This window comes from Ahaetulla prasina, chromosome 5, assembly GCF_028640845.1.
Source record: "Ahaetulla prasina isolate Xishuangbanna chromosome 5, ASM2864084v1, whole genome shotgun sequence".
Taxonomy (NCBI): Eukaryota; Metazoa; Chordata; class Lepidosauria; order Squamata; family Colubridae; genus Ahaetulla; species Ahaetulla prasina.
Genome location: NC_080543.1, coordinates 50169529 through 50721366, shown reverse-complemented (window position 1 = coordinate 50721366; position 551838 = coordinate 50169529). Strand labels below are relative to the sequence as shown.

Here is a 551838-nt window from a genome sequence, read left to right as displayed (position 1 = left end):
CAATGGTGGCTTGGAACAATCTTATTTCCATAGAGTCTTTTAAGAGCAATTAACATAATCATCCTATCTAGAAAGGTTATGCTTCCAAATTCTAGTCCTGCACTTGTTTCCTGTTTTATCACAATTTCCCATAGAAAACAATTTACCTCTTACCTTTCCATAAATCTGGAGTACTCCCCTCCACTTTTTGTCAAGTTTTGCCTTTCTCCAAAAGTACAGCTCTTCCTTCTTGCCTGCTAAATTCATTTTCATCAGCTGCTTATTTTAGTCACTTGTTCTGTCAATATCCTTCTCATCCCTCCCCCTTCTGTTTTACCTCAGGACACAGTGCTATTTACCAAGAATGGGGCTGGGCGCACTCATGGGGGGTGCCTACTTTTTTCCATTCCCATTTTGAGGTGACCCAAAGTTCTTCAAACAGACTTTTCCCCCATCTTTCAATGTGCTATTATCAAGGAAAGACTTGAGAAAATATCTGTGTCTATATGTGATATTTATGTCTCACCATTTGGGCCATAGGGGGGATGAAAGCAACACCTTTAACCTGTTTATGGGTAGAATGTTTTTAAGTGAAGGGGGGTTTAAATCATTTGCTACCACAATCTTCTCTGAATATTGTAATGAATGCTTCCCCATAGTCTTTAAATAAGGCTAACAATGTGTATATACCAAGTCTAGGGCATTTAGGTATATAATATGTTTTTCCTGCAGATTAAAAGAAAGCCCATCTGGTTAAACAGAACATAATATCTTACATTAACAATCTGCACATTGGAAGTTAAAAAAATTAGAATGTTAACACTTGAAATAATTTTTTTATTTTATTTTTTAATTATTATATTATATAAGGAGAGAAATATTTCCCTCCTTATAAATATTGCAAGAAGTACCAAAAGACCATGTGGGTCTTTTAAATCATTATATTTTAACAAACCAATAGTCTTGTTGAATTAGAACTACTCTAATGAAAGGTTTGAGTAACTATTTTGAACTGCAATTTATTCATTAAAGCCATGGCTAACACAAAACATGGCCTTGCTTAAGGGAACTCAGTTGTTTTTAATCATTTATGAGTTTCAATGGGATGAATGACTGGTAGGTGATTGTTTCATTTGATTCACCTGCAAGAATTAAACATGTAAAATAGCTACAAGCCAGTAGGAAATTATACTTCTTGGGGAGGTGGCTAAAGTATGATTTACTAGGGTTTATTTGGTTTCATTTCTCTTGGTAAAAGAGAGCAGTAAAGCCCTAGAGCAGTAAATTTATATTGGTGCTAAGTGGACAACTGTACTTCGGTAGTCATATGGTCTAATAGTCTAAGTAAAACTAGGAAGATATATTTTTATCAGTAAATAAGCTTTAACTTTGTATAATTTTGTAATTCTGCCTCCTAGATTCTACTTTAATTTCAGATCTTTCTTATACCACCTTACATCAGGGGAAGGGATCTTTCTTATACCACCTTACAACAGTTTTACCAAATGTGAATGGAAAAATAGATGTCTGAATGTTATATTTATATTTTGAATTGAAATTTATTTTTTCAACTTAATTTGTATTTCTTTCCCAGAGTTTTATTTACACCATGGCAGAAATGGAGGATTCTGATTATTTAGTTTCAGATGAAGAGGTAAGAATGCTTTCTTAGGATTATTTTGAACCAAGATTGATAGGTTTCTTTAATTGTAGAACAGATAGGCAGTCACAGCAATTGTGTCCATTTATAGCAGCATATCATTGAACTAAGATTAATTAAATAAACCATTAGAATGGTTAAATCCTAGATATGTTAAACTATGATTTATGAAAATACAGGCATGGAAAATTCTTAACTTTCCAGATTTAAGCTTGGGAGTCTGCCAAGCTGATTTCCCAGTTTTAATCATCTCAAAATTCAATATCAGGTTTGCAATAAAGTCTAGTTTTATGGCTTCTGACAGTTTTCTATATACTGAAATAAAATCTAAAACAAATAATAAATTCTGCACTTTTGAAATATGTTAATATTTCCCTTATATCATTAACCCTGCTGCTGAAAACTGTAGTGTTTTCCATAAAGAACAGTGTAGAAGGAAGCATACCTTAGTGTATGGAACAAATAGCTTAGCTTGTTCATATTAGCTTGGTAAAGGAAAGGTATGAAAAATTCACTAGCATACAGTAGCTTTGTTTGATCTCACATCCTTAAACTAATAGTCTGATAATTGTGGGAAATATAGACAATACAGGAAAAGGATATAGTTCTGAAAAACTGTTAAGAGACAATGCTATCGAACAATTACTTCTAGTAATTTTGTAGCAATAAAATGCTTATAAAAAGGATGCAGGCAGTTGAAAAGCAGTAAGAAGATTCAAAGTGAAGATTCAAGAAATCTAGAAAATTCACCAGGCAGAGTTTGCAAAAACTGCCCCAGGAGAAGCAAGGGAAGCAAAGTTACACATCCTTTGTGTAACTTTAAAGAAAGCGAGAATAAATCTAAGTTTTGCTGTTTAAAAATGTTTACACAATTGTCAGATATAAAGTTTTGAGTGTTGATGACTTCATACATTTTGCTGGCAAACTAGAATGTGGTATGGATGATATATAGTTTTAGCTTATTTAAACTCAAAACTTGTGGCTTGTTAAAAAAAAAACTGTGTCATGGTGTGGTATGTGAATTCGGTTTTCATGTGCCTGGTAGATGACCTAAGCATAGAATTGAATGAAGAAATTGATCCTTGCTGATCTTTCTAAATATCTCATTCGTTTTTGATACTTTTAAAATTACATTCTCCTGGAACACTTTACAGTATAAGAATGCAGTTAGAAAACATTATTTTGCTACTAATTTATGGAAGAGGCAATCTTGGACACTTATGAAAACCTTTGACTTTCAAGAATGTTTTGTCTTCCATATGTTAAAAATACTTAAAACAGTTTTATTTTGTATGTTCAAGCTTGAATATTATTAATAGCATGTCATTTTATTTATTATATTTATATCCTACTCTTTGTATAACTTAAGCAAACATAAATGCTTCCACCTATGCTCCCTACAAAAACTACTTTTTGAAGAGAGTTAGGCTGAAAAAAGTGACTGGTTTAAAGTTACCCAGATTATTTCTGTGCCTAAAAAAAGATTAGAACTCTGCATATCTAGTCTAGCACTATAACTGCTAAACCAAATTTGCTCTGACTTGATTCAAATGTTTAATCCCAGGGAAACAAGAAAATTTACAACTTTGTGATTCATGTTAACTTGAAATGTTGACCAATTATGGCTTTTAGATTAGATTAATATCTAGATAAAATTAGCCTGGTATCAATCATTGATATGCTGGTTATTTCAGGTCTGATTTCAGCTAAACTTTCAATGTAGGTTTGCCTTCTGTTTGGACAACATTTATTTTGATGTTGTTTTGGTTCTGGAAATTGAATGATTTAAGTCCTACTCATTAGTTAAATATTCTTGCTTTTTATAAGATCTTAGATTTTAAAAACATAAGTGTCTTTAAAGTTCTGTTGTATAGTAATTCACTGTATATTTTTAAAATGCCTGCTTTCCATTAATTTATATGGGCAGATAATAAGAAGCCTTCTCTATGATTACTTCAGATCCCCTCAAATCTAAATGTCTCTTTAGATTCACCAGGCTTCTGGGGTTTTTTCTACAAGGAAGCAAAAGCAACACATTTGGTATTTTTATTAATATGAATTAAATAATGGGGAAATGGCCAATACAGGTAGTCCTCAGCTTATGAACAGTTACTTAACAATGGTTTAAACTTACAACAGACTCAAAAAAACTTTGTCCCATCCTCGAAGTTATGACTGCTGCATTACCTTTGTAGTGGTATGATTGCATTTCATTCAGATGGCAACTGACTCGTATTTATAACCAGTTGCAGCATCCCATAGTTATGTGATCATGTTTTATAATCTGGCAAAAACCAGCAAAAATGCCCATTGGATGAATTGGATTTGGATTTATGCATTGCGTTTAACAACAATGGTCACTCACTTAACAACCATGGTAAAAGCCATGGTAAAAATGGTCATAAAATCAAGTCAAGATAGGGGGAGACTCAACATACGATCACAATGGCTTATAATAAAAATTCTGGGCTCAGTTGTCTTAATTTGAGAACTACCTGTAGCCCTTTAAAAAAAAAATCTACGTTTGTCTAAATGTGTATTCTGAGGTTTATATATTTAGGATATACAACTTTTATTCAATTTCAGATCTCCACAAATAAGGAGAGACATTCTCGCCTTGGAGAGGATAATCTAGATGATACGCTGGAATATGATTTCGCTGGTGAATGTTTAAAAGTGAAAAAAATTGAGGATGTGAATACGAAGAAGAGTGATTTATTGAATGATCAAAATATTGGACAAGATGCTGAAGCTGAAAAAAATTCAGGTTCCATGGAGCTAATAGTATCTGATCCTATGACTCCTATTCCAAAGACTCAAGCATGTGTCCCCTATTGTGGTTCTATCAATCCTAGCACCTCATACTTAAAAGCTGAAAATAGTGCAAACATAAAGGAAAGTATTACTAATTTAGAGAGAGAAAAATATTAAAAACTTCAGATCACATGGATCAGGGGCAATAAGTGAGTTATAATTTAGACTTAGTGTATCCTTCCGCATGTAGCTAAACGAGTTTATGCATTTTTACCCAATTCTTGTTTGCAGGTAGCTGCAGGATTTGGAATTGATGAAATGCTATTTCAGAGAAGCTATTATATTTATGAATAAATCAGATGTCTATATTTAAGTCTTTGTAACATCAAATATGAAAAGTTGATCCCAAATGTTTGAAGGCAAAAGAAGAGGAATTGTCCAAATTCAGCAAATAAAATTATGCTAATGTCTTTCCTTCAGCCAGTAGGGACCACACATTGGTATAATCCTGTCTATGCAACTTGATAATTATACTGTCATAGCTGAAGAGTACAATTTCTGCTTGCTAGTAGGTTTCCATGGTCTGGGAAACCAATTGGTTGGTCTTCATTTATGAGTGGGAAACTAAGGTTTGCTTTCTATATCTTTATGAATTATAGCCCTATGCCCAAGGGAGATTAATGCTGAAAAGTACTAAAAAAGGTTCAGGCCTCAAAGCCCTTTAAATGGAATCTTATCCAAAGGGTAACTATCAAAATTCTGTTGAATTTTAATATAGATAGCCTCTTTGACGCCTATAGTCAAAAAAGAAGTCAAAGAGGTTATATTAAAATTCAACAGCCCTCCCTTAACAGAGGGAGAGGGATCCAACACTATCTATCTCCTGTTTACAATGCCAATCCCAGGAAAGTTCCATACCCATTTGCACTCTGATTCAGGTGACTCTGAAGATACAGATAAACCCCCAAGTAGCCCCAACAATCAACAAAGTGCTGACAACAGGATGACTGCAAAGAATACAAATCCTTCCATTCCCCACAAATTAGTCAAGCTTCTTTGATGAGAAGTGAAATGTTTTCAAAGAAAAAAAAAGCCGAGAAAGGCCAGTTGCTTTTTTTTTTTTTTAAAGCACTATTTGGTGTACAAAGGCAAATATAATTTAATAAATATAACAGAAATCTAGTAGATTGATTCCTATGTCTGGAATAGGGCAACTAAAAGGTATGTTGTTGTAGTATCAGAAGCAATGAAACAGGAAGATGTGCTGTGTGTTACAAATGTCAATTTTTTCATTTCTACAAGTGAAGAAAACTTGGCAGTGTTGTAGAGAGTACCTCAATTATAATAATTGGATGAACAAGTAGAAATGATACTGCTGTGGCCTATACAACCAAGAGAAAATGATATCTTCTAAACAAAAGTGTACTTAAGTTATAGGAAAGCAGATTCCAACTGAATGTTGGGTGGAAAAATGTCCTAATAGCAAGATTAGTGTAATGGATAGCAATATCAATAGCACTTAGACTTATATACTGCTTCATAGTGCTTCACAGCCCTCTCTAAACGGTTTACAGAGTCAGCATCTTGACCCCAACAATCTGAGTCCTCATTTTACTGACCTCAGAAGGATGGAAGCCTGAGTCAATCCTAAGCCTGGTGAGATTTGATCTGCCAAACTGCTGGCAGCCAGTGATCAGTAGAAGTAGCCTGCAGTATTGCATTCTAACCACTGTGCCACCGCAGCTCATATCCTACTACCACGGATCCTACTATTCAGACAGGAGATGGGCTTTCTTCATTGTGCTCACTATTTATTTATTTTATTTTATTTTATTTATTTATTTTTGTCACAACATCATACAAAAAGATTATATAGTATATACACATATAAACATATATAGGAAGAAGAAAAGAAAAACAATAGGACAGGAATGGTAGGCACGTTTGTGCGCTTATGCACGCCCCTTATGGTCCTCTTAGGAATGGGGTGAGGTCAATAGTAGAAAGTTTTTGGTTAAAGCTATTAGGATTATGGGAAGAGACCACAGAGTCAGGTAAAGTATTCCAAGCACTGATGATTCTGTTGCAGAAGTCATATTTTCTGCAATCTAGATTAAAGCGGTTTACATTAAGTTTAAATCTATTGGTTGCCCTTGTATTATTGCAATTAAAGCTGAAGTAGTCTTTGACAGGAAGGACATTACAATAGATGATTCTGTGAGTTAAACTTAGGTCTTGTCGAAGGCGACGGAGTTCCAAGTTTTCTAAGCCTAGGATTTCAAGTCTGGTGGGATAAGGTATTTTGTTGTTTTCAGAGGAATGGAGAACTCTTCTTGTAAAATATTTCTGGACACGTTCAATTGTATTGATGTCAGAGATGTGGTGAGGGTTCCAAACAGGTGAGCTGTATTCTAGAATTGGTCTAGCAAATGTTTTATATGCTCTGGTTAGTAGTGTGGTGTTTTGGAAAAGAAGCTACAAAATTAGGTTTACAACTCTTAGAGCTTTTTTGCTATGTAGTTGCAGTGGGCTTTGGCACTTAGATCATTTGACATGAAAACTCCAAGGTCTTTAACGGGATGGGGTCGTCTGTAAGGTAATGTCCATCTAGTATGTACTTAGTTTTAGAGTTCTTTTTCCTATATGTAAGACTGAGCATTTGCTGGTTGAAATTTGAGCTGCCAATTTTAGACCAAGCGGTTAGATGGTCAAGGTCGTTTTGAATGATAGAAGTGTTGTCTGTGGTGTTAAATAGTTTGACATCGTCAGCAAAGAGAACACAATTACTTGAGATATGGTCACAAAGATCATTAATGTATAGAATAAAGAGTGTTGGTCCAAGGACGCTGCCTTGAGGAACGCCACTCTTGACAGGAACAGGATTTGATAAAGCATTGCCAATTTTGACCACTTGTTGTCTGTTAGACAGAAAAGCAGATATCCATTTGTGGAGGGGTCCTGAGATGCCATAGGATGTTAGTTTAAGGAGAAGTTTATCGTGTACTACTGAGTCAAAAGCTTTGCAGAAGTCTATGTAGATTGCATCTATTGATTTGCCTTGATCTAGATTTGAAGTCCATATGTTTTTGCAGTGGAGAAGTTGTAAGTTACATGATAACTTTTTCCTGAAACCAAATTGTTTGTTGGAGAGTAGGTTGTTAGTTTCCAAGTGTGAGGTAATGGATTGATTGATGATAGATTCCATGACTTTGCAGGTGACGCAGCAAAGGGAGATCGGTCTGTAGTTTTCGACTAAGCTGGGGTCTCCTTTTTTGAAGATGGGGATATTTGGTTAGATTCCCATCTTTCTGGGAATCTGGGAGTGCTTTAAACTGAATTCCTATTTTGGACATGTTAGATTTAGAAATAGAAAGTTCTAGCGCTTGATGGGATAAATCATGGGTGTCAAACTCATGGCATCACATTGCCATCACGTGATGTTTCACAACATTTTTTCCCTTTGAGGAGCTGGGGTGGGCATGGCCTTGCATGACACATCCGGCCCACGGACTGCCAGTTTGACACCCCTGGGCAAAATGGTTTCTTCCAACTTGTGATTTTACTATTCTAGTTTATAAAAGATTACTCACAATAGCTCAGTGCTTTTCTTTCATGATAGGAAAGAGAAATTTTGTATCAAAGCTTGGATTTCAGATAACATTGATTACAGAAATAGGCCACTTATGAAAATACTGTATTTGTTAATCTCAGTGTTTTACAACTGTCCTTTAGTTACAAAGTCTTGGAGAAAGTACCACATACAGCCTGTTTCATTTTACTTTTAAATCAGGTTTACTGTATTTGGTGGATAAAGATTCTAAGAATAGACATATACTGAAATCATCTGCTGGGAGCCTTGACAATTTCCCAGTTTTATGAAAAATTCCTTATGTGCTGAAGTCAATGCCTCAGTAGTTGCATTTCAACACCATCAGAAACAACAGGATTTGAAGCTGAATTATCTTTTTAAAGTATCTCTCCTGTTTAAGTACTTAGAGAAAGTAAATGCAATTTACTTTATCACAGCATGAAGTAAATCACCAAATAGAAAAGACAGAATTTTATATTTATGAAACTGGAATTATGCTGCACAACTGCCAAATTCCATAAATCCATAAAAATGGCCAACAGCCATATGCATTGAATTTCTGCTGAGTATAGTTAAGTGAACATGCTGCAGAAGCAAACTAAGCCACAACTGCAGTATATCATGTTCTAGTCTGCATGGTGGTTGTTTTTTTTGCACATGCTTCACAAAAGACACAATTCTCCTATTAAATGCTCCTTTCTTTTAAAAGATATGAAGTTCAATTAAACTGGTTCATACTGGGCATCAAATATCAATTAGTTACACGCCAGGGATGACTCTCTGGAAAAGTTCAAGGTACTTGTATTTCAATTAAGTGCATCAAAGTATGAATATCTTATTACAGCAAAACAAATACATTTCCCTTCCTTGTATTAAATGTGTATTCTTCATTCCTTTATGGAGTAATATGTTCCAAAACTAGTTTTCATAAAGGAAGGAGGTTTTATAAGCAGTTCTCACAGTTATAATTACAGTGTTTCAAGATAATTCATTCATGTACACAACCATTACCATAAAAGGCTGGAAGGCATTCTTTGGTGGATATGTTTTAAAAATATGTGAAAGTTTTGGAAAACAGGAAATTCTTAATCTTTTGGTGCCAAAACTGTCTTTGTTGCTGTCCTGTAATGCCCCCATTTTGCCTCTGTTCCTGGAATTTCCAGCTGCCGAAACCAGTTGCATCCTCTTGTCAAATTCTGAGGCTAAATATCTCTCTATTCACAGATCATTCTTTCTGCATGTGGAAGGAGGAATTCTTCTACATCTTGGAATGCCCATACCCTGACTACAAGAAAGCAGACTTTAAATACTAGGGGCTGATAAGATTACTAGCAATAGCAATAACACTTAGACTTATATACTGATTCATAGTGCTTTACAGCCCTCTCTAAGCAGTTTACAGTCAGCATATTGCCTCCAACAATCTGGCTCCTCAATTTACCTACCTCAGAAGATGGAAGGCTGAGTCAATCAGTCAATACTGTATTCTAACCACTGCACCACAATGGTTCTGAATACTATTTGTCTACCACAATATTTTGTTAATAGAGCTAATTCTGAGGACAGAGTGGTCTATTTAAGAACAAATGAAGGCAATTAATAACATAAGACTTTTCTGCAAGAAGTAGATCAAGATCCCAGTAAAGAGTGAGGAGATGCTGTAGATTGTTCTATAAGTCTTTTCTTCAGAATGAAGTGATCATGTTTTATGGAGTATTAGGGATTTATATGTCAATCAATGGAATAGGTTAGTATTAGGCTTGGTAACATATATTAGAATAGCAGTCTAAGTTTCAGTTATAGTTTGAACAGAAGCTTTGCTCTACAAAGCCAATGAACAGTAGATTTTGGCGCTGTGTTACCATGGCAAATGTAAGTTGAATTATAAATGAGAGGTGAGCAATCATCTAACAGTAAGCTTTTTATCATAGTCAAGACCAGCCTGGTCCAACTTCCTGAATTTGATGTCCCCAGAATGATGAGAAATAATTTCCAAAATTTACCACCATCACAGTTTCTATAAAGATAACAAATTGGTCTAGTCTGTCACAAAATTTGGAAGAAAAATCTCTATACAATCAAGCTGAAGGTATTTGTCTGATGAATCAAAGCAGAAGAAAATGGTATCTCTTCCTTTTCCATAGATAAAGAAACTACCTGCAGCCTTTTGGATGTTTTAACATTAGAAATGTGATTGCATCCTATAGTGCATCTAAAGAAGAATAGCATTTCTGGCACCCTGCAGAGATGCTGCAGTGGCCTCTGCATTTTGCCTTCAGCATCTCCACCTGAGTTTAATCTCATTCTGCTTAATTCCTAGACTAGACCTACTGTGAGCCAAATACAAATAATTTTGACCAGAGCCATTTGGAGTCTTGTGTTTGTGAACCTTTATTATAAAATGTGTGCATGGTTTGCATTTCCAAATTCTTATTATCATACTGCATTTGGATGATTGCTACCTAGTAGTAAAATGCTGAGTGATCATCTTCCATAAATATGTGTTAGAAAAGCCCTGTAACACTTTATTAGTTTGCATTTATGCCAGAGAAGTCTCGTAATTTATCATTCTTTTCTAGTGCTGATTAACAATTTATTAATGGTTTGATGCCAGAAAGTAGCTTTAAATGAATCAAGACTTGACTTTTCATAAATAACCTCCCCCACCTCTTTGGGGCAGGGGGAATTATAGTTTGCCTTAAGATCATTGGTTATTAGCTTGAGCATTTAAAACATTTAATTAACATCTTGGTAAATAGAATAGAATAGAATAGAATAGAATAGAATAGAATAGAATAGAATAGAATAGAATAGAATTTTATTGGCCAAGTATGATTGGACACACAAGGAATTTGTCTTGGTGCATATGCTCTCAGTGTACATAAAAGAAAAGATACGTTCATCAAGGTACAACATTTACAACACAATTGATGATCAATATATCAATATAAATCATAAGGATTGCCAGCAACAAGCTATAGTCATACAGTCATAAGTGGAAAGAGATTGGTGATGGGAACTATGAAATAATTAATAGTAGTGCAGATTCAGTAAATAGTCTGACAGTGTTGAGGGAATTATTTGTTTAGCAGAGTGATGGCCTTCGGGAAAAAACTGTTCTTGTGTCTAGTTGTTCTGATGTGCTGTGCTCTATAGCGTCGTTTTGAGGGTAGGAGTTGAAACAGTTTATGTCCAGGATGCGAGGGATCTGCAAATATTTTCACGGCCCTCTTCTTGATTCGTGCAGTATACAGGTCCTCAATGGAAGGCAAGTTGGTAGCAATTATTTTTTCTGCAGTTCTAATTATCCTCTGAAGTCTGTGTTTTTCTTGTTGGGTTGCAGAACCGAACCAGACAGTTATAGAGGTGCAAATGACAGACTCAATAATTCCTCTGTAGAATTGGATCAGCAGCTCCTTGGGCAGTTTGAGCTTACTGAGTTGGCGCAGAAAGAACATTCTTTGTTGTCCTTTTTTAATGATGTTTTTGATGTTAGCTGTCCATTTGAGATCTTGCGATATGATAGAACCCAGAAATTTGAAGGTTTCTACTGTTGATACTGTGTTGTCAAGTATTGTGAGAGGTGGAAGTATGGAAGGGTTTTTCCTAAAGTCTACCACCATTTCTACGGTTTTGAGTGTGTTCAGTTCCAGATTGTTTTGGTTGCACCACAAGGCTAGTCGTTCGACCTCTCGTCTATATGCGGATTCGTCATTGTCTCGAATGAGACCAATCACGCAAGACTTAGATGAAGGAAACTACAGCAATTGTAAGAAATGATTGATGACCAAATTATTATTGTGATTTGCTATTGAATAAGAAGATGGAAATCTTTCCTGTCTATCATCTGTTCTGAAGCATTCTGTTAAAAATTGAAGAAGATAGCATAACTGAATCTAAATGTTTCAATCCTGTCAGACTATAACTCCTACCATTTTAATTGAAGCTGATGTGAGCTTGAAATGAGAGAAATTTGCGCAGACAATTTTGGAAAGGCTACCAAAACTGTTTACCTTACTAAAAATGTCAATTTAATTTCATTACCTTGTACACTTGGCAATGTAAAATTTTGTCTTCACATTCCAAATCACAATAATTTTCATTGTATATTCTTATTTTCCAGTTAAAGTGGACTGTACAAGAAAAAAAGAAAAGTAGCATTTTGAATGGGCCATTCAACAATAAAACAGGGTTCTCAGAACAATTCAAAGTAAGTTTGCTTTGAAGGAAATTCTACTTTTGGGAAGAACATCATTACTGGCAGGAGTGTGCCTTGCAAGCTATATGCTTAATTATTTAGGAATGGCAGAAAAAAACAGGATAGCAGAATGAAATACAATGCAGAAGAGAAAGGAACTGATACAAAAACGAAGTGTATTTGTAGTCTTTCCACTGGTGGGCCCTTGCTCACTGCTGGATCTACCCCATCCAAGAAGCACAACACAGACCAATATGTAAGTTATTGTCTTCAATTGGCATCCAATATCTATTCCTTCAAATACGGTATAAGGACACTTAAAACATTTCCCAGTTATGCATCTAAGAACAATTATATTTAAAAAGCTGAGAACTGAGTTGAGTTCCCAGTTAAGATAGCAAGACCAGCACAAAATGGTAATATTCAATTAGTACAAGAGAGAGCAAAGGCTGTTGACCATGTTAACAAAAGTGAGACTTAAGACACTGAAACCAAAAGTAATATCAACTTTGCCATTCCAAAAGCTCTGCTAGACAACAAGTTTAAAAGAGGTAGTAAATCTCATTGAGTCATTGGGGTGTGGGGATTTCTTCATTTTAGCCACGTAAACATTTATGTGGCTAAAATGAAGAAATTTGCTTTTATCCAGATTCCTACTTTAAAAATTGGAGATTTATCTTGATTAGCATGTTTCAGTTTAAATTTCATCAAATAAAATCACTGTTTAAAACAGCTTGAATTTCTATATACTGTACCTAAACATCCATGTTTAGGATGTACTGTACCTAAACATCCATGTTTAAGATAATATTGCAGGAACTGAAAGTGCATGAACCTTCAGCTACCATATACTGTATGTTATAGAAATCCTTGTTATAGAACTGATTTGTAAATCAAAATAAGGTAGAAGAGACAAATCATATCAAGTAAGTCTGAACCAACAGTTGAGCCTCTGGTTTATTTTTTTAATGATCAATGAAAGGTGGTTTTAAGAGGAATAATGGTGACGATATATTGCAGCAAAAGTGAGAAAGAATATTGCAGTAGTTAAAGACTGACGTAAGGGACCATTTCTCATAGGCTAGAATTATTTTTGTGAAATAAAAAAGTATCTAATATTGGCATATATTCAGTAGTGGAATTCAAGTAATTTAACAATCGGTTCTCTGCCCTAATGATTTCTTCCAACAACCAGTTCGCCAAACTGCTCAGAAAGTTAACAACTGGTTCTCCCGAAGTGGTGCAAACTGGCTGAATCCCACCACTGCATATATTCCAATATTTAGTATGTATTGTAAAGAGGGTTGAGAACAATTAACTGAGAATAAAATACAGTGCAAAAAGTATTATTGTAAATCAATTATTTGATTAAGAATTGTGTTCATTCACAAAGCAACATCAATAGTACTTTAAGAAGTAATTATTTTCAACCAGTTTTTTATTCTTAGGAAATCTGATTCCCTATACTGCAATGATTTATTTACATACACACAAAGGCACTCTATTGAACACTATCTTATTTATCCAACTTCATGTTACTTGAATAAACAAGCTTATCTAAAAGCATAAGGATTGCCAGCAACAAGTTATAGTCATACAGTCATAAGTGGAAAGAGATTGGTGATGGGAACTATGAAACGATTAATAGTAGTGCAGATTCAGTAAATAGTCTGACAGTGTTGAGGGAATTATTTGTTTAGCAGAGTGATGGCCTTCGGGAAAAACTGTTCTTGTGTCTAGTTGTTCTGGTGTGCAGTGCTCTATAGCGTCGTTTTGAGGGTAGGAGTTGAAACAGTTTATGTCCAGGATGCGAGGGATCTGCAAATATTTTCACGGCCCTCTTCTTGATTCGTGCAGTATACAGGTCCTCAATGGAAGGCAAGTTGGTAGCAATTATTTTTTCTGCAGTTCTAATTATCCTCTGAAGTCTGTGTTTTTCTTGTTGGGTTGCAGAACCGAACCAGACAGTTATAGAGGTGCAAATGACAGACTCAATAATTCCTCTGTAGAATTGGATCAGCAGCTCCTTGGGCAGTTTGAGCTTACTGAGTTGGCGCAGAAAGAACATTCTTTGTTGTCCTTTTTTAATGATGTTTTTGATGTTAGCTGTCCATTTGAGATCTTGCGATATGATAGAACCCAGAAATTTGAAGGTTTCTACTGTTGATACTGTGTTGTCAAGTATTGTGAGAGGTGGAAGTATGGAAGGGTTTTTCCTAAAGTCTACCACCATTTCTACGGTTTTGAGTGTGTTCAGTTCCAGATTGTTTTGGTTGCACCACAAGGCTAGTCGTTCGACCTCTCGTCTATATGCGGATTCGTCATTGTCTCGAATGAGACCAATCACGCAAGACTTAGATGAAGGAAACTACAGCAATTGTAAGAAATGATTGATGACCAAATTATTATTGTGATTTGCTATTGAATAAGAAGATGGAAATCTTTCCTGTCTATCATCTGTTCTGAAGCATGCTGTTAAAAATTGAAGAAGAGAGAGAGAAAGGAACTGATACAAAAACGAAGTGTATTTGTAGTCTTTCCACTGGTGGGCCCTTGCTCACTGCTGGATCTACCCCATCCAAGAAGCACAACACAGACCAATATGTAAGTTATTGTCTTCAACTGGCATCCAATATCTATTCCTTCAAATACGGTATAAGGACACTTAAAGCATTTCCCAGTTATATATCTAAGAACAATTATATTTAAAAAGCTGAGAACTGAGTTGAGTTCCCAGTTAAGATAGCAAGACCAGCACAAAATGGTAATATTCAATTAGTACGAGAGAGAGAGAAAGGAACTGATACAAAAACGAAGTGTATTTGTAGTCTTTCCACTGGTGGGCCCTTGCTCACTGCTGGATCTACCCATCCAAGAAGCACAACACAGACCAATATGTAAGTTATTGTCTTCAACTGGCATCAATATCTATTCCTTCAAATACGGTATAAGGACACTTAAAGCATTTCCCAGTTATATATCTAAGAACAATTATATTTAAAAGCTGAGAACTGAGTTGAGTTCCCAGTTAAGATAGCAAGACCAGCACAAAATGGTAATATTCAATTAGTACAAGAGAGAGAGAGAAAGGAGGGCCGCCTCCCTTCTTTCATTCTTTCTTCTCCTCCGTGCTTCACCGTGCTGGGCGACCTGGAGCAGCTGCTCTTCAGCCAGATGCTCGTGAGTCAGCCTGCCCCTTCCTTCCCGTGGGGGTCTGCCTTGCTGGTGAAGGTTATTGGGGCTTTTGAGCAAGGGAGGAGGAACGCGAGCACCGCCTTCGGCTGGCATTCCGGGATTTCCTTTGTTTAAAGCTGGGAATCCTCCTTCCCTTTGCACTCCCTCCTCCTCAGCCGAGAAGGACTGCACCGCCAGGGCTTCCCGCCAATGCATAGCCTGGCGGGAGTTACTGCAGCTCACCTGCCCCGCCCCAACTGGTGGTGTTGGGGCAGCAGCTGCCGCTTAGCAAAAAGGTCGCCGCCCAAAACTCCTCGCCTCCTGGGAAGGGCTGGATGGCTAGCCGGAAGGGTTGAATAAGCAAGCCAACCTCCTCCCTCCCTCTCTCTCTCTCACACACACACACACACACACATACACACACACACACACACACACACACAGACTTCTAAAGTCGATTGGCACAATGCTAAGCAAACACAGCAGTGGGTCAAGGGTGAAGGGCTAGGAACCTGGCAGGTGAAAGGTTGAACGACATGAAAGGCAAAGACCACAATTGTTTTAAGAAAGAAGCTTTAGCAGGAGGGGGATGGAGGGTGTTTTAAGTTTTGGCAAACAGCCAGGCCAACTGTATTGGAGAAGGTCACACAACTGGCCTTAACATTTTAGCTGCTGTCTTTTCCTCACACTTGGGTTTAATGATATTAGAGATCCTTATTGCCCTGCCAAAAAAAAAAAGAGCCACCCCAACGCCTATGAAAATTAACCTTCTGCCAAGAGACACTGTGCAGGGTATTTTCACTATTGGTGTGCATACAGGCTTAGATTTGTGCTGGGTTCTTAGTGCTTAGAGCACTGACCTTCAGAGGCACCCTGGTCCCTTGGAAGCTAAAGGAGGACTCATTTTCATGCTTGCAGTTGTATTGTCAATTTCTGTGAGACAATGTTGTTGAAGTAACTCACTCACTCATTCATTCATTCATTCATTCCTTGTGTGTCCAATCACACTTAGCCAATAAAAATTCTATTCTATTCTATTCTATTCATTCATTCATTCATTTTATTTTGTCAAATACATATTAAATAATTATATAAATATAAGCATGAATTGAATACATAAAAGGAATACAACTAAAGGGAACATTAGGACAGGGACGGTAGGCACGCTGGTGCTCTTATGCACGCCTTACAGTCCTCTTAGGAATGCGGTGAGGTCAATACTAGATAGTCTTTGGTTAAGGCTTTGGGGATTTTGGGAAGAGACCAGAGTCAGGTAGCACATTCCAGGCATTAACAACTCTGTTACTGAAGTCACATTTTCTGCAATCTAGATTGAGAGGTTCACTTTAAGTTTGAATCTATTGTGTTCTCGTGTATTGTTGTGGTTGAAGCTGAAGTAGTCATTGATAGGAAGTACATTGTAGCAGATAATTTTATGAGCTATGCTCAGGTCATACCAAAGGCGGCGTAGTTCTAAATTTTCTAAAGCTGGGAATCCTCCTTCCCCCTTTTGCACTTTTATTGTTTTTCGTTCAAATAAATATTCATGTTATTTTACTTGGCTCTATCTTTATTTTTTACATTGACCAGTAGCTGCCTCATTTCCCACCCTCGGCTTATACTCGAGTCAATAGTTTTTCCCAGTTTTTGTGGTAAAATTAGGTGCCTCGGCTTATATTCGGATCGGCTTATACTCGAGTATATACGGTACTGTACCTAAACATCCATGTTTAGGATGTACTGTACCTAAACATCCATGTTTAAGATAATATTGCAGGAACTGAAAGTGCATGAACCTTCAGCTACCATATACTGTATGTTATAGAAATCCTTGTTATAGAACTGATTTGTAAATCAAAATAAGGTAGAAGAGACAAATCATATCAAGTAAGTCTGAACCAACAGTTGAGCCTCTGGTTTATTTTTTTAATGATCAATGAAAGGTGGTTTTAAGAGGAATAATGGTGACGATATATTGCAGCAAAAGTGAGAAAGAATATTGCAGTAGTTAAAGACTGACGTAAGGGACCATTTCTCATAGGCTAGAATTATTTTTGTGAAATAAAAAAGTATCTAATATTGGCATATATTCAGTAGTGGAATTCAAGTAATTTAACAATCGGTTCTCTGCCCTAATGATTTCTTCCAACAACCAGTTCGCCAAACTGCTCAGAAAGTTAACAACTGGTTCTCCCGAAGTGGTGCAAACTGGCTGAATCCCACCACTGCATATATTCCAATATTTAGTATGTATTGTAAAGAGGGTTGAGAACAATTAACTGAGAATAAAATACAGTGCAAAAAGTATTATTGTAAATCAATTATTTGATTAAGAATTGTGTTCATTCACAAAGCAACATCAATAGTACTTTAAGAAGTAATTATTTTCAACCAGTTTTTTATTCTTAGGAAATCTGATTCCCTATACTGCAATGATTTATTTACATACACACAAAGGCACTCTATTGAACACTATCTTATTTATCCAACTTCATGTTACTTGAATAAACAAGCTTATCTAAAAGCATTTTTTTTCAACTGCTGCAGGTGCACTATAAATGGAAATTGATTTTTGTGAAAACCAATTATTGTGCTTGTATGCTTGCTACTAACTATAATATTGTATGAACAAATGGCATTATTGGTGCTATTAGTTAATGTTCAGGCTAATATTGACCATCTATTTTCAACAATAAATATAAGTCTCCTCAACAGAGATGTCTTTTCAGCATTTTTTCTAACAACTTGATAACATAGTCAGCCTGAAATTAAAGTTGTCTAACCATAATAATTAGGATTTAGAGTCACAACTTCAATTCATCTCCATTTCCAGCCTGTACTCTTGAATTGTTTTAGATTAGAAAGGGAAAATAGCAATCTTATAGAAATAATGAAAGAAGGGGAAGAATTTGGATTCTTATATTAAATTTAGTTTCCATGACTAAATAAATATTAACAAGGAAAGATATCTTGCTTAGATAGAAATCACTTATTACCATTTGTTCTCAACCCAAGAGAAGATGTGGGCCACACCTGATTAATTTTTTCCTAAAATCTTACAGCTGTCTTGATACTTTCAGTTTTATAATTGTCAGTTATTAGACTAAATGTCTCAGTCATCCAGGTTATGGTTGTCCCAAAAGTGTTTTTTCATTTTGAAGATGTTTTGTTTCTATTCCAAAAAGCTTCTTCAGCTCTGACTGGATAGTGGGGAATGTTATCAGGCTACTATATATGGCCACCAAGAAACTAGATAGAAATTAGATACCAGCAAAAATGATATAAAAACATTGAAAGTTTATTTTAACAAACTAGTTTGGGAATGTGTGGATATGTTATTAATTAGAATCATTAAATCAAAGAGTGGGGAAGTTACTTTAGGAAAGGAAAGGCAGGACTTGGGGGCAGAGTTAAAAGAGGAATCAGCCTAGAATCTCTACAGTTTTCTATTTGCAACTCTACATTCTTATTTCCACTTACACATATTTCTTTTGTCCAAACAAAATAGTCTTAAGTAAACAACCATTTTTTCATTTAGCTTCTGCTTGAGAAACAGGTGGAAATTATGGGTAGGAGGGCCTTTGCATAACTAAGTCTGCTGTCCATCCATTTTGCTGCCCAGCTTTTTAAACAAAACTCTACCTCTACTTCAAGTAATTGTTCTGCATCCTTACTGTGTAACAGCTTGGAATTGGACCAAAACTTCTAATATATGCAATGTCTTAAAAAGCAAATCAAGTAAGTTTTCCAATGCCATTAGAAACCTTTCAATTCAAACAATGAACTGAAAAACCCCAAGATCCATATAATTAAATAATGCTTTCTAATAGGTTAGCAATACTTTCTAGCATAATGTTTTGTAAACACAAACTTAAAGATTCAAGATCCATCCCACCCCTAAAAAGACCAAACAACTAGACTGTATTGACAAAACCGTTAAAGACAATCTCTTTAACACGTTCTTTGGCTCAGTCCTTGTAAACAGCAACAACACATACCCAATATTTCCCAGTCGTACTACAGACAATTACCACGATTACGGTGATCTTATACATATCGATTTTACAGAGGTCTGTAAGGGGTGTGCATAAGTGCACCAGTGTGCCTACCGTCCCTGTCCTAATATTCCTTTTTACTCTTACTCTTCTCATGTATTCAAATTATGTTTATACTTCTACCTGTTATCTTATATATGCTTGAAAAATAAATAAATAAAATAATAAAAAATATGGTAGCAACAGCAACTAAAAAGGACCTGGAAAGCAAAGTACGAATAAAAAGAAAAGACATGATCAGAGAACTGGTATGGAATAATATTGGACTTCTGCAAAAGCCTTGTTTCAGACTATTCCTTAGAAATAAAGCATATAAGGAGGTTTGTGGAAGATACAATAGATCATATATCAAACAGCTTAAATGTGGTGTGCTCCAGTAGCTTGCTGAATGAGCCTCAGCTGGCTGAATTTACAAATCACACTAAGCTATATACCATGCCTTCCAAATCACATGACTGAAACCACTGTGTAAATGACAAATAAAATGTTATGGCTTAACATGATCTGTGAGCCAACTAGTCTTTCCATTTCACTTCATTGGGCTTCTGTGAGGTAAAATAAGATAGACGGTGAACATATGATAAATCAGAGACTATCCCAGAACTGAAGGCTATTAAAGTTAAGATAGCATCCAGATGCCTTCTTAAAGAGAGTGTTGTCTCTCAAAACAAATATTTTCATCCTCAGTGTAATCCCATCAACAATGTGCATAGCTCCTAAAGCATCAAAACGAGAGATGAGAGAAATGGAGCAGTAGAACTGGCCTCATAAAAATATTCCCTGCTCCATCTATAATTTCTCACTTGGAACCTTGCGGAGCCCTGAGCAGACATTACAAAAATTGTTTGGGAGCTAAGAGTTTTCTGCCTCTTCCGTACCATATTTCACATATAAGCATGAAAAGTTTGAAAACCATTGTAATAAGTGTATCACTCTGCATAATGCTGCCTAAAGGAGATGAATGATTTTGTTTTCTTGAAATACTAGTAAGGAATATGTGTTTGTGAGGAGAAAATGTGAATTAATTACTGGTAATCCTAATTCTCTATATATTTCCAGCAATTTTCAATATAATCTCTCCCCTCCCCTTAAAAAAAGTTTAACCTAACTTAATCATGCATTAATTCCTTTGATTACTTGGTTATTTTTGCAAAACTACAGTTATGTAAAGATCATTCTCATTTAACCATGGTATTAAAAATATCAAATCAGGCTGCCCACTGCCCACCATCTGTCAGCAGTGCCAGTCCCAAATTCACATTCAGGATTTTCACTTATAATGATGTGCAGCACAGCAAAATCAGCAAATGTGTGTGTTTATAAGGGATATTTTCTACTTGTTCCTGTTTTTCTAATTCTGATTTCACCTATTGAAAAGGGAGGAGGAGGTGTTTTTTTTTTGTCTTTTTCTTTTAAATAACAACATCAACAAACAATATTTATTAGCATTGTTTATCAAATTACCATTTAAATCAAGATGCCAGATATTTTAAACAAAATTTTGGTAACTGCCACTCCCAGACTGCTATTAGTAAATTAGATAATTAATAGATTAGCAAATTAGCATTCTCAGTAGTAAAGTTCTATATTTTTACAAAGTATAGAATGTGAATACTATTTTGTACATCCTTCCTTGCACATAGCTGCAAACAGAATGATAGAAAACTTGTTAGCCTACTGCCAATCCTGGATTGGACATTAGAAATTCTGGGTTAGATAAAATATTATCTAAAATATACAGGCACAATAAATCCTTACAAATTCAAGAATATAGGGACTAGAGCTCAGCCAACCAAGCTTCAAGGACAGAAATAGCAATATATCTTAGGTGTCCATTTGAAGTGTAGGGAGAATGATGAAATATGCATTTTGAGATCAGAATTCAAGCCCGTTTCATTCATCAAGATGCATGGCAAAAGGCCATTCCACTGGGATGTCAAAAAGCATATTTCATCTTTTTTTTCCTTTATCCCAGCTAGTAGTGGACACTTATATATGTGATCCCACGGATTCTCTACAAAGATCCTTTGTGAAAGAAAGGATCTTTCTTTTATTTGGTCCTGCAAATAAAACTGCTATTAAAGTTTATACAAGGGTGTGATTTAAAAAAACCAACATTGCCAAATATTGGCTAATCTTTTTTAGGCTTTGTAAAACAAATTAGAGGAGTGGGAGTGTGTTGGCAAAATAGAAACAGAGAAAAAATGTAATCTATATATATAAAAGTGAAAACCACCCACGCCGTAATCACAAAATTTCCAGAACTGTAAAGCCTACAAACTTGAAATATGCCACGTATGTTCTCCTTTGCTTCTTCTTTTTTAAAAATAGTTTTTATTAAGCTTTTTACTTTTAAAAACAGAAAAACAAAGAACAAGGACAATAACAGAGTAAAAAACCATGAGAAGTTTAACAATACATTATATGCTCTTTTTACAGCCTTCTGTATCGACATGCAAATTGTCTATTTTTGTTCAATTCTTCTACTAAATACATACATTTACATTATATTTATTTACACAATCAATACTATAAGATTAATAATAATTAATAACATATAGTTCTTTATTTCAGTGATATTAACTTAAATTTCCCAATTCTTATTTAGATTTCTTTTTTCTAACCATTTGTACAATTTGTTCCACACTCTATAATGGTCTAAATCTTCTCTTCCCTTAATTTTCATTGTCATTTTATCCATTTCTGCACATTGTAAAATTTTCCTAATCACTATTTCCTCTGGTGGTTTGTTATTTTGTTTCCACCATTGCACCATTCTACCATTGTTGCCATTAGTATGTGTAGTATTTGGTATTGTGAAGATTTCTCTATTTTGGGGTCTATTATTCCTAATAGAAAGAGCTCCGGTTTAAATTCTATCTTTTGTAATGTAATTTCCTCCAACCACCTCTTAATCTTATACCAATTTTTTTATATATATTTTAGGACACATTCACCACATGTGGTAGTATATTCCTAATTTATGGCCACATCTCCAACATTTGGGTGATAAATTTGAAAACATTTTGGCCAATCTCGCTGGTGCCAAATGCCATCTATAGAACATTTTGTACAAATTTTCTTTATAAGCTACCACCATTGTAAATTTATAATTTCTTTCTCATAATTTGTCCCACTTTTCTAATTTTATATTATATCCAAGATTTTTTGCCAACTGATCATCGTTTCTTTTACCATTTCTTCTTCCATTCTACATCTTAATAAAAGATAGTATTTTTTTATAGAAAGTTTTTTATTTTTTTAAAAAAACATGCAAACATAAAAGCATTTTCCATTCAAATTTCAAATACAATGTGCCGGTGTGTGTATTACATTTTTGTGCATACAACAATTACCTATCATTAATTTGTTTAATCATCCATTTTATCATCCAATTATAATCAAATATTTTGGTTAATCAATCTTTAATGTTCCTTCTGGAACAATATTTTATCTTATTATCCTATTTTGTCCATCATTTTGAGACATATCGTTCAATAATTTTTAACCTATTAAAAACTGCGCCTTTCTTTATCGTAATTTCCCTTCTAACCATTGGTAAAATAAGTCCCATACTTTATAAAATTGCTTGTCTTCCTGTTCTCTAATTAAAAATGTCAATTTACTCATTTCTGCACAGTCCATAATTTTTTTGTATATATTTTAGGAAACATTCACCACATGTGGTAGTATATTCCTAATTTATGGCCACATCTCCAACATTTGGGTGATAAATTTAAAAACATTTTGGCCAATCTCGCTGGTGCCAAATGCCATCTATAGAACATTTTGTACAAATTTTCTTTATAAGCTACCACCATTGTAAATTTATAATTTCTTTCTCATAATTTGTCCCACTTTTCTAATTTTATATTATATCTAAGATTTTTTGCCAACTGATCATCATTTCTTTTACCATTTCTTCTTCCATTCTATATCTTAATAAAAGATAGTATTTTTTATAGAAAATTTTTTATTTTTTTTTTAAAAAACATACAAACATAAAAGCATTTTCCATTCAAATTTCAAATACAATGTGCCGGTGTGTGTATTACATTTTTGTGCATACAATTACCTATCATTAGTTTGTTTAATCATCCATTTTATCATCCAATTATAATCAAATATTTTGGTTAATCCATCTTTAATGTTCCTTCTGGAACAATATTTTATCTTATTACCCTATTTTGTCCATCATTTTGAGACATATCGTTCAATAATTTTTAACCTATTAAAAACTGCGCCTTTCTTTATCATAATTTCCCTTCTAACCATTGATAAAATAAGTCCCATACTTTATAAAATTGCTTGTCTTCCTGTTCTCTAATTTCAAACGTCAATTTAGTCATTTCTGCACAGTCCATAATTTTTTTTATAATTTCATCCTGCAATGGCAGTAAGTAAGTAAGTTAGTTTATTACAGCCATAGGCCAGAACAAATAAAAAAACATTCAGTAAATATACAATTAAAAATTCAAGAATAAAATAATACATATCAAATAAAATCTATGATAAAAACCAGTAATCTGTTATGTAACTTAAAATTAAAATACTACTGACATCAATCGCATCTAGTACTGTTCCTAAGATTAAAATACATGATCTCAATCAATAGGGTCCCTTCCTAATTTACATGCATGTAGAACCATCAGGTATGTGAGTAATTGGCACATCAATTACCCCAATACCTGGATGAATCTGTCTATCTAGACCCGTTCCAGTCCGGCTTTCGGCCTGGATACAGTACGGAGACGGCTTTGGTCGCGTTGGTTGATGATCTCTGGAGGGCCAGGGACAGGGGTTATTCCTCTGCCCTGGTCCTATTAGATCTCTCAGCGGCTTTTGATACCATCGACCATGGTATCCTGCTGCACCGGTTAGGGAGTTTGGGAGTGGGAGGCACCGTTTATCGGTGGTTCTCCTCCTATCTCTCTGACCGGTCGCAGACGGTGTTGGCAGGGGGGCAGAGATCGACCGCGAGGCCCCTCATGTGTGGGGTGCCGCAGGGGTCGATTCTCTCGCCTCTCCTGTTCAATATCTATATGAAGCCGCTGGGTGAGATCATCAATGGCTTTGGGGTGAGGTACCAACTGTATGCTGACGACACGCAGCTGTACTTCTCCATCCCAGGTCACCCCAGCTAAGCTATCAAAGTGCTGTCCCGGTGTCTGGAAGCCGTACGGGTCTGGATGGGGAGAAACAGGCTCAAGCTCAATCCCTCCAAGATGGAGTGGCTGTGGATGCCGGCACCCCGGTACAGTCAGCTGCAGCCACGGCAACTTGGGTGTTCTCCTGGATGGGCGGTTGCCTTTTGAAGATCACCTGACGACCGTCTCCAGGAGAGCTTTTTATCAGGTTCGCCTGGTTCGCCAGTTGCGCCCCTTCCTTGACCGGGATGCCCTATGCACGGTCACTCATGCTCTGGTTACCTCTTGCTTGGATTACTGCAATGCTCTCTACATGGGGCTCCCCTTGAAGAGCACCCGGAGGCTCCAGTTAGTTCAGAATGCAGCTGCTGGGTGAGATCATCAACGGCTTTGGGGTGAGGTACCAACTGTACGCTGACGACACACAGCTGTACTTCTCCACCCCAGGTCACCCCAACTAAGCTATCAAAGTGCTGTCCCGGTGTCTGGAAGCCGTATGGGTCTGGATGGGGAGAAACAGGCTCAAGCTCAATCCCTCCAAGACAGAGTGGCTGTGGATGCCGGCACCCCAGTACAGTCAGCTGCAGCCACGGCAACTTGGGCGTTCTCCTGGATGGGTGGTTGCCTTTTGAAGATCACCTGACGACCGTCTCCAGGAGAGCTTTTTATCAGATTCGCCTGGTTCGCCAGTTGCGCCCCTTCCTTGACCGGGATGCCCTATGCACGGTCACTCATGCTCTGGTTACCTCTTGCTTGAATTACTGCAATGCTCTCTACATGGGGCTCCCCTTGAAGAGCACCCGGAGGCTCCAGTTAGTTCAGAATGCAGCTGCGCAGGTGATAGAGGGAGCCGCACGTGGCTCCCATGTAACACCACTCCTGCGCAGACTGCACTGGCTACCTGTGGTCTTTCGGGTGCACTTCAAGGTTTTGGTGACTACCTTTAAAGCGCTCCATGGCTTAGGGCCAGGGTACTTATGGGACCGCCTGCTGTTACCAAATGCCTCCCACCGACCCATACGCTCGCACAGAGAGGGACTCCTCAGGGTGCCATCCGCCAAGCTGGCGTCCCCCAGGGGAAGGACCTTCTCTGTGGGGGCTCCCACCCTTTGGAACGAACTTCCCCCTGGACTTCATCAACTGCCGGACCTTCGGACCTTTCGCCATGAGCTGAAGACCTATCTGTTTATTCGCGCAGGACTGGCACAGGATTTTAATAGTTTTAATATTTTAATATTTGATATAATTTTATAAATTTTATGGGGTTTTATTATTTTAATGTTTTAATCCGGCCATATGTCTAATAAGTTTTTTAATTCATTATTTTATTTGTATATTATTGTTGTTTTTATCTTGGCTGTAAACCGCCCTGAGTCCTTCGAGAGAAGGGCGGTATAAAAATCCAATAAATAATAATAATAATAAATAATAAAAAATGTATTTTTCCCATAACTGTTATATATATCTCCAAAAAGTTGGCGACATCTATAATTCGGTAACCAATTTTTTTCTTATGGACATTGCAGCAATACAAAATTTTGCCACTGCACTTGTAGTAGTCAGATTTGCGTCTTGGAGGAGAAAGTCTACATAAAAGTCCTCTGTCCTCCCTGGCAATCTTGCTAGTAAGGGGAGAATATGTATTGACCTACATACTCTGTATAACTCACAGTACAATAAGACATGTGAGATATCTTCGACTTCTCCTTTACCACATATACATACCCGTTCTGCTATTGGTATTTTCTTATACCTACCCTGGAGAAGTGCTGAGGGGAGAAATCTGGCTCTGAAGAAAGCTATTCTTTGTTTTGGGGAGATCAGAACATTTAGATATCCTGCTGATTCCCACACATCCTGTTTGATTTTGTTCCTACTATGGAGAGACAACCTGTTTAGTTCTTCTTGGAACTCCATGTCCTTCATTCTTTCAATTACCACTTGCTTTGCTTTGTCAAAGCCTAGGGACATTAAGAATATTGCTGAAAGCCCTTAAGAGCCCAGCTTGTGATCTATCGCCTGTTTCCAGGGGGAGGGGGAGTTGTCTATCAGCACTAGTGGGGACAGTCCCTCTGGAAAGAAATAAATCTTTAGCCAATAGATGATCATCATCTTCCAGGCTCTTACCTGAATTTGGGGCATACCTGTCTCAATTCTTAAATAGGCATTTGGAGTTCCTTTGGGTGCAGCTAAGATGGCTCGCAGGAATTTGCTTTGTATAGTTTCTAGCAAGTTTTTCTTTACAAGGATTCCTGTCTGTGCTCCATAAAGAATCTGCGCCAATGTTTTGGCCTCAAAAAGTTTTAAGGCAGCAGATACTAATTGACCTCCGCTCGTATAAAGGAAGTGTTTAATTGCATTTGAGGACCTATTGGCTGCTTGCAATGTCTGCTCCAGGTGTGTCTTCCATGTCCATTGCGAGTGGAAGACTATCCCCAGATATCTAAATGTCCTAACCTGTTCCAATCTGTGCCCTTCAATTTTCTAAGAGTATTGTCTTGATCTTTTAGCAAAAACTAGAATTTTTGATTTATCAAAATTAAGGACCAACTTATTCTGTCTGCAGAAGCCAAGTGTTACCCTAATTGCTCTCTTCAATCCTATGGGAGTTTGTGATATAATAGCAGCATTGTCAGCACACAGAAGAATCGGGATTTTGCATTGTGCTATATTAGGAGGGTGTAGATCAGGGTTCTGTAAAAAATCGATTAGGGGGTTAATATAAAAGTTAAAAAGGGAGGGGGACAGGATGCAGCCCTGCTGTACCCCTTTTTGAACCCTGACTGGGCCAGTTAAAATCCTTTGAGGATTACACCTCACTTTCAAGGTGGAATTGGCATACAATTTTTGTATGAGAAAGAGGAGGCGTTTATCAATTGCAGTGCATTTTAGTTTCTCCCATAAGGTATTCCTGGATAATGAATCAAAGGCCTGCTTAAAATCAAGGAAGGCCCCGTAGAGAGAAGATTTTTTTTTGTGCATATATTTTTGCACTAAATGGTGGTGTATCAGAATATGATCCACCGTAGATCTTCCTTCCCTAAAACTGGCTTGTTCATCGTTGATTATCCCCCCTGAGATTAGCCAATCCTGGAATTTATAGTTTAGGTGTTTAGCATACAATTTACTAATAACACACAGCAAACTAATGGGTCTATAATTACCAGGATCATTTCTATTACCCTTTTTATAGATTGGTATAATAATTGCTAATCCCCAATCTCTTGGCATATGGCCTGTTTTGTCTATATATGTAAACAACAATGCTAAAAGTGATGTCCACCAATTGGTGTTATTTTTTATTACGTCTGGGAGGACATTATCAGCACCTGGTGCCTTATTAGCCTTAAGGGCTCCGATCAATCGGGCTATCTCTTCTGCTGTAACAGGGGGCCAATAAGCAGTTTGGTCTAATCTAATTTGGATCTCCTTGGTTACACAGTCGGGGTCTGTATATAAATCTCTAAAATATTCTTCCCAGGCCTGAATTGGTACCTGATTGCTTGGGGATAAAGGGGATTTTCCCAAACCTCTGGTGATGTACCAAAAAAGGGATGTATTTTTTGTCTTGACTGAAACAATTAATCTCTGCCAAGACTCCTTCAAAGCTGCACTTTTCTTTTCTTTTAGAAGGGTCTTATATTGTGCCTTCAACTGCTTTAATAAGTGAGTGTAATCCTCAGAAAGGTCATTTTTACCTCTTCTATACTCATTATTATATATCCTTTTTAAATGGACACAATCTCTATCGAACCATTTTCTGTTCTTTAAAATTGGCTTTTTGGAGTGAGCTAGTGTTCTATTAGTAAGAACCGATTTCAAATTTGAGATTAAAATTTCAAACTTCTCTAAGTATGGTCCTTCAAACTCATTACTTAGTAAAGATGAATACAATTCTATGGTTTCAGGGCCTGACATCTATTTAGTATCTTCCTTTGCATTTTCCTCAGTCCATTTAATTTTTACCTGGTTATTTTGGCTCTCTAACCTGGGTAAGTAGATTGAGTAAAGATAAGTGCATCGTGGTCACTTTCCAGAAGTGAGTCTACCTCCGTCTTCTGCACAAACTTCAGGAGGTCGTATGATATTATCCAGTAATCAACTGTGGATTTTCTTCCTGCTCCCCAATAAGTGTAGTCTGCTGGGTAGTCATCCCAAGTGGAGCCGTTCAGGATACAAAGGTCCAAGCGTACTGTCATCTGTCTTACACACAGTCCTGCCCAATTTGCCTTAGTGTCTCTAAATTGCCTGGGATGCAAAGGTTCTCCTGGTTCATTCTCATCATAATGTATCTTAAATTGTTTAAATAGTGCACAATCGTTTGGGCCCATTCTAGCGTTTAAGTCCCCCCACAATAATTATTGCCGCTGTTGGGTATTTATCTAAGCAGCCCAAAATAAAATCTTCTATGCCGTCCCAAATCTTTTCAATCAAATTCTTCTTATTGAGTGGGTGAATGTAGATATTAAAAAGCAAGATCTCCACCTGATTAAATAAGAGTAGGGTAGTCACAACCCATAGCTGCAGAGGTGGTAGTGATACACATTTAAATTGCAAGGATGTATTTACTAATGTCGCAATGTATTTATTAATGTATTGTTAATAAACAATAAATTAGCAAACATATTTACTAATGACCCTTTAGCTCTCCCCCCTCCCACCTTACTTGGGACAGCTGGGATAGAGTTAACCCAGTACCCATCTAACTGTATCTCTATGGCAGCCCAGGTTTCCTGTACGAAGAGAATGTCAAATTGTGCTATATAGTCAAAAAAAAGTTGGTCTTTTGATGGAACAGTTCAACCCACTATATTCCAGGTTATGATGGAGAGGGGATCCTCTTTTGCAGCTCGTCAGGAAATTTGATTTCCTGCAATAGCAATTTCTCATTTTTCCAATTTCTTGCAAATACAATTCTAGTTGCTGTTATTATATTCACAATCAGATACCTCAGTTCTCTACTATAGGTTTCAGGTATAATTTCCAATAAAAAGACTTCTGGTTTAAAATATATACGTTTCTTTATCATTTTCTCCAACCATGTATGTATTTTAGTCCAATATCTTTTAGCTTCCATGCAAGTCCACCACATGTGATAGTAGGTTCCAGGTATCTGTTGACATTTCCAACATTTTCTGTTTTTATTCTTGAACATCCTGGCTATTCTTGCTGGGGGTAGGTGCCACCTGTAAAACATCTTATACAAATTTTCTTTATATGCAGTAGACATTGTCATGTTATAATTTTGGGTCCACAATTTCTGCCATATTTCTAAGTTTTCCCCCCAAGCAATCATAGTCTCTTTCACTTGTTCTTCTTCTAACTTAATCTCTAATAAATAATGATATAGCTTTCTAATTAAATTATCATCTGTACCTGTTAAAATTTTATCTAGGTTGGTCAAGTTATTATAGAAACTTTCTATTTTAGCATTTTTATCATGTCTAGAATGTATTTGCAAATATGAAAACCAATTCAATTTTATACCTTGTGTTTCTAGATCCTGAATTGTTTTTAATTCACCCTTTTCATTTAACAGTTCATTATATCTAACGATTTGTTCCTTTCTAAATATTAATGAATATGAGAATGCCTCAATCATTGATACCCAAAGTGGAGTTTTTAAATAATGGTCTTTCTTGATTCTTTCCCAATTTAGTAATAAAGCCTCTCTTATAAAGTGTCTTCAGAAGTAGCCTTGTATTTTCGCTTCTCCATACCACAAAAATCCATGCCAATCCAGCAATAAATCATGACCTTCCAAAGTAAGAATTCTAGTATTTCCTATGTTTATCCATTCTTTTATCCACATTAAACTTGCAGCTTGATAGGGCTGTAAATAGTAAATTAGTAAATTTTTGTAATCGTTTCTTTTCAGGTCCTAATATTACTTTGTCTATGTCCAATTGTTCCTTATATATGCCATATTGTTCCTGATCTTTTTAAAATCTAGTTTTAATTTAAACTGGTCTAAATTACAAATATCATTAATTGGCAGAATCTCAACTATAAAGGTGAATATACTACCCAAACTATTATATCTTTTTCAAACTGTACCGATTAAATTAGATTTTTTTTCCCGAACAATTAAATAAAATCACATTGAAATTCATTTGGTCAGGGAAAAGAACCATGCATCAAATTTAAATTATTGCAGGATAGTAGAAATAGGGGCAGCTTTGGTCTCCCAAATTGGGAACTCTACTATCAGGCTGTAGCCTTAACATGGCTCAAAGATTGGATCCAGTTACAAAACAAATGCATACTAAGGCCAAGACCTTCAGATAGGCTGGCATAGCTTATAAATAAATAAATATCACACATATTTTCAAAGACACATATTGAGAAATGCTTCCTACAAGTCTGGGAAAAAATCAAAAAGAACTACTATACAAAAGTCCCAATTTGGTTATCTACAGTGGAAGCAATATTACACCCAAATACCACAGATTTGAGCAAAATGGTAGAATACGCAGAACTACTTGACGAAAAAGGAGAAATAAAATCAGTTCAAGACTTGAAAAGGCAAAGATTAAATTTGGAATGGTGGCCTTACCTACAAATTAAAACTAGATTTTAAAAAAGTTCCTCTTGGCTTCTAGGTGCTCACTAAGAAAGGATTTTTCAAAATAACCATCAGAGCATTAGTATTTCCTACATTATTATAACAGGCTTTGATGCTAATTAGTTAAACCTTTGATTCCCCCTCCCAACTTGAAAATAACTCTGGAGAGAATGGGATAGCATAGGACAGGCTTCTATGGGGCAAGCCTGAAGGAGAGAGGGGCTAGAAAGCCTGAGGGAGAGAAGGGGATAGGATAGGGGTGGATTCTGTGGGGCAAGACTGAAGGATAGGAGGGGATAGGATAGGGAGGATTTTGTGGGGCAAGGCTGAGGGAGAGAAGGGGCTAGGATAGGGGAGGCTTCTGTGGGGCAAGGCTGAGGAAGAGAAGGGGATAGGATAGGGGAGGCTTCTGTGGGGCAAGCCTGAGGGAGAGAAGGGGATAGGATAGGAGATGTTTCTGTGGGGCAATGCTGAGGGAGAGAAGGGGAGAGGAGAGGACAACTGCAACTACTCATTAAATTTCAAGCTATAAGTGTCAATTTATCAACCCCTATCACATAGTTTCATAGTGAAGCACGGGTATTCAGCTATTTGGCACATAAAAAGGCAATCATAAAATGCCTTGGTTTTATTAAAGTTTCTATGGCAAGGTAACTGATATTTCTGATAATAATTCTGATAATAATTCTTTTTTGAAAGATAGTAACAGTAGAAAGGTGGTGAAGCAACTTGAGTTTGGTTAATTATAATCTATATCTATGCTAAAATCATTTATTATTTCTGCATCTCTATGACTGTCATTTTCTCCTCCTTTCTAAAATGCATAAATAAGAATGTTTCCTTTTGTCAGGAGGAGTTTCTCCCACTATTCTCTAAAGGGAATGCCTCCTATTTTTAACAATAAATACAGCATTGAGCTTTGATTATTAGTTTGGGGTCCTATATTTTATTCCTCATAGATCAAGTGTTTTATTTTATTGAGCTCTAAATAGCACATTAAGTTAGTGCAGAACATTAAGTTAGTTAAGTTAAGTTAGTGTAGGCGATCTACATAGACTTCTGTAAAGCTTTTGACTCAGTAGTACATGATAAACTTCTCCTAAAACTAAAATCTTACAGCATTTCAGGACCCCACCACAATTGGATAACAGCTTTCCTGTCAAACAGACAACAAGTGGTCAAAATTGGCAATGCTCTATCAAATCCTGTTCCTGTCAAAAGTGGCATTCCCCAAAGCAGCGTTCTTGGACCAACACTCTTCATATTATACATTAATGATCTCTGTGACTAAATTACAAGTGACTGTGTTCTTTTTGCTGACGACGTCAAACTATCTAACGCCACCAACAATACTACTACTCTTCAAAAAGACCTTGACTTTGTATCTGAATGGTCTAAAACTTGGCAACTTCAAATCTCAACCAGCATATGCTCAGTATTACATATTGAAAAAAAGAACCTAAACACTAAGTACAAGCTCGATGTGCATTACCTTACAGATGACCTCCACCCTGTTAAAGACCTTGGAGTTTTTGTATCAAATTACTAAGTGCCAAAGCTCACTGCAACTACATCGCAAAAAAGGCTTTAAGAGTTATAAACCTAATCTTGCATAGCTTCTTCTCCAAAAACACTACATTATTAACCAGAGCATATAAAACATTTGCTAGACCAATTCTTGAATACAGGTCGACTGTCTGGAACCCATACCACATTTCTGACATTAATACAATTGAACGTGTCCAGAAATATTTTACAAGAAGAGTTCTCCACTCCTCTGAATACAACAAATACCTTATGCCACCAGACTTGAAATCCTGGGTTTAGAACACTTAGAACTCCGCCGCCTTTGACATGATCTGAATTTAACTCACAAAATTATCTATTGCAATGTCCTTCCTGTCAAAGACTACTTCAGCTTCAATTGCAATAATACACAAGCACACAAAAGATTTAAGCTTAACGTTAACTGCTCCAATCTTGATTGCAGAAAATATGACTTCAGTAACCGAGTTGTTAATGCTTGGAATAAACTACCTGACTCTTCCCAAAATCCCTAAAGCTTCAACCAAAAACTATCTACAGTTGACCTCACTCAGTGGTGGGATTCAAGTAATTTAACAACCGGTTCTGTGCTCTAATGATTTCTTCCAACAACCAGTTTGCCAAACTGCTCAGAAAGTTAACAACCGGTTCTCTCGAAGTGGTGCGAACTGGCTGAATCCCACCACTGACCTCACCCCATTTCTAAGAAGTCTGTAAGGGGCATGCATAAGAGCACAAGCGTGCCTACCATTTCTGTCCTATTGTTTCCTTTCGTTATATCCAATTAATATAGTTATTACATACTCATACTTATATATATTCTTATATATTGTATATTAACTTCATGCTTATGCTTATATATACTGTGTGACAATATATATGTATGTATGTATGTATGTATGTATGTATGTATGTATGTATGTATCTCAGGAGTGGCTAGTTACATCCTTCTTGGATGAGAAGGAAAAGAAATGAGTGAATCTATCACTTTGGAAGTTGAAGAGCTATAATCAAAAACTTTGTAATAGTAGGCTGTAGCCTTCACATCTAAATTCCAGGGCCATAGTATAGTCTGCAATATACCAATGAACCCAGTGTTTGAGAAAAGCAGCAAGAGTCCATAAACAAATAGAATATTAAGTGAAGAGCTCTTGAATGCTTGGGAAAGATCTGCAGCTAACCTGAAGTTTGGCAATCTCATAACTTTGTAATCAAGACATCTAGCATTAACCATGCTTGCATGGACTAAAGAGAAGTGAGGTGAGTTTAAGTGTCACTCTGAACAATGAAGCAATTTCTATGTGACTTGTTTGGCTTGATAATACTATCTGCCTTGCTTTTCTGTCTACTGGTAAGGGATATTTGAATATGAACTATGACAGTATTTGATTAAACTGTACAATATGCTGTTCGTAATATATGTGCAATTGATACAAAGTACATTAAGCCAGGAGAAAGGGGAAAAATTGTGTATCCAGGAGGAAAAATGCTTTTTTTAAAAAAAATCATACATTATTCATTTCTAGAATTCCACCCTTTCAGTTGGTCACTTATTTTAGCAGCAATCCTTTGTAATAAATGATACATTGAGGAAAGGGCTCTGGAAAAAAAGAAATGTGGAGAACCACATGGACCATATGGGCCACAAATTATCTGGTCCTGATCCAGTGCTATCCTATATGCCCTGATAACAGTATTTGCTATGGCATGACCAAAACCAACTTGTAAAAAATTAAAATAGTTGGTTCTGAGTGCATAGGCAGATTTAATTATTCTGTTTCATTGTTTTGTAGTTCCAAACTGTAAATATAAACTGTCTGGTTAAGTGATACCAAATTGAAATTTGCTTTCTTTTTTCTGTAATGACCATTTTATACATGCTTTTCACACTTGTCCTCCCTTCTAACCTATTTAATTGCTTTTACCTTTTGAACTTGTGGCTTGTCATGTCTGAAATATGCATGACTTCCCTGCAGAATTTTGAATTTTCTGGTAGAAATAATAAAACCTTGACTTATATGTCAGATTTAGAGGAGAATTTGTTTTATTTTTTTTCCCTTTTGTTTCTTGGCAAAGAAAGCTTTTTCCCAAATGTGACAAACTATCAAAAATAAAAATGTATGAATGACTATTGAATTAACAGAACAGAACAGAATACTTTATTGGCCAAGTGTGAATGGACACATAAGGAATTTGTCTCTGGTGCAGAAGCTCTCTACAAAATAATATAATCATAAAATACCAATAAAAGGTAATAGAAAAGATGAGAAGGATAAAGAAATTTGTTATTAAAAGAATGTCCAGAGACAGACTGTAATTGTCCCAATACTCCTTTATTTATTAAATTAAATATATTTTAAGAAGTGAAAATATATATAGTAAGTTAGGTAGTTAATCAGTTAGTACAGGACCATTAGAACTAACTGGTGATTAGGTATTGCTTTGGATAGGTAACAGTATTATTGTGTATAATTGACTACCCAGCCTATTTGTTCCACCTTTGTTTTTATGTCTCTGGAAATGTAATAGTTCTACCTCTTAAACCAGCAATTTCAGGGTCTTGTACATAAATGTGCTGGAATTATAAATTGCCTTCTTACAATCCAGTGGCTGAGAAATGTATAAGTTTTTATCCTTTCAGGTTGATATCAAAAGTGAAAACAGGCAGACAGAGATTCATTCTTTTTAACAATTATTGTTAATTGGTTTAAATGCTTTTATGCTACATGACTTCCATCTCCATTGTGGCATTATGTAAACCCCTAGGCATGTGTATATTGGAACAGTATTATTATGAAATACCAAACACAAATAAATGTTTTCCAAATATTGAATGGTGGCTTCAGCATACTTTATCTCAAGGGAAATGATACTCCACAGAACAGTTGCTCTGATGGAAAGTCCTGTCCCTCATTATTGCCAAATGAATATCCTGTGGCTCCAGCTTGAGGGATTCATTGATGATCTCACTGAAGTGACAGGTCTATATGAAGAAAATGTTTCTCCCTCATATGCTGGTCCCAAATTGATTAAAACCTTATGCCAAATCTTTAAACCTGGCCCAACAGTAGATTGGCAGCCATTGCAGCTATTTCAAGGACCTTTTGTGTGAGGAAGTACCTGGGCACATTACACAGTAGCCTGGTTACTCCCAGACAATGCATGGCAGCAGCCAACACTGAGGATATTACAGTACCTGCGGATCTGGATATCAAACAGGATTTGTAATATAATTATTTTAATTGGTCTTTGTTTTGTCACACAAATTTCTGGGAGTCTTGACAAACTAATTTGTAGGTCAAACACCATGATGTTCTAAAATATTGAAATATCACTTATACCCTCTATGATATTGCTACTTTACTTATCCACACTGCCATAGTTCTTTAAGGCCAATAGATAAGTAAATAAAAAGTTGGCTCTTGTCAAAAAAAAAAAATGTCCATAGCATCTCTAAGTCAAGGATTGATTAACTATAGTTTGTTGATTATGTCACAATTAGCTAAATTCATATATCACCCTAAGCTGTGAACCATTGTTTTTAATCTTATTTTACACAATATGCTAACCTATAATGTTTTTGTTGTGGTTTGATTTATTTAAGCACACATTGTTATCAGCCTCAAATACTTTAATGATTGAAATGTAGTGCTCCACAATTGACACATCCTAAATTCATTACCTTATCCAAATAGTTTTTATTTTATTTTGAGTATGAAAAATTTCCATGAGCCAAGTCTATATAAATCATAGGCTGCTATTTGCTAAATATACTTAAAGTCACAATTTGAAGCAACTCTTATCAGTTACTTATATCTCTGACTGAAATATAAAAATGTAATAATTTGTAAATCTAGCTTCATGTATGCACAAAACATTAACTATTTGAGAATATAATGTATATAATTCTAAAATTCTTGATTTTAAGGCAATCAAGCAAAACACATATCTAGGACTACAAAAAATAAAGTTTTGTAACTTTTAATGGACTAAATAGGACTTCATGGCAGGACGAGGTAAAAAGAAAAGGAGTTCAAGATTGGTGGAAGTTCCTTAAGAATGAGGTGTTAAAAGTAGAACTGCAAATATTACTAAGGGAAGAAAATAAAAGGACAAGTAAAGATGATAATATGGGAACTAGTGAAAATCTGAAAATAAAAGGCAGTTATAGAAAAGTCCAGAACAAGTACACACACAGACTTATCTCATTTTTAAAAATTGAATATTTTTAATGCTGTGTGTAAATGTTGATAAAATATCTTACAAGGTATACCATGACATGCTGTCCACTTCATCAGGTGCAACAGGTTCAAACTGTTTCCAGATAACTGGGTAAGACCCAAGGTATCTCAATATGGACCTGCATCATGCATGGGGTTCCAACTGGGAATGAATCCAAGTGACTTTGTCTGTTAGGAGTTGAACAAATTCCTCTTTATGGCCCTGAAGATGATTACCCAAGGTAATCCTAGGTGTCCCAGGAAGGACTGAGTGAACTGGAACAGGGCCATCAGGCAACATTCTATGGACACAATAAGAGCAGAAAAATTATGCTTTTTTGCCACTCTTACCTCCACAAGACAGGCACTAAGGCAGCTATAAGTTGTATCAGCTTGGAATCATCCTTTGTTTTCCTCCAGTGGCACTCTAGGCATCTCTTAACAGTGGAAACATATCCAACACTGTCCAGACTGACCACCTGTAGCTTCTGAGTGTTCTTCAAAGACTAATGAACTCTTGCCTGAGAGGAGATCAGCAACCTCAGATCACCAGTTATAATATGATATGAAAAATTATATGGCTGCCTTAATTAGAGACATCATACAAAATCTTTCAAATCATTCTGAAACATGGACAGTGTTTCAGTCTGAAAAATAGCACGGTGTTATGAAGTAAATTCCAATGTATTTTCTTTCAAAGGAAAATTCTTCTACTTTTCCTATACTAAGATGATAACCTCAGAGATTTTTTAAAAAATTGCCTTTGTCTTTATTTATATTTTATATAGACCTGACAGGAGGTTCTTTAAGGTTATAAACATAGATCAATGTACATTACTCTCTAACTGCTGCAGCATAGTGATGTAAATAGTCTTCAATAATGAAGCAGGTGATGTTATGTGTATTATTTATTTATTTATTTATTTATTTGATTTCTATACCGCCCTTCTCCCGAAGGACTCAGGGCGGTGTACAGGCAAGAATAAAACAGACGGTACAATATACAAATTTAAAATGCAGTTAAAAAACTTATTTTAAAATTGGCCTGAGAAGTAAAATATATAATAAGCTAAAAAAAACCATTTAAAATTAATTTCTAAGAATTTAAAAATTTGTTAAAATCAATTTAAGCCAGCCCCGCGCGAATAAAAAGATGTGTCTTCAGTTCGCGACGGAATGTCCGAAGGTCAGGTATTTGGCGTAAACCCGGGGGAAGTTCGTTCCAGAGGGTGGGAGCCCCCACAGAGAAGGACCTTCCCCTGGGGGCCGCCAGCTGACATTGCGACATTGTATGATTCAGAATTACTCTGAATATTGCCTTACACAATGTAAGCCGCCCTGAGTCTTCGGAGAAGGGCGGGATATAAATGTAAAAAAAAAAAATAATTTTCAAATGCGTTTTATACAATTCTTTTAATGATGGATTGATATTCAATTTACTTATATATCTTATGTTATCCATTTACTTGATATGGTTATATAACACTGCAAATAAAAAGACTTCCAGAAGAAATGGCAGACTGAAAACAGTTCCAAAAAATGGAGCTGATGCACATGGTGGAATGAAGAGCCAGCAAGTAGACTGGGTCTATAATAATTCCTCTCTGGACAAGGAGAGAACCTGAGATCATTCACAAGTGCTCCATATATTGTAGTTGCAAGGAGTGCACAAAATAGCTGTCTCCAGCAGGTTTAGAGCTCTGGAAAGCAAGGAAATAGCCATCTTGCTATAATCACAGTTAGTTCCTTTGAAAAGACACTAAGCATATTTTATTTTATTTTTAAAAAAATCACAAATTATTAACTTTTCAACTTTTTAGCTATTAGGAACCTTTGGTTGACAAGGTCAATAGCACTTGGTGAATTTCCTTCAATCCTTAGCAAAAGAAGCTCTAACTAGAAATTTAAGAATATGCATAGGTAAAGGTAAAGGTTCCCCTCGCACATATGTGCTAATCGTTTCTGACTCTAGGGGGCAGTGCTCATCTCTGTTTCAAAGACAAAGAGCAAGCGCTGTCCGAAGACGTCTCCGTGATCATGTGGCCAGCATAACTCAATGCCAAAAGCGCACAGAACGCTGTTACCTTCCCACCAAAGGTGGTCCCTATTTTTCTACTTGCATTTTTTGCGTGCTTTCGAACTGCTAGGTTGGCAGAAGCTGGGACAAGTCTTGGGAGCTCAGCCCGTTGCGCGGCACCAGGGATTTGAACCGCTGAACTGCTGATCTTTCAATCGACAAGCTGAGTTTCTTAGCCATTGAGCCACTGTGTCCCATTTGAATATGACAACATGAATATGCATACATGTTGGAATAAACAGTAGAACAGTAATTAAAATTTTGATTTTAGAAAGTTACAAACTAAGGCTCCAGATGAATTTGAAATAAGATTTTTGAATTAATTATTAGAAATTATCATGTGGGGAAAATGCTTTTGTTCTGAATTCTTTAAAATAACTATATGATTAAGATTTTTAAAAATTGGACACCAGAGTGAACTAGGGGAAAGTAAAGATAACAATTACTATAAATAAGAAAGTGCCAGCAGAAAAAAGAAGGTCTATGGATAGACTGTATCTAAAAGGCATTATGGGCGAGAAACAAGTTCTACTTGACAAGCTTGAGACTGAGTTGAAAGTGGATTTATAAATGATAGCGTACATGAATGATAGGGAAAAAAAGATGTTACACTATACCTACAAAAGTAACTAGCTAATGGCAATGATTAAAAGGAATATATAACCAATAAACCAAGAGCGTGATATTGATATTTTTTCTATATCGGATTTACAAAAGAAGCTTGGTAATGTTTTGAAGAATCTTGTAAAAAGGGACAAAGAAAAAATTAAAAGAAATTGAGGTCTATGACATTATTTGAAAAGAGTAGTGTCTATTGTGAAGTCCAAAAATTGAAAAATTAAAATCTTAAAGGTTGATGAAAATGCACATTGGAGTTTTGTTATTATTGTTTTAAAGTAACTGATAAATATATTCTCAGCAAGGAGTAGCTGGTCAGATTTTTATGATCTTTTGGGAATTCTCAGCCTCCAAGTGAATCTGTACTAAATGCTTTTATAAAGAGCTACTGTTAATCTTGTTGTTATTATAAGGTCTCAAGTGTGAATCTAAAAGGCTTTATAAAAGCATCAACAAATTAGCTTGATTCATTTTTCTATAAAGTCCCTGAAGACAATTTTTAGAAGATTTTAATAAGTCAACCTGACCACACTATGCATTTATAACAGGATTTTACTTAGAAAAACATTTCTTTAAATGTCTCCTCAAATCAGTTTGCAATAAATCGGAAAATTACTGAGCTTGAAAGAAAAGAAAAAACCTATTTGATTAAAAAAAAACTGTACAATTCTTTTTTGTCTGGCAAACTGTTTAGTACAGATGTTTACTTCTACCTGGTATTTCCATGATTGTTTTCTATATGATTTTTCGGTAAATAGACAAAACCAAAATGAAGAGTGGATATTTCCCTAAATTGCTTCCATTTCTCAAATGAATTCATATTGATTGTGTAAATGCATCTTCCAAAGCAGATAATCTATTCCTGCCAGTTTAACTTGTCAGTCATCACTTACATTTAATTGCCTTGCAGAAAATGTCAAAGGAAAGAATGACGGCTAGATGGAACAAGAAAGATTCTTCACATTTCAGATAGCTGGCCCCAATAAAGATGAGGGAGGGGGAGAAAGAAAGAGAGCGCCTACGTCCAATAGTAAAGTCCTACTGAGTATTATCACTTTTGCAGGTGATTTTTGTATCACCTGTCTTCAAATCTTATAAGTTAAGATTTGGATTTCTTTATTGGAAAAGAAAAGAAAAATACTTGGTTTTAGATATTTTTATGACTAGAATCTTGAGGCCTGTAACTCACTAATTTGTAAATTTGTAAATGTAATCAGGCATTGTGACCTGCTATGTCCAAACATTTTTATTTTTTGTAGTGTAAACTAAACAAGTAATTATTATAAAGATGCCCAATCTGAATCTCGCACCAGTGCCACCACTTAAGGTTCTGCAACTCTCCTGCCCCCAAGGTATGTTTAAGTCTACTATTGACCTCACCCCTTTTCTAAGAGGTCTGTAAGGGGCATGCATAAGAGCACAAACGTGCCTACCGTTCCTGTCCTACTGTTTCCTTTCATTATATACAATTTATATAGTTATTACATGCTTATACTCATATATATACTTATATGTTGTATAGATACTTCATGCTTATGCTTATGTATGCTGTTATGACAAATAAAATAAATAAATAAAAATAAAGTCCTACACGTTACCATCAGAAACTTTTCCACCCTTTCTCTAACATCCAGAGACAGCAAGAGAAAGAATCTTAGCAAGATGATATAAAAATAGCTGGACCAAACTGGCAACAAACTAATCTCAAAGTCTAATGCAAAGCCACTTTACAAAACCAGCCACTATGACTTTCCCAGCCAGATACATCTTTCCTAACATTTTCTGCTTATGCAGCTCTTCCTGTCCCTGAAGAAATAAGTCCTGAACTGATTTGCAGACCTTTAGGATCTCAGGTATGATGTTCCAAACCTTTAATTAAAAACTCAACCACAGAAACCACTTTTCTTGGCTTGCTGGACAGCCAAGAAGCAATTGCAGGTTTGACTTTTAACATAATTGGTAAGGAGCCCTAGTCTTTAACATCGACAAAATGAGTTGGCTGCTTTTCCTGGCTGGCTGCTCTAAGTGTACATGGTGCCACTGCTGAGCTTGAAAGCATAGTACAGCCTGTAGTCAGCAAAATATAAGAGCAGGGGAAAGTGCAACTCATGGCAAGGAAGGCATCAGCAATCACTTAATTAATACACAGGTTCTTAATGCATTTAACAATTAAACTTAATTCACTTTCTTTTCTAATTCTTTTAAATATCACTTTGGAGCAACTAATTCTTTTAAATATCACTTTGTGATACACAGATACCATGGAGATTTCGCTGGGGGGAAGGAATATAGTTTGGAACATTAATATCTTTGAAAATGTCTTTTTGCTGCATACCAAAAAAAAAATGATGACTCCAAAACAAAACTTAAATATGAAAGTAGTATTGATGTCATCTCTAATACAGAGAGCATAAACATATTGGACAGAATATCTAATCTTATTTGCCAATCTTCAAATCAATAGGAGTGAAACCAAGTTTTTGTGGTGAAAATATTTCCCCCCAGTTTTCAGTATTCATATAATCATCCTGGGGTTTTTTGGTTGGGTGGGTGTATCTTCAAATCAGTTTGGATAAATTTATAATATAGGCAAAATCAGCTGTTTATTGAACAACCACCACAAACCAAGGCATTATTCTAAGGCTAGAATCTTGGAAGATTATGGTAAATGCATTAAGAAATTCTGACATATTGCTGAGAAATCTGGAAATTGCAGTCTTGAAGTATCTTGAAGTATCTTGAAGGAAAACTTGGGAAAAGTTTCAGAAAACAGCACTACAGGATTTTTTTTCCCCTAAGAAGTCAAATTTTATATTATTGGAATTCATAAGCTTTTTTTCTGCCACAAAAATAAGCATTTATATAGTAGAATATAGTATGCCAAAATTAAAATGTTTAGAGGAAAATCAAATAAAGGGTAAATTTATATATTTGGAGATCACATATAATTCCCTAATTTAACAAAAGCAGATTTGGTTCCTCTGAGCTAAAAATATTATAAAACCAAATTGATATGTAAATATTAAATGGAATTGTAGCAAATATTTATTTGAAAAGTATCAATTCATTTATTTATTTACAACTAGCTGATAACCCGGCATTGCCCGGGTATTTCTTTATCCCAATCCTGAAATTGCTCGAGGTGTTCCAGAGTTATGCTGGAACATACATACATACACACACACACACACACACCAGGGAACCATTGAGAGGGGCCATTGAAAGGGGCCTTTCTTCCCTCTATTCCCATACCCATCATCCCTGCCCTCTCCCTTCCCCCTCTCATGCACTCCTCTTTCCCGCCCTGTCTATGATCCTGGCACTTTACCCTAAATCCACCAGGGAGCACCTTTTGCCTAGAGAAGGGAACATCAGGTATTTCCCCAGGCAAACCTCACTGGCTTTCCAGAGGAAGCTAATATAACAAACAATTGCCACTCTAGGATGCTGCTCTGACTCTCTTTTTCCAGAAGAAGCTGTGAAGGAACTGACATCACAAACAATTGCCACCCTAAGACACAGCACTCGCTCTCCTTAATGGCCCAGGTGTTCCAGAGTGATGCTGGAACACACACACACAGACACACACACAAACACACACCAGGGGTGTCTTATCTCCTCCCCCAGTATTTGTTTCCAGAGGGTAAGTCATCTGTGTACCAAGTTTCATTGAAATTGCTTGAGGCGTTCCAGAATTATGCTCTATACATTCATACATACAGACTTTTATATATGTAGAGAGAGATTTTATTGTATACCCCAATATCATCATAATCAAAAAATAATAATAAATCAACCATGGCAATTCTAATGATTAACAGCACACTGGGTATCATCACAAAAAATCTTAGGCAGCTCATAAAAATATTGACAAAATTTTATCTGTCAGTTACAAAAAGCCACACTGCTTAGATCCACGAATATACTATGCCAAAACATTGTGAAATCCTAGGTTCTTTGGAAGAATTCAATGCATATGAAGGCCACACCAGCTAAAGAACTAGCAGCTGTGATTTCACATTGTTGTATATATAGCAATACACATTTTAGAAGGAGATCCAAGCAACCAAACCAAATTCAGAAACACTAACAATCATCACTGAATGTCCCCAACTTTATCCCGAAGTTTGAAACATATTGGGTCTAACTGATATTGTAAAACTAGTCATTTAGTTTACTTCTGGAGTTTCAAACTCTTGAACTTTGAAATATATCTGAGCATTTTTTTAAAATTCAAGTTGGCACTGTGTGAAAATTTCTGATAAAATTATCTGCAGAAACATCTTGAGGGCTGTTTAAAAACTTCAAGATGGCAACTGATCAAAATTCCATCCCCTTATACATGTTGCCCATGCAATATGTGGAAAGAAAAACAAGCAACAGAAAGAACTGTTCCTATTATTTGTGAACAGTGTAAACAGAAATATAAAAACATATATTACAATGATCTAGTAAGCTATCTGCCTGTTAGTCTGCTGTCCAGGTGCTGATTTCAGAGAAGTAATTCCAGCAGTCTAGTGTTGCTGTTATTTATACGGCTGTGGTAAATTGGAAGCAGGGAATCCTTGGTGTCTGCTTCTGTTGATACACAAGAGACAATAATGGCAAGCATTTCGGATTAATAGTGATTAGAGGAATATTTATATGAATCTAGTGGCTTCTGCAAAGAGATCTTAGCTTTTTCTAGTTTTGTTTTTATGACTACTTGCGTTATCCATCTTCCATATGAAAAGCCTTCTTGAGAAGCAGGTGCTGCCATCTTAACTGAATACATTTCATCATGGGATTTGTAGTCTGCCTTTATCACATCAGTAATGCTTTCCATTTCCTGAATGACATTTCAGATATGAAATGAAAGCTAGAGAAAAAAACAGGTGCAGAATAACCTAGTAAAATTAGCATATTAATTAACCTTTTTAAATACATACATTTTAAAAGAAATTTGCATAAAGAGTAATCTTGGAATACTTCAATGAATATTAGATATCTATTCTGCCATGCCTTGAACGTTAGAATTGACCCTCAAAAGTGAGCTATGATAATTATGGCTCATTATGACTGAGAGGAATAACTTTGCAGTGAAATAATAAGTAATGTTCTTAAATCCCATTATTTTTGGAGATTACTGGAAATGGAGTAAACCTCAATATCAAAAAGTTGCCTTTTCACAAATTGCTTCTTGTAATGCTAATCATTTGAGCTTGCTCATAGCCATTCATTCTACACTCTAGAAATTATTTCAAGAGGAAACTTTATACTGGAAAAAGCTGATATTCTCCTTATTTCTAGTTTAATGAAAATATATGCTTTTTCTGTTTCTTTATTCATCACAGTTGTTCTTTCCCAAGTGGATTGGATTTGAACTGGATGATAAGGCACTTTAAAGTAGTTGCTCTAAAAAGAACACAAACATTTAGAAAATGTAGAGTCTCTGTTTTTGAAAGAGCAAAAAGCAATCTGCTAAATAAACGTCCTCTTTTTTTTTTAAAAAAGGTAATAATACAGTATTCTAATTTCTCAGCCAAGTGTAGTTACATTAAAAGTTTAGCCATCTATTATTTCCTATGTTGTTTCAATGATTCATCTCTTCCTATACTACGCCTACATTAAATCTGAAACTGTTCCTTAGGTTTTTTCCCATTAATAAAATGTTATTCACATTAGTAGCACTATAACTACATGTTTGTATATGTCTGTTTGTGTAAGCATGTGATTTTTAAAGTGTTAAGCTACCATCTTTGGTACACGCTAAAAAGCAACTCCTGTCATTAGCACAACATTTTATTGTGATGCAGTCAGTATGTGATTTGTTTACATTAATTTATTTATGGCTATGGATCTTACATAGCTGAACTGCAACCAGGTTTCCTTGCTATTAGCAAAACCATTGAAAGTTAATGGGGATTAGAATTTTTTAATATTCTTTGGTTCTAAATACTACTCCATTATCTTCTAGTTCCTGGTTTATCTTAAATTGGTGCCTATGGCACAGACTTTAACAAAGGACAATAGTGTATTGCACAGGAAGACATATCCATCCAGACTGGCAAGGCTACATAGAACTGCTTCCTTAAATCACTTTCCCTAAACTTCTGCCTTTTTTCTGTACCAGAAATATGATAACTGTCCTTCTGTGCACAGAGGAATACAAATCTATTCTCTTTCCATATACAACAAATTGTTTACTCCTTCAGTGGAATAAAGGAAGAAAGGAATTATTGCTACTTGCTACTTGCTTTTCTTTGCTTGATTCCTGACTAGCCTTTTTTCAGCACATACACACACACACACACAAAAACAACTTTTATACAAAAAGGAGATTTTCTGAGAAATCAGAGTATGGTAAAACCATGTGGGACTTCGGTAGAAGAATTGGGCTTTAGGGAAGAACTCCTTTCATTTCTAGAGTTCATTTTTAGATCACTTTTTAAGAAAACGTATATTTTTTGCTTAAATGTCTTTGTTTTTCTCAGTGTATACATTTCAATATTTCTTGTTTGAAAAATACTTTCATTATGGGAATAACTGAGTCCCAAAGGCTGTACTGTATATTCTCCCTCAACAAATCTTTTACCAAGAGCAGTTATAAAAACAGCATATCTTATTTTCCTTTCAAAATTCTTGAATCAGATTTTTTTTTTAAAAAAAACATAGCCAAATAGTCTTCTCTCTAATAGGAATACTTTCAGCAGGAGTATTGATGTTTCTGTCCAATGAAGTACATTGGGTTGGATTTGGGATCCAATTCAATGTATTTCTAAAAATTAATCAGCTATTTCTCTTCATAATGGAAAGCACAAAGTCTATATGAAAATGAATAATTTAGCCAGTGGCCAAGCTTAAGCCTTAGTTCCCAGGATAATTGCATATGATTTAATAAAGAACTGTTACAGTAGAGGTCTCAATAAAAATACTTGCCTGCACTGTGCACCAGACTGTATAATTAGCAGAAATTAAAACAGCCAAAATGTGTAGGTCTAATGCCAAAAAAAAAACGCTGTCCTGGATTATTCATTTTTTTTACTAGCTTTCTCTGGAAAGTAGGTAACTATTACTAAGTGGTTGCTGCAGGCTTAAAGCAGGGCCAGAATAATCTGCTGAGCCATGTAAATTTGTCTACTTTATACCATCCATGAAATTCACACTGATTGATCTGCAAGAAAAAAAATAACTATCCTTTCAATTTCCACCCTTTCCAAGACCCTTTTAGGAACTAACAAAATCGATACATTTCTTTAAATAAAGTGAAGTTATATTAATGTGGCTATAAATTTCAATCAAAGTTGGCATATCTAAACTAGTACTTCTTTATTGAAATATCCATCTGTACATTGCCAATTATTTCCTATACGAAGTAAAATGAAGTGATAATAATGACAGAATTCGATCTTACATCCGTGACAGACAGCCTACAGGTACATTTAGCATTAAGCAAGCAGTCTTATTGTGTGACAGCTGAAAGGTGTAACTCTGTTCTGCCAATCAGTTCTCCAAAATTTTCAGTCCTATTTGGAAATGTTAGAATTTGAACAGGGAATCTTCCACAAAATATATGCTCTATATTTGAACTACAGTGCTTGAAAACAACAGGACTTTCCATTACTTCTTACTTCAAGAAGTGTATGTGTGCATATTTACAAGGAGGAAGCATTCCATTTGATACAGTATGGTGTAGAAATATATTTTCACCCATCGGCACTTTGAATAAATTGTAGGATGAACTCTTTAATAAAGGCACATTTATTGAGATAGAAAAGGAAGTCTGCCACTGAGTTTTAAACTATCCTCATGACATAAGGCCAATAGTGGCAGAGTGCAAGACAACTAAGTAACTTTAAATTTCAAATACTAAGAAATAGCATTATAGTATCATTCATGATGGGGCATACAGTAGACCCTTGTTGTGATTTTAAGGGTCCTCCAGGTCTGTGATGAATCATATAACTTGCAGATCATGAAGACTCCTGATGGTGCTCATATCTATTCTTTATTAGACTATATCAGAGATTTGCATCCATTTATTTGCAGGAAATTTACTATGCTAACTTCCTGCCAACAATGTGGTTTGTTGTGCAAGGAAGGTTAAGTGCAAATGGAGAAACCTGCCAATGCTTCACTGGATGCACCTGTGTTATTATATTAGCAAAGATGACATCTCTAAAACTTTTACTCAGAATGTTTTATATTCTAAGCATCTGTAGGATCTGACTAAATACAAGAAAACACAGCATACTTTTCCTCCAAATGCTGCTGTATAGGTAGTTTGAAGTCATTTATAATTGGGTTGGGTGGGGGCACGTGATGACTCAGTGGTTAAAGAAACTGAATGTGTCAGGTAGAAAGTTGACAGCCCAGATTTGAGACCTGAGTGCTGCACGATGGGGTGAACTCCTTTTACTGGTCCCAGCTTCTACAAATCTAGCAGTTTGAAAGCATGCAAATGCAAATAGATAAATAGGCACCACTTCAGTGGGAAGGTAAGAGCTTTCTGTATGCCTCAGTATATAGTCATGCTGGCCATATGACCACAGAAGTACCTTCAGACAATGCTAGCTCTCTTGGCTAAGAAACAGAGATGAATATAGCTCCCTAGAGTCAAACACATTGGATAAGGAAAATTTTACCTTTCTTTATAATTGAGTTGTACAATGTTGGGAGAAGCTACAGCTCCAATGGATCACAGGAGAAGTAAATATAATTGTAAGGAATGAACAGTAAAAGCTGGGGTCATTTTTTTTGGAAATTAAGGATGGAAATTGGAGTATGATGCCTTTAGGAAGAAAACTACTTTCATTCCTATTTTGAATTCCCTTTTGCTATGTCTTTAACTGATCCGACTACTCAGCCTATGTGCATAATTAAATATATATAGGCAAAAAATAGGGATGTACAAATCAGTCTATAGATTGATTAAGGCATTATTGGGTGTTCTAATGCATGGATGGAAATATGCATGTTTTATTCATGCACAAACATACTGGATAGATTTGGAGCCTGTGGGTTCTTGCTGAAATTTCACAGCAAGAGGCAGCAAGTCTAAGGCTGGTGGAAAGCTAAGGAAGGTCCATGACATGTCAAGAGAAAGAAATGTTGCAGCAGCAGCAATATGGGCATAGGTTGGAATGGGTTAGTGCAGGAAGAGATTGGAGAAGGATGAATGCAGTACAGTAGTCTTATTCCATTTGCCATTTAAACTCCCAGGGATCTGATTTGGCTGAATTTCCCAGGCATAATGCATTTGCACTTTTTTTTTTAATTTCATACCCCTTAACAAGATATTTATTTTAAAAAAATATTGTCTTTCTTTAACTGGGCATAATTAAAGTAGCGAATACTTTTTAAAGAAAGCAAACACATAGTATATTTTCAATGTATCAGGATACATATTTATATAAACAATACTTAAGGCTTACTAGTATGAAATATATTTTATTGATTTTTAACATTTTTTCATCTATTCCACAATTGGACATATGAACACAATACTATGGTATGTTGATAGCTCTGTCCAATTACCTATATGCTTGTTTCTAGTTTTAATGAAACAATCTAGTATAATTTTGTGTTGATTGAAACATTCCTAATTCTGATATGTTCAAAGCCAAATATAACAATTTCTTTCTTAACAGGCAACTCAGATAATAGAATGAAATACTGCAGTTACCAAAGACACTGATACGATTTGGAATCCATTAGAGGAATTGCTCAGTTCAGTATTAGTCTCTGGATCTCCCAGAGTGAAATACTGTGAAATCCAAATTAAATTCATGACAGTAGATGATTTACTCACAAAGTCTGGTTTTTTAGACTATAGATTCTGAGAATTAATAAACCCATTCTCCCTCTACATCTTTTTGAAATAAAGATTGATTAGAGTTTACTAATCCCAGGTATATATGTCCAAATAGATTATTGTAGTTTTGAAGGATCAGGTAGGTAGCAAAAACTAATAAAATATTAGATCCATAATAGCCAAACAAGAAAGAAAAAAAGGGGATTTTCACCTATTCTTAAGAAAAAGAAGTTTACACCTTACCCAAATAGAGATATCATACTGCAGTACCATCTCAGTTAAAATATTATAATTTATAATTATGTCAGTGAATGAACATTGAATTATTTGACTAACAGTAAGAAATTTGAGATATTATGAAGAAATGGAAGAGGACAAGAAGGATGGTATAATGTTTGTATGTTGGACTAGGTTCTGATTCAAATTTACCACTGCCCTAAGAAACTCATTGAGTGACTTTGGGTTACTTATTCTTTCTCAGCCCATCCTACATCACTGACCTGTTGAAAACATTCCTCCTCACCCAAACTGCCTCAAGAGATTAAAAAACATACAATGATCATTATTGTTATAATTATCATCACCATCATCATTGAAAAATCAGTCACAAATTTTCCTTTATACGGAAAATATGTATATCTTACATTATCTTCAAAACAACTATGATGTACCAGATAAGGGAGGACTTTTCAGTGTAGTAACTGTGAACACTGTTACACAAAGTTTTTATTTTTTTAATATCATTTTTCCCTTAAAATGGCCAAAAATCTTATGATACAGGTAGCCCTGGACCTACAACAGTTTATTTAGTGACCGTTCAAAGTTACAATGGCACTGAAAAATGTGACTTATGACCATTTTTCACACATAACAACCATTACAGCATCCCCATAGTCACGTGAACAAAATTCAGACTCCAGGCAACTAACTCATATTTATGACGGTTGCAGTGTCCCAGACCATCCAATCACTTTTTGAAATCTTCTGACCAGCAAAGTCAATGGGGAAGTGTTGTGTCTTGCCCGCTCTCACAGCAGCCGGGGCCTTTTTATCTGCTCCCGAACACGGAGGAATGTATGCGTCCCGGCCCCAGTCCTGGCTCCATGCCCAGACAAGCTGAAGAGGAGGGGGCACCTCCCGGTCCCAGCCCTGGCTCCATGCCCAAGCAGGCTGCAGAGGAGGGAGCACCCCCCGGCCCCAGCCCTGGCTCCATGCCCAGGCAAACGGAGCAGCTAGACCCTCCCTCCTCCACAGCATGTGAGCCTGAGGAAAGTTTATTTCAACAGCTGCTGATTGGAGTGACCTCGCATCAGAAGTCTGGATAGGCGGAGGCAACAGTAGGTAGGGAGGGGCAGGCCTTAATGAGTGCTGAGTCATGGAGCCACACCCCATGGCCTATATAAAGGATCTGCTTTCTGGCAGTCTCTGAGTCAGGCAAAGTCGAACTTATCTTGCTGAAGTCACTTTCTGGTCTCCTGCCTGCTCTGAGGACTTTGCTAGGACTTTGGGCAGAGCTGCAGAGGCAAGCCTGATTCGGATTTCCCTGACCCGGCCGTCAGCGGAGGAGTGGGACACAACAGGAAGCCAGATTCACTTAACAACCATGTTACTAATTTAACAGCTGCAATGATTCACTTAACAACTATAGCAAGAAAGGTTGTACAATGTGGCAAAACTCACTTAACCAATGTCACACTTAGCAACAGAAAGTTTGGGCTCAATTGTGGTCATAAATTGAGAACTACCTGTATTGCCAAATTTCATATGATTTCGCTTTCTCGTTCAATTCTTATGAGAGTTAACTATGTTCTGAAAATTCGGTCTCACATATACTGGTACCTGCACCTGGAATACACCTGCAATACCCTCATAGACAGTTGGAGTCCTCCAGATTCGAGACCATATTCTCAGATCAGAGACAAAATGTTTGTAAATATGAATATCTGAGACACCTGTGCTATTCATAATTTTAAAGTTTGGCAATAATTTCTTCCCAAAAGTTAAATGCTTTGTAGGAATGATATGAGAATATAATTATCAGATGTCAAAACTGTTATAAACAACTATGAACACGTTTCTTTTATTCATTAAAATTAAACACCTAGTTGAAGGCTCAGGGATAGATTTCTTTCCTACCTCACCTCTTTAGAGGGATCTGAATTTTAGTCTAATGAAAGCAAATGAGCTCCATCCTTTTGTTTCAGATTGTTAAATGCTTTTGTCCCTACTTTGCTTTTATTCTGAAATTGCTCTTGGCTCTTTTCTTATACTTACATTAAAGATTTCCATTACATTTTTTATATTGTATGGATTACTTCCAAGTGCTTGATAGATTGGCTTATTCTATGCAAGAAACTGCAAACTCAGATAATTTTTCATTAAAATGCTCAGCTTCACTGAAATTCATTAATGCACTTTGCTTTACAAGTAAGTATGGATATACAGTATATACCCCCACTTTGGGGAATCTCCTCAATAAATTACATGATTAGCACAATGACTTTTTTTCCACGTTGTGTGAGAAGTTGCACCGTAAGTCAAATTCTTTACCTAGCATTGCAAAGTACACTAAAAAAAGATTCACACAATCAGACGCTTTTGAGCAATAAACAGACAGATTTATAGCTTACTTCCAACCAGAGGTATTATGTGGTTCTGTCCTGGATTATTTACTTGTTTTCTTCAGGGAGGGTACATGTTGTTGAATCAATACTATTCTCTAACACTACTGCCTTTAATCATTGCAGGGAAATTTGACTATTTTTACTGTTGTTAAACCATAGGAATATTAGAAAAAAATTATGTAAAAGGGTCTCAGAACTCAGTCTGTCAATCCTCTCTGTCCACCAGCAACATAACTGTTCTGCAAAGTGAACAAAAGGGGACCAAATATAATGAGGAATGAAAAACCATTAAAAGCAGATTAGGGAGAGGGTTTTTTTGGAAAAAATCCCAAAGGAAGTTCCCAATGAATTCCTATGAGAAATGCAGTTGCTCAAGGGCTCAACCTGTTGTTCCTTCCAATCCTGACCTTTCTCCTTCTCTTTCCTCATCACAAGAATGGACGTAGATAGACTATACCCATGATGGCGAACCTATGGCAAGGGTGCCACAGGTTGCACGCGGAGCATCTCTGAGGGCATGCAAGCTGTCACCCTAGGTCAGTTCCACCACACATTAACAGAGTAACTGTTAATTGGAAGGGATCTTGCAGGTCATCTAGTCCAACCTCCTGCCCAAGCAGGAGATCCTACATCTGGACTCTCCCTAGGATCGAACTCAAAACCTCCTGATTGTGAAGCAAGAGCTCCACTTCTAGGCCATGCATACATGCCTCCCATCAACCAGCTGACTGGTCTGCAGAGACACAAGTGCATGTGCGGGGGGAATGGGCGGGGGATCCTGAACGCATGTGCAGGGGGCCAGGGGGGTCGTGCACACATGCACGGGGGGGATGCAGTGCATCCCACATGCCCCATTTTGTGCCTAGCAGTACTCCCTGAAGCCTCCTGGGACCAAAAATAGGCTGGGGGGGCGCGTGGGTGTCCACGCACATATGTGGAGATGGCAGGGAGCGCGGGCGGTAAGGGAAGGGGGGGTCAAACTGCATGTGTAGGGGGCAGGGAAACACAGGGGGCATTGCATTATGGGTGTGGTCACGCATGCACTGTTGCACACACATGCACGCTTTTGGCACCCAAGGGGGGGAAAAACGGTTAGCCATCACTGGACTATACCATGCTTTTCCGTGAACAAATGTATAGAGATGTAACACATAGGGAGAGCAGAAACACAGAGATCTTAGCTCATATATACCCAATGTGATCATACTGCCACATCCACAAACACACAGGGATGAGATACATAGGGAGAACAGAAACAGAGACACAATTCATATATGCTGGCCTGATCAGACACTGCCATTTGAAGTAAGTATGTACATTTTGTAACCACTCTTTACAGTTATCACTTTTGTAGGTCCTAAAACAAAGGAAAACTGAAGTAAGATCATAACCACAGTTGCTGTTCCACTTAGTGACCAATTCACTTAATGAAGTGGTTGCCTTGTAGTTGCTAAACAAGGAATATCAGTTCAATTCTTGATGGTCTCTGAGCTTGGTTTTTTTTTGTTGGTTGTGGGGGGGAAATCTGGACTCCATGCTAAGTCTGGTTTTCCTAACCAGGAACAAGATGAATATTACTAAAAGTGTATAGAGTCATCCATTCCACTTTGAGAACCTTATCTTGAGCTCCATAAATGATAAATTCTGATTGCCTTCAGAGGTAATTCTTGGACCTGAAGCAAGCTTTATACTAAAACTTTATTACCATTGTCTACAATGGGAAGCATTCAAATATACTGATTTTTCTTCACTAGAAAGAGATGGAATTTTGAGAAAAGAAAGATATTTATTAGATTATGAAGCTTTCAAAATGTCATAGGAAATATACCACAGCTTTTCAGGCTATAGTCCTTTTTCTTTTTAAAAGTGCTTTTAACTTTATTGTTTTGGAATAGAACATAATGGCACTGGCAGCAAAAGTAGTTCCTAGGGTCATATTTGTGACAATTTTGAGAAAGTTAGATTAAGAGAATTTTGTGCAAAGGGAAAGAATAATTGGAATGAATAATGGTGACAATCAAAATGTAATGAATATGATTGTTGGGGCTGAAATGTTCATGTAAAAGTTAAGACAAGACAACTTAGAATATCAGTGCAAACTGCATAGGGTGTGAAACTCAAGAACAAGGAGGGTAGAACAATTGTGAAAACTAAGGATTTTTCTTCCAATATCTTTAAGACCTCAGATGTTGCAGTTGTGGTTCATACTGTAAAGATTTCTATATTTGGGTGCTACATCTGTCAATCATTATATTCAATATTTCTCTGTATTCACTATAGTGTTTTACAACCACCACAACAGAATAATAAAATATGTGTGCTGCGTGGCTCCCAGCAACTATTTATTATATGCTAGGATTCTGGAGAAACAGGTCATGAAACAAAGGTTTCGAGAAGAATTTGATTTGGAAGAAATTGGTTTAGATCCATCTGTATTCCAGGTGAATATTGAAAAGGTATTTGATTAAAGCTGGTAATCACTGCTGTTTCTAGAAAAGCTACCCTCAATTTTTTGGGCAAAATATTACAATGTACCTTTTTCCTTATATTCAACCTAAATAAGCACCAGTCTTTCCTCAGACACAAATACATATCCCGTTTCTGTCACACATGCAAAACTTTGTGTTCTTACTGCTATCACCCAATACACACAAATGAAACATCTAGCTTTTTTAGTAGGCCTAATAGATCTTGTTTACAAAAAACTGGGTACACCTAAATGATAGCGAAGATACAATTTTGCATTTATTTTCTTCCTTCATATGGAATTATATATAATTGCTCTAGCTTTCAGATTGCATCCCACAAGATTTCGGGGTGGGGTGGGGTGGTGGAAATCAAGCAGAACAGATTAACAAACAAACAAACAAAAGACAGAGAAAAATAAGTGTCAGAGGTTGGTCGTAGATGGAGACTAAACATTTGAAAATCCAGACTATCTATAGAATAATTACAAAGTTGACTTGGACTGCTGGGAGTTGAACTTTAACATAAGGTGTCTTAATATTTTCTACCTCTGATCCTTAGATCTAACTTGATTTTGATTCCAATTTTTATTCTGGATGGAGTCATAATTCCCTGTGAAGAAGCAGTTCTATGGTTGGGGCCCTTGTTAGATTTGTGGATTTTCTACAGCAGCATGTGGAAGCTGAGGTTAAGAGGGTCTTTGCCAAGCTATGAGTGGGTTCTGAAAATTTTTGGACAGGGGAGGCTGACAACAGCTCAGGTTTTCATCATATCACAATTAAACTACTGCAGCATTTTCTACATAAACTGCCACTGAAGACAATTCCAAAACTATGATTGATCCAATATTAGCAGCCTGTCTGCTAACCAGTAAGAAGCAATTCGAAAGATTCAACATATTAAGTATTTTTACTATTTCTTGCTTAGCTAAACAGTCCTACTGAGTAAATCTAAAGTGCCCATTTCACAGAAAAGCAATTGAACTTAATATGTCTCCAAACCTTATTAAGCTTATGAAAGATGCACAAAATTAATTCTAAATTTTTGTAATTTGCCCAAGTCACAGTATAGGTGCTGCCATGGGCCAAATTCACCTCTTGCTACATTCCAGTTTCTTGAAAAGGAACTGATATTAGTTCATAACCAAGGAGTTCTGCATATGACTGTACAACGTATAATCAGTTGGGGGAAGATCCTGAAAGCATGCATATGATGAGCCTCACCAATACATGTTGTTTGTGTTAATTCCACTGTACTGAGAATTTAGAATTCTTTTAAAATGTTGGGAAGAAATAATTTTGTGCAAATACTTCCAGTTTACTACAGAGCAGGGTTTGGAGAATAATCATGAATAGGGAGAACATGTTGATACCCATACAAGAGAGATATTTATTTATTTATTTATAAATTTTATAATTTTGGCCACCCATCATACTACAGGGTAACTGTGAAAGATGGGATATGCGTACTCATATATGTGTTTCACTGATGGGCCAAACTATGATCTGAGGATTTATAATAGAAGGAAAAAATTATATCTTCTCCCAATCTAATGAACAAAAAGGCACTAGAGATAGTCACAATCTCTAGTGAGGACTCTTAGTTATTCAGAATATCACAAATAAAACCAGCAGGTCTCTCTTAAGCAAAGTTTCCATGGTATTAATTCCATGTTATTAATTCCTTCAATGGAAAAAAGATTGCCAGATTGCTAGAACAAGTTTTTGGTTCAAGAACTTTGGTGCCTTACTAGAGTTTCTAAGCATAATCATATTTATATCCATATGCTCAGGCAATTATGCAAAATTTAAAGTTATTCATGTTTAATTCAATATTGGAGAATACAGTCGCTAAATATATCTGTCCTATTAAATTAAGGATCATTTATTGTAATGCTCTACTTATGTGACTGAACATGCCTTTAACCAATTTTGTAGGAATACAGTATACTCACTGATGCATCACTTTATTTTTTTATAATGGGAAAGCATTATTTTCTTAAAGTAAAATATCATATTTCAAGAAAGCATCATAATTAAGTAGCCTGTAAGTATAAGCCACTTTAGGTTTTCTTTTTAGTGCTATCATTGATGTACATATATTTTCTTTGCAAAAATATACAACTGGCTACTTAAAAATCTGGTTTCTCAGTATGTGAACAACAGGATTTAATTATGTTGCTTTTACTAAATAGAGCTGTATCTTCACTGATTTATGCCTATTTGAAATTGTGACTACTGCAATTTTCATAAAAATTACTTTCATTTGCTTCCAAGCAATTAAATGATACACAAAATTTCCAAGCTAGCAACTATTAACATTATTCCCACTACTTCCTGCTGCCAATCGTTTTCATCATCAAGAAAAGCATGTTTCATCACCTTTTAAAATAAGCACGCGCTCAAATGATAAATGTTGTCTAGCTGCACAGAAATACTATATATGTGTGGAAGCAAAAAAAAAAAAAAGGCAATGAAACATGATGCAGTTAAAAGCAAAGTATTTCTTTTGAAGAATCTCCTTCAGCATTCCATTTTATCATCTGACGGAGGCTGTTTTAACACCATTGCTTTTTCATTCCCCACCCCTTCAAAGCAGTTTGAAGTTGACTGTTTTCATTTTTACTGACCTTAAAATGTGGAGGACAACATTATGGCAGCTGAATCTCTATGGAAGGGAAAACAAAAGAGCCAGGGCAAGTTGTATAACAATATTTCTTGCACCTTCCTTGACACAATGCCAAGTTGGCTTGTTAATACTTTATTGAAGACATGTTTGTCAATGGAGCCTCCCCCTCCTTCTTAGGGTCAGCCTACTGCTGGAACAGATTGCAGCCAGATCAAGCATAAGAATGGTGTTTTTCACAATTTTGAGAAATTACACAAACATTCTGATACATATGGAAAATCCATGGGAGGTCAGTAATGTCTCCAATTGTGGGGTACCAATTGACCATCAGCAACTCTGCTCCTTCCCGTCATGTCATGGGGCCTCTTCTTCATTGGGCATTTATGTTTTAATTGCCAGAAAGATCAAAGCCTTTTTAGCAACCAAGTGTTAAAAGTTATTCGCCCACAGGCAGCCTTGCATCCAGCTAGGATTTTCTTTTGTTCTATTCAGCAAGCATGGAGATATTCTTGGAGCAAAAAACCCAAAACCCTAAGGGGGGAAAGGTATTTTGCTCTTTGTGCCATTTGCCCTTTTCCTGCACTTCCCAAGAAAATTACTTGCAATCTCATAGACAGATTTTTCCATCATGTCTCTAACCTGGTTCCTCAGGTCTTTGTCATTGTCATCTAATTGTGACAAAATCCATCTATCTTGCTACTAGTTATCATCTTTTTCCTTCCACCTTTTCCAGAATTAGCTTTTTCTCCAGAGAGTTAGGTCTTTGTATAATCTGTCAGAAGTAGGATAATTTGAGTTTGGTCATTTGTGCCTCAACTAAGAGCTGTGAGTTGATTTGTATATAATCCATTTGTTTATTAACTGCAGAGTGGTTTATTGAATTAATCCATTACCTGCCTTTGCACATTATAAAACAATGCATGCAGTTTCAGATTGATACTTATTAAACCTTACTAAAAATTGTTGAATCCTATAAACAGAGGTTTAATAGAAATGAAGGGCAACATCTGATTGGAACACAGCATTGTCCTAAATTTAAGATCACATAATTGAATACATTTTGAATAGGATTGGTTGTGAGCATGTTTGTTTCACCCCCACCCCCCAAAAAATGGGCTCTCTTTCATACAAGTGAAGAATTCAAAGCTTCATCATTAATTTGACAGAATAATCACTTCAGAGATCAAACTGGGCATCTCAGGATGTGTTAATAGTGAAGTAGTTAAAGGTGAAGTTAATAGAGCTGAAGCATTCTGCATTTCAAATTCAAAGGGAGAAAAGAATACAGGAGTGATTATGGGACAGCTATCAGCAACTCCTTAAAGCAACTATTCCAAGCAGTACATGATCATGTGGTTCCTTTCAGGGGTGGAAAAAAAATTCTGAGGAAAGGTTTATTTATTTATTTATTTATTTATTTATTTATTTATTTATTTATTTATTTATTTAATCACACAATATATATGCGTGTAAGCATGAAATAACTATACAATATATAAGTATATATATATATAAGTATGAGTATGTAATAACTAAATTAATTGAATATAAATAGGACAGGAATGGTAGACAGTCTTGTTCTCTTATGCACGCCCCTTATAGACCTCTTAGGAATGGGGTGAGGTCAATAGTAGACAGTTTTTTGTTCAAGATTTGGGGATTTTGGGAAGAGACCACAGAGTCAGGTAGTGTATTCCAAGCATTAACAACTCGGTTACTGAAGTCATATTTTCTGCAATCAAGATTGGAGCGGTTAACATGAAGCTTAAATCTATTGTGTGCTCGTGTATTGTTGCAATTGAAGCTGAAGTAGTCTTTGACAGGAAGGACATTGTAATAGATAATTCTATGAGTTAAACTCAAGTCATGTCGAAGACAGCGTAGTTCTAAATTTTCTAAACCCAGGAAGGACATTGTAATAGATAATTCTATGAGTTAAACTCAAGTCATGCCGAAGACAGTGTAGTTCTAAATTTTCTAAACCCAGGATTTCAAGTCTGGTGGCATAAGGTATTTTGTTGTATTCAGAGGAATGGAGAACTCTTTTTGTAAAATATTTCTGGACATGTTCAATTGTATTGATGTCAGAAATGTGGTATGGGTTCCAGACAGTCGAGCTGTATTCAAGAATTGGTCTAGCAAATGTTTTATATGCTCTGGTTAGTAGAGTAGTGTTTTTGGAGAAGAAGCTACATAAGATTAGGTTTACAACTCTTAAAGCTTTTTTTGCGTGGGCTTTGGCACTTAGATCATTTGATATGAAAACTCCAAAGTCTTTAACAGGGTGGGGGTCATCTGTAAGGTAATGTCCATCAATATGTACTTGGTGTTTGGGTTCTTTTTTCCAATATGTAAGACTGAGCATTTGCTGGTTGAGATTTGGAGTTGCCAAGTTTTAGACCATTCAGATACAAAGTCAAGGTCTTTTTGAAGGGTAGCTGTATTATTGGTGGTATTAAATCGTCAGCAAAGGGAACACAATTACTTGTTATTTGGTCACAGAGATCATTAATGTATAATATGAAGAGTGTTGGTCCAAGAACGCTGCCTTGGGGAACGCCACTTTTGACAGGAACAGGATTTGATAGAGGATTGCTAATTTTGACCACTTGTTGTCTGTTTGTCAGGAAAGTTGTTATCCAATTGTGGAGGGGTCCTGAGATGCCATAGGATTTTAGTTTTTGGAGAAGAGATGTAGTTGCTTTAATGAATTCCTGCTAAGCGATGATATATGGATGCAAAATGTGGTCCAAATCACCTTTTTAGTTTGAAATTGGGGAGGTGGGGGGAATCACTATCGTAACAATAAACACATTTTTTTCCATTTTTCTAATTTAATTTAATAGAAAATAACTTGTTTTTGTAATTACTTTCCAAGTAGAATTTTGATTAATTATCGTGATAGTTCCATTACATATTCAGTAATGAGCTTGTTAAACTTGTGTATAAATACCCCTTGTTTTATTCTATGATCATCTTTTCTGCAGGCTTCATCCTTTTTAATCACCTACGTTTTAGTTAAATTCTAAAAGAACATAAACCTAGTGAAGGGTGAAACTCATCCTATTGGAATTTTTATAGATTGCAAAATTTGAGCAGCCAGGGAGCCATCAGAGTGATTGAAAAAATGAGAACCCAGATACACCTGCATCAGGAATAGTATCTCCACATTCAATAATAAAATAAAATAAATCTCCATAAATAAAAATTACAAAGATATGATCAAACATATTTAGAATAAAGTAGAAAAACAGAAGCCTCTTTTGCAAGAGAAAAAAGTGCTTTAAAATAGCTAGAATGGCATCATATTTGAACATATTGGTGAGCACATTGGTAAGCCTTCAAATGTAAGGTTCTACAGCTTCTCTATAAAAACTTCTTTCTGTAGGTAAGATACACTGTTAAAAGTAGCATCCCAAATAAGGATTATTATTTTTTGCTTCGTATCAGACATGGTCTGCCTTTTACTGATAGAATGATTCAAGCACAATATGACAATTTATTTCTAATATAATTTTCACTAGATTGCTACTGACCCTTGAGCTGTCATACATACATATTTGTCACACATGTTAAGCCACATGAATATTCTGTGATTAACTGCAAGTATCGTTGCTGTTGTTGTTGTTGTTATTGTTTTTATATCAGGCTTGTCCTGATTTGACATTTAGGAAAGAAAGACCCTTGACTCCACTTCTTGAAGTGAAAGGTTCTTTTACTAAAGACAAGCTGGATCTGAGTATTCCCACACAAAGTTTGCAATTTTCCCTTTTCCCTTGACCTATGTCCACAAAAACATTTGCGTTTGATGTTTTGTGAACAGCTTTGAACTTTGGTGCCTCTTTGGTGTAGTTTTACATTCTGCTCTCAGGTTCCATCCTTGATCAGCCAGTTTATTCTGGATTGACACCTCTAGTTCCTGTCACCCTGTCGTCCACCTCCCTTTTCCTGTCCATTCCAGTGTCCATTCCTTACTTCCCCAAATGCCTCCCCTCCCTTGGTTTTTATGGCAGGATGGCAACAAAGCAAAGTATATTGAAACTGGCATTTTATTTATATGCCACCCAATTCTAGTCCCACCAGGCCCAAGGTTGACTCAGCCTTCCATCCTTTATAAGATAGGTAAAATGAGGACCCAGATTGTTGGGGGCAATAAGTTGACTTTGTATATAAATATACAAATAGAATGAAGACTATTGCTAACATAGTGTAAGCCGCCCTGAGTCTTCGGAGAAGGGCGGGATATAAATGTAAATTAAAAAAAAAAACTCCCAGCGACTCTGAGTAGCAGTATAAGTGGTCCCATCTCCCAGTAGTTTATAGCTTTAGAACAAGTACTATACTTGTCTGAACTATACTGTATGTGTACATAAATTTCATTTGTAAGTTAAATCTATAAAACTGAGCAGTTTTTTTTTTCTCCTCTTGGTTATTTTATTCCATCATCATATTCCAGGAAGTGTGTGTGTGTGTGTGTGTGTGTGTGTGTGTGTGTGTGTGTGTGTGTGTGTGTGTGTTAAGAAAACAATTTACGTATAATGAGTTATGTATGTAAAGATTGTTCTAATTATAAAACTACAAAATGTTTGGTTCCCAGGAACATTTCTATTGTTTAAAAAAAGGAATAATGTGCCATTTATGGGAAGCAATGTAAAATATACCAGCATCTATTTACATTTCCTTTTATATAGAAGCCCTGAAGTGCTAGTGAAGTCTTGATATCAGCAAATCTGGCATTTTACTGCAGTTATTCACTGCCCACAACAATTCAACTGAAAATTAATTAGCAATACCCTACCATAAATCTCTATAATATTAGCTGAAATGCCAATTCTGTAATCACTTTCCATTAAAGCCAAAAGTACTAATTAAAATTGACTTTCCCTCCCCCCCCCCCTTTTTTTTTTTTGTAAACTGTTTTTAGTTTTGAGATAAAGCCATAAGAAGGAAGACCTTTCCCTGAGTAGACTGTATAATCTCCCTCCTGCTATAAAGATAACAATGCATGAAATGAGAATGAGCATTTAGGAATGGAAACGGATGTGCACACAATGTGAGGACAGGGCCATGTGAGTATGGAAATAATAAGAAAATATATCCTCATTAAAACCACAACTCTAACTATAAAGAAAGCTCACAGGTTTGTTTGTTTGTTTGCTTGTTTGCTTCTGACACTTGCATAAATACCATCAACAAGTCCTTCAGATGGTGACAAATGTTAAAAATCAAATCCAATAATCTCTCTCTCTTTCTCTGTGTGCGTGTGTGTATGTGTGTTCTTTTATACATTTTGACAAACATACTTAATATTCTTGCCTCATATTTTCTATATAACAGCAGTGGGGTGGCTTAGGCTGGGACTGATTGTCCCAAAATCACCCAACCAGCTTTCACAATGTCATGATTTCTAGGCCAGCATAGACAAACAGACAGACAGACAGACAGGCAGACAGACGATAGACAGGCATTTGTATACCCAATGGGTTGTGCTTTGTTATTTTTCATATATTGCTAGAGGGGTTGGAATTGATATAAATAGATGTGCAGTCATTGCAGTTCAGGCAGTCCTTGACTTATGACCACAATTGGAATAAGAATTTACATGGCTAAGCAAAGTATTTGCTAAGTGAGTTGTACCTGATTTTACAACCTTTTTTCTATAGTTCTTAAGCAAATAATTGCAGTTGCTGAGTGAATCACACCGCCACAGAGTTTCCCCCTCTGACTTTGCTTATCAAAAGCCAACTGTCACAAATGGCAATGACATGAACATTGTAAATACATGCCAGTTGTCAAGCACTGGAATTTTTATCATGTGACCATGGGGATGCTGCAAAAGTAATGTGTGGGGGTTTTTTTTTAGTTTCTTTGTAACTTTGAATGGTTACTAAACAAATAGTTGTAAGTCAAGGACTAGCTGTAAGGTGCATTAATAAGCCACTCCTTTTCAAACACAAGGAGTAATATATTAATATATTGCATATACTAATTAAGGAAGCTGTCAGGTTTCTTTAAACAGTGCTAGACAGCAGACAGCGGAAGCAAGTATTTAAGGACATAAAGCTCTGTTGTGTACATTTTTTGTAGAAAAGCCTGCGGTGAAATCCAGCAGGTTCTGTCAGGTACTAGAGAACCAGTAACAGAAATTTTGAGCAGTTCAGAGAACCAGCAAATACTACCTCTGGCTGGTACCAGACTGGGGTGGGAATGGAGATTTTGCAGTATCCTTCCCCTGCCACAGCCACCAAGCCATGCCCACCAAGCCACATCACAACCACCAAGCCACGCCTACAGAACCGGTAGTAAAAAAATGTGGATTTCACCACTGAGAAAAGCAATAATGTTACAAAAGAATTCCAGCAATTCCTATGTATCAAATTTCAAGGCTTACTTATAGAAAAATCAAGACTTAAATCCTTGAACCTCTTGGTGATATGAATCTGACCCTATTTTGGAAACAGACGAGTTTGGTATCCAGCTGTTTTCTCTGACTTCTCATGGAAACTGCAAATATTACGTGTAATGTTTGCATGAATAATTTGAATTCCTCAGTTCAATGCAACTGCTTTTCTGAAAATGTAGTTATTTATAATTTCTTAAAATAGAAAAAAAACTCTCTACAATTATCTTCTGTGAATCCAAAATTATACAACAATATTAAAAGACAAAAAGTTAAAATAACAAAAATAGTAATCACACTATCAGCAGTTATAACCAGCTGAAGGGCTGCTTAGGCTGTACCATGAAACCATGCAAAACTACTTTTCACACATCAATTATTTCTGCAGTCACATTATCACATTGTGGTCAGCCGTAGTATAGTGAGAAAAACAGATTTCCTGTAGTTCTTCCTTAAATCATGAACAGCTGGAGCAAAGGAACATAAACTGTTGACCATTTGAGAAAATATCAAGCATGCAAAATCATTTTTCCAGAATATGTTAGAAAAAAACAATAAGAATATTTCTGATTGCACGTGTATGTTTGTATGTGTATGTATACACTCACTCGCTCACAGACACACACAAATACACTGTATATATGTTTTCAAATTCAATTATTAAATGACTCTCATAACTAGTGAAAAATATCAAAAATAACAAAGTTTAGATTGATCTGAAATTTTATTTAGTTTTATCATCCAAGAAATTAATTGAAGTATACATGATTTTATTCCACAAGGTAAAGTAGGTTAGACTAAGAAATAATGGCTGATCCAATTACTAATTGAATTTACTGAGTAAAGATTTTAATCTCAAGCTTTATAGGAATACTTTGACAATATTGAGCCATCTAAATGAGTTTATAAGTCCATTTCCATATTTCAAGCCTTTCAAATATAGACCTGCACAAAACCCAAGGGAAATGTAATTTACAAGCCATGTATACCTGTCCTCAAGTAATTTAATTTTAAAAAAATCACAGTTTTTGTCACCTTTTAGAGGTATTCAAATCTGGTGATTCTGAATTTCATATTTGCATGATATTAGAGATAGGTAGGTCAGCAGGGAACATATTTTGGCCTCCTCTTCTGGCAAAAAAACATGGTATGTGTCAGCCCTAGAAGGAATTTCCAACAATGTTGCCAAGAAAGCTTCAGGGATTAGTTCAAGTAGGCTACAGGGGTCAACATTGCCTCAATTACATAAAACAAACAAAAGAACAAATTTAAATTATCATACCTTGAAAACTTAGAGGAGAAAAAAGCTAATTAAAGTATACTCAAATCAAACAGGAAAAGTCTAAAAAATCAGAGATAGGGAGCTTTAGAGGCTATTCTAGGCAACATTTTTCTTTCTTTTTTTAGACTAAATCAACCAAATCTCAACCTTTAGGTGTTCTAATATATAAGATATTGACCATGTGGTGTAAAATAGATGGTGGAAGAATTCTGAAAATCCAAAGCCATGCAAGGACTTTTTCTTTTTAAAATTTATCTTATGCCAATATCTAATAAGAATGAATCCCAAAATTATCACATTTAGATACTATGTTGTCTAACAGCATAAATGTGTTTTTTTTCCTGCTATAAGCCTCCAATTCTTCGTAAGTCTGTTCTGCTGCTATGGGAAAATCCACTAAAGCCAAGCTGGAAACTCTGGCAGTAGGAGCAAATGAAAAACTCATTATATGAATGAAACCATAGATGATAACATTAACATAGATCATTTTAAATGTACAGAAAGAATTTATTTTTTTGTTTGGAAAAATGCTCAGAGTTTGTAGCTATGTGTGAGTGTGCATGTGTTTGTGTGTGTGAACACATATATATATTAAACAATCCATAACCAACTGTATCATTGTTTTAGAGATGGTTCTTCACCTAAACTAATAAATAGAATGGGATGGGTAAAAAAGCAATAAGAGCAAAAGCAAATCCTTACTTCCTGCCAGTTTCCCCATTGACTTTGTTTGTAGAAAGCTACAGGGAAAGTCACAAACCATGATCACATGAGCACGGCTGACTGGAGTGGTTTGGTGATGCCACAGATTGGTGATATAGCAGATTGGTGCAGCATCCACAACTTTGCTAATATATCTGGTCTGAATATCCTTGAAATATGAGTCCCACAGAAATAACAGGTCCTGGATTAGGTTGCATTCTTTAACTTAGCCTATTTGAGGTTCCTAATTCAAAAATTGTTCTGCTCTGCCTAACAGGTTATAAAAAGACAGACAAGAGAATTTTATTAATTTATTATTAATAAATTAATTAATTTATTATTTATTATTTATTAAAGTTACAATGGTTAAAAACAACAACAACAACTTTGTGACCAGTCCTCATATTTACAGCCATTGCAGCATCCTGGGTCATGTGACTGCCATTCAGGAGCTTTGCAACTGATTTGCAACAAGCAAAGTTAATATAGAATGTGAACGTGGTCATGAATGTTTCCCGTATTGTCTTTGGGATTTGCTTAGTGATTGAAGCAAATGTGAGGTTTTACACCTAGTACAATCATGTGATTTTTCACTTAGCAAGTTTGGCATTTAGTAATAGAGTTACCTGTCCCAATTGCAGTCAGTAAACAAAGACACATTTGCATATTTATAAGGGAAATAAAGTACAACTTTGTGGGATTTGTCATCCCAGCATAATTCCATGGGAGCAAGAACTGATTTTCCTTCCCAGGAACTCTTGGAAAGCCACAAACTTATCTATCACAAAGTGGCCCTCCAAACTTTAACAACCACAAATTGCAGTTAAGCTTCAGTTTGTTTTTTAAAAAATATAAAAATAATATAAATAAGTGAACCAGTTGTCTTTATTTATATATGTCTATAACTTTACTGCTCATGTCATCAAGAACACTCTGTTTATCTGACTTTGATAATAGAGTTGAAAAGGAACAATGTGTTCATTTAATCACTAATTATATTAAATATGTGTTCCTTTGGGAACTGATGCACAATCTTCTAAAAGTAATCAGGATAGCCAAGAAACCTAATGATAGAGATACTTTAAATGTAAATCAAGAAACAGTGCAAATTTATCTGGAAGTCTTTGGATTATCACGGTAGATGTACAAAAGTTCATTCCAGGGCTACAAGTGTGTTTTCAGCCTCCAGAAACTAAAACAGCTGTGTTCAAGAGTTTGCTGAACAGCTGCCCATTGGCTATTTGAAAACCTCACTTAGTACACAAGTGTACTAAGTACACAAACAACCCCAGAAATCTTATCAACTATTATCATAGGACGAAACAGGAAAAATTGCCTTCAAACTACCCCAAAGGTCAGTAATTTAGAATACATAGAAATAACATTTTCTAGAGCAAATATGTTAGCGATTCTATTTTTATATATTTATACATTATTTCAATTCAATCTTTCAATTTTGTCAATCTTGATTTTCTTCCTGTCTTCTTTCAGGATGTTTTGTGACTTCCCATTTTGGGCTTAGAAAGAATGAGCACCCCAAGCTGGCTTGCATGCTGGAAGGAAGATTGGAACCTGGATCTCCCTTCTCCAAGTCCAGCAAAACTTCCCCAAATGAACTCTCAAATTTAAATACCTCATAAAACTCACAACATTTATTTGGATAATCAAAAATATGTAAAATATGAAATATTGGTGACATAAGAATGTTACAAAACATGTCCAACTTGTCCTGCATAACTTTCACAAGTTAGATAAATGTTATACACAAACATTTTCTATATTAATATATGAAAACATAGAGTATAAATTTTGAATGTTCAAATAGTAATAACTACCATAATAGATATTTGTTCATTTACTCCTGTGACTATCTGCCTTTCACCAAGGCCTTTACCCACATGTGAATGTCTCTCACTAGTCATGCATGACCTAGTACATAGACAGCTATTGTTTTGAAAGTAGAGATGTAGCTGAGAAAGGAATTTTTAGATTCTCTCTGATAAATGTTATGATAATGATATGATATATGAGATGAGATGAGATATACACAATATATGGTATGCTGAAAAGAGCAAGAAGAAGGGTAAGAAAAAGGCAGAAATCTCTTTTCCCAAACACCAAACCCCATAGAACATGAGAAGCTCAAAGCTCAAAAGATTTTCTGAAGTAAAAGGGGATGAAGTTATGAGATAAAGAAAGGAGATGGCTGTTGGAGATATGGGGGTGTGAAGCTGAGGGGACAAGTCAATTTCCCCCACAAACCTGTTGATATGCTTTGTCAAGAATGATGATGATTGCTTGGTCAAGGGAAAAGAGAAACCAGAAAGTAGCTATGTGATTTTGTACTCTAGTTGTATGAAACCTACGCCTTTCAAATATATATGCTTTCTGGGCTGGTGCCACACTGCCTGAAAGAACTCTTGCTAAGCAAAAAGTCTCTGCCAAAAGCTTAAGTACCTGCCATTAAGTCCCTATCAGTTTTGAAGGCACCATCATTTTGCAAAAAATGACACCTCTCAAATGATTGGGCTAAATTTGGCCCAGTAAGTCAATTAACCTAATGGCTTTGTAAATTAAGCCATATTCTTTGTGCTTCAAATATGTTGGATAATTTTAACTCCTACTGAGAATTTCTTTTAACTGTAATAATATTACAAAGAATCAAAGATTATAAAGATCAGTAGAAAGAATGAATTTAGAAAAACTGAACACTGTATTTTTCAGTCATTCTATCTACGTGTCTCAACTATTTGTGAAAGTGATGAGCAAGGATGGCACTGAGCATATATTATGAATCATAATTTCCACAATCCCTTACCAATGGAACTTGAAATTCAAAGCATCTGGAGGACACCAGATTCCCTATACAAAGTTGGTGATTTTAAAAAAAAATCCTACTTCCATAATTTCTGTCATCAAACTATATACCCATGTTTCTCCGAAAATAAAATCTCTGGGTCTTATTTTCTTTTGGGCCCCAAAATAAGCATAAGGGCTTATTTTCAGGGGGTGTCTTATTTTTTCCCCATGTACAGGAAGCCCGCTTCTTCTGCTTGCTTGCAATAAGGCAGGAGGCCACACGGCACACCAGTGCCACTGCAAGATGGTCGATGGAACTTCCCATATGTCCGGCAGCTTATCTCAAGGCCCACACAGCCAGGCCACCGATGCCCTGACACCTGTCTCACTAAGCACACCACTTAGCCTCTTGCTCCATTGCGGCCATAAGAAAGCAGAAGAAGTCTGAGGTAAACCAGTATGGGCTTGTGCAGCAGCTCCCCCGCTACGCTGTCTTGTGGCCGCAGCACTGTAAGCAACCAGATGGAATATGAGGGCAGGTGGCTGCACAGGCTGTTAAGTAGGGCTTATTTTGGGGGTAGGGCTTATATTAGGGGCACATGTAAAAACACGCTATGGGATAGGTCTTATTTTCAGGAAAAGGGGTAGATATGATTATGGAGACACCATGATTCAAAAAAGTCCCTACCTTCATTACATCAACATTTGATGTTTCTTTTACTTGGCAAGATTTTGGAAATAGTTTGCCATTGCTTGCTTCCAAAACCAATCTTTCATTGCAATGCAGAACTGCTATCATTACTGTAGTGCAGGATTGGGAAGGCATGGCTGCATTATAACAATGTCCTATCATTTCAATCCAATCCTATTTTATTTGGCTGTGAGTTTCCCTCCTTGGCCTCCCTTAGTGGCATTTTTTTGGAAATCCTTCCATACATCAACATTTGGATCAGTTTTCAAATTGCTGAAAAGAAATACCAACATTCTATTCTTTTAGTGATTTAATTTATTGTATAGTAACCTGTCCTTTTGCCGAAAAGGCTATAAAGAAGAACGATATGAACCTCAGAATAATTCTTAGGTTGACAAATTTTTAGCCAAGATCACCCAAACAGGCTAGTGCATAAATTTGATCTGTAAGTTCTAAACATTATATTACTAGTTTGGGAAATATTCCTTTCTCCATCACTGCCATTAAGGCAGCTAAAAAGGTAGGTAGGAATTCATATGACATTTCTGTAAGTTTGTCATCACTGTATACAGGGTACACACACTATTAATACATATATATTTTCATCATGTTCGCCAATAGATACCTGAGTATATAGAGATAACTTAATCTATTTTACTATCCCATTCAGTATTTCAGAAATGTTCCATATCACAAGTAGTTTCTCCAAAATAATTCAATCTGCCTGTTCATATCCAAGACAAGCTTTAGGGGGGAAAGTTCTGTTCCCCCATATTTATCATGGGAAAACCCAAACTTTGTTTTCTGCAAAATGAAATGAAAAGATTTATGAAAGGAGGCAGCCTGCCAGAATTCATGGAAATCAGTGCACGGCTTTTTGAATTGTGTTTCTTTAAAAACTGATTTTAAAAAGAGGCTGCAAGATTGTTCCTCTGGAAAAGAATATGATTAAATTTGCAGTGACAGTAGATCCTTTCTCTTGCCAAATTTCAGATGTATAGATTTGTGGGTTTTCTGCAAAGCAAGGGGATGATCATATGGATTGTTGGTGCTTTTCTTTAGTAATGCTAACTACCAGAAGTTAAACTAAAAAGTTTCTTATTCTTATTGTTGCTGAATATGGTGCTGACTAAGTTTTGAAATGTAATTCAAAAGTTTTTGAAGATATGGATATACAGTATATACTTAATACTGGTGATCAGAATAGAGCTACAAAGCCAACTATAAAATTTAGGATTTTTCATTTTCGCTATCTTTATACTCTAAGATTACTATGATTAATGATTTCTTTGATTTTGAAGACAGACCATTCAGTCATAGAAATAGAATACCTTTCCTGTTTGGTTTCTGTTTGGTTGTTTGTTTTGACTATACTTCTTTACACATCCATAGAAACAAAAAAAGATATCAAAAGTGGTGCTTCATTGAGGATCAGAATCAAAATAGTTAGGCTCAGACCTAAATTGTATCACAAACAAATGAAAATTAGATTTGAATTAATCCAAATTCTGAATTTGGCTAAAGTGCACAAATACAATATTTGCATACCAATAGTGTCTAAAACAAAGGTATGATTGTGAGCCTATCCTGAGGTAATAGAACACTAGTCTCTTGAAATGAACTGAAACAGCACTGTACTTTTGAATTCCACCAAGTATATGCTGATAAATACAGGATTTCTTACTTTCACTCACCAAATTTATAGTTGTCTGTTCTGTAGTAGAGCCTCCCATCCCTATAGAGTGCTGCTGGATTTTACAAAAGTCCTGTAGACTTGGCCAGGTGTTAATATAAGAAAAATTAATTTTCCCCTAGCACTATGAATATTTATAGTTTCAAGTTTTTTTTTCTTTTGGAGATGTTTATTATTTATAATTTCTGGATGCTTTAATATTGTCAACCTTTGGGCATCAATTGGCAAGTGGATAGTTACATGTATTGGATGGATGGATGATAGATATTGTAAGATAGATAGATAGATAGATAGATAGATAGATAGATAGATAGATAGATAGATAGATAGATAGATAGGTAGGTAGGTAGGTAGGCAGGCAGGCAGGCAGGCAGGCAGGCAGGCAGGCAGGCAGGCAGGCAGGCAGGCAGGCAGGCAGGCAGGCAGGCAGGCAGGCAGGCAGGCAGGCAGGCAGGCAGGCAGACAGACAGACAGACAGACAGATAGATAGATAGATAGATAGATAGATAGGCAGGCAGGCAGGCAGGCAGGCAGGCAGGCAGCAGGCAGGCAGGCAGGCAGGCAGGCAGGCAGGCAGACAGACAGACAGACAGACAGACAAGGTAGAGAGAGAGAGAGATAATTACTAGAAATAGTAGCTAATCAGGTTGCACCAAAAACATTTTACTATCTATCTATCATGTCTGTCTGTCTGTCTGTCTGTCTGTCTGTCTGTCTGTCTGTCTATCTATCTATCTATCTATCTATCTATCTATCTATCTATCTATCTATCTATCTATCTATCTATCTATCTATCTCTATGATAGGCAAGATGCCAAACTGAAAATAATTTACTTTGCTGGATAGGCAATTCTTATACTCTGTTTTATAGACACTGAGAATGTACTATTGCTGTCAAAAAAGAATGAATAGAATAGAATAGAATAGAATTTTTTTTTTATTGGCCAAGTGTGATTGGATACACAAGGAGTTTGTCTTGGTGCATATGCTCTCAGTGTACATAAAAGAAAAGATACGTTCATCAAGGTACAACATTTACAACACAATTGATGATCAATATATCAATATAAATCATAAGGATTGCCAGCAACAAGTTATAGTCATCCAGTCATAAGTGGAAAGAGATTGGTGATGGGAACTATGAAACGATTAATAGTAGTGCAGATTCAGTAAATAGTCTGACAGTGTTGAGGGAATTATTTGTTTAGCAGAGTGATGGCCTTCGGGAAAAAACTGTTCTTGTGTCTAGTTGTTCTGGTGTGCAGTGCTCTATAACGTCGTTTTGAGGGTAGGAGTTGAAACAGTTTATGTCCAGGATGGGAGTGATCTGCAAATATTTTCACGGCCCTCTTCTTGATTCGTGCAGTATACAGGTCCTCAATGGAAGGCAGGTTGGTAGCAATTATTTTTTCTGCAGTTCTAATTATCCTCTGAAGTCTGTGTTTTTCTTGTTGGGTTGCAGAACCGAACCAGACAGTTATAGAGGTGCAAATGACAGACTCAATAATTCCTCTGTAGAATTGGATCAGCAGCTCCTTGGGCAGTTTGAGCTTACTGAGTTGGCGCAGAAAGAACATTCTTTGTTGTCCTTTTTTAATGATGTTTTTGATGTTAGCTGTCCATTTGAGATCTTGCGATATGATAGAACCCAGAAATTTGAAGGTTTCTACTGTTGATACTGTGTTGTCAAGTATTGTGAGAGGTGGAAGTATGGAAGGGTTTTTCCTAAAGTCTACCACCATTTCTACGGTTTTGAGTGTGTTCAGTTCCAGATTGTTTTGGTTGCACCACAAGGCTAGTCGTTTGACCTCTTGTCTATATGCGGATTCGTCATTGTCTCGAATGAGACCAATCACTGTTGTGTCATCTGCGAACTGCAGTAATTTAACATATGGATCATTGGAGATGCAGTCATTGGTATACAGAGAGAAGAGAAGTGGGGAGAGCACACAGCCTTGGGGGGCCCCTGTGCTAATTGTACAGGTAGTGAAATGCAATGACAAAAATATATAACCAACTGCATTTTTGCAGTGGCTGCACACTAAAATAATGTGAATTTCATGCCATTTCTTTATTTCAAATAAAATTAACGAAAATGGTAGACTGCAGTCCTGCAGACTACACTTGAAAGAAAACTCTTTATTGCCCTCTCCTGTTCATTTTCATTACAAATCTAGTTGATCAACAAAGTTTTGTTTCAATCTACAGACCACCATCACACTCTTACAGTTCTTAGTTGATAGATGAATAGTTTTATTTTTGTAAGATTTTCTGTATTTACTTTACAACGCTATCATATAAAGTGAATGAAGAAAGACACACAAAAATAAAACTAGATCAGCTATTTGACACACCAAGTTAAAATAATTGTTCTAAGTTTCAAGTCCTCACAATATACTGTATGCAAAACATATATATGGACTGATAAATGACACCCCCTGGCTTTTATTATTATAAACAATAATAAAAACAAATTGACTATTATATAAATACAGCTCTTGACACTACAGCATCTCTGGATTGCAGCAGGAAATCTGACTGGATGAAATGAAAGATGTGGAATTTTTGCCAGATAACATCTCCATTTCTATTATTGGGCCACTAAACATACACAAATGGGAGACAGAAGGCGGCTGAGTATTGTGATGATATGTTTGCCACTTTGAGTTGCTTATAAAAATAAAGGCAGGATATAAATAAAACAAACAAAACAGTGTTAACCTATCTCGAAGTACCAGGTTACTGCACAATGTATCAGGCAAGGATTGGAAAGAAAAGAGGAAAAGATTGTGTGCCATCAACTCTCTTTTTCTGAGCTGCCTATGGACTGCAGTGAAGTACTTTAGATATCTTTTTCTATGCTTTCTAGTCCATGCTAAGGTTGCACAGTCAAAAGAAGCTCCCCGTTTGACATCTGAGATCCCTTCTCTCTTCCTCCAAGAAACTATCAGCACCCTTAAATGTTGCATAAGCTTGATTATGGCCACGGTGAGAATAAGATGACATTAAATCCAGGCAAGAGTGAAGTACTGTTGATTTAAAAAAAAAAACCCTCTGGACTTGTAAACCAATTTGAAATCAGTTCTGGATGGGATTGAATTTCCCATGAAGATGAGGTTCTCACTTTCAGAATGATCTTTGACCTCAAAACTAATAGCTCTGGTAAAGAACATATTTGCACAATTATACCTTTGTGCAATACAAAGGACAAGGTTTGTGAAATGCTGTATGAAAAAATTGCTCAGGTTGCCAGTTCCTTGTTGAGTAGAGATGCTTTTGTTGATGTTTAAAGCCTTAATTGGTTTAATGCCTGATTATTTGAGACTGTCCTTTTCCTGATTTGAACTTGCCTGGTCACTCAGATTATCTGGAGAGGCTGTTCTGAAGGTCCACAATCCAGAAGCTTATCTATCTGGTACCTGGGTCAAAATCATTGCCTGTACGGCTCTCAAATTATGAAATGCACTCCCAAAAGGAAGTGTGTTTAGCCTCAATCTCCCAGAGTTTTATATCTAACTTTTAATTATTAACTGAACTGATTTTAATAATATTTGTTAGGGTGATTGAAGAGATGGAAACCAGGCTCAAACAACAGTTCTTTATTATAACTATGTACAATATAGCACTTGCCTGCATGACAGCTTGCCCTTATATAGGGAGCTGTCAGGAGGCTCAACCAATCAGGTTTGAGTATTTTTCCCACTTGTTCAGCAGACCTGAGTGAATCCTATTGCTTCACTGCTAATATCTAACCCCTCCCCTCTTAGAATGATTCATTCCCTGTTAGCATACATAGTTCCGTAAGTAGGTGAGGTGTTTTCGGGTTCTTTCAGACCTGTGCAGATTAGTAGGAGTTCTGGCATTGGTCTGTTTGGTAGCGACCCTGATTGACCAATGGAAACTCCTAGAAACTTCCATGGGGGTGTCAGCTGCTTTTGGAACCAGTTCGCCTAGGATCATCGCTGGATATTTGGTTCTTCAGGTATGTCTTCTGGTTCCTTCAGGATTGACTTAGCTGTGGAAGAAGTGTGTTTTAAGTCAGTTCTTATTGCAGTTAGTGCAGTTCTTATTGCTGCACTATTGTGGCACTCGGGTTCTCTAGTGGTGGACAACCTGAGACAGCTTCTGAGTTGGTCTATGTGCCATAGCCATCCATCACTTAGCTCTACCCAGTATGAGCGGGATCCTGTGATACCAAAAAATTCAATTATCCTGTGATACCAATTATTTTCCACGATACCCATAATGCTCCTTCAGCATAGTTATATGTGTATACTTGGTCCCCTATGTTAAAGGACCGAGTTTGGCTGGCCGAATTGGATGGACACTTGGGAGAGTAGTTTGGGTGCAGCCGCTCTAGGACAGATCTTAGTCAGTGGCCCATTAATGATTCCACGGGGCTTTGGCCTTTTGTTACACTTTTGTTAACAAAAAGCCTTTTGTTACACTGGGGGTAATATGCTATATTAGGAGGAATTTATCTATTCTGGCCTGCCAGTCTTCTGGTCCCATTCTTAAGAGGGCTTCCTTGGCTGACCTCACCATTCTTTCCACCTGCCCATTACTGGCCAGATGGAAAGGTGTGGTCAAGGCATGCCAGACTCCCTGCTCAGTTAGGAATCCCTCGAACTGGGTGGCCATGAATTGTGGCCCGTTGTCTGAGACCAAGACATTGGGCAGGCCAAGTGTGGTGAAAATTTTTGGAGCACCCTGATCATGGCTTCCGCTCTTGTTGTATTCAATAGGACTACCTCTAGCCATTTTGATAGGCGTCCACAACAATCAGGAAAGTTTGGCCATCCACAGGCCCCGCAAAGTCTATATGTACCCTGGACCAGGGTGCTTGGGGCTTGTCCCACTCCTGTACTGGGGCCACCAGTGGATTCCTGGCACGAGGAGCAGGTGGCAACCCATTTAGTGATATCTTTGTCCACATTAAGCCATCATACATAGCTCCTTGCCAGAGCTTTCATCTGGACAATCCCCAGGAGCTCAACATGCTATGTAGTTAAAACATCATTTCTTAGCTTAGGTGGAACAATTACTCAGTCCCCCCATAACAAACAGCCTCCTTGAGCTGACATTTCATGCTGTTTTGCAATAAACACTTTAAATTCTGCGCCAACCAGCTCTTTAGACCAGCCCCTCCACACCCAATTCAAAACAGAATGAAAAACATTGTCTTTAGCCAAGTGCCTGGCAACCTCAGCAGATGTCACTGGGCCTGAGTCAAGACAGTCAACCAGCAGGACAGGGATGCCAGAGGTCGGGTCTTCCAGCAGTTCCAGCATTGGGCACTGCTGAAGGTGTCAGCATGTCCCAGGGTCTTCCCTAGCCAATGGATCAGTTTGTATGTGTAGGCCGTGAGGAAAATTGCCCATCTGGTAAAATGAGGGCACAAGGCTCCTAGGGTGAGGCAGTCCCCAGCCAAAAGTCCCAACAGTGGTTTATGGTCAGCGATAAGTTTAAAAGTATGCCCATTCAGGTATTCATGGAATTGTTTTACCCTGGCCACCACAGCCAGCGCTTCCCTGTCCAGCTGGCTGTCGTTCCGCTCTGCACTAGACAGAATCCTGGACTAGTAGGCAATCGGGGCCTCCATGCCATTGGGTAGATGGTGGCTGAGGACAGCCCCAGTGCCAAAGGGGGAAGCATCACAGGCATATTGGATTAGGAGACAGTCAGTCAAGAGCAGTTTTTTAACAGCATCAAAAGCTGCGGCTTTCACCCAGTCCAAGTCCATTTGGCCTTTCTACTCAAGAGTTTGTGCAGCGGCTCTGCTACTGTCTCTTTGTCTCAGAGAAAAACTCAATAGAAGGACGAAGGCCTGCAACTCAATCCGGTTCCAGGATTTTAGGGCATCCTGGATTGCTCTAATTTTGCTCTTAGTTGGGTGGATACTGGCACTGTTGATCCAGTAACCCAAGAACTGAACTTCGGGTACTGCAATCTGACACTTGTCACTTTTTACCTGGAGACCTGCATTTCTAAATTTGGTTAGGATGTCCCGCAATCAGTTTTGGAGTTGCCGTTCATCATTAGTGGTTATAAGTACATTTTTGAAATAGAGCACCACCCCAGGGATTTTTTGTAATAGTCTCTCCATCACACTTTGAAACAGCCCCTGGACCACACTAATTCCGAACTGTAGTCTATCTTTGGTTTGAGGGTGAAGGGAACCCTCTGAGCTTTCATTCTAATGGGAGCTATCTGTGGGTCTAGGTTGAAAGATATCGGAGTTCCCACATACTTGCCCAGGTCTGTACTGAAAATGTCCTGAAATTCCTGCAGCAGGTCATCTGTGCCATTGCTGGCAATGGTATTGATGCTTGACACTCCCATTCCAAGGGACTCAAAATCTAAGCTGAGCAAGCTTGACAGGTTCCCGCTGACTACAATTAGCGACAGCTCTCAGTCAAACTTGCCAAATTATACCTGGAACTTGCCGCAACCCACAATGGGGATTCGATTCCCTTGATAGTCACTTAATTTAAGCTGTTGGTGTCTTAGCTGTCTTCTCTGGAGATGCAGAATCGCCTTCTTGATTACTGTCCAGGAGATGATTATCACCGATGACCCCGTGTCAATCTCCATCACAGATGGTGACCCTTTGATGTAGATCATTACAGATAGTTTCTTGTTGTAGGGGGTGCTAACTTGCCCTATTCACTTCTGGTATGTCTCTGGCACCCCAGGATAGTTGCTTCTGTGCTTTGATCTCTCTGGGTGTCATCTGGGGGTTTTCGGGGAGTCAGCCTGGCTATTTGTGGCCTGACCCATTGAAATGCAGGTTGGTTCTGATAGTGACTCTGCTGTGTCAAAAACGTCGTGCCTGCAATGGGTGAGGAATAGACCCTTCTTCTGATTATCCAACAACCCAAGGAGGTCATTTGCCTCCATGAAGCATTCAAAATGAGTCATGTAGGAGCTCCATTGCTCCCTGGCTTGGTCGAATGGCATTGGCGGGGCAAAGGCTGATATCTTTGCTGGTTTCTGGAGTTTTGATTTTGGCACGCAATATGGCTGCTGCTCTGATGCCCGTTCCCACCTGGCTGGATGTAATTGTCAGCTCTTTTTCTCCATCTACTTCAATCCCATCCTCATTGCCAGTGCTAAGATAGGGTGATTGAAGAGAGGGAAGCCAGGCTTAAACAACATTTCTTTATTATAACTATGTACAATCCAGCACTTGCCTGCATGACAGCTTGCCCTTATATAGGGAGCTGTCAGGAGGCTCAACCAATCAGGTTCAAGTATTTTTCCTGCTTGTTCAGCGGACCTGAGTGAAGCCTATTGCTTCACTGCTAATATCTAACAATATTGATCTTATTTTATATCTGATTTTAATTGTATTGGATTTAATGTTTTATACTTTAATTGTAAGTTCTGTGAATGTCACAGAGAAAGAAAGGCAAGATTAAAAATTCTTGAATAATAAATACACAACTTTTTTTCAATGCTGGATATAATTTTGCTCTATTTTAATGGCTTCATAGTTCAGCATATAACTATAAATATAACTATTTACTAATTAATGGTGGCTGAGGACAGCCCCAGTGCCAAAGGGGGAAGCATCACAGGCATATTGGATTAGGAGACAGTCAGTCAAGAGCAGTTTTTTAACAGCATCAAAAGCTGCGGCTTTCACCCAGCCCAAGTCCATTTGGCCTTTCTACTCAAAAGTTTGTGCAGTGGCTCTGCTACTGTCTCTTTGTCTCAGAGAAAAACTCAATAGAAGGATGAAGGCCTGCAACTCAATCCGGTTCCAGGATTTTAGGGCATCCTGGATTGCTCTAATTTTGCTCTTAGTTGGGTGGATACTGGCACCGTTGGGTGGATACTGGCACCGTTGATCTAGTAACCCAAGAACTGAACTTCGGGTACTGCAATCTGACACTTGTCACTTTTTACCTGGAGACCTGCATTTCTAAATTTGGTTAGGATGTCCCGCAATCAGTTTTGGAGTTGCCGTTCATCATTAGTGGTTATAAGTACATTTTTGAAATAGAGCACCACCCCGGGGATTTTTTGTAATAGTCTCTCCATCACTTTGAAACAGCCCCTGGACCACACTAATTCTGAACTGTAGTCTATCTTTGGTTTGAGGGTGAAGGGAACCCTCTGAGCTTTCATTCTAATGGGAGCTATCTGTGGGTCTAGGTTGAAAGATATCGGAGTTCCATACTTGCCCAGGTCTGTACTGAAAATGTCCTGAAATTCCTGCAGCAGGTCATCTGTGCCATTGCTGGCAATGGTATTGATGCTTGACACTCCCATTCCAAGGGACTCAAAATCTAAGCTGAGCAGGCTTGACAGGTTCCCGCTGACTACAATTAGCAACAGCTCTCAGTCGAACTTGCCAAATTGTACCTGGAACTTGCCGCAACCCACAATGGGGATTCGATTCCCTTGATAGTCACTTAATTTAAGCTGTTGGTGTCTTAGCTGTCTTCTCTGGAGATGCAGAATCGCCTTCTTGATTACTGTCCAGGAGATGATTATCACCGATGACCCCGTGTCAATCTCCATCACAGATGGTGACCCTTTGATGTAGATCGTTACAGGTAGTTTCTTGTTGTAGGGGGTGCTAACTTGCCCTATTCACTTCTGGTATGTCTCTGGCACCCCAGGATAGTTGCTTCTGTGCTTTGATCTCTCTGGGTGTCATCTGGGGGTTTTCGGGGAGTCAGCCTGGCTATTTGTGGCCTGACCCATTGAAATGCAGGTTGGTTCTGATAGTGACTCTGCTGTGTCAAAAACGTTGTGCCTGCAATGGGTGAGGAATAGACCCTTCTTCTGATTATCCAACAACCCAAGGAGGTCATTTGCCTCCATGAAGCATTCAAAATGAGTCATATAGGAGCTCCATTGCTCCCTGGCTTGGTCGAATGGCATTGGCGGGGCAAAGGCTGATATCTTTGCTGGTTTCTGGAGTTTTGATTTTGGCACGCAATATGGCTGCTGCTCTGATGCCCGTTCCCACCTGGCTGGATGTAATTGTCAGCTCTTTTTCTCCATCTACTTCAATCCCATCCTCATTGCCAGTGCTAAGATAGGGTGATTGAAGAGAGGGAAGCCAGGCTTAAACAACATTTCTTTATTATAACTATGTACAATCCAGCACTTGCCTGCATGACAGCTTGCCCTTATATAGGGAGCTGTCAGGAGGCTCAACCAATCAGGTTCAAGTATTTTTCCTGCTTGTTCAGTGGACCTGAATGAAGCCTATTGCTTCACTGCTAATATCTAACAATATTGATCTTATTTTATATCTGATTTTAATTGTATTGGATTTAATGTTTTATACTTTAATTGTAAGTTCTGTGAATGTCACAGAGAAAGAAAGGCAAGATTAAAAATTCTTGAATAATAAATACACAACTTTTTTTCAATGCTGGATATAATTTTGCTCTATTTTAATGGCTTCATAGTTCAGCACATATAACTATTTACTAATTAATTATGGCTGGCCAAGGGATTCAGCATGTCAGTGATACAGTATATTAAGTTAAAAGGTACTTCAAAGTTGTATCATGAAGTAATCCCATCTCATCCATCTAAAGAGTAAAATGAAGCTGCCATGATGCTTCCTCCACATTGTTTATGGAGCTAGAGATGCATTAGAAGATGCTGTCTCTACATTACTACCCTTGGCATAAATTCTAATTAGCCACCAGAAGCAATGTAAATTGAATCTCTCACTATCCCTGTTTTTATATGCTCACAAACTTATAATTTATTATTATATCTGGAATACAATTATAAGTCTGCAAGAAAATGAACTTTCTTTAAAGGTGGATTCCACCTATAAAATCAGTGCATGTCATTTGACCAACAGAACTGACATTTTAGATTAAGGACTTCACATGTGAAATAATTTCCGCATTGAAAAAGCTTCTATTGCAAGATTTCAGTTTAAGACTTATTTAAAGGTATTACGGATAGATAACTATGGAATCCTGCTACCCTCTTGTGGTCAAGCAGGAGGTGAACCAATTTAATTTATGAAATAACTATGTGCTTATTTCAAAATAATAATTCCACCCTCCCCCAAAAAAACCTCCAAATCTCTGAGCTTCATAATAAAAAAATATTAATACACTCTTACTTTACAATCTGGTTCAGAACTGAGCCAATCTCAGATTTAAGTCATTTCAATAGAATAATATCTGTGTGTTTAATGACTTTTTTATGACTAGTATCTCACTAACTAACAATAGCAATAGCACTTAGACTTATATAATGCTTTACAGTGATATATATATATATATATATATATATATATATATATATATATATATATATATGTAGGTCTTTGGTTATTCGGGTTTTCTCCCGCGTAAAATTGGAAGTGTCTTGGCGACGTTTCGATGAAGCCTCATTCGTCATTTTCAGGCTTCAGCTTCGTGCTTCTGGGAGCAATGTGTGATTGCAGCTGTTTCTTCCTTTTTAACTGCTAGTGGGGGTTTGAACTGATTGGGTGGGAGCTTGGCTGTGCTCTGATTGGATGGGGTTTTTTTGTGCTCTGTTTGGCTAGGGGTGTGTCCTGTTTGGGTGGGGGCTTGGTTGTGCTCAAATTAGTCTGAGTTGCAGGGGGATTTGAGCTGGTGAGACACTGGAGAGACGCTGGAGAGCCAAGACACTCATCTCTAGAACAAAACACTTAGCTGACGAACAACACCAAAAACCGAACTACACACTCTCACAAACGTACTAACATCCAATGGATTCCAGAGAAATAAGATTACCAAACTAATCCAAAAAGAACCCCCCACTAAAATCCAAGACAGAGAACAAGAAAACGGCACAGCCCTCCTCCCATATATAAAAGGCACCACAGACAGAATCAGCAAGATCCTCCACAAACATAACATCAAGACAGCATTCTGCACAAACCGAAAAATATCCACCATCCTAGGAAACCCCAAAGACAAAATTGAGTTAGAAAATCAAGGAGTATATGAAATCCCATGCACCGCCTGCCCCACCACATACATTGGACAAACCAACAGAAGAATAAGTGCATGCATTGAAGAACACAAGAACTCAGTCAAAAAAGAGGAACCAACTTCTTCCTTGGTCCAACACCTTAAAGCCACAGGACACGATATTGACTTTAAAAAGACCAGAACTATCGCCAAAACTGAACACTTTAACAACAGAATAATCAGAGAAGCCATCGAGATAGAAAAACGCCCACACAGCATGAACAAACGAGATGATACCTCCCGCCTACCAGCCATTTGGAAACCCACCCTTATTGACAAACGAGTCCCTAACACGAGGAATGACACCAGACCCACACTCACGAGGTCCACACAGGATGTCACCACCACACATCCACCCAGAAAGCAGACCCAAACCCACACTGATCATGAAGCACGACCAAGAACCAGAAGCCAGACTGCAGCTGCAACATTAGCCATTTCAAACCCCTCCAATCCATACATGCAGCAGACTGACACCCACTATGAAGATGTAGCATGACCACGAACACGAAGCCAAACAACAGCAATGCAGTTCACCAGCTCAAATCCCCCTGCAACTCAGATTAATTTGAGCACAACCAAGCCCCCACCCAAACAGGACACACCCCTAGCCAATCAGAGCACCAAAAAAAACCCCATCCAATCAGAGCACAGCCAAGCTCCCACCCAATCAGTTCAAACCCCCACTAGCAGTTAAAAAGGAAGAAACAGCTGCAATCACACATTGCTCCCAGAAGCACGAAGCTGAAGCCTGAAGATGACGAATGAGACTTCGTCGAAACGTCGCCAAGACACTTCCAATTTTATGCGGGAGAAAACCCGAATAACCAAAGACCTACATACAAACACCCGCGAAAACCTCAGAAAATATATATATATATATTTTCGAATACATATATATTTTCGAATATATATCTCGAAACCAAATGGTTCGACAGTTTCTATTAAGGGTTTCCATCTGTAATAGGCATCCTCAAACTACAGCCTGCAGGCTGGATACGACCCACCAATGCAAAGTATCCAGCCCGCGGAGTGGTGGGATTCAGCTCTGCCTCTCACCCCACCCCTCACCGTCGGCCTTATCTTCCAGCAAGCATCCACTCCAGCTGCACTTCTAGTTCTTAGTTATTTTACCAGTTGAGCTGCACTGTTGATCACACGCTGCTGCCGAAGGTAAGGCCGAAAGGTCTGTAGGAGGGCCAGCTGACTGAGGGATGATCTGCCAGTGCAGCCATGTGATCCAGTGCGGTTGGGGGGGGGGAGTGAGTAGGGGAAGGGTTGCTGCTGGCTTGAAAAACAGCTGCCAGCTTGTAAAGTAGTGCTTTAAAAGCTTTAAAAGTCTTTAAAAACACTTTTAAAACAGCCTTTCAGGGTGTTTTTCACAGCCACTTGATCCAGGGCTGGTGGGTGAGTAGGGAAGGGGCTGCTTTTAAAGTAGCGCTTTAAAAGTGGGTGGGTGGGGGACATGTCTCCATATCTCCTAGCTTTTCCAAATCAGCTGAAGTTGGCTAACACTAATTCAAATGCAACTTCAGTATAATGCCTGAAGGAGAATTCACCCACTGCTTTGATTCTTTCCATATATAAAGTACATCTGCCAAATTGGTTGCTGAACAATTTTGGTAGATATTCATGTATGTGTATTTGCGGCAAAAAGCAAATCAGTTTGTGAATTCTCCTCCAGGCTTAAGAGACCTTGCCCTGTAATCCTAAATAATTCAAAAAAGAAGACTGGTCTCCTATCCCTTCCCTGGCTGCCTCCCCTGCTGACAGGCACTCACAGGACATCTGAAATATATGATTAGGGATTATTTTGAAGGAAATCCTGTTTTTTTATTCTTTTTTATGGCCTATTTTAAGGAGCCTGAAGCTGCTGCTGTAATGAAGTTAGGCAAGTGGCAAGAAAGTTTGCACTATTTTTCCCTTGGGGGATGGGGGTCTTAAGTCAATAGATTCTTTGGGTTGAGCAAGTATAGCAAGGACAAAGGCAAAATGGACTGCTAAATTAGCCATGCCCACCCAGTCACATGACCTAGCCACACCCACCCAGCCGGTCCACACACACCCCCAACAGTCTGAGGGACTGAGGGATCGGCCTCCTGTTCAAAAAGTTTGAGGACCCCTTATCTATAAGGTGGTGCAACAAAAAGAAACCCATCAGTGGGCATTCTCTGTGGGGGTATACATTCTACAGATCAACCTGTAGGATGATCCCAAGATTAGGATGACATTATCTTCTGAAAGCTGATAGAACCTGGTTCTTTAATTCTCTAACAACCAATTTGAACTCATCAGCACCATAATTAGTTTTAAGGTATTATTGTGCTTTGGTAGCCATAGCATCAATATAACAGTGATATTAAAAACTGCATAATCAAGTTGTTTGATTATTTTAACCACCACGTTGTTATCTCCACTCTCTCTTTTGTGTTTGATAATGTTTAGTAGTTCATCTACTTCAAAATATTGCAAGCATGTGTTCTGTATATAGTCACCTAGACATCTGCCATAAAAAAACCTTATAAATCAGACTGCCAAATATATTATCCAATAAAAATTTCTGCAGGCAAACAATTCATGGTGATGGAAACAGAAGGTGAGTTTAATGTTGTGGCTGATTTTGTTTCGTTTTCTTTTAAAGAGAATTAAAGTAATTTTATTAGATTTAAACTGTGATTTTTGCTATACTTTTTACTGATAGGTGAATTGTATGCATTACCAACTACTTCCTTTCTTGTTAGTTTAAAACATTTCACTGCTTATCCAAATAGCTTCTTCAGTTTGAACGAGTTGGTTAGGGGGACCCTTATATGTCTTCCGTGGAGGTTTCATTTCTCACCTCATTCAGATAGGCTTGCTAGGTAAATAGGCAGAGAGTTGCTGGAATGTAAATGTTCCAACTCCTAAATCCTTTATCCTACATGGGTTGTTAACTGTGGCCTGCTGGTGAAGTGGTCTGAAACTGATGAAAGAGCAGCAGAAAAAATGTACAGTGTAGTGAGGATCATTCACAATTCTACATTGGAGAAATCAATCAGCTTTTATACAACAGGATGGCCCAGCAGAGGAGAAGCATTGGGTTTTTGTTTTCTTTTTTACTATTGTGATTCTTTTGTTTTGAAGTAGCAATATTTTGGTTTCATTTCCACATGATTTAGTATTCATTTTGTCCAGCAGGGGTCAGTGAAAATCAACAGCTAACATGGATGTAGATAAAGCACTTTCCAATAAGAACACAACTCCATAACATGGAGATGAGAGGGAAAGTGTCTTTCATTAATGGCTCTCTCCTCAATTTGTGGAAATTGTTTATGGGTGCTATCAAAAGGAAATGGATATATGAAAAGATGTAACAAAGTTCAAAATTATTTTTTAAAGCATAGTATTTCTTAACTCCTTCAAGTAAAGGGTCATTTTGTATCGGCAACAAAACATATATGCTACCGGTACATATATTCCATTAAATTAGGTTAATACATTGTAGGAGGAACTTACCTCATTCTTAATTAGCAATACATGACCTCAGTCATGTTATGCAGCAAATTTGGTTATGATGTGAGTACATTCACTGCATGGTTCTTAATTGGATTCTTTTTATTCATTTGAAGAAGAAAAGCTATAACAAAAAGAACATATGACACTTTAGTAGCGGATTAGTGAATAAATTATTTTAACATTATGAGCAAGCATGAAATGAGTGGTAAAGATGTCAAGCAATACTTCATTCCATTACCCCAGTACAATATTTGCATTAAAGATTTTAAATAGGAGAATGTTCCTCTCAGTCATAAATACAATGACTAACAGTAACTCATCTTACCATAGCATGTGCAGATTCTAATACTGCTGTTATACAATTGGTATTAATGCAATTACCTTTGATGGTTTCTAATAGCACAATTTTATTTTTATTTATTTATATCCTGAATTTATTATTTTTACAAATAACTCAAGGTGTCGAAAATATCCAGCACACCTTCTCCTTCTATTTTCGCCACAACAACTATCCTGTAAGGTGGGTTGGGTTGAGAGTGAGTGACAGGCCCAAGGTCACCCGAACGGCTTTAAGATTCCCTCATCCTGTTCAATATTTTAGCACCACACAATATTGGTTACTTGCATAGATGAAACAAACAAAATGTTAAAAAGTTGTATTTATGTAATTACTTACCGAGCATATTTAAATTATATTAAAGTAACCAAAATATCTTTACAATCCCTGAGGCATGTCACAATTTTTGAACACTCCTAATGTTTGGAAATTTAAAGTTGAAAAATTGACACACCCTAAATTGTGCAGGTGTATTTGCAGCAGAAAGATTATACTATAACATTTAGAGCCAAGATTAGTTGTTGGTCATTTGAGTTGAGATTTTCATAGAACATCATTCTCAAAAGAAAAACAGTAGATAGGTTGCTATCAGAATTAGATACTATTGCTGCGATTAAAGATGGAATTTTAAACACCATCAAGAGACAAAACTGGGAAGCCAGGAAATGAAGTTGATGGCTGGAAATTAAAATGATAGCGTGAACACAACAGTTCTACTGTCTGTTACAAAGAGGACTTAATTCAGAGCAAGGGTGGGTGATCTTAAAACGTGGCTTTGACAGTGTTTGCATTTCTAAAGGTTTGTTACCTCTTGAATTTCATGAATGACTGTCCAAAGTCAAGAAAGTATTTGAGAGAACAGTAATTTTGACCACTTGTTGTCTATCAAAAAGACAACAAGTGGTCAAAATTGGCAGTGCTTTATCAAATCCTGTTCCTGTCAATAGCGGCGTTCCCCAAGGCAGCATTCTTGGACCAACACTCTTCATATTATACATTAATGATCTTTGTGACCATATTATAAGTAACCGTGTTCTCTTTGCTGATGATGTCAAAATATTTAACACCACCAACAATACAGCTACCCTTCAAAAAGACCTTGACTTTGTGTCAGAATGGTCAAAAACTTGGCAACTCCAAATCTCATCCAGCAAATGCTCTGTCTTACACATTGAAAAAAAAGAATCTAAACACTAAATACAAGCTCAATGGACATTACCTTACAGATGACCCCCTCCCTGTTAAAGACTTTGGAGTTTTCATATCAAATGATCTAAGTGCCAAAGCCCACTGCAACGAAATCGCAAAAAAGGCTTTAAGAATTGTAAACCTAATCTTGCGTAGCTTCTTCTCCAGAAACACTACACTACTAACCAGAGCATATAAAACATTTGCTAGACCAATTCTTGAATACACTCGCCTGCCTAGAACCCATACCACATCAATACAATTGAACGTGTCCAGAAATATTTTACAAGAAGAGTTTTCCACTCCTCTGAATACAACAAAATATCTTATGCCACCAGACTTGAAATCCTGGGTTTAGAACACTTAAAACTCCACCGCCTTTGACATGACCTGAGTTTAACTCATAGAATCATCTATTACAATGTCCTTCCTGTTGAAGACTACTTCAGCTTCAATTGCAACAATACACAAGCACACAATTGATTTAAACTTAATGTTAACAGCTCCAATCTTGATTGCAGAAAATATGACTTTAGTAACAGAGTTGTTAATACTTGGAACCCACTACCTGATTCTGTGGTTTCTTCCCAAAATCCCCAAAGCTTTAACCAAAAACTATCTACTATTGACCTCACCCCATTCCTAAGAGGTCTGTAAGGGACGTGCATAAGAGCACAAGCGTGCCTACTTTTCCTGTCCTATTGTTTCCCTCTATTATATCCAATCAATATAGTTATTACATACTTATATATATATATATATTACATGCTTATATATATATATATATATATATATATATATATATATATATATATGTATGTATGTATGTATGTATGTATGTATGTATGTATGTATATGTATGTATGTATGTATATGCTTATATATTGTGTAGTTATTTCATGCTTATGCTTATATATACTGTTGTGACAAATAAAATGAATAAATAAATAAATAAATAAAATAAATAAAAAAGTACTGAAGAGGATGAGCTCTATATATTGTCTAATCATTGTAGAGGACTCTTCGTGGAATTAAAAATAGCATAAGCCCATCCTTAAAGTTTGTCAGAAGATCGCCAGCTAGATCAAAATTAACTGCCAATCTGTCTGAGGAGGAAAGAGACAGGAATATCACTAATACTTAGAAGCCCTTTCATCTACAAATAGTATTAAAATAGTCCACATGTGTGAAATCTGTACTCTAGTAGACACATTAATACATGCTTAGAGTTGGTTACAACTGAAAGGAGTTCAGGAAAAATAGGGTTCAGCTTTTCATTATTCTACTGGTTAATATATAAAAGAAAAATGATGTTATTTCAGGAGCAAGTGATTGGTGGCAAATGTGTTTTTGACAAAAGTGGAAAACATCTGTTTGGAATAAAGGGTTGCCTATAAGGAATTGAAATGCAGCAGGTGAACCCAACAGCACCAAATGAGCCAGCATAGGTTGGAAAACAGTAGTTTTTATATATAGCAGGAAAAGACAGGTGGAGGTTTCCTTCTTGCTGGACTGGAGGTGGGAAAAATTATGTTATATATTTCTGTCTTTCAGAAATTGTGGTGCTGAGGCAAGCTGGACAGTCCATGAACTACTCTCAGGAAAGGCTCCCTGAATAGTGACTAAGGCCAACATGTAAAGTCCATTCTAAAAGCATATCTAGCTGGACTTCCCTAGTCTACAACTACCGTCAGAAGAAGAAAAGACTGGATATATTATAAACCGGAAGACCTAATTTGAAAAAGCAAATTAGCTGAAAATAAGATACAACTCTTTCTCAAAGGTGCTTTTTTCAAGAGGCAACTGGGCTTTCTTGTTCTTCTTCTTATTTAAGAAGCTTCATCAGCTCTGACTCAGTGGTGGGAAATGAAAGGATTTATATTCTTTGCAGAAAACTGGCAATTTGCATTCTTTTAGAGAATCATTGAGGCCACTTGGAGGTTTGTCTGGCCTCAACAACTTTGTAAAAGAATGCAAATGACCAGGTTAGGGTTAGGAGATCTCTTAAATCAGCATTACCCAACCTGATGTATTCTGAGAAGTTTGGATTATAAATTTAAGCATTTCCAGCTAGCATCGATATCTAATCAAAGCCCCAATATACCTGAATAGCATCAACTTAGAAATATCTACCTCAAATAATAAGTGTGCATATTTTTTTTCAGGTTTTCATATTTATTGTGATGACGAGGAAAAAACTTTTGCTAATACTGACTTTCTACAATTTTGCTTTCAAAGACTACTCTTTTATTTTTAAGATACAAATTCCAGGAGAATACTTCTGGCTATTTTAAAAGTGTTATATACTGTTTTTTTCGGAGTATAAGATGCTCTGGAGTATAAGACACACATTAGTTTTTGGGGAGGAAAACAAAAAAAAAATTCTGCCTCTGCCTACCAGCATCCATCGGTATTCATCTGGCTAGTGTCCTTGCTTGCACCAAACAGCAAATAGCCTGGTCAGCTTCACCACGTTATTGCAGCCTGATTCAGCATGAGCAGCTGATAGGCGGTTGGATTGGCCTCCCAGAATACCACCAATCAGCTCTTCCAGGCTGTGAGGATTGCCAGAGCCCATCGCCGCCTCCACATGCTGCATTTTTGGCCTCCACGCAATGCGTTTTTGGCCTCTGCATGCTCCATTTTAGACCCATTACAGGCTTGTCGTGTCCCACTCCTCCGCTGACGGCCGGGTCAGGGAAATCCGAATCAGGCTTGCCTCTGCAGCTCTGCCTAAAGTCCTAGCAAAGTCCTCAGAGCAGGCAGGAGACCAGTAAGTGACTTCAGCAAGATAAGTTCGACTTTTGCCTGACTCAGAGACTGCCAGAAAGCATAGGCCATGGGGTGTGGCTCCATGACTCAGCACTCATTAAGGCCTGCCCCTCCCTTCCTTCTGTTGCCTCCGCCTATCCAATCTTCTGATGCTAGGGTCACTCCAATCAGCTGTTGGTAATAAACCCTCCTCAGGCTCACATGCTGTGGAGGAGGGGGGGGGTCTAGCTGCTCCGTTTGCCTGGGCATGGAGTCAGGGCTGGGGCCGGGAGGTGCTCCTTCTTCTGCAGTTTGTCTGGGCATGGAGCCAGGACTGGGGCCGAGAGGCATACATTCCTCCGTGTTCGGGAGCAGATAAGAAGGCCCCGGCTGCTCTGAGGGCGGGCAAGACACAACAAGGCTGCTGGGATCACCACAGCACATTGCCACCAATCATTGCCTCCGCGTGTCGCGTTTTCGGTCTCTGTGTGTTGCATTTTCGGCCTCTACACAACCCATTTTTTGCCTCTGTGTGTTGCATTTTCAGCCCATTCCAGGTGGCTGCCAATCCCCACCATTTGGAACTACCCAAAAATGCAACATGTAGAGGCCAAAAAGGGGTGTGTGGAGGCCAAAAAGGCAATGTGGAGAGGCTGAAAATGCGATGCGTGGAGGTGGCGATCAGCGGTGATGTGCTGTGGTGATCCCCGCAGTCTGAAATAGGTCTAAAACGGAGCGTGTGAAGGCCAAAAATGCAACACGTGGAGGCTTAAAATGGCCAGTGGGTGGGGGCTGGTGGATGAGTGGGACTTTGGCAACATTTGCTGTATAAGACGCACAGACATTTTTACCCACTTTTGGTGGGGGGAGTGCATCTTATACTCCGAAAAATACAGTAATTTTTAGGCAGTAATTTTATACAATGCATGCCAGAACAATAACAATGAGCAAGTCAAAATGAAAACATAAAACTGATGCATGTGAAAGAGGATTGCTTTTTCAAGGTTCTTGGAGAACTTGAGTTTTAATTTAAAGTGAGAGGTAAATTGAGAAGAAAGGAACTGTTTTACTAAACTGATTTTCTTCCCTTGAGTGCAAGAACATCACCTCACTTTAAAATTAACATGGTTGATCACATTAACATCTAAGCTGAACAATGTTTTAGACTAATCAAAATATGTGAAGATAATTAACCACAAGATGTTAGTTTTCCCCAGGAAACACTTTTGGGAACTACCTCCCTTTCATTTAGCTTTCAGATGAATATGGTTTTACTTTCCAATGAAGCATATTGTATTTTGAACTTACAGAATAACAAACAAAAAGAAAACCAGTGGGGAATGCAAAACAGATGGTAAACAAGAAAGGATATGACACAACTTGATTTAATTAAAATTAAAGATTACAGACAAGCTTTACACTTGCCATACTTGTACTAATTGAAACTAATAATAAGCTGTTTACTAAGTAGCTACTTGTGACCCAATTCCTTGCTCCAAAAAATGCCAAATCCAAAAACGTTTGACAAAATTAATCCTACCCTGAGTATAACCTTAAAAGGAGAAAGTTGGGATCCTATGGGAATCTATATTACGTAATATTTCATTGTAGAATAAATGTTGAAGATAAAAACAGAACTTTTCGTTCCCTAGAAATATATGATATGTGAAATCCAAGGATTTTGCCATTAATATGTTTTGTTTTCAGTGGAATTTTTCTTAGTCTGGGTGAAATCCAGTTAAGAAAAACATCATCCTATTTGGGTTGGACATTTGAGAATTGAGATGAGTGAAATTACAAAAAGGCATACACAGTTTATTAATTTCAAACATTTATATACCTTATTTTATTTTAGTGGGTATTGGAATGAAATACAATAGTCCTTGACTTACTATAGTTCATTTGGTGGCCATTCAAAGTTACAATGACACTGAAAAAAGTGACTTAGTCACACTCACAATTGTTGTAACATCCACATGATCAGATGATTAAAATTCAGAAGCTTGGGCAACTGGTTCATATTTATGTCCTGGGGTCATGTGATCAGATTTTGCAACCTTCTGACAAGCAAAGTCAACGATGAAACCAGATTCATTTAACAACAGTGTTACTAATTTAACAACTGGAATGATTCACTTAACAACTGTGGCAAGAAAGTCATAAAATGGGGCAAAACCAGAGGTGAAATGCTCCTGGTTTGGACCGGATCGCATGATCCGGTAGCGATGGGGGCGGGTAGTTCACCACCCACCCCGCCCATGCCCACCCAATTGTCCGGTCCCCACTTGCCTACTTGCTGCTTCTTTTGGGCTCACTCCTGCCTTGCTTTGCTTCAGTTGCTGCAATCAATTGCATCAGCTGCAATCCATCTCATCAGTGAGCAACTCAATCTGCCTGCCTTGTCCCTTGAATTGGGTAAGTAACTGGGGGGAGGCTTTAAAAAAATATCCATAAATTAGCTAAACTAAACATTTCCAAATGTGATTAGATAATGCATCTGGCCAGCTTAGTGTCCTTTCTAAAGGCTACCATGGTGAATAATTATCTTCCAAATAAAAAATCATTTAGTAGGCTATTTTAAAGTTATCTTCAAAAAAATAAAATAAACCAACATTGTACGTGATGATTTGCCAAACAACATGATCAAGCATTCAAACTGAAGCAGCATGAGATCCAAAACAGGATTACATTCAAATGTGATTAACAAAGCAGGTTGGCAGTTTCTGAATTCATTTCAGTCACTTTTCATCCTACCATGGAAATTAGGCCTTTGCTAACAATGAGCTTAATGCTGGCTGTCTGGCAATTTCTAAAGACTAGGGTTTTGCTTGCATATACTGCAAGGTATCTCTTTAACACTATGTAAACAGAACCAAATGCAGTTTTTACTCTCTATTTAAAGCATTATAAAGAGATTCTGCCAACTAAGTGTGGTCTCTGCTGTTCCTGTGGGAACTTTTTATAGACAACTCATAGTGATTAGGCTGTGGTCTATCATATGCTTGATAATGTCCCATCAGATATTATACAGTACTGAAAAATATCATTACAGTAACCACATTTTTTAAAAAATGAAATGCTACCTAAAAGTTTAATTGTACTTTCAAAGTATGAAGTAACTTAATCTTGAAATAAGAGCCATCCATTTCTTTTCTTTTCTTTTTTTTTCATCTGTGGATTTACCAGAAGTGCAAGGAATCTAGTCAATAGAGTTGGGTGTCCGAATAAAAGAAATACACAATCTATGCTACTGGAAACTGGAGCTCTGTAATAGTGAGAAGGCTGCTGGCTTTCTATCTCAAGAACGTAATTTTTCAGGTTGTGGGAGAAACACAATTGAAAAGACTATTCCATTCGATACTTCTGATCTCTGAAAACTGAGTTAATCCAGTAGTAGGAGAGTTTATACTATTCCTTAAGAGCCTTAAAATCATTTTCATTGGCTTGCTCTGAATCTCAGCACCATTAGAAGTAAAATGTTGTGGGGAAAATAAGAAATAATTATGGAAAATAATTACCAGCAACTTTGTTGCTGGTAATCCTTATGATTTATATTGATATTGATTGTTCCTGATTGCTTTATTGTACCCTATGCTTATCATTAAGTGTTAAATTGTACCCTATGACCATCGTTTGTGTTGTAAATGTTGTACCTTGATGAAGGTATCTTTTCTTTTATGTACACTGAGAGCATATGCACCAAGACAAATTCCTTGTGTGTCCAATCACACTTGGCCAATAAAAAAAAATTCTATTCTATTCTGTTCTGTTCTATTCTATTCTATTCTATTCTAATTCTATGTTCGCCACCATAAACAAAAAAACAAACGTTCCACATTTTCCGTCTCCTGAAGATTTACCGTCTTACACATCTATCTGTGATCGCAAACCTAGGTGCAAAACTGCACATTTCTTCGTGGTTGGCTAGAACTAAGCACTCACGTCATAAATTGAAGTTACCTCATCTCAACTCGATTGCCCAAAAAGGGAGCGTGCAAGTCTGTAACTGTGAGCGACGTCACGGAAAACTATCGACAAACAGGAACTTCACTCGCCTTCCTTCTAGTTCATCAGGGTAATCTGAAGATCCCGTCTCCAATCGCTCTTAAATAGCAGAGATACAATAGAAAGAAGTAGACTTATTATATATTCTCTCCAGTAAAATTCCCGTTAGTAACTTGAATCACTTGTGGCTGAAATGGAAACTGCTCAATAAAAATCCCTGGAAAAATCGCGGAGTTTTAGATGTAAGCGGCAAAAACATATAAAAGAGTTTTGTTTAATTGTGACTTTATTCTGTTTAAGAAATATGACCCTTTTTTACATTGCTAACCCACAATCCATATTAATATAGTATCGTAATAGAACTTGATACAAAATATTGTATTGAGGCAGTCGCTCCGTCTCAGTCCATTCTACGCGACAAGATCGTGGGGAAAAACAGGCAAGAGTGCTCTGCAAAACAGTTTGAGCTTCTGGAAAAGGTATGATATGCAATATAAATGTAAATATATACTGTTAAAAGCTCAACATTAACACAACTAGTCACTCCTCTTTTCCTATGGCTTTTTAAAGTTATCTTGTCTCATGACGAGTTTTTAGTCCTCAAAAGCTAGCCTATTATTTGTAACTCCCAAGTCGACATTCTGTAATTAGCATGGCTCTCTTTTTACCCAATTTGTCTATGGAGATTCTTAGTCATCCAGGTTTCAGAGGTGCTTTTTCAAGAGGCAACTGGACTGATCCAAAACGAGAAGTGAAATGTCTTCAAAGAAAAACCAGAGAGCCCAGTTGCCTTTTGAAAAAGCACCTTTGGTTTCTTACCCAATTAGTATTAAGAATAGTTCATTTTCCCTTGTAATGCATTGTTTTCTATATCTCTAAGATGTTTGCAAATTTAGCAGTGTATCATTTTACAGTAATACTAGTTGTCATTTTATTACTCTTGCAGCATGCTAGATTACTGTTTGCTTTTCATTAAATGAATCATAAGATCTGAGGAGGTATTAAGCCTGACTGGTGCCAAGGGTAGAGTCACCAAGGTTATAGGTTTGAATAGAGGAATTAAGAGATGCAAAAATTTGCAATATTGTTTGCATGGTAATCAGAATAGATTATATTATTAATTACAATTAGGTTGTATTTGTTGATTCTGAGGCAAAGGAGTAATTTCTTATTTTAGACCTAATGTCTTTATTTTCATGCATGCTTATCCTATGCCACTCCCTGTTGCTCACCATCTTACTGGTTCCACATCAGGCCCTTGTTGTACACTCACCTGGATTGTATGTTCTGATTGTGCTCTAGTGGTGTGGCTGGTGCTCTGTCACGAATCACACCACTGCAGAGTCCTAGATTGGTGTTCTGTTGGTGGCAACCCTTTCTGCAGGGATGCTGCAGTATAAATGTCTTTGACTGATATCCGAGCAGTGCAATTTTTTACTGTAGTTTTAAATCAGGTTGGTTTATTTGTTTGCTTGTTTGCTTGTTTATTTATTACATTTAATTTGTTTGCCACTCACCTTGCCGATAGGCAATTTGATCCTGTGGTTGACCAGTCAATAAAGTATTGAATACATTTATTTGTATCCATGCCAGACTTCTATATTAAAATAATTTCATTATTTAAAATAATTCTTTTAATCATACACATTTACAAGTTCATGCACAAGTCAGAATCAGCACTGCCTAGCAACCTCATGGTTGTTGTGCATAGACTCAAGCAGCTGTTCCAGATATGTCGTGGGGGGGGGGAAATTAGATGAAGCAAGGAAGTATTTCTTGGCCTTCCAGCACACTTAAAGATTGGCTGCAGGATTATTCACAGCAGCCTTGAATGAATGTCAGAACTTGGGATACCCTACGTAAATGAGTTAACACACTTTGTTTCTGCCTTCATGTACTTCAAAAGCTGATCAGGATTTCTGGAAGGCTGAAGGCAAGCAAAAGAGGATAGCTATAGCATAAAGGTATCTATTACTTGTGACTGAACTTTCTCCAAGATCTGTAGCACTGCTTTTAGTAGAGAGCTACATAATGGAGAACATGATGCTGGCCACAGGACAGATTTGTGGCGGGCTGTTTGGGAAAACCTCCTCCACTGAGTTGTGCTGACCTACGCCTGAAGTTCCTGGTCCTCTTCAGAATCATCCACCCTGCCAATAGAATCTTATAGGATTAATCAATTCCACTTTCTGGTTGCTGCACAACCATGTGTGCCGCCACTGCACATGAACTATAGTTCCTATAGTTAGTAGGAACTAACTATAAGAGGGATAAAGATGCAGGTCATTTATTTTTTATTTATTTATTTTTATTTATTTTATTTTGTCACAACATTATATATAAGCATAAGTATGAAACAACTATACAACATATAAGCGTATATATAATGAAAGGAAACAATAGGACAGGAACAGTAGGCACTTTTGTGCACTTATGCACGCCCCTTATAGTCCTCTTAGGAATGGGGTGAGGTCTATGATAGACAGTTTTTGGTTAAAGCTTTTGGGAGTTTGAGAAGAGACCACAGAGTCAGGTAGTGTGTTCCATGCGTTAACAACTCTGTTACAAAAGTCATATTTTCTGTAATCAAGATTGAAGCGGTTAACATTAAGTTTGAATCTATTGTTTGCTCTTGTATTATTGCGATTGAAGCTGAAGTAGTCTTTAACAGGAAGGACATTGCAATAGATGATTTTGTGTGTTAAACACAGGTCATGTCGAAGGCGGCGGAGTTCTAAATGTTCTAATCCCAGGATTTCAAGTCTGGTGGCATAAGGTATTTTGTTGTATTCAGAGGAGTGGAGAACTCTTCTTATAAAATATTTCTGGACACATTCAATTGTATTGATGTAGAGTTTTTGGAAAAGAAGCTATGCAAAATTAGGTTCACAACTCTTAGAGCCTTTTTTGCTATGTAGTTGCAGTGGCTTTGGCACTTAGATCATTTGATATGAAAACTCCAAGGTCTTAACCGGGTGAGGGTCATCTGTAAGGTAATGTCCATCAAGCTTGTACTTAGTGTTTGGGTTCTTTTTTCCAATATGTAAGACTGAGCATTTGCTGGTTGAGATTTGAAGTTGCCAAGTTTTAGACCAATCGGATACAAAGTCAAGGTCTTTTTGAAGGGTAGTAGTATTGGTGGTGGTGTTAAATAGTTTGACATCATCAGCAAAGAGAACACAATAACTTGAGATATGGTCAAAGAGATCATTTATGTATAGTATGAAGAGTCCAAGAATGCTGCCTTGAGGAACGCCACTTTTGACAGGAACAGGATTTGATAGAGCATTGCCAGTTTTGACCACTTGCTGTCTGTTTGACAGGAAAGCAGTTATCCAATTGTGAAGAGGTCCTGAAATGCCGTAGGATTTTAGTTTTAAGAGAAATTTGAAAACATCTACACAGAATTATTTTTAAATTAGAATTATAAATTAAAGATATCTAACTTTATTGCAGTCATTAACCAGCACAAGGAAATTGATATCCAAAATATTCAAAATTAAATTAACAATGTTAAGATGTTTAGGAAAAGTACATGCATCCAAAAATAGTGGTTAAAAAATAATTCTAAATAAAAGTTAGCTAAAGGGCTTACTCAGGCTACACATTCAATAAGAAGAGGTTAAAAATTAGCAATCTGGATGATAAAAACCTTGAAATTCCAATACAATACAAATAGCTATACATAGGTACATACACACACACAGGGACATACACAAGTTTATGTAAAGCAATGAATAAAGCAGTAAATAAAGCAATGAAGAATAAATGAACAAGTAAGCCTCTTTCCTAAAATTTATCTTTCAGTTTTGAGGGGGAAAATACGCTTATCCATAAAAACGTCTGAGAAATCTTAAAGTTCCCAATCATCCTTTATTATCTTCTAATATACCCCAAATTTCACTTCTGAAGACTGGGCGGGGAACGGGGGACTTCTCAACAGGAAATGCGTAACTCTATTGGGAGTATATCTATAGTTTACAGCACTGGTTGCTACCTGTTTGGGGCTGACGGTCGTGTTTTCCTTACACCGTGGGGAGGGGGGAGAGAATTATGACTTTACGGTGCTGCCGAATCGGAGGGACAGCAAAGTAAATGTTACTGTACACATATCCCATTCTTTAGCGAGAAACAAGAAAAGAAGCGGGAAGAGGGAAAGGAGGGTTGGAGAGGGGGAAAAAGCTTTTTCCCTCTCTTAGATTTTCACCCCTCCCTGACCAACAGTGGTATAGTCCGGAAGCAGGCAAAGTCGGGGTTTCCCCCATGCTGGGAGGCCAGGCTTAAGCTTAGATTTGCTGCCGCTGCTTCCTCCCACTTTTCGCTGCTGCTGTTTCTCCGACAGCCATTTCGCGAGCGCCCATCGTGAGCACCGAGAACTCGGGAAGGCGGCGGGTCCCGTGTGGCCAGGGTGAGGAGGAGGAGTGCCCAGGGGGTGGCATGCTTGCTTGTGGAGGAGCTGGGAGCGCTAAGGGTTTCACTGTGGTCAAGTCAAAGTGGAGCTGGAGCTTGTCTAGAGAGGCGCGATTTACTCTTAAAAGGGGAACGGTGAGGCAGGAACCCTCGAGGACGTTGGAGCCCAAGGAGGAAATATTTGGGTTCTTTCCCAAGCTGCTTTGTGTAACGCTGGAAGGACTCGTGCTAATTTCAGGTTAGCTATTAGATGAATTGCAGCTGCGTGGTTTAGTTCTCCTCTCAATTTTTACCTTTCTTTCCCCCCCGACATGCATGGGATCGTCACTTCTTTCCCATTCTCAGCTTTTCCCAGTTTTCCACCACCTAGGTGAGTTGGGACTCTTATTCTATCACTTCTAGAAACCTACTAGGGGTAATCTACCTCCAGTGCAGAAAAGGCTTGCTTCTCTGGAGATTGGGATATTGGGCCCACCAGCTGAAAAGGGACTAAGGAGAGGCAGGGAAGTGAATATTGTCAGGCTTAAGTGTGCCTAATGAAATGAGAAAAAGATCTTTGTACAAATGCCATCCTTGGAACAATGAGATATAAACCAATGGAATACAAATGTGCAAGGGCCAGAATGTATGAGAACAAAAATTGCCTCTTTACTTGTGCCAAGTAACCCTGGCCCCAAATTAGCTTTCAAGTTTTCCAAAATGTAAGAAAGTTTTCCTGTTTTCCAGCTGTATTAGTTTTTATTGTAAAAAGGACTCCATGTAAAATGCCAGTCCTTGGTATAAGCTCTTGTTCTCATTAAGGTGAATAAAAATGTTTAGATATAGGTTTTCCCTAGCAATAGAGAAATAATTATACTTGAGATGTAGAAGTATACACATGTCTGCTATCCTCTTCACTGAAGCCATGGCCAAGCCTTTATCTTATCTCTTTTGGTCCCCTTTCAGCAAAGAAAAAATGGCCTAGTTCCAGTTTTGAGAAAAAGGAAGACCTGAGAAACATTCCTACATGTCCCAATGAGAAATGCTGTTTAGAAAACAATTCTGAAATAACTTTGTGTGCTTATTTTGTGCTTTTCTAATCCAGTCAATGAAATGAAAGGCAACTGATTTGATATGACTATTGTTACTTATTCTATAAATGAGGTATATAAACAAAGTTGAATACAAAACATTTCTTTCTGCTTATTTAGCAGATGTAATGTAATGATTTGTGCTCACAGCACATAGACTAATTCTACACTCTGCTAGGGTAAAATTTACAAGCTCAAAATTACTCTAAAAAAGATACCTTAGAGCTGCCAAAATTACTCCCTGCATTTATTTGTGTGATAAATTGTGTAATATTATTCTGCCACACGCTGCTCTGAGATAGTAAAGTCATTACTGAACAAGCACAAAGATTTAAACTCTTTCATTAAAATGAGAAATTATTGAAGGGACACTGATTTTTTCTATGTATTTCATTAATGATTTATATATTTATTTAAGATACTCTATAGGCTGATCATATATACCAGGGATGTCAAACTGGCAGCCCACAAGCCAGATACATCACGCAAAGGCAACGCTCACCCCAGCTCTGCAAATGGGAAAAAAGTCATGTGACCTGGCAAATACACACCTGTGTTATACACCATAAAATCTGTGTAACTCGCAGTAAAGATAGTGTGTTTGTATATGAAACAATTTTTAAAAATCCAAAAACCAGCTCCCAGTAGCCTACAACAATAAGCAATCACTAGGTTTCAGCCAGATATTATCTCAATGTAGAAAATATATTCAATTTTGAATCAATTGGAAAATAAAAACAAAATTCTCCAATTTGTTTTTTCTGGTTTTTCTGTCTGACTTTTCAAACCTTGTGTGGGATGCTAAATATTCCATATTGTGAGTAAAAAGTAACAATATATTATTAAACTTTTATCTTTTAGGGGCATTATGACTGAAGAGCAATTTGTTAACATTGATTTAAATGATGATAATGTTTGCAGCATATGCAAATTAGGAACAGAAAGAGAGACTCTTTCCTTCTGCCACATTTGTTTCGAGCTAAGCATTGAAGGTAAGTGTTATCTAATTTCAGACACATGGAAAAAATAACTTTAACAAACAAAACCTTTCAATTTCCAGATTAGTGATGATAGTAACTCATAACTGTATTCCTGTTTTGCTAACATCGGTCTTTTCTTTGGAGGAATCCCTGAGTGGGAAGATGAGTTTGTTTTGTAGAGTTTGTTTGTAGTTTAGAACTTTGATTTTTTTCAGTTATAAATCACATAGTAATCCTCTGTGTATAAAAAAGCTCCAATTCATCTATTTCTCAATCGTTCTACAGATAAATAAAAAAAATCACTAAAATGTAACTAATATTTATAATAGATTTGCATTAGGATTTTGTGAATTTATAATCTTATTTTTTGAAGCCAGTTTGGTTTAATAGTTAAGGCACTGGACTAGAAGTGAGAAACTTGAGTTCTAATCCTGTATTACGTATGGACCTAGTTGGGTAACTTTGGACCAGTCATTCACTTTTAGTTGTAGGAAGAAAGTAATGACAAACCAATTTGAAAACTTTTGCCAAGAAAATTGTAGGACTTCTCTATATTTACTATGAATCAGGATGGACTCCAAAGACATGGGGAGGGAGGAACCTAACATTTTCCCATATATAGTCATGTCTGACATTTTCTAATTTGATAACATTGCTTTATCAGTTAGTCAACAATTTCCCTTAGATTTTAAATATATTTAAAATTTTATAAATGCTTACTTTTCTATATCCTAAGTATGGTTCCTTCGTTTTCTCAATGAAATAATGCTTCTTATGCATTTTTGTGAAGAATTTGCAGGTTTGGACAAAACAGCTACCAATTGTCTTGCAGTAATGAATAAAATAGACACATTATTTTTATTAATCTTCTAGGAGATGAAAATAATGAGACTTTATTCAGAAAACCAGTAACAATTTCAAGCATCATAAGAATTTTGTGACAAATTGTGCTTTGAAAGTAATAAGTTTACTAGAAAAATCCCATACTTTCGTTTTACTAAACAGGTTGCATGTCACTTCCATTTGTTATTTATGAACAGAGATAATTTTAAGTTTCTGCTTTTTCAAGATTCGTAAATTAAAGGATCCCAAGTTTACTATATTACTCACATGAAATAAAGATAAGTAGCCACACAGATACTGTGACTGTTATTATGCCGACACTAATATCAGTGATAAGATAGGTTAATCACAGTACTAAGAAGTTACTTACAAAATTCTGTAAGACTGAATAGTTGGTACTCTCTTTCTGTCTCTTTTCAATAGATTTGTAAAGAATACATTGAGATTCAGTGAGTGACAGTATTAAATCCTCTTGATAATATATATATAATCATTACTTTAGATTTAAATGTACTTAGAATGGCGTTAGTGAATAAATAAGTTACTACTTTCTGGTTACTGGTTAATTCACTTAACTGTCTCGCTTAGCAACAGAAATGCTGTGCTCAATTGTTGTTGTAAGTTGAGAACTCTCTGTAGCTAACCATATCTGCAGCCTATTTCTGAATTTCTAAGAGACAAAGAAATCATTAACACTGCTGTGAGATAATGGAATGAATTTATTATTAAACTAATTTATATATATATACACATACATACATACATACATACATACATACATACATACATACATATATATATATATATATATATTCAAACCCCACTAGCAGTAAAAAGGAAGAAACAGCTGCAATCACACATTGCTCCCAGAAGCACGAAGCTGAAGCCTGAAGATGACGAATGAGACTTCGTCGAAATGTCGCCAAGACACTTCCAATTTTACGCGGGAGAAAACCCGAATAACCAAAGACCTACATATGTATATATGTATATATATATAGTATTTTCAGTATATAATTTAGTATTATTCATGGAATTATACTAATTTCTTTTTTCCCCTTTCTCAGGAATACCAAAGTCTGATCTTCTGCATACAAGATCATTAAGGGGACATAGAGACTGCTTTGAGAAATTCCACTTAATAGCAAACCAGAGTTGCCCACAATCAAAATTATCGAAAAGTACATATGCAGAAGTGAAAAACATTTTGAGCAAAAAAATTAACTGGATTATACAGTATGCACAAAACAAAGATAGGGATTTGGATTCAGAAGGTTCAAAACCAACACAGCATCGGATTTTTAGTTTTAGACATCAGAGAGAGAGAAAGTTACTTCCACAGTTTGATTCCCAAGTCCCTAAATATTCTGCAAAATGGATCAATGAAAGTTCTGGGAGTATTACAAACTGTTCACAGAGTATTCTAGAATCAAGAGAATCCAGTGATTTTAGATTTGACATGTTGCAACAAAGAAGTGCACCATTTTGTTGTAATAATTCATTATGGTCTAGTCATAATCAGTCATCGGAATTGGGAAAAACCAAAAAAGATCCAGATACTTGTGTACGAAGATTTCCCCAATACAGCAGAGAGCAGCGTAAGTGCAAGAAGTAATTTATAAACTCATTTATAGATATAAACTTTGTAGCACTTGGAAAATAAAAATACTAACTTGCAAGTATTGAAAGAATGTTTAGTTGGTGCATAACTTTAATTATTACAATTTGAATCTAGCGATACAGTGTTTGTCTACTAGCCTAAAGAAACATGATTTTTAAATTGTGAACACATACTAAATAATATGCCTTCTCTTAATTCAAAAACTACTCCGAGGTCATATTAATTTAAGACTAGTAAATAAATCTATTAAATTTATGGAACAACCGTTTTATTTTGTGTTTTGTTAATGTGATCTACACTTACCTTCAACAACATAAGCTCCATTAAAGGAGCTCTATTTTGTTTTGATTAAGCATGTATATTTGCATTGTTGATTAAATATACTAGTCCATCTATCTACTTTGAGAATATAATGTAAGGCTACTTATATCAATCCTGGATCAGCTAGAAAGGACTTTAAATTGATGGATTCTTCTGGAACCTTCATAAACAGCCATATAATTTTGTTAATCAGTCTGTTTATTTTCAGAGCAAATCTGCAACATGATAATAGTTACTATTTCAAAGTATAAAAATTATTTGGACAAAAGTTGGATGCATCATTTTAAAGAGAATGGTTGAAAACTACAAAAGCAGCTTTTCTCCACTTTTATATTGCATTTTATTTTAAAAGAGATGTTAGTGCTTTTACTAATTTGATTTATAATTCCAAGAGAGAAAAAAGAACCCCAATACTGACTTAATATAAAGAAATGTATTGAGTTTCTTTATATAATTACTTCACTAATACATTAATTTTTAAAAAAATGTTTAATTGTTCTGTATGAAAGCATTGTTTCCCATTTATACACACACACACACACTCACTCACTAACAATGTACTTTGTCTTTAATTTATACCAGTGAATATGATGCCTCTGAGAGAAATTGAGCAGCTGAATGGGAAACTACTCAAGCAAGTCCATGGTGAGATACATTTTAATATTTGCTGATCAGTATTTGTGTAAGTCTGTATTTTCCCATTTTATATCCCTAAAAAAGATTTATGCTATGTATGTGTGTATATGTACACACACATGCATGCATATGTAAATTAAACCTGTACCAGTCATTGAAAGCAAAAACAGTTTCAGCCATTTTTTAAATTATTATTAAATGTATATGCCACTCCTGTCACCAATAAAGTGACTCTGGGTGGCTTATTTTCTATATGTTCTGTAGCAATGTTTCTTTTGCCCCACAATAATTACGGGTAACAGTCAAACTTAACAGATACACTGGCCTACATATCAAATGGCACTAAAGACAAAAACATCTAGGCCCCAGCATTCTTTACATTGTGCAGCACTACCAGCACTCATATATTAGGCAGTTAAGATTCTGATTGGAGAAGGCAGATCTGAAAGTACCTGGAAACTTACTTTGCTTATTCAGTTGTTGCTTATTTATCTGTCAGAAAAATTGTGCACTGCAGAGATCAGATTACATGAAATCCTCAACTTAGCATACCTTATGTGATCCTGAGTGATCTCTTATTGCCCAACTCTGTCCTTCCATTATTTTGCATGGAAACAAACATTAAAAGTAATATACATATCTTGGTAGTGAAAGGAAGTTTGTAGGAAAGTTAAAACAATGTGTATATGAGTATAAAGAAGCTAATCGGGACAGGAATGTTTGAGATATATGCCTTTATCATTTTTAAAGAACGCATGAAACAGGTTAGCTATCTTTTAGGATGTGAAACATGTCTAATTCAATAGACAGTTATACAGAGTTTGATTTTTTAAATGTCATAGTCAAACTTCCATCACTGGAGGTTTTTAGGAAATATTGGATATTCATCCTTTCCAGTCCTATGACTCTCTGTGTTAGTAGTAACCTTGCAATTTTAGCATGTTACGTTACGGTATGTTATGCATCTTGCAGCAAGAATGGATTGTATTGTGAGGAATGTCTCCAACAAGTACAAATAGATTAATAGGAGTTTGTGCCAGGGAAGGAATGATGCACAGGAATAGAATTAGAACTGATTAACTGGTAAAGCATAGGAAGGAAAATATGGTTCTAAAGTCAGTCTCATGGATAACACAGTATTGTACTTCGACCATCTCAAGATGAGCAAGGATAAATAGTGAACTGACAAATACCTAGAGTTTCTCATTCTGGGGAAGGTATGGGAGAACCAATGGAAATCTTTTCTGTCACTTAGTTGAAAACTATCATGTCAATTTAGAAAGCTAACAACCACCAAAAAAGTGTCCCTGTGTGGATATTTATTAAATATGTGTGTCTATTTCACCTTTTTTGATATAGTCTCATTTTTTAAAACCCAGCTTTCTAGTTCTTCAATTATATATATCAAGCAGAACTTTGGGGAAGATTTTCAATCAGTTCAGACACCTTAGTTATATCAGATTATTAAAATGGTCCCACATTGCCACATTCCATGGTAGATTTATGTTGAGTCTAGGCACAGCTACAACTCACATTTTTAATTTTGTTCTTAGTGAAAATACATTGTTGCATCTCTTAATTAGTGTAACTATAATTATTATATTAATTTCAGATGTGTTTGAAGAGTTAACGAAGCAAGTACAAGAAAAAGACTCCTTAGCTTCTGAGCTTAATGTCCGTCATATTGCTATTGAACAACTGCTAAAGAACTGTTCGAAACTGCCATGTTTACAGATGGGACGGGCAGCCATGAAATCCAATGTATCTATATAGCCATGGCAAACTTGCATTTTCCACTTTTGCTTCTCTATCAGTTAGATTTTGGGGAAAAACTTGCACATTTGAGCAGTATTTTGGAAAAAAATATATGTATTTGTGTTTTTAAAGACAAAAATAAAGATTGATAGCATTTTTATTTCATATAATCATTTCCATTATTAGTTGAACTGTGTGAATCCATTGCTTCATGGTACAGTGGGGCACCATGTCTTAAAAACATGGATGTTTAAAAGCCTCCCACATTGGTTATGTGCATATATTGCTCAAACATCATGATATAATTACCATCTCTATACTTTGAGCAGTATATTTGGAGGAATGCAAAAAATTCCTCTAAAATTTTTTCCAGCCTAATAAATATTTTCCTTTGTCACTGATTACCAGTATTTCAGTTTAATTTAACTAATACTTCTAACTACTTGTAAATAACCTGGAATAACAGGTGAATTACAGTTTTAAGTATTAAGAAATAATGGAACCACCAGTATTCATCACCATTGTTTTATTTATTGCAAGCAATATTTTATTACTGAATTTTATATAAAAAAAGAAACAACTATTTTAGGTACTTTTCCAGATCTTTTTATAAAAGTTTTGAATTATAAATAGCATTTTACCTGGTGTAATGGATGTTTACTCTTTTTTCAGGTCAATGTAAATTACCTTTCATGATGGAAGTTGTTTTAAAAAAAGCTTGTTTCCAAAGACATGATCTCAGCAGTTGTACAATATTACATTTAATTTTAAGAGTGTACAATTATATCAAGTATCACAAATTTAAGCCAAAAACCTACTTTTGGAATGATGGTTCAGGCTTTGTTAATATAAGCAGAGCTCAACTTCAGTTTTATATGTGAATTTCTATGGTTTATAAAAATAAATGGCTTTAAAAACATATAATGCCTCAAATTAGTTGTTTATATTACTTTATGTCACTTGTGAACTTTATAAAAACTATGAAACTGTTAAATACTATATTAGGTTACGGTCCAAATGTCCTGCAAAAGAAATGCCATCTCTAAAATACAAAAACACTTGACACTCATGGGACAAAAGTTATATAGGCTGTAAGTTGACTGAGGAATCTCCTTCTGGTAAATACATGAAGTGTGTGTGTGTATTTTCAGATCTAAACATTTTTTCTAAGAGTTGGGACTACACATAGCTTTTGTTCTCTATTTAATTTAGATAATTCCTCAAATTGAGCTTGAGTTTCAGAAATGATAGTTTGGCCATTGATCATTCAGACTGTCCTTGACTTCCAACGGTTTAATGATTCCAAATCATGGCCTCGGAAAAGTGACTTACGACCTTATACATACATCATGAGAATGAAGGAGACTTTAAAGTAGCAACAATAGTGCATTGGAATATCTGCAAAAAATTCTACATACTATATCTCTCAAATTTGTTTACTGTAATTTACAATTAACTGCCTGCAAACAAGAACTGATAGGATCACAAAATAGATCAAGTGCTCTGAGTCTTTAACATTCAAAAAGACAATCATCTGCCATACACCAATCCAGACTTAACAATTGTTGATAAAAACAAAAAACTTTAGATAGTGGACATTGCAGTACTTTAAGAGAGCAAAATAGAAAAGAAAGGTGGGCAAAAATTCAAATTCAAAGACCTGCAAATAAAAGTAGAACTGGCAAAATAAAATGAAGATAGTCTCAATAGTAATAGGCACCATGGGTGCAATCCCAAAACATCTGGAGCATCACTTCAGCATTGACAAAATCATCACCCAATTGCAAAAGGCAGTTTAGCAGTTTACATACTGTGACTACCTTTAAACAAACAACATCCCTATCCAAGGACCTTGGGAAGGACTTTATACGTAGATAAAAATCTAAACATTTGACTAACTGCAACAAAACAATTTGAGATTGTTACAGAGAAACAACAATTAGAGGAATTGATGGCAAATGGCAGCCATGACAGGATCTGAACACTTCTGCACTGATGACTTATTTTTGCAGCCTGAACCTAGTAGGCCTAGTCAGTATGCACCAATATTAAGCCCATGTTCTGAAACTTTTATGAAGTATAACAGTAACCAAATAGTAACCAAAAAGTGACAATTTGTTATCAAAATGCAGCATAAGTGGTACATTATACGTATTGGGTAGAAATCAAACCAGCCAGAAAACGTCTGGAGCATTCAATTCTTTCTTTGGACAATACTGATTCAGACATTGACCAGCTGGATGTCTTTTGAAATGTAACCCCTCAAATTAAAAGTGTTTTGTCGTATTTCAGATATGGTGTTTTGTGCAATATTGGCCTGGAATTTAGGCATGGAAAAAAATATAGAATGGTGACTTTTGCATAATCCTGGTTATTCCTCACTATATAAAAAAACCATTTGTATAATTTTCAATAACAATGTGAAATTTGATATTTCAATTAAGTAACAATTTATAATTATAAATTGAAATTAAAAGTAAAATAAAAATGAAGTAATATATAGTTATTACACAACTGTAGATGCTAGTATTTTCTATTTTCTAGGAAAAGGCGGTTGTTTAAAAAAAAATCCCAAAAAAAATCATACTGTACCAAATTTTTATCAAGTATGCTGTATTATGTATGCCCTCTGGTGGCAAAAGTTACTAACTGTTGAAAATTCTTCATATATATATATATAAACAAAAAATAAGAGGTGCAGTGGTTAGAGTGCAGTATTACAGGCTGTTTCTGCTGATCACTGGCTGACAGCAGTTTGGCAGATTGAATCTCACCAGACTCAAGGTTCACTCAGCCTTCCATCCTCCAAGGTGGGTAAATGGAGAACCCGTAGCGGAAATTTCAAGTAGTTCACAGAACTGGTAAATATGGCCTCTGATTGCCCCCCCCCATCAATTCTCTGCCTCCCAAGTCACAGCTGAACAGGAGGAAATGGAGATTTTGCAGTAACCTTCCCCTGGAGTGGGGAGGGAATGGAGATTATATAGTATACTTCCCCTGTCACGCCCACCAAGCGATGCCATGCCCATTGAGCCACTTCCACAAGAGGCTCTCTTTAGACACATCTTGCTATGCCTTTTGGAGACTCTTGCCATTTTAGGGAATGTTTTTTGTCTTAAATAACAATGTAGAAGGTTCCTAAGGCAAGCCAAATAAGGAAGTATAGTGAAAAAAAAATGCTGACTGAGACATATAAAGCTGGATTTTAGTTTATTTTGGTAATCACTTGTAGCTTGTTCTTTGCTGTAGGTGGCTAATTTTTTTTGATCCTGATTAAAAGTGGAAGCTAAGATGGAAAAAGTATTAGAGATATACATATTTGAAAGGTCTCTAAATAAAATCTGCCAATAATTTTTTTTGATCCTGATTAAAAGTGGAAGCTAAGATGGAAAAAGTATTAGAGATATACATATTTGAAAGGTCTCTAAATAAAATCTGCCAATTTATTGACCAGCTGTGCTCCAAGGATGATAAAAAATCCTCTCAAACTACTGAGATGCAAACATGTGGAGAATGTTACCAAACTACCAAGGCAACTTCACAAAGCAGCTGAAACTTCACAAGTAGCTGAAAATGCAAAGGAGTTAATTGTAGTTTTGGAAGAACCTGATATTAACTTTCACTATTATTTAAATATAAATCTCTCAACAAAACTGAAAGACAAATTTGGGACTTTTAAGATTATTAACAAGGTTGAGGATTTAGTGATAAAAAGAAAAGCTTACAACTCCTTGACAAAACTTTCAGGGAAGAAAAATATTTTACTTAATATACATACACACGTTATGTTGTTATATTATATATAACGCTTAAGTAATTCTTAAAGTAGGCAAATGTTATTGAAAATGTATTTGAGAGTACCTTTATTAAGAGAAAATTAAAGAAAATGATGTACCAGTTTAAAGAAAAACTGTTAAAAAGGATGCTTATAAAATAAAATAAAAAATTCTATCAGGGTAGTTTGGAGGGAGAAATCTAAATGTACTGAAGCTTAAAACTTGTATGTTAAGAAGTCAAAGAAAAAGATGCACTAGAAAGTTTTAAAAAAGTTTAGCTCTTTGAAAAAAGGATGAAAAAAGGGTTGTTTTCAGTAAGGTCAAAGAATTTGAAAGCATACAATGAACCTTGTAAACAAAAATGGTGATAGTTCATAAAGATTATTAGGTGCAAATCAAAATACATACTATTTCCATAGCAAGGAAGACAAAGCAGGAATGGTAAATTGATTATTTTATTCAAAGAGGAGAATATATTTTCATTTGGATATCAGTTCTGGATTTTATGCTTGTGGCGGCGGGAGATGAAACTTTGACTTTGGTTTTATTGATCAGAAAGATTTGTCATTATACTATATATTCTAATGGCTAGTTATATATTAATGTGTAAAAGCAAACAGTTGAGGATGGATTTTTTATCTTGTACTGTGCTAAGAAGAGTCAGAGGCCAATGCCTTTTTTTCTTCCCCCCTCCCACGTTGTATCTCACCCCGTTTTCCCCAGTCCTTTTCCTACCCTTAATTTCTTATTTTATTTTATTTTAAATAAAACAAATAAAATTTGAAAGAGAATTCAATCCTAGACAGTGACAGATGTTTTTCTATTGGGGCACAAAGAAAAAAGAATATCTGCTGCAAACTCCACATAGATGTCAGGAAGGGCATCCAGCCGGTAAACACTCAGCTTCACTCAGTTATCCCCACCTCAATAAAAGGGATTACAGGGTCGTAAAAAGAAAAAAAATCACTTGATCCTCATTACTGAATCATACTTAACTTTTTTAATGAGGTAAGCAGATTCTTATTTTTTAAATTCATCTAAATATTGATGAGATAAATTGTTGGCATGAAAAAGTATTACAAGCTGCTTACAAAAAGGTTGCTAACATTTACAGAACTATAGCACAGGTGTGATGCTACATTGAAGATGAACCTTCACAATTAAAAACTTTTGCTCCAGAGTGCCAACTTAATTCGGTTTTCAAACTGCCATCTGCTAGATGTCATAAGTAAAAAGACTCAAAGACTTTTTTTACCTTAAAAGGATTGTAAGCAGAATCTTATCTGACTAACTGAATTTAATGAATACTTTAGTCAATTATTTTTTCTACAAAATAAAATTTCATTCTTTTCATTTTTTTGAAAAGATTTTTTTGCTGAAGCATATTTATTTATACATTAAAAGTTATTAACAAATAATGTCCTAATGTGTACAGAAGTTCATGATAAATCATTAGAAATGGAAAACGAATATATAACGAAATAAAATAGAAGAAAAAGAAAATGATATTATGCTTTACTTTCTGTCTATTAATATTTCTTCATATTCTGGGCTGGAGCAACAAAATAATGACTAAATCTAACTTTGTAATTTATTTAAAATGAAGTGCACATTTGATAAAACATGTTTATACTTGGTTGAGAGTATAATTATAGGTCTGTAAAGCAGCTATTTTTGTTTTCATTACTCATTAATATGCTTTGCTGTAAATTTCACCATCTGAAAACACCTTGAAATTAATCTGTCATATCAAATTATTATAATGAACAAAAAAATAAACATTTGCCAAAAGTATATAATGCATGCCCTCACTATTCCTAATTAATGTATGCCAAATAAAATATTCTGTTCTATAAAATGTAAAAGATAAAAATAGCAATAGCACTTAGACTTCTGTACCACTTCATAGTGCTTTACAGCCCGCTCTAAGCAATTTACAGAGTCAGCATATTTCCCCCTCAATCTGGGTTCTCATTTATTTATTTATTTATTTATTATTCATATTTGTATACCGCCCTATCTCCCGAAGGACTCAGACAGACTTCAGAAGGATGGAACATTGAGTCAACCTTGAGCTTGTCAAGATCAAAGTCCTGGCAATGGGAATGCAGTCTGCAATACTGCATTCTAATCACTGCGCCACCACAACCCAATATTCTTGTGTCAACCTCACAACCTACGCTACTTGCCAATATTATGGAAATGGTTAATTCTTTATTCAACTTTCTAATGTGTCCAGTGGTTATGGAAGGAAACTTTTATTATTTAAATTTATATGGCAGCCTATCTCAAACTCAAGACTCTTGGATAAAAATAGCTAAAAACTATACTTTAAAAAAACCCTATAATCTAAGGATGAAATTAAAACAGACACCAATAACAAATTAACACCAGATGAATAGCTGAACAGGTATTAGCTGAACAGTTATTCCACATATCCATGTCACCAAGTCCAGGTGACAAATGCAGGATCAGGATCAATCTCAGATCTGGGCATTCAGTCTGCAGGTTACATCTAGCCCATTGTCTGTAGAGCCTGTGGCAGCAGGGGCCCTATTGGTTCGGATAGACACATAGTTTCTCATGTGGCCTCTTGGAAAAATTAATTGCCCACCTCTGATCTAACTGAAATCAATCTTACTGTGACTCAGCTGAAACATGTTCACAGTTCACACTCCCAGTCTCCAGACACTTAGAAACTTCATAGCATTACTTGGAACAATCGGGGTGTCATCAGCATACTCTTTGGTTTCTCAATCCATGCCATAAAATGAGCTCACCCTACAGTTTAATGTAAATATTAAACATAGTGTGGGCGAAGAAAGCCTTGCAGTGCCAGGCAAAAGCTCCTTTTTCTTCCCTGTATGAAAGCATACAAGTAAAACACTGAGAGCCCAGGAATGTAGGTGTGTAGGTGTTTGTGTGTAAGAAAGAATAGAAAGGGATTTGCAGCTGAGAGTGGAATAAGTCAGTTGAATAGACAACTGATAGTAAAAAACAAAACAAAACAGGAAGGACTTCACAATGCCAGCAGCAGTCAAGCTGAAAGAGAAACAAGAGTCCAGCAGTTTCATCACTCAGCAGCAACAAGGAGCAGCATCTGGAAAAACACCTTCCTATTCTCACCCCAGCACAGATTGAGAAATTGCCAAAGCAATTTAGAACAGCAAACAGCACCAGAAAGCAACTTGAAGGTGGCTAAACTCTTTGGTGTGCTCAAGCAACAAAGAATAGACTAATAAGATGTAGACATAGATATTATTATAGATATAGAGGTAGTCCTCATTTTTGACCACGGTTTGTATGGACATCAATTGTTAAGCAAAGAACTCGCTAAGTGGGAAATGAAATGACTGAGGCTGTTTTCGCCATTCCCCCACCCTTTGGAATGCTCATCTGAGTACTGGGATAATTAGGAAGAAGAGAAATAATGTTTGTACTTACATTTATTTGAAAAGGATTACAAGAGCAGCAGGTAGAAATGGAAATTATGATTTAGAATCAAAATGGAAATAGAAGGGACTTGGATACAGACACTTGATAGCGAGACTGTTTTGGAGAAAAGATGGGAAGTTTTGGAGAAGGAAAATAAATATGGTATTGTTAAGGAGTAAAAGCAAGGAAAACAGAAAGGGACAGAGATGGGTTAAGACTGGTAAGGAGATGCTACCCTTATTGATAATCATTCTGTCCTGAGACTTTACATGTACAAATACAACATATAAAAACAAAACAATGTTCTGTATGATGTAAAGAATGACACTGATATATTAAACATCAGATTTCACATAGAATAAATATGACAGCTAGTATCTTGAACAATTGTGAGACTTTTAGCTTTATTAACTATGATCAAGATTTCCATCTTTTTATGAATTATCAATTCCCTTGATTGCCTCTTTATTTCTATTTTTGTGGTATACACACATTTCACATTACAGTCCTAAAAACATAATTTTGCAGCTTTTCACAATTCTTGATTCTGAAGTTAAATTATACTCTCAAGAATCATTTCCAAATAAAAGATTTAACTACTGTATATTAAACTACTATAATTTACTTCCCTATTTTAGAAATTTATGCATGAAAAAACCAAAGCAAGTATCTCCCTATAGTTTATTACATAAGGATTTCCCCCCCAGGATTTTTCAAATGGCATTAAATATTTCATTATAAATAATACAAGAGATTCTGCCAATTCCTCTTGTAAGGAATCCCATTCTAAAATAAAGCAACAAAAAGCTAATAAGTGATTCAGCCAAGGCCTCCTAAAGAATGATGAAGGATGCAAAACAAATAGGCCACATGATACCTGTTGATATTAAGTGGGGGATTTTTTAAAAAAGGACTTCAGTTAAGGTTTATTTTAAAATTTGAAACATACGCATATGATCCCCAGGTTCTCATCAATTTAAAAAACAGATATTATCAAGAAATTAGTTATCATTAGCTATGGATAATTATAATGAAATAGAACCATTTATTGAATGGTTTGTGTAAAAAAGATAGTCATGAATATCTGCATTATGTTTTTGTTACTTTATGGTTTTATGATTTTGCATTGTATATTCTAGTTTCTTTTTTAATTGTATTCAAATAATAAAAAATAAGACATACATTTTAAAAAATTCAGATCCATACAATTTAAAAAAGCATAAATATATAATCTGAAAGGCAGTGTGTTAAATCATACTGATTGGCTCTAAAGTACATTAGAAAATACATCTTTTACTTAATTAAGTACTTGACACTATATTACTTATTATCTCCATTACATGTTAAATCAGCTGACTGTAAGAACAGTTCAACAATGAAATCAACCATACATTTCCACTCATTGGTTGTGTCCCAAGAAAGCAGGCAGCCATCTGTCAGGGTGCTTTAATATAAATTAGTGCACTAAGCAGAAGGTTTGATGCCTAAATTGCTCCATTCAAGTAGGTAATTGCATGATCTTCAATCAATTTCATTTCTCTTTTCATATTTTCACATTTTTCATGTCTGGGTCTCTTATAAAAATTTCAAGCAGTGTACTTTTAAATATTTGAGAGGCAAATATTACCAGTAGATTTACTCTACATTGTCTGCAGACATTAAAGCAGAATGCTAAAACAGAGTACTTCATTTCCTTCTTAATGTAAAATTCATGATATATGACGTTTCTTCAACTTTATACCACCGTTATGTCACCCATCCTGCATGCGTTTTCATACTACAACAGAGAAAACATTAATAATGAATAAATGAATTTTAAAATTAAAGTATAAATAAACAATTATTCTAAACTTTCAAGCTGTAAATTGTTGCTAGATATTTTAAATCAGACTGTTAAATGAACAAACTCTCCATCTAATGAAACTAGTTCAATTTAAAGAAAGCTTAATTATACTAATATAGAGTTTCACTGCTTCTATATAGAATATTTAACTAATTTGTGATTAAATACAAATGTTCTTTTTTATCTCAGCTTATATTGAACATTTAATTTTATTTTAAGTCAAATTCATTAATCCAATTCGTATTTTACAGAAAGAGTGCACAATTTCCACGCCTGAAATAACAGTGAAGGTCTGGTGGTAAACAGTAAGAAAACTGGCCAAAAAGAGTTCCCAAAACCAAGAAATTAATTAAACTAGCAATTTATTTTCCTATAGCATTGTTTTTATATCATATTTAGTTTATTCAAAAAATTAAAATATAAAATGACAAAATATTTAAAATAAAAAAATAAAAAATAAAAATCACAAGACATTAAAAGTTGTCTTAAAATAAAAGAAAAAAAAGACTAACGTATACACATATCTTTCCTAGCTGAATGTTGATTGATAGAATACAACATGCTAGCATCCACCATAAATGTGAATTTCTACAAAAGGAGCAATTAACAAACATATTGACCTAGATCGAGCATATGAATATATAAGAAGCCAGACCATTCAAACAACCAATCAACAAAATAACCAATCAGCTGCTCAGAATTTAACTATAGCTCCAAACAACCAAATGACCACACTGGCATACAAGATATTTATAAGCTAAAGAGAATAGAACAAGACTGTCCTGCTGATGATGTTACCTAGCCTGGTAATAAAATGTTCAGAAAATAAATTGAAACAAGCTTGGAGAGCAAACCACTGCCAAATAAAAACCCAAGCTACAAATATTTTCATTATTTCAGAATAAAAGTGTTAATTTCCCAACCCTTGCAAAATAGGCAAAAATAATTTTAAACTATTAAAACTGTTTTTTCAAATTGTTAACCTATCGTATATATATATTAATAACAAAAGTTAACAGGAAAAATAATAACAAACATATAAAAGTATAAATGTAATAAGAATTATTAATAGTAATAAAAGACAAAAATGAAATTCCAAAACCCTGTTAACAAACTGTTATTGTAATCAATTTGTAGAAAATTTACCATGGCTTCAGTCCCAAATCATCCCAAAAAATTAACCGTAATTGGTTCTGGATCAAACATTCATGTTTGTTTAATAACATTTATTAATTGCTGATTGATTGAACACAGTAGGTCCAATGTCCAAAGCCAATTTATTTCCCCCCCCAAAAAACCCAGTTAAGATTCTTCCCCAATTAAAATTAATAAATCCATTTCCCACTCTCCTTCACAGCCCTTAAAAAAGACCCATTTGCCAATTATCCACCCAGAGAGTTCTCTGCTCAAAATTATATAAAAGAACAGGGTTGGGCTTCCAAAAGGTATATGAAATCAATTCTGTAATTTCTAAGTCCTTGTTTTTCCTGAATATTTTCTACAATCTGTGTTGTTTCTGAGTCCATATTTATTCCTTTTGTTAGTTTAAAGTATTTAGAGTCGGTTTCTTCAGGACGTTTTCCAGTCTTTGAGTTCATCAAATATTTCAGAAAAAAAATCAGCTAATGACTGTATGTTGCTAGGTAGTCTCTTCCCCTTCTCAGCCTCTTCCTTTTCTCTGTAATCTGGTATGTTGTTGTTCAATGAAGTAGATAGGTAAAGCAGGGAATGAACAAAATAACAGAGGATATTTTCTGACTATTTTTATCCAAAGGCTTTTTGCAGGTTAATAAAATGCAGATTCCCTGCATGGAATAGTCAATAATATATAATTCAAATATAAACACTTACCATTCAAAGGCACATGCTATGTTTCCATAAGGAAAAGCAGAAGTTGGTTACGAACAGCCAAATAAAAGAGGGAGAGCAGAAAAAACAGAATGCAGCAGGGGCTTGAAATGAATCAGCATTCAGCATTTAAAAATAAAAAACAAAAGCAGATTCAAAAAGTGAGGTTAAAAGTCCCAGGCGTGCTTACGACAACATTCTGCCAGTAGGAAGAAATATAAAGACTGCCGACTTTCCAGCTACTCCCACAAGGAGCTGCAACTTTCAAGATTCCCGCTCCTGGCTGTGTACACAGCCATCCAAAAGTTGTCGAGTCATTCTTAAGTGTCCCCATTCAAATCCAGGGGCAAGACTGCCAAAGAACCAGCTCTGGCAGCAACACAGCAAATCCTAAGAGGAAAAAAAGTCCCTTACCCTTCAGCAGCCATCTTGGGGAGAAGTATTCTTATAGCATTGTTGTATAAGATATGTTTTTAAAATAAAAACAAAAATTGTAAGTATTTATAGAACCCCACTGATAGGATGATTCACTCTTATCTTCTCTGATTTTTCAGAAACAACCTTTTCTTCCCTAAATATTAAATCTTCCACTAGGTCACAGGTGTCAAACTCGATCGTGGCATGTGACATCAGATGACACATGACATTTTTTGCCTTTGCACAGCTGGGGTGGCCATGGCCTGGGCATGACACATCCGGCCCGCAGGCTGCCAGTTTGAACCCCTGCACTAGGTTGTTAAAGTTCCAATGGCTGGAATATTAAAGGGGAAAGTATGGTTTTTCAAGAAAAAAAATGCATTTCCGCCTGCTTGAAGTACAAAATGCAGTCCATACAGATAACGGTTGCTATATGCAGTGATATAACTCCATATACATTACGGGCAAAGTTTTCCATAAGTGCTGATGTAACAGTTTATATAACACTGCTAAATAAGCTAATTGCTCACTCATATCTTTTTGAATTCAATCCAATAATTTAAGATAAAAGTAGATAACATGTTAACGAGGCCTTATTAATATAAAATTGCTAAGTTAAAAAACAATTTATAGCTTTTGCCCCAGAGAAGCCATTTTATCTGTGCATATTCTAACTCACATTTAAACATATTCAAGCATAAGACTATCTTAAAATTACTATTACAGTTCTCTAAATTCATGTTGAACTTTGCACAAGTTTCTCTATAGTGTGGGGGACTCCTGTTTTTAGATGTTGCCAAAATAAATATATGTATATCTTGTCTGTTCATTTTCCAAACATTTCTGAAATAATTGTGAAAATTTTTTTAGCTAGTTTTACTCTGAAAGCCTCTAAATTAAGAAACTACAAAGAGCTATACAAGAAAGCGTAGTATGTTTAATGATCTTCTTTAAAGGAGAAAGTAACATTTGGGGCACAAATATCTATGATGAAGATATAACAATCATGAAATTGAACACAAAATTTTATAATTTGTATTAATTAATGCTTACATACCTGGTAATGCTAAAAATAAAACTGAATATATGTTATTTTATATATTCCTGCAATTGAAACAACATACTGTATATAGTCAACTTAGTTATCTCAATAAAAGTACTTAAAATGTGTTATTGGGCCTAGTAAGACTTCGATATATTTTCTTTTTAACATAACATGACATAAACCATACTTTGGATGAGCAGAGAAAACAATACATTTCAAAAATAATTCTTTTTTCTGCTTCATCAAGTCCTTAATATAGAGGGCAGTAGGAAAAGACAGTGATAGTTATAATAAATTATGTCCATACAACTTACTGTTCTCTTTATATTTGTTTTTAAAAAAATTGTGTTAGAAAATTTTTGCAATGAAAGAGCATGTAACATGGAGTATATAACATTTCTATTAAATTCACACAATTTTTTAAAAAGATGAAAATTGTATATTTACAGCTCTATGAATATAAATAATAACAATCAAGCCCAGTTTCTTTTGTAATTTTGCCAAAAAAAATAATAGTTTTTTGTTTTGGCTTAATTATGTAAAAAGCATACTCAATATAAACAAATTAATTTAAAAGCATTTACAAAACAAAGAATCAATATTTAAGAAAATCACAATATATGATTTACTAATATCTTTATTGCAAACATTATACCAGTAATAAAACCAGTTCCTTCCACAATTTTCATTGCTTATAATTTTTAACAAAAATGTAGGAGGGAAAAATCCACATATAAGTGAGTTCATCATAAAACGAAAAACTTATGATGGTGCCTCATAAATGTTTCACAATTTATGTTTCATTTACTGTGTTCTGTGCTTTGATTCTCCCTTTAAATAAGCAAGCCTTTTCTCCTACAGTATTCCAAAGCCACACAATTTCAGGAAAGGGTGCATTTGGCTTTAAAAGTCGCCAGTTTTACATATAAAAAATACATACTCTGTTAATGACATTGACATCTCTGATTAAAAACCACAAAACAAAATATTCTGTACAGTACATATATTTAAAAGATGTACTGTAAACAATTTACAGGGTCATCAAAAGGAGTTACTGTATTGACAACGCTAATGAACTTTTAACGTAACATAATTTAACTCCCATGTATATTATTTGACAGATTTGACACATGCAATATTAATGTAAAACCTACATTAATTTTCACATTCAAAAGGAATTTTAAGTTCATACATTAACATAAGCCAACAATCTATTAATATAAACCAATTAATCTATTTATTCAAAAGCTATTTTTAAAAAGGCAAAATAAATGTTAACATAATTAAAGATTGGCAATAGTTGCACAACTTTTATTATCAATCATACTCCTACTACAAACATAGCTACTGAAAGGGCTCATAAGGGTAGAATGTATAATAATCAACTGATCTCTTTTCCTACGAATAGCTTGTGGGAGATAAAGGTCGAATTGGCTTAATATGCATCACCGCAGGTTGTTTGCCTTTTTATTACTATATGTAAAATAGATTACTTTTTCTTGAGCCCTGATACATCACAATTGAAACACAGCCTCATGAAAAGCGATCTTTTACAAAATATGAATCAGATTTTATCAAATGAAAATTATTTTCAATACATTCTAGAAGTATAGAATAGTCCAACCCAAATCAATTCCTACTTTATATGCAAACACAATCAGACTATCCTACATTTAAATATGTAGAAATCACATTTTGCTGATAAACCACTGTATCGTTTTACTATTCATTTATTATTTTTGTGAGAATGAGCAATGATAAAATTAAATGTTCAAGAATTCTTCAAACTTCAAACAGCATTTTGCATTTTGTCTGAATTCTACTATTAAGTATACACATTGAAAAAAATCTACCAGCACAACAGAATGACATAACTGTTCAAACCTATTATTTAAACAATGTAGTCAAATTCTTGAGTGTAATACTTCAAAGTACTGTATACCACACCATATGTTCATAATGCATTTCCAAATCCTTTGATTTTTTTTCTGAAAGCATGTGAACACAAGCAAAGAACTCGTTATTATAACAGTCACACCTTTTTAAAAAAAACATTGTACAAATGTAATTAAAAAAAAACTCACGAATTTGACTAGACTGATTTCAGCAAGCCAGCTTTAACACAATAGTTAGGTTTAATCCAATATAAATTTAAGGGGAAGCTGCCTTCTTACTGAACATTTAATTTTTATTATTATCTTACTATTCTATTTTTTAAAAGCAAGAAGGCAGGTTATAATAACAATAATTCAGTAGTCTTGAGCAATGGGAGTTGTATGAGTCAGATCATACCACCTGAAGGAATTATAAAAATAGTAAAGGCGGAAATTCTGAAATTCAAAATTATGCAGTGACTTAACCAGCATTTGGCAGAAAATATTAAACAATAAAAGAAATTGCAGTATTTTTTCAAAAACTGTTTTTCATGGTGCAGTCAGAAATTTTATAGGCGAAATCTGACATACAATCAAATATAAAGTTTATTGAACACATGTGTAAGGCAGACATAAAAATTTATATCTTACAGTATCAAGAAACCTAAAAGACCTCGATATGTGAAGACTAATACTTCTCTCCAGTATCTAAACTTAGTAATAATAGCGTGTGCACTTCAAAAACTGTTTATTATCTAATTCAATATATCATACTATCAGATCAGGTCCACTTAATAAATATCAAAGTTATTTGTACTATGTTGCATTACATTTAGAAATAAAAATTCTTCAAATTAAAATTAGGTAACACAGAAACACTATACTACAATTAAGAGTAACATATTACAGGTGGTTCTTGGTTTATGACTATTCAATTACTATGGTACTGAAAAAACGAGTTTAAGACCATTGCAACACTCCTGACCTCATGGATTAAAATTCAGGGGCTCAGCAATTCCCACTCACATCTCTTTTCCCTCAATCTATTACTTTTTGACCATCCTGCAGAATAGCAGGGCCGGGGCTAAAATCTCAACCAGCCAACACCACCCCCAGGCCTCTACTTCAGCCCCAGAACTTTCTTATCTTCCCCAAGTTTCATAAGAATAGATCCACTATTGGGAGAATGGTAAAAGTCCCATTCTTGCAAGCCAATATCCCATTCTAGTGACTCTTCAAAAGTCCTGCAAGAATGGATGTACTATTTGGAGAAGGAAGGAATGACCAGTGCTGCTTTGCAAGGTGGCCAAAAGGGCACAGGTCAGAAGGAAATAGGCAGATAGGAAGAGATGTATGGCCCTGCAGTCATTAAGCTCTGCTCGGCCTGATGGGCTACTTGAGGCTTTTCAAGGTGCAGCCCCATTGTGTCACGCTACTGGATCAGGGTGGAGAAGCTGAGGATTCCAGCACCTTTGTACCACATTGCAGCTCTCCCCAACTTGCATGCAGCCTGCACCAGGCCTCCTCTTCTCTGTGGTACATGAGACTCTCTCAGCTTAACAACCCATAATTCAGGAGTGCCGAGATTGCTAAGTGATGTGAACACATGATATCTCGCTTTACAATTGCATCACTTAGCAACTGAAATTCTGGTCTCAACTGTGATTGTAAGACAATCACAGTTGTCTTATATATATTTATAGATATACTATATCTAAATATCTATACACTTGCAGTAACTTGGGTTACTGCAAGAGAAGTTTAAATATTAATTCTTGATATCTTAATTTTTAAATTATTCTTGTATACGAGAACCACAATTTCAAAAAAAAGTGTTATCAAGTATAAATATTTAAATTTATCTTGCAGTAAATTTTTGAAATTATTCATGTGTACAAAAAGCATAAGAGCCAATTTGGTGAAGTAGTTAAGGCATCAGGATAGAAACTGAGAGACCGTGAGTTCTAGTCCCACCTTAGGCACAAAGCCAACTGGTTATCTTGGGCTAGTCACATTCTCTCACCCCTAGGAAGGAGGTAACGGCTTTCTGAAAAACTTTTTCAAGAAAACTGCAGTCTCCAAGAATTGGACATGATAAATGGGGAAAAGAAGACAGAAACAAATTTTATAAGTCATTGGGAGCAATTTCCTAATAAGAATTTATAACTTGTCACATATACATATAAACTACCAGCTTAAGCTGATATTCACTTTTTGGTATTCCAATCTTTTTTATTGGTAATAAAAGCAGTAGAGGAATATAAATAGGATGAATTAATAAAAAAGTACTAAATGATAACACTGAAGATATTAATATAGTGGGGAAGCACTCATCAGCTCTTGGGTTATAGAAAACTTTACTACAAAAATGTAATTGTGCCAGTATATTTTATAAATTAAACTTAAGCATTCTGGTCCCATATGTAAAATCCATTTGCACAAATCTTTATAAAAAACAGGGAATTTCAAAATTGCAAGTACAGGTTATAAAATATCATTAATAATTGAATTCAGGTTTAATTTCACTATCAGATCATGTTTGTAGCTAGTATGCTGACTAAATCTATTCAATATTACATATCTAGAGAGGATCAGTTTATCCACATAGAACAAACAATATTCTGTAAGACTGGAGAGCAAGGGAGATAAAGAGAAAGTGTGTGAAAGGACAGAAAATGGTACATATGGTAAACATGTGCACTACTATAACTAATACTGCATTTTAAATATTCAAAGTTTTTGAGAAAAGTACTCCAGAATCAATATTACAAGAATGCAAGTCTATTTTCAGATTTGTGAACAGAAAAACTATCATTGTAACAGTTCTCATATAAACAGATATCAGTAATAATGTAAATACAAAATGCTTCATGTCATACAATCTACTATAACTAATAGATGAATAATTCATATTTGAATATTTATTTTGAAATTCCTACAAATATGGATAGCATTTTTTCACTGTCAACTTTTCATTGCAAGCAGTCAAACTTAATAAAAATATATTGAGCTAAGAAGATATATCTTGATGCTCAAGAGTATTTTTAAATGTGTAGAACTGGAACAAATTAATCATCAATGTGGTAATGAACTGGTGAAACTTCAAATTAATGTCATGTTATACTATGGAACCATCTTTGCTTTGTGCTGGTATCATCACAGGAATAGCTCCCATTCTACTTAGATTAGGTGCAGCTACCTTTGGTGGATCAAAGTACTGATTCTGAGCGGGAGTACGTTCAAAGTCTTCACTCGGTACTTTATTGTACTGAGTTTTGGTAAAACCATCTATATTAGATGGAGACATTGAGCCCAAAGATGATCGATTACTCCCTATATAGCTGCGGGCTGTTGAGGCACGACTCTTTGGAGGAGGGACATCCTCTCTGAAAAGAAGCATATTTAAGAATTTACTTAAGAATCTTTAGAAACACTAAAAACCCATCAATACTTTTTATTTAATGAAGGGTACTAACACTACCATAATAGCAGAATATTCATTTTCACTATCACAGTGTTTCTAAAACTTGGCAACTTTAAAATAAATGAACTTTAATTTCCATAATCCCACAGGCACTGATTTATTCTATCCTTAATTTTTTAGAATGTTTTTGTCAAATAAATCTATATAACATAAACTATTTTTATCATCATTTATTCTAAGCTACATTCCTTAAGCCTAAATAAATGTACTGTAAATAAATAAATGCATGACAATTTAAGATGCATTTTATTTACTATTAATGAATTAATGTTTAATTTATATGCTGCCCATTAGCCTGAGATGACGACTCTGGGCAGCACAGTGCATTCTTTAAGACAATTAGTGTCTCCCAAGTTGCAGTCTCACTATCAGAAGAAGAAAAAAAATCAAGGCAGGCAATAAAGGAAATGAAGAAAAAAGAAAAATATAATTTCTTGAAGAATGAAAAGAACTGATGCAGATATAAAAATCATATTATGTTATGTTACATTTTAATATTTAAAAATGCTAATATTTATATACAAAAATTGTACATTGATCATTCCCTTTTCTTGCTATATTGAGAATAACAATTTACAACTTTTGTTGTTTTAGCTAACAAAATGAATTTGAAGACTTGCTTTTCAATGCTAGGACAAATATCAGAATCTATTCAGTATTCTATTGGCTTATGAAGCCAAGGTGTGCTTATTAGGTTTTCTGACTGATACCATTTCACCAAAGCAAATAAAATCATCAATTGACTATTGCATCTAAAAGGTGCCAACCTTTTTGATTGATTAAATGTTCTTTTAGATTTTGTTTAGTTTTAGAATAATTAATATTTCTATTATTATTGCTACTGTTTCTTTCTATTGAATTACACTCAATAGTTTCTACCTTCTTAATCAGGTTTAATTTTTCACACATTCTAATATTTACGTTGTCATTTATAAAACAAAATCTTGCTAGGCCCATTCCAATATTTTCCCATTTTGCTTTATAAACTTGTAGATTTTGTGTAATCACAACAATAACCAAATCATATGAAACCATTTTTCAAGCAAAAGGTTATCCAGACACTTTCACTGTTATTTGGCTGCTATTTTTGCAGCTAAAATGAGGTAAATCAATGCTTCTAGAAGCTAACATTTTTAGAAATAAAATTTTGAAATATTCAATTAATCAAAATGCCGCACCTGATATCATGATGTACTTCTTTTTCATATTTTGTATCTCTTCGTTTCTTATAGCAACAGAAAATGATAACAGCCATTAAGCTGACTGCCAGAAGAGTTCCTATAACTGCTCCAGCAATAGTACCAGCTCTATCTATATCTAAAATACAAAAAAAACCACAACCCTTATGTCAGATAGCAGAAATTAATTTTGCAGTTTAATAACAACTATTTACCTAATGTCTATTTTTAGTACTTCACTTGCCTGTTGACTAATACTTACGGGGTGTAATAGTCAGTATGATAGAACATTCATCTCTGCCGACTTTATTGTAAGCCAAACATGTGTAAGTACCAGAATAAGTCTGAGAGGCATTTTTCACAAATAAGTCACCTGTATTTTCATCTGTAAATATTTAAGTTATATGTTAGAATTTTTGCATTAATCTATAGAATAAAAAACAATAATTTAATATATTATTTCATGTAATGTCATTTTATTATTTAAATACAGCATATTTTATTGATCTAAATCTACAACTAATACTGAGTATTAGAATTATTTTAGAAATGAGGGTAAATGCCTGTACATATAAGCACTTCTACAGATGAACACTTTTTCTGTGATCAGACTAGTCACAAATCATATACATTTTAAGGGAAAGATAGATTTTCTAATGAAGAAACTAAATGACTATTATCACCTTACAAAATTATTAGTAATGTGTGAATTCTTCAAATAAGACAATTCATAATACATGAGCAGTTGGTTCAATGCACTACTTTGAGATTGTTAGAGCATTTGCCATTTAGGAATGGCAAATTAAGCATTTGCCATTTAGGAGCAAAACAAATATTCCATCCTGAACCTTTCTACATTAACCCTTCTAAAAGAATATGGGCAAAAGTAAATAGTAGAGAACAATGTCATAGCTCTATTTCCTTCAGCTAAATTTTAGTCTATTTTCCCTTTTCAACTAGTTTTAAGAACTTAAAAATCTGATGATATACACCTGAGAAATATTTTGGATAATTACATGGTAAATAAAATACCTTATAACATAAATTGAACAAAATGATTTTTCTTATATCTAAAAGTTGTATATAAAATTAATTTAGCATTTGAAGACAGTAAAATAATAGCCCTGTTTATGAAAAATATATTAATATCATGAAAGCATACTTGGTAATGCTGTTGCTGGAAGTTCTTGTGAACCAGTTGTTTTTTCCCAGGAGTAAACTATGATGGGAGAGCCTTCATGGGATTTACATTTCAGAGTAAGATCACTTCCAATCTCCTGTGATCCCTCAATGTGGCATTTAGTCTTCATGGGTTTTTCTAACAAATAAAGAATCTAATATAAGTTTTAATTATGATAAAATGAATTGGCATTTGGTTGGATACGCAGAAGTATTTTTTATACCCAGATTTTAGCAGGCTATTAAACAGTAGTGATTTACCCTAGCAACAGTATGAGACCAAATTCAAAACTTTATCACATTATTTGCATATTAACCCTAAAACCATACCCTTTTCTCAGTTCACAATAATCCTGTAAGTGCCTCCTTAGCTCAAGCATGTATCTTCCTGGACTGTTATGCTAATCTGTGAGTCAATGAAAAGTTTCAAATTTTAGGAGATAACAACCTATAATCTTGCTGAAATACCTGTTTCACTTCAGATCGTTAACTGCTAACCAATCCAAACTACAACTATTCTACAAGCTTTGATCTACAATATCATAGTAGATGATATGTGTTATATAATTTCTAATTATATGAATTACCATGATGACAGTATGTCAGGACCAGTGAGTATTGGCTTAGATTAAATGAATTCAAGATTTAAACTCCCTTAGCCATGGAAGCTAACTGGCTGCCTTTGGACCAGTTATTCTCCAGTCAATGGTTCTCAACCATAGATCTTCACCATGGATCCCATTTCAATACCCTGTAGAAAGTTAGCACCCATCCCTCTCCTAGAAGAGTGGAATATTTTAGGAAATATTAAAAAAGGCATAATATTATATTTCCCTGGATGATAAAAGAAGAAACATGTTTTAAAGACAGAGAGCGGCTCCCTGCCCCCAGCAGATATTTGGTGCCCATTAAGAAAAACTGTGCAAGCCTATCAACAAGACAAAAGACCTCCAGCTCCAGGGTGATGGGATTAAGACATGATCCTCCAGGACATAATAGGATTAAACTATTTGGCAGCAAAGCTCACCACATGGCACAATCACTGGGGACATTGCATCACCCAGCACGCTTCAACCAAGTCTGAGACTCAGACAACCTACAAAGTTAGCTATGACCCTACAACAGCCAACAAAATACATGTTCTTGCACAGGAACAGGAATTTCAAGTGCAAAGCCCAAGAGAGGGTATAAATACCCCTCTTTCAACTCCATGTGTTCGGTTTACCAGGACCATGTGCTTGATGGTTCTACTTCATTAAAAACTATCTATCCAATCAGCCTCCACGTTTCCAGTGTCTTTCTCCCCACTTGGAACTGAACCAGATGGATATATCTTCCAACAACCTATTGTGACCAGAGACCATGGCCACGGACCACCAAGACGTAACTGAAGATTTAAAGCAGTAGACTGCACAAAGCCTTCAAAGACCCCCTGTGACATCACAGCCTTCCAGGGGTCCACGGACCACATGTTAAGAACCACCACCTTAGGTTATTCTAACCCAACCGAGCTTTTCTAGGATAAAATTAAAGAGTCTACTTTGTATGTCAATTTGAACTCCTAAACTATGAAATAATAAATATATTAGAATAATGAATTACAATCTTAATAAGTGGAAGACCAACAAATTGAAACATATTAATTCCTCAATATCTCTTTTTAGTTCTATGTACTGGTTCTCTTCTGTCAGTTTATTTTAATTACCTCAACCTAGTGCTTTTATTCTGAAACTTGTATGTTCTCAAACAAACTACTTAGCCACAAAACCTAGACTTTCAAGAGACGATACAAAACCTATGGGGGAAAAATTGGAAGTTAAAAATATAGTTTCATCTTAGTAGATCAAAATATATTTCTACTAAAAACAAAAAGCAGAAATTTCAAGCAACATGATTCATAACAGAGCTGCTTGCTAGGAAAGGCTGGGATATGTGTAACTGTTATGTATGCATTATATATACATAATCCAGAGAATTTTTACTAGAAAGTCAAACATTGTAGAATGACCAGTATGATAGGTGCCCTTTCAAAATCATAAATTTATATTATGTAACAACAAAAGTATAATTCACATATCATTTGTATTGCATATGTATCATCGTGCCTCATTTTTCCTAGTTTTAATTTCCCAAGGTCATGGGAATATATTCAAAAGATTGAAACCTAAAAAGGTAACACATTAAAATTATGAGAAATTTATGAGAATAATTTTTTTCAAAAAACAAAGTTAATTTTAAACTAGTCAAACTATTGCTCGGTATCCAACAGTGTATTATATTTTTTACATTACACTGCACTTCTTGTGTATTAAATATTCATATTTACCACCTCATACAAGCTATACAAAAAAGGCAAACCATAAATACCTTACCAAGTACTATCAATTGGACTCTATGAGTTTTAATATTAGGGAGTTTCTTCACTTTACATTGGTATGTGCCAGTATCTTCTTGTTTTAAATTTAAGATATCAATGCTTGCATTTCCAGATGCTGGATTTTGTTTAGAAAATTGTACTCGTCCCATCATACCATATTTATCATAAAGTTTGCCTTCACTATATATGATAACCTGAAAAAAAGAAGAGATTCATTAAGCTGCAGTGGTATTTAAAAGTTTGTGAACTCTTTTGAATTTTATATATTTCTGCATAAATATGGCCTAAAACATGATCTGTTCTCCATGCAAGTTCTAAAATTAGATGAAGAGGGCCCTATAAAAAATGTACTTCTTAATTAGTTATTGAAGAAAATGGTCTGAAGCTATATATTTCTGTGGGGCAAAAGTATGTGTATATCTAAGATTATCAATTCATTTAAAGGAGAAATGTCAAGTGTTTTAATCAATAGAAAAATAATCAGCAGTGATTATGGGAGGTCCTGAATAATTTAACTAACAAAGTAATTCTGGATATTCACTATCAAAGTCTGATCTGCACAACAGGGAGGCATCTCCACAAGACTTGCATCATGCTTAGTATCCAACTGAGAGCAAATCCAAGCGATTTTATCTGCTAGATGACTGGAGAATTCTTCCATATGATCCTGCGGGTTGATCTTGGGGCCACTCTTTCCAATATGAGTCCGGGTAACTCTAAACAGTGCCGCTGTTTAGGAGGCATTCAGTGGATGCAATAAGAGCAGAAAAGTATTGATGCTTTGCCACTTTTACTGCCCCAAGGTAAACCTTAAGAGTGGCCTTAACTTGTGGTTAGCCAAGTTCGTTCTTTGTTCTCTTCCAATGGCACTCTAGGATCTCTTGAATCTTCTCGCTTTTTATGTTTTTGACTTATCTGTTTAATTGGGTTTTCTTTACCTACTTTTAGGACTTGTGTGGCAAACGAAACACATTTGAAGCCACTGTATGTCTTAGCTATAAATAATCTGTTCAATATATTTCTCCAAAGTGCCCTAGAAAAGGATACAGTATTCCCATTAAGAATTTAAGGCAGGATTTAATACAGAATTTAATGCACGCAGCCTAAATTCAAAATGAATATTATATCTACACAATGATTTCTACTTACTGGTTCTTCCCCTTTCGGTAGCGAAATACTCCATTCAATTTCAACTGCGCTTTCATCTGCTGTAGTGAGAGTAAATGTGCACAGCAATGTAACTTTATCTCCTTGAGCTTTTGTAACCATGGTCTGTTCTGTCGATGTTATTGTTACACCTTCAATTAGATCTAGGAAAAGTATTATGAAATCAAGTACATTAGATTCAATATCTTAAAAGTTAAAGACAACATCATAAAAATATACATGTATAATTGAAACATTTTTATATCAAGTATTTGGATCTTCAGATAACTAGAGGAATCAATTGACTTTATAATCCTCATTTGCACATTATGCTCAAAAGGACTACATATTTTTATAGAAAAGATTATTACAAGCGAGGGGGGGAGGGAGAGAAGGAGGGAGGAAGGGTGGGTTAAGGTGGATCATTTCAAGCATCACAATGTTCAAACTCCAAAAGCCACTCAGTCTTTCTTGGGTTGAACCAGAGCCTATTATGCCACATCCTCATGACCAGGCAAGATGTCTACGACATCACTGAAGCTGTCAGAGCTATGCTATAGATATAAAGCTAACTATAATCAGCACACTGATGATACCTCATTCCAAATTGTCAAATGACCTTACCCAGCACCTCACTTGTATGTTAAACAGGAAGCAAGAATCCAGACTGTGGAATCCCACAAAGAAGAGCACAAAGGCTGGACCTCCTCTCAAACTGACTGGAAACAGTCACAGAAAACGGAAGTGAATCAACACAACACTATGCTGTTCACTAAAATGCAATAGATCAAAAGCCTCAGATACCCTCTTATTCCACATGGTGATCAGGGCTTCAGTTAGATTGGATAGCAGACCTCCTGCACAACCCCAAACTCCCTTTGAAACCCAAGCAAGTTAATTTCATGATATAATACATTTCAACATATGGTTTAAAGATGGGAGAAATATTTTAGAGGCATGAGGAAAATATCCAAAGTTTTCTTCCTTGATATATATTAGCAATAAAAAAGTCCAAAGTCAATGATTTACAACCGTTCCTCACACTTACAGAGCCCTGATGCCACAGTAGTTAGAATGCAATATTGCATGCTAATTCTGCCCACAGCCTCAGTTCCATCCTGACAAGCTCAAAGTTAGCTCAGGCTTCCATGATTCTGAGATTGATAAAACGAGGACTCAGATTGTTGGGAGTAGCATTGTAATCCACTCAGAGTGCTGTTAAGCATTATGGAACAATATATGTCTAAGTCAGGGGTGAAATCCACATTTTTTACTACATTTTTTATTTAATTTTGTCATAACAGTATACATAAACATTGTCATAATTTATATATTTTATACATATATATTTTTAAAATATATGTATATATTTTATACATAATTTATAATATATATAACTTATATATATATAGGTCTTTGGTTGTTCGGGTTTTCTCCCGTGTAAAATTGGAAATGTCTTGGCAACATTTCGACGAAGTCTCATTCGTCATCTTCAGGCTTCAGCTTCGTGCTTCACGAAGCACAAGCCTGAAGATGACGAATGAGACTTCGTCGGAACGTTGCCAAGACATTTCCAATTTTACACGGGAGAAAACCCGAACAACCAAAGACCTATATACAAACACCCGTGAAAACCTCAGAAAACAAATATATATATATATATATATATATATAAAGAATATGCATTAGCTATATTAATTTGATATAATAAAGGGAACAATAGGACAGGAACGGTAGGCACTTTTGTGCTCTTATGCACGCCCCTTATAGTCCTCTTAGGAATGGGGTGAGGTCAATAGTAGACAGTTTTTGGTTGAAGATTTTGGGATTTTGAGTAGAGACTATGGAGTCAGGTAATGAGTTCCAAGCATTAACAACTCTGTTGCAGAAGTCATATTTTCTGCAATCAAGTTTGAAGCGGTTGACATTAAGCTTGAATCTATTTTTTGCTCTTGTAATATTGCGATTAAAGCTGAAGTAGTCATTTACAGGAAGGATATTGCAATAGATGATTTTGTATGTTAAACACAGGTCATGTCGAAGTTGATGGAGTTGTAAGTTTTCTAATCCCAGGATTTCAAGCCTGGTGGTATAAGGTATTTTGTTGTTTTCGGAGGAGTGAAGAACTCTTCTAGTAAAATATTTCTGGACGCGTTCTATTGTATTTATGTCAGAGATGTGGTGTGGGTTCCAGACTGATGAGCTGTATTCAAGAATAGGTCTGGCAAATGTTTTGTATGCTCTAGTTAGTAGTGTAGAGTTTTTGGAAAAGAAGCTGCGTAAAATTAGGTTTACTACTTTTAGAGCCTTTTTTGCTATGTAGTTGCTGTGGGCTTTGGCATTTACTTGTTCTGTTGGTGTGGCTTGGCGGGCATGGTGTGATTTGGTGGGTGTGGCAGGGGAAGGATACTGCAAAATCTTCATTCCCACCCCACTCCAGAGGGATACTGCAAAATCTCCATTCCCAACCCACTCCAGGGGAAGGATATTGCAAAATCTCCATTCCCTCCCTACTCTTGGGGCCAGCCAGAGGTGGTATTTTACGGTTCTCTGAATTACTCAAAATTTCCGCTACCAGTTCTCCAAACTGCTCAAAATTTCCACTACCAATTCCCCAAAACATGTCAGAACCTGCTGGATTTCACCCCTGACCTAAGTGCTATTTCTATTGCTACAACAATCACAGCATCCTCACGATTATGTGATTTGGATGCTTGGCACCTGGCATGTTTTTATGATGATTGTAGCATATCAGAGTTATGTCATCACCATTTGCGACCTTCCCAGCTGGCTTCCAACAAGCAAAATCAAGGGGGGAAATCCAGATTTGCTTAACAACTGCATGATTTACTTACCAATAGCATCAACCATGGCAAAAAAGGATGTAAAATTGTGTGGGACTGACTTACTCGCTTAGCAACCAAAATTCTGGTCACAACTATAGTTTAAGTTGAGGACTACCGATTTATTTCTGATATAAGTGAAAATTTGCCAAATATACACAGTTGTGTATTATTAAATAATACCAAGATGACATTTTGAGGATAAGCCTGAAACTCTGCCCAGTGGTGGGATTCAGCCAGTTCGCACCACTTCGGGAGAACCAGTTGTTAACTTTCTGAGCAGTTTGGCAAACTGGTTGTTGGAAGAAATCATTAGGGCAGAGAACCGGTTGTTAAATTACTTGAATCCCACCACTGACTCAGCCCATAAAGCTATGAAATAATCATCTAAAACAGGGGTGTTAAACTCAAGGCCCGCGGGCTGAATCCAGCCTGTGGGGTGCTTAAATCCAACCAATGGAGCCTGGAAATATCAAAGGATATTTCTGTGCTTTGCTCCTCTTCACTGATAAAACAAAACATTACACCTAACCTCTGCTTTAGGTGTGTTTAACGAACCTGTCAAAATTTAAAAGCAAAAACAAGCAATAAAAATTCAAAATACAAACTGAAATTACTGATAAAATCATCTAAAAAAACTAGCAAGAGAAATGTTTCTTTTCAGATTTTTAAAAAGAGGCAAAGTAAAAACCAAACAATTTGTGAAAGAATTGTGATTCATGATTTGGGATGAAAGATTTAAGTTCCTCTTTCACATGTCATCCAAATGAGCTTCTGCTAGTGGAATGCATTCAAAATTGCTTCCACTGCAGATTTGTATAGTATTATAAAGACAGTCCCTTAGGTATTCAAGTCCCAAGCTGGTCAGTGTTTTTGATATGAATGTCCACATCATAAATTTTATCTGATAAGCAATTCAGGAAAGGCATAATGCAATCTCTTTAGTTTCACTATGTGGTACCTGCTGCTGTATATGAACTAACAGCAAACTTTCATTTCAAGTACTAACCCGTGCAGAACCCACTGCAGCAGTCAAAACAGAACCTAATATGGCTCTGTCCAAATATGACTAGCTAAGGATAAGATGCAGCTGATAAAGGCAGATATATTACACAATCCCATTTATAGAGTACAAACCTATCCCCAAAATGCTAAACCTCAATCCGTATCACATTTCTTATATAGTATACCAATAGCACTTCAGACCTGTCTGGATTTAATTAACCACTATTCTCACACATGGTAAGTCAACAAATAAAGTGTTTCAGTTAGTTTCATAACCATGTTTTCTGGATATGGCCCAACAGGAAGGATAGGGCAGATGAAAGCCATGGATAGAGGAACAGTTTTGGAATGGGAGGAATAAAGTGTGCTTCATACTGTATATATTGAAATTCATGTCTAAATACTCAGTATATCTACTCTAAAATACAGCTGTCTAGTTGCTAATTGATGCTTGTCCTTATAAGCCTATTACCCCAGTGCTCTTGGGCTTACAGTGGACATAGAAAGTTTACACACCTCTATTAAAATGCTAGGTTTCTGAGATGTGAAAAAACCAAGGTAAATAACTTCAGAATTTTTTCCACCTTTAATATAGAAAATCAGCTGCAGTTATGAAAAGTCTAAAAGATATGACAACGCATGATGAGACTCTCAAGTTGGAAGGTGTCCAACATGCTACTGAAGAACAGCAGAGGACAATTAGAAGTAGCTCCAGAAAAAGTAAAGTGGCTGAGCCAAAGCTGAAAAGATGCTCTGTTGTGGATCTGTCTGAAGGTGAAAGGAAAGTCCAATGCTGTATAGAACAACATTACATAGGAACCTGTAATGTAAGTTCAATGAATCAAGTTAAGTTAATGTCATCAAACATGAGATGGCAAGATTGAACATGAACATCTTGGGAATCAGTGAACTAAAGTGGGAATGGACAAATTTAATTCTAATGACCATTAGATCTATTACTGTGGAAAAGAATCCAATAGAAGAAATGGATAGTCAGTCAACTCATAGTCAATAAAAGAGTAGGAAAGCCAGCGTTGGGGTACAATCTCAAAAATAATAAAATGGTCTTGGTTTGAATCCAAGGCAAATGATTCAACATCACAGTAATCCAAGTCTATGGCCCAACCACTAATGCCAAAGAAACTGAAGTTGACTGGTTCTATGAAGAATGACAATACTTTCTAGAACAGGGGTGTTAAAGTGGTGGTCTCAATTACTATACAATCCGTAATAATTCCCAATTAGAAAAATTGTGGTAGGAACTTTATCTTCTTTTTCAGAACATTTTGTATAATCCACCAGATCCTTATCCAAAAAGCCTTAATCTTTTTACAAGTCCACCAAATATGAAAATATGTAGCATCATCACAATTACATCTCCAACATTTCGCTTGCATATCTGGATACATACATGATAATTTCTTAGGGTCTAAGTGCCACCTATAAAACTTTTTATAAAAATTTTCCCTTAAGTTCTGTGCTTGCGTAAATTTAACATTTCTAACCCATTTTTTTTCCCCAAGTTTCCAAAATATTGGTTCCTGAATATTTTGTGCCCATTTTATCATACAATCCTTTACTAAATCCCTTTCAGAATCTATTTCTATCAACACATTATACAATCTCTTTATATGCACCTGGGTGAGACAAGACTATTCTTAAAGGAGATTAAATGGTTGTTGGTAGGAGCTTCATAAATTTGAATGAGTTCAGAGATTCTAGCAAATGCTATAATATGTAGCTCTGATGCTAACACCTTACCCACATGTTATGTATCTCCCTTCAAATCATTTTTTCTACCTTCTGAATAGCTCTGTGATAAGTAAGAAAGATCATTGTTGTTTTTTAAATCTCTCTGTGTCTGCCAAAGAACAGAGGAAGTTATCCTTTTCTCTGGCATTTTTATTTTGGCACATGTGATGTCACTAGTGATCGAATTAGCTATTAAATCAGTATGGAATGAGAAAAGAATCTGTTTACCATCATCCTATACTTAAGATAATTATTTCCAGTATTAAACCTTAAAATACAGAAAACTGGTGTTTCTATGTTGTGATTATTTCATCTATCCATCCCTCCTGCACATAATTCCTTATTTCTGTCATTATATGTGTGATATGTTTTTCACTTAACCCATCTATGATTTTGCTTATTTTTATATTTTTTCTTTTACTTTATTTTCAATTATACCATTTTCTGTAACTGGAATTTAAATATGCAGCAGGCAAAGGTCAATTGAATCAGATAGTCCTTAACTTACAACTGTTCATTTAACAATAGTTCAAAGTCATGATAAAAGTGATCTAAAGTCACCTGTCACTCCACTCCAGTGGTCATAATCACTAGTGATCACAATTTGAGCACTTGGCAAGTAACTCACACTTATAACCTGTTGCATATCCTGCAGTTATGTGTTCATGAATTTGTGACCTTTTTTGCTGATTAACAGCAAAAAAGACAATGGTCTAGAAAGCTGGATTCATGATTCACTTAATGACAATTGTAAAAATTGATTTAAAATCAAGCCTCACTCGATTTATGACCGCAATGACTTATGATGGAAATTTCAGTCCCAACTGTGGTAGTTAGTTGAGGACTATCTTTATTTTTGAATATTTTTGGAACCTTTAGATTGAGTTTAAAAAGTGGTATCTGTTAACCAACCTTAAGTTATTAAAACAAAACTTTTGAACATGCATGATTACAAGTTTTTGTAAGTGCCACCTATAAAACATTTTATAAAAATTTTCCCTTAAGTTCTGTGCTTGCGTAAATTTAACATTTCTAACCCATTTTTTTCCCCCAAGTTTCCAAAATATTGGTTCCTGAATATTTTGTGCCCATTTTATCATACAATCCTTTACTAAATCCCTTTCAGAATCTATTTCTATCAACACATTATATACAATCTCTTTATATGCACCTGGGTGAGACAAGACTATTCTTAAAGGAGATTAAATGGTTGTTGGTAGGAGCTTCATAAATTTGAATGAGTTCAGAGATTCTGGCAAATGCTATAATATGTAGCTCTGATGCTAACACCTTACCCACATGTTATGTATCTCCCTTCAAATCATTTTTTCTACCTTCTGAATAGCTCTGTGATAAGTAAGAAAGATCATTGTTGTTTTTTAAATCTCTCTGTGTCTGCCAAAGAACAGAGGAAGTTATCCTTTTCTCTGGCATTTTTATTTTGGCACATGTGATGTCACTAGTGATCGAATTAGCAATTAAATCACTATGGAATGAGAAAAGAATCTGTTTACCATCATCCTATACTTAAGATAATTATTTCCAGTATTAAACCTTAAAATACAGAAAACTGGTGTTTCTATGTTGTGATTATTTCATCTATCCATACCTCCTGCACATAATTCCTTATTTCTGTCATTATATGTGTGATATGTTTTTCACTTAACCCATCTATGATTTTGCTTATTTTTATATTTTTTCTTTTACTTTATTTTCAATTATACCATTTTCTGTAACTGGAATTTAAATATGCAGCAGGCAAAGGTCAATTGAACCAGATAGTCCTTAACTTACAACTGTTCATTTAACAATAGTTCAAAGTCATGATAAAAGTGATCTAAAGTCACCTGTCACTCCACTCCAGTGGTCATAATCACTAGTGATCACAATTTGAGCACTTGGCAAGTAACTCACACTTATAACCTGTTGCATATCCTGCAGTTATGTGTTCATGAATTTGTGACCTTTTTTGCTGATTAACAGCAAAAAAAGACAATGGTCCAGAAAGCTGGATTCATGATTCACTTAATGACAATTGTAAAAATTGATTTAAAATCAAGCCTCACTCGATTTATGACCGCAATGACTTATGATGGAAATTTCAGTCCCAACTGTGGTAGTTAGTTGAGGACTATCTTTATTTTTGAATATTTTTGGAACCTTTAGATTGAGTTTAAAAAGTGGTATCTGTTAACCAACCTTAAGTTATTAAAACAAAACTTTTGAACATGCATGATTACAAGTTTTTGTAATTGCCTGCTCAGGTTCTATAGGATGTTCAGAATTATTTTACAGTTATTGTTACAAGGCAAAATTTTGTATTTTAAAATTGTTAATGTTTTGGGATACTTTTTGTGAATTATAATCAGTTCATTAACATCCGAAGAAATATCTATTTGAATTTCCTATTTAAGTAGTTTGTATTTAAAGTGAACATGATATACAGATATTGATATAGACACAAAATATTGCTTGATGACCCAAAATAATTTTTATCTTATGAGTAATGTTGCAAAACTATGACATCAACAGTGGCAAAAGATACCTAGACAGGAAACAAAGAGCTGAAAAGTGCTGAAAAGCTTTTAGTTTCTTTAGCTTTTAACCTCACCGGTGTTGGTGTAAATTGAATTCTAACTGTGTGCAGTTTGATAGTTACATCTTGAACACAGGAAATAATTATAGCAAGACATCAGTTTCCTAGCATTAAATGATTTAAATCCTATTATCATTCAACTTTATGAAGAGAATCCTTCATAAAGATCTGTGAATTGTTTTTTTTTAATTTTGTAGACCCAGGGTGTTTCTGGGTTTTGGATGGCATAACTTTTTTTAAAAAAAGTTGTGTTGGAGAACAGCTGAAGATATGTTCTAAATAACCAAAGTGTTTGCATATCCTAAGCTTAATACTTGCTGCATAGAAGTTTTAGGATCTAGCACAATATTTAAGCAAATGTCTTCTTGTTTTACCTATACTTCCAGTTGTTACTGTACAAGAATACATAGTAGAATAAAGTTACTTACTAATTTTGATTTAGGTTATCACTTTAATTTTATTCCTCCCAATGTGGGTCCAAAATGGTAGGTAAGGCTAAATTTGTCAAATCATAAAAATCTGAGTATAGTCTGCAGCATGATTTCTAAACTAATTATACCCCAAAATGGGTATAATTAAAAGTTATACTCATTTCAAACATATTAAGGACAGAGTTAAAAAAGTATTTTATATAGTTATCTGAACTCTAACAATTTTTTCTGGAAGGCATTTTACAAAAATATGTGTAAAATATGCCCTATATAAGCTCCGTGCTCCGGTATTTTTAGTGACCAGTGTCAAAGATATGTTTTAAAGAATACACTTTGCAATCCTACAGCCCTGTACTAGTCAATTAGAAGCCCTAAGTTCAATACAGGCTGGTCTGAAATGGGTGAGGTTTAACTATTTCTAATAACTCCTCCGTTCTTTGTTTAGCAAAGCTACGAAACTTAAATTTCAAAAAAACTAAGAACGAGCCCCAAATTGGGCGGCAACTGGTACCCTTAAATGTTCTTTTCGCACTTTTGCAAAGGTAGTGAGAGCAGCCTCGTCACGTTGAAGCAAAATAAGGCCACGTTCTGATCAGAGAGACTGTTAGAAAAGCTTTTGTTTCCTTCATTTAGTTTCGGAAGCCCTTTTCGAGAGCTACTAGGAAAACTACATGGAGCTTACTTGGAAATAATTTTGGCAGCACCTGCCTCACATCACACGGATTTACGGAGTAAAGATCGTGTGGGTGGTTAAAACTTGTGAAAGGTTTTTTAAGAAAACAAAAAAACAAACAAAGAAGCGCAATTGTAAGCGCCTCTCTTAAAAACAGGCTTTGCTCTTACATCTCTCAAGTCCATTCTTCGCCTGGCTCACCACTTGAGAGAGCAAAGGACTTTGCTACTGGGCGTAGGGAAGGGTAGTAGTTACGCGAGTCCAGAGCTCACAACAATGCCTCCGGTGAATCATCAAGAGAGTGAAATCCTGATACCTCCTGCTCGCCCCACCCCCCCAGAGGGTAAGATTTCACCAAAAAGAAAGAGGCCGACATACTGGTGTGTTTTTTAAAACGAACCTAGGGAAGAGAACCGCTAAGAGGTTAAAAAAAAAAAAGACTCAGTAGCAGGCAAAAGAAAAAAAAAGGCGCGTTTCTTTTCTCTCCCTCTCACGCCCCTCTCCGGAGCCCTTTCACAACCGATCCCTCCCGAGAAGCCCCAACAATATATACTGGAGCCACAGACTCATTTCACAACGCGATCCATCCAACCTCCAGCCCCTTTAAGTCGGAGCCTTTGTATTCCCATCTCCCGGGGAAGAGTTCGGCGAAAGAAACGCCGGGCGACTGTGGGTGGCGGGAGAAGGGGAGGGAGGGGGCAAACGGAGGGGTGGGGGTGGTTCTTTTCCCTCCCTGACCCTCCAGTCTTACCTGCGCAAAGAAACGTTACAGCCCACAAGAGCGGCAGCAGCGGTGCCATGGCGGAGAGAGAGAGAGAGATAGAGCGAGAGCAGTCGCCGGCGGCCAGAGGGAAAGGAGCGACTCTCGAGCGAATTCCCAACGGACACTCGCCGGCTCGCGCCGCCCTCCTCTGTCCTCTCGCAGCCCAGCAGGTGAAACGGCCGTCACTTCCGCCCGGCCACAGCCCTGCTGCGTGCTCCGCTGGAGTTGCCCGACGCTAAGGGCAGCCGAAATCCGAGAGAAAGGCGCTGACCTCTCTCTCCTCTTCGCTTACTCAGTTGCTCACTCACCCTAAGCAGAAACTCCCAGCAATACAGGCTCCGGGAAATTGCAGCAGCCAAAAAAAGCGCCCTCGCTTACCCTATACTTCCCATAAGTTGGCTTCTTTCTCCGGTACACGCACAATTCCATAAATAATAGCTACGAGTGCAGAAAGCTTAGGAAAGTCTGTGTGGATTTGGCCACTTCTTCCTGGACCTCTTTTTAACTCGCCACAGAAAGGGAGAAATTTGTGCATGTACATGAGAGTCCGTAGTTACCGTTTTACAGAAATAATAACAAATACTTCCATACCATAACCATCTTTTCATATAGCCCATAGCTAATACTGGTCGTGTTCAGACTGTGTAAATCCCTTTCTCTCCTAACAACAAGTTAAATCTATGAAAATAAGCTCTCTGGATCTAGGACTAAGGTGTGCACAAATTCCATGCACTGATCCCATATCGCTGGAAAGACAAACATCACAAAATACAGGCCATTGAGATAAAAGAGCTCTAATGGGAAAGAATGTACAGGGTACCTAGAAATATATCAGCATGAATAAAACAGCAAAATTGTATGAAATTGACACTATATGGAATTTCTAATGAGAAATCCCAGAACTGTGATGAATTGCATGCAGCAGATTTTGGGAGAACTATAGTCAAAGGGTCTTTTTATCTATTTCCTGTCTGTGTCCTGAAAATTCTGTGAGTAGGTCTGATAGATGATTTGGCCAAAAACAGCTATTAAATGTAAGTGATAGATATGTTTAGCTTCAGGTTCAGAAATATTTATTTAGAGAGAGGAAAAAACCATTTATTTGCAGAGCTATAAGGTAAAGGTTCCCCATGCACATATGTGCTAGTCGTTGCCGACACTAGGGGGTGGTGCTCATCTCCGTTTCAAAGCCGAAGAGCCAGCGCTGTCCGAAGACATCTCGGTGGTCATGTGGCTGGCATGATTCAACGCCAAAGGCGCATGGAACGCTGTTACCTTCCCACCAAAGGTGGTCCCTCCTTTTTCTACTTGCATTTTTATGTGCTTTGAAACTGCTAGGTTGGCAGAAGCTGGGACAAGTAACAGGAGCTCACCCCGTTAGAGCTCACCCCGTTACACGGCAGCACTAGGGATTTGAACTGCTGAGCTGCTGACCTTTCGATCGACAAGCTCAACGTCCTAGTCCCTGAGCCCACCTCTTGCAAAGCTATAGGCAGATCTAATTTCCTCTTCAACTAACATATAATTTCCTGTATTTAGAAACCACAATATTCAGAAGACACTTAACTTGACTTTTTAAATAATTTTAATACAGTTCAATACACAGATAACTAGTTAAATATATTAGTGAGAGGAGCATTTATTGAAAAATGCCCATTGTTACTATTGTGTTCCTTAACTACTTCCCAGGGGTTGAGATCATTTCTCCTAAATCCTGTCCCTGTATTTCAAAGCCACGGTTGTTTTTTTTTTATGACTTCTGTAGGGATCAGTGTCACTTAAGAAGATGATGTACCTTCTTCCTAATATCTATCAATAATCTCTCATTGTGTATGATGATGGCAACCATGATGTCTCTTATTCTGCTGAAATGAGTATGTTAATGTACTGTACAATCTTACGAAATCATTGGCTTCTGTAAATAAACCTATATTTTTTCCCTTGTAATCTGAGTAACTGTTTTCAGGATAAAATTACAGGGGAAACAGTAGATGCATGTCATCTTTTCCCCTGAAAATACAATTGAAAGTTCTGTTTACCATTTATAAAGAAATTTACTGTGTTTAACAGTTTGTTTAGCTTGATTTCTAAAATAGACAAAACAGATGCTTAAGGACTTATTTATATATTTAGATTTTATTTGTATATTTAGCACTGATTTCAGAGATCTGTTCTTCAAAACCAACACTTCGTAAATTACAGAAAGTATTTAACGTTTGCCAAATTAGATATATGATTACTTCTGGTTACTAAATAGCTCATACTTAAGATTTCTGTATTTAATTAGCTAAGCACTTGGCTAATTCAGAATACATTAATAGCTTTTATAACTAGCAAATGCATAGTGGTATATAAGTTTTAACTAGGTAAAAATATTTAGAAACCAGGAGAATGTAAGTTCTACTCTTGCCTTAAGCATGAAAGCCAGTTAGATAACTGGGACAGTTATTATCTCTCAGTCCAATTTACCTCACAGGGTGAGGTGGTGTGGGGAAAGAGGACGATAAAAGAATAGAGGTAATCTTCAACTTACAACTGTTTATTTAATTATGGTTCAAAGTTAACAGTGATATCAGAAAAAATACCTTACAACTTATTCAAGTTACAACTGTTACACAATCAACAGGATTCACTTAATGATTGGAATGATTTGCTTAACAACTCTAGTAAAAATAGTTGGAAATTAAGTCCAGTCGGGTGATGACTTGTTAATAGCCACATCAGGGGTGAAATACTCCCAGTTTGCACTGGCTTGCCCGATTAGGTAGCAATGGCAGCTGCTGGTTCGGAGGACCGGTAGCAAAAATCCCTGGCCTCGCCCCCACTGCCTCTGCTAAACTGCACCATCAGCAGAGGTTTTTTTTTTTTTACTTTTAAAAGTTTTTCTTTTATCTTTCGCCGCGAACTTAAAACCTATTTATTCCGCCTTGCTGGACTGGCTTGATTTTTAAAATTTTTAATTTGATTTTATGGGTTTGAAATTTCTGTCAATTTTATAGGGCGTCATTACATTTTAAATTTGGCCATTTGAATAAGTTTTTTAAGGGTTGTTTTTTAGTATTGTATGTATTGTTTCTTTTGCATTTTATTTTGGCTGTTCACCGCCCTGAGTCCTTCGGGAGAAGGGCGGTATACAAATTAAATTATTATTATTATTATTATTATTATTATTATTATTATTATTATTATTATTATTATTATTATTATTATTATTATTTCTTCAGCCGAAACATGCCTTGAAAAGTTTAAAAAAAAAAAAAACCTCATCAAAACCATTTAAAAGTTTTTTTAAAAAACCCTCTTCAGCCAAAGGGAAAAGAAAAAAGAAAAAAGAAAAAACCCAGGTTTTAAAAGCCTCCTCTGGCAATCCCAGAGGAGTTTCCTGATCCTCACAGGCTTTTAAACTCACTTTTTAACAGCCCCCACCTACAAGAGCCCCCACCCATGCCCAGCCAATTTCCCTCCTCACCTATAATTACTGCTGTTTCGGCCTGGCAACGCCATGCTTTCTTCAGCTACTGAAGGAAAAAAAAAAGCTTGCTTTGACTTCCTGCTTTGCTGGCTGAGGAACTCTGGGATTTGAAGTCCACAATAAAATAAAATAAAATAATAAAATAAAATATTTGTGCAGCTTTCTGAGATTTGGTGTGTTTCTGTGGTGTTTCACTCTAACTACACAAACACACAAAATCTCAGAAAGCTGTATGTGGCATTTTGTGTATGTGTGTGTGTGAGAGAGAGAGAGAGAGAGAGTTGTGTGTGTATAAAGTGTGAAAGTTGGTTTTTGGTACCGCTTATTGTTTTTTATACTTCGTTTATTATTTTTATTATTTATTGTTATTGGCCACACCCACCCAGTCATCTGACCACCAAGCCATGCCCACCAATTAAGCCACGCCCACAGAACCGGTAGGGAAATTTTTTAGATTTCACCCCTGAGCCACATCACTTAGCAACTAAAATTCTGGCACCAATTGTCATCATAAGTTTTATTATGTATGTTAACTGCCTTGAATTACTTATAATGTAATAAGGACCAGGTAAAAATATAATAAATAATGTCTTACCTCTCCTGCATAGTTCAAGTCAACATGCATAACACTGCTCCAATTTGCTCCCCAACTAGATTGAACTGAATTAAAGCAATTCTGTGAGTTTTCATGATTAACGATGGACTTAACTTTGTATTTCGGTGATTGTAATATTTTAAGCACTATATGATCCTCACTTTCTAATACACCTGCTAATCTTTATATTATTAAGTTTTATTAATTGAAAAGGAAACTCAGTCAACTGAACATTTAAATATGTATCACAAATATCATTGACTGTGTTGTGTCTGTGCCCCCGAGCCAGGCTTCCTGCCAGAAAGTGACTTGGAAAGTGAGGGGGAAGAGCCATCAGGATTTACCTCGGGAGCACTGGCTTCCCTGGCTTAGCTCCAGGAGCCAGAGGCAGGCCAGGTGGAAGAGATAACAAGGCCTCCGTCCCCTGACTCTTTCCCCCCCCAGGCCACGCCTCCAGACACAGCTGATGGCAGTCAGGCCTGGCTGGACCCTAGGTTTTGTAGGCAGGAGAGGAGGGAACAACAGAAGCAGGGGTGAGGCAGGCCTAGGAAGTGCTGAGTTTTGGAGCCACACCCCACAGGATATAAAGGCAGCAAGAACTGCTGTGCCTCTTTGTAGCAGGCAAATCAACTGCTTAACTAAGAGCTGACGTACTGTTTGTTCCTGAGTGACTCATCGGCGTCGAGGGAGATAACAGAGACACTTTGCAGACGCTCGCTATTTTGCTGCCAGAGCTGATAGTGCCGGCTAATTAAGCCATCGCTTGGACAGAGGCGAAGGGGGACAGAACAGACTGGCTCTCATGATTGATATGGGTTGCTGCCAGCATCCTAGATATTGACCAAGTATCTTCTTAAAATGTATGTTGTTCCGAGTAGCGCAGTCTTTTGCAATTCCACTGGTGTTACAGGAAGCTGCAATTTCTTGATATACTTTGTAAAATTCTTGGACATATGTCAAGTGCCCCGATGACAATGGGTATCACTGTCACATGTTTCATTCATAATCACATAGTTTCGATGGCCAGGTTGCAATATTTCGTGATTTTTTCCAGTTCTTCTTCTTTGACTCTGGCGTCTCCTAGTACAGCGCTATCAATAAATTGTACACTTCGGTTTTCAACAACTAATATCTGGCGTGTTGTGTTCCAAATGATGATCCGTCTGTATTCGAAAGTCCCACAAGATCTTCATCTTCTTATTTTCAACAACTTTTTCCACCTTATGTTCCCATGACTTTTCAGATACAGGTAAGTCGTTCTTTTTACATAATGACCAGTGGATTAATTTGGCAACTCAGTCATGTCTAGCTTTGTAATCAGTTTGTGTGATTTTGCTGCTCTCACATATTAAATGTGAAACAGTTTCAACTTTGTTGTTGCAAAATTAGCAGTTTGGATTGTCAGTGGATTTTTATATCTTCTCTTTCATAGCATTAGTTTGTAGTGCTTGTTCTTGAGCAGCAAGTATTAAACCTTCCATTTCTTTCTTGATGGTTCCCATCTTAAGCCATGCCCATGTCAAGTTGTTATCACATTTTCCTTCAATGTTTTTCAAGTGCTGCCCATGTGAAACTTTGATTTTCCATTTATTTAATCTGTCATCTAGCTGTTTTTCCTTATATTCTGTCTTTGTTTCTGTTTTTTAATAATGTTCTCCATTTTCACAGCCTGCAGCAATTTTTCTGTGCTTTGGTTCACATAGTCATTCAAACTTCATTTTTCTTCTTCTACAGTTTAATGGATTTGCAATAGCCCTCTGCCCCCTAGTCTTCTTGGCAGGTAAAATCTGTTGCATGTCACTTCGTGGACGTAAAGCATAGTGCATATTCAATAGTTTACGTGTTTTCCGGTCCACGTTTTCCAGTTCAGCCACAGTCCAGTTGATGATCCCAGCTGAGTAGCATTCGGTATTGATTTTAATATTTGGGTTATTATTATTATTTTATTTTGCTGTAGTGGACTAAAATGGCTGCTCTCCTGACCATGTTAAATTATTATTATTATTATTATTATTATTATTATTATTATTATTATTATTATTATTATTATTATTTATATTTGTATACCGCCCATCTCCCGAAAGACTTGGGGTGGTTAGGGGTGGAAATATAGAGCTGGGTATCATCAGCGTATAGATGACAACTCACCCCAAAACCACGGATGATCTCACCCAGCGGCTTCATATAGATGTTGAACAGAAGAGGCGAGAGAACCGACCCTTGCGGCACCCCACATAAGAGGCGCCTTGGGGTCGATCTCTGTCCCCCCGTCAACACCGTCTGCGACCGGTCGGAGAGGTAGGAGGAGAACCACCGATGAACAGTGCCCCTCACTCCAAGTCCCTCGAGTCGGCGCAGCAGGATACCATGATCGATGGTATCAAAAGCCGCTGAGAGATCTAATAGGACCAAGACAGAGGAACAACCTCTGTCCCGAGCCCTCAAGAGATCATCAACTAGCGCGACCAAGGCTGTTTCCGTGCTGTGACCAGGCCGGAAACCGGACTGGAATGGATCAAGATAGACAGTTTCATCCAGGTACTGGGGCAACTGTCGTGCAACCACACTCTCGACAACCTTTGCCACAAAGCGAAGGTTGGAGACCGGACAATAATTTGCTAAACTAGCTGGGTCAAGGGAAGGCTTCTTGAGGAGGGGCCTCACCACCGCCTCTTTCAAGGCGGCAGGGAAAACACCCTCCATCAAAGAAGCGTTCACAATTTTCTGGAGCCAGCCTCGTGTCACCTCCCGGATGGCCAAAACCAACCAGGAGGGACACGGGTCCAGTAAACATGTGGTCGCATTCAATCTCCCCATTAACCTGTCCATGTCCTCAGGAGCCACAGGATCAAACTCATCCCAGATAATAACATCAAGACTTGCCTCCTCCAACCCGTCTGGATCCACCCAGTCTGTGTCCAACCCTTCCCGAATTTGAGCGATTTTATCAAACAGATATTGTCCAAATTCCTCAGCTCGACCCTTTAAGGGATCCTCTACCGCTCCCTGATGGAGGAGCGAGCGGGTCACCCTAAACAGGGCGGCTGGGCAGTTATCTGCTGATGCAATGAGGTTGGAAAAATACTCCCGTTTTGCCAGCTAGATAGATATCAATAGATATCAATATCAATATTCCAATAGATATATATCATAGCGGAAGAAGAGGAATAGGAAGGATAGTGATAGGAATTGCACATATAAGTGATATTTATTACTTCACAGTATACAAATATCTTGTTAAATTAGGCAGATGAGTCCTGCAGGAATAAATTGATTTTTAAAAAGTAAGAGAAGGATTAATGATAAGACTGAAATTTTAAACAGGAAATCATTTATTTTAATTCCCAATGAAATAGGAAAATCAAAGCGTATACTAATATTCAAGAAAACCAATACTTTTGTATATGTATATACATACTAAATATGTATTTGTATCTATTTGTACATATTCCACCAGGTGATTACTTAGCCACACAGTGATGTTATTGGAACCTCTGAGCTTATTGAGTCATTCAAGTGGCTGTTGAATGACTCACTAGTCCCAACAAACTAGCTGGTGGCTTGAGAACAATCATTCTACTATTAGAGCCATTGGAACTATCACTGGAACTGCAGTTGTAGAGTTCCTGACTTGCAGAATTGGTGGATAGGAGAAGTGGCTTAGAATTGCTACTTGAACATTTCAAAAATGATGACAACATCTATAGTTGACATTGCTGGAGGATATCTGAGAGGAGCTGAGGCCTGAAATAGACGGCCTGAACTAGAGTACCACCCTGCAATCAGAACATTTACTATATTGGGACAAGAGGAAGTGAGAAATTACGGTCACTATCACCTGTGAGGCTGAGACTTATCTGGGACTGTGACAGTCAAGAAGACAATACCGTCATCGGGATAGATTGGTAACTAAGTGACAGAAAAACAACAATTACTACTATTGGGGCCTGCTACCTGGACTTGGAATGGTAGAAGGTGCCATTTATGGTGCTGGTGGGTTAAAAAACTAGTGAACCTGAGACTAGTTCTACTGGTCTGAAACCTTCAGAGTTACAATTTAGATTTTGAGAATGGGAAACTCACCTAGATCAGTACTAATAGCCACAGGAAAGAATACCAAGATCATAATTAAACTGGTGAAGTGTGGGAGTATTGGGACCTGACACTATTCTGTGCTAATCACAGAGTTCCCTGGAAGGTGATTTAACAGACATGAAATGCTCTAAATGAGATAGTGATGCAAAATTTTAGAGGATGCATATGGCTAGGTGCTGGCAGAGAAGGATTTCCTGTGAAATCAACATTTCATGTATAGGATCTTACATGAAAGTATGATTAATATTGTGACTTAGCATATTCCACTGAAATGTTAAGAGAGACTAATGAAATGACAGTAGTCTAAATTCCTTCTATCCATTAAAGCAATGAAGAAATGCGATATAAGAAAGACTTTTTAAGAAAATCTCTTAGTATCTGCTGAGAAAAGCAGAAATATCCTAATTTCACAATCATGTTAATAAAGGTTATTAAATATAACACATGGATTAAATTTACAAATAACAAAAAATAAGTTGAAACTGATTAGTTTATATGATTTATATTTTTAAAAACTACAATTGAATAATAAAATCAGTAAAAAGTACAGCCACAGAAAAACATTAATTTTAAACCTAGGTCTATTTTCTCCCCCAAAAGAATGCTAAATCCATGCATATAAGACACTTCCATAATATGATGCATGTGCAGAAGCCAGATATCTAGCTCAAACTTCAATGGTCATAGTAGCAGTGTACAACAAGAGACAGAAAGGCATTCAGACACACAGAGCCTAAACAGGCTAATAAGGAGTAGAGAAATCTCAACCTCTAATTTTATCATGAATCATCCAGTCAAACATTGACTCCACAGCAAAAAAATATCTAGGGACAAGAAGGAAAACACTACACTAAAACTGCAATGATTATCACATTAATTTGTCATGGGCACAAGATAAGAATAAAACAATATGACACTTGAAAAACCTTTGTGGTATATGTTTCTGCCACAGTGAGAGTCCTATAGCTTACTTTATTTCATTTATATGGTGATGAATAAAAGTGATATACAATATTAGTAAATAAAAATTAGTCAATAAAATCCATACAATAAAGCAGATTAGACAGATTTAGAATAATTTTTAAGATTATAATTTAGAACACATGCAAATGCATCAAGTGGTGGAAAAATACCTCATACAAGATGGGATGCCATTCTCTCTGCCTGTGGGAGGGAAAAAGAGTGGGAGCAGCAACAGAGAAATGTAATGGATAGTCCTCAATTTACAACCACAATTGAGCCCCAAATTTTGGATGCTAAGCAAGACAATTGTTAAGTGATTTTTGCCCCATTTTATGACCTTTTTTGTCACAGTTGTTAAGTTAATTACTGCAGTTATTAAATTAATCATGCAGTCATTAAGTGAACCTGGCTTCACTTTACTTATTTAAGTCAACTGGGAAGCTAATGGTGATTGCATGACCCTGAGACAGAGCAATTGTCATATAGTAAATATATGCCAGTTGCCAAACACTCAAATTTTAATCACGGGGATACTGCAATGGTCATAAGTGTGAAAATCGGTTATAAGTAACTTTTTTCAGTCTATTATAACTTTGTCACTAAACAAATGGTTGTAAATTGAGGACTACCTGTATCCTGGATACTGTCGTATGAGATTGTCTAAATGATAGCATCCTAAGTGTGTCGGTCAGTCAGATCTTGGTAAATGAGGAGAAATAGTCAGAGATAGGTGGTTCTGGCCCTGCACCATGAAAGGCTTGAATCGCAGTACCTTGAATTGCACTTGGAAGCTAGTAATAACTAATATAATCTTATAGAAGTGTATTCACTCGAAATCTTCACTGAGATGCAATGACTCTCTATTCTAAACCCCAAATACTACTTACTCTAATAACATTAAGATAGGATATGCAAACGGTTTCCAAAACACAATAAAACAGGTTGGGCAGGTTTCTCTGAACTTTACCACAAGTGTAAACAGTATTTTATTCTCAGAGAGGGTTAAGATTTCTTAATCCCTCAAAAAAGAATTGGATAATCATTTAGTGTACAGTTTGAATCAGTAATGATTCTAAAACAGTGGGAAACTAATGGGTCAGAAAGATAATTATTTAAACAAAACACTGCTTTGCTGACTGTTGAAACAGCTAGTTACTTGATTGTTTATGTAGTCCTTGTTTTTACATAAATTATGAAGAACCCAATTCAGAGAATTGCTGATAAAGAAAATGAAACAACTCTTCAATTTAAGACAAATATTAAATCAGTATGTGATCAGTTTTGAAAACGGTTATTTTCTTTTCCCTCTTAGTTTTTAGGTGAGTGTTTATAGATAGTCAATGACCTAAGCTTAAAAGAGGCCATCACTTTGCTGGAAACAAGTGGTTCTATGATACCATTTATTATAATCTAGATTATATGCTACTTGATGTTTATTAAAATATACCACTATTCCTAAGGCAGTTCAAAATCAATCTGGAAATTTTCTAAAGCCAAGAATCTTTTGGAAAGGACTAATTATACAATAACTTCCTTAAAAACTCAATGGTTCATCGGTTTTTTTCAACTGTTTATCAAAGTAGTCATTCAGCCAGGTAGAACTGAATAGGAAAACCAAGATGCACTTTCAAGCTGCAATGCACCATGGAACTATTCAAATACTAATGACAAGCACAGACTCAGTGTGCACCAGACCTATACACTGTCTAATGTACCATAATGAAAAATAATAGTTGTCTTATGTGACAATCGTAACTTGTCATGGGCAGACTTTGTGTGTTATAAAATATCTAAGCCAGTTACCTGTAAGAATTTAGATGGGCAGTTATAACCCCAAACAAACCTGGGTTTATTCGTGGTCCAAGTGGTTCCCTGATCAGATGTCTCATTTATGCATAATAAATACCCAAAAGTAGGACAGTTTTTCTACTTAGTGAGATTTACAAGAAAAAAAAAGTTGGATTGGTAGTGCAGCTGAAAAACCCAAAGTAATCTGTTTACTAAAGTTCAAAGACTCAATAAAGAGAACTCCCTAACTTAGCTTGACTCTTCGAGCCAACTAAGCTACCTATTTCTACAGATGGCTTGTAGGTACTCTTCCTGCAGTGTCTTACAACAGCGGTTGTTCCAGATTTTTAAAAAAATTCTAAAGGGTACTTCTCATTCCTACATTTTGAAAATATTATATTTTGTTGATCAAGTGTATACGTTGTCTTTCATATAGGAGTGATATACATAATTATTTGTTCTTTCTTTCCCCATCATCACAACAACTATGTGAGGTAGGTTGGAGTGGAAGAGAGTGACTAGTCCAAAATCACCCAATGAGTTTCTAAGGCTAACAGATCTGGGCTGAAAAAACATAGCCCAGTAGAAGAAAAATGTAGCATAGAGCAGGGGTGAAATCTAAAAATTTTCCCTACCGGTTCTGTGGGCATGGCTTAATTGGTGGGCGTGGCTTGGTGGTCAGATGGCTTGGTGGGCGTGGCCAATAACAATAAATAATAAAAATAATAAACAAAGTATAAAAAAACAATAAGAGGTACCAAAAACCAACTTTCACACTTTACGCATACACAACACAACACAACTGACTCACACACAATGTAAAAGCAGCTGCACTTCACACTTCACATAGCCACAAAAAGCTCAAAAACCAACTTTCACACTTTACACACACACAACACAACACAACACAACTGACTCACACACAATGTAAAAGCAGCTGCACTTCACACTTCACAGTCACAAAAAGCTCAAAAACCAACTTTCACACTTTACACACACACAACTAACACACACACACACAATATGCCACATACAGCTTTCTGAGATTTTATGTGTTTGTGTAGTTAGAGTGAAACACTACAGAAACACACCAAATCTCAGAAAGCTGCACAAATATTTTATTTTATTATTTTATTTTATTTTATTTTATTGTGGACTTCAAATCCCAGAGTTCCTCAGCCAGCAAAGCCAGCCAGTTGATCACCGAGGAAATAGATTAGCTGAGCAATTGATTCTGTCTGGCTGAAACTGAAATTACTTTCGAGCTGGAAAAAGAGCCATGTGTTCATGATCAGGTAAGTGCCTTAGAATCTCTATTCTTACTTGTAGAAAACATGTTTTCTACAAGTAAGACTACAAGTAAGGTTCTGCTGATGAGGAACTCAGATGAGATCGCCAGAGGAGACTTTAAATTTTTTTCTTTTTAAGTTTAAAGTCTCTGCCGATCTCAGCTGAGGGGCGGGATCCTCAAAGACTTTTTTTTTTTACTTTTAAAGGCTTGTTTCAGCTGAAGCAAAACCAGCTTTTAAAAGTAAAAAAAAAAACCCTCTGCAGATGGCGCGGCTCAGCAGAGGCAGGGGGGGCGGGGCCAGGGATTTTTGCTACTGGTCCTCCGAACCAGCAGCTGCCATCGCTACCGGATCACGCGATCCCATCTGATCTGGGAGCACTTCACCCCTGGCATAGAGGTATAGAAACTATTTATTGTCATAGGTTAATTTCATATTTACAGCCTAGATCTGCTAGTCCTGAATTGGGTTTGGTATAACTTATTTATAATCTAAATCAGGGTAGTCAACCTTTTTATACCTACCGCCCACATTTGTATCTCTGTTAGTAGTAAAATTTTCTAACCACCCACTGGTTCCACAATAATGGTGATTTATAAAGTGTATTGTCATCTGCGCATGCTTCTCGCGCATCGTGGATTGGGTTTGGGGGGGGTGCCGGCTACCAGCTCTGCTTGTCTGTTACAGCTGGGTGGTGGTGGGGGAGATGCGTGAGCTATTCTGGGATGAGGCTGTTTTGTTTGCAATATAAATGGTGCACTATAGCACCATTTAGTTTCACTTACGTAACGTGAACTAAACTTATGCGTGGGCAATACAAATAGTATATTTTCAGAAATTTAAATTGTCACGGGGAATTTTATGAAAACCTAATGAAAATGTTTTTAAATAATGCTATGATTTTTTTTTTAAAAAGTCAATTAAATTTAAAAAAAGGAAAGTGCTTCAATATCGGACAAAACCTCTACCGCCCACCATGAAAGCTGGAATACCCACTAGTGGGCAGTAGGGACCAGGTTGACTACCACTGATATAAATGGACAGTACTATCAACTAAAAGTTGTTAAAATTTTATAGCTTGTTTAAATCCGGAATATAGATAATCATTTTGCATATTTGACTGTGTTTTATAACAAACATAGAGAGACATTTCCACTATGTTTTTTCCCTCAAATTGTGCAAATGTGTATTTGGATAATCGTTTTACTCCAGAATGTGTGTGTATGTGGGGTAGGGAATTGTGTGCAGGGACAAAGAAAGAAAACGATACCATGTTGCTGTTTGCAATGAGCTTTATCAGAATTTTCTTGTACTATATTCTAATTCTGTGATTTTTCAGTGGTATATACAGTATATTAGGAGGAACTGATTCAATAAAAATACCAGTGTTTTCCATGTTTTTATGTTTATGTTGTAATATATAGCTTTTCATGAAAGGATCCCCAATGAAAGGAAAAAGTATCAAAAATGTATATGTAAATCTTTGAATTCTACCAATCTGAATGTAATTTAAAGAAGATTAGAGAATCGTTATCCAGTCACCAGACTGCAATGGTTTTGGAAACTTTGATTCTTAATATTTAGAACATAAGCTAAACATTTGTTAGACTGTGCATTACACATCTAATATAAATCCTATTCTCAATACCATAATTATCCTGCTAGATATGTGCATCACTGAGTGAAGCTAAGCTCCTGTTGAATTCATATGACAACTCTGGAGTTTTCTCAGCAACTAAACAGACGTATTTTGCCATGTATTCTTGTAATATGTTTTCCATCTTCCTAATCCACCCCACAATTTGGCATTATTTGGTGGCTTTCCCACCCTGTAATAACCAAATCCAACTCTCCTCAGCTTCTAAGCCAGGCAAGATAAGTCATACATGGGGCTTTAGCGCTCTGAGTTAATACATTTTGCATAGGGTTTGACTTTACATTCATATTTCAAATATGTTCATATTTAAAGTTTACTTTAGAACAAACAAACAAAGCTAAAGACACTTTTTCATGATGGAACAGAAATACTTGCATCAAAAATTTTCATCCCAGAAAAGTATATATATTACAGAGCCATTGCCCTTTGTCTTTTAATAGAGGAAAATGAGGTATACAATAGTAGAATTGGCTTTTGTGGTTTTTGTTAGGTGATTGGCTTATTTCCCATGCGGCTTTGTACTACAAAGCACTTTTGTATTGGGATTGCATTATGTGTCTTAAAAATACATTGATTCATTTGAAATTTAGTATTGACCATATTAAGAGTTAAATTCTGAAGTCTGTTGTATTGCCAAAAGTAATGTTGAATATTTTAAAAATATTCAGCATATTTAATGGAGATGGACACAGTAGAGAAAATCTTATAATCCTATTTCTTTCTCTACTGTGAAATAAAACACACATTAGAAACAGATCTTTTCATACTACTGTATAAACCTAGTATCATCAAAGGATTGGCAGGCTTCTTTGAGTGTGGGTGGGTTGTTTGGTCAAACTGCAAACAGAACAAAATGAACTCTGACATACTGTTATCACACCCTTGTCACATACCACATAACTTGAAAGTACTGAAAACAAGCTGGTTTAAAGGCATAATATTAGCGAAAGAGAGCCCCAGAGATAATTCTTTTGAAAGATACTGCAAGAACAGGGCATCATTTGTCTGCTGTCCCTGAATCATTTCTCAATGAACTCTGGAGAGAGGCCTTAGCATAAACTGATAGATAAAATCCTTCAGAGACAATCCATGATACCTATGAATGTGGCATTTTTTACTTAAGCTGGCCAGACCAAGAGCAAAAGAAAACACAAAGGACACATAATACTCTGAAGTTATCTACAAAACTCAGCTGCAAGTGAAAACAAAGTGAACACATCAAATCATCCACCACAAGGAACTTGTTTGATAAAAACCACTTGCCTTGACCCCATCAGAACTGGATGTTTAATATGTTTGTTTTACTGTGTTCCAACAGCAAATAGCTTTGATAATCCCTAAACTGTTCTTTTTTAAAAATAGCATTTACTCTGTTGGTACTTTTTAGTTTATACAAGAAACCTTACTGTGGGAAGGATCAAACCTCAACTAAATAATGTTTGCTTCCCCATTCAGCATTTGTGCACTGTTTATAAGACTCAGGTTCATCTTGCATAATCCTTAAAACACAAAGTAGGTGCACTATATACATATACTAGCAGTTTTATGCTTTATATTTTTTATTCTGATATACTTGACTTAAATGTTCGTATGTGTCTCTATCTCTGAAAAGTAGCAGCTTGGTTCAGACATAGCGGCTTTCCACAATGCAATGGAATTTACTCAATGTTGCTGACAGCTGCTGGTTATAATAAAAACACAGACGTAGTAATTACCTATTGAGACCTATGGCCCTTGCATGGGAAAGCGGAATTGTTGGCTTTAACCCGAGTGGTACTGAGTGCTTAAAACTAACTTGCAATCAGTGATTGCACCTCTTTTTCACTATTTCCTTTTCTTTCCATGTTTGGAGAATGATTTCTTCAATGTTGTACCACAAGGCAGCACCCGAGGAAATAAGAACAACCTTTTCCTCTTTAGAGAAGGCAGCAGCTAATCCTTTCCTGATGTTTGTTGTCATGCCATGGCCTGTTTGCTTTTTCTCTGGGCCATGTTCACGCCCCACCTATGAGGCATACTAGTTTCACTTTAACCTGTCAGCAGAAAAGAAAAAAGGCCTGTCAGCAGACCGGGAAGATAGTTGAAGGATGGATAACACAGTGATTTTAAAAAACAGTAACTGGGAAAGTGAAAATGTTCCCAAAGCAACAGTGATGTTCCTTTAATTCTTGTTTTCATTTCATTTTTCATTTCTAACCAACTTGAATATGCTATTTTGGAAAATAAGGAATCAAAAAGGGACACTATTTTTTAAAAATACTATTAGCTAATACGACAGAGAGCTTTCTCATAATATATCTGTGAGACAGTAAGCAGTCAGCTTTGCTCATGTGAAAACTCAAAAAGTAGTGGGCACAATCATCACCTACTGTTTCCAGAATCCTAATCTATATTGCTTTGTACTGACAATCACTAAACCCTAGTAATTTTCATCAGAATGTAAATCTAACCTTTAAAGTATGTAAAGGGGGACTTCGAATATCCAGAGGCTATTTCTTCTGCTTAAACCATATGAGCAGAAGGAAACTTCAATGTTGCTACTCTAAGGTAGTGGATTGATTGTATGAACAAACAAATGTATCCCATTTTTATTGGAAGTGAAGTACAAAATTAAACTACCGTATATACTCGAGTATAAGCCGATCCGAATATAAGCCGAGGTACCTAATTTTACCACAAAAACTGGGAAAAACTATTGACTCGAGTATAAGCCGAGGGTGGGAAATGAGGCAGCTACTGGTCAATGTAAAAAATAAAGATAGAGCCAAGTAAAATAACATGAATATTTATTTGAACGAAAAACAATAAAAGTGCAAAAGGGGGTCCCCAAAAAGAATATGGTATCAAAAATACAGTATCTTTAAAAGTAACAGCAACCAAGCTAACGAGAGCTAAAATCCCTCAAAACTGGAGTTCTCCTCCTCATCATCTGTTTGTCCAAACAGAGCTTCAGCTACTTCAGCTTCTGTGATGTTATCCGCATATACGTTGTCGTCATCACTGAGTTCACAGTCGCCATCATCACTGCTGTCACTCTCATACAATGCGCTGTCTTCACTGCCATCCATAGCATTACTAATGCCACATTTCTTGAAGGCACGTTGCACCATGTCCTCTGGAATATCTTCCCATGCATCACGAACCCACTGTGCTATTAGTTCTATGTCTGGCTTTCTCAGATTTCCAACTTTTGTCAGACGAGCTTGACCAGATGTCATCCATTCATGCCACATCCTTCGCACATGGTCCTTGAAAGGTTTATTTAAACTGACATCTAGGGGCTGCAATACAGATGTAAGCCCACCTGGAATAACGGCCAAAGTGACTTGAGATGACTTTGCCAATTTTTTTATGTCATCAGATGTGTGGGCTCTGAACATATCCCAAACTAACAGTGATCTTCTAGTCCAGTCCCCACTCCTCAAGCAAGAGATCCTATACTGTTTCAGACAAAGGATTGTCCAGTCTGTTCTTTAAAAACCCTCCAGGAATGAAGTGTCCAATAAGGTTCAAATTGCAAGTACCGGTAGTCCTCAATTTAAGACTGCAATTGAGCCCAAAACATTGTTTTGTTATTTTTCCCTAACCGTGTATGTATCCCCCTGCCCCCCATTTTACGTCAGGCTGCCATCAAAGCGAAGCACGGCTGAATATTATTATTATTATTATTATTATTATTATTATTATTATTATTATCATTATCATTATCATCATCATCATCATTATTATTATTATTATTATTATTATCATTATCATTATTATCATTATTATCATCATCATCATTATTATTATTATTATTATTATTATCATTATCATTATTATCATTATCATCATCATCATTATTATTATTATTATTATCATTATCATTATTATCATTATCATCATCATTATTATTATTATTATTATTATTATTATCATTATCATTATCATTATTATCATTATCATCATCATTATTATTATTATTATTATTATTATCATTATTATTATTATTATTATATGATGATGATGATTTTTTTGCATTGGACAGAGCGAGCTTCAGTTTACCAAACTTTGTATCTTTTAATGAAACGTGTTAGTCTGGAAGGGACTGTTTGAACTCACAAAACACTTGCAACTTTTAGTTCCGTGCTGAGGATTTTTGGAAAGCAGCCCAGCAATATTTATTTATTGCTCGGACTGCTCTTATTTTCACTCCCCCTTTTCTTTTCTTTTCCTTCCCTCCCTCCCTCCTTCTCTGCCTCTCTTTCGTCCCCCACCTCCCGGGATCCTTGCGGGTCAAAGGTTCTGCCCTGCCTTACACCAGCCGCCCACCTATGCCAAGGTCTCCTGGCTCTTTCGCCTCTGTAAGCAGCGGCTTCTCGGCAGCGTCGCCCCTCCCTCCATGGATCGGCTCCTTCCCCAGCACTGAAGGCATCCTTAGGAATACACCTCCACCTCCAGGAAAATAAAAGAGGCAGAGAAGGTAAATCGCCCGCCCGTTCGGAAAGGAAGGAGAGGACTCCAATGGAAGAAGGAGAGGAGAATTACCAATAACAAACACAAAGCGCTGGGTTAGAGGTGCCTTGTCATGTACAAGGAGATCAGAGAGGGCAACCACCATGAAACAATAATCAGACTCAAACGGGCTGCTTATTTGCCATTTGCTCTGGGTAGAACGGGTTTTTTAAAAAATTGGTTTGGAGAAGGAAAGCTAATTTGCTGATCTGCGCGAGGGTCGGTTTCTTTTGCCTCCTTCTTCTTCCTCCTCCTTCTTCCCACCCTAGCTTGCAATGCCCCCATCTCTCCTCCTCCTCCTCCTCCTGCCCCCTCTCGGGGAGAAATTGTTTGTTCTTGCCGTATTTCTCCGCTTTCCAAGAGGCTTTTCTTTTCACCTCTTTCTCCCCACCTCCCCAATTTCCATAGGGGAAAAAAACCCTAGGAAAACTTGGCAAAAATAAAATAAAATAAAAAGTACTGAGTGCAAATGTTTTTTTTATACTGTAGTTGGAGTTTTCCACGTTTCTTTCACATTCAAGGCAGCATTCTCCCCATCCTCGCTGCTTTTCCAAAACATGCTTTGAAACCTTTGCATTTTATTGGGATGTATTCAGTGACAACGCCTCCGCCCCTCCGAGGCGAGAGGAGGACGAGTAAGAGGAGGCGAGTGACAAACAAATAAAGAGAGTTCTTCTCGCCTTGGCGTTTGACACACTCGCCCTCCTCTCCAGCCGAAATTGAGTGCGGCGGCAGTGGGGGTGGGTGGGTGGGTGGGGAGGCCGCCGTGAAGTGCCGGCTGGGGAGCCGGGATTGAAGTGCCGGCATGCTTTGCCAGCTCGGCCGGCTCGTTTTTTGGGGCGGCTGGCCTCCGGCGTTTTCTTCGCCGCTTTTGATGGCGGCGGCGGCGGCGGAGGGGCGCGACATTTCGCCCTCACTCGTCCTCCTCTTGCCCGCGGTGGGGGCGGAGGCGTTGTCACTCGCCCTCCTCTCGAAAGCGAAATTGAGTGCGGCGGGAGGCCGCCGTGAAGTGCGGCTGGGGGCCCAGGAGCCAATCCCGGCTCCCCAGCCGGCACTTCACGGCGGCCTCCCCACCCCACTGCCGCCGCACTCAATTTCGCCGGAGAGGAGGCGAGTGACAACGCCAAGCGAAGAACTCTATTTGTTTGTCACTCTGCGCCAGCGGAGGCGTTGTCACCGCCCTCCTCTCAGCGTGAGTGCGGCGGCGGGAGGCCGCCGTGAGTGCCGGCTGGGGCCGGGCTTCACGGCGGCCTCCCCACCCACCCACCCCACTGCCGCCGCCGCACTCAATTTCGGCTTTTCGGAGAGGAGGGCGAGTGACAACGCCTCCGCCTCCGAGGGCGAGTGACAAACAAATAAAGAGAGTTCTTCTCGCCTTGGCGTTTGTCACTCGCCCTCCTCTCCGAATTGAGTGCGGCGGCAGTGGGGGTGGGTGGGGAGGCCGCCGTGAAGTGCCGGCTGGGGAGCCGGGATTGGCTCCTGGCCCCCAGCCGGCACTTCACGGCGGCCTCCACCCCCACTGCCGCCGCACTCAATTTCGGCTGAGAGGAGGGCGAGGTGACAACGCCAAGCGAGAAGAACTCATTTGTTTGTCACTCGCCATGGGCGTTGTCTCGCCCTCCTCTCCGAGCGAAATTGAGTGCGGCGGCAGTGGGGGTGGGTGGGGAGGCCGCCGTGAGTGCGGCTGGGGGCCGGGATTGGCTCGGGCTCCCCAGCCGGCACTTCACGCGGCCTCCACCCACCCCACTGCCGCCGCACTCAATTTCGGCTGAGAGGAGGGCGAGGTGACAACGCCAAGGGCGAGAAGAACTCATTTGTTTGTCACTCGCCATGAGGGCGAGTCACTGCTCTCCAGCCGAAATTGAGTGCGGCGGCGGGAGGCCGCCGTGAAGTGCGGCTGGGGAGCCCGGGATTGGCTCCGGGCTCCCCAGCCGGCACTTCACGCGGCCTCCCCACCCACCCACCCCACTGCCGCCGCACTCAATTTCGGCTGAGAGGAGGGCGAGGTGACAACGCCTCCGCCCCCACCGCGGGCAAGAGGAGGACGAGTGAGAGGGGGCGAAAATGTCGAACGCCCCCTCCGCCCCCTCCGCCCCCCACCACCGCCGCCGCCCTCAAAAAGCGGGCGAAGAAAACGCCGGAGGCGAGCCGCCGCCTAAAACGAGCCGGCCGAGCTGGCAAAGCATGCCGGCAGCATTTGGGCTCGTCCTGCCGGCCCAGCTGTTCCCGAGGGCAAAAAACCCTCTCCCTGGGTCGGCTCTGCAAGGGTAGACTCGAGTATAAGCCGAGGGGGCGTTTTTCAGCGCAAAAAACGTGCCGAAAAACTCGGCTTATACTCGAGTATATACGGTAAACTAATATTGGTGTAGTTGCCTGTTCCTTCACCAGCCGACAAGTTATACAAAGGTAAACTAAAGGACTATACTTCCACTTTCACTGTGATAAAAATAATTAATAGATAAGATAATCTATATAGATTTAATAGTTTTATATGGCTATAAGGAAGGGAGACAAGGGTCAGTGAATCAAATATAAATTATGTTTAGTTAAAAAAGAGAAAGAAAGGCTCCTATAACCCAGTGGAAAAATACCAACTGGGCTCCAGATTCTCTTTTATCAGTGATTCATAGAAATGAGCCATTTAAGTTATCAAGTCCAACAACTGTTCAGAAATCCTACAGTGTACCTAAAATTGCATTTATTGCCTTTATAGCAACATCACACTATTTTATTTTATTTTATTTTATTTTATTTTATTATTTCAATTTCTATACCGCCCTTCTCCCGAAGGACTCAGGGTAGGTTTACAGCCAACTAAGAACAACAAATATAAAAATTAAAAACAAATTTAAAAGATTAATTTAAATAGGCTGAAAATTCTAAAAATTATTAAAAAACCCCATTAAAAAACTATTAGGCCAGTCCTGCACAATGAAATAAAAGAGTCTTCAACTCACGCCGGAAGGCCCAGAGGTCAGGGAGTTGGCGTATCCTTGGGGGTAGCTCGTTCCAGAGGGCTGGAGCCCCCACAGAGAAGGCCCTCCCCCTGGGGGTCGCCAGTCGACATTGTCTGGCCGATGGCACCCTGAGGAGACCCTCTCTGTGGGAGCGCACTGGTCAATGGGAGGCGACCGGTAGCAGCAGGCGGTCCCGTAATTAACCTGGTCCTAAGCCATGGAGTGCTTTAAAGGTGATAATCAACACCTTGAATTGCACCCGGAAGGCAACCGGAAGCCAGTGCAGCCTGCGCAGGATATGTGTTATATGGGAGCTTCGAGCCGCTCCCTCAATCACCCATGCAGCCGCATTCTGGACTAGTTGAAGCCTCCGGGTACTCTTCAAGGAGAGCCCTATGTAGACAGCATTGCAGTAATCCAGGCGGGAAGTGACGAGGGCGTGAGTGACTGTGCATAGGGAATCCCGGTCCAAGAAGGGACGTAACTGGCGTATCAGGCGAACCTGATAAAAAGCTCCTCTGGTGGCTTCTGGGTGGCGCCACCTTTCTCGCTGGGTGCTAATTTATGGCACTCCGCATTGAATATGGTAAAAGCCGGATTTAACAACTGATCCCGGCTTCATTTCTCTCTCTGGTTGAAAGAGAGAGACAGAGCAAGGGGGAGGAATTGGGTAGATTCCCCTAGGGGCTTTGTTTTTGTAATACAAAGTCCTGAACGGTCGAATCCCCTTATTTACCCCTCCCCCAACCTCCAGGATTCTCTGCGCTCCTGAAAAAGCAGGAAAAGAGGAAGGTGTCCACTTCTGCTAGCAATTGATTTCTTTTTGTGGATACGAAAAGCAGGCGGAACGAGTGTGAGGAACAATTATTGGTTTGCAAGTATTTTTGATTTTCTGACTTCTGCCCCCTCTTCAGTTTCGTTTTAGAGAAACTGAAAGCAGAGCGATACATCAAAGGGAGCTTTGCTGTTGAATCAAAACTGAATGGAGATTTTATCTTATTGTGTTTGACTGTGGACTGTTGGATTATATTACGCTGTTTAAGTACTTTACAAGGGGATTCTCAGCAGGAATTTTGTTATGGAGGTTCTTTCAGAAGAATGGATTCGTGACTTTATACAGGACTACACAGAAAGTATGTATTTAATTATTCAAAAATACGAATTGATAAAAAATGGGGACGTTTTGGATGAGAGTTTGGAGCAAATTAACCAGTGCAATTATTCGGAAAATGGAATGGAGGACATACAAATAAAAGTGGATAAATATGAAGATTTTTTTTTTTTATTCAAAAAGTTTTACAAAAAAATTTTTTCCCCCCCTTTCCCCCCAACCCCTCTCCTTCACAAACCCTCCCCTCCCCTGGCTTCCCGGAACAAACACAAGGTATAGTTAAAAATAAAACAACCATATGCTAAAAAAAAATTTTTTCCCAAAACTATTATACCAATTCTCCCTCTCTAGCTCTGACTTCCTCCTTACATAACCAAAATCCTTCAAAAAATTAACAATAAACAGTAATAAAATATATAGATCAGTAGAACAAATTAATCCTAAAATATTTAAAACCAGCTAAAGCATAAAAATCCAATCCAATTCAGAGAATATCTCCCTTATAACTTCTATAACCATATAATTTTCCCCCCAAGTCTTTCTTACATAAGATCTTTCGAGAATATTCTATTTAAAATTCAATACAACAGATTATAGAATTTCAATACAGGGAAATTACAATATCTGTTCAACTTTAGTCCTTCCTCGTCAAAATCCAGTATAAATCCAAATATCTAGTCTTTTATGATGGTTATAAAACATATAATCAACCCATTTCTTCCAAATCTTCCTTACGTATTGTCTTTCAGAAAGGCTAAAATCTTTTTCTGTTAATATTTCAAAAAAAAAAAATTCTTTCAAAAATGATACTTTTGTCTCTTGCCATTTTTGATGCATTAGTCTCTGTCTTTCCTTCATTACTCCTTTTGAAAAGTCAGTCACAATATTTTCTAATAGTTCCTTATGTCCAAGAATCCACGAGTTACTGCCGTATATTCCCTCAATCCGAAAAGAGAACTCTTGGAAAGCATTAACCCTGTGAATTTTTCCATTTTGGGAGACAGCCTCCTGTAGCACAACTTCAGGCTTTTCATCCAAACTTTTTAAAAAAGGCTTCTTTACATCCATTCCATATTCCAAGTCCTGATTACTTTGGTTAATTTCCTCCAAACTCTCATCCAAAATGCCTCCATTTTTTTCCAATTCGTATTGTTGAATAATTAAATACATTCTTTCTGTATAATCCTGTATAAAGTCACGAATCCATTCTTCTGAAAAAACCTTCATGGCAAAGTTCTTGCTGAAAATCCCCTTATGAAATACTTAAACAAACTAAAATAATCCAACAATCCACAGTCCAGTACAATAAGATAAAATCTCCATTCAGTTTCACTTTCTCAACAAGTAAACGCCATTTTATTTCATTGTGTTGATTGTAGATGAGAGAAAAAAAATTATTATTTTTTTAAAAGAAAAAATAGAAGTCAGATTTAATACTTGCAATTTAAATGACTGATCTCCTGTGTTTTATTCCGTCTGCTTATAAATATCCATAACAATCAATTGAAGCAGAAGTGGTCGCTCTCTTCTCTGTCTGCTTAAAGCAGAAACACACTGGGACTGGAGCTTTGCAGAAGGAATTCAGGGAACTTTCCCTTTCGAGTTCCCCAAACGGGGTCTCTAGAGAGAGCTCTACCCTTCCCTCTTCTGCTCTTTCCCTTCTCCTTACCGGGGAAGGTACTTTCAACCGTTGATTTCGCCGGCTTTTACAGAATCCCAGTGCGGGCGCCCTTAGGGCGTCCTTCGGAGAGAGCGGAGCCACCAGAAGCCTCGATAAATATGAAGATTTGATCGTGAAGAAACAAGGTGATCTAAAGAAGTTTTCTTTAAATAGTTTGGATGAGCTGCCTGAATTTGTGCTACAGGAGATTGTCCCTCAAATGGAAAAGACTCACAAGCTTAATGTTTCCCAAGAGTTCTCTTTTTGGATTGATGGAATATACGGTAGTAATTTTTGGATTTCTGGACATAAGGAATTACTAGGAAATAATGTGATTGACTTTTTAAAAGGAGCAACGAAGGAAAGACAGAGATTAATGCACCAAAAAAAATGGCAAGAGACAAAAGTATTATTTTTGAAACAAGGTTTTTTTAAAATATTAATAGACAAAAATATTAGTGTCCCCGAAAGACAATTTGTGATTATAAGAGACTAGATATTTGGATATACTGGATTTTGATGAGGAAGGACTAAAGTTGAATAGATATTGTAATTAATTAAATAATATTGTAATTTTCTCTATTGAAATTTTATAAATTTTATAATCTGTTGTATTGAATTTTAAATAGAATATTCTTGAAAGATCTTATGTAAGAAAGACTTGGGGGGGAAATTATATGGTTATATGGTTATAGAAGCTATAAGGGAGATATTCTCTGAACTGGATTGGATTTTTATGCTTTAGCTGGTTTTAAATATTTTAGGATTAATTTGTTCTACTGATTTATATATTTTATTACTGTTTATTGTTAATTTTTTGAAGGATTTGGTTATGTAAGGAGGAAGTCAGAGCTAGAGAGGGAGAATTGGTATAATAGTTTTGGGAAAAAAATTTTTTAGCATATGTTTGTTTTATTTTTAACTATACCTTGTGTTTGTTCCGGGAAGCCAGGGGAGGGGAGGGTTTGTGAAGGGAGAGGGGTTGGGGGGAAAGGGGAAAAAATTTTTTTTGTAAAACTTTTTGAATAAAAAAAAAAAAAGCTCCTCTGGTGACGGCATATGTTCTTCTAACAACAGCCGTGCATCCAGAAGGACACCTAGATTACGAACCCTCTCCGTGGGGGCCAAAGATTCACCCCCCACAGTCAGCAATGGCCTCAGCTGATTGTACCGGGAAGACAGCATCAACAGTCACTCGGTCTTGGCTGGGTTGAGCTGGAGCCTGTTTTTCCCCATCCAGACCCGTACGGCCTCCAGGCACCGGGACATCACTTCAACGGCTTTGCTGGGGTGGTTTGGGGTGGAAATGTACAGCTGCATGTCATCAGCGTACAGATGACACCTCACCCCAAAACCACAGATGATCTTACCCAGCAGCTTCATATACATGTTGAACAAGAGGGGCGAGAGAACCGACCCCTGTGGCACCCCACATAAAAGGCGCCTCACTGTCGATCTCTGCTCCCCCCACCAACACCATCTGCGATCGGTCGGAGAGGAAGGAGGAGAACCACCGAAAAACGGTGCCCCCTACTCCTAACCTCTCCAGCCGTTGCAGCAAGATACCATGGTCGATTGTATCAAAAGCCACTGAGAGATCTAATAGGACCAGGGCAGAGGAACAACCCCTGTCCCGGGCCCTCCAAAGATTATCAACCAGCGCGACCAATGCTGTCTCCGTGCTGTACCCAGGCCGGAAACCGGACCGGCACAGGTCTAGATAGACAGTTTCATCCAGGTACTGAGGAAGCTGATGCACCACCACACTCTCAACAACCTTTGCCACAAAGCGAAGGTTGGAGACCAGATGATAATTTGCTAAAACAGTTGGTTTTAGCTGGCTCGTGGTCAGATTTCAATTAATTAATTATTTCAATTAATTATCACTTACTTATCACTCACTTACTTATTCTCAGGTAGTTAGATGGGTTCAGCCACTAGTTAGTTTTCATTGATGGACCACTTTGCTTGACTGAACAAAACAATACTAAGTTTCTGCAAAGAAGCCAAGTTTCACATACATGTCTTATTCTGTAAGATAGAGGATGCTGTAAACAAGCCAACGAACAAACAGATAAGGAAGGCCAGCTTGACATGCAAGAAATAAACAAACTAATTAATTAATTAATAAAGCCAGCCTGACAGTATCCAAGGAAGGAACCCAAATTCTGAATTCTGAACATGTATTGAATCCAATAATAATACAATGTCTTATTGTATGTTTGTTTGTTTATGTATTTATTCAGTGGGTTTATAGAGCTACCCAACTCAAACAACATGATTCTGTGAGGCAGACAAGCAAGTAAACAATGAGTAGGAGTCATGGCTTTGTCGAATCCCAGTTCAGAGGAGAAGGAGGAGTTGGAACCGGGACTGTCCAACGGGGAGGGCACAGTCCCCTCTGAATGAATGGAGAGTCCAGGGGCTGAGGCAGTCCAAGGGCTGTCTGGCAATGAGGGTAGGAGGCAACTTGACAGAGAGCTGCCTGCAGGAGCAGAGCAACTGCAGAGGACCAGCAGACTTCAGACCATCTCTCATGAGGCAGGCTTCAGATGGCAGGCTTCAGACCATCTCTCATGAGGAATAGCTGCCTCCCCACTTGATCCTCAGGAGATGAGAACAGAGTGGAGGGAGGCACAGAGGAGGTCAGCAAGGTTGTTTGCAAAGAAGCAGGCCTGCCTCTCCTCACAAGGAACAGTTGGGGAAGGATGATTTAACCAGACGCTGAGAGAAGGTATGTTTGTCAGGAACATCTGCTTGTTTTGATGTGCACTTTCCAGCTTTCCTGGATCCTGTCTCTTGAACTTCGGGTTGTGTTTTTAGACTCTGAACCTCAGACTTTGCTTGTAGACTTTGGACTTGACTCTCAGACTTTTGTTGTTGGAATTCTGGATTTGTGGGTATTACTTCCCTCTTTGACTCATGGGTTGGCTAGTACCTAATTTGTAGAGCCGGGGAATCCAGACTGAGGGCTGGGGTGGAGTTTCAGTTTTATTGGTGGGTCATTTGACACTGTGATAAGTAAGCAATAAACAGATCCTACTTTGTCCCAAGTCACACTGGCAAGGCAAAGATTAAGTAGTGTGACACTGATAAGTATGCAATAAACAGATCCTACTTAATCTTTGCCTTGCCAATGTGACTTGGGACAGAACAAGTTCACCCTCCCTGCATAACATTAAATCATTATACTGCTATGTAGTAAATTAACAATTTAATAAGATCAAATCAATCTTTATTACATAGACCAGCACTAAAGGGGTGGGGTACAGTCAATTAAAACATATATAGGTGGTACATCGGAGTCTAAAATAATATTTATGAAAAGTTATAAAGATATAAACATATATTTAAAAGAGGAAAGAGAGAGTCTAAAAGAATTTAAAAGGAGAGGTATGACAATCAGATGGAGGTAGGGGAGCATAAAGTATGTGGAAGACGATAGCTATCAAATTAGAGACCACTCTAGTATGGTAAACTAGGTGGCTATTAAGTCTAGTTTATGCCACAAGTTACCATCCAATCATTTTTAAGCACAGCTGTGCAGAACCTGTCAACAGAGTATATTGTAGAAGAATTGGTATATTGTAAATAGCAGCAAGGTATTGAGTTGTCCTGTGCAGCTAGGGCAATGTTGAGATGAGGCTAGTAGAAATGGCACTGTAATGGCACATGATCTATTGTTTCTTTGTATCCAGAGTCACAGAGGTATTGTCTCTCCAGATATGGAATCGTCCTGAATTGGTCTTCAAGGACAGCTAAGGAGAGGGCATGACATCTATCCAAGTAATTGCCCTCCTGTTTAGGTACTTGGAATTTAGTTAAGTAGGTATAGGGAAGGCAGAGAGCTTGTTGAATCACTGTCAGTAAAGATGGGAGTCCTGGCTAGATTCCATTGTTGTTCTTTATCTCCTGCAAAGTGATTAATGAGAGCTTGGCCTGATCTTATCCTATGTTGAGGAGAAGACCTGGACAGAAGCCCAAGCTTGAGATTTTTCCTGGTGGATATAAAATTATCACTCATATTTAATGGAGCAAGGTGAAAGGGGAAATAGGATACTTTGCGTCAATATTTGAATATGGTCAACCACATTCTAGCCTCTGATTTCATATTCCTGACATTAGAGACACATCTGGGGACTTGAAAGACTGGTCTTGGAAATTTGGATTGTACAAGTTCTAATTGTACAACATTGGAAAAGGGGTCCAGTAAGATTCTATTGACTGTATTTGGAAATTTCTATTATGATTACTGCTTCTCCTTCTTCTTATATTTCCAGATAGGCTTCATTCTTTTTCCTTCAAATTTTTGTATCATGAACAAATTGCAGAGCTACTTCTCACATTTCAGGGTAACCAAGAGATTTGTTAAATTCTATTAAATGGTGGTGGTGTTTTTTTACTCCAAACCATTTTCCTTTCTATTTTTCTTATGTCTGGATTGCAGGGGAAAATCCTTGGTTAAAAGGCTAGGAATTGAAAAGAGCTAGCAATGGGTCAGAAAATTCAGTTTGACTGATGCCTTTTACCAGGAGAACCTTGGAAAAAAACATCTGATATTAAGGTTTTTAATTACTTTTCCTTCCGTACTATGATGCCATGTTATATGTGGATTCCCTCTCCTCGAAGACATATGAGGGCAAAACCCACATCAATACTGTAAGACAGTGTTTCTCAACCTTCGCAACTTTAAGACGTGTGGATTTCAACGCCTAGAATTCAAGGCAAGCTTGACGTTGAAGTCCATATGTCTGAAAAGTTGCTAAGGTTGATAAATACTTCTATAAAATATGCTGATCTATAATCTTAATTACAGATATCTTAACAACATGGATTCTGTAACTTGTTAATTCTTGGCTATCTCCCATCTTCTCTTCAGTGAGAATTTAATCTTTTTCTTTTTAAACGACTTTAGCTTTTCACCTATTTTTTCAATTTTCGAGTAGAACAATGCAAAGGAAAGCACATGTTTAATTTAAAGCAGCGGCAACTTCCCCTGCATAACTAGTTTTGCAGCTGCAGCATGATTCTTTGAAAAGATAAGTTTGGTTTAAGGAGTTGCCAACAGATGCTACATGCCCGCATATGTTCAACTTTCCCTTTCAAATCTTAAGCTTTGCAGTGTCCAAGTGTACACGTGTATATGCAAACAAATTCAGTGTAAAGCAAGAAGTGGGTTGGTTGGTAGTGTATTGTGTCTTTGAGTCAGTGTTGTGCCTCGCTCGCTCCCCCTGCCGCAGCCGGGCCCCTCTTATCTCCTGCCGGACGCTGATCGTTTGGAAGAATGTCCTGGCATGCCTCCAGGCCCCAGCCCTGGCACCATGCCCGGACAGGCCGAGCAAGACGAAAGGCCTGATGTGCCTTCAGCCCCCAGTCCTGGCACTATGCCCAGGCATGGAGCAACTAAACCCCTCCCCCACAGCATGTGAACCTGAAGAATGTGAGGCCAGTCATGAGCTAGGATTGCCAACAGCTGGAGGCTGGAGAGATCCTCGCTTCTGGAGAGTTGAGAGACGACGTCAGCCTGGATAAGTGCTGAGTCATGGAGGGGCAGGCCTGGATAAGTGCTGTCATGGAGCCACACCCCATGGCCTATATAAAGGATCTGCTTTCTGGCATTCTCTGAGTCAGGCAAAGTCTAACTTGGATTGCTGAAGTCACTTCCTGGTCTCCTGCCTGCCTTGAGAACTCTGATAGGACTTTGGCAGAGCTGCAGAGGCCCGCTTGATACGGACTTCCCCGACCCGGCCGTCAGCAGAGGAGTGGGACACGACAGTCAGTTTTTGACCTTTAGTGTCTGCCTGGACTAATCCCTACAGTTTTCTTGGCAAGGTTTTTCAGAAGTGGTTTTTCATTATCTCCTTCTTAGGGTATGAGTGGCTGGCCCAAGATCAACCAGCTGGCTTTGTGCTATAGGCAGTATTAGAATTCATAGTTTTCTGGTCTCTAGCCTGGTGCCTTAGCCACTACACCAAAGTGCCCCAAAGGTAAATTGAACTAATTAATTAAATTATTTTATTAAATAATTAATTAATAAATTGTTTTATGTGTATATTAAGATGTTTCAGTATATATATATTCTTAAAAATGTTTATAGATTCTAACAGCATTGAATAAAATAAAGTGTATTCTCATAATTAAATAAAATAATCAAAGGAAAAAACAGTAACAGAAACTTATTTCTGTAAATACAGCAGTATTGCTCTTGCATCATAAATTCTGTCATTGATGATTGACATTTCAAGATTGTGTCATGTATCCATTTACCAATTTTATTACAGCAAATAAGCTAACAGCAAATAATAGCCCAATTAAAGAACTACTAAGACCACTTCTACCAACACTGATATGACAAGCCACTAGTATATAAAATAAAAGCAAACCCCACTCCCTATTAGCACTGATAATGTTATCAAATATCTTCAAGAAAACAACAAAGCTCAGAGAACACCAAGGACCCCACGATTCAACCCTGAACTACAAATATTCTCCTTTGTCAATACCTCTTTCTGTATGTAGAAGTGTTTCTAAATGTGGGAATCATTGCTTGCCTTCTGCATTTGAAATTTTTCACTTTCTTTTCCCCAGGCCCTTCACAGTGCTTTAAATTTTTTGAATAGAAAACAAATCAGCATCAACCATCTGGGAGTTACACATTCAAAGGATAGGATAAAATATTAGAATAAAACATTAAAACACTTCACTGGTGTGAAGTATATTTCTAAGGAAGCACAGCAACTCTACTGTAAAACCCTTAAATTTATTCCCTGGGGATTAAGCTTTGACAACATAGTTAACAATTACCGTAAATAAAATGTAGAGGATTCCTCCTTGAAGCAATTAAATTTGGTGCTATGAACAGCTTTTTAAAAGCTGGTTTGACTTGACAGAAGAAGACTGTCTTTTGAGACACAACCTTGGAAAAAAGTAACTACATTTCTGGCATACTGAACGCTTTTCCAACTGTCCCTCCTCTCTGTTTTTTTAAGCTTTTCTATCGCTTGATGTCTCTCTTACTCATTGACAGGATGGGAAGACATCCCTTGCAATCAGTGCCCCTTGTCTATCACCTGTTTTCCAAACAATTTTTTAACCTGGGTCTTATCTCTTTTTTTTCCAGAACTCCAGAAGTTTTCCAGAACTTCAGCGAACTCATCTTCAACAGTAGCTTGAATAGTAGAAAGGGCTTGCCCAACTTGAGGTTTATCATATGTTTATCTTTTCAATTTTACTGTGTTTCAAATACCATGGGAAATGCACTTTCTGACAAGTACTGTTTATGGGAAGCTGGTCCACAAGTCTCTAGTCACATAAAGCAACTCCATGGAATCAGAGGCAGGCAGATGAAAGATCTTGTCTCTCCATTTCTCTTACTGTCCTATATTCAGACAGTCCAGAGGAATGGAGGAATTTCAGTGGTGGGATTCAAATAATTTAACAACCAGTTCTCTGTCCTAATGACCAGCTGGGTAGGCATGGTTGTGTGATCATGTGATTGGGTAGGCATGGCCACTTCTATGCCACTTGCATGTGTGGTGCCTGTATGGGGCAGATGGGGTTGGAGAGGGAATTCAGGGGTCTCCAGTGGGTGGGGCCATGGGACGCAAGAAAGTTCCAACCTGTGTGTGTGTGACAGAGAAAGACAGAGCACACTGCTGCCAGCCCTGATATAGCTCTCCAAGATTGGATAGGATCTCTCTGTCTCTCTCTCTCTGTCTCTCTCTCTCTGTTTCTCTCTGTGTGTCTCTCTCTCTTTCTCTCTCTCTCTGTCACACACACACATACACACACACACACACAGAAGTTGGATCAGATATCTCTCTCCCTTAGGGACTAGAGACAGTTGACATTTTCATCTCTGCTACAGGTGAGTCTGTCAGAAAGACTTTTTGGTAGGCATGCCATGCCTTCTCCTCATCCACTCTGGCACTAATGAGAGATGCGGCTCTACTGCCCAGGGGAGGCAAAGCTTCTAATTTTGTACACACCATTTGTTGCCGGTGAATATGCACTTATGGATGGTGTGGCAGGTCTATCCTGGGCACGGAAGTTCTGCCACTAGCCCAGCAGCCAGGCCCGAGCCACAAGGTTTTTAATTTTTAATTTTCCCTATAGGGGGCAACCAAAATGGGAAGCGTGCCTCTGCCTAGGCAACTAGAGGGAGTAACTAGAGGGAGTCTCTCTGCTTCAAAAAAACCAATGGCTCAAAAGTGGTTCCTCTGACACCACCCACATTCCCCCGCTGCCTCCCTTAAACAACTCCCCCCATTGCAAGCACAGCATGCCGTTTGGGTGGGAAGTATACCTGGAATGCAATAAAGCCCATCCACTCACCTCCCACTGGCAAGCTGAGTCCTTCGGGAGATAGGGCGGTATATAAATTTGATCAATAAATTTGATCAATAAAGCTGGCTAATGGGGTGAGACGAGAGACGGAGAAGCAGGAGGGGAGCTGAGTGGAGCCCTTGAAAGAAGGAGGCTGAGGGAAAGTGCATGTGCCTCAGCATTCTGTGGGTACCCCTTGCTTGCCCCTTTGTCTGGCTTCCCTCCTCCCATGGTCTCCTCGGTGCTCACTCACACTCTCCCCCCTGGGTCTAGCTTGATGCAGGTGGAGCCACATTGCCCTTTCCAAACCTTGGTAAAGCTGCATGCAGGTGAGGGCTGACTTTTTGCCTAGGTTTGTTTGGCTCAGGAGGAAAATGGCTTCCTCCCCTGTCTGTTTTCCCCCCAACAGTCAGACAAACTAGGCAAAAAGCCATCCCTCACTGATGCTCAGCTTCACCCATAGCAGACTTGAAAAGGACAATATGAGCTACCACCTGCATCAAGCTAGACTGGGGAGGGAGAGCATAAGCAAGCCAGTGGCACTTCCTTCCAGCCTTCAGCCAAAGCCCAGCACCACACCAGGAGGCTGAAGTAAAAATTTCTGCCCCCCTCCGACAAGCGCGTACCTTGCCAATGGGACAGTTTCTCTCTGCCCCCTTTTCCTGTTTAGTCTGCAGGATTGATGCATGGGACAAACCTAGCTTTGCTGTCCATTACAGCTATGAATCTCAGAACCAAGAATGAACGCTTGTGTTGTAGTCAGCCCGGGTACTAAATCAGCCCACTGCAAACTCTGTCTTTTGAGGAGCTCAGCTGAAGTTTTGTGCACTACTCGCTGAGGTGGAGGGCGGGGCTGGAGCTAATAGGTGGCCAAGCTAAATGCCTGAAGGATCCCATCCTGTCATCAGGAGTCCTGGTGACTCACTAAGCGAAACTTTGGATGGGTTCCTCGTCAGATGATGGAGTTTGCAGGGGGCCTGCACCTGCCTATCTAGCACTCAGATTGGCCACAACACAGGTGTTCATTCTCAGCTTTATTCGAGATTTCTAGCTGAGATGGACAGCAATGCTAGGACTGACCCTGGCCATGGCTTCCAGTTCCAAGCCGAAGTGGCAGAAACTGAGGGCTGCCTTGGGCACCACCAGCTGGCACAAATGTACCAAATGTACAGTTGTACATTTGCAAATGTAGGGGGAATGGGCAGCGCAAAGGGGTGGGGAATTTTTGGTGGGTGGGGGTGTATCTGGGGATTGTCATCTGTGTTGGTCTTGGTCTCTGGATGTTATGTTAATTTCGTTGTATGGATATACTGTGTATATATGTACAATGACCATAAATTTAAATAAATAAATAAATAAGTTGCATTTTGCTTCTGCACACTAAGGCTTCAGCCATCACTACTGCCACTTCAACCCACCTGCATTGTCCCCCACCCCGCTGCCACAGCACCATTATCTTTAGGGCGTTGCAGTCTCAAACATTGCATGGCCAGAGAAAAGGCAGCTACATGTGATGCTGCTGCCATTCCAGATGGCTGCCTCGGGATTTAGGGGGAATAAAGAGATCAGCTGGCACGCTGAAGATTCACTCACATGCTTTGCTCTCCTGCCTCTGCTGCCTTTTCTTTTCCTGGCTCCCCTCATCTTGCAGCCAGCTTTCTCATTTAGGGAGCCGCTGCAGTCTCAAAAACTGGGAGGGCTGCGTGGCAAAAGAAAAGGTGTTTCACTTTGCAAGGTGGGAGAGCACAGCAAGCGATGCTTGAGCTTGCTGTCTGACCTCTTTATTCTCCCTCACTTCCAAGGCAACTGGGTAGCAAAGAACGTGGAGGCTATACTGTTTCTGGGATGAGGAGGGAAGATACTGCTGCCATTCCATAGGCTAGAGGGTGGCTTGGAGGCCAGACACTACCACAACCTGACTGGGTGGGTGGGCTCGGGCCACTGGTAGAGAACGATTGTTCCTTTGCTCACGGGCCCCGGGGGACAGGCCAAGAGCATCTGGCAGGCTTGGACTAGGCTGGCTGACTCGCACATTAGTGGCAGGGATCACTGCTTGGGGATGTCACTGGGACTGAATGTGGTGGGTTGCCCTCTCTCGGTGGCTCCAAAATTAAATCTGGAAAGCAGCATACTGTGGAACAGACACTTGGTCTGGACCTGCCTGTTTGGTTGAAGGGCCACCTCAGGAGCAACATGGCAAAGCTTGGCTTCCTTTTGGGCCTGGCTCTTAGCTGCCACCTGTTAGCCTTCCCCTACACTTTGGGTCCTGCATCCAACCCTTGGCAGGGTGACTTGCTGCTTCTGGGCAGATGACCCTTGGGGGAGAGCGCTGTGCTGGGGTGCTGTACACCCAGGCCAGGCACTTTCTCTTGGGCCTCCCTCCTGAAGCCAGGCCCAAAAGTTGGCCAAGCCTTGCCGTGTTTCTCCCCAGGTCCTTTGGCCAAGCACGGTGGGACCCCACCACCATCGGCTTTACCTTCTCAGGCCAGGTAAAGAGTGGCCACATGGAAGGCAGCTAGGTGAGGATTGGCAAAGGAATTGGCATGTTTCTAAGCATCAGCCAAGGTGGGCGAGGCAAGATAAAAGTGAGTGGGCAGGGCGGGGCGGGGCAGGGCAGAGCCATCCACTGATGCAATTAGCCAGTTCTCCAAACTGCACAAAAATTTAACAACTAGTTCGCCTGAACCTGTGTGAACCAGCTGAATCCCACCTCTGAGTGATATACTGTTTCCATCTTCTCCATGATTTTGGAGATTTGACTGGCATAGGGGGAAAAGCTGAACTTCCCACTGTCCAAAACATTGCCCATGGATTTGAAGGGAAGGAGCATTTGGCAACAGCCTAAATTTGCCAATAAGAGCTGGAAATTCCCAATTGCTGATTATATCTTTGCAGACTTGCTGTGAAAACATCTAAATTATTCCCATGGCCAAAATTGTGTTTGAAGTAGAGGGAAGATACTACTTAAACATATGACAGCTAAAGGTAACTTTAGACTGCCCTTACCAGCTGGGGATGAAGATAAAACAGAAAGGCATTTTTTATGCTATGCTTAGCAATAAAATAGAAAGAGAATGTAGAACAGCTGATGAAACCATAAAATATATACTTGAATCTGATATTGATATTGGCATTGGAACATCAAATCGGGCAGGATTTGCATCATAATGTCACAATGCATCTATTAACACTTTGACATAATTGGTTGTGTAGACATCTTTGAATACATATTAACCTGGCCACAAGAAGGATACCTGGGTCATGATATATCATTTTCTGACCATTGTCAGAATGGTATTAAAGTATTTAAAATTTAAGTATACATAAAATTAGTAGATAATGTTTAACTCATGAAGCAATGTTTATTTACAAAAATATAATTTTAGCATAGAAACGTAGAAAACTCTGCACTGAAGAATGGGGACGAAACATTTGCAACCAAATCACCAGGCTCGGAGCTCAAACTAACAATATAATGACTAACCTGAACTACTAATATTCAAAGACATTTCAATATAGAAAACTGATGGCAGAAAGATCCAGTGGTCCATAGAGTCTGCCTTTAAGTTTTTTGGTTGTTGTTTCTTTTCTTTTCTTTTTAATTATTTTTAAATTATTAATTATGGTTTATTTTATTATTGTCCATTACACAGTCAGCCAGATGCTTAGACTGGCATTTTGGCATTTTTTTTTTGACTTGTCAACTCCTTTCCAAGGAGCTGGGATAAACAGATATGGATGTTCGATAGTCTTATTATTTTATTTTTATTTGTTTATTAATTTTTCTTGGATGATAGACATATGTTTTATCTGAAGAGGTTAGTATTTCAAACTCCTTCTGGAGTAAATTGTATATTACAGTGAATCTACTCTTGAATTTTGGTGGATTATTAGAAATATATAATGGGAGCTACACAGTGGTGAAATGCTACCAATTTGCACAGGTTTGGGTGAACTGGTAGTGATAAAAACTACCGGTTCAGGAGAACTGGTAGTTTTAAAAAAGCTATCGGTTCCTCCAAACCGGTATTTCCAATGATCAGCTGTGCTGCAAGATTTAAAATTCTGCTTTCTAGTGAATCTAAATCGTGCGGCACAGCTGATCACTCCCTGCTGCTCTACTTACCTTCCCAAGCCTCCTTTTGGTGTGAACTGTGCATGCATGCACATTGTGCATTTGGTGCGCAGCTTGCATGCGCAGCCAGTGAACCGGTGGCAAACCGGTTCAGATTTCACCACTGGAGCTACATTAATATATACACAAGAAGAGGCAATATATCTCAAATTGAAAGTAGCCTTTCTATATTTTGCCCATGTTAAGCCAAATTATAAACTGCTCTCAGAAGTAAATTAAAAGTTAGATGCAAGACAATGCAAGCCCAAGAACATATAAAGGTACAATGGGCCTTAAAAGTCTCTTCCTAAAACCTAGCAAGAAGCTGCTGCTAACCGGTTTAATCAAGGACATCCAATATTCAGATGGCGAGTTTAGAATATGAGATGGTACCTCTACTTTACTGCAGGGAAAATGTTTCAGTCTAATTACATAGGGCAGCTGAAAAACGAACTAAAGGTTTTTGTTTCTAGCCCTCACTTGTTCTGACTCATGTAATTAGCTTTCCACACCCTTTTTTCTGCCACTGATAACATTTATAAAGAAAGCTTTTGAAGGAGAAGGCTCTATTTCTTTTGCTTTAATCTGCAAATATACTTTATGCACTATAGAAGAGAGAGAGAGAGAGAGAGAGAGAGAGAGAGAGAGAGAGAGAGAGAGAGAGATCTAATGAATGCATATTTGGAGCAAACTTACAGGATTTCTTATGTTAAATTCATGGATGAAAGATATGTTATGGCAAACAGCAGATAGGGTGTTCCCTGGCTAATGAAAGCATTTTGCGTTTTTTATTTTTATTTTGTCACTGAAGATGGAAATTTAACAAGTTTCTTGCTGACTGTGCAGAAATTCATTCTCTTCTTGGAAAATAGTTGCTTGCCCACTTGGAAGTAATCTGTTTTAACACATCTTATAGTTTCATTCTAATTGTTAAGCTTGCTTTCCAAGCTTAATGCATATGACATTCTTTGTTTGCCAAAACCACATGCAAGAGGAAGTGTACATACTATTTATCCACAGTTTTTCCCTTCATATGAGATGCACCGGCGCTAATTTTTAATGCATGATATGTAACCTGGATATTTTGCTCTCAGTGTAAATGTACCATTAATAAATAAACGTTTCCTGTTGCATAAGATATATACATATTTTTTTGTTTTATTAAATGTACAATACTTTTCAGCTAATAATGTTGATTCAATTTTCTATTTAGCTCAATGAATTGTACTCACAAAAATATTTTTTTTAATGACTCAACAAAAAATATCTTAATTCTTCAAAAATAAATATAGTATCATAAATTAAGGAAACAGCAATTAGAAAACAGCATGGTAGCATTTAAGATAATGTTGCTTGTTCCAAAAAAGTGACACAAACAACAAATTAAAAATAAATATGAAATGTTTTCACATTTAGAAAGTTCCATTTCATCTTTTTATTTCATTTCAGATTTTAAGTTTAGTTTTCTGAAAACAATACTTCCGTGGAATAAATGAATTCATTAAGGAAAATAGTAAAAAAAGAAAAACAATGACACAATATGGCCTATCATTTGCAAAATGGTATGATATGTTGAGTTTTGGAACATTAAAATTAATACAATATACATAAACAAAAAATGCCTAACTCCTCATCTTTGTCTTTGTCTCTATCTTCATCTGTATCTTTCTCGTTCAATCTAAACATTTCTCTATTATATATGATCAAATTTAATTAGGTATCATTCATATTGATCCAATTCACGCTAACATTGTTAATAATCTCTTATCACATTAATCAAATTTATGTACCCCTCATTATATTACTGTAAACTTCTTATTTATTTATTTATTTATTTATTGATCACATTTGTATACCGCCCTATCTCCCGAGGGACTCAGGGCGGTTAACAGGCATATAAAAAGGACATATAAATACAGATTAAAACACAAATAAAAAACTTATTCTAACCAGCCTGATTACCAAAACCAATTAAAATCAATATAAAATTTAAAATTTCAAAAATTTAAAAATCTAAAAAACCTAGTCCAGTCCTGCGCACCTAAATAAGTGTGTTTTAAGCTCACGACGGAAGGTTCTAAGGTCCGAGAGTTGGCGAAGTCCTGGGGGGAGCTCGTTCCAGAGGGCGGGAGCCCCCACAGAGAAGGCCCTACCCCTGGGCGACGCCAGACGGCACTGTCTAGCTGACGGCACCCTGAGGAGTCCCTCTCTGTGAGAGCGCACGGGTCGGTGAGAGGTATTCGTAGCAGAAGGCGGTCCGTAAATAGCCCGGCCCTATGCCATGGAGCGCTTTAAAGGTGGTCACCAACACCTTGAAGCGCACCCGAAGGCCACAGGTAGCCAGTGCAGTCTGCGCAGGATAGGTGTCACCCGGGAGCCACGAGGGGCTCCTTCTATCACCCGCGCAGCCGCATTCTGGACTAACTGCAGTCTCCGGATGCCCTTCAAGGGGAGCCCCATGTAGAGAGCATTGCAGTAATCCAGGCGAGACGTCACGAGGGCGTGAGTGACCGTGCATAGGGCATCCCGGTCCAGAAAGGCGCAACTGGCGACCAGGCGAACCTGGTAAAGCTCTCCTGGAGACGGCCGCCAAATGATCTTCAAAGGACAGCGGCTCATCCAGGAGGACGCCCAAGTTACGCACCCTCTCCGTCGGGGCCAATGCCTCGCCCCCAACAGTCAGCTGCAGTTGCAGCTGACTGTACCGGGGTGCCGGCATCCACAGCCACTCTGTCTTGGAGGGATTGAGCTTGAGCCTGTTTCTTCCCATCCAGACCCGTATGGCTTCCAGGCACCGGGATAGCACTTCAATAGCTTCATTGGGGTGGCCCGTGTGAAAAGTACAGCTGGGTGTCATCAGCGACAGCTGGTACCTCACACGAAGCCACTGATGATCTCACCCAGCGGCTTCATATAGATGTTGAACAAAAGGCGAGAGAATCGACCCTGCGGCACCCACAAGTGAGGCGCCTCGGGCCGACCTCTGCCCCCGTCAACACCGTCTGCGACCGATCGGAGAGATAGGAGGAGAACCACCGATAAACGGTGCCTCCCACTCCCAATCCCTCCAACCGGCGCAGCAGGATACCATGGTCGATGGTATCAAAAGCCGCTGAGAGGTCTAATAGGACCAGGGCGGAGGAACACCCCCTATCCCTGGCCCTCCAGAGATCATCCACCAACGCGACCAAAGCCGTCTCCGTGCTGTAACCGGGCCGGAAACCGGACTGGAACGGGTCTAGATAGGGTCTAATCTTTCTATTATTTTTATTCGTTCTATAAACAATTTATATTCTAATGTTTCCCCTATCTAATTTTATTTCTGCTTCCTTAGCTTACGATCAGGCTATTTTAATATTTAAAGGACAATTTTTCTATCCATCATCTCTTCTCTTTAGTGCTACAATTCCTATCCATTTTTTAACTTGTCTCCCACACTCCTCATCTTTATCTCTATCTTCATCTATCTCTTTTTCGTTCAATCTAAACTTTTCTCCCAATACAGTCTTGTGCTGCCAATTTTCCCAGTTGTCTGCCCATATCCCAATCTCCTTATCAAAGGTATCTTCCTGTCTCCAGTTGCTGATTTATCTGTTTTATTTTTTTCAGTCTTTCTTTCTTTGTCAGAAAGAATCCTATTTTTTGCTCCAGTCCTTGATTTATTTGTTGATGTGGCCAAACCACCTGTTCGTTCCGCCCCTTTTGCTTCTCATTTATCTGGTCCTCCTTTTCATTCAGCTGTTGCTTTATTTGCTGATTTTTCTGATCCATACTTTTTTCCCTGTTCGTGTTCCATTTGTTGGCTTAAATGGTCCATTTCTTCCAATCTTTCTGTTGTTTCCACCAGTTCATGGGCAGCTTGGTCTTTGTTCATTGTTCTTTGCTAAATGTTTTCCATTTTCTGATCCATGCCATCGACTAAATCCATAATATCTTGGAACAAGGTCATCTCATTAAGAAATCCCCTCATTTCCACAGCTGTTCCTTCAACTCCAGTCATAATAGCAACAAAAGTGGAATAAACAATCACACCTCAATCGAATTCAGGAAGTCCAAAAGCCTAGAAGTATGGTTTATTAAATGGCTCTCTCCTCTCAAATTTCCATACCGCCTTTTTTCCAGCAGATATTTTTTTCACTCAAATCTCCAAACAAGGTCCATTGTTCATTTAAATGTTTAAATGGGCCAATTCTAGTATTTACTCAATACTCTGATATCCAAGATATTTTCCTTATGTCTATTCTGTAGTCTTAGTCTTTTATTCTAGCTTCCCAGCATCTCTTTTAATAATAATAGTAATAACAACAGAGTTGGAAGGGACCTTGGAGGCCTTCTAGTCCAACCTCCTGCCCAGGCAGGAAACCCTACACCATTATAAAATTATAAAATGTCTTTCTTATTTCCACCTCTGATAAACATAAAACAACAAACAGCTAGAAATCACAGCCACCAAATATCAAATATTTTCTCCTCTGTAAATTTCCAGGAGTCTAGGAGTCACTTTTCCTTTCGTCAATAGATGGTGCTCTCAGCTTACTTTTCAGCATAAATCTCTTTAAAAATATTTTCTTCCACTGCTTAAACAGTGATATTTTTAGAGTCTCTTCTCTAGGATTTTTTATCCTTGGGGTAATTTGTAAAGGAAAATGAATCATTTCACCCAATAACACAGTCTCTGTTCACTGATCTCTTTGCTTCTGCACTGTCTTAGGTATTCTGACTGTCCCCAGCTTCATGGCAGCCATATTGATTGCCGCTGCTCCTCGTCTTCAGATAAGAGGGATTTTCCAAGTCAGGGAGGAGAGATGCAGCTCTCCTCTACCTGCAAGGTGCCCCCCTTTACTTCATCACCCCTACAGGGTGGCTATGGGTCCTTTCAGAGCCCTCCAACAGGGAGAGCTCAGAGTAGGGCAGCGGAGCTCGTGGTCCATGCCTCCGATGGCACTGGAAGTACAGCAGGAAGTCCAAGTATAGATATCCTATGTGGAGAATCTATTCTAAAGAATTGTATATTGTACATACTGACATTTCTTTTAGGTATTACAGGGTTACTTGGAATATATTATCAGCATTTCAGAAGAGATCAGTCACAAAGTCTTTCCTTTTCTGTTTATGTTATACAGAATGATCTAAATGGGATAAGTGAATTTTCTCACATTTAGCCTTTCCACTAAAGTATAAACACATTTAAAAGAATAACATTAGTTGTCTCCATCTTCTCTAACATCTAATCTCTGCTGATAAAAATCATTGTCCTCTTTAAAGCAGGGTGAAAGCATGTTCTGAAAACACTTCTACATGAATTAAAGAGCTCTGTTGTTAATAAGATATAGCAGCATTATCTAGAATTCAACTTCAAGAATTGCTTACAGCAATGGTTATATTACACCATGAGAGTAAATAATATATTAAATCATTAATACAATTACTTTCAAGTAGAGAGGATGAAAATGACGGTGGGTGTTGATACAATTGAAATGCATAGTTGAAAGCCATAAACAGAAACAATTTCAATAATTTTTCATTTGGTTTCCCCACCTGAAATATCAAGATTTCTGGAGTTTTCTTTTGTTTTTAATATATAAAGATTTGTTCAGGTACAACAATCAAGTTATTGTATCAATCCAGTATTCAATGACAGTAATTGGTAGAAGTGCTTACAATATGCTATAGAATTTCCTACTCTGACAGCCAAAAAGGTTGAACCCGCTTTTGAGATTTATTAAGAGTTACACTTGGAACCAGTTTTATATAGTGGTTAAAATAGTAGGTTAGAAACCATGAAATCTAATCCAATCTCTACAAAACCAGCTGATACTTTGAGCCAGTTGCTCTTGGAGCCCTACAAAGAAGGCAATGGCAAACCACTTCTGGCCAATAAATTTTCTAGGATAAGTCCAGTCAATTGTCAGGAATCAATATTGACTTGAAAACACACATACATTCATAAAAGACTATTGATCTGTATTTAACCAGAAAATCTATCTTGGCAATTGTTTTCCCGCATTTCTATTTATGGTAATATTCATGACAGTTAGTTGAATTATTGGAAACTTTGCAAGAAAAATTTAATTTCTCTTAGTAAACTGTGCACTATATATACCAGGTAGCAGATGCTGTTATATCCTCAAAATTCCATACCATTCCCCATTTCAAATATAGAATCTGAACCAGAAGGGTGATAGTCTTGTTTTTGCCAATGTATTAACAACTGTTTGTGACATGTGTCTACAAAGAATAACTTCAATTCTTCCTTTCACTTCTTCTAAAAATCTGCTAGTTGGGTAATTAAAGAATAACATGAAAAGCAGTAAAAATGGGAGAAAATTGCCAGGCGAAGTTTCTATTGAATACATATCTTTTGTTAGCAAAATGAATTACCTGCATTTATTCTGGTATACCTGTCCTAGGCCATTAACCAGGCATCAAAGCTGACCAAACAAACAAATAATAGAATCTTTAGAATCTACTTTTACACCTACTTCATTAGTTGACCTTGGCTCTGCTTTTTTTTTTTTTTTTTGGTTTGATGTGAAACAAAAAACCTGTCTCTGTACATGTTATGCTCACACACCTTTTGGCTAGAAATTACCTCCCTTGTCCCTTGTATGTAGTTTTTACTTTCCTAATACATTTCAACAGTGAACTTTGGGAAAGTACTGCCACCTACTGGCTATTTGCAATGCAGCATTGATATTGGTTGCACTGCTGATAGAAATGTTAATGATGATTTCGGGGGGTGGGGGAAACCGGACCACTTATGGGTAGTAAAGTAAATCCACTGGTTGATAAAATGGCTGGTGTGATATATTTTATTAACAAAATGGAAATGAAAAATATAATTCCAATTTTTTTAACAAGCATTAAATGTTGTGGGTTGGATTTAAACTTTACATTTGCAGTAGATCCATTAAATCAAACTGGATTCCATCCAATGGTTTCATCTATCTTATATATGATCCTAGAGCAGAGTATTTATATGAACTAACTACAAGGTATACCTCACAAGTGGGAACTCATCTCCATAATGACTTGACTCTACAACTACTAAAGCTCAGGTCATGAAGAGATGCTTCATTGGCAATCCAGGAAAAATATGTACTTTTATTCACTGAGCAAACAAAAATAGGAAAGGGATGAATTATGAATTTAGGTATCGTGTATAATCTACATCTTTCTATATCACTGCTGCCCAACATAGTTGCCCGGTGGATTTACCTGGGCAGCTGAGGTGATTTTTACTTGGTGGGAATAAGTACTCTTACATTACTAGTGACTATTTGCTCATTCCTTCCAGAATCACCAAGATAAGGAAACATAGCAGGTTTGAGGGGATGGGATAGCTATAGATCTGACCAAATAATAAGACAAATCTATTAACAGATGTATGGAGTAAAAAAACCCAAAGTATAATTGTAAAAATCATGCAAAAGATCATCCAATTTACAAAATATTCTATAAAATCTGTTATTTATGTTAGTTGCATAAGTGTTAAAGTATTAGCCCTGTCACTGAATGAGAATGAGCAAAAAATATACCATAAGGAGATCTAAACAACTTGGCACAAAAAGTATACGTTAATGATTTATATCTATTTGGTATTGCCTAAAAGTTTACGTAGCACTTTTATGCACATTATCAAAATAACTACAATTTAAACGATCAATTAAAACATATTTCTAAAAAGCAATAAGCCCACTACTTTTTTTAAAAAAATATCCTTTTCTTTTCAATTAATATTGTCTTCATAGTTTTAGTTTCTACTGGTTTCTCTTTCTATATTTTTTCCAGTTGTCTGATGTCTTTTGGCATCTATCTGCTGTTAAATCCTTTCTCAGCTTTCCAAGTAGCAACAAGTACTTAAAGGAATTATGGTAATATAGTATTAGAATCAATCATTTTTTTGCCAAAATAGAAAAAGCTGCTGAAGCTTTTGGGTCAAAAATACATTGCCTGTTGCCTGTTGTTACATTATGGATTATTTGGTAATATTGACTATGAACACTAACTTTTGGAAATGGTTGGAAAATTGCTGGATATTACTGCACAATGCCTTTGCCTCAAAAACAGAAAGAATTTTCCAGAAACATTATTATATATTGAGTAAAAGTAGCCTGCAGTTGAAAAGAGAGGCTCCATTCTAATTTCCCCAAAGTACTGACAAGATCTTTCTATTATTAAAACTTTGGCAAGACATTGCCAAGACATAGGTGAGCTTCTGCAAACATTTCCCACCCCAGGGAACTTTGTTAATATTTCTTGTTATTCAATTAACACTTCTAAAATTACAAATATTGAAGACTAATTCCAAAGAAGTAATTACAAGAAAAAACCATGTTGATTTGAACTTGTTAGGAACATAGAGAAAAAATGCTATTGGTTATGCATTTAGAAAATATTTTGTTGCTTTAGCAATGGATGAAAATGAGGAATTTAAAATTCCATATCACTATAAATGACACGTTGCTAGCTTTCATTAGTGGTTATACCCAGATGCCAGCAGATGTGAAGCAGGAAGGCAAATATAGCTGTGATGTTACCAAGGGCTGTTTTGTACCTCCAACTGGTATTAAAAGAATGACAAGACAGTGGCCTTGGTGGTGGAGGTCACCAAGAGTGCAGTGGTATGTCTTAGATCAGGAAGATTTAAACACTGCATTTGACCATGCTATTCAGATCCCAGTCTTAATAACAGAAAGTGGATTAAGTTAAATGAAGGAGATGTATATATCAGTGTCCTTGCAACCATGGTTCCTTACCAAGGAAGGATTCTCTCCCAGGATTAATGGAATTATCCCTTTTGCAAGTAGCAGGTGTGGAGTCTCTATTTCTGCTTCTGGTTCTTAAGAACTGCCTCACTCCTTGTCCAGAATAAATCTTACTATACAAGTCCTTCATATTTTCACGCATGGGAAAAAAGAATACAAGAAGCAAAAGAAACAAGGCTAAAATATCTTCCAATTTCAAGGGAAGAAAGAAATAAAATATGCAGCCCACCAAGCTGCTTTATATGATTATGGCACTTAGACTCTCAAAGAAAAGGCATCTGGAAGAGATTTCAGTCCCCTCTCGGTGACACATTTCACCAAACAAATAAGATAATTTGCTGAAATGAGCTACCTTGCTGTTTTCCTTTCCTTTGAAGAATTCAGCGCTACAACAGACAACCCCTCAGAAATAATTAGATTATATGGCAGAAACCATAGAAACAATAGTGAGGAGAAAAAGGACTCCTACAGAATATCTTAGAAGAACATCTTTTATCACCATCTGTGAGCATTTCAAAGACAGACTAACTCCAAATTATAAGAAATAGCAAGTAGGTGAAATCGTATTGTTCCATTGTTGGTCTTCTCTAACAAACTATAGCAGACAGGCGGACAGCTCCGTTATCAGGTTGTGTGGTGTCCTAAGCTCTGATAAACCTTTATGCAAAACAATTTTTAACATAATATCTTTAATATAATTCCTGTCTTTATTATACTAATATTAAAATAGCAATAAAAAACACCAAGAAATAGGCCAACATATAGAAATAGGCCAACATCATTCAAACTTACATCTATATTTCCCTATTGTATTCATTTAATACACCTCAGAGCAGCAAGCCACTTCCACTCAAATCTATTACATTCTTTCTCTTAGTTTCACAGGTGCACAACATACCTATTTTTCTTTCTGTAATTTAATGTGTTAACTCATGCTGTTTACCAAATGCAGTACTTTGCAGGGGTAATGGTGATGCTTTTACTGGATGTAAGAAGGAATTAAACAGTAGTATGAACATCTTTCCCTTAAGTGCATGGTATATAGAACTTTTTGATTTTATATTGTTATGCACAGGTAGTCCTCGACTTAACAATCATAAAGGTAAAGGTTCCCCTCGCACATGCGTGCTAGTCGTTGCTGACTCTAGGGGGCGGTGCTCATCTCCGTTTCAAAGCCGAAGAGCCAGCGCTGTCCGAAGATGTCTCCATGGTCATGTGGCCGGCATGACTCAACGCCAAAGGCGCACGGAACGCTGTTACCTTCCCACCAAAGGTGGTCCCTTTTTTTTCTACTTGCATTTTTACGTGCTTTCAAAACTGCTAGGTTGGCAGAAGCTGGGACAAGTAACGGGAGCTCACCCCGTTACACAGCAGCACTAGGGATTTGAACCGCTGAACTGCCGACCTTTCGATTGACAAGCTCAACGTCCTAGCCCCTGAGCCACCGCGTCCACACAATCATAACTGGGCCCATAATTAAGTGGATCGGCACATTACCTGACTCAGTTTAATGATCATTTTTATGATAACTATGAAGCTAGTCACTATGGTTGTTAAGTGAATCGCATGGTCATTAGGTGAACCACATGGACAAGTGAAACCATTCTCCCAGTCATTTTGCTGTTTTGGCAAACAAATGCCAAAAACCTCACAAACCGTGGTCAAGTGACTGCAGGACACTTCAATTAGTCCTAAATGCAAGCCAGTTGCCAAGCACCTAAAATGTGATCACATAACCGTGTGTGTGTGTGTGTGTGTGTGTGTGTGTGTGTGTGAGAGAGAGAGAGAGAGAGAGAGAGAGAGAGAGAGGTAAATTAGAGCAAAGCCGTAGGCAACATTTTATTTTTTGAGTTGTAACTTTAAAGTAATTACACACTCAGCCATCAAATGGGGATTATCTGTACTAGTTTAATACTATGATGCAGCACTAAGCATGGTTTTATGTCATATTTGGGTCATATTTTATTCTGCCTTGCTCTTGGTGTAAACCACATTTTAACAGATTAATAGAGGTTGTGCCATTAATTATGAATGCTATTAAAAGAGTATGTCATGGTGGCAATTTAAGTTGTGTACAGAGCATGGTGGCATAGTGGTTAAGAACCTAGGCTTCTTGTTCCTGCCAACTTCACAAATGTGAGTAGATAAATAGGTACCACTTTGGTGGGAAAGTAACAACATTCTCTGCACCTTAGCCTATAGTCATGCTGACCACATGACCACAGCAGCAGCATTGGACAATGCTGGGTTCCTCAGCTAAGAAATGGAGATACCCACTGCTCCTAAAGTTAGACATAACTGGACAGGGGAAACCTTTACCTTTTAAATCTTTAATTTGTATAATGATGTCAATATATAAATGATAAACATCACTGTTGTATGCAATAGTTGCATTGAGGTCTGCTAAATCAAGGTTTTGCAATATGTAGTTTGAGGTTGTTTCTAGCTCTATCATGAAGGCCTATTTATTTTTCTTAGCAGTAGTAGTCATTGTATCATGTTATTCAGTAAGATAATTCTGCCTCTTCAACATAATGATGTCTTTCTTCCCAGTGTATAAAACTCATTTTTGCCAGTGACCAAGAGGAAAGCAAGTGATCAGAAGTGAAAATTGTTAGTAAAATTTGAGCTGTTAAATTTTCAGAGTCGCAGTGAACATTGTATAAAATAATGGTAGTGGTGAATATTTAGTCATACATTATTCATAAAAATGGGGAAATACTGCTATGTATGCACAGTATGTATGAATGTGTGTATGAAACCTTTTATTTTCTTGTTCAATTATGTCTGATTCTTGGAAATTGCCTGGAGAAGTCCCTGCAGTTTTCTTGCCAAGTTTTATCACAAGAGATTTGCCATTGCCTGCTTCCTAGGACTGAGACAAAGTGACAGGCTCAAGGTCACTCAGCTGGCTTTTTGCCTAAAGCAGGACCAGAAGAAGAACCAATTTCTAGCCCGATCCTTTAACCACTACATTAAACCGGCATTCTATAAAACCTGTACTCCACTTTAATTTGGATAGGCTTTAAATGTCTACATGTAAAGTATAATTTTACATCAATATTATATGTAGAGAGAGAGACAGATAGACAATTTGTGTGTGTGTATGTGTGTGTGTGTTAGAATGTATATGAACATGTGCTGGGATATACACACATATGCAAGCATACACTTAGCATTATGCTTAAGAGCACAGGAACAGAAATGGCAAGAAAACCAAATCAGAACGGAATTTTAAGAGAAATTTCAAAAATATAAACTGCATTGGATTGAGGAACAAGTATATTAATTGTCTTTGCTGGAAGTTTTTTGTATTGTATCATAAAATACAGATGTTTGTAGTGAATATGATTTTGCTTTGGTGACCTCAAAGTCTTCCATTTCAATGAGTGCCAGATTTTAGTTGGTCTTCCATTTTGCTCTCAGATCCCAATTTCAAGTTTGCTTAAGTGCTTCAGACACTAGGATGGCTAACCCTTTTCTCTTTGTGTGCCAAAAGTGTGCATACTGGCACCCATAATGCAATGCACCACCATGCATGCATGCACAATGCCCAATGTCCCCCACACATGCACCTGTGACCCCCATGCTCTCCCTGCCATCCTGCACATGCATGTGCTAATCCTCCCTGTTTTGGGCGTAGTAGGCCTCTCTGCAGCCTCCTGGGCCCAAAAACAGGCCTTGGGGGACGATGCATCCCCCATGCTCTCCCCCTCCCCCTGCGCACACATGTCCTGCATGTGGCCCACCCAGCACATCCGAAAATCAGCTGGCCAGCAGGAGGTGCACATGCTCATGTGGGGTGGAGCTGAGCTGGGCAATGGCTTGCATGCCTACAGAGAGGGCTCTGTGTGCTAGCTGTGGCACACGTGCCATAGGTTTGCCATCGTGGCACTAGGGGAACATACCCAGGTAAAGTGTCTTTTGCTTCTAATGATGTCAATTATATATAGGTCCTAAGTGCTTATTTCAACTCAGACTAGTGTTTTTTCTTTTTACATTTCTGAAGAAAACAATTTTGATTGTTTCTGACGTGTTTTTTTAAAAAAAACTATTCCTTTATGTAGCAGCTATAGTGCATATAACTAACTTGTAAAGAAACTTAAAATAAAAGTGAGCTGGATTGCTTATAAAAACATGACACCTTTCCCCATATTTTTCGTTTGGTGTGATATGTAGTCATGAGTCCAGATTTCATTTATTTAATTATGCAGATAATTATTCTGAATGCAAGTCATTCTTCCCTCTATTATGCATCAGTGATGTTCTAGATGGTCTTCTTTTTGATACACTAGACCAAGAGATGAATGAATGATATGTGTAGGGAATTAAATGGATAAAATGTATGTTTGTACAGTGTTGGAAATAGATTCAGTTGGTATACAGTAAATGCTCAAGTATTTGTAACATCACTTACAAGAAGCAATGCTAAAGCTAACTAAAGATCACAAAGATATTTAGAAATTTTAAGATGATGTGGTTTTTCAGTTTTATTGCTGTAAACACCTATACACAAGCACAAAAGTTTCACATATAGAGAGCAATACTAGCTGTGACCACTAAGGTGTGCTATACCTTTATATATGATCTAACAGACAAGAGGAAAGTGAGAACAATAGATTTTTTGTTACAATATCAAATGGAACTATTAATTGTCCATGTACTCTTCCATCTAGGTAAACACTGTATATAATTATTGTGCAAATAAAGCTTTTGCCATGCATGTAGAATTTCTCATATATATTTTTCATGATATGGGAAGGGCATTGGGTTTTTTTTGCCTGAGTAGACTTTCTATATTGAGGTGATTGGAATTTTCATTGGACAGAAAAGAATTAGGTTACAATCCTATCAACATGTATTTAATATTGCACTTAATAGTACTTGTTTTTCAGTAAATACTGTATATATGGATTGCCCTGTGAAAATTTAGTATGAGCAAATTAATATACAGGAACTTCTGAGCCGTTGCACAGGATCAGCCATATTCATTTGTTTTAACATTAGTGCAAAAAATCCTGGGATTTTCCATATTTGTCGTAGATACGTATCAAATCATGTTGGTTAATGTGTTAGCCACGAAGAGGCTGCTGTAAAAAATGTCTACACATTCTAGATGGGAGAAAGGAATGTATGTTGCTATATCAAGACTTAATCCTCTGTTAGATCTATTTATATGATCTTTTGCCATCATTTACAGTGAACCGTGATTAGAATTCCTTTGTATTTAACATCTCTTACAGGTTTTATTTTAATGAGTCATGTTCCATAAACTTGCCTACGGGATTTTAAAATGAAGCATTAAACAAAATGAAAGAATGAGGAAAAAACATACTTCAGTAGTCTATATTGCAAGCTTAGAGCAGGTATTGACTGAATTTGGGAATACAGATAGTCCTTGACTTACAACAGTTCTTTTAGTGACTATTCAAAGTTACAGTGGCACTGAAAAAGTGAGTATGACCAGTTTTCACATTTAAGACTGTTGCAGCATCTCCACGATCAAAATTCGGATGCTTGGCAACTGACACAAATTTATGATGGCTACATTGTTCCCAAGGTCATGTGATTATTTTTTGTTATCTTCTGACAAGTAACGTCAATGGGAAAGGCAGATTCACTTAACATCCATGTTACTAACTTAACAACTGTAGTAATTCACTTAAGAAATGTGGCAAGAATGGTCGTAAAAGTCACTTAACAAATGTCTTGCTGAGCAACAGAAATTTTGGGCTCAGTTTTGGTCATAAGTCAAGGACTACCTGTATTTTTTCCAGCTCCAAAGTGTGGGGTAAGAAGAGTTTTTTATTCCTGTATTTTCTTAAGAAAAATAGCAATGTCTTATATTACTGCAAGGCTTTCTTTCTTCTCAGACTTGGGCATACAGTTTAGTTCCTACATGGTTAGCTGTTTCTAACCAAAAGCTCCAATTATATTTAAAGGGTATTGATGGAACTGGAAGGAATAAAGTAGTTCTGTCTAGGGTATTCCAGAGATATTTTGAGTATTCACAGCTTTCTTATGCCCAACACCTCAAAGAAATAAAATTAAAAAAATATTTATGGTCAAAGACAGAATACTTCCTACACACTTTGGAATTCGGGAGACCTGTGCCAGGGCTGGCCAACTTCTTTTCTTTTCTTTTCTTTTCTTTCATGTCTACCAAAAGGAGAGAGTATGCCCACCCTACTAGATTAATGGGATGGGCAGAAACAATCTCACAAGTAACATAGCCCCATGCTATGTGGCAACCAGCACCTTAAATAGCACCAAGAATCGAACTGGAAATCAATGGACCTCACACAACTGTGATATTATAAGGATGTATCTATACTGCACCCATTACTGCATTCAGAATCAACTGAAACTGTCATAATTATTTATGTGATATATGATATATACATGATATCACATGATTCTGAATCTTGGATAAAAGAATTACATTAAATGCTCTACATCTGTCTTTCAGAGATTATCAGTGCCTTGAGATCATACACAAAACCAGAAGAATGATAGACATTAAGTATATGACCATCAATAATTAATAAAGATTTTTAGAATAACATCAGGGATTCTAGAATTAGGAAATATAGTGCTTCTAATATATTAGGAAATTACTAAATTAGGAAATAGAGTATTTCTAATATAAATGAAGTAATTTTATTTAAGCAATTGTTTCGAGTCTTTCTGCTTCCATTTTGCTAGATTCATGCCAGCTATATGTCTCCATATAGAAATAGAAAAACACCAGCACTTCTAAACATCTCTAATGGACAATAAGATTTAACTATTATCCAGTGTGATGAAGGAAATTGTACATGAAACACTATATAAATCAGTGTAATATTTCATCACTGAGGAAATTAAAAATTCAGTACATGCTGCAATGCTGTTCAAGATCTGAAAAATCTTGAGAGTAGAAACTGCTTTCAAGTTGCATAGAATAGTAACATAAAAATGAGTTACTAGGAGTTGGATTAAAAAAAAAGTATGAATTCCCAATCCCTCTTTTGTCAAAGGATTACTTCCAAACTTCTAATCAAACATCAAACCAAAACACAGATGAATTATAAGGGCATAACCACCCAAAGGAAAACAAAGCAAACTTGGAAGATCTTATGAAGAAAACTGATTATTGTTGGCTAGATCAGCATAATTTTCATAAACTATTTAACCACAATATGTTTTGTTCATAGTATAGTTTGTGCTTTCCCTCTCCATTGATCTAGGGTAAATAATGGCTATAAAAAATGGTAAAGGAGTCCCTACAGATTGTACTCCTCTAGTAGTTGCTGACTGTTTGGGGTGGTGCTCATCTCCGTTTCAAGGCCATTGAGCCTGTGCTGTCCACAGACATTTATGTGGGTCATTTGGCCAGCATGACATCACAGAGTCCTGTTACCTTCCCACTGAAGTGGTACCTATTTATCTACTTGCATTTGCATACTTTCAAACTGTTATGTTGGCAGGGTTGGCAAGGTCAAGATCAGGAACTTACCCCATTGTGTGGAGCTCAGGTTTTGAATCTGAACTGCTGGCTTTCCAGCTGTCTAGTTCAGCATCTCAATCACTGAACCACCTTGCCACCCAGAGGTGGGTTTCAGCAGGTTTTGACCAATTCTGGAGAACCAGTAGCAGAAATTTTGAGTAGTTCAGAGAACTGGTAAATACCACCTCTGACTGGCCCCGCCCCAATTTGCAGTAAGCTTTCCCGGGGAGGGAATGGAGATTTTATCCTTCCCCTGCCACACCACCAAGCCACATTCACTAAGCCACACCTACCAAGCCATGCCATGCTCACCAAGCCACGCCCACAGAACCGGTAGTAAAAAATTTTGAAACCCACCACTGGTGCCACCCCAATAAGGGCTTTAGCAATATTATTATTTTTATCTTAATCTTTGCAGTTTTCTTTTCACTAATAGGGAATTTTCAGCAAGATACCTCAAAATATATTCAGGTATATGGGAGCCAACATAATCACATATATGTAATTTACATTGCAATATTTAAAAATGGTGCTGAAATTGTGCTTTAAGTAGTAGGAAATTGAGTAGATTCTATCATCAGATACAAGAGTTGTGTACTTTTCTGCAAGGATTTACAAGTAAGAGTTATATACATTTTTAATGAAAACATGCAGAGGATTGCTCTGAAAAAGCTAATGAAATTGTTTAGAGTATTTTCAGAATATCAAATGAATTCGAGATATATTGGTACATACTTTTAAAAAGCCCACAAAAAACTTTTCTGTGATTGGGATATATGGCTGTGAAGATTCCACAGTACAATCTTTTTGGTGCATTGCACTTCCATTCTCAGTTCTTGTCAAGTCTCCAATTACTGCCAATATCAAATGTTAACATGAACATAAATGGAATTCTTTGGATTGATTTCCTCTCTAAGAGATAGAAAAAGAAAGCCATAAGATATTTTCTTTTGAAAGAAAATATACTGTGTATATTGAGTATTTATTTATTTTATTTATTTTATTTATTTGATTTTTATACCGCCCTTCTCCCGAAGGACTCAGGGCGTGTACAGGCAAAAATAAAACAGATAATACAATGTACAATTTAAAATGCAATTAAAAAACTTATTTAAAATTAGCCTGAGAAGTAAAAATATACAATAAACTAAAAACCCCATTTAAAATTAATTAATAAAAATTTAAAATTAATAAAATTCAATTCAAGCCAGCCCCGCGCGAATGAAAAGATGTGTCTTCAGTTCGCGACGGAATGTCCGAAGGTCAGGTATTTGGCGTAAACCCGGGGGAAGCTCGTTCCAGAGTGTGGGAGCCCCCACAGAGAAGGACCTTCCCCTGGGGGCCGCCAGCCGACATTGCTTGGCGGACGGCACCCTGAGAAGTCCCTCTCTGTGAGAGTGTACGGGTCGGTGGGAGGCATGTGGTAACAGCGGGCGGTCCCATAAGTACCCAGGCCCTAAGCCATGGAGCGCTTAGAGTATACTGTGTTTACCCAAAAATAAGACCAGGATTTATATTAATTTTTGCTCCAAAAGATGCATTAGGGCTTATTTTCCAGTTAAGTTTTAATTTGGAGAAAATACTGTACTAAATGAGTCCATCTGGCTGACAATCTTAACTGGGGCTTACTTTTGGGGTAGGGATTATATTACGAGTATCCTGAAAAACATTGCTAGGGCTTATTTTCCAGTTGGCTCTTATTTTCGGGGAAACACAGCAGTATAATAACTTCATGTTTCTAAAAAAACACCTGTCTTTATTTCAGACTACTGAGCTTTTTTTAAAGAATAATTTCAAACACATTATATATGCAACAATCTTAAAATTAACCAGTATAAGCAATGAATAAATTCCATGCAATTAAATTAAAATAAAGCTATGATTAGTAAATTAAATAAGTTGAAAGTAATTAATTTAGGAAATATTTAAAACATGTGTAATTTGTCTGTTATATCTGGGCCAATATGTACTTGGAAATTGAGTTCAAGTCTGATAGCTACATGGATAAATTGATATATATTTTTCTTGAAAACAGTATGGAAGTAGTTAGACATTGCTTTCTTCAAAAATGTGTGCTTCACTTACCAGGCTGCTATACAAGCCATGGATTTCTAATGGTCTCTATTCCAAGCATTAACTCTTAGCTCTTTAGAAGCCAGCCTGTCAGGCCTGGTGCTACAACTAATTGTGAAAGACTCACCGAAAAAAAGATGGGTATATTAGCTGCTAATGATTTTAATAGCTTTATTCTAAATTCAGACTTTTCTGCCTTTCTTATCAATATTTTTTAAGTCTGGAGTATGTGGGCAGGTGCTTGTCTATTGGAATTCTAAAGTTCCAGAGCACTCTAGCGTCTTCATTTCATATACTTTATTTTGTGGTCCCACCAGTAATTTTTGTTTTTAGGCAAGTAATATTTCTTGCAGATCTTTCAAAGTAATGTTGTAGTTACTTTGTCATTCCATTGAAATCAGTTTGTGCAATCTGGATCATGGACATTATTATAATAGCTGGAGACAGATGAATAGAAGAGAAAGAACTGGAGAAAATCACAAAATACAAAGACCTCAAAATAGAAGTAGAATGATTGTGGCAAAAGGAATGCTAGATAGTCCCAATAGTAATAGGCAACTTAGATGCTATTCTGAAATAACTGGAGCACCATTTGTAGATTTACTTGGTAAGTTTACATCCTGCAACAATATCTTTAACACCTTAAGGACCATCTGCATATCCCAGATCTTTGGAAAGGACTTGATAGGTGGACAAATCCAGTCTAAATATCTGGCTGCTATGACTAACCATAATAATAATATATGAAATTTGTGTGCTACCAAACTCTGAACAATTCTGTGATGTTTCTGTAAAGGTAAAGGTAAAGGTAAAGGTAAAGGTAAAGGTAAAGGCTCCCCTCGCACATACGTGCTAGTCGTTGCTGACTCTAGGGAGCGGTGCTCATCTCCATTTCAAAGCTGAAGAACCAGCGCTGTCTGGAGACGTCTCCGTGGTCATGTGGCCGGCTGTTCTGTTCCCCCTCCCCACTTCACAGAGCAAATGCAAGACGCGTGTCTTCCAGTCATTTTATTTGCTACAGACCTGATTTCCTTCAGCTGAGGAAATACTTGGCAGTGACCGTGCAAAGTCCTGCCAAGTTTTGAGTCTGTTATCTCGTGTCCAAGATCCGTTGCCAAAACTCACTGACAAAGTCCGTTAATCCTCCAACAACCGAGCTGCAGTGCACCCTTAGTAGCTTTTTTGTCCATCACAAGGACCACATGGCAGCTCCACCCACTTTTATACCCTGTGGGGTGTGGCTCAGTGACTCAGCAATCTCTGAGCCTGCCACACCTTTTTCTCTGCTGTGCACGCTTATCCTGCCTCGGATCCACCCAGGATTGATTGTCAGCAGCTGGGACTTGAGGCGCTGCCAGGGAGGAGGAGGAGGAGTGTCCGGGAGAGGGAGGCCTTGTCAGCTCCTCCTCCTGGCCTGCAGCTGGAACTTGGGGCGGTGCCAGCGAGGAAGGTCCTGGCGAGGGAGGCCTTGCTAGCTCCTCTCCCTCACTTTCCGAGTCACTCTCCTCCATGGGAACAGGCTCAAGGGCCGGAGTCACAACACCGGCATGACTCAACACCAAAGGCATACGGAACGTTGTTACCTTTAAATCAACGAATGAATGAGTATGAATAAATGTGAATGAATATGAATAAATGTAAAAATCCTACTACCTTCGGATTTGAAAAAGTATGTATTGTTATTATTAATATGCCCCCTCTCTTTCTCTCTCTCTCTCCTACCCCAATATAACTTATAATAATCATAAAAAAGATGAATTCCAAGAGGATGAAAGGTATCCCTTATGACATATATAATAATAACTTTTCACATCAAATGATAACACCTATCATCTTCATCTCTCCAGTTTGAATTTTCCAGCAAAATAGGAAGATCTTCTTCATCATGAAAAGGAAATATTATAGGGTTCAATCCAGGGGTGGGTTTCAAAACTCATTGCTACCGGTTCGCTCATGGGCATGCACAGAATTGTCTGGGTGGGTGAGCGGAGCCTCCAGTTTTCCCAATCCAGGATGAACCAGTAATAACCCACCACTGGTTCAATCCCTTCCAACCATTGGCAACTTCTACAAATTGAAATTGAACTGCAAAATTAAAAATTATTATCTGGCTTTGCTGATGGACTGTAAATTTTCTTATAAAGTTGTATGGTTCTCCAGAACAAGAAAGCCTAAAATTAGTGGCTTTTATGAACTGGGGAAACCACCATATTCTTTGTCTTTGAATACTAGGTAAAATTTGATACCAATTGTATTTGAACTACATTTAGTTCGTAGTATCTTATACCAGCAGCAGATGGTTAGAACATCTGGCCAGATCTTTGTAGTCTCTTCATGCTTCCTCATTCTCCTTTTTGTGAATTGCTTGATGAGAAGTTTTGGAAGCTGAAGCTTATAATTATTTGGTTATAATTGCTTTTTAAATAATGAAAGAATATAAGCTACAATATGAAGCATGTTCACTTGACATTTAAATCAACAGGAAAAGTATTAATCTAAAAAAATATTATTTTTATTCTTTCACAAATCTAATATTTATCAAAAGGCTCACTCAATATAAACCATCTATTTTGTAAATGCTTTTGATCTGACTAAAACTTAAAGCATATATGAATACTACTACTACTATTACTATTACTACGAATAATAATAATAATAATAATAATAATAATAATAATAACAACAACAACAACAACAATAATATTAATAATAATAACTGGAAAAAAATCATGAAATATCGCGACCTGGCCATCGAAACTACACAGCTATGGATGAAACATGTAACAGTGATGCCCACTGTCTTCGGGGCACTAGGTACCATGTCCAAGAATTTTATAAGATACATCAACAAACTGCAGCTTCCTGCAATAACACCAGCAGAACTGCAAAAAACTGCGCTACTTGGAACATCATATATCTTAAGAAGGTACTTGGTTGATACCTAGGATGCTGGCAGCAACCCGTATCAACCATCAGCACCAGTCCATGGTATTTGTGATGCCTTTTTGAATGTTCAGTAGACTGTTTCACTTTCATATTTAATGAATAAATAATAATAATAACAATAACAATAATAACAATAACAATAATAGCAATAAAAATAACAAACAACAATAACAGTATTGGCTCAACAGACTAAACAGCCTGTTATTAACACAGCTGGTTGCAATTACTGCAAGTTCAAGTCCCACCAGGCCCAAGGTTGACTCAGCCTTCCATCCTTTATAAGGTAGGTAAAATGAGGACCCAGATTGTTGGGGGCAATAAAAGTTGACTTTGTATATAATATACAAATGGATGAAGACTATTGCTTAACACAATGTAAGCCGCCCTGAGTCTTCGGAGAAGGGTGGGATATAAATTCAAATAAAAAACAAAAAACAAACAAAACAAAACAACAACAACAACAACAGTATTGGCTCAACAGACTAAACAGCCTGTTATTAACACAGCTGGTTGCAATTACTGCAAGTTCAAGTCCCACCAGGCCCAAGGTTGACTCAGCCTTCCATCCTTTATAAGGTAGGTAAAATGAGGACCCAGATTGTTGGGGGCAATAAAAGTTGACTTTGTATATAATATACAAATGGATGAAGACTATTGCTTAACACAATGTAAGCCGCCCTGAGTCTTCGGAGAAGGGTAGGATATAAATTCAAATAAAAAACAAAAAACAAACAAAACAAAATAACAACAACAACAATAATAATAATAATAATATTTGCTCACATTAAGTACCATTATATCTGCAGAGCGATTACCATCTTTTTTTAGGGAGACCTATGTCCACATAGCAAGGGACATGGTGGCTCAGGGGCTAGGACGTTGAGCTTGTCGATCGAAAGGTCGGCAGCTCAGCGGTTCGAATCCCTAGTGCTGCCATGTAACGGGATGAGCTCCTGTTACTTGTCCCAGCTTCTGCCAACCTAGCAGTTTCAAAAGCATGTAAAAATGCAAGTAGAAAAAATAGGGATTACCTCTGGTGGGAAGGTAACAGCGTTCCATGTGCCTTTGGTGTTGAGTCATGCCGGCCACATGACCACAGAGACGTCTTCGGACAGTGCTGGCTCTTCGGCTTTGAAACGGAGATGAGCACCACTCCCTAGAGTCAGCAATGACTAGCACATATGTGCGAGGGAAACCTTTACCTTTACCTTTATATCCACATAAGATAATGTATAATACCACATAGAAGTGAAATAACATTTATTAATCCTAATGAATTCTCATTGAAATGATGGAATGTATATTAATTATTTATCTGATTTATACAATGAACTTGAATATAACTCCTCATACAATCTCTGTGTTTTTATTAATAGTATTCTATTTAATTAATTTAAAGAAATTCTTATGCAATGGGGTTAGAAAGCAACTGCAGATTGCCCATTTCTTATTTATAAAATACAAACTTGACCATTAATAAGTTAGTCATGTGTTATGGATGTTTAGGGGTTTCATTTGTTCTTTTGCTTAGGAAATAAAGGTGCTCTAGGGATGTAAGAATACAGGGTCATTTTTCAATGTCAGGTAAGATTCTGTAATTATAGTGCATCAATATACCCATGGGTTTTCTATTTTCCCAGTGCAAGCCTCCTTTTCATTTGTGTGTGTGTGTGTGCGTGTGTGTGTGTGCGTGTGTGTGAGTGAGTGAGCATGTATGTGTACATAGGCTTATACTAGTCAAAATAATCAATGGGAAATAATTTCAAATTTACCAAATGGGGAGAAAATGACAGTTTTTGTTTTGTTTTTTGTCAAATGAAAAAGAAGTTTCAACACTGACTATATTTTAAAGATTACATTATAATTTTATACGTTCTCCAGTGAGCTGCAGTTTAAATGAAAACATTTCAAATGTACTTTTTGCCAACAATTTCCATGTATATATTTAATGTTTCTGTTTCCCCAGCATAAAATTCCATCTGCTGAATACATTAAGTCCCTGCCCCATACCTGAAAGACAGCAAAGAAAGAATATTTAAAAAGCAATTCCAGTTCATGATCTTTATAGAATTAAAGATTAACATTACTTGTTTCGATCTATCTCTTCATTAATCTTCAGAGTTATGTTACTAAAAAGGTAAAGGGTGACTCAAACAGAAAGGGAAGAGAAACAACCATTCAAGTTCAACCTTCCTTTATGTAATTCTCCTAATGCCCCATCATTATCAATTTAAGTAGATAACTGAACAGCGAGATTATAAAATCAATTAATTTCAAGTCTTCCAAGGCTGGACTTTATTCACAGCTGGCTTGCTTCAAGCTGTGACAAGATCATTTATTATCGTTTTAGAAATTCCTTCAATCTCTGATCACTAGACATTATCAGTGTGTTTCTCTAGCCCTCACTACCATCTTAATCACGTGTGTATTTTAAATCTATACATTTTATGTGATCTCTCCCAACTAAACTGACAACAATAAACTTAATTGCCTCAAAGTAAACTTCGATATGTAGATTTATGAATTAACAGAGGTTCTTGATGGATTGACAAAAATAATACTATTATGCATTCACTCAATATTGTAGGAGGTTATAGAACATTTTGTATTGTCACTGTATTTTTCTGCCCTTATTTTGAATAAGAAAAATAAAATTGCCTAATTGTGACAAAGAATGAAAACGAGAACAAATAATAATTTTCCTTCTGTGAGGTAGTATGTATATTATATTTTCACTTTCCTTAGGAAGAGAAATTTTAATAAAACACCTAGGTTATTTTATGTTCAAGGATCACAGATCCAAACTAAATTGCTGAACGTTTTTTCAAGTATATAGATAATATATTATTGAGCTCCAGCATAAGATTTGATCTATTGCTAAGTAAAATTCACACAATCATCATTTTGGTTAGAGAATTTTTCTTTTCAACTTGAAGTTAATGTGGATGAGGTAAAATAATCACCCAAAAGCACTATTCCAAAACAAATAACTAATTTATCATGTGCCAAGTTTTCAGAAGTTAATTTACAATAAATGGATGAAGTATTTCAGAAGCTAAAACAGCATTTACTGTATTTTTAAAAACGGCTGGAATGAAGAGACAAAATCATCAGGATGATCCATGATTTTCCATTTTAATAGCTTTGTGAATAACAACAACAACAATAGTAGTAGTAGTAGTAGTAATAAAGACTTTAATGATTTCACCACAGGGTTTCTATTTTTCTTATATGAATTTACGTGTTTACTTGTACATCACCCAGAGTCACTCTATGAGGGAGATATATGGTTTCTAAACGTTTTACATACACACACGCACCTTCTGATTTGCACCAATTTCATCAATCAGCTTTACAGGATTACAGTGTTTGATTTATATCATTATATTACAATTATATTTTGAAACAGATGACTACCAAGGATGTTGAAAAAATTATAAATGTGAAATTTGCAAACACCTAAAGACAGTTATAAATCCCCGTCATTACCCTATTGAAGTTTTTTGGCAGACATTGAAACTAGGCAGGCCAAATCATCACTTTCTCACAGCCCAAAAAGGTTTGTCAAAAAAAAATTATTACAAAAATCATTAATGTCATATCCTTCATGGAATACTTTTTTTCCAAGTGAATTTCTAAAAGATTCCATAAAATGATACAGAATCAGAAGGAAAGAGCAAAAGAGGCTTATTTTTAATTATCTTCCTTAGTTCATAGTTGATTTCGAGTAGATTGACAATACATGTAGCACAATGGTTTAATTGAATCATTGGTTAACTGGAGAAGATGATTCCTAATGTTGGAAAGCCAAATGGGGTGAAGGAGTCACCTTCAATACTCTTAACTTTTAAAAATCTAAGTACCAGATGGAAACAGTTTAAAGTAAAAAAAACAGAATGTGGTAGGATAGTCTTTAGTTTTGTTAATTTTAGCAAAAGTTCACTATTGATTAAGCCAATTTTCCAGAAGCCTGATGTAAATTACAGAAAAAAAGGAATACAAGGGAAGAGAATAAGGTCATGCACTAACTTAACTCACATGATGCACAGAAATAGTTGTGAAATCAGCATTTTACAATTTAGAATATGCTCTTCTCACTTTATACATAAAACTCATTTATTCTATATATGTCTGCCTGAATTCAGAAGTTCAACATAGACTGATGAAGAAAGATGGAGAAACAAAAAAAAATATGCTGTGATACTTCTTATATTCTTAAAAGTTTAAGCAAATGGGACTGAATATCTTGAGATTGGCAGCTTGTTATAAATGCTTTCAATCTTAAATCATTACATGCCACAAATGTATTTTATTTCAAAGGCAATTGTATGCTGCTTTGTAGGAGAAGAGACTCAGATTTGTAGATAAAAGCCCATTTAAAAGTGTAGCCAATATGGTAAATAAAAACATATTTTTTGATATATGCCAGCAAAGTTGTAATGAATTCTGAAACAACTGCACAAGCTAACTTTTCCCTTTTATGCATTTTTAAAAAATTGTTGCAATCTTTATTATAATTTCTTCTCCTCATTTCTTTGCCTAATCATACATGTGTAGTGAGAGTCCAAATCATCCATGTTACTGGCAGAAGCGTAATATGATTGGGCTATAACAGACTAAATATGTTTGTGTAAAAACATGTCCATTATGTAGAAAGAGATTCTTAAAATGATATTTTATTCAAAAAATTACATGCTATGATAAAAAACATTCTAAACTCATTTTTGTGACAATGGAAACAAGGAAAAAGAATAAAACACTCTTCCTGAAGAAATCAGAGTGAGGATGAAAACCTAAGAATCTTGGAATTGTAGGCTGAAGAACAAGAAAATATCTTTTGCTTACCATATTCTAAAACTTCTACAGGGTCAATAGGATCAAACATATAGTAAGTGAATGCTTCTTGACCTGCATTTAAAACAAGGAAAACAATCTTTGTACAATAGATATCAAGGAGAAAGCTAGTGGAGATTTCTTCTTTCTAATAAACTCACTTTCTATGATTGTATATGTTTGTATGTGCCAGTCATGAAACGCCTGTTATCAATCTGTGGAAGAATGTGAAAGGAAAGTAGTAATGATAGGGTTCCACAAAAAGCTGCAGAGAGGAAAACTGTTATTTTGTCATAAATTTTGCCCACCCTGCACTCCCGTGGCATAATTTTTATAAATCTGACAGTAGAAAATATGATATCATGTCTGAACAGAAACGAAACATAAAGAAGAGAGTGCAGCCAAAAAAATAGAAGAGGTCTGGAAGAGAATGGGACAGATAATGTCATAACACCAGCAGAGATGGAGGCAAGGTTTGAACTGAATCACTGAAAATGATGCATGACAGACTTAGCAGAGAATGGAAACCTAGAAAAGCAACTGTTCTGAATTCTGTCTTAGCAGAAGGAAAGTTTGTCCCATATGTCAGACTTACTGGCATCATATTTTTTGTATCTTGAGTGTTGTTCAACGTCTTGCCTTTACTTTAAGAAAATTATAACATAGTAGTGTTCAGAGTACATTACTTCCAGTGGTGGAATTCAATTTTTTTTTACTATCGGTTCTGTGGGCGTGGCTTGGTGGGAGTGGTGTGGCTTGATGGGCATGGCAGGGGAAGGATACTGCATCTCCATTTCCACCCCACTCCAGCGGAAGGATACTGCAAAATCCCCATTCCCTCCCCACTCCTGGGGGAAGGATGTTGTAAAATCTCCATTCTCACCCCACTGTGGGGTTAGCCAGAGGTGGTATTTGCCAGTTCTCTGAACTACTCAAAATTTCTACCACCGGTTCTCCAGAACCTGTCAGAACCTGTTGAATTTCACCCCTGATTACTTCCCAAGAAACCAAGATTGTCAGCAATGCTTGCATCTCCATGTTCAATGTGATTTTCTCAAGGAAGTCACCAGATTAAACTAAATAAACACTCAAAATGAGCATATACAGGTAGTCATTGATTTACAACAGTTCCCTTAGTGCCCATTCAAAGTTACTAACACATTGAAAAAAAGGGACTCATGACCCATTTGTCACACTTAACAACCATAAGAAAGGTTGTAAAATGAGGCAAAACTCACTCGACAACTTTCTTGCTTAGCAACAGAAATTTTGGGATCAATTGTGGTCATAAGTCAAGGTCTACCTGTATTTAGGAGTGGGTTGTCAAATGAAATAATGTCAGTGTTTTGAAGAAGGTCATGCTGTTAGGCAAACAGCCTCTGTCTTATAGTGCTCATATTGGCAAGAGAAAAAGAAGGATTCAGGATAACCTACATTCATGCACACTTTAGATCTCCGTCCTCAGCACCTCTTTTTGTACTGATGAACATTAGTAAGATATGCAGAAGCTGATTGCCTTTTTTGTTTAAATACATTTTGGCAAGCTGTTTTTCCAGTTTTAATTCAAAACCATCATTTTTTAATCCAAGCAGTCTTAAACCCTTCAGTCTCCACAATGGTGTTCCAGTCCAGTAGCAGCCTCTGGTCCCATGGACTACAGTTCTTGGTACATGCCTTCCCACCTCCAACAATTGTCTGCTGGTTTTTCTCGCTTTCTTTTCTTAAATATTACTTTTTAAAATATTCTTATGATTGATCTAATCATGCCCCACTATTTATTTATTTATTTATTTGTCACAACAATATATATAAGTATAAGCATGAAATAACTATACAAATTGGATACAATCAAAGCGAACATTAGGACAGGAACGGTATGCATGCTGGTGCTCTTATGCACGCCACTTACATAGGAATGGGGTGAGGTCAATAGTAGATAGTCTTTGGTTAAAGATTTTGGGATTTTGGGAAGAGACCACAGAGTCAGGTAGTGCATTCCAGGCATTAATAATTCTGTTACTGAAGTCATATTTTCTACAGTCAAGATTGGAGCAATTCACTTTAAGTTTAAATCTATTGTGTGCTCGTGTATTGTTCCGATTGAAGCTGAAGCAGTCTTCAACAGGAAGGACATTGTAGCAGATGATTCTAAGAGTTAAACTCAGGTCATGCTGAAGGCGGCGTACTTCTAAATTTTCTAAACCCAGGATTTCAGCTCTGGTGGCATAAGGTATTTTGTTGTGATCAGAGGAGTGGAGAACTCTTCTTGTAAAATATTTCTGGACACGCTCAATTGTATTTATGTCCGAAATGAGGTGTGGGTTCCAGACAGGCAAGCTGTATTCGAGAATTGGTCTAGCAAATGTTTTGTATGCTCTGGTTAGTAGTGTAAACTACTACCACTACTTCCACTACTAACTACTAGTGGAAAAGAAGCTACACAAGATTAAGTTTACAACTCTTAAAGCCTTTTTGGCGATGTAGTTACAGTGGGCTTTGGCACTTAGATCGTTTGATATGAAAACTCCAAGGTCTTTGACGGGGTGAGGGTCATGTGTAAGGTAATGTCCATCGAGCTTGTATTTAGAGTTCTGATTCTTTTTTCCAATGTGTAAGACAGAGCATTTGCTGGTTGAGATTTGGAGTTGCCAAATTTTTGACCATTCCGATACAAAGTCAAGGTCTTTTTGAAGAGTAGCTGTATTGTTGATAGTGTTAAATAGTTTAACATCATCGGCGAAGAGAATACAATTGCTTGTAATATGGTCACAGAGGTCGTTAATGTATAATATGAAGAGTATTGGTCCTAGAACGCTGCCTTGGGGGACACCGCTATTGACAGGAGCAGGATTTGATAAGGCACTGCCTATTTTGACCACTTGTTGTCTGTTTGACAGGAACGCTGTTATCCAATTATGGAGGGGACCGGAGATGCCGTAGGATTTTAGTTTTAGAAGAAGTTTGTCATGTACCACTGAGTCAAAAGCTTTACAGAAGTCTATGTAAATTGCATCAATTGCTTTGCCCTGATCAAGATTTGTAGTCCATATTTTTTTGTAGTGAAGAAGTTGTAAATTACATGATAATTTTTTTCTGAAACCAAATTGTTTATTAGAGAGTAGGTTGTTTGTTTCTAGATGGAGGGTGATGGATTGGTTGATGATTGATTCCATTACTTTGCAGGTGACGCAGCATGAGGAAATTGGTCTGTAATTTTCAGGTAGGCTGGGGTTTCCTTTTTTGAAGACAGGGATGACCGTGGCTAGTGACCATAGATTGGGAAGGGAGCTGGTCCTGAAAGACTTTTCAAAGATTATGCTTAGGGGTTCTGCTATAACAGTGGAGAGCTTTTTTAAGAGGTATGCACATAGACCGTCAGGTGCAATAGATAGAGATGGTTTCACTTTGCGAAGGGCCTTTTCAACATTATCTTCTGTGAAATCTATTTGTGTTAGATCGTTGTAATTATTGTTGGTACAACTGGGGAATGTTGGGTATGAGCCATTACTGTTAACAAAGGCTGAACCAAAGAATGTGTTAAAGAGGTTTGCTTTAACTGTTTCATCATTACATTCTTTACCGTTAGATCTTTTTGGGGGTGGGATGGATCTCGAGTCTTTAAGTTTGTTGTTTACAAAATTATAGAAAGCACGATTGGATTTTGTGTGCAGAAGGTCTTCTTCTTGTTTGATGTGGTAATTGGTGCATTCAGTCTTTATTTGGTTGCATATATTTTTGTAGCGGTTTTTAAAGTTGGCCAGATAGCCAGTTTTGTTTTTTCGCCAGAGGGATTTTTTTTGGATTGGAGCTTTTTTATTGATATTTTGTCAATAATTTGTTTTTCCTGATTTTGGTGGTGGTTTGTGGTACGTATAGTTTAATGACTCTATTGACTTCAAGTAGGAAAACGCTATAGTGGTCTTCTGCAGTGATACAGTTAGAGAATAGAATTTGCCAGTCAAGAGATGAGAGGTCGGTGTCTATAAGATCATAGTTGGCTTTTTTGAAATTGTAATTTGCATACCATTATTATAGAGATTTTTGTAAAAGCGTATATTGAGACAAAAGTCTATCATGCTGTGGTCACTGTTGGAAAAGGGTTCTTTTATTTGTAGTCCATAAATTGAGTTTGTGTTGTTGCAGAAGATGAGGTCAAGGCAGTTATTGAGTCTTGTATTGTTAGTTACTAGTTGATCAAGACCTAGATTTGTAACAGCATTGTACAGGGTAGTGTGGATGGATTCAGTTGTACATTCGTTTGTTATCCAATTTATAAGAGGTAGGTTGAGGTCGCCCAGGAAGATGAGAGAATAAGGACAAGAGGCAGCTCATAGTAGTGTGTTAGTAGTATGGTTAACATGTTCGCATGTGCGATTTCGTAGTCGGGGGCTCTGTAGCATAACAAGAAGCGAAGTGTGATGTTAAGGGACAGTTCACAGACAATAGTTTCTGGTAGAGTGAGTTTATGTGCAACTTGAATATTTTTTAGATTCAGTGACGTTTTATAAAAGATAGCCACTCCACCTCTCTGCGGGTTATGCGATCAGACCGGAAAACATGATACTCTCTGTCTGAAATGATGGAGTCAGGGAGGGATGAGTTCAACCATGTTTTGCATACAAATATAATGTCGAATGTACCAGTATTTAACAAGAGGAGAAATTCAGGCATTTTGTTTATAATACTTCTTGCATTTATCAGTTTGCATTTAAGTTCTGCAGTGGTTGGTGTAGAGGAAATAAGAGGCTATAATAAATAAGCTGATCTTCTACCTTAGAAACTCATTTTTTTTGTTTTTTTGTTTTTAATTTGCATTTATATCCCGCCCTTCTCCGAAGACTCAGGGCGGCTTACACTATGTCAAGCAATAGTCTTCATCCATTTGTATATTATATACAAAGTCAATCTGGGTCCTCATTTTACCTACCTTATAAAGGATGGAAGGCTGAGTCAACCTTGGGTCTGGTGGAACTTGAACCTGCAGTAATTGCAAGCAGCTGCTGTTAATAACAGACTGTCTTAGCAGTCTGAGCCACCAGAGGCCATGTTTCTCATGGTATGCCAAAACATCACTGCAACTGTACCTTTGCATAGCCATTATGACAAGATACAATAGTGTTTCCATACAAAATAAATGAGAAAATATGTAATGGAAATTTAGCTACTCAGCTGGGTTGAGACCATATTTCATAATGGTCACAGAAAGCTCAGCAAATTTATATCAGAAGAAATTTTTAAAAATGTTTTGAAAGTGTTTAGATCCAAAATTAATATTTATGTTTATAATGGAAAATCAGGAGCATTCAAGAAATACCACTTGCATAAAATTTATTCCCAATCTTTTGAATTAACTGTAAAGTAAAATTGCATTAATTTGAAAATCTGGTGGGGGAATAATGTCTGGGGTTTTCTTTTTCTGTCATTGGATAAAATTCAAGATACTGGTGAACAAGAGCTTATAGGACTATCATATCTACTGCATGTTGCAAAAAATTGGAAGAACAACAGATAGCAGCAATGTATTTAATCTTCTCTATCAATTTGCTCCATCTAGTGACTGTTGAGAATTGTAACCCCTTGGAGTATATATAGGGATTTTGGCATTTTGAGATGTATAAGGTTTTGCTGTTCAGAGAACAAATTAAGTTTACTTCTAAAAAGAAGATATCTTACAAAGAACAATCTGTGAATCTGAGATATTTCCATCCAATTACCTGGCTCCAAATCACTTAGGTTAACACTGTAAGAATGGTACAATTGTACAATATGAACTCAGCAGTATCTTGTTTAGTCTGCTGATCAGCCCTCTGAAAGACAGGATTACAGAAAAATACTTCTCTTACTATGTTTGCAATAGCACAACAGTTTTATTTACTTTGATCTTTTTTTTAAACAAAGCAATCACACTCCAATTAACAAAAGCAATATAATTGAAAATGAAAGCAGGGGAAAGTTAAACAATGCATATGTTGATTGACACATGCAATATCTTTTAGAAAAAAAGCAATGGTAAAGTTGTAGCTTTGCTGTAAAATAATCATACCATATCAGATTTTGACACCATCTCACTTTCTTTAGCATGGTAATTTCTCAAAACAAAAGATATAATTTAATTTAGTCTGTAGAATTTTTAATATAGAAGAATGTAACATTCCCTGGGCATTTTATAAAAACAAATGTCAAGAAATAAGCATTCAATTTGTAATACTCGTGTTTCTTTGCTCTGTTTAAACTTCCAATGCAACTGAATATTTCTAAAAATATTTATAAAAAGTGGTAGGAATAGATGCAGGTAATTATTATTTTTTCAGCAACAGCATGAGAAGGACATATTCTAGTGATGGCAAAATGAAATGAAGGAAAGGAAGGGAATGGAATGGAAAGGAAAAAACAGAAAGAAAGAAAGAAAGAGAAAGAAAGAAAGAAAGAAAAGTTGACAAACATAGCATTGCACTATACAACCCACCTATTTTATTCAAACATATACACTTGATACATATGCAAAAGGGGTGTGGCTTATATTGTGGCACTAGGTCAATTGTTTCCCTTTTTTTCAACCTGCAAATTCTGCTGGATCGTTACTTATTTACTCTTCTTTCCTTTCTTTTCTATTATATTTAGAATTTATTATTAATTTTTTTCTCAAGGATGCATAGTCTTCAGCTTTTATAGAATCCTATATAGAATGTATTGAAAAATATTTACACTGATAGTTGGAACTGACTGAAATATTAATTCATACAAGTCTATAGAAATTCCGAAATAGTGCCATAGACCAAATTGTGCTGTAGACTATATTCCTTTACCTGAAATTCAGTTCAGTCAAGTTAGGAACAGTGTTGGATAGATACTTTATCAAAGTTTTTTTTTCTGAATTTCTTCTTAATCATTTGGCTATGGCATTAATTCAAATTTAGCTTTGAAAGGTAAACTGGTGACAGTTATTTGTGTTTTATAGAGACCTCTTTAGATTTCTGTACTGTATTTCATGTGACTCTGTTAAAAGAAAATCAGTAAATACAAAGCAAACATTAGGTTCAGAGATATACAGGGGTTGGTAAAACAGTCAAATAATGGGCATACCCCTTCAGTCAAAGCAGGGTTGAAATTCTGCCGGTTCTATCTGGGTCGGGCAAACCAGTAGCGGCAGCTGCGGGAAGCTCTGCCCACTTGCATGGACATCATGATGTCACTTTTTTGTGACAATTTTAACCCTCTGCGCATGTGCAGAAGGTTCTGCGCATACGCGGCGCGTGCATATTTGCGAACCGGTAAGGAAGGTAAGTGAATTTCACCTTGAGTCAAAGCCCTTCTTTTCTGCATAGGTTATACTTGCAACTTGCACAAAAAAGGAGGGGCTGGGCTCTGCTCATATGGCTTTTTTTGAACCCCCCCCCTTTCAGAATCCCAATTAGGTTGCAGACAGAAATGGATGAGCATAACAGAACATAATTGTGTATGCAATTTTGGTAAGTTGCTCTGAGTACAGGGATTGTATGACACCTCCCCCCCATCACTTGCCTGACATCGCTGTTCGCCAGACCACACATCTCCTGCAGCCCAGGCCCAGCTGCTCCCACTCTGCACCTGCTGGCCTGCCATCGCTGCTTGTCCAGACCAGGTGGTGCATGTGGCCCAGGCCCAGTTGCTCCCACAGTGAGAGCACCACACTGGGGCCAAGTCCGTTGTGGTGCAGTGAAGTGCTAGCATGCAGCTCTGGGAAATCCACACACCTGCCACCCAGAAGTGCCACTGTCAGGTACTGGCTCCATTGGGATCTGAAGGGCAGGCCTCTCGAGGCCTTTGGGATGGATCAGGTCATTCAAGGCTTTGCTCCCCAATGAGGGCTGTGTGAGAGCCAGGCCCAACTCGCCTCCCCAGCCCATGTGTTTTTGTGCAAGGCTTCCCTGCCACATCCTGCTCCGGCTGCTTCCCCTTAGCAAACACCCAGCAAGGGAGAAACTGCTCTGGCATGAATGGGTTGAGATGGGTGGTGAAGGGTGTGCCTGAGCAATGCTCCTACATTAAAAAACCTTCCCTTACCCTTCTCCTGTATAAAGATTGGGGCCTTTTTACTCCATCCTAGGGCAAGGGGATGCTCTGGGCACAGGTTGCCATTGATATTACCTTCGTAGGCAGCCACAGTGCGAGCCCTGTGGGCTGGAAAGTAAGGTGAGGCTCGGCTGCCTTTTGTGCCAGGCTGTTGGCTTCCACAAGGCCGAAGAGAAAACACCTGGTCCGGGCACACAGCCCTCCCCGTGGAGAAAAGCCTTGGATGACCGATCTGTCCTGAAGGCCTTAAGGGGCTCCAGAGTTTCCATGAGCCTCTGCTGGCCTGAGTGGCCTGCCCTAACACAGCCGGTTCCTGGCAGCACCATTCCTGGCTGGCAGGTGGGTGGATGTTCCAGGGCTGCATGCTCGCACCACACTTCAGCAGACTTGGCTGTAGTGTGATGTCCTCCCTCAAGGGCTGCCTGCTTGCCCACCTGCTGACCAGGTGTGTGTCCCTGTCATGGGCTGAATGCAGGACCCAAGGCATAGGGAAGGGTGAATGGGCAGCAGGCATCCAGAGAAGCCGAGAGCTGGGTCTGAAAGGCAGTCGAGCCTCTCCATTTCCCCTAAGGATGCCTGCCTTACTTTCCAGCCTGTGGGACTCACATCATGAATGCCCATGAAGGTAATGCCAATTGCGACCTTCACCCGGAGCATCCCCTTGGCCTAGGGTAAAGTAAAAAGGTCCTGATTTTCACACAGGGCAACCCCTGGCCGCCCATCTCTGCCCTTTCATGGCAGAGCAACTTCTCCTTCACTGGGCATTAGCCAATGGGAAGCAGCCAGAGCAGGGAATGGCAGTGAAGCCAGGCTGTGGAGATGAGTTGGCAATGAAAGAGGGGAGGCCTGGGAAGGTCTCTCTCTTGCTGATCCCCAGTTTATTGGGCAGATGGAAGGGGAAAGAAGAGGGGTGGAGAAGGGAGCAGAGCAGCCTTTCCTGCAGTTGGAAGCAGCCAAAATCTGCAAACAGGGATGGGAAAGAGCATATGGGATGTGGACCTGCTAATGGGTTATCCCCAAAGTGGCTGGATTGAAGAGGTGTAGCCCTCCAAACCAAAATGACTGCTTTCCTAACTTATTTTGAGCTTAGCCTAATGCGTGAATAGAGGCGCGAAGCTAGACCAGCTGCATATCATCCTGACTGTGGTTAGAACCCAGCCAGGGCTAACTGTCTGTCCCCAACAGGGCGCTCTCCAGCGGTGAGGAATGGCTGAGAGTGGAGGGCCAGGGCCAGGTGAGTGATATTAAGTTGGCCATGGCCATCTAGCCACATGACCACCTAACCACACCCACCCAGCCGGTCATTAGGGCAGAGCCAGTTGTTAAATTATTTGAATCCCATTGATCACACCCAATATGATGTATAAATATACCTGAAATTACAAAAAGTCAAGAATTTTGAGTACCTTCTTCAGGGAAAATAAGGTTTGGAGAAGTGATGGAAATATTTTTCCATTTAGGACAAAAATAGTTCACTTTATTATAACCAAAATATTTCAGTTGCATTGTTTTATGCTAATGTTTCTTCCAGTGCTGAGATATCACCTACATTTCTGTTCCCTAACAACATTTGTGTATTGCTATCAAATCTACTGATCCTGGGATTCAATATTTTATTTTTTCCTTGCTATAAATGATGTGAAGTTTAATTTTATAAAACATTTCTATCTTATAACACTTTTTTAAATGCAAGGAGGAGCCTAACATACTTTATTTTGTTATTTTAGAAGTCTATTCTATGTGTTCAGTTTTCAAGAAGAAGAATGCTATGGTAAACACACCAGATTTACAGTGGCATGTTGTTTTATTAAAAAAAAAGTGAAAACAACAGTTTCACAATGTGGTTTATTTATGAGATAGCACATTCTTTAGACATATCACAACTAACAGAACACACACTGATATCCATAGCAGAGTATTTTGTTTTTTAAATCTAATAGTTTGACCACAATTTGTCATGGTTCCAGTTGCCTTGTTTAACAAAGGTGCATTTTTGAAGTTGTTATCATTTTTCTTTCATTATAGATATTTACCTCCAAAAACCCAGTTCTTGCCAAAATAATAAGATTAAGAATAAAAGACTTACACTATTTCAACAGCTGGTTTGCTAAATGTGCCAAGTGCAGAGTCATCAAACAGTGTTGAATGGTGTTTTAACAATCTGTTTTTGTTTTAAGACTGAAGGCAGCATTTAACAGTCCAGGCCTTATATTCTGTGGATGTTCTCCTTTTTAATCAGAGGATTAAAAAGGGCAAAGCCTTGTGGGCAAAGCCTTGATCACACCGTGGTGGTAATCATCTTGATTTCTTTTAATATATGCTATGGGCAACCCTACTCTTATTTTTATATGTACTAATTTTGCAAAAGACATACTTAAAATCTAGTCCTTTGTATTTGGGAGGTTTGAGATATACACTGCCAACTAGGTAGAGAAAGAAGAAATTGTGTAGCGGTAAGCCAAGAGTAGAGTCAGATAGATAAGACTTAAGAAATATTCAGATAAGGCTTCCAACTTAACAAACAGCCATTTATATGTTTCTGTTCAACAGAGTGCAATGAGAAAAGAGGTACTCTAGAGCAGTGATCTAGCATGCTGGCTGAGGAATTCTGGGAACTAAAGTCCACACATCTTAATTACAAAGTTTGGAAAACAGTGATAAACATTTAAGTTATCGTATTGGAATTTTTATGTTTAGGGTTTTTTTCCTGGTTCAGAACCATGGCTGTTTTCAAACTATTCTTAAAACAGTATCTAGTATGGTCATGACATTTAACTGAATTCTCTTTCTGGGAATTGATATATACATCTTAAATTTGCCAGGTTTGAAAAATACTGGTCTATGGCAATACAAGACAAATACAATCAAGCAAAAACAGTGATTTTTTTAAAAAAAATCTTCATAGCCTTACTACTTATCTGATTAGTTCCTTAGCAAATAAAACGTGTACAAAAATACAGCCTTGATAAATGCCCGTAATCATTGCTGCCTTCCATAACCTAGGCAGGATGTCCATTGTCTATATCTTTTTAATGCACAAACTACCAACAATTGTTTAGAGTAGGACTCTTGTATATGGGCTATAAAAATCATAATGGCATTTTTGTATCTTTTTGCTGCTGTCTAATGGCCACAAACATTTATGCAATCCAATCCTGATTCTAGAAAAAGATGCTCACCTTAAATTTCTGGTTGAATACAGCCAAATGAGCATGGCTTATTCACTTTTATATGATAAATTCAAGATTCTGCTATTGTCTGGAATGCAAAAAACAGGGGTGCAGTGAAAAATATAGAATGGTATATTGATTTCCAGTGTTTAAACCTTAAATATCTATCCGCATTACCGGTATAAGTCTTGGCATTGATGGAATTAGAATCATCAGCTCCCTTGGTCGATTTATAGAAAATAGATTTCTGTCTGTAAATTTTATCCCCATGCTGTGAAAATCTCCACTAATTTATATTACAAAGCAAGCCCTGGTGATTTTTCAACAGCCTATCAGAATATTGTTTGGATCTTTTTTTTCCTTATTAGTTACCTGTCTGATTTACACTAATGACTTTCTAGCCACACCAACAGTAAAAGCCTAATCTATAACACTTGTATGTTATCTGTCAGTCTCCTGGAAAAGCTATTATATCACTCTTGGTGGTTTGAGGGCATCCCTGAAGCATCTAGCTGACTATCACATCTGATCCAGCAGGAATGTTCCCACGCTCTCATATTCTGACCTTGATGCATTTTTCAGTTTCTGAGAATGGCACATCTCAAACAAATAAACAAGTTTCAGTGGATCTTAAATACTACATATCTATATAACTCTTGTATCTACTTGTATCTATTTCTATGGGTCTCCTTTCATTGACAAAACCTGGACACAAAAACCATTTTCTTGTACAAATAATCTTTCTACTGTTTCCAAAGATTTTCTTTTTAGAAGATTTACAAAGCTAAGTTGGATTTATTAAAAGCCCTTAGAGCTTATAAATCATTACAATTTATGTCTGTGCCTAAAATTCTACAACAAATGATATTTCCTTTCAAGATATCCACAAAAATACAGTAACTTCCTTTGGGATTGCCAGCTTTTTTTGGGATGAGGAGAGTTAATCTATCTTCCCTCTAATGATTTAACACTTTAGAATAATAATAAATAAAGTATATAATGCATCATTTTTTCTCTAAATTTCTCTAAATTTCTCTAAATCTCTCACAGTGAGAACTGTGATTTGGTAGTCATATTTATATTATCGAAAAGCTTCCTTTATCCAGTTGCAGGTTTGGCAGTATTAATGTAATAACAAAATTTAAAATGTCCCTTGAGCATATAGAAAAGCCAGAAATTTTTCTTAACATTTTCAGTATTAAGGAACAGGGCCTTAGATCAGCAATTATGCTTTTCATATACAGTAACATTGAAGCACTTCTGGTTCAGGCATGTCTGTTAGGATAGCTGTAAAAGATTTTCTAGATGGTTGCATTAGATACTTTTGAAATATATTCCAATGTGGTAAATGTTATCTACTATTAGAATGGTTATAATATCAGATTTTCATCAGAAACATCTGTGCAAATCAAGCTAAATATAATATCGTAATGCTACTTATACGCACAGCTACAAAAGGTCTATTCAGTTGCTTGTATCCCCACTTTACACACAATGGGCTTGTTATTCTTACAGTATAAGTCATTTATGGTTTGGTGAAGTTCATCCAAGGGTGACTATATCCAAGTAATGTGAGGAAATGCTTTCTTTTTTAAAAAAAAAATGTAATCACATACTGGTGGAGATAGATTACCTCCAATGTTCCACTTAAGGTAAACAAAGACATCATTGAAATCTTAACTGTGTTTATTACAGGTGCTGCAAATTTAAAACAAAGCTGAGTGCTACCTTATATAGTGGCATTAATTTGTCTGAATTTTTCAAGTTGCTGAAGTCTTAGCTGCTTAATTATAAATCTTTTATATAGTCTAGCTAATTAGGCAGCATATATGATTTCATTTTGTAATAGTTCTGCAGGAAGAAAAGAGAGAGGAAAAGGTTACATTTGAAGCCAAATAAACCCCAGATGTGAAAATAGTTGCTCCTAAGCCTAAAATATTAATTTTTGAAAGTACTGAAATATTTATGCTTTAGCAGAAAATTTGAGGTCAATCAAAAAGAATGGATTTGTACACATAGCATTAATATGAATAAAATTAAAATAAAAGGAAAAGGCAACAAAATAAGACAAATTAGTGATATTAGATAATTTTATATATTACGGGAGATAGGTATCCTAATAGGTGTCCTTAATTCTTAGTTAAGGACAGATGGTCATGGAGAAAATTGATCTCTGTGATCACCAAGAATTGTCATCAAGATGATAGTACATAATCAGTCAATCAATCAATCAATGAAGCAAGCAAGTGTCCTGGGTCAGATGATCCTACCAAACTTTTAGATGAGCCTTGCCCTAATATAAGCTATAGACTAGAATCAGTCAAAGATGTTTACCCAGGACTCTGACAGATCCTTTAGTATAGCCACACAGGTCATATGAACAGAAGTGATGGTAGTTTGAATATCAGAAAGTGGACAGATATTATTTATGTTGTAAAGTTAACCAGATGTTTGATTTGGCATTTTTATTCACCTTTATCAAGTCTTTCTCAAGGATGTGAGATGGGCAGATGTTATTTGATGTATAAAAGGTATGGTTGCAGAATGTAAGTTGTTCTAAGCTGTGCCTTTTGCAACTTGACTGATGGTGATTGTGTCAATGCCAGTGGTGCTCAAGCAATGCTCAAATTGTTTTGGAATTGCACCCAAGTCACCAGTTACTATTGGTACTGTCTTTGTTTCCTTTTACCTCAGTTGTTCTACTTATTACTATATAGAGAGAAATGTGAAATCATAGCTTCCAACTTTTTAGCTGGTGTTGGCTTCCATATGCATCAAATTGTTGCCAAGGATATAAGATGTCATAATATATCGGCATAATATATATCAGGGGTTTCAAACTCGATTTCATTGAGGGCTGCATCAGTGTTATGTTTGACCTCTCAGGGCCAGAGGTGGGGCATGCCTGGGGGCGTGGTCATGGTGGTCATGGCCAGGGTGGGCCTGCCATGGAACTTGTGGAGGGGCACTTGTGGTGGCCAAATGCTAAGGCAGGACTTCCTGAGACCCTCATTCACTCTCATTATACAGATAATCCTTGAGTTACGAATGTAATAGAGCCTGCCAATTACATTTGTAACCTGAGGATTCATTTGATTGAATCACATTAAATGAATGTGATCACTCCCTGCTTTCCCCAATACATTTGTTAATTGAATGCACAGGTCATTAATGCACATGAGGTATCTCAGAGTGGGGAAGAACATGCAGGGCTTAGTGCTGGAGCAGGCCATCCAAGGCCTCCCCCACTGAGATACCTCATGCTCCCCTGGGGTTCCCACAATTGCTCCCCCCCCAATCCTGTCCTGCCAGGTCCCCACAGACTGGGCCTGTTTTGCTAGCGTCTCAGATTCCACTTACTCCTTCCCACCCCATTTCTCATGGATTACTTACTTTTTGAAGCTCTCCAGAGCTTCAGAAGAGGCTGACCCACTGGCAGAGAAGCCAAAGTGTTTTATTCAGATTATGGCAAAGCTGTAAGAGTGTAAAATCTAAGAAAAACATTTTTGTCAGCTTCTGATAAAAGATTTCAGCTTGGGGCCTCCGGTAGTAAAAAAGGCCTCCTGTTTCAGGGATTGAGGCAGCAGCAGCAGCAGCTGCCAATCGAAAAGGAGCTTGCTTCCTTTGTCTCATCGGGCTGAACTGTAAGCCCCTTGTTGATTGGCTGCCATGCCCCAATCCCTGAAGCTGCTCATTCGAACTAGTCAGTCAGCAGCAAGCAGGAGGTGCTCCTCCTTAGCCAGACTAAGACTGCAGGCCCTCGTGGTGGAGAAGCCAGTCTTTTATTCAGATAGGGAAAGCTGTTTTCCTTACATCTCACATTCTTACAGCGTCATGGGCTTCTGAATAAAAGACTTTGGGTTCTCTGCCATGTGGGTCAGCCTCTTCTGGTGCTCTTCGAAAAGTAAGTACAGTAAAGCCATGGGAAATTGGGTGGGGAGGCCTCGGAATGGGGCCTTGGAGGGCTGGATCAGGCCCATGGAGGTTCCATTTCAGCCTATAACAGGCCAGGGAAGGCCTCTGGAGTTCCAAACAGAGCCTTGGAGGGCCAAATCTGACCCACAAAGGCTCCATTTCGGCATATAACAGACCTGGGCAGGTCTCTGGAGACCCAAAGGGAGTCTTGGAGGGCTGGATTTGGCTCACAGAGGCTCTATTTTGGCCAGCAACAGCCAGGAGAGGCTTCTGGAGGCTCCCAAGGCCCATTTTGACCAGCAGAGTGCTGCAGGAGGCCATCCAGGCCAAAAATGGGCAATGGGGGGCCGCTAGCAAGGTCCTTTGCTATTTCCAGGTTGGCCCTGTGGGCCAGATCTAAGCACCTTGCGGGCTGGATCCGGTCTGCAGGCCTTGAGTTTGATACCTTCTGTTCCCCGGAAGGTCAGGATCCTCAGGGCCCGGGCCTCCGGTTGATGTTGTGCAATGCCTGGTCCGTGGTCAATAAGGCCCCCCTGATCTGTGATCTTATTCATGGGCAGTCCACGGACTTTATGGGCATTACGGAGACCTGGTTGGACACAGAAGGGGGTGTGCCCCTGGTTGAACTGTGCCCTCCAGGTTTCTGAGCATTCCATCAACTGAGGGCCCAGGGTAGGGGTGGAGGGGTGGCGGTTGTGATGAGAGAAAGTCTGGAGCCGAGAGAGTCCACTGTGCCTCAGATAGCCGGTTATGAATCCCTTCTTGTGAAGTGGGGCCATAAGAATCAGATGGGTCTGTTGATCGCGTACCTGGCTCCTTGCTACGTGACTACAGCCCTGCCTGAGCTGCTTGAGGTGCTTGCCGGGGTGGCGATTGAGATCCCCAGACTTTTGGTCATGGGGGACTTCAATCTGCCATCGGCCGGCTTGTCATCGACGGTGGTTCAGGAGTTCCAGGCTTCCATGACGTCCTTGGACCTGATTCAAGTAACTGATGGCCCTACACACATGGGGGGGTCCACCCTGGACTTGATTTTTATCTCTGGACAGTGGTTTAATGATCTGGTATTAGGGGATTTAGTGACGATACCGGTGTCATAGACAGATCATTTTCTCCTCCGCCTAGACTTTCAGACTACCGCTCACCACTGCAGGGAGACGGAACCAATGCGCTGATTCTATCCCAGGTGCCTGATGTACCCCAAGAGGTTCCTGATGGAGCTTGGGCCTTTTCCTGAGGATCTTGCCCACGGCACGACCGAAGAACTAGTTGTGGCCTGGGAACAGGCTGCAGCTGGGGCTTTGGACTGTGTCGTGCCTTTGCGGCCTCTGACCTGGCGTAGATCTCAATTGGCTCCTTGGTTCTCTGAGGAGCTGAGAGAGATGAAATGCTGGAGAAGATGCCTAGAGAGTACCTGGAGGTCCAGCCGTTCCGAGGCTGATCGGACACTAGTTAGGTCTTTTTCGAAAGCCTACCTAGTGGCACTGAGGGTGGCGAAATGTTCCTACGTTTCCACCCTCATTGCGTCGGCAGATAACCGCCCGGCCGCCCTGTTTCGGGTGACCCGCTCCCTCCTACACCAGGGGGGATGGAATGACCCCTTGCAGGGACGTGCTGAGGAGTTTAGTGGTTATCTATACGATAAAATCGCTCAGCTTCGGGATAGTTTGGACCAAGATTGTGATGATCCGGATGAGATGACTGAGACACGTCTTGTTGATGTTGTTTGGGATGAGTTTGATTCTGTGGCTCCCGAGGACATGGACAGGTTGCTGGGGAGGTTACATGCCACTACATGTTTACTGGACCCGTGTCCCTCCTGGCTGGTGCTGGCCACTCAGGAGGTGACACGAGGCTGGCTCCGGGGAATTATAAATGCTTCTTTGTTGGAAGGGGTCTTTCCCGCCGCCTTGAAAGAGGCGGTGGTGAGACCCCTCCTCAAGAAGCCTTCCCTGGACCCAGCTATTTTGGGTAATTACCGTCCAGTCTCCAACCTTCGCTTTGTGGCGAAGGTTGTAGAGAGTGTGGTGGCATGGCAGCTTCCCCAGTACCTGGATGAAGCTGTCTATCTAGACCCGTTCCAGTCCGGCTTCCGGTCCGGGTATAGCACGGAGACAGCTTTGGTCGCGTTGGTGGATGACCTCTGGAGGGCCAGGGATAGGGGTTGTTCCTCTGCCCTGGTCCTGTTAGATCTTTCATCGGCTTTTGATACCATCGACCATGGTATCCTGCTGCGCCGGTTGGGGAGTTTGGGAGTGGGAGGCACCGTTTATCGGTGGTTCTCCTCCTATCTCTCTGACCGGTCGCAGACGGTGTTGACAGGAGGGCAGAGATCGACCGCGAGGCGCCTTACTTGTGGGGTGCCTCAGGGGTCGATTCTCTCGCCTCTCCTGTTCAACATCTATATGAAGCCGCTGGGTGAGGTCATCAGTGGCTTCGGGGTGAGTTATCAGCTGTACGCTGATGACACTCAGCTGTACTTTTCCACCCCGGGCCACCCCAACGAAGCTGTCGAAGTGTTGTCCCGTTGCCTGGAGGCCGTACGGGTCTGGATGGGGAGAAACAGACTCAGACTCAATCCATCCAAGACGGAGTGGCTGTGGATGCCGGCACCCCGGTACAGTCAGCTGCAACCGCGGCTGTCTGTTGGGGGCGAGTCACTGGCCCCAACAGAGAGGGTACGCAACTTGGGCGTTCTCCTGGATGGACGGCTGTCGTTTGAAGATCACCTGGCGGCCGTCTCCAGGAGAGCCTTTTACCAGGTTCGCCTGGTTCGCCAGTTGCGCCCCTTTCTGGACCGGGATGCCTTATGCATGGTCACTCATGCTCTCGTCACTTCTCGTCTGGATTATTGCAATGCTCTCTACATGGGGCTACCCCTGAAGTGCACTCGGAGACTCCAGTTAGTCCAGAATGCAGCTGCGCGGGTGATTGAGGGAGCTCCACATTGCTCCCGGGTAACACCACTTCTGCGCAGTCTGTACTGGCTACCTGTGGTCTCTCAGGTGCGCTTCAAGGTTCTGGTTACCACCTTTAAAGCGCTCTATGGCTTAGGGCCCGGGTACTTATGGGACCGCCTGCTGTTACCTTATGCCTCCCACTGGCCCATACGCTCTCACAGAGAGGGTCTTCTTAGGGTGCTGTCCGCCAAGCAATGTCGGCTGGCGGCCCCCAGGGGAAGGGACTTCTCTGTTGGAGCACCTACTCTCTGGAACGAACTTCCCCCCGGTTTGTGCCAACTATATGACCTTCGGACCTTTCGCCGTGAATTAAAAACTTATTTATTTATCCAAGCGGGACTGGCTTGATTTTTAAATTTTCAAATTTTTAATTTTTAGTAATTTTATATGGGGTATTTTAGGCTGGGTCAATTTGACGGTTTTAATTTGGCCATTATTGAATATGTATTTTAATTGATATTTTAATTTTGTATATTTAACTGTTTTAACCTTGTCTGTACACCGCCCTGAGTCCTTCGGGAGAAGGGTGGTATAAAAATTTAAATAAATAAATAAATAAATAAATAAAATACCCCTGGTTTATACTGTATATACTATAGTATGGCCAACTTCAGGGTTGGATACATACTATACTATTCAAGAGTGTGGCCTTTTGCAAGTGACAAATGGACATTTTGTTAATGCACAGATTTTCTAAGTGCTGTCCGAGAGGTTTTGGTATGGCACAGAGTGTGGCGATAACCACTGGACCACCATAGCTGGTTTATGCCATAATCATTCAGTTTCAAATCTTAATACTTTATGATCTTCAATTCTTCATTTTCTTTTGTAATATTTCCATCAATTATCCACAACTTTCAACCATAATTAAATCTGCATGTCATGAACCAAAAATTCTGTCAGTTTCTATTTGGAAATCCCACAATATTTTATCCTGTTCATTTTTTTAATCATTAAGGATCTGACATAGGCAGATGTTATTGTTTGATAGTGTTAAATATATAGTTGCAAAATATAATTCTTCCAAGTAAAGTTGCAGTTGACCTATGATGATTGATGACATGTCTCTTTTCTATTCTTGCCATGTCTCTTTTTTATTCTTTATTTGCTCTTTCTTCTAGGCCAGTTTGGTCACCAATATTCAGTAAGCTTTCTGATATACTAGCTTCAGTGCATCTTCTTCACTTTCCTTCAGATATTCTTCTAACATTATTTTTAAAAATTCAGCTGTCTGGTGTAGTTGCAACAATCCATGTCCACCCATTTTCCTTGGTATATGGAGCCTGTGAACATTGCTGCATGGATATCATTATTTTTCTAGTCTTCCTATCCATGGTTTTTAATTCTGCTTGCCTCCATTCTGTTATCCCAGCTATGTATTTAATGACTGGAATTGTTGAAGTGTTAATTTCCTTCATATTTTCTCCATTGAGTTTGGACTTTGAGATACTCTTGTACTGTATTCAACTTCTAACCTTTGTTTTGACTTTAGTATGCTTGATGATGTCAAGATACCAGATCATCTAATGATACAGCGATTAAACGAAAACTAAAAACAAAAGCTAAAACAAAAGGGATTATATTGGAGCCAGGCATGTTATACACTATTTACCTAGTATCGGATGGATGTCAAATCAGTCACTCATTCAGTCACATACATACATATATACTGTACAAAAAAAAATTGAGATTACAGTTCTCTGGAGGATAAAAAAACCCCCCGAAATAGATCAGTTAAGTTGATTGCTGTTTGAGACAGTTGTTGTAAATGTTCACAGCTGAACATGCCTTTGCAAAGTCTCCAGTGTATACTACATAGCAAAAAATAAATCACAGCTTGTGAATTATTTTTAAAGGTACAACTTATTTAGCAATTTGACATTAGTAATCTATCAAATTGTCAGTAGCAAAGGAAACATTTTTAACCACAAAGAAAATTAAATATATAAATGGCAGAAAATGGCAGTGCATATTTGTAAAAAGCAGGTTATTCCCTAGTTTTACATTATTTTTAATTTTATTCTGCCTGAGAGGATTTAGTATATATTACATTATGTTATAATGAAACAAACTCAGCATAAGGAAAATAAAGATTGTTAAGTCTTTTACTGCAGGTGTAAACAATATAAATATAGTTACAATCATGCACACATATATAAAACACACACAAGTATATATATAAACATGGAGATGTTCAGATATTGAATATTTAATGTTGTTTGATGTAAGGATTTTATTTTCTGCAGATGCTTGGTATTTTGATTGATCATGTAAAATTATTTATTTATACAGTAAAAAAAATGCTTACAGTTGCAGATTTCTTTTTAAAAATGTGGTTGTTTATATTTCTGTGATTTTATTTCGTTACCTTATTTTTATTCTCTCTTAAATCCAGGTGCCTTTACACAATAGAGCCACAGTCAGGAGTCAGAAAGTATTAGTCTTTGATCCACCATTTGTGAAGAAATGCACCATCCTGAGAAGAATTAAGTAGCTTGAATTTCTGTAAGAGAGAAAATCTTTCTCTTTCTTAAATTAAATAGCGAAGACTTTCCATGCCAAATACTAGTCTCAACATGAAAGAGGCTATATAACCATCACTCTTTCCTATTCCTTTTAGTGTGAATAGAATAATGAATTATTTCCCATTTTACTTGCTTTGTTTCTTGAAAACTTGGCAAATTATTCTTCTGTGATAATTGGTGGTTAAAAAGGATAGTTATTCCACCCTTATTCTCACAGTGAGAGTTATTCTCACAACTAAAATGAGACCCCTTCAACTTTATTATAGATACATGTGTATATGTAAAAGATATGTGTTTTCTGAAAAATATAATTTGACAATTAAAACTTTGAATTGTGAGCAGATCCTAATTAAATAAGAACCAGAGGTTATGAAGCTTATTTTACTTCTCACATATTAAAAAAGATGAGCTACACTCAAAGAATCAGAATCATTAGATGAAGAAAATGAAACAAAATGTTAATTTTCCTGAATCTTCCCCAGTTTCCTAAAAATAAATTCTGGAATCTCAGAATTTAAAGGAACCATCTGACTATCATTGTGCAATGTAGCCCATATAAATTTCTTCATATTACTGCTCTCCAAATACTGAATTTTGTCCTGGTTTCAGGAAGTCAGAATATTGGCATCCTAGTTAGCTGGATCCAATCATATTAGCCATGGAATTTTCCTATGATGCTCTATGGAAGCAAAAGTTGGACTTCGAAGTAGTAGCATAGGAAAAATATTGACATTTTTAAACTCTGGTATTGGAGAACACTCATTACCATTTAACTAGGATTTGTTTCTGAAAGCCTTGATACTCTCAAGATTATTACTGAACCTCTGTGTCAGTCATAAGAAAGACCAGAATAACAGAAAATATGGAAGCAAGAATAGTGTGCAAGTAAATGCTATGGTGAGATGTAATTCTCCTATGAGTACTAGCAATTAGGATTTCCACTGCTAGAAGAAATACACACATGCACATGCACAACACACCCTTGTCTCTCACAATTTTTAGATTATAGCAACTAGAATGCCACCCCACACACAAAAAAAGTAAAACAGTTATTGAGATCTGAACCAATAACCTTTCAAGCTCAGGGATAAGCAACTAGTGCTATCCAATTATGTTGGGTTTGAACTCCTTTATACAATAAGGATTTTAAAAAGACTGTAAGAATTCTGCCAAATAAGTAGCAGGAACCAGCACAGAAAATTTCAATAACATAGTGGTAGAACACATCCTTGATTTCAGTTCCCAAAAATTCCAGATTTAATCAGAATTTCCATGTAGGGTTCTCAAAGACTATCTGTTTACAATCTGTTTACAAACTGTTTACAATCATATCAGATAGTATTGAACTAGTGCATAGCCGAATTAACACAAGCTAGCAAATTTTAATTTCAAAAGTATGATCTTAATTCATATCATTGTCATTAAATTCATATAATTGTCATTAATTTCTTTCTAAATTAGACTAAATGTGAAGACTACTATCAGTGACAAAACTACTTTCTATATGGAAGTTTTTTCCTTTTGTTTATCTTACACTGAATAGTATTTTATCATATTAATACCTACAGGAAGTTGAAATGTTATTTATCAGATTTACACCTCATTAAGAATAGTTTTCCAAGAAGGAATTCTGAGATGATCATTTAAATGAATCTTCACAATGAATTCAACTCAATGAAACTTTTTAATCTATACAGCAATTTATGGCAAAAAAGGATGTTGTGATAATTTATGTCATAAAACAGGGGTCCCCACCTCTGGGCTATGTTTTCAACTGGGCCATGGAAACAGTGAGTGAGCACTGTACATGCACTTCATTTGTGTGTGTATGCGTGTGTGTGCGCGCGCATACCATTCGTGCAAATGGAGCTGTGTGCATGTACATGCTTGCTGGCCATTTGTGCGGAACCATCTCCTCCTTCCCCCACACTGGCTGCAAAGTCAGAATGGTTGAGGAACTCTGTCATAAAATATTGCCATGAACAGAGTTATTTTTAACCTACATTTCTGGAAGAAAAAGACATTTTGCTAAACAAATGATCTCCAGTCTTCAGTAATGATTTCTGTTCATTTTTTGGTCTACAAAAGTCTACTATTTTTAATGTGCTCTGTACGCATCCTACACATCCATTCATGTCATGTAGCAGAGTAAGATTTTTCCTTAGATTTCTATCTTTCAAATTATTGCCAATTTTCCCCAATGGCTCATCTATAATCCATTTAGTTTTAGTTTTAATTTCATGTATTAATTCATGTACTTTACCATTTATTCCTTTTATTTTACAAGTCAAAATATTCTATGTGCCAAGGAGATGACCATAAATGCCAAATATGTCTCTACCGTATGTCATGGCTTTGGTCAATCCAATTTTTCACATACTGCATTGTAGCACGATAGACTAGGTTACTAAACTTAGCATACTAATGAGAAGGAATACCATTGAATTTTGAGATATATTTGGGCAATCTGACACAAACACAACTAAATATCAGGTATACTTAAAACATACATTATTCTATGTAAGATAGGATGTAATTAGATACTATTGCATGGATCTCAAAATCTAAGAAGCATAGGAAATGTAGCAAAAGTTATTTAAAACTTATGTAGGATATAAATATATGCAGGAGAGTAAAACAGAGTCACGTTATAATGTTTGTGTGCTTTGATGGAATAAAATATTGATGTTATGATCCTTCCCAAAATGGCTTAGCTTATGGAGATTTCTTGCTCTAGCTTCATCAAGACTATTTTTTTGAATTAAATCTATTTCTCTGTTTCTTACCATTTGCTCCAGATTTTTTTCTTTTGGGGTGTGTGTATAAAATCATGCTAGAATATGTCATCTATTCCATGAATATATGTACCAAATTTAAGCATAGGAACTGAGCAGTGGTGGGATTCAAGTAATTTAACAACCGGTTCTCTGCCCTAATCATTTCTTCCAACAACCAGTTTGCCAAACTGCTCAGAAAGTTAACAACCAGTTCTCCTGAAGTGGTGTGAACTGGCTGAATCCCATCACTGGAACAGAGTCTACAGTAAAATATAAAGGGAATTGTGTATCATTTATTATTGAAAGCTAGAGTGAAGAAACAACATGTAATGGGATACATATCCAGTCTTGGCCTATTGTTCTGGGGAGAAAATCTCCAAAGGTGATTATGTTGAAATAAGGCAGGTGTAAAAACAAGATCTGACCTTAATGGCTTTGCTGAAAAGCAAAGCATTTGTTCTCACATTCTTTCCATTCTGCTTTTATGATAGGATATGTGTTTCTGAAATAATATGTCATCATGATCATGCTTAACATAGTTTCCATTTTACTTTTTTGCTTAAGATATGCTCTCCCAGGGTAGTATGTCACAAACGTTACATTTAAAAAAAAACAAAACCTAATTATATTGTTATGACTATAACTTTTAAGAGAAAAAACAAAAGCAATTGGCATGGATGTGCCAAACAGTGCTTTTGAAAAGGCTAAGTATAAAAAAACAGCAGCCATTTCTTATACTGCCCACGAAACGAATTTTATAACTAAAAAGATAGATCAACATTAAAATACAAGGCCTTGCACAGCTTACTTCTTAGTCCCCAGGAATACTGATACTGTGTAGATGGAATAAATATTTAAATAAATTAAAAGATATGTCTTTTAACTGTAGCTTTCATCATATTCCAATATATGACATCAGCAAAGCCAACTGAAAGTACACAATTACAAGATTTAATAACCAGTGAGCTCATCGAAAATGTCTGTTTTATTTGAAGATGCCAAAGAAGAAATATCATTATATTGTATCCAAATTGTATTATTTTTATCCCATTTTAATCTCTGATCCTAACTGGTAAAGAAAAAAAATGTTGGAACATTGAAAAATATTTTTGGTTTGTTTTACCATTTATTAAATAAGATACAGGATAAATAGAAGGTCACCTGTCTCTATTTTTTTAAGTGAAAACAAAGAGACTGCAAGCTGACACATTTAATTTGAGCAGCAGGAAAGGGAAAAAATAATAAACCAGTCCATCAAAACCTCTCTCACCTATTCAACACGTTTTTTAGGCCAGAAAGATACACGGAGATATCTCAATTTAGTTTACTTGCATTTAAAAAATATGCTTCATTTTGCAGCTTTATGAGAAAAAATATCTGTATAAGGTTTTGTATGTTGTATCTACACTTATTATGACTATGTCAAAGCAAAAAAAATATTAGTACAATTCAGGAAGACTGCTGTGTAGCCAGAAGACAAAATAGATAAATCCAGTCGCTGCTGCAATGAAAGAAAAAAGGAAAAGGGATAAAAGAACATTATTGATGCAGAGACATTAAATACTACAGTGCAATACATGTAGCTTGCATTATACTATATGAGTGATGGTTAACCTTTTTGGTACTGAATGCCAAAACGAATGCATGTGCACGCGCCAAAGCGCCGGAATCTGGAAGAGAGCTTTTTGGCATGCATGCGCAGAACGGAACCTGGAAGAGCAGCTGGTGATGGCAAGCGTGCCCACAGAGAGGGCTCTGTGTTCCACCTTTGGCACGCGTGCCACAGGTTCACCATCATAGTACTATATTACTAAGTGCCCAAAGCATGTGTGCGCGCATGCAAATACACACACGTGCACCTGAAACCCCAAAATGCAATGCAACATGGCCCCCATGCGCACCAGAGACCCAATGACCAGCTGGCCAGGGGGAGACATGTGTGCATGCATGGCAAAGCTGAACTGGGGTGACAGGATGCCATAGATTCACCATCACAGTTATAGAGAATACTACATTCTGCAATGGTTTTGTACTTATGTAAAGTTTTATAATGATTTCTCAAGAACTTGAAGGTGGCATGAAATTATCACCAAATTGCTTCATTGTTTGATATATAAATCTATAAACTCCCGCAGCATTCTAGCATAAATGAATTTTTTATTAACATTAATTTAACATCTCTGGCACAATCTGGGCTCCTAAAAGCACACACACATACATGTTTACTATGGGAACACTTTAAAAGGGAGAAGATATGCAGAAATATTTGCATTTACTATATATATTGGTATTCTTCCTTTGGGTATGTTTTTTTTTTATCAGTGTAGACACACTGGCATTTCAAGTTAAAAAGTTATCTATTTTTTTAAAAAAATCTATAATTTGGAAAACAATGATAGGGGAAAGTCAAGAGAAAAATACCCATATTAATGGGCATATGACATTTAGTAATCATTATGTAGAAAAATTGTTTGCAAACCCTAATTTACTTGTGCCGAATCTGAAACTAAATGCATATTTTAGTGCAAATCATTTGTATATGCAAATTTGACAAACCTAATTGGACAGTGTCACAAAAATGAGAAACTCAAACTAGGCAGATTTGCATAAGTGAAATTGAGAGAATCTCACTCATCTTTCTGATAAACCATACGTATATAGATATTTTACTGTTTTTTCCAAGTCTTGTCACTGCAATGCACTGACATAATATACATCATTTCCATGCTACTTTTGTTTTCACAAGCAGAAAACAGAACAATGGTTCCTATATTTGTTACATATTGAATAGGAGTGAGCATAGGCTTCACTCAGGTCTGCCAATCTGTTGGGAAAATACTCAAACCCCATTGGCCGACCTGTCTGACAGCTCTCTATAAAAGGGCAAGCAGTCACAAGAGCCCGGCTGCTGGGTTGTACTGATCTACTAATAAAGAGCTGTTGTTACTGTTAGATCACCCGATCTAACACTATTAACATTTTTGTTTTTGATGCTTCAAATAGGTTTACCTAAATCAAACTTTTGAAGAATAATTATGCGGCCTTCATTGCTTAAAAACATAAAAGTATATGTTATATGTATATGTTATTATTATGAGTATATGTTATTATCCATTAATAGGTGGAAGATAGCAGTATGCTTGCAAATTAGTCTGCTAGGTAACATAACAGGATTGGTGAGAACAAGGTAGAGATATTTCATTAAAAGTGATTGGATAATTGGGAAATTTAAGTATGAATAACTAGAGACTATTTGGTCAGATTAAAAAAAATGTTTTGGAAACATTGTTTAAGAATATTTATATGTAGGCTTGACAGATGTATGAATATAAATTTAAAAGCATAATTAATTTTATTATTTATGGCAAAAGAATAGAATAGAATAGAATAGAATAGAATGGAATAGAATAGAATTTTTTTATTGGCCAAGTGTGATTGGACACACAAGGAATTTGTCTTGGTGCATATGCTCTCAGTGTACATAAAAGAAAAGATACCTTCATCAAAGTACAACATTTACAACAGAAATGATGGTCAATATATCCATATAAATCATAAGGATTGCCAGCAACAAAGTTACAGTCATACAATCATAAGTGGAAAGAGATTGGTGATGGGAACGATGAGAAGATTAATAGTAGTGCAGATTTAGTAAATAGTTTGACAGTGTTGAGGGAATTATTTGTTTAGCAGAATGATGGCCTTCGGGAAAAAACTGTTCTTGTGTCTAGTTGTTCTAGTGTGCAGTGCTCTATAGCGTCGTTTTGATGGAAGGAGTTGAAACAGTTTATGCCCTGGATGTGAGAGTATCTTATCTAATAATAATAATTAACTAATATCTTATCCTGGATAAGATATTAGTGAAAAGTATGCAGCTAATGAAAAATTCTGAATGTGAGAGACTGCAATCTGATTAAATCAAGAACAGATTCTAGGAAATCTTGGGCATGAAAGAAAAGAAATGAAAGAAACAAAAGTGAAAGTAGAATGACTTGAGGACCAAAGAGACAAAGTAGTAGTAGTGGATAAATTAATTTCCCCAAAGAGTAAATGGAAAATAGACATAATATGCAAGGATGGTGAAAATGGCTGGAAGAAAATGAAAATAATTATGTTACAGCGTATCATGGAATTGTGTGAAGTTAATGGGAAGTATAAAATAGTATGCTTGCTGGAATGATGAAGTGTAAAAAGCTATGGAAGACAAAAAATACATATAAGACAAAGTTTTGAAAAACTTAAGATGAGAGAAAGCTTAAATGGTGTATGCATTTAGAGAAAAGATAATTGCAAGGAATAGAGCCTGAGAGAATAAGAAATATATAAAACTAACAGACACAAGGAAAAAGAAAAGCAATTTCAATGTAAGTTAATTATATATTTCACAAGTGGATAAAGGAAGTTAAAGAATAAGCTTCTGGTAGAGTAAATTGAATTTTTTTTAAAAAAAAATGGTGAGTGATTAAGGCATCAGGCTGGAAACCAGGAGACCATGAGTTCTTGATGCCACCTTGAGCATGAAGTCAGCTGGAGACAGTAACAAACCACTTCTGAAAAACCTTACCAAGGAAATTATTATATAATAATTTATTATAATTAATATTATCAATACAATATTAGAGAATTCCAGTTTTTAAAGTCTTAATTAACAATGATCCAAGCCCCAGTATTGCGTCTTTTTTCCCTCTTTTTTTCTTTTGGGCCATTAATTCCAGAATAAAGATTTATTAGGAATCCAGGCCAGGATTATTCTAAATTGTTAATTTCCTTCTGAGAATTAGCATTGGATTTAAGTATCAGATTTAAATATCTTTAAAGCCCCACATTGTTCAGGACCTGTGTATTTGTGGAATTACCTCTCCCTAAGAATAGAGGTTTGCTTCATTAGATCAGATAGGATAGATATGCTCCAGTTGGTTTCTTAAAAACCTGCCACTTAATGGGACCTTGGAAGTGTGCCTTTTTTATGGCTTTCCCCACCTTATGGCATGCAGGCATGCATTATATCTTCTACATGGTTAAATTTTGAAGGTTTTAAAAAAAGAAATGCTGGAATAAGATGTTTTTTGGGGGGAAGTGGGGGAGAGGTGTTGTTTCATTAACAATTTTCTAAAAAGCCTTATCTAAATAATTAGATTAAAATGCAAAGATAATGTCTTATTCTAGCCAAAAAAAAAAAAAAAAGACATATTGGAAAATCAAAGCCTTTATTTTGGTATTTGCTTATTTCCTCATCAGGCAACCCTGCTGTTTTTTTTCTTGCTCTTAAGATGTAATTGAACAATCATTTAAGCTGTTTCAGGCATCCTCATTTAATTCTAGATTGCATGTTTCATAAAGAGCTGAATTATAGTTTGCAGTCAGTCTCAATGAAATAGCTTTGAAATCCATTCTAATAAAAAAAAGAAAAGAAAAAGAGAAAATGATCAAAATCATTCATTCTTGTATTTGTACCTTATTATGATGTTTGCAGTGATGTCACACATAAAGTTATCTGGGCTAAGGAAAGAATGCATTGATTTAAATGGCACACAAAAATAACATCATCAGTGCACTGATAAAACATAAGCAAATTTTTATACACTCCCAAGAACATACCTGTAATATTCAGAAAAATGAAAGTAATTCAATCAAAAAATGAAAATAATACAATCCTTGGTTTTATAAACAGGTTGTATAAACATAAAATCAAAATGAAGTATTAGTACCACTTCAAAAAACCTTAGTTAAGACCACAACTGATATATGGTATCCAGTTTTGGTTATCACATTACAAAAAAGATGTTAAGACTTTGCAAAAAGTACAGAGAAGAGCAACTAAGATGATTAAAGGCCTGGTGATTAAAACATATAAAGAACAGTTGCAGAGCACTTTGTGGATGGTCTAAAACTGCTATTTCTTCCTATGACCCACTGGAATCGCATTTCTTTAACAATTTGAAAGGGTTACATCTTACTATTTGCTTACTATTCTCCCTCACATTCTACTACTACTTCAGCACAATTTTTTCTTGCTTGTTTTATTTCCATTTGTCGATGATGCGCTGCAAATTAAACATTTTCTTTTCTTTTTTCAGCTTCAGACTATCAGCCACAAATACAATATGATGATTATATCACAGAATGATATTTAATATTTATATTCTCTATTTTATCTCACTCTCCTTCCAAAAATAATACAATTTGTGGATGTCACAGGGGTCAATTTTCTTCCCCTTGCTGTTTAACATCCATATGAAATCAGAGCAGTGTAGTGTAATAAAAGTTTGTTCTACAATTATTTATGTTGTTTGGATCATTGATTGAATAAAGGAATGATGTTTTCTTAAAATACAATTTAATATGTTCATAAATCAGTACTAGGGATAAATGAGAATACATCTCTTTTCTTCATTGAGGAATGAATTCCCTATATTCAGCTCAATACAGAAAATTAGTACTGCACTACGATACTGTGGTTTTCATTACTACATGGTTCTGGATTTCTTTGTCATATCTGCATAAGAAACTTTAATTTTTGCTGACAGAAGAAATGTCCAATGTACATTCAGACCAGGGGTGAAATTCATTTACCTTCCCTACTGGTTCACAAATGTGCACATGCGCAGATGCTGAAAATTATTGCAAAAAAGGGGACACCATGACATCTGCGCTGGTGGGTGGGGCTTTGTGCAGTCGGCCCTACCATATTGCGTGATCCGGTAGGAACCAGCTGAATTTCACCTGTATATTTTCTTCTCTAAAGCATCAGTTAATTTTCATGACAACATTCCTGTACCACTCAGGGTGAAATAAGATTCATGCTCTGGTTGCAGGTGTGCTTTCTGCTGTATTGTAGTTAAATACAACAGAAAGAAAAAGATTCTATAGGGCACTGCCCACCAAAATACCTAAACACAAGGAAAGTTTTTTCCCCGAATGCCATCACTCTGTTTAACAACTAATTCCCACAACACTCAAATAATTTACTAAGACAGTATTATTATTATTATTCTCTTCCTTACTAGTATCTATCTCTTCCCACTTATTACTATAACTATGTTACTTGTGGGGATGTGATGGCTCAGGAGCTAAGATGCTGACCTTGTCGATCGAAAGGTCGGCAGTTCAGCGGTTCGAATCCCTAGTGCTGCTGTGTAATGGGGTGAACTCCCATTACTTGTCCCAGCTTCTGCCAACCTAGCAGTTCAAAAGCACATACAAAATGCAAGTAGAAAAAATAGGGACCACCTTTGGTGGGAAGGTAACAGTGTTCCGTGCGCCTTTGGTGTTGAGTCATGCCGGCCACGTGACCATGGAGATGTCTTCGGACAGCTCTGGCTCTTCGGCTTTGAAACGGAGATGAGCACCGCCCCCTAGAGTTGGGAATGACTACCACATATGTACGAGGGGAACCTTTACCTTTACCTATGTGACTTGTACCATTCAATTATATTGTTTTATTTGTTTTCTAGTATGATTTGATAGCTAATTAGTAACCTTGACTATCACTAAGTGTTGTATCTTTTTATTCTTGATGAATGTATTTTATTCTCCTTATGTACACTGAGAGCATACACACCTAAGACATATTTCTTGTTTGTCCAATTACACTTGGCCAATAAAGAATTCTATTCTATTCTATTGTAGTTCATTGTATTGTATTGTCTTCATGTGATGTGATTGATGTCCTGATGTTTAATCCCTTTTTATTAAAAAGGCAATGAAAAAAATATTTTAAAGTTAGCAACCCTTGGGAAAGATTGAAGTTCAACATTTATTTAATATGCAGATTTAATTTATGCTTTCTAAAATCTTTTTTAATGTTTCTTTTTTTAAATTTTTATATATACATCAACATCAATACATGAACAGTGTGGCATCTGGATATTGTCGTTTTGGTACAAATATCAATACTGATATCAATAATATTTGTTACATTGCTTAGGCTTATATACTCCTAAAATTAATACTCATATTTGCATTAAAATATAGTCCTACATTATTTAGTTATTCAGTATTTCAATGTACCATTCTAATGCCAATTACAATATTATTTAAGCATGCATAATAATACCATCTTTCAACCTCTAATCTTTCCATTTAATTATTTTGTTTATTCTATTTAGTCAGGCCATCCTTATTAATCCTAATGCAATACACATATTGCATTAAAATATAATCCCAATATTTCATCTTGACATCAATCACTATATTATTTAAACATATATATTAAAATCCATCTTTCAACCTCTAATAATTGCTTTTATTCTATTAGAGATGTGTATTCTTATTTCTGCTTCTATTCTAACTTTTAATCAGGTCCCCATTCAGAGGTTGCATTAGCTTACCTTCCCTACCTCAAATGTGAGTGCACACTCACTACACTCATATATTAGGGATTAATGCTGCTTCTCAAAGAATACAATAATCACAGCTTTTATGTCCCAGGATTATTCAATCAGATATTCAGGTATTCCAGGAAGTGCTCCAAATATCTCCTTATATCTATGAGTTTAGTCATATATCTTAGTATTCAAATGTTACTTTACTTAGGTATCTTCCTTGTTCTCACAGTTGAACCTCCCATAGTCATAGAGTAGATAAGTAGAGAACAGTAAGTATCACCCCAGTTCTCCAAATAAATGTTGTTTATTTTTCTTATCAATATTTTTTCAGGCTTATAGAGTATGGTATATTTTTATTTGTCAGGAGATGATGCTCTCAACTTAAGTTTCAGTGTTGTCTCAGTTCTAACAGGTATTTAATCCAATTTTAATTTGATTTTTAAAAGCAAAGTCAATTATTAAAGTAAATAGATCCAGCATTTTAAAATGCCTTTCCAAAATAACACCTGTCCAATTTAACCATCCAATTTTCTGTGCTTTAGAATTTTTAACTTTTCCCCTCTTAGTTCTTTTCTTTGGGGTCTGTAGTTTTTCTCTATGTGGTTATTCACCATTTTAACAAATAGTTAAGAGTATCTTCTGATTTTTTTTCCTCCTTTCTTTTTAGGATTAGGTTTTAGGTAAAAAAGGAATCATATCACCCAGTTCCATTCACTGTTCATTTACACCATTTCTGCACTTTCTTTGTTGCCTCTGATGTCCCAGCTTCATGGCAGCCATTTTTGGCTGCCTCTTCTCCTTTTTGTGAGAGGGACGAAAGAAAGCCCTGAGTCAAGTGGGAGAGATTGCGACTTTCCACAACCTGTAGGGTGCCCTCTTTTCTTCACCACTCCTCCAGGGTGGCTTTAGCTCCTTTCGGAGCACTCTAATGGGGACAACTCAGTGTGAGAGCACGAAAACCTGCTCCTCATGTCCAATCTCGCTGTGACATCAGCCGGAAGTTCGTTTTCTAAAATCTAAATCAGTAATAATGTCTCAATATATTGAGTTTAGGAGAAGGAGCTGTCAATCATCTAGCATTTGTCTAATTTTGAATTATTTTAACATGTAAATGTTTTTGTACTTGATTGACTTGATCTACTTCTTAGATTTTATTAAGCTATTGCAGTGGATGTTATCTGAACACTACAAAGTAACAATGGAACATGTTAACATTTTGTTAGCTAAATAATCTGCTTTAACAGAATAATAGAGTTGAAAGAGACCTTGGAGGTCTTCTAGTCCAACCCTCTGCTCAAGCACCTGTGTTCCAGGGGTGTCAAACTTGATTTCATTGAGGGTCGCATCAAGACTATGTTTGACCTCAGAGGCCTGGGGGTAGTCAGGTTGGGGTGGGCCTGATCATGGTGGGACTTTGATACTGGCTCAAGATGCATTTTTCCCCTTTGCATTCAAAACAGCTATTCCAGACAAAGGGAGATTTACTTTCTGGCACAAATAGTCTCAATTCCATAATGTAGCGATTAGACATGTAGAGTCCCCAGCTGCTCTGCGGCTTGACTCTTTTTGTACAGGAGCAGAGCATAAATGAACTGACAATTTCTCCAGATGTCTCTAAAAACTGTCTGTCCAACAGTCTATCAATCTTTGTTACTACCTCTGAAACAACCCTAGAGAAGGACTTAATATTAGTAATAATTTACAAAATTGATATACCACCCAATTCTCAATGAACCTGGATGGCTCAAAACAATAAAAAAATACAATTAAATCAATCATAGGTAAAAGATTAAGATAAAAGATGACAAACTCAGTGATACGAGGGACCTCACTCTCTCTCATCAAAGACCTGGATGAAGAGCCAGATGTTTTTGGCTCTCCTGAACAACAGCCATCCAGATCTTGGAGGGTACTTAGTTCTAGGTGGCAGATGCTGCTAAAGACAAGGTGAACAAGGTGCTGCCTCTTGCAGCACTCTGCCAGCCAAAACGGGTCTTGGAAATTGATGTATCTTCTAATGAGCTTCTATTTAGAAAAAGATTTGAAAAATGATATAGACACCTTGCGGTATTGGGGCCTAGTCAGTTTTGACACAGCCGTATTTATGTCATTATGCGATGACATAAGTGATTTAGACACCATCTTGGAGGAGAAAAAAGAACAAATGTTAAATGAATCAAATGTAAAAAATTAGATCAGCTTCAGGAGGCAGAGTCTCAATGTTTAGATAGAATACTAATCTCAGTAGTTCAAAGCTTAGCATCTGGTTCTCCTTATGTGGATTTAAAAGCTATGCAGAGTTAAGCCTGGTTAATATTTGGGTGGAAATATCGGGCAGTGAAATAACCCAAACTTGGAGGGTACCTAGTTCTGGTTGGCACATGCTACTAAAGAGAAGGTGAAGAAGGTACTGCCTCCTGCAGCAATCTGCTGGGGCTCCCTGTGTGGCCCATTTTTGGCCTCCATAGCCTTTTGCAGCACTCTGCTGTCCAAAAATGGAATGCGGAGGGCCTTGTGAGTGCCCTGCAAGGCCTGTTTTTGGCTGGCAGAGTGCTGCAGGAGGCTGTGGAGACCAAAAACAGGCCGTAGCCAGGTCCTTTGCTGTTTCCAGGCCAGCCCCACAGGCCAGATCTAAGCACATGAGTTTGACATCCCTACCCTATACCATTTCAGACAAATAATATCCTATCTCTTCTTAAAAATCTGTGTTGGAATACCAACAACTTCTGGAGAAAAATCGTTCCACTGATTAATTGTTCCAACTGTTGGGAACTTTCTCCTTAGTTCTAGGTTTGTTCTCTCCTTGATTAGTTCCCATCTATTTCCTCTTCTCCTGCCTTCAGGTGCTTTGGAGAATAGGTTTATTGATAGTTCTTCCTAAAATGTTACCCACCCTCACATTTTCATTTTTATTTTTTAATGTTAAAAATGGATTTTTAAACTTTTCTGAAGTGAGGGATTAAAATTGACACTAGCAAACTGATTTACAGATTGCAATATTATTGCAGTGCCCTAGTAATGATCTCAGTTAAGCAAATTAATCTCCAAGAGATAATTAGACACTCTTATTAAGTAGTTCAAAATATACTCAGAGACACTTCTGTTTCCATTTGTCAAAAATTGTTTTTAGTATTTACATTTTAGAATTTAGAATTATAATATCATTGCCACGGCTATTTTGCTTTCCTATCTTTAAAAGCAGCAAATTAAGAATAACAAGTTAGGTTTTGTTTTTCTTTTGTGTATTAATTTTTAGCTGTCCAGAATTATTTATTTATTACAATTGCAAGTTGTGATGGTTTATGTGATCACCTCACTTAATGACCTGCTGTCCATGCTCTCCTCAATGGGCTCAGGTCAAAAAGGAAACATGGGATACCTTTGGATGGGAGAGGCCCTGGGTGGCCTAGCATAGGTCCACACCCACCTACAGCATCTCTCCAGCTCACATTTGATCTGCCCTGGGTCTTCCAAAGGTTCCTCCACCACATGAAGAACTCAAGGTCCACTTCCAACTCATCATAGATGCTGGAGGCTTTGGGTCTGCTTCCATCCCACATTGGGTCCTCAAGGTATTCAGGAGCAAGATGAGAGAGAGATATGTGTATATGGGGGGGAGGAGGTGCTGCACTCCATCATAAAGGCAGACAGATTGTCCACCACCCAAATTTTGTTCACATGACCATAGGAGAGTTGCAGCAGCTATGATTTTTGAAACTAGGTCAAAAATAGCTTTTGGGGAATTTGTCATAACTTTGAATGGTCATTAAGCAAACAGTCATAAATTGAAGAGTACCTACTATCTCTTTGTAGAGTCCTTACAAAATATAGGCAATTTGAGTGATGAAAAAACAGAATTTGTACAATTAAAACTTTTTGTTTGCATTTTCATGTAAGCTTTTTTAATAATTAGATTTTTATTTGCATTTTTGCCAATAAAAACTCTAAAGGGATTTACCTAATATAATGCATTTTTATATATACTGTTTCTCATCTTCATATACATTATTAATCTACAGGTATTTACATGAATGCATTGCAACATTCAGAATACTGAGAACATGTGTATATTCTGATTATTTTCCAAAAATAAATTCCATTTTTAAAAATTCCTAAAATGCTTCTTTTTGCATAGTAATCAAGTTTGGGAAACAAAGATTGTATTTGTGCATAAGGAAGTATTTTTATGAGTTTAATTACTTTATAGTTCAAGTAGGACTAAGGTGGAAAACGTGGCTGGGCAAGACCAATGCGATTTATGATTCCTTGCTTGAAAATTAATTCCACCGATTTATACACTGCAGTCATGCAGTTTGGGAAGTTGATGTTTGAGAAACAGCACAAAGGTATAAGCTTGTTTTTAAATGGATCCCAGCCAATATGTATATTTATTTTTATGGTGGTATTAGCATTCTTTTCTTTCATGCACACATTATCACATTAAAGAGAAGGATTCCCACGTTTTATTTATGACAAAATTTCTTTATCCATGCCATGACTTATTCACTGCTGCTTCATCCATTGTGCAAGTTATTAGTGGGGTTTTTTTATCTCCCCTTCCATTCAATCATGTCTGATTTCCAGACCCTGCCTAGACAAAGCCCTGCAATTTTCTTGGCAAGATTTTTCAAAAGTGGTTTGCCATTGCCTCTTTCCTAGGGCTGAAAGTGTGTGGCCCAAGGTAACTTATCAATGTTAAATACTGTATGTGGAACTGGAAATCTGGGGGGAAAAACCCTCACCAAAAATGTATAATGTCTGATGTAAATTTTAAAAACTCTTTTTAAAGCTATCAATAGTTGAATTTTAGTAGGAATTCTACTATATAGGATATAGATTTTAGCTTTTTAGTGCTGTATTTTTTATTTTATTTTCTTCTTATGAATTTAAGAAGATTACAGGTGAAACTCAAAAAATTAGAATATCATGCAAAAGTTCATTTATTTCAGTAATGCAACTTACAAGGTGAAACTAATATATGAGATAGACTCATTACATGCAAAACGAGATAGTTAATGCCTTGATTTGTCATAATTTTGATGATTATGGCTGACAGCTCATGAAAACCCCAAATTCACAATCTCAGAAAATTAGAATATTGTGAAAAGGTTCAATATTCTAGGCTCAAAGTGTCCCACTCTAATCACTAATTAAGCCATAACACCTGCAAAGGGTTCCTAAGCCTTTAAATGGTCTCCCAGTCTGGTTCTGTAGGAATCACAATCATGGGAAAGATTGCTGACCTGACAGTTGTGCAGAAAACCATCATTGACACCCTCCATAAGGAGGGAAAGACTCAAAAGGTAATTGCAAAAGAAATTGGATGTTCCAAAGTGCTGTATCAAAGCACATTAATAGTCATGTGGAAGGGAAAAGTGTGGAAGAAAAAGATGCACAAGCAGCAGGGATGACCTCAGTGTTGTGCCTCGTCCTCCCTACTCTCCTCAGCTGGACACCTCCCGTCTCGTCCCGGGTCTGCTATCAGACTCTGAGTCTGATAACGAAGATGAATGGCCTGTCATGCCTCCAGCCCCCGGCCCTGATCCCATGCCTGGACAGGATGTCAGGAATGAACAAACAAACCTCACTCCTATGGTGTGTGAGCAGGGAGCCAGCCACGTGCTAGAATTACGGACAGCAGATCCAGCTGAAGAGAATTCACAGTGGGAGGATGCTCGCTTCCAGAGATCTGAGAGGTGAGGGAGGGGCAGGCCTGGATAAATGCTGAGTCATGGAGCCACACCCCACAGCCTATATAAAGGACATGCTTTTGGCATTCCTTGAGTCAAGCAAAGTCTCATCTAGTTTGCTGAAGTCACAACTTGGATTCCTGCCTGCCCTGAGAAATCTGAAAGGAATTTGGCAAAGCTGCAGAGGCTTCGTGGCCACGCTTGATACGGACTTCCTAGACCCAGTCGTCGGAGGGGGAGGGGGACACAACATGCAGCCTGGAGAGGATTGTCAGGAAAAGGCCATTCAAAAGTGTTGGGGACTTTCACAAGCAGTGGACTGAGGCTGGAGTCAGTGCATCAAGAGCCACCTCTTTTCTGATGAGAGCAACTTTTGCATCTCATTTGTAAACCAAGGATCCAGAGTCTGGAGGAAGAATGGAGAGGCACACACTGCAAGATACTTGAAGTCTAGTGTGAAGTTTCCACAGTCTGTGTTGATTTGGGGAGCCATGTCATCTGCTGGTGTTGTTCCACTGTGCTTCATTAAGTCCAGGGTCAATGCAGCCGTCTACCAGGAGATTTTGGAGCACTTCATGCTTCCTTCTGCAGACGAGCTTTATGGGGATGCTGACTTCATTTTCCAGCAGGACTTGACACCTGCCCACACTGCCAAAAGTACCAAAACCTGGTTCAATGTCCATGCTTGATTGGCCAGCAAACTCTGCACTACTCTACACTACTAACTAAAACTCTACACTACTAACTACTACACTACTAACTAGGGCATACAAAACATTTGCCAGACCTATTCTTGAATACAGCTCATCCATCTGAAACCCACACTACATCTCTGACATAAATACAATAGAAAGAGTCCAGAAATATTTTACTAGAAGAGTTCTTCACTCCTCCGAAAACAACAAAATACCTTATACCAACAGACTTGAAATCCTGGGATTAGAAAACTCCATCGACTTCGACATGACCTGTGTTTAACACACAAAATCATCTATTGCAATATCCTTCCTATAAAAGACTACTTCAGCTTCAATCTCAATATTAAAAGAGCAAAAAATAGATTCAAGCTAAATGTCAACCGCTTCAAACTTGATTGCAGAAAATATGACTTCTGTAACAGAGTTGTTAATGCTTGGAACTCATTACCTGACTCCATAGTCTCTACTCAAAATCCCAAAATCTTCAACCAAAAACTGTCTACTATTGACCTCACCCCATTTCTAAGAGGGCTATAAGGGGCGTGCATAAGAGCACAAAAGTGCCTACCGTTCCTGTCCTATTGTTCCCTTCATCATACCAAATTGATATAGTTGATGCATATTTTTATACATATATGTATATTTTCTTCAGAATATGTTGTTTTATCTATAACAATTGTTTGTGTATTCTGTTGTGACAAAAGAAACAATAATAATAAAAAAAACTCACCTGATCTGAACTCCATAGAGAATCTATGGAGCATTGCCAAGAGAAAGATGAGAGACATGAGACCGAACAATGCAGAAGAGCTGAAGGCTGCTATTGAAGCATCCTGGTCTTCCATAACACCTCAGCAGTGCCACAGGCTGATAGATCCATGCCACACCGCATTGAGGCAGTAATTGATGCAAAAGGGGCCCAAACCAAGTACTGAGTACATATGCACACTTATACTTTTCAGAGGTCTGATATTGTTCTATTTACAATGCTTGTTTTATTGATTTCATGTAATACTCTAATTTTCTAAGATTGTGAATTTGGGGTTTTCCTGAGCTGTCAGCTATAATCATAATTACGACAAATCAAGACGTGAAGTATCTCGCTTTGCATGTAATGAGTCTATCTACACTACTAACTACTACACTACTAACTACTACACTACTAACTACTACACTACTAACTACTACACTACTAACTACTACACTACTAACTACTACACTACTAACTACTACACTACTAACTACTACACTACTAACTACTACACTACTAACTACTACACTACTAACTACTACACTACTAACTACTACACTACTAACTACTACACTACTAACTACTACACTACTAACTACTACACTACTAACTACTACACTACTAACTACTACACTACTAACTACTACACTACTAACTACTACACTACTAACTACTACACTACTAACTACTACACTACTAACTACTACACTACTAACTACTACACTACTAACTACTACACTACTAACTACTACACTACTAACTACTACACTACTAACTACTACACTACTAACTACTACACTACTAACTACTACACTACTAACTACTACACTACTAACTACTACACTACTAACTACTACACTACTAACTACTACACTACTAACTACTACACTACTAACTACTACACTACTAACTACTACACTACTAACTACTACACTACTAACTACTACACTACTAACTACTACACTACTAACTACTACACTACTAACTACTACACTACTAACTACTACACTACTAACTACTACACTACTAACTACTACACTACTAACTACTACACTACTAACTACTACACTACTAACTACTACACTACTAACTACTACACTACTAACTACTACACTACTAACTACTACACTACTAACTACTACACTACTAACTACTACACTACTAACTACTACACTACTAACTACTACACTACTAACTACTACACTACTAACTACTACACTACTAACTACTACACTACTAACTACTACACTACTAACTACTACACTACTAACTACTACACTACTAACTACTACACTACTAACTACTACACTACTAACTACTACACTACTAACTACTACACTACTAACTCTACACTACTAACTACTACACTACTAACTAGGGCATACAAAACATTTGCCAGACCTATTCTTGAATACAGCTCATCCATCTGAAACCCACACCACATCTCTGACATAAATACAATAGAAAGAGTCCAGAAATATTTTACTAGAAGAGTTCTTCACTCCTCCGAAAACAACAAAATACCTTATACCAACAGACTTGAAATCCTGGGATTAGAAAACTCCGTCGACTTCGACATGACCTGTGTTTAACACACAAAATCATCTATTGCAATATCCTTCCTATAAAAGACTACTTCAGCTTCAATCGCAATATTAAAAGAGCAAAAAATAGATTCAAGCTAAATGTCAACCGCTTCAAACTTGATTGCAGAAAATATGACTTCTGTAACAGAGTTGTTAATGCTTGGAACTCATTACCTGACTCCATAGTCTCTACTCAAAATCCCAAAATCTTCAACCAAAAACTGTCTACTATTGACCTCACCCCATTTCTAAGAGGGCTATAAGGGGCGTGCATAAGAGCACAAAAGTGCCTACCGTTCCTGTCCTATTGTTCCCTTCATCATACCAAATTGATATAGTTGATGCATATTTTTATACATATATGTATATTTTCTTCAGAATATGTTGTTTTATCTATAACAATTGTTTGTGTATTCTGTTGTGACAAAAGAAACAATAATAATAATAATAATAATAATAATAATAATAATAATAATAATAATAATAAAAAAAACTCACCTGATCTGAACCCCATAGAGAATCTATGGAGCATTGCCAAGAGAAAGATGAGAGACATGAGACCGAACAATGCAGAAGAGCTGAAGGCTGCTATTGAAGCATCCTGGTCTTCCATAACACCTCAGCAGTGCCACAGGCTGATAGATCCATGCCACACCGCATTGAGGCAGTAATTGATGCAAAAGGGGCCCAAACCAAGTACTGAGTACATATGCACACTTATACTTTTCAGAGGTCTGATATTGTTCTATTTACAATGCTTGTTTTATTGATTTCATGTAATACTCTAATTTTCTAAGATTGTGAATTTGGGGTTTTCCTGAGCTGTCAGCTATAATCATAATTACGACAAATCAAGACGTGAAGTATCTCGCTTTGCATGTAATGAGTCTATCTCATATATTAGTTTCACCTTTTAAGTTGCATTACTGAAATAAATGAACTTTTGCACGATATTCTAATTTTTTGAATTTCACCTGTATGCTATGCTTTTCCTTTGACTATATCTTCTTTTCTTCTTGAACTCAGGAATGATTTTTAGAGCCTTCCAGAAGAAGTTGACTTTAAACCTTCCAGGAACAATGGCCCATGCTAACTGAAGATAGGAAATAGGAGCTTGAAGCTTGAAGGGTTGAGGGGACAAGAGAAAAAGCAGAATTGTAGTGATTGCTGTTTTGGGTGTGTTTTCAATTATGAAACAGAAGAAATGTGTACAGGCCAGACAGGGACCACAGACATGACAGAGCAGTTGCCAACACTTGTAAAGTATACAGATAATTGTCCCTTCCTGCCATCCATATAAAGATAAATGATGCAAGAGAATCTTAATATTTTGAGTGTTGTCTTTCATTCTTCTAGTCCATGGGAAAGAGGAAGAAAGATTCTGTCTGGACAATTCTGTTGAGAGAAGATATTTGGTTGCTGAAACTACATTTTGTTTGTTTTCTGGATGAGAGATTTCTGTCACAAGATGGATTGCAGGTTACAAGAACTGAAAGGAATTTGCTGGCCTGAAGCAGGTTGAACTTGATTAGGGCAACTGAAAAATGTGGACTTGGACATGAAAACTCTGTATTAAGGATCTAAAAAAGAGAAATGAACAAAAAAGTCTTCTAGAGGAATGTGAGAATAGTGCTATAAAGGACCTCTTAACCACTCAATTAAGGCATAGGAAGAACATTAATTAATTATGATAGGCTTCATTATATAGACTAACATTTAGAATATGGATTACAAGCAAGATCAGCTTAAAGCCTTAATAGAGGAAGGCAAATATGATTTAAAAGTTACAATAGGTATCTAATAGGATAATTTATTTGATTGGAATATGGCAATTAGAAGATACAATCTTTAAAATAAAGAATTAAAAGAAAAGACGCAACAGTATCTACACCCATGCAAAAATCCCGCAGGATGAATATAGTGGCGCTATGAAAATTAAAATAAGTAGATGAAGTAAAATGAATACTGCTCCTGGTTTCTACTGTCAACTGCTGATCCATGAAGAAAAATCTGGATGATGTTTTTCAAAAGCAAGATGTAGATCTTTCAAGCAAGTATGAATTAGTATTGCTGGAACATGATCAACCTTGCCAAGCATGGTATTGAGGAAATCATACCTTTCCTCTTTATAGGATGGAATGAGCAAGAGTATAGTGAGCTGAGGCAGTCATATTGGAAGCAGAGAAAGTTACTTCAAATGTAGATGGCCATTTTTGCTGTACCTATTGTGACATGAATGTTTGCACTTTCTTATATTCAGTATATCTTTTTCTGGAATCATAAAACAGCTGTGGAGGGTATGCATTGGATTTATATATATTAGTACAGCCATTTTAAAAATTCCTAAAATGTTACCCACCCTCACATTTTCATTTTTATTTTTTAATGTTAAAAATGGATTTTTAAACTTTTCTGAAGTGAGGGATTAAAATTGACACTAGCAAACTGATTTACAGATTGCAATATTATTGCAGTGCCCTAGTAATGATCTCAGTTAAGCAAATTAATCTCCAAGGGATAATTAGACACTCTTATTAAGTAGTTCAAAATATACTCAGAGACTTTTCTGTTTCCATTTGTCAAAAATTGTTTTTAGTAGTTACATTTTAGAATTTAGAATTATAATATCATTGCCACGGTTATTTTGCTTTCCTATCTTTAAAAGCAGCAAATTAAGAATAACAAGTTAGGTTTTGTTTTTCTTTTGTGTATTAATTTTTAGCTGTCCAGAATTATTTATTTATTACAATTGCAAGTTGTGATGGTTTATGTGATCACCTCACTTAATGACCTGCTGTCCATGCTCTCCTCAATGGGCTCAGGTCAAAAAGGAAACATGGGATACCTTTGGACACGCTCAACTGTGTTGATGTCAGATATATGGTAAGGGTTCCAGACAGGAGAGCAGTAATCAAGAATTGGCCTAACAAATGTTTTATATGCTCTGGTCAGTAGCATGGTGTTTTTTGAAAAGAAGCCACGTAAAATTAAGTTGACAACTCTTTGAGCCTTCCAGAAGAAGTTGACTTTAAACCTTCCAGGAACAATGGCCCATGCTAACTGAAGATAGGAAATAGGAGCTTGAAGCTTGAAGGGTTGAGGGACAAGAGAAAAGCAGAATTGTAGTGATTGCTGTTTTGGGTGTGTTTTCAATTATGAAACAGAAGAAATGTGTACAGGCCAGACAGGGACCACAGACATGACAGAGCAGTTGCTAACACTTGTAAAGTATACAGATAATTGTCCCTCCTGCCCTTCCCCTCCCCTATTTATCTCCTTCCTTCCTTCCTTCCTTCCTTCCTTCCTTCCTTAGGGAAAGAAAGAAACAGTAGGACAGGAACGGTAGGCACGTTTGTGCTCTTATGCACGCCCCTTTAGAGTCCTCTTAGGAAAGTGGTGAGGTCAACCGTGGACAGTTTTTGAGTGAAACCTTTGGGGTTATGAGAAGAAACCACAGAGTCAGGTAATGCATTCCAAGTATATACAATTCTGTTACAGAAATCGTGTTTTCTGCAATCTAAACTGGAACGGTTGACATTGAGTTTGAATCTGTTTGTAGCTCTTGTGATATTGTTATTGAAACTAAAAAAGTCATTGACAGGAAGGACATTACAACGGATGATTTTATATGCTAAACCCAGATCCAGTCGAAGGCGACGAAGTTCCAAGTTTTCTAGACCCAAGATATCAAGTCTGGTGGAATAAGGTATTTTATTAGTTTCAGAGGAATGGAGAATTCTTCTCGTAAAATACCTTTGGACACGCTCAACTGTGTTGATGTCAGATATATGGTAAGGGTTCCAGACAGGAGAGCAGTAATCAAGAATTGGCCTAACAAATGTTTTATATGCTCTGGTCAGTAGCATGGTGTTTTTTGAAAAGAAGCTACGTAAAATTAAGTTGACAACTCTTAGAGCCTTCTTAGCTATGTAGTTGCAGTGGGCTTTGGAACTTAAATCGTTAGATGTAAAAACTCCAAGGTCTTTGACAGGGTGGGGTCATCTGCGAGGCAATGTCCATCAAGCATGTACTTTGTGATTGGGTTCTTTCTTCCAATGTGCAAGACTGAGCATTTACTGGTTGAAATTTGTAGTTGCCAAATTTTAGACCAGGCAGATAGATGATCAAGGTCCTTTTGAATTGTGGATGCATTGTCAGTGGTGTTGAAAAGTTTGACATCATCAGCAAAGAGAACACAGTTACTTGAAATATCAATACAAAGATCATTTATATATATTATAAAGAGAGTAGGTCCAAGAACGCTGCCTTGAGGAACACCACTCTTGACAGGAACAGGATTTGAAAGAGCATTACCAATTTTAACTATTTGTTGTCTGTTTGACAAAAAAGCAGATATCCAGTGGTGTAAGGGTCCTGAAATGCCATAGGATTTTAATTTTAGGAGAAGTTTATCATGTACTACTGAGTCAAAAGCTTTGCAGAAGTCTATGTATATTGCATCTATTGATTTACCTAGATCAAGATTAGTAGTCCATAGGTTTTTACAGTAGAGAAGTTGTAGATTGCATGATAATTTTTCCTGAAGCCAAATTGTTTATTTGAGAGAAGGTTGTGCATTTCTAAGTGTAAGGTAATGGATTGGTTGATGATGGATTCCATAACCTTGCAGGCGACGCAACATAGGGAGATAGGTCTATAATTATCAACTAAGCTGGGGTCGCCTTTTTTGAAAACTGGAATGACTGTGGCTAGCGACCAGAGACTGGGAAGGGAACTGGTTCTAAAGGCTATATTAAAGATTATACTTAGGGTTCTGCTAGATTACTAGAGAGTTTTTAAAAAGTAAGCACAAAGACCATCAGGTCCAATGGATAGAGATGGCTTCAATTTACTTAGAGCTTTACCAACATTTTCTTCTGTAAAATCAACAATTGTTAAGTTGTCATGCTCATTGATTGTACAAATTTGGAATGTTGGATGAGTGCCATCACTGTTGACAAAAACTGATGCAAAGAATTTATTAAAGAGGTTTGCTCTAGATTCTTCAGCATTGTATTCATTGCCATCAGGATCTTTTAGAGGTGGCAGGCGTCTAGAGTTTTAAGCTTGTTGTTGACAAAATTATAGAAGGCACGACTGGAATTTGTGCAGAAGATCCTCTTCTTGCTTGGTGTGGTAATTTGTGCATTCAGTTTTTATTTGGTTGCATATAGTTCTGTAGCGTTTTTAAAATTAGCTACATAGCCCTTTTGTTTCTTTTCCAGAGGATCTTTTAGATTGAAGCTTTTTTATTGATATGGGTAGTTTGCTTTTCCTAATCTTGATGGTAGTTAGTGGTACATATAGTTCGATGACTCTGTTGATTTCGAGTAGAAAAACTCTATAGTGGTCTTCAGCAGTTATACAGGTTGAGAACAGATTTTGCCAGTCTAGAAATGAAAGATCATTGTTTATAGAGTCATAATTGGCTTTTTTGAAGTTGTAAATGGGAATGCTATTGATATGATGGTTAAAGTCACAACGTATATTAAGATGGAAGTCAATCATGCAATGATCACTGTTGGAAAAGGGTTCTCTTATTTGTAGTCCATAAATGGTATTGTTATTGTTGCAGAAGATGAGGTCAAGGCAGTTGTTTAGTCTTGTATTATTGGTTACAAGTTGTTCAAGACCTAGGTTAGTAACAGCGTTGTATATTGTTGTGTGGATTGGATCAGTTGTACTTTCGTTAGTTATCCAGTTGATGAGAGGTAAATTTAGGTCACCCAGGAAGATGAGTGGATATGGGCAAGAGGCAGCCCAAGTTAGTAATGAGGTTAAAATATTAGCATGAGTAATATCGTAGTCGGGGGCTCTGTAGCATAGAATGAATCGAAGTGCGGTATTAGATGATAGATCACATACAATAGTTTCAGGAAGAGAAAGTTTGTGGGCAACTTGTATGTTTTTTAGATTAAGTGACTTTTTATAGAAAATAGCCACTCCACCACCTCTTCGGTTTTCACGATCTGAACGGTGAACTTGATATTCTTTGTTTAAAATGATGGAATCAGGGATGGAAGAGATTAGCCATGTTTCGCAAATAAATATAATGTCAAATGTACCACTGTTTAGCAGGAGGATAAATTCAGGTAATTTGTTAAGAATACTTCTTGCATTCATCAATTTACATTTAAAATCTGTAGAAAGAGGTGTTAAAGAGGTAAGAGGCGTGCATACCTAGTTTTGAATGTTAGTTGGTTGAGGGATATGTATAACTGGTGGTTGTATTGGAGGTTGGATGGGTGGATGGAAGTTTTGGGTAGTGAGTGCTTGGATGTTGGGTACTAGACTGTTTGTTGATAAGGTTTGTTGGATGGATGGTTGAAAGGCTGGTTGGAAGGTTGGTTGGATGGATGAACGGATGGCTGGTTGAATAGTTTGTTGGATAGCTGTACGGATGGCTGGTTGAATGGTTTGTTCGATGGCTGATTGGATGACAGTTTCGATGGATGGTTGGCTGATGGGTACTTGATTGGTTGTTGGATGGCTGGTTGGATGTTATGGGTGATGGGGGTTTGGTGGTGAATTTTGATTGAAGGATTTAATTTTAATGCAATTGGCACGGTAATCAATATATAGGTTTGATTCACCATTATCTTGTCTTCGTTTAAGCTCAGTGCGGAGTTCACGAGCGTATCCGCTGCAGGAAAGATAGATCAGGGCGTGATCTAAGTTTACTGTAGGCAGGATTAGATTTAGCAATAGAGTTGATGGTATATATGAACTTACGTTTGCTGTTCTCGTTTATGCAGATGACTCTGCAGAATCTTGGTGCTATTGATCCGTCACTGTTTTTATATTCAGGACCATCTCTGGAGACTGAAATAATTTCATTTGGGGAGATGGATGATGAATTATAATTTCCAATTAAGTTTTGAATTTTGGTGATATCGGATTCATTTGTGTTATCTAGACCAAATAATATTGCATTATTTATTTTTTGGCCTCTCTAAGGCACCTCTAATTAGTTGGTCAGTAGTAAATTGTTGTTTAGGTAGGGTTGAAGGATCAGTATTATGTAAAGGTAGATGAGTTGGGAAGAGATTTAGATCAGTCGAGAAATCATTTTTTTGTGTTGTAATTTGTTTTATCAGATTGGTGAAGGTTTGTTCTATAACTGATAGGATTTTTTTCTAAGTTTTGTTCAATGGCTAGTATTCTTTTTTCTCGGTTTTGTGCAATAGCTAGTATTCTTTTTTCAATGTTTAGTTCAATTGTAGCTATTATTCTTGCATCTAAGATTTTATCAGAGTTGGATTTTTTGGCTGGCATAGTGATAGATAGATAGATATATTTAATATTATTATTTTAAATAAATTATGTGATAAGTAATGAAGAAGTATCTTTCTTATTATTTCTATTTTAATTATTGAATAATTTTATAATTATTTTAATTATTGAATAATTTTATAATTATTCGATAATTGAGGAAGTATCTTTTCTAAAACAATCTTTCTCAATTACTATTTCACTCTCTTTCACTTACACTGGAATAAATTTGGAGTAGGGATACTGGAGGTGCAGAGAAGGAAGTGATGTGAAAATGGAGTAAGCAGGGATAGCAATTGTGGATGCTGTGATCCACTATGTTTATGGTGGAGATTGGTGGGAGATTTAAAAAGACCTTTGGGTATGGAGGAGGAAGTAGAGTGGGCGGTGGCGGCTGTTAGAATCGCTGCTTGAATAGCTGTTTGCCGGTCGTGTGTACACCGGCAGCTGAGGGGGCGGCGGCAGCAGCCTCACTAATCCGGATCTCCTGAGTCCACTGGGCCACCAGAGAAGAATCAGTGGGGCCAGGGGGTGGTCTGACGGCTGTCAGAATGCGGATGCGGCGTGGGTCAGCGGCGGGCGGCGGCAGCGGCTGTTTGAATCAGCTGTTTGGCGGTCGTGTGCCCACCGGCAGCGGAGGGGGCGGCTGCAGCAGCAGCCCCTCAAATCCAGATCTTCTGAGTTCACCGGGCCACCAGAGAAGAATCAGCGGGGCCAGGCGGTGGTCCGACGGCTGTCAGAATGCGGATGCGGCGTGGGTCAGCGGTGGGCGGCGGCGGTTGTTTGAATCAGCTGTTTGGCGGTCGAGTGCCCACCGGCAGCGGAGGGGCGGCTGCAGCAGCAGCCCTCAAATCCGGATCTTCTGAGTTCACCGGGCCACCAGAGGTGAAACAGCGGGGCGGCGGTTGACCAACGGTCGTCCGTATCCGGCAGCAGTGAGGATGGGCGGCAGACGCTCAAATCAGGATCTACTGAATCCACTAAGGTCGTCTGAGTCCTGGTAGCGGTGAGGGGGGCGGCGGCAGTGGCAGCCGCACAGATCAGGTCTCCTGAATCCACTCGGTCAATTATTTAAGCGGTTATTTGATCACTCAGATTTAGGTTAGATTTCTGAGAGCAGCCGTTACAAGATGGAAGTGGTAACGGCAGTTGAGTGGTAGTTGCCGGTGGTTTTGGAGGAGCGGTAAGCTAAAATTATCACTCTTGAAATATATCGTAGGGATCCTCAGGACCTCGTTTAATTGGGGATACCTGTTTATCCTGGTAGCGAGGGATATTTAAGCAAAAGATGTCATTTGACAATAGGTCTCAGAGGAGCTTCCCTCTTTATCAGCTGCTCTCGTGCTCACCGGAACCGGAACCCTTCCTTCCTTCCTTCCTTCCTTCCTTCCTTCCTTCCTTCCTTCCTTCCTTCCTTCCTTCCTTCCTTCCTTCCTTCCTTCCTTCCTTTCTTTCTTTCTTTCTTTCCATGGGGAATAAACCTGATAGATATCCATAGACAAAAGTAAATAAAATGAGTTCATCAAGACACTGTCTCATGCTTCCAAATTGTGGCAAAGTAAGTGCCTTTTCACCATCTGTTACTTTTTATTATGTAACTATTTTATTATGTAATATTCATATACAGTGCCATCTAAATGAAGAGAAATTGCTTCACTGCATATTGATATTGCCAGGTCTCTTTGTGTGCCAATGTCCCACTTCTCCCTCCACCCTCCCACAAAAAATGGCATACAGAAAATTTTGGCATCAATTCATCCACTATCTTCACATTCCTGCTTGTGAGAAATATATACAACAAATGTTGTAAATTAGCATACATGTGTTTCTTATATCTATTTTACATTAATCTTGAGCGTAAATGAAACAGTGATTTGCAACTGGAAAAGAATATAGTTGTACTAAAAAAAATAGAGCATAATCCTGAAATGTTGTCAAGTTTAGTTCAATACATTATGTTATTCTCTTGCGTTATATTTCTCAGTTTAGAAAGAGCTATGGAGGTAATACACATATATAAATATGACTATAGTACTCATACAAAATCACAGCCATGTTCAAGATAAGGTTGGAAATAGATTTGCAAGGGAAATCCTCTATTGACTCTATTGAGGATGGATCTATTTAACCTTTTCTGAACAAACTTTATTAAAACAATATCCCAAAGGTGCTTTTTCAGGAGGTAACTGAACTTTCTTGGTTTTTCTTTGAATATGTTTCGCTTCTCATCCAAGAAACTTCTTCAGCTCTGACTGAATAGTGGGGAATGGAAGGATTTATATTCCTTGCAGACAGCTGGTCATTTATATCCTTTTAAAGAGTCGTTGAAGCATTTGAAAGTTTATGTGTGTCCTCAGGGTTACCTGAAGAGTACTAATGATTCCTGTGCTCTGCAATTTTTCTGGAAATCCTTCATACTCCCACACTATTCAAGGGTATTCATCCCAAATTGCATAACTAAAAGTCTATAGAGATTCTCAGTCATTCAGGTCATGGTTTTCCCAAAGGTGCTTTTTCAGGAGGCAATTGGACTTTCTTGTTTTTTCTTTGAAGATTTCGCCTCTCATCCAAGTTTTCTCAGCTCCTTGCACCTAATAGTTACAATCTAATTCAAAATGTGGAATATACAGACATCCTTATAAGCAGTGATATTCAATAAGTAGAATAAAAAGCATTGTCAGGACAAGGTAAATTGTTGAGCTTTCTAAGAAAGAAGTTAAAATTTGGAACTGACATGGACATAGATATGGAGATGATCCTGATACATGTGAGATGTTAAAATAAAATAAAATATAAAAAAAGATGTTAAGACTCTAGAAAAAGTGCAGAGAAGAGCAGCCAGGATGATTAGGGGACTGGAGACTAAAACATATGAAGAACGGTTACAGAAATTGGGCATGGCTAGTCTATTGAAGAGAAGGACCAGGGGACACATGATAGCAGTGTTCCAATATTTGAGCAGCTGCCGCAGAGAGGAAGTGGTCAAGCTATTTTCCAAGGCACCTGACAGCCAGACAAGGAATAATGGATGGAAACTGATCAAGGAGAGATTCAACCTAGACATAAGGAGCAATTTTCTGACAGTGAGAACAATCAACCAATGGAACAGCTTGCCTTCAGAAATTGTGCGAGCTTCATCACTGGAAGATTTCAAGAACATATTTGACTGCCATTTGTCAGAAATCATGTGGGATCTCTGGCTTGGGCAGGGGGTTGGACTAGATGACTTACAATGTCCCTTCCAACTCTGTTAATCTGTTAATGTTTCAGTGCTTTACTCAGGTAAAGGCTTTTATTCTAAAAGCTCTCAGTCTGCACCTTTGCCCTTTAGTTTTTGATGCAAAGATGGTGATGACCTTATGGATATAATATTACTGTTGAGATTTTCAGGAACAAGGGTAGGAATGGAGTTATATATTTCTACATTTCTACATGCCCCTAATGCTATAAACAGGTTCCTTGGATTCAGGTCTCCCATTTGCTACATCCTCTGTTCATGTTGTCTTTCAGGGATGAATCATGCTTAAAATTCACTAGGTTTGTATGAAAAGCATGAAAGCAATATGCATCCTCAACTCACATCCTTCCCTACCTGGTTTTCCAGATTTAGTTTTTATAGTAGCTTCTTCTTTTTGTAAAGATTCAGTCAAATTTCTGGCTGTTCCATTATTCTTAATCTAATCCACAGTGTGGCCTGATTTATACAATAAAAGCTTTTCCTTAGCTTCATCATAGCTATTTCTGGATTGGATTAGACTTTTTGGCTTCTCTTTCCCATTAAGTAGTTAATTTGATTCTGATGTTCATCAGATGAAGTCCAAGTGCAAATTATATATGTTGCTTGAAGAAAAAGTTGCCAGTGAAGAATTCTGTTTGCAAAACTGAATTAACCTGAAAATCCAAGAGAGCAAAAGAAGAGTGCTTTTATGTTGTTCCCAATCACTAATTAGAGCAGGAGTCTCCAACCTTGGTCCCTTTAAGACTTGTGGACTTCAACTCCCAGAGTCCCTCAGCCAGCAAAGCTGGCTGAGGAACTCAGGGAGTTAAAGTCCACAAGTCTTAAAGGGACCAAGGTTGGAGACCCCTGAATTAGAGGACAGAAGAAAGGTGTGCCTTGGTGTCCCTTTCCTTTCCAAAGACATGACAGGTCCAAAAAACCTTTATAGCACCGCAGGAGAAGATCGAAGAGAAATCTTTCCCAAACATTGGCCAAAGGGTTACCATTACGTAGTTTCAGTAATCAGTGCAGCATTACTACAGTGGTCAATGAAATTTCCCACCCTTGGAGGTGCTTTGTGTATGTTGAAGTTCTTCCAGGCTTGTGAAGACTGCAAGCAATCTGAAATATATCCAGTTCAAGCATTTGTCCCTAGCCTGGAGAGAAATGTGAAAGCAATGGTCTGAAGCAGTCTAAAGCCTTCTTGAACTGCTTGTAGAAATAAATTGGCAGTTTGAATTAGGTCACTTTCAGGGTTTGAATGATTTCACCAAAATTAACCCATGTCAGTTCACAAAAAATTACACAGTGTACAATACTATATAAAACAATCCTGGCCAATAGGCAGGACAAATCTAGTCAAACGCCTCTTCTCTTCTCTTCTCTTCTCTTCTCTTCTCTTCTCTTCTCTTCTCTTCTCTTCTCTTCTCTTCTCTACCATCCTCTATTCTACTCTACTCTACTCTACCCTACCCTCCTCTCCTCTCCTCTCCTCTCCCCTACCCTACGTATGCATATTATATGTATATAATATTCCAATAATTAAAATCTGCAGAATTTATTTTTTCATAATTCAATTTTCAAATAATAGAAGAAGGACCTATCTTTGGGAAATGAAAAACTGAGCTAATACATTTTTCTTAAAAGTACTACAAAGAACATAAAAAGAAAGGAAAGAAAGAAAGAAGAAAGAAGAAAAGAAAGAAATAGAAAGAAGTAACCTATTTTCTTCACATCAAATATAAGTACAATTAACAAAATTATCTCTTATGGTATGCTATAGGGTTTTTCTCTTACTATTGAATGTTATAGGGTTTGCACTAGAAGATCTCCAAGGTCCCATCCAACCTATTATTCTGCTACTCTGTTATTCTATTCTTTTATATGATTTTAAAATTAATTTACATTTTTCTCTTTTCCTTTTTTTGCAATAATCAAAACTAAAAATCATAATTGCATTTTTTCTATTGCATGCAAAAAATCTATCAGGGTTTCCGGTCAACCGGATATTTTTTTCTCTAATCAAAAAAATTAATTTAGTCATCTCCACAATTTCTATTTTCTTTATCAACCATTCCTCCATTACAGGTAGTACAATATTGAACCTATCTAGTTTTGAACATATAATAGTCTTATTGCAGTTGGCACATATAAAAACAAACTCCTATGACTTTTTACCAGTTTACTAGTTAATCCCGAAAGAGAAAAACTGAACTACTTTTTTTGTCTGCCAATCCATTCTGTTTTTAAATTAGCATAAAATTACCATTTTAAATTAAATATAATTAGTCAAACTGCCACTAGCAATTAAAACAAATACAATGTACTCTGCACCTCATGAAAGCCCTCTAGACTTACAGCATTGGTTCTTGATCAAAACTTGCCAAGGACACAAAAGCTTCCACTAATCTATGCCAAACTATCTTGGACAGCAAGATCTTGCCTGGAGCATCCTTCTGGTGGCATTTAAAACACCTGGTGCCCCTGGTGAGCGAAATAAAAGATTTCTCCCATTCTGCTTATAACTACATACTGTATATACTAGAGCTGGGTACTTTCATTACTGAGGGCGGAATAATATGATATTATGGTCAAAAGTAATCCAAACAATAAATTAATAGTTCAAACTATTTATAAATTAATAATTTAAACAGTCAATTTCATGAAAAGACTTTTTTAGTGTGTGCTTCATGTAGCTTAATATAATGAAAGTATTGTATGCACTCATTAGTTTAAATCTCACTGTACATACATTGTCAATTTCACATATTCATATTTGAAGTACACTTGAACAGAAGTAATTTGAGTCTTTAAGTTTGTTGTTTACAAAATTATAGAAGGCGCAGTTAGATTTTGTGTGCAGGAGGTTCTCTTCTTGTTTGGTGTGGTAACTGGTGTTTTCAGTCTTTATTTGGTGGCATATATTTTTGTAGCAACTTTTAAAGTCAGCTACGTAGCCAGTTTTGTTTTTTCGCCAGAGGGATTTTTTTTTTTTGGATTGGAGCTTTCTTGTTGATATGGGTAATTTGTTTTTCCTGGTTTTGGTGATGATTAGTGGTACATATAGTTTAATAACTCTAATGATTTCAAGCAAGAAAATGTTATAATGGTCTTCGGCAGTGTTACGGCCAGAGAATAGAATTTGCCAATCAAGAGATGAGAGGTCAATGTCTATGAGATCATAGTTGGCTTTTTTGAAGTTGTAGTTGTTCTAATTATGGTGATTTTTGTAAGACCGTATATTGAGATAAAAGTCAATCATGTTGTGGTCACTGTTGGAAAAGGGTTCTTTTATTTGCAGTCCATAAATTGAGTTTCAGCTGTTCCCATGATTTCCTTGGAGTTGGAAAAATCATTTATTTTTGGTTTAGTTCCATTGTGTTTGTTTCTTTGTATGCTGATGGTAATATCACTCTAGATGCTATTTGAAATTATTCTTGTCTTAACCTATTTTAAACAATTAAGAAGATATAAGCCAAAGCTAATTTAACAGCTCCTTTTGTAAAGAAAATATTTCAGCAGTCAAACTGACTGTTACCCATGATTTTCCCTCTTTTTTTCTTCAGAGAAAGCAAGGAATGAGCATTTTCTTTTCATGTTCTACTCTTTTTTGGGTCTCCCTCTCTCTCCCTTTCTGTCTGTCCCCCCCCCTCTTTTGTTTGAATGAGTATTTTTGTTGCTACATTTGCAAAACTGTCACCATTAATAGAATTTTTTAGAAAACTGCTAAAAATATACTATGTTGCATTGTGGACAAGCAACAATTGCTTTTAAAAAAAAGTTTACGATTAATCAATCTTCATCAATGAATGTATGCATAAGAGAAGATAAATGATAATAAACTTCCAGAAGAAAGTATTATTAATTGCCTGCATTAGGAAATCAGGCATAGAAAACTTTCACTTCAAAGACCTTGAGAATATAAATGATTATGATATATCCTGCATTTTTAAGTTATAATAAAAACTGCAAACTGGAATACAAAACTGACCTTTGAAGGCAGTCAGTAAAGTATACAGAATTTTTAGCAATTGTACTCTTTGTGAAGCATATTTTTTTAAAAAATGCACACACTTTTATTCATGTTTTTTTTGCTGTAAAATGGCTATAAAGCATTAAAACTGATTGGGAGCAAAACTATGTATTGATTTTTGACATAATTAATTATATAAGTGTTGAGCAAGCATGTACTGTATTAGCCCCATCTCCTTTTCTTTTACTCAATGTAGAATAGACTCTTGTCATGGCATATTATCAAATTCATGGTTTATGAATCTCACCAGTATGTTATCATTTTACCTATTGGTCTAATTTGGAGATAGCAGTTCTATTTCTCTTCAGATATTTCAAGGAAGCTATCCTTGAAATGTAAGGAGTGTTATATTTTGAAAAAGCTTGGTATACTTTTAAACTGCTGTGCTTTTGCTCAACCATTTTAGTGGTTAAGCTCTATTAGTATACAGTAGCAATACTTTTGTTTTAATAAGATCGATTTTTTTTTACAGAATTTTTTCCTTCACTAGTGTACTAAATCTGTCATAATTTCCCCAGGATTCCATATAAACATATATTACAGATTCTGGCTTTAGCAATGTTTTCATATTTTTTCTGGTGATTGACCATATAGTTAGCACAAAATAGATAAAATAAAAATATTTTGTATTCTTTGCAAAAAGATAAAACATGAATGTGCATGAATTTACATCATTCACAATGAAAAGAGTCTTACATATACATTCACATCATACTGCGCAATCTATTTATATTTAGGTAGGTGTAGGTTCAGTATGTAAAAATAGGGGGAATGTAAATTTAAATATATAAATAGATAAAATTATTCTTCTGACTCATAGTCTCATATCAAGGCCACATGTAACATCTTTGTTCCATGAAGTGCACTTTTGCCAGATTGCTCCCAGGTCCAATTCGAAGTGTTGGGTATCACCTATAAAGTCTTATATGAGAAGTTATACAGGAAGGCTACCTAAGGAAACAACTTCACCCTATTACATCGGCCCGTCCCACTTGATCAGGTAAGGAAGGTATGCTGCAGACCCATCAGTCTGTACAATAACATGGCTACTCTTTTCTTTGTTCAGTTATTTGTATCATATTTCATAACATTTCTGCTTCTTTTATAATAATAACACTTATATGATACCTAAAGTAGAGATCTGATTGGAAGAAACATCAACAAATAGTTAATTTTATGGGTACAGCACAGTGGTGAAAGCCAATTTTTTTTACTACCGGTTCTGTGGGCATGGCTTGTTGGGCATAGTGTGGCTTGCTGGGCATGGCAGGGGAAGGATACTGCAAAATCTCCATTCTCACCCCACTCCAGGGCAAGGATATTGCAAAAGCTCCATTCCCACCCCACTCTGGGGCCAGCCAGAGGTGGTATTTGCTGGGTCTCTGAACTACTCAAAATTTCCACTGCCAGTTCTCCAAATTGCTCAAAATTTCCACTACCAGTTCTCCAGAACCTGCTGGATTTCACCCCTGGTACAGTATGATTATCTATACAAAGGGGTTTACAAATGCTTCCACAAAAGGTGGAACTTTATAGTCCTTCTCTTCTTTTTAGAAAGTTGAAAGATGAATTACATTGAAGAAGTGGTTTTTAATAGAACTAACCAATTCTGTTCTTCCATGTAATTAGAATGCCATTGGAAAAGTGGCATATGTATTGTATTTGTATGCCATTGTATGCTTACGATTAATAAAAAGGAAAAAGGGAAATCAAGGAATACATTGTGCACTAAAAATAAAATTTATTTTGGGCCTTCAGAGGCAAGTAAAACCTTGCCAAGCAAACTGTAGGAACAAATTCAGAGAGTAGCCAGGAGTTGACACTGACTTGAAAGCACATATACACATGAAAGGGAAGGGACAATGCCGAAACTATTTTATTCAATTCCATCTCTTCAGGTTTTTTGGCTTTGTAATCTAGCAATTTTTCTATACTGATTATGCCTTTTGGCTCCTCAATGAGTTCTTTCCATATCGATCATGTTGTAAGATTTAGGCTTTTGAATTTGGCCTCAAAACATTACAAGTATAATTTTTATTCATGATAATCTGTTATTTCTTTCAGCCTCCAACTCCAACCACAACTGCAAAAAGAATATACAAAACAGAATATTTATTTTAAAAGAACACAAAGGAAAATATTTCAAGATTTATAAAATATGTGTTGTTTACTTAAATCTCTTTTCTCTGATCTTTATTTTTTTCTCCTAATTTGCTTTCTCTCTCTTTCACTAAGATCTTTTTCCTTTTCCTTTAAAAATATGAACTAATGAAAAATTGTATGTCCGAAATAGCAGAAAACTGACTTTGTTCAAGGATCATAAAGAATTCCATTCTCAGCTTTTCCAGATAAAATAAGAATAATCAGTATACAAAGACAAACTTATTGTTTCAACATCTCAATTGAGAAAAGGTACTTCATTTACTTTTCTGGTTACAACCTGAGGCAAATTGCTCCATAGATTAATTGTTCTGTCAGGAAATTTCTCCTTAGTTCTAAGTTGGTTCTCTCCTTAATTAGTTTCCACCATTGCTACTTGTTAATATTTTATGATGCCATTGCTACTAATTTTAATGAGTGTCAAATTTTGCATTTTTAAAAAAATTTTGAATCTCAGAAAATGTTCACACAAAAATGATTATTTATGTCTGCTGGCAATTATTAAGTTACTGCTTAATAATTATTAAAAATAATTATAAATAATTATAAATTATTGTTACTGCTTATGAAAAAGAAAAGACAGTTCATAATCAAACTTATGTGATAGGTCCATAGATGATATTTTCTTGGAAAAAAATAAAGAGAAACCTGAAAAAAGGAAAAAAGCTGAAAAGGGTTCATAATAAAATAAAAAGAAAGTTTATATTTATAACGTTGCTTTACAAAGGAAAATTAAGAGCAAAACTAAGAAAATAAATAATTAAATAATCAAATCAAATTTTATGAAATAAAGATCTGGCCTTTATATTAAATGATACGTTGTCACTTTTAGTCATAGCCAAAAGTTTTACAAATGTATATTTTAATTAAGGTACTAGATACAGCCAAAAAATCTCTTTTATGTGCTTTCAAATACAAGCATAAAGTCATCTCATTATATAGAAAGTCTATTCATTGCATATTTTTATAAAGATCGACCAATATAGAGCATAAAATATTTGAAAAATATTCAATTCTTTTTTGTCCCATCCTTGATTCTTGATTCTTCAGCAATGTGGGAATTTGGGGATGATGATCCTTCTGAGCCTTCACATTGCTGCTGATATGATTGGTGCTTTGAGAAATAACTGTATCATTTTATATAATAGCCATATTGTATTGTATGTTATGAAATATAAACAGCCATGGAGAAGGCATGCACAAACATGTCCATGTTATTGTTAGATTTATGTGTCACTTATATTTTTTTACTACTCAAGGCAGCAATGAGTGGTAGCTTATAGGAATTTGTGTACATAGGCCTAGTTGTTAAATCCTGGCAACTGCCTGAAATATTCCCTGCAGTTTTCTTGTAAATGGTTTGCTATTGCCTGTTTTCCTTGACTGAGAGACTGGTCCAAGATCACCTAGATCGCTTTGTGCTTAAGGTAGGCTAGAACTCAGAGTCTCTTAATTTCAGGAAATACATAAGTAAAATACTGAAGACATACCAGTCAGTCAGTGGAAATTTAAAAGTAATGTTAAGCATGAAGATATAAGAACATATTGTTGAAATCATATTTAATAAAATTATTATATGCTTAAAAATGACATAAACGTTAACAATATTGGAGACTTTCCTCAAATCATCCTTTTTTTATCTGTCACATTTATTTTCCATTAGGTTTCTGCCACTTTCAACATTATTATCAATCATTTTTTGGCTAAATGTTTTTGAAAGCTCAAAGAACCATATAAATTGGTATTGCTGTTTGACCTCTCAGAATCAAGGTTAATGGAAGCTCTTTGCTGTCAGGAAAAAAGCTTCAAGCCAAAGTAACGTGTCAAAGGCAGCCAGTCAAGAGCTGTCCCAACAAAAAGAAAAGAAAAGAAACACTAGTTAATGTAATACAAAGCAGATCCATCATTCTGAAATGCCTACACTTGAGAATTTTACACCTCTGATTTAAGGGTTGATTACCTGATATCACTAAACCTTAATTCTTCACAGCATACCTGGAAATGACTTATTTTCAAAGAGGAATATACAACTGGTGCTTAGGTAATGATGTTTTTTAAAAAAATATTAGGCTGAAATGGAAAGGGAAATATAAAACATTTACCTAATAACTTTTATCATGTGTCAAAAAAGCAAGCAGCATTTACACAAGCGCAAAATATGAGAGAAAATTTTTATAAGATGTTTTTGGGGCATTTAGACCCCAAAAAGTTATCATGTATGTATCCTAATGTACAGGCTAAATGTTGGAGATGCGATTGTGAAAATGCCACTTATTACCATATATGGTGGACTTGTAAAAAAGTTAAAGCATTTTGGATTAAAGTATGGTGGATCATGCAGAATATTTTGAAAAAGAAGATTGTTTACTCCGCAGTTCTTTCTACTAGGAATAATTATGGATTGTACAGCTATAGAGACTAAATTGATTTTGAACTTAATAACAGCCGCAAGACTTTTGATTGCTCAATATTGGAAGAAAGAAGAATTACCTACAATTGAAGAATGGACACTCAAAGTATCAAATCTGGCAGAAATGGCAAAAATTTCTGCTTACTTGAAAGACTATACACAAGAAAAATATATTTTAGAATGGAAAATGTGGATTGATTATATTCAAAATAAGTATCAGATAAAAAAATATCGAATAGCATATGAGTAAATTTAGGAAATATTTTGTATTAGATTTATTTCTGAAGGAGAGGGGAATTGAGAGTGTGATTATGTGTGGAGTGACTAGAGATTATAATTTAGGAATTATTTTGGATTATGATTGTTAGTTTTGATACCCTGCATTTTGTTCTGGGAAGTCGGGGTGGGGGGGTAAGGGGGAGGGGAATTGGGGGGTTGAAGGTAGAGGATGGAGTGATGGTTAATGTACAGGGATTATTGAAGATGTATAAATATAATTAATGTAGGGTCGGGTCTGCCCAGTTACCATTTTAGAACGGTGGGGAGGGAGAAAAGAGGAGATAGTAGGAGGTAGGAAAGAGGAGAAGAGGAAGGAAGAGGGGTAGAAGAGGGAGAAGGAAGATGTAGGGTGGAGGGAGGAGAGGATGTAGATAAGAGAAGAAGAGGAAGGTCTGGAAAGTAGAAGAAGGTAGAAGAGGGAAGAGTGCTAAAAAGGGGGGGGGGTGACTGGGCAAGCCCGACTAATTGTATATAACTGTACATTGGATGAGCTGTTTGATATGATTGTAAAAATAAAACTTTTTTATGAAGAAGAAAAAAAAAAGCAAGCAGCATTGACATAGACAACTGCCCAGTAAAATAAGATGATTTGGAAGTTTGTACTGGATTTCAGATATTTCACTGTAGGTGTGGGCCATATAGGATTTTTCAGCTATAAATCAGCTGCATTACCTGATAACTATATTAGTATGATACAATATTGTGCCAAAACAAATTTTATTTTAGTTTGGCAAATTTTATATCCTATCCTTTCTCCTTTTGGCTTGAATATGGGTAAGATTGATACTTAAATTACATCCTGAGGAAATCCTGCATTATTTATCAGTTTGCAAATTGTTATGCCAAGGTTTCTTCTTATGCTTACATTACTTAACTTTGGTTTAATGTTGTGTAATCTTATTGAAGCCAATCAAATACTGTAAATAGAGCCTGATGCCAACTTCCTTATATTAGTCATATCTATAACTCATTGCTTATATGATAGCAGGAGTCTTAGCAATTTTTTCAGCCACCCATATCACAAGATGTCAGAAGTTTTACCTAAGATTTTATTCACAAATATATGCTGTATTGCAGGGATTCTGTTCTAAAGATATTGTACTATTTTATCCCCCCTTTAGAAATGATGCTCAGGATAACAACTGTACTTGCAGTTCATTTGAGCCTAAGAGGTCTTGTGCCATCTTTTTTACATGGCAGCTGAAGAACATGTGTGGCTTATATCTTCTTCATTATGCATGTTTTTCTCTAGTCCCTGAAACTCCTCTGGCAATCCCAAGAGAATATGCCATAAAAAAAACTCTTCCTGTGGGATTTTTAAGAGCAGGAACTAACCTGGGAGACTTATAAAAACATGAAAAATTCATAGCAGAAAAGAGCATCAACAATGGCTGAAACTTCCACAATTTTTAAGGAATTTAGAAAAAGTTCAGCAGATAAGTCAACCATTCTTCACTACTGCTGTTCCCTAAAAGCAATATTGTACATTAGTTGTGTTCTACTGTTGACCCATAGAGTATTTAGCTATCCCAAGTTGTTGGGAAACATACTTTAGGATTGCTAAATCCACAAAAAGAGATATGATCAATAGTTTGTACTTGTAGCATGCCCACAGGATAATAATATTACTTTTTAGCAATTAGAGAAACAATTGTCAAATCAATGTAGGTCCATCTTCTCCACACTGTGAAAGGTGACTTGAAGCTTTCTAGGATTTCATCACTTTACTGGAGATACCAGAAACCATTTACAAGGAAGACATATACTTAATTGATCCCATGTAATAGAATGATCTGGCATCTGGCACACTAGATTGCCCCAAAGTTTCTGATGTCACAAAGAATGCTCCACAGTCATTGGGATTCATGAGATTGCTAGGGATGCCATCTCTGCCTCTGAACTATAATTCCTAAGCACCACCAAAACAATACCCACAAAATCTAAAATTAATTATCAGCCACCAAAATTTATAATTAGTGGTTCATTCATTTGATTGGGGTGGAAACAGTGGTGGGATTCAGCCAGTTAGCACCACTTCGGGAGAACCGGTTGTTAACTTTCCGAGCAGTTTGGCAAACTGGTTGTTGGAAGAAATCATTAGGGCAGAGAACCGGTTGTTAAATTATTTGAATCCCACCACAAGAATAATTATGTTTAATATACATTTACATACTCCCTAAATTAAATATAGGATATGTGCAATCTTCCAATATTGGTAACTATAACTCCCAGAACATTTAATTATTGGGCATCCTGAGGCTTAAAAGCTTCCCAATTACCATAATAAAATCTCATTGTATATCTAAAAAGAACCCTAACCAATTACTTCTTTTTTCTGGAAATGAGACATATGGAAAATCCTATCATTGTGGCAAACTACTTGCCAGCTATTCCTTTGAACTTCATAAAAAAAGAACAGATTGATCATAATGCCAAATTGCACCTGTTTGGTTTTAGGTAGGAAGCACTGTCTGCTCAGCAGCTCCTAGAGTTTTGGTGCCCTTGGGAATCCTTGTGTCTGAAAGGCAAAATATAAAATTAAGCCATTATTAATAGCAATAATTTATCATGATAAAGCCATAGATCTCTGCCTCCTGCTGGAGACAGAAACCAGACAATGTAACAGTTGATTATCTTATTGCATATAACCGTAGGCCATATTGATTAAATGCTGATCTGAGAGAAGGTTGAGCCTAAAAGTGAGAGACTAGAAAACAATATTTACCACTTTGCATTCACCTTCCCTAGTACTGGGACAGCTTTCTGCAGTTTATTCAGTATAGACTTCTCCCCCACTGTCTCATTTATGTTTATTTTTTTGATGGGAAGTCTGGGTGAATATACTATCTATCATAGATGTTTAGCAGGGAATGGGAGTCAATATTTGTATTAGGAAACAAATTCCTTTTCAATTACATTTTCTTATACATTACTAACAGCTTATGCAGCACTTTATACAACAATATAGTTCCTTGCTTAAGTTGTGACTGAGGCCCAAGTAGTGATTACCAAATGCAATTCAGTCCTGAACAAACTTATTTTATTAAAACAGCTGAGAATTAATTCATTCTCAGCTTAGTCCAAAACAAATTATTTATAAACAGTCCTTCGGCCTTATCACCAAACTTTGTTGTCTTTGGCAACCTGCCAAAGGCTTTTTTTGGCAAAACCCCCACAAAGTTCAAGAGATGCTGACAAGAAGCAATGGAATCAATGTTGCTTTTCCACAAAGAAAGTTCAAGAGATGCTGACGAGAAGCAATGGAATCAATGTTGCTTTTCCACAATGGCTCATTGTTCCTTTTTTAAACCTTATGGGAGTGGCCAATCATCTTCTGGTCTGCTCTTGCCTTCTGGCAGCTCTTCTCATGCATGCACTAGGAACAGGCTCCTCCTGTTCCTCTGCCTCTCTGTTGGCTGCCTCTGGAGACTCTGGAGTCTGTGCATCGCTCCCAGATGGCCCTGGATCAATCTCTGCCTCTGAAGCAGAGCCCTCGTCCAGCCCTTCCCCTGACTCCAGGACTGGCCCATCGCCATCCCCAGCCTCCTCACTGGCCGACTCTGCTACCAGGTCTGCAGGCTGCTGGTGAACCAAACAGTTTAGGGTTTTTGTTGCTATCCAGCTGTCTCTTTAATTTAGACAATTCTTATGAACAACCATTTTTACTAGTTCCAGGTGTCCTGTGCTCTATGTAAATTTCCCCAATAGAATTACAAAATATTTTTTACCTAGTTTGTTGCAGAGAAATGCACTACTGAATAAAACTATAACTCACATCTCTTTTGGTGTTCTATGACATTCTTGTCTAAACTGCCTGTGATTGACTGTATCATAAAAAGGTTTCAGGGAGATGGATAATATCTATAGTGTTTGAATTTATATTTGTTTTGCCTTACTTCAGCCTGCTATATTTCTGCTATCAAATCAGACAAATCATGCAAAATAATAATTGCTGCAAGAAGATCACTAGAGACAATGGGATAAAAAAATAGCAACAATGGTGCTTTGGAATATTTATTTATTTATTTAATTTATTTGTCACAACAGTATATATAAGCATAAGCATGAAATAACTATACGATACATAAGCATATATATAAGCATAAGTATGTAATAATTATACAAAATTGGATACAATCAAGGGAACGTTAGGACAGAAATGGTAGGCACGTTGATGCTCTTATGCACACCCTATCTGCAGGAAATACCATTTGCCTGCAAGCAAGAATTGGTGGGGCCACAAATATACAAAAACAGAAAATGAACAGGGGTCCTAAAAGTCCTCAAATGCTTTGGGACTTTAGAAGTCAAACAGACTAGAACCTGCCATGTAACATTCCAGATTTAACAACTGTTGATAAAAAATACAAAATAATTGAAGAGAAAAAACTAGAGAAAATCAAAAAATACAAATATCTGCAAATAGTAGAATGACTAAGGCAAAAGAAAGCAAAGATAGTACCTGTACAAAGATAGTACTATTAACAGGTACTGTGGTGCAATCCCAAAATAACTGGAGTAGCACCAATGCCATCAGTATTGACAAAATCACCATCATTCAATTTCAAAACAACATTTGCTCCCCATATCCTTGGGAAGAACTTGATAGGTGGACAAAAATACAAAACTGGCTGACTAGGCAACCACAAATAAGAAGGAATTATAAGTAGAAATAAATTTGTATCCCTGTCTCCTTTTCTTCCCTCACTTTTAGGATTAATAGAGTTATTTCAAACTTCTTGAACTGAGTTGAATGTGTAAGGTTTTGTGGAGAATACTACATTGTATTTTTATTATTGTATTTTTTCTGTAAGTGCTCAGAAATCTGGAGGCTGCCAATATTTTCTTCTGTCCACAGCCATAGACATAGTTTGGGTTAAGAGAAGATGAGTGCCTCAAAACTATCCTGGTGGACTTCTATGCCTGAGGATAGAGTTGATAGCTAAATTTTTCTATTTCAGTCCAATTTTCTACACCATTCTGGCTTAACTCTTATACAAATATAGGGGCCAGTTTAGCTCACGCTGGTAAAGCCTGTTATTAAGAACACAGTAGCCTGCAATTACTGCAGGTTCGAGCCCGGCCCAAGGTTGACTCAGCCTTCCATCCTTTATAAGGTAGGTAAAATGAGGACCCAGATTGTTGGGGGGGCAATAAGTTGACTTTGTAAAAAAAAAAAATATATATACAAATAGAATGAGACTATTGCCTTATACACTGTAAGCCGCCCTGAGTCTTCGGAGAAGGGCGGGGTATAAATGTAAACCAAAAAAATAATAATAATATTTAAACTATATTGGTTAGTCATGAAGAGTTTTGTATAGACTAAGAATGCTACTGTTTCACCTAAAAATTGAGACAATAGACAATTTTAACTATCTCTGACTTTGTTCATTTCTAGAATATTTCATTGACCAATAAAAATATTGCCAGTCTAATTTATCATGTCTTGTTCTCTGACATGGTGAAATTGTGTTATTTCCTGGGTGCATCCAATCATAATTCATAAAGTGCTAACAACTGCTCCAGAGGTGAGTCATTTAATTGCAATTATAATTAGACCTGTGTAGGTCAACCCTTCATATTTTGTACAGTGAAGGTGACATTTTCCTCACCAATTAATTTTGCATTATTTCATTCTCTATTGCCATGCACTAGCACTTAACTTATTCTGCATGTGTTTTCCAGTAATGTAAACACATGGAAATTTTTTTTGTCTTAAAACAATCCTTTGTACATGGGGATGGATTTCTGAAATGAAGAAAATAAGAAGAAAAGTAAACCTTTTAATACTGTGATCCTAATCCAAATCATGATCCTTTCATTATACAGTAAGTAAACCAACTAGCAAAGAATAAACTCTGGAGACATAAAAGGCCTGCTGTAGGCCAGTCCAAAGCAAAGTAGATTTTTTCCCCACTAAAGTTATATAAATATGATTTGCTTTATCACCTTGAATCCACTTGGTGATAACAATTTGCATGGTCTCAACATCTCTGAGCCAATGCTTAAAAAGAAAGAAGGCTTATTCTACTTCAGTGTTAACTGAAATGCTCTCAGGCTGAGTGGCATTTCGTATGCCACTCAGCATGCACTGGAGCCTAGAGTGCTAAAAATATGCCACCCCTTTTCTTTCAGTAATTTAAGGACATGCTTCTTATCAAGCAAAGAAACACCATAAATTATGAGTCAGGCCTCTTTCTCATCAATTCATTGCCTTTACGTAGATTAAGTTTAAGTGCTTCTAATTTCACCCCTTTGAACACATCTTCCAGATTTTGGCTGAGGAGAAAATGTGTGGTTTCTGAATTGGCTAAGGAAAACTAAATACATTTATTCTTTGTCCATCCAAAAGCTTTGGGGATGGCAGGCAGGAATGGAAAACAATTGTTTTGGAATGTTTGGCTCCGGGATGGTTTGGAGCCTGACCAAAGCAGCTTCTAGTCATAGAAAATAAATCTTCTAACTTCAATCCTGTAGCTAAAAGAATAAGAAGAAAATCCCTCTTAAGAGGTTCATTTTCAAAATGATGATTATAAATATTTCTTCTTGAACTTATTCAAAATGTTCTAACAAAATTCATATTGATTTTAATTTCAGATGACATCAAAATGTATTGATCTTTGAGGTAAATATTAATCTCTTATTTGGCATAAATCAATATTTACCACAGGTCAATACGTGTGGATGCCTGGTTCTACAGAATCAATATCCGCTTAATTTGCAACAAAGTTAATTATATTGTTACAATGTTTTATATGTCATTCATACCTGAAACAGATTTCAAATATGTATTGTTTAAAATGTTTAGGCAAAGAAAATCTACTGGTTAGGGTCACAAACTCCAATGTGGATATGGACATATAAACACATTTCTGGCTTTCATTTCAGTTGTGTAAATTTTTGCTACTATGGAAAACCTTTCCTCCCTTCCCCCCCCAAATAATTAGACAATTCAAAAATTTAGAAAGAATGAGAGCCGCAAAGTATCTCTTAGTGACATACACATTTGTTTAAAAATGATAGCTGTGATTAGGCCAGTCTTAGGTTGTCCGAAAGATGTTTTTTCAGGAAGCAACTGGGTTTTCTTGTTTTTCTTTGAAGATGTTTTGCTTCTCACCCAAAAAGTTCTTCAGCTGACTGGATGATGGGGAATGGAAGGATTTATATTTTTTGTAGACAGCTGGTTATTTGCATTCTTTTAGACACTCATTGAGGCCATTTGGTGGTTTATCTGTGTACCTCAAGGTCACCTAAGTAGTACAAATGTGTGTGGAGCCTTCTTGGCTGCAGGATGTTTTCTGCCTTGTTTCCCTTCACTGTTGAAGACAGGTGCAGGCTGTTGGACATGAGTCTGTGTTGTCTGCCTCAAACTGAAGCACAAATGGTTCCTATAATCTGCAATGTTTTCTGGAAGTTCTGCTCATACTCCCGCACCATTTGAAGGGTGTTAATCTCTTCAAAGTGCATACCCAAATTTCTATGGAGATTCTAAGTCATTCAGATCATGGTTGTCTCAAAGGTGCTTTTTCAGGAGGCAATTGAACTTTCTTGCTTTTCTTTGAAGAAGTTTTGCTTCTCACCCAAGAAGCTTCTTCAGCTCTGAATGGATGGTGGTGAATGGAAGAATATTAATCCTTCCATTCTCCATTATCCAGTCAAACCTGAAGAAGCTTCTTGGCTGAGAAGCCAAACATCTTCAAAGAAAAACAAGAAAGTCCACTTGCATCCTGAAAAAGCACCTTTGGGACAACCATGACCTGGATGACTGAGAATCTCCATAGACACTACTTTGAGGTTATTCTGGTGGATACATTGAAATGTACTTCTCAGAAATATCAATGACATGAAACTACGTCTGTGTGGTCAGAATTATCTATATACATTTTTATATTAGATGAATGTCCATTCAGTCAGGTGGAATCTAATCAAGTGCATACATGTATATTCACATCCTAACAAAGAGGACAAAAAAAGAAATTGCTGGGCAGATTGTTTGGCCAGACTTATTTCCCTTAGCTAATATTAGATTGTTTCTGTTTGTCTCTTTCCAGGATGAACACTTAGCATGAGCTGGAAAAGAGAAAGAATCAAATCTTTACCCTTTCCTTATATTCAGACTGTATAGCAGCTGGAATGAAAATTACGTAGGAAAGGAAAGTTTGGTATTCTGCTTGTTTCAACTTTGCAACTTTCAGCATCCCTCACTTTGAGACTGTTGACCAGAGATGACCCATTGTACCATATACTTCTGGAGCCTGGCAACATCTGTGTTTTCTGGCCCTGTTATAGGAGTATAACTATTTCAACTATTTTACTTTTATACTTTTTAAAAATGATACTAAGTCTTGTTCAAGATCAGAGAAGAAATCCTCCATTCGATATTCCAATATTCTACTGTAATTACCGGAGAAGAATGGGATATAATGCAACAATTTTCATCTCAGCAGGATGCAAGAGTTTTTACCTTCCTGGCACATAAAAAATTAAAATATATAACCTTCCCCTTGCCTCTATTTCCTTTCCTTGTCTTTTAATTTGAATTTTACTGGACCTTATTTATTTTTTCAACAGAAGTGCTGGCCAACATGAACTTGAAAATTCCCTTAGGCTTTTGACATGTAAAGCTATTGCTGCATAAAAGAAATAGCTAACCATCAAGAACATTTCATCAATGTTACCCTTTCTATAAAATGTTTTTAAATTCATCCATGAGTGCATAGAATTTCCAGCATTATTTAACATTGGCAGTGCTGATCAGAAGTGTTAGGAATTGTATTTTGATAAGATTTGTAGGTCCATAGCTTCCCTATCTTTGGTTCAAATGCAAAACCTAGTGGGCCCTATTGGGGGAAAATATGTATTTATAATCCAATAGATTTTGAATGTTTGATCAATGATAGCAGATGTTTCTTTAATGCATTGCTAATGCATTAAAATGTGCCAAGAGTATTATGCTTCTGGAATAAAAATATAATACATTATAAATTAATAGACATCAGCAAGGATATCAGCAAGGAAGTTCTTTTTCTTCTTTTAAAAAAGCTGACCATTTAATTTTCAATAGTGGCATAATGTCCTTCCTTCCTTCCTTCCTTCCCTCCCTCCCTTCCTTCCTCACCCTAACAAAGAATAAAATACTTTCTTTTTGTCTGATATTATAAAATAAAACAAATTCAGTTGTCCAAATTATTACATCCTAATTGCATCAAGTTAGAATTGCATCATATAAATAATATTTACTGGCAATTCTTAAACAATATAGCTCTGCTTCTGAATGCTATTATACAATCAAGATGGTGCTCTATTTGAGAAATTCCAAATTCCTGCTAACGATGGCAGACGGATGAAAGATCCTTCTGTATTTCTTTCCATAATATAATGCTTTGGATGATAAACCCTCTCATCATCCCAAGAAATGTAAAATGTGTTCTCTATTAATATAAATATCTCTTCCATGCATAAAAGCCAAATACATTAAATAGAATTAAATAACAGAACAGATTTCTTGTTGAAAGTGGATCATGTATTTTGGCCTTTTATATCAAGCCTTAACTTGTTAGTAGGAGGATTTTGAGAAAAATAGTTGGAAAGAGTTATATATCTTTTATCAGTCATAAACTTGGCCCTAAATCAGGAGCGCAGCAAAATATTCTCCCACATAATATATGTATATGTGCCAATATATTTGTTAGCAAGGGATGATGATGATGATGATGAAATAAAATCTTGCTTCTGTCAAACTTGACTCCTAGTGATTTCATGCAAATAACCAAGTAATTGTATTGGCACCTCTATAGAAGTGATTTGTCATTAGTTTCATCCTGGATTTTCTTTCCAACTTCCCAAATTTATATAGACTGGTTTCTCATAGAATCACAAAGGAGTCCATTTTTAGGTTATTTATTCATAATTTTAAAAAAGGTAAATTTGTAGTAATGATTTATTGTTACTGTTATACAAGCTTTAGCTAAATCATGTAGAGTTATTCTGATTTAGGTGAAATCCTTTATAATAGTATAGTCAGATTTGAGTCTGATGCACTTTACTTTGGGAATATACATCCAGATTTCAAGTATTTAAAATATTTTGCTAAATCAAGAAAGAGGTTGGGAATATTTTTAAGGTTCTAATAGTAAGGTCATAAAGCTCTGATAAGTTTAGATTTCAATATTAGATTGTGAGATATATGCCAAATGCCTTCAAATAAGTAAATGGATTGGAAAACCAGGATTGCACAGCAATCACAAACTTACCTGCAATGAAATGTATGCTATATTGAACAATTTACACTTGACATGTTACACCGAACTGTCTATTTGTAAACATTTTTTTTGAGGAAAAAGTAATATTATATAATACAAGAACAAAACAATTCTTTGAAACATCTAGTATTTAAATTTACCTTTATCTATTAAAGCTGCTGCCAAATATACTTTCGCTACTATCTATGGCATATGAGAAGAATGGACAGACTAAGGCATTGTAATTTCAAATACTAAATACTGAAGTAGCAATCAGTCAGTTATATTGCTTCCTTAATTGTGCCATACTACCTTGCCATGCTACATTTGCTAGGGATTTTTTTTAAATTGCTTTGCTATATTTCCTATACATACAAGAAGCCAGGAAAAAAATTCTGGTCTTCCCCAACTATCACAAGAATGAGATAATGGCTTAGAAAATACTTGAAGAAAATTGGCAGGAATGAGTTATGTAAACCTGGTTTAAGAGAAAAGTTATTGAGATGAAGTTAGGAATAAGCCATTTTCATATTATGAACCTCAATTAAGCATATTTTATCTAAAGAATAATACAGGATATTGTTTTCCTACTTGAGAATCAACATTTTATTTGACAAGGTAAATAATTTTAATCCTACTTAGAAAAAACAAGGTGTGATTTTTCCAAAATATAGTTCTTTGATGAAACTGTTTTTTTAATAGTGAAACATTGCTAAATATCTACATTCTTTATCTGAAGTCTTAGAAAAAAAACATATAATACCTATTTCAGTCCCTAAGTGGAAGGTCAGTTATGTCCCGTAGTGATGTTGGCATCTACTCATTATTTAGTATTTATTAGTTTGTAAAACATGTACAAGATAGGAGGTATAAATATAAACACGGATATGAATGAAAAAAATGAATACAAATAAAAGGGGACAGTAGGACAGGGACGGTAGGCACGCTGGTGTGCTTGTGCACACCCCCTTTATGGATCTCTGTCCATGGTAGACAGTTTAAGGTTGAAGCTGTGAGGCTTAGAGGATGTAACATCGGATTCAGGTAGAGCATTCCAGATGTTGACCACTCAGTTGCTGAAGTTGTATTTTCTGGAATCGAGTTGGGAGCAGTTTACCTTGAGTTTGTACTGATTGTGTACCCGTGTATTATTACTGATTCATCTACAGTGTCAGGGTTCCATCCCTAATTAAATCATGACTCTCAAGCCAAGCTTTTAAAAAAATCCAGTTATTTATTATGAGCTTCATGACAGCACGGATCAAGTGAAGCCAACTCTGACCTCACTTAATTCGCGCCTTGGCTCTGAATCTGTTTCCCCTCCACCCAAGGTGTGTCATCAGTCACATTCCCCAATGAAGCAATTTTGTGGGTGGTAGAAGTCACTCCCTCCTGCCACTGTGGGTCCCCTGGAGATGACCTTGATGTTGCCACTGGAATGTGCTTTGTTTTGACTGAAATGCAAGTTCCTCGATGCAGCTGTGAGGCTCAGTTTTCCCAGCCCTTACATATAGCACTCAAGAGCAGGTCAGGAATGCTTTGCGAGTTGACATACAGCTTCTAAACCAAATTGGAAATTTATCCAGTGAAACCAGATTAAAGTTCAAGTGAAGAGATTTTCACATCCTTGCCAGCTCTCAGCATAGGGTCAAAATCCAAGCAAAGTTAAATTTAGCAAGAAAGCCCAAAGCTATTTTAGAATAAATGTTTTTATGTTTAATGTAAACTAAATTTAACATGGGCATCAATCATCAGGTTTTTTTTTTATAAATAACCCAGTGGGGTTTCAGTGATGTTGGGGAAATTGATAGTGGTTTATCTTGAGAAGTAATAAAATAACATAGATTCTAGAAATTTAGGTGTTCTTTTTTCATAATGATAACAGGGGGAAAAAAGGAAGGTAAATGGGGAAATAAGGTAATTTAGATTACAAAATAAGATGAAAAGAAATTCCTTTAACAAGCCGAGAAAAGCCTCCAACTAAAACAGAATTTAGTACCTTCTAAGGGGAGGGGTGTCCCCCTCAAACACTTGAGAAAGCAACAGAATTTAATGTTTATAGAAAATGTATCAAACATATGCTGTTGTGGGTGAGGAACTCAGTCCTGGGGATTCTGCTTGACCCAGAGAGTTTAAGACTAGATTAAAGTACTGAGGAAAAAGAAAAGGAAATTTTTAGAGTAGCAAGACTACTTGAGGAGATTAAAAAAAAGGAGTAATTTTTAAAAAAAGATAACAATGAACTGAGACCAAGAGTGTAAAGATGTAATGGGTTAAATTGAAAAAAAATATCCCAGAATCAGAGGCAAATAGAAAAATATTTCCCAGGGAAAGGAATCATCTAGTGCCAGCTGCTGATTGAGGACTGAGGTCAAATAGACAAGGAGTGCCACTTTGTAATGATTAGGAAGAGGATTAGGACTGGCAGAGCCAAATTGCTGGCAAGGAGCTGTCCAAATCTGGAGGGGTCCAAAAGTGTTCAAGCAACTGGGAGTGAAATCTTTTTTTTGCAAGACACCTGTACCTGAAAGAGTCAAGGAGACATCTGTAACAGTTAGACTGTGCTATATTGGTACTATGTCTTGAAGGAAATTGTTGTGTAATGAAGACCTACGGATCTGGGATACTAATCCACTGAATGGATACTATTGTATAAAATTATTCTTGGGTGTTTATGTATCTATGTAAAACTATCTATAGACCTATTGCATAGACCTATTGCATTAAACGATAACCTATGGTTATCGCTTAATGCAAATAACAAAGCTGTTCTTAGCTAAGACCCTTAGCAAAATACCGGATGTATTTGTCTAGTCATAAATAGAAGTGCATCCTGGGATATAATAATAATAATAATAATAATAATAATAATAATAATAATAATAATAATAATAATAATAATAATAACAACAACAACAACAACAACAACAACAAACAAAACAACGATTACTACTACTACTGCTACTACTACTACAACTACAACTACAACAACTTTATTGTCATTGTATGTAAATACACAGTATACTCATACAATGAAATTCTCTTAACACCCAAAAACCAGGTCCAACATGCATAACAATCTCCAAACACCCCCCACCGACCCACCACAAATTCCCCGCCACACAACAGACCAAGTAATGTTTTCCAACAGCTCCCTGATGGTGGCCCTTTAGTTCATTGTTGAGTGCAATTATAGCTCTGGGATAAAAAGTATTTGTGCAAAGGGAGCCTCTCTCGCTGGACTCCCAGCTGTGAGTACGCAGGCTACCCGGGGCCTCCTGGACCCCCGAAATAATAAGACACCTTCCCAATAATAAGTCCAAGCCCTTATTTTGGAGTTCAAAAGAAAACAAAACCCTGTCTTATTTTTGGGGAAACACAGTAACATAATAAAATAGTATATAAACATAATTTGAAGCACAATTAAAAACAAAATTAAAAATAGGTTAAAAGTTAAAAATAAGGATCAAAATTAAAACAATTCACAAGACTTTTAGTTAGCAAAGTGGAGGAAGTACCCTAAAGCCACTAGCCATCCACGGGTTACATAATACACTTAGAGACCTATGCTAATGGGCAAAGCCAGGTCTTAACACATTTCCAAAAAAACAGAAAAGTGGGGACTCACCTCAACTCTAAGGATAACATGTTCCAAAGAGTGAGGGTTGTTGCCCTTTTTTATAAGAATGCCTAATTTTTATAGAGCTGTAGAAAGTTATGAAACAAGGAAAGCTAGCTTTTTGGTGGTGGTTTGGATATTTACTTGCTAGCTTGCAGAGTAAAGTTAAGCTTTTAAATGGATTTGCAATTTCACATTTATTTATTTATTTTGTCATTTGAGGCCTGGATGGCAGCAGCAAAAGGAATGAGATTTTATTTTTTACTCCAAATAAAAGTTAAATATACAGTATGTTGAATATATATTCTATATTCCAACCATAAATGCTGCTTTGAAGCCCGATGCATGATTTCAGAAGGAGAGATTATGAATAAGTTGTAATGTAATATCTCAAGTGCATCTTCTCAAACATCAGTTTTATTGGCGTGAATCTATACTGTATATGCACCACACAAATAAATTTTCCACATTTTAATAAAATATTAAAAATGAGTTGCAGATTTGAACACTAAACAATAAGAATAAAACAGAATGAAATAATAAGACAGCAATAAGAAATTGCAAATAATAATAATAAAAAACTAATGTTCCTTTGTAGGATATTAAATTTAAACAGGTGACAGGCCTAAGCCCAGGAAAATAGTTTTGATGTTTATTATTGGTTTTTTTTTTTTTCAAAGGCAAGCATCTCTTGACATTCTGTGCTTAGGGAATTCCTGAGTAAAGGAGCCCAGCACAAAGAATCAGAGGCAGGCAGCATGTGAGAAGGAAATATACACATAGAGTAAAATAGAATAGACAGCATTGTTCAGAATAACATGAATGTTTCAAAGATTTTCACTGATGTCAAAATGAGTTATTTTAGTTCATTAATATTGCACCATTATTTATTTTTAAAATAATGTGTGTTTTTCCTAAAATGTGACTTTTTAAAAAAAATTTGCATTTATATCCCGCCCTTCTCCGAAGACTCAGGGCGGCTTATGTTAGCAATAGTCTTCATTCTATTTGTATATTTATATACAAAGTCAACTTATTGCCCCCAACAATCTGGGTCCTCATTTTACCTACCTTATAAAGGATGGAAGGCTGAGTCAACCTCGGGCCTGGTGGGACTAGAACCTGCAGTAATTGCAGGCAGCTGTGTTAATAACAGGCTGCATTAGCAGTCTGAGCCACTAATGGCTTTCTATAATAGTTCATTGAAATGTAAAATCAACAAAAATGGTTTGCAAATCCAAATATGCTTCATTAAAGAAAAGATTCAAAGATATATGAGGCATATTACATGTGGGTGGCTGGCTGTGGGAAAACATTGGAAATAAACAGAGTCTGAAGTTGACTCTATTGAAGTGAGACTAATTTCCAAGTAAATGTATGGATAAATTGATACAAAATTTCAGTTACATTTACATAATTTATACTGCATTGATTGTTTTCCCATTGTTTCCAAATAGTTTTGTCATCCTGCCATCTTTAGATCTCTTTTTTGTCTCTAAGTGCACATTTTTTGTTCAACATTTCACACAATTTGTAAATTCTCCAGAGTTATTAGAAGTTAGGTGACATACTAAGTTTAGTAAATAATCATGATAATAAATGAGGGGATGTAAAGTGAATATATATTCTGTATAAATGAGCATTTCAAGAAAGATTGTGATCTCATACAATCTTTTGTTGTCAAAGAAAAGTATTGGATCAATTTTTGTGAATTTTTCTACATATCACTGCTCATTTAAGCAATAGGCCAAATATCACCAATTTTTCATAAGGTGAATGGTTCATACACACAGATGTATACATCCTTTTTCTGTGAGAGATCACACAGCGAACAATATTTCTATGCAAGTGCAATGTTTTTAATTCCAAAAATCACCTCATCTGATTGAAACCTCATATGAAAATATTTGCAGATCCCTCGCATCGTGGACATAAACTGTTTCAACTCCTACCCTCAAAACGACGCTATAGAGCACTGCACACCAGAACAACTAGACACAAGAACAGTTTTTCCCCGAAGGCCATCACTCTACTAAACAAATAATTCCCTCAACACTGTCAGACTATTTACTGAATCTGCACTACTATTAATCGTTTCATAGTTCCCATCACCAATCTCTTTCCACTTATGACTGTATGACTATAACTTGTTGCTGGCAATCCTTATGATTTATATTGATATATTGATCATCAATTGTGTTGTAAATGTTGTACCTTGATGAACGTATCTTTTCTTTTATGTACACTGAGAGCATATGCACCAAGACAAATTCCTTGTGTGTCCAATCACACTTGGCCAATAAAATTCTATTCTATTCTATTCTATTCTATTCTATTCTATTCTATTCTATTCTATTCTATTCTATTCTATTCTATTCTATTCTATCTCCCTCCACTTGCTCTGAATTTATTTTTATTTATTTATTTATTTTGTCACAACAATATATATAAGTATCATACCAAAAGATTATATAGTATATCAACATATATATGAGTAAATATTAGGAGGTATAAGCATATATACATATAGGAAGAAGAAAAGAAAAACAATAGGACAATTGTATGGAAGGAAAGGAAATGAAGGGAGGCAAGCTGAACTGTGGTGCTTAGGGAGTCCCTTGATTCAGTCTGTCACACTCTTAAGCCTCCTTTGGGTCTCAGGGGAGTCTGGTGGCTCTGTGCCTCTTCTGCCTGCCTGACAGTAACGGCCCACTGCTTTTATTCATTACTTTCAATGTATTGCACTAAATTTAACAAGTAACACAGGCAGTGAGAATGTATTGGCCTTTTCCAGTATGACTGAAAGATGCAGTGTGGCTTTGGGCTGCAATTACTGCTGATCCCAACAACTAACTCCATAAAGGGTTTCATTAATTAATGAACGTTATAGTTTTCATAAATGGAAAATCTTGGGTGAATGGAAGGACATGTATACATGTACACACATGTGCACACACACATTTCTTCTAAAAATAATATTACAGTAAATGTAGGAACACAAGAAGTGAACAAGAAAATAGTAAACTGATATTAAATTAGGTATGGGGCTTTTGGTTTAGCATGCAAGAGCCAAGTGGGCTCATCCATAAAGTATAGAAAGTTTATTGATGTATCCACAAGTACAGGAAGTTTATTGATGACTAGTCAACTTTAAAGGTGGTGTTATTGCCTGAAAAACATCCTAGACTATATGGAGCAGTTTTGTCTGGTCTATATGATTAAGACCAGCAGACAGAGTGCTAGTCCTGCCTCAGGCATGAAAGTCAGCTGGGTGACCTTGGGCCAGTTATATTGTTTCAGTCCAACCCACTTCACAGGGTTGTTGTTGTGAGGAAAATAGAAGGAAGGAGTAATAGGTAGGTTTGCCACCTTGAGTTATTTAAAAAAATAATAAAGGCAGGACAAAAATAAATAAAAAGGAAGGAAGGAAGGAAGGAAGGAAGGAAGGAAGGAAGGAAGGAAGGAAGGAAGGAAGGAAGGAAGGAAGAAGGAAGGAAGGAAGGAATATGGCCCCAGAATTGTCTACTCTGACTTGAATCTGCTTATCTGGTAAGATCTAGCCTAGATAATGCTCGCTAGTGAAACAAGGGTGTATATGCTCTCCTTATTTATTCAATAAATGAACCTATATGCTGACTATGTATTATGGTAAGCTGGATTTGAAGAAGAGTGACTTTAAAACTGGAGGGAAAAAAATCAACAATCTGCACTATGCTAATGACATTATTCTAATAGTAAAAATGCAAAGGTTCTGCAAGGTCTACTAGTCAAGAAGCTAGTGAAAAAAATGGCATTAAAATCATAAATAAAAAAAGGCCAACCCTATGGCAACAGGTTAGAACAACAGAAAATGATATTAATGAAGTCCCAAATTGTTAAGTCTGGGCAATGATGAGACAGGAGACCACGTGAATGACAACAGCTCTTTGGTTTATTGTGAGAACCCAGCAAAAGCACTAGACAAACCTCTCTCTTTATATAGTATTTTGGCTGAGGCACCAGCCAATCAGAAACATCTATTTTCCCGCCCAAATTTCCCTCCAAATATTCAAATACATTACACTCCTCCCCTCCAAGAAAACACTTAGCCCCCATTTTTACATAATATTTGCATGTTATTTGCACACGTAGTCACGCAGGTAGACAGGGCGTCTCCTAACTCTCTCTGACCTGCGCAATTCATTCCCTGGAGGGGAGTCGAGCTGGTCGGAGGGACTCTGTTTCTCCCAGCTCCTCCCTTTGGCCCTCCGGCCCTGGATTATTGGCAGAGTCGCCCCTGCTGTCTTCTGGAGGACTCGTGTGGCGTCGCTGGACTTCTTCATTCACAGATAAGTCCTCCGATCGCCTCAGGTCTGAGCTAGCTGTTGGTTCAAATGTTTGGTAGTCAGGGTCTGGTTGTTTGGTGTCTAGATTTGTTTGCATTCTTTTTCGTAATTGATCTATATGGCGTTTCCAAACTCTGCCATCCCCCATGTCCACTAAATATGATTTGGGGCCTGTCACCCCTACAATCTTCCTCCCTAACCATGATGGACCCTCGTTGTAGTTGTGTGCCCACACAAGGTCGCCTGTGACAATTTGTCTGGTTTTGTCCCTTGTGGCTTGGTACCCATCAGGGGAGTATGTCGGATTAAGTCTGTCTAAGGGGCACCGGAGCCTCCTACCCATTAATAGCTCCGCTGGGGTGCGGCCGGTGGCTACACAAGGTGTCCCATGTTGCGCTGCCAGGAAGGTGTCAATTTTGGTTTGCCAATCCCCTGGGCTAATTCTTGATAGTGCCTCCTTGGCACTGCGTACGAAACGCTCTGCAAGGCCATTCGTAGCCGGGTGGAAAGGCGCCGAGAGGGCATGGCGGATGCCCACTTCAGCCAAGTACCCCTCGAATTGAGTGGCCGTGAATTGTGGCCCATTATCTGACACTAGGGTGTCTGGCAGCCCGTGTGTCACAAAGAGTCGCCGTAATACTCTAATTACGGCTTCTGCTGTCATGGTTTTCATTAAAATTATCTCCAACCACTTCGAGTAGGCATCTACAACAATCAAGAATGTTTGTCCGTGAAAGGGTCCTGCAAAATCTATGTGGATTCTCGACCAAGGTCCCTGTGGCTTCTCCCACTCCCTTACTGGGGCTGTAGGGGGTAATGGTCTCGATTCCTGGCAGGCTTGGCATTTCCCTACCCGGTCGCTAATGTCTTTGTCCATCTGTGGCCACCAGACATAGCTCCTTACTAGACTTTTCATTCTGACAATTCCGGGATGTCCCACATGTAACAATTCTAAAATGTGCCCACGTAACTGCAACGGAATAACCACTCTATCCCCCCATAACAGACAACCCCCTTGTACAGACAATTCCAAATGCTTTTTTGTAAACTCTTTAAACTTTTCTTCCGATGCAATGGGCCATCCCCTCTGCACCCAGCCAATTACTGTACAGACAATAATATCTCTAGAAGATGCCTTAGCCACTTCGGCAGAGGTGACAGGGCCAGAGTCCAGAGAGTCAATTAATAAAATCGGTATTCCCGGGGTTGGGTCTTCAATTGTATCTGGCAAAGGACATCTACTTAAAGCATCCGCATGTCCCAAGTCTTTGCCCAGTCGGTGAGACAGCTGGTACGAGTATGCTGCCAGGAAGATAGTCCAACGGGTCAGTCTGGGAGACAATGCAACTGGTGTCGGCCGGCCCCCGCCAAGAGTCCCAACAGTGGTCTATGGTTCGTGATGATTTCAAACTGCCTCCCAAACAATTATTCGTGAAATTTTTTCACGCCCGAGACTATGGCTAATGCTTCCCTATCCAATTGACTATAATTTCTATAACGTGCGGGAAAAATAAGCAATTTAGGCTTCGGTTCCGTTCGGTAACTTGTGGCTGAGGACTACCCCTACTCCATAGGGTGACGCATCGCATACTAATACTATGAGCAAGGTTCCATTATACTGAATTAGAATGCTGTCACTAGACAATAGCTTCTTAACCGCTTTAAACGCTTTTGCCTCATTCCTGCCCCAAGTCCACACAGAGTTTTTTGCTAGTAGCTTGTGAAGTGGTTCAGCCACAGTTGCCTTATTTTTTAAAAAAACCGCATAGAAGTTTAACAGTCCCAAAAATGCTTGTAACTCTGCTTTGTTTTTTGGGGGTGGAGCCTTCCTTATTGCTTGCACCTTGCTTTCGATAGGATGGATGCCTTCCTTATCTATTCAATATCCCCAAAATTCTACAGATTCTACTCCAATTTGGCATTTGTTAAGTTTGACCTTAAGTCCTGAAGTTTTAAAAATTTCCAGAACCCTTCGCAATTTGTCTCTTAGTTCCCCTAAGTCTTTGGCTGATACCAATACATCGTCAAAATAGGGGACTACTCCAGGTAGACCTTGCAAGAGCCGTTCCATTAAATTTTGAAATAAGCCAGGTGCTACACTAACTCCGAATTGTAGTCGGGTACATTTAAAAGCACCCCTATGTGTGACAATTGTTTGTGCTTCGGCTGTTTTGCTGTCAACAGGTAGCTGTTGATAAGCCTGTGCTAAATCAAGTTTGGCAAAAACTCGTCCCGGTCCTAGCGAGTGCAGCAGATGTTGCACGATGGGAATGGGTAAGCACTCTTTTGCAGTGCTTTGTTAAGTGTAGCCTTATAATCAGCACAGATACGGACAGATCCGTCTGGCTTGACTGGGGTCACTATTGGTGTTTCCCACTTTGCGTGGTCAACGGGAACCAATATGCCCTGGTTTACTAGCTTGTCTAGTTCTTTATCAATTTTGGGCTTTAGGGCAAATGGGACCCTCCTCGCCTTCAGTCTAATCGGGGCTACCTGGGGGTCTAAATTAAACGAGATGGGGGTCCCCACATACTTGCCCAGGCTGTCCTGGAAAACGTCCTCAAACTCTTGCAGCAGCTCCTACTTTAGGTCGCCGCCGACGCCGTGAACTCCGGTGATGCCCATTCCCAGGGCCCGGAACCAATCGAGACCCAGTAAACTGGGCAGGTTTCCATCGACTATGGTGATCGGTAGGGATTTGTTGAACCGTCAATATCTCACTCAAACCGTTGTGGTGCCTCGAACAGGGATCCGGTTTCCCTGGTAGTCTTGTACTCTCAGCTTCTGTGGCTGCAGTTGGCGCTTTGCGACTTTTGGTAGATTTTTGGTAATCATGTCCCAGGACATGATCGTAATTGACGATCCGGTGTCCACCTCCATTTTACACGATACTCCTTCTATGTAGGTCCTGGTGAATATCTTCTTCTCTAGTCGTGTTGATGCATGGCCCACTCGTACAGTCGTGTGGTTTGACTTGGCGCCTTCTTTGAATTGCCCAATTGCTGGCCATCTCGCTGAACTGGAGCTTTGCTGATTGGCCGATTTGAATTCAGTTCTGAATTTTTAGCAGCATGGTTGGGTGGCTTGGCAAACTTGAGCTAAGTGTCCTTTCTTTTCATACCTTTGGCAAATGGCATCTTTAAAGCGGCAGTTCTGTCATTGGTGTTGGCCCCCGCAACTCACGCATTCGTCACGGTCGCTTCTCTCCGGTCTCCCGGTTTGGAATACTTCTTCCTCATCTTCGCCTTCCCATTCTGCCTGGATCTCCTCGCTGTGGACTGGTGTTGCTTTCGCTGCGGAGTTCGGCGTGTTCGGCTTTTGCAAAGTCTCCACTGCTTTGGTGGACATCTCGTGTGCCCTGGCCTCATCGAGGGCTATCGTAAGGGTCAGGTTGCTCTTTGAGAGTAGCCGCCTCTGCAGTCGTATGTCCCTAACCCCACAAATGAGTTGTTCGAGTAGGGTGTCCTCCAAGTCCCTGTACTCACAATGGGTCGCCGCTTTCCTTAAGGCGGTCATATACATGCTGATCGATTCGCCCTCGCGTTGAACTCTTTGCCTCAGTTCAAACCTTTGCACAAATTTCGATGGCACCGGGGCGTAGTGCGCTTGTAGCGTTGTCTGGAGCACGGGCCATGGTACTGACTGGACCGGTGTTGGTTCCGACAGCGATTCGGCGGTATCGAAGACTTCTGGTCTGCAGTGGCTCAGGAAGTATGCACGCTTCCGATTATCCGACACTCCTTGCAGTTCGTTTGCCTCGAGGAAACATTCAAAGCGAGCCATGTATGACCCCCATTTCTCTTTGGCTGGGTCGAATGGCGCTGGCAGGGTATAGCTAGACATTGCTACGCGGCCGCCCTTAACAACTGGCTGGGTTTGAAACTACGTTTTATTCCTTCAGCTCTTTCCGGGTCTCACTGTCCTCAATATCCCATCCTCATCGCCAAATGTTAAGTCTGGGCAATGATGAGAGAGGAGACCACGTGAATGACAACAGCTCTTTGGTTTATTGTGAGAACCCAGCAAAAACACTAGGCAAACCTCTCTCTTTATATAGTATTTTGGCTGAGGCACCAGCCAATCAGAAACGTGTATTTTCCCGCCCAAATTTCCCTCCAAATATTCAAATACATTACACAAATAGTGAGCACACTTGAATATAACTATGACATTATCCAACATATTTATGTCTTCCCTACGGCCTTGAAAGAGGCTGTGGTGAGACCCCTCCTCAAGAAGCCCTCCCTGGATCCAGCTGTTTTATCGAACTATCGTCCGGTCTCCAACCTTTGTTTTGTGGCGAAGGTTGTTGAGAGTGTGGTAGCGCATCAGCTCCCTCAGTATCTGGATGAAACTGTTTATCTGGACCCGTTCCAGTCCGGCTTCCGGCCTGGGTACAGCACTGAGACAGCATTGGTCGTGTTGGTGGATGATCTCTGGAGGGCCCGGGACAGAGGTTGTTCCTCTGCCTTGGTCCTATTACATCTCTCAGTGGCTTTTGATACCATTGACCATGGTATCTTGCTGAGGCGGCTGGAGGGGTTGGGAGTGGGGGGCACCGTTTTTCGGTGGTTCTCCTCCTTCCTCTCTGACCGATCGCAGACGGTGTTGGCAGGGGGGCAGAGATCGACCGCGAGGCGCCTCTTATGTGGGGTGCCACAGGGGTCGGTTCTCTTGCCCCTCTTGTTCAACATCTATATGAAGCCGCTGGGTGAGATCATCCGTGGTTTTGGGGTGAGGTGTCATCTCTACGCTGATGATACACAGCTGTACATTTCCACCCCTAACCATCCCAGCGAAGCTGTTGAAGTGATGTCCCGGTGTCTTGAGGCCGTGCGGATCTGGATGGGGAAAAACAGGCTCCGGCTCAATCCCGCCAAGACCGAGTGGCTGTGGATGCCGGCATCCCGGTATAATCAGCTGAGGCCATCGCTGTCTGTGGGGGACGAGTCATTAGCTCCCACAGAGAAGGTTCACAATCTGGGCGTTCTTCTGGATACACGACTGTCGTTGGAAGAACATATGGCGGCCGTCGCCAGAGGAGCTTTTTATCAGATTCGTCTGATACGCCAGTTGCGTTCCTTCTTAGACCGGGATTCCTTATACACAGTCACTCATGCCCTCGTCACTTCCTGTCTGGACTACTGCAACGCTCTCTACATGGGGCTCCCCTTGAAGAGCACCCGGAGGCTCCAATTGGTTCAGAATGTGGCCGCGTGGATGATAGAGGGAGCAACTCGAGGCTCCCATATAACACCTCTCCTGCGCAGGCTGCACTGGCTTCCGGTGGTCTTTCGGGTGCAATCCAAGGTGTTAGTTATCACCTTTAAAGTGCTCCATGGCATAGGACTGGGTTACTTACGGGACCGCCTGCTGCTACCGGTGACCTCCCATCGACCAGTGCGCTCCCATAGGGAGGGTCTCCTCAGGGTACCGTCGGCCAGCCAATGTCGGCTGGCGACGCCCAGGGAGAGGGCCTTCTCTGTGGGGTCACCAACCCTCTGGAATGAGCTACCACCAGGTGTCCGCCAACTCCCTGATCTTGGGACCTTTCAACGTGAGCTGAAAACATTTCTATTCCAGCGAGCAGGATTGGCCTAATGGGATTTTAATAATGGGGTTTTTAATGGTTTTAAATCTTCTGCCAACTTTAAATTTTTTTCTTTAATCTGATTTTAATTTTGTATTAATTGTCTTACTTGGTTGTGAACCGCCCTGAGTCCTTTGGGAGAAGGGTGGTATAGAAATTTAAACAATAAATAAATTAATAAATTAATAATAATAGATATAATACAACTTTATACAGTGTACATAATGGCCATTGTATCCGACTTTGACCAGCAATATCTATATCTGTTGGCAGCTGGGCCTACTCGTGGTTAATTACACTGTGGAGAATGGCAGGCTGCCATTGGGATTTCCTGAGGTTAATTGGCGAGTGGGAGCTTGGAACTGTGAACTTCATGAGACATTGTAGGACTACACTGCTGCTAAATTTCTAGTGCAATGTAGCAGGCCTTCTGGCTATTTTTCTGGCTACCTTCTGCAATCTTGCTTCTGCAGTCCTCTGAATGTTCTGTAATTGGGCCTGGGAAGGCTGCTTGGGGAATCCTGGGGTTGGAAGGGAAAATTTAGTGAGAGGCGAGTGTTTGTGTTCCTTTCCCCCAGCTGTGCATTGTGCATTGAGTGGATGTATTCTGAATGTGTTGGGAGATAAGGGGGGGCTGGATGTGACCCTTCTGTGACAATGATACTCTTCCGGAAGACACTGAAGATCTGGTTCTGCCAGCGGCCTGGGGATGGAGCCCATTAAATGGCTCATGTGATCTGCTGTCACCGGGATGGGAAGTGAGGGGTGATTTTGTTATATTTTACGATGTTAATTTATTTGATTCTTTTTGTTAGTTTTTATTGATTTAAATGTGGTCTCATATTTTGTAAGACACCTTGAGTCACCATGGGTGGATGGATTGAATATAAATTCAATCAATCAATCAATCAATCAATAGATATATAAATAAATAAATATATAAGTTCCTATTTCATGATATTATCCATTGTAAGACTTTAAATCAACCACTATATCTCAAAACAATCCCTACTGAAAAAAACAACAGAAATTTCTCATGTAAGTTACCTTGAGTTTCCAGGGGAATAAAAATATGATATAAAAGTATATATAATAATACTGTACTTTCAGGTTCAAGCAGAAATTAACTGAAAGTACTTTTGCCCATGGAGGTATTATTTTTTCCTGCTGATTTTTTAAATGAAAATAATATAATTTTGCATTTTCTTTTTACTTAAAAGATCATTGACCACATGGTCACTCCTGAGTTATGTTTATATTCTTAAGGAATCTCATTATGTACTTCATTCAGTGCAGATAAATTTTCCAATTCCTAGATTTCATATTATCAGGATTCAAGCTAAGCCTGTGGTGTTGATGCAACCCATAAAGACAGACAAACACTGATTAAAGATTGGATGTAATCGACTAAGCAGACATAAAGAGTAAAAGAGATGGATGTCATTAGCATGGAGTGATCTATCTCCTTAATCTAAGTCAGACTATGCTATTTTTGAACAATGCATATACACATTATTGGAGAAACAATAAATATACCATAAAATTGTGGAGAACAACTTCCAAGGTGCCAATGCACACCCAGTGCTATTAACTGGGATCAGTCTTGCATTAATCAATGCAAAATACTGCTGCAAAACTCAGTTTACAAAGATGGTCCAACAGAAAATTAGATGCTATGATATACCAAGAAAACAGTGAGTTTGGTGTACTGATTAAGACACCAGTCCCAAATTTGGGAGTCCATAAGTTCTAGTCAGTGATGAAATCTGAACCAGTTTACTACTGGTTTGCTGGCTGCGCATGCACGCTGCATGCCAAATGTGTGCTGTGCGCATTGCACATCACACACCAAATGTGAGATGCGTGTGCACACACATGCAGTGCATGCCAAAAGGAGGCATGGGGTAAGTAAAACAGAGTGCCGGGGTGTGTGTGTTCAGCTGTGGCACAAGATCTTATTTTTTTTACTTTTAAAAGCATTTTTTACAACCTATTCAGCCGAATAGGTTGTAAAAAAATGCTTTTAAAAGTAAAGAAAAAAGGTTCTGATGATCGCAGGGCTCAGCTGTGATCATCAGAGCTTTTTTTTTACCTTTTAAAAGCATTTTTTACAACCTATTCCTACCATTCGGGCAGGAAAAGCGAGCGAGCCGGAAAGAGGCGGCAAGCGGACAAGCGGGCAACCGGGAGATTGGGTGGGCATGGGTGTGGGGGGGGGGCAGGGATTTTTGATACTAGTTTTCAGAACCACCCGCCACCATTGCTACCGGATTGGCTGATCTGATCCAAACTGGGAGCATTTCACCCCTGGTTCTAGTCCTGCCTTAGGCACAAAATCAGCTGCCTGACCTAGGACCAGTCACTCTCTCTTAGTCCTAGGATGGCAAATCATTTTGGAAATCTTGTCCAAAAAATGGAACAAACTTGTTCAGGCAATCACCAGGAGTTGACATTGACTCAAAGGCATATTGTAGTAATAGCACTAAGAAATTCATTATCAGCAACAACATTTAAATCCCCAAAACATTAAAATTATTTCTCTCCTTCCCCCCTCCATCATGTTTGAATCAACTAGGGTATGCAGAAATACCAATATGGAAAAGCTGTTCTTAATCTTTGCAAACAACCTTTTCAACATTATATTTATATAAATTCACCTCCCCCCTCAAAAGGCTCTAAAGGCAAATACTTTTTATTTTGGCTTTTTCTGTCCTAATGAAACATCTGGTTGTAAAAAATAAATAAATCTGTGTTTTGGTGGAAAGAAATCCAAAGTGTAGAACTGGTTTTACAACATTTTACATTTTCTTCTTAGTTCATGTATCCCTGGATATTTGGACAAAGCATTTGTTAACAGGAAATATCTGGTTCTTCTTGATTTACTCTTCTTTGATGAATGAGTAGTTCATTACCTTTGTAAAGCTTGGCTTTAAAGTGCATCTCTACAGCATGTGATTGTGAATAATGTCACACCTTTTTATTTTAAAACCTGCATTTTTGCTTAGTTACTAGGTAAGACTGGATTTATCAAATATTTTTAAAAAGGGGGCCAAATGTTCAGTGTTACTTCTGAACATTACTTCTAAATATTAAAGCATTCATATGGGTTGCAGAATTTTTTTTCTTATAAGCACAATGATAACACACACCTGAGTTTTCAAATGCTACACTTTTTCATATGATGACAAAACTACCCAGTGGTTTATGGTGCTGAGAAAATAAGAGATGCTGCAGAAGCATATCATGAAATGCCATTGCATTTTGTGCAAGTTGCAGATTCTAAATGTTGTTCAATGGCAGTTCCATATGTGAATCCATTACAGTGGATTAAAATAAGTCAAATAGATCATTCTAGGTAGAGATTCCCATTTAGGAATGCGTGCAACTGGTACACCAGACAAAACTGTGTGATTGCCCTCCCACTGCAGCTACCACCTCTATTTTGAACAAAAGCTGTGAGTCCAGGAAGACTCCAATATTGCACATTAATTATGTCCAGAGGAGTACAATCTTATTTAGAACCAAATATGGGAGACTACAGAATTAGTGTCCTCAAAACCCACAGCTATTCAGTCTTGTCAATTTTGAACTGAAGTCTGTTCTTTCCCATCCAGACCCAGAGAAATTATTAATGCTTCAAATTATTCTTTTAAATTTGAAGGGCACTTCCATTTAACTTTCACAAATATTTATTTTGACCTTTGCATTTAGTTGCTTCATTTTTTCATAGAATGGATAACTATATAGTTGCAATATGCCTTTGAGTCAATGTCAACTCCTGGTGATTGCCTGGATAAGTTCCTTCCCTTTTGGGGGCAGATGATGATCTGATTTTTATTCTTATAAGAATAAAATATTGTAAGTTGTATTGTAAGGGATATATTGTAAGTTTTTCATAGTTCCTGAGGGAGAGTGCAATATGTGTGTGTGTGTGTGTGTGCACGCGCGTGCGCGTGTGTGATGTCAATAATAGCTGGCTACCCAGCTGTTGTCTACTGGCAGAGTTCCATAATCATTTTGATTCAAGGACAGATGTCCATTCCCTTCTTCTCATTTCTCCCTTATTGACAGGTCATGCAACCATGGAGCTTCTGTGTGATGCTCAAGCAACTTTTCTTTATGTAGTCTACCTTGGGAATACTACTGTGATTTGTCTCCCTGCAAGTTTGGGATTAATCTAACAAATGAACTGGGAAATGCTCCTGCCTGATTAACTAAAATCCTGCACCAGTGACTGCAGAGAAAAGGCTGGTAACAGACACAGACAGCTGCCAATAGGACAGGAGAGGGATGGAGACACTGAAGGGTTAAAAGTTTTGCCTGTGACACTGAAATTGAGGCCAGCTGTAGGTCATATTCATGTCCCAGCCACAGGAAAATGAACCTGTGAGACAGAACCTAATTATCTGCTAAACCAAAAGCCAGTCTCAGTTCAATAACTTACAACAGAGCTGGCAGCCAGATATAGGGTTGCCATGACAACATTAAAGTTTTTTTTTTTAAAAATCCCATTGCTGCCGAGAAGAAGGAAGAGAAAAGTCTGTAACCCTAAGTGTGCTGTAACCATTTGAACTTGGACAGCTTTAAGATCCGGGCTCCGCCAATCGACTTTAATAAACTCCATCATTACCAAAATGAACATAATGTGATTATAAGTCTCTTAAAGCTAAAATCTAGTTACAATCAACCAACCAAGAATTATTTTGTCGTAGTGATTGCAGAGACTTTCATTCATGTAGACTTATAAGATGTGAATGCAGACTAAAAACAAGGTCAAGTTACATGCTTGCCTAAAATGACTTCAGGCCAATTAAAGCTTTAGTTTCACTTTGGTTCACGTTTCTAAAATTGAAGTTATCTGTAAAGAGTAAAGCTGTTTTGTGGGGAATAATTAGGCAGTAATTCAAACTACCAAATAAATGACACTGGAGTTATCAGTAAGGGAAAAAATGGGTTCTAATTAAGGCCAGATGTAAGAATTATAAATACAATGAACATACTCAAAGTAGTCATAGATGCTCATGTTTGCTGATAAACAAGCAATTAATTGCTCATTAAACAATTAAACAGATCAGTGAGTCATAATAAAGAATATAATACAAAGATCAGTAACCTAAAATTACACATTTATCAAAATGCCAATGAAGACCAGTGAAAATAACTGCAGTTCAAGAACCTGGTCTTTCACAGCTATAATTCTAACACAATAATTAATCCTTACATTCATTTTTGTGTATTGAAAAGTACTTGCATTTCAGCTTTCAGAATAGCTACTTGCATTATGTGCTAGAATTTTTATATTTGCAACTTGATTAACTGATTTCAATGATAGTTACATCTGCCTTGATAACATCACTGAATCATTTCACTATGCCTGAATCAATGGCAGCAGTGTGGAAATATCACAAATTCAATATCTCACACTGACTGCTATTTTTTCTTCTTGAGAAATGAAGATGATTGGAGCAACTGCAGCTTTTTTTTCAATATTACAACTCTGATGGGAAAGATTCAAAGTGTGGGCTCCAGGTCTTTGGGATCTCTCTCCCTTTCCCTCTCTCTCTCCCTCCCCCCTCTCTCTCCCCATGCATATGTGTGTGTGTGTATGAAAAATGAATGGTCTTGTGTCAGTGGGAGGACAGATTAAGAGGAGATATAGAGTACTGTCTAATAGTGCACAGAGGTCATTTTGCTCTGGGCCCTTTCCAGTCTGACAGAGGTGAAAGAATGGATAAAGATCTGCACACAACCTGCCAATATACATATTTCATGAAAAACCAAATCAGTTGAATCCAAATTATTTTAGCTATAAATTAGGACTAATATTTACAAATAACATGACACCATAAATCTCCTTCTAAATCATGTAAATGATCAAACATGAAATGATTGAATACTCTCGTGTGTGTGTGTATATGTAGTCAACTCAACACAGTATTTATAAAAAACAACCTTTTCCCATTCTTGATAGCTAAGTTATAAAGTAGACAACTAGAACTGCTTCCTTTGACAAAAAGAAGAGAATATGATACTTGAAGATGATTCCCAGTTGTGAAAGATGTTTGCTTTTGTGATCAGTTTATACAACTGAAAAAGCTGTTTGGTTTTTTTTAATAAGGATTAAGGGAACTACAATACAATTATCATAGTACTCTCTTAATTTGGAAACATGGTGGCATTTTGTATGCTGTGAGAATGTTTTCTTCCCTTCCCCTATCTAAATATTTTGACTTGGATTAAAAACTAGACAAGTGCAGCATTTTTTGTACAGGACGAATATTGGTTCTATCAACAAAACCTTTGACTTCTCAACCTTAATAGCAGACTTTCCTGATTCAAGTATTTTCTCAACTATCTCTACATAGTTACCTACGATAAAAATAGATCATCTGCCTCCTTACTATGATATTATCAAATTTCATGCTTCCTTCAATACTTCACAATTTCATGTCCATCAATCATCTTCTCTCTGTATCTTTATACTGAAAGATAGACAAGAGAATGGCATCACCGAGATTGAAGTTGTTCATTTAAAAGAAACAACATATATCTTAATTACACCTTGCTGTGTGGTAGCATGCTGGAAATTATAATCATGAGCACTCATAACAGGATTATTTTTCTGTTCATAACTTTCTACCAAAAATATTTGCAACATCTGTGATAGAGAAAAGGGACGGCATTTGTTTCATTCTATAATATAGGTTGTAACATTATATTTTACTTTTACTTGGCTTGCTTGTTAAAAAAAACAGCACTGGATTTACTCTACTATAAAACTGGAAGGACTCTGAAATAGCAAACTAAGATATATTTATAAATTATAACCACGGTGAGAAGGAACATTTTGTACTTTTCACAGCTATCATTAAAAGCCATATATAATGCTCAGAATACATATATAAGAAAAATAACTGTGATTTTTTTAAAAAGCTAGATGTTAAGAATCTCCAAGGCCTAAAATTCCTGGTGAAAAGGGAAGTTTTAAGCTCATTTCTAAACTGTTTAAAGAAGACGAACTTATTTCCAATGGCAATTTATACCACAACATTGGACTTGCTACAGAAAAAGGAGGATTTATGGTTAATATTAGATTTTTTTCATGATGGAACCTGAAAAAGTGACCTGTTGAAGACTACGAATGTGGAATCGACTCTAGAGCAATACGTATTGCTGTAGATCATTTGTGCCTAACCCAGGTAAAGCTTTATATATTAAAAATGAGCATCTTAAAAGTAGGCTTTTAAGGTAAATGGCCATACATAGCGAAGTAAAAGTCCTCCCTTGCCAATGTAATCTAATTTTCCAGAATCAGTGCTGAATTCAGCAATTCAACCAGACTATGATCCTATTCCTTAATGGGAGTACAACAGTTATATTACCTAATTCTTAGTCAAAAGTTAGATGTTGAATTTGAAAAACATGAGGTTAACCTTCAATTTTAGCCACTTTTTCCACATCTCGTCCTGCATCATAGTACTCTATATAGTCCTTTGAAATAGCTCGCTTAAACAATTTTGCCATACTGGCCTCATAAATAATTAAATAAACATTTATTATAACTTTATTGTTAGTATTATTTTTAAACAATTATCAATGTTCAGATTTTTTTTTTGCAGTAAAGATCTGTAACATTTTTAATAGTTGTGCCTGGAACTTACTAATAGTTTTTATTCCTACTGTCTTATTTTGCATCCATTTTTCATGATAGAAATTCCCATTCTTCTTCAGTTGCGTCTTTCCTAATGGGCATAAGTTCTTAATGATTTTATTCAGCTATTTATTTATTAATTAAATTTATAGGCTGCTTAATTCTATCACAATTTTATATACACTGTGTATATTTACAAGAATACAAACAAGAAGACTCCAGAAAGGACAAGCCCATCATTCCAGCAGGATCTGTTTTGTGAGCAAATTCTTTTCTGTCACTAGTCATAATAAAGCTGTACCCAGTGTCTGAGGTTAGAATCTGCTTTCATATACCATTACGAGGTGGCTCAATGGCTAAGACGCTGAGATTGTTGATCAGAAAGGTTGGTAGTTCGAATCCCTAGAGCTGCATAACAGAGTGAGCTCCTGTTACTTGTCCCAGGTCTTGCCAATCTAGCAGTTTGAAAACATATAAAAATGCAAGTAGAAAAATAGGGACCACCTTGGTGGGAAGGTAACAGAGTTCCATGCGTCTTCAGTATTTAGTCATGCTGGCCACATGACCACGGAATTGTCTTTAGACAGCACTGGCTCTTCGGCTTAGAAACGGAGATGAACACCGCCCCCTAGAGTTGGAAATGACTAGTACATATGTACGAGGGGAACCTTTACCTTTACCTTACCATTACGAATCTTTAATGCTCTCCACAACCATAATGCAAAAGAGCTAATTCCTGTATTGGATGTGGTTTCCAAAGGACAATAGGCTTCACTAAGAGGTGTAAGAACAAAATTTCTGAAGATGTTATTGCCTTGACAAGAAGACATTTAACATGTTACTTGTTTTTCAAGATATTACTGGGCAGGCAGAGTTCACTCAGCTAAAGTCATTCTAGTACGAAGGTATTACATATTTTAATTTTGGCATGCCCATGCTGAACCAGCCGCAGCTGCCAAATTGTCCTCAATAGTAGTCTCATGGAGAGCCAAATGTGAGATGACAAGGATGTATAATAACCAAAGCTTCCTTTCCAGGAATGATTACAACAGGGCATAAACAGTAGCTTTGTAATAGATTGAAAGAATAACCCTGAGAAATAGGAGGAAAAGCCACAACCAACAATTATGGTCAGATAAAGAAATATGACTCTGGCCAAAACTGTAGCCTGAGATATCATCTCATTCAAGTTCCTCCCCTATTTTCACAAAGATAAAGGGAAGGAGGTGGGGAAGCAAATTGTAAAATTATGTTTTTATAACATTATAATAAAAGTAGCATTAATATGCATGATTTTGGTTTCTGCTCCACTGTGATAGGTTGACAAGTTGGCTATAGCCTCCAGCTTCTGACTCCAAGAGATTGTGAGCCAGCTACAGCAGGAAAAGCATTACCCATTCAGAGCTAAGAGCTGTAGACTGTCTCCAGAATTAGTTGGCTTCCAAACCACATTCATTATGTTTTGGTGGGATGAAGCCTAAGCTTGTCTTACTCCATCTAGACCCTAACAGCTACAATGCATTAATATGAAATCTGAAATGTATGTTCAATCAGGATTGTCAATAGTTCCAAATATAACATTCTGAATGCCACCTATTAAACTATTAGTCAAAGAAATGGACTCCATTCAATAAAGCAGCTACTTATTCGTTCTATTGATAGCACAAATCAAAGAAGGAGTTTCTAGGATATGCAGTGTATTTATTATTTCACATTACCAAATTCAGTTGTGCAGATGATATTTGCCAAGTTTGAACTATCTGCTATAGATGAGTCACTGTTTTGCATACATTGAATATTATCTATTTAAAAATATGGATTCTATATTTTGTAAAAGTTCTTGCAAAGCTTCAAAGAAAGGGCACTTTCTATATCTTTTGCTTTACATCTCCATGCAATTGGGATTCACATATAACATATACAATTAGATACAGCTCTAGTAGTGTAATATGAGCTTAAACAAGCAACCTGAAAACAATCCCTTATCCCAAAACAGGAAAAAAAACCCAAGGGATTTGGAATAGTATCTAACGATTTGTGAAATGAAATTGATTTCCATTCCAATCAGGTCTTTTACTCTTCTTGAAAAATGTCAAAGTGTCAGCCTTGGCCATTACCCGCCTGTGATTTATAGTTGAGACAAAGCAATAATACTCAGGTGACTGTCTGGAGCTGTGCTATAGTGTCTGTGTCTAGAAAGACTGCAGATGGCAGCCATCTCTTTTCTGAATCAACTTGCATTGCTCATTTAAGATTTGAAAAGCTTTGTTTTTCCCATTGAGAAGAAAATGGTAATAAATATAGCTAGTATTGATCTAAACATAGGAAAAGAAACAGGAACTAAAAGGAGACAAGTTGATACTAAAAATTAAAAAGGGCCTCTGGTGGCGCAACAGGCTAATGCAGCCTATTATTAACAGCAACTGCTTGCAATATTGCAGGTTCAAGTCCCACCAGACCCAAGGTTGACTCAGCCTTCCATCCGTTATAAGGTAGGTAAAATGAGGACCCAGATTGTTGGGGGGCAATAAGTTGACTTTGTATATAGTATACAAATGGATGAAGACTATTGCTTGACATAGTGTAAGCCGCCCTGAGTCTTCGGAGAAGGGCGGGATATAAATGCAAAAAAAAAAAAAAAAAAAAAAAAAAAAGTTTTTATGATCAAATGTTTTCTTTAAGATACATAACATTATATTATGCAGTCTTGGAATTCAGAAGTCATAGGAATACGGTAATTTCTGTTTTAGTTTATGCCAAAAATAGACATCAATCACTTACTGTCAAGTGCATAAAGTAGTTCAGTTCAAATAAGGGTATGTGGGCATTTGCAAGCCAATGAGATTGACCAAGGTTGCAAATTAATGGCATTCCACATCATGTTAAATAAACAATAGTTGCTGAAATAAATTTAAAAAAAAAACACCTTAAAATTGCTACCTCAATCTGCACTATTTTTAGGAAATATATTTTATTGTATAATTATAACACATAAATTGTCTTTTATTTTAAAACACACATAAAGAACGTGTTATTTTTAGTGCAATAATATTTATGCAATGTTGATTGGAAATATTAACATTCTGATGGTTTAGATCCGGGCTGTCAAACTCTGGATGTGTCAGGTGCTGGCCACGCTTATGCCAGGTTTTCCAAAGGGGAAAAAAGTCCTGATACGTCATGTGACACCACCGTGACCACATGAGTCTGACACCCCTGGTTTAGATAATATAAATCTTTAAAAGTAAAGAAAAGAGTTTATATCAATATTAATATGCTTTCTAAAATATTAATGTTGATAAACATGATTGCTTAGATTTTTTCCTTAGATCTAAAGTTTACTGTAGCATATATAAAATACTATAAAATATATTAAATTATTTGTTATATACTAAAGGTTTAGATCAGTGGTGGGTTTCAAATTTTCTTACTACCGGTTCTGTAGGTGTGGCTTGGTGGGCATAGCATGGCTTGGTGGGCCTGGCAGGGGAAGGATATTGTAAAATCTCCATTCCCACCCCACTCCAGGGGACAGTTACTGCAAAATCCCCCTTTCCTCCTGATCAGCTGGGACTTGGGAGGCAGAGAATAGATGAGGGCAGGGCCAGTCAGAATTTTTTCTACCGGTTCTCCGAACTACTCAAAATTTCCGCTACCGGTTCTCCAGAACTGGTCAGAACTGGCTTAAGCCCACCTCTGGTTTAGATCCTTACTTAATACTAACATCTCTGCTATATTGTTACTTATTCTGGTTTTTGAATATTAAAAAAGAAAAAAACAACCAAATTTTTCTAAAAATAATCTGAATATTTAATTTAGTCATTACTACATTCTATACAAGTTCCCAAGCAGTTTTCTTCCAGTGCTGGTTGAAATGTATTCTCGCTGCCATATATCAAACTAAGTTACAGAATTTCTTGTTGGTATTTTCTGCAGACTATACCTAACCCCCCCCCCACCCTCCAAACTGTGATCTCATTTTAAATTTAATTTCTATCATATCTGTATGTGTGTCCTCTGTTCTTCTGTTTCATGACATTTCCAACATTTATTGATGTATGAGATATCTATTTTGGAAAATTATTGATTGATTTATGTGCGATCTGTAAAACATTTTGTTGTAGCTTGGAGCAAATTTTATGGAATTTCTCCATAATTTTTCTGATTGCTGTATTGTGACTGTTTCTTTAAAATTTTGCATCCATCTTATTATACAGCTTTTTAATTTGTTCATTCTCAGTATTGCATAAAAACAGGAATTTTTATATGCACCCTAGGAGATGGTATTGGGTTTATATAAGTATCATGAATTATGTCATTTTTTAATCTCCCTTCTTCATTTATAAGACTATTTTAAAACAATTTATAAATACATCACTCCATCAATGATACACAATTTATACAGTATTGTGGCCTTTATGAATAATTTTTCCTGGGTCTTTAATCTGTAGAATTACAGGTACAAGGGTAACAATTGGGACCATTTCTTTAATAATGAGATGGGCAGCATATAAATTTAATAAACAAATAAATAGCAGTTTGTGATAATGAATTTTAGACCTATAGAATAATTGAAGATGGCTCAAGATAGTGAAATAATAAATTGCAGATTTTATTTATTTCATTAAATCTACAGCCTAATTAAGTACAGATTATAGAATGTAATCTGTACATTCTAGAATGTACGTTGTAAGATAAAAAATTAGTTGACATTTTAGCAGGAGCCACAGAGAAGATCTTCAGCATGTCACATTATTTTCTGATATGAATGAATATGAATGAATCCATCAAAACCAAATGTCCTTTTTCTACCTGTCTTCAATTCTATCCCCAAAGGTTATTTATTGATTTTTACATATCCATCTATCTATTATCTATCTATTATATTTCTTTACCACCCATCTCCTTCAAAGGAGAGAAATCCAAAACCAGGATATCCAATAGTACTAAAAGCACTGAAAATAATAAAAGAAACAAACTTTCATCTCTCCTGTTTCTCTGAAAGCATAAATTTCCAAGTGCAGCAGAAGTTTGTTTCAACTCAAAATTAAAGCAGTTAGCTTAGCGTTGTATTCTGCCAGCAGCTAGCCCAGGGATAAAGATTAGCAATCAACTGATACTTATGTCTTCAGCATGAGAATGCCTATTTGAGAAGGGTTGTCATGGTTCTGCAGAATTCAGCAGAGATCATTCTGCCTTTGAAAGCTGCTTCTAAATTCACATTCTCTTTTCCTATTTTTATATAATAAATTAGAAAAAGTGAAAAGGATTTTCTAATTATGATATCTGTCCACACCACAGTTCCTAAACTTTGATCATTTACTGATGGCTATTAGAGGAAGTGTCGCTTGAGTTTTGCGTTTTTGGCTTTGGAGCCATTTGAAATATGGCATATCAATATTTGTAATAAATGACAAAATAATCAAACAAACAAATAACTTGCAATATTCAAAGGAGATTTGGGGTGATGTAGGGAACTGCAAGATAAACAATTCAAAAAACCAAAACTCTCATAGATGGACACAAATATAAAATACAGAAAAGCAGAAAAACTTTGTTTTAAGAAAAAAAATTAATTATTAGAAGATTTCAAGGTGTGTGTCACACAATTAATTCATGTAGGAATATTGTGCTGAGGTAGAAAAAAAGCTTTATGGCTCATCTAAACAGAAGTCAAACTATACGGAAAGCATTAATACTATCTTATGTTCAATCTAGATTTTTTGCAGTCCAAATATAGCATATATACTTCATATATTATAAGTTTCTTCTAATTTTTTACAAATCTGTTGTGCATTTTTATAATTCACTTTCAGTGAATCGATCAGTGATCAACAAAATTTCTTTAATTTTTCCTTACCTCCCACTCAAAGAAGAAGAAAAAACTGGTTGCAACTGTTCACAAATTTCAAATGCTAAAAGGACCTGTAGCTTTTCTCACTTTCCATTAGGGAAATTCGATTGGCTTAATTTTATTCAAATAGGTTTAAACCAAATTTTCAAAGGTCATCCCCAGAAAGGTGATTTGGAAATACTTTTTAGTGTTTCTGATTTTATAGAATTTCAGAAGCACTGTAGTAGATTTTATTTCATAGATAAAATTAATTAAACTTCTAATATAACAGACATATGAATTAATAAAAGATGGATATAATTGATTAGGAAAGAGGACTGCATGATGTGATGGACTATTTGATGATATCATAAGCATTTATAAACTATAGGATGCTTTTATTTGACTTTGTATCTAATTCCTGTAGAATTTGTTCAGGTAGGTTGGCTGGGGTGGGACAGGCAGAAAGAGAAAGAAAGATATAGATGCAGCTTTATAGTGTCATTCTTTTTTTCATCTATTTTATTCTGTGTAGTAGGATTTTATTACTTTTCCTCCGTCAATATCATATCCTTCATTCCCTCTCAATCTATTTGTCTGATGTCTAGAATAGTTCCAGTTAGTCTTGAGAGCATTATGTCTGTAGTATTACAGCTTTCAGGTTTTCTGCTTTCATACTCATTATTCAATTACCCAAATTAATCAAAAAGCAAAATACTGTTTTATTTCTTATCTCTCCTGTTTCTCTGAAAGCATAAATTTCCAAGTGCAGCAGAAGTTTGTTTCAACTCAAAATTAAAGCAGTTAGCTTAGCGTTGTATTCTGCCAGCAGCTAGCCCAGGGATAAAGATTAGCAATCAACTGATACTTATGTCTTCAGCATGAGAATGCCTATTTGAGAAGGGTTGTCATGGTTCTGCAGAATTCAGCAGAGATCATTCTGCCTTTGAAAGCTGCTTCTAAATTCACATTCTCTTTTCCTATTTTTATATAATAAATTAGAAAAAGTGAAAAGGATTTTCTAATTATGATATCTGTCCACACCACAGTTCCTAAACTTTGATCATTTACTGATGGCTATTAGAGGAAGTGTCGCTTGAGTTTTGCGTTTTTGGCTTTGGAGCCATTTGAAATATGGCATATCAATATTTGTAATAAATGACAAAATAATCAAACAAACAAATAACTTGCAATATTCAAAGGAGATTTGGGGTGATGTAGGGAACTGCAAGATAAACAATTCAAAAAACCAAAACTCTCATAGATGGACACAAATATAAAATACAGAAAAGCAGAAAAACTTTGTTTTAAGAAAAAAAATTAATTATTAGAAGATTTCAAGGGTGTGTGTCACACAATTAATTCATGTAGGAATATTGTGCTGAGGTAGAAAAAAAGCTTTATGGCTCATCTAAACAGAAGTCAAACTATACGGAAAGCATTAATACTATCTTATGTTCAATCTAGATTTTTTGCAGTCCAAATATAGCATATATACTTCATATATTATAAGTTTCTTCTAATTTTTTACAAATCTGTTGTGCATTTTTATAATTCACTTTCAGTGAATCGATCAGTGATCAACAAAAATTTCTTTTAATTTTTTCCTTACCTCCCACTCAAAGAAGAAGAAAAAACTGGTTGCAACTGTTCACAAATTTCAAATGCTAAAAGGACCTGTAGCTTTTCTCACTTTCCATTAGGGAAATTCGATTGGCTTAATTTTATTCAAATAGGTTTAAACCAAATTTTCAAAGGTCATCCCCAGAAAGGTGATTTGGAAATACTTTTTAGTGTTTCTGATTTTATAGAATTTCAGAAGCACTGTAGTAGATTTTATTTCATAGATAAAATTAATTAAACTTCTAATATAACAGACATATGAATTAATAAAAGATGGATATAATTGATTAGGAAAGAGGACTGCATGATGTGATGGACTATTTGATGATATCATAAGCATTTATAAACTATAGGATGCTTTTATTTGACTTTGTATCTAATTCCTGTAGAATTTGTTCAGGTAGGTTGGCTGGGGTGGGACAGGCAGAAAGAGAAAGAAAGATATAGATGCAGCTTTATAGTGTCATTCTTTTTTTCATCTATTTTATTCTGTGTAGTAGGATTTTATTACTTTTCCTCCGTCAATATCATATCCTTCATTCCCTCTCAATCTATTTGTCTGATGTCTAGAATAGTTCCAGTTAGTCTTGAGAGCATTATGTCTGTAGTATTACAGCTTTCAGGTTTTCTGCTTTCATACTCATTATTCAATTACCCAAATTAATCAAAAAGCAAAATACTGTTTTATTTCTTATTTCTGCTTTTTTTCTTGGAAAATGCATGCACTTATAGTAGTTCAAATGTTAATGTCAGTCATTCAAGGACAGGGTCTGTCAATATTTTATCTTGACCTGAATGATCCTTTGCCATATGCATAGATACGAAATAATATATTTCTACATCTTGAAAAAGAAACAGAGAAACCCTTGAAACTATCTGATTAAATTTTCCCCCCTAAATGTCTACCATCCCTGCCAGCTTCTTCCATCTTACCAAAAAAAGGAAGCAGAAGGACAGAAGACCTACATCAAAACAGCTGGTTATCCAACACTTCAACATAGTGAAGATGAAACTGCCCTCAAAACCTAAGATAGAAAAACTACATATTGCATCCCAGACTCAAAAAAATCCAGAAGAACACCTTGATATACACCCTCAAGTTGGAACATCACTGACACTATCTCCATTTTAAAGAATAACCGGTCATATGAGCCCCCACTCCTAGATGAGTAATCCTTAAACTTCCATCCATAAAATATTTTCAAATTCTGGAAAAAGTTTGAATGAGAAAAATATCTTCTTGCAACAACCCAGACACTGTTTTTACAGCAGTGATTTGAAGAAGAATTAAGTAGCAATTGTGTAATTGGGGAGCACTTCATTTTTTAAAACTATGTTTATTTAATTGATTATTGCTTTTATAGGAAAAACATTCTGGTAAAGATATAGTAGTCATGTAAAGTACAATACTGAACTGAATTTTTAAAGGAAATTCTTTTCCTAAATAAGTATATTTCCTTTTCTGTCCCTGCTAAATCCTACTTCAGACTTTGCTCTCATTGTATACTCTAAGCTTCACCAGTGAATTTTAATAGGTTTTCTTATATGTTTTGTGCATTCAGGATTTCTTTGTTATACTTCCCACCCTGCTGCCTTATGTGAATCCTGGCACGGAAGTCGAGCAGTCAGTTTGTTTTCTGCATTGATAAAAGAATCTACTTTCTTTCAGTTCTTTGAAGATGTTGAAAGGGTTACATGTGAGGGAGGAGGGGAACAGGAACAGATTGAAGTATAATCCAACAAAATGCTGGCTAGGTAAGAACTGCCCCCATTCTGTCTCCTCCACCCTGGAAGAAAATGTGTAAGTGGTCAAACTACATTATTTTCCATTAGGGAAAACTAGAGTCAATATCCATAGGACATAATGAGTTTTGATTAGCACTATGAAAATTAACAAATAAATAACAATAATAACAATATATCTTCGGATCCTAATCTTAGAAGTGATGCTGCTCATGTTTGTTTAAATGATTGTTCTGCAATATTGTTAGTCAAAGCACTTCATTTTTTAAAACTATGTTTATTTAATTGATTATTGCTTTTATAGGAAAAACATTCTGGTAAAGATATAGTAGTCATGTAAAGTACAATACTGAACTGAATTTTTAAAGGAAATTCTTTTCCTAAATAAGTATATTTCCTTTTCTGTCCCTGCTAAATCCTACTTCAGACTTTGCTCTCATTGTATACTCTAAGCTTCACCAGTGAATTTTAATAGGTTTTCTTATATGTTTTGTGCATTCAGGATTTCTTTGTTATACTTCCCACCCTGCTGCCTTATGTGAATCCTGGCACGGAAGTCGAGCAGTCAGTTTGTTTTCTGCATTGATAAAAGAATCTACTTTCTTTCAGTTCTTTGAAGATGTTGAAAGGGTTACATGTGAGGGAGGAGGGGAACAGGAACAGATTGAAGTATAATCCAACAAAATGCTGGCTAGGTAAGAACTGCCCCCATTCTGTCTCCTCCACCCTGGAAGAAAATGTGTAAGTGGTCAAACTACATTATTTTCCATTAGGGAAAACTAGAGTCAATATCCATGGGACATAATGAGTTTTGATTAGCACTATGAAAATTAACAAATAAATAACAATAATAACAATATATCTTCGGATCCTAATCTTAGAAGTGATGCTGCTCATGTTTGTTTAAATGATTGTTCTGCAATATTGTTAGTCAAAGCATTTCATTGTGGTAGAATGACCTAATATCAGTCAGATTTATAATTGTTAGCACTTTTATAGGCCAAGCTTATTTTAAAGAATAACCGGTCATATGAGCCCCACTCCTAGATGAGTAATCCTTAAACTTCCATCCATAAAATATTTTCAAATTCTGGAAAAAGTTTGAATGAGAAAATATCTTCTTGCAACAACCCAGACACTGTTTTACAGCAGTGATTTGAAGAAGAATTAAGTAGCAATTGTGTAATTGGGGAGCACTTCATTTTTTAAAACTATGTTTATTTAATTGATTATTGCTTTTATAGGAAAAACATTCTGGTAAAGATATAGTAGTCATGTAAAGTACAATACTGAACTGAATTTTTAAAGGAAATTCTTTTCCTAAATAAGTATATTTCCTTTTCTGTCCCTGCTAAATCCTACTTCAGACTTTGCTCTCATTGTATACTCTAAGCTTCACCAGTGAATTTTAATAGGTTTTCTTATATGTTTTGTGCATTCAGGATTTCTTTGTTATACTTCCCACCCTGCTGCCTTATGTGAATCCTGGCACGGAAGTCGAGCAGTCAGTTTGTTTTCTGCATTGATAAAAGAATCTACTTTCTTTCAGTTCTTTGAAGATGTTGAAAGGGTTACATGTGAGGGAGGAGGGGAACAGGAACAGATTGAAGTATAATCCAACAAAATGCTGGCTAGGTAAGAACTGCCCCCATTCTGTCTCCTCCACCCTGGAAGAAAATGTGTAAGTGGTCAAACTACATTATTTTCCATTAGGGAAAACTAGAGTCAATATCCATAGGACATAATGAGTTTTGATTAGCACTATGAAAATTAACAAATAAATAACAATAATAACAATATATCTTCGGATCCTAATCTTAGAAGTGATGCTGCTCATGTTTGTTTAAATGATTGTTCTGCAATATTGTTAGTCAAAGCATTTCATTGTGGTAAAATGACCTAATATCAGTCAGATTTATAATTGTTAGCACTTTTATAGGCCAAGCTTATTTTAAAGAATAACCGGTCATATGAGCCCCACTCCTAGATGAGTAATCCTTAAACTTCCATCCATAAAATATTTCTGGACACGTTCAATTGTATTGATGTCAGAGATGTGGTGAGGGTTCCAAACAGGTGAGCTGTATTCTAGAATTGGTCTAGCAAATGTTTTATATGCTCTGGTTAGTAGTGTGGTGTTTTGGAAAAGAAGCTACAAAATTAGGTTTACAACTCTTAGAGCTTTTTGCTATGTAGTTGCAGTGGGCTTTGGCACTTAGATCATTTGACATGAAAACTCCAAGGTCTTTAACGGGATGGGGTCGTCTGTAAGGTAATGTCCATCTAGTATGTACTTAGTTTTTGGGGTTCTTTTTCCTATATGTAAGACTGAGCATTTGCTGGTTGAAATTTGGAGCTGCCAATTTTAGACCAAGCGGTTAGATGGTCAAGGTCGTTTTGAATGATAGAAGTGTTGTCTGTGGTGTTAAATAGTTTGACATCGTCAGCAAAGAGAACACAATTACTTGAGATATGGACACAAAGATCATTAATGTATAGAATAAAGAGTGTTGGTCCAAGGACGCTGCCTTGAGGAACGCCACTCTTGACAGGAACAGGATTTGATAAAGCATTGCCAATTTTGACCACTTGTTGTCTGTTAGACAGAAAATGAAATTAAATATGAACTAAGGCATATTACACATAAAAGGCACAACAAACAACTCCCAAAGAAAGTAAATAAATCAGTGTATTAATTAAAGATGGAGAAATTGATGGAGAAATTGATGGAGAAATTGATGGAGAAATTGATGGAGAAATTGATGGAGAAATTGATGGAGAAATTGATGGAGAAATTGATGGAGAAATTGATGGAGAAATTGATGGAGAAATTTTAAAATGTAACATATGCAGACATTAGTAGAAAGGTAGTGTGTGATCTCATAGGGCAATGAATGTCAAAACATGCAGAATGGATTGTTATAAGACCATGATTCTTCACATATTTGTATACAGAAAATTTTGATATATAACAGGAAATTAAAGCAAGAGAGAGATGGTTATTTAAGAAGCATGTGTGGTAAAAACAAGATCATGTTAGGAATACAAAACAATATACAGATTAACTTAATAAATTGAGGTCATGCAAGCAGGGATAGTTTTCAAGTACAGACAAGTATGGTCCAATGTAGAGAATAATTTTTATGTAAACTAGATTAATTTTTCTTTTTTCTCTAATTTCTGTCTTTCATTTGCTTGCCATTTCATCAATCTAAGACACAATTCTCATATTATCCCAGGCAAATGGGTGGCCAGCCTTTACTTGCAAATTTCCAGTAATGGAAATAGTGTTCCAAATAGTGACAAAGCAATTTTACATAATTTCTATCCTCTATATATTAAGTTAAAACAACCACATGCTGGATCTTATAAATTTACTACTGCATTTATTTGATGATCAGTTGAACTGTAGGTAGGCCAGAGCATGAAAACTTTAATTTTCTATGGTTTTAGCTATATTTACTATTTGGGAGGCTAGAAGTTGCTTCATTTATTATAGTTTTAATATTTTTAATAATAAACTAATAGTATTCATTATTTTCAACTGTTTGGTTATTAATATTTTATATTTGAAAGCCACATTTATGTGCTTAGTATAGGATTATTAAATAAATCCTGTTTCAGAATTAATGGTAAACATTGACATAACATGATTAAATGCATATGTTAAATATCCTTCCTAAATTTTTCCTAAAAAAAATACTTGTATTGCTGTTACCCTAGTATTACACACTACATTTGATCTTAATCCAAAGACTGAGAAGTGATATTCCAACTCTAATATTGAGATGCAATTCTAATGATAATTAATTTTTGTAACTTAATTTATATATAGCTTGGATTCACCCCCCTCTTTCTGTTAAATCATGTCTGATTTTCAGAGACTACTTGAACAAGAACTTGTGGTTTTCTTGGCAAGGTTTTTCAGAAGTGGTTTGCCATTGCCTCCTTCTTGGGCCTGAGAGAAAGTGAGTGGCCCAAGGACATCCAGCTGGATTTTTGCCTAAGGAAGGACTCAAACTCAGTCTTCTGGTTTTTAGCCAGATGCCTTAAAACCATTGCACTAAACTGGCTCTCCAAGTAGATTGTTAGTAACCAATTAACAGGTGCCTATTTATTTGTCATTTCTTTATATTTTTGTTTAAAAAATTGTGATAAAGATAAGTTTATTGATTCCACATTCTAAAGCATGGGTCTCCTAAGCCATAGACAAATCAGTAGTATATTATGTTTTTCACCACTATGTCATCAAATGAAGGAAAATACAAGAATGTAAAGCAAAAGATGGTGGTGATCAAGGTAACTTTCTGTGCCACTTTCACATGGTTGTAAAAATCAGGTAGAAGTCATCTATATTGTTACACACACATGCTATAAATGTGTATGTGTTTGTGTGTGCATGTTTGTCGCAGAATTTCCTACACTTGTTACACAATTGATGACAATCAGGCCAAAGCTGTTTTTTTTCTTTTTCTTCCTGGGTGAGAGACTTTAACAATGAAAAAGACAGACCAAGTGTTGAACATTGAGTGGATTATCACTAATATTAGGTAGATGTCAGTGATGGTTTTCAAAATTTTTTACTATCAGTTCTGTGGGCGTGGCTTGATGGGCGTGGCAGGGAAAGGATACTGTAAAATCTCCATTCCCTCTCCAATCCAGGAGAAGGTTACTCCAAAATCCCCATTTCCTCCCGATCAGCTGGGACTTGGGAGGCAGCGAATAGATGAGGGTGGGGCCAGTCAGAATTTTTACTACCAGTTCTCCAAATTACTCAAAATTTCCGCTATCTGTTCTCCAGAACTGGTCAGAACCTGCTGAAACTCATCTTTGGTAGATGTGTGTAACGTATACATTAGTATTACTGCTCTTGCTGTTTTACTGCAGTGAAAACAGAATTTATAGTATTAGTGGCTGAGAATTATAGATATTGAAATTTACCACATCTGGAGGGCATACATTTGGAAAAGCTGTACTAATTGTTAGTGCTACTGAAGTTAAAAAAAGCTTTTAGCAAAAATGCTTCTTTTGCCCACAGCATAAGCATATTTTATCCTCTATATCCAATAGAAAGTATTGCTTTGACTAACAATTAACATGACATTTGGAAAACAGATGTTATCCTCCTATGACCATTTGAAATTGATACAGATCATTCTCATGATAATGTATAATTACTTTCCACGTGGCAGACAAAAGAACAATTATTTTTAGCTTTTATACACATGCATGTTAAGAAATAACATTCTTAGATGACAATTAATTAGGACGTGATATAAAGGTATATGGGAAGAAAGAAAGACACAGTTTAAAATATGCATGCAAAACCATGCTATTTCTTTTGAAGTGTACAAATAAGCCAATGTCAGAAACTAGATGATTTTTCATTTCCACCACATTGAACACAGCTGAAATCAGCAACAGCCAGCCATTAATGTGTGCATCTGGCTCTATCTGTTACCAGGTAGGAATTCAATGAATTGTTAATATGACTATTTTGTATGCATTACACATTATTTTCTCTCTCCTGCTTTCTTGGTGCTGTGAAAGGTGACTGTTTAAAAAAAAGATATACTAGCTGATCTGATTTATATGTACAGACAGTGTATGATGCAAGATTATATTGTAATAAAAAAAACTAGCATGGAAATGGACAATACAAACTTATATAATTAGTTGTCCAGCTATACCTGGACTTTATCTAGAAAACATATTAATTTGCCATGAATGGTCAATAAAGTAGTGAATCTTTTATTTTGCTTTGTTTAGTACCCAAGTTTTATTTTGCCAACTCTCAGGATAGTATTTAAGACAGGGTCTTATTTTCTTTTGACCTCCCCCCAAATAAGGGCTTGGCCTTATTATTGGGGGGAATATTATTATTTTGGGGGTGCAGGAGGCAGTGAGTATGGGACTGGATGTTCTGTTGCTGCTGTCACCTTCCCTCCCTGTTCTTCACACTGACCGAGCGGCCCAGCGCATCCCACTCCACCCCAATGGCAACAGCTGCTTCCCTTCCCCACTGTCTTTTTATTGAGAAGCGTGGCAGGTGTGGTGGGGGAGAAGCGTGGAGCAAGATGTGGCTCCTCTTGCCGTCTCTTCTCCCCCCCTTGCTAGGCCTGACGGCTCCTGCCCCTCGCTTAGCCACCCACCCCCTTTAAGAATGCAATTTGGGGGTGCAGGTAGGGCGGGTGAGAAGCGGACATGCGTCTTACCTTTCCAGCTCCATCGAGTTCCTCACTATTGTGTCCAGGGAAACATGCTGTAAAAGAAAACCTTCTCACAATCAAACTTCTCAAACTCTTGCTTCTGTCTCACCCCACCTGCCACTCCTCTCGATAAAGAGATGGTGGGGAAAGGAAGCAGGCAGGCTGATATTGCCATTGGGATCGGATGGGATGTGTTGGGCCTTAAAGAACAGGGAGGGGAGGGCATGTCCCCCCTTCCCCCCCCGGCCTTGCCTCAACTCATTTTGGTTGCACGGCAAGCAACCAGAGGAAATGGTGGGACTGGCTGCGCATGCATGTAAGTAGTTGGTGGAGGGGCTTATTTTGTGGAGGTGGCTTATATTATCACATGTGCTGAAAAGCCCGATTGGGCTTATTATCTAGACATGTCTTATTTTCAGGGAAACACAGTATCTGAATAAATATTTGATAACATTTGCTTTTACATGTGTTCATCATGTCTATTTTGTGTCTTGGTACAATTAGAAAAGAAAATGTTATACATGGCTGTAAAAAAGTAAAAGATCACTTCAGTACTTTGCCTCCTTAAAATACAAATGCACCTGTGGAATATATATCAATAAATTATAAAGTGAAGTGTGAGGGGAAGATGGCTTATTTTACATTTTTAATAAAGTAATGTATAGACTGAAGTATTTCTATATTGACCTTGATAAATATTCTTGCTAAAACATCAGTGCTGCTGCTTCCTATTTAATAACCATTAGAAGCAGCCAAATTTAAGGAACTTTTGTCCAGCTGAACCCTGTACTCGGTTCCCAGAGAGACCGTATTTGGAATGATCCAGAATGATGAGGTTGCCAGAAAGCATGGATGTAATCATATTCATTGTCCTATTTCTATGTTCTTTGGGGCAATTGTCAGGATACCAGAGTCAAATAGTAGGCTTGCAAAAGAAAATGTTTCCAGAGTTCAGTTATAACATTTTTTGGTATCAAGGAGTCACTCATTTTGCACTTGTGACAATTTCATTTATATAGAGCAGGGGTGTCCAAACTACGGCCCGTGGGCCAACTGCGGCCCGCGGGTCAGTTTTTATTGGCCCGCAGCAAATTCTAAAAGTATAATGAATATGGCCCTTTTCGGCCACCTCCCGGTGCTTGCCCGGTGGTTCGCTGCGAGGCTCGCGGCTCCTCCCCATGGGCGGGGAATAATGAAGGGAGGGGGCGGAGGAGGCGGCGAGCAGGAAAGAGGCTGCTGGCCATACCCGACCCCAGGAGTTGTACCCTCGCCTTCCCTGGGCCGCCTGGTGAGGCTCCTCGCGCCTCCACCCCTTGGGCAGGGAATAACGAAGGGAGGGGGCGGAGGAGGCGGCGGCGAGCGGGAAAGAGGCTGCTGGCCATGCCCGACCCCAGGAGTTGTACCCTCGCCTTCCCTGGGCCGCCTGGTGAGGCTCCTCGCGCCTCCACCCCTTGGGCAGGGAATAACGAAGGGAGGGGGCGGAGGAGGCGGCGGCGAGCGGGAAAGAGGCTGCTGGCCGTGCCCGACCCCAGGAGTTGTACCCTCGCCTTCCCCGGGCCGCCTGGTGAGGCTCCTTGCGCCTCCACCCCTTGGGCAGGGAATAACGAAGGGAGGGGGCGGAGCAGGACGCGGCGAGCGGGAAAGAGGCTGCTGGCCATGCCCGACCCCAGGAGTTGTACCCTCGCCTTCCCCGGGCCGCCTGGTGAGGCTCCTCGCGCCTCCACCCCTTGGGCAAGGAATAACGAAGGGAGGGGGCGGAGGAGGCGGCAGCGAGCGGGAAAGAGGCTGCTGGCCGTGCCCGACCCCAGGAGTTGTACCCTCACCTTCCCCGGGCCGCCTGGTGAGGCTCCTTGTGCCTCCACCCCTTGGGCAGGGAATAACGAAGGGAGGGGGCGGAGGAGGACGCGGCGAGCGGGAAAGAGGCTGCTGGCCATGCCCGACCCCAGGAGTTCTACCCTCACCTTCCCCGGGCCGCCTGGTGAGGCTCCTCGCGCCTCCACCCCTTGGGCAGGGAATAACGAAGGGAGGGGGCGGAGGAGGCGGCGGCAAGCGGGAAAGAGGCTGCTGGCCGTGCCCAACCCCAGCAGTTCTAGCCTCGCCTTCCTTGGGCCGCCTGGTGAGGCTCCTCGCGCCTCCACCCCTTGGGCAGGGAATAACGAAGGGAGGGGGCAGAGCAGGACGCGGCGAGCGGGAAAGAGGCTGCTGGCCGTGCCCGACCCCAGGAGTTGTACCCTCGCCTTCCCCGGACCGCCTGGTGAGGCTCCTCGCGCCTCCACCCCTTGGGCAGGGAATAACGAAGGAGGGGCGGAGGAGGAGGCGGCGGCGGAAAGAGGCTGCTGGCGTGCCCGACCCCAGGAGTTGTACTCGCCTTCCCGGGCCGCCTGGTGAGGCCCCTCGCGCCCCCACCCCTTGGGCAGGGAATAACGAAGGGAGGGGGCGGAGGAGGCGGCAGCGAGCGGGAAAGAGGCTGCTGGCCGTGCCCGACCCCAGGAGTTGTACCCTCGCCTTCCCCGGACCGCCTGGTGAGGCTCCTCGCGCCTCCACCCCTTGGGCAGGGAATAACGAAGGGAGGGGGCGGAGGAGGAGGCGGCAAGCGGGAAAGAGGCTGCTGGCCGTGCCCGACCCCAGCAGTTCTATCCTCACCTTCCTTGGGCTGCCTGGTGAGGCTCCTCGCGCCTCCACCCCTTGGGCATGGAATAACGAAGGGAGGGGGCGGAGGAGGCGGCGGCTAGCGGGAAAGTGGCTGCTGGTCGTGCCCAACCCCAGCAGTTCTAGCCTCGCCTTCCTCGGGCCACCTGGTGAGGCTCCTCGCGCCTCCACCCCTTGGGCATGGAATAACGAAGGAGTTTCAAGTTCATACCAAATACAAAACAAAGTTAAGATTGGTGTCCAAACTTGGTCTCTTTAAGACTTGTGGACTTCAATTCCCAGAGTTCCTCAGCCAGCTTTGCTGGCTGAGGACTCTGGGAGTTGAAGTCCACAAGTCTTAAGGGACCAAGTTTGGACACCCTGGCCAAGATGAATGAATATGAAACATTTTCCCCCCTTAAATGAAGATTATATCCACATATTGTTGCTTTTTAGTAGACTGACTGTATCCATCTGTATTGTAATGTCCCAGGTTTTCAGGCCTCTGATATAGTCCTAAATATTTACCACGAGTCACCAGAAATGGCAGCAATCAAGAAACGCAAGATAGCAAGTGAGTGTAGAAGATTTCAAACACGGTGGGAAAATGAATATTTCTTTAAAGAAATCAACGGAAAGTGTGTCTGTTTGATTTGCAATGAAGATGTTGCCGTGATGAAAGAGTATAATGTCCGTCGGCACTATGAGACCAAGCATCAGAGCTACGCATCGTACACAGGTGCCAAACGAGCACAGAAATTCAAGCAAATGGCAGCTAGCCTGCAAGCTCAACAACAGTTTTTATTTCGTGCTAACAAAATACAGGAAAACGCCACAGCAGCAAGCTATGAAGTCGCAAAACTTATTGCCCAGCATGGCAAACCGTTCTCAGACGGTGATTTCATAAAGCAGCGCCTCATCAAAGTCACAGAAGTAATGTGCCCGGAAAAAGTGCAGGATTTCAACAACGTGACCTTATCCAGAAATACAGTGGTGCGGAGAATCGAGGACTTGTCAGCTAACCTGAAACTTCAGCTGAGAGAGAAAGCTTGTGCTTTTGATTTTTACTCGATAGCATGCGATGAGAGCACAGACGCCACAGACACCGCACAGCTTTTAATTTTTTTGCGGGGAGTCGATGATAATGTTTGCTGTACGGAGGAGCTGCTTGATATGATGAGCCTAAAAGGCACAACGACGGGTGGAAATATTTTTGACGCTGTGTCAGAGGCAGTTGAAAAGATGGGGCTTAAATGGGACAAGCTCTGTGGAGTAACAACGGATGGAGCTCCGGCCATGACGGGTGAGCGCAAAGGAATGGCATCCATGGTGTGCGTCAAGGTAAAAGAGAGCGGAGGTGAGGCTGTTAGGATGCACTGTATAATCCACCAAGAAGCACTGTGTGCCAAGACTGTGCAGCTGGGCGATGTGATGAACACTGTTGTAAAAACTGTCAACATAATTCGAGCTAGAGGACTGTACCACAGGGAATTTCAAGCTTTCTTATCTGACGTGGATGCTGAATACGGGGATGTACTCTACCACTCTGATGTGCGCTGGCTCAGCCGCGGCTCTGTGCTGCAGCGGTTTTATTCGCTGAGATCAGAAATCGACAATTTTTTGAAAGAGAAGGACCGACCTCTTCATGAACTGAGTGACCCTCTGTGGCTGGCAGACCTGGCATTTTTAGTTGATCTTACTCATCATCTGAATACACTGAACAAGAACCTACAAGGCAAAGAACAGCTGGTGTCACACCTGTATGCGCACATGAAAGCCTTCTGTGTAAAGCTCCGCCTGTTTGAGACACAACTACGAAGCTTTAATGCTGCACACTTCCCTGCGCTGTCTGAAATCAAGTCTGCTTTTCCAAAGGCAGACCTTTCTGCTAAAAAGGAGAAATATGTTTCTGTAATTACATCTCTCGTGACAGAATTCAACCAGCGTTTTCAAGATTTTTCTGTCATTGAAAAACAAATCAAGCTGTTCTCGACCCCCTTCCTGGTGGATGCAGAAGAAGTGGAGGAGAGTCTGCAGTTAGAACTGATTGAAATGCAATGTGATGATTCTCTGAAGAGTCAACATCAGCTTCTCTCCTCCTGACTTCTATCAGAGTTTGGATCATGCCAAGTTTCCTCTGATGAGACGCCACGCAAAGAATGATGTGCCTGTTCGGCTCAACATACATATGTGAACAAACATTTTCTCTGTTAAATCAGAACAAAAGCAGACTGAGATCCAGAATGACTGATAGCCATCTCTGTGAAGTCCTTCGTGTCTCAACCACCAAACTTTCTCCTGACATCCCAGCCATCCTTCAATCCAAAGGACAGCATCACTGCTCCCACTGAGAGCAATGTTCTTCACATTATAGGCGAGTTAGAAATACACACAGTAGTCATGTGTCAATATGTCACCTCTTGTGTGTGGCCCGGGCCACACATGAATTTACTAGGCTTATATACTGTTTGTTGTCCAGCCGCATGCCTTTCTGAATAATTATATTTAAAAATAATACATTAAAATCAACATAACACAAACACACACGTACACAAACATAGAGATACACATGCACATATATATAACTCACACACATATAGTATACTTAAGCCTAAACTGCCCAGACGGCTGAAAAAAGTGATTTCTGACAGGTTCTCACACTTTTGACTGGTCCTCACACCTACAACTATCTTTACATTTTGCACCCTATCTTGTAACCGTGGTGAAGAGAAGCAGTTGTGAAATGAGTGATGTGGTTGTTAAAAATGCTGCAATGGGCATAAATGTGAGGATGGTCATAAGTGTGAGGACTGGTCAAAAATTACTTTTTTTAGCCCTCTGAGTAGTTTCTATGCCCATAGCCACATCCACTCAGTCACATGAGCAGTTAGCCACGCCCACCAGTCACATGACCACCAAGCCACACCCCAAAATAAGCCACGCCCAAAGAACTGGTACAAAAAAATTTCAGCCCCCCCCCTCCCCGGTGGCCCGGGCCTTTGCTTATTTTTCTGTATTTGGCCCTCACTCAAAAAACTTTGGACACCCCTGATATAGAGATTTTAAAACAAAAGGGAATAATGGGTTCATGGGCTCATGGGCTCAAACTACTTATACTGTAAATCCCAAAACCATATCTAGTAATACTATGCTCATAGGTAAGTGGACATACTTGGCATTTATTACCAAAACCAATGCATACAAAAAAAGTGAAACGAGTGATATCACCCTTTCATAAATCTGCCCTTCTGGCTGCTGGGTCCTAGATTTGGTCATTGACTGCATTGGGGATTGACTGCCACCTAGTATGTCCTCAGGCCTGAAGGTACATCAGGAGGCTCACAAGAGATGCCTCATGGATTCAGAGATTGGCCAGGCCATTTCTGTAAATTACCTGGTTAGTCTCTGGCATTAGGAGGTAAATTGAACTTTCAATGAGTTTGCTCCCAAATGACTTGTCCCTGTGCAATGAATTAGAGATGCTCCTGGATCTTCTGAAGTTCTGCAAGTTCTGCAAGTTTTGTGGAACATCACTGGATGAGGACTACAGATGACTAATTGAAAATGGATACACAGTCAGCCTATGCAGTTAATAAAAGAGGTGGACAATTGTTAATTTACAGATTTCACAGCCTTTTGGCTGGTGACAATGTTTAGATGACTTTCCTTTGAGAGAGATGAGAACAAGAACATATGTCACTTGCACTTTGTGATTGTTTAGCATAGGATATTGTTGCTGGCCACTAACATTACATGTTGGTGATGGTGGTGGCAAGATTGAGAGACTGTCCAAGTCAATCTTGCATGGGATGCCAAAGGGATTCATCTTCCCTTCCCTTTTGTTTAGCATTTACACAAAGTGCTTTGGAGAGTTTATTAATGTAAAGTATTTGTAATGCAGTATTATGAGTGTATGAGTGATATGCAATCATACTTTGTCATCTAGTGTGATGGAGATGCTGGGGAAAATCTTGTTTTGGTGCCTGATAACTGTTAATCTAGAAGGGAGAAAACAGGCTAAAGTTGGATGCCACCAAGATGAAGCTGTTGTTTGTCTTTTGTGGCTAATGGCTTCAGAGAATATTGCTCAAAGCAAGCAGGTCCACAAATCAATGATCTACTACTGAATGGGCAGATGGAATTCATGGCTAGGATAGCTTTTGTCCCATTCTGCCTAGTTTGCTAGTTGTGATTCTACCTGGACAGGGAGTGCTATGGTGATTCAGTCCCCCACTGCTATGCATCTGGACTACTGCAGTGCATTCTACATGGGGTTGCACCTAATATAGAATAAGGTGGCTCTGTTTTGTTAGAAGCTTGAAAAAATTACCATGTGACAGTAATTCTACAGGCCCTGCTACTGTAAACCATGTTATTGAAATAGATACCTCTGTTTACTGGAAACCATGTTATTGAAACAGATACTATTACAAATCTATACTAATCTAACTTTCAAAATGAAATAAAATTCTACTTATAGCTTAGGAACTATAGAATCTTAGACTCAGTCCCTGACATTTTCAATTGAAAGTATTATGTAGGAAACAATGAAAGATCAGTTATATAAAATGAAGCTAACAGTATAAGCATCCAGTACAAATTGCAAGGTTGCAATAATTGCATTGTGTGAATTGCATTGTCATGATATAAACTCTGGTCTTTTGTATTTGTGTCTCAACTTTGGACTCAAGAAAGAAAGTCACATTGTGTTTCAATTCACGTTTTCTCCTTTGCCACTCTTACAGTCACTTCTGCTGAAGTGCTAAATGTTTTTTACATTGTTTTATGTTTGCAGTTGTTCTACTGTTTGGCTTATAATAAGCCATATTGTTAGGATAATTCATCTTCACAGTAGGAAGTTTCCATTAGCTATAGTCAATTATGTTCATCTTGTAGTCCCTCTCCCTCCCAGAAATGGAACCATGTTTAAGCAAAAGCATTTACAGGGCAACTTCAAATTCCTTAAATACAATTATGAAAACTATTTCTGAAATCAAGTGGATTGTGATGAAGACATGAGGATAAAAGTGCCACATAATTCTTACACTTCTGTTTATTTTGATGAATGCTAAAATTGGCATCCATTAGAAAAATATTACCTGATATTAAGATGAGTATAAATATAATAACTAGTCAAATCTTGTGATAAAATGTTTTTGTCTTCTATATAGATCTAGAACAATTTAATGGAATACTTTGGTTTGGGTTAAATTAGCTGCATTATGAGTTGTAGTTGCATTATATCAGTTGCATATCATGTAATATCAGTAGATTCATAGCTGGCTGAGAAATCATAGCCAAAGATTACTCATTAATAGCTCCTCATCAAACAGGAGAGAGGTATCAAGTGAGCTGCCACAAGGTTCACACTACACCTTTTTTTATTAATTACTTAGATGAGACATAAGGGATTTTTAAATCAAATTTTGCAATTGGCACAAAATTAGATGTAATAGCTAATATCCTAGAAGACAAAAACAAAATTCAAATTCTTAATAGGTTGGAAAAATGTGCTGAACATAATAGAGTGATATTTGATAAGTTCTTCCTCATAAAACAAGTACCTCGGAGGGTATCACAGATGATGCCAAGACCTGTTGTATCATACCAGATTTCTGCGAAAAATGTCCTAACAGAGCAGTGGAAGCAATTGCCCAAGAGCTGTGATTGGCTCTCTGCATTGTACATGTCCAAACAAAAGATGAATATTTCATAATACATTTAGATTTCTGTATGCCATGAGGTTGACTTCTAAGGCCTAAATGGCCTCTTCCAATTTTTCAAATTTTACGCAGATTTCTTTAATATAAATACCCTGTGCACTGTATAATTATGGTTGGAAGGAAGTATAACAACATACTGAATCACTCTGAAGGATAAGGACAATAAAAGAAGAAAAAAGATCAACTGTAATCAAAAATATCATTCTTGGAACATTTTTGATGTGTAAACAACTATTTGTTTCAGCCTGCAAATTTAGGATTTTTCACAGCAGTAGTTGGGAAAAAGGTAGAGCATAGGAAGCTGAGGAAAAAAAACCTATATTTGTTGTATATTAACAAATAAATTAAAAATACTGGTTATTCTTAGCACTATTACAATACAAACTATGAAACAGCATAACTTTCTAATTCAGACTGCTAAATATTTCACTCACTTTTAGTACAATAAATAAAAATATATATCTATGCTGCACATATTATCATATCTATGCATACTGCTGTTTTTTTTCTAAGTCAAACTGTTCATCCTTTTCATATAATTTCCACTTTAGCTCAAAAACAAAAACAAAAATCAATGCAGATAAAATGAATCAATAAAGTCCAAAGCTGCTGGTTCCCCTCCGCCTAGGTCCCAAGAGCCTGACTTGTGATTGTTACTAAAAAACCTCACAAGTTAGGGTCTCAGGGACTAGGAAAAGTCCGATAAGATCCAGTCGAATTCTTCTTCAGTTAATCAGAATGGGTTTTGTAGTTATTTTATTTCAGTAGATTTGGAAGATGTAACAAATAGTTTTCATGTTATCAAAATACACTTTCGATTATTTTGGAAATAATATATATCTGTTGCATAGAGGCAACAGATACTATATTTTTAAGGCATAGGGCTTTCAAATGTTTATATTCCAAAGAAGTAAAAAAAAATACAGGTTAGAATCTGCTTCCTTTTCTTCCATAGTTTAAACAAAGCATCCATGGTTCAGCCTTATTTCTCTAGTAGCATTTCTATAGTGGGCCCTGAATATACGTATTCTGATCTTAAAAGGCATTCTGTAAGAAGAATGTGTCTGGAATATATTTAACTCCCACCTTCTCGCACGGAATCAATTAGCTCCGATTATCTTACAGTAGATTTTTTTAAAGCTAGTATTAAAAAATGTCACCCATCTGAGTATTTTTCATCCCTTAAATTCATAGTGACTTTCAACAACTTGTTATTCTTTGTGCCAGATCCCTTGAACAACATCTGATCTTTTTTTAAAAAAATTCTTCATGCAAAATAAAAATAAAAAATACTCCCTTGCTTCCAATCTTTTTTTTTTTTTGTCCAAGTCCAAGACTTTTAATGGCAGAATCAGAGCACTGAAAAGATTCGCCCTTGCCTTCAGCATTTTAATCTCATCTGAAGAATGAAAAAGAATATGTGTACTTTAGGAATAGATCCATGATGTTCGGCAGAAGAAATAAAAACCAAAGAGAAGCCACAAAGGTGCTGGCCACTTAAGTAGAGTCTGGTGTATGTAACTCATTTAGCCTTGTTTCAAGATGCAGATCAGCTGGGAGGAAGGGAGGAGAGAGAAAAATAATTAGAATTACCAAGTTATAAAACAAGCTATGCAGAAAAAAAATAAATCTTGAGAAATATTTTTAATCATTAACACCCCCCCACCCACCCTCTAAGCTGGTTCTCTATACTCCGCAGCCCCCTCTTCCTGTTTCCACACTATGTTACTTAAGTGTTCAATTACTGGAAACATTTGAATGGGGATAGAATCTTCTGTTGCAAGCAACTCTTTCTCATTTGCTCTCCAGCACAGCTTGGAATGCTTATAGTTCAGGCATGAAATGGTTAAAAAAAAACACACCAAACACCAGCAGCATTATGTATGCTTTTTGTTATGAACTGTAATATGGTTTTCCCACTACCAATTTGACCAAATCAGTACTTAGGAAGGAGGGAAAAAAAACTACCTCTCCATAAATGTGATATTAACATAATTGCACCATCCCTATCGCACAGACCCATCCTCCTTAGGGGATACATCTGATGCTCAGTAGATGGAAATCAGTCCAGATTTTAGGTCCTCTCCAACGTACCTTCGCTTCTCCCTGACTGACTGGGTTTTACCTCCCATGAATATGCACGCGCACATTCAGACAGACAGGTTTTCCTGACACCGAGACGTGAACGCGCTCTCTCTCCAGTACAATCCCCCCCCTCCCAAAAGAGTACACGCGCGCGCACGCACAAAGGCAGGCAAGGCAAGGCAAAAGAACGGCTGCTGACTCAGAAAGGTTGCACGCGGGGCGGGCGGGGGGGGGGAACGGCATTCGGCTGGCATTTGCACTGCGCTCCTGGTGAATAGTGACATTCCGGCGCGTGGTCTCCAAGCATCCACCCTCCGGCAGACCTACTGGACCGCAGGATTTGCCTGACGCCCATTTCTCTGGTCCTTGCAAGAAGAGGAGGAAGAATAAAAAATGGGGAGGGAGGGAGAAGCAGCTCAAGGATACCCCAAGCCTTCATTCCTTCCGAAAGCTCCTTCCCTCTTCTTAGTTTTCCATCTTTTTACTTCCTCTGTCGCAGTATCTCAGTCGTTGGGCATCTTTCCGGAAGAAAATGTCTTGAGCTGCAATGAGCCAGTTGCCTGACGGTCCTCCCATCTCTTCGCAGTTCTATTCCCACCCCCTTTTTCTCCCCCTAATCAATAATAAGACAGCTTTCCAAATGCAGTTTGAAAATAGGCTCTTGCATTGATGGTCCGCCTCGATTTTCTGCCTCGGGAGCAGCGGGCAAACTCGGCTCGCTCTCTCTCGCTCGCTCTCTCTCTCTCTCTCACACACACACACATACACACGTGATGTGGGGAGAAATAATGCCAGCAAGGCTTAAACAGACTTAGAAGTTATCCTGCGCCTTCTTCAGCTTTTCCTCTCTTCCCTCTGCCGCAGCATCCATCAATGGAAAGGATTCCTCAGTTGCACACGGCTTCTCTCAAGCGATTAGCTTGCAACATTTTTATTCTGGTATTTTAAACCAAGTTAATAGGAAATAGAATCGGGACTTTTTAAAAAGCACTAAGGGGGATATTGGAGGTTATTTTTTTTTTCCTTTTGATAAGTTTGAAATATTTAACAGCAGTTCTAACCTTGCTAAAACGAAGTGTGTAAGTGTTCTTTGAGCCTGAAGAAGTCCGTTGCTCTCTGTTCCTGTGGGTCCAGTTTTTATGTGAGGGGTGTCACTCTGTATGTGCGTGTGTGTGTTACACAGAACAGCTAGGAGAAAATATATTGTACCATAACAGTATATTGGTGTGTAGTGTTTTCGAATTGTCTTTTCGATGTTTTCAGCATGATTCTATTTATGAAAATACTGAGTCATTTGGCATAAATAAAATATGCATCATCTCAGTCAAACTCAGCAAAAGCTTTGCTAATTGAAATGTGATAATAATATGTGCTAAAACAGTTCTAAAAATATATATTTGTTTCTCTTTAAGAATAAACTGATGGATACTGAATAATAAGCCTGTTTAATTGTTACCGTGTGACACATTGATTTCAATGCAGAAGGACTTGCACAGGGATTTGAGGTTTTGTAATCCATGGGATAGAGTGCAACACTGTTACGTTATGACTGAACTATAGTTCATTCTAACCTTTTGGTACACAAACAGATCTCATCCTTCAATGCTGCAGCAATAAAGAAAAATAAATGGCAAAGAGGGTGGGTGGGAGGCAACGTAAAGTATATCTCTTGCCACAAAGTGAAAATGAAAATATTGCAAACAGTTATAACAGAATGGTGATGCACCTACAACAGAAAAAAAGAATTACGTGCACATTCCTGAAATGGAACAAGAGTAATTAAAAAAAACCAAACCCTCATGAAGCAAGAAGGAACATTGCAAAAGGAAAAGAAAAAAATATGAAAGGAATGAAATAAATCAATACAAAAAGGTTAAACTGAAATCAGTCTTGATTCTGATTAATACAAATTATGGAAGCATTGTAGCATTCAGTGTTATAGACTTCTTTACTTGGAAAAAAAATCCATTCAAAATATGTCTACAGCATGGCTTAAATTGCTTATTGCTGACTTCTGGCTATATATTACAGTGCTACTTTTTGCCTTGAAATCTGATGTAAGTACTGAAAAACAAATAAGCTGAAAACTAGGGAATAAGGGTCTTGAAAATGTGTGCATTTGTCAAATAAGCATACATGGAATATAGCTTTAAATCTCTGTGGCTCTGACTCACTTATTTTCTGTTACCATTTTTATCTTAGTTGCTTTTCTTTTTTCCTGTACCTTCATTACCCTGAATAATACAATTATGTAGCAGTCTTGGAAATTGCCGGCTGAGCATGTGTCTTTTGCAAATAATCTATCAGATACCTTAGGGTTTTTAAAAACTTTTTCTTCCAAAACAGTCTATGACAGCTTTGCAATTCAGAAACAACAGATGCACATACAGGCTAAATATTGTCCCTCCCCTTTTCTTTATGACTTACTTGTTTTCAATCTATATTATCTTTCCTTCTTAAATTTTGATTCCTTGTAATCCTATTGAACAGAAACACTTTAACAAAAACATAATTTAGAAAAAGATGAAACATAAATATATTTGTTTGAACATTCTTTTATAATCTTTTATGTAGTATCTCCATATACCAAAGCAACATTTTGAGGCAATGGAAAATTCTGAGTAGATAAAAATCAGTAATTTAGATGTCATAATCAGTTTAAGGGCCATTATCATACAACCAGATTTAATGTTCTTCCTAAATCCTTTTTTTCCAACTTTAACTTTTAGACATTCCTAAATGCTCAGTCACATTACTGTAGGAAGTGATTAAATAGTGGACAGGAGTATCTTTGCTTTTCAATATTGTTCTCTTTAAACAATGGAAAATGAATTATATGCTTTCTTCTTATGCATAATTGTACATTCTTTAAATGTATTTTCTATAGGTAGGGAGATAGGTAGGATGACAAATGAATGGATGTATATAGATATACAGGAAACGGTGTGCAAATCGGTGTGGGTGTATTGTTATGGCTGGAATAGGTAAGGTAGCTGAAACAATAATGTTTAATTAACATGAACTGTAGCATTTTTTTAGAAGAATACAAAAACAAAGGATCTTGTCTTGGAAACATCCTTGGAATCAGCTATGGCTTTGTTCTAACAGTATACAAAATAATTCATCCTCAGCCACTTGTTTTTTTGTTTTTTGTTTGTCAGAGAAGGTACTCACAGCAACATACATAATAATAATATGTATGCAGTAGCATAATAAGTAAAAGCAATTCCATTTTTATCTAGCATATCAGTTACAGAAATAAACAAATCTCATGTTTCCTTATACAATGGATAGAAGAAATAAATCTGTAGAATAGAATATTTGGCATATTATCTTTTCTAATTAGAATTCAATTTTGTGGAAAATATTTTCATTTTCTCTCAAAAAATAATATCACTTCACATGAAGCACTTTTCAACTTCTTTTAAAAATATATATAATAATCTTAAGCAACACAATATATAGTTTATGATTTCTGAATCCTAAATTTTCCAGAACCAAGCAGTGTCAACACATTTTGTTAGCAGTGAACTAGTGCCAAGAAAGAAGAGTGTAGCAATGACAATATAAATAATCCAGAGAAAATGTAAGCATTTAAAAATAACCGAAACAAAAGGAAACAAATGTGACTAATCATATTGAATCCTAGTTTCAATCATTAATTTGGTTTGATGCTAGAGAGACACTGTAGTTTAAACAATCATATAGATAGATCATTAACATAATATAAAAAGAAAACACACACACACACACATTTGCCTATACAGTTGGAATATTTGTTGCATATTCCTGAAAGAGAATTGTTTTAAAGTGATGTTTGGAGTTTCTTATATCTGCTGAATAAAGCCTTACTGAGGTATAAACTCCACAAATATAAAGGTTTTTCTTCAGAATCCACATATTCTTTGATTATATTTCTCAGTGAAGCAGAATATTTGGCGACAACAACTTCTCTTCATCTTCTGTCTCTTTGCAGACTTTCAATTTTCGTAAGTAGAGGACAAGGAAGGGTAGGTTACTCCCATTCAGCTCATTTTTGAATGGAAATAGATTATTAAAGGATTCTTAATGTCTGAACAAGGTAAACAAAAATCTGAGTAAGAACGACCAAATTATGTGGGATTTATTATAAAGTGAGCAACTGCAGGTTTAGGCTCACTGTTCTTTGTTTAACTACTAATTTAGGTTTCATAGCCTGTCCACTCTCTTATCTGCCGCATCTTGTTCTCCCTTCATCTTTTCTTCCTTTTTCTTTCTTTCCTTCTTTCCTTCCTTCCTTCCTTGTTTCTTATTTATTTCCTTCCTTCCTTCCTTCCTTCCTTCCTTCCTTCCTTCCTTCCTTCCTTCCTTCCTTCCTTGTGCAATTGTTTAATTGTTTATCTCAATCTTCCATGTTTCTTTGCTGCTTTTCCTGGAAAGAGAATATGGGATATGACAGAAACTGTATTTTGAGCATTTATTATACAAATGAGGAATCAATTCATTTTACTAATGGGTTCTTTATTTTATAGGCAATTAATTTAAAGAAGCAGCTATTTATTCAATTAATGTTAATTCAATTGTTTTTTCTAGCCTTGTTTTTTTCTGAAATGTAGCTGCTGAATTATGCACACATACACAAACACATACATATATTTCATGGACATAATTGTGTCAGAAACATATTTGGATGGATGGGGAATATCTAAGTGTGATTTAACTCACATTGTAATAATAGAATTGGAAAGGTGAATGTTAAACCTAATTTTTGTGTAAAAATCTAGAGAGAGAAAAAGAATGTGTGTATGAGAAAGACAGAAAGACAGATGTGTCATTCAGTGATGCTTAGTCAAATCAGAATAGTTTTTTCTGGTCACAACACCATGGGTTATTCCAATCACACTATTTTGCCAAGAGGACTTGGTTGGAGAGATTTCAACAAGATATTGCAAGCAATCTTTTATCATGCACTCTATGTCTTTATCTCTTGTTCTGAGAAGCTGTGTGATTGTTTATATGTTGCATTTGATCACTGATAATAACTAAAAACCAATTTATTTTGTGAAATGGAACACTGATAATACTTTGACCTCAATTTTGACAATTTGTTCCATTGGACTGAAGGGGAAATATAATTCCATACAACCATAACTTAACAAAAAACCTTCAACCACACTATATTGAATTTGGCAGGGAAATATTGCATTATCATGATTAATGTTGTTACAGATGGTTTTAATGATATGTCACAAAATAACGGAGTGATATCCACTATATTATAGGAGCTTCAAAACCTTTGCCCTGATTACTGTGATTTTTCTGCAATTTATGCCATAATATGGTTTTTTCCAATAATTTTAATCCCATTTCATAGAAAAACAAGAAATGAATGGTCATTTGGGTTTTATTTCATCTACTGTAAATTATAGAGCCATGTCTATATAGAAATATGTATGACCATAGGATTATTATTGCTACATTAAAGCAATAAAATGTTAGAATACTAAATATATTCATATTGGACAAGTTACAGGGTATTTTTGAACTCTCATATGTATTATTGAACTGTACATTGTATACCTATCAATGTGCTTAAAAATAGATGTAAATCTCATATTGTGATTATACATATTTTTGGAAAAATTTAAATTTAGGGTTAGGATTAGGATTAAAGTATAAATACATACATTTTCAATCATGGAAAATAACATATTATAACATTATATGTAAGTTACATATTAAACTGTGTTAATTATTAAATAGTGGGGTTATATAAGTGAATAAATATGTAGAAATTAGCTTCGACAGGTTTGAAAATATGTATTTTTAATCCATTTATTTCTTTATTCTAGGTGGTGCAAAAGGGCCATCTTTTTTTTTTTATAACAACTGGAAAAAAAAGGTTAACAACTAGAAAGCACAAACAACCATTTTTGTTTTGAAGAATTAAAAAAACTACGGGAAAGATAAGGAAAGCATTATTTCAACAAGATAAATGTGAATTGCAGATAAATTGAGAATGAGTTATAGTTATTGAACAACATGACATAACTAAGGCTTAAAAACATTATAATCATCCACAAGGGGACCATACTTGCGGCTATGGCAGAAACTTCCTGTTTCCACATGAAGAATTAAAAGTAGAAGCAGCCATTGCTGCAACTAACAAAGCAAATATATTAGTTAATTTTTAGACATGGGATCCAGGAAATGGTTCACAAAGCCTTTTATAAAATTATACATACAGTGAATTATGCTTTAAAGTAAAGATATTTTGTATTTGCTACATTATAGTTCGTGATTTTTTTTGAAAATGTAGATATGATAGCAAGAACTTTAAAAAACCCAGTTATTTTGGAATAAAAGAATATTTTCTACAGAGAAATAAAGTGCCACAATGTGAGATGCTTGATTTTGATTAATATGCTTAGAAAAACATGCATACCATGAAATATTCAGAACAAATAAAATGATAGGTAGCATAGAGGAAATAGGCTCTTAAGTTTTTGCTTTCCAATTCATATGCAGAAATAAATGTATGCAGAAATGCTGAAAAGTAATAGATTTGTTTTAGTAGTTTTATTACAACAGATATTTTTAACTGAATGGTAGAATATACATGCCTACTAAGCAGTTTTAAGTTCCATTGGGTACACTATGTTTTACTTCCAAGTAGGTACCCGAAAATAAAAAATAAATTCTAGCTTCAATCTCATAATGAATTCACTCAATGTTCCTAAAGTCTATATATTTTAACAAATAAAGACATAATTTGATACATACCCCTACATATGTTTCAGGAATTTTTTGTTTGTTTGTCCAGTTTTATATGTGATTTTTTTTCTGCTTTTCATAGGTTCCCAGCTGTATAGTGGTACAAATTTTGAATTACACTATACTATAAATTGAATTGTGAAATTACAGACATTAAACTTTGTACAAAATGTTACCCAATAAATACTAATTACCATTCATATCATTACACATATCCTGAAACAAAATGCAAATTTTGTGTTCCTTCACCCAAATTAAACAAATAATTATAATGTGTTAGCAAAACATCGTATAGTATTCAGTATTTTTTCAGTATATTGTGTTCATTTTCATTTGTAACTGGAAACGCAAATTAAGTTTTTCTAATGTGCAAAAAACATTTCCATTTTTCAGGAAAAAAGTCAATATTTGAGCTTAAATCATTCTATTCCAGTAAAATGATTAAGCTTCATAATTTTATAAATTTCTTCTTAAAATGAGTATCTGATATGTAACCAGTTTTAGACAGTGACACTGCTTTATACAATTTAAAGAATCAGAAAAATAAATAAAATTATTAATCAACTTTTTAAAAAGATGAAGAAGATTAAATTTTATTTATATTGAAATTAAACTATTTATTTTATCCTATTCTTCATGGTCATCATACTTAGAAAAATTATATGTTCTTATATCTATGTACTTAAAAATTTCCTCAAAAGTAGTAAATCTCTGCATTTCAACCTTATTTTTTCTATACTACAACAAACTTGCCTCTCACCTCCACGTGTAATTTATTTGAAGTATTTATAAGGCTGATGTACATTAAAAATGCTATGACTATAACTCTAGGTAAGTAAGCATCTTCACTGTCTTCTTCCAAAGGAAGAGTTTTATATAATTGGGGGAAAAAATTCCTGCGCAAACTGAATCCAAAGCAGCAAATAATGTACAGCTTTTTAAAGACCATTGTGATATTTAAACAATCTTATATAAAACCCTTATGTGCTAAGTACATGCATACAATTAATATTTCAAACCTTTACATTTGGTAAAGGTTAAAGCCTATTCTGCATTCTCATGGTTTGTCTTTCCATCAATTCCATTGATTTTTAGGGTCAGAGGCTATACCTTCATTGATCAAAGAAACAGCCTGACACAGCGAAAGAGTCTGCCAATTCCAGACAGATCAATCACACCTTTGTCTGCTTTCTATATATAATGGTTATTTATTCTACATCTTAGTGGTTTTCTGTCAAACGGTTTTAAATGCAGTAATGCTACTGAGAAAAATAAAAGGGAAAATATTCCACTAACAATATTATAAGCATTTCTCTGGACTATCTGAGGTTGTATTACAATGAAACTTGGCCAGCACCCTAGATTTAATTTTCGAATTGATTTTTGACCTGGTATTTAAGTTTCTAGCATGAACATTTTGTAGGAAACAGATTAAATGACAGCCGTTGTAAAAACTCTGAGTAAATATATATTTCAATCAGTGATTTGATTGGATAGAACAACAGTTACAACATATAATTTGAACGTTCATATTAAGTTTTTATTTTGAATGTTAAATATTTGATCTATGCTAATATTTGTGATTTTATAGCATCTTATTCCATCTCACTTCTTAAAATGAAACAAGTTGGAGAAATGTTCCTTTAAAATGAGTAAAACCAATACTTGTGATTTTTATGGAGGTATCCCAAGGTCATACTAGGAGGTTACTAGGAATTTCTAATCCTACTGAATTTTTATATCATTGCTTATCATTCCAAAGTGCATTTCTACCAATTTTAAAACATATTATCTATAATCATATTATAATTCTGTAACTGCAACTTCAGTTTCCTAGAAGCTGGAAAGCACATGCATATGAAGTTCATGCAACACAACTCTGTAGCATTAAGGCTACTGAAAGGTTGCCATTTTCATGTAAATTCTGTATGTAGTTCCAGATGTATAAAACTGTATGTTTTCCATACTTAAGGGTTAAACTGAGCAGCCTCCCATTGATAAACTACACACCACAATAATACATTCTTAAATATTGCAAGGTGAGACAAGTATTCAAACACATACAGTTACCACTGAAGAAAAGAAATTGAATTCATAATATTTTGGAAAACTTTTGAATAAGACCGTTGTCTAGCTTACATTGCAAGGCTATGTATAAACCATAAACACTTTCATTCCATACACAAGGGCTACACAAAGACACTTCTTTTAACCATTTAATCTGGTAATTTATTTTTTCAACCATCAGATAAATCGAAACACAGCTGTAACCAATGATTTGCAGATTCACTTCCCTGCCAGATGGATTTTGTTTTGCTGAAGCAGCAAGATATATTTATATATTGTTCCCTTCTGTGCATCTGGAGAAATTACTTAAGACTTAAAGGTGAACAAAATACTTATGAAAGAAACTCTACCAGAAATTAATATCAACTTCATCATAGGCAGAATCATTATGCCACACCCCATATTAGTTCTTATTTTGTGAATTTCAGAATCTTTAGAAATTTATAATTTCCTTTAATAAAACTAAAATGCAGCCAGGTTTTTTTCTGTTTCAAACTCTTGATTTCTTTGAAAATTCTACCTACATAGATAGAACTAAATGATTATCATTTTTATCAGAGTGAATCAATCTACTGAAGATGCAGGCTAAAATGCACATTAGCAGGAGATTTCCTCAGTTTTTACCACACTCATTCTCTGGAGTTTGAGTCAAAATTGTTTTAAAATAGAATTAAAAAAAACCACATATAAATCTCTCCTGGGGAGAATATATATTTCTGAATTAGATGTTGTAGGACTGTTCTATAGTTGATTTCCTATCCTGAATCCAGGTTACTCTTCCTCAGTCGTGGTCTTCTCTTTCAACCAGTCCATTCATGTCCAGTAAAGATGTTTACTGATAATGCTTATTTGGTTAATAGGGACATAATGGATGGATTAGATTTCGTCTCCTTTTTAAATATAAAGACAGTAATAAGGTAAAGGTAAAAGTTCCCCTCACACATATGTGCTAGTCGTTCCCAACTCTAGGGGGTGGTGCTCATCTCCGTTTCAAAGCCAAAGAGCTAGCACTGTCCAAAGACATCTCCATGGTCATGTGGCCGGCATGACTAAATGCCAAAGGTGCATGGAATGCTGTTACTTTCCCACCAAAGGTGGTCCCTATTTTTGTACTTGCATTTTTTAAGTGCTCTCGAACTGCTAGGTTGACAGAAGCTGGGACAAGTAATGGAGCTCATCCTTTATGTGGCACTAGGGATTCAAACTGCTGAACTGCCTGTCCCTCGATTGACAAGCTCAGCATCTTAGCCGCTGAGCCACTGCATCCCTAAAGACAGTAATAGCTATATTCTATTCAGGGATCATTTTTAATGTAAAATTTATAGTTGTAAATACATACGCTGTTTACTATATTATAAACAGCACTAGAATCTGTGTTCACCAGTTAGTGCTCAGTTTAATCAGGTTTGGTGGAATAGCATTTCTCCTGAAGGCTTTGCCATTTTACCATTTTGCTATTAGTTTGGAGATTTAATTTGAATTGACAGGAAGCCAGCATGGTAGGTTCTCTAGAATCTCTTTATAGTGATTATAGAATTACAACTTTCAGGAATGATCAATAATAAACCTCCTATGTGGGAGACATAATTGGAACCTAATTTAGGGCTAGTTTCTCTTGTATAGTCAGAGATGATATACAAAACATGAAATTATCTCTGATCTTGGAAGACTTAACCGTTTTTCCCCAGAGGGCATGTAAAGTGAGTTTATATATTAATGATATTGTTGCAAGATTCACAAAATTAGGACATCATTCTCCAAACCTGGCTGGAGCAAATCTCTTGTATGCAGGTGATGTGGTCATCATTTCTACTTCACCTATCAATTTGAAGGAAACCCTAAAATCAATTGCCTCCTACTTCAAAGACAGTAATTAAATTATTAATCATAAAAACAGAATCTTTTTTCAGACTTCTAGAGAAAGAAAGATGGACTAAAAACAGCTTTGTGGAAAGCGGAGCCAACAGCCACAGTGGAAAGAAGAGTTTGTAAATATACTGGCTTTTCAAAACCTCTCCAGATAACAGCAGACAGTCCATAAGTGCTTCAGATAGCTGCTTCTGGCAAGGAGATTGCAAGACAGTGGTCTTTAGTGGCTTTTGAACATTGGGAGACAATATTGGGAGCTATATTGTTCAAACCGCAGTCAATGTCTTTGGAAGGACACTATTGAATATTTCCATTTCTAATCACTTTTGGAAATTCCTTATTAACTGCTTTTCAGTTTTTGAAACCTGAAGTTTGGATCAACCAATCTGAAAACATCACATGAGTTTCCTTCAATCCTTAACAAAAGAAAGTTTTAATGACAAGTTTGAAAAAAAAATTGGGAGGGGGAAATAAACAGCAAAAGCATAGTTAAGTTTTCAATTTTAGAAAGCTACAGACAAAATAAGGGTCCAGATAAATTTGAAATAAGATTTAGGAATTAATTGTAAAGAGTTCTTTACATGGGGAAATGCTTTTGTTTTGTTTTGTTTTTTAAAAAACTTTTTTCTTAGTTTTTCCTTATTCTTTTTCCTCTCTCTCTTTCCTTGTTTATTTTCTGCACCTTATAATCCTTATTTTTATTCTTTCATTTTTCTAGTTTGCAATAGTTTATTGTCATGATAACTTTTAATAAAGTGCTGAAAATAATAAAATCAGTTTTCATAAGTTAAGTTTGATCCATTGTCTTTTTACAGAACTTCCGTAGCCTCTTTCCTAACTCATATTAGACTCAAGACTATAAAATGAGGACCCAGATTGTTGGGGGGGGCAATAAGTTGACTTTGTAAATATATACAAATAGAATGAGACTATTGCCCTATACATTGTAAGCCGCCCTGAGTCTTCGGAGAAGGGCGGGGTATAAATGTAAACAAACAAACAAAACAAAAAAAAAAGACTTTCTTTTCAATCTGCAATTATGGGGAATAAACTCCCTAACACATTCTTCTGTGGGTATTTCCGAGGAATAATGCTACATTTATCTCACAGCCATAGATTTATATGTGTTATAATCAGTTATTAGTAATGAAAAAGTAAGAAAACAGATTGTGCTATTTCTCAGAAAACATGCAAAAGCTGTTTCTATTTTTTTCTTAAGAACTTGAGATTCTTTAAAAAAAGAAGAATGTTGATTGTTAAACATGGAAGAGGTACATATGTTTGCTTCTGTTGATGCTGTTAATTTCTTTTATAATTTTTTCCCACTATAATGAAGTTACCCACCCTCAATAGGAGTAATCCTTCCATCTTCCTAATATTCAACAGAAAAGCAAGGAACTTGTAAACTACTAGAAAACGTGTAACACATGTATCTGTTCTTAACCACAGTGATGTTTATGACATTTACTGTCATATTTATGTTATGACACTGAAGATAAACAAGTAAGCGGTGGAGTTCTCATGACAATATGACTACACATATTTCCTCACCCTATCCTCTCCAGCAAGATGCATAGGTCTTCAAACAACAAGACATTTTGACTTGTGGCCAACTTCTAACTGAATAAGTGTAACCATTTTTATTCCAAATATGAGGATTTCATTAAAAAAAAATCCTTCTCTTTTGAAAGAAATTCGAAAACTAATTTTCTTATTTCAAAAGAAAGAATTAATTTGTGGATAATATTGTTAATTGTTAATAATTTTTCTATATTGCTTTTATTTTAAATGTTTCAGATCAATGGATCTGCAACCATATTCTCACAATCATGGCATCTTGATCCTAATGAGCAAATCTGCAAACAGTTCCAATTGGTGAATTGCAAGGTTGGCATCTGTATATTAAAATAAAAAAATGAAAGGAGGAAATGATTATGTTTGATATATTTGCAGGATAGTTATCATATAATACGAGGTAATTATTGCTATAACATATGCAACACCCCCCCCCAAGTCTTCTAGTTACAACATTTACTTTTACATAGAAAGCACGCATATCTGGAAGAAAACATTTAGCTTGCTTTCCCCATGCCCATGATAGCATGAACAAAATAATTTGAACCATGTGGCAAACTGTTTTACATGAATGGCTTGACTCATCTGCAAGTCCCACATGGTTGTATTTAGTATTATAGGCAAGGTTTTCCTATAGCACTACAACCTTATGCTTAAATAAATATATATATATATTTTAAAAAGTGTTGGATATGTGGGTTCACATATGTATGTTGTCACTCCTAATGTAATGCTTTCTAGGCCTAGATATGAATTTGTTTAAATATAAATTAATGCAATAACAATACAAGATTACAAAAACATGTTGCAATAATTAAACCTCATAACTTTCTTGGTCTTCCCTTCTTCTTCAGTGAATTAGCTGAAGAGTGGGGAAGAAGGGAAAGACCAAGAAAGTTATAGCAGGGTGGAATTAAAAAGTTATTCAAAATGAGAGAGACTTTAAAGATAAAAGGTCTGGTATGAATCAGTATATGTGGCTGATACGGATAAGGCCAAGATTGGACAAGCTTTCAATGGATGTTGTTTGAAACAACAAACAAAACAAAACTACTAACAAAGCTATATTGAGAAACTACAAAGAAAACTATATTGAGATCCATTAATCCTGCAGAATACATACATACAAACAAACATACATACATATGAAATGGTTGAAATGGTAGAAAGATGGGGTAATGTGCACTCTAGTGTGAAGAATGAATATTCATCAAAAGAGAATGGAGATACTCTTATCTAAGAGTATCCTGACCATCTTGCTATATGGAAGTGAGAGTTGAGTTAATTTTTTGTAGTTTCAAACAACATTCATTGAAAGCCTCTCCAATCTTGGCCTATTCTTGTTTTCTTTCACATATATTTTTAAATAACTTTTCATATAGTTCCATCTTGCAGACCATTGTTCTTTACATCACATCCATATAGCAAAATAATATTCTCCACTAACTTTTATAATGTATTTCTGTTTTCTTGACATATTAACTCAACTCTCACTTCCATATAATAAGATGGGCAGAAGGGTACTCTTAGATAATTTTGCTTCTTTTGGTGAATATTCATTCCTCACATCAGAGTGTACATTACAGTGGTGGTATTCATCTAGTTACATCCGGTTCAGATGAACCAGTAGTGGTGGCTGCAGGAGGCTCCTCCCACCCACCCAGATGTCATCATGTCCCATTTTTGATGCTATCCACATGCACAGAAGGCTCTGCGCATGCGCGGAGGTGGTGTGCATGCTCACATTTGCGAACTGGTAACGAAGGTAAGTGAATACCACCCTGGTCCATTACCCTATCTTTCTTCAGTTAATTGAACATCTTAAGACTTCCTCATCTTCATTGAGGATGTGCTTGGTTTTTCACATATATTTTGATTTTAAGGTCAAGATGTATTCCACTATATGCATCAACCCTTTTCTCATTCCTAGAAAGTCTCGACTATCTAGTCAAACTCAAGAATATATGAATGTGTTCCAAGAAAAAACATAAACTACATTAAAAAAAGGACAAATAATTTATATTATAACTCAGATCTTTTCTCAAATATATCAGAGAACAATAAAAATTATATGAAATAGTGCTGAAAAATATTCAGATCCTACAAATTTTTACATTGTTACCTGCAAGTAAAGCAGCAATTAACAGAAAGTGCCTGCTAATCCACTTTAAATTCTTAGACCATATGCAAAGGGATCAGAATTGTATTCTCCTCCTATCAGTATTGGGATTCCTTATGCACAGATAGCAGATGACATCTCAATCTATGTGAACCCTATTTTCATTACATATATGCCACATACACATATGGATGTTTTAGTTTGATGAAAATGGTTTCAAAAATTTGGTGGAGATTTTCCTCAATGGACAAACACCGTACATACAGCCTATGCTCTTAGATCATCCACAGAGTGATTAGATTACTTAAAGAGAAAATAGAAAAAGGAAAAGGAAATGTATTTGTAGGGTTAAACCATAATATTTTATTTCAGCAAAACATTAAAATAAGAGATCAGCAGATTCAATAAAGATAGTCATTGTCCTGTTTTTATAGCATTTATAGAAGCAAAGCTTTGTTTATTGCCAAATTGCAAATAGCATGAACATTCCAGGCAAGCCCAAACTAACAATCAGAAAATACTTATGAAAAATAGAGAACACATCATATTTTAACTGTTTCTTAAAACACGCTTCCTATTTCAACTTTTTCTACTGGGCCCAGCAACTTCATTTTTGGCTTTGTACTCGATCACTGTTTTGCTAATAGCTCCCTCATATGTCAAAAGCCACAAATGATTAGTGCCTTATATTTTTATTTTTATTTATTTATTTTGACACAATAGTATATATAAGCATAACCATGAAATAACTATACAATATATAAGCATATATATATATAGCATAAGTATGTAATAACTATATTAATTGGATATAATGAAAGGAAACATTAGGACAGGAACGGTAGGCACGCTTGTGCTCTTATGCACGCCTCTTACAGACTTCTTAGGAAAGGGGTGAGGTCAACAGTTTTTGGTTAAAGCTTTGGGGATTTGGGGAAGAGACCACAGAGTCTGGTAGTGTATTCCAAGTATTAACAACTCTGTTACTGAAGTCATATTTTCTGCGATCAAGATTGGAGCGGTTAACATTAAGCTTAAATCTATTGTGTGCCCGTGTATTGTTGCAATTGAAGCTGAAGTAGTCTTCAACAGGAAGGACATTGTAATAGATGATTCTATGAGTTAAACTCAGGTCATGTCAAAGGCAGCAGAGTTCTAAGTTTTCTAAACCTGAAAAGTCTGTTTCAGAAATTCAGAAATGCTTCTGAAATATTATTTCAAAAGCATTTGGATGCTTTATACTAAAAATAATCCCTCAAAAACTCTGATATATTTCTTCATTTAAAACAAGCATATTTATGAAAATGTTCTTTTATATTTTTTTAAAAAACCCATCAAAATGTACTTTAAAGAAAAATAATTGATTTTTCTTCAAATACAAATGTACATGTTATAATTATAATATACAGAAGCGTGCTCCTTTGTTTGTGAATGTAAATATTTCAGATAATGTTCCTAAAACATTTCCAACATTATTATAAATATACCTAAAACAAGGCGTCATTCTTTCTCAAATACTAAGATGTTTAATTATAGAGCAAAATATTAGCTTCTTTTATAACATTGTAAATAAAATAGTCATTTCAATATCAGTAAAACTTCATCCAGGTAGTCCTTGACTTATGACTATTTGTTTAATGACCAAATCTAGGACAATGGTGGAAACCACCACTTGCACTTATGATTGATGCAGTGGCCTCATGGTCACATGATCAAATTTGGGGTTGCAGGTTCCCGGAGCTGTGATCACAATTGTTCACCTTTCCAGGGTGTTTTCAACAAGCAAGGACAATGTGGAAGCCAGATTAATTTAACCACTACATAATTTACTTAATGACCATGGCAAAAAAGTTATAAAATGAAATATGACTCACTTAACAATCATATTACTTAACAATGGAAATTCCAGTCTGAATTATGGTCATAAGTCAATTACTATCTGTAGTATTTTTTCTACATTTACTACACAGTGCTTGGATAGATTAAAAAGATGATGAAATCTTTGAAGATTCAAGTGTGCTCCAAGGAAAGCTAGAAGGTTGTACAGTTAACTCCTGGGTGTAACTCTAAACCATACAACCTACTACCTCAACCCGGATGCACACAGCTTGTAATGTCTTCTGATCTTCTCTTTTGGAAAAGTTTTTTCATAGATTGTCATGTTTAACATGAGTGTAGAAAGATCACTGAACATTTGGCATCTGCCCTATTGACTGCATTTACTTTTGCACAATGAGATAAATTATGAGGTTGTAATAATTCAAATAAATCATATTAAACACATACATTTTAAATGCTTTTGCAGAACAATAAACCTTACGGCCACTTTACATTCCAGCCACAAAATATTTTTGCCACATATTTTTCATAATGCACTTAAATGCATATATCATTGGTCTGGTGTGTAGAAAATCTCAGATTTCATCTGTTGAATCAGATATATTCTTTCAAATATAATGATAAGGCAACAGTTGATCTAAAAGATCTCGGTTCAATTTTTTTCAGTCATAATAAATCTGATAAATATATAGGAATGTATATATCCACTGTATACAGTGGATATAAAAAGTTTACATATCCCTGTTAAAATGCCAAGTTTTTGAAATATAAAGAAATCAGACCAAGATAAAGCACTTCAGATTTTTTTCCACATTAAATATAACATATACAATTCAATTGAAAAACAAACAAACCTTTTAGGGGGAGAAATAACAATTTAAAAAGTACAATAACATGGTTGCATAAGTATGCATACCCTCCTATAAGTAAGGATGTGGCTGTGTTCAGAATTTTTATATTGAAACTGTCATAAATAGTAGCCAGTACATACTTGCCATTAATTAAAGTAACTCTGATCAAGGCCATATAAAATTCAGCTGTTGTAGTAGGATTGTCTGACATTTACTCAGTTGCTTCTTACATTAAAAGCCATGGTCTGTCAAGACCTTACAAAGCATCAAAGGGATCTCATTGTTGAAAACTATCAGTCAGATGAGGGGTAGAAAAAAAAATTGGCATTGGATATACTATGGAACACAGTGAAGACAGTCATCCACAAGTTGAAAAAATATGACAGCAGTAATATTATCAAGAATTGCATTCCCCTCTAAAATTGATGAAAAAACAAGAAAAAAGCTGATGAAAAAACAAAAACATGGGCAGATCGTCCATGATGATGTCCGGGATGGTGGGCGGAGTCTCCTGCTGCTTTTACTACCGGTTCAGGAACTTTTACCAGGCCGAATCAGGAGCAACCCACCACTGGCTGGCAAGATGGAAGTCTTTTCTTACAAACGAAAATATAGAAACCTACATCAAGTCTGATAAAAGCATTTGGGAAAATTTGTTATGGTCTGATGAGACCAAGGTTGGACTTTTTGGGCATAATTCCAAAAAGTATGTTCGATACAAAAACAACATTGTGGATTGCCAAAAGTACTCCATACCCTTTTTAACATTGTAGTGGCAGTGTTATACTTTTTGGCTGCTTTTCTGCAGTTTAGTCAAGATAGAGCGAATTATGAACATTTCCAAATGTCAGTCATGTTTTGCACAAAATGTTCAGACCTCTGCTAAAATGCTGAAGATGAAGAGGAATTTGACCTTTCAACATGACACAGCATATCTCCAAATCAACAAACAATGGCTTTAGAAAATCAAATTTTGGAATGGTCCAGCCCAAACCTGAATCCAATTGAAAATCTGTGGAATGACCTGAAGAGGGTTGTGCACAGGAGATGTCCTTGCAATCTTACACATTTTGGAAGGAAGAATGATCAAAGATTCCCAAGCTTTTACCCCAAAAGATTGAATGCTGTCATAAAATCAAAAAGTACTTCAACAAAATATTAATTTATGGGTGTGCACACTTATGTAACCACTGTCAAGCTTCGAAAGACATCTTGCTGTTGCCACTACTATCACATTTCAGCTTGCCAACGAACTATGGGGGAGGGAGCAGGAGATAGAACATGGGCCAGACATCAAGATGTTGGAGTGAGAATCAAGGACATTTTGGCAGGTGTTTACAAAAGATTTTCCCACAACAATATTCGAAGACTGAGTTAATTGTGACCTGAGTTAATTGGGAGGGTGGAAGAATGTAAACTTTAACTATGGGGATTAGCACAGAAAGATCTAGATCTGGTTTTGCCTTCAAAAGTGCTGAAGTGATGTACTCAATAAAGGTTTTGTATGAAGACTATTGGATCACCTTGGATTCATCAGTCGGAACCTTGACAACCATATTACTGTAAGTTTTTTATTTTTACATTTCCTCCCTGAAAGATTTCAGTTTATTTTCCATTGAATTATATAGCTTATATATTCTATTAAAGGTAGGGAAAAAAGCTTATCTTGGTCTGATTTTTTTTTTACATCTCAAAAACCTGGTATTTTGATATCCACTATATGAAGGGCGTGTGGGTGTGGGTGTGGGTGTGCATGTGTGTAAATGTCTAACCAATTGGGAGACCAATTCTGTAATGTAAACCCATTCCGTAATGTTCAATAGCTCCCAATTTGCCCTTGGGCTAAAATAAATTATCTTTTTTTGACTACAGAGCTTAGTGTATAAGGAGTTTGGCCAAATTTTGTCTCCACAAGTCAGATATTAATATTTATTTATTTGTCATATTTCTATACTGCTCAGATTGTTCATCTCCAGACACTCTACAATATTAGCACATTTTATGATTCTAAATGTACATGTAGTCCTTGACTTTATAACTACAATTGAGCCCAAAATTTCTGTTGCTAAGTGAGAAAATTGTTACGTGAACTTTGCTACATTTTATGACCTTTGTTGCCACAGTCATTAAGTGAATCTTTGCAGTTGTTAAATTAGTAACACCACTGTTATATGACTATGGCTTCCCCATTAACTTTACTTGTCAGGTCACAAAAGTTGATCACATGACATCAGGACACTGCAACCATCATGAGTCAGATGCCAAGCGACTGAATTTTGATCAAGTGACTATGGGGATGCTACAATGGTCGTGTGAAAAACAGGCATAAGTCACTTTTTCCAGTGGCATTGTAACTTCAAATGGTCATTAAATGAACTGTTGTATGTTGAGAACTACCTGTACAATAGATGCATAAACTTCTGCCAGAAATGCCTCTAGGTATTTTTATGTTCCCACCTACATCTATTTATCTTTTTCTCTCTTTATTCCTCCACCAGCATCATTTACAAGAGTATAAATCCCAATGGGATGCAATCATTTGCAGTTATTATATTTTATAATCCACAGACTTGTAGTCCTATACAATTTTTATTGCTAACTGTGGAATGGCCAATTTTGTAATCCCAAGTTACTACATTTCTAAATCTACAAAGTACTATATGTACTAAGAAAGCCAACTTCATTTTTTTATTATTATTATTTGTTTATTGGTTGTAATCATTTTAAAAATAATTTCAAAGCATTTTCCCAATATGTATGTATATATGTATGTATGTATGTATGTATCTATGTATGTACGTACTGTATGCAAAAACATTGACTGCTTGAAAATAGCTGCCTAGAAATCAGTAATGATGTGTGATACAACCTTCTTTGTACATTTCTGTTAAATCACCAGACTGACACTGACCCGTAGAAACGAGCTTGTGCAAAGTATTTCATCACAAGATCGGATCTACGGGTTTATGTCAATTGGCACTTATGGAAATAAATTTGAAAAAACAATTGCTAAGCATTTATGAGGTGAAGCAAATCTCAATTTCATATTTGAAAAATGATATAAAACATAAGATGATTACAATTATGCATGTTTTAAATATTGAAAAACCACTCAAAAAGTATATTTATCCAACAGATCTATGACAAAATCATTTGCAGAAAACTAAGAATAAATTTTGGCTAGTGAAATACTGATACAGTAGTTCCTTGGTACTCGACTGCTTCAAAATGTGGTACTCAATGCATTTTGGTGCAAAAATGTTATCCTGGTACTCGATGTTTGGTATTTGATGTGCTGTGATAGGAAAAGGAGGATGGCCAAGGGGAACAGACAAGAAGTCAGCCCTGCCAGAAAGGTCACTGAAAAAAGAAGAGAGGGGCCACAAAGGGTCAACAGAAAGTCGGCCATGCTGGAAAGGTTACTGACATAGGAAAAGGAACAGACAGGAAGCTCTTCCCAACCAGAACAAAGAGCCATGTGGTAAGTCACATGTTTTGTTTGGCACTCATTTTAGTGCTCATCGCTCCTCTCAAAACCAATTAATAATGACTACTGAGGTACCACTGTAGCTTACATTTCATAATTCAAAAATAAAAATGTGATGCAAATTTACCAGTAAGAATGAAAAATCAAACTCTCAATCCAAAAAAAGCAAACAAATATCTAGCCTCTCTGATTAGCTTCTTAAACTCAGAGAACAAAACAGATTTATTAAATCAGCATTCAGATAGTAGCAACAAATGTAAATCAGTTTGTTGTGCATTCTATTAAAAAAATCATATTAAGAGGATAGCAGATCATGAGAGAAAGTGAAGTGATCCACCTACGTATCCCCATATAATGTCTTCCATTAGAAGAAAAAGATGGACATGCCTCATGATCGGGGTGAAATGCTCCTGATTCAGACAGGATCACCTGATCTGGTACCGATGGCAGCGATGGGCTGGAGAACAGGTAGCAAAAATCCCTGCCCCCACCCCCTGCCCCTGCTGAGCAGCACCATCATCAGAAGTGTGTTTTTTTTTACTTTTAAAAGCATTTTTTCTTCAGCCGAAAAAATGCTTTTAAAAAAAAGCTTTTAAAAGGCTCCTCTGGTGATCCCAGCTGAGTTGCCTGATCACCGGAACCTTTAGAAAACATGTTTTCTACAAGCTCTTTGGCTGAAGAAGTTGTTAAAACAATCCTTTTAAGAGGTTCTGGCGATCAGGCAACTTCAGCTGGGATCGTCAGAGGAGCCTTTTAAAAAATTTTTTTTCCTCTGGCGATCCCAGATGAGTTGCCTGATCATCACAGGCTTTTAAAACCATATTTTTACAACCTCTTACAACAGCCCCCCCCATGCCCACCCAACTGTCTGTCCCCACTTGCCTAATTGCTGCTTCTTTCAGGCTCGTTAAGCCTTGCTTTGCTTCGGCTGCTACAATCAGTTGCATCAGCTAGCAACTGAATCTGCCTGCCTGCAATCCATCTCCTTGGTGAGCAACTCAAAGCCAATCTTTGCTGGCTGAGGAACTCTGGGAGTTGAAGTCCACAAACCTTAAGGTTGGACACCCCTGATCTAAAAAATATAAATAAAATAAAATAATAAAATAAAATATTTGTGCAGCTTTCTGAGATTTGGTGTGTTTCTGTAGTGTTTCACTCTAACTACACAAACACACAAAATCTCATAAAGCTGTATGTGTCATTTTGTGTGTGTGTGTGTGAGTGTGTGTGAGTCAGTTGTGTTGTGTTGTGTGTATGTAAAGTGTGAAAGTTGGTTTTTGAGCTTTTTGTGGCTGTGTGAGGTTCCTGCTTGTTGCAGGGGCCATTTTGGGTGAGGTGCAGATTTTATTTATTTATTTATTTATTTTTCAAATTTATATACCGCCCTATCTCCCTAAGGACTCAGGGCGGTTCACAGGCAGTTAAAATACATATAAATACAGATTTAAAAAAAACAATTAAAAAACTTATTCTATTGCCCCAAATTTAAAATAGTATAAATAATAAAAAACCCTTAAAACCCATAACTTTAAAATCTAATCCAGTCCCGCGCAGATAAATAAGTGTGTTTTAAGCTCATATAAAGGTCTGGAGGTCCAGAAGTTGGCGAAGTCCTGGAGGGAGTTCATTCCAGAGGGTGGGAGCCCCCACAGAGAAGGCCCTTCCCCTGGGTGTCGCCAGACGGCACTGCCTAGCTGACGGCACCCTGAGGAGTCCCTCTCTGTGAGAGCGCACGGGTCGGTGAGAGGTATTTGGTAGCAGTAGGCGGTCCCGTAAGATGTTTTACATTGCGTGTGAATCAGTTGTGTTGTGTTGTGTGTTGTGTGTGTGTAAAGTGTGAAAGTTGGTTTTTGAGCTTTTTGTGGCTGTGTGAGGTTCCTGCTTGTTGCAGGGGCCGTTTTGGGTGAGGTGCAGATGTTTTACATTGTGTGTGAGTCAATTGTGTTGTGTTGTGTTGTGCGTGTGTAAAGTGTGAAAGTTGGTTTTTGGTACCTCTTATTGTTTTGTATACTTTGTTTATTATTTTTATTATTTATTGTTATTGGCCACGCCCACCCAGCCATCTGACCACCAAGCCATGCCCACCCATTAAGGCATGCTCACAGAACCGCTAGGGAAAATTTTTAGATTTTACTCCTGCTCATGATCCATATTGGGCCCCCAAAGTGCAATGAGCCCCAGTATCGGTAGGTACATTATGTTTCTTTTAATAGATTGTACTCTAAAGTCAAAGACTGAAAGACACTCCCTGATTTATTAAACTTGATCAATAAAAAAATCTTCGTTGTTTGTCACTTTCATTATCATAGACTTTGCTTTAGAAATATTAATTCTTTTATTCCAAAATATTGTTAAGTCTTCCTAAAATGTTTTTCCAAACAAACCTATGGTAAAACATTATAATGTTATCATATTTCATTCCTAGAATGGAATACATATACTATCCGGTAAATATAAATAGGACTCTCGACTCAAAAAAGATTACTACAGAGAAAGTCATTGCAATACACATTATTTGTGACATTATTTCACATACTTGAAATAAGGAATTCAATTTGGTTCTCATCACTGATAAATCTCACTTTCATATAATCCAAAATATTTAAATAAAATTTTAGGGTAAGGTAAGCTTAGACACTGTACTCATATTATTAGTTAAAAGTTTGCATTGAAACATTACTTAAATAGCATGTATGAGACTATATAAAGATACATTTAATATTTTATTACCTTATTTAGTTCTTATATGATCAAATTCTTCATCTGTTTTTTCCATTTATTTTTCACAACACTATAATAGAATTAAGAAATACAGCATGAAAACAGTTCTGTATTAAGAGGCCTTTAAAAATTATATCACAGGATCATGTCATTCTCCCCTGAGGCATCTCCTGAACTCTTTGGCAGGATATGCTTAACTATTTTTTCAATAATTAAAAGAAAAGAAATAATATACCTCTAAATATTTTTAAAATATTTAAATATATATTAAATATACATTTAAATATTTTTAAATGGACAAAACAGAAATATATGCTATTTAGCAATGAGACTAATGCTGCAAACCTATGTAAATGCTTGATGACCCTGCTAAATATTGTAGCCTAAACTATGATAACTTTTACTATAATTATCATTTTACAAAAACTTCCTGTTTATGAAATATTCATATCTTTCACTAAAACAATTGGCACCCCCCATGAAAAGGGAAAATGATTTTTTTCTATTGCTATTCCTATTGTTTTTGTGAATGGTCATTTAATGAGCAGTAGCTAAACAAGGATATTTTTTGTTCCCTTTTGGTTTTTTTTAAAAAAAATCCTGGTGACTGCAGCTTTCTTGGCAAGCTTTCAGTAGTGGTTTGCTATTGCCTGCTTCCTAGAGCTGAGAAAGAATAAACTGGCCCAAAGTCACCCAAGTGATTTCATGCCTTAGGCAGCACTAGAACTATCAGTCTCCCAATTTCTAGCCTGTTGCCTTAACTATTACCTGTATTTTAATCTCAATATAAAGAGATAGACTGATGCACCAAGCTACCGCATTTTTCCGAGTATAAGACGCACCTTAGTGTTTGGGGAGGAAAATAAGAAAAAAAGCTGATTGGCAGGTGGATAGGCCTCCTGGAATACCCCCAATCAGCTGTTCCCAGAAGTGAATTTTAGCAACAGGTTCCTTGGTTGTGAATTCTGTGCCTTGCTTTTTTTTGCTTTTTTTCTTCCTCTGAAACTTCTGAAACTCTGTTTCAGAAAAAACTTTTATTTCTGCCTCTGAAAGCCTCTGAAACAGAGCTTCAGAAAAAAAGCCTCTGAAGCTCTGTTTGGGGGCTTCTTTTCTGAAGCTTCATTTCTGATGCTTTTTTCAGCCTCTGAAACCTCCGTTTGAGAAGCTGGGTGGGGCTACATTCAGAGTATAAGATGCACCCAGATTTTCACCCTCTTTTTTGGGGGAAAAAGGTGTGTCTTATACTCTGAAAAATACAGTACTTAATAATTTAGCTAAAATACCAGTTAAGGGTTTATGTTTGTGAAATGTGAATAATGTTTCACTTGGCAGTAACTGTGAGCACTTTTCAATCAACAGACAAAAATAGTTCGCCATAATAGAATAAATTCCATATTGAGAGCACACAATGAATTATTAGAAATATTAACTGTTTATGTGATCTGTATGCCTGTAGAGAATATAACTCTTATATTTTTATCAATAATGTTTAATTGAAAATATTTTTTTCGTACTGAGACATAGTTGTTACTTTTTGACAGAGAAATACAAAATAAAAAGAGTCATAATAAGGCATATAACAATACTGCATATTGATCTGAATTCTTTTTGCATTCTGTCTTCAAGTGAAAATTAATTTTGATTAGAAATACTCAAATCACACAGCAACAAACATTTATAAAGAGCTGGTTTTTTACACTGGCATTACAGTTTAATACCATAAGTACATCTACATGGCTTCCTGAAAAAATAAATGTGCACATTTTCCCTTACTAACACAAACCCAGAAATAGGCACTGTTACCAACCTGAAATCCACTTACTACCTATATCAACTTCTAAGTATATGGTTTATGATGCTAAATAATTTGTAATGCTATTATACAGAAAAAAGACTTCTTAGAAGTGCCAGAAGAATCAGCATTTTGTTTTAGGCACTGACTAGAAAGCTGAGTTATTCTAGCAATTTCATGGAGCTTGACCCACTCGGTTTAAGGGAAAAAGTTGCATTCCTTAGCAGCCACATCTATATAATTAATGTCATACTAATAATCAAAGTTTAACTGAATAGGAAATTGACAAGGGATATCTGCATTACTTCCTCATTTAATTAAGATTAAATGTAGTCCAGAGTTAATAATAATATTCTTGAGTCTTCATTTTTATTTTTGCATTTTCAGCAGTATTCTGACATGAATTAAAAAGCCCTTAAAAGCAATGCAACTAGTTATGCAATCAGAATTAAAAAGAAAAAGAAAAGCATTGAAATAAAACTGCTAGATATCTGTTTGGGAGAAAAAGCCATCACAACACATTTTCATTCAAATCACACGACAGAAACCGTTTTTTTCATTTTACTGGACTATGTCTGAAGTACCCTAACCATGACTTAATTATTTTTGTGAACTACTGCAGTAACTTCATTGCCAAAGTCAGGATAGATATCTCCCTGGGTATTGATTCAGGCTTAAAACCATAAGGTCTGCTGTATTTTTGCTATTTCTCTGAGAATTCTAGTCAGACAGAACAACACCCAAGAAATTCTTGTGATAACTCTCTGTGAAGAACTAGAAGCAAGACAAACCAGCCCCCGTATAAAAATAACAACAGAAGCATTGTGCTGATTTCATAAATGTGGATTGCAAAACTTGCCAAAGGAAAGGGGCAAAAGGCAGAATGCCAGCTGAATACACAGTGCTTATAATGAACGCATGCTCAGGGAGTGCTGTTGCCGGGTTTGCGCTTGTCAAAGGCCTGTTCAGCAAAAGTCAAGATACTTGTATTTTTCAACAATCAGAATTGGAGGTTTAAACTTTCCTTCCGGCAAAACACAAATAATACATGCAGATATAGACACCTTCATCTTCTCTGGAATGGGAAATCCTTGGTGGAGGGAGGGAGGAAGGGAGGAAGAAGGGAGGGAGGTTGTGCTTTAAGGATCACTTGCAGAATTTATTTGAAGTAGGATACAAAGATTTACCATTTTCTGACACATTCAAGAAAAAGGCAATAGGCGAAAAACTCAGGAAGGTCTTTTTTAAAAAAAGTTACGTTGCATAATTGCAAAATATCATTGGTAAAAGTCACATCCTTTTATCCAAATATTGAGTGCATTCTCAAAAATCATTCTGTGAAGGCAGCTATTGTCTACTTTATATCCAAAGTTCAATCCATTCTTCATACCGCCAGCTAAAAAAAATGCATCACTACTGAGAGTTAGGAGTCATGGTAACCTGTACCTGGCCAGCTGCCCACCTTTTCTGTCCACTAGCCAGAGGCAGAATTATGCTGTGTAAATGTAACAATGCCTGGGGAGTGGAGCGTCCCAAAGTGAATCTGATCCTTGCTCATTCTTTCATTTGCTCCTTGGCAGATATAGGTGGATCTGGCTGGGACAGGGGAAAGAGAGGGAAAGAAATAGGGCAGCTTCTAAATAGAGCAGTTAAAATATTTGTACACTTGCATACTTTAGAACTTGTCTCGACTGAGTTACATTCTTAAAGACTTGAAGTAGTTTTTATTGTGCATATTTAATGTTTAAAACAGTGCTTATTTTGTTTTTATAAATAAAAAAACTTTCCCAACATGTCCAAATCTTAATATATATTAGATATTTTCCAATGGTTCCCCTACATCTTCCTGTTACTTTTATAAGTGTATGTCTATATCCAGGTACAAATTATAGACAAAGGCAGCTGTACCACAGGTAAACTAGAGAACTCGATGTTCCTTCATTAAAGAAAGATACTTATGCCAAGAAAGATACTTATGCTTCCTTAAGTTCAGATGACTTTATCTTGGTGTGTTTTATAATTCCTAACCACATTCAAGGAGTACATTTACAAAATGATTGAAAATAATGTCTTCCTTCATTCACAATTTTTAAATTGCTAATATTTAAAAATAAATTTAAAGTTTTTAAAAAAGATACAGGAGCTAGTTGTTCCCATCATGATAGCACAATGCTTCCTCCTCCTCTTCCTCCTCCCCCTTCCCCTCCATTTGAAGGCAGAATGGACTGTGCAGCAAACCCTAGTAACATTATCTGATCTGCAGTATATTTCTCCCCAATTATTCCAGACTCTAAGGTAAGCTTAATAACTTTTTATAAATAAAATTAATAATATGCATAAAGCAGACATCTCTCTGAACAATACAAGAATTCTATATGGATAAAACTGCAGCTTGCAGAACAAAGGTTGGGCAAATGTAGGTCCCCATTACTGTCTGCTCTGCTGCATTCTGGGCTAGCTGAAGTTTCCAGGTGGTCTTCAAGGGCATCCTTATGTACAGCGCATTGCAGTAATATAAATGGGAGATGATCAAGATATGAATGACCACAAGCACCTACCGCTTCATACTTTGCCTTTTGATCTGGGGTATTTTACTTTTTTTAAAAAACTTTTCAGGAATCATATCTCCATCTGATCACAACTTTCTTGGTCGACTTCTTTTTAATGCATTCACTCTTTCTTCTTATATTTGTTTTGCAAATTAATTGGTCTCTATGTCCAAACTACCTTAATGTGCTATCTTTTTTATTCCATTCCATTGACATTCATTCATAGCAAGTTTATTCTTGATCTTATTTTTGCTTTTATAACCTACATCTTAAAGATCACATTCCATTGCTTTCAAACTCCTTTTATATTACACTTAACACTCATTGGTATTCAGAAAAATGTATAGAAGCACGCTTTTACAAATGTTTGTAAAACTGTTCCATCAGTTTTTGCTCTTTTTCACAAAAATAGCCTGGAACACATTACATAAAATACACTAGTTTTGTACAACATATTTATATCTTAAGTTTTATTCATTCAAGATTTATTTCCTTAGTAGACATTTGTAGATGTATGTATGTGCTGGTTTTTTTGCCAGCCATGTAAAATACTGCATGGAATCCTTAATTATACTTTTTCTGTCAGTCACAACTTTGATAATCTTTGATATGTTAATTACAGGTTTATGCTCCTAATTGCAACATGTTATTAATATCAGTTGCAGATCATTTAGATTTCATGCAGCAATATGGCTTTACCTATATCCAAAAGTGCACTCATACTGATAACCCGAACCAAAATGCCTTGAACATCATTGCAAGTATACTCATAGATTTAGCCATAAAATATTAGAAAATGAACACATCTTTGTCAATGCTGAACACATCAATGATGAACCATTCACTAATCATTCGATTTATCTTTTTATATATTTCGTTTCTATCATATACTACTCTTTTCCCATGACTCATTCAATGTTCAACTCAGATTTTATGTAGAACTTTATTTTACACTTTCTGTAAATTAACAAACATAAAGTAGTAAAGGATATGATTACTAAGACCAGATGAATTCGGTTGAGCATAATATGGCTTATTTATACCTTTAAGACTTATTCTTTTTTAATTAGCCTTTAAATGGAGATCGTATTTTGTTTTCTACTTATTCGGTTTCAGCTAGCTTTGCCAGAGGTCTATTCATTATTGAAGCTTATAACCCAAATTTCTTTTCAGATGTCTGTCTTGTTTTAGTTTCATTTTAAAGGCTACTTTTATATAACTGACTTATTTTCTTGTTCTTATTTTAAAGTGTTTTTTTTTACTTTTTTTAAAAAGTTAGTGGTCTAGTTTATAAATCTACAAGTATGTGGGCTAATGATTTGTTTTGTGAAGATTGATAATGATAAATATACAATAAACTTTTTCACACATATTATATATTTCTTAGTGGTGTGCTGAAAAGCACACTATGGCTTTCCCAGCATAAAAGTCCTGTATCTTCAAAACTTAACTTATTGTCATATTTCACATATTTTAAGTGATAATTCTGCTCTGCATTGTGATAAGTATACTTAATAAAGTAACAACTATGTGTTATTTATATTAATTCTTATTTCCTTTCTTTTTGTGTAGGGGAAAAATAACCACATTCTTTTAATCATAAGTAATTACTGCAGCATTCATACATAATTTAAAGAAATTGTATAGCCACAATTTAAGCAAACCACACCCATAGTTTGACATTTCTCCAGTTATATCATTTACACTTGTGGTCTTACCATTTCTTATATTTTTAATAACTTCCTTTACATTATTTTTTTTTGAAAGCTACCTTTAAGCCATTTTTTTCAATCCCACTGTTGAACATATTATTCCCATAAAGATCTATAAATCATCTTTCTGACTTAAAAATTATTTTTCAGAAACAGAAAGAATTATTTCCTCATTTCATTTGCATGCCAAATTATTTAATTGTGAATAATTTTTAATTTTTATTAATGGCTAGAGGTATTTTCAACCTTCTTTATCCATTTTTGAATAAAATTGTACAATATTTTGAATTATTGAGAAACCCCTTTTTAGAAGAGATGTATATTGTACATGTTCAATATATAACAACTTAAAATTTGGCATGTTTGGAAAAATATGGGGTTTCATGCTCTAATAATAACAAATGTGTGTGTACGTGCATATATAGATATATAGATAGATGATAGATAGACAGATCATATGTCAATATATTTTGAATTTACAAAAGACAATATCAAGTAAAGTTGGGATATCGTTGCAATTAGGAGTGAGAATTATTGCTTGCTCATTTATGAATTTTCTTATATGTTTGATTTTTGTGTATGGAAAACTGTTCTATTTTATTATATTCTACATTATTTTATGTTTGAACAAGGATTAATCAAAACTATCTGGTAAAAAAATGTTTATTTCACAGGTATATTTTGCAGTGTATATATGATAATGTACTATTTTCTGCCTTCTTACGTTTTGCAGGATTCCTGTCTAACAGTATTTCTTATCTATACTTTTTTACTACATACCATGTTAATCCGTAATACCACCTATTTTCCTGGCACCATGTAACAATTATTTACACTCTTATTTTGATCTATCATTACCTCTTGTACAAAGAAATAATTAACAGATGAGCCCAACAACAGAAATTAACTTCAAAGCCCTTTACTTGCAGAAATCTGCAACACCGTCAATTTCAGTTTCAACTTCAACCATTACAGTTATTGTCTCTGGTCCATTCAGGATCAAATATCTTTGATTGATTCTTAATAATAGAATTTTCCTTAAAATAATAACTAAGGTCTTTCCATATAATTACATTTCACTAGATCTCTCTTGTAGATATATCTACAGCATTTGCTGCTCAAAAGTTCTATCTCTGTTTTTCATTGGAAAGAAAAGTTATTTGCAAGTATTGGGATACACTAAAATCAATGATTAAATAGTATAAATTATATTACTCAGATGGCTTGCTTATATTTTTCAGTTGGCCTGTTTATTCAAGTTTGACTTCCTACTACTAATGAGAAGACAAAGTTGATGAACCTTATGATCAATTTCAATTTGAAATTAAGAAAACATGCAATCGAAGTAGGTGTGCTGTTTTGGTTCAAGACAAGACTGCCAAAATTGGATATAATAAGGAGGAGAATATAGGTTGATTACTCAGCCTAAAAATTGACATTATGCAGGAAAATGACTTAACAAATTTCTGCTACCTACAGCAATTTCTTCATTACAAAATATTATTGTGAGTTCTGTTGTATAATATAACAAATAAATCTAGAGTTATCACTTGACACATAAATAACCAGGTTCAAATTACCATATTTTGCACACTGCTGGGAAAGGTAGAAAGAAAGGGGAAAAGGATTGATTTGATTACAGCACTTATGAGTTTACTATTGGAACAAAAAAAAGTTTTGGACAGATCATCCTGGAAAATTGTGTGACTACTAAGAGGTGACACTGGCTTAAGTTAATCAATGAAAATAATAAACCAAATTATATCTTAGAATAATTTCCCCATTGTTCCATTCTGAATGTGCTGCTTTATTTTTTTCTATTTTTTTCTGCTTTATGATTATTCTAATTCTTCTTTGTATTTCTCATGTGTCCTTTTCCCATTTCAGTAACTACTCAACACATATTAAAAATTTCAATTTAAAGAGTGTCAAAAAGCATAGTTCAGTGATCCGAGGCACTGATATTCTTTTTAGAGTACTACTACCATTATAGGAACTCTAAATATATTCTTTCTTCTTTACATTCCACTGGTTTATGCAACACACAGAACAGAAATCTCTTTCCCCTTTGCCTGTGTTCTTGGATATGAATAATAATCATGCTTTTCTAGATAGAACACAAAAATCTTATTAAATCACTTTCATTCTCGAATGGGAAAGAATGTGGGATCTAAGTATTGCTGGACAATAACTCATAGCATCTCTCATCACTGTTCATGCTATCTGGATTTGCAGCTGTCCATGTTGGTGCTTGCTCATGATAACAGCAAATCTGATCTATAATGTTTAAAAATGTCTCTGGCATTTTTCTTCAGGAAAGAGCAATGAGGTGTTGATAGCCTCTAGTTTAAGAAGGACTACAGAAAAGTCCTTCTTAAAGGAGGACTACAGAAAAGAAAATGTTTAGCAGAGAAAACATCTGAAAGTATCTTCTGAATTATAGCTTTATCAAATGTTTACTTCTTCAAAATAGCTTTAAATAACATAAAATCCAACTAAATTGAGGGGTTGCATTAATTTTCCTGTAAGAAAAGTTTTTGTTTTTGTTGTTGGTAGGGTTTCTTCAGTTCATTGTTGAAAAGAGAAAAATATACTTAAATATCCAACTTGTATTTCAGTGGTCACTAACTGTCTGCAGATCAAAATTATTAATTAATTGATTGTAGTGAATGAAATGTTCACTATTTAGTGAAATGGAAATATTCTATTTCTATTTTAGGAAATAGATTTGATATATCTTATCAATAAAATATACATTTCTGATTTTTCAGTACTTGCAAAAGCAATAAAGAATAAAAGCAATAAAGAAGAAACTGGAGAATAATAATTATGCCAGTCTAATATTTCGAGATACCATAAACAAACAAGGCTGCAAAAGAATGGAGAAATGTGTAATGCCACTTACTATCAACATTGATACCATCACAACGCTAAGATAAATTTAAGAGGACAAGACCAAAAAATGTTTTTCAAAGCTGGCTCAAAGGGAGAGGCAAAAAATTGAAGCATTTTTCATAGTCGGATTTTTAAAAACATTTAATCTACACAGAGATTTTGATATAAAGAATACTTTTTACACTTTTGCAGATTCTTTTGATCTTAAATACATTACAGGAAATTATGGAATACCATGAATGGACCCTTTGCAGCCTCAGTGACTGACCAAGATATTTTTTTCCTTTTTTTTAAAGCAGTGCAAAGTGTAATCAAATAATTTTTAAATAAACTTTTAAATTATACTTAAAACATCAACTTATTTTCATCTTTTTATACCTTTAAGATGCTTTTTTAAAAAACAAAACTGTGTGTTTTGTTCTACTTTTTAACAAGTCCCTTTGACTGAGCCGCAGTGGTCTTCCCTTAGTGAAAGAGACTCAACCCTCTGAATAGAAATGATTTTGACCAATGCTGAGGGATATGGAAAAGTTTTTCAGTACATTATTCAGATTCAAAAAGACTATTTCAGACATCTTAAAGTTTGTTCTGACCATGAAATATATGGTTTCATTCTTAGAATGAAACAAGGATAGCAACCTGACCATTGCATTTAACCTGTTTTGTGAGTTATGATTTTGAAGCTCCACCTTCCCCCGCCAAACCTTTTAGAGGCTAATCCATGGTGCCGCAGAGACTGATTTTATCCTTATTATTATTGATCTGGACTGGATACCAATAGCAATAGCACTTATACTTCATATTGCTTTACAGCCCTCTCTAAGCATTTTACTTCTAAGCAAATTGCACCCAACAATCTGAGTTTTATCAATTTTACCAATATATGATTTTACCAATATTGGAAGGCTGAATCAACTTCGAGCTGGACAGGATCAAACTCCTGGCAGTGGGCAAAGTTAGCCTGTGATACTGCATTTTAACCACTGCACCACCACGGCTCTGGATTGGTGATGGAGGAATGAGGGTTTTACGGGAAAGCAGTAATTACACTTGCACCACCACAACACTGCTTCAGCACTGCTAATTTACCTGATAACATTGCTGATTTTGTTTTAAAATTTGCTGTGAGACGGAATTTTTGCAGGTGGATAGGGAATTTCACTTCTGTTATCCTGCCTTATTTTAAAGATAGCTAATGCAAAGGGGTGGCACAAACTAGCTTGCCTTTTACACAAAAGTTGCTAATGCCGCTGAAGTTATATATAAAAACAAAGGCTGCGTTTTAATGGGATATGTTTTTCATACAATTAAGAAGAAGCATTTGCTCTCTTTTTTGTTTTGCTTTGTTGTGCTTTTGTTCAACAGCCAACAGACACCCTTATGTGCAAGCATAAACATCAGTTGCTTTGCTACAGAAAATTGGCAAACAATGAAAATAAAACCCCAAAACAGTAAGTAAAAGTTATGGCACATTCGTTGAGGCTGGATTAGCTTTCTCATTGTCCTGTACCTTGCTGATTATATAAGCAACATGCTACACATTTAAAGACATCGTAAATACTTCTTTCTGTTCAGAGTGGAACGTTTTATATACAATATATAAAACATGCTTATCTAAACAAATGTCAGTTGATAAGAACAGAATTATATATTCACTGATTCCTATAGGGATTTATTATAATTTATAAGCATTGTAAAACCTATGGCCTTGATTATATTTTATGGAAATTGGTAGGTGGATTGTTTTCAGAATCAACAATGGAATTCAAATGTTTTATACAGCTGAACTCTCAAAATTGTATGAAATGTATTCTAGTGGAACAAAGAATATTGAAGCTCTATTGAGTGTTGTTACAAAGCTGCCAATTCAAAACATTTTGAGCGGGCTGCTTTAGTATTAACTCAAAAATGATTTCCCATTTCATTCACACCCCATTTTTCCCTTCCTTGGAAGCTTCCCATGTCCTGGGCATATATGGCTATGTGGGAAGTTTGTGAACTGCCTTATTTCCTACCCTTTCAAGGCAGTGAAAAGCACATGAAGTTAATTAAATCTGTTTCTTGACCTTATTTTAAAACCTTAGACCTCATATATTATATTATATAAACAAATATTCTAGGTTATATCACTGATTTATTTTGGTAAATAGAATTTCTTCTGAATGAGTTAAGAATAATGTTTCATTGATGAGATATATCTAATTGTTGAAAACTATGGAACTAATATTTCAAATGTAATGTGGAATATTGTGAATTAATGCTTTTATGGAAAAGCACTATACTTTAATGTTTTAATAAGAATTCACAGTTGAATAACAAATCTATCCTCTCTCTCTCTCTCTCTCTCTCTCTCTCTCTCTCATCTCTCTTCTTCTTCTTCTTCTTCTTCATCATAATCAATATCATCATCATCATCATCTAAAGAATAAAATAAAAATGTGCAATTATCCCTTCTTGAATTTGTAAAAGTTTCTTACTATTTGCTAAAGCAAAAATTCAAAACTACTCATTTGTATTTTCAAAAGATGTGTTCATAATTCTTGTTTCTGCATAAGTTTAACACAGGCTTTCATTTTTAGTAGAATAGCAGAGATTTTGTGAATAAAAGAATTAAATCAACAAAAATCAGTATCTCCAATAAAGGAGATTGGGTTCACTATGTTTCTTACACAGAAGGGATTTCTAGGGAAGGTTTCTGATGAAACCAGAGATCTTGTTGTTTCCGGTATCTGCTACAAATCTGTATATACCCTGAAACTTTACTGTGTAAAAGATTTTAGGCAATAGTATACTGTTGAGGCTCAGGTTTCAGAAAAAGAAAACCAGCAAAAATTCTTCTATAAGAGTTAATTGGAAATTTACAACTAACAGAAGCAGAAAATAATCCAACCTTTATTCAAAATACTTTCTATTTTTTTAATCTAATTTGCAAATTTTTTTGAGAAGCGATTTTTCAAAATTTTATTAATAATGCCAAACTTCTGTGAAGTACTCTATATACTTTCCTTTTGGAAAAATCAGATTAATCATTAGTTTAGAATGTATTAAAATAAATCCAGCAAACCATATCCCTGAATCAATGGAAGAGACAATTTATTTGTCAGAATCAATAGTACAGACAATGCAACTCTCAATTGTCCTGGATTATGAGCAATCTTACATAGACAAACTCATAAAAAATGAAAATAGTTTATATTCAGAAGTTAAAGAAATTGAAACATAATAAATCTGAGAATAGAGTCTAAAATTTAATATACTATCAGCTAACACAATAGAGGTTTATGATTAACAAATCCTGCTCATATCCATACGTACATAGTATTTATGTAAAAATGGGAGATTTCTACTGTATTCTTGATGACAATGTATTCATTGGTCTCTATTGAGGGAAGCAGTAGAGTGGACAATGGCTAAGCATCCCTTGAAATAAGATATATTTAGAAATATCTATTTGAGGGTGGGGTTTCTAGAAAGAAATAATTTTTGCTAATTTCCAAAATTTACAAAAAATTATACAGTATATATCTCCCTCCCCTTCCCAATTTTCTTTCTGCCTGTATATCTGACTCAATACCTTGGAGATTTTTTATCATCCCATTTGATTATATTTTTTATTTATTTGGTTACAGTTTTCTACATCATAATTCATGTTTTACTCTAGCAATATTTTTTTTTATAAAAATGCATATTTAGAAATCTTTCCAAAATTTTGAAACATATTTTGCCATTTTTATTTCTGATCCACTGAATCAAGGTTGTTTAGTAGTAGTTTGTATAGTTTCTCTCCTTTGATGATGTAACAGATTAGTTGTATATTATTAGATTTGAAAATATAAATATTGAAGGAGTTATGTTCTAGAATTACAAATTTCCAGGTACAATTTTCACTTTTAAAAAATTATGCTCCTACAGAGTTTTACACATATTTATCATATTTTCAGAAAGAGGACTATGGAAATCTCATTTGCACTTGTATCATCATAAAAGTGACTTGAATTCTTAACATAAACAAGAGTGATTAAGTCTTACTAACTTGTTGTTTAATCCCATCATTACAACACTATCCATTGCTGTTTGGCATTTGCTTATGTCACTGTACAAACATTCATGTTTGATTACAAAGCAACCATATCTGGGTTGTTTTTTTTTAACTGACATATTGGAGATACTGGTGAAGCCTGAAGTAAAAAGGAAGAGTCTGAGAGTCAAGACAGCAGTGGGGAAAAAAATGAGGAATTGAAAATAAATGTTCATATGTGGGAAGAAAGTAGTTAAAACAAAAATCCAATCAAAGGGAGTTCGACAAGGATGATAAATGAAATGCGAAGAGGATACTTTTGTCAGGCTGTTATGAGAGAAGCTAGGCTAATGGTCCTATGAAAAAGCATATTTATTCTACTAGGATTTTGAATAAATCTTTTGTGACTATAACCAGGAGTAGATTAGAACAATGCTTATAGAGTACTGTTCACAGAACACAAAACATAGGTTTGGTTATTGCTTAAAAAAAATGTGGGATTACTGACATTGTGGTACATGACATGACATTGATACATAGGGAATGGACAGAAGATAAAAAGTACACAGCTTCTCACTGTGTTTCTTCTTCCAGTTCCTAACCAAAAAGTACAATCATGCAAACATATAGAGCAATGTGGGACAAGGCATGAATTATTTGCACATATACTGATGGCACAACTGAAAGTTGGTTTTGGAATACTGATGGGGGACATAATCCAACAATACTTTAGAAAACTGGGTAAGAAGAAAATAATTTGATTTTGGCATAATTTTTTTAAAAGTAAAATTGCCTTCAAATTGACTTTGAACTCTATTGGCTTCATGAACATGTGCAAATAAGAGTTATGAGAATAGTTTGCCACTGTGTTGGTCCAAGGTATATTTCTGGTTTCTCTGTGTAAAAGGTAAAGGTAAAGGTTCCCCTCGCACATACGTGCTAGTCCTTGCCGACTCTAGGGGGTGGTGCTCATCTCCGTTTCAAAGCCGAAGAGCCAGCACTGTCCAAAGACATCTCCATGGTCATGTGGCCGGCATGACTCAACGCCAAAGGCGCACGGAACACTGTTACTTTCCCACCAAAGGTGGTCCCTATTTTTTCTACTTGCATTTTTATGTGCTTTTGAAACTACTAGGTTGCAGAAGCTGGGACAAGTAACGGAAGCTAACCCCGTTACACAGCAGCACTAGGGATTCGAACTGCTGAGCTGCCGACCTTTCGATCGACAAGCTCAACGTCCAAATGACATTCAAATTCTTCAGAAAATGATTTGTCCTTTACTTTAAAGTTAGGAATTACACACTTCCATCCACATATCCAATTCTCTTTTTCTGACCCACATACAATTTTAGACCTAAGTATGCATACATTTTATAAGCATTATTTTACTACTTTGGGTAATTTTTGTGTAAAATTATCTTTTATTTGAATTCTTCAGCTCTGTTTCTGATTCAATATTCTTGTTGAAGATATGAAATTTAAGAAAAATCATATTTATTTTATTGTTTGTATCAAAACAAGGGAGTGTTCCCCCTAGTGTCCCCCCCCCAGGTTTTTATCATGATCATGATCATCATCAAATTTTAAAAATCTTTATGTTTGCAAGCTCTCAAAACATTTTGCTTACATTTTCCATTAATTTATGCAAATTTTCATGGACAAAAATAATTATTTTTCCTTTTTTACATATAAATTTCCTTGAGGTAACTTTTTAAATTTATAAATACTCCCACTGCAAATGTTTTAGAAAAGTATTGCAAACACTCTTTCCACATAAGTAATTTTTAAATGGATCTTATTTTTATCATAGGAAAACAAGCCTTGGAAAGCTGTGCTTGATGCTAGTGACAACTAGCGAATATGTAAAGGAAATGAAAGACCATTGTGCTGTTTCTGCCTCTGTGTCTGTCCCCTTGTATCCTTTTTCTGAGATAAAAGACAATGGTTGAATATTGGCTTTTTCTAAACCAAAACAAAAAAAAATGTGTCTTAACCTGACAAGATAAGAAATAGCTTAAACAAGCTTATAGATCCCTGCAAGCCAATTGTTTTCCAGTAAGGAAGATAAGGAAGTACAGTAGCAGAACTCCTGTAATATGTCCCCAAAGTGACTCATATTATCAAAACTGTATAAGTATGTGTGTAAAGATATGATCACCATAGTTTTAAATGAAAGAAACATGTTTACTATTCAGTGCCAGTTGCTTTTATACAGCTTTAAACTCACTTTCTCTCTCTCTCTCTCTCTCCTTTAACAAATCTTGACTGAACTCATGGAAGAAAATGAAATTGATTTAAGATTTAAGATGAAAAATTTAAATTCTGAACATAAGCATATATTAATTAGTTAATTAAAAATAGTTACTTTTAATATTTTTGTAGTCAAGAGATGATACAACTAATTCATTAACTTGACTTCATAAATATCAGCATTCAAAAAATATATACAGTGTTAAGTTAATAAATTAATCAGGTCAAAATCCATAGGCATTGGGAAGTTCAGATGGGGGCACAACAGAACAATTTAATCCCACCTTTGTTATACTGATGTGTAACAGGTACCATTGTTTTATCATATCAGTAAGACCTTAGTAATTACTTTAATCTGCTTTACATTAAATTGACCCTTTTTAAAATTCCTTCTCAACAGGATTATATTTTGGAGTATCTTCAAGGCACTAATTTACAGTATTCACTATCCTCAAATACTACGATGTCAAAGCATAACAACTACTGTAGGCTTTGGAATCATAACTACATTCTAATCAAATATTTCACTCTCATTAAATTAAAAGGTATAATTTCTCTATTTTTATATACTAGGATTTATGCAATCAGCAATTCCTGATGATTTGTTGGATGGCTATGTCCTTATTTTCAGTTATCTTGATAAAGAACAGAGTCCTCACTTAAGATCAGAGTCCTCACTTAATATTCAGCAATGAGTCAAAATTATGATGGTGCTGAATGACTGGGACTTATAATGGGTTCTCCTAGTTGCAGCCAACACATTGTCTCCATGATCATGTGATAGTGCTTCTGGTGCTTAGCAACTGGCTAGCAGTTATAACATTAAAGTGTACCATGGTCACATGATCACCATTTGTAACCTTCTGTGGTGGCTTCTGACAATCAAAGTCAGTGAAGAACCCAGCAGGAGGTTGCAAATTGCTGTCATGTAACCTCAGAATGCTGTGATTGGGCAGAATTCATGTAGCAAAGGAACTGGGATTACCATTATAAATTGGTGTGATCACATGACATATTGTTGCTTAGTAACAGAATTCTTGGTCCCAATTACTATTGGTAAATGAGGTTTATACGTAGAACACTTCAGTTTTTAACCAGAATGGAGAAAAAGGCACAGTTCAGAAATATTTGTACCTTCTGAAAAACAGCATTGCTTCATAGGGGCTCAACAAAAAGGCAGAAGTGTTAGTAGAAAATAAATGTATCCCTATTATGAGATTGCTGAAGTAATTTTATCTTCTGAAAAACTGCTGGTCACAATAAAATTAAACTTGCACTAAGTGATGGCAAAGCAGAGAAAAACTGGCATAGTTTAAGCATGCTGAACCACTCCTAACCTATTCACAGAGAGGAGCATTGTTACTGAAGGCTCATTGTCATTTAAATGTGTTTGGCTTTATGGCTATCATCATGTTTTTGGTTGCTATAAAGAATTCCAGAAATAAGAATTAACAGTTGACAGAAACAAAAACAAAATATACATTGTGATCCTTTAACAGTTCCAGAGCAACTACTTAATGCTATAAAAGATATTATAGGACAACAGCTTATATGTCCTAGAATAACTGGAGAAATATGACATACAGTTCTTAGATGTCATCTGTTAACAGTATCCAGAATTAAAATAGTTAGGGGACCTATCCACAGCCAAATTTAGAACATTTAATAATGGAAAAATTAACTCACCTCAAGTTTTTTATAACTTGGCTACAACATCTAAGTTTTATTGTAGTTTATTTGTTTTGCTACATAGCAACTTTTTGTAACTCATGTATTATATAAAAATAATACTTAACTCTTGCTGAACCAGGAAACAAACAAACAAGTAATTTAAAGATGTCATCTGAATCGCTTGTCATTAAAGAATGAAGATTGGCATTGTGTGACAGAATATATTTCAAAAATACTATGTACTGAGCTCTTTAGGATTTTACCACTCATATAGCTTTAAAAAATATTTCTTATTTCAGAGAATCAGTGGTCTTCCAGTCCCACCCCCTGCCCAAGGAAGGAAAACTTATTGCAACCCAAATGGTAATCCAATCTTTTCTTGAAGACCTCCAACAATGGAGCAACCACAACTCTGTTCCATTGGTTAATTGATCTTACTGTCAGGAAATGTCTCCTTAGTTCCAGACTGGATCTCTCTTTAAAAAGCTTCCACCCATTGCTTCTGTTCTGTTGTTTTTCTTTATTGCTGATATGTTGTAGATTTATTTTGTTTATTATCATGACTTTTCTGCTGTTTCAGCCTGACTCCTAGCAGCTCACAAAAAATATCAATTCAACAATGTAGAAATATAAACAAATAACATAAAAATATTTGATATTTTTACAATATTTTTCTAATACTTGTTTTTATTGAATATAAAGAAAATTGCACATGATTTTAAAATTAAAGATAAGCAAAAGATGGATTATGAAAGTTTTTTTTGTTGAATTGTCGTAGGTCAATTAAGAATACTGTGCTATTTCTTTTCTCTCCATCTTTGCTAAGTCTTTGCGCCACCCAAGGTTTAGGTCGGCGCTGGGGCTCAGCACCCTGGACAGCTCTCTTTTGGGGGTGCTGTTACATTTTTGAGGGATTCGGTTACTATCAGCGTTCCAGAACAACACAACTCCAACTAAAAACTCCAAGACAAGCATTTTCTCAAAGTTCCCATTTATTAGAGTAGGTAAACTGACACATCTGGGAAAACCCGAAACTGAGAGTTCGGGGTTTTCTCTCAGTAAATCAAAATCCCAAATCCAGCCCCTTGCACCCTTCAGTACCTCACATGGCCCAATCACCATCTGGCCCAACTTGAACCATCACTGCAACCACTCCTCCTCCAGATGCAGGAACACCCTGATCTTGACCGAAGGTAAGAATGCTGTTATGTCTAACTACAATCCCTCTGCTAGACCCTCCTTCCTACTTTCCCAAGTGCAAGAAGGTGGCAGTGTGAAAGCTTCCAGGGTTAATATGGCTTCCAAAACTTACAAATACTATGTTGAGAGTCATGTTTCAGTTTGATACTCTCCCACCTACACCCTTTTTCAGTTTTAAATATGAGAAATTAACTCTTGAGCCACCCAAACATATTATTTTTTTCATAAGAATTAACATAAGAATTAACAAGAAGGGCCGGAATAGCTCAGGCTGTAAGGAGCCTGTTATTAGAACACAATAGCCTGCAATTACTGCAGGTTCAAGCCCGGCCCAAGGTTGACTCAGCCTTCCATCCTTTATAAGATAGGTAAAATGAGGATCCAGATTGTTGGGGGGGCAATAAGTTGACTTTGTAAATATACAAATAGAATGAGACTATTGCCTTATACACTGTAAGCCGCCCTGAGTCTTCGGAGAAGGGCGGGATATAAATGTAAATAAATAAAAAAAACATCCATTTTAGTCTCATGCCTTACCACCTATATTTTAAGAAAAACATTGCTACTAATTTTAAAACATTAATTATATTTTATCCTTATGCAACTAAAATGCACACTATATAATTATGCAGAAGAAGGTGATTGATGATTAGAGAGCCCTAAAGACCACAGAATCTACAAAGAAGCTTTAGGAGACAAAAGAGAAGAAAATAACTTAATAAAAACTGCTGTGCAGCCAGAGAAAAATGAGCATTGTTGCAAATGGAAAAAGAATGATAAAACCAAGGACGTGAATATGAAGAAGAAGATATAACCTATTTACCGGCTATAAATCAAAGAAAGATCATTAAATTGTGAATCCCATTTATGTCATTGCACTATATGTATTTGGTTTTTGCTTTTTTTCCCCCCTTCTAGCAAGCATAGTTGCCTGAGAAATACAATAAATAAATAAAAAGACAAATAAATAGATAAACAAACAACTTTGAAGAAAGTAAAAATCATAGTGGTTAGGAGTTGATCCAATCTGGGTCAGTCACTGGGACCAGAGGTTTAGTCTTCTGAACATTCAGACTCATGCTAGTGCCCATTCTCAGGGAACTTCTCTCACCAGAATGCCTTCATTCATTAGGAGTTGGGTTTATTTTTTATTTTTTTTGCTGCACCTCATTTATGTAAGGTAATATTTTGTATGGCAGATTCAAATGGGGTAACTGCAGCTTTTGAACATGGCTCAATTTACAGAGCTCCAGTTTTTGCACATGGATATTGCTGGCAAAAATTATTCTTCTTGTCTCCTGCTAATAATACTCATCTAAGTGCTCGCTAATAATGCGAGTACTTCATCTCGCTGCTAATGTCCATATGCCAATAAGTTAACTTCTTCAAATAATTAAAAAAATCCTTACACTTAAAATACACCAACACGCATGCATGCAAACCACACAAACACACACACATACATGAACACATGCACACAAAACCCTACAATAATGTGGGACTTTGATAGTCATGCTTCAATGAAAAGCAATATAAATGGTTATGTATGAAACAATTATTTCACTTTTATTTCCTGACATTAAAATGCTCTGTAGGAAATTGACTGACAGTCCATCAAGTTATTTTGTAGCTATAATCTTCTGGGGTTGGATCAAAAGCAAAGAAATTGAAGTTTTTTCATTGATGATAGCTATCACTATATTTCCCACTAACTTTCTTTAGAACATGCAACATTTCTGCTGATTTTATGCATTTTTCTTTGCAAATTTCTTGTCATACATGGAACAACATAGGTATAACAAGATTTATATGACTTTAGGCAAATTGATCATTGTAAATGGATAGCCATTCTTCATGTGTTTATTTAGCAGATGCTCAGATATCAAATATTAAATAACACAAAACAACAATAAACAACTATCAGGCTAAACCCCTGTCCTAAATCAGAAGACTTTGTCCCTAATCATGAGCTTTCTCCATCAAGTCCTCAAGAACGTTGGCTTCTTAAAGAGAAAAGGTAGAGATAAGAACACTGGCTATGTCAAGACACAATTGCATCTAGCAAGGCTGCTGGAAAATAAACTGCTGGAAATAGCCAGACATGATAAGGGACAACTGTGCTCAGGAGGGATCAGAAGCTGCTGATAAATAGGCTTCTCACTAATATCTCCAGAGCAAAGCCCTATCAAAAGTTTCCTGTCAAGTATTGCCAAGAACCTTTCTTGGAAATTTGACTCACTTTGTTTTTAGATTTTCTCTGTTGCAGCTTCTATGAGCTATAGGAAGCTCTGAGCAGCTTCCTATAGCTATAAGCAATCTCTTCCTGGGAGATTGCTTATAGCTATATGAAGTATCCTGAATTTATGACTTTGAGATACGATAATTGGGGGCAAGGAGAGAGGCAGAAAGAGGGATGAGGCAGGCATGAGGCTATATATGTATTGGTTACTGACCTATAGTATTCCATGTTTCCCTTCTACTGTTTCTTATCAATTCCCTCAAAGCAATCAGTACCCTTGCATGCACATACGTTCAGCAATGGGTTGGATAAAGGAATAGATACTAAAATTAAATCCCAACAAGGCAGTGGTGTTATTAGCCAATACAAGTAATCCTTGACTGACAACCACAATTGAGCCCAAAATTTCCGTTGTTATGTGAAACATTTGTTAAGTGGGTTTTGCCCCATTTTACAACCTTTCTTGCCACTTTTGTTAAGTGAATCTCTCCAGTTGTTAAGTTAGTAACACAGCGGTTAAGTGAATCTGGTTTTCCTATTGACTTTGCTTGACAGAAGGGCACAAAAGGCAACCACATGACCCTGGGACCCTACAACCATCATAAGTATCAGCTAGTTGCCAAGTATCCAAATTTTAGTCATGTAACTGTGGGAATGCTGTAACAGTCATAAGTGTGAAAAATGATCATAAGTCACTTTTTTCAGTGCCATTGTAACTTTGAATGGTCACTAAGCAAACTTTTATAAGTCAAGGATTACCTGTAGAAATCTGGGATTGGTGACTATGACTCAGTTCATTTTACATGAGTTTGACTGGTTGTGGAAAAAAGTAGATTTACACTTTGGAGTGTTACTTTACCATTCAGTATTGGATTTGCTGCCTGAATTGTGTCTTTAGGGACATCCCATCTTGATTATTGAATATACAGGTAGTTCTCATTTAATGACTACAATTGGGACCAGCAACTTCATCATTAAGCAAAGTTGTTGCTAAGTGAAACCGTGACTGTGTTTATGAAGTTATCCAGCTGTCCTTTGCTTCAGAAGTCTGAAAAGGGCATAAATGTCAGGACTAGTCACAAAGATATTTTTCATCAATGGCATAACTGCAAATAGTCACTAAGGGAGACAGTCACTAAACAAAGACTACCCGTATCCTTGAAATATATCAAAAACTGTTTATTTTACTGTAACAGAGAGAGTCAAAAGTCAATTCTTCTTTTTCTTTCTTTTTTTCCCTTATCTTTCTTCACTTCTCTTTCCCCCTTTCCCCCCACTGCTTTTCTATTTACTTTGTATTTTGTATTTTATAATACTTTATAACTCAATAAAAATGTTAATAGAGAACAAAAAAAATTGTAATTACATCAAAAAGTTGTAATTAGTGCAAAATGTGACTTCTAATTGTTCTGTACAGTACGATGTAGACTAGTTGCTCACTGGAAAAGATCAGCAATGTCAGAGACCTATTTTTTTTGGATGCAGAAGAGGAATTTTCTTCCTTATTGTTTTTCATCTCCTACATTTGGTTTCCATGTAATATATATAAAATATTCAATATTAATATTGATTTGTTTTTGATACTTTATTACCTGTTCCAGTGTGATTTGTTTTAATTTTGTTAGACACTATGTTTATTAGAACAGAAAGGCAAGGTATTAAATCAATCAATAAATCCAAGTGGTACAGATCTGACCAGAAAGGAAATTAAAAGTTTTATTACCCATATGGAAGGTTCTGCTCATCAGATATGTCTTAAATATCAGAGAACTCAGGGATAAAGAATTCCTTCCTTCCTTCTTTCTTTCTTTCTTTCTTTCTTTCTTTCTTTCTTTCTTTCTTTCTTTCTTTCTTTCTTTCTTTCCTTCCTTCCTTCCTTCCTTCCTTCCTTCCTTCCTTCCTTCCTTCCTTCCTTTTATTTATTAGATTTATATTACCACCTATTCACCCATGGTGACTCAAGGCAGCTTACAGAATATAAAAAAACACATTTAAAAAACAGTAACATTCATAAAAAAATCAAATAAATTAAAGTAATAAAATCACCCCTGACTCCCACCTCCTGCCCCAGCCCCAACCAATCACATGAGTCATTTAATGGGCTCCATCCCACTCTGAGTTCCCCAGGCCCACTGGCAGAAGCAGATCTTCAGCACCTTCCAGAAGAGAAATAGGGTGGGGGCCGTTCTAATCTCTGGGGGAATGATGTTCCAGAGAGAAGGAGCCACCACGGAGAAGGCCCTTCTTCTGGGTTCCACCAGGTGTATCTCCCCCGGGGATGGGACTCGCAGCATTATCTGCCTCCCTGTTCTAATGGATTGGGTAGATGTGACCGGCAAGAGATGGTCCCTCAGATAACCTGGTTCAAAGCCATGAAGAGCTTTAAATGTGACAACCAGCACCTTGAATTGCGCCTGGAAACAAATCGGCAGCCAATGCAGCTCCTGCAGGAGAAGTGATATATATGCACACTGGGGTCTGTACAAAACCACGTGGGATGCTGCATTTTGCACCAACTGGAGCTCCCAGATGCCCTTCAAGGGCAGCCCCATATAGAGCACATTGCAATAGTCAAGATAGGAAGTGACTAAGGCATGAGTGACTGTGTGCTGGTCCAGGAAAGGACATAATTGGCACACAACTCGCAGTTGCATGATGGCCCTTCTGTCTGAGACCGTCACCTGCTCTTTGAGCAGGAGTCATGAGTCCAGGAGATTATTCACAGATTACGCACAGGGTCTGTTTGGGGTAGCGCCGCCCCAACCAAGATCAAAGTTGGCAATTCTCCCTCAGCCAATGAATCCCAAAGCCAGAGCTGATTGACATATTAAACCCATAGGCACACTTAGAATATTAGTGATAGATTACAATTTACAGTAATCTTAGCTGAGAAAGCCAGTTGGGAGCTGGAACCAGTTACGCCACCTATGCTTCATGAATCATTACAAATGTTCTTCAAGGATATTTTCCTCAATATGTAAGCATGGTCTGAGTCCCAACTTCACAGGCCACACATTCTATTTAAAAAATGGGCCACATTAAAGATCTAGTCTTTACCTAGGTTTGTACTCCTTCAGCAAATGCACTAAAAAAAGTGGATTCACTAAACTGTGAAGCAATTGTTTATTCACATATACTATATATCCACTAGAAAACAGTAGCAGTTTAGCATCTTTATTATCTGTTGTCAAAAGGTACCACTGACATTTGATCAGATGACATTTTGTTTTGTTTTGTTTTTTGTTTTATTTGCATTTATATCCCGCCCTTTTCCGAAGACTCAGGGCGGCTTACATTATGTCAAGCAATAGTCTTCATCCATTTGTATATTATATACAAAGTCAACTTATTGCCCCCAACAATCTGGGTCCTCATTTTACCTACCTCATTTTGGGCTGTATAAATAAGATTAGTAGAAAAGAATGATTCTTCTCATTTTACATTTAGCTGATTTTGAAGATTGTAGCAACTTCTTAGTTGGGTGTCATTTTTTACACCAAGTTTAGTATAATCAAAAAGAATAATCACATTATTCAAAAATGGGAATTTTAGCTAAGGCAAAGAGTAAAGGTGTTGTGATCAATATTTTGGTATAACCATTTTAACCAATGGCATGGTTTATATGAGGCAACTGTTAAAATAGATTGTGCCTCTAGATTATGAAGTTCACCACACTTGAAAAAGTAGGCATGCCATATTTTCCATGTCAATTTACTAAAGTTATAGAAAAAGACTTACGCAGAATATAAAGAGAATGTCTCTAAAGGACAGAAGGAAGATCTATTACAGAGGTAATGGTCAGAGATATATAAATATAACATAAACACATTCAAAGAAATAAACTTGAAAAAATTCCTTGATAAGCCTCTCTCTAATTCACCTGAAGATGAAGTGAAGAAAAAGAAATGCACAATTAAGAGCTGCAAGATTCTGTTACTATAGCTCTTCTAATAAAAATAGTTTTAGATCTATGTGACATTGGTTTCTTATTCCACACTGATCTTGTAGAAGCCAGTGGGAAATATGAAAATATTTGGGTGGAGTGGTTGCTTCTTTCTGAGGAAGATCTATCATAGCTTTCAGTTTCAGTTACCATAATACCCTGTTTTTCCCAAAACAAGATATCCCCTGATAATAAGCCCAATTGGGCTTTTGAGTGCATGGCAATAAAGCCAAGTGCTTATTTCAGGGTTCAAAAAATATAAGACAGGGTCTTATTTTCGGGGAAACACATTATGTAATTAAGATAAAACAAAAGGTACAGTTTTCTTTTGGTCTCTGCGTACCTGTTCAGCTTGTCACAATATAAGTGCCTACATAGGACTATAATACATGTTCATTCTGAACTTGGTTTCGTAAATTGAGATAATTGAATGATTTTGGACCTCAGCATTTCTGAGAGATATAGTAAAAATACGCCTATTTGCCTGTATATCTAAAGAACAACTATTGTAATGTCTGTCTGTACTACTAATCCTAAATGTTTCAAATAATCCTTTAGGTAGGTATACAGTACTTAAACTATGATGCATTTGTTATTGTATATACTTAAAATTATAATAATCCTTTAAACATAAAGGTAAAGGTTTCCCTCACACATATATGCTAGACATTCTCAACTCTAGGGGGCAAAGCCAAAGAGCCAGCACTGTCCAAAGATGTCCCCATGGTCATGTGGACGGCATGACTAAATGCAAAAGGCACACGGAATGCTATTACCTTCCCACCAAATGTGGTCCCTATTTTTCTACTTGCATTTTTTACGTGCTTTCAAATTGCTAGGTTGGCAGAAGCTGGGACAAGTAATAGAAGCTCACCCCGATACACAGCACTAGGGATTCGAACCCCTGAACTGCCGACCTTTCGATTGACAAGCTCAGCATCTTAGCCACCTCATCCCTAATAATCCTTTACATACATTTAGTTATTTTATTTGTTAGTTAAATTTGTATAGCTACCATCTCACAAAAAAGCAATTCTAGGTAGTGTGCAACCTTGAAAATACACTGATTAGACACAAATATGAACTAGCATAGGAGTTAATCACTAGTAAATGATGTAAATATAATTAATTGTTCTACTGTTCTACTGTTAAAAGCAACAATTAGAGTATGTCTGGCAAAAGGAAATACGTTGGAAACTATAATATGAAAAGGATGGAGATAGTTGTAGTGAAAAGTAATATGTCAAGGTTGAAATTTTAATGGGAGTGTAATCGGTAGTAGTAATAACTTTGAGGAACAGGAAGAAGAGCTGCAACCAACGCAGTTGTCTTAAAAGACATCTTAGTCTGGGGCAGAAAATTATTTGAAAAAGAAGTATATTCAGATTTGTAAGATTCTGTTGCTATACTCTTGGAATAAAAGCAGTATGAGCATCCATATCTTTGGTTCCCTAAGCTGTTCTTGAAACAGACAAGATGTTTAAAAAAAAAAGCAAGAAAAATTTCCAGAACGTTCTTGCCATAGCTTTTTCCCATAGAAGTTCTGAATATGTGACATCCACATTTTTGTTGTCATTTATATGAAGCATATGTTTATGTTTTACTTGAATATACTTTCACTATATTTACCAAAACAAGTGTGATAAAAATATAATTCAAGACAACTTCAAGTTTCAAGAATAATCTATTCAATTTTGTGATGATGAAGTGAAACTATTACAATGGCTATAATAATCTCTTGCTGAGGTGTTGTTGAAAAGATTGTACTATCGCAGAGGATTTCCTAGTGTTTATTCCAAGTCCCCGGTACTGTGCTTTGAAATCAGTAATTTGGATGCTATTTGCCTACTATGCACAATCTTCAAATAATTGAATATGGCAGTCTTTTAATTGTAGATTTTATGTATATACTTGTGTAGCCACCTACCATAGAACCAAAACACTGGGTGGCTCAAAATCCTAATATAAAAACAATATCATACAAACAATTAAAACAAAAAAAGTAAAATAAATAATGCAACTCAAGATACATCTTGCAACTTCAGCTTCACCTTATCCCAATGTGTGGAGAGAAGTTAGCTCATCACATCTCTCCTGAAGAACTTGCCATGGAAAACATATGCTTCATAGATCTTACAAGATGGCAACATATAAGAGAAGGGGCCAGATGCGTGCCTATTGTTGGATACAAAACGTATTTCCTACAATATCTGTAAACCCAATTACTATCTTTTATTGTTCTCCTTAGTTCATTTTAAACATGGAACATCCCATTTTTCATTTCCTGTAAAAGGAAACGGAACTTTTCACAAAGTTGAAAGCAATTACCTTTGTTTATACATTTCAAATAATTGTAAGGCATGAATTTTGTATATGGAAAAATAATAAAGTAGAAAAGGTAGTATAGAGAAATCATTAAACAAACTATATCAGTCTCTTCACTGAACAAATTTGTTCATTTGGGTAGATTCCACATACTGCAAAACAGTGGATTCTTTTGAAAAAATCTATAGCAGAATAAATTGATACAAATTATGAATAAAAAAAATATTTTCAAGTAAAAATATAGTGTAATGACCTGTAACTTAACATTTTTAGCCTAAAGAATGCAATAGAAAACAGAATATTAACAAGTTAAATAAATTTTATACTATAAGTTATCTGATTTTATCTTCAAAGTAGTGTTATGGGGTCCCCCCCTTTTAGGAAAGCCACAATCAATGGATTAATAATCCAGTTAAATTCAATTATTTTGAATGTTACAAAACTTCAGTAAAGCAAAGTAAAACAAAGCAAAATAAAACCAATTGGTTTAACTCTAAATTAGTTCAGGTCTAAAATCCCTGAAACACGAATTTATTAAACAGAATTCATTACTATATAAAATAGAAATTAAAAAGAAATTAGTAATTTAATGACAAAAATAAAGTAGCAAACTTTTTTTTACCTTTATCCACATCTAAAAATGTATATAAAAATAATGTTCTTTCTAGACATAGTTCTTCTAGTTACTATGCAGGGTTGGTCAGATTCAGAAATCATAGATTCATTCTAAGACAGAGTCATTCTAAGCAAGTCTCAAATGTACATGTCTATTATATTTTTTTCCTTTCTAAATAGTCTGCTTGGTCTAAGCAGTCGCCCAATTATATCAAAAATAGAATAACAAATGGAGTGCATTATGCCTTGTGGACCATAGATGATATAGATGAGAATGCATGTGATCTTCATAATTCTGATTTCTTGAATTACCTACTGCATTTTGTCCTGTATCTCATTCCTTAACATTACAAAGCAGCAACTACTGAACATGGCAAGAATATTTCATCATCACAATTCCCTGTATTTGCAGCTTACTGACCAACTTACTGACCATCTGGAAGCATCCTGTAAGCAATTGCATTTCTCCCCAACCTTCTTCTCATAAGGAGTTAAATTTAAATTCAAGGTCATTTTTCTTTCAGATGGATACCAAATTCAGTTCCAAACCACTGAAAAAGAAATGGTGCTCTTCTGATCGATAGTTCAGTGATGAAAGATGCAATCATATGTATTACTTATTTGCATCATATATTATAATGGTTAATTGGATCTTCTTCAGCTTCCTAATTTTCATCATCATGCCTTCTTCCCTAAACCTTTTTGGAGTTTTTACTTTTAGGGTTGAAAACTAGCTCCTTGATAAAAAAATATTGTGGGCACACATTCCCCCTTCATTGTCTCCTTCAAGAGTAGAGAAAAGAATAAGAATTTACTGAATATAGTCACATGCACTTTTAATAACTTTTTAATACTACATGCAACGGATAAGTAGCAAGAAAGAAAAAGAGACATTTAGGGACTCACTCTCTTGTAAATGAGAGCCAATCATTTAGAACTACATTTGCTTTGTTCTATGGATAAAATAGGTTTTATACATACTTTGCAACAAATTTAAACTCTCATATAGAAACTCATTCTGTTCAATTTATCCTAGAACTGAAATGCTGACAAAACAGAATTCCAAGAATCAGATTATGTCCAAGTGTTTCTATGCCAGACATTTTTTAAAAGGCCACTGAACATAGATTTTCAAAGGCCAGTATCAAAAAAACCCTCATCACTGCTTATTCCAGTAACTTAGTTTATTGGAATAAGCAATTTTTAGGGTCTTTGAAAGTTGATTTTAAAGTATGTAATTTTCTATTGTTTAAAATATTTTTATGGTAATGAAATAGTAATTTCTCCAAAAGAATAAACCAAAGATTTACATATTAATGATCATTTATAGTCTTCTTACATAAAAATAACAAATTCAGTGGTAAGAAATCCAGAAAAGAGAAATACTATATTGTAAAGAGGATATTGATATAATGAATCAGTTGAAACTTTAAATTCTCATTAGATCAGAAAATTGCAGTTAATCATTTTATTGAGCAAACAAACTGGATTTCTACACGTAGTACTAACCGTGTTTATTCAGAATTGGTACCATTTTACTAATTATAATTATTCCATAATTAAATGTCCTTATAAGAGCAGCAAGCATCGTATTGAACTATACTTTATCATGTTTCAAGACTTGTGTCATTAAAATGATAAAAAATTGCATATGTAACTTAATATGTATGTATATGTATAACGTATATATATAATGTTTGTGTATGTGTATTACACACTACATTATATACTTCTTTTATCCAACTCTTCTTATTTTAAGTGAACGGTGCTGTATAGTAAAAAGGAACTTATGAAAGTTAAAATTTCTTTTAAAAAGGCAGATAGATTTTGTTGATTTTGTTGATTTGTTTTTGCTACAAAAATCTTTGACTTAATAGCTAGAGTTGTGAAAAATATAATACTATATACCATAATTCAATATTTTTGTTTTAAGAATATAATGGGCAGTAGTTTAATGAAGGCAAAGTTACATCACAATTCTTAACACATTTTGCTGAAGTAAGTTTTGTTAACCTCAGCATGGCTTCCATTAGATGAACATAGGATGTCTGAGAAATGAATGACACTATATAGTTTGGAAGGATTCATCTTCAGTTTACAACTAGAAGACACTGAATAGGCCAATAGGAACATAGATTTAGATAAGGTCAGGACATTTTTTTTTGAAACATCTGATCACAATTTCTTCCCCCTCCCTTCTTTAATTTCCAGGAACAAAAAATAAACCAGTATTTTTATTATTATTATTTAAATGCATGTCTACCAAACGTTTAGCAAGATATGTTCCATTCTGGAACTAAGATATGACAGCTACCAAAGTGATTTATCAATATGCTATACTCAAAAAGTTATGATTTTAGGAAAAGCTCCTATTCAAATAATATTACTTCAAACCGTAAGATAAAAATTATTTATTTCTGCCAATATCATAGTTAAATATCCTTATTCTGCATAAGCAAAAGATCTCTTAATTGTTTTTAGTCAGACCAAATACTTTATGTAATTCATATAAAGTTTCTGTTTTGAACCTGAAGTCAAAAGTTAATTATATTGGATCACTAGCCATATAGAATGTTAAAAATACCTAATCATTAATGACTAACTTTTATTTTCATGTTCAAAATCATATATAACTTACAACCACTTTATGTTCTATATGATTTATTTGGGGGGAACATTTTTTTGCTAAAGAAAAGTTTCATTGCATTATGTTTTTCTACTTAGCAACTTTTTTAAAGAAATCTCTAACTATATCTGTTAATGCATTTGTAATTGATATGCGTTATTAACACAACGAATCTATTAGTTAAACATATTTCTATTCTGGAAATTTTCAGAGTGGTAAAAGGTATGTATTACATTTTAAGGAATTGGTTACTGTATTATAATTTGAACTACAGCTATATGATATTGAATAACTACAAAACTGACAAGAATTTGGAGATCTTCAGTTTGTTTTTTAATGACAACTGAAGGTCTCCCAGATGCTTAATTTTCAATCACTGGATTCAGTTATTGAAAATAGATGGGCATTATTCACATCCACAAATATAAATGTATAGCACATTCATATGCAGTAGCAGATTTAATTATAATAGATGTATAAAACAAAATTCCCACCTCTAGTATTTAAAAATACAACATATGAATCCATGGTGAATTTTTGAGTGGTTTCTTGTTAGCTACCCCAAGAACAAATAAAAAATAGTTTGAATGTTTCCAATCATAAAGTACGTATCTTGTTTAATGAGTAGATTTTACAGAGATTAAACATTCTAATATTAAACACATATTCAACCATTGTAACATTTTTGTCCCAAGACAGTTCTTCTAAACTTTACTTGCACAATATACAATAAGTAATTATATAACTTTAATAAAATATTTTTTAAAAAACTTAAATTAAGGAGACAAAATTCTAGAAAGGTGTTTACTTACTCTTCATATAGCTCTAATAAACTGAAAAGTTAAAGAAACCTTCTGTATCTTGATGTGTTTTGAAGCAAAACTTATCACTGTAAACTGACCCAAATGAGATATGCTTATATTGATTTTCTGGGAAACTATATATATAAGTACAAACCTTCTATACCACTAAGCTCAATGAAACCTATTCTGAATGGTTAGCAGTTTGAAAGAAAGTAAAATGATAATTCCAACAATTTTGCATACCATGAAAAAAGAACCTGGAATGAAAAGGAATGTTTCACGTCCATGTATAAAGTCATTTTGACATGCCTACACAACTGGTTATGGCAGCTTTCAGAGTAATTCCTCATCACAAAAAAGAAAGAAAAAATGCTCCAGGTTCTTTTAAAGAAAGCTCTCCGTTGGGAAGTTGATTCTGGCCAGGTGCCAAAATCATGTGCAAAAGGGGCCCTCATTATCAATTCATGGCAGCCTTCAACGCTAACAAAAAATGTGACCCAACAGGCTAAAGCAACAACAAAAATTAAAAAGTATGAGACAAAGACAACTTACTTAATATTCCCTTCAGAGCTACGTTAAACTGTAGTCATTCAAACCTTATTAGTCCAGAGCTATTCTCAACTGCATTTCAATTTTTGTACAACTCTGTAAAAGTTGAAGGCATGCTTTGAATCTTTGTTTTAAAGATTCAAGGTCTTTTTTTTAAAAAAATATTTCTATGCAATAGCTGAACTATTTTTTCCACAGTCATACCTAGAAATCTTTTTCTAAGTAGGCAGAAGAATATCTAACATGTTGATTTCTATGAAAATTCTAAAGCTAAATAGAATAGCACAACATTTTGCCAGTTTTTAAATAGAACAAATTCTCAGTCAGATTTTAAGGATATATTCATGAAAGCAAGGCAGTTTACAAATTTGCAGTTAGCTGAATTTCACTCCACAGTCTCAGAAACATAAATTTGATAGTCAGCCTTACCTAAATGTCGTCTTGCTTTTCTGTGGATCAAAAAGTTTCCTGCCTAAGCACACAGATATTCTTTCATAACCCATAAAGGCCCCTTTTATTAATCCAGGACGGTAACAAACTTCTTTCTGCACCATATTGAGAGCAGGATGCATCAGCTTTCAAGACAGAACACATTTTAATACACAAATGTTGGCAGATTGCATAATACTGAATTGATCTTCAAGAGGGAAAGGACTTTTGAAAAAAAAAAAAGGGTAAGAGGGTGCGGTTAGATGTTAGGCTATCCCTGAGAAAAGGCCTAGGCTGCACTAGTACCTAAATGCTAGCAGAAGCTTACTGGGAAAGGAGCCAATGGAATGACTTTGTTTGACCCAGCTGCCAATCTTTTCTGAAGCAGTGCGCCAGACTAAACACTGACACTATTTTAACTCAAATCAGGCTACAGCAGCTGTTTGCTTTCCTGCTCTGAGCTATGCACCATGGCTGTGATGACTCTGCATGGCATTCTATCAGGTTAAAATATGTTCCTTGTTTGGTTTGTCATATAGCAGTCATTAAGTTTAACCACTTCCTCTCTCCTGGTAGATGAAAGTTGATATTATGTGATCACTGAAACTTCCCGTAAAGAAAAAAATTACCATGGAATTCTAGAGATTATGAAAGAATAGAAAGGCTACAAAACTAGGAGCAGCACTAACAATAATAGGATTGCTAAAGAAAACTTCATCATCCAAATATATATTGTCTGACATGTTTAAAATGCTTTAACAACAATATATTGCATTTTCAATTATAGACTAAAATTATATTTTAAACTGTGGTGGTGGTGGTGATGGTTATAACCAAGAAGAGATACTCTAATCATCGATACTTAGATAACAAGGCCAAACTAAGTATATTTTATCTACCACTTCCTACTTTTGTAGGAAAATTATGGCTACCTTCTGGCTTAAGTAATATTCATGATTCTTTCCTTCAAGACAAGCAGCTTCTGACAATCCTTACTGATACAACATACTATATTTTTTAATTATACTCCATCTTCTGTTGTCAGTCACCAGTTTCAGTAGAAGAATATAGCTACAGTTATGTATAGCCTTTCTGCTTCATTTGTGCCTGTAACTTTTAAATCTTCTGCTGCAATGTGAGTCTTATGTTTTATGAGTCATATTAGAGAATGTAGAGATATACACCAGGATGCAAATATTCTGCAACTACCACACTTAGATTCTGTGATGTAGAAATTCTTGAACATGCTTCATTGTGCTACTCTTCTATCATGTCAGAACTTCTAATACTAAGAGGTTTTTCATGCATATGCTTGATGGCTGTTGCTGAAGACATGTATACTGCTGATTATATACTGGATGATACATTGATATTCACAATTATCTGGATTTATCACACTTACAATAGCTTACAAAATTACAAACTTTGCTACAAACTTGTTATCCACTTTCAAGTGCAGAAGATTTAGCAAACAATATACCTAAATTTAGCTGTTTAGCATAAACTAAGTTCATAGAATTAAATTTATCCTCAATTCCTACTCACTTTTTATTTATTTATTTCTATTTATTTTTAAAATTATATTTCTATTAATCTCACAAGAGAGACATTACTGATTGCTGTGGAACCTTATGAACTGCAAAGCCACCAAGCAATAATGTTATAAACTTATTTTCAATAGACCCGATTGTTCTAAACTACTTGGCCAGACCAGAGGGTCAGGTTCCAGTACACTTCCAAGCTTGCAAGCTATGGCAAGTACACAACATTTATAGAGATTTTAGCCATGGCATTAAGAGACAGATACTGTTTCAAAGGTAGACCAATCATGAAAGCAGCAACTATAAGGGTAATAACTATACATCTAAGGGATGGAGGCAGAATGTACAGTAATGATCTTCTGAAGATACATTTCACTGCGCAAAATAAAATCAGTGGCTTCTTTGCAGAAGTCAACTGTAGTGGCACAATGGTAAGCTAACCAGTCCTGCAGAAAATTCCTTAACACCTTGAATATCCATAACACTTATTCTTTTGTCTGGAGAAATTCTGCTCTTTTTCTTTTGCCATGAAGCAGAATTTGGCAAGAACTGAAATTTGAGATATGTTTGCTTATTTTGGGATGAAAGACCTATTGAATTTCCAAGTGGCTCTCTCCTGTGGCTGATTTTGGAAATTACAATTTCTAATATAATAAAATACATGCATTAGACAGTTAATATACACAAAGCAACAATATAAAGCAGATGGCAAACACTGGATTCCCTCCTGAAGGCCTTAATGTGCCTGCTCTTCTAGAAATATGATAGTAATACAATTTTTAAAAATCTAAGTAACTATAACAAGCAGATATAATTTCAATCTGATCTGAATCTGATCATAAGAAATAGAACAATTAGAGTATTTTTGCTATTGAAAATGATCTGTATAGTCAAAAGTTCTGTAAATATGGAATCTAATAATTATGTTATTTATGGCCTGATTTGAGAATAATTACTAAATGTTTACATGGACAGATCTTAGATTTTTGTACTTCCCTATATTCTTCAGGTAGATGTTCTGTGTCACAAATTCCTGAAACTGTTAAAACACAGCCAACACAATCTAAGCATATTTATTAGCTTATGGTTAATAAATGCAAAGCAGCTTGAGCTTGCCAAGAAAGTAACATGATTCTTTTTATTAAGGAAAAGGGCAAAGAATTTTATCTCAACAAGGCACTTCACCACTTAACCTGTCTTGACCAGCAAGCAGTTACAGAAGCATTAAAGCAAAGAGTGTTCCCTCTTTTCCCACATTTCAGACATCAGTACAATTGAACGTGTCCAGAAATATTTTACAAGAAGAGTTCTCCACTCCTCTGAATACAACAAAATACCTTATGCCACCAGACTTGAAATCTTGGGTTTAGAAAACTTAGAACTCCACCGCCTTCGACATGACCTGTGTTTAACTCATAGAATCATCTATTGCAATGTCCTTCCTGTTAAAGACTACTTCAGCTTCAATCACAACAATACAAGAGCAAACAATAGATTTAAACTTAATGTTAACCACTTCAATCTTGATTGCAGAAAATATGACTTCTGTAACAGAGTTGTTAATGCTTGGAACACACTACCTGACTCTGTGGTCTCTTCTCAAAATCCCCAAAGCTTTAACCAAAAACTGTCTACTATTGACCTCACCCCATTCCTATGAGGTCCGTAAGGGGCATGCATAAGAGCACAAACGTGCCTACCGTTCCTGTCCTATTGTTTTCTTTCATTATATCCAATCAATATAGTTATTGCATACTTATGCTTATACATATATGCTTATATATTATATAGTTACTTTCATGATTATGCTTATATATACTGTTTTGACAAAATAAATAAATAAAATAAAAATAAATAAAGGGATTATCATGCTTTATGAAAGTAACTTCCAGGGGGAACTTCACTCATATCTTAGTTGAAGGAAAAGATCCCTTCAGATCTTGGATCTAAAATCCAGGCCGTAATGTTAACTGTTTATCCAGCAATGTATAAACGTAAATCTTTGTGTATCTATGTATGTGTTTGTGTGTATAGATAGATGTAGATGTAGATATAAATATAGAGATAGATACATACAGATATGGATACAGAGATTGATATAGAGGTTGATCTCTAGATATCCTGAGCTTTTTCAAGTCTTTGGTATAAGTAATTCATACAAAAAAGAAACTTGAAGAAATTTTCACAAACAGGATATTCCAAATTTTTCTCATTTATTGAAACAGATCCAACAAAAATTCACATACACACATAGCCACATGCACACATACACACTTATTCAAACCATTTTGCTTTGGCACATGAATAATATTTATAAGGGTCATTCTAAACGTTGTGAAAGTTAAAAGAAAAATAATAATCAAGTATACAGTACATACATGTTTTACCATGCAGTTGTTTCCCCAGGAATAAGGAGTATAACTCACTGTAGAAAGAGGAGTAAGAAATACTTAGAAAAAAATTAAAGAGGAGACAGAAAAAGAAAGAAAAGAGAACACATTTAAAATGATTTTAATATTATTCATTATTGTATATCTCTGTACCACTTCATGTATGTTCTTTTTTTGGGGTGGAGGTTCTCTTCAACTGTATTCAATATATATTTCTTGGTCTTTCTCTTTCTGTCTCTTGACCCATTCATTCTTCCTTTACACATGCACTTTCACACACATATAGATAGTTTTGCTATTCAGTGTTCCTTAATGCTCTCCACACAATCAAACTAAATCAATACACATCTTTTGTCATTCTCATTTACTTGTACATTCAATGCACATTCATTCAGCATCCATAAATTCTTAATCTGGTTTAATCAGATACATTTCTTAAATATTATATTCACACTGTATTCAACTTGCTTTTATGTTTTTTTCTCAACTTGGTCAATTTTTACTACCATATAAAAATAGGGAAAGAACAATGTTCTTATACAACACAATTTTTTCTACTTTTGAGAAACATTCATTTCTCATAGAACACCACACAGCATCCACTATTTTTCTAATAGTATTTATACAGATAAATACTATTTTAAATTTTCTGTATCCATTTCTCCATCTCTACTAAACATTATACCAAAATTCACCGTGTACTGGTAATTTGTGCTTGCTAATTATGTAGAACATTGATATTTTTCTACATTTTTCCTACCAAACACTAATTTTTGAGAGAAATAATTATCTCACATGTGTTAGAAGTTTATAACATCTGTGAATTACCAGTATGTTGCCAGAAAGAAAGCCTCAAGAGCACACATCCTAGCTTTAATGGAAGATCATGTACGTGCTTAGGATAAAAAACATCACCGACTGTGCCAATTGCATACTAGCCAAAATGGAGCAAAATGGACCAGTATTATCCTTTCAGCTAGCATGAAATAGTTGTGATTTATGCATGTATTATATGTGTTTGTGTGTATGTTTGTGTGTGTGTGTGTGTGTGTATGTAGGTCTTTGGTTATTCGGGTTTTCTTCCGCGTAAAATTGGAAGTGTCTTGGCGATGTTTCGACGAAGTCTCATTCGTCATCTTCAGGCGTCAGCTTCGTGCTTCTGGGAGTAATGTGTGATTGCAGCTGTTTCTTCCTTTTTAACTGCTAGTGGGGGTTTGAACTGATTGGGTGGGAGCTTGGCTGTGCTCTGATTGGATGGGGTTTTTTTGTGCTCTCATTGGCTGGGGGTGTGTCCTGTTTAGGTGGAGGCTTGGTTATGCTCAGATTAGTCTGAGTTGCAGGGGGATTTGAGCTGATGAGCTGCATTGTTGTTGTTTGGCTTCGTGTTTGTGGTCGTGCTACATCTTCATAGTGGGTGTCAGTCTGCTGCATGTATGGATTGGAGGGGTTTGAAGTGGCTAATGTTGCAGCTGCGGTCTGGCTTCTGGTCCTTGGTCGTGCTTCATGATCAGTGTGGGTTTGGGTCTGCTTTCTGGGTGGATGTGTGGTGGTGACATCCTGTGTGGACCTCGTGAGTGTGGGTCTGGTGTCATTCCTCGTGTTAGGGACTCACATGTCAATAATGGCGGGTTTCCAAATGGCTGGTAGGCGGGAGGTATCATCTCGTTTGTTCATGCTGTGTGGGCATTTTTCTATCTCGATGGCTTCTCTGATTATTCTGTTGTTAAAGTATTCAGTTTTGGTGATAGTTCTGGTCTTTTTAAAGTCAATATCGTGTCCTGTGGCTTTAAGGTGTTGGACCAGGGAAGAAGTTGGTTCCTCTTTTTTGACTGAGTTCTTGTGTTCTTCAATGCGTGCATTTATTCTTCTGTTGCTTTGTCCAATGTATGTGGTGGGGCAGGTGGGGCATGGGATTTCATATACTCCTTGATTTTCTAACTCAGTTTTGTCTTTGGGGTTTCTTAGGATGGTGGATATTTTTTGGTTTGTGCAGAATGCTGTCTTGATGTTGTGTTTGTGGATGATCTTGCTGATTCTGTCTGTGGTGCCTTTTATATATGGGAGGAGGGCTGTGCCGTTTTCTTGTTCTCTGTCTTGGATTTTAGTGGGGGGTTCTTTTTGGATTAGTTTGGTAATCTTATTTCTCTGGAATCCATTGGATGTTAGTATGTTAGTGAGAGTGTGTAGTTTGGTGTTTAGGTGTTGTTTGTCAGCTAAGCGTTTTGTTCTGGAGATGAGTGTCTTGGCTATGGAGTTGATCTGTGCTGGGTGGTGGTGTGAGAGTGCGTGCAGATAGCGGTTTGTGTGTGTTTTCTTCTGGTAGATGGTGTGTCCTAGGGAGCCATTGGGTTTCCTGTAGACTAAGACATCTAGGAAGGGAAGTTGGTTGTTAACTTCTGTTTCCATGGTGAACTGTATTTTGGGGTGTAGGCTATTGAGGTGTGTGAGGAAGTTGTCAAGTTTTTCTTTCCCGTGTGGCCAGATTATGAAGGTGTCATCTACGTATCTGAGCCAGAGTTTGGGTTTGTGATCAGATTTTTCTAGAGCTTGGATTTCAAAGTGTTCCATGTAGAGGTTGGCAATGACAGGTGAGAGGGGTGATCCCATGGGTGCTCCTTCTATTTGTTTGTATTTTTGTCCATTATAGATGAAGTATGTGTTGGATAGGTAGTGGTTGGTCAGATCTAGGATGTGCTTGGGGGGGTTATATTTGTTTTGGATAGCTGTCAAGTCTTCTTTGATTGGCACTTGGGTGAAGAGCTCCCACCCAATCAGTTCAAACCCCCACTAGCAGTTAAAAAGGAAGAAACAGCTGCAATCACACATTACTCCCAGAAGCACGAAGCTGAAGCCTGAAGATGACGAATGAGACTTCGTCGAAACGTCGCCAAGACACTTCCAATTTTACGTGGGAGAAAACCCGAATAACCAAAGACCTACATACAAACACCCGCAAAAACCTCAGAAAACACACACACACACACACACACACACACACACACATGTATGTATGTATGTATGTATGTATGTATATGTGTGTGTGTATCAAATATCAGCAGCTGTTCTCTGGCAAGTGTCAAAACCACCATTATTGAATGAAACCCAGAACATCCAGGTTATCAATAGTGATTTTTGATTCTATGGGTTTGGTATTCGGCATGGACAGATAATGTTCAGGTTGTTCAGTTATGTTCAGGCTGATAGTCAGGCTGTAGAGCACAGCAGCTTCTGCAAAGTTGTTCTTGAATACTGTCTTTGTGTATTAGGCATCAGCAAAGAGGATTTCTTGAATATTATATGAAGAAACTTCATAAAACTATATTTTATCATGCAATGGAGAAGAATGGAACAGAACAGAATAGAAACCTAGGACTGGAAGAAAGGATGGAGGTCTAACCGCGTTACCATATCTGACAAATGGTTATTTTCTTGAAAACCTCTACTTATGGAGCACCCAGGAAGCAATCTGTATCATTGATTAATTGTTCTTACTGTAAGGAAATTTTTCCTTAGTTCCAAGTTCTATCTCCCTCTCATGAGCTTCCATCCATTGCTTCTTGTCGGGCTCTCAGGTGCTTTGAAAAATAATCCTCAAATACAAGAAAACAGCTATCATGCCATTCCTGAACTTTTGATTTGTTGGGTAGACATGCCTAGCTCCCTTAACTGTTCATCATATGATTTAACCTCTAGACCCTCATCATTTTTGTTGCTCTTTTCTGCAATCTTTCTAGGGCCTCAGCACTTTTTTATTTTTATCTTGGTGACCAGAATTGGATGCAGCATTCCATTATGGTTACTTTAATGGTAAAAGTAACCTGTTTCTGATTTCTTTGAAGTTCTGCATTATTTAAAAATGTGAAATGATATTAGAAAATATATTTATCTGCATTGTGTAGCTGTCCTTGAATGGATCTCCTTGAATGGAATATATGTATTAGTCTATTTTATTCTTCTAGCCTGAAACAGAGCATGAAAATAGCTACGTTTCAGAAATAATTATCCTATAGAACAGGGGTCTCCAAACTTAGCAACTTTAAGACTTGTGGACTTCAACTCCCAGAGTTCCTCAACTAGCTTTGCTGGCTGAGGAACTCTGGGAGTTGAAGTCCACAAGTCTTAAAGTTGCCAAGGTTGGAGACCACTGCTATAGAAAATACAAGAGTCGTTGATTAATCAGATTTAAAATACTTTCTTCCAATCCACAAGCAACTGTGCAATTTATTTCATTTACAACATACGCATTTGAGCTTGTAACATTCTTATTATAAAAAATAAATTTTCCTTGGGATATAGAGCTATTGAGCTAACAACATATTTCAACATAATTATGAAATGAGAATAAATATAATGTGAACTTCCTTTGTTTTTATACCCGATTCTACACTTTCTTAGTACAAGTTAAAACCAAATCATATTTGGTTAACTAAAAAGAAACAGAGGGGTAAAGTTAGTAAGAAATTGTATCATGCTCAACAACCTGGTACTATGCAATTAATTACAATCTGTCAAGGATATAATAGATAGATAAGGAAATACCAGATGAACATATTATAACACAGGTAATCTTCACTTGCTGACCACTCATTCAGTGACTGAGTTAGAAGGTGCAATGATGCTGAACAAGTGGTACTTAGAACCTCTTTGAAATTTCAGCTATATAGTCAGATGACTGTTGATGTGTGCATTTGGCAAACAGGTTGCATTTACAATAGTTGGAATGTCCATGGTCACATAATCGCCACTTATGACTTTCCCTGCTGGCTTCTGTTAAGCAATGTCAGTGGCAAAGATGGCAAGGAAGATCCCAAGTTGCTTTAGTAAGTACTCCCTCACCCCCTATCTTCTTGAACATCATAGCACTCTTTTCTTTCCTCATCCTCCTGTAATAAGCCCCATTCTGCCCTCTTCTTTCTTCAGGTTCATTTTGCACATGCTGCATTGTACTCTCCTTTCTTTGATTCCCCCTGTGATCACATGTAACCAAACCCTCCTTCTCTCAGCCTCCCAGTGTTTGCACACAGCCTCAATCTTCTTCTCTTGGCCTCACTTCACATGCATTGCATAAAGCCTTCCTTCCCTTAGCTTCCATTTGGTTGCTCACACCTACAATCCCCTTTCAACAGTCTCACTTTGCACACCTTGTCAAGGATAGGCAGGCACTAATACTTGGCCTATCTGGGATCATATGTACCTGCTGTCTCACTGCTACATCTGGCTCCCCAAACTTGCACATGGCCTGTGTATGCCTCTCAGGATCTCCCCCACACCATCCCATGCTCCTTACACGACACTTCTACCACTTCCCACTTAGCAACCTGTGCATCTTAGCAATAACAATAGCGTTTAGACCGTAGTGCTCTATAATGCTTTACAGCAGTCTCTGAGTGGTTTACAATGTCAGCATTATTTGCATATTGGTCCCAACAAACTGGGGCTTCATTTTACTGACCTCAGAAAGATGGAAGTCTAAATCAACCTCATGCCCCATCAGGATTGAACTGTGGACTGTGGGCAGAGTTAGTCTGCAATACTGCATTCTAACCACTGCACTACCGGGGTTGCTTGGTTTTATGATGATAACGTGGACTATCTGGATTACCGTTGTTAAGTAATGCCATCATGTGATGTCAGTCTTTATGATCACATTGCTGGGACCACAGTGTCCCAGTACCAATTGCTATTATAACCCGAGGTCTACCTATATTTTAAGTAATCTGCTTTTTTTTTACACTGATGCAGACTTGACAACGATGAAAATATTTGCATTTTCCTTTTATGAAGAAACATCAGATCGCTAGTCATTACCTTGCTTAATCACATCATGCTATGTCTCTCAAAAATGCATATAGACAAAATCAAATGGAAAATGTAGCTATTAATTTTTTTCAAGTAGTTTAGAGGGAGTTTTAATTAACTGAATAATATTTCAATGGTAATAGGTTATTTGGAAATATTTCAAAAACAAATCAGATCTGGCATGCTGTCTATTTAGATGTTATTCTATTTTTTGATACCCTTTTTTGTGTAGCCCCTAAATGTTTTTTTTTTTCACTTTTAAACCAATAGAAAAACCAAAGAAACCAAAGAAAACTTAATTTTTGATGAATAATTTTTCTTCTCTTGCTTTTTTATCTGTATGCTTTGGATCTTTTATTCTATGACACAACTTTTATCAAGTAGATATGAGTAGAAGGTTGATACTTTGATAAGAGTATTAACATTAAATATATCAAATAATAAAAATAATAATAAAAATATATATCAAATTACCAAAAAAGGAGTACTAATAAAATCTACTGCTTCAAAAGAAAATAAACAAAAAATCTGCCGGGTCAGACAAAGGTCCATTAAGACAACATCCTATTTCCAACAAAATCATTCCAAGTTTTCATATTTTTTTCAGATAATTTTATTAACAACTTTAAATGTGAAGGATAGAAGTCAATGCAAACTACAAAAAATACAAAAGAAAAGAAAAGAAAAACAGAGGAGTTGTGAAAAAAGAAAAAAGAAAGAAAAAAGTAACTTTTACCTTCATCCCAGCAGGTAAAAATAATTTTATATCTCCTCACTGTCTTAAATAAAACATAATTTCTATTCTGAGAACCCGTCTCTTAGATAAGAAAGCAAAACCAAATGCTACTTCAATCAATCACATCAATCAGTTTTTATCAGCAAAAGTCCAGCAAGATCAAGCAGACATAACTATTTTCTTCATAATCTATCTAGTCCTCATAGTTTATTTCTTAGTTAAGAAAAACAAAGCCCAAATAGTCCAGGAATGTTTGTCAGCAAAGGTCTAGTAAGGGCAACCTGATATAATTTTCTTCTTTTAGTCCTAATCAAACAAGCCAATCTTATAAATCTTCCCTGATTTTTTTATTCTTTGGTTCTTTAAAAAGCCTCAGAGGTAATTTTCTGCTCATGTGTTTCAAAATGAAAATCTTTCAGAACTTTAACAGATTTCTCTTTTATTCATTTCTAAATTTACCATTTCTAAATAAGTCCTTCCAAATTTTAGCAGAGCACTTTTGTATAACCAGAGGGGGAAAAATAAGTATCCAAATCACTATTCTGACTTTATGTCTGTTCATCTCCTTTAGGGAGTCAGTCATCTGTCATTCCCAATTTGCATTGCATTTAAGTCACCCTTCAAATTAATTTCATAAACACTCATTTCATCTCGTTCTTGTTTTACAACTTTATGAGAACATGATCTGTCAATTTTGTCAACTGTCTTATCAATTCTGTCCAAAAAGCTTAGTTGAAAGGTATTCAAAAATTGCACTAAGGATTTCTGTTCCACTTTATTTATCTGCTGGTTCTACTGTCAACCCTTAAAGACACTTATCATAAAGAAACAAAAATGACAATTTTCCCATGAGGAAATAATTTCTAAATAATTCAAAGTTATTCCTCTGGTCCCTTAATCTGTTATTAACTTTCCAAAATTCATAGACTAAGCATCATTTGCTCATATATTTATAAAACTTTCAAAATCAAACTTACCTTGAATTTTCAGGAGACGGAAACTCATCCAATGAATGCAGTAGACATTTGCCAGATTGATGGGCTTGATAACTTCAATATATAAAGAAATATTTATATTTCTTTATATAATATAGTATAAATATAATATCTATCTATCTATCTATCTATCTATCTATCTATCTATCTATCTATCTATTCATGTGCATATACATATACATGAGCGTTCAGAATCTACTCATGAGGAACAGCTGTCCAGAGTCATGTTGATAATTTCAGTGATCTCTCCTTTGTTCCAGAAAGATTACGCGAACTGAGAACCAGCATCCAGAGGTGATTCTATTGAAAATTGTCTTGCTAGCAAACAAAGACTATCAAGGTTTGCCATACACATACAGGAATTCTCCAAAAAATTTATTTCTGATTCCTGATATATGAGTTAAATGCCATTCCTTTTTGGAATGGACACTCTTCATTGTGTGGTTTTTTGTTTTTTGTTTTTGCTTTTTCTGGGACTGTTTCTTTAGGCAACAGTAGGAAAAAAGGATCCTTTTTTAATCCTTTTTTTTAATCCTTGGAGATCCTCTTTGATCTTTCAAGTTACTTTTTCTTCCTTATGTATTTTCATATTTACTTTGAAATATGTCCTGCACAGATTTTAGCATCTACATAAGTAAAGTTGGCTCCTCTGCCTGATTGTCAAGGATGCAGAGTCATTGATGGTAGTCACTCACTCACTCACTCACTCACTCACTCTCTCTCTCTCTCTCTCTCTCTCTCACACACACACACACACACACACACACAGACAGACAGACAGACAGACAAACTATAGTTTATTCCAGAGGTGGGTTTCAGCAGGTTTTGACCAGTTCTGGAGAACCGGCAACGGAATTTTTGAGTAGTTTGGAGAACTGGTAAATACCACCTCTGACTGGCCCTGCCCACATCTATTCTCTGCCTTCCAAGTCCCAGCTGATCAAGAGGAAATGGGGATTTTGCAGTAACCTTCCCCTGGATTGGGGAAGGAATGGAGATTTTACAATATCCTTCCCCTGCCATGCCCACCAAGCCACACCCACCAAGCCATGCCATGCCCACCAAGCCATACCCACAGAACCGGTAGTAAAAAAAATTGAAATCCACTACTGGTTTATTCCCATTTAGAAGTAACATAAACAGTATTGGACTGTTCATCATCACATGTTGGATTCTATATCTCATGAATTAATAATGCATTAGTAGATTACCTTAGATTGCTGTAAATATATTGCCTAACAAATTCAACAGTTAAAAGTACTTTTAGAAAGGAGTCCCTTTTTGCTATCAAACTTTCCATGTCATATATTCCACTTTATTTATTCAATTAGCTAAATACATGAATATTTTAGAATCCATTACAAAACATAACAGTACCTATCCTGCAAGAATAAACTGTATCATGTTAAAACATTCTCTTTCCTTGAAATAATTATAATTTTGTCACAGTGAAATCTCAATTTTCTATACTTAAAGATAATAGCATTTGCATGCAATGGATCAAATTATGTTTGTTGTTTATTTGTTTATATTCTGTCTTTATTACTTTTACAAATAACTTAAGGTGGCAGCATACCTAATTCTCCATCTTCCTCCTATTTTTCCCTATAAGATGGGTTGAGTTGGAGACAGTGACTGGTCCTAAGTCTCCTAGCTGGCTTTCATGACTAAGGTGGGATTTGAATTTACAATCTCTTGGTTTATAGCCTAGTGCCCAGGAGTGGTATTGACTTAACTACCAGTTCGCAAATGTGAGCAACCACCTCTGCGCATGCCACCTCTGAGCATGCGCAGGACCTTCTGTACATGTGCAAAGCATAAATAAAGGCCGTGATGATATCCGGGTGGGTGGACAGAGCCTCCCACAGCCCCAGCTATTGGTTCGCCCGAACCAGGTAGAACCAGCAGATTCCCACCACTGCTAGTGCCAAACTACTAGATCTAACTGTTGCCTAACATAATCACAAAACTAGTATAATGTACCACACTTTAGTTAATGCAATGATACTACAAGCCTTGGAGCTTAATGGATACTTCCCACCAAATAGTTTGTTAAAATGTGGTTTTACTTTACTTAAATTCAAATGCAAAAGCTTTAGTAACCTTTGAAAGCTAGTGATGGGTGATTCAAACAACAATGTAGCTTTTAAACAATTTGTCATGCATAAAACTTAGAGACTGCTCTTTATCAAAATACTCTAATAAATTGCTGTAAATGATCTTCTGACTCAGTTGCTTTTGAAGAAAATGTACCAAGGCAGAACTTAAGGCCAGATTTGCCCATCCCTGCCACTTTGTGGCCTCAGGTCTGTAATTACTCAATTATAAATTCATCAGATCTGTAAATTTTCAGCTACACAGATATTCTTGAAATTAAAACTGATTTAATTGGATTTGCCTAAGCTGATCAAATAAATATAAGCAAGCCTTTATAAGTTAAAAAAAGTTTTGGAAATAGCTGAGCAAAAAATCCTTTCATTTGTTAAAAAAAAATTTAGAACGGAAAAGTAATTTGTACTGAATCTTGTGAGCAAAAGACAGCCAACATAATGATTCATGTGCTGGAATAGGGCCAGAGACATCCATATTTAAGTTTCTTTGCAATCATTTTGTTTGTTATATAACTTTGGGCTGGTCTTTAATTCTCATTCCAATCAGAATTGTTCGGCTGCCATGTATTTTATTTCATTTGGTTTGCCCCCTTCTGTTAGAAACTTTCAAGGCAGATTCCAAAAACATATTATCAGCACCATAATTATCACCTCATATAAAAATTAAAATGAACTCTGGGCAAATATAAATATACATATACCGTGCATTCAGAAAGTATTCAGACCTCCTTTACTTATGCGGAAGCCAGATTATCCAGTTGTTGAAATTCGTTTTTTCTCATTAACCTACACTCAGTACCCCAAATGACAGACTGAAAACAGAATTTTAGAAATGTCTGTAAATTTATTAAACAGAAAAAACTGAAATATCACATTGGCATAAGTATTTAGACCCTTCATACAATAAGTACTTTGCTGAAGCACCTTTGGCAGCAATTACAGCCAGGAGTCTTTTTCGGTGTGACATAACAAGCTTTGTATACTTGGATTGGGGAATTTTCTGCCATTCTTCCTTGCAAATCCTCTCAAACTCAGTAAGGTTGGATGACGACCGTCGGTGGACAGCCATTTTCAGGTACTTCTAGAGATGTTCAATAGAATTCAAGTCAGGGCTGTGGCTGGGTCACTCTAGGACATTCACAGAGTTGTCCTAAGCCATTCCTGTGTTGTCTTGGCTGTGTGCTTAGGATTGTTGTCATGTTGGAAAGTGAACCTTCTGCCCAGTCTGAGGTCCTGAGCACTGTGGAAGAGGTTTTCATTGAGGATATCCCTGTACTTTGCTCCATTCATCTTTCTATCAAATCAGACCAGTCTCCCAGTCCTGTTACTGAAAAATACCCCTATAATGTTGCACTCCCATCATGCTGTCACCACCATGCTTCACTGTTGGGATGATATTGGACAGGTGATGAACAGTGACTGGTTTCCTCCAGAAATAACATTTAGAGTTTAGGCCAAACAATTCAATCTTGGTTTCATCAGACTAGAGAATCTAGACCAGATCTAGATTCTAGACATCAGACTAGAGAATCTAGACCAGATCTACCAGGTCTGAGAGTCCTTCAGGTGCTTTTTTGTAAGATCCAAGTGGGCTTTCATGTGTTTTGCATTGAGGAGAGGTTTCCGTCTAGCCACTCTGCCATAAAACCAAGATTGGTGGAGGGCTGCAGTGATGGTTGTCCTTCTGAATCTCTGTCCCTTTTTCACCCAGGATCTCTAGAGCTCAGTCAGAATAACCAGTGGGTCACCTTTCTTAGTAAGATATTTCTCCCCCAATTGCTCAGTTTGATTGGGCGACCAGCTCTTGGAAGAGTCCTGGTTGTGCCAAACTGCTTCCATTTGAGAATTATAAATTTCAAGTGTTGTTGCAAAGAGTCTGAATACTTATGCCAATGTGATATTTCTGGTTGTTTTTTCTTTTTAATAAATTTACAGACATGTCTAAAATTCTGTTTTCACTATGTCATTATAGGTACTGAGTGTAGATTAATGAGGAAAAAATGAAAAATTGACAAAAGCGAAGGGGTTCTGAATACTTCATGAATGCACTGTGCATAACTATGAAATGGTAATAAACTAAGTTGCATTAACAGAAAGAGGTATCTGACCATTCTACCAGGTCTGACTGGGGGGATATGCTCCAGGCACCTTCCCTAAAAGTTGTCATTATATGGACCTAGGAAGTACACCTTCTTTATAGCTGCCTTTGATTTATGAAACATCCCTTGAAATCATCCAAGTGTCCTTCCTCCGAGTCTTCTAGAAGGCCTGAAAGCACTGGCTCTTTCCACATGCATTGGCATAGGGTGAGACTATAGCCCAGAACAGCTGAATGTGAATGTTTGCAGGAGGGATAATTGCCTTTCAGGTGCTGGGATATTTTTGTGCTTTTTATAATTTTTATGTATTTTTAAATTGTAAGACGTCTGACTTTCTGGTATATAAAATAGGCAGCTATATAAGTGTTTTAGATAAATATATAAAACCCATTACACATAGTTTTGAGCTATCCTAGTTCACTAATTTTCTTTTTTTGCTAAAGAAAATATATGTAATCTCAGTTATGTCTACAGCTATTAGTTAGGAAACAATTCCAGGTACTGTGGCAGAAGTCAAACATAGTGAATTATGAAATAACCATGTATATTTGTGTTGCTGCCAGAACATATAAACTTGGACTTATTAAAAGCTTCAGTATATTTTGAAATGTAAACTTCATATCCATATGGCTTTTCAATCAAAATGAATTCCCACTAAACCTATTCATTTTATATTCTTTATTACTTTCATGTCAATATATTTAGATGACAAATTGAGATATTTGGCTAAATGTATAATGTTCATTTTCAGGGGGACTACGTATAGTGAATTCATACAATACAATAAAGCTGATGGAATTTGGAATTTAAATTTTTATTTCTTATGAAATGAATTGGATGGGAAACAAATAAATAACTCTGATCCACCATTTATTTTCTTTAACCTCTTGGGGGGGGACGGGGACATAGTTCATTTGAAAGTATCTCAATAAAACATATCATCAGGACTTGAGATTCAAAGAGTAATTACTAGACTTAGCAATTTAGTTAGCCAGTTGATAAACTAGATTCTTAAATCATATTACAAAAAGCAGCTGTAAAAATGTGGCTTAGCCTTATAGTCTGTTGGATATGTTTGCTGTAGAGGTGTTCTCTGAATTCTGTTGTTTGTTTGAAGATGTTTCATTAGCCAAGAAAGTATATTAGTTGGGTAATGAAACATCTGCAAACAAATAACCAAATGCAAGAGCACCAAAGTCTCCATAATGTAATATTTACTAAACATCATTCAAGTTCTTAGATTGCAACACTGTATTGTATGCATACATTATATATGTACATTCATATTCCTCAATAATATATTTCTAATGTTATTATAAACATTACTTATACATTTATCCATAAATACGTTAAACAAGAGGAATGCTACATATTCACGTTTTATTCCATGTTCAATATTGAACAATTCACTAATCTTTCGTTTATTCTCATGTGCATTTTACTTCCATCTAATTTGTTTATTTGCAAGTATTTCCATGTCACTCTATTGCCATAGGCACACAATTATCATAATAAAAAAAGATTTAAAGCAATGTACCATTATAAATAGAGGGACGCGGTGGCTCAGGGGCTAGGACGTTGAGCTTGTCGATCGAAAGGTCGGCTGCTCAACAGTTCGAATCCCTAGTGCTGCCGTGTAACAGGGCGAGCTCCCGTTACTTATCCCAGCTTCTGCCAACCTTGCAGTTTCGAAAGCATGTAAAAATGCAAGTAGAAAAAATAGGGACCACCTTTGGTGGGAAGGTAACAGCGTTCCGTGCGCCTTTGGTGTTGAGTCATGCCGGCCACATGACCACGGAGACGTCTTTGGACAGTGCTAGCTCTTTGGCTTTGAAACGGAGATGAGCACTGCCCCCTAGATTCGGCAACGTCTAGCACGTATGTACGAGGGGAACCTTTACCTTTACCATTATAAATATATAAATTTTAAAAATGAAATAGTAGCACTATCCACTAGGGACATACAATGTAATAGCCATTTTCAATGCCATATTCATGCAACTCTTCCAGTGCTCAAACCAATACACTATTATAGACTTTCCTTAAAGAAGCACACAAATAATCATACTGATTATACATTTCTGAGTAACATTTTTAAGACGAAAAATGCTCTTGTTCTACATCATATTTCCTTGCCCTACACCACACTGCACAAATTCTAGCTCTATCTATTTGTTACTAACTTATCTGATACATATTAAATATTATGTTTATTTTGTAGAACTCAAAGTGTGGTACATAATACTCATTGCTTATATTTTCCCGACAACCTCAACAAATGTATGGAGTTAGTGGGGTTAGAAAGAATGACTGGCCTGAAATCACTTAGCCTCCATGCCTAAGAGACAACTAGACCTCAGGGTCTTCCAGTTTCTAGTCTTCCATCATAACCACTTTACCAAATCTTTTCCTTCAGTATTTTGCCAAATCTCTTCTAAGGCACGCTTATCAAAATTCCCTTAGTTTGTTGCACTCCCTGAGTACATGTTAGTAAACTGCATATAGCAACAGTATTTTGGCTTGAAAAAATAGTCACTAGATTAGATATAGTTCCATAGAGTATATTCTATATTTCCATAGAGTAGCCTGAATATTCTTGGAGTATTTCATGGGCTTGGGTTGTCCTTATGGTATTTGATCTGAATGGTTTGAAACTGACAAGTATTGTCCTTCTAATAGCTGGGAATGCAAGGCTAGTAATCTAGTTTACACTTACTAAAGTATAGACCAGGGTCGGCAATCTTAAACAGTCAAAGAGCCACAAAGGTCCTAACTGGAAGCCCCTGTTCAATTCTGGAGCTGACCGGAAGTCTGGTTTCCCCACCATAGAGTCTCCTCCTAGGATGGTGTCCTTTTTCCTCTGCTAACTGGAAGTCAGTTCCCCCACCATAGAGTCCTCTCCTAACGCAACATCCTTTTTCCTCTACCTGTCCTAACCGAAACCCATATCAATTGTGGAGCTGACCTGACCTAAGGAGAGAAATAATAAGTTAGCTTCTTACATTTTTTTAACCATGAAACATTCACAGCAGAGAAGGTATTCTAAATAAACCAATCTTCTATGCCTTAGCTTGAATGTAACAATATAACACACCAAGTCAAACTAGAAACATTTTCATTTTTTAAATATTTTTTTCTACATCTTGCTTTGTGGCGTCTCATCTCTTTCAGTTCCAGAGTGGAATTAGCCTTCCTTTATTAAACTTCCTTCACTATGCCTATTTATATTTTCTTTTTCACCAGAGCCAAACAATAAGAAAAACCATCTATCTCCTCTTTCATTACAACTTGGTATGCATGTGTGAGTGCATGTGCATATCAGTGGAAATGCTTGCATTTTTTCACAAAGAAAAATGTGTATTCTGGAAAAGGAAAATGATCCTAACAATGATGAAAACTAGTTTATTTGCCAGTTATTTCCCAAGAAGCTTCCATAAATGCAAAAAATAACACAGTCATTAGATACTATATTGTTCTTTCAATAAATAAAAGATACTTATTTTATTCAGATAAAATAAAATAAGATATATATATATATATATATATATATCTTATATATATTATGTTAACTGCCACTTGATATATCTAACTGCTGTTTTCACTTGCAGTGATTTAATATTCTTTTTTTCCCACGAGGTGGCAGTCATTTCAACTTAACATAAACACAAATGGTTGCCACATGTGAAGCAAACAATGATATTCTTTGTGTTTGGAATTATGGCAAGAAAAAAATGATTTTAGCTTTCTGAGTTTCACTAGGGTTTGGCTAGCTAATGTAGATCAACCTATACATTCACAGGTTAGTTTATACCAAGCATTGGGACATTTATATCGTTTTATTTTTTATTATTTAATGTTGAAAGACAGTTTTCAATTATTTGGGATGGGCTGTTAGTGTACTAGTGTTAGCGTACATTTATGAACCTTAAATGTAATATATCACAATCCATAGACATATTAACAAATATTAGCATGCCAACCTTGAAACATTTAAAAAGAGAAGTTGTGAATTTAATTTATCATTTGTGTTTAATACCAAATTCCAAACTACAAAACTAAAGTTATCATTAAAGATGTTGATCAGTCCCATATGTTGCAAATTAATACAATAAAGGGAAGATATGCTAATTTTGATACATCTATGACTGCAAGTACAATTAGGCATGAAAACTGAATTCTAGGTTGGATTCCAACATTGTGAAAGATCTTTGATCTACAAAAGATTAGATAGATAGATAGATAGATAGATAGATAGATAGATAGATAGATAGATGGATGGATGGATGGATGGATGGATGGATGGATGGATGGATGGATGGATGGATGGATGGATGATTTAATGGTTATCTTAATTTGTATATAGATGTTTTATTTGCCTGTGAACCGCCCTGAGTCCTTCGGGAGATAGGGCGGTATACAAATATGAATAATAAATAAATAAATAAATAAATATAGACAATCATTTTAGACAAGTGATAGAATGTCCATCCAGTCAGAAAGAGGAAAAAAACAAAAGAAATAGTAGTCATTGCATATTGTCCATTGATGATGTTTCTAGATCAATTATAACGTTATATGTCTGAAGATTCAACTCACAAATGACTAAATAAAAGATTAGAAACTTAATTCTCATTTGCACCTGAAAAAGAAAAGGTAAGGAGATTTGCATATTTTGTCAGCAAATCAGGGGTGAAATCTAAAAAAATTTCCCTACTGGTTCTGTGGGCATGGCTTAATTGGTGGGGATGGCTTGGTGGTCAAGTGAGTGGGTGGGTGTGGCCAATAACAATAAATAATAAAAATAATAAACAAAATACACGAAACAATGAGAGGTACCAAAAACCAGCTTTCACACTTTACACATACACAACACAACTGACTTACACACAAAGTAAAAGCAGCTGCACCTCACACAAATGGCCCCTGCAACAAGCAGGAACCTCACACAGCCACAAAAAGCTCATTTTTTTTTTCTTAGATAAAAGCAGCTAAATTTAAAACTTCCTTAACTTTAAATTGCTGTCTCAAAAAAAAAACCTCCTTAAAAAAACCCCAATTAACTATTTTTTAAAGCTCCCCCACCCCAAGCTACTTACCCAATTAGAGGCAGGCAGATTGAGTTGCTCACTGATGAGATGGATTGCAGGCAGGCAGATTCATTTGCTAACTGATGCAACTGATTGCAGCAGCCGAAGCAAGTCCTAGTGAGCCCGAAAGAAGCAGCAAGTAGGCAAGTGGGGACCGGGCGATTGGGTGGGCATGGGCGGGGGTTGGGGCAGGGATTTTTGCTACCGGTTCTCCGAACTACCAACCCCCATCGCTACCGGATTGTCTGATCCGGTCTGAACTGGGAGCATTTCACCCCTGCAGCAAATTATATTAAGATGAATCATTGTATAAAGTGGCATATTTGTTAATGTGTCTTTAGTTTACATCGATACTTAGAAAAGTTAATTTAATACTAGAAAATATTAAAATTCTTCAGATTCTTTATCCAGCTGATCTTTAAAAAACTGATTCTGCATATGTGTTGATTTATTACTGAGGAGCCAAGATTCAGTAATCACAAGGATATTAGGATCTTTGTTTAAGATGCTACTCAGAACATTGGCTGACAGGTTCCATTTTTTCTGTTTTGTTTTGGAAAAATGCAAAATGGAGAAAAAAAATGACAGGAACAAATTACTAGTTATGCCTTCTGTAAAAAGAGCAATGGGATTCTTACTAAAACAGCAGAAATTTCCATTGCATATTTCATTCCAAGACACACTTTTAATAAACATATAAGGAAAATCATGGATTCATTCAAACCAAAGTCCTCATAGGAAAATATATGAACAGAAAGCATTGCAATGTTCACACAAGCCAGAATATTAATTGTCCCATGACATTTTCAGCAATCTGTAACTTTTAGACAGATCCAAGCATTCTTGACACTTGACCAAGGTTTAATTTTTTAAAAAATATTGTTATTTAAAATCTATCTATTTGTGCCTACCTTGCAAAAAACTCAGAATATCTTTTGATCAGTGGTGGAATTCACTTACCTTCCCTACCGGTTTGCAAATGTGACCACATGCGCCATCTATGTGCATGTGCACGACCTTTTACGCGTGCGCAGTAGTTGTGCATTACATCCGGGCGAGTGGGCAGAGCCTCCTACAGTCGCCGCTACCGATTCACACGATCTGGAGAGAACCAGCTGAATCCCACCACTGCTTTTGATCCACATGACCTTGGTCCCATCATTTGGGATAAAAAAATGTGTATTTCCAGATCTAGAAACATTCATTCACTTATTGATTAATATTATTATTTTGCTACCAAGGTAAATTCTTTTAGCAGTTAAACCCAGCATTTTAGTTTTATGTAATACATAGTTAATTGCCTACTTATTTTTCCTCCTGTTGATGCTGCCATTGAGAAACCAATAGTTTAATACTCAAGCAAGAAATTCATTCCAGATGAGGAAGTTGCCTAATAATTGTGAGATTGGCACAATTCTTTTTAAAAACTAGGTTTAACCAAGTTTTAGATTCTCATATAAAACTTAATCTCTACCAGTACTTAATCATTTTTTCTAGATAAATTTCTAGATTATGCCCATACATTTTAGGATCTTATATATTGCATATTAAAGATAAAAGATTCTGAAGGGGTCTCAAGCTAAGATCAAAGACTCATCTCCTGAGAACTACTCAGTCATATGTACTAATGAAGGCTATTCTGGGAGTGGGTGGGAACATTTGTGTGTGAGAAGGGGAATGACTGGCCCAACCCACTTTTTCACAGTTCAGTGACCCTAACACTTATTTTTAAAATCATTTGTTTGCTCACCTCAAACAGGAGCTTTTCAATTCATCAATAAATCCCAAATCTGTCATTTACTCAATCAATATATCATTTCAAGTAATCAATATATTTTGTCATATTATTACTCCCCCTCCTCTCTTTCTCTTCTTCTTCATTCCCCTTCTTCTTTCTTTCTTTCTTAACTGAACTTCCACTGATTCTTTATGTAAAATACTACCAGGAGCCACAAATTCTTATTATTTCTCCAAACTTCCCCTTTGTCCCTACCTGTATTTTAGAATAGTTAGGAGTTTACCATAATTTGGGCCTGTTTGGAGTTATGGACACTTTCAAAAATAGATAAGAAATAGTTATGTGTGAAAAGTGGACATAGTACTCTCTTTAACAGTTTGCATTAGTTGTATATACATTTTAAATGAGAATCCTTAGTTGTCTGTGAAACAATGGTTATTTGTGAATCCAAATTTGCTATTCTCCAGGGAACAAAACTAAAAATGCAGATTCCTTTTTTATTCAATAGTTGAAATTTCTGGAAATACAGGTAGTTGTAAGTTATGCACATGAGATTCCAAGCAGTAATTCAGCTGGATCAAGATCAATCTAAAGACAATGGGCAGGTGTGGGATAAATATAATGTAAGGACATATTTGTCTAACTAAGTACACAAAAAATACAAATCTGATTTTGTTGAAAGTTTGTTCTGTGACCCTCATAGTTTAAACAAATTATAATTGCAAATTAGGTTTGACATTTTAAGCTGACTTTAAAATAAAAATATCCTCTGATTAGATATCAAATTTATCTTGAATCAGTTTCCATTAAATTGAAGTTCTAATCAATGACACAGAACTCTTACATATATTATACTTGTTTGGGAAATATAATGTCCAGACTAGGTGTTATAGTAAAAATATTTTCATGTTTTTTAATAACTAAAAGAATGTCACAAATTAAGTTAGGATCTAGGATGAAGTGAAGAGATATGTACAAAACTGATATTAAATTAAAAAGAAAGGAGTATGTCTAGAGTTCAATAATTTTTCATTTTCCTAATAAGGCTTTAATTATAATATCTATATATTAACCTTATCAAATACACGTTTTGTGTGTGAATTAAAGTGACAGCACATTATTCTGTATGGAATAATAAATGAAACCTACATGCAGGCCCAAGACAACCAGGCCAATATTCCTTGTCTTGTACTGAAAGCATTGTAATATATGGAAAGATTAGGAATGATTTCATTAGCAACAGGGATCTGTTCTTTTTATTTTATGCCTTTTCTGTTGCTTCTACGCTGTAGTATCAGATGACTATCAATACCAAATCCAATTTTGAGTGTGGAAAAATGCTCAGAGTAAGCAGCCATTTTTATTATTTTTCTAGTTCTTCTGTTTCTGAATCACAGTTTGGTCTTCCCTCAAATTGTGTTATATATTTTATGTGAAATGTGACATTTTTATGGAACTTATTTTTTTTAAAAAAATAATTTATATCTGTTGTAAAACTTCCTACACTTCTATTTTTCTAGCAGACAACATGGTCCTATGCTTGTCCGATCAGTCAAGCATAGGATTATCAGACAATAAGTGATAATGTCTACTTATATCTGCACACAACTGTAGCTCTTATTACAAAATAATAGCAAAAGTTAGGAATAAAAGGCCTGATCTTTTAATCTTCCCATACGGCTGTGACCTTCTTATTTGCTCCACGTTAAAAAAAATTATAAGAATAAATAATAATCCTAACCCCTAATGTTTCCATCTTGGTACCCCACAGGCAAAATGAACTTCAGCTCACATAAATTTGAATCTAAGAACCAAAGGCAACATATCTGGAAGAGATTAGATTGAGGAGCACTGAAATAACCAATTGCTTCTATAGTCGTAGCTGTGGTTTTTACCCTAACCCCAAAAGATGAGCGTCATTATGGCTGAATTTATTTGATGCTTTACTTTAAGAATTATTCATTAAGTTATTCACACCTGCATGTTAGAGTTTTTTCTATAGCTGAATATTTTTGAAATAGAAAAATAGAATTCTAGAAAGAGAAATAACCTATTTGATTACAAGTTTCATCCAAAACAGAAATAGGAGAGAGAGAAAAATTCTTAAGATTTCAAAGAATGGCAAGGAAAGTGGAATTATTAGATTTTTCAAGGCACCACCATTAGTTTGCTGTTAGTATCATAAAAGAGATGGAATATAAGGCTGAGAAACATTGCAAGTTATTCTGTTACAGTAGTGTTTCTCACATGAATTGGTCTATAGATTCTCATCACATGAAATAGGTATTCTCATTACCCCTAGCCTTTATTATTATTTAATAATTTCCTATGTGATTTTTTTCCTTGCTTCATTTTTCCTTGCTTCATTATGCAAAGCAAAATGATTCAGCAAATTGAGTCACTGACAACCACTTAGATTCTTCCATACTACCTATGTAAATCTGAATAGTACTTGAGCCATTTATGTAAAGGAGCTAGTAACTTTGCAAAGAATCTCTCCTATTATCTTTTAAAACAGGTTGGAAGTCAAATACTCATTTCCCTGATTCCTAGCTCCAGAAGGTCCTAGTCTAGAAAAAACATGGAAACACCTGCTTGGCAACTCTTAGTGTACTTCCATATTGCTTTCTGAAAGTCAGAAGAACTGCATCTTTCAATACAGCATTTTAAGTGGATTAGAGCCACACAGAACTGCTTATAAACAAGAGGATAGAACAGAAAATTATGACTTGCAAAACTATAGTAGAAAAGGCAAAGCCCTACTTAACTGCCATGAGACATGAGCATGCTCAGTACAAAAAAATGTTTGTTGAATATGGAGTAACCACTAAATATATAATGGAAAAAGGAAACTGAAGAAGGATAATTCTCTTTACTATTTTTATCAGAGAATGGAGTGCTGAAATGCTGTATAGAAAAGCAATCAAATTAGAGGAACATTCAAGTGGGGGCCAAGATATTCTGAAAAGTATTCAGACTTTGACAGCTGTCAGTTCTAAATGTATACAAAGGCTGATAAAGTTTGCATGGATAACAACAACAACAAACCCATAATGCTTGAAAACTGAATGCTATGTCTTTGGATATTACTCAGCTGATTTTTCCAAATAATTAAGCAAATAGTGATATGAATGATAGTCTCTCTACATGCCTTGTATGCTTTATATGCATCTCTGAAAGACAACATTATATCTTTATATAGCAATTATTATAGCAATTGTATTTTGTTTAGTATAATTCATATATTTAATAGTTTTGCCTATTTTCCAGTTAAGAGCTGGAAATATTGTTAAAAATGTAAACAATTCTGTAAGTAATTCACTACTCTACTGATGCCTGGTATCTTCCATGCAATTAAATACAGTGATACAAATGGCCAAATTACTATGTAATTTCAATTTCTTGTGGTTTATTTATCTGTTTGCTAAGGCAAGAAGGGTCTGGAATAAAAATGTTCCTTTATATAATCATATATTTGTTCCATTATTTTAAAGATGTGTGCCAAAAATTAGTTTCAACCATGTTTATTTTCAGCAATGATAAAGTTAAATATTTATGTATAATATTCATCTAATGTATTTTAATACTAGAAAAATATCCTTTAAAATATTTTAAAAATGTTATTCAGAAAGGGGATGTGGGAAAAAAATCACTTTTAAAACAGAAACAAAATCTGGATTTTGTTATAATTTGGTCACATTCAACAATCTAGGGAGAAAAAGCACTCATGTAAAGACTTTTGTTTAAAGATGCATTTATTCAAGACTAACGAATTCAAGGCTGCAGCTTGTAGAGGGGACATCATATGAACACCCCACTATGCTACTATATTTAATTAAATTTTATTTAATGTTGTTATTTTATTTTCAATTCTACATGTGAATAACCAGAAATATCTTATACCATGCAATATAAAATTAGTTTATTTTGGTTTTCCAGGAATACAGATATATGCATTAAATGGTAAAGTAAAATATATCAAACAATAATAAAAAGTGCAAGAGAGAGCTCTGTATTAAACAAACATCTTAAAAATCTGGTATTTGCAATTCTATTGAATTTTCTGATGAAAAGCAGTATCTTTCTAAAATGTCTTAAATGATTCCTTTATTAGCATTTATGTTTGCTCTAGATTTTCTCTAAGTGTTTGAAAATGTTGTTTGTTTGCCCTCTTCTCTTCCAATTGTATATAAAAATTCTTTGAATTTTTCATATGGCATAAAGCTCTTAATTATATTTTTATATATTTTTTGTTTTACTAAATATTAATTACTTGCATATGGATTTTACAAAAAAACCATATCATAAATCATTATTGTAAAGACTAAGCATTGTAATAATATACATTGGTTAAATCATAATCAGACTGAAAAATCCACTAACATTCAATATTAATTTATATGTTGAGAAGAAGTATTCTTCGGCATAAATATTTCAGTAATGTATACCTATCTTTATAGATTCAGTAATCAACATTATATTCTTAATTGTGTAATCTTATATGAAGAGATTAATAAAATGATTTATTAGTTTATATTGTTCTAATATCCTAACAAATATAAAATTCTACAAATGACAAATACAATATTAAGATGCCCATATTGCTAAGGCAGATGCAGTGTTGTCTATACTACATTTAATATAAACAGTATTCACAATTTCTAAGAAGCTTAGTTCTCTGTTCATTTAAATTTGTAAAACAAAAATAAATGATGGCATACTTTCACCAGATAAAGAAAGCATTTTAGTAAGATCAGTGTTAACAGAAATTATTTTCCCATTCTATATACAAGTAAAAATAATGAAATTAAGATTGTGAACGATGATAAGAAACTCTGTAGAAATAGAATAATTAAGATTGGCAGAAAAGCTATTTTTATGCACATCAAGCTTATAATACTAGTTCAAATTTTAAAAAAACCACCAAAATCTTACTAAGCGTTCTCTAAAGCTTTCTTAACAAAGAGACTTATGGCCCTTTCATGCACAAAGACACACAAACCTTAACCCTTGACCTTTTCTCAGTTGACAAAATAAGAATACTGAAAATGTTACATATCATATAAATGTTCATTTTGTACAAGTTCTTTCTTCTCTATTCTTGGGTTAGGAAAAGGTGCTCTATTAGAAAGAGTCCAAGACAAGCCTGCTTTTTAACTGTCATGTGACTCTTTTTTTCTCCCCCCCCCCCCTAAAACCCATGTGCTCATGTATCATTTTACTCCAAAATATCTATGCGGATTTCAGCTCAACCTGGCTTTGCTCTGAATGCATGACATAGACTGTGTGGGAGCATGAGAACTATCTCTCTTAAAAGCAAGGTCCTCATAGTTGGCCTGTAACCATGGAAGCAGATGTCTCTTTTTTGCTTGTGTTTTTTTTCCTTTTTCTTACCCCTGCTTACCTCTTTGCAGCCCCGAGCTGCTCCTTATTGTTAAAAGGGGGTTGGCTTGATTTTTCTTCATCATGAACGAACTTGTCTCTTTTTTCAAAGGCTATGATGTGCAGGTCATCGGTCTAGACTGTTTGGACGGTCCAGAGAATAGCCTTGAAGTAACCCTTGCTCTGTCTGTGCCACACCACCAGCCGAGCAACTGCAGACTGTGGGGGGACATTGGAGATCTGTTTTTGAAAAGAAGTCCGTCTGATTTTGCCATTGTGCCTTTTCACTCATCGATCGAATGAATATCGAACCTTCTGTCGTTGCATGTGTGAAATAGATAGCTTAGCAAGCATATTTGAGCTCAAACCTGTGCAAAAGGCCAAACTGTTATTCTGTTCTTCCTAATTTTCATTTTGTGTTCTTCAAGTGGTGCTGTCCATTAGGAATCTTTTTTAAAATATATATTACCCAGTTATATACTAATGCTAAATGCCGTCTATACATCACATTTCCTCCCCCCAACCTCCCGGGCTACATCAGCTAGCATCTTTATATCCTAAGATTTGGAAGTTGTGTTTGTGTCTCTCTCTCTGTATGTGTTTGTGTATTTGTGTGTCCAGTTCCTTTAAGTTTCATTACTGAGCAAAACACCTGAGTTTTAAAAATAATTTATTGAAGGGAAATATGAATTCTCATAACCAAACATGTTCTAAAATCACACCGTGATCTATTGACAATTATTATACTAATTATTATAATAAAGCTTATTAGAGGAAAAATAAAACACATTCTCATATTTTATGTGATAAAGTAACTGCTTTCCAGAATATTTTTTTTCTAAATGGGAAAAAGAAACTGTCTCTCACAAATGTTCATACAAAAACCCAAATATGGAGCATTCTTATTTTATTGTATATCATACAAATAAACCTCAATATGAAAACAATAGGCAATGTTATTTAACTAAAACGTATTTATGGTTTTGATGAAACACAGCACATGAAAATTATGTGGAAATTGATTAAATCAACCATAATTCAAATGCATTTGCTTTCTTTTTTAAAAGTCCTAAGGTACTTAAATGAGATATTCTGAAATTCATTTATACTATTTTGCTTATATTCAAAGTCAATGAACATTTCTGTCACAACTGGCTATCAAAAAAATAAATAAATAAAAAGTTCCCACACTGAAAACTGTGGGGATGTGCTCATTGTAGAGTATTCTTGCCTTTATACTGATCCAATAAAATTCAAATCAAATGGGCTTACATTTTCTTCTGGGGGTCGCTTATCCAGCATTGTCTATATATGGCTTCAGCATCTATATATGTTTTCAGATATCACTGCCTCTGTACTTGGAGACATACCTATTTTCTCTAATTGCCAAAGGCAAAGGGGAGGTGCACTAACGAATAAAGAAGGTTATTGTGACAGATGAAACATAATTCACAATGAATACTCTTTTCATTCAGACTTAACATGGAAGAGGATTAGTCCAAGCTGAATTTTAGGAGAGAGAGAGTAGATTTCAATCCAATAATACAAGGACAGGCCAGAAACTGGGAAACTACTGTAAACGCAAACAGGATTTTGCTCATGATTTTGGATTGTTTCGTGCCAGAAGAAAAACTAAACTGAGGAAAGTTGAAGATAAATAGCAATAGCAAAATGACATGCGATATTTTTTTCTAGACTGGATCTTGATTAATGCTTATAATATGTTTCTTCTTCATTTGACAGAGATTTAATGAATGAAAAATGTTTTCTTTCTTCAGTAAATAACATTCTTTGGAAGTAGGTATTCCTTTTTATATGTTTGCTAAAATTAACCTTTTTTTATATTTGTTAATCATTCTTTTAGACTTTGTTTATACTGCATAAGGGGGTTGAATTTAGTGAAAAGTATCACAATGATTATATTACTGTATGCAAATGTTAATTTGGAGTAATAATTGGCTTAAATTTTAATTACTGCTTATAAAAATTTTATTAATGTTGTTTCTTTTTACATTCTTTGAGACTACCAACAGTGAGTTAAGAATTATTTGCTATGCTAATTTTTTTAAAAAAAATGTCCTACATTGTTTTTATTTCTTTCACTGCAGATTTGTTTGAGTAAGAGATGTGCATATTTTAATATTTGACCATTCTTAATGTTATCCATTGGTAGCTATTTATACAGACTAATGCAAGATATGAGCAACCTGAAAAGAAAATATCTAAAAGATATGCATAAAAAAGATGTTCTGTATATTTAATGTTATTATATATTATAAAATTGCTTAAAAATATTTTTAGGAGCTTAACATTATCAAAATATTTCAGATAATTGAGCTCCTATAGTTATTTATCTGAAAATCTCACTGAGATTTATAAGTAACTCCTAAAGTTACTTAACTGAAAATCTCACTCAGGTCAACCAGAATGGCTTTTGAGAATGCAAATATAGGTTTGTACTATATCTTTTTAACATGTACTTCTATTTTCAGCTGTTTTTTCTAGATTCTATGATCCCTAACTTCTGAATAATATGCTGTATATTTCAGCAACATATGAACATTAAACAAACATGTGAATTAAGATTCCATAAAACAACAGAAGATTGTCCGTTGGATTTCATTTGCATAAAATTTGATACAAATTTTAAACAATTTTATTACAGTAAAAAATCATCTCAGAACATTCTTCAGAATAAATGCTACAACATTTCTCCAAATTTATTTAATCAAATATAATCCTTCTTTTATAAAAAATTAAGAAATAAGTCAACTGATGAAACATAAGGATTTAGCAGTTAGAATTTAGCATTATGAACAAGAAATATCTTTTTTTTAAAAAACCTTTCCTTTAATTAAATGTATACATTTCTATTTGTTATCTAGAAAAAAACCATAACATTTTTATGTGATAAAACATGTACTTTTGGTTTTCATTTAAATGATACTCATTTAGATTTATTTAATTCTTAGGGAATTGTTTTTTAAACAGAAATGGTAACTAATCATTTAAAATATGATGTTTACAATTAAACATTAAGGGAGAATATTTTGAACACTGCTAAATTTGTACATGGGCATGTTTAGAAAAAGAAAGAATTGAAGTCAGTAATCTAACTAAAGAGCAAGATATATTAAGTCTATTTGAATTTCTTATTTTAAATTAATCAGCAAAATATTATGTCATTATATTGTAAGCTATTTTTTAAAAAAAACATTTTATAGAAAATGGAATAAAACTACAACCTGAAATACTTTAAATACTGCATTGGATATTTTTGATACTAATTCAGAATATCAGAATGTATGAAAATGAATTCTTCAAAGTGTATTTTTTATCTAAAACTGCTTGTAGTTTATTTTCCATGACTTTGGTTTGTTAATTATTATATAAATTCTGGACAGTGCTGAACCATACTGAAGTAAAAATATTTAGATTATGTTGGGCTGAGAGCATTATGCTGGGTCTTTCTTTTCTTTTAGATACTATGATTTCATAAGACAAGCTGGAGGGGAGTCAAATCTGCCACATGCTGTGTGAAAAAATGCCACCCTGGTGTGAACAAAGGGTTTAGAATGGAGTCAAGAAGCGTGCAAGCTCAATGTCTAAGCTTTTCCTGTGAATTGTTCTGCCACAACCTGCAGGATATCAAGTGGGCTGGAAAGAATAGGGAGCTCTTGGACGCTACAGCAGAGAAACACTTGCAATCCAAAGTAGAGAGAGAGCCTCTTTGTTTTGTGCTTCCTTCAGCAAACTGTTTTACCCAAAACAGAAACCAAATTTCAGACAAAAATTTCAATAACAATAAAATGCCAAGATTGGCTAAAGAGTCCATATTATCTGCCTTTACATCTTGAACTAAATGTTGAAATTTATTAATAATATAAATCATAGCATGGCTCTATCAAGGGTCACTCCAAATGGGTTTTAATAGTCCAAATATAAAAATAACACAAAATACATCAAAAGGCTCTGAAATCATTTTGTTAGCTGAGACTGAATAAAGCATTCACTTTATCCCATATTGTTATATTGTGGTTCAACTGACAATAACATTTAGTTTCGATTACTTGATTCAATGAGATCCTTTAGTTGCCTAGCTGATCAACTGAAAAGAGTTATTACCATGTTTACATTTATTACTAGAGAGTATTACAGTGTATTATATTTTATCCTGCATTAAAAAAAATTCTAGCAATAAAATTTCAAAATACGAATAATAATGATCCTATGATTTTCATTTTGTTTATAGAATCACTTAAATTTGTTTAAAATATTTAAGAATGTATGTAACACTGAAATCTTGCTTCTTGAATGGATTATAAACTTATTTCTAATTACTCTACAGCTTTAATTCATTTGAATTATAGTTTGAAAAATTAACTCTTAAGGCTTTAAGCTTTAATGCTATATTATCCTAGAAAAAATAAAATAGATTGATTCTGTCCCACCCTATAATCTCCTATTTCAACTTGTTTTTATTATTATTATTGAATAATAGGGAAGAAGAAGAAGAGGAAAGTATATAATCTATTTTCTCACAAAAAATATACTATTCATGGCAAATAGACTGAATCAATCTATTCATGGGCTGATTCACTCTGAACATATTATTATGAATTCAGTATAGGTGTGATTAAATGAGACTTTCTCTATTCAGGAATATTCTACTGAACACAATTATAGTTCAAAAAGGCCTATTCTGCTATGAAACTGTTTTGTTCTGAAACTAAAGCAGAAACAACAACGCTGTAAATTAAGACATACAACTAAATTACAAATGTAAGAAGACAATGACATCTTGGCCAGCCTGTTTAAAAATGATCTGACCATTTGATATTATAATCAATCCCTGTACTGAGCAACATTTTAATATCTTCCTGTTACCAGATTTGTAACAATGAATCAATTCATCAGTCCTAAAGGAGCGTATAACTAAAATTATTTAGAATCCCCCCGCCCATTTTGTAAGTACAACAATATTGCATTACGTTGGAAGAAATGTGTCAACAGCTTTAATTATTCTGAACTCATGTGAGTTAATTTGGTTTCCTTTCTTTATTCCGTATTATCACCTGTCTTTTAATTTCTTTCTTTTTGCAATAGCATATAACTACTTTTTTGTCCCAACTAAAATAGACTAAATTTCCATCTTTCTTCTCTCCAATTTTTATAGGACAGTACATCTACATAGAGACACTGATATCTTTAGATCATGTCTAGTGTTCTGCTTTTTATTTTTGTTATCTTTATTTGTATCTTATAATGTCATGCTAATTTATTCCAATTTCTTTATTCTCTATCTCATGTGTCCTCCATTATCTGTCTTTTCAAAAATTAGGCCACATTTTTCTCTGTAACCCATCTAAAACATATCTTCTTTTACTCTGTTCATTGCCTTCTATCTCTTGTTTCTTCTTTTTCTTTCTTCAATCATTATTGCTTTGTCTTAAATCTTTATCTCGAAGTCTATTTAATAACACCATTCCCATCTATTAACACAGCAGAAGATCTTGATAGAAGCTAGCAAAACTGGTACCAACTTCATCTGTCCTCTAAAAGGAACAGCAGCAATGGATGACAAATGATTTTGAGATTTTGATAGGTCTTTTTAATTTCTATAAGAAAGTAGGAAAAATGCATATATGGGATTTTCTTAGAAACTGCTGTTCAGAGTCACCTCAAACTGCAAAATGGGCAACAAATGAATTTAATAATGATAACATCTGTCTGACTGTGCAATGGTCCATAATAATAAAAATGATGGGACCATAAAATGAAGAAAGTCATAGAAAATGAAGAAGCCAAAGTGTTCTGGGACTATAGAATTCAAACAGACAGGCACCTGCCACATAACATCTGATACTTAACAACCGTCAAAAAAGTCTGGATAGTAGACATGTTGTACTGGAGACAGAAAGGTAGAAGAAAAGGAACTAAAGAAGATAATAAAATACAAAGACCTGCAAGTAGAAATAGAATGACTGTTGCAAAAGAAAGTAAAGATAGTTCAACTAGTAATAGGCAATCCCAAAACAGATGGAGTACCACTTGAACACCGTTGGCATTGACAAAATGACCGTCAGTCAATTACAAAAGGCAGCTTTACTTGGAATAGATTACATCCTCCGATGATACCCTTAACACTCTGAACATCAACATTTGCCTATTCCGGGTCTTAGGAAAGAACTCCATAGGTGGATAAAGTCTATTTTAAAAATATTTATATGTACTCATTTAATTCCGAAGGCTGTAATTGTAGCATTTAGGGTTTATTTTAATATCACTGCCACATCTAACTCTTATTATTTTCGTATCTCTAATAGGGGACATTTCAGACATTTAGGTAATTGTTATTAAACTTCCCATTAATCTGGAAAGTCTTCATAATATGGCATGCTAAAAGTTATATAGACAATTGAATATCAAATCTCCTAGAGTAAGTTTAGATAACAAAATATAAATCATAATTTTTTTTCTGGACTTTATGTAGCACTGAGATACCAACAATAATGCTGCAATTTTTTTCATGATATTTGTTACTTATATCTCTTTAAAATAGAGATTGGTTGACCAGAGTCTCCAGCAACATGTACAGAAAAATATAAACAACTGGTTTTACTGAAAATGTAGGACTAAGGTAGAAGCAGAAAGGACTGGCACACAAAAAGAACTTAAAGATTAGGAGCAACAGAGCCGAATAGGATTAGCTTTGTCTTATGGTTAACTTTTACCTTAACTTTACATGATGGAACTGATGAAGACCGTTTGGAATATATACATGTTATGTATGTATACATGTTATGATGGCATTAAGAAAAACAGAGAGCTCCAATTTAGAGCCAAACATTTTTTCCTGCCCCCTTCCGGTGTTCCCACCAGCATGGTTACTGGATGTAGTTGCACTAATTAAAATGGCAAAAATTTAAACTTTTCTTTAAAAATAGAGAATATTTCTAGCAGAGAAGGAAGCACTGACAAATTTGAATTTATCCCAGTGGAAATCATAAATTGACAAATGTAAATGTTTTTTTCTCTCTGTTTCAGCTGTGTTTACTTGCCACTGCTTTCCTCATCCTACTGTTTTTCTTTCGTTCTTTTTTTCCCTAAGAGCTCTTGAGCTGATTTTTTTTTCTATTGCCGATCTGCTAGTAACAGCATTTAGCAAACCCCAAAGGTTTCATTTTGGGCTTTTGGTTTGGGAGAATGGGAGTGGGGAAGAGAATGGGTTATAAATTGCTGTTATACGCAAACAGTATAAAGCAAACAAACAAACATAATACATATAATATAGATTGCTGCAATGGTAGTTTTATACCGGTTCAACCCAGTTCGGATGAACTGCTAGTGGTGGCAGCGGGAGGCTCTGCCCACTCACCCGGACACTCTGCGCGGCGTGCATGCTCCCAGTTCCGAACCAATAGTGCAGGTAAGTGGAACCCACTACTAGATTGCTGGTAGGAGGGATGAGAAAACTTGTAGTAAAGGTAGAACTGTAATCCACCTATAGGTCCTGTTTTACTGAATGGGTAATTATAAGGGTGCAATGTCTTCCATTTATAGCTTGTCAAGAAATTTAACTTAACAAAGGATATTAAGGCAATTAGCAATATCAGTAAGTTACCAAAGATCAAAATGGTAGCAATATTAAAAATTAAACTTGTTTTACAAATTTAAATACATTAAATGATATTATGTATATTTTTATGATATAGCTGGGGTTTAACGAATCCTGATATCAAGTTCTGATTATTTATTTATTTACTCACTTACTTACTTATTTGTGTAGCCCAAAAAAGTTATTGATGCTAAATCCAGGCTAATCTTATATATATCAATTAGACATGTTCAGCTTATGATGGCAGAAATGCTAGTGAAAGAAATAGCCCAATTATTATTATAAACCTCTATTCAACTAAATGTAAATTGTGAAAATATACTTTACCAAACAGAATCAAAGTGACAAAATGTTGTCCTAACACAATATGGCGAGTTTTGCTCTGCTTTTTAGCTTAGGATTTTTCCGTGTGTCAAACCTAAATGATTATTAATACGCACCAGGAAACTTACAATCATATTACACAAAATTAGAAAAAAAACATGTTCCTTCTATATGTGAAATGTTATAGATAAACAATAATTCTTGAATATTTTGTTAGTATAAGTTGTGGTTATCTTCCCCAAGTCCTGTAATGCTGCTTATTGTGTCAGGGGTTTTATTGGAAATAAGTGAGTAAACAACACCAGGATTATATTTTAAGGCAGTTCTCCCAGTAGAGTAGAAGCATGACGATCACCTAAAGTTTCCAGCTAAAGCAACCAAGCAGCTATATCAATTCTGGCGAAAGGTCTACCAGTTTCTGCCACTTCAAGATATACCAAGCAAAGGACAGACAACACTGGAATTGCAGGAATGCTACTTTATTGTAGAATATGATAACAGAATGTAGAAAAATGCTCGTTTCCTATAAATCACAAATATTTTGAATTGGGTTATTTTGTCTTTCTTCAATTTCTAATTTGTAAAAATGCAAATCCATTCTAAATGGTTCTTCAGTGTCTTCTCCAAGGTCACTCTGAATTCCTTTACAAACAGCAAAGAAAACAGACTTACAGAATGAGCATACTATTGCACAATATCTTTAATTTCATGTGCTAGCAAAATAATGCTTATCCAATACAGATTAGAATGCTACATGGAAAAGGAGATGTCAGATGTTCATGCTGGTTTTAGAAAAGACCAAGGAACATTATTGTTGGTAGATAATGGATAACTGAGAAAGTCAAGGTTTATGGAAAAGAAGTAAATGGGATTAAAAAAAACCTTCAGTTATGGATAACATGAAATATCCTTAGGAAAACAGGATTTCTAGGCCATTTTATTGTTTTCATGCAAAACCGACACACAACACAGGAAGCCAAATCCAGAGAAAACATGAAAACATAAAAAAACACACTGCTGATTATATATTGGGGAAAGCTGAATGGGAAAATGGGCATGGTTTTAAAATATTAGAAACTTATACCATGATGATGAGGACTACAATGAAAACATTGATACTGTAATTAAAGATAAAGCAGACCAATGAATGACAACAACTATACCGCCAGCTAGTATTTGGTACAATAGCAATCGTATTCATGTGACACTGTATTGAAGCTGGATTTTGAAGAACCAGAACAGAAAAGCAACTGAGAATACTATGGATATGGTATTCACAAAACAAACAAATAAATGAATCAGAACAAATCAATCCCGAATTCACCCTTAAAGCACAAATAACCTGGCTTAAATTATCATATTTTGGACAATTATGCAACAAAAACACCATCTCCTTTGAGAAGCCCATAATGCTTGGAAAAGCAGAAAGAAAAAGAGGAAAACTAACCATAAGGTAGATGGATTTCATTACAGCAACAATGGATGCACTATTGGGAGATCTAAAGATTGTGTACATACAGCAATTTAAACTTGTATACCACTTCACAGTGCTTTACATCCCTCTCTAAGCAGTTTACAGAGTCAGCCTATTGCCCCCAACAATCTGGGTTGTGGATCGTCGACATTGTCATACCTGGTGACAGCAGAATCGCCGAGAAACAACTTGAAAAACTCACCAGATATCAGGACTTGAGAATTTATTCATTGAGAATCGAACTGCAGAGACTCTGGCATAAACCAGTGCAGGTGGTTCCAGTGGTACTCGGCACACTAGGGGCTGTGCCTAAAGACCTAGGCAAGCACTTAAAAGCAATTGGTGCTGACAAGATCACCATTGGTCAGCTGCAGAAGGCCACCTTACTGGGTTCTGCTCACATAATCCGCCGATACATCTCGCAGTCTTAAAAGCTTGGAAGTGTTCAACTAGTGATTAGTGATACAAAGTCCAGCATAGTTATCTTGTTTGCTGTGTATACTGTCATTTTATGTATAACAGCAACAACAACAACAACAACAACAACAACAACAATTTATAATTGTCAGCCAAGGGAGCTTGTCTTTATGGCTAGACAGGTAGGTCATTTAATTAAAACTGCATTGACCATATTGTGTTTGCTGTTGATGAGTGACAGGAAGACAGTGCCAAATGGAATCTCAGCAGATATTGCTTCTCAGAATTATTTTTAAACATCTTTAATCTCTCATTCAGATCACACACACTACCTCTGTCTTCCTTCTTTCCCTCCACAATACACATCACTTCAATAGTGCTTTGTCCAGAGTGGTTGGGAACAAAGTGGGAATCTATGTAGCCTATTCATCACTTTTTATCTTAACTGAATGACACACAAATTCGATCGATTAAATGAAACATAAGACAACTTTGCATTTCCACATTCACTTTCTCTATTACTTTCAGCCATCATTGTGATTAGAAGCATTAAGCATGGTGTGATTTGCCAAGCACCCACACACAAGCTGTTACTATATGAATAAATTGTCAGGAAAACAAAACCCATTTTACATTATAAGAGGCCAAGAAGTCAACTCTAGCAACATCAACCATGTTCATTTTGAAGGCTTGTGTTAGTGAAAAAAGAGAGAATTTATAAATTATCGTTCTCTTGCTTTCAACAGAAGTTCCCACCTCCTTTTTCTACTTTTTTCCAGCTGTGTTGGGTAGTGTGATAAGCAGCTAAGCTGACCTTTCAGCTTAATTTTGCAGATTTTGTAATAAATCAAGACCAGCTGTGATTTCCTTGTATACAAGATTTCTAAACTCTCCCATATATTATTAATAAACTTAACAATACAAAATGCATGATTTACAGAAACATAATCCTAACTCTTTCTTGAAAAATTTTGCAAAGCCAATTGCATGAATGAGGAGTAGGAAAATTGAGGGGGGAAGTGAGTAATTAAGATATTTGCATTTATAGATTTTACTCAATGTTTTAATTTTGATTTTGCAACTCAAAGGATGCAAAACGGATGTAGTTGTTTCAGGAGACAACTGGACTTCCTTGCTTTTTCTTTGAAGACATTTTGCTTCTCATCCAAGAAGCTCGTTCAACTCTGACAGGATAGTGGGGAATGGAATGATTATATTCCTTGCAGACAACTTGTCATTTGCATCCTTTTAGGGGTCGCTGAAGCACTCGGAGGTTAATCTGTGTCCTCAGGCTCACCTGAGTAGTGCTCCTGGTTCCTGTAGTCTGCAATTTTTCTCTGGAAATCCATTCCTACTTCCACACCATTCAATAAGAGTTCATCCCAAATTGCATAGCTAAAGGTCAGTAGAGATTCTCAGGATGCAAATGACCAGCTATCTGCAAGGAATATAAATAAAGCAAAATATCATCAAAGAAAAAGCAAGAAAGTCCAGTTGCCTCGTGAAAAAGCGCCTTTGGATAACCATGACTTGGATGACTGAGAACCTCTACAGACTTTGATTTTGCATGTTTCTCTTTCCTGCCCTTACTGTCCTTATATTTTTAAATATTGACAGTAACAGTTCATTTCTAAACTGTGCCAACTAGCTTTTATCCTAATTATAATTGCTCCTTAACAATAACAACAAACCTGCAGACCAAGTTGTTTATCTATCCTTACTAATGCGGTTATTCCTCATTCAATTGTGGATCAAACAAGAAGTAAAAAAATGCCAATGTAACAAGACATAAATCCATAGTAAATGATGGTTGGTTACTTGGCACTTGTAATGATACCACTATTCTGTGGGCTGCATTGTTTGCCATTATGCTTTACCTCAGTGATGGGTTGCTACCAGTTTGCCCCGGATCGGGCGAACCTGTAGCGGAGGCTCCACCCACCCGCCCAGACACTTCTGCACATGCGTAGAAATGTCACGTGCATGAGCAAACTGGTAGCAAACTAAATTGAAACCCAATACTGCTTTACATGCAATTCAAGGTGCTGATTATCATTTTTAAAGCTTGGGTTGAAACCAGGTTACCTGAGGGGCCATCTTATCCCAGGTGTTTTAACCTGTCCAATCTGGTCTGGCAGGATGGGCATGCTCCAGGTCCATCAGCTAGTGTGGTGGGACCCAGGAACTATGCCTTTTCTGCTATAGCACCTGCCTTATGGAACATTCTTCTTACAGAAATTGGAATGGTCCAATCCTTCTGGTCTTTTGGAAGACCCTGAAAACCTGGTTCTATGCTCAGGCCTGGGGCCCAAAATGTGTGAAGGGTCCTGCCTTTTGATTTTGCCAACAACCATTGATTGTGTCATCTTCCTCAGCTGTGAACTTTAATTTTTTCATTGATGATGGATTATTAGTTGTTCAAATATTGAAACAACCATTTGTGCTGTGAGAAGGCATTGCTTTGCCATAAAATCTGTTGTATTCTCCCACAGTAAGCTCTCCATACTCTGAATTAATTTGTTGTTAGCCTTTTTTTTTTTTTGGTCTTTATCTCAGCCTCCACACTGGCTGTAGCTGGGCTCGTTATTTGTGAAAACAGCTGGCTGTCATTTTGTTCCCCTCCCCCTGAATCGGGAAAGTCTAGTTCAGCTGTTTTGTCAGATCTCTTTGCAGGTCCCTTTCTATCCTCTCAAGATGGAGGGGGGGACAATTTTACTTACAAATCTCTTGCGAGCAAAGTGCTCCTCAAAGTGCTCCTCAATTTTTGGTTGTTTTGCATTCTTCCCTGGTGGGAGAGATCACGCACTTGTTCCACGGCACTTCTTTCTTTTTCCCATGCCTTATTAGTCCACAGCAACCAAAACTTTGCCTGTGTTGTAGTCTACACTGTTGTTATTATTATTATTATTATTATTATTATTATTATTATTATTATTATTATTATTATTATTATTATTATGTTGTTGTTGTTATTATTATTATTATTATTATTATCATCATCATTATTATCATTATTATCATTATTATTATTATTATTATTATTATTATTATGTTATTATGTTATTATTATGTTATTATTATTATCATCATCATCATCATCATTATTATTATTATGTTATTATTATTATCATTATTATCATTATTATCATCATCATCATCATCATTATTATTATGTTATTATTATTATCATCATCATCATCATCATCATTATTATCATCCTGGATATAAACTGTTTCAACTCCTACCCTCAAAACGACACTATAGAGCACTGCACACTAGAACAACTAGACACAAGAACAGTTTTTTCCCGAAGGCCATCACTCTGCTAAACAAATAATTCCATCAACACTGTCAAACTATTTATGAATCTGCACTACTATTAATCTTCTCATAGTTCCCATCACCAATCTCTTTCCACTTATGACTGTATGACTATAACTTGTTGCTGGCAATCCTTACGATTTATATTGATATACTGACCATCAATTGTGTTGTAAATGTTGTACCTTGATGAACGTATCTTTTCTTTTATAGAATAGAATAGAATTTTATTGGCCAAGTGTGATTGGACACACAAGGAATTTGTCTTGGTGCATATGCTCTCAGTGTACATAAAAGAAAAGATACGTTCATCAAGGTACAACATTTACAACACAATTGATGATCAATATATCAATATAAATCATAAGGATTGCCAGCAACAAGTTATAGTCATACAGTCATAAGTGGAAAGAGATTGGTGATGGGAACTATGAAACGATTAATAGTAGTGCAGATTCAGTAAATAGTCTGACAGTGTTGAGGGAATTATTTGTTTAGCAGAGTGATGGCCTTCGGAAAAACTGTTCTTGTGTCTAGTTGTTCTGGTGTGCAGTGCTCTATAGCGCTTTTGAGGGTAGGAGTTGAAACAGTTTATGTCCAGGATGCGAGGGATCTGCAAATATTTTCACGGCCCTCTTCTTGATTCGTGCAGTATACAGGTCCTCAATGGAAGGCAAGTTGGTAGCAATTATTTTTCTGCAGTTCTAATTATCCTCTGAAGTCTGTGTTTTTCTTGTTGGGTTGCAGAACCGAACCAGACAGTTATAGAGGTGCAAATGACAGACTCAATAATTCCTCTGTAGAATTGGATCAGCAGCTCCTTGGGCAGTTTGAGCTTACTGAGTTGGCGAGAAAGAACATTCTTTGTTGTCCTTTTTAATGATGTTTTGATGTTAGCTGTCCATTTGAGATCTTGCGATATGATAGAACCCAGAAATTTGAAGGTTTCTACTGTTGATACTGTGTTGTCAAGTATTGTGAGAGGTGGAAGTATGGAAGGGTTTTTCCTAAAGTCTACCACCATTTCTACGGTTTTGAGTGTGTTCAGTTCCAGATTGTTTTGGTTGCACCACAACGCTAGTCGTCCCACCTATCGTCTATATGCGGATTCGTCATTGTCTCGAATGAGACCAATCACTGTTGTGTCATCTGCGAACTTCAGTAGCTTAACAAATGGATCATTGGAGATGCAGTCATTGGTATACAGAGAAGAGAAGTGGGGAGAGCACACAGCCTTGGGGGGCCCCTGTGCTAATTGTACAGGTATTTGATGTGATCTTGCTTAGCTTCACCTGCTGCTTCCTGTTTGTTAGGAAGCTTGTGATCCACTTACAAGTCTGTTCCGGTACCTGTAGCTGGTTTAGCTTAGTTAGAAGAATGTCTGGAATGATGGTATTGAATGCTGAACTAAAGTCTACAAAAAGGTCTTTGGAGACTCAAGATGTTGTAGGATGTAGTGCAGAGCCATATTAACAGCATCATCTGTTGATCTATTTGCTTGGTATGCAAATTGCAAAGGGTCTAAGAGCGGATTCGTGATGGTTTTCAGGTAGGAAAGCACTAGCCTTTCAAAGGTTTTCATGACTACAGATGTTAGAGCAACTGGTCTGTAGTCATTCAGTTCCTTGATGGTGGGCTTCTTCGGCACTGGGATGATGGTAGAGCGTTTGAAGCAAGAAAGAACATAGCACATCTCTAGTGATTTATTGAAAATATGGGTGAAGATGGGGGCCAATTGGTCAGCACAGACTTTTAAGCAAGAAGGAGTTATCTTGTCTGGGCCTGGAGCTTTTCCTGGCTTTTGTCTGTGAAATAGGTCCTGCACTTCCTTTTCTGTGATCACTAGGGGTTGTGAACCCAATGAAATGGGGTCAGTTGTAGGAGGCTTGGCTGTTGTTGGTGTGTCTGAGATGGGGGTTGTGGAGATAGGTGGCTGTAGTTTCCTTTCAAACCTGCAGTAAAACTCATTCAGATCATCTGCCAGTTGTTGTTTACCTTCATCCTGGGAAGGAGGTTTGCCATAGCCGGTGATATTTTTAAGAGTTTTCCACATGTTTGCTGGTTCATTTGCTGAAAATTGATTCTTTAGCTTTTCAGAGTAGCTTCTTTTTGCTGCTCTTATCTCCCTTGTTAGTGCATTTCTGGCCTGATTGTACACTGATTATGTACACTGAGAGCATATGCACCAAGACAAATTCCTTGTGTGTCCAATCACACTTGGCCAATAAAAATTCTATTCTATTCTATTCTATTATTGTTTCCAAGAAATATTATTTAAATAAAAATTGTCCAATGGGGATGCTAAAAATTGATAAAATAAAATAAAACCTAGAAAAGCTGCTGCAAACATGTACTGGCAGCAGCAACAGCCCCTCCCTCTCCCAGTTGGATAAATATCCATTCATGATGGAAATTTGTTTTTAAATTATTTTATGATTATTTGCCATCCAGAGTCATTTGTTAAGATCTGCAGCCACATAAAGTGAATGAATGAATAAACAAATAAATAAAATTATTTGCTATTAATTTTAACTCATTTGAAGTCTTGGCCAATTGTTTGTTTGTCTGATTGGTTGTTTTATTTTTTGTAACCTCTCTAGCCTGATCTTTCTTGCTTTAATGCTCTGGAAAAAAAGTAATGTAATATTAACATGGTAGGTACCACTACTTTTTTATCTCTCATTTGGTGTTTCTTGAAACTAAATCTTTGATAGACAATGTTTCACAATTATGGAGACTAGAAGTTCGTCAGTAAAACAGGTTATTTCTTACAAGAAATATACAGCTGAAGCCACAAATGACATTATGCCAGCAGGTTTAATTAATATACTTCTCTTAACATTGTACAACAGCAGCTTTTTAAATGGATTAAGAAAAATGGAAAAGCTTTCTGAACCTTGAAGCAGTGGTGGGTTTCTACCAGTTTGCACTGGTTCAGGCGAACCAGTAGTAGTAATTTGGCCTGGGAAGCTTTTTCTTTTTTGATGTGACTGCAAGAAACCTCCCAGCTGCCACCTCTTTTCCAGCTGCTTCCCAGCAGCGTCAGCTGGCTGGAGGTCACTGAAAACTACCGGAGGTCAGCTTGCCTTCCGGAGTCCAGACCAGCCACCACAACAGGAAGGTAAGCAGCCCAAAGAAAGAGGTGGGGTGATGGGGAAGGAAGCGGGGCTAGGGCTGGGGCCACTGAGGGAAGGGAAATGGGGCAACGCATGCAACTGGTGAAGGGAGATTGGGGCGGCATGCAGGAGGAGGTCTTTGATAGATTAGGCCAGGCCTCAGCAGAAAATAAGTAAGGAACAAATTCAAAAAAATTTCCTACCTTTTTCTGTGGCCGTGGCTAGGTGGGGTGGTCAGGTGACTGAGAGGCCATGGCCGTGAGTGATGTCAAGTTAGTCGTGCCCACTCAGTCACATGACTACCAAGCCATGCCCACCAAGCAAGCCATGCCCACAGCACTGGTAATAAAATTTTTGAAACTCACTGCCTTGAAGGTTTAAGTAATTGTCACATTTGTTTCATTGATTTTCTAAAACCAGAGTAACATATAGAAAATTACTGTTTGTACTTTCAAAATACCTCAGCTTTCCAACTGCTTGGACACTTAAAGAACCTAACACCCATTTTTCTTACCTGAAATAGGGACAAAATTATATTTATAAATACTACATGAAGAGGTAAGTTTAAGTCCTTTTGTAAGAGCAGAGATATCTCCTAACTGCTGGAACTCTACTACTGTATGAGATTATGGTGTAATACAAAATTGGCACATAAATAATGGAATTTAATTCTTGCTTAGATAGATGTGTATTTTCTAAATGAGTTTTTCTAAATATTATCCAGACTTTTCTGTAGATTAAAAAGCAAGTACTTTGAGGATGCTCAGTCTAGAAAATGTCACTATCCTAAGTTTGTCTTAGATTTTGATTTCCCAAAATTGAACAACCCAACAACTTTAATATTGTCCCCTTGCAAATTGTTCCCTATGATATTTGAGCAAGGTAAGAATGTGTGTCTGCATAGTTCACAATTTGAAAAAAAAAAGAATACTGCAAACAAATTAATGGTATTTCTCTTACTTCAGACTATCCCCGGAAAAGAAAGAGGAGGAAAAAGGCCATAATAAGTTTTACAATTTGTTTTTTATTCAGGAATTCAAGGTTATATACACCCTCATCTTACTTTTTCCTCCAACTATTTTGTATTAGGTTTAATTGATTTATGATGAATATATTTTATGATCATGATTTATCACATTGCTTGTTTGCAGCCTGAGAGTGTATGCACTGGAGACAAATTCCTTGTGTGGCAAATCATACTTGGCCAATAAAGAATTCTAATTCTAATTCTAATTCTAATTAATTTGTTTACAATTCAAATAAGATATAAGCTTTCTGTAATTATATGGTCTAGATCAGGGGTAGTCAACCTTTTTATACCTACTACCCACTTTTTTATCTCTGTTAGTAGTAAAATTTTCTAACTGCCCACTGGTTCCACAATAATGTGCCGTGTATCGTCATCTGCGCATGCCTCTCACACATTGTGGATTGGGTTTGGGTGGGGCACCGACTACCAGCTCTGCTTGTCTGTTACAGCTGGGTGGTGTGGGGGGAGATGCGCAAGCTATTCTGGGATGAGGCTCTTTTGTTTGCGGTCGCACTATAGCGCTATTTAGTTTCATTTACGTAACATTAACTAAACTTATGCGTGGGCAATACAAATAGTATATTTTGAGAAATTTAAATTGTCATGGGGAATTTTATGAAAACCTAATGAAAATGTTTTTAAATAATGCTATGAAAATTTTTTTAAAAGTCAATTAAATTAAAAAAAAAAGGAAAGTGCTTCAGAATCGGACAAAACCCCTACCGCCCACCATGAAAGCTGGAACGCCCACTAGTAAGTGGTAGGGACCAGGTTGACTACCACTGAGCTAGATGAATAGAAGAGGAGATTGCATTGTCTTTTCCACCTGATCCTGTGTTTTACAACTGAAACAAGTGGAAAGCAATATGAGTTTTCTTGGATAAAAGCAGAACATTTTGTTGCCAAGCTTGGAGAATGAAAATGAAATTGAGGATTTTCAAAGTTTAACATTCAAAAACAATTTAAAGATGAGAAAAGTTTTAACTTACTGAATGACGCCTAACCCATTGAGTCCAGGAAGATAGAAATATTTGACAATACAGTGCATCATGACTGGAATCAGTCATGATTGCACTGTATTATCAAACATTCCTATCTTCAATCAGTCATCATTGTTTCTTTTACAGAGCAAAACCTGGTTTCTTTTGGGTGCACAAAGAAACTAAAAAGAGATTTAATCATGAGTCAGGTATGACTTGAAATTAACACTACATGATTTATGCGAAAACCAGACATTAACAAAACATTCCCTGAAGAAAGTCTTATAGAACTTATACCAGGAGCTATGTCCATGCCAGTCTTTATTTATTTATTTATTTATAATTACATTTATATACCGCACCATCTCCCGAAGGACTCAGGGCAGTGTGCAGCCAATATTAAAATACACATAACACTATGATATAAATATAATAAATAAACACTATTTAAAAACAATTTAAAAACAAATATTTAGTGGCCGAATCACTAAAACGGCCGAAGAACAATTAAAAACCCATTAAAATTTCGCTAAAATACATTCTTAGGCTAGTCTCGCTCGCTGAAATAATAAAGTCTTTAGTTCACGCTTGAAGGCCCGGAGGTCGGGTAGTTGGCGTAACCCCGGAGGTAACTCGTTCCATAAGGCTGGTGCCGCCACAGAGAAGGCCCTCTCCCTGGGGGCCGCCAACCTACATTGTTTGGTCGATGGCACCCTGAGGAGGCCCACTCTGTGGGAGCGCACAGGTCATTGGGAGGCAATCGGTGGCAGAAGGCGGTCTCGCAAATACCCCGGTCCTAAGCCATGGAGCGCTTTAAAGGTGGTAATCAGCACCTTGAATTGCACCCGGAAAGCTACCGGCAGCCAGTGCAGGCCACGCAGGATGGGTGTTATATGGGAGCAACGTGGTGCCCCCTCTATCACCCGCGCGGCTGCATTCTGGACTAGCTGGAGCCTCCTGGTGCTCTTCAAGGGGAGCCCCATGTAGAGAGCATTGCAATAGTCCAGGCGGGAAGTGACGAGGGCATGAGTGACTGTGCATAAGGAGTCCCGATCAAGGAAGGGGTGCAACTGGCAAATCAGGTGAACCTGATAAAATGCTCCCCTGGTGACGGCCGTCAAGTGTTCTTCTAAGGACAGCCGATCGTCCAGGAGAACGCCTAAGTTGCGCACTCTTCCCCTGGGGGTCAGTATTTTCCCCCCCACAGTCAGCGATGGCGTAAGCTGACTGTACTGGGACGCCGGAACCCACAGCCACTCAGTCTTGGAAGGGTTGAGCTGGAGCCTGTTCCTCCCCATCCAGACCCGCACGGCCTCAAGACACCGACCCATCACCTCGACAGCTTCGTTGGGGTGGTTCGGGGTGGAAATGTACAGCTGCGTATCATCAGCATATAGATGATAATCCACCCCGAAACCACGGATAACCTCACCCAGCGGCTTCATATAGATGTTGAACAGGAGAGGCGAGAGAACGGACCCCTGCGGCACCTCACAAGTGAGGTGCCTCGAGGTCGACCTCTGCCCCTCTGCCAACACTGTCTGCGAACGATTAGAGAGATAGGAGGAGAACCACCAATAAACGGTGCCTCCCACTCCCAATCCCTCCAACCGCCGCAGCAGGATACCATGGTCGATGGTATCAAAAGCCACTGAGAGATCTAACAGGACCAGGACAGAGGAACATCCCCTGTCCCGAGCCCTCCAGAGGTCATCCACCAACACAACCAAAGCCGTCTCGGTGCTGTACCCGGGTCTGAAACCGGACTGGAATGGGTCCAGATAAACAGTTTCCTCCAGGTGTTGAGGAAGCTGATATGCCACCACACTCTCAACAACCTTCGCCAAGAAATGAAGGTTGGAGACTGGACGGTAGTTCGCTAATACAGCTGGGTCCAAGGAGGGCTTCTTAAGGAGGGGCCTCACCACTGCCTCTTTCAAGGCGGCGGGGAAAATGCCCCCCACCAAAGAAGCGTTGGTAATTCCCAGGAGCCAGTCTCGTGTAACCTCCCGTGTGGCCAATACCATCCAGGAGGAACACGGGTCCAATAAACATGTGGTGGGATTCAGCCTACCCAAAAACCTGTCCATGTCATCGGGAGTCACAGGATCGAACTCAGCCCAGATAAAACTCTCAAGACTCGTCCCCGCCAACCCACCCGGATGTATCCAATCAGTGTCCAGTCCATCCCGAATCCGAGCAATTTTATCAGACAGATACTGTACAAAATCCTCAGCACGCCCCTGTAAGGGGTCCTCCCGAGCCTCCTGCGTAAGCAGGGAGCGGGTCACCTTAAACAGGGTGGCTGGGTGGCTCTGCCGATGCGATGAGAGCGGAAAAATAGTTATGTTTCGCCGCTCTGATCACCACTAGGTAGGTCTGAATATGCGACCTCGCTAGTGTTCGGTCGGATTTGGAGTGACTGGACCTCCAGGGGCTCTCTAGGCGTCTTTTCTGGCGCTTCATCTCTCTCAGCTCCTCATTATACCAAGGAACTGGTCGAGTTCATCACCGGGTCAGAGGCCGCAAAGGCACAACACGGTCTAAAGCCCCAACCGCCGCCCCTTCCCAGGCGGCGACCAGTTCCTCAGCCGAGTCATGGGCTAATTCCCTCGGAAACGGCCCAAGCTCCATCAGAAACCTCTCTGGGTCCATCAGGCGCCTGGGATGGAACCAACAAACCGTCTCCGTCTCCCTGTGGTGTGGTGCAGCGGTTCAAAAGTCTAGCTGAAGAAGCAAATGATCTGACCATGACAAGGGTTTAAATAATAACTCCCCTAACTCCAGACCATCTAGCCACTGTCCCGAGATAAAAATCAAGTCCAGTGTGTTACCCCCAGTGTGAGTGGGACTGGTAACCAACTGGGTCAGGTCCAAGGCCGTCATGGAAGCCATGAACTCCTGAGCTGCCGTTGACGAGTCGCCCGCCGACAGCAGGTTGAAATCCCCCAAAACCATAAGTCTGGGGGTCTCAACTGCCGTCCCGGCTATCATCTCTAGCAGCTCGGGCAGGGCTGCCGTTACGTAGCAAGGAGCCAGGTACACAATCAGCAAGCCCACCTGCACCCCACAGCCCCACTTCACTAGAAGGGTTTCACAACCGGCTATCTGCGGGACAGCGACCTCCCTTGGTTCCAGACTCTCGTTAATAACAACCGCCACCCCCCCACCCCTACCCTAAGCCCTCGGCTGATTAAATGCACGGAAGCCTGGTGGGCACATCTCCGTGAGAGGAACCCCCCCTTCTGCACCCAACCAGGTCTCCGTAAAGCCCATTAGGTCCGCACCCCCCTCTTGAATAAGATTGGCTATGAGGGGGGCCTTATTCATAACGGACCTGGCATTGCATAGCATCAGCCAAAGGTCCAGGCTCCGAGGGAAAAAGCCACTCAGGGGCCGAGTAAAGTCTGGGGGCCCGGAGTGCGCAATCGCTTGTAAACAGCGTGAGCGCACTCCCCGAACATGATATGAGCCCCCACTTCCGCCATATCTGCCCTCCCTCATACCGTGCAGATAGGAATGCCCATACATGGTCGAGTCTTCACCTCCTCAAGTACCTCCGTTTTACAGACCTCCAAATCGTGAACTTTAGAAGGGACCAGCCTAACCCCTGTGGGTGTCCCTCCCCCACCCCACCCCTAAACACATTATTTGATTTAATTAAAAGTTTACTAAAAAATACATTTAAAAACCTGCTTAACCCTCTCTTAGAAGCATGCCACCTCTCGGGATTCCAAAATCCATCATCGAGGTAGGCCCTCGATAGAGAGGAGGGCCACACCCGCGAGAGGGGGGCATCTCACAGTGCAAGAAGCTGGTTTAACGTATAAGTCATCAGAGTCTTTAGGAATGGTTGGGTCCTGGAATGTCGAGATGTTAAATGACAGTATCTAGGCTAGACAGCCCACAGCTGAGAACGGAAAGTTCTTTATAGTACATGATGAGGACGGTAGGGACCTGGGTGGAACTAAGATGGTCCGCCACCCAGGCTCTCACGAAGGTTCCATGGAGAAAGAGAAAGAGCAGCAACCATCGCCGCCGCGGCCCACCACTTCGGCACGCCCACACACACCGCCTCGGCTCATCCACGACCGTCCAGCCTCCTCCGCTGCCCCAATCACCCTCAGCCACCGCTGATGGCAAAACAAACTGCCACCAGTGATACTGGTCTCGCCGGGAAAACGCCAAAGGCCGGCCGCTGCCCCAATCAGCACCGCGCACCTGGAAACACCACACCAGGAACCACCGCCTACAACCGTCCATGCCATGCTTCCATTTCTGTCAGCCCAACCCTTCCCGAGGGCGAAAAAACCCCTCGTCGGGCCGACGTGATGTTTCAACAGCCGGGGGGGGGTAATGCTGGTAAATCCCCACACACACCACCCACTGTCTCTGTGCCTCCGTTTCTGTCGGCCCGACCCTTCCCGAGAGTTAAAAAGCCCCTCGTCGGGCCGACGCGATGTTTCTACAGCCGGGGGGGGGGTAATGCTGGTAAATCCCCCCACACACCACACACTGTCTCTGTGCCTCCATTTCTGTCGGCCCGACCCTTCCCGAGAGTGAAAAAGCCCCTCGTCGGGCCGACGCGATGTTTCTACAGCCGGGTGGCGGGTCGTGCTGACAGAAACCTCCCCACGCTGCCCGCTGTCTCCATAACTCCGTTGCTCTCCACGCCTCCGTTCCTGTCGGCCCGACCCTTCCCAAGGATGAAAAACCCCTGTTTTTCCCTGCTATGTTTCTGCAGCCGGGTGGGGGGTCGTGTTGGTAAAAAAAAACCCACGCTGCCCAGCCTAGCCCGGAACAAACAACCAGACCATCGCTCCTACAGAGCTACACCACCCTCTTGCGCCTCAAGCAATCTCTAGTCTTGTCAATCCTAGATCAAAATTAAATCTATTATAAATATTACACATATATAACATAGGTAAAGTAAAATAAGTTTTTTTTATAATAAAGCACCAACATCACAAATGTGAAAGTAAGAAAAAGAATCACAAATGAAACTGTTCAGGGGTAAAATTAAAAAAAATCCCCTACTGGTTCTGTGGGTGTGGCCTGTTGGGGGGAGGTCATGTGACTGGGTGGGTGTGGCCAATTCAACATCACACACATTGAGGGGCTCCTCACCGGCCCCTCCCCTCCCAGCCACATCTTGTCGTGAATGGCAGGAAAATGGGGAGGGGAATAGTCCTGCCTACCATTCTTCCCTCAATCTGTGCTGAGATTGAAGAATGGATGATAGGCAGGAAAATTCCCTTCCCCATTTTCCTGCCTTTCACAAAAATGGCTCCATTCTAGATTCCCCCCCCCCCCCACAATCCTCCTCCCTCCTGGGGATTACCTTAAAAAGGACAGGCTGCAGCAGCTCCGTTGTGAATGGAGGGAGAAAAGTTAGCATTCTCTCTGCTGCATTTAACACTGAATTCTGTGGCAGAGAGAATGCTAACTTTTATCCCTCCACTCAGAATGGAGCTGCTGCTCCCTTTATAGTTCCCTCCCAGCCCCCTCCCTCCTAGGGACTACCTTAAAGAGACAGGCTGCAGCAGCTCCATTCTGAATGGAGGGAGAAAAGTTAGCATTCTCTCTGCTGCATTTAACATTGAATTCTGTGGAATATCGAGTGTTTGGAAGAGGTGAGTGGCAATTGGCCAGGTATGGGTGGGGCCACGAAGGGATAATTACTACCGGTTCAGTGAACTCATGCCCATAATCCCTAGTAGTTCACCCAAACCGGTCTGAACCGGTAGGATTTTACCCCTGGTTTAATTTTGTTTTCCAATGTAACAGGGCATATGAGGTGGGGGGGGGGAAATAAAGTTTCAAAACAGCATTTCCCAGGGATGGGAGAAGCAAATATCACTGGAGAGAAACCATCCCTCAAATAATCTGGCCCTATATCTTGAAGGGTTATATAGGTGACCACCATCATTTTGAAATTTACTTGAGAGCAGACTCGAAGCCAGGGCATTATGATATTTTTCACAATGACCTGTAAAATAAGGAGGAACTCAATCAGTCAAAACAATGCCATAAGAACACTCCGAGGTGGTGAGAAAATATTCAGACTATGATGGGGAAGTAGTAGTGATTTCCCCCAACTGCAAATCACACTGCCACTGGCCACAACCAAAGTGTTACCACTGTTATGTGTCAGGACCTTCATTCATGGCTGTCATGGTAGCTAGCACCCTTAAGCTTCTTCTGATTTCACCCCCAGAGAATGCAAATTGAAGATCCCCAAGACAATAAACCTGGACAATAAACCCCAAGACAATAAACCTAAAGATCCCCAAGACAATAAACACCAGTTATACCATGGAATCAAATAACTTAGGTAGACAAGTTGCTGTATAACAGGAGGCTAATACAGCAGCAACAATTCCACCTGATTCCCAATTGCAATACCATCTGATTCAAACTTAACAAATGAGATTTTACATCCAGTCACTGGGAAGCAGCACTCTTGAATGCCACGAGAATGTCCTGGATAGCCAGAGTTATTCCAGTGCTCTGGGCTTGAGTCTCAGCTGATGCCACACCAAACCCAGATGGACAAATTTCTGACACAGCAGCCATTCCCTTCATGCTCATCCAAGTTTTGGCAATATATGCCAGGTTAATCCTCGCGTCTATTATTATATCACTGGTGAGAACAATTTTATTACAGAGTGATATGCTGTTTAGTAGCAGCAGTTATTAAATATTATTTTACAAGCCCCAGATTTTCAAAAATGCAGAACAAATCTAGCCATAGGAAAGAACTAACAATTTGGATATGAAATTGTCACCACCCATCTATTGGGATTATAACTCACTCTTTTTTACCATCTGCTAATTTGCAATATTTGTAGACATTCAGACCCCCTTAGAAGCCAGATTATAAATTATTCCATTCCTATGCTGCTGCATGATATATGGTATGTACGAATCCTATACTTGCTTAAATTTAAACTTGTGTATATATATGTATGTATATATATATATATATATATATATATATATATATATATATATATATATATATATATATATATATATATATATATATATATATATATATATATATATATATATATATACCATTAGTTTTGCCATTAAACTTTCAGGTTTGTGCCTTTCTTCAATATTTAGCAAAATTAGTTCTCCTTGCTGTACACAAATATCTCATTTAATTAAGATGCTTCTTGTTGTTTTTCTAAGATTATGCCACGTAGGGAAAGTTGTGGTTTCTTTCAAACTTAAATTTCAAGATTTTCTGCATTATATCCCATGTAAGACATTCCACTACTGTTTAGGATTCTTACTATGTAGCCACAGCATGTGGTAAAATATTCTTTGAGTTTCATGACATTTATAGCATTTATTGCTGCATGATTTGTCTCTGTTAGATATTATTGATGGAGTCATAAGAATTAGGTATCCTTCTATTAGTAGCTAACCAAAAAGTGAAGCAAAATAAAGAACAAGATAGTTGAACAATACATCTTAGACTATCAGCAGGCACCATTTTCAGTGGACAGTGGAAGCAACTAAAAATCTATTTATCTTGATTGCATGGCTAATACTAATACATTTCCCCTTTTCTTTGAAAAAGAAAAGAATACATCAAAAGAAGATGACGTGACTTAAACAAGACTAGAACAAAGTGTAAAAAAATTAGAAAAACAAGCATAAGACCCTTGATTATTATATAGTATAAAAGAGGAGGATGGCATTAGAAAGGTGAGATTCTCCAACAAAGAACTCATTAGAATTTTCTGATTCCTTTTTGTCCATTTGGATGAAAAAAGTACTGTTTCTATCTACTTCTCTTCCTTTCTGTAAGTATACTGTGGATATATACATATATAGGATATCCATGTGTGGTTTGTAGAATACAAACTTATAGGTTTTTTGTTTTGTTTTTTTTATTTGAATTTATATCCCGCCCTTCTCCGAAGACTCAGGGCGGCTGACATTGTGTTAAGCAATAGTCTTCATCCATTTGTATATTATATGCAAAGTCAACTTTTATTGCCCCCAACAATCTGGGTCCTCATTTTACCTACCTTATAAAGGATGGAAGGCTGAGTCAACCTTGGGCCTGCTGGGACTTGAACTTGCAGTAATTGCAAGCAGCTGTGTTAATAACAGACTGCTTTAGTCTGTTGAGCCACCAGAGGTTTGTAGAATAGGTTGTACAAAAATGCTTTTAAAAGTAAAAAAGAGGCTCTGACAATTGTGCGGCTCAGCTGGGATCGTCAGAGCCCTTTTTTTACCTTTTGAAAGCATTTTTTAAAAGAAGCGGCAAACAGGGAAGCGGGCAACCTGGCATTGGGTGGGCATGGGCGGGGGGGGCAGGGATTTTTGCTACCAGTTCTCTGAACCACCCACTGCCATCACTACCAGACCTGCTGATCCAGTCTGAACCAGGAGCATTTCACCCCTGGTTTGTATTCAAAATTGATGCATAATATGCAAAGGCCTGGATCAAGAGACTGTACAGTCCCAAACTGAAGCAGGGAGGGGGAAGAGCTTCAGGGTAGCTACACCCTAGACTCTCTCAGGATAGATCTAAGGGGGTTAGAAGGCTATAGTTTTAGTTTGGCAAGATTCTATCCATTAGGCATAAGCAAATAAAGAATTGGATCTTGTTGTCTCATCTCTAGGCTTGGCCCTGATACAAACTTGCACTTTTGACATTTGAAGCATTCTGAAGTCATGTGATCATCATTTACCAGATGGCTTCCAAAAACAAAGTTAAAAGGGAAACTGAAGGTGTTTGCAAGTCTTGGTTATGTGATGTCTCCCTTAACTCCCTTAATTTACCTATTATAATTGATATTGTGCCGTAATATATTTATAAGCTAAAGGCATATGGATTTTAAAAGTTCTAGAAAATTATTAACTACTGAAAGAAAATGGGAACTTACCATCTATCATTAAATATAAATAATGCCATTAATATGAACTTCAACTACAAGATCCATTAACTACTGCTAATGATGATGAATTAGTAAAAAGAAAAATGCAAACGATATGTCAAAGTTCTACTAGTATAAGCAGCAAGAAACGCCAAATAAATTATGGTATATGAAAGCTGTCTTTCAGCACAGTGCCCTGGTTAGTTCCATCAAAATGGTGAATGATCACACTGGTAGGAAATTACTATTAGTGAGCTATTTTGGGGGGCTTTCACTTATTCTTGACTTCTTATGACTTCATGAATAAATCTATACAATTTTAGTGGCAACATCATTTTTCCTTAGCCTTTTTTCAAAGAGCTAAGAAGGAGTGACTGATCCAGATTCAGCCAATTGGATTTGTGCCATGGCAGTACTGGAGTTCACTACTTCTCATGTTTTAGTCCATTGCCTTTAATTGATATACTCTTAGTTAGGTTGATCAGAGAATCAAACACACATATATTTCTTTATGCTTATAAGTGCTATCATTTAGATAAAATTATATCAATGAAAGTTTAGTGATGAGTTTCCAATAAGCTGTCAAATACTGAATAAACAATTTTAACAATTGGAAAAAAATCCATTAATTAAGTTAATATTTATTTTATTGCAATTATATAAGGACATTATAAGGACATATAAGAGCATGATGAGTCGCGGTGGTGCAGTGGTTAAAGTGCAGTACTGCAGGCTACTTTTGCTGATCACCGGCTGCCAGCAGTTTGGCAAATTGAATCTCACCAGGCTCAAGGTTGACTCAGGCTTTCATCCTTCTGAGATCAATAAAATAAGGACCCAGATTGTTGGGGGCAATATGTTGACTCGGTAAACAGCTTAGAGAGGGCTGTAAAGCACTACGAAGTGGCATATAAGTGCTATTGCTATTACCTTGCAAAATAGAAAAAATAGGAAAAAATAAAACATTTGTTATATTGAGAAATAGCTATTTTAAGAATGGCTGCTATAACATTGTTAGAATTATTTTAATTAAGATACTTTGCTAATATTTTTTTAGTTTCTTCAAGCTTGTCAGATAAAAATGATTGGGCACTAACATATATTTAAAATTTCAACATTCTATAAAATGGAATTTTTAAAGTAAAAAAGAAGCAAATATGCTCTAAAAGCTGAATATGAGAAAGCATAAATCCATTTGAAAAAAATAATATAACTCTACATCCCAATTTGAAAAACAAAATTGTTTAAGAAAATGCTATATTTTTTATGGAAAACTGATCAATAGAGTATTCAATCCCAATTAACAATGCAAATGCCACATATATATCACCAACTGCAATAGAAACGAGTGAAGTCACCAAATTGTATTGCCTCAAGATCTACTTCACAGTTGTATATGTTTATGGCTAGAAGCATGAAGCTATTCGTGTTTTCTCAGCATTATAATTTGATCAACTTCTAGGATACAAACTTTAGATTAGAACTGCACATAGATCCCCAGATCCAAAGGAACCAAACAGAACATTGCTATAGCTTCTCCACACAACTGCCACATTTGTATTTTATTTTAAAAAGCAATATATTGGCAGCTATCTCACTTAGTATGCCAACTTAACAACATACTAATGAGAAGAATTACAAAATCCAAAATTTGTAGAGGATATTTAGTCTCTTCTTTTAAAGGATGATACTTGAAAGGTTGAAAGTCTGGTGCTGAAGTGACTTGTACTGATAAATATTTGAAAAGCTCAGCCCAATTTCAGTCCAACTTTGTAATTTCCATATCAAATTATAAGCTCAGAATGCCTGGAGCGCAAATAAACATACTAAAGGCTTTTTAGCCACAAGGAGATAAGATCTCTCTCTCTGGAGAGACTTCGCAAAACTGCTCCCTTGCTTTTGTGCAGACTGCTGGAATGTGCTTGCTTTTCATTTCACTCTTTGTGTCTGGCTCTCAGGCCTCACAGGCAGTGTCTTAAGCCAGGCAGGGTCAGCACAAACAGAGAGTAGCATTCATGGACAGATCAAGTTTATGTGAGAATCTGCTCCTCCTGTGCCCTCAATTTCCATTTGAATTGTTAATAAAATTTCAACCTGAAAGGCACATGATCACATCAGTAGAGAAGTCACGCAGAGAATCCTCAAGCTCAGAAAAACAAAATTTCTTTTTTTTTTAAGCCGTCCTTCTCCTGCATTCATGGGAATTATGCTATCTAACTTCTCTCCTGAACTGATCCTTCCAACCCCACAGTAACATCTAATAGCAAGTAAGGTGCTTGCTTTAAAAGAACCGGCATGTAAATGAAAAAGAACAATACCATCATGCACCCAGCAATAAAAATAATAATAATGCAAGGATAGCAAGAAACTAGAGTTAGAACTAGGTTCTCCAAAGTTACAGCTTCAAAAAATGCAACAAATGCAGAAGCTTTTCATTATTTTAATGGCATTTCAACTAGCTAATAGTTCTGATTAGGAGACTTTTCCATTGTTTTATGATATAATATGAACTATGGCTCCACAGAGTTAAAGTCAGACTCCAGTTAATTTGGTCCCCCAGTATGAATACTGTTTAGGAACAACAATCGCTCTTTGCTTCTGGAAGTCGACTCATGGCAACTGTACTTCTTTTCTTGTTGGTGAGAAACATTTCACTTCTTATCTAAGCAGTTTCTTCAATCTGAGCAAGTTGGTTAGAGGGAACCAGATATGTCTTCCATGAAGGTTGCATTTCTTACCTAATCTGAATAGGCTAGTTAGGTAAGTAGACAGAGACCCATTGGAGTATAAATATTCCAACACCTAAATTGTTTACCCTAGGTGAGTCATTAAGTATGGCCTCACCGGTGAACTGTGAAGTGGTCTTAATCCTCTTGGGGACTAATGAAAGAGCAGCATTAAAAAATGGGGGACAGGTTTATTTTATTTTATTTTATTTATTTGTCACAACAGTATATATAAGCATAAGCATGAAATAACTATACGATATATAAGCATAAATATAATATAATAATATTATATTATATTATAATAAACATAATCATAAGTATGTAATAACTATATGAAATTGGATACAATCAAAGGGAACATTAGGACAGGAACGGTAGGCACATTGGTACTCTTATGCACCCCCCTTACAGACCTCTTAGGAATGGGGTGAGGTCAATAGTAGATAGTTTTTGGTTAAAATTTTGGGGATTTTGGGAAAAAAACCACAGAGTCTGGTAGTGCATTCCAGGCATTAACAACTTTTTAACAATTAAAAAGTTGATGTTAAAGAAGGGGTTTGTTGGAGGCTTTTGTCTTTGAATCTTCCCAAAGAAAGAATAATGAGGACCTGGTGGACAAGAAACAAGGCAGGTAACTTCAGCTTAGGGAATGTGACTATTTTAAGGTTTTAAGAAGGGGAAATCCAATGCTCTCAGGCTTCTAGATTCAGTAAATAATCGGGCTATGCTAGAGTTATTGTTTTATTTGGAATGTGGTCAGAGCCTTGCCCAGTTCCTTCCACAGCTTCTAAGGGTCAATATGGATAAGCTTAGCCATTGTCTTTACTCTTGAAATCCAAATCTTTCCTCTTGGTCCAACACCCATCTCTGTTTCTTTTCTATAAGCTGTTTTCTGATAAAATAAACCCTAAAAAATAGTTTAAATAGTCAGTTTATGTCTTGAGAGAGATGACCTGCTAAAATGCCATAGAATATATAAGCCTCTGCAGATCAAGTATCAATTCCTCATCTTAAACAGCATTTTAAAATTAATATAAAAGAGAATACATTTTCTTTGGATGGGTGGGGGGAAGAAGGAGCTTGCTTGTAAAATCTAGAAAAAAATGAAAAGTGAATGCAACTCGAGCTATTCTGGTTGGGTAGGGCAGCCCTGAAAAACGTTATTATGGGACTAGAGTGAGATTTTTGAACACTTAGAACAGCTCTGGTGAATGCATAGTTCAATATAGATTTTGTTATTGTTATTGTTGACTTTTGGATAAGAAAGGGGGAAGAAGGGCAAGCAGGCAAATGAGCATATGACGTTTTACTGACAATAATATAATAAGGTAATTACAGTATTTTATTTTATTTGGTCCCCAGTATGAATACTGTTTAGGAACAACAATCGCTCTTTGCTTCTGGAAGTCGACTCATGGCAACTGTACTTCTTTTCTTGTTGGTGAGAAACATTTCACTTCTTATCTAAGCAGTTTCTTCAATCTGAGCAAGTTGGTTAGAGGGAACCAGATATGTCTTCCATGAAGGTTGCATTTCTTACCTAATCTGAATAGGCTAGTTAGGTAAGTAGACAGAGACCCATTGGAGTATAAATATTCCAACACCTAAATTGTTTACCCTAGGTGAGTCATTAAGTATGGCCTCACCGGTGAACTGTGAAGTGGTCTTAATCCTCTTGGGGACTGATGAAAGAGCAGCATTAAAAAATGGGGGACAGGTTTATTTTATTTTATTTTATTTATTTGTTACAACAGTATATATAAGCATAAGCATGAAATAACTATACGATATATAAGCATAAATATAATATAATAATATTATATTATATTATAATAAATATAATCATAAGTATGTAATAACTATATGAAATTGGATACAATCAAAGGGAACATTAGGACAGGAATGGTAGGCACATTGGTACTCTTATGCACCCCCCTTACAGACCTCTTAGGAATGGGGTGAGGTCAATAGTAGATAGTTTTTGGTTAAAATTTTGGGGATTTTGGGAAAAAAACCACAGAGTCTGGTAGTGCATTCCAGGCATTAACAACTTTTTAACAATTAAAAAGTTGATGTTAAAGAAGGGGTTTGTTGGAGGCTTTTGTCTTTGAATCTTCCCAAAGAAAGAATAATGAGGACCTGGTGGACAAGAAACAAGGCAGGTAACTTCAGCTTAGGGAATGTGACTATTTTAAGGTTTTAAGAAGGGGAAATCCAATGCTCTCAGGCTTCTAGATTCAGTAAATAATCGGGCTATGCTAGAGTTATTGTTTTATTTGGAACGTGGTCAGAGCCTTGCCCAGTTCCTTCCACAGCTTCTAAGGGTCAATATGGATAAGCTTAGCCATTGTCTTTACTCTTGAAATCCAAATCTTTCCTCTTGGTCCAACACCCATCTCTGTTTCTTTTCTATAAGCTGTTTTCTGATAAAATAAACCCTAAAAAATAGTTTAAATAGTCAGTTTATGTCTTGAGAGAGATGACCTGCTAAAATGCCATAGAATATATAAGCCTCTGCAGATCAAGTATCAATTCCTCATCTTAAAACAGCATTTTTAAAATTAATATAAAAGAGAATACATTTTCTTTGGATGGGTGGGGGGAAGAAGGAGCTTGCTTGTAAAATCTAGAAAAAAATGAAAAGTGAATGCAACTCGAGCTATTTTGGTTGGGTAGGGCAGCCCTGAAAAACGTTATTATGGGACTAGAGTGGGATTTTTGAACACTTAGAACAGCTCTGGTGAATGCATAGTTCAATATAGATTTTGTTATTGTTATTGTTGACTTTTGGATAAGAAAGGGGGAAGAAGGGCAAGCAGGCAAATGAGCATATGACGTTTTACTGACAATAATATAATAAGGTAATTACAGTATTTTATTTTATTTTTGTTGCAAATAATATACTATAAAACATCATATGCCATATGCCTGGGTTTTTTTGGTACAAATGTATCACTGTACTTAGAATAGAGTAACTGCATGCTCCTAAGAAAACAACAAAGTGTCTGAACATGTCAACGCAAGTGCAAAACATGAACTGCAGATGAACTGGTTTGCATATTGTTTCAAATAATCTCATAAAAATGGAATTTCATAGAATAACTTCTAGAATTAACTGTATGTAACATTCATCAGAAGACCCTCTTCAAGCCCAATACGAACCCACCATATCCTAATATTGAAATTCCAAAGGATCAGAGAGTATTTATTCAAATCAATGATCATATAAAACCTAGCAAGTAGATACTTTCCTAGGACATAAGGCTCTTTTCCTAAGACAGTCTTTGTACAGGATGCCCCTCCCCCTTCACCCAATGAACCCAGGGCTAATTCATCACAAAAAGGCCATTTTGTCAAACTACCTGGCCAGACAGTGGATGGAAATAGAAATTCAGAAAGGCACAGAACTGCAAAGATATGAGACTAGAACTATAACATATGTATAATATATGTATAATATAGTGCATATATACTGTGTGTGTGTGTGTGTGTGTGTGTGTGTGTGTGTGTGTGTGTGTGTGTGTGTGTACATATATATATATGCAGGTTTTGGTATGTTCGGGTCTTTTCCCATCGCCCTGAGTCTTCGGAGAAGGGCGGTATAAAAATGTGAATAAATAAAATAAATAAATAATGTAAGATTGAAAGTATTTAGGCAATGTTTCGATGAGATCTCACTCATCATCTTCAGGCTGGAGTTTTTGGCTTTGTTCTTATGTGACAAAGTGTGGATTTTAACTGCTGTTTCTCTATAAATACTGGTGGGGGGGTGTATTTTGAATTGCTGGCCTAGCTGCTGCAGGCTGACTGGTTGGCTGTGTTGCTAATTGGTTAATGGGATTGATGTTTGTGTGGGAAGTATTATTTTGGGCCCTGGTCTGGTTCCGAGTTCAAGGTCTTGTCATCTGTTGATGTTTGTGTGGGAAGTAGCAATTTGGGCCCTGGTCTGGTTCTGAGTTCAAGGTCCTGTCGTGTGTTGGTGTCAATTTTTGTAGCTGGGATTCGTTTCTTGACTATGGCTAGTTTCCAGATTTTGGTAAGCGGGAGGTATCATCACGTTTATTCATGTTATGGGGGTGTTTCTCTATTTATATGGCTTCCATAATTATTCTCTTGTGGTAGTGTTCAGTTTTGGAGATTAATTTGGTTCCTTCAAAATCAATCAATTAATCTCCAAAACTGAACACTACCATAAGGTATTTTGTTGTGATCAGAGGAGTGGAGGACTCTTCTTGTAAAATATTTCTGGACACGCTCAATTGTATTAATTTCCGAAATGAAGTGTGGGTTCCAGACAGGCGAATTGTAATCGTGAACTGGTCTAGCAATTGTTTTTTATGTTCTGGTTAGTAGTGTAATCTTTCTGGAGAAGAAGCTATGCAAGATTAGGTTTACAACCCTTAATGCCTTTTTGGTGATGTAGTTGCAGTGGGCTTTGGCACTTAGATCATTTGGTATGAGAACTCCAAAGTCTTTGACAGAGTGAGGGTCATCTACAAGGTCATGTCCATCAAGCTTGTATTTAGTGTTCTGATTCTTTTTTCCAATGTGTAAGACAGAACATTTGTTGGTTGAGATTTGGACTCAGGTTTGTGATAACTGAAGAATTTGTGTTAGGGAGGCCTTTGTTTTACTTTTAGTTGAACGACGCTGGGAATGTGGTAATGCCCAGCTGTTCAAATAAAGTTTATTTTATCATGGACTAAGTTTGTTGCTATATACTTGGGTCTGGGTCACAACACACACACACACACACACACACACACATATAATGTGTGTGTGTGTGTATATATAATATTTGTATATGTACACACATATCCATTATGTGTGTACATGCACATATTACACATATACATATATGTGTATATGTATACACATACACACACACAGAGTATGTATGTATGTATACCCATACATGCACACATGCACACACACACACACACACAGACACAAAATTACATTTTCAAATTTCTAACTGTCTGTTCCATTTTAGTGCAGTAGCCCTCGAATGATGTAGTGGTGCAAGCAAAAGGATTTCACAAGGATACTAGGAAGAAAAAGCAGATTTTATATGATTAATGTTAACCAAAATTTCTCATATTGTACATTCCTATTTCCATAGAGTGCTTAACCAAATTTAATAATGTGCCCTCCCTTTTCAGCAACAGCATTATATGAGGAAAGATTGCAGTGTAGGAATTGCTTGTTACGCAATGCAATCAAAAGTTATGTGCAGGAAGAGATTCAGTTCTCTCACTGCTTATATCAGAAGTACAGAACTGAGGTTCCAAGCCTACATAAATTCCCTGAAATCCTTGAGCTTATCCCTAGAAGCTTCCAAGACTTGTCAGCAGATTAGAATTTTGAAAAGAAAAAATAAATAAATACATGTTTGGAGAATAATTAAACTAGTTTCAAGTTAATTGAAATTAGATATATTTTTACCTTTTATCTTGATAGCCATTACAACCATCCCTTCTTGGCCCATTAAAGCAGGCCTATATTGCCTCAGTATGTAAGTTGTGAATTTATAATTATGTCCCGATTTTATGTTTTACTATGCACAAATCTGTCAGTTTTGGAAATGGTATTAGAAAAAGAGAAATTACTATGTTTCCAAAAATTAGCCCCCAGGGAATCGGTGCGCAATTTAGGCATTCTCCTGGACACACGGCTGTCTTTAGAAGACCATCTGACGGCCGTCGCCAGGGGAGCTTTTCATCAGGTTCACCTGATTCGCCAATTGCGCCCTTTCCTGGATCGGGACTCGTTATGCACAGTCACTAACGTCCTCGTTACTTCCCGTCTGGATTACTGCAATGTTCTCTACATGGGGCTCCCCTTGAAGAGCACCCGGAGGCTCCAGTTGGTTCAGAATGCAGCCGCGCGGGTGATAGAGGGAGCCTCTTGTGGCTCCCATGTGACACCACTCCTGCGCAGGCTGCACAGGTTGCTGGTGGTCTTTTGGGTGCGCTTCAAGGTGCTGGTTATCACCTTTAAAGCGCTCCATGGCATGGGACCAGGATACTTATGGGACCGCCTGCTGCCGCCAGTTACCTCCCATCGTCTGGTGCGTCCAGTCCGCTCTCACAGGGAGGGCCTCCTTAGGGTGCCGTCGGCCAACCAATGTCGGCTGGCGGCTCCCAGGGGAAGAGCGTTCTCTGTGGGGGTTCCGGCCTTGTGGAACAATCTGCCGGTGGGACTCCGTCTTCTCCCTGATCTTCGGACCTTTAAGCGCGAGCTCAAGACCTTCTTTTTTCACCAAGCGGGGCTGGCCTGATTGATTTTAATACTGTGGGTTTTTAGTGGGCTTTTAAATAGGGGTTTTATTCTATTTTTGTAATTTTCTTACTTAATATTTTTAACATACAGCGATTAAATTAGATTTTTAAACCGGATATTGTATTTTAAAATTTTTGGATTATTGTGTTTTATTTGCTGTACACCACCCTGAGTCTTCGGAGAAGGGTGGTATAAAAATTTGAAAAATAAATAAATAAATAAATAAATGAAGAGTTCCAAATTTTAAAAGAGAAAATCCACAAACATTGGGTAAGCTAGAATGGGCCTCTCTGATAAATAACAAATGGATATTTCTTGCAGGCTTGTAAAAATTTCTATACCTAAAGGTTAAGGTATAAGAAATTTAAAATCTCTTCCAGAAGATGAACATAATAACACAACATTTACAAAGAGTAGTAGACTCTATCAAGAGTTCTATATGCTACTGAAGATATGTAGCGAATAACATTTTGACCCATTAGTAATAATGGACACTAGTTAATATGGTTTTATTTATTTATTTATTTATTTATTAATCAAATTTTTATGCCACCCTTCTCCCGAAGGATTCAGGGCAGTTTACAGCCAGATAAAAACACCAAACAAAATAAATATAGAATAAAATACAATTTAAAAAACTGATTCCATTTGGCCCATGTTAAAAATGCGATTAAAAGAATAAAACCCACTCAAATTAAAACCAGATAAAATCAAAACCCTATGCCAGACCTGCGCGGATGAACAAATATGTCTTCAACTCACGGCGGAAGGTTCGAAGGTCCGGAAGTTGGCGAAGTCCTGGGGGAAGTTCATTCCATATGGTGGGAGCCCCCACAGAGAAGGCCCTACTTCTGGGGGCCACCAGCTGACATTGTCTGGCGGACGGCACCCTGAGGAGTCCCTCTCTGTGAGAGCGCACGGGTCGGTGAGAGGCAATCCGTGGCAGTAGGCGGTCCCGTAAGTAACTCGGCCCTAAGCCATGGAGTGCTTTAAAGGTAGTAATCAACACTTTGAAGTGCACCCAGAAGACCACAGGTAGCCAGTGCAGCCTGCGCAGGAGTGGTGTCACATGGGAGCCACGAGAGGCTCCCTCTATCACCCGCGCGGCTGCATTCTGAACCAACTGGAGCCTCCGGGTGCTCTTCAAGGGGAGTCCCATGTAGAGAGCATTGCAGTAATCCAAGCAAGAGGTAACCAGAGCATGAGTGACCGTGCACAAGGAAGGGGCGCAACTGGCGGATCAGGGAAACCTGATAAAAAGCTCTCCTGGATACGGTCGTCAAATGGTCTTCAAAAGACAACTGTCCATCCAGGAGAACGCCCAAGTTGCACACCCTTTCCATCGGGGCCAATGACTCGCCCCCAACAGCCAGCCGCAATTGCAGCTGACTGTACCGGGGTGCCGGTATCCACAGCCACTCCATCTTATGATTTCAGAATGAAACTAAGACTCATTAAAATACCGGATCCAGTTAGGGCAGGAGTAACTAATATGGGTTTTGGCTTTCCCACAAAGTAACAAATTATAATCGGTATTCTGCAACTAAATGTAAGAATAATATTGTTTTTCAGCAAGAAGTACAAACATTGTCAATTTTAAAGCTATGTAAAAACAAAGCAAAATTGATGACTGAATAAACACTGCTTTAGTAGGTTATGTATTTTTCCCCCCACACATATGGAGAGTTTCCATTGCATGCTACTTCTCTCATATAAAGTAAATAGAAAACTCCTTTGTAGAAGAAGCTGACCATACATGATGATCTTCGTCCATCATGTTCGAAGAGTACCTTGACATCTAACAGTTGTGTGCTGTCCATGATGTGTCCGCAGGTGGCTGGTAAGGCCTATACAGGCACAAAATGTTCTGCCACATGTCCGGCAGACATGTGGGCAGCATTGTTGCAGCGTTTGCAGCTTTAGCTTTGTGAAGTACTCATGTCGTGTCCCACTCCTCCGCTGACGGCCGGGTCAGGGAAATCCGAATCAGGCTTGCCTCTGCAGCTCTGCCCAAAGTCCTAGCAAAGTCCTCAGAGCAGGCAGGAGACCAGAAAGTGACTTCAGCAAGATAAGTTCGACTTTGCCTGACTCAGAGACTGCCAGAAAGCAGATCCTTTATATAGGCCATGGGGTGTGGCTCCATGACTCAGCACTCATTAAGGCCTGCCCCTCCCTTCCTTCTGTTGCCTCCGCCTATCCAGTCTTCTGATGCGAGGGTCACTCCAATCAGCAGCTGTTGGAAATAAACTTTCCTCAGACTCACATGCTGTGGAGGTGGGGGAGGGGTCTAGCTGCTCCGTTTGCCTGGGCATGGAGCCAGGGCTGGGGCCGGGGGTTGCTCCCTCCTCTGCAGCCTGCTTGGGCATGGAGCCAGGGCTGGGACCGGGAGGTGCCCCCTCCTCTTCAGCTTGTCTGGGCATGGAGCCAGGACTGGGGCCGGGAGGCATACATTCCTCCGTGTTCGGGAGCAGATAAGAAGGCCCCAGCTGCTGTGAGAGCGGGCAAGACACAACAACTCACTTCTTTTGTGCTATGGTTGTTCTTCTGTCCTCAGATGTCTTGGTGGATCAGCATGTGCCGTGTCAATTGATCTTGTGTCAGGGTTTCTCAGGAGGTGGTGTTGATATGTTTTCTTGCAAAAGTTTCATTATCCAACTAGGTAACATCATCAGTGCTAGAACAGAGTGGAGTTTGCCCTCTCTTTTAATATTTAATTTTTAGTATACATGCATGTAATTATATTACAGGTTTGCCTTAATTATTCAATCCAATTCCCTTGACACCCAAAGTGTAAAAGAGTAAGAAAAGAAGAACAAGACAACATCCAATGTCTGTTTATGCAAGTTTTCTTCGCAGCTTGTTTTTCATCATTCAATCGTTATTTTTCATTGTGCTCATTTAACACCTCATTTCCTATTCATTCTTCATTCCATGAGCTAGTGTGAATAAAATTATATCAACTTTGCTTTTTTATTTGAAATCAATAGAGCAATTTTTGAAGAAGAAAGAAAGTAATGCATGGTAGTAGAAGGTTAAATTAATACAATAGTTTTTAAAGGTAACAGATGGAAAGTTCATTAAAAAAGCAATAGAGTGTTTTGAAGTTCTTTGACTAAAACTGGTTCCAATTTCTGTTTAAAAAGAACAAACAAAGAAGCCCAAAAGAAAGAGGGATGAGTTTGCCAAAGATTTGTTCCACTACCTCCAAGTAATCTCTGTCTACTACCACTTAGTGCTTACTATGTTTGTTTTGCTGACTTAGCAGACACTGTAGATAGATCTTAAAGGGCAGACATATGACAATTCTAAGACAGCTGGATTTTTAAGTGATATGGGAATACCAATGCAACTGGGATTTAGGATGCCTGTTTAGGATTTTCTGGACCATAAATAACTGAGCAGGTAAAAGACCCAGATCTCTGGAGAAATCTATAACTTTAGAGAAGATGGAAGAAATGAGCAAATAAGGATGGTTTGCAACAAAGTGAATGGACCCAGTTAAAGTCACAAGGTACACTTTTGGAAGATGTGCTGGCTACAGATCATCCTGGAGAATATATGTCTATGTAATGATTAAGAGCAGCAGTGGTGTAGTGGTAAGAATGCAGTACTGCAGGCTACTTCTGCTGATTGCTGTCTGCCAGCAGTTTGGCAGTTCACCGGCTCAAGGTTGAGTCAGCCTTCCATCCTTCCGAGGTCAGTAAAATAAGGATCCAGGTTGTTGGGGACAATATGTTAACTCTGTAAATTGCTTAAAGCACTGTGAAGCGGTATATAAAACTAAGTGCTATTGCTATTAACAATCGACACCAAAGTGATGCATTAAGTAATTAGATTTTTCAAATGAGCTTTAAAGGGGTACAAAAACTTATATTCATTATATATTCTAATATATTAAATATAGATATATTTATTTTATCTATATAATCATTAACATATATTTCCCATAAATGTTATTGCAAATATAAGCTTTTTTCAAGGAACTTTAAAAAAAAATGCTGTGTCATTCACAATTTTCTTTGTAAGAGTATTTATAAAAATGATTTTTATTTTTATTTGACTATTAAATGTGACATTCTTCATGATTGAAATAGTCATGCCACTGAAAAATCTAATTAGAATACTCAGTTTAGCTGTGGAAAGTGGAAAGCAAAAGTTCAGCGAAGTCCTTGTATATATAAATGTTGCATAATTTCTTTGTTGCTTATTTTAATTCTTATTAGTTTAATAGCTTACACATATGTTATTTTTAGTCTCTACATTTTCACTTATTTATGAATTAATGGTTTAAAATTTTAGAATAAAAACAATATTTGAGAGGCAGACATTTAATTAGTCTTCAAATAACTTGAAGGGCCAATCTTAAATAATGGGAGCAGTTTGGAATTGCATCTAAATCATAAAAAGGTAGCCATGTTAGTTGGTTGCAGCAAAAAATACTTAGTGGAATTTTTAAAACTAACATTTGTTATGGCACAAGCTTTAGTAGATTACAGTCTATTTCATATGATGGATAACTATGATCCAAGGATGAACAGTACATGCATATCCTTGGCTTGGGGATAGGGTCTACTGAGAAAGTAAAAAGAGGGATTCATTAGAAATAAATGTACAAGCAGTGAAAACTATTTATAAAGGATTACGTTCTAAATGCATATAAAAGCAGCTCAGGGGGTCAGCATTGAAAAAACTCTGAAGCATGTGTTCCAAAGACACACTGTTTGCATACTGGCTCATTTCAATACAAAAATTGACAGCCAAGCAGGAACAGGTATCACTGGCAGTTTTGGACCTGAGATGAAGGATGTAGATGATTGTTTGGTTCAATTTTGTCATGAAAATCTATTTCAAATTATGAATACCTGGTTATAACAGTACAAGTGTCGCTTACACACTTGGACATCAATAAATAAAGGGCACCATAATCAGATAGACCCTATCCTATCCAGCCATTAATGGATTAATTCAATCCTCATTGTCAAGACCTATTCAGGTGCTCATTGCAATTCAGATCATGCATGAATTGTTGCTGGGTAAGATCAGAGACAAATTAATAAAATCAAAAAGACATCATCACCAAAGAAGTTTGATGTGACTTCCATTTCATGTAATCAACTGCAGTGAAAGATAATTTTAATTGCAGAGAAGATGCTGGTGAAGGCAAGAAATTAAATCAACCGTCACTGAAACAGTGGTTGAATACATACCAGAAAAAGCTACAAAAAAAAGCACAAATGTCTCTTAGATGAAACCATCAGACTAGTTGAATGAAGAAAATCAGTTGTAATTTTATAATGTTGAATATTTAAAATAATAAATTCTTAGGTTTTTAATATTTTGTTATATTGGTTAAATTGTACAGAGGCCTTTTATGAGGGAGATAGGCGGTTAAGAAGATTGATATATGAATAAATAAATAACTGCCAATTTTTAAAACAATTAAATTTTATTTAAAAAATAAACATTTATTTTATTTTTTCCCATTCCTAAAGAATTATGGTTTACTGTAGCTCAGGGGTCTCCAACCTTGGTCACTTTAAGACTTGTGGACTTCAACTCCCAAAGTTCCTCAGCCAGCTTTGGGAATTCTGGGAGTTGAAGTCCACAAGTCTTAAAGTGGCCAAGGTTGGAGACCCCTGCTCTAGCTTGTTAAATAAGTTGCCAGTATAATCAGAGTTGCTTCTGAGTTCAAATATATTTTTAAAAGGGTTACCATATTACTATTAAAAAAACCATACAAAATATTATGAATATATTTCATTACCTTATTATTATTGGTTGAATAAACATGCACATTGTCTTGTACTGTTGCTTATTTAACTTGGCCTGGCTGCACATCTTGCAGACTCAAGGGATCTAGAAATACCTAGTACCTAGATCTAGTATCTAGAAATATGAATAAAACAAGCAACAGTAAAGCCTATTCCTAGTGGCAGCAGACATGCCTAATTGAACAGGCTTTTAGCTTGTCCTTATTTCCAGATGAAATGAGGCAAAGTATGTAACTTATTAAGAAGTTTAACCATTCTGCCAAAACCCTAGTAAATCAGCTTTCCATAACTAGTAAATATAAGACATCCAAACCATTATTGATTGCAGGGCGTTTTAGGTTTCATAACCAAAACCAGAATGAGAAAGAATCTGTTGTAACCCATACAAATTAACTTTAAAAGATGTCTGAAGATTGCCAGATTGCAAAGTGCTAAAGACTGAATTTAACGCTAATTTTAAGGCATTCTGAAAGAAAACTTGCAAAAATACTTTTAACAGAGACAGATTTAGCATGTTTGGAGAACAGCTGAAGTTTCTATTCTCATGGATTAGAATGACTGCAGTCAGAAGGAAATGTGAATGAACTTGCAATAGCATACAAACAGAGAGTAACAGGTCACCATAAATTGCTAGCATCATAACAAAGTTTTACACATATAATTTCTATGCAGAGTTAAAAGAGAAACCTGCAGAAATTTCAGTGAAGTGAAATATTACTCAGAAAACCCGTATCTTATGAAAAAGTAAATCAATCGCATAACCTAAGCAAGCAATTACTTAAAAAGAAGTGCAATATTGAATGTCATAGGATGTGACATTGGATAATGAACATAAAACAGGCATAGGTAACCTGTAAATTTTATAGCAACAATAAAGTTCAAATCAGAAATGAAAGCCAAAAACCATATTAGTGCATTTGGGTATTAGTACTGTCATATCAACATTGAAAAGAACAAGAACCTTTCAGATATGCTAAACCAAAGCCAAAAAGCACACCTCTAAAAGTTGTACTGAAGAAAAATAATTCCCAATGGAGTGATATCTATAATTGAAAAGACTAGCAAGATATGTTGGATATTTCTATGTTATGGAAATGGACTAGCAGTAGTCCATTGCTACTTTGCCTCCATTTTCTCAGCTCTTCCTAAATAAGGATTGCTGTATCTTTTGTACAACGGATATTTCTCACTAGCATAATGATTATAACATTTGCCTGACATGCAGAAAGTCCCCTTATTTGAAACCATGACGATGGATGGGCGGATGGAGGAAAGGATGGATGATAGGCAGAGACAGACAGGCAAAACAATATATATTGAATGACCTACTTTTCTGCTAAACTTTAAATAAGTTCACAAGTGTACAGTTTCATAATTTAATTTACACTCACTTGAAATTAAACAAGTATTACTGCATATTCATTATGCTAGTTATAATTTTTACAACAACTTGCAGCAGACTTGATTCAAAAGAAAACTGGGGAAATGCAAGATCTTTCAAAGCAAGTTATTGTGCATGTTAATGCTTTAATTTTCTCTATATAATTTTAACTGTGTGAGAGAGACAGTAAGAGAGACAGGGAGAGAAAGATAGAGAGACAGAGAGACAGACACATACACATACAGAGAGAGAGAGAGAGAGAGAGAGAGAGACAGAGACAGAGAGACAGAGACAGAGACAGAGACAAAGACAAAGGGTGGAGTTGAGGATATGTGAGGACTGTTCACAGAAGTAACTGGCCTAGCGACTCATTTGCCTAGGATGAAATTTAGTAGGACACAATAGTAAGGGAACTGTCCAATACAAGTATCTTGCAAGCTGCTGAGTGAAGAACAGGAGTATCTTAAGAATGTAGTGCAGATATACCAATAGTTAGATATGCCCATAGTTGATGAGTTTTTTTCATAGGTGGGTAGTGCAATCCTATATATGAGTAAGGTAAAGGTAAAGGTTTCCCTCGCACTTACATGCTAGTCGGTGCTCATCTCCATTTCAAAGCCGCAGAGCCAGCGCTGTCCGAAGACGTCTCTGTGGTCATTTGGCTGGCATGACTCAACGCCAAAGGCACACAGAATGCTGTTACCTTCCCACTAAAGGTGGTCCCTATTTTTTCTACTTGCATTTTTACGTGCTTTCAAAACTGCTAGGTTGGCAGAAGCTGGGACAAGTAATGGGAGCTCACCCCGTTACACGGCAGCACTAGGGATTCCAACCGCTGAGCTGCCGACCTTTCGATCGACAAGCTCAATGTCCTAGCCCCTGAGCCATCGCGTCCCAGCTATATATGAGTAGGCCCTACTAAAATCAACTTTGCCATATACCAGGAGACTAGATTTTGATCTTAAGTCAGCACAACTAATTCCACAAGGCACTTTCATCTGCAATGGAAGCATCCCTTTGGATCCATTCATTAATCAGCTGCAACGTATCAAAGGCTCAGCACATTACTCTGAAGTCATTCTGAGTTTTTTGAGCATTATTTGAATAGGCCAAATACAAAGATAAGAGAACCCACATTAGCATTGTGATTAGAAGTGCTAAATTAGAAGCCAGAATATCACAATATTCTAGTTCTGCTTTATGCATGAAAATCAGCCTCTTTCTTTCAGCCTCAGAAAGAAGGCATTGTTCTGCTACTTCTGAAAATGTTGTCCAAAAAATTGCATGGACTTCCATCTGGAGTCACCAGGAGTCAGGGTTGACCACAATACATAGCTGGATTGAAACAATCTGAATGACCAGGAGATGGGAGCAGGAGTTAGGATTTTCAGGTTTTATTTGGTATCAACCTATGATAACAGTGATAAATGTTTTCCTAATGTATTCATATTCATACACCTGTCTCTGTGTGTAGAAGTACTTAAGTATACAGAGGTATATTTATTATATATGTGCATATATATGTGCATATATATATGTGCATATATAATAAACTATGTAATTTTTGTATTGAGCAACTGTCAGCCCTGGAGGCCATCTTTTTCTTTGGATCTTAAAGGCCACCACACTTATTTATTTATTTATTATTTATTATTTATTAATTAAACTTTTATACCGCCCTTCTCCCGAAGGACTCAGGGCGGTGTACAGCCAAGATAAAAAGCAATAAGTATACAAAGTTAAAAATCAATTTAAAATACCTATTCAATAGTGGCCGAATTAAAACCGTCAAATTGACCAACCTAAAATACCCCATATAAAATTACAGAAAATTTAAAAATTTAAAATTTAAAATTTAGAAATTTAAAAAATCTAAAAAAATCAGTCCAGTCCCGCTTGGATGAATAAATAAGTGGATAGGCATGCTATAGTGGATAGTGGATAGGCATGCTATAGGAACTGGGAGAAGGGTTAGATGGTGAGGGAGTGAGATGTATAGCCATAACAACACTTGCCATTTCTTGGGCGGGGGGAGGGAGGGAGGGAGAGAGAGGGGGGGGGAGAGAGATGTTAATAAAAGGAAAAAATGGATAAAGGAATAAATTCAAGAATTAAAATAGCAAAAAGGAGAGGGGGAGAGAGAGAGAAAGAACTATTGGGATTATAACTCACCTCTTTTTTTAACCATCTGCTAATTTGCAATATTTGTAGCATTTAGACCCCCTTAGAAGCCAGATTGTAATTTAGTCCATTTCCCATGCTGCTGCATGATATATGGTATGTACCAGGGGTGGGTTCTACTTACCTTTACTACTGGTTCGCATCGTGCCCACGCTGTGAACCAGGGTAAAAGCTGGCATTAATTTTTTAAATAATATTCTTGCTTGTTATGCACAGAAGAGGGTAATGGCCTATTCCTATCACCAAAGTGCAAGATAACAATAAGTAGTTGATTCAGTGACAATAATCTGTGAAAAAATTACATTGTACTAAGCATAGTTATGTTATTATCGTGCCTCTATTTTAAAATGTTGCTTAAAGCAGGTGAAAGAAAGTATGAGCTGTCATTTATATCTAACAATGAAATTGTCTTTGTTGGCAAGTGAGCATAAACACAACTGTGGAAGAAAGCAAACATTCACATATCTGAATATATAATCGGGGCAGGCGCTGGAAACGTTGATGGACCAGTAACCAGGAGATTGTTCTATGGGATCCCATGTTAACAATCTCTTTTTACATGTCTTGCTATTCCACAACGAAAAATGTGAAAGGTTGATTTGTTGTTGAGTTAGCCTATTACCATAGCAAGATGGATTTGGGCCTCTATGGGATTTGCTCCTGAATTTAATTTGGCAATTGGGAGTCTTCCTTGCCCTCAAAAGGCTTTGAGAAGTTTTGGGTTCCTGAGCTAGGAGCCTATACTTCACTTCCACAAATCTTTCAGTCAGTTTTGCTGCTTTGGTGATGAATTCTGGGATTTGATTAAATACATACTCCTGTAAATTTGTGATAAGCTTTAGAAGAATTGCTCAAGAGTATCAGGTCCTTCAATCCTTGCTGTTTCTTTAGAGGCTGGGCAAATTTTACGTACTTAATTCAGATCATCTTAAAGAAGTTGTGGTAAAGTCCAGGTATTTCCTAATATATACATAACCCTGGGCCTTAACCCATTTCAGGACATACTGCTATTCTCCATGCTCTTTATCAGGTGTGATTGCAGGCAATGCTTCTTTTAATGCCATTTTAGGGTATGATACAGTATTAGACGAAGGAGGTGGTAGTACATCATCTCTTCAAAAGCCATCTTTCAATCCAGTGGCAAGTACCGCTACTCTCTTATTTTCCTTGAGAAGGTCATATACGATGGTTGCTGAAAGCTATTCATTAAGTAGAGGGTTCAGAACTGAATGTTGGACTCAGTCAGCTTTATTCACTTCAGTCAGACCTGAATGCAATGATTATGACCCTCCTTATCTGATTGGATCTCCCAATAGCATTTTATCTTGACCATAGTATCTTTTTGGATTACCATGGGATTGGGATTAAAGAGCCTTGCTTTATGGATTCTTCTTCTTCTTGAATATGCAATTCTAGTCATATGTTGTAAAGATTTCCTGGAGAGTCTTTTAAGTCTTTTCTAATCTTTTCCATGCTATTTAATAGCTAATGAAACTTCTGCAAAAGGTGGCCTATCAATCTGGAGTGAGTTATCATCAGTATGCTTATGATATCCAGCTGTGTGTGTATGTGTATTCCTTACTCAATATTGACATTAAAAAGGCCAGAGTGCTTGCAAACTGAACTGTAAACTTAATAGAATGTGATGTCAGCTATTCATTATAACCTACTACTTTTTGGCAAGCTACAACATTTACAAAATACAATATTTGTTTTTATAAAAGTATGAATATTTCAGTAGGAACAGCATTTGAGGCAGCTGGGAGAAATAGTAGTCTCATGCTGCTACAATATTTCAGAATTCTCAGAGTATTTTTTTGCATATCTCCCAAATACAAAATAAGGAAGCAGGGTATTAGGTCTGTTCAATTAAAAAAAGTATGCTAGTGTATCTTTCATATAAAATTGACACTTTTATAGATAATATGGACAACTATTTCTGATGAGCAAAAGACATGTAGGGGATATAATAAAAAAAATTGCAAGGAACTAGACATTGTTTATTCCTTGATAAATATTTGTTTTGGTGACAAAAGAATCTTGATAGCCTATGACTGTTTATTCACAAATACACTCCAGTAAATAACATGGGATTAAACCCCAGAGAGGGGTTAGATTTTAGTGGTATCATATTAAGGGTGCAAAAATCTAATTATTATCTCAATATTTTTAGTCATTTTACAACTAAGTTTCCAATTTACAATTGGCTTCAAGCTCGCTGGAATATGTATTTAATTTAAAACTGATTATTTTTATTCTTGATCCTTAACAATCGTAAATAAATAGAAAATTTTATAAAATGTATATAAAAATGACTGCATGAAGAGTTTATCAGAAATAGATGCTTACAATTCCTTTTCAGAGTTCCAGAAGTTGCAAATCATATTAAACAGACGATATTTTCTAAGGAAGAGACAATATTTTTATCTGGACAATATTTTTTAAGGAAGTAAATATAGTTAAAGACCAAATAAATAAAATTTTCCCAAATGGTTAGGTGACCAATTTGCAATATTTTGGTTTTAGGGTTCTGAATATCTCTCTTATTGTAGGATACTGAATGAGAAACATATTTAAATTTCAATCTGCATCTACAGAATTTTTAGAAAAAAATAGTATGTTGTTACCACGTTTTTACCATACCATTTTCATTCTGTCACCACTGTAATCACTATAGTTTTCAGAACAAAAAAAACAATTTACTGGGATTATTGTAAAAAGAGTTTCTGATGTGCTAAACATCTAGCTTTTGTGGACTGTGTTGCAGAAAGAATAATTACATAAAATAATTTCCATCTCACAATCTGTGTACTTCATAACAAAGGGAGTAACAAACACAACCAATATGCAATGCAATTAATTCAAGATTAACTAAATTGATCTACCCAATAAGTGAAAATAAATTAACACTCAATATGATAATGAATAGACAAAGAAAAAATTGAATGGAGCTTCAATCTCATTCCTATTAGGGTATTGTTACATTCTATGTTGGGCACAAATAAGACTGAGTAAATATATATTGTAGAATCTCTGAGATTTTAGAGGTATTTCTTCAAATCATATCTTTGCCTCAATAGTGCTATTACTATAAACAAAGATTACTATGAAGCTAAAGAATGTAGATCCATAAGAATTCATATCACATGCATTACAAAGTTTGGCCTTTCACTTATTTTTATAAGTGATAAAACTCAAATTGAAAATGACATGCTAACTTGTCTTAAAACTAATACAATCTGAAATAGTTAATCTAGAATACATAAGAACACTGTAACTGGTACTTCCAATTGAACATCTCTTCCCATAATTTATGTTCTTAGTAAAGCAGAAGAGTAAATAAAACACAAAAGCAGGACAAATGAAAAATGACATCATCTAATGTACTGATGAATTACATGAATTTCAGTCAATCCTATTTCATTTTTATATGCACTTACATATACAGTGCATATAAAGCCTACACACCCCTGTTAAAATGCCAAGTTTTTAAGATGTAAAAAAATCAGGCCACTTCAGAATTGCTTTCACCATTAATATAACCAAAATCTTTTAGGAGGGAAATAATAAAAAAAAACTTACAAGAACATAGTTGCATGAGTGTGAACACCCTCTTATAAGTGGGGATGAGGCACTGTTCAGGATTAAACAATCACATTCAACCTGGTTAAATAATGGTCAGTACATATCTGCCATCAATTAAAGTGACTCCGATGGAGCCCTTATAAAGTTCAGTGGTTCTAATAGGGTTAGATTGCCTCTTACAGCAAAAGACATGGTCTTCAAACAGCCAAAAAAGCATTAAAGGGATCTCATTGTTGAAAGGTGTCAATCAGAAGAAAGGTATAAAAACATTTCCAAGGTATTGGATAAACCATGGAATGATTAACAATGAAATAATTTAACAATGAAAACAGTCATCAATTAGTGGCACAAAATGCCACAATAGTGACATTATCAAACTCTGGATGTCTCTCCAAACCCGATAAAATAAAAAATATTCTGAAAGGCTGCCAAGAGGCCTACAAAATTCAGTGAAAATCAGAAATGTGATAGATAACTGTATTTTCCCAGAACACAGGGAAGCAAGAAACAGATCAACTCACTTAAAAACACAGATCAAATTACTTTTCTGCATAGCAAATATTGAGTTACATATTTCTAGCCTTTCTACATTGTATGGTGCAGTACAGCAATAAAATGATTTTAGTAATAAAAACAGCTAATAAATCAAAGAAGAACTGAAAAATTCAAAATACTTTTTTTTCAAATAATCAGATTGTAAATTTTTGCTAAAGTTAAATCAATCTACACATGACATTATTCTTTGCGCTATTCAAAAGTCCTGGTCTCAACATCTTTTTTAGTTTTGCAATGTCTAATTTCCCAGTGGTAAACGTAGAAAATATTGTCTATAGCAGGGGTTTCAAACTCAATTTCATTGAGGCCTGCATCAGGTTTCTGTTTGACCTCGGGAGGCCAGGGTGGACATGGCCATCTCAATGTCACTCATGTTGGGACCACCTGTGGTGGCCCAATCACTCTCTGCCAGCAAACACAGGCTCCCAAGCTCTATTTTCAGCTGCAACATCCTTCTGCAACCCTCTACCAGTGAAAACTGAGCCTGGAGGGCCACACACGGCCCTCCCAAACTCTATTTTTTGCTGAAAGAGGGACCACAGACTGGTCCTTCACTGTTTCCAGGGTGTCCCATGTACCAGATCTAAGCACACCATGGGCTGGATCTGGACAGTGGGCCTTGAGTTTGACATCTCTGTTCTATAGGATATCTTACTGCAGAGTGAACATATGGCCCTTCAAATACAATGGTGACACATTTCCCAATAAAATATAGCAATAGAATATTACTAGATAATGCAGTTCTTTTAAAGCCAGCATTCCAAATGCTGTTCTACACAGCAAAATAACACTATGCTAAAAATTCAGTTGGCTGCCAAGAAAAAAGACTTCAATGACCTCTTAGCTTGGAACATGGTAAGCAAGAAAATACAAAGGCAGTATAGAAAAGTACACATGATATGAAAAGCTTGGAAATAATTTTAACATTGCTAAGTAATCCATTATAACTAAATGTAAGGAATTCAGGACTGATAAATGTTCTTCTTTATATGATACTTGGTTATACTGGAATTGGTATATCTGGGGTAATAATTATTAAAAAGAAGACTGAACAACTTCATAAAGGATCAATGGCTGTCAGTGCTGATGGCTGTTAGCTCTGTCCAGAATCACAAGCAATTGTCTACATTATACAACAGGTGTTTGTGAGTAAAAATGGAAGAAACCTATCCTCATAATCATGTGGGTGACTTTTCTGAAACCATCTAAATGTGAGACATAGACAGATGGAATAGATGGGACACTGACTAGATTTAACACTGACTAGGTTACTACTCTTTTCCCCCAAAAATAAGACATTCCTGATAATAAGCCCAATTGGGCTTTTGAGTGTATGCACTAAAATAAGCCTTCCCCCCCTAAAAATAAGTCCTCCCTGAAAATACTTAAATGCAGGGCTGGAAATCAGATAAGATGGCAAGAGGAGCCCCATCTTGCTCCACGCGTCCCAAAATAATAAGACCTCCCCCATAATAAAGCCAAGTGCTTCTTTTGGGGTTCAAAAAAATATAACACAGGGTCTTTGTATAATAATAATAATAATACTTTGTATTATAATAATAATACATTGTATTATTTTTGTGCTTCAAATAAAATATAATTAAATGCAAGTTGTAAGATTTGTAAAATACAATTTATGCAGGTTATACAATTATAAAATGTTGCAAATATTATTACAAATAATAAAATACAAATAAAATTAGCTGCACACATATATAGACCAGCATCAAGTCATATGTTAGACTAGGAAGAAATCAAATCCCAAGATAAATGAAATGAGTATTGGTTGAGGTTGGAATAGAGGGACACATATGCTGCTAAATATTAGGCAAGTCACACCTTGTCAAAATAATATGAATGCTATTGATATGACAAAATGGAATAAATACCATTACTACTTAAATATCAGGATGAGAATTAACTATATAATATGGATGAATCTGGTAGAAGAATGATTAAGTGAAACATTTCAGGCAAACTTTGCCCACAGCCTGGAGTTTGATCCTATCAGGATTCAAGGTTGACTCAGTCTTGCATCCTTCCAAGGTCAGTAAAATGATGATTCAGAGTGCTGTAAAGTCTAAATGCTACTGCTATTGCTATTAAACAGCTTTGGAATTTTCTCCTGTTTAATAGGGAGTTATTTGCAACTGACTGCAAAACAGACTGCAACTGACATTACATTAAACTGAGGGGTTATAAACATTGGTTGAGTAACATATAATACTGTAATAACAGTATTCAATAATTATACAATTCAGTAATAACAGACAAGTCCAAAACAACTTACTCTCTGTGGAGTTACAGCTTGGCATGTAGAAGTCCCAGAAATTCTAGAAAATGAAGGCAATAAAAACTAGTTGAAAAACTAATATGCTTGCAAGCTCAATTTAAAAGTTTCTAATTTTATGAGATTTTTGTTTGAATATCACATTTTAAGCATTTTTTAAAAAAAATTAGGTGATTTCTCCCATTGGATATATTAGGTATTTAATTCTTTTCTATGGGACATGAAATACTGCTTTATTTCTCATAGGGCAAATTTTATGTTCATAGCTACCATTCAGACTTTATAACGCCAATCATACTCAATCTGATCATATAATATAGAAAAAAATGTAATTTATTTATTATTCAAGCCTGTTGTTAGGCTTTTTATTCATAATAGTTACATTTTCTCTATTTTAAAATGACATTTCATTTCTTTTTCCTGTATTGCAGGCCATTCCAATCTCAATGACGCAAGGCAGAGAGAAGCAACAGATAATTCTATAGTCACTATACAAATCAAATATGCACACTTAAGTAGCTTTGATATCTAATAAAATGGGTACTATAACAAACTCAACAAACCTGCAAAAAGTGAAAAGTTAATTTAGATAAATAAAACAAACTCAGAATTCAAATTATCCTATGCAAAAAGCTATTACAAGTTTCAATTCAAAGGTATGATTTTAAACAAGTCCAACAAATTTGACATTCAGATTGCTGAATCAGTTCAATAAATTGAATTATAACAGATGCCTTTGATTTGATTCAAAGATCTTAGCTCTTTTATGCATGCATATACCTGTTTTTATTAAAATGAGTCATCAAACTGATTCAATTCTCTGACTCATATGTCAAATTCAAATTAAATAATACTGAAACTTCAAATTAAACAGCAAACTGAAATCAAATTACAAATTGCAGAAGACCCATAATCTTATAAAGAACAGATTTTAATATGCAGTATTGCAAACACTGAAATTATTGGAATAATTTAGTAGAGTGATTATTTACAATATGTTATATATTAATTTTTATAAGATACAGAAGTGATTGCTAGCTTAGTAGAATATTAAGATAAGAGCCCAACAAATAATAGGGATTTTGAATGGGGAACAATTTGAATAAGAATGTAAATAAGTAATTCTGCAAGTATTTTATTGGACTAGATACTAACCTACATGAATCCTTGATTTAATCTAAAAGTTTTATTTGTATATTCGTCATAGTTCTTATTAAACTTCTGCTTTCTAAAATACTACAAATTTCTAACATCTTTAGAATAGATCAGTTATACCAGGCTAGAAATCAGTCTAATTTTGTCCATTTCATCTTCAGATATATTATTTCTTAAATCCAACCTATTTAATTTTAATCATAAGGGTTTTTTAAGCAACAACAAAGATAGCAATTAATATGTATAAATGTTAAATGCATATTTACTTACTAAATATTTACTGTAACCTTACAATAAAGATAGTATTAATACTCATGGTTTTGGTTTCTTGACTGGACTAAATCAAAAGACACATAAATCTTGTTAGTCTGAAAGTACTTGCTCCTCCCTTACTTTTACTTTCTAGGGAGATGTCAACTTTCCCTGGTAGTCCAATCAGAAAAACACAATGAGCCAATTCTACTTTATTGTAAGTCTACATTAACATTACATTAAACTTGCAACTCTGAAAATACAAATATTTCATCATCTCCTTTTACCATCTGATAAATTAGGGAGGATCCTTTCTTACTTTCTTTCTCTGCTTATTATATAGTGGGGGTTCCCTTCCTCAATGGCATCTCTTGTCCCGCTATATCCCAATTTCACATACCATTACAGGAGGCTCCTTTCTAAGGTTCTTTCCATACCTCCATTGCTTCTGTGGTTTGAGATATGTTTTGTGTGGCCATTGTCGAAGCTGCCACTTTTCCTACTGTCTCCCAAAGTTATTCTCACAGCCCATTATACCCATGGACTTGCACATAACATACGACCACTGTGATCACATTTTTCCATGTAGTACTCTGATAAAGACAACATATTTACAAATCACATCAATCTCATAGGCATTTTATACATTTTTAGCAGGCAAATAATGATAGCAATAGGCAGTAAATTCAGTGGCCATTTAATTTATTGTCTATAGAGTGAGTTTTTCTGTTTAAATAACCATTTGGATCATCTTTTAAATATGGGGCATACAAAATGTCAAGGTTTAACTTAGTTCTGACCTGCAATTTGTATAGGATCAGGAAAGTTCACTTCAGAATATGTACATATCAAACTGCTCACAATTCTGCGCATTAGTCTCATTCATTAATATCTGATAAGGTTTTCATCCCAGAAAAAAAATCATGTTCACTTTCCTATACAGAAGTACATTACTTGCAGAATCCCGTCAATTCAACATTTATTGAATCATACTGAGTAATGAATATAACAGAATAACAGAGTTGGGAGGGACCTTGGAGGTCTTCTAGTCCAACCTGCTGCTCAAAAAGGGTACCTATACCATTTCAAACAAAAGGTTGTCCAATCTCTTCTTTAAATTTTTAAGTCATTCAACTTCTGAAGGCAAGTCATTACACTGATTAATTGTTCTAACTGTCATGAAATTTCTCCTTAATTCTAAGCTGGTTCTCTCCTTGATTTCTTCAACAATGAAATAAAACCTGCAATTCGTGACCATTTGCTTTTAAAAGGATCTTTAAAAACAAAATATTGGTTTGTTTGTTTTGGCAGAAGGAACATAGAAAACTCCAAAGAGAACGAAAAATCAAAGATGAGAAAATATTTTTACTTGCAGTGGAAACTTTTATTCACAACTAATATCTCTCCTTGTGTTGAGCAGGAAAGACCAGATTTTTTAAAAACAATCTATACAGAATGTTAATAATAAATTACATTAATGATATATATTCACAAGAGTTCATTAAGGATATCTTTTAATTCCTCATTTTACTTATCTTGTCAATAAAGAGTTTGTGTGTTTGTCTCCTAGGAAAGAGAGAGAAAGAGAAACAGAGAAACATAAAAAACCAGGCTTTGAAGGCTTTGAAGGACAGGATATACTGCCTACTAAAATAAATGTAATATAGGATCACTAAGTCTCAGTTTAATTGTTAACTGATATACAGTATGTAATTCAGTCCAGATACACGCTTTTGAGTTCATTTAAACCACAGCATGATTTTGATTGCAGGTTCACTCACAAAGTCTCATCACAATAGACCTAGCAGAGATCATTCCTTGTAAATCTTATTCTCATTCTTGAGCTAACAAAGATAATTAAAGTGACCCATAGAAAAAGAAAAAAAGCAAGACCATAAACAGAGCAGACAATTCAAGTCATAGTGTATCAGAAAGGCAGATAATTAAACAAGTTCATTTCCAGAACAAAAAAAGCAAGTCCATAAAACTGTTACCAATTCAGAACTGTTTTTAAGAGGTCTCAATATCTTCAAGCAAAAATTGATAGCTAACTAGAAGCAGAGAGGAGATCCATCAGAGGTTCCTTAGATATTTCATAACATGCCTAATAATTAGTTGGCTACTTGTTCCAAAACAGAAACCATTTATAATTCCAAGGAAGGACTAGACACCTATAACTACCTATAGTTATAGGACTACTTAAAGACTTCTATAACTATATAACCTTCATGGTAAAATAAAAAAATAAAGTAGCCAATCAATCAATTTTTATTATAGTCACAGACCAGCAACATGAAGTAGTAGATACTCACAATTAATCAAAGCATTTCACTCTACATTTTTGAAATTCAACTTTCTTAAAAGAACATACGCTCTGCTAATTAAAGTTAAAATATGATAGTGGAGAAAGATACCTAAATTACAGAATAACTTTTGCACATAGTAGTTTTAATATGATTATACAATACACCGGGATCCCCAATCTCTACCACGGACCAGTCTGTGGCTTGTTAGGAACTGTGTCACAGATGACTGGTGGGTGAACAAGCATAACCAACACCCTCCTGATCTGTGGAAAAAATGTCTTTCAAAATAACGGTCCCTGGGTGTCGCTGTCATAGACCAATGCATGTCTACTCAAGAGTAAAGGTAAAGGTAAAGGTTCCCCTCGCACATACGTGCTAGTTGTTGCCGACTCTAGGGGGCAATGCTCATCTCCGTTTCAAAGCCGAAGAGCCAGCACTGTCCGAAGACGTCTCCGTGGTCATGTGGCCGGCATGACTTACTGCCAAAGGCGCACAGAACACTATTACCTTCCCACCAAAGGTGGTCCCTATTTTTTCTACTTGCATTTTTACATGCTTTCGAAACTGCTAGGTTGGCAGAAGCTGGGACAAGTAACGGGAGCTCACCCCATTACACGGCAGTACTAGGGATTCGAACCGCCGAGCTGCCGAGTAAGTTAAATCAATTAACAGCCAGGTAGGCCTTCTGAGGCATATTCTGCACATGAATTTATGAATGAAAGTTCTGAACTGTTTCAAAGCAAAATTTGAAAAAAGCCTCATATTTCTGTAACATTCTCTTGTTAAAACATTAAGATTTAGACAGACAGTGAAAGCTAGCCATTATATCATAATATGCAAAGTTTGATTTGTACTAAAAGCCTGTTTAGAATTGAAGAAACACAATTGGCATTATATGTCAACTAATTGAAAGCTAATGTACTTTAATTAATTGGGAGATCTCTTTTAGCTTTGTATACATGCAAAGCGTCATTCAAATTTTGGCCTATTGAATTTACTTGTTAAAAATGTCTTTAGATAACTTTTTATGCGGTGGAAGAACTACATATCTGTCTTGGTGCTGGCACTTCAGTATAGCAGTTGTTTATAAAACTGTAATCCCCAGCCATCCATGTCACCCAATAGATTCTCCTTACTAAAAGACATTTTGAGATTTAAGAGGTTTATAATTTAGTTTCCAACAAGTGGTTTTATATATATTTAATAGTGGAAAAGCTGAATCTTTTTTGGCCTTTGCCAATTAAAATCAAATTTAGATGACTGTTCAACATTCTGTCAGCAAACAATTCTGTTGGTTGTATGCATTTGGGTTACTTAATCAATGTCCTATATTCTAACTTTTCAACAACCCTCCACCTAAGAAATGAAGTTTTGTGGGAAATTATAGCAATTTCCAATTGTATTGATTTTAATTTTTATTATTGAAATATCTTTGTATTTTGAATAGTAAAAAAGAAAATGAAACACTAGTTGTACGTATAATAGTATTCAATAAAAAACAAGCTGCAGCACCAAACCAATAGTAGACTATCTGAAAAATGTTGAACAACATTGAATTAAGTAATATATGAATGGCAGATTACCAAGAGGTCCCAAACTATCGAGTGGGCTGGGTAATTAAAACAAAACAAAATAAATTTACAAGGTGTCAGTGGCAAATCATTTTCTCATGATTTGTCACTATATCTTATATACGTTATCATCATGAGTCAATTTTATATTTATAACACCTTTATAAGGATTTGGAAGTATTTACTTTTATAATGTATAATGGTATGGGAAAATGGATGGATGGATAGATGGATGGATGGATGGATGGATGGATGGAGAGAAAGAGAGAAAAAAAAGCTTCAGAAGGATCTACGTGAGCCTATTAAAAACACAACTGTTTTGTTTTTTTTTGTTTACATTTATACCCCGCCCTTCTCCGAAGACTCAGGGCGGCTTACAGTGTATAAGGCAATAGTCTCATTCTATTTGTATATTTTTACAAAGTCAACTTATTGCCCCCCCAACAATCTGGGTCCTCATTTTACCTACCTTATAAAGGATGGAAGGCTGAGTCAACCTTGGGCTGGGCTTGAACCTGCACTAATTGCAGGCTTTGTGTTCTTAATAACAGGCTTTACCAGCCTGAGCTATCCGGCCCTTATCCGGTTTTAATTATTTAAAAGGAGATGCTTGTTCACACTCTTGTCTAAGGCAAAACACCTCTGTTGACTGTTTTGCACAGCTTTTTCCATAAACAGAAATAATTATTTCATTTGTAGAAAACCAATATTTCTCTTCAGACTGTGTAAACCTTTCAACTTTTACCATCTTAATATAGTTTTTTTTTCATGTTCTATCAGAAAGAAAAAGATCATGTAAAACATTCATATTAGAAAATAGGATAAAAATCAGTATAGCTCAAAAGCACATTATGGATGGGGTGTTCTGTGCTTGAGATTTGACGATTTGATGTTTGTCTATCGTGTTCAAAGAGGACCTTGATATCTAACAGGTTGTGGGCTGTCCATGATGCAGGTGGCTGGCAAGGCCTATATGAGCACGAAATGTTCTGCAACATGTTCTGGGCACCATTGTTGCAGCATTTGCAGCTCTAGCTTTGTGGAATGCTCACTTCTCTTGTGCTATGGTTGTTCTTCTGTCTTCAAATGTTTGGCAGCATTGGTGGATCAATGTCTGCCATGTCTGGGGGTCAGCAATGTGTGGCTCAAGAGCCACATGCAGCTCTTTGGGCCCTCTCCTGCGGCTTCCTGTCAGATGATCCCACCACTGGCTGGTCCTGCCCCTCACTATCCCTCCCACTTACTCCTCACCTGTTCTGAGAAGAGAAGGGCAACTGTGGCAGATGGAGACTCTTTCCATATTCCAGAGTGGGAGCAAAGCACCCCTCTACTTGCCTCTTTTTCTGGCCCTTGTTGGTGTTGTGCACACCTCAGCTACTGGGGGAGACACCCAACTTTTCTCCACCCTGAGACACTGTCTGGGCCAGCTGCAGCCAATAGTCCCCATTGTAATGGGCTCCAGGAGGAGGAGAGGTGATAACATCTACTCCATTGTGAAGCGTGCTAAGTCTACTATTGACCTCACCCCATTCCTAAGAGGACTATAAGGGGCGTGCATAAGAGCACAAAAGTGCCTACCGTTCCTGTCCTATTGTTCCCTTCATTATATCAAATTAACATAGCTGTTGCATACTTTTACATATATATATAATATATATATATATTATGATGTGTTGTTTTTTATTTATGTCGATGTTTGTGTATACTATTGTGACAAAATGAAATTTAAAAAAAAGTGTGCTGCGCAAGATGCTGCAAGAGCAGCGAGCAGCCATAGAGGCAATGAGAGCAGCGGTGTCAGCAGCCAGGCCAGCCAGTATCTCAGGGCAGAGACAAAGTTGCACATCTCCCTGTATTCCTCTTGCTGCCACCATGGCTGGGCTTCCATCAGCATGGTATGAACTGATGGCAGGCCTGCTCTGGAGAGGACTTCTGTGTCTGGCACCTTGTCCTGCCACCGGATCCTCAGAATTCTGTGGAGGCAGGTCATGTGGAAGTGATTCAATTGCCTAGCATGCCTCCTGTATACAGTTCAAGTCTCACTGGCATACATCAGGGTAGTTAGCACTACTGCTCGGTAGACTCTGAGCTTTGTAGCAAGGCTTATTTCACAGCAGTCCCACATGTTGATCAATAGTCTGCCAAATGCAGAGCTTGCCTTGGCGATTCTGCAGTTGACCTCAATGTCAATTGTCACTGCACTGGAGAGGGTGCTGCCAAGGTATGTAAATTGGTCCACTGCTTGCAGCTTTTGTCCCTTCACTGTGATGGTGGGCTCTTGGTGTTGGGCTTTTGGAGCTGGCTAATGTATCACTTCGGCCTTCTTCATGTTGATGAGGAGGCCAAAGTTGTCACATGCTGCTGCAAATTTGTCCACACCATCATGGAATTGATGTACCATCAGGATGAATCTATCAGGGCACCCAAACTTTGACATGATGCACTGCAGACCTTCATGACTGACAGTGTCAAAAGCCTTAGTGAGATCCAAGAAGGTGGTGTACAATTCATGATTCTGCTTTTGACACTAATCTTAGAGCTGTCGGGCTGCGAAGATCATGTCCACAGTGCCACACTCTTTGTAGAAGCCACACTGTGTCTCAGGTAATAAACCCTGTTCCAGGTGGTCAGTCAGGTGGTTCAGCAATACCCATGCAAGAATCTTTCCTGCGATGGAAAGCAGTAATATTCCTCTATAATTATCACACACTTGTCGATTCCCTTTCCTCTTATAGAGGTGTACAATGGATCATCCTTCAGTTCCTGAGGAATGGATCCTCGATTCCAGAAAGATTGGAACAGGTGAGTGAGTTTGTTGACAAACACTGCATTGTCATCTTTACAGACCTCCACTGGGATCACATCAGATCCTGGGCCCTTGCCACTGGACAACTGGTTTATGGCCTGTAGGGTTTTAGTCTTCAGAGATAAGTGCTTAAGATAAGCTATAAGACAGTCACAGAGCAGAAGACTTACTCTACTTTGGTCGGTCACCTGTGAGGTGAAGATCTTCAGCATATTTTATTGATAACCCATACAGGAGTATATATAGTGTACCTAAAGAAGATAGTCGCATAAGTAAAAAGACTCAAGAAACATAGGATTTCATAGATAGAAAACAGTACCTTCAACTGAGTCCAGAAACAAACTGACAATCAAGCAGCAACCATTATTTAAATATTACCTTATAAAGATGCCTCGTACAAAAGCAGGTGAAAGCTATATTCTTCACTAAGTGAAGCTTCTGAATAATCCTAAAAAACAGCCTCAAATAGAATGTAAACCCAATGTGAGATGATGAAAGTATCAAAGACATTGTCCAGGATCACAACTGGCATATCAGACGAAATTGGGCAGAAGTTCTGTAGGTCAGGTCTTTTACTTGCTATTCCTCAGAAACTATCAATCTAGAAGACTTTCCAAGTTGCAAAGTAGTCTTTTAGGTGGAGTGTTACATTTTATTTGGAAATAGAACAATATTTGGAATCAAAAGTCATAATATTGCTTTATTGTAAATAAAATTAAACATGGGAAATAATTAAAGTGCTTAAATGCATTCTGGTCACAATTGAGTATTGAAAAATCATTGTGACAATTTGAGACATGCAGTGTCTCTAAGCTAATCATACTTTTTAGGAAATAATATAAGGAATATATTATTAGTACTATAGTAGTATTTGCCTTCAGTGTTGATGAAAAAGTAGGAGAGAAAACAAAGTACATCGTATTTCACAACACTTTTAGTTGTTTTCATTCACATGTAAGCAACTTGAGTTGGAACTATTGTGGATGTGAAGACGTTATCTAATATTTTCAGACTGAAACAGTTGAAAGAATACTGTAAAACAAGTATTCTATACATATTTTGCTGTTTCCTCTTGAATGATCAGTTTTTGTCTATAATTCAGTTTGTCAGTCATAGCTTATATACAAAGTAGATTGATCAGTTTTTCTAAAAATGCCCAAGCTGCTATATAATGCCTGTTATTTAAATTTCACATTCACATCACTTAGCTAGTTTGGGCAATTATAAAATACATCAACATAGATGTGTTCTGTTGCATTAAACTATCTAGAAGCAGGATGTTAGGAATTAGTTTTAGTTTTGGCATATGACAAAATTGGTTATCTTTGTAGATAAGGACGCCAAGTCACTTTGATAGAAAAGGATGAGCTGATATGTTCACTATTCCACTGACAGAAAAGCATACCCACAGAAATAACTTATATGACTTGTTTTATTTTAAAAATTGGCATAGTATAAATATTTCCACTATAATAACTTTTAAAAGCAACAAAACTGCCAAAACAGAATATCATTCTCCTATCATAAATTATATTTCCTAAGTGCTCATTTAATTACTTCTAAACTGAAAAACATGGCCCAAAATATTTTTAAGAGAATGAATATTAACTAAAGAAATAAAATTTCAGTATTGTAGTAAATTCAGTAAATTTTCAGTATTGCATTGTTGCTGAACAAGGAAGATCAACATGTGACTGAGAAAAGTTCCACATTCTTAAGGCATAAGCCATTTGACATATTCAAACAGATTTCCAAAATTTTGCAAGCATCCATTGGCTTATATATTTAAAAGGATTTTTCCCAGATACATTATGTCTTAACTGTAGTCGTTCATCATGACTGAATATTGAGTATGTACATGCGTCTCTTCCTCTCAATAACCAGAATAAAACTGGAGTGCATTGTTAAGTTCAACTTCAGAGGCCCTGGTTTCTGTTATGTGAAGATTAGATAATAATATATTATCTAATCTTCACACAACAAGAAACAAGTTTTCCTCAGTAATAGTTGCAAAAATTCTGAAATGCCTTCTCTATGGTAATCCTCTAGAATCCCCTTCTCTATAAAATCCATCAATCCCATGATGTCTGGCAGGAGAGACATGCTGCGCACCCTGTCTGAAAAGAGTTTCAACTGATGGGAATCTAAGAGTGAACCTTTTCTGGGATATACCCATCCTCTGAAACATTAACCCTCCTGAGGTGAGATTCGTTCCAAACCTCAGACTTTTCAGAAAGCTTAAAAACATGCCCGTTCCCCACAGCAAGCTTGGAGATTCCTTGCTTATAGGGACCGAGCGCATCAGTTGTATTTGTAACATCTTATTTCTCATGATCTGGATTATTTATTCTTATTGTTGTTGCCCTGCAGTAGTTAAAGTGCAGTATTGCAGACAAATTCTGCCCACAGCCTGGAGTTCAATCCTGAGGAAGCTCAAGGTGGACTCAGTCTTCCATCCTTACCAGGTCAATACAATGAGGACCCAGATTGTTTGGGGCAATATGCAAATAATAGTCTACAACGTAACCACCCAGAGAGTGGTGTTAAGCACTAGGGATGGTATATAAGCCTATTGCTATTTTAATGTTTTTTTAAAAAAATATATCATAATTCTTGGTTTTATTATATACTGCTAGAGTCACTTTATAGGAGATGGGTAGACATATAAATTTCACAAATATATAAAATACTATTACCCTGTTTCTCCCAAAATAACAACATCCTTTGATAATAAGCCCAATCGGGCTTTTGAGTGCATGGCAATAAGGCCAAGTGCTTATTCCAGGGTTCAAAAAAATATAAGAAGGCTCTTATTTTCAGGGAAACACGATATTAAATATTTACCATGTTTTTTTTAACTTTTCAATTTTATTTTGGTTTTAACACTGAGTTTTGTTTTAGAATTCCTCTCCTCCTTTGCTTTGACTGTTTTATTTTAAGATCATCTTTGGATTCTATTAATTTTATTAAGAATAGCAATAGTACTTAGACTTATGTACTGCTTCATAGTGCCTTACAGCACTCTCTAAGTGGTTTACAAAGTCTACATATTGACTCCAACTATCTGGGTCCTCATTTCATTGACCTCAGAAGGATGGAAGGCTGAGTCAACCCTGAGCTGGTCAGGATCGAACTCTGGTAGTGAGCTGAATTAGCCTCAAATACTGCATTCTAACTGCATCACCACATCTCAATAGAATAGAATAACTCTATTGAAGAATACAGGTAGCCCTCAATTTACAATAGTTCATTTAGTGACTGTTCGAATTACAACAGCACTGAAAAAATTATTTATGACCATTTTCCACACTTATGGTCGTTGCAGCATGCCCATGGTCACGTGATTTATATTTATATGTTTGTCAACTGACTCACATTTATGATAGTAGCAATGTCCCAGAGTATGTAACCCCCTTTTATTACTTTCTGACAAGCAAAGTCAATGGGAAAACCATTGATTGTTATGATTCACTTAACGTTCCTGTTACTAATTTAAGAACTGCAATGATTCAGTTAACAAATGTGGAGAGAAAAGTCATAAAATGGGATAAAACTCACTTAACAATTTTTTCACTTAGCAACATAAATTTTGGGCTCAATTGTAGTTATAAGTTGAGGACTACCTATATAGCATGCAGAACTAAACATTGTGGCATTCCATCAATATAACTCTCCAGTTTGATAAGAATCACTCTTACAATTTTCAAGCCACCTAAGTATTTACTTCATTGTCATGCCACCCATCTCATACTTATCTAGCTTCCAGTCAGACTATCAGTGTGCCTTTTCAAATGATTTGCTAAAATAAAAGCATGATATATCCACAAACTTGCCAGAATCAGTTAAGAGAATTACCAAGAAACAAGACAAAGTTACTCTGACAAGATTTATTTTTGAGAAATCTGTGCTGACTTACAATTACCCTTTATTTTCAAGATGCTTAAGCAGCACTCTCTTTATGATTTTTAGTATGTCTTAACATTAATGGATGAAATTTAGCAGACCATTAGCTAGTCCTTTGATACACTATTAACCTATTAAATTTATATCACTAGAAATTTGAATTAATTCAAGTAAAATAAATTCCCTAATTTTGTTTCTGCTAGCCTCAAGTTTCAGCCCTTGTCTTTTGGTGATATAGAAATGAAATAAATACATTTCTTGATGTATTTTTATTTTATTTTTGAAGAAAGAATCAAAACAGTAGCCACAGGCTTGCTTTCTTTTTTCAGTTATTTTGTCCTTATCCATATTTTTCTCCTTTTTTTTATTTTGACTATAGCTAAAGGACACATTTTGTTTTACTTTGTTCATTCTGTGCTTTCTTATTATTAACTGGATTATTATTATCTATTATTAGTACTGGATACATATGTATTTTTGCTAGTTAATTGGCCATCTTTCTGCCTTTTAATTTGTCCTCCTTTTTCAATTTTTCACAAAGGTTTTATGTAGCTATGTTTTCCTCTATGGTCAACTGTTTTTGCAAACAGATGCAAAAGAAAATCACAATCTTACCTATGGGTGGTGGTATTCCATTTACAGGGGTTCCTCTAGTTTGAAGTTCACGTGGAAGAATTGATACATATTTTATATTAAGCAGATAAATTTGCACCGGGTGTATTTAAAGCCATTTGGTAACAGTTTCTAAACTGTAAAAAAATAAAATAAAGGAAAACAAAACCCCAGACATTCTTATATTCCACATAACTTTTAGCTTATATGTAATTTTCACTTTAATCTATTCCAGTGCCAGTAAATGGATTCCAGAAGTGCCTATGCACATTACATGCCTAAAAGTATTATTAGAGTTGTACAAAACGTTCTGAAAGATACCTTCCTTGTGGCATTCCTGTGGGTGAAGTGCCTCTCTAGAGCTTCTCCTTGAAGCACCAAAGTACTCATGGTACAATCCACTTTGAGAGCTTCCAAACTCATCTGTTATGAGACTGATGGTGAAGCTAGCTGATTTTCTAAATGGTTTGCACACTTCTACTTATTAGAAGTCCTAAGTATGATTAAAGTTATATTCTGGATTTCTTTCAATGAACTTAAACTTTCTGGTTTCATGTCCCATTTTTGAATTTTCATCATATGCTACACAGGCAAATGTATTTACTTATTTGATTTAAATAAGATAAAGAAAAGCACATTGAAATAAACAAATAGGAAATATAGGTAAGCAACATGAAAATATATACAATATACAGTATGACAAAGATATCCAGGAAATAATAATTCTGACAGAATTTTTATTCTATTCACTACTTTTCTATCTACTGTATTTATCTACTGTCTGTCCGTCTGTCTATCTATCTATCATATAAGAGCAGAGAGGCTAAAATGTTATACATGTGTAGAAGTTCTGGCAACCTCTAATGTTGGAGCACTCACAACTTCTGAGGTAAGTAATTCTGCTGATTACAATTAGAAGATGTCTCCAACATATGGAACAAAGTATAGACAGATCTAACACAACATTATTGAAGCTCGAGGGGAGGGAGCCATATAATAAACTCTATAATCATTTATAGGTTTAATTTTGAAGGATAGCAATGTCTAATTTCTCTTGATTCTTCCCAATGGATCCAGTGAAAGTTATATTATGACACAGAAAAATAGTTTATTTTTTCTTTCCAGTATTTCTGCTGCAGATATTCTTATCTGAGCAGAATTTTCTTCTGACAAATAGATGCAGAACTGCAATAACCAGACATCCAACTTTTACTCTGTCATCATTAGATAGTTTCAGGAAAAAAAGGCAATTTAGATATTAGGATTGATTGATATCTGTCTAAATGGCTGTTATCTACTTTTGACAAGGGCTGATTAATTTAATAATGTTTAACATTCATTTCAAATAATTTGTTTTGTTATTTTGTATAATTTATATGACCACTGGAGAATTCCAGTTTTAGAATACAGATTGCTGACTTCAGGAAAATTTGAAGTATAACCTTGCCTTTGTAAATGTTTGCTTGTTAAATACACTATTTCTATGTCAATAAAGATTTGGTGCTTCGAGAAAAACACATTTAGAACTTAGCTCTAAGGTATTCCATTATCTCTACCTCAATGCTTTTCATTTCTGAGACTAGCGATATCAGGTTCATAATATTTTACTGACAGGTCAATGAGTTAAGTTCAGCATAATGTGAACAATGTGGGCTCATAGTGGACATTACATACAGGAATGTCACAGTTCAGAATGATATATGCCTGAAGACCCCAACATTATTTTCTTCATAATACCATCAGTTGAAAGTATAAGTATTAACTGATTGTGTGTCAACTAATATAGTAAATGTAGTACTACTCCTCATTTATAGATGTGGTTATCAATATTTTGACAAATATTTGATAGATTCAGTTTTAATTGACCAAAGTTATTATGTAACAATAAAATGGTTTTTTTGAGAAAATTTGGACTGACTATAAGGACATGTCTATAGAGATTCTCAGTCATCCAGGTCATGGTTGTCCTAAAGCGAAATCTCTTTGAAGAAAAACCAGAAAGTCCAGTTTCAAGAGACAACTGGACTTTCTAGTTTTTCTTTGAAGAGGTTTCATTTCTCATCCAAGAAGCTTCTTCAGCTCTGAGTAAATGAAGTTGTTGAAGTGCTGTCCCGGTGTTTGGAGGCTGTACGGGTCTGGATGGGGAGAAACAGGCTCAAGCTTAATCCCTCCAAGACGGAGTGGCTGTGGATGCCGGCACCCCGATTCAGTCAGCTGCAGCCGCGGCTGGCTGTTGGAGGCGAGTTACTGGCCCCAAAGGATAGGGTGCGCAACTTGGGTGTCCTCCTGGACGATCGGCTGTCGTTTGAAGATCATTTGACGGCCGTCTCCAGGAGGGCCTTCCACCAGGTTCGCCTGGTTCGGCAGTTGCGCCCCTTCCTTGATCGGGATGCCTTATGCACAGTCACTCATGCGCTCGTTACCTCTCGCTTGGATTACTGTAATGCTCTCTACATGGGGCTCCCCTTGAAGTGCGCTCGGAGGCTTCAGTTAGTCCAGAATGCAGCTGCGCGGGTTATAGAGGGAGCTATGCGTAGCTCCCATGTAACACCGCTCCTGCGCAGCCTGCACTGGCTGCCTGTGGCCTTCCGGGTACACTTTAAGGTGTTGGTTATGACCTTTAAAGCGCTCCATGGCTTAGGACCTGGGTACATACGGGACCGCCTGCTGTTACCACACGCCTCCCACAGACCCATACGCTCCCATAGAGAGGGACTTCTCAGGGTGCCGTCCGCCAAACAATGTTGGCTGGCGGCCCCCAGGGGAAGGGCCTTCTCTGTGGGGGCTCCCACACTCTGGAACGAGCTTCCCCCGGGTTTACGCCAAATACCTGACCTTCGGACATTTCGTCGCGAACTCAAGACCCATCTTTTTATCCGCGTGGGGCTGGCTTAAATTGGGATTTTAATGTTAAATTTATTAATTTTAAACGGGGTCTTAGCATGGTAAATTTTAATCACTGGGCTAATTTAAATAAGTTTTTTAAATCGTATTTTAAACTTGTATATTGTATTGTCGGTTTTATTATGCCTGTACACCGCCCTGAGTCCTTCGGGAGAAGGGCGGTATAAAAATCAAATCAAATAAATAAATAAATAAATAAATCACTGAAGAAGCTTCCAGGATGAGAAGCGAAATCTCTTCAAAGAAAAACCAGGAAAACCAGAAAGTCCCATTGCCTCTTGAAAAATCAGCTTTGGGACAACTATAAGGGCACAACAATTTAATAATACAAAAAGTTCTACATAAGATACAAATTACATATAAAATATCAGGCAAGGAATAGTTTTAAATGATACAATATCATATAATGCATTTATGATAATCCAGATGTCTTATGGCATTAAACAGTATTGTTCAAAATGTAGAATATGTATCTTGGTGCATGCAGATTTTTATCAGTTTTGAAAGAAAATCCAGTTAGGCTCAGCATAATGTGGATTCTGGATTCAAGTCTCATGTTTGTTCAATTACTGTGAGAATTATAAAACCAATAACTAGGTAAGTTTATTTCTAAATTATACTTTTATTTATGGATTTTGAAAAATTATCAGAAATTATGCACCTAGAATAATTCTCTATTACAAAATTTTAATTTAACTTCTATAATTTGTTCTTCTAATGGAATGTTGAGAAATATCAGTGACCTTAAAAAAAAAATCCCAATAGCCAGGTTAAAGAGATTTTTGATGGTGGTAAAGTATTCAAAAACTGTATTTTCCCTCTTTCCTGCAATAGAGAAGATACTTATGTTCAGAACAAGTACCTGAAATGGCTGCTTTCATTCTTTCAACCACATTTCCTTATCAGTCTCTGATTCAAAATGTACTCTGAAAACATTCCAAAGAAAATAACCCATGCAAAGTTAAAGTTCAAGACTCCTTTCATACTTTCCTTCTTTGTCTAACTACGGAGTATAAATCTCAACCCCTAAAAAAATTCTGCTGCAAGTTGATGTAAATGCTATTTATATCAGAATATATACAACAGTTATGCTTTTATATCTCCAATAGATAGATCTTCTGCAAGCAAATCATATTTACTTGAAAGGTGGCATCCTTGATTTTAAGGTAACAATCATTGTATGATCAAACAGAGAAAAACTTTTTCACCCACATATTCATATTCTCAACAAATCTAAGCTAATTCCCCTATTTTTAAGATGTGTTGGGGGGGAAATAACCTTTTTCATAGATGCAATATAATTAGTCCCTTTTTGCAAGCTATCTGGTCAGATAACAGATAACAAACTTTTAAGATGAAACAAGTAGGAAGAAAATAACTTTGATAAACACCTGCAAATATGCACATATGAGTTCTGTACCTCAGGGTGCTACTGATTTTTCATTCATGTCTGGAGTAGAGATATCTTCTAAAATTTAATATTCTTTGCAAAATTTGTAAAGTTGAACAACTTTTATTTGGAAGGTATTTCCAGGCATTTTAATGTTGTGGGATTTTTTTCCCCAAAATCAGAAATATGAAAAGCTTCACTACTTTTCTACATTTTCTTCTTGTCCACAGCAAAGGAGAAAAAATTCTTTACATTTAAATGAAAGGAAATGCAGTTAAATTGCTTAACTTGGGCTTGTTTTGTTTATTTTTTAAAATTAAGATGTTAAATTATTACACGTTGTAATGTTGTTGGCATGCACCGTTTTTTTACTCTAAATTTTATGCACTCAGGAGATTTTGCAGTTATTTCTGAACTTCCTGTCACATAACATTTTATGTAGTTTTTAAAATAAAACTGGTAAGATTTTCAAACCAATCAGTCATACAAATTAGAATTATTAATTATTAATTGATTACCTGGCAACTATTTAGGGCATCTTTCCCACATCTGTCAAAAACCTTTAGCACATATTTGATTCCATATATAAAATAAAATGCAGCAAGGTCTTCAGAAGAACCTATCGTAGTATCCAAACTTAGGATAATTTCATTTTTGTACAAGTTTATCTGTTTCAGAACAAAGGAACTTGACACCTTGTGATTAACCAAGAGTTGTTAGTAAATATGGTCAAAAGAAAATGAAAAGCTGATGGTCCATAATAGAAGCCTCCTGTGTAACAAAGGGTGAAGTTGAATACAAGCACAGATGAAAATGGGGGTGGCTGGGAGGAAGGATACCCCTCCTCATTTCGCTTGAAAAATAAAGGACAGAGAAATGAGTCTTGCTGGCAGACAGATAACTTGCAGGCCCTGACCCTTCGACTCACCAGGAATTCAAACACAAAGCTCTTTTCATAGTGACCGTCTTATACATTCTCAGATAAGGCAGCACATAAGCAAAGGAATTTCCAAAACAGAGGCTATTGTGGACACTGTTGCAATAGATGGTTGTTTCTTTTCTCATTCTCCCTGTTGACGGCACACCTGGGAGTGTTTATATGCAGATATGCCACCTCCTTCTTTGGATCAATTTAAATAACTATGTGGTTTTTCATTCAGGAATCATTAACCTTCCCCGTGATGTGCATGGAAGGCAGTAGACAAGCATGACAGAGAGGAGGGAGCCTGGAATCAACTCTCTGATCAAGATTATTCTCTCATCCCAATCAAAAATAAATAAATATCAACATGCACATAAAGAAAACTGGGCATATTTATAGCCATATTTCAAATCTGGACTCACCGTCAGAAAGAAAGCAACAGTTGCCTGAAGTTTGTGGTAATTTTTGTCTTGCTCCACTGCACTTTTTTCCCCCAAGGCTGTCCGGAGCTTACAGCTCAGAGATGCCACATAGAGGCCCTTTATGTGATACGGCTTATTTGCCTGTCAGCCTGAAAACAAGTTTCTGCACTGAGCAATAGTCCATTTTGTTGAACTCTTGAGTAGCATATCCACAAAACTCCTGTAATTGTCTAGAGCAGCAGCTGGCTCTTGGCAACTCACCGCACCCTGGATTCACTTTTCCGTTGCACTGAGAAAAGCTTTAAGCTGTTCGCCTCCTCCTAGTTTAAAAGTTTAGTTAGTGGTGGGTGGAGAGAGGATTCAGTTCAGAAAGGAAACTGCGCATAATCAGAACTTGGAGAGCTTCCTCTGTTCCTCTCTCCTCCCCCCTTCCCAACCAAGCTAAGCAGCCACTGCTCCTTCATAGAATTTAGGAATGTAAAGGGAGGACTCAAAAGAGGCCCAGTCAGACAAACCTTTCTCAATCAATTAGCTTGCAACCATTACTTGTGACCTAAGGTCACACAGCATAAGTGTGTGGGGTGTGCCTTGAGGAGCACCAAAGCTGCTTATTAAAACTTACATAACCCAAAGTGTGCTAAAAAAAAAAAAAAGGAAATCAAATCAAACACAATCTGAAAATGGAGGAAGGAGGGAGAAAAACTTTTGCTAATATTAATCTAATACAGGAAATTATTAGATGGTTTTGGAAGAAACTAAGTGAATATAGAGCTTAGGAGTCCAATGCTTCTATGAATTTATTTATTTATTTATTTTATTTATTTATTTATTTATTTATTTTATTTTATTTTATTTTATTTTGTCAAACACAACAGTATATATTAGTATACGCATGAAATAACCACACAATTTGAATACAACCAAAGGGAACATTAGGACAGGAACGGTAGGTATGCTGGTGCTCTTATGCACGCCCCTTACAGACCTCTTAGGAATGGGGTGAGGTCAACAGTAGACAGTTATTATTCTTTTAAAATGTCCATTTTATTTTGGGGGGCATTGGTAAGGCTAATCAGTGTTTATAGGGTAACAGCTAATACTGCTAAATGAAACTATGTTAAGAAATAGCTTGGTATCGGTTTTGAATTTGATTTTATTACTATCAGATCAGTTTTATTCTATTTGTAAAACTATTTTTAGTTATAGTTTCTCCATTATGTATTACTTTAAACATTTCAGCTTAAAAGCAATTGCATCCACCATACAGGCAGAATACTTTTAGGCTAAGAATACATGTTTTTCATTCCAACACTTTGCCCTACTGACTATGGAACAAATACAGCACTTAAGAACTCTAATGTAGTTTGTGATCTTAATATAGTTCAGAAGCAATGGTTCCCACACTTTCACAACACCCTGGTCTGAAAAGATCATTTCAAAATGAATTTCAACTTAATATGTTGTCAGAAAAGAAACAGGGAAATATAGCATGAAAAAGTTAAAAAAAAATGGTCTGTTTTCTAAACAAGATATTACTGTATCATGGGAATCATATCAGCTGTGAAATCTGGCCGGATCTATCTGGCTCATACGAACCGGTAGGGACGGTGGTGGGAGGCTCCGCCCACCCGCCAGGAAGTCATTACATCCCATTTTTGACCCTCTGTGCATGTGCAGAGGGTGCAGAAGAGGCCCGCACACTCACATTTCCGAACCGGTAGCAAAGGTAAGTGCATTTCACCACTGAATCATATGTCTTTATCTCAGTCCAAGAATAAACTTCAATTCAACAGACCAAAGCTAAAGAGGGGCAAATGCAAGATGTGGGATGAAAGATTCATGGGAAAGAAAAAAAAAGAAATATCACAATGGTAATGTATAAATATACCCCTTTGCTAATATATTAAAATCATTTCTGTGCATCATCTTGTTTTTGGAGTAGGATTAACACGTACTGCAATCATGGCATGAACCTAGCAATATTTTTCCATAATTTAACAAAATACTTAATTTGAGTCTGTTTACCTACAACTTGAAGTTTTCACTGTAGGTCTTTGTACCTTGTGATTAAAGTTTTGCATACATGTCCCCTAAGATTTTTCAGGGTCTGACCATTATTTTTAAAGTTCTCTAAGAATATTAAGGGAGGAGTGGATGCCAAAATTATAACTCAAAGACAACAAATTTCTGTGTATCATTCTTTAACAACCTAAAATATTTTAGTTGTATGACCCTATGTGGAGCAACTTATATCAACTTCATTCAGCTTGGCATATACTCAGGTTTCAAAGTGTGCTATCAACTCTTTTTTATCATATGAATTGAAAATTTGCCTTTTGCATACAATTTCTAAAACATATTTTCTAAAACATATAGACAATCGTAAAATATATAATAGAACAGAGAACATACAATAATAAGGCTGGAAGGAACCTTGGAAGGCTTCTAGTCCTACTCAAGGGGGACGTGGTGGCTAAGTGTCTAAGACGCTGAGCTTGTCAATCGAAAGGTAAGCAGTTCAGCGGTTCGAATCCCTAGTGCCGTGTAATGGGATGAGCTCCCGTTACTTGTCCCAGCTTCTGCCAACCTAGCAGTTCAAAATCACATAAAAAATGCAAGTAGAAAAATAGGGACCACCTTTGGTGGGAAAGTGACAGCGTTCCGTGTGCCTTTGGCATTGAGTCATGCCGGCCACATCACCACGGAGACATCTTCGGACAGCGCTGGCTCTTTGGCTTTGAAGCAGAGATGAGCACCGCCCCCTAGAGTCAGGGATGACTAGCACATACGTGCGAGGGGAACCTTTACCATTACCTTTAGTTCTATTCAAGCAAGAGACTGTGTACTATTATGGAAAAATGGCTGTCCAGTCTTTTCTTTAAAATTCCAGTGATGAGCACCCACAACTTCAGGAAGTAAGCCATTCCACTGATTAATTGTTGTCATTGTCAAGAAATTTCTCCTTCATTCTAGGTTGGATCGATTTTCAATGATCTTCCATTCCATTCATTACTTCTTATCCTATCCTCAGAGTTTTCAAGAATATAATATAATATAATATAATATAATATAATATAATATAATATAATATAATATAATATAATATAATATAATATAATATAATATAATATAATGTTAATATAATATAATATAATATAATATAATATAATATAATATAATATAATATAATATAATATAATATAATAATATAATATAATATAATATAACATAACATAATATAATATAATATAATATATATAATATAATATAATATAATATAATATAATATAATATAATATAACAACAGAGTTGGAAGGGACCTTGGAGGCCTTCTAGTCCAACCCCCTGCCCAGGCAGGAAACCCTACACCATCTCAGTCAGATGGTTATCCAACATTTTCTTAAAAATTTCCAGTGTTGGAGCATTCACAACTTCTGCAGGCAAGTCGTTCCACTTATTAATTGTTCTAACTGTCAGGAAATTTCTCCTTAGTTCTAAGTTGCTTCTTTCTTTGATCAGTTTCCACCCATTGCTTCTTGTTCTATCCTCAGGTGCTTTGGAGAACAGCCCGACTCCCTCTTCTTTGTGGCAACCCCTGAGATATTGGAACACTGCTATCATGTCTCCCCTAGTCCTTCTTTTTATTAAACTAGACATACCCAGTTCCTGCAACCGTTCTTCATATTTTTAGCCTCCAGTCCCCTAATCATCTTTGTTGCTCTTCTCTGCACTCTTTCTAGAGTCTCAACATCTTTTTTACATCGTGGCGACCAAAACTGAATGCAATATTCCAAGTGTGGCCTTACCAAGGAATTATAAAGTGGCACTAACACTTCATGTGATCTTGATTCTATCCCTCTGTTTATGCAGCCCAGAACTGTGTTGGCTCTTTTAGCAGCTGCTGCACACTGCTGGCTCATATCTAAATGGTTATCCACTAGGACTCCAAGATCCCTCTCACAGGTACTACTATTGAGCAAGGTACCACATATATGGTACCTGTGCATTTTGGTTTTTTTGCCTAAATGTAGAACCTTACTTTTTTCACTGTTGAATTCATTTTGTTAGATAGCGCTCAATGTTCAAGTCTGTCAAGATCTTTCTGTAATTTAAGCCTATCTTCTGGAGTGTTGGCTATTCCTGCCAGCTTGGTGTCATCTGCAAATTTGATGAGTTCCCCATCTATCCCCTCGTCCAAGTCATTGATGAAGATGTTGAAAAGTACTGGGGCTAAAACAGAGCCTTGGGGTACTCCACTGCATACTTCCCTCCATAGTTCTGTTGAGGACTACACATTGAGTGCGGTTGGTCAGCCAGTTACGAATCCATCTGGTGGTGGTGCTGTCTAACCCACATTTTTCTACTTTATCTAGTAGTAGGTTATGGTCTACTTCAAATGCTTTACTGAAGTCCAAGTAAATTATATCGACAGCATTCCTCTGGTCTACTAATTTTGTCATTTTGTCAAAGAATGCGATAAGATTAGTCTGGCATGATCTGTTTTTGACAAACCCATGTTGGCTTTTGGTTATTACTTTGTTTGCTTCTAGGTGTTCGGTGATTCGTTGCTTGATTATCTTTTCCAGAATCTTCCCCGGTATTGAGGTCAGGCTGATAGGTCTGTAGTTTCCTGGATCTGTTTTTTTTTCCGTTTTTTGAAGATGGGAACTACATCAGCTCTTTTCCAGTCCTCTGGCAGCTCCCCTGTGCTCCAGGATCTTTGAAAGATATAGTTCAGTGGTTCTGAGATCACGTCTGCCAGTTCCTTCAGAACCTTGGGGTGTAATCCATCCGGTCCTGGTGATTTGAACTCATCTAGGGTAGACAGATGTTCACTTACCATTTTCTTCCCTATTTTAACTTGTGTTTCTAATCTGTTTTTTGTAGTGCTGTTTTTGATAGGTTGGATTGTTTTTTCCTTTTGTGTAAAGACAGATGCAAAAAATGAGTTAAATAGATCTGCTTTCTCCGTGTTGCTTGTCATCTTCTTGCCACTTTCTCCCAGCAATGGGCCAATTGTTTCCTTGACTTTTTTCTTATTTTTAATGTTATGTTATCTCCTTCTTCTCCGTGACAGACTGCTATCATATCATTCCAGTCCATCTCTTCATTAGACTAGATAAACCTAATTCCATCAATAATTCATGATATGATTAACCTCCAGCCCCTTATCACTTTTGTTCCTCTGCATTCTTTGTAGAGTCTCAACATTTTTTTTGTATCATGGTGACCAGAACTGGACACAGTATTCCAAGTGTGGTCTCACCAGTGCAGTATAAAATGATACTACTACTTAATGTGATCTTGAAAATATTCCTCTGTTGATGCAATTTAGAACTGCAGCAAGTTTTTTTGGCAGCTGCTGCACAATGCTGGCTCATGTTAAAGTAGTGGACTAGTAGCACACCTAGTTCTCTCTCATGTTGAGCCACATACTACCTACACTATATCTGTGCATTTAGTTTTTGGGGTGTGTGTGCATGTGTGTATGTACATATATACATAGAATATATGTATATTATATAAAAACATATTTATTTATTTATTTTGTCAAGTACATATTAAATAATATGTATAAGTATGAATTGAATACATAAAATGAATACAATTAAAGGGAACATTAGGACAGGGACGGTAGGCATGCTGGTGCTCTTATGCACTCCCCTTACAGACCTCTTAGGAATGGGGTGAGGTCAACAGTAGACAGTCTTAGATTAAAGTTTTGGGGATTTGGGGATGAGACCACAGAGTCTGGTAGTGCATTCCAGGCATTAACAACTCTGTTACTGAAGTCATATTTTCTGCAATTGAGTTTAGAGCGGTTCACTTTAAGTTTGTATCTATTGTGTGCTCTTGTATTATTGTAACTGAAGCTGAAGTAGTCTTTAACAGGAAGGACATTACAATAGATGATTCCATGAGTTAAACTTAGGTCTTGTCGAAGGCGACGGAGTTCTAAGTTTTCTAAGCCTAGGATTTCAAGTCTGGTGGGATAAGATATTTTGTTGTTTTCAGAGGAGTGGAGAACTCTTCTTGTAAAATATTTCTGGACACATTCAATTGTATGATGTCAGAAATGTGGTATGGGTTCCAGACAGGCGAGCTGTATTCAAGGATTGGCCTAGCAAATGTTTTGTATGCTCCGGTTAATAGTGTAGTGTTTTTGGAAAAGAAGCTACGCAAGATTAGGTTTGCAACTCTTAGAGCCTTTTTTGCTATGTAGTTACAGTGGGCTTTGGCCCTTAGATCATTTGATATGAGTACTCCAAGGTCCTTGACAGAGTGAGGGTCATCTACAACAGGTCATGTCCACTTAGCTTGTATTTTGTGTTCTGATTCTTTTTGCCAATGTGTAAGATAGAGCATTTGTTGGTTGAGATTTGGAGTTGCCAATTTTTTGACCATTCCGACACAAAGTCAAGGTCTTTTTGATAGGTAGCAGCATTGTTGGTAGTCTTAAATAGTTTAACATCATTGGCGAATAGAACGCAGTTTTTTATAATATGATTACAAAGGTCATTTATATATAATCTGAAGAATGTTGGTCCTAGAACGCTGCCTTGGGGACACTGCTATTAACAGGTGCAGGATTTGATAGGGCGCTGCCTGTTTTCACCACTTGTCTGTTTGACAGGATTGGTATTTAAGTATTGGTAGCATACTTAACACACCTGGAAGTGCAAATTACTTAAAATGTAGATTTGACAAGATTTTTCAACATCTCTAACTGTAGATTTAAAAGGAAGATGGTAATAGTTATGCATGGAGAAAAGAGTGAGGATGTAATTCTAATCAAGTTTGTCATGAAATAAGTCCAACCAAATACAATGGGATTGATTGCCAATTAAACATTTACTTGATTGTACTCTAATTCTATCTCATCAAAGTCTGAAACATTCAAGAGCATATTTTCAAAAATTTCCTCACATTTGTCAGAAAAACAAAGTTAAAGGGTAGAATACAGTTTTTCACAAGAAGATTATTTATAACATAAATAACATAAAATAAAATATTATGAAACTTGATTTACTAACTAGATTTTATGCTGTCATCCTAGTTCTATTGGTATCCCTATTTCATTGGAGTTACTTTCCCAAGGAACTGTATTTAATGTAGGAGAGGGATAGAAGAGTAGGTGGGAAGCAGACAGAACAAGCTAAACTGTTGCGGAACCAAGGAGTTCACAAGTCACATTACACAATATTTGCCTTTTGGATATGGAATATTGACATTTGAATTAATAAGTTTTGTGTCCGAGATAAAATGGATGGAAATTTATCATGGCAACTCATCATAACAGAAGCTGCTTGTTATTTCACATAGCAAATTTCATGATTTTTTTGACATAGTTGAAACTTGGACAAATAATAGTAATAAGGGACTTTTAAAAATTCATAGGCATTAATATTTTTTCATATTAATAAGATCTACTGCTGTTACAAGCAGTACTTGTTTTGCTTTTCTCTTATAACAAATTTGAAAAATTGTGATTTAGGAGACTTAACACATATCAATACGCACAAAATGGAAATAAGCATGTTGTTCATGTCTACCATATGCAGTAACTGCTATAAAGAAATTTTTCTCTGAAGACAATATAACTCACCAAATAAAATTATACATTGTAATAAATTCAGTTTATATTGGTGTGTTTCCATTCCATTTTATTTTGTTTTTAGCTGTTTTTTAATGTTTTTCCTTATTTTGTCTACCACCTTGAGTCCACTGGAGTTGGGCAGCCAATATATTTTAATACATAAATATTCTAATTTTAAAATTTTGTAAAATCAAAATCTAAATTCCATGCATACTTAAATCAATATTTGGATGGGTGTTAAATTATAGTCTATCAATAGTTTCTAGTTCCAGTTGTGCCAGATTTACTTTTAAGTTACAAAGTACTTTAGACATCAAAGCATACTCCCACAATTTATTTAGCCATTCTTAGGTTAAGAGGATGAGATAAATTTTCTAGTAAGAAGCATATAGTATTCAGGCAACAATTGTAATTTATAAATTTAAATCAGAATGCTTTGAAGGCATACATATTTCAGTAAAATTTAATAAAAAATATAGGTTGAAAAGGAATTAAATTTTATCATTTGTTTCATTCTAATATGAATATCATTCCACCAGACTGCTGAACTTCATGTCATTGTCTCCAAATAGGAAAGAATAATCTAATCTGCTACTTACATTTCTATGCATGTAATGTCCATTTTAGCAATCAAAACTAGACTAACATACCAATGACAAAGTATCTTCGATCATTTTTTTATGGAGTGAATTAATTTTTTTTCTTCTGCTGAAATACCTATAAATGAATCTGTATTGTTGCATTCAAATTATTTATCCATTTAACCATACAGTACAATCTCTGACCTGTTTGGATTCTTACTTCATCAGGAATCTGTAAATAAGGCTATATGTCAGTGATGACTAACCTTTCCTGGACCGAGTGCCCAAACCTGAAAATGCAATGTGCACGTGGCCCACACATGTGCCCTGCACATGCAGCCACCCGCATGTGCCCTGCACATACGTGCACAGCACTCGCATGCACCCTGCCCCCCCACACATGTGCGACAGAAACCTGAAGACCAGCTGCCCGGTGGGAGGCATGTGCACATGCACGGCAGAGCTGAACTGAGGCTACCGCTCAAGTGCTTACAGAGAGGGTGCTGCGTACCTCCTCTAGGACATGTGCCATAGGTTCGCCATCACGGCTACATGTTATAAGAGTAAATAAGGCTATGTATTATAAGATTTTCAAATTCAGCCAAATGAGACAGCATCCCTCCTTGTTTCTGTGATTCTTTTAATAATATACAACTACATATTTGAACATATAGAAACCCATAAGATAAATGGTGAAGTAAGAGCATTCACACTTGGACTTCTTTACTGAAAATCTAGGTTCAGTGATGAAAGGTTTCAATGATTTTTTTTGAAAGAGACAGAATGTTACATGCAATTCAATTTTATATATGCTTTGTTTTCTTTCAATAAAATGCTTAAAAGAAAATTACCCCACACAAATTTGTATCATATAGTATCAATTCAATGCTTTCCTTATGTTTTCTCTGCTTAAAATTCCATATGTTTTAAATGACATAAGCAGCAGATAAATCTAATAATTAAATAAATTAAATTAAATACATTGTTTTGCACACCTTGTCCAATCGTGTAAAAAGGGAGAACTGGACTAAACCATACTTGAGGAAACACCACCAAGAATTCTGTGTGCTGTAACTTAGGCAAAATTCTATATTGTTACGAATAAAAGTATGTTCATATGTCTATTAAGTGGCCATGACTCGAATTAAAGTTGAAGGAGACTTTACGATTAGCTCTTGGAGAAAATGGGCTATGTTAATAACAGATTGCAGTTCTCTGGATAAGATAATGTTGCTATGTTTTGAATCTGTACAAATACATTTTGAATCTGTACAAATACATATATGCTGCAAATGTCATTTCTAAATTCAGAGAATAAGATTGGCTAAAATGAATTAATGAGCAAATAAATTAGTTGCCAGCTAACCAGCAGAGGGCATAAATACACGACAAAAACTTTTTTTTTTAAATTTATTCTCAATTCTGTACAATTGTCTCTATTTATGCTTTGAAGCATCCTTAATCTCAATGAACTGCCATTGACAAATGTAAAAAGTTGATATTGAAGCCTTCAATTTATGGAACAAATACTGTGGTAAATACACCATGAAACTTGCAACAGATTCAGATAATACTTTTAATCTGAAAAAGTAAATCATATGTCACAGTCATTGTCTGCTTTCTTTCACTGTTGTTCCAGACAAAATACATCAACTCACACATTCTTTTTCTCTTCTATCCTTTCACATTTTAGCCATCTGCTCACATGACCTATTCCTTTCCACCCTTATGCTATTCTAACACCTTAAAGAAGACCTAGATAGAGGCTTTTGTATATATTAGAATGTTGAAGATTAGTCTGAAAGAGTTCATATGGTGGTCCATTCTCAATCCCTATAACATGTCATGATAACTGAAACTAAAGTATTCTGTAAGTAAATTGAAGGAAGTTTAACTTTATTTCCAGCTAAATAATTAACTCTTATATATTTTAATTAGTCACTTGAGTGGGTTGCATAGTATTAAGTTTATGTGTTCTGCACTTTGCAAAAAGAAAGAAGAAGAAAATTAGCAAGAGGAAAAAAATATCAAAGAAGAAAAACTTCTTTGAGCAGAAAATACCTAGAATTTAAATAAATGCATAATTCTTTTATCAAGAATAAAAGAAATAAAAAGCTACCAGGATTAAAACCATTGAAAATACATGTTATAACCAAATTGAAAAATACAATTTCAACGTTTTGCTTGTCTGTCCTAACATTACAGTGCTATCTTTAATTTTGATTTAATAAGTGAAAGATTATATTGACATTATTAATGAATCTTTAGTGCCTTTACTTGTCTAACCAAATTTGTTTTATCACAAAAAAGCAAAGCATAGTTGGAAATGGTAAGTATTTAGATAGGAAACCACAGGATCCCAGAGTGTAACTAAACTGGCAATTTAAAAAAACAAAACTTTCTCGTAAAAAGCATTGACAAACTGCTTTCATATTATTGCAAAAGAAAAATATGGCTATGCCATCAGAAATCAAATTAGAAATTATTGCCAGTATCTCAATGTACCTGGAATGAGTCCAATAATCTTTAAATTGTAAATTAATTACAGAAAATACTGATGTTTAGTTTGTCTTATAGACAATGATTTACTCCATTGTGTGTGCTATCTGCACCCAAATATTTGAATGCCTAAGTTTTTCTTATGATTCATTTGAGTCCAGACAATATCATAGTTCTGAGCATTACGTGCTCATAAAAAGAAGTTTCTAAATCACTAATACATATTAAGGGTTCTAAGTCAAATTCAGCCTAATCCCAATTGAATTACATACATAAGGCTACCCACTGTTGTTAACTTACCAGAGCTTCTGTGGCCTTTGTGGAGCCAAGAATATACAACATCAGGTATTTTCTAAGAAAATGCTATTTGCTATTTCCTGAATATTCTTGCTCTGTATTTATATAGTGGTAGGATAACAGAAACCAGATTTTTTTTAAAAAAAATGAACTGTTGTTCATTGGTCCTAGTTTCCATAAATGTCTCTACATCTCCTTCTTAATTTTGAAAATTAGTTTTATACCAATGATCCTTTGAGTATATTCTATATGTATGTGCTTGTATACACCATCTAAGAAAGTCCTACCAAGAAAAGCTGCTGTCTGGTGTCCTAATTTCAAAAGGCAGAGAGGCTGATTTTCTCTAAAACCTATATTAGCATTACATTTATACATATTATTTATAGGTTTTATAACACACACACATGCATATACCATATATCTTATAATACCAAAGGGCTTTTTACAGTACTACCAAATTGAGAAGTCTTTGTCTCTCTAAGCTTGGTTGTTTTCTTGCAGATGTTTTATTACCCAAACTATATAACATCATCAGTGCTTGTGATTGACTAGCATTGATGGTGTTGTCTAGTTTAGGTAGTGAAATGTTTGCAAGAAAACATCCAAGCTCAGAGAGCAGCAAGACTCCTCATTTCAATCCAGTGCTGTAAATATTCTCTTTTATTGGTACTACAAATTAGATGGCTTCACCACTTGTGATAGTTTGATTTTTAAAAAGGCAGTTATGACATAATAGAACCAGACTATTTAATTACAACTTAAAAATTTATTAAAATATAGTACATTTGCTAATTAATAATTGACATTATAATTGCATATATAGAAAGGTAGATGGTTGGAGTAGAACTACTTCTGAAAGGTTTTTTTAAGCTTCCAACACAAATCCCATGCATATATTATAAGAAAGAATACACTATAATTTAGTATTAAGAATGATATATTAGATAAATATTTGAACAGTTAAATCAGTGGTTTACAAGCATTTGGGGATTCCTTGCTACTTTTCATAATAGATTGCTGCTTTGTCATCTTGTCACTTTAAAGTATTATTATCTAAAACTTCATGAAACAATGGAATAAATGACAGAAGATACAAGTGTTAATATGTGCAAGTTCAAAAGTCCTGATGAGTTCTGCTTTCTGACTGCATCTTCTGTGAGTTTTTCTCATGCATTCTGTGGTAGGTCTGAGTTACTATGATCTACTGTGACAAATCATTTTATCATAATTTAAAAAGAGTGGACAAATTAAGAAGAAAAAACATGGGACTGTAATAGAAAGTTCTTTTTTCTTATAGGGTAAAAGATTTCCTTTACTTTGAAAGAAGTGGTCAAGAAGGGGTTAAGATATGTTTTCCAAGAAGGAAAAAAAAAAGACAGACCTTTGAGCCATCTTCTGCAAGATGAAACAGATTTTCCTGATCCCCTCTTGGAAATATGTAAATAAGTTAATTTACTTCTTGGGAAAGAGGCCAGAGAAAGATTCCCCTATGGCCCATGGGCTTCCTACACTGCTCTTCATGTTCCAGTCACTAATCTCCATATTCCATATAGTCAATCAAAAAATGCCTAAAGATAATCATTAGATCAGAATTCCAGAAACACAGAGATGTAAGGTTTATGCATGATATAATTTATAAAATTTAGCTGGCATTAACTGAAGTTGGATGTGCTAAATTGGACTTAGCACATCATCAAAGCATACCATCACCATCATATCAATTATCAAAATCTGAGCTGTAGTTCTATTCTGACTATTTATTATTCAATAAAGCAGGAAAAGAAATTAATGTGAAAAATACAGCCAAGAATTAATAAAATAAAATAAAATAAAATTACATAACCAACATACCAAGCAGGAGTAATTAATCAGATATATCTAAACTCACACTCAGGATTGTTTAGCAATCATAATTGCTAAAGCATATAAAGGACAGTTGCTGGAATTGGTTATGTCTAGTTTATTGAAAAGCAGGACTAGGAGTAACATGACAGCAGTGTTCCAATATCTAAGGAGTTGCCATAAAGAAGAGGGAGTCAACCCATTCTCCAAAGCACCTCCAAAGCACCTCCAAAGCACAAGAAGCAATTTATTTTTTTATTTTTATTTATTTAATTTTGTCATAACAATATACACAAGCATAACACAAAAAGATTATATAATAAATAAACATATATATGAGGAGAAACAAGGAAGTATAAGCATATATATATATAGGGAAAGAACAATAGGACAGGAACAGTAGGCACGTTTGTGCTCTTATGCACGCCCCTTAAAGTCCATCCAATTGATGGAAATTAATCAAGGACACAAGCAATCTAGAATAAGGAGAAATTTCCTGACATAACAATTAATCAGTAGAATAACTTGTCTCCAGAAGTTGTGAATGCCCCAACACTGGAAGTTTTTAAGAAGAGATTGGACAACCACTTGTCTGAAATAGTATAGGGTTTCCTACCTGGACTAAAGGTGTCTTCCAACTCTGTTATTCTGTTCTGAATCAAATTTGGCAACTTGCCTGACAAAACATAGTTGACTGATTTTAATATAAAAATACCAGATAAACCAAAGTGGTTAGTGTTAGATTGGGCAATGGAGGAGACCCGAGACTAGACCAGTAACCACAGCTCTTTTATTTAGCATGAGACTTCAACAAAGATACAGGCAGGATGCTCTTCTTTTATACACACCTGGAGCCAGGTGACAACCAATAGGATTTAATTTTTTTTCCAGCTGGAATTTCCCACCAATGGGAGCATACACAACAGTTAGTTAATAGGATAGTTTTTAAATCAAAGTGCCAAGGTTGATACAATGGCCAGTGTAAGTAATCCAACAAACTAACAATTTTTTAATCATAGTAACATTTGTATATTAATTTCATGGTATATTACAAACATAACTTTTTACTAAAGAAAGTTTTAAAAATAAAAGTAAAATTGTAATTCATTCATAATGTTACAATTTAAGTGTTATTTTATAACAAACTGTGTGCATATTTTTCATGATGAAAATAATATAAAGGTAAGATAGATAAATAATGATAAGATAAAATAAGATTTTAACATTTTATCTGACAGTAGTTTACCCTGTCATCAAATTTCATCCCATTATGATTTTAAATATTCACTTTTGTTTTTCTGTGTTTAGATGCAGCAGAAAAGAATTCAGAATTATTGGTCTTCCTCCAGAATAACTGGTCATGAGGATGTTTTAGATCATGCTTATCATGTTGTTTCCAAGCATAAACTCTTGTCTGAGTCATTGAAGCAGATTAGATGGTCTTTCTAACTCCTTAAACCTATTCTTATTTCAGCAGAATAGAAATACATAGAAAGTTTTAGCCATTAGATCTAGGTATTCATTATTTGGGGTGGAGGGGAATTGAAAACAATTACTACCAAGTTATATGGAAATAATTTGCTAGTCTCATGAAAAAGAAGAATCCAAACTATAGACGAGAAGACCTAAATGGGGTGTTGTTATTGGTTTTATTACCTTGTAATTTTATAAGGTTTTTTTTCCTTAAAAAATTGGGGGGAATTTTAAAATAATTCTAATATCTTCATCTTAAGAATGTTTAAATGTCAAGAGATGTGGAAATACATTTTAAAAACTGAACTGATATGAAGAAACTGAGAATAATCTTTGATTTTTACATATTTAACATAAAAATATTATTTTTATTTACACTATTTTCTTTCCCTTTCCCCAACATGATTATACAAGAAAAATCTCTCATTCAGTCAATGGATCTGATACAATGAATATAATCCACAGCAATTTATAAGATAATAATGTGGTGTAAAACAATTTACATATACTGTAGCATTTTGAACAGTGCTGAATGTTAAAAGTACAGAAATAAACTATTTCATCTTGGCTTTAGCTTAAATAGAGAACAGAATGGAGAGATATATTTTTCCCCTCAAGTATTATAAGTATTACAGTCAATGAAATAATGATCTTAAATATGGAACATGTAATTGTAGCAGGAATACAAAATAATATTTTGTTGCATATTTAGTTAAAACTTGAAATATACACTGTATGTATAGATAGCACAAAATCTATCCCAATTTATTTCTTGGATACAACCAACTTAGATTTCAATCCTATACTCAGTTACTTAAGCTTTCTCTGTGTTGTCTCACTCTCCTTTTACAATATGCCAAATGGTTATATGAAAAACAATACTCAATGCGTACTATATTGTTCACAACAAGAAGTGATAGGCATTTAAATTGCCTTTCCTTTTTCCCCCCTAAGACTTAAATAGACTAATTTAAATGTGAATTAATCTAATAATTGCTAATATTTGTAAAGTTACTATATAGAAGTGTATTAAAAGAGAACCGATTGTTGTGTCGATTTTCCAGAGATTTCCTCTTTCACAGTAAGTGCTGGGAAGGTGCTTTGCAAAGGTTGCCTTAGTTGGCTTGCAATTGTTTTATACACTTTCCCCTTTCTTCATTCTTTTCTGAATATCCCTGGAATAAGTAATTACTGTGGGAACACTTCTTTACAACTCTTCTCAAATGGTGAAATTGGCAGAGACTGGTTTTATAAAGTTCACAAACTGAATAGTGCCTTATTGCCAAAAACAAAGGGACTTTAACTACAAGCATTAAAAATACACTAAGAATATGAGATAAGCAAATCTGTGAATAAAGATAAGTCTTTAATTGACAAGAAAATGAAGGATTAAGCTAATGTAGTATTATAAGCAATATGCTGAGAATTCAAAGTCTGGCCTACGTTACTATTTTGGATGAGGCGATTAAAAGAGCTTTTCAAAGGACAGAAAGTAGCACTCCTCAGAGAGAGCTTCAGCTAAAACGCACAAGAACAGGCACAATGGCTCCAAAGTCTTCTGCATGTGCATAGAGGTAAATAACGGAGATAATTGAAGTCTTTACAAATTAATTAAAGATAGAGTAGTAAATGAGAAACACAACTCCCACCGTGGAACTGCTACATGAAAATATGTTCTTATTCGCAGAAGGGGAAATTTTTTTAAAAAAAATAGTTTAACCTTTAAGTTCTCTCTTTTTCCCCCCCAATAATTCGTAATGATTCAGAACTTGTTAATCATCTGCTATCTTAAGCTCTTACCTATAATGTAGTAATAATAATATTGTACTTCTTCAGAAGACTGTTAAGAGAGCTATCATGAACCTCTGCAATAATGAAAACTTCCTATAAATAAGGATTTAATTTTTAAACAATATAATGCCAAAGGTCACATTTAGACTTAAAAGGATATGCCAATGGAAACCAGGAAATGCAAGCAGAATCAGGCCAATAAATAAATAAATAAATTGGAATTTATTTGATTTGCATTTAATATGATTTCACCCATTTAAGAAACAGTGTGTCCCATTTGTCCCAATAAAATTACAACTTGATGGTCATTTTTATAAGGATTTTAGGCATAGACTTTTATACCAAGGTTTTTTGGGGGTGGGAGGTTTACCCTGTGCACTGTTGGTATAAATAGTTGCCTTGCAAGTTAGGCAGTCTTATGAAATTGATTGAAAAATAATAGACAACATTTATGATGGATCTTGTGCATTTGATAACTAGGTAATTATCAAGTGACCTAATCTGATCTTGTGGTTAAGGCATTAGGCTAGAAAGCAAGAGGCAGTGAGTTCAAGACCTGCCTTAGTCATGAAAGCCAGGTGTGTAACCTTGGGCCAGTTACTTTCTCCCAGCCCAACTCATCTCACAGAATTGTTGTGTGGAAAATAGAAGGAGAAAGAGGTATTGGATATATGTTTGCTGCCTTGAGTTATTTGTAAAAGTAATATAGGCGGGATACAAATAAATAAATAAAACAGAAAAATAATTATGATAGAAAAATGTATATATAAACCAATAAACTCATATGTAAGGAATATATTTGTCAGTTGGTGAGAACCATAGGAAAATGCTGCATAAAGTAGCACAAAATGCTAGTATGAGCTCAGAACTCATCCCAAATTGTATAGTTAAAAGTCTGTAGATATTTTCAGTCATTGAGGTCATAGTTGTCCCAAAGGTGCTTTTTCAGGAGGCAAATGGCTTTCTTGTTTTTTCTTTGAAGACTCTTTTCAGCTCTGACAGGCTAGTGGGGATTGGAAGGATTTATACTCTTGCAGACTTTTAACTAAACAATTCGGGATGAACACCCTTTGAGTGGTTTAGGAGTAGGAATGGATTTCCAGAAAAAAAAATGTGGACTACAGAAACCAGGAGCACTACTCAGGTGACCCTGAGGACATAGATAAACCTCCAAGTGCTTCAACGGCCCTCTAAAAGGATGCAAATGACCAGCTGTCTGCAAGGAGTATAAATCCTTCCATTCCCCACTATCTGTCAGAGCTGAAGAAACTTCTTGGATGAGAAGTGAAATGTCTTCAAAGAAAAAATAAGTCCAGTTGCCTCCTGAAAAAGCACCTTGGGGATTTTTTCACCATAGTAATTATCTAACACTGTAGTTTTAAGTTGAGTAACAATACTTCCTCAAATTAAGAAGACCCATTCAATGACATAGTATCGCATAAACATTATAAAAAAGAGAACAAAGAAGAAACTACAGAATTTACAATACTACTTTAAATGTTCAATACAAGGAGTAATTAATTCAAGATATTGATAGGTCAACAAAAGGGTTAAGAATGAAACTATATGCTGTTTTAATGGAATATAAATTCCTACCATTAGATTAACATCAATTTGGGCATATGACCCATATACTATTACAAGGGAGCAAAATCAAAATGGATTAGTAATGAAAATTGTGATTAAAAAAACTGTTGGCTTATATTGATTTAGAAAGATAGTGCTATTTATAACAAAAATTCTAGATGTAACATATGACTGATGAATATTTTTGTATGTTATTCAATCATTTTATGTTATGTTGTTTTTACACAATAATAAGAACAAGAGTAAGAATTAAATATAATCATCAGAAATCTTGAAAAGTTTTCTTTCTCTTCTCTTTCTCTCTCCTGGGGGAAGGGCAACCAAACTTCCTTGACCAAACTAACGTCTTATAATTTAGGAACAGATGCGGCAATGCTGTAATGGTTAGTTAATTAAAATAAGACTATCAAAAAAGACTGTCAGAATCACTGTATGTGCTCCATTACACAAACTCAAACAGATTCCCTTCAAGTCTTAGAAACAAGTTCTTTCAATCTTCTTTGCTTTACAGTCGCAATTCATAATGCCATTTCACCGAGAATGGCAAGCACTTCCTTTTCCAAATATTTAAAGCTCTAATAAGTTTTGTGGTTTTCTTTCTTTTTTAAATTGGTACTAAGGAGAATCAAGTCAGCTATGAAAAAAAAGAGGATTTAATTAAAATGTCTTTTACAAAACTGATGAAAAGAACTGGCAGCAATTGAAGAAGAAGAGTTAAGCGCAAAGCTAAGCTGTAAACTGAAACACAAGGAACAACTAGAGAAGCCCAACATGCTTTGAATATAAGTAGACGTATACCTGTCCAGTTCTGATTACCAGTCCATCAAGATTTTAAATAGCCACTCTTGGCAATAAAAGCTTTTCAAGCACTCATCAGTTCTGATCTAAATGGACTCCATAGGCATGAGATTCTTTTAATAATGAGAAGACAATTCTGCCTGAAGGCATTAAAAAAACTGTCCATAAGGAATGCTAAGTAGTCAGTGAATACAACTTGTGGGATGTCTGAAAATCTTCTCTATCATGCATTTAGATTTGTCTAAACATCAGTGTATGGTTTCAAAAGAAAGAATGCTTAACTTATATACCTTGGTATATAAATGGCCAACCTTGTTTAGACCTTGTGAAACCCAATGGATTAAAATTTATAGAAAAATAGGGAGAGAATAATTTGTTCTTTAAATGAATGTATGTTACAGTAAAAATATTTTTTTTAAGTCTACAATTTTATTTGATCATGAGTTACTTTATTTAAAAGTATGCAAAAAAGGTACAATGGGGCAAGATTGTAAAGTGGCAGTTAAACTTTGTGAATTCTTCTGAATGCTCAATATTTCTGCATAACTGTGATGTAAAATATTTTTCTTCAATAAATAAGTGGCTAAGTATAACATTTTTTATTGATTCATTTGCATTCTCTTTACCTAGTTTTAGGACTTGTATGAAGAACAGTTGTCTTTTTAGGCCATATTTATACAGAAATATTGAGCATTCAAAAGGATTCACAAACTTTTGAGCACCAATGTACATGTAGTCACTATCATGTAAAACAAAGAAGTAGCCAAAACAAAGAAAAAAATCAATTCAAATGTCCTGAGAATTTGTAGTCTTCCAGAAGTAGAAAAATTCAAGTGACTATTTAGCACAATAGATTTTTCATCTTAAATGCTGGATAATACTGCTAGTAGCACAATAATAGAATAAAATGCAAACAAAAAACTTAAGTAAAAATGCAGACACTCAATTGACAAAATCAATTAAATCTTAAAATTCATATATAAAAACATCAATTTCTCTCAAAGTTTATGTTGTATATAAAGCTGTTCCAGGGTCTGAAATAGTAAGCTCTATTCTCAGTTGACAGACTAGGCTTAGATTATTATTTTTTCTGACTCTAATTTATAGTAAGCATGCTGTTTTCTAAACTTTGATTAATTTAGAGTCCATATAGTTCTTGGCATCATAAGTTTATTAACAAACTCATATTTATTTATTTATTTATTTATTTATTGTTTCAATTTCTATACCGCCCTTCTCCCAAAGGACTCAGGGCGATTTACAGCCAAAGTAAAGACAGTTAGTACAATTTTTAGGATCAGTTTAAAAGGAAAATTTAGAGTTGGTTGAAGAACTTAAAACCAATAAAACCCCTTATTAAAACCCCACTAGGCCAGTCCTGCACGGTGAAACAAAAATGTTTTCAGCTCACGTCGAAAGGTCCGAAGATCAGGGAGTTGACGGATACCTGGTGGTAACTTGTTCCAGAGGGTTGGTGCCCCCACAGAGAAGGCCCTCCCCCTGGGCGCCACCAGCCGACATTGACTGGCCAATGGCACCCTGAGGAGAACCTCCCTATGGGAGCGCACTGGTCGATGGGAGGTCGCCGGTAGCAGCAGGCGGTCCCGTAAGTAACCCGGTCCTATGCCATGGAGCACTTTGAAGGTGGTAACTAACACCTTGAATTGCACCCAAAAGACCACCGAAAGCCAGTGCAGCCTGCGCAGGAGAGGTGTTATATGGGAGCAACGAGTCGCTCTCTCTATCACCCGCGCAGCCGCATTCTGAACTAATTGGAGTCTTCGGGTGCTCTTCAAGGCAAGCCCCATGAGCATTGCAATAGTCCAGACGAGAAGTGACGAGGGCGTGAGTGACTGTGCACAAGGAATCCCGGTGCAAGAAGGGACGCAACTGGCGTATCAGGTGGACCTGGTAAAAAGCTCCTCTGGCGACAGCCATCAAATGCTCTTCCAATGACAGTCGTGCATCCAGAAGGACACCCAGATTGCGGACCTTCTCTGTGGGGGCCAATGACTCATCCCCCACAGACAGCGATGGCCTCAGATGATTATACCGGGACGCCGGCATCCACAGCCACTCAGTCTTGGCGGGGTTGAGTCGAAGCCTGTTTTTTCCCATCCAGACCCGCACGGCCTCCAGACAAAGGGACATCACCTCAACGGCTTCGCTGGGGTGGTTGGGAGTGGAAATGTACAACTGCGTATCATCAGCGTACAGATGACATTGCACCCCAAAACCACGGATGATCTCGCCCAACAGCTTCATATATATATTGAACAGGAGAGGCAACAGAACCGACCCCTGGGGCACCCCACATAAGAGGCGCCTTGTGGTCGATCTCTGCCCCCCTGCCAACACCGTCTGCGACCGGTCAGAGAGGAAGGAGGAGAACCACCGAAAAATGGTGCCCCCCACTCCCAGCCCCCCTAGCCGCCGCAGCAAGATACCATGGTATCAAAAGCCACTGAAAGATCTAATAGGACCAGGACAGAAGAATAGCCTCTGTCCTGGGCCCTCCAGAGATCATCAACCAACGTGACCAAAGCCGTTTCAGTGCTGTACCCAGGCCGGAAGCCAGACTGGAACGGGTCCAGATAGACAGTTTCATCCAGGTACTGAGGGAGCTGATGTGCTACCACACTCTCAACAACCTTCACCACAAAACGAAGGTTGGAGACTGGACGGTAGTTTGATAAAACAGCTGGATCCAGGGAGGGCTTCTTGAGGAGGGGTCTCACCACAGCCTCTTTCAAGGCTGTAGGGAAGACACCCCCTCTCAGAGAAGCATTAACAATTCCCTGGAGCCAGCCTCGTGTAACCTCCTGTGTGGCCAGTACCAACCAGGAGGGACATGGGTCCATTAAACATGTGGTTGCATTCAGCCTCCTCAGTATCCTGTCCATGTCATCGGGAGCCACAGTGTCAAACTCCTCCAAGATGACAGCCTCAAGAACCGCCTCCATCATCCCATCTGAGACTACCCAATCTGTGTCCAGCCCATCCCGAATCTGAGCGATTTTATTGTGCAGATATTGTCCAAAGTCCTCAGCACAGCCTTGCAAGGGGTCTTCCCTAACTCCCTGAGTAAGAAGGCAGCGGATCACCCTAAACAAGGCTGCTGGGCGGTTATCTGCCTACGCAATAAGAGCGGAGAAATACTCACGTTTCGCCGCTCCTATCGCCACTAGATAGGTCTGAATATGAGACCTTACTAGTGTTCGATCAGGTTCAGAATGGCTGGCCCTCCAATTACTCTCTAGGCATCTTTTCCGGCGCTTCATCTCTCTCAACTCCTCGGAATACCAAGGAGCCAGTCGAGACCGGCGCCAGGTCAGAGGCCGCAAAGGCACGACACAGTCCAAGGCCCCCGCCGCCACCCTTTCCCAAGCACCAATGAGTTCTTCAGCCGAGTCGTGGGCTAGGTCCTCAGGAAGTGGCCCAAGCTCCGTCAGAAACCTCTCCGGGTCCATCAGGCGCCTGGGACAGAACCAACATGTTGGTTCCGTCTCCCTGTGGTGCGGGATAGTGGTTCGAACTTCCAACCGAAATAGAGAATGATCCGACCATGACAAGGGTAAAGTCCCTTGACTAAGTCCCTTGATTCTAGATCATTCAGCCACTGTCCAGAGATAAAAATTAAGTCCAGAGTGTTTCCCCCAATGTGAGTGGGACCATCAACTAACTGGGTCAGGTCCAAGGCCGTCATGGAAGCCATGAACTCCCAAGCTACAGTAGATGACTCACCAAGCGATGGTAGGTTGAAGTCCCCCATAACCATAAGTCTGGGGGTATCAACCGCCAACTCGGCTATTACCTCCAGCAGCTCGGGCAGGGCTGCTGTCATGCTGCAGGGAGCCAGGTACGTAATCAGCAAACCCACCTGTATCCCCTGACCCCACCTCACAAAGAGGGACTCACATCCAGCTATCTGTGGAACAGTGACCTCCCTCAGTCGAAGACCTTCGTTAATAATAACCGCCACCCCACCACCCATACCCTGGGCCCTCGAAATATGGCATTTCTTGGTTGAAGGACTCTTAAAAAAAGCTAAAAAAGAACTGAAGTTACATTTGTTAAAGTAGAAATGAAGAACAGAACTAATCCAAAGATCTAGAATGTATGAATGCAAATCTATTTATTCTACAATTTTTGAATTTTATGCAGAAAGATAGGAAAACTATGTTCATTCTACCTGAACTAACATTTCTTTCTATTTAATCTGGATTAGTAATAGTATTGATACATATGACACAATTCCATTTACCAGAAATTTATCAAAGGTATCTAGAAAAATATATGTCATGATCATAGATGACTGGTTCATAGATGACTAGGGCCTTACCTAAATTGGATGACAAGATAACATTTCTTTGTCCTGCATCCTCTTTCCTATGAGTATTTGACTGAAGCCAAAGAAGCTAAAATATCAAATTAATTACACAAACATACAAAACCGTTTTTTTTAAAAAATGAATATTTTTATTCATAACATTAACAAGCCAACTAACAATGAAAATCAAAAACTATGAAAATTATGAGGTGTTTATCACAAATAAGTCAATAACAAAAGAAGAATGAGACAGTGACATTATATCAGTGTCCAATATTTGAAGAGGAGCCACAAAGCACCAAAAGGCAAGACAAGAAGCAATGATTGGAAACTAATCAAGGAGAGAAGCAACCTAGAACTGAGGAGAAATTTCCTGACCATGAGAATAATAAATCAGTGGAATGGCTTGCCTTCAGAAGTTCTAGGTGCTCCATCACTGGAGGCTTTTAAAAAGAGACAGGACCATCATTTGTCTGAAATATTATAGGGTCTCCTGCTTGAGCAGGGAGTTAGACTTGAAGGTCCCTTCCAACTGTGTTATTCTGTTAAGTCCTATTTTAATAGTAATTGCTTGACACTCACTTTTCTGCAGAAAGGATTTGCATTCTGCCACCATAAAATCAATCTATAATAAAACACAGCAACAAGTTCAATTTGATAAAAAAAAAATACCCATTCAACTATTAAGTAATATCATCAAATTGTAATACATTTCTTAATTTGTTAACCCAAGAAATATTTTAGTTTTAGAATGAGGTTGTTTCAGATTCCCATTTTGTCCCACCAACTTAAGATCCTTTTCTTTCCAGCTGACCCCTCTAATGATGACCAATACTTTCCACTGCTCTTGGAGCCAGGCAATACAAGCCAAATTACAACTCTATAGCTATTCATGGCCAACCATCATCTTGATGGACTATGAACATGCTCTAACAATTTTAGTTGGCAGGCCATTGATTTTGAGTTGCAAGCTGATTTCTCAGCCTTACCCAGAAATACCTTCTTGAGCCATTCTGCATACTTTCTCCAACCAGCCAGGTATCTCAGATGTCTCATAACAATCCCAAAATTCAAAATGGTCTTTTCTTTAGTCAGATTCAACATCCTTCCAGCATCTGTTACTAAAGAAAGATACAAAAAAATTCCCTTCAAACAAAGATTGTGTCCATGTGATGGTGGAATAATTGAATTATGAGAACATGTTATGCTCTTTTGTCCCAAGAGCATGCCAGGAACTATTACTTCTACTTAAAATAAATTATACCTAAAATGCTATTATCAGATCAATCTGACTCCATTTCTCTGCCAGTTGCCAAGCTCAGTAATTTCCTCTTTATGTTGTAGGATAGGTTCTAACCCCTTTTAGATATTTTAGATGTTTTAGTGTATGTGTGTATGTATGGTATGTATACGTATACATATATTCTCTTTTTCTCTTTTAACTAATTATGATTTCTGTATTTTACCTGCTGGGCTGTGATCAAATAAGGATTGAATGTGGAGTCAGATGAGGCTGTTCAACTGTCAACCAAATACATTATATTACCTGGCAGACAAATATTCCAGTTTTCCATAACAATTTTTCCTTCCTATCTTAATTCCATCATAGCATCACCATGTAAGGCTTTGAAAAAATTAGCAATCTCATTTATAGACTAACACCTATTTCAGTTGAACAATGATGCTCTGTGGAAGCATTTTTCTGCATGTAAATAGTCACAATCAAGTTTATACTGCCATTCATTAAGGAGTCAAGCATGGTTGCATTCTTGTTTTCTTATCTGACATTTGTTCGGTTCTTCACCAAATGGGAATTCCATTTCCTGACTAAGGACCACCAAGCATTTATTGTATAAGCTCATATACAAAAAAATAATTGCTACCAACTTGCCTTCCATTGAGGACCTGTATACTGCACGAATCAAGAAGAGAGCCGTGAAAATATTTGCAGATCCCTCGCATCCTGGACATAAACTGTTTCAACTCCTACCCTCAAAACGACGCTATAGAGCACTGCACACCAGAACAACTAGACACAAGAACAGTTTTTTCCCGAAGGCCATCACTCTGCTAAACAAATAATTCCCTCAACACTGTCAGACTATTTACTGAATCTGCACTACTATTAATCGTTTCATAGTTCCCATCACCAATCTCTTTCCACTTATGACTGTATGACTATAACTTGTTGCTGGCAATCCTTATGATTTATATTGATATATTGATCATCAATTGTGTTGTAAATGTTGTACCTTGATGAACGTATCTTTTCTTTTATGTACACTGAGAGCATATGCACCAAGACAAATTCCTTGTGTGTCCAATCACACTTGGCCAATAAAATTCTATTCTATTCTATTCTATTCTATTCTATATCACATTTTATCTGGTTTGCAAAGTTGTGCCCAAAGTTGGTTTGCAACTATGTATCATACTATTATGATGAGGATGGTTATCCAGATACAAGCCAGTTCAGTTTCATGCTTGGGAAGTTGTCAAATCTTGGCTTATACCATATAAACATAGGCCATAACTTGTAGAGATGAAAAAAATACTGTATGTATGTGTGTACATATATACACATATATATACACACACATACATCATATGCTATATGGTATTATACTATACATATTTGCCATATTGTATTTCCCATAATAAAATGTAAAGATAAGAAAACCTGTATATAGTCCTGGTATCATTAAAACAAGAGCTATTGGGTAATTTATTTATGTACTGTACTGGAAGGAGAGACAGTTGGCATTATTCAAGCATTGGCTAGATGCCTATTATATAAGCACTGTCCAGCATGAAACTTAGTGTATCCTTGCCCTCATATTGGTTTCGCAAAAATGAATCTTACACCAGCGCCATTGCCATTCATATATGCTGATCTGTTAAAATAATGAATGCAATGTGAAACTCTCTAAGTGCTAAGATCAATGGTCACTTCTTGCCCTTTGATTAAATACCAGAGAGCAACAGGTTTTACCACCAATGAGGATAAAAAAACTCCACTTAGGATATTCATTCTCATAGCTGAGTAGTGCATTAAAGCATTTCAACAAAGAAGCAGAAGGTTACCTTGCCAGTTCAACTGTAATGGAAGCCAGCATAGTTGCTGCACTTATAATTATTAATTTAACAAAAGCTATCAGCAAAAACCTTTGCAAAACATTTCAGAAAAATTATCTTTCAGCATTCTAGCTCTTATTTCTTGGAAGACTATGTGACTCTTCATGACAGTTTATCCAAAGAAAAGGGGAAAAATTCTAATATGTAGAAACAGGACTGGAGATGGATATTGTTGATCCTTCAGCATAAATGATCTGTAATTGCATTCTCCTGCCACAATTACCATTGCACCAGCCTTCAAATTTGAGAAAAATAAAATAAACTGCATTTTATGTCTCTGAAGTTTGCACTGTTTATTTTGTCCTTCATCTGAATCCAAGACAGAACACAGACAATGTCTAATTTCTGCCAAGCCATTAATAGCATGACCAATTTCTCTTGCACGCAGTCAAAAATACAAAATATCTTTTTTTCATTGCACTTTACAGCACCCAACATTTTCTTTAGCTCCTGGATGGTCATAATTGTCTCTTTAACCTAAGGCACTTTATACGAAGAGAGGATAAAGGAGGAAGGGAAAGAGAAAATATAATATAATTTGGGGGATCTACTTTTACCCTCAGGATCATAGGACATCTCTGAAAATAACTGTTGTGTAAGTAATTGAAACTACAGAAATGACTAACAATATTGTAATATTTTGCATGAAACCAGGTGTGCAGATAGAAACAGTACAATTCAGATTTTGGTCCAAAAAAACCAGAAATTCAAGCAAAATAATAATAATACTATAAAATACTGCTGGAAAATGGCAAGTTGCCCGCATAAGCATCATACTGACTAGAGATTAGAAATGTTGTTAAATATGTACATTTTTAAGAGGCATAAATCTACTGTGTGTGATTTATAAAGAACTTTTATCTACTTTTCAGATAACTATGATTGACATCCTGCACCATCCTGCTTTTGCCTCACCAGATATTCCAAGACTGGAGTAAAATCCAAGCTTGTTCATTTATTCTTGAAATTAAAATCTAAAGAAGGGAGGGAGGGAGGGAGGGAAGGGAAGGGAAGGGAAGGGAAGGAAGGAAGGAAGGAAGGAAGGAAGGAAGGAAGGAAGGAAGGAAGGAAGGAAGGAAGGAAGGAAGGAAGGAAGGAAGGAAGGAAGGAGAAAGCATAACAAAAAGAAGTCAGCATGTGCTTCATCAATTATAAAAAAACCTCTGTTGATCACATCAAACTGATGAACAAGCTTAGAAAAACTGGAATTGCAGAATATCTCACTGTCCTCATGAGAAATTTATATACAGGGTAGAAGGTTACAGTGCAGACAGAACATGGCATGGTGTAATATAATACACTGGTTCCAGGTTGGTAAAGGAGTGTGATAAGGGTATACCCCCCTTATTAATTCAGTCTATATACTGAATATAATATTAATACTAATATAATATTAAGGGAAACTGGATATTAAGGAAAGAAGATGAAAGCAGGGGTGAAATCCAGCAGGTGCTGACAGGTTCTGGAGAACCGGTAGCGGAAATTTTGAGTAGTTCAGAAAACCAGCAAATACCACCTCTGACTGGCCCCAGAGTAGGATAGGAACGGAGATTTTGCAATATCCTTCCCCCAGGAGTGGGGAGGGAATGGGGATTTTGCAATATCCTTCCCCTGCCAAGCCCACCAAGCCACACCACACCATGCCCACTAAGCCATGCCCACAGAACTGGTAGTAAAAAAAATTGGATTTTACCACTGGATGAAAGTGATTATGCTGACAAAACTTCTATGATAGCTGAAAGAGCAAAGGATCTGAAAATTTTAGTATTAAAAGTCAAAGAACACAGTGAAAATATGAGATTAAGACTAACTATAAAGAAAACCAAACTAATTACAATGGGTCTTAGAATTAACAGTGGAAGTGGTGGATAATGTCTCCCTTTCAGTATCAACCCTCAACATTAAAGGAGTAAACAGTCAAGAAATATGCCACAGATTATGCTCAGTAAAGCAGCCATAAATGCCTTGGAAAAGAAATGTTTAAATTCCAGGATGCCCTAGGTTCGCATCACAGCACTAGAGGTGGCTTTTTAAAAAAAGGAAATCTAAAGCTGAAAATTGGTTATATTTATATTAAGAGTTGCCTGACTTTTATCAGTATTAAAAACAACTCTTATATAGATTATCAATTGGATGTAAAGATTTTATAGCTGTTTGCTTCTGGAATGGCCAAAGATTTTATCTGAAAAACATGTAATTCATGTAGAACTTTTTTCTACAATTTTTTTACAGCATTCAATCATTGAAATTTAATGTCTTCATTATTCTATCACTCTGTGCATATATTAATTAAAATTTTTAAATGTATTACTTTGAAAGGTTGTATTATCAGGATTTTGAACTTAAACATTACATATGCATCAATACAGTTAGTGCCATAATAATACAGATGAGTTTCTATCAGGGGTCCCTAACCCCCAGTCTGTGGACTGGCACTGGGCTGCAGCATGCCAGAAACCGGGCTGCACAAACAAGCAAAGTCCTATCTGCGGGATGAAGGCAGCATGCAAAACCATGACCCCTCTGGTCCACAGAAAAACCTCTTTCCACAGAACCAATTCCTGGGGCCCAAAAGGTTAGGGGCCATTGGTTTATATTATTTTATCAGGTTAAAATGATATATTTTTTCTGACAAAAAAGAAAAAAATGCTATTATAAAACTTTAAGTTATCTAAATTGGATGTAGGCTAAATTAAGAAACAATTTGTCACTGGGGTCTCTTTTTTTTTGCTATTAATAGTAGTATTTCCATGGATAAAAAGTTCAATGCTGCTCATGTAAAGATATACGTTCTACAATAATTAACAGCAAACATATTTTAAAAAAGAATTTTATTAAGAAGCATTAAACTGACCCTCTGTATTAAAATAAATTATGTTATAAATCAGCAACAGATTGCTGCTTAAGATTTTTGTTGCCAACATTTATCTTATGTGCAAATTAAAATGTAAACATTATATTTACAAATTTAAGGCATTGTCATCAGATGGACACAAACACACATTTTATGCTTAACAGGAATAATTTATCATCAAGAGGTATCTTTTTAAATGCTTAACATAATTTCTTTCAGTTATTTAAAGCATATGAAATTCATTCACAACAGACATGTTGTGACCCTATAACTTAAGTTTCATTAGCTTTTTTCATAAAATAGCATTAAAAAGACATAATCTCAACAAAGCCAATAAGTTCAACCATAAAAGAAATTTCAGTATTCCCTAAGGCTATGATCTGACTTGATTTAATAGGAATGGAAATGAGATTTATCTCTGTGTTATTATTATTTTTCCCATAATCTGTGAGTAAACTAATAGTATACAGACTAGGAAAAGGTACTGGTTTGAAGAATTACCTGTAAGGTTTCAGGTCACTGAATGGAAACTAAAAATTAAGGGGAAGAAAAAGGTTGACTTATATTTAATTTAAAAGGAAACATGAAATTGTAACATAAAATAAAATACCAACTAAACATGAACACTTTTAAAATCAATAGTAGTGAAAACTGTAATAATAAAAGCCTGGTCCAGCACAATACCAGTGAAAACGGAAAGCAAGAATTCCAAGAAGAAACCAGTATGTTTGCACAAAGATCTCTAATAAACTGAAAAACAAAAAGAAAAAGTAAAAAAACTGGAGAGAGAGACACATAACTAATATCTGTGAAGATGAAGTCAGGAAAGCAAAGGCTCAGAATGAACAAAGACTTGCAATAAAAGTCAAAGATATTTTTTTAAAAGTTTCTTTCAACATATAAATAACAATAAAAAAGTCAAGGAAACAGTCAGTCCACTAAAGAGACAAGATGGTAAGGAAGTAAAAGGCCATAGAGAGAAAGTAGAGCTGCCTAACATATTCTTTACATCAATCTTTACGCAGAAAAAAACTATGGTTCAACCTATCAAAAATATAACCATAAAAGACTAGAACAAAAATTAAAATAAGCAAGAAAACTGTAAGAGAACATTGTCTGATCTTGACAAATGTAAATCACCAGGACCTGATGGATTACATCCCAGTGTTCTGAAGGAGCTGGCAGGTGTTCTCTCAGAACCATTGTACCATATCTTTAAAAAATCTTGGAACCCTCAGAACTACTTGAGGATTGGAAAAGAACTAATGTGATTCCCATCTTCAAGAAAAGGAATTAAAAAACCAGACCCTGGAAACTACAGAGCAGTCAGCCTAATATCAATACCTGGAAAAGATAATACTAGAAAATACTAGAAAATACTAGAAAAGATAATCAAAAAACAGATCTGCAAAAACATCTAGAAACAAATAGTTATAACCAGAGGCCAGCACAGGTTTGTTAAAAACAGATCATGCCAAACCAATCTTATTTCATTCTTTGACAAAATGTCTAAATTAGAAGAGGAGGAAAAATGCTGTGGATATAGAATACTTAGATTTCAGTACGACGTTCTACAAAATAGATCACAACCTACTTCTTGTTAAGCTAGAAAAATGTGGGATAGACAGATCACCACCAGATGGATTTGTAACTGACTGACAAATCGTACTCAACAGGTACTCCTTAGTGTAGTAAACATTAGCAGCCGCTGCCAAAAAAGCTAATACAATCCTTGGCTGCATAAACAGAGGTATATAATCAAAATCACATGAAGTATTAGTACCACTTTATAAAACCTTTGTAAGACCACACCTGGGAAATTACATCCAATTTTGGTCACCGCATTACAAAAAAGATGTTGAAATTTTGGAAAAAGTGCAGTGAAGAGCAACTAAGATAATTAAAGACCTGGAAACTAAATTATATGAAGAACAGCTGCATTGGATATGGCTAGTCTAGAGAAAAGAAGGACTAGTGATGACATGATAGCAGTAATACAGTATTTGAGGACCTGCCACTAAGAAGAGGTGGTCCACTTATTTTCCAAAGCACCAGGAAACAATGGATGGAAACTAAGACTTATCTGTTTATTCGCGCAGGACTGGCATAGGAATTTTAAATAGCTTTTAATATTTGATATAAATTTTATGGGTTTTTTTACGGTTTTAAATGTTTTAATTTGGCCTTATATCTAATAAGTTTTTTAATTATTGTTTTATTTGTATCTTATTGCTGTTTTATCTTGGCTGTGAACCGCCCTGAGTCCTTCGGGAGAAGGGCGGTATAAAAATCTAATAAATCTAAATCTAAATCTAATCAAAGAAAGAAGCAACATGGAATTAAGGAGAAATGTCTTAACAGTGAGAACAATTAACCAGTGGAAGAGCTTGCTTTCAGAAGTTGTGGGTGCTTCATCACTGTAGGTTTTTAAGAGGGAAAGTTGATGGTCACTTATCTGAAATGGTATAGGGTCTCCTGCTTGAGCAAGGGGTTGGATTAGAAAATCTCCAGTGTCCCTTTCAGCTCTATTCTGACTGACTTAAACGATGTCAAGCATTGCCTTGCAAAATAGGTATAGGTATAAGGTTAGGTATAAGAGTGGAATTCATCTTCCAATAAAATAGAATAGAATTTATACATACATACATCACATTTCGCTTCTTGCTATGCTACAGAGTCCCCGACTACGACATTGCACATGCGAACATGTTAACCACACTACTAATGTGGGCTGCCTCTTGCCCTTATCCTGTCATCTTCCTGGGTGACCTCAACCTACCTCTTATTAATTGGATAACAAACGAATGTACAACAGAACCCATCCATACTACCCTGTACAATGCTGTTACAAATCTAGGTCTTGATCAACTAGTAACTAACAATACAAGACTCAACAACTGCCTTGACCTCATCTTCTACAACAACGCAAATTCAATTTATGGACTACAAATAAAAGAACCATTTCCAACAGTGACCACAGCATGATAGACTTTTGTCTCAATATATGCCCTTACAATATTCTCCATAATAATGGTATACCAAACTACAATTTCAAAAAAGCCAACTATGATCTTATAGACACTGACCTCTCATCTCTTGACTGGCAAATTCTGTTCTCTAACTGTATCACTGCTGAAGACCACTATAGCGTTTTCCTACTTGAAGTCAACAGAGTCATTAAACTATACGTACCATAAACCACCACCAAAATAAAAAAAAAACAAATTACCCATTTCAATAAAAAAGCTCCAATCCAAAAAAATAATCCCTCTGGTGAAAAAACAGAACTGGCTATGTAGCCAACTTTAAAAACCGCTACAAAAATATATGCCACCAAATAAAGACTGAATGCACCAATTACCACATCAAACAAGAAGACCTTCTGCGCACAAAATCCAATCGAGCTTTCTATAATTTTGTAAACAACAAATATTAAAGACTCGAGATCCATCCCACCCCTAAAAGGATCTAACGGTAAAGAATGTAATGATGAAACAGTTAAAGCAAACCTCTTTAACAAATTCTTTGGCTCAGCCTTTATTAACAGTAATGGCTCATACCCAAAATTCCCCAGTCGTACCAACAATGATTACAACTATCTAACACAAATAGATTTCACAGAAGATAATGTTGAAAAGGCCCTTCACAGACTGAAACCATCTCTATCTATAGGATCTGATGGTCTATGTGCATACTTCTTAAAAAAGCTTTCCACTGTTATAGCAAAACCCCTAAGCATAATCTTTGAAAAATCCTTCAGGACCAGCTCCTTTCCCAAACTATGGTCACTAGCCACAGTCATCCCTATCTTCAAAAAAGGAGACCCTAGCCTAGTTGAAAATTATAGACCGATATCTCTATGCTGCGTCACCTGCAAAGTAATGGAATCTATCATCAACCGATACATTACCCTCCACCTCGAAGCAAACAGCCTACTCTCTAATAAACAATTTGGTTTCAGAAAAAAATGATCATGTAATTTACAACTTCTTCACTGCACTGCAAAAACATATGGACTACAAATCTTGATCAGGGCAAAGCAATAGATGCAATTTACATAGACTTCTGTAAAGCTTTTGAATCAGTGGTACATGACAAACTTCTTCTAAAACTAAAATCCTACGGCATCTCTGGACACCTCCATAACTGGATAACAGTGTTCCTGTCAAAAGACAAGAAGTGGTCAAAGTAGGCAGTGCCCTATCAAATCCCGCTCCTGTCAATAGCGGTGTCCCCCAAGGCAGCGTTCTAGGACCAACTCTCTTCATATTATACATTAACGACCTCTGTGACCATATTGTAAGTAATTGTGTTCTCTTCGCCGATGATGTTAAACTATTCAATACTACCAACAATGTGGCTACCCTTCAAAAAGACCTTGACTTTGTGTCGGAATGGTCAAAAATCTGGCAACTCCAAATCTCAACCAGCAAATGCTCTGTCTTATACATTGGAAAAAAGAATCAGAATACTAAATACAAGCTTGATGGACATTACCTTGTAGATAACCCTCACCCCGTCAAAGACCTTGGAGTTTTCGTATCAAACGATCTAAGTGCCAAAGCCCACTGCAACTACATCGCCAAAAAGGCTTTAAAAGTTGTAAACTTAATCTTGCGTAGTTTCTTCTCTGGAAAGATTACACTACTAACCAGAGCATACAAAACATCTGTCTGGAACCCACACCTCATTTCGGACATTAATACAATTGAGCGTGTCCAGAAATATTTTACAAGAAGAGTTCTCCACTCTTCTGATCACAACAAAATACCTTATGCCACCAGACTTGAAATTCTGGATTTAGAAAATTTAGAACTACGCTGCCTTCGGCATGACCTGAGTATAACTCATAAAATCATCTGCTACAATGTCCTTCCTGTCGAAGACTACTTCAGCTTCAATCGCAACAATACACAAGCACACAATAGATTTAAACTTAATGTGAACTGCTCCAATCTTGATTGTGTGTCCAATCACACTTGGCCAATAAAGAATCCTATCCTATCCTATCCTATCCTATCCTATCCTATCCTATCCTATCCTAACCTATCCTATCCTATCCTATCCTATTCTGTCCAAATCCTAATGTATTATGTTTTGGTTAATTTAAGGTGCAGGGTTAAAGCCTTTCTTCCACAGCAATTATAACAAAAAATCATCTAAATTAGCATGTGACCACTGCAAACTAGCAAATCTAGTTCTCTGAGTTATTCCATTGCATCTTAACTTGAACTATCGACAGAAATTTCACAGATTAAAAGCAAAGCAAAGATAATAACTGTTTCTTAGGTAATATAAACAGACAGAATTTTCTAATTGCCATAGTTTGTAAACACTGTATTCAGATTAGCAATTTCTCCAATCAGGATATACATGGATTAATTTACAATTTGTTTATCTTCAGTGACTTCACAACTGATTCCAGACACCAAAAGAGATTTTCCCCTGTGTTCCTTGGTTTAACAAATAGAGCAATAGATCTCTCTATAATCTACGAAAACAAATCTCTTTATAATCTATATACAGGAAAACAAGACAAACTAAGAAAAGAAAAGTGATGAAATAGGGAATGATAGGGAAGCTGGAATGGTGAAATAGTTAAGCAAAGCACTGTCTGGACTTGCCTGTTTTAATAACTTACTTTCGATTTGGGTATGTCTAGTTTAATGAAAAGAAGGACTTGGGGTGACATGATAGCAGTGTTCCAATATCTCAGAAGTTGCCACAAAGAAAAGAAAGGTCAATGTATTCTCCAAAGCACCTGAAGGCAGGACAAGAAGCAATAGATAGAAACTAATCAAGGAGAGAAGCAAGCTAGAACTAAGAAGAAATTTCCTGACAATTAGCAAAATTAATCAGTAGAACAATCTGCCTCCAGAAGTTATAGGTGCTGCAACACTAGAGTTTTTTAAGAAGACATTAGACAACCATTTGTCTGAAATGGTATAGGATTTTTGAAGCAGAAGACCTTCAAGGTCCCTTTCAACTCTATTATTCTGTTCTGTTCTAATTTCTACTCTTGGAAGAAAATTAGGACTACTATCTATATACAGGTAATCCTCAATTTACAACTGGTCACTTACTTACTGTTCAAACTCAACAGAACCTTCACTATTTATGAACCAATTTTGAAGTTATAATAGCCATATACACCATCATGGTCACAAGGATGCATTTTGGGCGCTTGGCTATCAGCTCACATTAATGGCCATTTGAAGCATCCTGTGGTCATGTGACCATGATTTGTGATAGTTTTTTGTAAACTGGCATTTATTTCCAGTGTCAAGCAAAAAATACCCATTGGGGAAAATTGATTTTTACCACCCACAATATCTTACGATTCCAGGCTCAATTATGGTTATAAGTCAAGGGCTACCTATATACAGATAATATTACAGAACTGAATTCCTCTTCTTTTCTCCCATCCAAGTCATCTTTGTGCCAACCAGGTTAATTTCAGTCCCATATCTAGGCCAGAAATCAAACTGAGATGAATCCAAAGTTTGAAGTCTAGAGCCAAAAATTCATTACTTGTTCCAACTTCTTGAGCAAAAGTTCATATTTGATCTTAGACAGCAATTAAATATTAAAACAATTTAAAATATTTTATTGCATATATATATATATATATGTAGGTCTTTGGTTGTTCGGGTTTTCTCCCGTGTAAAATTGAAAATGTCTTGGCAACGTTTCGACGAAGTCTCATTCGTCATCTTCAGGCTTCAGCTTCGTGCTTCTGGGAGCAATGTGTGATTGCAGCTGTTTCTTCCTTTTAACTGCTAGTGGGGGTTAAAAGGAAGAAACAGCTTCGATCACATTGCTCCCAGAAGCACGAAGCTGAAGCCTGAAGGTGACGAATGAGACTTCGACGCTTATTCAATTTTACACGGGAGAAAACCCAACAACTAAAGACCTACATACAAACACCCGTGAAAACCTCAGAAAACATATATATATATATATATATATATATATATATATATATATATATATATATATATATATATATATATATATATATATATGTGTGTGTGTGTGTGTGTGTGTGTGTGTGTGTGTGTGTGTGTGTGTGTGTGTGTGTGTGTGTGTGTCACCTTGTTCATTCTACAAAATCTTGCATACTTTTTATCTCCCATTTTGTATGAAAAAAATGAAATTGGAAGCATTTGATTTGTACAGTATAGTATGAGACAGAAACAATTCTTCTAATAAGTTTAATGCACAAATGGATCAGAATGTGCATATGTACTTGGCTTTAAATATTTAAATGAAAAACTATGTTTATTGAATATTTATTATTTACAATCAGTATTTTATCCTCCTGTTGAAAATATCTATATTTTTAGATGAAAGCAGAAAGTAAAAACTTTTTGAAAAATGTAAACACTGAAAATAGTATCAGTATTTTTAAAGAGATGTCTTCCTGCTATTATGCATTTAATTAGGATCTAATGTCTTTTATATTAAATATCAAAAACTTTGGAGTTTATTTTAGCACCCTGTAATGACTTTCTTAGTATTAAACGTTTGTGAATCACAGCTGAAAAGAGAGTAGTAGTATTTTTTAATTCAAATAATTCCAATAAAATATAAATGCTTTAGAAGTTGCAGGCAGGTCAACAACATTTCTATACATCCAGTTGAGTTTTATTTTGCTTCCTACTATATTTTGTGAAACTATATATTGACTACATTGAGTTGCCATTGATGCTTCCAAACTTTTGAAACAGCTCTCAATGGATAATACACCACAGTTATATTATCTGTAAAATCTCTCTGCAGAAACAGTTTTTACTTCAAAAATATAAATATTTGGTATGCACACAGCTTCAGTATGAAGAGTTAAGAGCAAACCAAAAAATTGCCTTCAATTTTATTCTCAATCCCTTCACCATCATCTACTCTGTTTCCTGGTTTTCATCATGTGACACACCCAATTCACATTTGAAAAATTCCTTATCCTTTTTATATTTACAAGTTTTCAGGTTCCCAGAAAGCCTAATTTATAACATGGAGGAGGTTGCAGTTTTCTGGCACAAGCAATTGTGCAGATGTTATTCCTTAAGGAACACTATCTTGATTGCCTTTGTGAATAATGGCTCAGAGCTGGCTGGCATAGTGCCAAGAGTTCTCTCATAGCTGAATGTATAAAACTACTCTCCTACTGAAAGAAGACCCCCAGTAGGATAATATATTATTACGCATGATTCAAATTATAGGATCTGCAGAGGGAAACTAGTGGCTGAATAAGGATAAGCGCACATGGAATACTGATGATGGCATGATGGAATCTATCATGCATTGAAAAAGCCATCATTTTTTGCATTTAAATCTTCCATATCTTCTTTTTTTTAAAAGGGACTATGCTGTATAGATGATTATTTAAATATTGTAAATCAATCATTTTACATATCCAAATGATTTCTGCCACATTTTCATTTCAAAAAAAAGCTGTGCTTCTTGCCAAGCATTGCAATCCATGAGCATTAATTTAATAAAATAGTCTGGAATTCTTTTCCTATCTGATCCAGTTACAGCTGTTTGGATATTGTAGAATAAAACTTGCCTTGTTTTGAATTGAAATCTCTGTATTCTACATCATTCTGGGATGTTTTTAAGTCCTTTGCACAACAAATTACTTCAACCACAAAGAACTAAACCCACATTTTTGACACATCATTGGTTTCTCAAGCATTTTCCTTTCTAAAGAAGCCTGGTTCAAGAAACTATGCATGAAAAAGAAAGGGGGAGAAATAAGGTATTGAGTATATTTTTCTATTTGCTAGGGAAAAAAATCTCATCCAGAAATACAACTATTATTTGGGATATTAATATGCAAGTGTGAAACACATAGCCAACTAGAGAGTCTATCTATCCCTTGCTCAAAATAGCCCCAAGCTAGCTCTCTTCTTAACTTCTTTTCACACACACGCTCTTGTATTCAGTTATTCTAGCAAAAAGGATGCTAATCAGGTGCATTGTGTTGGAGTAGGAGGAGTGAGAATAAAATTTGTTCAGAAATGGCCTCAGTCCTATTCATTAATATAGTGACATCTTGGCTGAAAAGTGGCAGAAAATGAAACACAGCACTGAACTTGGTTCAGATGTGACAGATGCTACTAAGAGAAAGCACAGCATGTTGGGGGGGGGGTTGCCGCAAGAGAAGTCTGAAAGCAAAGAAATGTTTAAGTGCGGTTGTACAAAGATGCAAAGATTGTCTGCAGCAGCACTTGCATTACCTTGCATTACCTTCAAAGCCTTGAAAATATTACAATGCAAGAAGCTGAGGTAGAGTGGGAGGGTGGTAAACTGCACATAAGAAGCATTTTTAAAATCAGATGCTCATTTCATTATATACGAAGAAATGCCATTTTTTTAAAAAAGAAAAAACTGCTCTCTGTGGAAAATAAATAAGTAAATACACAGTACCCACGTTATCGGCACCTCCCTCCTGAGACAACAGTTTTCACAAAATCCCAAAGCATCTGGGAAAATGAAGCCACCATTTTGCATAGTGATTCAAATTATGCTGATAGAATAGTTAATTGAGCGACCTAATCTCAGGGAGGGGGAAAGGGGGAAAAAAAGATACATTAAATAAAGTTCATTACTCTATGATGTAAATGAGTTTCTCACCAATGATGTCACTGATTGGCTGAGATGTGGAGCTGGTTTCAAAGAGTGCAGCATGGCCGGATTGGCTGCTAGCTCTTCTGGTGACTGCCTGCTTGGGCAGCTCTTGAACCAGACACTTTTCTCCCACTCTTGTTGTCGTACGAAGGAAATCTTGTTCATCCCAGCTGTGTCTCCATAGTAGTGGCACCCTAAGAGATTCTCCCTCCTGCTTCCCACAGCTCATCTGTAAGGCGGTCGCTGCTGTGAAATACCAGCCTTTGGCACGGAGCCCAGACTACGTTGTTAGATCCGTCTATAATACAGAAAAGACATTTTTTTTAATAGCAGTTTGTTCACCAAATTATTTCACGGAATGATTAATAATGTCCCAATTGGAAATGGTTTGTGTACTTTGAAATTATGTCACTCACAAACTTTCTAAAATACACGAGACAACCTACAATATAGGAGAGCAGCATGAGCTTGCATAGAAATCACAAAAAAGCAAGCAGGCATGATGCCTCTTTGTTTACCTTGATTATAGAATTCTTCATTTTGTTCTAAGAACTGTGACTGATTTCTTGGCAGACACCCAACCATTTTGATTATGATTGTTGTTGCTTTGGGGGGGAAAAAAAGAAAATGGGGTGGGAGTTAAATCGCCATCATTCTATTTGCATCAATATGGGTATTTTTTTCTCTCCCTCTATTCAAGATGGGATTCTCAATTAGTATTCTGTTTTAGTATGTCACCAAAAGAAGGAAATGATATCCAAACCACCCCTGCAAATAAATAAATAAATCTGAAAGGCAGGAGAAGGAGGGGGAACCCTACAGCGTTTACATCTCAGCTGTCTGAGGGAGGAGGGGGGAGAGAGAGACAGAGACTGAAAGAAAAGAAGAATGCAGTGATATTAACTTTGCCAGACAATAGAGTACCTACAGGCTTTCCTCCAGACAAGTCTTTTATAACCACTGAGTATTATATGCTACAGACAGTGGCCAATCAGAAAGCTCCTTTCTACAGCAGTAACACAATAGGTGCAACTGGCCATTCTGTCCTCCTAGACCCTGACAGCAGTTCAGGTTCACTTACAGTGCATGGGAATCTGGGTCCCCCCTTTAATATTTCAATCTAAAACACCAATACCATTGTTTTTAATGCAATTATATCAGTCTAATTAATGGGTACAAGCAGCAGGACTACTGATCAGAAAACGGCACATTGGCATTGCGTCATACAAATGTGCACGGATCTCCCTGATTATTTCATTAATAAAATTCATTAGTTGCTGATGCTCTACCCACATCCCAATTCCTTAGCTCCTTTTCTTTTCTGATTTCCATGTTTGGATTAATTACATTTAGGTACATTTTTGGTTTTTCAATCAATATATATTTTGCCAATCTTTCTTCCTTTTTCTTTCCTGTCCCTTCTCCCATTTTGAGCTGTTCTTAGTGAAATGAAAGCCAATGAGGTTTCACACCAGCAAAAAAAGATAGATGGGAAAGAAAACCCCATTTTGGTTCTCAACTAGATCTAAGAAATAAATTTCCAGATTTAAGAAAATATTACTACCAGCAACAAAGTTACATTAAACACCTGATGTGCTTGATAATTAACTGCCTCCAAAATAGCAGCCTGGGAAATCACTCGTGTAACCAAAAGATTAAATCATTACTTTTTACATCTTAGTTCAATGTAATTGCTTTTGTTCAAGGAAGAGAAAGGGCGGGAAGAAAAGTTGTAATGCTAATTTTTGTTTTATTCATAGGATTTACATATTCATGAAGAGAATAGCCATTACGATCACTGATGGAACAGAAAGGGCAAGATTCTCCAGCATTCACATTGTTAGTATTTCCACATATACAGATCTAGAAAGAAAATAGTACAGCACAAAGAGAAATTATCTGGCTTTTGTTTAAAATATCAAAATGGTTATGGTTTACAGATGTAAACACAGGAGGAAATGGCATTATTATTAATTACCCTTGCCAGTAATAAGAACATGTTTAGGTCCTTTTCCCCTATGCCTTTGTCATCACCAATCCCATCATTCCAGAAAAACAGATTAACATTTTCTTTTCTGCTTCATTTTAGAGGCCATTTTAAATGTTTTTTCCAGTCAAATCCTGTCATTGTATCCTGAATTAATTTCACAGAATGAATTGTCGCAAACTTGTCTGAAAGAATGCCTATTCTTTGATAATTTAAGCATTTAGAAAATAACCTGAATTACATTTCAACTCTCTATCAAGATGTTCAATCAATCTTGTGTATTTTGCCTCACAAGCAGAATTCTTAATTTTTGTATAATTGATACAAAAAGAAGGTACAATTTTCATGTTTATTTCAATTATTCTATATCAATGATATAGTTACCCAAATTACAGTCCAATGAACAATTAAATATAGAACTAAAATGTAATCCAAGGACTGAATAACACAAAAGAAAGCTAAGTCAATGTGTGTAGCAACATTTGGTAATACTATTCTAATTTGTTGTTTTCCAAGTGATTACAAACATTTTTATGGCTTTCCAAAAATCATAACAAGATTTGTGAGGATAGAGCAAGCATGCCTTTTCTTTTTTACTTTCTATAATAAAAACACTATCATTACCCCAAGATAATGCAGAGCAGCCCAGCAACATGTATCTTAACATTGAGTAGAATACCCCAGTGGGAACCATACTACATCATGACATATCTTAATTCCTACAAAAGTATGTGGCTATAGGAGTGTATTATATTTACTATACTGAGCCTCACCAGGATTGAAATGCTCCTAGTTCGGACCAGATCACCCAATCCAGTAGCGATGGTGGCTGGTGGTTCGGAAAACCAATAGCAAAAATCCCTGGCTCTACCTCCTGCCCCAGCTGAGCCGTGCAATCATCAGAGGTTTTTGGTTTTTTTACTTTTAAAAGTATTTTTTCTTCAGCCGAAAAAATGCTTTTAAAAGTAAAAAAAAAAAAGCCTTTGGTGATCAAATGGTTCAGCTGGGATCATCAGAACCCTTTAAAAGCCTTTTTTTTAACAGCTTTTTCGGCTGAAGAGGTTGTTAAAAAAAAGATTTTAAAAGGCTCCTCTGGCGATCCCAGCTGAGTTGCCTGATTGCCAGAACCTTTAAAAAGCATGTTTTCTACAAGCTCTTCAGCCAAAGAGGTTGTTTAAAAAATCCTTTTAAGAGGTCCTGGTGATCAGGCAACTTCAGCTGGGATCATGAGAGGAGCCTTTTAAAAGCTTTTTTCCCTCTGGCGATCCCAGCTGAGTTGCCTGATCATCACAGGCTTTTAAAATCATTTTTTTACAACCTCTTACAACAGCCCCCGCCTATGCCCACACAATCGCCCGGTCCCCACTTGCGTAATTGCTGCTTATTTTGGGCTCACTAAGCCTTGCTTCGGCTGCTATAATCAATTGTATCAGCTAGCAACTGAATCTGCCTGCCTCCAATTGGGTAAGTAACTGGGGCAGGAGCTTTAAAAAATAGTTAATTGGGGTTTTTTTAAGGAGTTTTTTTAGACAGCGATTTAAAGTTAAGGAAGTTTTAAATTTAGCTGCTTTTATCTAAAAAATATAAATTAAATAAAATAATAAAATAAAATATTTGTGCAGTTTTCTGAGATTTGGTGTGTTTTTATAGTGTTTCACTCTAACTACACAAACACACAAAATCTCACAAACCTGTATGTGGCATTTTGTGTGTGTGTGTGAATCAGTTGTGTTGTGTGTGTGTAAAGTGTGAAAGTTGGTTTTTGAGCTTTTTGTGGCTGTGTGAGGTTCCTGCTTGTTGCAGGGGCCATTTCGGTGAAGTACAGCTGCTTTTACATTGTGTGTGAGTCAGTTGTGTTGTGTTGTGTTGTGTTGTGTTGCGTAAAGTGTGAAAGTTGGTTTTTGGTACCTCTTATTGTTTTGTGTACTTTATTATTTTTATTATTTATTGTTATTGGCCAAGCCCACCCGGTCACCTGACACCAAGCCATGCCCACCAATTAAGCCACAACTCACAGAATCGGTTGGGAAAATTTTTAGATTTCACCCTTGAATAATACCCAACTAAATGGAAGACATAGGTCAACTAAATGAACATGGAATTTAAAGAAATTATTGAAAAGTCGCAATGGAGTTTGAAAACTTTGTTGCCTCCCACCTTACAGTTATTCCATAAGGCACTGAAAACTTGATTATCCTCCCAAGACTTGCAGTAGGATGATTGTGAGCTCCCATAAAATTTGGTTCTGTTTGTCATAGTTCCCTTCCTCGCTGGATGTTTCTCTTTACTCTTTTATTTTATTGTTTTAACTTTTATAAAGATCCAGTGGGAGTTGAACTGTTTTTAAATCTGTGTAAAAATACATTTTAAAATTGGGGTGATTGGGTTAACATATGTCGCTTAGTCTTTAAAAACAATAAAATACCTAGTTTGCTCTTTAAAAACTTCCCCCATACACCACACACCTCCACCACAAAAAGGGATGACAATTTGACTTCTCCAACTTAGGAGAATCCTGGGATTGCAAAAATGGCTCTGACAAATCACATGCAACTTTTGGACTTAATTTTTTGCATTCTTATTCACTGAAACAATAAAGGTTCAGAATCATTGGTCTACTGCAGAAAAATAAAACTCCATTTCCTCTCCTTCAGGGAATGCCAGAGTTGACATTTAGTCAACTCTGATGCACAAATGCTTGAATAAATATATATTCTTGGTAATATAATCTCTTTAGGAACCAGAAAAATTATTATGTTTAATATTTCCAAGGTATTATTTCTAATAAATATTTATCTAACATTCTATTTATGCAGAAAATATGGCCATTACCTTGACACTCACATTTTAGTTGATCTTTGGCACAAATACATTATTTCTATTTTACTATAAAATTTTGTTCTCTGAGGAGCAAGCAATTGTACCCTTTCACTGCATTTGTAATCAATAACCATATTCTCTATTACTGTATATGTAAAACTAGTCATAAGTATGAACTCAGTGACAAAGCCCTAAACGCAATAAATACCATGTAGTTAAATATTACAATAAATTATAAATCCAAACTGCTGAAGAACCAACTTCAAATTCTAAATATCAACTGTCTTAAAAAGTTTATGAATAATTAGTAAGGAGATGAGCACATCAACACTACTCCTGTTCCATTGAAGACATAGTGTTGCTGAAGCTAAATTTAGTTGGATATGAGCAGGAGAAATAATTTAACCACTAGTTGACCGAAATGTTAGATGTCAACCAATTTAAATCTGTCTTCAAATAAGGGAGCCAGAGCTGATATTTTAGGGCAAATTTATATTTAGCATATAGTTAAAATATCAATGTTTTTATACTATTTGACTCATTTGAAACTTTACAAACAACTGTAAACCTTTACAGTCAGGTATCAGTCAGCCAGAAGTTACCCTATTAAGATAACTGTATAAATTTAGTGATATTGTCTCAGTAGATTACTTTGGATCTATTTTTCATCCCAATTTTTCTCATAGAGTGTTCATTATAGGGAACATTTGACAAAAGCATTGCTATATAAATTGCTTTGAGTTTTAGATATCTCTAAGTATGTTGTTAAAACAAATGAAATGTCAGTCAGAAGACTAAATAACAAAATCCTTGACAGGAATAAAGTTTTTTTTAAAATTAGCAAGTAATAAAAGTTAAGCTGATTTAACTTTTTAAAGGAGAATAATTTCTAGTATTATCCAACTGTATCAATTTTGTACAGCTGGGCATAGAGGTAGACTTTGCTTGCTGATCTTGTTCAACAATTATTTGAAGTTACAACAGTGCTGAAAAAATAACTTTAAAACCAATGCCCATATTTAGGACTTTTGATGCGATGTCAGTCATGTTTGACTTTGCATCTTTGCAGTCAGTGCTTGACTGCACTGCTATCCTGTGCTTTTTCTGTAGTTTTTTTTTCCCCTTTTCCTCTAGGCAAAATGGACAGATTGGAAATGAAAGAATTACAAAGGAGTAAACAGTCCCTTAATGGGGAATCCACCAGCTGTTTGTGTAGCATGCTTGGTGTTGCTAATCACCGTATTTTTTTTATTTAGTCTTTTATTCTCTTGTAATCCTTTTCTCTTCAAAGAAAGGAAATTAAAACAATAGTAACAATAGCACTTAGACTTAGATACCACTTCACAGTGCTTTACAGCCCTCTCTAAGTGGTTTACAGAGTCAGCATATTGCCTCCAACAATCTGGGTCCTCATTTTACCAATCTCGGAAGGATAGAAGGCTGAGTCAAACTTGAGCTGCTCAGAATTGAACTCCTGGAATGAGCAGTGAGTTAGGCCTGCAGTACTGCATTCTAACCACTGTACCACCACAACTCTTAATCCTCTTCTTGCTATTTATTCCACAACTGGGATGAACACCAGTGTGGTTTGGAGGCAAAGAAAAGCTGAAGGTATGAAATTGATAAGTTGTGTTAGTTTAGAGCCAACTATCCCAATGCGGGAATGATGGTGGAGTATGGAAAAAGAAAGCACAGTTGCTGTCATATGATTTTTCACTTAATAACTACTTAGATGTCATCTTCAGTAATCTGACAGGAACCTGGGAGGCTACCTCTGACTCTTCTAATTCCCTTTTTCTCTTTGCTGTTATATTTAAACTTATTATTTTCAAAAGAGGTTGGAGTGAAGTTCATTTAATTCACATTTTAATCTAAACTTAATTTTTATTACAAAAGCTACCCAGAAATCAAAGCATTTTCAAATTTTATAATACTGTTTGCACCTAAAAAATTAAAGGTATACAGTTGGGGGGGGGAAATGCTACAAAAACATATTATAATAAATATTATAATATAAAGTGCACATACTAGAAAGAATATATTAAAAGATTAGTTCAAGAGAAAGTGTACCAAAACCACAGTATATATTTCTGTGCAAATTGCAAATTGCTCCACAAACAGGACAAAACCAACTTTAAGATGGAAAACAGGAAACTGAACAAAATTGAATTTACATGATAAACTACAGAAATAGGGTTGATCTATTTTATACTATCTATGGATTGTTTAATATATTGGGCATAGAGAAGGACTCAATAACTTAGTGTGGGTAAAAATAAAATAAAATAAAACAGTTTGATGATCCTGGCTTCAAATAATATTTTTGGTGAGATTCAGTCTAGGACTTATTTGTTTGTTATTTTTGCAGTCAATGGGATGCATAATAGTCACCTCTAATATCACAGTTCAAAGGCATCCAGTATTCCCCTCTTTGTCTTTTTCAGAGTCCAGGTTTTGGAGCTATAAGTAGCAGTGTATATTAAATCGGCCAGATATGCAACAACCTAAAGTAGGATAAGTAATGTTACCTTACACTAAAATGGGAGAACAAATAATCAGTAAAAAAAAGATTTGAGAGCATTTCACACCAAAATGAATATTATATAATATGTTTGGATTTTGTAAATGCTGTCAAAATCTTAGCATGTATGAATAAGTATTAAGTATTTGTATTCATCTTTTTGAATGATTCGCTTGTTTGCATGGGAGGTATAAAGGAAGAGTGGGCCTTACAGTGCACAATGTGTAATTATAAAGGAATGTCAAGAATATTAAGTTCTAGGCAAAAATCCATTTTAAACTTTAGAATGGCTTCATTTCGCCAGTTCTTACAGAGATATGATTTGATAATTGCAAATTTCTTAGGCCACATAAATATCAAGTTCTCATCAGAAGTAATTTTCAGGGAACTAGGAGACTTTATTTGACCTACTTCAAAGCCAGATTGTATAAAGGAAAAGGAATACAGAAAAAGATGAGCTGGAGAGAAAAAAAAATACAGAATATATTGTTCAAAACATTCTGCCAATAATTATATTGTCAGAGAAAATAGTGAAGAATCCATGTTTGCTAAAATCTCTTTTTTACTTTCCCAGTACGTTAACAATATCAAATCAAGAGCCTAATTTAAAATTAGAGTATATTCAAATGATGCTGTATTTTCTATTATTAACCCAAAGTTTTAGAACTGATAATGGAGACACCACTGTATATATTCCATTTTCAGAAAAATGGATAAAGCAAAACCTAAGTGACAACATGGATCTGTATGTATGAATGTCTGTTTGTCTGCATGTGTGTGTGTTTGTGTTTGTACATGTGTACATATTACTATGGCAAGTGTTTCATTATGGAATAACAAATTGAAACTATCCTGCTTAAGAACAATATCAGTAGTAACATGATATCTGAGGGTGAAGGTTCGTTCTCCAATCTGGTAGGTTGGTTTCCAAACATTTCATTACCAGGCCAGGTAATATCTTCAGCAGAATTGGGGGGATGTCAATGTCAGTGATCTTCTGTTTATAGGGGCTTCGTGTGGTCAGTAAGTCTTGTGATGGGTCCGGTGTGGGTGTGTCAAATAAGGATCTTGTGATGAGTCAGGTGTGAGTCATCATATCTCTGCAAGGCTTTACTTTTTTTCTAAATAACCTAAATGAGAATTGAAGAAAGACAGAAACAAACAACTAATTTTATTTAGTCTAATAAAATACAAAAAGTGAAGTTCAAAATGCTACAAGATTAGAAAGAATGAAATAGACTGGTAGCATCAAAGTTTAAGTTGTATTACCAGACAAGAACAATTATACCATTTTGAAAAAATATTTGATTATAACACTTTCAATGGAAGGAATAGGACTTCCAAAGAGTTGTACAAGTACTTTTTATTTAACAAAAACAGAAAAATGCAGTCTATAAGAGAACATTTAGTAGTAACTAGTTTCTTAAAAAAACAGGACAAATAGATAAAATTAGAATTTAAGCTACATCTGTTATAGCTCTTAATTATTGCATAATAATCCAGTTTAAATGTCAATTTATCTAAATCAGCAGAAAATTTTACATTTTATATCCACAGAATATATTACAATTTTAATATATTCCAAGATATAGATTTATATAAATCTTTTAGTAATATTTGTGAAAAATATTTTTAAACTATTTTCTGTTTCTTTTCTAACTTTCGTCCTTTAATTGTCATTGCAAAATTATAAATTGGGGAAGGAGCATATAAAATGGAGCGCTTGCATAGAACCTAAAATGCATTTAAGCTATTATTGACTGCAGAACTGAAATAGCAACTTCTTCCTCCCTTAAAATTTAATCATAAGCACTCTTTAAAGCAAATTAGAATAGAATAGAATAGAATAGAATAGAATAGAATAGAATAGAATAGAATAGAATAGAATAGCATAGAATAGAATAGCATAGCATAGCATAGCATTTTTTATTGGCCAAGTGTGATTGGACACACAAGGAATTTGTCTTTGTGCATATGCTCTCAGTGTACATAAAAGAAAAGATACCTTCATCAAGGAACAACACTTACAACACTTAATGATAGTCATAGGCTACAAATAAGCAATCAGGAAACAATCAATATCAATATAAATCGTAATGATACAAGCAACAAAGTTACAGTCATACAGTCATAAGTGGAAGGAGATGGGTGATGGGAACGATGAGAAGATTAACAGTAGTGCAGATTTAGTAAATAGCTTGATAGTGTTGAGGGAATTATTTGTTTAGCAGAGTGATGGCGTTCGGGAAAAAACTGCTCTATAACGTTGTTTTAAGGGTAGGAGTTGAAAGAGTTTATATCCAGGATGTGAGGGGACTGTAAATATTTTCACAGCCCACTTTTTTATTTGTGCAGTATACAGGTCCTCAATGGAAGGCAGGTTGGTAGCAATTGTTTTTTCTGCAGTTCTAATTATCCTCTGAAGTGTCTGTCTTGTCTGGTTGTATCTCTCATAAATGCCCTTTCCTCCAACATATTGGAGGCAATAATAGCAGAAAATGAGATTCATGCCATCGCATATCATAAAATGATATTACAACCCAGAGCTGAATAATTGGTGCAAAAAAAGAATTCAAAGAAAGCTGAGAAAGTATCCACATCCATCTTAAGTAAAAGGTAAAGCTACATCTAAAATAAATAGAACTCATTAAATCTAAACTGACTGAGAATTGTGCTTCTCCTGATTTTATGGTATGGTACCTAGTAGACAAGCCCAGAAATTTCTTATACTCAAAACACTCAAAAGAAATAGGTGCTATGCTGGTCTTTTACTGATAAAATAGAAAGATGATATTAGCAAGAAACATTCTGTTATTAATGACTTCACTAAATCTATACAGCAGGCTTGTTAAACTGGCAGCCCGCAGGCTGGATGCATCATGTGTGGACCAAGCCCACCACAGCTCTGCAAAGGCAAAAAACATTGCACTATGTCAGGATACATCACGTGACGCGATCGAGTTTGACACCTGTACTATAGAGCAGTCACTCACATATGGTATACTGAGTCTCTCTACTGTTCTGCAAACCTATCTCAAAAGGCTGTCTCACCATATGACTGCAGATAAAGCAGTAGTGCTGATTTCATACATGTTAAAAATCACAACAATGGTTGAAAGCAGAATTTGGAGAAAATTGGAACATTGTAGTTCTAGCTGATTGGAGTTCTTACGGTTTTTAACATTTTCAGTCAACAAGCTACCAAAAAGATAATGAAATATTTTACAAGAAGAGTTCTCCGCTCGTCTATAACAACAAAATACGTTATACCACCAGACTTGAAATCCTGGGATTAGAAAACTTAGAACTCCGCCGACTCCAACATGACTTGTGTTTAACACACAAAATCATCTATTGCAATATCCTTCCTGTTAAAGATTACTTCAGCTTCAATCACAATAACACAAGAGCAAAACAATAGATTCAAACTTAAGGTTAACCACTTCAATCTTGATTGCAGAAAATATGACTTTTGTAACAGAGTTGTCAACGCTTGGAACATACTACCTAACTCTGTGGTCTCTTCTCAAACTCCCAAAATTTTTAACCAAAAATTGTCTACCATTGACCTCACCCCATTCCTAAGAAGACTATAAGGGGCATGCATAAGTGCACAAAAGTGCCTACCGTTCCTGTCCTATTGTTTTTCTTTCATTATATGTGCTTGTATATAATGTTGTGACAAAAATAAAAAAATAAAAAAATATAGTAATTTGTGAAGTAATTAATTTAAAAAATCATAATTTTGATTTTAGGTGTATTTTGTTTTGGGATAAAAGATGGGTCAGTGACATGCCATGAATGTTGCCCTTGCAGGAGAGATGGACAATCATTTTAGATAAGAGAGAATGAAGGCAAATATATGTGACCCAGGATAATGTTGCAGGACCCAATCTGGGTTGGTCCCCAGAACCAGAGGTTTAGCCTTCCAAGATTCAGACTCATGCTGAAGCCCATCTTCAGAAAACTTCTCTCTAGAAGAGTGTGTGCTTTGGGATATTCTGTTGCGTGTGGCTTTTTAGAAGTTGATTGGGGTGGTAGATAGGAGCAATGAATGCCAAAGGATATCATTCACAAAAGAAGGCAAAGCTGAGAAAAAATACAGAGGATAGAGCATACTAGCAACTCATGAACTGTTCTTAGTTGTAATGCATAGTACATTGCTCAGAGGTGCTATTCAACTTTAGGCATGCATAAAAGCATACAGGCCTTAGTTTTACTCTATCAGTGAATAAGAAGGTATTGACAGATAAACTAATTTAACCAGAAAGTTTATATAAACTGTTTATCAGACCCACTAGTAGAGGAAAAAGTTTATGGACATACCAGTAGAAATCAAGTAGGAAAGAAGAAGATCTAAGAGACGAAGATTTAGAAATCTTTTAGAATCATTCAGACTTAGGTTCTATATGGTTTGAAAGAAACTAGCTAGCCATAGCCATGATTAACATAATGAATGGAGGTCTCGACCAATCAGAAATGCCACCTGGCCTTGAAATTTGGTTATTCAGGAATGAGAAGGCAGGTCCACCAGACCCTGAAAAAAAGATGTAAGAGCAACAGCACAGAAAACTGAATCTTTAGAGAAATTTTGTTTCTTGGTTCTAAATTCTATCCTTGTCACTGCATTTCTACAATTCTACAATCCTCTATTTTATCTTGGCTAAGCCATCTAATTAGATGAATCAATTATTAACTGGGTAAAGATCCTGTGCATACTTTTCAATTGTAACATCCATTTATGTTAGACTTTATCCATTTATCTAATTGATATAGTTATCTGTAATATTTTTGCTTGCTTGTTATTTGATTTATTAAATTATTACCTGAAATATCTTTTTCAGGTTGCTGTAGATTATCTCTCTTTCAGATTATCAAACAAGAAAAAAGACTAAGGAATGACTCCGTAAATTCAAGGCAGCTGCTAGAAAGAAAAAGCTTTAGGAAATAGTTTTCAAAATATATCACCACTAGAACACATTCTTGTAAGCTTCTTAAAAGAATCAAAACCCAAGTTCTTTGGATACACATTCTACTAATGCTCCTCAATTAGGAATAATGATATTCTGGGAAAGTTGTAATTCCCATTTCCAAATATAATTCATTTCTAAACATAAGGCATTAGTGGTTAGTATTGTCCAACCTTGGCTTACATGCTGAATACAATATTCAAGAATGAATTAGTTGATGAGCAACTAATCATGGCACACTGTGGCCAGTCAATTATGCTTCTATAGAGGGGTCCATGCCCCAAAAATAGATTAATTCCCTTCAACACATTTGCCAATAATTATTTTTCTACAATTATTTAAAATGAATTCTAGAAGGAAGCTGCATAAATGTGATAAGCTTAAGTTTTCAAGGAATCAATTTCTGTTAATTCTTGATTTCAGACTATATAGTAGGAAAGCAATGGGACTTTTCTTCCCATTACTGCAAAAAGAACAAGTAAGGAGTCTATTAAGTGGCATCATTTTAGACAACAAATAACCAAGGTCAGAGGACACCAAGGACTCCACAGTTCAACTGAGTTACATGTATTACCTTCTTTTGGAAGAATGATATATACATACAAATCTATACCTATAGGTAGAGATTTTATCTTGTTGTTCTGGTCCATTTTTGGATGATAAAGATAATAAATTGACAACCTGAAATGATACTCAATGTTGCCTCCATAGAAAGGGTTGCTGGTTCTTTGTACCTGCTTACGTTGGTAGCAGTGACATCCCCACGGCATTCACTCATTTGGGCCCACTAGCACTGGATTTTATGGAACATCCTGACACCATAATCGATAAGAGGGAGAGCCTGATGTACAACAAGAGAGACCCTGAATTAGCTGAGATATCCTCACTGGAGCGGTAAGGTCAAAAGCTACAGAGGCACTTGCAGAAATCCTGAACCATGTCTTTTACAAAGGCACATCCTTCAATGGGTAAAGCCAGCTAAAGTTTCTTAGCCACCCGTTCTTCAGTTTAGAAAGTTGCAAACTTCTGAGCATATTGGAGAATTATTTCTCCAATAGTTGGAGAATTATTTCTCCAATATTATGCAAAATTCTCAATGTAGCACAAAATAGGAGGTAGGAGGATTAAGTATATAAGCAATCTTGTGTTAACAAAAAAACAAAACAAAAACCTGGAGTAGAATTTAATCAAGTTCTTACTTTATTTGATACCAATATTCTAAAATGTTTATGACCCATTAAATGAATAAGGTCACTGATAATTCATAGAAAATTCTTCGATTGATTACCCCAAACCTTTGGCTTGGCACACAGTATAAACTGAGAAAATACTGTTCACAGAGATTTTAAAATGCTAGGCGAATGCAAAAGTTCTATTACAACATGTATAATACATTTTGCATTCAGCAAAATGTTAATCTATTTTATTTATCAAATTTAGAATCTGCTATCCCTGTCATAGACATTATTGCTTTTGCTTAATTGGCTGACCAACCACACTCAATGGGTAGTCCTCAATGGAATCTGCACGGAGGGAAGTATGCAGTGGAGTACCTGAAGGTTCTGTTTTAGGCTCAATACTCTTCAACATCTTCATCAATGATTTGGACGAGGGGATAGGTGGGGAACTCATCAAATTTGCAGACAATACCAAGCTATCAGGAATAGCCAACACTCCAGAAGATAGACTTAAGATACAGAAGGATCTTGACAGACTTCAACTTTGGGCGGCATCTAACAAAATGAAATTCAATGGTGAAAAAAGTAAGGTTCTACATTTAGACAAGAAAAACAAAATGCACAGATACAGTATATGTGGTACCTTGCTTAATAGTAATAACTGTGAGAGGGATTTTGGAGCCCTAGTGGACAATCATTTAAATATGAACCAGCAGTGTGCTGCAGCTGCCAGAAAAGCCAACACAGTTCTGGGCTGCATAAACAGAGGGATAGAATCAAGATCATGTGAAGTGTTAATACCACTTTATAATGCCTTAGTAAGGCCACACTTGGAATACGGCATCCAGTTTTGGTCCCCACAATGTACAAAAGATGCTGAGACTCTAGAAATAGTGCAGAGAAGAACAACAAAGATGATTAGGGGACTAGAGGCTAAAACAAATGAAGAATGGTTGCTGGAACTGGGTATGTTTAATCTGTTGAAAAGAAGAAACTAGGGGAGACATGATAGCAGTGTTCCAATATCTCAGGGGCTGCCACAAAGAAGAGGGTGTCAAGCTATTCTCCAAAGCATCTGAGGGTAGGACAAGAAGCAATGGGTGGAAATTAATCAAGGAGAGAAGCAACTTAGAATTAAGGAGAAATTTCCTGACAGTTAGAACAATTAATCAGTGGAACAACTTGCCTCCAGAGGTTGTGAATGCTCCAACATTGGAAGTTTTTAAGAAGAGATTGAATATCCAATTGTCTGAAGTTGTGTAGTCTTTCCTGCCTAAGCAGGGGGTTGGACTCGAAAACCTCCAAAGTCCCTTCCAATTCTGGTATTCTATTCTATTCTATTCTATTCTATTCTATTCTATTCTATTCTATTCTATTCTATTCTATTCTATTCTATTCTATGTAGAGTACTGAAATGGGTGGCTATTTAAAAAAAAGGTTAAATAGGATAGAGTTCTATATTTTGGATAGCCTGTACTTGGCAACATAGCAAACATTGAAAGAGTTTGCACTGGAGCTTTAGACAGAGGCATTGATGCAGCAAGGGTGAACTGGTTTCTATCCCGGGTACAGGTCAGAGAATAGCCTTGTATGGCAACTAGGGGATGATCAGGAATTATCCAATCAGCAATAAGTGTCAGCAATAAGTATTGTTGTCAGTCAGCAATAAGTATTGCTATCAGCATGCTGATTAGCTATTTCACACTTCGTATAGAGGTACAGCAGTCATGGAGAAAGTAGTGTGTACAGTGTGTCAAATAAGCTAGGTACACCACTGGGTTAAGTACCATGACAATGTGTAACTTGGAGCTTTGAGCACCATAGAAATTTGCTGTAGTCTCTTTTCCAGTCCTGCAAATAGAAAATACTTAAAAGACTGAACTCTACCTTTTCTGTCCTTTAATTATCTCTTTAATGAGGTCTATACCTGAAGCAGTGCAGTTCAGATGGTGGTGCTACTAAACTTAATTTAATTTCTTATAGTAGAATTTTCAGTTTTTGTGTGTGGTGGTTTGAAGGTTCCTAGTGACTAGTAGTGTCCTTTAGATAATTTGGTCTACAGTTCCCATTAAGATGTTCCAATGGGAAAGGATTGTACCACCAGCCATCATATTTCCTTAATCAGTTTATTTCCACACACACACACACACACACACCCGTCATTAGGCTAGGGTAAAAAATCATTACGGTGTGTTTCAATTTCAAATTTGATTGTTTCATGGGAGGCAATATGTGAATGTATGTGAGAGAGATCACTCCTCGTCTTATTTTGGCTTCCTCTTTCTGCAGGTATAAGGATACAGAAAAGAATACTCAAAATAATGGGTTAAATAGATATGTAATATTATATTTTCTGATGTATGTCTCACTAGCTGGATACCCGTGCTTCGCTATGAAACCATGTGATGGGGCTTTATAAACTGAAACTTAAAGCTTGCAAATTAATGAGTAGTAATGGGTTGGCTTCTCATCTCCCCTTCTCTCCCCCAGCCTTGCCCACAGAAGCTTCCCCTATCCTATCCCCTTTTCTTCCTCAGGCTGGCCCCATAGATCCTCTCCTCTCCCCTTCTGTCCTTCAGGCTGGTCCCATAGATCCTCTCCTCTCCTCTTCTCTCCCTCAGGCTAGCCCTATAGATCCTCTCCTCTCCCCTTCTGTCCTTCAGGCTGGCCCCATAGATCCTCTCCTCTTCTCTCCCTCAGGCTAGCCCTATAGATCCTCTCCTCTCCCCTTCTCTCCCTCAGGCTGGCCCCACAGAAGCCTCTCCTCTCCCCTTCTTTCCCTCAGCCTTGCCCCACAGAAACGTCTCCTCTCCTCTTCTCTCCTCTCCCTCAGGCTTTCTAGCCCCTTCTCTCCATGAGGTTTGCCCCACAGAAGCCTGTCTTATACTATCCCATTCTCCCCAGAGTTATTTTCAAGTTGGGAGGGGGAGTAGAACATCTAACTAATTAGCATCAGAACATATTATAATAATATAGGAAATACTAATGCTCTGATGGTCATTTCGAAAAATCCTTTTTTAGTGAGCTAGAAGCCAAGAGGAACATATGTGGCAAATTTCAAGTTTGTAGGCTTTACAGTTCTGGAGATTTCATGATTAATGCATCAGTGGTTTTCGCTTTTATATATATAAATTTTTTCCTCCATCATCTAGTATACTTAGCATTCTTTTTGTCAATTTACTACCTCAACATTAATTCTATCAAATTAATACATTATATAAGTTAAATTGCCATTTAACTGCACTGAAATCATAAGTTTCCATGATTGACAATTGATTTGAATTAACCTGACTCTCCCTGATCTTAATCACACCACCATATATCATCCTTTAAATGTTTATTTAATTATTCTACCATAGTCATTTGCTTTTAAAGCCGCAGTTCTAGTTTTACACTTTGGAGTAAATTCTTCTGAATTCCCTTGATTTATTTTTAAGTCAACCAGTGTATATGCTTGGACTGTGGACTTTAATTGAGGGACAGATTTAGTAAGCATTACTTCATTACAGCTTCATTGAATTGCATTAAACTTATTTTTCTTACATTATAAAGGTAAAGTTAAAGGTTCCCCTCGCACATACGTGCTAGTCATTGCCGACTCTAGGGGGCGGTGCTCATCTCCGTTTCAAAGCCAAAGAGCCAGCACTGTCTGAAGACATCTCCGTGGTCATGTGGCCGGCATGACTCAACACCAAAGGCTCACGGAACACTGTTACATTCCCACCAAAGATGGTCCCTATCCTTTCTACTTGCATTTTTATGTGCTTTCGAAACTGCTAGGTTGGCAGAAGCTGGGACAAGTAATGGGAACTCACCCTGTTACACGGCAGCACTAGGGATTCAAACCGCTGAACTGCCGACTTTTTGATCAACAAGCGCAACGTCCTAGCCCCTGAGCCACCGCGTCTTACATTATAGTCTGCCACAAACCCATTTCATCTTTAAGCTTTCTTCTAAAATGGCTGTATTTCTTCTACCAAGTGAGCATTCATAACTCACATAATATTCCAGATTCTTTGATCAGTAGAGATGCAAAATATGCAGCTTCGATATATGCAACCATAGAAAGACATTCCAGTCAATGACTGCTATTTTCTTCAGGTCATCTTTTCCCCCTTCCTTGCAGACATCACACAGTTCAGCTAAGAAACCTGACAGCTGTGTCATTGGACTTTAGAAAGCAGCTGATAAAACCTGACAAGGACAAGAAAGTATACAACAGTCTAGCTGTGTTTAAAAGCTCAGATTATTTTTATGCATCTGTAACGGAAAAAGTTGCAGGTTTCCCATGTTGTTTCATGATTGTATTTATGCTGCTATACTATTCTACCCTCTACTGGCTAATTTGTAGATTTGCAGAAAGACACCCTTCTAAGGAAGAAATAAAACCTTCAAATCTTCATTTTATTAAAAATGTGTTAAATTATAGATCTATTCTATCAGCAATTACTAAAAAATTTTTTTTTAAAGTGGATATTACATAATTATTACTTTTATTTTAAATGAATCATATTACTGCTGAGATCATATAAGGCTTAAATATGTTTGCAAACACGTTTTTATTGAAAAAAATGCTTTCGTTTATACAGATTTGGAGAAAATATTTACATTATGTTTTTCTACTGACTTAACTAGGATAGTTAGAAGCAACCAAAATACAAAATTGCAATTAGAAACACACAGGCACAAGTTAATTAATGACAAAAAGCTAGACAAAATGAATGTCATACAATTTATTGTGTTTTCAAAATACAATAAATTTTATTGGCACTCTCCCACCCACCCTGCTCCAGTAAAATAGAAAATAAAATAGTTTATTTAGACTATTGTATAACAATTATTAACAAAAAATTGGAAAGTCTAAAAGTAGACCTAAAATAGGAAATGAGAATAATAGAGTAACAAATAATATACTATAATTATTATAAAAATATTATAATTATAATTATAATTTATTTTATTTATTAAATATGAAACTCAGTCAACTGAACATTCAAAAATGCATCACAAATGCCATTAACTGATGCTAATGGTTGATACAGGTTGCTGCCAACGTCCTAGGTATCAACCAATTTTTTTTATTGTTGTTGTTGTTGTTAATAATAAGGAAGCCACCTAATGAATTCATCTGTCCCCAAGATCTCAAGGTATAATCAGATCTTAGAGATAGCAATATTGCTTAATTGATGAAACTGTTAATGTAATTTAGATTATTCAATTGAGGCACCATCTGATCCCAAAGTGACAAAAATGGTAATAGAAATAAGAACTGATGACAAGTCTAGCTAAAACAGCCACACCTCTAAAAAATCCAGCAGAGGGCCCTTCACCTCCAACCCAAGGTTTGTGAGAACAGTGAGATCTTTAAGGCTTTCTGGAATGCCATTAGGAAGAAATCACATGGACTCCAGGGAACCTTATTCCAGAAGACCAATCCTATCAAGCTACACTTTCTTGTTGATAGCACAGGAAATAGGTAGTCTATCAGATAACTAGGCCTTGTGTATTGGACTTGATAGATCCTGAACACATCTTGAATTGTACCCAGAAGCAGACTGGTAATCACTGAAACTAAACAAAGCAGAGGTGTCACATGAGTAAATGGAGGCATACCCATCACTACCTCTGCTATTGTATTCTAGATCATTTGAAGTTTCTAAGTGGTCTTAAGAGCAGCTCCATGTAGACTGCATTTCAGTAGGGACGTGACTGTCTGAAGGGCCTCCTAATCTAGGAAAGGGTGCTAGCTAACTGCCATGTGCATTGAGAAGGAGTTGCACAGTATGAAAAATCCCCAGATTGCACAGCATTCTGGAATGGGGAAGTGCAACATCATCCAAGGTTAAAAGTGGAACACATCCTGTTTCAGGTCTCACAGACAGTTGCTTGGTGAGAAAAACAATTTACTCATGGTGGAACATAGATCATCAAACAAGACAAGAAGTTTAAATCAACAAAAATCCAGCCATATACCTACTATTCATTCTATATCTGATCTTTTTGTTTTCAATCTTCAACAGAAACATTCTAAATTCACTCATCTAAATATTGGTCTCAGTTGCTCTTCCATTACTAAAAAACATAGGATATTTCCTTATACTGTATTAGATTATTGGTTAATTACTCAATATTGTCAAAGTCACTTGCAGCAAATTTGTCATTTGTTTACACTAAAATGTTAGGCTTGAATATAGGAACTTCTATTCTCAATTATTGTACCGTACTACTAAATTAAGCTTTTTTCATATTGCAGAAAAGTTTTGGATCAGAATACCTGAGAGATATTAGGTTTGAAGCTGGTTTGTGCATGTAAGACTATAGTCTTTATTTCTGTAAGTTTTTCTTCACAAATGATTCTTGCACATTGTTGATATAGAAACTTTACCAAACATTCTTGCCTTCTGATTTGTTTATATATTTATCAGTGCCATTTTTCAAGCTGTGTGTCTAGATATGGTTGAAAGACATGAGATTTCTATTCAGTATTCTTGTACTACATTCATCCCATTTATGACATATTTTGTTCTATCGTATGCTTGGTAATAGGCTTTGCAATGAAAAGTTTGATATAACTGGGAACTTGATAGCTTATAGAATAACAATATTTCACACCTAAGCTTGAAGAAAAACTATTGCAAAATGGATAGTGACAGAGACAAATTATAGATGCTGTAATGTAATCTCACAGTTTTGATGATCTTAAACCTCTACAGCATCCTTTCATGTTTACAGTACAGTATTATTGCAATCCCTCAGAAGAATTAGAACTTTCTAACTAATCTTTCCCTATTGGTTATATGATATGGAAGCTGAAATATATAAAAACAGTACTCAATATTGTCAAAGTCACTTGCAGCAAATTTGTCATTTGTTTACACTAAAATGTTAGGCTTGAATATAGGAACTTCTATTCTCAATTATTGTACCGTACTACTAAATTAAGCTTTTTTCATATTGCAGAAAAGTTTTGGATCAGAATACCTGAGAGATATTAGGTTTGAAGCTGGTTTGTGCATGTAAGACTATAGTCTTTATTTCTGTAAGTTTTTCTTCACAAATGATTCTTGCACATTGTTGATATAGAAACTTTACCAAACATTCTTGCCTTCTGATTTGTTTATATATTTATCAGTGCCATTTTTCAAGCTGTGTGTCTAGATATGGTTGAAAGACATGAGATTTCTATTCAGTATTCTTGTACTACATTCATCCCATTTATGACATATTTTGTTCTATCGTATGCTTGGTAATAGGCTTTGCAATGAAAAGTTTGATATAACTGGGAACTTGATAGCTTATAGAATAACAATATTTCACACCTAAGCTTGAAGAAAAACTATTGCAAAATGGATAGTGACAGAGACAAATTATAGATGCTGTAATGTAATCTCACAGTTTTGATGATCTTAAACCTCTACAGCATCCTTTCATGTTTACAGTACAGTATTATTGCAATCCCTCAGAAGAATTAGAACTTTCTAACTAATCTTTCCCTATTGGTTATATGATATGGAAGCTGAAATATATAAAAACAGTACTTAATATGAATGATAGCACGCAGCTTTTCGCCCCTCCTCAACTATATTTGTAAATCTTGGAATGATAAATGGCACATAAATTTTAAGTGAGCAACAAGAAACCAAAGAGTTCAAAGAAAAGTCACAATTTCACAGAGTTCATGAAAAGGCCACCGACTAAAGTTGTTCAGTGCTACTTGATAAAAAAACTAGAGAATATGAGTACTAAAAAGAAATAAGATTCAGGACACAGAAGACCCATGGTCTATAGCCAGTGGTCTGTTGATAAATATTAAGAACTGTTTCTGCTGGTTTCATTGCCACCACCCTGTTGCTATCTACAGAACAACTGATTGATACTCTAGGCAATCACTTTTTTAGTTCTGCTTTCAACCAACTCATTTGCTAAAAATTCAATCACGAGCCCATACAAGCCAACTCCAGCCTGCCACTGACTATAGCTGATGAACATGCAGAATTAATATACTGTGCAGAAAGGAAAGGACTAAAAACTATCCAGATAGTTACTTTAGAATAAATATTGTTCCTGACTTCTTTATCAAATGCACACATTGGCAAGGAATCTTTTCAAAGCATTGTATTCACATTCAAACAAAAAATTACAGACAGGAGGTTGAACAACTAGTTTCATGGTGCAACCGAAACAATCTGGAACTGAACACACCCAAAACCATAGAAATGGTGGTAGACTTTAGGAGAAACCCTTCCATACTTCCACCTCTTGCAATAGTAGACACACAGTATCAACAGTAGAGACCTTCAAATTTCTAGGTTCTACCATATTGCAAGATCTAAAATGGACAGCTAACATCAAAAATGTCATCAAAAAAGCACAACAAAAAAGTTCTTTCTGCACCAACTCAGTAAGCTCAAACTGCCCAAGGAGCTGCTGAGACAGTTCTACAGAGGAATTATTGAGTCTGTCATCTGTACCTCTATAACTGTCTAGTTTGGTTCTGCAACCCAACAAGACAGAGACAGACTTCAGAGGATAATTAGAACTGCAGAAAAAACAATTACTACCAACCTGCCTTCCATTGAGGAACTGTGTATTGCACAGTCAAAAAGAGGGCTGTGAAAATATTTACAGACCCCTCACATCCTGAATATAAATTGTTTCAACTCCTACCCTCAAAATGACGCTATAGAGCACTGCACATCAGAACAACTAGACACAAGAACAGTTTTTCCCCGAAGGTCATCACACTGCTAAACAAATAACTCCCTCAACACTGTCAAACTATTTACTAAATCTGCACTACTATTAATCTTCTCATCGTTCCCATCACCCATCTCCTTCTAATTATGACTGTAACTTTGTTGCTGGTATCTTTACGATTTATATTGACTGTTTCCTAATATGATTTGATTGCTTATTTGTACCCTATGACTATCATTAAATGTTGTACCTTATGATTCTTGACAAATGTATCTTTTATGTACACTGAGAGTATATGAACCAAAACAAATTCCTTGTGTGTCCAATCACACAATAAAGAATTCTATTCTATTCTATTCTATTCTATTCTGTTCTGTTCTGTTCTGTTCTGCTCTATTATTTCATACATATCAACTTCAAATGTAGTAATCACAATATTCTCTGTTATAGTTCCTTTCCTCTGGAACAGCATACTCCCCCCACTAAGTAATGGATAGTGCTCCCTCTCCCAGGGTTCCAAAAATCAATTGAGATCTTTGGTCTTATGTCTGGGGTTAATGTGATTGCTGGGTCCTGTAAACAGTGGTGGGTTCCTACCGATTCATCCAATTGGCAGGAGGCTCCACCCACCTGCCCAGATGCTTCTGCGCATGTACAGAAGTGTTGCTTGCGCGCATGTGCAAATCCCAAACCAGGATTTGAAACCCATTACTGCCTGTAAAGTTGTATATTTTTTATTGTTTTGCTGTTTTGTATTTGTATGTGTAAGTCACATAGAATCTGTGAAAGTTGACAGCTATAATAAATTTATATAAATTAATAATAGGGTTATTATTGAACACCACAGCAATCAATTGTAAAAGGCAGTTTTACTTGAACAGCTTATATTCTGTGACAATATATTTAACACCATCCAACAATTACTGTCTATCCATATCCTTGGGAAGACTTCAATAGGTAGCTAAAAATGCTAAACCTGATCTAAATATCTCACTGTGTGGCCATCCATAATAATATAACAAAAGTTTCATGCACATACATTTTCCCTCCAGGGTATACATATGGAAAGAAAACAGTACATATGGTCCTCAAATTACTACCTCAGTTGAGTCCAAAATTTCTGTGGCTAAGTGAGACACCTGTTAATTTTGCCCCATTTTCAGTGAATCACTGCAGTTGTTAAGTTAGTAACACAATTGTTAAGTGAATCTGGCTTCTCAGTTGACTTTGCTTGTCAGCAGGTCACAGAAGCTGGTCACATGATTCCAGGAAACTGCAAGCATCCTAAATATGAACCAAATGCCAAGCATCTGAATTTTGATCATGTAACCATTAGGATGCCACAATGGTTGTAAGTGCAGAAAACAGTCATAAGTATTCTACAAATTAATTAGAAATATATGCAAACAATTTATTCTTAAAATTGATCTGAAAGGAAAGGTGTAGTTCATGTATAGTCCATCTTTGTAAATATTTTGAAACTTGTTGAAGTACATGTAGCACTTCTTTTTACATTTTAACTATTGTCAAAAGACAATATTTATCATCCAGAAAATTATACTTAATGTTCAGGCAAAATTAATGCTACCTTTTAAAACCTCTTTTCTTTCTTTGACTACAGTCATTCCTTTCTAATTTTGCCTTTTCTAACAAAACATATCATTGTCATGGCATATGTTAGCACCAGCACTCTCACTGGAATTCTCACAGCATTGTTTCAAATCTTGCTAAACTACAACTCCAAGTTATACCAACAAGCATCACCAATAATAAAGGTTACTATGAGTACCATTTAGTAACAACTGAATAGTTCCAGATGTCATTGTGCAGCTGTGAATGTGTTATTGAATAATATGCTATTATGATATAGAATAATTTAATGGAAATTAAATGCCATTGCATAGAAACAATGGCTACTGTTGAGAGATACTATTTATTTCTAACAAGCCCCCTTTGAAATACACTATGTAACAATTTATAATTTTCGACCTTTAAGGGATGACAATTAAATGATACTTTGAGGTTTCCAGATGCTGGAAATCTGCCACTGCTTTTTTGGCAGACTCCAAAAATTAATGAAATTATATTTTTGCTACCTATGAATAGATTAGAAAACCTAAGATGTTTACTTAAGCTCAGCTAATCCACAATAATAATCCATTTACTAATGAAATATTTTAACAAATAAAACTAAAATATTAAGTATAGTACATCAGTTTAAACTTATATTATAGGGGTGGCATGCTTTGTGTCTTTTCCAAGATAAGTTTCAAACTGGAAAAAATTATATTCATTTTAATTTGATTTATACTCCCAACATCTGGACCAGTATGCAAACAATCCCATTGTTTTACTTTTCTGTAAAATATGCACTGCCATTGTTCTCCCTACTTAAAGAATAATTGGAAAAGTGATCAAAAAAGAATGAATACAGGACTAATATATACTATATAGGTATACAGGTATAACACATACTAAAAAAACAAACCTAATATAATACAAGAATATTATCAGCAATACTTGAATTGCTTCTATTATTTCTTGCTAATACAAGAAATTATGGCTTTAGATAAAACATATTTAAAAATAGTTCATGAAATTCATTTACTTATAATATATATGAAAAAAAATCCTTGTCATTTAGACATACATGTTAGAAAGTTTGCTACAAATCATGCTGATCCAGTTTTTGGTATAAGTTTTTAACTGACTTTCAAAAAGCACGTATGGTAAATCCACTTGGAAAGAATACATACCTTGGGAACACATGGATTGAATAACCACCTGAGAACCTCTATCTATTTTTCTTTATGGGACAAATATATGCCCTCTTTCAGTTCTGTATCTCTATGTTCTCTGCTGACCTAATTTATCTGTAATAACTACCATAGTATGACTGGAGTCACTTCAACTGCTGTAAGAGAAGAATGGAAGTCAAAAATTAATGCACTCAACATTCCTCCTTGACAGATGACTTGTCAAGAGGCTAAAAGCCTTGAAAAGCTGTAGTTGAGTTAAAGCATTAGAATAGTCAACCTTTAGATTAAATTGAATTTCAGTTTCTAACTAATTACTTCAGACTCCAATAATGAAGTTAAATCTCATTCAAACTGAAAGACTTAGCATTTTGCTTCAATCTCAAACATATTGTATTAAGACATGGAGGCAAAACAACAGGAAACAACCAGCCCATCAGCATTCAGACTAGACTTTGGATCAGAGACTGTCTAAGCAATCTTGGTCAACAATTTATGTCTAGACAGATTTCAAAAACATTGATTTGTTTATGCCTTTTGAGTTTCTCAGCAGGTTTTGCTAAGATTGATCATCAAATTCTTTTTGAGAGGTTAAGAATAGGGTCTTAAGATTTTTTATTTTTCAAAAAAAGCAAAAAAGAAAGTGAACTAGACAAATTTACCAGTCAGATGAAAAGTTTAAGATTTTATACACACATGTAAATGTAAACACATGTAAAACCGCACTCAACGTGTAGTCCTCAACGGAACCACATCCACATGGCGGGAAGTACACTGGAAATTTTTAAGAAAATGTTGGATTACCATTTGTCTGAAATGGTGTAGAGTTTCCTGCCTGGGCAGGGGGTTGGACTAGAAGACCTCCAAGATCCCTTCCAACTCTGATATTACTACTACTACTACTACTACTACTACTACTACTATTATTATTATTATTATTATTATTATTATTATTATTATTATTATTATTATTATTATTATTATTATTATGTATGCAATGGAGTACCCCAAGGCTCTGTTTTAGACCCAGTACTCTTCAACATCTTCATCAAAAACTTGGACAAGGGAATAGATGGGGAATTCATCAAATTTGCAGATGACACCAAGCTGGCAGGAATAGCCAACACTCCAGAAAATAGGCTCAAGTTACAGAAGGATCTTGACAGACTTGAACATTGGGCGCTATCTAACAAAATGAAATTCAACAGTGAAAAAAGTAAGGTTCTACATTTAGGCCAAAGAAACAAAATGCACAGGTACCGTATATGTGGTACCTTGCTCAATAGTAGTATCTGTGAGAGGGATCTTGGAGTCCTAGTGGACAACCATTTAGATATGAGCCAGCAGTGTGCAGCAGCTGCTAAAAAAGGCAACACAGTTCTGGGCTGCATAAACAGAGGGATAGAATCAAGATCATGGGAAGTGTTAGTGCCACTTTATAATGCCTTGGTAAGGCCACACTTGGAATACTGCATTCAGTTTTGGTCGCCGTGATGTAAAAAAGATGCTGAGACTCTAGAAAGAGTGCAGAGAAGAGCAACAAAGATGATTAGGGGACTGGAGGCTAAAACCTATGAAGAATTGTTGCAGGAACTGGGTATGTCTAGTTTAATAAAAAGAAGGACTAGGGGAGACATGATAACAGTGTTCCAATATCTCAGGGGCTGCCACAAAGAAGAGGGAGTCGGGCTGTTTTCCAAAGCACTTGAGGGTAGAACAAGAAGCAACGGGTGGAAACTGATCAAGGAAAGAAGCAACTTGGAACTAAGGAGAAATTTCCTGACAGAACAATTAATAAGTGGAACGACTTGCCTGCAGTAGTTGTGAATACTCCAACACTGGAAATTTTTAAGAAAATGTTGGATAACCATCTGTCTGAGATGGTGTAGGGTTTTCCTGCATGGGCAAGGGGTTGGACTAGAAGGCCTCCAAGGTCCTTTCCAACTCTGTTGTTGTTGTTGTTGTTGTTGTTGTTGTTATTATTATTATTATTAAATGTTTACAATATTTATGAAGCTGAATTAGATTTGCTAACTCAATATGAATGAGCCCATTCAGTGAATAATTTGTTCTGATCCAGCTTTCATAGACATAAACTTCCTAGATTAGGCAAGATTGTTCTATCGTGTACTGTCAAACCATATCCTTAAAATCAATAATGCATCCATTTGTTTATTTTGACTGAAGTGACATAGTCATTCTGTTCAGCCAGTGTCTAACCTTATTGCAGTTATTAGAGAACAAATTGAAACTGAAGTTTGACATGAAAAATAATTGAAAGCGAAGTATGGCTTGATCTTGTGAGTTTGCTGGTTTTTAAACACCAGCAAATATCCTGACTTCTGATGAGGATTCATAGCCAGCTATGAAGGGGTGGGGATGGTGTTACTGTGGAGATTGGCAGCCAGACAACAAATTCTAGTTAGTGAAATCTCTCTATAAAAAGGAGAGAGTGTGAGATTGACTATTGGTTCTCAGGACAGCTGCTTCTCCTGAGTAGACTGTAGGAACTGAGATTATTGGGTTGATATGCGAGTTGAACAGCTGGGAGTCAAGGATTCAATCAAGCTCATAGCCATGATGTAGCCTATATGGACATAAAGTTTGCATTTCTTGTTGATCTCTGGAAATTGCTTATTAACTGCTTTTCAACTTTTAGTAACTTTTGGATTGAAAGCAATAGGGGAATTTCCTTTAACCTTTACTAAAGGATTAAGAAAAAAGTTTAAGGGTTTAATTAACCCCCCCAAAGGGATGATTATAATCCAAGGAGATAGAATGTGATTGACAGTTTCTAAGTTTGATAAATAAATAAAATAATGTTGATTTTGGAAAGTTACAGATTGAAGGTCCATATGGATTTGAAATAAGATTTTGAAATTGATTATAAGAAACATTCTCATGGGAAAATGCTTTTGTTTTAAATTCTTGAAAAAAACTTGATAGGATGAGAATTTGAAGGTTGGATGCTAAAGAAAATCAAAAGGAAATAAAAGTTACAATTAAAGGAGAAGAACACTTAAATTTGACTTACTAATACAAAATAGAACAAAATATTTTAATATTGGATACATTGAACAATGTTTGTGAACAAATGTACTTGAAAGTTAATTTTAAGATTGTCTTCCACTATAGGTAGATTTTATTTAAAAGATGTCATGGAAGAGGAACAAGTTTTACCTGACAAAATAGAGATTCATTTGGAAGTATGTTTAAAACTGACAGGCTATGAGAAAGATATGGAAAAAAGATAATACAGTGGATATCCAAATTAAACTGGTTTATGTCTTAATAATTAACAAACCAAAAGAGTAACCTGGAAATTTGTTTGAAAAAAGTTTATTTAATCAAGGTTGAAATAGATATGTTATCTCTGCTATTTGCTAATAGACTATTGATGATCAGGACTGATGAGGCTTTAAGAATTTGCTTATAGGTAAGAGATTATTTGTTGTATTTTAAGACAAGGTGATCAATCTTTCTATGAACTATACTACCTGATATTTTTGTTTCCTTTTTAGTTATAGGTAAAGCTTTCCTTAAACTCACTTAGAAAGTTTCATCTTCAGCCTGTGATGTATTTCTAATGTTGAATTATTTTATAATTATATTATTGCATTAATATTTGAGTATTTTAAAGTACGCAGGGACATGGTGGCTCAGTGGCTAAGATGCTGAGCTTGTTGATTGAAAGGTCAGCAGTTTAGCAGTTCGAATCCCTAGTACCACGTAATGGGGTGAGCTCCCATTACTTGTCCCAGCTTCTGCCAACATAGCAATTCAAAAGCACATAAAAGGGCAGCGGTGTGGCTCAGGCTGTAAGAAGCCTGTTATTAAAACACAGCTGCCTGCAATTACTGCAGGTTCTAGTCCCATCAGGTCCAAGGTTGACTCAGCCTTCCATCCTTTATAAGGTAGGTAAAATGAGGACCCAGATTGTTGGGGGGGCAATTTGTAAATATACAAATAGAATGAGACTATTGCCTTACACACTGTAAGCCACCCTGAGTCTTCGGAGAAGGGCGGGATATAAATGTAAAAAAAAAAATGCAAGTAGAAAAAATAGGGACTACCTTTGGTGGGATGGTATCAACGTTACGTATGCCTTTGGTGTTTAGTCATGCCAGCCACATGACCACAGAGACGTCTTCAGACAGTGCTGGCTCTTCAGTTTTGAAACAGAGATGAGCCCCCTAGAGTTGGGAACGACTAGCACGTATATGCGAGAGGAACCTTTACCTTTACCTTACATTTTAAAATAAAACTAATACTTCTGAATTGTAAACCACCCAGAGTCATTGACTGAGATGGATGGCCATAGAGATTGAAGAAATAAAGATGACAGACAGATAAGTCAGGTAGATAGACAGACAGACAGACAAACAGAACAAAACAATTTTGAAATATTAGATTCAGATAGTAGTACTCTGTTTAAAAAATAATTTAAAAATAATTTTAATTCCTTTACTATGCAAACGTTATTTAGCATTACATTGTGACCCTTTCTAATTTACAAAGACATAGATGACCAGCTGAGAAATAGGAAGTATAAATAAACAAAACAAATAAATAAAATAAATTGTAGCAGGCAGAAAGCACAAGCTGTTTCTCACAAGGATTCCCCACAATCTGGCAGGCCCCTACCTGAGTTTAATAGTCTACACTGTACCTAAAATTCTCTGGATAGTTATATACAATGAGGAGGATTGTTTAGCTATGTGACAGTCAAAACTCACACAAAGAACAAAGAAGCATCTTACTTCCTCTCTGACTGAATTCCCCATCTTTCACTGAAAAGTATATTTTGAATATATGGAAAAGTCTCCCTAGTAGTTAGTAGGCCATCTAAAACTAAGAATGCTCTTATTCTATTATTATTATTTTTTTTGTTTACATTTATACCCTGCCCTTCTCCGAAGACTCAGGGCGGCTTACAATGTATAAGGCAATAGTCTCATTCTATTTGTATATTTTTTACAAAGTCAACTTATTGCCCCCCCAACAATCTGGGTCCTCATTTTACCTACCTTATAAAGGATGGAAGGCTGAGTCAACCTTGGGCCGGGCTCGAACCTGCAGTAATTGCAGGCTTTGTGTTCTTAATAACAGGCCTTACCAGCCTGAGCTAAACCGGCCCCTTATGCAAGCCCAATTAAATATCGAAACATTAAACTTTGAAAAAAGTTATTTACGTATTTTGCAATGTGAAGACATTATAAAATGATAGAAAAATAAAACCATGTCAAAAAATTGAATGTTCAGATTTTTGGAATAACTTCATTTGTCATCACTATTTCAGACTGCATTCTTATGACAGATTTCTTTTTAACATTCCACACATTGTTAAAAGCACAGGGCCCTTAATTTGTCAATATTTAATAAGATATATGAAGCTTCACCTTCAATTTTGTAAGTGCCCATTGCTAAAGAAAATCAATATTTAAATGTATTACAGAGCAATAAAACATTGGCAGTGAAATCTGCAAACAGTTATTTAAATGGACATTTCCATTAAACTATGGGGAAATAAATGTATTTTTGAATTAGAGTAGATTAACATAAATTACAATCTTCTTTTAAGTTACCATATTTTTCAGAGTATAAGATGCACTTTTTTCCCTCCTAAAAGAGGCTGAAAATTGGGTGCATCTTGTACTCCAAATGTAGCTTTTTCAAAGCTTTTTTCAGCCCTAAGGAGGCGCTAGTGATGCTAGCGAGTGAAGCGATCTCCGCACTAAGCTTTTTTTCAATGAAGCTATTTTCCATGCTCTGCCTGTTCCCTCCGACTCTCAGCTGTGAAGCCTTTTTTCAGCCCTAATGAGGCGCTAGTGAGTGAAGCGATCTCTGTGGTTTGCCTGCTTTTCTCATTGCTTCTGTCTCCAAAGATTAGTTGTGCTTTAGAAGCTGTTTTTTATCCCCAAGCAGGGGATAAAAAACAGCAAACTAATGTGCTGAAGCTGACCAGACCAAGGACACTAGTCAAATGAATACGTGGTAGGCAGATTTCCCCCCCCATTTTCCTCCCCAAAATCTAAGCTGTGTCTTATACTCGGATTCATTTTATTCTCTGAAAAATATGGTAGATTTTTCTTAGTTAATATGTTTGATATGATTTCCAACTATAGTTCTTTCAATATATTTTAAAATAATCCAAATATACTACTGAAATTGAAAACAATTAGCAATGAAAAGAATTTTGTATTGAAGGAAAAAATGAAATCTTATTTTTGAAGCTTAAAAAGTTAATTCAAAGCATAGTATTCATCCAAAGCAACCATTTTATTTGTAAGTTGTCCTAAAATCTTCATATTAATGGCCAATTTTTATATGAATAAATAAATTGATTGCAAGACAAATGCTATTAAATACCATTTCAATATTACAAAACAATTTCTAATTGTCTTATTATTTATTTATTTATTTATTTATTTATTTATTTATTTATTTATTTATTTATTAGATTTTTATACCGCCCTTCTCCCGAAGGACTCAGGGCGGTTCACAGCCATAATAAAAATAGAACAATATACAATTAAAACAACAATTAAAAAACTTATTATATATGGGCTGAGATATAAAACAATATCCTATTAAAATTAAACTCTCTAAAAATATAAAATTATAAAATTTAAAAATCACGAAGCCAGTCCCGCACGGATGAATAAATAGGTCTTGAGCTCACGGCGGAAGGTCCGAAGGTCAGGCAGTTGGCGTAATCCAGGGGGGAGTTCGTTCCAGAGAGTAGGAGCCCCCACAGAGAAGGACCTTCCCCTGGGGGCCGCCAGCCGACATTGCTTGGCGGACGGCACTCTGAGAAGCCCCTCTCTGTGTGAGCGTACGGGACGGTGGGAGGCATTCGGTAGCAGAAGGCGGTCCCGTAAGTACCCTGGACCTAAGCCATGGAGCGCTTTAAAGGTAGTGACCAACACCTTGAAGTGCACCCGGAAGACCACAGGTAGCCAGTGCAGTCTGCGCAGGAGTGGTCCCTCTATCACCCACGCAGCCGCATTCTGAACTAACTGCAGCCTCCGGGTGCTCTTCAAGGGGAGCCCCATGTAGAGAGCATTGCAATAATCCAGGCGGGAGGTGACAAGAGCGTGAGTGACCGTGCATAGGGCATCCCGGTCAAGGAAGGGGCGCAACTGGCGAATCAGGCGAGCCTGATGAAAAGCTCTCCTGGAGACGGCCGTCAAATGATCTTCAAACGACAGCCGTTCATCCAGGAGAACGCCCAAGTTGCGCACCCTTTCCGCTGGGGCCAATGTTTTGCCCCCAACAGTCAGCTGCAACTGCAGCTGCCTGTACCGGGGTGCCGGCATCCACAGCCACTCCGTCTTGGAGGGATTGAGCTTGAGCCTGTTTCTCCCCATCCAGACCCGTACGGCTTCCAGGCACCGGGACAGCACTTCGATAGCTTCGTTGGGGTGGCCTGGGGTGGAAAAGTACAGCTGCGTGTCGTCAGCGTACAGTTGGTACCTCACCCCAAAACCACTGATGATCTCACCCAGCGGCTTCATGTAGATGTTGAACAGGAGAGGCGAGAGAATCGACCCCTGCGGCACCCCACAAGTGAGGCGCCTCGCAGTCGATCTCCGCCCCCCTGTCAACACCGTCTGCGACCGGTCAGAGAGATAGGAGGAGAACCACCGATAGACGGTGCCTCCCACTCCCAAACCCTCCAACCGGTGCAGCAAGATACCATGGTCGATGGTATCAAAAGCCGCTGAGAGGTCTAATAGGACCAGGGCAGAGGAACAACCCCTGTCCCTGGCCCTCCAGAGATCATCCACCAACGCGACCAAAGCCGTCTCCGTGCTATATCTGGGTCGGAAGCCGGACTGGAATGGGTCTAGATAGACAGCTTCATCCAGGTATTGGGGTAGTTGACGCGCCACCACACTCTCAACAACCTTCGCAACAAAGCGAAGGTTGGAGACCGGACGGTAATTTCCCAAAACAGCTGGGTCCAGGGAAGGCTTCTTGAGGAGGGGTCTCACCACCGCCTCTTTCAAGGCGGCAGGGAAAACCCCTTCCAACAGAGAAGCGTTGATAATCCCCCGAAGCCAGCATTGTGTCACCTCCTGTGTGGCCAGCACCAACCAGGAGGGGCACGGGTCCAGTAAACATGTGGTGGCATGCAACCTCCCCAACAACCAGTCTTATGTAAGGTTTAAATTAAGCAGCACAAGTTCATGTTATAGTGGTGTTTTTTTAGGGTCTCCTTAACACCCCCTCTCCAAGCTACTCCAGATTTAAACCGATGCTCTTCATTCTTCCAGTTGTCTACTCCATTCAAGGAAAGGATACAAAAGTGAAAATCCTTCTTTTATGACCATACTCAGTGTGATATATGGTTTTTATTGATTTTACCATTTGTGTTGACTTGCTTACATTCTTAGTTGGGTTGAGAATATAAAACAATCAACTGTGAAATACCCGCCTATTTCAATTTTTCATACTGTGATAGACTCCAAAGACTTGAACAACATCACAGTCCATTTCTTTTTACCATGATGGCTAAGCTGATAGAAGTTGAAGGAGGGGACAACATTTCTGGAAGACTGGTCCCAGGGGTGAAATGTAAAATTTGTTACTACCGGTTCTATGGGAATTGCTTGGTGTGTGTGTGTGTAATGTGACTGGGTGGGCGTGGTCAACTTTTTTTTTACTTTTAAAAGCATTTTTTCTACAACCTCTTTGGATGAAGAGGTTGTAGAAAAAATGCCTTTAAAAGGCTCCTCTGCGATCCCAGCTGAGTTGCCTGATCATCAGAAGAGCCTTTTAAAAGCATTTTTTTACAACCTCTTCGGCCTAAGACATTGTAAAAAAATGCTTTTAAAAGTCTCTGATGATCAGACAACTCAGCTGGGATCGCCAGAGGAGCCTTTTAAAAGCATTTTTTCTACATCCTCTTCAGCCGGAAGAGGTTGTAAAAAATGCTTTTAAAAGCCTCTGATGATCCCAGCTGAGCCACGCGATAATCAGAGTTTTTTTAAAAAAACTTTTAAAAGCACTTTTTCATCCACAGAAAAAATGCTTTTAAAAGTAAAAAAAAATCTCTAATGATCACACAGCTCAGCTGGGCATGGGGGTGCAGGGATTTTTGCTACCGGTTCTCTGAACCACCTGCCGCCATCGCTACCGAATTGGGCAATCCGGTACGAACCAGGAGCATTTCACCCCTGACTGATTCATATGTAAATGGAAGAGTGCTCCTATTAAATAAAGTAGTTTGAGAATAGTCATGTAAATATATTATTATCTTTAATTTTGATATTTGAGCCTTAGCTGATTCAGTCAAATGTCCAAATAAAGTATATTTCCCAAATCAGATTAAATTGTTGAATAAATCTTGATGCCTGTCATTACTGGCACTAATAACTTAGAAGGACATTTCTGAAAATACAGAAAATGGACTTGACTTAAGACACATTTTCAAATGGAGTTGAGCTGTATCAAGAATTTGAGTTAAAATGATTTTAATCTGACTAGAACAGAAAAGCAAATTCCTACATCTAGTCTGAAAATCTGTCTGTACAGGGTAATGAATATGATAGCATTTTGCTTATCATTTAAAAAATATGGGTAGGAAGTTAGCAGATATTTCAGGGGGAAGTTTGGTATGTATAACTTTTTAGAGGGTGGATTTAAACAGGAGCTGGGAGTAGCTCAGTTTTTTTCTCCATGCCTTAGTACTTATGAATCATTGGTTAATAAATATTAATTGTCTCAATCACTCATGCACTACTCACATTAAGATCTGATTACTGCAATGCACTTTACATGGAGCCACCCTTGAAAATCGATGGAAAGCTATAGTTGGTCCAGAATGCAGCATGGGCAGTAATGGGCATGTTATTTTATGCCTAAAGGGTATCACTATTCTATAAGTGGCTCTGGTTGCCAATTGCCTTCCACCTGTGATTCATCTTTAAGGTTTTGGACCTGGTAAACTGAAGTGCCTTCTCCTGTCTTCATCTGCACATCTAAGGTAAATCCCTCTAAAACCATCCCTACCAAATTGCCAGCTAGCAGAGCCTTGGAATGGGATGTTTTCAGGAGCTGTCTATTTTTTAGAAATTTTCTTGCATAAGAATTTGTTATAAATAAAGGGTGCATTTATTTATTTATTAATCACATTTATATACCGCCCTATCTCCCGAAGGACTCAGGGCATGAAATTTGTAGCCTCTATTTTTTATATTTTATCTTTTGTACCTGGGATTTGAGTTATCATTTTATTTTATGTTGTCATTGTTAGCCAAGGCCTCATACAACATAATAAATAAGGAAAATAAATAAAAAATGTTAAGATAATAAAGGAATAAATGAGCCTTCTATCTCAAGGAATTCTTTCTTTTATTTTCTTCATATTTTGTTTTTCTGTTTTTCATTGCTCTATTAAGCTTCAACAGCCCGAGATAGAAGCTCAAAATAATACAAACACTTTTATAGTCATTTACACTGACACTGCAAGTCACAGCTATGTGATAATGCTAAAAGCATTAAGTCTTTTAAAGCTTTTTGCCTTCTCCTGCATATGATATACGTCTTCCCCAAAATAGGACCTATCCTGAAAATAAGCCTTACCATAGTTTTTGCATGAGTGCCCAATATAAGCCCTATCCCCAAAATAAGCCTTACTTAAGTGCCTCCGCAGCTGGCCACCCGCCCATTCTGTGTGGTTGTTTGTGGTGCCATGGCCGCAAGGCGAAGCAGTGTTGGGGCACGGATGGCCTGATTGCGGGGGCCCTAAGGTAACCTGGTGTGGGGCACATGAAGCATCTTCACCTCCCCACCTCATGATGGAGGCAATGGGCTGCCACGTGGCCTCCTGAGCCACCATGAGCAAGCAGAAGTAGTGGGCCTCCCATGTACTCTAAAAGTACATGGGGAGAAAAAAACACATTCCCCGAAAATAAGCCCCCCCAAATTAAGTCTGGATCTTATTTCTGGGGAAACACGGTACATTGATTTTCTCTTTACCTGAACAACCATCATTTTGTAAATAGGAATTAAATACCTTAGGAGTTAAATAATATATTTTTGCTAATACCCAGGTACACCCTCTAATGACAATGACATGATGTAAATGGACCAGAGGTGGGCTAGAAAAAGTGCACCAGTTAAAAATATTAAGGTTGAATTGTAATTTCCACTAGTGGAAACTACTGTCTTAATTCTGTGGGAATGTGAGACTGTGGGAATGATATAGGTATCACTATCCCATTATATACAGTGACATATTTAAATAAATTTTAATTCACTTTCATAAATTGGTGTTAATAACATGGATTTATCAATTATTAATTTTAATGGAATAGGCCATGAAATCAAAGCAGTTGTAATGAACCATCTGTCTATTTTCAGACATAGTAACTGCCTGGAATCGTACAAGCAGATAGCTAGCAGGGCTCTAAATGCATCAGCTTCAGTTAAATTCTTGTTGTAAGCAACAAAAGATAGCTAGTGAAATAATTATAAAAGCAATAAATGGCAGATAATAATTCTATTTGTAATAGAGAATTGTCACAAGAATTGGAATTGGGTTTAAATAGATTTATTGCATAAAACCAAGCTAGTTTTATCCTAACCCTAGTCATCTAGTCAGTTTCCTCTTACGCATCCCAATCTCAATTCTTGTGAAGCACTCAAAAGTTTATATCTGAAATCTGTTTCAATGTATTTGCAATATTGTATGTGATTTACCCGTAAGTGGTAATTATTTACAAATTCTCTCTCCATATTGATGGCTATTATAAAAAGATATGCAAATCCTTATGTGGTAGTGAGAAATTTTGAAAGAAAATGTTCAAGTTACTTCTGTATCATAAGATGTAAAAATTAGCTGATAAGCAAAACAAGGTTCACTGCAATTCACTTATTTTTAATTGTTCTATTACTCATTGATGTGAAACACAATAGATATGTATAACTATCTTCTTGAATTCTTAGGGTTAGAAATTATGTATATGGCCACTGGATGTCACTCTCTCTCCACTGAAAAGTCTTGAAGCCTTATTCTCACCATAAATATAGGCCAAGAGTTGAACAATGTACTTCAACCAATATAATTTTGGAAGGAGACGTATTTAGATCATATATAGGAACAACCGAGAAAGATAATATAGAAAATAATATAGAACATAGAATATATACAATTAAGAAAAATAATATATGGTCTAAATAAGATACATTTTACTGTTAATTTCTTCTGTGAACACACTGGCACACATTAAAAAATGAAATTCTGATGCCCGCTCTCAATGTGTGCGTATTTGTTGCGTGCTTGTGTGCATGTGCATAACACTGTTCTATAGGTTTTCTACAACTATGTTCCAACTCTGGGAGAAATCAACTTTTAATATGCATGGGATTTACTAAAGTTAATTTTAGTAAAAAATTTAGACTTCTTACGCACGGTCACTCACGCCCTTGTTACCTCTCGCCTGGACTATTGCAATGCTCTCTACATGGGGCTCCCCTTGAAGAGCACCAGGAGGCTCCAGCTAGTCCAGAATGCGGCTGCGTGGGTAATAGAGGGAGCACCACGTTGCTCCCATATATCTATCCTGCGTGGCTTGCACTGGCTGCCGGTAGCCTTCCGGGTGCAATTCAATTAGTGACCACCTTCAAAGCGCTCCATGGCTTAGGACCGGGGTATCTACGAGACCGCCTTCTGCCACCGATAGCCTCCCAACGACCTGTGCGCTCCCACAGAGTGGGCCTGCTCAGGGTGCCGTCGACCAAACAATGTCGGTTGGCAGCCCCCAGAGGGAGAGCCTTCTCTGTGGCAGCACCCGCTCTTTGGAACGAGTTACCTCCGTGGTTACGCCAACTCCCCGACCTCCGAACCTTCAAGCGGGAATTAAAAACTTTATTATTTAATCGTGCGGGATTAGCCTAAATGTATTTAAATGTATTTTAATTATAGCTTTTAAATTTTAAAGGGTTTTATGTCGTCTTTGACCGTTTTAGCAATCTGGCCAATTAATATATTTGTTTTAAATGTTTTTAAATCCGTTATTTATATTATGTGTATTTGTGTATTTTTAATATGGCTGTACACCACCCTGAGTCCTTCGGGAGAAGGGCGGTATAGAAATTGGATTAATAAATAAATAAATAAATTTTAATTGTTTAAAATTCTAATTGTCTTAATCTAATTAAGACAATTAGACTTTATGATTTTAAATATTAGAATGGCTATCCTGGATTTTTAAGTATTTGTTGCATTGTTTTATTTCATTCAAAATGACTGGAGACTCTGCTCTGAAGCGAATTTCACTTTACCTATTGAGAATCTGCCCCTTTCTGTGGAATGGTCATTTGAAGCCATCTAATCTACCGAAGCTTACTTTCTGATACAGTATATAGTTATTCAGATTTCAATGGAAGTTTTCTAATAGATAGAACATTGGGATAAGGTTGAAATAATTTTTTTCATACCGTTTCCCCCAGAATAAAACATCCCCTTTAATAATAAGCCCATTCCGGCTTTGGAATGAATGGCAATAAGGCCAAGCATTTATTTCAGAGTTCAAAAAAATGCTTATTTTCAGGAAAATACGGTAATTAAAATAGTTTGAAATAGATTGTGCACTTCTACATTCGGGTCTGAGGAACCCTATCTCCTCTTGATTAAGAACAGGAAAAACAATCCAACTCATGAGAAGCTGCTGTTTTAACCTTTTTAAGTGGCATATCTAGAGATGTTGTCAATCTATTTCCTCATGAGAACTAATACGTAAAGCTTTTAGAAAACATGGTCTTCCAAGCACTTTGAAGCTACGCTGGTGTGTTTTTTTTAAAAAAATATGTGGACCCAAATTAAGATTAGGTGTCATCGATACTGAGAAGTTCCATGTCTGATTACAACAGCTGGATTCAGCACATGTAGCTGAAAACATTTAAAATGGCCGGACAATTAACTAATGGAACAGGAGGCTGTTGGGTATTCTTGGAGTTTTTATACAGAATAAAAAAATTGAAAGGGATCTTGAAGATCTTCTAGTCCAACCCCCACCCCCACCCAAGCAGGAAATTCTTTCAGGAAAAAATTCTGCCCAATCTCCTGTTAAAACATCTAGTGATGGAACAGACAAAACTTCGAAAGGTTCCACTGATTAAGTCAGGAAAATTTTCCATAGATCTATGTTGGATCTCTCTTTGATATGTTTTCATATGTTAATATTGGAAGACTGCTATTATGTCATCACTAGTTCTCATTAGACTAAGCAGCATGGACTGATAGTTCTGTACTGAAGAATAATTTGTAGTTTGAGATTCAGAAGTAGCAAGATAATCTGCTGAGTGAAATAGGTGATGGAAAGGGTTGTAGTTTTCAGACTAGAGGTTGGTGAAGAGAGTTTGTCAATAGTGATGAAATATATCCAGGAAAATTATTTTTCCATCTTCTTGATAGAAACAAAGCCAGACATGAAAGCACAGAAAGAAGCTGTGTGGGAGAGGGAGGGAAGGAGTGAACCATATATTGTAAAAAGTTCCATTTAAAATCAATTGCATGGAACGTGCATGTAGTTTTGCTAAGGCCATGTATTGCATATATTGGATATTGCCATAGAGAACTGTCCCTGCATGTCTCTTCTTCCCAGTCTACCCTCCAATAAACTCTGAGATTATTTCTAGTTTATTTACCTGGTGGGAAAGATTCCTCCCGCATAAAATACTATTAGAGGTAGTCCTTACTTAGTGACCACAATTGGGAAATCCATTACTAAGCACCACATATAGTAGACAGAAAATCATGTGACCGTAACAAGCTTACAACCTCACTTCTCTTCTGATATTAAGCAAAGTGTTGTGATCATTAGGTGACACAACATGTGAACATAACTTTTACTTCCACTTCGCTATTAACTCTGCTTGCTACAAGCCAATTGTGAAGAACAGAAATGACAATCATGTGACTAAAGGATACTGTAATAATAATAAATGTTAAGGATTGCTTGCAAAGCTACTTTGTTTATACTGTTGTAACCTCAAATGGTTGCTAAAATGAGAACTACTGTGTATTATCCAATGCTGTTTACTCCTGAGTGAAAATTAATAAAACTAAGGCTGTAAAGGCCTTTTTCAAAAAGTCAAGAAATTATTTTGTTCTATATAAAGAAATAGGTCTCTTTGCAGAACTAAAATAGAAAATAATGGGTAATTTAAAATAATCCAATAAAGAACAACTCAAGCTATTATCCATTAATCTAACATTAGTAAAACAAAAGCAAATAGGAGGAATTATGTACTTTAAAAGACCACCAAAATACTTCAGTATTGTTATTATCCATTAAAATGGATTTTTGATTTTAAAATTTAAGAAATCGCAACAGGTAGGGGATGGGGAACAACTGAATAGTAAAGGAAGTATTTTAGTTCAGTTTGCCTATCATGTAATTTTTAACAAATATTTAATAAATAAGCACTGGTAATTCCAAGTCTGATGTTGAGATAGTATTGTGCCTATCTTTTTTAAAAATCTATTTTTCTCTTCTATGAAGAATTTGTTACCGATTACTTGAATTAGGATAGCATTAATACATTTCTGAAACAAAAAGAACAAAACTGCAAATTAAAAAATACTAAAAAGGATCTAGAGCACAGGTGTCAAACTCGACCGCATCACCTGGTATCACATGAGGTATTGCAATGTTTTTGCCTTTACAGAGTCGGGGTGGGTGTGGCCTGCGTGTAATGCATCTGGCCCACGGACTGCCAGTTTGACACCCTGATCTACAGGTTTCCAGATCCAGGACTTACTCTTAAGTGACATGATATAAATTTTGGTTACCACCTTTAAAGCGCTCCATGGCTTAGGACCGCCTGCTGTTACCTTTTGCCTCCCACCGCCCCGTACGCTCTCACAGAGAGGGCCTTCTCAGGGTGCCGTCCGCCAAACAATGTCGGCTGGCGGCCCCCGGGGTAGGGCCTTCTCTGTGGGAGCTCCTACCCTCTGGAACGAGCTTCCCCCTGGGTTACGTCAAGTGCCTGATCTTCGGACCTTTCACCGTGAGCTGAAAACGCACCTATTTATTCAAGCGGGACTGGCCTAAAATTTTATTGGGGTTATTTATATTTTAATGTTTTAAATGGTTTTAAATTCGGCCACCTTATAATATGTTTGTTTTAATTTAATATTTTAATATTTATACTGTGATTTTTTACTTGGCTGTACACCGCCCTGAGTCCTTCGGGAGAAGGGCGGTATAAAAATTGAATAAAATAAAATAAATAAATAAATATAGGTAAACTTTATGAAAATTAAGCAGGTCAATTTCTTGATTTATCTTTAAAATGTTATTTCTTGATTTGCGTTCTTATGGAGAGAAGGAAAGGAGTAGATGAGAGAATAGTTATAGAATGATTCTGTGCCTTATTCAACAGACCTATTTAATTTCTATTACATTTTACTGGTTTTGAATTAATAGAATTTTCCTCTGTATAATCAACCAGAATCCTGGAAATGGAATTACAGTAGAACCTTTGGTCACGACCATAATTCGTTTCATAACTTTGGTCGCAAACCGATTTGGTCATGACCTGAACCTAATTCTGAAAATTTGGTGCTTACAAAAAAATGGCTCGGAAGGGAAAATCAGCCGCAGAAAAAATAATTGTGAATCTTTTGGTCGGAACCAGATTTGGTCATGGTCGGAAGCATTCGTGACCAGAGGTTCTACTGTATTTATAAAGATATATATATAAAATAAAATTTTCTTAAATTTGTTACAATATACCTTTTTCATATTATCATATCTCATAAAAATAAAATTGAAATTAAACAAGTTACCAGCAAAAATAATGAATTATCATATATATTCAGATGTTTCATTTGTCAAATTTGAAGTTACTATGTTTTGTCTTGGATACATATATATTATCAAAACACTCCTGCACTGCTTCTTATAAAAAAGCGATATTGAGTATTGAAAAAAACTAATGTTTAGGTGATTACTGAAGCATTTCAATTTATTTATTTGCATGTATTTGATAATAACCCAATCACTGCAGAAATTATTTGCAAAGGTGTCTTGAGACTTACAGGGATATATAAAAAT

General features: G+C 36.6%; 2 protein-coding genes across 10 annotated transcripts; one reads left to right on the top strand and one right to left on the bottom strand.

The window, feature by feature from the left end:
- Positions 1-93768: 93768 nt before the first annotated feature.
- On the top strand, positions 93769-105983 carry C5H21orf91 (chromosome 5 C21orf91 homolog). 5 transcript variants are annotated; one of them, XM_058186365.1, is made up of 5 exons: positions 93769-93902; positions 99765-99895; positions 101794-102324; positions 103251-103313; positions 104917-105983. In XM_058186365.1, the coding sequence occupies exons 2-5, from the start codon at positions 99772-99774 to the stop codon at positions 105075-105077; spliced, it is 879 nt and encodes a 292-aa protein (XP_058042348.1). In that variant the 5' UTR covers positions 93769-93902; positions 99765-99771; the 3' UTR covers positions 105078-105983. The 5 variants fall into 5 exon arrangements, with proteins under 5 accessions (XP_058042348.1, XP_058042345.1, XP_058042346.1 ...); XM_058186362.1 differs by lacking the exon at positions 93769-93902 and adding an exon at positions 97673-97831; XM_058186363.1 differs by lacking the exon at positions 93769-93902 and adding an exon at positions 97839-98071.
- Positions 105984-106115: 132 nt separating this feature from the next.
- Positions 106116-471769, bottom strand: CXADR (CXADR Ig-like cell adhesion molecule). 5 transcript variants are annotated; one of them, XM_058186358.1, is made up of 11 exons: positions 471424-471769; positions 453181-453223; positions 341739-341799; positions 308019-308065; positions 263619-263693; positions 128665-128825; positions 127511-127709; positions 125122-125277; positions 124222-124344; positions 123960-124098; positions 119886-122683 (listed from the first exon to the last, which is right to left on the bottom strand). In XM_058186358.1, the coding sequence occupies exons 6-11, from the start codon at positions 128782-128784 to the stop codon at positions 122416-122418; spliced, it is 1005 nt and encodes a 334-aa protein (XP_058042341.1). In that variant the 5' UTR covers positions 128785-128825; positions 263619-263693; positions 308019-308065; positions 341739-341799; positions 453181-453223; positions 471424-471769; the 3' UTR covers positions 119886-122415. The 5 variants fall into 5 exon arrangements, with proteins under 5 accessions (XP_058042339.1, XP_058042341.1, XP_058042342.1 ...); XM_058186359.1 differs by lacking the exon at positions 308019-308065; XM_058186357.1 differs by lacking the exons at positions 308019-308065; positions 453181-453223; positions 471424-471769 and adding an exon at positions 373346-373630.
- Positions 471770-551838: the final 80069 nt, after the last annotated feature.

Bases quoted from the DNA above. Each gene is read 5' to 3' on its own strand.
- C5H21orf91 (XM_058186360.1), top strand. From the start codon at position 98,145: ATGCATGGGATCGTCACTTCTTTCCCATTCTCAGCTTTTCCCAGTTTT. The intron at 98,204-99,764 runs GTGAGTTGGGAC...TTTATCTTTTAG, and splicing joins CCCAGTTTTCCACCACCTAG to GGGCATTATGACTGAAGAGC. The intron at 103,314-104,916 runs GTGAGATACATT...TATTAATTTCAG, and splicing joins ACTACTCAAGCAAGTCCATG to ATGTGTTTGAAGAGTTAACG.
- CXADR (XM_058186355.1), bottom strand. From the start codon at position 138,761: ATGGCACCGCTGCTGCCGCTCTTGTGGGCTGTAACGTTTCTTTGCGCA. The intron at 128,826-138,712 runs GTAAGACTGGAG...TACTTTTCCTAG, and splicing joins TGTAACGTTTCTTTGCGCAG to ATCTAATTGAAGGTGTAACA. The intron at 127,710-128,664 runs GTAAGTAGAAAT...TCTTTTTTTCAG, and splicing joins TACCGAAAGGGGAAGAACCA to GTTATCATATATAGTGAAGG.